The sequence below is a fragment of the Bactrocera oleae genome, chromosome Y, assembly GCF_042242935.1.
Source record: "Bactrocera oleae isolate idBacOlea1 chromosome Y, idBacOlea1, whole genome shotgun sequence".
NCBI lineage: Eukaryota > Metazoa > Arthropoda > Insecta > Diptera > Tephritidae > Bactrocera > Bactrocera oleae.
This window is the reverse complement of record NC_091542.1, coordinates 192,840-769,555: the sequence shown is the minus strand read 5'-3', so window position 1 is coordinate 769,555 and position 576,716 is coordinate 192,840. Positions and strand designations below refer to the sequence as shown.

General features: G+C 37.4%; 3 protein-coding genes and 11 pseudogenes across 3 annotated transcripts; 8 read left to right on the top strand and 6 right to left on the bottom strand.

Annotated features, from left to right (window-relative positions):
- Window positions 1-24,611: 24,611 nt before the first annotated feature.
- Window positions 24,612-44,229, top strand: LOC138858276 (importin-4-like; annotated as a pseudogene).
- LOC138858260 (importin-4-like) lies at window positions 29,275-34,254 on the bottom strand (annotated as a pseudogene).
- Window positions 44,230-58,198: 13,969 nt separating the features above from the next.
- Window positions 58,199-63,092, top strand: LOC138858275 (uncharacterized). Its single transcript, XM_070112777.1, has 4 exons — window positions 58,199-59,231; window positions 59,285-60,248; window positions 60,836-61,199; window positions 62,853-63,092. Exons 1-4 carry the CDS (start codon window positions 58,199-58,201, stop codon window positions 63,090-63,092), a joined length of 2,601 nt encoding a protein of 866 aa, XP_069968878.1.
- A 52,244-nt stretch (window positions 63,093-115,336) lies between these two features.
- LOC138858274 (importin-4-like) lies at window positions 115,337-135,972 on the top strand (annotated as a pseudogene).
- Window positions 135,973-136,339: 367 nt separating this feature from the next.
- LOC138858298 (importin-4-like) lies at window positions 136,340-151,962 on the top strand (annotated as a pseudogene).
- Window positions 151,931-238,187, top strand: LOC138858299 (importin-4-like; annotated as a pseudogene).
- LOC138858259 (importin-4-like) lies at window positions 162,048-228,300 on the bottom strand (annotated as a pseudogene).
- Window positions 238,188-238,473: 286 nt separating the features above from the next.
- LOC138858273 (importin-4-like) lies at window positions 238,474-403,982 on the bottom strand (annotated as a pseudogene).
- LOC138858258 (uncharacterized) lies at window positions 269,238-278,625 on the bottom strand (annotated as a pseudogene).
- Window positions 375,496-376,284, top strand: LOC138858257 (uncharacterized; annotated as a pseudogene).
- An 82,764-nt stretch (window positions 403,983-486,746) lies between the features above and the next one.
- Window positions 486,747-506,360, top strand: LOC138858272 (importin-4-like; annotated as a pseudogene).
- LOC138858251 (importin-4-like) lies at window positions 490,828-496,387 on the bottom strand (annotated as a pseudogene).
- Window positions 506,361-514,842: 8,482 nt separating the features above from the next.
- Window positions 514,843-515,748, bottom strand: LOC138858271 (importin-4-like). The gene has a single exon (XM_070112776.1). It carries the CDS (start codon window positions 515,746-515,748, stop codon window positions 514,843-514,845), a length of 906 nt encoding a protein of 301 aa, XP_069968877.1.
- A 4,412-nt stretch (window positions 515,749-520,160) lies between these two features.
- LOC138858270 (uncharacterized) lies at window positions 520,161-525,054 on the top strand. The gene is made up of 4 exons (XM_070112775.1): window positions 520,161-521,193; window positions 521,247-522,210; window positions 522,798-523,161; window positions 524,815-525,054. Exons 1-4 carry the CDS (start codon window positions 520,161-520,163, stop codon window positions 525,052-525,054), a joined length of 2,601 nt encoding a protein of 866 aa, XP_069968876.1.
- The last annotated feature ends 51,662 nt before the right edge of the window (window positions 525,055-576,716 follow it).

The following is a 576,716-nucleotide window of genomic DNA, read 5'->3' as shown; positions in this document are numbered from 1 at the left end:
TCCCCTACACTCATGGGTCCAAAATAATAACAACAATAGTAACAAAAACAAAAAGGAGTCCGGACCTCCTTTAAAAAGACCGGAGGGAGCGAGTTGTTACCAGAGAAGAGCAGCGTTTGGCACGAGCTCGACAACAGCCAAAGCGAGGACAAGTGCGAAGCTTGGTCCTGGAGCAAAGGCAAATGCTAAGGGGGCAGTAGCCAAGGCTGGCGCCACGAAAACAGCAACGCAGGTGAAGAAGGTGGAGCTGCAACCGCCAACCAATGAGGAGCTCACAAAGGAGCTCCAGAAATCCATTGATTGCGCGAGAGCTGTTCTACCTAACTTCAAGCTAGATAGTGGCAACAAAAAGACAAAGGTCCGCTGAAGAGGCTAAGCCGTCAGCTAAGAGACCGAAAACTAAGGGCGTGACGCCCGTAAGATCTTTTGCTGATGTGGCCCGGAACCGCATTGTCATTGGGGTACTGGATGAGGGTGACCCCGAAGGAAAAATTCCCAGAGCCCAATGGAAATGGGTGCAAGCCGCACTGACGAATGTGGCTTTGGAAGTGCTACTAAGGATGCCGGATGGTATCAAGGGCAGATTAAGATGATAGCGTGTGACGACGAGAGATCAGTCCAGCTATATAAAGCAGCAATAGCTAAGGTAGGGGAGGTCTACCCCGGAGCCAAATTAGTGGCGGTAGACAGAAAATATATCCCATCCCGACCGAGGGCAAGGGTATGGATCCCGGCTACACCATCGCAGCCGGACGAAATAATGCAGTTCATAAGAGCCTGCAACCCAAATCTGCCAACTGGGGATAGAGATTCGTCAAGGCCTTTGACGACCCCGCAGCGGAATCTGGTGTGGAGACGAAACGAGCCACAATGCAGATTCTGCTGCTTCTTACAAAAGAATCCGTAGAACCGCTAGCGAAAAGTGGCGGAGAGATCAACTACAGATTCACAAAAGTAAAGGTCATGACCTACAAATCAGACGCCGATGCAGGAGAAAACTTAGCATCGGAATCGGAGTGCGAAGTCGAGGAAGATCCAGTGGAGTCCTCGAGCGACGCAGAGATCACGGTGAGTGTACTTCGGGGTCTGAGCTTGCGGACAGACTCTCTAAACTTTACACTGAGAGTGGGCTTTTAAGCGCCTCTCATGAAGATGCAGAGAAGACAATAACTAATGCGTCTTCTCCAAATTAATCTACACCACAGCAAACTAGCGTCTCTAGCCCTAGTTAACCGCATGGCAGAAGAACGGCCTGACTTTGTCCTCATTCAGGAGCCATGGGTTAACGGAGGGCGTATTTGCGGTCTGAGGACACCAGGATATAACCTATACGCGAATGGTTGTGTAGGTAAGCCTAGGACATGTATATTGGCTAGCAAAAAGCTTAATGTCTTTTTATTACACAGTTACAGTAGTAACGACACTACGGTGGTAAGCTGGGAGACGGGCAAGAAGAAATACCGGCTGGCATCATGCTACATGCCGTACGACGAGGTAGCAGTACCATCGCAGCTGTTCAAAGAGCTGGTACGAGACGCCGAAGCATCCAAGTGTTCGATTATACTTGGGTGCGACTCCAATGCGCACCATACTCTATGGGGAAGCAAGGATATTAATGAAAGGGGTGAGTTGCTCTTTAATTATTTAATAGGAAGTAAGCTTTTGTTATGTAACAAAGGTAGTACGCTAACATTTATAACCAGAAACCGACAGGAAGTATTAGATATAACACTGGTATCGGAAGAACTGGTGGATAAAATAACACATTGGAGGGTATTGGAACACTCCTTCTCAGACCACCGCTACATTGAGTGTATAATTGAAGAAAATGTAGTTAGAGAAGAGAAATTTAGGAATCATAGGAAAACGAACTGGCAGATGCACATGCAGGAGCTAAACAAGCGTATTCCTATGATTCCACCATTCCAACCGGAAAAGAAAGTGGACCTAGACATCCTCGTTAAACGATTCACAGATTCTTGTCGTCAAGCACTAGAGGTAGCTTGTCCATTAACGTACAGTAGGGGAAGAATTAGACCTCCTTGGTGGTCCCCAATTCTTAAGAACATGCAGGAAAAATGCAGGAAGCACTTAAGAGCAATGCGTACTCGAAGTGGTAGCAGAGATTGAAAAGTCTCTGGAAATAAAAGAATACACCCTCGTAGCCTTTCTAGACATAGAAGGTGCCTTCAACAACATCCAGCCGAAGGCCATATTGAGCGCGCTTAAAGATCTGGGCATATCTGAGCCTCTCCGGAAATTAATTGAACAGATGCTCTTGGGCAGGTCAATTATTTCAACGCTGGGAGCTTCAACGATGCACAGATCTGTCGTAGGTGTACACCCCAAGGAGGCGTGTTATCCCCACTTCTCTGGGTCCTGACAATGAATAAAATGCTTGTGGATCTAGAAAAGAAGGGGGTACATGTTGTGGCCTGCGCTGATGATGTGGCAGTCTCGGTTAGGGGCAAGTTCCCGAACACCCTCGCTAGTCTTATGCAGACAATATTAAACGAGATTAATCGATGGGCCGTATCATGCGGACTGAATTTAAATTTTTAAATGGCACCAGGCTAACGATAGGAGATAAAGCAAGCTACTTGGGACTAATTTTGGACAGGAAGCTTTCTTGGAAACAAAACTTGGAAGCGAGGGTAAAGAAAGCTGCTACAGCGCTTTACACATGTAAAAGAATGGTGGGGACTGACACCTCGGGTGGCTCACTGGCTGTACACAGCAATTGTAAGGCCGATCATGACCTACGGGATAGTAGTATGGTGGCCAATTACAAAAAAGAAATATGCGATTAGAAGCATGGAAATTATACAAAGAGGAGCTCTCAGAATTACGCCAAGCCAGGCACTCAACATAATTTTACACTTGCTGCCAACAGATTTGTATTGCAAGCAAATGGCAGCGAAGTCAGCTCTGAGACTGAGGAAATCCTCCCTATTAGTCGACAGCAACAAGGGGTATTCTATGATACTTAGGAAGTTCCCGTTTCTTCCCATAACTACGGATTTTCACAATCCTTGGGAGCTGAACCTAAATCCGGTCCTCAATATTGCCTTCCCCTCCAGAGAGGAGTGGTAAAGGGATGTAGTGGACAAGGCAGCAGGGATAAGCTTCTATACGGATGGTTCCAAGCTGGATAACCATGGTAGGCGGCGGTGTTTTCTCTAAGCTCTAGCTAAACTAGATACCAAAATCGCCTTCCGGTTACCAGACCACTGCAGTGTCTTCCAAGCAGAAGTCACTGCAATTAAAGAAAGCCTTCTTGTACTAACAAAAAGCGTAATCACAACAAGAAGTGTATTTATATATACAGACAGCCAGGCGGCTTTGAAATCTCTGATGTCTCATAGGATTTCGTCGAAGACAGTGAAGGATTGCCATGATCTTCTAGCGGATCTGTCATCCTATTTCACGGTAAATCTGCAATGGGTTCCAGGACACAGTGACATCCCTGGGAACTGCGTAGCAGATGAACTAGCCAGAACAGGTACCACCCTACAACTAGATCCTGGTAAGGTGGACATAAATATGCCTCTGGCTACGTGTAGATACCTAATCGACAAACATGTCATTAATATATCCGAGTGTCAGTGGAATCAATCACTGACCTGCTCAACCAGCAGGCAAACGTGGCAAGAATGGAATATGAGCCGCACATGCCGACTGTTTAAATTCAAGAGGAATGATATAAGAACTGTCGTAGGAGTACTAACAGGCCACTGTCTAATAGGCAGACATGCAAGTAGACTTGGCGCGCTATATAACGACTATTGTAGAAGCTGTCAGGAAGTAGATGAGGAGGAGACCATTAAACATCTGCTATGCGATTGCGCAGCACTATATAGGAAAAGAATCGCAACCATCGGTCGTGGGTTTCTTGACGACGTCTCGGAGGTTGCACAGATAAAACTTGTCTCACTGATGAAGTTCATCAGAAGTACGGGGTGGTTCAGAGAGGAGCCAATAGAGTGAGGGGATCACAGTCCCAGTGGTATCACAATGGGCCTCCTAAAGGCCTAAGTGTGTCGAATGACAGCCACTTTACCTACCTACCTACCTATGGTGAAGTAAGTATAGATATAATAGGTATGCATATATGTACATGTTGGTTTGATTTGTTTATGTTTGATTCTCTTTATTTGGCTTTTTAGGCAATCCTGCTTACTATTTTTGTTAAAAATAAGGGGTATTGCCGGAAAATATTTGCAGGTAAATACTTGAATAATATTTTTTCGATTTTTTGTGTTTGTGGAATGGATGTGTTTGTATACATAAAGATAAGCATAAGGGCATCCGATAATTATTTATTTTTTATTGTATATATATTTGGATATACCTATATTGTACCAAACTGTTTTCGGTTTTTCTTATAAATTAAGCCCGAAAGTATGATGGTTTGATAACCGTTCTATATGTTGTTAAAACGGCTTTTTGTTAATAGTTTTTTAGTCAGTAAGCATACATATTTACATGCAATAAGTAAACGGTGAAATCAATAAGCTCACTCTGTTTTTTGTGGTGACATCGTGTGCAGTGTGGCCGTGTATGTTGTGAGTGCGAGTTGTGTTCCAAGGTGTGGTGTGTTGTATTAGGTTGTGTCATTATTTACCCTGATGAAGCGGTGTAGTTGGAGCATAGAACTTAGAACAACGAGAAGGTGCAAATTGTATTTCTTTGATTTTGGCGCAATTATTGACACTTGCTTTAATAAATATGTAAAATGGGCCAAAACGCCGTAGCTCACGTTTTTTGTTTTCTTGGTTCTGACAGAGAATGTAGATTATAGAGAAGGTTCACAGTGCGAACTGTTTAACTATTGCGCCTGCTTGACCCCTTAGTTTTGTATCGGAGGTGATACAATTTTTGCGCTTTTGATAATTTTGGATGGTTGATGTATACGGCAGTGAACATGTCCCAGAAGAACGGGTATTCTTCATAACCTCCATAAAATATTTCTGTGTCACATGCGGGCACCTCGAGATAGATGCCTGAACTTGCCTCTTGACTCTGCATTTGTGGCAGCTCCACTCACGGATGTGGAGTAGGTGCAATTGCATTTATTAGCTTTAATTGATCAGAAACCATAGATTTTCTTTCTTTGTACTGGTTTAAGCAGTTTTCGTATATTGCGTAAGCCGATGATTTAAAATTGTGTGGTAGGTCTAAACTGTCATAATCTACTATGGCATCATGAGCCGTTTGGAGACGAGTCCAAATATTGGCACAAATATCTTTTCCTTTTATTTGCTTTGTGCGCGTGTAGCTTCTGCAGGTGTACTTTTATTTTTGTCGTCATTAAACATTTTTGTTATGTTATCTACTTTTTTTCTACTGTATCAAAGTTGATTAAAATTTTTCTCAGTGTAAACTGATAAAATCGCAGCGATAAATTATAATTAATACAGAATACTCTTTTACGTTTATAAGAGTTGTTTTTCGGACTAGATAAATAATTACTTGCGAAATAAATGTTTTAATTTGTATTTTATCTTGAATATTTTGTTGTGAGAGTCATTTTAATTTTCTTAATTAAGTTATTAAGAATCGCACTTTTAATTTAACAATACTTATTATGTCCTTATGTTGCTGTATTTAGGTACACCCTAATACACGGACCTGTAATATATATATATTTATGTGCTCATGAAATTGAGAGCTCGTTGAAGAGATCAAAACATTTTGTACACAAGTATTCACGGATTGTTTGTGCGTATGTATGTTTATTTTCTAATGCAATTGAGAGCTCGTTGAAGAGATCAATGTGCTTTTTATTGTTTTTGTTTTATACGCAATACTGCTTATTTGTTACAAGGGGTATTGCGGGATATATGCCAATGTGGACTTTGAAAAGATGCTTGTATGCATATGCACTTATGTTATTGTATTTTTTTTTAATGAGAGTTTTTTTGTTTGCGTTTTAATAAACAATACAGTTAAGAACATGTGCACGTATATACTTGAATTTGTTTTTTGTGTTTGTTAATAGGTGCGTTGCAAGACACAAAGGTAAGCGTGGAGTAAGGCAATAAGTTAATATTAATTTTTTTTCTTTTGTTTTAATATATTATATAGTATCTATTTGGAAATATATGTCATATCTCCCGATTATTAGTCACAACTTCCCATCCTCTGTTCTCACAACATTGCGGGATAATGACATCCTCAAGCGAAAAGCAAAGGGCGCTCTTATCGCATATACTCCAGTGCACTACTTCAGCAGCGATATATCACTATTGAGAGAATCAAAACCTATTGATAAGAGATTGGTTCTAAACCTATTCCTCGACACGAAAGATCTACTTCATGTGAATGGTCGGCTTGCCAATTCAAGCCTAACGAATATTTCGCCTTGTAGCGAACGCCATCCTATAAGTGTACCAGAGAAGTATCGACTTACGCATCAGTTATATCCAGATATTAATGCTTGTGGCTGAACATCGCTTCATGCAACATATGGTCCGCCAGGAATTTTATATTCCCCGAATTAAGCCCCAAATAAAGAAGCGAATTTCTTGTGCAAGCTTGTCGTAGTTCTGCACCACGCATAAGCAAAAGATGCGAACAGAGATTATGGCATCACTTCCCCCGGAATGCTGCACTTGGGTCGGCCTTCTCCATCACAGGTGTCAATTTTGATGGGCCTTTTCAACTAAAGGCGTCCAAGTGAGTGGCGGCACTCTCATATAAGGCTGTGTGGCTGTCTTTGTCTGTTTTATGACAAAAGCAGTGCACCTTGAGCTTTGTACTAATCTGACAAAGGAGGCTTTCCTTGCAGGATTTGCTCGATTCGTCGGACGACGCGGCTTTCCATCCAAGATAATGAGCGACAGTAGTAAAACATTTATCGGCGCTCAAATAGCCACCGAAAAACAGTTTGTGGACTTTATCAAACAAGTCACACCGGAGATTGTACACAAGTCCGCGCCCCAAAGCATTAATTGGCAATTTATATCCCCAAACGCTCCTCATATGAGTGGTCTGGGAATCAGCTGTAAAAAGCTTCAAATTCAGCTTCAAAGAGGTTATTGGAAATTACAAATTAATTACGAAGAATTCTCGTTCTCAATTCACGGCCTCTCACAATCCTCTCGCAAGATCCCTCCGATTTCACAGCCTTAATTCCAAGATACTTTCTCAAAGGAACACGCATTTTGGCCATACCTGAGCCAGGTGTGGAGTCGCTAACCTTATTAAATCGCTGGGAAAAAATTAAAATTCTCCATCACATATTCTCAAATACATAAAGGATCTCAATAAACAATACCGTTGGAAGACTCCTGAACAAGCACCAAAACTTGGAGATTGTGTGATCATCCATGATGATTGTCTACCGAATGCCGGCTTGGGCGCAAAGAAAAGCTACATTATGGCTCCGACGGTCATATAGGAGTAGTTGATCTTTGTACGCGAAGCAGAACGCTAACTAGACAGCTCGTGAAGCTATGCTTTCTCCCAACCGCCGATAATCGCGACACAGCAAGTCGCAAACAATCAACCGATACAGCCTGACGTACTTACATTTCTACGCTTAAATGTATGTAGATATGTGTAGCAAGCAAAAAATACAAATGCCACTTCATATATACATAATTATTTTTTGCCATATAAACGATTTTTATGATGAAAAATTGATAAAATATGATTTTTTTGCACAAATGTTATATTATATAATATAATAATATATTAGCAATTACCAATAAATACATATGAGCGCACTGCTCTATATGTAAGTATGTACTTATGTAGAAATATACGTATGACCGCGCAAATAAGTAATGCATACACAAATATACATACATTTAAGCGTACAAATGTAAGTACGTCAGGCAATAGGCAAAATACAAACATTGTTGTACAAAAAAAGAACAATTGTCTCAAATAGCATCAGCACCAGAAATCAATATGGCAGCCAAATTGACAAATCCTAAATTTGTAGTAAATCACACACCAACAACATTTTCATTCATGAACGCTGGCGCACAAGCAATAAGCTAAGTCGTTTCATTCATGAAAGCAAACGCCTTACACATCTCCCCGAGCATGCGTTTTTCTACAAGCGTCTTTTCGTGACGATGGCAAAAGCTAGAAATCATAAATTGAACAACTTTTTTATGTTTCCTCTAGAAGGGAAAGGTGATAACCCTGCAAGCCCACAAAACACAGAAAAAAGTGACAAAAGTGGCAACAAAGCTTTTGTTGATTTAAAATATTTTACAATTCTAAAATATTTTTCCGTGACTCGCAAAACTCTGCGTCAATATGTATACATGTTCATATAAAACCATACATACCTACAATAATTTGTAGGCAAAGCTGTTAAAGCGGCAAGGGAAGTGAAGACAATCGGCACGCGTTCGTTTATTTTTTGGCACATCTCGGATTTTCTACCAACAACACAATGTTGTGACGCTTTGTCGTCGCGTCAGTCCTTCGACAGATTGACTCTTTGACATAAAAGCAAAAAACGTGTCAACGGAGATTTCACATGAAGAATTGAGTGTGCATATATACATACAAATACATACAAATGTGCAAACGACATAATATATGCATGTCATAATATTATATATGTAAGTACATATTTACGTACATAACTACTTTTACACATGCATTTGAAAAGAAAAATTGAAGCATGAATGTGAAATGCCGACTGCAAAACACAATTCTGTACTTTTGTGACTCCATAATGGTGTCAAGTAAATGAATGATTTTAAGAAATATATCAAAATATGTTTAAATTATTATAAATAACTCACAATAAAGTAAAAATGAATTAACATAAAATAATTTAAAAGTAATAATAAATAATATTTCAATAAAAGAAAATATATTTCAAATGACATATCAATATTCCCAGTTTTGCTTACATTTTATATTATCTGCAATCTTAGTCGGTTGGTCATGTTAAGAGAGCGTATGTTTACAGATTCACCGCTGTTATAAAAGCGAAAAATGTTATTTGTTTCTCGTGCATGTGAGGTGGACTCCTTGATAAAATTCTACAAATTGTTCGCTGTCGAATCTGCACCTTCTCGTTGTTTTCAGTTCTCTGGTGTGACAGTGTCTTCTGGTGAGGGGGACTGAGTGATAATTTAGCCATCCCGGCCCCTCTAGGCAAAGGACTAGCCTAGTAGTCGCTGCAGCTGTTGTAGCGTTGCCACAATGCTGCTAAGAGCCGTGGAACGACCGTGGTTGTGATCTAGGCTGTCGATGCCGTATTGATGCTCCATTCCGCGGGCGTACCACACGAGTTAAGGGTTGAGGTCGTGTTGAGCGGCTGCGTAGGGTATATTCATGTTAATCTGTATTAAAGATTTGTTTGATTATGCAGATTTGTCAGGCTACGGATGCTCGTGTCACGGCATTTGATTATTTTATTTTATTGCGGTAGTATCGGTTGATTGTTTGCGTCTTGCTGTGTCGCGATTATCGGCGGTTGGGAGAAAGCATAGCTACACGAGCTGTCTAGTTAGCGTTCTGCTTCGCGTACGAAGATCAACTACTCGTATATGACCGTCGAAGCCATAATGTAGCTTTTCTATGCGCCCAAGCCGGCATTCGGTAGGAGGTAGACAATCATCATGATTGATCACACAGTCTCCAAGTTTTGGTGCTTAGGAGTCTTCCAACGGTATTGTTTATGGAGATCCTTTATGTATTTGAGATATGTGATGGAGAATTTTAATTTTTTCCCAGCGATTTAATAAGGATAGCGACTCTACACCTGGTTCACGTATGGCCAGAATGGGTGTTCCTTTGAGAAAGTATCTTGGAGTTAAGGCTGTGAAATCGGAGGGATCTTGCGAGCGGATTGTGAGAGGCCGTGACTTGAGAACGGCTTCAATTCGGATTAAAAATCCCGAGAATTCCTCGTAATTAATTTTTAATTTCCAACAATCTTTTTGAAGTAAAATTTGAAGCCTTTTACAGCTGATTCCCAGAAACCACTCATTTGAGGAGCGTTTGGGTATATAAATTGCCAATTAATGCTTTGGGGTGCGGACTTGTGGAGCGAGGAAAGCCTCCTTTGTCAGATTAGTACAAAGCTCCAGGTGCACTGCTTTTGTCATAAAACAGACTGGCTAAATGAGCCTACGTCGTCCCGAAAACTTACACCAACACATCTCACACATCACTGACACGCAACATTCACCACATCACCTCTCGCAACATTCACCACCTCACCTCACGCAACATACACCTCACACAACGACCCTACCACCCAGGATACACAACACACCGGGCGATCACCCCACCAACCATCAACAAAACCACGGACACGAGAATCGGCTTGGCTCTTCTTCGTTTTGAACTCGCAGCGAAAGCACCGTCATCCGTGGATTCGTCACATCAGCGGATCTGATCCGAACCAGTTAAATTGCTATCAAAGGCATTTATATACATTTTTTTTCCTCTTCTCTGCGCTGCGTCGCAAGTGATTGTGGTATTTAGGTAGTGTATAAAACCCGTACTTTCAATTACAAAATAAAATTACAATTGTATTAAAAGCGAATGGTGGTGAGTGTTTTTCTTTGAAAACTTTGGAAAGAATTATATATGGTCGTTCGAGCCCTAGTGGACGGCACTATGGATGTTTAAAACAAAACAAAAAAATAAAAAATACATTTATAAAAAAAAAAAACAAACCTTAAGTGATATACATATACATATCGAAATACAGTGCAGTTACCAAAAGAGAAAAAAAAAAAAGAAGCAAAATTACAGTAATGTAACAGTACGTGCAGTTAAGAAAAAAAAAAAAGGAAAAAAATGCTTTAGTTTAAAACAAAGTGCGGTTACATTACCAGAAAAATCATTACTTCTATGGGAACAATCGCTCTCATCACGAAGAAAATTCCCCACGTGGCAACAAATGAAAGATTTCCTAACTACCCAATATGAAATCGCAGAAAGGGTAGATAAAAAAATGGTCAGAACGAAACCCGTTCAACATGACCTAAATAGAAGCTTCCACAGACCCCAAGCCAGTACCAACAACAATTTAAATAGAAGCTTCTTCAAAAATCAAACGTTCACATCCGAACAGTACAAGCAAACGTCATGCGAACTATGTACAGGGGGCATAAGCTCAAATCTTGCGAGAGATTCAAAAAGATGAATATTTTCGATCGAAACAATTTTATAAAAACGAAAAGACTTTGTACAAATTGCCTATCACATGCACATACACTTAAAGAGTGCGAAAGCAAATTTAATTGCGTTTATTGTCATAAACGCCATCATTCAATGCTGCATTACAGCACATTTTCCAGCTCACCCCCAAAATACAAAAAGAGCCACGGGTTTAGTTGCAACAGCAAATCCCGAAGTGCGAAATCCCGATAATTGCCAAGAAGCACCATGCTGCTCAAAGACATTAAAAACCCAAACGCTACACAGCGAAAATCAAAGTAGAGTACTACTACCAACAGCAGTCGTCTCCACCGAACATCGAGGAGAGCTGTTTAAACTTAGAGCCTTAATAGACCAAGGATCACAACGATCTTTCATAGTGTCTAGGGCTCAAAATAGGCTACAACTGCCAACAAAACAAGCCAACTTTGAAATTACAGGAATGGGCGGAAGAGTAGTTCAAAACTCTAATAAAATCTGCCCCATTACCTTAATTTCCCCCCAAGCGGATAAGCACATACAAGCAGAAGCTATAGTCTTACCGCAACTTACAAATATGCTTCCAAGCTATCACATAAATAGCAAGCATTGGCAAAAGGTTTCACACCTAAAGCTAGCAGATCCCAACAGCAACACTCCCGCTCAAAGAGACCTTCTATTAGGCAGCGATCTCATACCACAGATAATACTCGAAGGTATTGAGAAAATTTCAAATACACTTCTGGCACAAAATACTATTTTTGGGTGGATCATAAGTGGACTAGTTTCGGAACCAGTTACCACCATGACCACTCAGGTTGAGGAAATCTCAAACGAATACCTCAATTCACAATTGAAAAAATTTTGGGAGTTAGAAGAACTCCCCCCATACCAATCACAACCCCTGAAGATCAGTATTGTGAAGACTTTTACAAAGCCACAACTACTAGATCAGATAATGGTCGGTACGTCGTACGACTACCACTAAAACAACATTTTCCTAACACACTCGCCTTAGGTCACTCTCGCACCTCTGCTATACAGCAGTTTTTAAGTATGGAAAAAAACTTACTTAAAAAAGGTGAGCTTAAGCCAGAATACGATAGCGTGTTAGAAGAATACCTCCATTTAGACCACATGGAGGAAGTAAGCCCATGCGAAAAAATCATAAATGGCAAGTATTACTCATTTTACAACTATAGTAAGAATTGTCTTTAATGCATCAAGATCCACCAGCTCGGGGAATTCCCTAAATGATATCCTATTTACGGGACCCACGCTCCAACCAGATTTAATGCTACTTTAAATTGGCGTATATTCAAATACGTATTTAACGGAGACGTCGAAAAAATGTATAGACAAATAGTCGTACATAAAGACGATTAAGATTTTCAGCGAATTATTTTCCGAAAATCTCCCAATAGTCCACTCCGCGACTATAAATTAAAAACAGTTACCTTTGGCGTCAACTGTGCTCCATATCTAGCCATTCGAACACTGCACGAATTGGCAGAAAACACAAAGTCAGAATTCCCTCTGGCAACCAAAGTGCTAAAAACACAAACGTATGTAGACGATATCTTGTCTGGAAGTCACAGTCTTCCACAATCATACGAGTCCCTATCACGATACAAGCCTTAAATACCGAAGGGTTTCCGTTGAAAAGATAACGGCGAACCACCCTAATATTCTAAAAAATATACCACATGAAAATTTGTTAGATACTAGTTAGATTCGAAAAGGAAAGTACAACAAAAACTCTGGGGATCCAATGGAATGCAATATCTGACCAGTTTTCATACACTACAGAGTCAATATCTGCAATATCCGCCATAACAAAGCGGCAAATTCTATCCTCGGTGGCGAAACTTTTCGACCCCGCAGGATGGCTTTCGCCAGTTATGATACAAGCCAAAATTCTAATACAAGAATTATGGTTAGATGGAACCGACTGGGACGAACAAGTAAAACCACTGCGTTTAGAAAAGTGGTCCCAGTTTGCGAGCAATCTAAATGATATCTCACAGATACAAATCCCTCGATGGGTAAATTATGCCCCAGAGCACAAAGTCGAACTACACGGCTTCTGTGACGCTTCTGAAAAGGCATATTGCGCAACTATATATGTTCGCACACAAAGCGACAATGCGACCACATGCCACTTACTAGTAGCAAAAGCAAAAGTGGCTCCTTTAAAAACAATAAGTCTACCACCACTTGAATTATGTGGAGCGCTACTACTAGCCAAACTCGTGTCCATCGTACAAACGCATTTAAACATGGCACAATACAAACTATATCTGTGGTCCGATTCTGAAATCGTACTCGCCTGGTTAGAAAAACCACCACATGCATGGAAGACGTATATTTCCAATCGAACGTCTCAAATCCTTGATCTAGTAGGATCAGCCACTTGGCGACATGTAGCCAGTGCTGACAATCCTGCTGATCTAGGTACAAGAGGATGCAAACCCCTGCATCTTGCCACCACCACCCTCTGGTGGAATGGCCCCCGATGGTTAACAGAATCTTCCGATTCTTGGCCACAATCGCCCATGCGCAATATAATTGCCCCAGAAAGTCGAAAAATCGACTCCTTTCATGCATCGGATGATACTGACATCCTTGAGCGATTCTCATCGTTCCCCCGAGCCCTCAGAGTAGTTGCATACATGATCAAATTTATAGAGCAGCTCAAAACTAAAGTTAACGGAACACCTCCAATATACCCCCAATGCGATACATTAACGCACCTACACTTACAATAAGCAAAAGGCGCTCTTATCGCATCTACGCAAACGCGCTACTTCAGCCGAGAAATAAAATAGTCCGCCAAGAGTTTTATATTCCCCGTCTTAAGCCTCAAATAAAGAAGTGCATTTACATGTGCAAAGTTTGCACAACGTACAAGCAAAAAATGCGAACGCAGATAATGGCAGCACTTCCACCTGAACGCTGCAACTTTGCTCTGCCCTTCACAACAACAAGTGTCGATTTTGCTGGGCCTTTCCAGATAAAGGCTTCAATGTTAAGATCTCCCACTTTAATGAAAGGCTTCACCTTGAGCTATGTACAAATCTGACGACAGAGGCTTTTCTCGCGGCATTCGCTCGCTTCGTCGGACGGCGTGGTTTTCCTTCAAAAATTATGAGTGACAACGGCAAAACGTTTATTGGAGCCAAAAGAGCCACTGAGAAACAGTTTGTGGACTTTATCCAACAAGTCTCACCTGAGATTGTACAGAAGTACGCACCCCAAGGCATTAATTGGCAGTTCATCCCCCCAAGCGCTCCTCATATGGGTGGTTTATGGGAATCAGCTGTGAAAAGCTTTAAATCCCATTTCAAAAAAGTAGCTGGAAACTACAAGTATAATTATGAAGAATTCTCGACCTTATTAATTCGAATTGAAGCCGTACTCAATTCACGGCCAATCACAACCCTCTCGCAAGATCCCTCCGATTTCACCGCCCTAACTCCTGGGCATTTTCTCAAAGGAGCACCCATTCTGGCCATACCTGAGCCAGACGTGGAGTCGCTATCCTTATTAAACCGATGGGAAAGAATCAAAATTCTCCATCACTATTTTAGTCGCCGCTGGAAAGAAGATTATCTAAAGGACCTCCACAAGAGGTACCGCTGGAAAGCTCCAGAAAAGGCGCCGAAGCTTGGAGATTGCGTACTAGTACACGATGATTGTCTCCCCCCTACTGAATGGCGGCTTGGCCGCATAGAAAACCTTCACCATGGTTCCGATGGTCACATCCGAGTGGTCGATCTCCGTACGCAAACCGGAACACTAACGAGACCGCTCGTAAAGCTATGCTTTTTACCCACCGCCGATAATACCGAACAAACGTAAATAATAACCCGATAAGAACCAAAAACCGCTAAAATTAATAAATCAAAGAAAAACCTAAATCCTGTAAAAGGTCGATCGACCAAACGACCCATTTATGCCACTTAACGTGACCCAAATTTCCAACTCAATCATGCGACAAACTTATAATCTAAATAACTTTTTCCCATATAGATCATTATGGACGGAAATGCACCAACACCAACGCCAGCAATACGTTCGCCCGTTACTGTGCCACGCCCTGGGGCAAATCCTGCACCCCGAACAACGGCTACCACAGCCCCTCCAATCGCTTCTCGTAGTGGCACGCGGCCACTAACCCCGTCATCCTCGCTGTCTGCGGAGCAGCATCGCCTCCGATGCCCGCTATGTCGTCGCTCACACCGCTTGCAACATTGCGGCATATTTAAAGGTATGCCACCAGTCCAACGACAGCAAATCGCCCAGGCACATGGCCACTGCCTGAATTGTCTGGCGCACACCCATGCAACAACCGCATGTGAGTCAAGGGGCCATTGTCAGATGTGCGGTGAGCAACATCACACACTCCTTCACCGCACCGCGAGGCGCGACAGTGGTCGACTAACTGAATCCCACCGCCGCGGCGTAGTCAGGCGACTCCCTGGACACACATCAGCACGACCTCGCCGTTTGGCCCCCCCTCCGGAGCCGCGTTCCTGGCGCCCACGCAACGAAGCAATTACGCGCCGTAGCCTGCTTCGGCTACCACCCCGCCGTGCCACTGGGCTGAGCAGCGTCGTATACACGCTGCGACAACTTCAGCGTCTGCTAGGCTAATATTCGCCTAGGGGGGCCGGGATGGCTAAATGAGCCTACGTCGTCCCGAAAACTTACACCAACACACCTCACACATCACTGACACGCAACATTCACCACATCACCTCTCGCAACATTCACCACCTCACCTCACGCAACATACACCTCACACAACGACCCTACCACCCAGGATACACAACACACCGGGCGATCACCCCACCAACCATCAACAAAACCACGGACACGAGAATCGGCTTGGCTCTTCTTCGTTTTGTACTCGCAGCGAAAGCACCGTCATCCGTGGATTCGTCACATCAGCGGATCTGATCCGAACCAGTTAAATTGCTATCAAAGGCATTTATATACATTTTTTTTCCTCTTCTCTGCGCTGCGTCGCAAGTGATTGTGGTATTTAGGGAGTGTATAAAACCCGTACTTTCAATTACAAAATAAAATTACAATTGTATTAAAAGCGAATCGTGGTCAGTGTTTTTCTTTGAAAACTTTGGAAAGAATTATATACAGACAAAGACAGCCACACAGCTTTATATGAGAGTGGGAGACCTTAACTTGGACGCCTTTATTTGAAACGGCCCAACAAAATTGACACCTGTAATGCAGAAGGCAGACCAAAGTGGAGCATTCCGGGGAAGTGATGCCATAATCTGTGTTCGCATCTTTTGCTTATGCGTGGTGCAGAACTACGACAAGCTTGCACAAGAAATGCATTTCTTTATTTGGGGCTTAAGTCAGGGAATATAAAATTCCTGGCGGACCATATGTTGCATGAGGCGATGCTCAGCAACAAGCATTAATATGTGGATATAACTGATGCGTAGGTCGATACTTCTCTGGTACAATTATGGGATGGCGTTCGCTCCAAGGCGTAATAATCGTTACGCTTGAATTGGCAAGCCGACCATTCACATGAACTAGACCTTTCGTGTCGAGGAATGGGTTTAGAACCAATCTCTCATCAATAGGTTTTGATTCTCTCAATAGTGATATATCGCTGCTGAGGTAATGCACTTGAGTATTTGCTTTTCGCTCGAGGATGTCATTATCCTGCAATGTTGTGAGAAAAGAGTCGGTTTGTTAACTCTCTGGGGCATTTATTTTACGCATGGGCAGTTGTGACCAATAATCGGGAGATCCTATCAACAAACGAGGGCCGTTACACCAGAGGTTGGTGGTGGCAAGGTGCAGGGCTTTGTACCCTCTTGTTTCTAGATCAGCTGGATTGTCAGCACTGGCTACGTGTCGCCAAGTGGCTGATCCTACTAGGTCAAGTATTTGAGACATTCGATTGGAAATATACGTCTTCCAGCCAGGCTAGTACAATTTCCGAATCGGACCACAGATATAGTTTGTATTTCGCCATTGGTTAAATGGGTAAAACCTCCCTTCATACACCACTCTACTCGGTAAAATAGTGTCGCACACTAACGCGACGCATCACATCTGAGAAGACTCACGGGTTTTCGTCTACGAGCTAATCGCCACATCATTTTGTTCTCTTCGGTTGGTCAACCCGTGCGATAAAACTACGACAGGCTGCACCTTTCAGAACTCGTAATGCTGTTTCATTTCGGACATATGATTTATCAACATAAATAGGATAAATTTCATAATAATTAATAATAATATATTTATAACAATAATATTAAAGCCGTGTCAACCTTGTATATATCGCATTTTTATTTAAATTATCCACGCGATTATAAGTGAAGTGGTGAAATGTTTTATCATTGGTGGTGTGTGCTCTCAACGAATTGGGGAATTAGTCATGGTCCTTCGAGCATCACAGAAAGGCACTATTGGAAAAAATACATATCGAAAATATGCAAAGTGCGGTAACTAGCTAAAATAAAAAAAAATGTAGTGACGCAAACAAAAAAAAAAAAACAAAACTACAGAACAAAAGTGTGTTGACAAAGCAGAGAAGTGCAGTGACAATATATATGTACAAGTATATGTATACATACAAGTACATATCTTCACACATATGTATATACAAAAAAATTCATATGCAATAATACCAAAAAAACAAAAAAAGAGATGGCAATAAGTTCAATTGTTAAAACACAAATAAAGAAACACATTTACATATGTAAATACACAGTGCAAAATTTGCAAAACATTTAAAAAAAATTAAAAACTCACAAATCGGGCGCTAAATACAATCTGCCAGAAACACAAACGAGCTCGAAATACTAAAGTACCTAAATACAAAAACATAAATAAAAGTAATTTAAATGGGCGCGAAACAAACAACAATAAACAAAAACAACACTCACTAAAACCAGGCACAACTGGAAGCGGAGAAGGAATTAACAAAAATGGAATACACACACGGACATACAATACATATATATTATCCCCTCAGAAAACCCCTGAGGGAGTATAAAGTGAGTCGTATCGTTTTGCTATTCTTTTAGTTTATCATGCATATATGTATGTAAAAATTACAGTTTTATATACATATATAGAACCGGTTATAACAAATACGTTTACCAAAAAAACGGTTACCAAACTGTCTCAGTCTTACAGTGTTTTTTGGAGGGAAAAACTGACTACAGTCGGTATAACATATATTTCCTAATAGATACTTATATATTAAAACAAAAGAACACAAATTAATATTAAGTTATTGCCTAACTACACGCTTACCTTTATGTATTCCAACGCACCTATTAACAAACACAACAAACAAATTCAAGTATATACTTGCACATTTCTCCAGCAATACACCTTAGGTTAAAATAAAAACAAACAAAAAGCAACAAGCAGGATTGCATAAAATACGTAAGCAAAAGAATTATAAAATATGAAAGGAAAAACAAAGAGGGGAAAAACAAACAAAAAATACATATATGCTTACCTATTATATCTATACTTACTTTAACATAAGTATAATAGCATATAAACATAATTGCACAAGTACCTGCAAGTTTGGTTTCGCGCTCTCTTCGTAATGCGAACATCTGTACGCATATTATATGTTCAAGTATATAATCATACGGCCTAGAATCTGCCTGTCTACCCTCCGCTGGGTAATAGTAAACTCTTATATACAATTTTAATTAACATTTTAATTTAACATTCACTTAAAAGTGATTTTCATATAAATAAATCAACATTGTTATAAAAATATATTAAATATTATATAAAATTTTCTTATTTGTATTGTTTATTAAAACGCAAACAAAAAAAAAAACTCTCAATAAGAAAAAAAAAATACAATAACATAAGTGCATATGTATATGTACATCTTTTCAAATTCCACATTGGCATATATCCCGCAATACCCCTTGTAACAAATAAACAGTATTGCGTATAAAAAAAAACAATAAAAAGCACATTGATCTCTTCAACGAGCTCTCAATTGCATTAGAAAATAAACATACATACGCACAAACAATCCGTGAATACTTGTGTACAAAATGTTTTGATCTCTTCAACGAGCTCTCAATTTCATGAGCACATAAATATATATATATATTCCCAAGTCCGTGTATTAGGGTGTACCTAAATACATCAACATAAGGACATAATAAGTATTGTTAAATTAAAAGTGCGATTCTTAATAACTTAATTAAGAAAATGAAAATGACTCTCACAACAAAATATTCACGATAAAATACAAATTAAAACATTTATTTCGCAAGTAATTACTTATCTAGTCCAAAAAACAACTCTTATAAACGTAAAAGAGTATTCTGTATTAATTATCATTTATATGTAGATATGACAGTTTGGACCTACCACACAATTTTAAATCATCGGCTTACGCAATATACGAAAACTGCTTAAACCAGTACAAAGAAAGAAAATCTATGATTTCTGATCAATTAAAGCTAATAAGTATATGCAATTGTACCTACCCCACATCCGAAAGTAGAGCTGCCACAAATACAGAATCACGAGGCAAGTTCAGGCATCCAACTCGAGGTGCCCGCATGTGACATAGAAACATTTTACAGAGGTTATGAAAAACGGCCGTCCTTCCGGGACATGTTTACAGCCGTATACATCAACCATCCAAAATTATCACTTGCACAAAAATTTTATCACCTTCGATACAAAACTAAAGGTCAAGCAGGCACAATAGTAAAACAGTTCGCACTAAATGACGACAACTTAAATTTTGCTTCGGAAGCTCTAAAATCTAGATATGAAAACGAAAGACACTAATAGACTGAATATTCTCACAGATAGCAGGGACCCTATACTGGTAAACATATGCATTACCAGAAAAATCGTTACTTTTATGGGAGCCTTTCTAACTACCCAGTACGAAATCGCTGAAAGGGTAGACACAAAAATTATTAAAACCTAAACCTATAAAAATGACCACAATAGAATCTTCAACAGACCCCAAGTAGATACAACAACAATATAAACAGAAGCTTATATAAAACACAATCGTTCTCAACCGAACATAAAAAACATACGTCACGCGAACTATACATAAGAGGGTATAAATTACAATCATGCGAGAAGTTCAAACACTTAAAAGTTAACGAACGAAATAATTTTGTAAGCAAATTTAATTGCTTCTATTGTAACAAACACCACTCAATGCTTCATTACAGCACATATCCCAGCTCACCCCAAAGTATCGCTTATAAGAAAAGGGTTTAATTGAAAAAGCAAATCCCGATAATCAATATTGCGAAAATTGCCAAGAAGTACCATGCTGCTCAAAGGCATTAAAAACCCAAACACTACACAGCGAAAATCAAAGTAGAGTACTATTTTTCTACCCACAGCAGTTGTCTCCATCGTACACCGAGGAGAACTGTTTAAGCTTAGGGCCTTAATAGACCAAGGGTCACAACGATCATTTATAGCGTCTAGGGCACAAAACAGGCTACAACTGTCAACAAAACTAACAAGTTTTAAAATCAATAAATAGCAAGCATTGGCAAAAGGTTTCACACCTAAAGTTATTAGGCCGCGAACTCATACCACAGATAATATTTGAAGGTATTGAGAAAATTTCAAACCCACTTGTGGCACAAAATACTATATTCGGTTGGATTGTAAGTGGACTGGTTACAGAACCAGTTTCCACATCAACAACTTAAATTGACGAGAGTTCAAAAGAATCCCTTAGTTCACAATTAAGGAAATTTCGGGAGTTAGAAAAACGCTCCCTCCTATCAAGTACAACCTCAGAAGATTAGTATTGTGGGGACTTCTACAAAGCCACAACTACTCGATAAAATAATGGCCGGTACGTCGTACGATTACCATCAAAGCCACAATTTTCCAACATTCTACAAATTGGCACAAAAAACCAAGTCAGAGCTTCTTCTGACTACTCCAGTGTTAAAAACATAAATATATATAATTCAACCAAAACATCCTTAAAAAAGAATATCTCAAACATAAATATATCGAATTTACCACATTACCAACTAAAAAAAATGCCATTTTCAATTCACGGCTAATCACTGTACTCTCACAAGATCCCTCTTCAAAGGTTTCAAAAGAGCATCCATTCTGGCCATATCTGAGTCAGCCGTGGAGTCGTTAACCTTTATAAGCCGACGGTAAAGAAATTTTAAATAAACGATACAAATAAAAAACTTCTACAAGAAACAACCGCAGAATACAATAAATACGAAACTTCATAAACCCGCACAATAAAATTGCCTACCTTAAAGCACTTAAATGCGCATCAAAATGCATACAAATTATATTTTAAAAATCAAAGCCGTTTTATACACTACAGGTCAATATGGATATAACATTACTCCATCACCATCTGACCCACTGCGCGATCGGCTACTTCAGAAGCAGTATGCCGAAATTAATACATATACCGTTTCAGTAAACATGTGTAAAACTAGGGAAAATATTCGCCAAGGGGTCCAGAATGGTTAAATAGGTTAAACCTTCCTCTACATGTACACTCCACTATACCCGGGAAAATAATGGCGCACCCTAGAAAACACTCACAGGTCCTCGCCACATACGACGCACCACACACAAAACGCATTCGTTTTTGTCTACGGGCCTGATCGCCATATCATTTTGTTCTTTTCGATTGGTCAACCCGTGTGATAAAATACGGCAAGCTGCACCTTTCAGATCTTGTAATGCTGATTCTTTTCGGACATATGCGTTACCTACATAAACACGATAAATTTCATAATTATTTATAATTATATATTTATAACAATAATATTATATTAAAGCCGTGTTAACCTTGTATACGATAAAATCGGTGGTGGGAAAATTGCGGAATTAGTCAGCCATGTTTAAATGCATTCGCACCATAGATACTAGTTTGGCTAGTAGTAACGCTACACAGTTCAAGTCGTAATAGACTTATTACTTTTAAAGGCCCTACTTTTGTTTTTGCTACTAGTAAGTGGCTTGTGGTCGCAATCTCGCTTTGTGTGCGTACGCATACTGGGACCACTTTTCTAAACGAAATGGTTTTATTGGTTCATCCAAATCGGTTCCATCTATCCATAATTCTTGCATTAGTCTTTTGGCTTGTATCATAATTGGCGAAAGCCATCCTGCGGCGTCGAAAGGTATTGCCACAGAGAATAAAATTTGTCGGTTTTTTAATGCGGATAATGCTGATATTGACTCTGTAGTATATGAAAACTGGTCAGATATCGCAATCAATCTCCAGAGTTTTTGTTCTAATTTCCTTTTCGAATTTAAGGAAATTACTGCCCAACAGATTTTCTTTAAGTATATCCTTTAAGATATTAGGGCGGTCCGCCGTTATCTTTTTGAAGACAACTCCGACCTAAATATTATAATTCAGAATCAAATCGTAGGCACTATGTATTCTTTCAAATCTATCGACTGTGAAGCTCCTTGGATGTGCCTGGTTTACCACCGCACAATTTGCAACTTAGGGTTGGCTTGGCAGTGATCATGATTAGAAATTTAAACCAACCAAAACTGTGCAATGGAACACGTTTGGTGATAAGAAAACTGATGAGCAATGTGATTCCCGCGTTGATATTCAAAGAATTTTAAAGAAATTTAGAGACGAGGAAGTTCTTATTCTTATTTAAATGCCCTTTGAATTTAAACGAATTCAATTCCCGATTCGTCTTGCCTTCGCCATGACGATTACCAAATCACAGGGTCACGTGGCATGTTTACGTGTCGGTAAACCATCCGCTTTATTTGTTCTTGCGCCTGGCAAAAAAACAAAGAATGTCGTTTGCCACAAGTTGCTTGAATGAAAAGAGTTAATCCGAGTGCATCACATGCTACACAACATACTTTATTTTAATCTTTTTTTTTCTGACACGTGTTTGAAGTACTTTATTTTAATTTGTATTCTCTTTCTGTATGTATTGTTGATCATAATTAAATACTTTTATATATCTATCTATGTTCATATTTATTTTGTATCATTGTATTACCTTCATCAGAGCCTAAATTAGTTCAGCTAAAAGATAATACGACATTAATTGACTGTTAGGCGGTACGAAGTTCGCCGGGTCAGTTAGTATATATTGTAAATATTAGATTAACAAATTATTGATTGCCTTAACTTATGCGCTTACATTTGAATACCCATACTCACAACAACCACAAAAAAAAATTAAAGTTCAAGTATTTACGTTCAACGAATTTCCGACATTATCCCTTAGGCTTAATAAAGCAAGTAGCAGGAATGCGTAACAACAAGTAAGCTAAAGGCACAATAACAATTAAAGCTTGAATCTACAGCAAAAAGACAAAAATACAAACATACATATATATACATTCCATCGACAAGCAATACGCAAATTGCATTTACCGATAAATCTTATAAATAAAAATTATCTTATATATTTTTCGTATATAATTACATTCGAATATATTAACATAAGCGCGGTGGATAAAAGCGCCAGCAGAGGAGGCCGATGAAAACGAAGATGATATCGATATTGAAAACTCGGATGGGGAGGATGATGATTTGAACAACATTGCGGGATACCGTGTTGAAAATTCATATTTACATGAAAAAGAGGATGACATTTTAGCATTGCAGAAATTTGCCGAGCATACCGGAGTCGCTTTCATCCCTTACTTGGAGAAATCTTATCCAAATGTTTACAAGAGTATCGAACATCCACAGGAAGACATACGTAACGTGTCAATTGACGCATTGAGCTCCTTCATTGTGGCTCTACACAAACTACAAGATTTGCAAGACGTTTCCAATGCTATTACAATCTTGATACCCAAATTATGCCAAATTATGCATGATGACGAAGAAGTTTCTGTTGTATTGTCTGCACTTGTAGATTTGAGTGATCTTATGAAAAAGTTGAAACAAATCTATTTACCAACGGTTGAACTTCGTGATGTAGTTTTCTCTTGTATAACAGAAGTACTCCAGGGCAAGGTCGCTTGCCAATTTGACGAGTCTACTGGAGATGAAGACGAAGATGCTGAGGAGAGTGAATAGGACGAGGCTATCGGAAAGTGTGCTGGCAATATACTTGGTTATTTATGATCCTTCGAGCCGGAACGGAACAAACAACGAAAGCAAGGCGAAATCAGGCACACAATATACAAGAAAAAGCTTTCAGTTAATTTTCTTATTAGCTGTTTTTATTCAATTATTCTTTGAAAATCATCTGCCAGCTGAGGTAGTACGGAGAATATTGGTGCAATTCACATAACGTTTTGCAAATAATTATATGCAAAAAGTAGAAATTGCGATACATTTCTTTGTATTCACGTGTGAGTTCGGTTATAAGTGCGTCTAAAAAAACGAAGGAACATAAAGCAGTTGGTGCAAAGCCAAATAAGCAAATAATTGGCAACTCGGAATAAGAGTCTTCGGGAACAAAAAGAAATTTTTGGAATCCAAAATGCAGCAAATAATCCAAATTATTACAAATTTTCTTTCTTCGGCTAACGGTGTAATCAAAAAGGCCACCGCTGATTTACAGGAGGCCTACAAGCGTTCTGAGACTGTACCAGCTCTTTGCGAAATTGCCGTCTCGACAATGCAGCCACAGGTGCGTCAATATTCTGTTGCACTACTTAAGAAGCATTTTGCGAAATTGCGTCAATGGAACAAAGTGCCGGTTGAGCAACAGCAAATTATTAAGCAGGGTATGCTTTATGCCCTCATGCAGGAGCAGCAAAAGTCTGGGCGTAAAGCAATTGCTCAAGTTGTTGGTGTTTTGGTGCGTCGCGAAGCCAAAGAGTTTGACTCATGGATGACCGAAGTGCTAAAGTTCACCTACAGCTACTGCTCTTCTACCGATCCTAAGCAAAGCGAGCTAGGTTCGTCTTCATTTCCTATTTTGGCTGATGCGGCCTCTGATCAATTTTTGCAGCACATGGAATCGGTTTCATATTGGAATGGAATGTTCACTGCTGCATTGGTGACCACCGAAGCAACTGGCAATATGGCTACACCTGTTATTTTCAACATTGAAATTGATATGACTTCTTTGGTGCCGTTCACATTGGGCCACAGAACAGCCGAACAAAAGTTGCAGAAGTCCATACCGTTAATTGTTAAATCCCTTCAAGCATTTGCTGTGCAGCCTGAGGTCGACCAATTCGTTTATGTTTTTGATATTCTCGAGAGTATGGCAGATTTAAATGCTAAATTGCTGAACAATCACATAAAAAAGTTGTTGGAGTTCTGCTTGGAGGCAGCAGGTAATGCCCTATTTGATAGCGCTATGCGCATTAAAGTTGCGGGTTACGTTGGCTGGTTCGTTCGCCTTAAGAAAAAACTGATTTTCAAACGAAAGTTGATCGAGCCCATAATTTGAATTGTTTTCAATTTGATGGCAACTGAACCCGAAAACGAAGACGATGATGAAGAATACTTTTTGGGTGAAGACAACTCGAATCCGATGACAACGGCTACTCAAACAATGGACCTTGCACTGAGCGTGCCACCAGAGAAATTGACTCCGCCATTATTGCAACTTTTGGAGCCCGCCTTGGACCCACTGCCACGCCGTGCTGCGTTGGAGGCTATTTGCAACAAATATCTCGAAAGCATGCGATGGAACATCTCTCGGTTTGAGCACCCGCCTTCCCTAAATTCATTTCGTTTTTATCAATTGATTTTACTAGCGGTGAGTGAAATCGAAATTAATTTCTAACTTGGTTATTATGGTGGTATGGCTAAATGACCACTCATTCCCCATCACCATAAGACACTGTCACACCACATTCACCCCTTCAATTCACATCCACATCACCGCACCTACCTCCCTTACATTCCACATCACTACACTATGCACCAACACGCACACATATACAACATCGCCACGATCACACTACCATAAAGCCATCAATCAATAGATATATAAGGGACTACAAAAGCATCCCATACGCTTCTTTTTAGCATCGATTCGCTTACGAGAGAACATCTTTCGATTCGAGCACCCGCTTTCCCAAAATCACTTTGTTTTTATCGACTCATTTTGCTAGCGGTGAGTAAAATTAAAATTAATTTCGTACTTGATTATTTATGGTCCTTCGAGCCCTAGTGAACGGAGCTATGGGCCATTAAACATAAAAGAAAATAATAATTAAATAACGTGAACAAAAAATAATGTGCCAAAAAATGAACAAATAGTGAAAAATAACCGGCTCATTTATTGGAAAACAAATAAAAAAAACCCGTGGAGTGACAAAAAGTGAACAAACAAAAACCAAAAAGGTACAGTGACAGTTATTGGAAATAAAAGAGCAGTGTAATATAAAAAAATATCCAAATATATATATATGTTATTTGCGTACATAAAGAAAATATATGTACGTATATATAAGTATATACATACATACATACATATGCCAAAAGCGAATTTGAGAGTTAAGTGACCGAACATATGTTCGAACACATAAACATACATACATAACATAAAAGTGGAAAAGCGGATAAACTTATTAAATGTCCCAAAAAACAATAAATATAGTTTAAAAAAACTAAATACACACGCTTTTAAAGAATATCGAACTAAAAATTTGAAAATAATTTTAAAAATTAACTTAAACAAATAATATATAAAAAATACTAGTATAATTGAGGAAAAGGCTTAAGGCGCTTTGTGTCATAATTTTCGTATATCGAGCGCTCCACGCTTTTTCCTCAATTATACTAGTATTTTTTATATATTATTTGTTTAAGTTAATTTTGAAAATTATTTTCAACATTTTAGTTCGATATTCTTTAAAAGCGTGTGTATTTAGTTTTTTTAAACTATATTTATTGTTTTTTGGGACATTTAATAAGTTTATCCGCTTTTCCACTTTTATGTTATGTATGTATGTTTATGTGTTCGAACATATGTTCGGTCACTCAACTCTCAAATTCGCTTTTGGCATATGTATGTATGTATGTATATACTTATATATACGTACATATATTTTCTTTATGTACGCAAATAACATATATATATATTTGGATATTTCTTTATATTACACTGCACTTTTATTTCCAATAACTGTCACTGTACCTTTTTGGTTTTTGTTTGTTCACTTTTTGTCACTCCACGGGTTTTTTTTATTTGTTTTCCAATAAATGAGCCGGTTATTTTTCACTATTTGTTCATTTTTTGGCACATTATTTTTTGTTCACGTTATTTAATTATTATTTTCTTTTATGTTTAATGGCCCATAGCTCCGTTCACTAGGGCTCGAAGGACCATAAATAATCAAGTACGAAATTAATTTTAATTTTACTCACCGCTAGCAAAATGAGTCGATAAAAACAAAGTGATTTTGGGAAAGCGGGTGCTCGAACCGAAAGATGTTCTCTCGTAAGCGAATCGATGCTAAAAAGAAGCGTATGGGATGCTTTTGTAGTCCCTTATATATCTATTGATTGATGGCTTTATGGTAGTGTGATCGCGGCGATGTTGTATATGTGTGCGTGTTGGTGCATAGTGTAGTGATGTGGAATGTAAGGGAGGTAGGTGCGGGGATGTGGATGTGAATTGAAGGGGTGAATGTGGTGTGACAGTGTCTTATGGTGATGGGGAATGAGTGGTCATTTAGCCATACCACCATAATAACCAAGTACGAAATTAATTTCGATTTCACTCACCGCTAGTAAAATCAATTGATAAAAACGAAATGAATTTAGGGAAGGCGGGTGCTCAAACCGAGAGATGTTCCATCGCATGCTTTCGAGATATTTGTTGCAAATAGCCTCCGAGCATCCTTAGACTATAACGGCCATGCTTAAGTAGGCAGCACGGCGTGGCAGTGGGTCCAAGGCGGGCTCCAAAAGTTGCAATAATGGCGGAGTCAATTTCTCTGGTGGCACGCTCAGTGCAAGGTCCATTGTTTGAGTAGCCGTTGTCATCGGATTCGAGTTGTCTTCACCCAAAAAGTATTCTTCATCATCGTCTTCGTTTTCGGGTTCAGTTGCCATCAAATTGAAAACAATTCAAATTATGGGCTCGATCAACTTTCGTTTGAAAATCAGTTTTTTCTTAAGGCGAACGAACCAGCCAACGTAACCCGCAACTTTAATGCGCATAGCGCTATCAAATAGGGCATATATACATATTCAACAATTTAGCATTTAAATCTGCCATACTCTCGAGAATATCAAAAACATAAACGAATTGGTCGACCTCAGGCTGCACAGCAAATGCTTGAAGGGATTTAACAATTAACGGTATGGACTTCTGCAACTTTTGTTCGGCTGTTCTATGGCCCAATGTGAACGGCACCAAAGAAGTCATATCAATTTGAATGTTGAAAATAACAGGTGTAGCCATGTTGCCAGTTGCTTGGGTGGTCACCAATGCAGCAGTGAACATTCCATTCCAATATGAAACCGATTCCATGTGCTGCAAAAATTGATCAGAGGCCGCATCAGCCACAATAGGAAATGAAGACGAACCTAGCTCGCTTTGCTTAGGATCGGTAGAAGAGCAGTAGCTGTAGGTGAACTTTAGCACTTCGGTCATCCATGAGTCAAACTCTTTGGCTTCGCGACGCACCAAAACACCAACAAACTGAGCAATTGCTTTACGCCCAGACTTTTGCTGCTCCTGCATGAGGGCATAAAGCATACCCTGCTTAATAATTTGCTGTTGCTCAACCGGCACTTTGTTCCATTGACGCAATTTCGCAAAATGCTTCTTAAGTAGTGCAACAGAATATTGACGCACCTGTGGCTGCATTGTCGAGACGGCAATTTCGCAAAGAGCTGGTACAGTCTCAGAACGCTTGTAGGCCTCCTGTAAATCAGCGGTGGCCTTTTTGATTACACCGTTAGCCGAAGAAAGAAAATTTGTAATAATTTGGATTATTTGCTGCATTTTGGATTCCAAAAATTTCTTTTTGTTCCCGAAGACTCTTATTCCGAGTTGCCAATTATTTGCTTATTTGGCTTTGCACCAACTGCTTTATGTTCCTTCGTTTTTTTAGACGCACTTATAACCGAACTCACACGTGAATACAAAGAAATGTATCGCAATTTCTACTTTTTGCATATAATTATTTGCAAAACGTTATGTGAATTGCACCAATATTCTCCGTACTACCTCAGCTGGCAGAGGATTTTCAAAGAATAATTGAATAAAAACAGCTAATAAGAAAATTAACTGAAAGCTTTTTCTTGTATATTGTGTGCCTGATTTCGCCTTGATTTCGTTGTTTGTTTGTTCCGTTCCACTTTCCGATAGCCTCGTCCTATTCACTCTCCTCAGCATCTTCGTCTTCATCTCCAGTAGACTCGTCAAATTGGCAAGCGACCTTGCCCTGGAGTACTTCTGTTATACAAGAGAAGACTACATCACGAAGTTCAACCGAAAATAATAATTAAATAACGTGAACAAAAAATAATGTGCCAAAAAATGAACAAATAGTGAAAAATAACCGGCTCATTTATTGGAAAACAAATAAAAAAAACCCGTGGAGTGACAAAAAGTGAACAAACAAAAACCAAAAAGGTACAGTGACAGTTATTGGAAATAAAAGTGCAGTGTAATATAAAGAAATATCCAAATATATATATATGTTATTTGCGTACATAAAGAAAATATATGTACGTATATATAAGTATATACATACATACATACATATGCCAAAAGCGAATTTGAGAGTTGAGTGACCGAACATATGTTCGAACACATAAACATACATACATAACATAAAAGTGGAACAGCGGATAAACTTATTAAATGTCCCAAAAAACAATAAATATAGTTTAAAAAAACTAAATACACACGCTTTTAAAGAATATCGAACTAAAAATTTGAAAATAATTTTAAAAATTAACTTAAACAAATAATATATAAAAAATACTAGTATAATTGAGGAAAAGGCTTAAGGCGCTTTGTGTCATAATTTTCGTATATCGAGCGCTCCACGCTTTTTCCTCAATTATACTAGTATTTTTTATATATTATTTGTTTAAGTTAATTTTTAAAATTATTTTCAACATTTTAGTTCGATATTCTTTAAAAGCGTGTGTCTTTAGTTTTTTTAAACTATATTTATTTTCAACTTTTTAGTTCGATATCTTTAAAAGCGTGTTTTTTTAATTTTTTTATTTTAAACTATATTTATTGTATATTAATTGATAGTTGTTCGATAGCCATCGCAACACTAATCTCACTTTCAGTAAATATTGAAAACAAAGTATTTTGCATAAAAATTTTTATTTTCATGTTATGATTCTTTCAAACAATTTTTTTTAAGCTATTGAATAGCTTTCACCGCGGGCTTTGAGCGCGGTACCGAATCAAAAAATTCCGCAACCAAACTAAACCCAACACGATTACAAAGTATGCGCAAAATGTTTGCATACTTTTAGGCATATTTTGACATCTCAAACGGAACAAATCAACTGAACAGATAGAACAAAAATAATAATATCTAAGATAAAAAATTTTAATGCCAGACCAAAATATGGAATTTAATAAAAAATAAATTATTCAATATTCGGATTCATAATATACTAATATTATGTAACGTTATTATTTGGTAAATAGCTACCCCACCTTTTGGAATAGTATCTCGTTTGAATTGAACAATACAATTGAAATTAGGTATTTTAATCGGATTATCAATGGTAACAAATTTCCACTTATCTTCGGTGGCGTTTTCAACATCAACTTCGCTGATAATAAGTCAGAGCGGTTGACAACTTTCCTTTCGGAAAGATTGAATTTGAAAATGAATATTGATATTGATTTGATAATGAATAACTTCTCATTTATTCAATTCTTGTTTATTTTTTATTAAATTCCATATTTTGATCTGCCATTAAAAAATTTTATCCTAAATATCATAATTTTTGTTCTGTCTGTTCAGTTGATTTGTTCCGATTGAGATGTCAAAATATGCCTAAAAGTATGCAAACATTTTGCGCATACTTTGTAATCGAGTTTAGTTTAGTTACAAACAGACATACAAGTGAAACTAATATAAGCGTGTTAAAAAGGAAGTGATTTTGGGAAAGCGGGTGCTCGAACCGAAAGATGTTCTCTCGTAAGCGAATCGATGCTAAAAAGAAGCGTACGGGATCCTTTTGTAGTCCCTTATATATCTATTGATGGCTTTATTGTAGTCTTATCGTGGTGATGTTGTATGTGTTGCGTGTTGGTGCATTGTGTAGTGATGTGAAATATATGGTAAGTAGGAGTGGTGAGGTGGATGTGAATTGATGTGGTGAATGAATAATAACCAAGTACAAAATTAATTTTGATTTAACTCACCGCAAGTAAAATCAGTTGATAAAAACGAAGTGAATTTAGAGAAGGCGGGTGCTCGAATCGAAAGATCTTCCATCGCTGGTCGCCTGGTTTAAAGATATTAGTTGCAAATAGCCTCCGAGCATCCTTCGGCTATAGCGGCAATGCTTAAGTAGGCAGCACGACGTCGCAGTGGGTCCTGACCCTGCAAGGCAGGCTAAAAAAGTTGCAATAATGGCGGAATTAATTTCTCTGGTGGCACGCTCAGTGCAAGCAGATCCATTGTTTGAGTAGCCGTTGTCATCGGATTCGAGCTGTCTTGACCCAAAAAGTACTCTTCATCGTCGTCTTCGTTTTCGGGTTCAGTTGCCATCTAATTGAAAACAACTCGAATAATGAGCTCGATCCACTTTTGTTTGATAATCAATTTTTTCTTAAAGCGCACCAACGAGCCAACGTAAGCCACGGCTTTAATGCGCACAGCGCTATCAAATAGGGCATTACTTGCTGTTTCCAAGCAGAACTTCAACAACATTTTGATGTGATTGTTCAGCAATTAAGCATTCAAATCTGCCATACTCTTGAAAATTTCAAAAGCATGAACAAATTGATCGAGCTCAAATTTAACAATTAACGGTATGGACTTCTGCAGCATTTGTTCGGCTGTGTTGTGACCCAATGTGAACGGCACCAAATAAGTCATACCAGTTACAATGTTGAAAACCATAAATAACCAAGTATATTGCCAGCACCCTCTACGATAGCCTCATCGTATTCGCTCAAGCTCAACCTTTGGAAGAGAGATTTGCTTCAACTCTTTTAAAAGATCACCCAAACCTACAAGTGCAGACAACACAAAAGAAACTTCTTCGTCATCATTCACAATTTGACCCAACTTGGGTATTTAAATTGTAATAGCATTGGAAACGCCTTGCAAATCTTGTTGTTTGTATAGAGCAACAATGAACGAGTTCAATGCGTCAATTGACACTTTACGTATGTCTTTCTGTGGATGACCGACCATCTTGTAAACATTTTGATAAGATTTCTCCAAGTAAGGAATGAAAGCGACTCCGGTATGCTCGGCAAATTCCTTCAATGCTAAAATGGCCTCCTCTTTTTCATCTAAATGAATTTTCAACACGGTATCCCGCAATGTTGTCCAACTCATCATCCTTCCCATCCGATTTTTCAATATTGATATCGTCTTCGTTTTCATCGGCCTCCTCTGCTGCCGCTGATACTCCATCATCGTCTTTAAATGCTGGTACAACCTTCTCTGTAGAGAGTATAGAATCAAATATGCATTCAATCACCTTCGGGAAAACGGAGGCCAGCTCCTCATTTACCACCTCAACCAATAAGGCAATCAAATTAAAAAGAGCACAACGTGCATCGAGATCCTTAGCCTTCTCGAGTAAATTCAAAGCGAACGTCATGGTATCTGTGGCGAACGGCATGAAGCTTTGCTTGCCGAACGTGCGAGCCAAGGCAGCATGAGTGTCGATAGCCTATGGACGCAGACTGATAATACCCTCTTTTTCTGTTGGAGCCAAATATGATCGCAGACGAACCGAATTGTTGGGATTCAGAGCCTCGAATAAAATTTTAATAAGCACCGACAAATATGGCTTCATTTCGTCTTCCAAATTATCACAAAACGTTTCTAGCGCATACAACATACGATCAATGTGTTTGGCTTCAGCGCCGCCCCTTCGAGATTCATTGCAGAGCTGATGCAAAAATTCGCAAAGTATAGGTAGGTTTTGTGATGCGAATTTGGTGATGTCTGATTGTAAATGTTCGGAGAATTGTCCCAGCGCAAAGAAGGCTGCATTACGAACAAGTATTAGGTCGGTGATGCCTACTTTAACAGTATTCATAATAGCCATGCTTAAGTAGGCAGCACGACGTGGTAGTGGGTCCTGATCCATTAAGGCGGGCTCCAAAAGTTGCACGCTCAATGCAAGCAGATCCATTGTTTGAGTAGCCGTTGTCATCGGGTTCGAGTTGTCTTCAGCCAAAAATTATTCTTCATCATCGTCTTCGGGTTCAGTTGCCATCAAATTGAAAACCACTCGAATTATTGGCTCGCTCAACTTGTGGTGGATAATCAATTTTTTCTTAAGTCGCACCAACCAGCCAGCATAAGCAGAACTCCAACAATAATTTGATGTGATTGTTCAACAATTTAGCATTCAAATCTGCCATACTCTCGAGAACATCAAAAGTATGAACAAATTGATCGACCTCAGCCTGCAAATGCTTGAAGGGATTTAGCAATTAACGGTATGGACTTCTGCAACGTTTGTTTGGCTGTGTTGTGACCCAATGTGAACGGCACCAAAGAAGTCATACTAGCTAGTATGTTGAAAATAACAGGTGTAGTTGCTTCGGTGGCCACCAGTGCAGCAGTGAAAATTTCGCAAATCGGTTTCATATGCTGCAAAAATTGATCCGGGGTCGCAGCAGCCAAAATAGCAAATGTAGAACCTAGCTCGCTTTGCTTAAGATCGGCCGAAGAGCAATAGCTGTAGATGAGCTTTAGCACTTCGCTCATCCGTGAGTCAGACTTTTTGGCTTCGTGACGCACCAAAACACCGAAAAATTGAGCATTAAGTATACCCTGCTTAACAATTTGCTGTTACTCAACCGGTACTTTGTTCCATTGACGCAATTTTGGTCAGTGCTTCTTAAGTAGTACAGCAGAATATTGGCGCACCTGTTGCTCCGGTGCCGAGACGGCAATTTCACAAAGAGCTGGTACAGTCTCAGGATCATTATCCGAAGTAAGCAAATTTGTAATAATTTGGATCATTTGCTGCATTTTGGATTCTAAAAATTGATTTCTCTTTGAAAGACTCTTATTCCACTTTTTTTCGCTCTTTTCGCGAAATTTGTGTGCATGTAAACAAATATGAAAGTACCTATTATAATTATTAATTTGTCTACATGCACATATATATGTAACTCATTGTTTGATGCGAAATCTCCGTTGCCACGGACAACCAATGGTCGAAGCTCACGTTTTTTGTTTTCTTGTCAAAAAGTCACTATGACGAAGGACTGACGCGACAACAAAGCGTCACAACATTGTGTTGTTGGTAAAAATCCGACTTATGCTGAATAAAAATAACGAAGGGCCGCCGATTGTCACCGTTTCCCTTGTCGCTCTAACAGCTTTGCCTACAAATCGTCGTAAATATGTATGGTTATATAATATATGAGCATGCATACATATTGACGCAGATTTTGTCGTAGAAAAATATTTTAAAATTGAAAAATGTTTTAAAATTGAAAAATATGTAGGTTTTTGTATCCATTATTTGTGTGGCAATGTCATAAGCACATATGTATGTATGTACATATAGAGCAGTGCGCGCAAATGTTATTACTGATAAATGATAATAACTGGATTTGAATTTTAATTGTACTTACATAAGTACATACATATGCTTTAAATCATGAAAGGTGTGATTTGCTTATATTACTATTTAAATATATTAAGATTTTTAAAATATTATGTTAGTATGTTATATACTTATGTATGTATGTACATATATAGTAAAGCATAGCAGATACATATACATATATATGTACTTATATGAAAGTATTTCATATTATCAAACATAAGCAATATTTAAAAAGCAACAGCAAATATTCTTTTGAAGTAATATATTTTAATTAAAATGTAATAAATTTTTCATGATATCATAGATATTCAGAAAAGGAATTTCATATCTATGAATATGATTGCATATAAATGTAAAAAAATATAAGCTAACATGCGGCTGTAATATCAATGCAAACTTCTGAGCATAATTTACATTCAGTGCTCAGCTCTGTTCACGTGCCACTGTTAAAATTTCTGCTCAACTACTGTAATAATCTACATTCTCTGATACAAGTAAACAAGAAAAAGCTGTCAGTAAATTTTCTTATTAGCTAATTTTTGAAAATCATTTTTTGAAAATCATCTGCCTAGTGAAGAAGTACGGAGAATACTGGTGCAATTCACATAACTTTTTTCAAATAATTATATGCAAAAAGCAGAAATTGTGTTACATTCCTTTGTACTCACGTGTGATTTCGGTTATATTTGCGTGTAGAAGACGAAAGAACATAAAGCAATTGGCACAAAGCAAGATAAGCAAATAATTGGCAACTTTTTAAGCGTGTAATTTTAGCGAAAAGAGCGAAAAAAATGGAATAAAAGTCTTTGAAAACAGAAATCAATTTTTAGAATCCAAAATGCAGCAAATGATCCAAATTATTACAAATTTGCTTACTTCGGATAACGATCCTGAGACAGTACCAGCTCTTTGTGAAATTGCCGTCTCGGCACCGGAGCAACAGGTGCGTCAATATTCTGCTGTACTACTTAAGAAGTGCTGCCCAAAATTGCGTCTATGGAACAAAGTACCGGCTGAGCAACAGCAAATTATTAAGCAGGGTATGCTTAATGCGCAATTGTGCTAACGCTCATCTACAGCTATTGCTCTTCGGCCGATCTTAAGCAAAGCGAGCTAGGTTCTACATTTGCTATTTTGGCTGCTGCGACCCCGGATCAATTTTTGCAGCATATGAAATCGATTTGCGAAATGTTCACTGCTGCACTGGTGGCCACCGAAGTAACTACACCTGTTATTTTCAACATACTAGCCAGTATGACTTCTTTGGTGCCGTTCACATTGGGTCACAACACAGCCAAACAAACGTTGCAGAAGTCCATACCGTTAATTGTTAAATCCCTTCAAGCATTTGCTGTGCAGGCTGAGGTCGATCAATTTGTTCATACTTTTGATGTTCTCGAGAGTATGGCAGATTTGAATGCTAAATTGCTGAACAATCACATCAAATTGTTGTTGGAGTTCTGCTTATGCTGGCTGGTTGGTGCGACTTAAGAAAAAATTGATTATCCAACACAAGTTGATCGCGCCAATAATTCGAGTGGTTTTCAATTCGATGGCAACTGAATCCGAAGGCGAAGACGATGGTTAAGAATAATTTTTGGGTGAAGACATCTCGAACCCGTTGACAACGGCTACTCAAACAATGGATCTGCTTGCATTGAGCGTGTAACTTTTGGAGCCCGCCTTGATGGATCAGTCCATAGGCTATCGACACTCATGCTGCCTTGGCTCGCACGATCGGCAAGCAAAGCTTCATATCGTTCGCCACAGATACCATGACGTTCGCTTTGAATTTACTCGAGAAGGCTAAGGATCTCGATGTACGTTGTGCTCTTTTTAATTTGATTGCCTTATTGGTTGGGGTGGTAAATGAGGAGCTGTCCTCCGTTTTCCCGAAGGTGATTGAATGCATGTTTGATTCTATACTCCCTACAGAGAAGGTTGTACCACAATTTAAACCCGATGATGGAGTATCAGCGGCAGCAGAGGATTCCGATGAAAACGAAGACGATATCAATATTGAAAAATCGGATGGGAAGGATGATGAGTTGGACAACATTGCGGGATACCGTGTTGAAAATTCATTTAGATGAAAAAGAGGAGGCCATTTTAGCATTGAAGGAATTTGCCGAGCATACCGGAGTCGCTTTCATTCCTTACTTCGAGAAATCTTATCAAAATGTTTACAAGATGGTCGGTCATCCACAGAAAGACATACGTAAAGTGTCAATTGACGCATTGAACACGTTCACTGTTGCTCTATACAAACAACAAGATTTGCAAGGCGTTTCCAATGCTATTACAATTTAAATACCCAAGTTGTATACTTGGTTATTTATGGTTTTCAACATTGTAACTGGCATGACTTATTTAGTGCCGTTCACATTGGGTCACAACACAGCCAAACAAACGTTGCAGAAGTCCATACCGTTAATTGCTAAATCCTTTAAAGCATTTGCAGGCTGAGGTCGATCAATTTGTTCATACTTTTGATGTTCTCGAGAGTATGGCAGATTTGAATGCTAAATTGCTCAACAATCACATCAAATTATCGTTGGAGTTCTGCTTATGCTGGCTGGTTGGTGCGACTTAAGAAAAAATTGATTATCCACCACAAGTTGATCGAGCCAATAATTCGAGTGGTTTTCAATTTGATGGCAACTGAACCCGAAGACGATGATGAAGAATAATTTTTGGCTGAAGACAACTCGAACCCGATGACAACGGCTACTCAAACAATGGATCTGCTTGCATTGAGCGTGCAACTTTTGGAGCCCGCCTTAATGGATCAGGACCCACTACCACGTCGTGCTGCCTACTTAAGCATGGCTATTATGAATACTGTTAAAGTAGGCATCACCGACCTAATACTTGTTCGTAATGCAGCCTTCTTTGCGCTGGGACAATTCTCCGAACATTTACAATCAGACATCACCAAATTCGCATCACAAAACCTACCTATACTTTGCGAATTTTTGCATCAGCTCTGCAATGAATCTCGAAGGGGCGGCGCTGAAGCCAAACACATTGATCGTATGTTGTATGCGCTAGAAACGTTTTGTGATAATTTGGAAGACGAAATGAAGCCATATTTGTCGGTGCTTATTACAATTTTATTCGAGGCTCTGAATCCCAACAATTCGGTTCGTCTGCGATCATATTTGGCTCCAACAGAAAAAGAGGGTATTATCAGTCTGCGTCCATAGGCTATCGACACTCATGCTGCCTTGGCTCGCACGTTCGGCAAACAAAGCTTCATGCCGTTCGCCACAGATACCATGACGTTCGCTTTGAATTTACTCGAGAAGGCTAAGGATCTCGATGTACGTTGTGCTCTTTTTAATTTGATTGCCTTATTGGTTGAGGTGGTAAATGAGGAGCTGGCCTCCGTTTTCCCGAAGGATTGAATGCATATTTGATTCTATACTCTCTACAGAGAAGGTTGTACCAGCATTTAAACCCGATGATGGAGTATCAGCGGCAGCAGAGGATTCCGATGAAAACGAAGACGATATCAATATTGAAAAATCGGATGGGAAGGATGATGAGTTGGACAACATTGCGGGATACCGTGTTGAAAATTCATTTAGATGAAAAAGAGGAGGCCATTTTAGCATTGAAGGAATTTGCCGAGCATACCGGAGTCGCTTTCATTCCTTACTTCGAGAAATCTTATCAAAATGTTTACAAGATGGTCGGTCATCCACAGAAAGACATACGTAAAGTGTCAATTGACGCATTGAACACGTTCATTGTTGCTCTATACAAACAACAAGATTTGCAAGGCGTTTCCAATGCTATTAAAATTTAAATACCCAAGTTGTATACTTGGTTATTTATGGTTTTCAACATTGTAACTGGCATGACTTATTTAGTGCCGTTCACATTGGGTCACAACACAGCCCTATTTGATAGCGCTGTGCGCATTAAAGCCGTGGCTTACGTTGGCTCGTTGGTGCGCTTTAAGAAAAAATTGATTATCAAACAAAAGTTGATCGAGCTCATTATTCGAGTTGTTTCCAATTTGATGGCAACTGAACCCGAAAACGAAGACGATGATGAAGAGTACTTTTTGGGTCAAGACAGTTCGAATCCGATGACAACGGCTACTCAAACAATGGATCTGCTTGCACTGAGCGTGCCACCAGAGAAATTGATTCCGCAGTTATTGCAACTTTTTTTAGCCCGCCTTGCAGGGTCAGGACCCACTGCCACGTCGTGCTGCCTACTTAAGCATTGCCGCTATAGCCGAGGGATGCTCGGAGGCTATTTGCAACTAATATCTTGAAACCAGACGACCAGCGACGGAAGATCTTTTGATTCGAGCACCCGCCTTCTCTAACTTCACTTCGTTTTTATCAACTGATTTTACTTGCGGTGAGTTAAATCAAAATTAATTTTGTACTTGGTTATTATTCATTCACCACATCAATTCACATCCACATCACCACACCTACTTACCATACATTTCACATCACTACACCATGCGCCAACACGCAACATATACAACATCGCCACGATCACACTACCATAAAGCCATCAATAGATATATAAGGGACAACAAAAGGATCCTGTACGCTTCTTTATAGCATCGATTCACTTACGAGAGAACATCTTTCGGTTCGAGCACCCGCTTTCCCAAAATCACTTCGTTTTTATCAACTGATTTTACTAGCGGTGAGTGAAATCAAAATTAATTTCGTACTTGGTTATTTATGATCCTTCGAGCCCTAGTGAACGGAACTATGGGTCATTAAACATTAAAGAAAAAAAAAATAATAATAATTAAATAACGTGAACAAAAAATAACAACATGAATAAAAAATAATGTGGCAAAAAATGAACAAACAGTGAATAAAACATAGGCGCATTTATTGGAAAAAACAAAACAGGTGCAGTGGTAAAGGTGCGGTGCCAAGAAGTGAACATTCAGTGAAAACAAAAAACCAAAAAGGTGCAGTGACAGTTATTGGATAAAACAGTGCAGTGTTATATAAAGAGATATATAAATATATATATATGTTATATGTGTACATAGAGAAAATATATGTACCTATATATATATACATACATGCCTACATAGGCAAAAGGTGAATTTGTGAGTTGAGTGACCGAAGATATGTTCGAACACATACACATACATATATAACATAAAAGTAGAAAAGCGGCAAAACATATTAAATGTGCAAAAAAAAAAAAACATAAAATCAAAAAATACTGAAACTCAAAAACAAAAAATCTAAACTCGCCGTGAAACCCAAAAATATACAAAAACAAGTAAGGAAGGGCTAAGTTCGGATGTAACCGAACATTTTATACTCTCGCAAAGTCAAATGGTATACTCGTTTGAGATTTCTTTGTGGATTGACGGAATATTTTCGGTAGAAGGTCAATTATAGGCACTGGGGTCCACATATTTAGTACTTAGGGGCTTGAAGAGTTTTGCTTCGATTTAGACAATTTTTGGTCACAAGATGGCATACTTTAAACGTATTATTCACGCAAAGTTTTACCCCGATATAATCATTGTTGCTTGATATGCATATTGGAAAGTGAAAGAATCAGATGGAATTGAAAATGGTATTATATGGGAAATATACATGGTTGTAGTCCGATTTCGCTCATTTTCGCACTATAACATAGAAATATGAAAAGAACGTTATGCACCGAATTTGATAAAAATCGGTTAAGCAGATCCCAATATATGGGTTTTCACCTAAAATTGGGTGGTGCCACGCTCACTGACTAATTTTGAACGCGGTTCCTATAAAGTCATCTCATACCATCCCAGAGATAAAATTTAACGTCTGTGGCGAGTTTAGTGCTTGGCTTATCGCGCTTTTAGTATTTTTCAACAGTACCGTTATATGGGGAGTGGGCGGAGTTGTCACCCGAATTCACTCATTTTCACACTGTAGGTAGAGGTACTAAAAACATTTGCTTTCAGTGAATTTTGTTATTATAGCATTAGCGGTTTCGGAGATATACACATTAATCCTATTAGGGGCGGGACCACGGTCACTTTAAAAAAAAATTTTAACTGCAGATGCCCCTCGCTATTGTGATCCTGTATAGCAAATAAGAGTCTTGTATCATGTTGTGGATCTTAGTTATGGCAATTTATTTGTTTTTGAATAATGGCGTTTTGTGGGCGTGGCAGTGGTCCGATTGAGCCCATCTGCAATACCAACGGTCTCACGGACGGACGGACGGACAGACGGACAGGTAGTCAGCCGGATTTCAACTCGTCTCTTCATCCTGATCATTTATATATATATAACCCTATATCTAACTCGATTAATTTTAGGTGATACAAACAACCGTTAGGTGAACAAAACTATTATACACTGTAGCAACAGGTTGCGAGAGTATAAAAAAGACATTAACAATCAAACACGGGAGCGAGATTCACAACAAAATACACAATATATACAGCAGCAAAAACACAGAGAGAGAGCTGCACTACAGGCATCGGAACAGCAGGCGTTAAGCAAAAAAAGGGAAAACCCCCTTGAGGCGAGACAATGTAAGTGTATCGTTTTAAGTTTTTTATTAATTATGTATGTATGTTTGTAGAACCTGTATACCGTTAAAACTATGAAAATCCGTTTTATAAGGTTGAAAACACGCGTATGGAAACATTGAAGGAAAATATAAAAACTAAAAATTTGAGTATTATATACTTATATTTTTCCTAACTTTAACGGAAAATTGCAAAAAACCAATACATAAAAAATTAAAAAATTGGGGTGATTATACTTATATACATATGTACTTATACAATACTTGTATTTACATATACATATATATATATCTATATTATATTAACAAATTAACATTTTGTCAATGACCTTTTCCATCTTTAAGGCAGCATCATAATCCCACGTTCATAAAACTTCTGGTTTTTATTTGCAAATAACTAAATCAGGTACGATTTGACATCATCATCATTATTGAAATTTTTCCCAATCAAGGAGCCTTGTTAAGATCGAAAGAAAAAGTAATTCGATGGTGCAAGGTCAGGACTATATGGTGGATGTGGCAAAACATCCTAACCAAGCTGCAATAATTTTTGCCGAGTGACCAAAGATGTGTGTGGACTTGGCTGGTATTGTTGTAAGAAACCCATTTTTCATCGCCAGTTATCATTTGTTTTAAAAATGGATAATTTTCATTAAGTTTCTTTAACAAATCACAACTGTTAATGCGTTGCGTTAAATGCGTTTCTTTCAGTTCGCGAAACCTGAAACTTCTTTGTAACCTCGCGTGTTATACTGTGACGATCCGAATCGATTATTGCTTTGATCAGGTCGTCATCAACTTCAACTGGACGACCAGAGCGTTTTTCATCTTTGTGTGAAAAATCACCAGAATGAAATTTGGCAAACCAATTTTGACACTGCCGTTCTTTTATGGTTGCTTCGCCATAAAGAGCACATAACTCTTTGGGAACTTGTGGTGTGTTTTTCCCTTTTTCGAAAATAAAAACGCAAAATATGACGAAAATGTTCCTTTTGAACCGCGTTTGAAAACTACGCAACCGATCGAACTTTTTTTTACTGATTGATAGCTGAATTACCAACTATCAAATAACGAAATGTGTTTTACATTTGGACTACGCCAGCAAACCTAAAAATTCAACTGAAGCCATCTATGAGTGAAATCCGCAATTTCATAGTTGCCAACCCAATGCAATAATTATCTCATCGTTATTATTAAAAAGTGGTGCAGCACCCTTCCATTACTGATTTCCTAATGTAATAGAAGGGCTCTCCTGAACAAATACAATAGCTTCAATAAATTGATCAAAAATTTTACCTCTTATGTAAATCTCTTATCTTACAGAAACCAACTTTATGGAATTCATAATTATTGGCTCAAAATTATTGGTTCATTAGGAGGGCTCAACCAATCTTCCCTACGAAAATTAATGGCATTTTCATCAGTTAACCATTTAGGGTGAATAGTGAATCAATGTGACTTATATAATTTTCCTTCTACACTTTCTTCAGTCTAATCTTTATATTCAATAATTTTAAATATTCCTTATTAATCAATTAGCACACAACAACCCCAAAATAAACAAGTAAGGAAGGGCTAAGTTCGGATGTAACCGAACATTTACGGTTCCTATAAAGTCATCTCATACCATCCCAGAGATAAAATTTAACGTCTCTGGCGTGTTTGGTGCTTGGCTTATCGCGCTTTTAGTATTTTTTAACAGTAACGTTATATAAAGAGTGGCCGGGCTTGTCACCCGATTTCACCCTATGGTTCTAAAACCATATGCTTTTAGTGAATTTGGCTATTACAGCTTTAGTGGTTTAGGAGACATGTACATTAAACTTATTAGGGGCAGGACCACGCCCACTTAAAAAAAAATTTAACTGCAGATGCAGGGAGGGGCTGTGATCCTGTTTACCAAATAACACTATTGTATCTTATTGCGGAGCTTAGTTATTGCAATTTATTTGTTTTTGATTATTGGCGATTTGTGGGCGTGACAGTGGTCCGATTACGCCCATCTGCAATATCAACCGTCTTACGGTACTAAGAAAAATGTCAATCAAGTTTCATAAAGATATCTCAATTTTAACTCAAGTTAGAGCTTGCACGGACGGACGGACAGTCACCCGGATTTCAACTCGTCTCTTTATCCTGATTATTTATATATATATAACCCTATATCTAACTCGATTAGTTTTAGGTGATACCAACAACCGTTAGGTGAACAAAACTATTATACTCTGTAGCAACAGGTTGCGAGAGCAACAGGTTAACATAAGCGCAGTCGGTAAAAGCGCCATAAGAGTGAAAACTCAGATGTGGAGGATGATGATTTGAACCTCATTGCGAGATACAGTGTTGAAAATTCATATTGAGTTGAAAAAGAGGAGGCCATTTTAGCATTGAAGAAATTTACCGTACATACCAGAGTCGCTTTCATGCCTTACTTGGAGAAATCTTATCAAAATGTTTACAAGATGATCGATCATCCATAGGAAGATATACGTAAAGCGTCGATTGACGCATTGAAATCTTCGATTGTGGCTCTATACAAACTACAAGATTTGCAAGGCGTTTACAATGCTATTACAATTATGATACCCAAATTGGGTCAAATTATGCATCATGACGAAGAAGTTTCTGTTGTACTCTTTGTCCAATTTGACGAGTTTACTGGAGATGAAGACTAAGACGCTGAATAGAGCGAATATGATGAGACTATCGTAGAGGGTGCTGGCAATATACTTGGTTATATATGGTCCTTCGAGCCGGAACGGATAAAACAACGAAACAAGGCGCAATCAGTCACATATTTGGATCACAATTCGAATAATTTTTTGGGCAATATACAAGAAAAAGCTTTAAGTAAATTTGCTTATTAGCTATTTGTATTCTATCATTCAAAAGTAGAAATTGCGATAAATTTTTTTGTATTCACGTGTGAGTTCGGTTATATGTGCGTCTAAAAAAACGAAGCAACATAAAGCAGTTGGCGCAAAGCAAGAGAAGCAAATAATTGGGAAATTTGTAAGCGTGTAATTTAAGCGAAAAGAGCGAAAAACTACTGGAATAAGTGTCTTTGGGAACAGAAAGCAATTTTTGGAATTCAAAATGCAGTAAATGATCCAAATTATTACAAATTTACTTTCTTCGGCTAACGATGTAATCAAAAAGGCCACCGCTGATTTGCAGGAGGCTTACAAGCATTCTGGGAATGTCCCAGCTATTTGCGAAATTGCCGTCTCGACAATGAAGCCACAGGTGCGTCAATATTCTGTTGCACTACTTAAGAAGCATTTAGCGAAATTGCGTCAATGGAACAAAGTGGCGGTTGACCAACAGCAAATTATTAAGCAGGGTATGCTTAATGCCCTCATGCAGGAGAAACAAAAGTCTGTACGTAAGGTTATTGCTCAATTTCTTGATGGTTTTGTGCGTCACGAAGCCAAAGAGTCTGATTCATGGATGAGCGAAGTGATAAAGTTCATCTACAGCTACTGTTCTTTTACCGATCCTAAAAAAAGCGAGCTAGATTCATCTACATTTACTATTTTGGCCTTATACCTAGTCACAATAAACGAGCCTAATACGTCTATTGACACTTTACGATAATATTTCTCAAAGTAAGGGATGAACGGTACTCCATCTTTTCATCTAAATATGCATTTTTAACACTGTATCCCGCAATGTTGTCCATATAATTATCCTCCCCATCCGAGTTATCATTATCGATATCATCTTGCTTGAAGAAACGAAGTGAATTTAGAGAAGGCGGGTGCTCGAACCAAGAGATTCCGTCGCATGGTTTCGAGATATTTGTTGCAAGTAGCCTCCGAGCATCCTTCGGCTATAGCGGCCATGCCTAAGTAGGAAACACAATGTGGCAGTGGGTATCAAAAGCATGAACAAATTGATCGACCTCAGGCTGCAAAGCAAATGCTTGAAAAAATTTAGCAATTAACGGTATGGACTTCTGCAGCGTTTATTCAGCTGTGTTGGGACCCAATGTGAACGGCACCAAATAAGTCATACCAGTTACAATGTTGAAAACCATAAATAACCAAGTATATTGCCAGCACCCTCTACGATAGCCTCATCGTATTCGCTCCTCGTCAAATTGGTAAGCGACCTTGCCCTGGAGCACGTCCATTATACAAGAGAAGACAACATCACGAAGTTCAACCGATCGTTTTCAAAAGATCACCCAAACCTTCAAATGCAGACAACACAACAGGAACTTCTTCGTCATCATGTACAATTTGACACAATTTGGGAATCCAAATTGTAATAGCATTGGAAACGTCTTGCAAATCTTGTAGTTTGTATAGAGCCACAATTAACAATTTCAATGCGTCAATTGGCACTTTACGTATGATTTCCTGTGGATGATCGATCATCTTATAAACATTTTGATAAGATTTCGCCAAGTAAGGGATGAAAGCGACTCCGGTATACTCGGCAAATTTCTTAATTGCTAAAATGGCCTCCTCTTTTAAAGTGAATGTTTATTTATAAGATTTATCGATAAATGCAATTTACGTATTGTTTGCCGATTGAATGTATATGTATGTAGTTTGTCTTTTTACTGTAGATTCTAGCTTTAATTGTTATTGTGCCTTTAGCTGAATTGTTGTTACGCAGTTCTGCTAATTGCTTTATTAAGCCTAAGGGGTACTGCCGGAAATTCGTTGCAAATAAATACTTGAACTTTTATTTTTTCTTTTGTGGTTGTTGTGTGCATATATAATATATATAAATGTAAGCGCATAAGTTAAGGCAATCAATAGTTTGTTAATATAAAATACATATATACACATATATCTGTAAATATAGTATTATATAAGTACATATGTATATAAGTATATTCACCGGATTTTTTATTTTTTTTATATGTCAATTTTTTGGAATTTTCCGTTAACGTTAAAAGTATACAGGATTTACAACATACATATATAATTAATAAAAAAAATTAAAACGATACACTTTCTTTGTCTCGCCTCAAGGGGGTTTTGGGGAAAATAGATGTGTGTGTTTTTTTTTGTGTGTGTTTTTGCTGCTGCATATATATTTCGTTGTTAATCTCGCGCCCGTATTTGATTATTAATGTTTTGGTTTTTATGTATATTTTTGGGATTCGCGCCGCGTTTCGATTTTTTGTTTTTTGGTTTCGCGCCCGTTTATTTTTGTGTTTAAGTATGTTTTCATTTTATGTTTTTGTTTTTTGGGACATTTAATATGTTTATCCGCTTTTCCTCTTTTATGTTATATATGTGTGTTTATGTGTTCGAACATATGTTCGGTCACTCAACTCTCAAATTCGCTTTTGGCATATGTATGTATATACTTATATATACGTACATATATTTTCTTTATGTACACAAATAACATATATATATATATATTTGTATATTTCTTTATATTACACTGCACTTTTTTTTCCAATAACTGTCACTGTACCTTTTTGGTTTTTTTTTGTTCACTTTTTGTCACTCCACGGGTTTTTTTTTATTTGTTTTCCAATAAATGAACCGGTTATTTTTCACTATTTGTTCAGTTTTTGGCACATTATTTTTTGTTCACGCTGTTAGTTTTTGTTCACGTTATTTAATTATTATTATTTTTTCTTTTATGTTTAAATAGTTCCGTTCACTAGGACTCGAAGGACCATAAATAACCAAGTACGAAATTAATTTTGATTTCACTCACCGCTAGTAAAATCAGTCGGTAAAAACGAAGTAATTTTGGGAAAGCGGGTGCTCGAACCGAAAGATGTTCTCTCGTAAGCGAATCGATGCTAAAAAGAAGCGTATGGGATCGTTTTGTAGTCCCTTATATATCTATTGATTGATGGCTTTATGGTAGTGTGATCGTGGCGATGTTGTATATGTGTGCGTGTTGGTGCATGGTGTAGTGATGTGGAATGTATGGGCGGTAGGCGTGGTGATGTGGATGTGAATTGATGTGGTAAATGTGGTGTGACAGTGTCTTATGATGATGGGGAATGAGTGGTCATTTAGCCATACCACCATAATAACCAAGTTCGAAATTAATTTCGATTTCACTCACCGCTAGTAAAATCAATTGATAAAAACGAAATGAATTTAGGGAAGGCGGGTGCTCAAACCGAAAGATGTTCCGGCGCATGGTTTCGAGATATTTGTTGCAAGTAGCCTCCGAGCATCCTTCGGCTATAGCGGCCATGCCTAAGTAGGCAACAGAACGTGGAAGTGGGTCCTGACCCTGCAAGGCGGGCTCCAAAAGGTGCAATAATGGCGGAGTCAATTTCTCTGGTGGCACGCTCAGTGCAAGGTCCATTGTTTGAGTAGCCCTTGTCATCGGATTCGTGTTGTCTTCACCCAAAAAGTATTCTTCATCATCGTCTTCGTTTTCGGGTTCAGTTGCCATCAAATTGAAAACAATTCAAATTATGGGCTCGATCAACTTTCGTTTGAAAATCAGTTTTTTCTTAAGGCGAACGACCCAGCCAACGTAAGCCGCGACTTTTATGCGCATAGCGCTATCAAATAGGGCATTACTTGCTGCCTCCAAGAACAACTTCGACAACATTTTTATGTGATTGTTCAGCAATTTAGCATTTAAATCTGCCATACTCTCGAGAATATCAAAAACATAAACGAATTGGTCGACCTCAGTCTGCACAGCAAATGCTTGAAGGGATTTACAATTAACGGTATGGACTTCTGCAACGTTTGTTCAGCTGTGTTGTGACCCAGTGTGAACGGCACCAAATAAGTCATACCAGTTACAATGTTGAAAACCATAAATAACCAAGTATATTGCCAGCACCCTCTACGATAGCCTTATCGTATTCGCTCCTCGTCAAATTGGTAAGCGACCTTGCCCTGGAGCACGTCCATTATACAAGAGAAGACAAAATCACGAAGTTCAACCGATCGTTTTCAAAAGATCACCCAAACCTTCAAGTGCAGACAACACAACAGGAACTTCTTCGGCATCATGTACAATTTGACACAATTTGGGGATCCAAATTGTAATAGCATTGGAAACGTCTTGCAAATCTTGTAGTTTGTATAGAGCCACAATTAACAATTTCAATGCGTCAATTGGCACTTTACGTATGTCTTCCTGTGGATGATCGATCATCTTATAAACATTTTGATAGGATTTCTCCAAGTAAGGGATGAAAGCGACTCCGGTATACTCGGCAAATTTCTTAATTGCTAAAATGGCCTCCTCTTTTAAAGTGAATGTTTATTTATAAGATTTATCGATAAATGCAATTTACGTATTGTTTGCCGATTGAATGTATATGTATGTAGTTTGTCTTTTTACTGTAGATTCTAGCTTTAATTGTTATTGTGCCTTTAGCTGAATTGTTGTTACGCAGTTCTGCTAATTGCTTTATTAAGCCTAAGGGGTACTGCCGGAAATTCGTTGCAAATAAATACTTGAACTTTTATTTTTTCTTTTGTGGTTGTTGTGTGCATATATAATATATATAAATGTAAGCGCATAAGTTAAGGCAATCAATAGTTTGTTAATATAAAATACATATATACACATATATATGTAAATATAGTATTATATAAGTACATATGTATATAAGTATATTCACCGGATTTTTTATTTTTTTTATATATCAATTTTTAGGAATTTTCCGTTAACGTTAACAGTATACAGGATTTACAACATACATATATAATTAATAAAAAAAATTAAAACGATACACTTTCTTTGTCTCACCTCAAGGGGGTTTTGGGGAGAATAGATGTGTGTGTTTTTTTTGAGGATTTTGTAGTTTTCTCTTTTTGCCTTATCGCCAGCTTTTACGATGCCTGTTGTGCATCTCTCTCCCTGTGTTTTTGCTGCTGCATATATATTTTGTTGTTAATCTCGCGCCCGTATTTAGGTCAAAAAAATATTGTCGACGCAATAGCGAATATTTAGAATAGTCGACAAGTGAACCGGTTTTTTTAAAATGTTTAAAGGCTCGAGTTTTTCTGTTTTTCAATTTATATAACTCTTTCGAAAACCACGGACTTATACTTTTGTTTTTGTTAACAATTACTATTGGAACATACTTTTCAAATAATTTCATAATAATATTATTAAAATGAGAGACACTCAATTCAATGTCACCATTATAATTAGGCCATGTTATTGTAGAAAGTTCTATATTTAATTTTTTTAAATTAGCTTTTGCAAAGTTAAACCGAGTACAGAAGCACGAAGTTTGATGATTATTATCCCGTACAATGCCTGAGATTTCGACAGATATTTCCAAAGCAGGATGATATGAGTCCTCTGGTAGAACAAGAGGATTACTCTGAATAACGGAACACTTTGCGGAGGTATCAACGTATACTAAATCTAAGCATTTACCAAATTTATTCGGAATCAAATTAATTTGGTTCAGACCCAACTCGGACATTTTTTCGAAAAACTCATTAAAACATGACCGATTGCAAATCGGCACGATATAGTCATCGAATGGTTTCCACGAAGCACACGGTAAATTGAAATCACCTAATACAATTATTGAATCTGCATTATTTGCCATCGAGGTAGCACTATTTATTAAAGAAGCATGCTGCATGTATACAGATAAGCCGGAATGGGGTGGTATATAAGATAGGGTTAAATAAATAAAGCAACTATTAACGTATACTCTAATACATTTAAATTCAAATGAGTCGGTCCCTGGAACAAGAATATTTTCAGATGGGATAGAGGAATGCACGGCAAATAGAACACCTCCACCGATTCTGTTCAGTCGATCACATCTAAAAACTTGAAATTTGCTGTTTTAAATCTCATTATCAAATATGTGAGGTTTTTAAAATGTTTCTGTAAATCCAATTATATAATATTGAAATTAAAATTGGAACTGTTTAAATACAAGTCGGTAAATTTTGTATTAAGACCTTTAACATTTTGATAATAAATGCAAAAGTCCCAGGTGGCCAGAATGAACTATCTAAGATCTTTTTGAATGTTTCAAGAGATACGTCTATTTTAAACGATGATATACTTCTATCATAATTGAAGTTAAATTTACGTATATTGATATCATCGATTTTTAAACGTGACGAAATGTAAGATTTAATGTCCTCCACCAAGGTATCTTTGGCAAGTCTCGAAATAAATATAGACTTTTTAGGTGGAATAACTATTAAGTTATTAACTGATGCTACTAAGTTAATAGCGGGAGCCTCTGGAATTGTGAGACACTTATTACTATTAGATAGAGCTTTTGGGGAATTGAGCTCTTTGGAAGTTGACGGCTTATCACCTTGAGGGCAAGGAGAAGAGAGATTTATTAGGTCATTGGGAGGAGACGTTCTTTTCTGAACAGAAGAACTAAGTGTTACTTCATCGGAAGGACGTTTACGCTTAGGAGCAGGTTTAGAGGATTCGTGAGAATCATTCAGGCACTTAAAAGATTTGAACAATTTTTCATAGTGCCTAAATTTTTCAGTGAGGGTTACAAGATCACGACCGATTTCGTTAAAGCCATTGCGTGTCTCCCTATAAACTTTAAATAGATCGATTTCAATAGATCTACAATTTAAACAGGACCAACGCAATCCCTTACAGTCGATAATAGAATCTAAGATTCTACCAGTCAGTCCAGCACATTTAATATGGGCAAGCCCATCACAAAGCCAGCATGAAACGTAGCGATCTGACTCGCCTTTAATGTTACAATTGGGGAAGTTACAAGACATAATAAACCACAACAATGAAGATCAAATAAAAGAGTAGGTAGAACAAAATTTAATAGATTAATAATAAATTAGTGTGTTAATAAAATATTATTAATAATAAATTCAATTAAGAATATATTAATATTAATAATAATAAATTCAATTCAGAACAATTTTTTTTTATCAAAGTTTAAAACCAAGACAATTTGAAGAAGCAATATAGCGAGCAGTTTTAGAAGCACTGTAACAAATAAAAAGCTAAACGCAACACAGCTGTGAATAAAGAAGTAGATAAGATAAACAAAGTGAGAAAATATAATAAAATAAAACAAAATGAAAGAAAGGGTGACTCGGCACCAAAAATTGGAAAGTTTAAACTTTTTAATACCGCAAAAAACAAAACATAAAATACTTATCATGAAACTGAGAGTTTAATCACTAAAAATTTGTATTAACACGGTAATAAAAATTAGTTAAACTTCGAGAATTTTTTAAAATAAAAACACAAATGTACACAGCTAAAAGAATTGCAGCTTAAGAGCTTGAAGTGTTGCCACCTATGATATTTGATTATTAATGTTTTGGTTTTTATGTATATTTTTGGGATTCGCGCCGCGTTTCGATTTTTTGTTTTTTGGTTTCGCGCCCGTTTATTTTTGTGTTTAAGTATGTTTTCATTTTATGTTTTTGTTTTTTGGGACATTTAATATGTTTATCCGCTTTTCCTCTTTTATGTTATATATGTGTGTTTATGTGTTCGAACATATGTTCGGTCACTCAACTCTCAAATTCGCTTTTGGCATATGTATGTATATACTTATATATACGTACATTTATTTTCTTTATGCACTTTTTTTTTCCAAGAACTGTCACTGTACCTTTTTGGTTTTTTTTTGTTCAGTTTTTGTCACTCCACGGGTTTTTTTTTTTATTTGTTTTCTAATAAATGAACCGGTTATTTTTCACTATTTGTTCAGTTTTTGTCACATTATTTTTTGTTCACGCTGTTAGTTTTTGTTCACGTTATTTAATTATTATTATTTTTTCTTTTATGTTTAAATAGTTCCGTTCACTAGGACTCGAAGGACCATAAATAACCAAGTACGAAATTAATTTTGATTTCACTCACCGCTAGTAAAATCAGTCGGTAAAAACGAAGTAATTTTGGGAAAGCGGGTGCTCGAACCGAAAGATGTCCTCTCGTAAGCGAATCGATGCTAAAAAGAAGCGTATGGGATCCTTTTGTAGTCCCTTATATATCTATTGATTGATGGCTTTATGGTAGTGTGATCGTGGCGATGTTGTATATGTGTGCGTGTTGGTGCATGGTGTAGTGATGTGGAATGTATGGGCGGTAGGCGTGGTGATATGGATGTGAATTGATGTGGTAAATGTGGTGTGACAGTGTCTTATGATGATGGGGAATGAGTGGTCATTTAGCCATACCACCATAATAACCAAGTTCGAAATTAATTTCGATTTCACTCACCGCTAGTAAAATCAATTGATAAAAACGAAATGAATTTAGGGAAAGCGGGTGCTCAAACCGAAAGATGTTCCGGCGCATGGTTTCGAGATATTTGTTGCAAGTAGCCTCCGAGCATCCTTCGGTTGTAGCGGCCATGCCTAAGTAGGCAACAGAACGTGGAAGTGGGTCCTGACCCTGCAATTCGGGCTCCAAAAGGTGCAATAATGGCGGAGTCAATTTCTCTGGTGGCACGCTCAGTGCAAGGTCCATTGTTTGAGTAGCCGTTGTCATCGGATTCGTGTTGTCTTCACCCAAAAAGTATTCTTCATCATCGTCTTCGTTTTCGGGTTCAGTTGCCATCAAATTGAAAAAAAATTCAAATTATGGGCTCGATCAACTTTCGTTTGAAAATCAGTTTTTTCTTTAAGCGAACGACCCAGCCAACGTAAGCCGCGACTTTTATGCGCATAGCGCTATCAAATAGGGCATTACTTGCTGCCTCCAAGAACAACTTCGACAACATTTTTATGTGATTGTTCAGCAATTTAGCATTTAAATCTGCCAACTGAATGCCATCTGAATTGGTCGACCTCAGTCTGCCCAGCAAATGCTTGAAGGGATTTCCAATTAACGGTATGGACTTCTGCAACTTTTGTTCGGCTGTTCTGTGGCCCAATGTGAACGGCACCAAAGAAGTCATATTAATTAGAATGTTGAAAATAACAGGTGTAGCCATGTTGCCAGTTGCTTCGGTGGTCACCACTGCAGCAGTGAACATTCCATTCCAATATGAAACCGATTCCATGTGCTGCAAAAATTGATCAGAGGCCGCATCAGCCAAAATAGGAAATGAAGACGAACCTAGCTCGCTTTGCTTAGGATCGGTAGAAGAGCAGTAGCTGTAGGTGAACTTTAGCACTTCGGTCATCCATGAGTCAAACTCTTTGGCTTCGCGACGCACCAAAACACCAACAAATTGAGCAATTGCTTTACGCCCAGACTTTTGCTGCTCCTGCATGAGGGCATAAAGCATACCCTGCTTAATAATTTGCTGTTGCTCAACCTGCACTTTGTTCCATTGACGCAGTTTCGCAAAATGCTTCTTAAGTAGTGCAACAGAATATTGACGCACCTGTGGCTTCATTGTCGAGACGGCAATTTCGCAAAGAGCTGGTACAGTCTCAGAACGCTTGTAGGCCTCCTGTAAATCAGCGGTGGCCTTTTTGATTACACCGTTAGCCGAAGAAAGAAAATTTGTAATAATTTGGATTATTTGCTGCATTTTGGATTCCAAAAATTTCTTTTTGTTCCCGAAGACTCTTATTCCGAGTTGCCAATTATTTGCTTATTTGGCTTTGCACCAACTGCTTTATGTTCCTTCGTTTTTTTAGACGCACTTATAACCGAACTCACACGTAATACAAAGAAATGTATCGCAATTTCTACTTTTTGCATATAATTATTTGCAAAACGTTATGTGAATTGCACTAATATTCTCCGTACTACCTCACCTGGCAGATGATTTTCAAAGAATGATAGAATAAAAACAGCTAATAAGAAAATTAACTGAAAGCTTTTACTTGTATATTGTGTGCCTGATTTCGCCTTGCTTTCGTTGTTTGTTCCGTTCTGGCTCGAAGGATCATAAATAACCAAGTATATTGGCAGCACACTCTACGATAGCCTCATCCTATTCACTCTCCTCAGCATCTTCGTCTTCATCTCCAGTAGACTCGTCAAACTGGCAAGCGACCTTGCCCTGGAGCATTTCTGTTATACAAGAGAAGACTACATCACGAAGTTCAACCGTTGGTAAATAGATTTGTTTCAACTTTTTCAAAAGATCACTCAAATCTACAAGTGCAGACAACACAACAGAAACTTCTTCATGCACAATTTGGCCTAATTTGGGTATCAAGATTGCAATAGCATTGGGAACGTCTTGCAAATCTTGTAGTTTGTGTAGAGCCACAATGAAGGAGCTCAATGCGTCAATTGACACGTTACGTATGTCTTCCTGTGGATGATCGATACTCTTGTAAACATTTGGATAAGATTTCTCCAAGTAAGGGATGAAAGCGACTCCGGTATGCTCGGAAAATTTCTTCAATGATAAAATGTCATCGTCTTTTTCTTCTAAATATGAATTTTCAACACTGTTTCCCGCAATGTTGTTCAAATCATCATCCTCCCCATCCGAGTTTTCAATATCGATATCATCTTCGTTTTCATCGGCCTCCTCTGCTGGCGCTTATGTCAATATATTCGGATATAATTATATATGTAAATATATAAGATAATTTTTATTTATAAGGTTTATCGGTAAATGCAATTTGCGTATTATTTGCCGATTGAATGTATATGTATGTTTGTATTTTTGTCTTTTTGCTGTAAATTCTAGCTTTAATTGTTATTGTGTCTTTAGCTTACTTGTTGTTACGCAGTCCCGCTAGTTGCTTTATTAAGCCTAAGGGCTACTGTCGCAAATTCGTTGAACGTAAATACTTGAACTTTAATTTTTAGTTTGTGGTTGTTGTGAGTATATGTATACAAATGTAAGCGCATAAGTTAAGGCAATCAATAATTTGTTAATATAATATATACAATATATACTAGCTGACCCGGCGAACTTCGTACTGCCTAACAGTCAATTAATGTCGTGTTATCTTTTAGCTGAACTAATTTAGGCTCTGATGAAGATAATACAATGATACAAAGTAAATATGAACATAGGTAGATATATAAAAGTATTTAATTATGATCAACAATACATACAGAAAGAGAATACAAATTAAAATAAAGTACTTCAAACACGTGTCAGAAAAAAAAAGATTAAAATAAAGTATGTTGTGTAGCATGTGATGCACTCGGATTAACTCTTTTCATTCAAGCAACTTGTGGCAAACGACATTCTTTGTTTTTTTGCCAGGCGCAAGAACAAATAAAGCGGATGGTTTACCGACACGTAAACATGCCACGTGACCCTGTGATTTGGTAATCGTCATGGCGAAGGCAAGACGAATCGGGAATTGAATTCGTTTAAATTCAAAGGGCATTTAAATAAGAATAAGAACTTCCTCGTCTCTAAATTTCTTTAAAATTCTTTGAATATCAACGCGGGAATCACATTGCTCATCAGTTTTCTTATCACCAAACGTGTTCCATTGCACAGTTTTGGTTGGTTTAAATTTCTAATCATGATCACTGTCGAGCCAACCCTAAGCTGCAAATTGTGCGGAGGTAAACCAGGCACATCCAAGGAGTCTAAAAATTCAGTTGGGTAATTAGTGGCTGAATTATAATATTTAGGTCGGAGTTGTCTTCAAAAAGATAATGGCGGACCGCCCTAATATCTTAAAGGACATACTTATATCTGTTGGACTGTAATTTCCTTAAATTCGAAAAGGAAATTAGAACCAAAACTTTGGGGATACAATGGAATGCGATATCTGACCAGTCTTCATATACTACAGAGTCAATACCAGCATTATCCGCCATAACAAACCGACAAATTTTATTCTCTGTGGCAATACCTTTCGACGCCGCGCGATTGCTTTCGCCAATTATGATACAAGCCAAAATACTAATACAAGAATTATGGATAGATGGAACCGATTGCGATGAACAAATAAAACCATTTCGTTTAGAAAAGTGGTCCCAGTTTGCGAGCAATCTAAATGATATCTCACAGATACAAATCCCTCGATGGGTAAACTATGCCCCAGAGCACAAAGTCGAACTACACGGCTTCTGTATACGTACGCACACAAAGCGAGATTGCGACCACAAGCCACTTACTAGTAGCAAAAACAAAAGTAGGTCCTTTAAAAGTAATAAGTCTATTACGACTTGAACTGTGTAGCGTTACTACTAGCCAAACTAGTATCTATGGTGCGAATGCATTTAAACATGGCTGACTAATTCCACAATTTTCCCACCACCGATTTTATCATATACAGGTTAACACGGCTTTAATATTATTGTTATCTACTATCTAAAAATAAGTCGGGTTTTCCTTCCTGACGCTATAACTCCAGAACGCAAGAACCGATTTCCACGGTGTCGCATTCGTTGGAAAGGTCTCGGGCTCCGTGAGGTTTATAGCAAAGAAAATTCAGGAAAAATTTCAACAGAAAAGCGGGAAAATCTTTTTTCACATACAGCGCCATCTCTGATACATAACATGTACTACAAACCAATATTTTAAGTAGATGGCGCCGGAGCGCGATACATTGTTTGACAGCTACTCATTGTTCTCTGCTCATTTAATTTCATGTGACAAACCGGTATTGTGTTCACTTGAAATTGTGAAAAAAAACTTAAAAAAAATAAGTTATTCGTTTCCTAACATTTCAATTGGAAACCATCAAATCAATAACGTGTATTTTTATACACAGGTGGTAAGTTGAACTGTGTAAATTATGTGGATCGTGCATTTGAGGTTAAATTCACTACTCTGTCCATAGTCCAAAATGCCTAGAGGACGACGTGCAAACATCGGCCCTCGCACAAGACATGCAAGTCAGTAACAAGTGTATTCACAGAACTTAAGCGTAGAAAGACAAAATGTAATAAGAGAACATGCCCGATTGAGACAACGCGTGAACACACGAAGATCATTAGCTTCATACAATCGCTTGGCATTCCAATATGATCCCACTGCGAACTACAGTTATGATGAAAATTTAGATATTGGATCAATGACGACTATATGCCGATATTGCAATGCGTTAAATTTCAAAAGAGAAACGGCTGGATTGTGCTGCGCAAGTGGAAAAGTCAAACTGGATCCATTACTTACACCACCAGAACCACTGAGACCATTGTTCGATGGAAGTGATCCCGATTCCAGCCATTTTCTTCAACACATCCTTGAATACAATAACTGCTTTCGCATGACTTCCTTTGGAGCTAATATCAATCGAGAAGGCGGCTTCATGCCGACTTGCAAGGTTAAGATACAACACACATAACCGATCATTCACACCAACACAATAAATTGCAACACATAACAACTACATATACACCACACACTACACCATCACACGATCAGAAGTTACACCGTATTCTTTAACAAATGATTGTTTGCAATTACAGATACAAGGACAAATGTATCATTTGCATGGTTCAATGGTGCCAACACCAGATGAACCGCATCAATTTCTGCAAATATATTTAATTTCGTCGATGGTTGATCAGCTGAATGTGCGGAGCAATATACAGGGAACACAACAATTAAAGAGACGAATTATTGAACAGTTGCAATCATTTTTACACGCTAATAATGCTGTGGTTAATATGTTCAAAACAGCATTGGAACGAACAAATTTGTCATAAGAGCGGATTGTACTCCAACAGGAGAACATGTGCGAAGATTCAATGCACCCACCGTTAATGATGTTGCTGCAATTATTGTTGGCGATCTAACTAAATCGCGTGACATTGTCGTTCAGCGAAGAAGCAATATCATGCATCGTGTAAACGAGACACATCGTTTGAACGATGCGTTACAATATCCAATCATTTATTGGCAAGGGCAAGACGGGTACGACATCATGTTGAAGACGGTCGATCCAATTTCAGGTACAATATTCACACACTAATTATTGCTATTATTGGTTTCCATTAACAATTCATTTAATTTTGCATTTTCAGGCGTAACAACGAATAAAAATCTAAGCGCAATGAATTACTATGCGTATTCGCACACATGAGGAGAATGTCATTCTGAAGTGCCGTCGGCTATTCCAGCAATTCGCTGTCGACATGTATGTCAAAGTCGAGACCGAACGTTTAGCGTTCATCCGATTCAATCAGGCAAAGCTACGATCTGAGGACTATATACACTTGCGTGATGCTATTCATTCAGATGGTGATGTTCAGAATATTGGACGTCTGACGATTCTCCCATCATCTTATATCGGAAGCCCTCGCCACATGCACGAATACGCTCAAGACGCTATGACGTACGTGCGAAATTATGGAACTCCGGATTTATTTATTACGCTCACATACAATCCAAAGTGGACGGAAATTGAACGTGAGTTGGAACCGGGCCAAAAACCGCAAGATCGCCATGACATAATCGGCAGAGTATTTCAGCAAAAACTCAAGGTTATGATGGATGTGCTTACTAAGTATCAAGTTTTTGGTGACACACGTTGTTATTCGTACTCGGTGGAATGGCAGCAGCGTGGACTAACGCATGCTCATATCCTAATTTGGTTGCTGAACAAATTACATTCAAATGAAGTAGATGACATCATATCAGCTGAAATTCCTGATCCAGTCACTGATCCCCATCTACACGACAGTGTGACGACACAGATGGTTCATGGACCGTGCGGTGCATTAAATCCAATATCGCCTTGCATGGCTGATGGAAAGTGCACTAAACGATATCCGCGACCGTTAGTTACCGAAATAGTCACAGGGAACGATGGATATCCAGTTTATCGTCGGCGTTCAAAAGAAGATAATGGTCGAACTATCAAAGTTAAAGTTCAAAATCAAGAGATTGAGATCGGAAATGAATTCATTGAACCATATTGCCCACTGCTATCACGTATTTTCAAAACACATGCAAACGTTGAGAGTTGTCATTCGGCCAAATCAATCAAATATTTGTGCAAGTACGTCACAAAAGGCAGCGATATGGCTGTGTTTGGTATTGCGTCGGAAAATGCGAATGACGAAATCAGCAACTTCGAAATGGGCAGATACGTCAGTACTAATGAAGCACTGTGTTCTCATTTCAAATTCATGAAAGATATCCCACAGTTGTATATTTAGCAGTGCATTTGGAAAATGGCCAAAGAGTTTACTTCACTGAGGCTAATGCGGCACAACGAGCTGAGAGACCACTGTCGACAACATTGACTAGCTTCTTTGCAATGTGTGAAGCAGATCCCTTCGCAGTGACGCTGATGTACGTTGAAATGCCCAAGTATTACACTAGGAATCAATCAACAAAGAAATTCAAACGTCGCAAACAAGGAACCCCAGTTCCAGATTGGCAACATCTGTTTTCCGCTGATGCACTAGGTCGCATGTATACTGTTCATCCTAGAAATGATGAATGTTTTTATTTGCGACTGCTGTTGGTAAATGTACGTGGACCAAAATCATTTACGCATTTGAAAACTGTGAATGGCCACCAATGCCAAACATATCGAGAAGCATGTCAACTATTGGGTTTGCTGGAGAACGATTCTCATTGGGATTTAACACTTGCGGATTCAGTTGTTTCATCAAATGCGTACCAAATACGAACGCTGTTCGCAATTATCATCACCACATGTTTTCCTTCGCAACCAATTCAGTTATGGAACAAATACAAAGACGACATATGTGAAGATATCTTGCATCGCTTGCGCATCCAAACGAATAATCCTGACATCCAAATAACCGATCAAATCTACAATGAAGGATTGAAGCTGATTGAGGATCAATGCTTGACTATTGCAAACAAGCTACTGATTGAAGTAGGAATGATTGCGCCAAATCGATCGATGCATGATGCATTCAACCAAGAATTAAATCGAGAGCTGCAATACAATGTTGATACATTGCAGGAATTCGTTCGAAATAATGTGCCGTTGCTGAATGAACAGCAAAAACAAGTATACAAAATATTAATGCAAGCGGTGGACAATAATACTGGTGGTCTATTCTTCCTGGACGCACCTGGAGGAACAGGGAAAACATTTGTCATCATTGATTTTGGCCACTATTCGATCAAGATGTGACATAGCTTTGGCGTTAGCATCATCTGGAATTGCGGCGACTCTTCTTGATGGCGGCCGTACTGCACATTCTGCGCTTAAGTTGCCACTCAATTTAAAAACAATTGATACTCCAACATGCAATATTTCCCGATCCAGTGCAATGGGAAAGTTGTTGATGCAATGCAAGCTCATTGTTTGGGATGAGTGCACAATGGCACATAAGAAGTCACTTGAAGCACTTAACTTCACACTGAAGGATCTTCGGCGAAATAACAACATCTTTGGCGGCTTGATGGTATTTTTGGCAGGCGATTTCAGGCAGCCGTTGCCAGTAATTCCCCGTGGAACGCCTGCAGATGAATTGAATGCTTGCCTGAAGGCATCACCCTTATGGAATACCGTAAAACATTATCGCTAACCACTAATATGAGAGTTCAACTTCAAAATGATCAAAGTGCGGAACAATTTTCCAAACAATTGTTAGCTTTAGGAATGGGAAAGTCCCAGTTGATGCGACATCTGGATTAATTACTCTTACCAACGACTTTTGCCGATTTGTAGACTCTCAATTAGCTCTTATTGAAAATGTTTTCCCAAACATTAGTGAGAATTATCAGAATCATGCTTGGTTGAGTCAACGAGCAATTCTTGCCGCAAAGAATAATGATGTACAGGCACTAAATTTCACCATTCAATCAAAAATTGCTACCGATTTGGTGACATACAAATCCGTTGATTCCATAACAAATCCCGATGATGTAGTAAATTATCCAACGGAGTTTTTGAACCCTCTGGAGTTACAAGGATTTCCACCACATGATTTGCAACTCAAAGTTGGTACAGTTATTATGATATTGCGTAATTTGAATCCACCGCGACTTTGCAACGGTACTCGACTGTCGGTAAAAAGACTTATGCCGAATTTGATTGAGGCAACCATTATTAACGGCAAGTACGCAGGTGAAAATGTATGTATTCCTCGAATACCAATGATTCCGACTGATCTTCCGTTTGACTTCAAGCGATTGCAATTTTCAGTTCGCCTTGCGTTCGCCTTGCGTTCGCAATGACAATTAACAAGTCGCAAGGTCAATCGAGTAGTGTTTGCGGGATAAATTTAGAAAATTATTGTTTTTCACATAGGCAGATATACGTGGCGTATTCACGAGTTGGGAAACCATCCGCTTTGTTTGTGTTAACATCAGACCAAAAAACAAAAAATGTGGTTTACCAGAGAGCACTTCAATGAAACGGATAATATGCGGACACGTATAACGCTTCGATTCAGTATTCACTTTGGATTCACGTTCATTTACTTAGAGAATTTCAACTAAATAACACTTCATTTTTGTCATCGAAATGAATTCCTTACTGCTGTGAAATGAAATAAAATGTTTTCTTTTTGAATATAAAACAAAAAAAAAATTTTTCTTCATCTTTTAATTACCAGACGAAATGTTACATAAAACAAAGCCATCTGGTGGCGAAACGGAGTTTGCCGGGTTTGCTAGTCTACTATATAAATAGTAGACTTCCCCCCTTACTGAGGCTATAACTCCAGAACGCAAGAACCGATTTCCACGGTGTCGCATTCGTTGGAAAGGTCTCGGGCTCCGTGAGGTTTATAGCAAAGAAAATTCAGGAAAAATTTCAACAGAAAAGCGGGAAAATCTTTTTTCACATACAGCGCCATCTCTGATACATAGCATGTACTACAAACCAATATTTTAAGTAGATGGCGCCGGTGCGTGATACATTGATTGACAGCTACTCATTGTTCTCTGCTCATTTAATTTCATGTGACAAACCGGTATTGTGTTCACTTGAAATTGTGAAAAAAAACTTTAAAAAAATAAGTTATTCGTTTCCTAACATTTCAATTGGAAACCATCAAATCAATAACGTGTATTTTTATACACAGGTGGTAAGTTGAACTGTGTAAATTATGTGGATCGTGCATTTGAGGTTAAATTCACTACTCTGTCCATAGTCCAAAATGCCTAGAGGACGACGTGCAAACATCGGCCGTCGCACAAGACATGCAAGTCAGTAACAAGTGTATTCACAGAACTTAAGCGTAGAAAGACAAAATGTAATAAGAGAACATGCCCGATTGAGACAACGCGTGAACACACGAAGATCATTAGCTTCATACAATCGCTTGGCATTCCAATATGATCCCACTGCGAACTACAGTTATGATGAAAATTTAGATATTGGATCAATGACGACTATATGCCGATATTGCAATGCGTTAAATTTCAAAAGAGAAACGGCTGGATTGTGCTGCGCAAGTGGAAAAGTCAAACTGGATCCATTACTTACACCACCAGAACCACTGAGACCATTGTTCGATGGAAGTGATCCCGATTCCAGCCATTTTCTTCAACACATCCTTGAATACAATAACTGCTTTCGCATGACTTCCTTTGGAGCTAATATCAATCGAGAAGGCGGCTTCATGCCGACTTGCAAGGTTAAGATACAACACACATAACCGATCATTCACACCAACACAATAAATTGCAACACATAACAACTACATATACACCACACACTACACCATCACACGATCAGAAGTTACACCGTATTCTTTAACAAATGATTGTTTGCAATTACAGATACAAGGACAAATGTATCATTTGCATGGTTCAATGGTGCCAACACCAGATGAACCGCATCAATTTCTGCAAATATATTTAATTTCGTCGATGGTTGATCAGCTGAATGTGCGGAGCAATATACAGGGAACACAACAATTAAAGAGACGAATTATTGAACAGTTGCAATCATTTTTACACGCTAATAATGCTGTGGTTAATATGTTCAAAACAGCATTGGAACGAACAAATTTGTCATAAGAGCGGATTGTACTCCAACAGGTGAACATGTGCGAAGATTCAATGCACCCACCGTTAATGATGTTGCTGCAATTATTGTTGGCGATCTAACTAAATCGCGTGACATTTTCGTTCAGCGAAGAAGCAATATCATGCATCGTGTAAACGAGACACATCGTTTGAACGATGCGTTACAATATCCAATCATTTATTGGCAAGGGCAAGACGGGTACGACATCATGTTGAAGATGGTCGATCCAATTTCAGGTACAATATTCACACACTAATTATTACTATTATTGGTTTCCATTAACAATTCATTTAATTTTGCATTTTCAGGCGTAACAACGAATAAAAGTCTAAGCTCCAGATATCCAGTTTATCGTCGGCGTTCAAAAGAAGATAATGGTCGAACTATCAAAGTTAAAGTTCAAAATCAAGAGATTGAGATCGGAAATGAATTCATTGAACCATATTGCCCACTGCTATCACGTATTTTCAAAACACATGCAAACGTTGAGAGTTGTCATTCGGCCAAATCAATCAAATATTTGTACAAGTACGTCACAAAAGGCAGCGACACGGCTGTGTTTGGTATTGCGTCGGCAAATGCGAATGACGAAATCAGCAACTTCCAAATGGGCAGATACGTCAGTACTAATGAAGCACTGTGTTCTCATTTCAAATTCATGAAAGATATCCCACAGTTGTACATTTAGCAGTGCATTTGGAAAATGGCCAAAGAGTTTACTTCACTGAGGCTAATGTGGCACAACGAGCTGAGAGACCACCATCGACAACATTGACTAGCTTCTTTGCAATGTGTGAAGCAGATCTCTTCGCAGCGACGCTGATGTACGTTGAAATGCCCAAGTATTACACTAGGAATCAATCAACAAAGAAATTCCAACGTCGCAAACAAGGAACCCCAGTTCCAGATTGGCAACATCTGTTTTCCGCTGATGCACTAGGTCGCATGTATACTGTTCATCCTAGAAATGATGAATGATTTTATTTGCGACTGCTGTTGGTAAATGTACGTGGACCAAAATCATTTGCGCATTTGAGAACTGTGAATGGCCACCAATGCCAAACATATCGGGAAGCATGTCAACTATTGGGTTTGCTGGAGAACGATTCTCATTGGGATTTAACACTTGCGGATTCAGTTGTTTCATCAAATGCGTACCAAATACGAACGCTGTTCGCAATTATCATCACCACATGTTTTCCTTCGCAAACAATTCAGTTATGGAACAAATACAAAGACAACATATGTGAAGATATCTTGCATCGCTTGCGCATCCAAACGAATAATCCTGACATCCAAATAACCGATCAAATCTACAATGAAGGATTGATTCTGATTGAGGATCAATGCTTGACTATTGCAAACAAGCTACTGATTGAAGTAGGAATGATTGCGCCAAATCGATCGATGCATGATGCATTCAACCAAGAATTAAATCGAGAGCTGCAATACAATGTTGATACATTGCAGGAATTCGTTCGAAATAATGTGCCGTTGCTGAATGAACAGCAAAAACAAGTATACAAAATATTAATGCAAGCGGTGGACAATAATACTGGTGGTCTATTCTTCCTGGACGCACCTGGAGGAACAGGGAAAACATTTGTCATCATTGATTTTGGCCACCATTCGATCAAGATGTGACATAGCTTTGGCATTAGCATCATCTGGAATTGCGGCGATTCTTCTTGATGGCAGTCGTACTGCACATTCTGCGCTTAAGTTGCCACTCAATTTAAAAACAATTGATACTCCAACATGCAATATTTCCCGATCCAGTGCAATGGGAAAGTTGTTGATGCAATGCAAGCTCATTGTTTGGGATGAGTGCACAATGGCACATAAGAAGTCACTTGAAGCACTTAACTTTACACTGAAGGATCTTCGGCGAAATAACAACATCTTTGGCGGCTTGATGGTATTGTTGGCAGGCGATTTCAGGCAGCCGTTGCCAGTAATTCCCCGTGGAACGCCTGCAGATGAATTGAATGCTTGCCTGAAAGCATCACCTTTATGGAATAACGTAAAAACATTATCGCTAACCACTAATATGAGAGTTCAACTTCAAAATGATCAAAGTGCGGAACAATTTTCCAAACAATTGTTAGCTTTAGGAATTGGGAAAGTCCCAGTTGATGCGACATCTGGATTAATTACTCTTACCAACGACTTTTGCCGATTTGTAGACGCTCAATTAGCACTTATTGAAAATGTTTTCCCAAACATTAGTGAGAATTATCAGAATCATGCTTGGTTGAGTCAACGAGCAATTCTTGCCGCAAAGAATAATGATGTACAGGCACTGAGTTTCACCATTCAATCAAAAATTGCTGGCGATTTGGTGACATACAATTCCGTTGATTCCATAACAAATCCCGATGATGTAGTAAATTATCCAACGGAGTTTTTGAACCCTCTGGAGTTACAAGGATTTCCACCACATGATTTGCAACTCAAAGTTGGTACAGTTATTATGATATTGCGTAATTTGAATCCACCGCGACTTTGCAACGGTACTCGACTGTCGGTAAAAAGACTTATGCCGAATTTGATTGAGGCAACCATTATTAACGGCAAGTACGCAGGTGAAAATGTATGTATTCCTCGAATACCAATGATTCCGACTGATCTTCCGTTTGACTTCAAGCGATTGCAATTTTCAGTTCGCCTTGCGTTCGCAATGACAATTAACAAGTCGCAAGGTCAATCGCTTAGTGTTTGCGGGATAAATTTAGAAAATTATTGTTTTTCACATGGGCAGATATACGTGGCGTATTCACGAGTTGGGAAACCATCCGCTTTGTTTGTGTTAACATCAGACCAAAAAACAAAAAATGTGGTTTACCAGAGAGCACTTCAATGAAACGGATAATATGCGGACACGTATAACGCTTCGATTCAGTATTCACTTTGGATTCACGTTCATTTACTTAGAGAATTTCAACTAAATAACACTTCAAATTTGTCATCGAAATGAATTCATTACTGTTGTGAAGTGAAATAAAATTTTTTCTTTTTGAATATAAAACAAAAAAAAAATTTTTCTTCATCTTTTAATTACCAAACGAAATGTTACATAAAACAAAGCCATCTGGTGGCGAAACGGAGTTTGCCGGGTTTGCTAGTAAATATATAATTATAAATAATTATGAAATTTATCGTGTTTGTGTAGGTAATGCATATGTCCGAAATGAATCAGCATTACGAGTTCTGAAAGGTGCAGCTTCCCGTAGTTTTATCACACGGGTTGACCAATCGAAAAGAACAAAATGATGTGGCGATCATGCCCGTAGACGAAAACGAATGCGTTTTGTGAATTGAGTGTGGTGTGGTGCGTCGTATGTGGCGAGGACCTGTAAGTGTTCTCTAGGGTGCGCCATTATTTTTCCGGGTATAGTGGAGTGTACATGTAGAGGAAGGCTTAACCTATTTAACCATTCTGGACCCCTAGGCGAATATTTTTCCTAGTTTTACACATGTTTACTAAAACGGTATATATATTTATTTCGGAATACTGCTTCTGAAGTAGCCGAGCGCGCAGTGGGTCACATGGTGATGGACTAATGTTATATCCATATTGACCTGTAGTGTATATAACGGCTTTTATTTTAAAAATATAATTTGTATGCATTTTGATGCTTATTTAAGTGCTTTAGTAGTTGCTTTTCGTATTTATTGTATTCTGCGGTTGTTTCTTTTATAACTTTATTATTTGTATCGTTTATTTAAAATTTCTTTACCGTCGGCTTATTAAGGTTAGTGACTCCACGCCTGACTCAGATATGGCCAGAATGGATGCTCTTTTGAAACCTTTGAAAAGGGATCTTGCGAGAGTACAGTGATTAGCCGTGAATTGAGAATGGCTTTTTTTTTTGAGTTGGTAATGTGGTAAATTCGATATATTTATGTTTGAGATATACTTTTTTAAAGTAGGATTTGAAGCTTTTTATAGCTGATTCCCATAAACCAGTCATATGAGGAGCACTTAGATCGACGCCATAACTGCGACCTTTGCTTTCGGTAAGTCTAAGTGCGTCACTGTATCACATTGGGAATATGGTGATCCCTTAACATTATTTTTTAGTTGTTTCATAATTATAAAAATTTAGGCAACTACAATATGAGCCACTATAGTAACATAGGTGTCGATTTTTCGACTTTTTAGGACAACTATGCTGCGAACAATATTATGTATGGACGTGGACGATTGTGGCCAAGAATAGGGAGATGTGAATATTGTTTGGATTATTTGAGAATTGTGACCAGGATTTTCGCTTGTACCATAATTGGCGAAAGTCATCCTACGGGGACGAAATTATTATTCCGGATAATGCGGATATTGACTCAGTAGGATATGAAAACTGATCAGATATCGCATTCCATTGAGTCCCCTGTATTTGTATGTTGCCCTTTTCAAATTTAAGGAATTTAGTGTACCAGAAGTTTTCTTTTGGAATATTTACTAATATATTTGGATGCTTTGGTTGAATTATATATATTTATGTTTTTAACACTGGAGTAGTCAGAAGAATTTCTGACTTGGTTTTTTGTGCCAATTTGTGGAATGTTGGAAAATTGTGGCTTTGATGGTAGTCGTACGACGTACCGGCCATTGTTTCATCGAGTAGTTGTGGCTTTGTAGAAGTCCCCACAATACTAATCTTCTGGGGTTGTACTTAATAGGAGGGAGCGTTTTTCTAACTCCCGAAATTTCCTTAATTGTGAATTAAGGGATTCTTTTGAACTTTCGTCAATTTAAGTTGTTGATGTAAACTTGATCTGCAACCAGTTTACTTAGAATCCAACCGAATATAGTATTTTGTGCCAGAAGTGTGTTTGAAATTTTCTCAATACCTTCAAGTATTATCTGTGGTATGAGATCGCGGCCTAATAGCTTTAGGTGTGAAACCTTTTGCCAATGCTTGCTATTTATTGATTTTATAACTGGTTAGTTTTGCTGACAGTTGTAGCCTATTTTGTGCCCTAGACGCTATAAATGATCGTTGTGATCCTTGGTCTATTAAGGCCCTAAGCTTAAACAGTTCTCCTCTGTGTTCGATGGAGACAACTGCTGTGGGTAGTACAATAGTATTCTACTTTGATTTTCGGTGTGTAGTGTTTGGGTTTTTAATGCCTTTGAGCAGCATGGTGCTTCTTGGCAATTTTCGCAATATTGATTTTCGGGATTTGCTTTTTCAATTAAACCCTTCTCTTATGAGCGCTGCTTTGGGGTGAGCTGGGTATGTGCTGTAATGAAGCATTGAGTGGTGTTTTTTATGACAATAGAAGCAATTAAATTTGCTTGAAAAATTATTTCGTTCGTTAACTTTTCTGTTTTTGAACTTCTCGCACGATTGTAATTTATACCCTCTTATGTATAGTTCGCATGACGTATGTTTTTTATGTTCGGTTGTGAACGATTGCGTTTTATATAAGCTTCTGTTTATATTGATGTTGTATCTAGCTAGGACGGCCGTTCTTCATAACCTCTGTAAAATGTTTCTATGTCACATGCGGGCACCTCGAGGTAGATGCCTAAACTTGCCTCGTGATTCTGTATTTGTGGCAGCTCTACTCTCGGATGTGGAGTAGGTACAATTGCATATACTTATTAGCTTTAATTGATCAGAAATCATAGATTTTCTTTCTTTGTACTGGTTTAAGCAGTTTTCGTATATTGCGTAAGCCGATGATTTAAAATTGTGTGGTAGGTCCAAACTTTCATATCTACATATAAATGATAATTAATACAGAATACTATTTTACGTTTATAAGAGTTATTGTTAATATATTCGGATATAATTATATATGTAAATATATAAGATAATTTTTATTTATAAGGTTTATCGGTGAATGCAATTTGCGTATTGTTTGCCGATTGAATGTATATGTATGTATGTTTGTATTTTTGTCTTTTTGCTGTAGATTCTAGCTTTAATTGTTATTGTGTCTTTAGCTTACTTGTTGTTACGCAGTCCCGCTAGTTGCTTTATTAAGCCTAAGGGCTACTGTCGGAAATTCGTTGCACGTAAATACTTGAACTTTAATTTTTAGTTTGTGGTTGTTGTGAGTATATGTATACAAATGTAAGCGCATAAGTTAAGGCAATCAATAATTTGTTAATATAATATATACAATATATATTAGCTGACCCGGCGAACTTCGTACTGCCTAACAGTCAATTAATGTCGTGTTATCTTTTAGCTGAACTAATTTAGGGGCTGATGAAGATAATACAATGATACAAAATAAATATGAACATAGATAGATATATAAAAGTATTTAATTATGATCAACAATACATACAGAAAGAGAATACAAATTAAAATTAAGTACTTCAAACACGTGTCAGAAAAAAAAAGATTAAAATAAAGTATGTTGTGTAGCATGTGATGCACTCGGATTAACTCTTTTCATTCAAGCAACTTGTGGCAAACGACATTCTTTGTTTTTTTGCCAGGCGCAAGAACAAATAAAGCGGATGGTTTACCGACACGTAAACATGCCACGTGACCCTGTGATTTGTTAATTGTCATGGCGAAGGCAAGACGAATCGGGAATTGAATTCATTTAAATTCAAAGGGCATTGGAATAAGAACTTCCTCGTCTCTAAATTCTTTGAATATCAACGCGGGAATCACATTGCTCATCAGTTTTCTTATCACCAAACGTGTTCCATTGCACAGTTTGGGTTGGTTTAAATTTCTAATCATGATCACTGTCGAGCCAACCATAAGTTGCAAATTGTGCGGTGGTAAACCAGGCACATCCAAGGAGTCTAAAAATTCAGTTGGGTACTTAGTGGCTGAATTATAATATTTAGGTCGGAGTTGTCTTCAAAAAGATAATGGCGAACCGCCTTAATATCTTATAGGACATGCTTAAAGAAAATCTGTTGGACTATAATTTCCTTAAATTCGAAAAGGAAATTAGAACAAAAACTCTGGGGATACAATCGAATGCGATATCTGACCAGTCTTCATATACTACAGAGTCAATATCAGCATTATCCGCCATAACAAACCGACAAATTTTATTCTCTGTGGCAATACCTTTCGACGCTGCAGGATGGCTTTCGCCAATTATGATACAAGCCAAAAGACTAATACAAGAATTATGTATAGATGGAACCGATTGCGATGAACAAATAAAACCAATTCGTTTAGAAAAGTGGTCCCAGTTTGCGAGCAATCTAAATGATATCTCACAGATACAAATCCCTCGATTGGTAAACTATGCCCCAGAGCACAAAGTCGAACTACACGGCTTCTGTATACGTATGCACACAAAGCGAGATTGCGACCACAAGCCACTTACTAGTAGCAAAAACAAAAGTAGGTCCTTTAAAAGTAATAAGTCTATTACGACTTGAACTGTGTAGCGTTACTACTAACCAAACTAGTATCTATGGTGCGAATGCATTTAAACATGGCTGACTAATTCCGCAATTTTCCCACCACCGATTTTATCGTATACAAGGTTAACACGGCTTTAATATAATATTATTGTTATAAATATATAATTATAAATAATTATGAAATTTATCGTGTTTATGTAGGTAACGCATATGTCCGAAAAGAATCAGCATTACAAGATCTAAAGGTGCAGCTTGCCGTAATTTATCACACGGGTTGACCAATCGAAAAGGACAAAATGATATGGCGATAAGGCTGTAGACAAAAACGAATGAGTTTTGTGTGTGGTGCGTCGCATGTGGCGAGGACCTGTGAGTGTTCTCTAGGGTGCGCCATTATTTTCCCGGGTATAGTGGAGTGTACATGTAGAGGAAGGCTTAACCTATTTAACCATTCTGGACCCCTAGGCGAATATTTTTCCCAGTTTTACACATGTTTACTAAAACTGTATATATATTTATTCGGCATACTGCTTCTGAAGTAGCCGAGCACGCAGTGGGTCACATGGTGTTGGAGTAATGTTATATCCATATTGACCTGTAGTGTATAAAACGGTTTTGATTTTTAAAATATAATTTGTATGCGTTTTGATGCTCATGTAAGTGCTTTAAGGTAATCAATTTTATTGTGCGGATTTATGAGGTTGTAGTTGCTTTACGTATTTATTGTATTCTGCGATTGTTTCTTTTATAACTTTATTATTTGTATCGTTTATTTAAAATTTCTTTACCGTCGGCTTATTAAGGTTAGTGACTCCACGCCTGACTCAGATATGGCCAGAATGGATGCTCTTTTGAAACCTTTGAAGAGGGATCTCGCGAGAGTACAGTGATTAGCCGTGAATTGAGAATGGCTTTTTTTTGAGTTGGTAATGTGGTAAATTCGATATATTTATGTTTGAGATATAATTTTTTAAAGTAGGATTTGAAGCTTTTTATAGCTGATTCCCATAAACCAGTCATATGAGGAGCACTTAGATCGGCGCCATAACTGCGACCTTTGCTTTCGGTAAGTCTAGGTGCGTCACTGTATCACATTGGGAATATGGTGATCCCTTAACATTATTTTTTAGTTATTTCATAATTATAAAAATTTAGGCAACTACAATATGAGCCACTATAGTAACATAGGTGTCGATTTTTCGACTTTTTAGGACAACTATGCTGCGAACAATATTATGTATGGACGTGGACGATTGTGGCCAAGAATAGGGAGATGTGAATATTGTTTGGATTATTTGAGAATTGTGACCAGGATTTTCGCTTGTACCATAATTGGCGAAAGTCATCCTACGGGGACGAAATTATTATTCCGGATAATGCGGATATTGACTCAGTAGGATATGAAAACTGATCAGATATCGCTTTCCATTGAGTCCCCTGTATTTGTATGTTGCCCTTTTCAAATTTAAGGAATTTAGTGTACCAGAAGTTTTCTTTTGGAATATTTAGTAATGTATTTGGATGCTTTGGTTGAATTATATATATTTATGTTTTTAACACTGGAGTAGTCAGAAGAATTTCTGACTTGGTTTTTTGTGCCAATTTGTGGAATGTTGGAAAATTGTGGCTTCGAGTAGTTGTGGCTTTGTAGAAGTCCCCACAATACTAATCTTCTGGGGTTGTACTTAATAGGAGGGAGCGTTTTTCTAACTCCCGAAATTTCCTTAATTGTGAATTAAGGGATTCTTTTGAACTTTCGTCAATTTAAGTTGTTGATGTAAACTTGATCTGCAACCAGTTTACTTAGAATCCAACCGAATATAGTATTTTGTGCCAGAAGTGTGTTTGAAATTTTCTCAATACCTTCAAGTATTATCTGTGGTATGAGATCGCGGCCTAATAGCTTTAGGTGTGAAGCCTTTTGCCAATGCTTGCTATTTATTGATTTTATAACTGGTTAGTTTTGTTGGCAGTTGTAGCCTGTTTTGTGCCCTAGACGCTATAAATGATCGTTGTGACCCTTGGTCTATTAAGGCCCTAAGCTTAAACAGTTCTCCTCGGTGTACGATGGAGACAACTGCTGTGGGTAGAAAAATAGTACTCTACTTTGATTTTCGCTTTGTAGTGTTTGGGTTTTTAATGCCTTTGAGCAGCATGGTACTTCTTGGCAATTTTCGCAATATTGATTTTCGGGATTTGCTTTTTCAATTAAACCCTTCTCTTATGAGCGCTGCTTTGGGGTGAGCTGGGTATGTGCTGTAATGAAGCATTGAGTGGTGTTTTTTATGACAATAGAAGCAATTAAATTTGCTTGAATAATTATTTCGTTCGTTAACTTTTCTGTTTTTGAACTTCTCGCACGATTGTAATTTATACCCTCTTATGTATAGTTCGCATGACGTATGTTTTTTATGTTCGGTTGTGAACGATTGCGTTTTATATAAGCTTCTGTTTATATTGTTGTTGTATCTAGCTTGGGGTCTGTTGAAGATTCTATTGAGGTCATTTTGATAGGTTTAGGTTTTAATAATTTTTGTGTCTACCCTTTCAGCGATTTCGTACTGGGTAGTTAGAAAGGCTCCCATAAAAGTAACGATTTTTCTGGTAATGCATATGTTTACCAGTATAGGGTCCCTGCTGTCTGTGAGAATATTCAGTTTATTAGTGTCTTTCGTTTTCATATCTAGATTTTAGAGCTTCCCAAGCAAAATTTAAATTGTCGTCATTTAGTGCGAACTGTCTTACTATTGTGCCTGCTTGACCTTTAGTTTTGTATCGAAGGTGATACAATTTTTGTGCATGTGATAATTTTGGATGGTTGATGTATACGGCTGTAAACATGTCCCGGAAGGACGGCCGTTCTTCATAACCTCTGTAAAATGTTTCTATATCACATACGGGCACCTCGAGGTAAATGCCTAAACTTGCCTCGTGATTCTGTAATTGTGGATATATCATAGATTTTCTTTCTTTGTACTGGTTTAAGGAGTTTTCGTATATTGCGTAAGCCGATGATTTAAAATTGTGTGGTAAGTCCAAACTGTCATATCTACATATAAATGATAATTAATACAGAATACTCTTTTACGTTTATAAGAGTTATTGTTAATATATTCGGATATAATTATATATGTAAATATATAAGATAATTTTTATTTATAAGGTTTATCGGTGAATGCAATTTGCGTATTGTTTGCCGATTGAATGTATATGTATGTATGTTTGTATTTTTGTCTTTTTGCTGTAGATTCTAGCTTTAATTGTTATTGTGTCTTTAGCTTACTTGTTGTTACGCAGTCCCGCTAGTTGCTTTATTAAGCCTAAGGGCTACTGTCGGAAATTCGTTGCACGTAAATACTTGAACTTTAATTTTTAGTTTGTGGTTGTTGTGAGTATATGTATACAAATGTAAGCGCATAAGTTAAGGCAATCAATAATTTGTTAATATAATATATACAATATATACTAGCTGGCCCGGCGAACTTCGTACTGCCTAACAGTCAATTAATGTCGTGTTATCTTTTAGCTGAACTAATTTAGGCTCTGATGAAGGTAAAACAATGATACAAAATAAATATGAACATAGATAGATATATAAAAGTATTTAATTATGATCAACAATACATACAGAAAGAGAATACAAATTAAAATTAAGTACTTCAAACACGTGTCAGAAAAAAAAAGATTAAAAAAAAGTATGTTGTGTAGCATGTGATGCACTCGGATTAACTCTTTTTATTCAAGCACCTTGTGGCAAAAGACATTCTTTGTTTATTTTGCCAGGCTCAAGAACAAATAAAGCGGATGGCTTACCGACACGTAAACATGCCACGTGACCCTGTGATTTGTTAATCGTAATGGCGAAGGCAAGACGAATCGGGAATTGAATTCGTTTAAATTCAAAGGGCATTGGAATAAGAACTTCCTCGTCTCTAAATTTCTTTAAAATTCTTTGAATATCAACGCGGGAATCACATTGCTCATCAGTTTTTTTATCACCAAACGTGTTCCATTGCACAGTTTTGGTTGGTTTAAATTTCTAATCATGATCACTGTCGAGCCAACCCTAAGTTGCAAATTGTGCGGTGGTAAACCAGGCACATCCAAGGAGTCTAAAAATTCAGTTGGGTAATAAGTGGCTGAATTATAATATTTAGGTCGGAGTTGTCTTCAAAAAGATAATGGCGAACCGCCCTAATATCTTAAAGGACATACTTAAAGAAAATCTGTTGGACTGTAAATTTCTTAAATTCGAAAAGGAAATTAGAACAAAAACTCTGGGGATACAATGGAATGCGATATCTGACCAGTCTTCATATACTACAGAGTCAATATCAGCATTATCCGCCATAACAAACCGACAAATTTTATTATCTGTGGCAATACCTTTCGACGCCGCAGGATGGCTTTCGCCAATTATGATACAAGCCAAAAGACTAATACAAGAATTATGGATAGATGGAACCGATTGCGATGAACAAATAAAACCATTTCGTTTAGAAAAGTGGTCCCAGTTTGCGAGCAATTTAAATGATATCTCACAGATACAAATCCCTCGATGGGTAAACTATGCCCCAGAGCACAAAGTCGAACTACACGGCTTCTGTATACGTACGCACACAAAACGAGATTGCGACCACAAGCCACTTACTAGTAGCAAAAACAAAAGTAGGTCCTTTAAAAGTAATAAGTCTATTACGACTTGAACTGTGTAGCGTTACTACTAGCCAAACTAGTATCTATGGTGCGAATGCATTTAAACATGGCTGACTAATTCCGCAATTTTCCCACCACCAATTTTATCGTATACAAGGTTAACACGGCTTTAATATAATTATATTGTTATAAATATATAATTATAAATAATTATGAAATTTATCGCGATTATGAAAGGTGCAGCTTCACGTAGTTTTATCACACAGGCTGTAGACAAAAACGAATGAGTTTTGTGTTTGGTGCGTCGTATGTGGCGAGGACCTGTAAGTGTTCTCTAGGGTGCGCCATTATTTTCCCGGGTATAGTGGAGTGTACATGTAGAGCAAGGCTTAACCTATTTAACCATTCTGGACCCCTAGGCGAATATTTTTCCTAGTTTTACACATGTTTACTAAAACTGTATATATATTTATTCGGCATACTGCTTCTGAAGTAGCCGAGCGCGCAGTGGGTCACATGGTGTTGGAGTAATGTTATATCCATATTGACCTGTAGTGTATAAAACGCCTCTGATTTTTAAAATATAATTTGTATGCATTTTGATGCTTATTTAAGTGCTTTAAGGTAGGCAATTTTATTGTGCGGATTTATGAGGTTGTAGTTGCTTTTCGTATTTATTGTATTCTGCGGTTGTTTCTTTTATAACTTTATTATTTGTATCGTTTATTTAAAATTTCTTTACCGTCGGCTTATTAAGGTTAGCGATTCCACGCCTGACTCAGATATGGCCAGAAGGGATGCTCTTTTGAAACCTTTGAAGAGGGATCTCGCGAGAGTACAGTGATTAGCCGTGAATTGAGAATGGCTTTTTTTTGAGTTGGTAATGTGGTAAATTCGATGTATTTGTGTTTGAGATATACTTTTTTAAAGTAGGATTTGAAGCTTTTTATAGCTGATTCCCATAAACCAGTCATATGAGGAGCACTTATATCGACGCCATAACTACGACCTTTGCTTTCGGTAAGTCTAGGTGCTTCACTGTATCGTATTGGGAATATGGTGATCCGTTAACATTATTTTTTAGTTGTTTCATAATTATAAAAATTTGGACAATACAATATGAGCCACTATAAAAACATGGGTGTCGATTTTTCGACTTTTTAGGACAACTATGCTGCGAACGATATTATGTATGGACGTGGGCGATTGTGGCCAAGAATCGGGAGATGTGAATATTGTTTGGATTATTTACTCAGTAGGATATGAAAACTGATCAGATATCGCATTCCATTGAGTCCCCTGTATTTTTATGTTGCCCTTTTCAAATTTAAGGAATTTAGTGTACCAGAAGTTTTCTTTTGGAATATTTAGTAATATATTTGGATGTTTTGGTTGAATTATATATATTTATGTTTTTAACACTGGAGTAGTCAGAAGAATTTCTGACTTGGTTTTTTGTGCCAATTTGTAGAATGTTGGAAAATTGTGGTTTTGATGGTAGTCATACGACGTACCGGCCATTATTTCATCGAGTAGTTGTGGCTTTGTAGAAGTCACCACAATACTAATCTTCTGGGGTTGTACTTGATAGGAGGGAGCGTTTTTCTAACTCCCGAAATTTCCTTAATTGTGAATTAAGGGATTCTTTTGAACTTTCATCAATTTAAGTTGTTTATGTGGAAACTGGTTCTGTAACCAGTCCAATTAGAATCCAATCGAATATAGTATTTTGTGCCAGAAGTGAGTTTGAAATTTTCTCAATACCTTCTAGTATTATCTGTGGTATGAGATCGCGGCCTAATAGCTTTATGTGTGAAAACTTTTGCCAATGCTTGCTATTTATTGATTTTAAAACTGGTAAGTTTTTTTAGCAGTTGTAGCCTGTTTTGTGCCCTAGACGCTATAAATGATCGTTGTGATCCTTGGTCTATTAAGGCCCTAAGCTTAAACAGTTCTCCTCGGGATTTGCTTTTTCAATTAAACCCTTTTCTTATAAGCGCTGCTTTGGGGTGAGGTGGGTATGTACTGTAATGAAGCATTGAGTGGTGTTTTTTATGACAATAGAAGCAATTAAATTTGCTTGAAAAATTATTTCGTTCGTTAACTTTTAAGTTTTTGAACTTCTCGCACGATTGTAATTTATACCCTCTTATGTATAGTTCGCATGACGTATGTTTTTTATGTTCGGTTGTGAACGATTGCGTTTTCTATAAGCTTCTGTTTATATTGTTGTTGTATCTAGCGAGGACGACCGTTCTTCATAACCTCTGTAAAATGTTTCTATGTCATATGCGGGCACCTCGAGGTAGATGCCTAAACTTGCCTCATGATTCTGTATTTGTGGCAGCTCTACTCTCGGATGTGGAGTAGGTACAATTGCATATACTTATTAGCTTTAATTGATCAGAAATCATAGATTTTCTTTCTTTGTACTGGTTTAAGCAGTTTTCGTATATTGCGTAAGCCGATGATTTAAAATTGAGTGGTAGGTCCAAACTGTCATGTCTATATATAAATGATAATTAATACAGAATACTCTTTTACGTTTATAAGAGTTGTTTTTCGGACTAGAAAAATAATTACTTGCGAAATAAATGTTTTAATTTGTATTTTGTCTTGAATATTTTGTTGTGAGAGTCATTTTAATTTTCTTAATTAAGTTGTTAAGAATCGCACTTTTAATTTAACAATACTTATTATGTCCTTATGTTGATGTATAAGGGCGTACCTAAACCTAATACACGGACTTGTGAATATATATAAATTTATGTGCTCATGAAATTGAGAGCTCGTTGAAGAGATCAAAACATTTTGTACACAAGTATTCACGAATTGTTTGTGCGTATGCATGTTAATTTTCTAATGCAATTGAGAGCTCGTTGAAGAGATCAATGTGCTTTTTTATTGAGAGTTTTTTTTTGTTTGCGTTTTAATAAACAATACAATTAAGAAAATTTTATATAATATTTAATATATTTTTACCACAATGTTGATTTATTTATATGAAAATCACTTTTTAGTGAATGTTAAATTAAAATGTTAATTAAAATTTTATATAGTAGTTTAATTTTACCCAGCGTAGGGTAGACAGGCAGATTCTAGGCCGTATGATTATATACTTGAACATATAATATGCGTACAGATGTTCGCATTACAAAGAGAGCGCGAAACCAAATTTGCAGGTCCTTGTGCAATTATATTTATATGCTATTATACTTATGTTAAAGTAAGTATAGATATAATAGGTATGCATATATGTATTTTTTGTTTGTTTTTTCCCTCTTTGTTTTTCCTTTCATATTTTATAATTCTTTTGCTTACATATTTAATGCAATCCTGCTTGTTGCTTTTTTTTTTTGTTTTTGTTATAACCTAAGGTTATTTGTTTTTTGTGTTTGTTAATAGTCGCGCTGGAATACACAAAGCTAAGTGTGTAGCTAGGCTATAAGTTAATATTAATTTGTTTTCTTATGTTTTAATATATAAGTATCTATTTGGAAATATATGTTATACCCGACTGTGTTCGGTTTTTTCCGCAAAAAAACATTGTAAGACTGTGACAGTTTAGTAACCGTTTTTTTGGTAAACCTATTTGATATAACAGATTCTATATATGTATATAAAACTGTAATTTTTACATGCATATATGCATGATAAAATAAAAGAATAGGAAAACGTTACGACTCACTTTATACTCCCTCAGGGGTTTGCTGAGGGGATAATATATATGTATTGTATGTACGTGTGTGTATTTTTTCCAATAGTGCCTTTCTGTGATCCTCGAAGGACCATGACTAATTCCCCAATTCGTTGAGAGCACACACCACCAATGTCAAAACATTTCACCACTTCACTTATAATCGCGTGGATAATTTAAATAAAAATGCGATATATACAAGGTTGACACGGCTTTAAAATTATTGTTATAAATATATTATTATTAATTATTATGAAATTTATCCTATTTATGTTGATAAATCATATGTCCGAAATGAAACAGCATGACGAGTTCTGAAAGGTGCAGCCTGTCCTAGTTTTATCGCACGGGTTGACCAACCGAAGAGAACAAAATGATGTGGCGATTAGCTCGTAGACGAAAACCCGTGAGTCTTCTCAGATGTGATGCGTCGCGTCAGGGTACGACACTATTCAGCGAAAACGGTCGTGGTCGAAGGCCGGTGAATCGTCCCAAACAGTGGCTAAGCCGGGATTGACGGCCAGGAAGGTTTTGCTGTGTGTTTGGTGGGATTGGAAGGGAACCATCCACTATGAGCTGCTCCCATATGGCCAGACGCTTAATTCTACCATCTACTGCGAACAACTGGACCGCTTGAAGCAGGCGATCGACCAGAAGCGTCCAGAATTGGCCAACAGGAAGGGTGTAGTGTTCCACCAGGACAACGCCAGACCACACACTTCGTTGATGACTCGTCAGAAGCTACGGGAGCTCGGATGGGAGGTTTCATCGCATCCTTCATATAGCCCTGACGTAGCGCCAAGTGATTACCACCTGCTCCTGTCCATGGCGAATGAACTTGGTGGTGTGAAGTTGAACTCAAAAGAGGCTGTCCGAATTCTTCGCAAATAAGGAGAGGGGCTTCTACGAGGAAGGTATTATGAAGTTGCCGTCTAGATGGAAACAGATCATCGAACAAAACGGCGCATATTTTAACTAAATCCGATCACTGTAACACTTTTTATAAAGCATTGAATGAAGAGCAAAAAAGCGGAAGGGATATATTTCCAATCGAATGTCTCAAATACTTGACCTAGTAGGATCAGCCACTTGGCGACACGCCAGTGCTGACAATCCAGCTGATAGAAACAAGAGGGTGCAAAGCCCTGCACCTTGCCACCACCACCCTCTGGTGTAACGGTCCTCGTTTGTTGATAGAATCTCCCGATTATTGGTCACAACTGCCCATGCGTAACATAAATGCCCAGGGAGTTAACAAACCGACTCTTTTCTCACAACATTGCGGGATAATGACATCCTCGAGCGAAAAGCAAAGGGCGCAGAGAGTGTACTACTTCAGCCGCAATATATCACTATTGAGAGAATCAAAACCTATTGATAAGAGATTGGTTCTAAACCCATTCCTCGACACGAAAGGTCTACTTTATGTGAATGGTCGGCTTGCCAATTCAAGCCTAACGATTATTACGCCTTGGAGCGAACGCCATCCCATAATTGTACCAGAGAAGTATCGACTTACGCATCAGTTATATCCACATATTAATGCTTGTTGCTAAACATCGCCTCATGCAACATATGGTCCGCCAGGAATTTTATATTCCCTGACCTAAGCCCCAAATAAAGAAGTGCATTTCTTGTGCAAGCTTGTCGTAGTTCTGCACCACGCATAAGCAAAAGATGCGTACACAGATTATATCATCACTTCCCCGGAATGCTGCACTTTGGTCGGCCTTCTCCATCACAGGTGTCAATTTTGATGGGCCTTTTCAAATGAAGGCGTCCAAGTGAGTGGCGGCACTCTCATATAAGGCTGTGTGGCTGTCTTTGTCTGTTTTATGACAAAAGCAGTGCACCTTGAGCTTTGTACTAATCTGACAAAGGAGGCTTTCGGTGCAGGATTTGCTCGATTCGTCGGACGACGCGGCTTTCCATCCAAGATAATGAGCGACAGTGGTAAAACATTTAACGGCGCTCAAATACCGAAAAACAGTTTGTGGACTTTATCAAACAAGTCACACCGGAGATTGTACACAAGTCCGCGCCCCAAAGCATTAATTGGCAATTTATATCCCCAAACGCTCCTCACATGAGTGGTTTGGGAATCAGCTGTAAAAAGCTTCAAATTCAGCTTCAAAGAGGTTATTGGAAATTACAAATTAATTACGAAGAATTCTCGTTCTCAATTCACGGCCTCTCACAATCCTCTGGCAAGATCCCTCCGATTTCACAGCCTTAACTCCAAGATACTTTCTCAAAGGAACACGCATTCTGGTCATACCTGAGCCACGTGTGGAGTCGCTATCCTTATTAAATCGCTGGGAAAAAATTAAAATTCTCCATCACATATTCTCAAATACATAAAGGATCTCAATAAACAATACCGTTGGAAGACTCCTGAACAAGCACCAAAACTTGGAGATTGTGTGATCATCCATGATGATTGTCTACCGAATGCCGGCTTGGGCGCAAAGAAAAGCTACATTATGGCTCCGACGGTCATATAGGAGTAGTTGATCTTCGTACGCGAAGCAGAACGCTAACTAGACAGCTCGTGAAGCTATGCTTTCTCCCAACCGCCGATAATCGCGACACAGCAAGTCGCAAACAATCAACCGATACAGTCTGACGTACTTACCATGGTATAAGGGAGTAGGGAAGTCCCATTCACAGTAGTTTCGCCACCTCTGAGGCGTACGTTCACAATAAAACCAACATGGCGGCCATGGTGAGTTAGGGTGGCGAGGGGTTAAAACGGGTTGCGCATAGCAGAAAACGCCTAAATAATTATTTATAAATATTTTAAATTTTGGTTATTAATTGATGTTTAATGCTAACAATATATAATATCATACCATGTTGATATAGGTAAATATGCGGCATATTTTTAAGCATTTTAAATAACTTATTAATGGGCAAACTGAAAATTCAATTTAACTATGAGTGGACGGGAAGAAATAACTATTGTAACAAAATTTGATACTATAAGTAATAATAATTTATATAATCAAAAAAGCAAAACTTATCATTGCCATACAAGTGATAATAATTCATTTAAACAATAAAGCAAAATTTATCATTGTAATTATATCAAGAAATTTTACTAGTGCTCTAATTTAAGTATAGATTTATTTAATCACAAATTTTTTTACGTTTTATATATCAGCAATTAATGGTGGATATATGTACAATAGTTTATTACAACTTTTGACATACCAAATTACTATATTATTATATAGTTCTTAGTTTAGTTTTTAAATATATAGACTTCTAAAATAAATTATTTTTTGAAGTTGCAATATCTTTATAGTATAAAATACGGTATTCATATCAGGTAGTAGTCTCTCTGTATTTCAGCCTGTAGCCATTATAATATGTACAATATTTTACATATAACTCTTTACATAAATCAATTACCATATTGTTCTATAGTTCTAAATTTAGTTTTCAAATATATAGACTCCTAAAATAAATAATTTGTTGAAGTTGCAATATCTTTATAGTATAAAACATTTTATAAGGGTAAATAAAATACGGTAGATATATTTCTTTTTTAAAAAGTATTATAAAATTAGCTTGCGCAACAATGTTATGCAATGCTCAATAGCAATACTGGCATTTGAATTTATTAACAACTTTTAGTCAAACGCATTAATACACACCTGCTCATTGATAAAAATTCTTGTTTGAGCAGTTTTATCAGGAGCAATATGAAATATTCATTATTTTACGAAGATTGTATTGCAAATTTTTAAACATTGTCCTCAGTTTCGTTGAATAAGCATTTTCCGCATCCTGTTATTTGACATGGTTGCTTAATTGCACCTTACATTTCTCTGTGGTGATTATTTATTAAGTTACCACAGTTAAAAAAAGGCATAAATATATATCGTAATTACTCTGAAATTTGCGAATAATAGTCGCTTTTTTAAGAACATATATTAAAATAAACTTATTCTATTTTGAAAACATATTAAAGTTTTACATATAATCAATATTTTTTGGACAACTTTTTTATAAATTAAGAGAAAATAGCAAAATGCAACCATTTTCCGGTTAAAAGTCGGCCATCTTGGCTATCAATAGAAACTCAACCCCTAGGCGGACTTGACGTTTCTCCATGGACCCCTCTCAGCTGTAGCATTGTTTACATCCATCAGCTGATTCTTTCTCTACTCCCCCTTTACGATGGTACTTACATTTCTACGCTTAAATGTATGTAGATATGTGTAGCACGCAAAAAATACAAATGCCACTTCATATATACATAATTATTTTTTGCCATATAAACGATTTTTATGATGAAAAATTAATAAAATATGATTTTTTTGCACAAATGTTATATTATATAATATAATAATATATTAGCAATTATCAATAAATACATGTGAGCGCACTGCTCTGTATGTAAGTATGTACTTATGTACAAATATGCGTATGACCGCGCAAATAAGTAATGCATACACAAATCCATTGTATAAATCTACAAGTAGCCAATCCTAAGATTTTCACTAATACACACGCAAAAATATCCCACTTGGTACGGGTTGCCAACCAATATTCTGCTACTAAAGTCACACTTTGTACGGGTTGCCAACCATTATTCTGCTACTAAAACGTCCAAATGACAGAAATCTGCTAGTGTGTTGCCGTGTTATGTTTTAAAATTTATAACTTTAAGAATGTTTTTATTACATATTCAAATATTTTTCGGTTGTTTTAATTTCTAAAGATTAAATTTACATATTATTATTTAAATTAATATTTATTCTATTGAAATGTTATTAAATGTTTCCAATTTTATCAAATATATTATTTTATAATTGAATTGTACCTGATTTTTATATATTTATTTTCTTTTTTGTTTAAATCAAGTTGAATATTTCAACTTATATTGTTAATGTTATATTGTTAATGTAATTAATATTCATGAACCTGAATTATGTACCTGATTTTATGTATATATCTTTTAGAGTTATAATTGTTATGAAAAGTAGATTGTTTTAGAACTGTATATATAATATGGGTGAATATAGGCCTCCTGGGGAACCGAACACCCAAAAAAGATCGGTAACGCGCCTATATTGCATGGTGAGGAAAAGCAATAAATATATAATAATCTTTTGTTCCGAAAATTTTCTTAAAAGTTTTCATTATTATTTTCATTACAAATACATGTTCATAAACAAATTGTTAAACTACATCCTTTTATTTAAAACTCTGTGTCAAAAAAAGGAATATTCGATCAGGTGATCACGGCTGTTTCACACACATAAGAAAACAGCTGATTCTTTGGCTAATTGTAAGCTTATACAATGCACAAATCTACATACATTTAAGCGTAGAAATGTAAGTACGTCAGGCAATAGGCAAAATACAAACATTGTTGTACAAAAAAAGAACAATTGTCTCAAATAGCATCAGCACCAGAAATCAATATGGCAGCCAAATTGACAAATCCTAAATTTGTAGTAAATCACACACCAACAACATTTTCATTCATGAACGCTGGCGCACAAGCAATAAGCTAAGTCGTTTCATTCATGAAAGCAAACGCCTTACACATCTCCTCGAGCATGCGTTTTTCTACAAGCGTCTTTTCGTGACGATGGCAAAAGCTAGAAATCATAAATTGAACAACTTTTTTATGTTTCCTCTAGAAGGGAAAGGTGATAACCCTGCAAGCCCACAAAACACAGAAAAAAGTGACAAAAGTGGCAACAAAGCTTTTGTTGATTTAAAATATTTTACAATTCTAAAATATCTTTCCGTGACTCGCAAAAATCTGCGTCAAGATGTATACATGTTCATATAAAACCATACATACCTACAATGATTTGTAGGCAAAGCTGTTAAAGCGGCAAGGGAAGCGAAGACAATCGGCTCGCGTTCGTTTATTTTTTGGCACATCTCGGATTTTCTACCAACAACACAATGTTGTGACGCCTTGTCGTCGCGTCAGTCCTTAGACAGAATGACTCTGTGACATAAAAACAAAAAAAATGTCAACGGAGATTTCACATGAAGAATTGAGTGTACATATATACATACAAATGTGCAAACGACATAATATATGTATGAGAAAGCATAGGTTCACGAGCTGTCTAGTTAGCGTTCTGCTTCGCGTACGAAGACCAACTACTCGTATATGACCCTCGGAGCCATAATGTAGCTTTTCTATGCGCCCAAGCCGGCATTCGGTAGGAGGTAGACAATCATCATGGATGATCACATAATCTCCAAGAGTTCGTGCTTAGGAGTCTTCCAACGGTATTGTTTATGGAGATCCTTTATGTATTGGAGAATATGTGATGGAGAATTTTAATTTTTTCCCAGCAATTTAATAAGGATAGCGACTCCACATCTGGCTCAGGTATGGCCAGAATGGGTGTTCCTTTGAGAAAGTATCTTGGAGTTAAGGCTGTGAAATCGGAGGGATCTTGCGAGAGGATTGTGAGAGGCCGTGAATTGAGAACGGCTTCAATTCGGATTAAAAATCCCGAGAATTTTTCATAATTAATTTGTAATTTCCAACAACCTTTTTGAAGTGGAATTTGAAGCTTTTTACAGCTGTTTCCCAGAAACCACTCATATGAGGAGCGTTTGGGGGGATAAATTGCCAATTAATGCTTTGTACTTAAGTATGTACAATCTCCGGTGAGACTTGTTTGATAAAGTCCACAAACTGTTTTTCTCTCAATAGTGATATATCGCGGCTGAAGTAGTGCACTGGAGTATATGCGATAAGAGCGCCCTTTGCCTTTCGCTAGAGGATGTCATTATCCTGCAATGTTGTGAGAAAAGAGGATGGGCAGTTGTGACCAATAATCGGGAGATATAACATATATTTCCAAATAGATACTATATAATATATTAAAACAAAAGAAAAAAAATAATATGAACTTATTGCCTAACTCCACGCTTACCTTTGTGTATTCCAACGCACCTATTAACAAACACAAAAAACAAATTCAAGTATATACGTGCACATGTTCTTAACTGTATTGTTTATTAAAACGCAAACAAAAAAACTCTCATTAAAAAAAAATACAATAACATAAGTGCATATGCATACAAGCATCTTTTCAAAGTCCACATTGGCATATATCCCGCAATACCCCTTGTAACAAATAAGCAGTATTGCGTATAAAACAAAAACAATAAAAAGCACATTGATCTCTTCAACGAGCTCTCAATTGCATTAGAAAATAAACATACATACGCACAAACAATCCGTGAATACTTGTGTACAAAATGTTTTGATCTCTTCAACGAGCTCTCAATTTCATGAGCACTTAAATATATATATATTACAAGTCCGTGTTATGGGTGTACCGAAATACATCAATATAAGGACATAATAAGTATTGTTAAGTTAAAAATGCGATTCTTTATAACTTAATTAAGAAAATTAAAATGACTCTCGCAACAAAATATTCAAGATAAAATACAAATTAAAAAATTTCTTTCGCAAGTAATTATTTATCTAGTCCGAAAAACAACTCTTATAAACGTAAAAGAGTATTCTGTATTAATTATCATTTATCGCTGCGATTTTATCAGTTTACACTGAGAAAAATTTTAATCAACTTTGATACATTAGAAAAAAAGTAGATAACATAACAAAAATGTTTAATGACGACAAAAATTAAATTACACCTGCAGAAGCTACACGCGGACAAAGCAAATAAAAGGAAAAGATACTTGTGCCACCAAATTTATTTCTGAGAGTGACAGATTACCACGATAGTGCACTCGATTTTCATTTTCACTGATTCAAGACATCTCTGAATCGTTATTGGAAATAAAAAAACAAAATATTGACAGCTTTTGGACTCGTCTTCAAACGGCTCATGATGACATAGTAGATTATGACAGTTTAGATCTACCACACAATTTTAAATCATCGGCTTACGCAATATAGGAAAACTGCTTAAACCAGTACAAAGAAAGAAAATCTATGATTTCTGATCAATTAAAGCGAATAAATGCAATTGCACCTACTCCATATCCGTGAGTAGAGCTGCCACAAATACAAAATTATGAGGCAAGTTCAGGCTTTCACCTCGAGGTGCCCGCATGTGACATAGAAACATTTTATAGACGTTATAAAGAACGGCCGTCCTTCCGGGACATGTCTACAGCCGTATATATCAACCATCCAAAATTATCACATGCACAAAAGTTTTATCACCTTTGATACAAAACTAAAGGGCAAGCAGGGTCAATAGAATACAGTTCGCATTAAATGACGACAATTTAAATTTTGCTTGGGAAGCTCTAAAATCTAGATATGAAAACGAAAGACACTAATAAACTGAATATTATCCCATACAGCAAGGATCCTATACTGGTAAATATATGCATTACCAGAAAAATCGAAATCGCTGAAAGGGTAGGCACAAAAATTATTAAAACCTGAACCTATCAAAATGACCTCAATAGAATCTTCAACAGACCCCAAGCTAGATACAACAACAATATAAACAGAAGCTTATATAAAACGCAATCGTTCACAACCGAACATAAAAAACATACGTCATGCGAACTATGCATAAGAGGGTATAAATTACAATCGTGCGAGAAGTTCAAAAACAGAAAAGTTAACGAACGAAATAATTTTTCAAGCAAATTTAATTGCTTCTATTGCCATAAAAGACATCACTCAATGTTTCATTACAGCACATATCCCAGTTTACCCCAAAACTGTTTAGGCTTAGGGCCTCAATAGACCGAGGATCACAACGATCATTTATAGCTTCTAGGGCACAAAACAGGCTACAACTGCCAACAAAACTAACCAGTTTTAAAATCAGTAAATAGAAAGCATTGGCAAAAGGATTCACACTTAAAGCTATTAGGCCGCGATCTCATACCACAGATAATACTTGAAGGTATTGAAAAAATTTCAAACACACTTCTGGCACCAAATACTATATTCGGTCGGATTCTAAGTGGACTGGTTACAGAACCAGTTTCCACATCAACAACTTAAATTGACGAAAGTTCAAAAGAATCCCTTAATTCACAATTAAGGAAATTTCGGGAGTTAGTCACAATTTTCCAATATTCTACAAATTGGCACAAAAAACCAAGTCAGAGCTTCTTCTGACTACTCCAGTGTTAAAAACATAAATATATATATTTAATAATTCAACCAAAACATCCAAATATATTACTAAATATTCCAAAAAAAATGTGTTGTACACTAATTTCTTTAAATTTGAAAAGGGCAACATAGAAATACAGAGGACCCAATAGCATGCGATATCTGATCAGCTTTCATATCCTACTGAGTCAATATCCGCATTATCCGCACTAATAATTATTCTTGGCCACAATCGTCCACGTCCATACATAATATCGTTCGCAGCATAGTTGTCCTAAGAAGTCGAAAAATCGACACCTATGTTACTACAGTGGCTCGTATTGTAGTTGCCTAAATTTTTATAATTATGAAACAATTAAAAGATAATGTTAAAGGATCACCATATTCACAATGTGATACAGTGACGCACCTAGACTTATCGAAAGCAAAGGTCGCAGTTATGGCATCAATCTAAGCGCTCCTCATATGACTGGTTTATGGGAATCAGCTATAAAAAGCTTCAAATCCTACTTTAAAAAAGTATATCTCAAACGTAAATATATATAATTCAACCAAAACATCCAAATATATTACTAAATATTCCAAAAGAAAACTTCTGGTACACTAAATTCCTTAAATTTGAAAAGGGCAACAAAAAATACAGGGGACTCAATGGAATGCGATATCTGATCAGTTTTCATATCCTACTGAGTAAATAATCCAAACAATATTCACATCTCCCGATTCTTGGCCACAATCGCCCACGTCCATACATAATATCGTTCGCAGCATAGTTGTCCTAAAAGGTCGAAAAATCGACAACCATGTTTTTATAGTGGCTCATATTGTATTGTCTAAATTTTTATAATAATGAAACAACTAAAAAATAATGTTAATGGATCACCATATTCCCAATATGATACAGTGAAGCACCTAGACTTACCGAAAGCAAAGGTCGCAGTTATGGCGTCGATCTAAGTGCTCCTCATATGACTGGGTTATGGGAATCAGATATAAAAAGCTTCAAATCCTACTTTAAAAAAGTATATCTCAAACATAAATATATCGAATTTACCGCATTACCAACTCAAAAAAAAAGCCATTCTCAATGATTAGCCGTCACTGTACTCTCGCAGGATCCCTCTTCAAAGGTTTCAAAAGAGCATCCATTCTGGCCATATCTGAGTCAGGCGTGGAGTCGCCAACCTTAATAAGCCGACGGTAAAGAAATTTTAAATAAACGATACAAATAATAAAGTTATAAAAGAAACAACCGCAGAATACAATAAATACGAAAAGCAACTACAACCTCATAAATCCGCACAATAAAATTGCCTACCTTAAAGCACTTAAATGAGCATCAAAATGCATACAAATTATATTTTAAAAATCAAAGCCGTTTTATACACTACAGGTCAATATGGGTATAACATTACTCCATCACCATGTGACCCACTGCGCGCTCGGCTACTTCAGAAGCAGTATGCCGAAATCAATACATATACCGTTTTAGTAAACATGTGTAAAACTAGGAAAAATATTCGCCTAGGCGTCCAGAATGGTTTAATAGGTTAAGCCTTCCTCTACATGTACACTCCACTATACCCGAGAAAATAATGGCGCACCCTAGAGAACACTCAGAGGTCCTCGCCACATGCAACGCACCACACCACACTCAACATTTGAAAACACTACACATGATGACATACCACACAGCAACTTAACAAAAAGGACTGGATCAATTTGAATTGGTGCTCAGTATGGATTTTCTGAGATGTCGCCGAAGCAATCTGGTTTGCGTTGGTAATTTGGGAATAGTTCGCCCAACATGGTATTTGTAGCTGCGAAATTGCGGTAAAATTGTGTGTAAATTGCGATTAATTTTCTAAGCGAATATGTTTCGCTTGGTCGTCCCAGTTGGTTCCGTCTAGCCATAGTTTTTTAATCAGCACTTTTATCATTATTGGCGACAGCTATCCTACGGGGTCGAAGTTTTGCCACAGAGGATAAAATTTGCCTCTTTGTTATTGGGGATAACGCAGATATTGAATCAGTAGGATATTAAAACTAGACAGATTCATTGGATCCTCTGTTTTTTTGTTGTACTGTCCTTTTAAAATTTAAGGAAATTGGTGTACAAAAAATTATCTTTCGGAATAGGTATTAATATATTTGGGTGATATGTTTGGATTACATATATTACTGTTTCGAACATTGGCAAAGGAAACACTGACTTTGTTTTTTGTCCCATTATGTGGAGTGTTGGAAAATTGAGCCTTTAGTGGTAGTTGTATGACGTACCGGCAGTTATTTGATCGAGTAGTTGTGGCTTTGTAGAAGTTTTCACAATACTGATCCTCTGGAGTCGTTATGAGGGGGCGTTTTTCTAACTCCCGAAAATTGCTTAATTGTGAATTAAGCTAAGATTCTTTGGAATGTTCGTCAACTTTAGTTGTTGATGTGGAAACTGGTTCTGTAACTAGTCCACTTAGATTCCAACCAAATATAGTGTTTTGGGCTAGAAGGGTGGTTGAAATTTTTTCAACACCTTCAAGTATTATTTGCGGTATAAGGTCGCTGCCTAATAGAATGTCTATTTGAGCCGGGGTGTTGCACTTGGGATCTACTAGCTTCAGGTGTGAAACCTTTTGCCAATGCTTGCTATTTCTATGATAGCTTGGAAGCATGTTTGTTAGCTGCGGTAAGACTATAGCTTCTGCTTTAATTCTCTTATCCACTTGGGGAGAAAAGATTTTTGTTTTGTTTGTTTGGCAGTTGTAGCCTATTTTGTGCCCTAGACGGTATGAAAGATCGTTATGATCCTTGGTCTATTAAGGCCCTAAGTTCAAACAGTTCTCCTTGATGTTCAATGGAAACGACTGCTGTGGGTAGTAGTACCCTTCTTTGATTTTCGCTGTGTAGCGTTTGGGTTTTTATTGCCTTTGAGCAGCATGGTGCTTCTGGGCAATTTTGGACTTCGGGATTTGCTGTTGCAACAAAACCCGTGGCTCTTTTCATATTTGCGCTGTTAGGGGGTGAGCTGGAAAAATTGCTATAATGAAGCATAGAATGATGTCGTTTATGACAATAAACGTAATTAAATTTGCTTTCGCACTCTTTAAGTGTATGCGCATGTGATAGGCAATTTGTACAAAGTCTTTTTGTTTTCACTAAACCGTTTCGGTCGATTATATTCAATTTTCTGAATCTCTCGCAAGAGCTTATGCCCCCTTGTACATAGTTCGCATGACGTTTGTTTGTAGTGTTCGGATGTGAGCGATTGCGTTTTGTAAAGGCTTCTGTTTAATTTATTTTTGCTACTAGCTAGGGTCTATTGAAGCTTCTTTTTAGGTCGTGTTGAACAATTTTTATTTTAATTAGTTTTTTATCTACCCTTTCAGCGATTTCGTACTGCGTAGTTAGAAAGTCATTCATTTGTTGCCACGTGGGGCATGTCTTTTGTGATGAGAGCGATTGCTCCCATAAAAGTAATGATTTTTCTGGTAATGCGGCAGGGCATATGTTTACCAGTATAGGGCCCCAGCTCTCTGTGGGAATGTTTTGTGTCGATAAAACCGACAAACGGTGGATTGTAGTCTTATAAATTCTTCGCTGGTTTCTTTTTGAATTTTAGGCAAGTTTATTAGTGTCGTTACATGTTTATCGACCAATATTCTTTCATTTTCATATCTTGCTTTTAAAGCTTCCCAAGCCAAATTGAAATTGTCGTTATTTAGTGCGAACTGTTTAACTATTGAGCCTGCTTGACATTTAGTTTTGTATCGGAGGTGATACAATTTTTGCGCTTTTGATAATTTTGGATGGTTGATGTATACGGCAGTGAACATGTCCCAGAAGAACGGGTATTCTTCATAACCCCCATAAAATATTTCTGTGTCACATGCGGGCACCTCGAGATAGATGCCTGAACTTGCCTCTTGACTTTGAATTTGTGGCAGCTCTACTCTCGGATGTGGAGTAGGTGCCATCGCTTTAATCATAGCTTTTATTAGCTTTAATTGATCAGAAATCATAGCTTTTGTTTCTTTGTACTGGTCTAAGCAGTTTTCGTATAGTGCGTAGCCCGATGATTTAAATCTTGTGGTAGATCTGAATTGTCATAATCTACAATGGCGTCATGAGCCGTTTGGAGACGAGTCCAAAAATTGCCAATATTTTGTTTTTTTTATTTCCAGTAACGATTCAGAGATGTCTTGAATCGGTGAAGATGAAAATCGAGTGCAGTATCGTGTTAATCTGTCGCTCTCAGAAATGAATTTGGCAACCTGTTTTGAGCGTGTAGCTCCTACAGGTGTAGTTTGACTTTTGTCGCCGTTAACCATTTTTGTTACTTTATTTATATAATGTCTGAATGAATTATATATATAACCTTTTATTTATTTTTTCAGTGTAAACTGAATTTACTTGCAATATGATTTTGTTGTGGTTTTATTTTGAATATATTGCTTTGTTTAATTTAATTGATAAAAATCGCACTTTTAATTCAATAATATTTTTTTAGGTACACCCTAATACACGGACTTGTTAGTATATATAATATTTATGTGCTCGTGAAATTGAGAGCTCGTTGAAGAGATCAATACACTTTGTACATAAGTATGCACGGACTGTTTGTGCGTATGTATGTTTATTTTCTAATACAATTGAGAGCTCGTTGAAGAGTTAAATGTGCTTTTAGTTTTTTTTTTTGTTTTGTACGCAATCCTGCTTTTTTGTTACAAGGAGTATTGCGGGATGTATGCCAATGTGGACTGTGAAAATATGTGTATTTTTGTTTTTAATAAATTATATATTATTTTTAATTTTTTAATATCTAGTAGTGTTCATTTTACCACAACGTTTATTGTTTTATTTTTCATGTAATTTTATAACTTTTTATATTGTAAATTTTCAATGTATAACTGACCCTATGTATAGAGGGTATATAAGCATAGGCATAGATTATATGGCGTTTGTATAAATATGTATGGTCGCACTGCGAAAAAAGCGCGAAATGAATAATGTGCAGGTATTATCTCTATGCAATTATGTTTATATGTTATTATATGTACTTATGGTAAAGTAGGTTGGTAAAATCCTCCGCTGAACCCTCCACGAGGGTGCCGACTGGAAATAGATACCACAGGTTCACGACGTTAGTAGTGAGGTATCTAGCTAAGGTCAGGCTTCCTATCTGGGTGTTCGGGACTCTTCAATAGTGCAGCATCCAGATAGGAGGTCTTACCATGGTAGGAAATATATAAAGGGCTGGATCAAGGTGTCATGCGACCCGTGCCGAAGATCAACCTGGCTGGGGTACCTTTAATAGCCCAGTCTCGCACGGAGCTTACGGATACCTGGTGCCCTCCGTAATAAGATAGCCTTACTTGCGTAGCGGGGGCTATGCGCAAGCGGACATATTTTCCCCTACACTCGTGGGTCCAAAATATGAGCCAAAATAATAACAACAATAGTAACAAAAACAAAAAGGAGTCCGGACCTCCTTTAAAAAGACCGGAGGGAGCGAGTTGTTACCAGAGAAGAGCAGCGTTTGGCACGAGCTCGACAACAGCCAAAGCGAGGACAAGAGCTAAGCTTGGTCCTGGAGCAAAGGCAAATGCTAAGGGGGCAGTAGCCAAGGCTGACGCCACGAAAACAGCAACGCAGGTGAAGAAGGTGGAGCTGCAACCGCCAACCAATGAGGAGCTCACAAAGGAGCTCCAGAAATCCATTGATTGCGCGAGAGCTGTTCTACCTAACTTCAAGCTAGATAGTGGCAACAAAAAGACAAAGGTCCGCTGAAGAGGCTAAGCCGTCAGCTAAGAGACCGAAAACTAAGGGCGTGACGCCCGTAAGATCTTTTGCTGATGGGGCCCGGAACCGCATTGTCATTGGGGTACTGGATGAGGGTGACCCCGAAGGAAAAATTCCCAGAGCCCAATGGAAATGGGTGCAAGCCGCACTGACGAATGTGGCTTTGGAAGTGCTACTAAGCAATCCAGGTCCACCCCCGTCATGTGCGGATGCCGGATGGTATCAAGGGCAGATTAAGATGATAGCGTGTGACGACGAGAGATCAGTCCAGCTATATAAAGCAGCAATAGCTAAGGTAGGGGAGGTCTACCCCGGAGCCAAATTAGTGGCGGTAGACAGAAAAGATATCCCATCCCGACCGAGGGCAAGGGTATGGATCCCGGCTACACCATCGCAGCCGGACGAAATAATGCAGCTCATAAGAGCCTGCAACCCAAATCTGCCAACTGGGGGATAGAGATTCGTCAAGGCCTTTGACGACCCCGCAGCGGAATCTGGTGTGGAGACGAAACGAGCCACAATGCAGATTCTGCTGCTTCTTACAAAAGAATCCGTAGAACCGCTAGCGAAAAGTGGCGGAGAGATCAACTACGGATTCACAAAAGTAAAGGTCATGACCTACAAATCAGACGCCGATGCAGGAGAAAACTTAGCATCGGAATCGGAGTGCGAAGTCGAGGAAGATCCAGTGGAGTCCTCGAGCGACGCAGAGATCACGGTGAGTGTACTTCGGGGTCTGAGCTTGCGGACAGACTCTCTAAACTTTACACTGAGAGTGGGCTTTTAAGCGACTCTCATGAAGATGCAGAGAAGACAATAACTAATGCGTCTTATCCAAATTAATCTACACCACAGCAAACTAGCGTCTCTAGCCCTAGTTAACCGCATGGCAGAAGAACGGCCTGACTTTGTCCTCATTCAGGAGCCATGGGTTAACGGAGGGCGTATTTGCGGTCTGAGGACACCAGGATATAACCTATACGCGAATGGTTGTGTAGGTAAGCCTAGGACATGTATATTGGCTAGCAAAAAGCTTAATGTCTTTTTATTACACAGTTACAGTAGTAACGACACTACGGTGGTAAGCTGGGAGACGGGCAAGAAGAAATACCGGCTGGCATCATGCTACATGCCGTACGACGAGGTAGCAGTACCATCGCAGCTGTTCAAAGAGCTGGTACGAGACGCCGAAGCATCCAAGTGTTCGATTATACTTGGGTGCGACTCCAATGCGCACCATACTCTATGGGGAAGCAAGGATATTAATGAAAGGGGTGAGTTGCTCTTTAATTATTTAATAGGAAGTAAGCTTTTGTTATGTAACAAAGGTAGTACGCTAACATTTATAACCAGAAACCGACAGGAAGTATTAGATATAACACTGGTATCGGAAGAACTGGTGGATAAAATAACACATTGGAGGGTATAAGAAGAACACTCCTTCTCAGACCACCGCTACATTGAGTGTATAATTGAAGAAAATGTAGTTAGAGAAGAGAAATTTAGGAATCATAGGAAAACGAACTGGCAGATGCACATGCAGGAGCTAAAAAAGCGTATTCCTATGATTCCACCATTCCAACCGGAAAAGAAAGTGGACCTAGACATCCTCGTTAAACGATTCACAGATTCTTGTCGTCAAGCACTAGAGGTAGCTTGTCCATTAACGTACAGTAGGGGAAGAATTAGACCTCCTTGGTGGTCCCCAATACTTAAGAACATGCAGAAAAATTGCAGGAAGCACTTAAGAGCAATGCGTACTCGAAGTGGTAGCAGAGATTGAAAAGTCTCTGGAAATAAAAGAATACACCCTCGTAGCCTTTCTAGACATAGAAGGTGCCTTCAACAACATCCAGCCGAAGGCCATATTGAGCGCGCTTAAAGATCTGGGCATATCTGAGCCTCTCCGGGAATTAATTGAACAGATGCTCTTGGGCAGGTCAATTATTTCAACGCTGGGAGCTTCAACGATGCACAGATCTGTCGTAGGTGTACACCCCAAGGAGGCGTGTTATCCCCACTTCTCTGGGTCCTGACAATGAATAAAATGCTTGTGGATCTAGAAAAGAAGGGGGTACATGTTGTGGCCTACGCTGATGATGTGGCAGTCTCGGTTAGGGGCAAGTTCCCGAACACCCTCGCTAGTCTTATGCAGACAATATTAAACGAGATTAATCGATGGGCCGTATCATGCGGACTGAATTTAAATTTTTAAATGGCACCAGGCTAACGATAGGAGATAAAGCAAGCTACTTGGGACTAATTTTGAACAGGAAGCTTTCTTGGAAACAAAACTTGGAAGCGAGGGTAAAGAAAGCTGCTACAGCGATTTACACATGTAAAAGAATGGTGGGGACTGACACCTCGGGTGGCTCACTGGCTGTACACAGCAATTGTAAGGCCGATCATGACCTACGGGATAGTAGTATGGTGGCCAATTACAAAAAAGAAATATGCGATTAGAAGCATGGAAAGTATACAAAGAGCAGCTAGTATTTGCATCAGTGGAGCTCTCAGAATTACGCCAAGCCAGGCACTCAACATAATTTTACACTTGCTGCCAACATATTTGTATTGCAAGCAAATGGCAGCGAAGTCAGCTCTGAGACTGAGGAAATCCTCCCTATTAGTCGACAGCAACAAGGGGTATTCTATGATACTTAGGAAGTTCCCGTTTCTTCCCATAACTACGGATTTTCACAATCCTTGGGAGCTGAACCTAAATCCGGTCCTCAATATTGCCTTCCCCTCCAGAGAGGAGTGGTAAAGGGATGTAGTGGACAAGGCAGCAGGGATAAGCTTCTATACGGATGGTTCCAAGCTGGATAACCATGGTAGGCGGCGGTGTTTTCTCGGCTAAACTAGATACCAAAATCGCCTTCCGGTTACCAGACCACTGCAGTGTCTTCCAAGCAGAAGTCACTGCAATTAAAGAAAGCCTTCTTGTACTAACAAAAAGCGTAATCACAACAAGAAGTGTATTTATATATACAGACAGCCAGGCGGCTTTGAAATCTCTGATGTCTCATAGGATTTCGTCGAAGACAGTGAAGGATTGCCATGATCTTCTAGCGGATCTGTCATCCTATTTCACGGTAAATCTGCAATGGGTTCCAGGACACAGTGACATCCCTGGGAACTGCGTAGCAGATGAACTAGCCAGAACAGGCACCACCCTACAACTAGATCCTGGTAAGGTGGACATAAATATGCCTCTGGCTACGTGTAGATACCTAATCGACAAACATGTCATTAATATATCCGAGTGTCAGTGGAATCAATCACTGACCTGCTCAACCTGCAGGCAAACGTGGCAAGAATGGAATATGAGCCGCACATGCCGACTGTTTAAATTCAAGAGGAATGATATAAGAACTGTCGTAGGAGTACTAACAGGCCACTGTCTAATAGGCAGACATGCAAGTAGACTTGGCGCGCTATATAACGACTATTGTAGAAGCTGTCAGGAAGTAGAAGAGGAGGAGACCATTAAACATCTGCTATGCGATTGCGCAGCACTATATAGAAAAAGAATCGCAACCATCGGTCGTGGGTTTCTTGACGACGTCTCGGAGGTTGCACAGATAAAACTTGTCTCACTGATGAAGTTCATCAGAAGTACGGGGTGGTTCAGAGAGGAGCCAATAGAGTGAGGGGATCACAGTCCCAGTGGTATCACAATGGGCCTCCTAAAGGCCTAAGTGTGTCGAATGACAGCCACTTTACCTACCTACCTACCTATGGTGAAGTAAGTATAGATATAATAGGTATGCATATATGTACATGTTGGTTTGATTTGTTTATGTTTGATTCTCTTTATTTGGCTTTTCAGGCAATCCTGCTTACTATTTTTGTTAAAAATAAGGGGTATTGCCGGAAAATATTTGCAGGTAAATACTTGAATAATATTTTTTCGATTCTTTGTGTTTGTGGAATGGATGTGTTTGTATACATAAAGATAAGCATAAGGGCATCCGATAATTATTTATTTTTTATTGTATATATATTTGGATATACCTATATTGTACCAAACTGTTTTCGGTTTTTCTTATAAATTAAGCCCGAAAGTATGATGGTTTGGTAACCGTTCTATATGTTGTTAAAACGGCTTTTTGTTAATAGTTTTTTAGTCAGTAAGCATACATATTTACATGCAATAAGTAAACGGTGAAATCAATAAGCTCACTCTGTTTTTTGTGGTGACATCGTGTGCAGTGTGGCCGTGTATGTTGTGAGTGCGAGTTGTGTTCCAAGGTGTGGTGTGTTGTATTAGGTTGTGTCATTATTTACCCTGATGAAGCGGTGTAGTTGGAGCATAGAACTTAGAACAACGAGAAGGTGCAAATTGTATTTCTTTGATTTTGGCGCAATTATTGACACTTGCTTTAATAAATATGTAAAATGGGCCAAAACGCCGTAGCTCACGTTTTTTGTTTTCTTGGTTCTGACAGAGAATGTAGATTATAGAGAAGGTTCACAGTGCGAACTGTTTAACTATTGCGCCTGCTTGACCCCTTAGTTTTGTATCGGAGGTGATACAATTTTTGCGCTTTTGATAATTTTGGATGGTTGATGTATACGGCAGTGAACATGTCCCAGAAGAACGGGTATTCTTCATAACCTCCATAAAATATTTCTGTGTCACATGCGGGCACCTCGAGATAGATGCCTGAACTTGCCTCTTGACTTTGAATTTGTGGCAGCTCCACTCACGGATGTGGAGTAGGTGCAATTGCATTTATTAGCTTTAATTGATCAGAAACCATAGATTTTCTTTCTTTGTACTGGTTTAAGCAGTTTTCGTATATTGCGTAAGCCGATGATTTAAAATTGTGTGGTAGGTCTAAACTGTCATAATCTACTATGGCATCATGAGCCGTTTGGAGACGAGTCCAAATATTGTCAATATTTTGTTTTTTATTTCCAATAACGATTCAGAGATGTCTTGAATCAGTGAAAATGAAAATCGAGTGCACTATCGTGTTAATCTGTCACTCTCAGAAATAAATTTGGTGGCACAAATATCTTTTCCTTTTATTTGCTTTGTGCGCGTGTAGCTTCTGCAGGTGTAATTTAATTTTTGTCGTCATTAAACATTTTTGTTATGTTATCTACTTTTTTTCTACTGTATCAAAGTTGATTAAATTTTTTCTCAGTGTAAACTGATAAAATCGCAGCGATAAATTATAATTAATACAGAATACTCTTTTACGTTTATAAGAGTTGTCTTTCGGACTAGATAAATAATTACTTGCGAAATAAATGTTTTAATTTGTATTTTATCTTGAATATTTTGTTGTGAGAGTCATTTTAATTTTCTTAATTAAGTTATTAAGAATCGCACTTTTAATTTAACAATACTTATTATGTCCTTATGTTGCTGTATTTAGGTACACCCTAATACACGGACCTGTAATATATATATATTTATGTGCTCATGAAATTGAGAGCTTTTACACATGCATTTGAAAAGAAAAATTGAAGCATGAATGTGAAATGCCGACTGCAAAACACAATTCTGTACTTTTGTGACTCCATAATGGTGTCAAGTAAATGAATGATTTTAAGAAATATATCAAAATATGTTTAAATTATTATTAATAACTCACAATAAAGTAAAAATGAATTAACATAAAATAATTTAAAAGTAATAATAAATAATATTTCAATAAAAGAAAATATATTTCAAATGACATATCAATATTCCCAGTTTTGCTTACATTTTATATTATCTTCAATCTTAGTCGGTTGGTCATGTTAAGAGAGCGTATGTTTACAGATTCACCGCTGTTATAAAAGCGAAAAATGTTATTTGTTTCTCGTGCATGTGAGGTGAACTCCTTGATAAAATTCTACAAATTGTTCGCTGTCGAATCTGCACCTTCTCGTTGTTTTCAGTTCTCTGGTGTGACAGTGTCTTCTGGTGAGGGGGACTGAGTGATAATTTAGCCATCCCGGCCCCTCTAGGCAAAGGACTAGCCTAGTAGTCGCTGCAGCTGTTGTAGCGTTGCCACAATGCTGCTAAGAGCCGTGGAACGACCGTGGTTGTGATCTAGGCTGTCGACGCCGTATTGATGCTCCATTCCGCGGGCGTACCACACGAGTTGAGGGTTGAGGTCGTGTTAAGCGGCTGCGTAGGGTACATTCATGTTAATCTGTATTAAAGATTTGTTTGATTATGCAGATTTGTCAGGCTACGGATGCTCGTGTCACGGCATTTGATTATTTTATTTTATTGCGGTAGTATCGGTTGATTGTTTGCGTCTTGCTGTGTCGCGATTATCGGCGGTTGGGAGGAAGCATAGCTTCACGAGCTGTCTAGTTAGCGTTCTGCTTCGCGTACGAAGAGCAACTACTCGTATATGACCGTCGAAGCCATAATGTAGCTTTTCTATGCGCCCAAGCCGGCATTCGGTAGGAGGTAGACAATCATCATGGATGATCACACAGTCTCCAAGTTTTGGTGCTTAGGAGTCTTCCAACGGTATTGTTTATGGAGATCCTTTATGTATTTGAGAATATGTGATGGAGAATTTTAATTTTTCCCCAGCGATTTAATAAGGATAACGACTCTACACCTGGTTCACGTATGGCCAGAATGGGTGTTCCTTTGAGAAAGTATCTTGGCGTTAAGGCTGTGAAATCGGAGGGATCTTGCGAGCGGATTGTGAGAGGCCGTGACTTGAGAACGGCTTTAATTCGGATTAAAAATCCCGAGAATTCCTCGTAATTAATTTTTAATTTCCAACAATCTTTTTGAAGTAAAATTTGAAGCCTTTTACAGCTGATTCCCAGAAACCACTCATTTGAGGAGCGTTTGGGTATATAAATTGCCAATTAATGCTTTGGGGTGCGGACTTGTGGAGCGAGGAAAGCGTCCTTTGTCAGATTAGTACAAAGCTCCAGGTGCACTGCTTTTGTCATAAAACAGACTGGCTAAATGAGCCTACGTCGTCCCGAAAACTTACACCAACACACCTCACACATCACTGACACGCAACATTCACCACATCACCTCTCGCAACATTCACCACCTCACCTCACGCAACATACACCTCACACAACGACCCTACCACCCAGGATACACAACACACCGGGCGATCACCCCACCAACCATCAACAAAACCACGGACACGAGAATCGGCTTGGCTCTTCTTCGTTTTGAACTCGCAGCGAAAGCACCGTCATCCGTGGATTCGTCACATCAGCGGATCTGATCCGAACCAGTTAAATTGCTATCAAAGGCATTTATATACATTTTTTTTTCCTCTTCTCTGCGCTGCGTCGCAAGTGATTGTGGTATTTAGGGAGTGTATAAAACCCGTACTTTCAATTACAAAATAAAATTACAATTGTATTAAAAGCGAATGGTGGTGAGTGTTTTTCTTTGAAAACTTTGGAAAGAATTATATATGGTCGTTCGAGCCCTAGTGGACGGCACTATGGGTGTTTAAAACAAAACAAAAAAAAAAATACATTTATAAAAAAAAAAAAAAACCTTAAGTGATATACATATACATATAGAAATACAGTGCAGTTTCCAAAAAAGAAAAAAAAAAAAAGAAGCAAAATTACAGTAATGTAACAGTACGTGCAGTTAAGAAAAAAAAAAAAGGAAAAAAATGCTTTAGTTTAAAACAAAGTGCGGTTACAAACGAAAAATACATATGTACATCTCTAAGTGCAATAAGTGCAGTGCAGTGCATATAGCCACATTACTGGAATACTGTTAAACAATAAAAAAAAAAAAAAAAAATTAATTACAAAGTATAATTACTCATATGTACATATAAGTGCACAATAAGTGCAGTGCAGTGCATATAGAATGCTGGTAAACAATAAAAAAAAAAAATAAATAAAAGTTCAATAAATATTAAAAACACATAAAACAATAAAATTAACAAAACGGGCGCGAAGCTTAATACAAAACATAAATCAAAAATGCGGGCGCGATACAAAATATTCCCACAGACAGCTGGGATCCAATACTGGTAAACATATGCACTGCCGCATTACCAGAAAAATCATTACTTCTATGGGACAATCGCTCTCATCACGAAGAAAATGCCCCACGTGGCAACAAATGAAAGATTTCCTAACTACCCAATATGAAATCGCAGAAAGGGTAGATAAAAAAATGGTCAGAACGAAACCCGTTCAACATGACCTAAATAGAAGCTTCCACAGACCCCAAGCCAGTACCAACAACAATTTAAATAGAAGCTTCTTCAAAAATCAAACGTTCACATCCGAACAGTACAAGCAAACGTCATGCGAACTATGACTCTCGCTACTAACTCGATCGAAACAATTTTATAAAAACGAAAAGACTTTGTACAAACTCTAATAAAATCTGCCCCATTACCTTAATTTCCCCCCAAGCGGATAAGCACATACAAGCAGAAGCTATAGCCTTACCGCAACTTACAAATATGCTTCCAAGCTATCACATAAATAGCAAGCATTGGCAAAAGGTTTCACACCTAAAGCTAGCAGATCCCAACTGCAACACTCCCGCTCAAATAGACCTTCTATTAGGCAGCGATCTCATACCACAGATAATACGAAGGTATTGAGAAAATTTCAAATACACTTCTGGCACAAAATACTGTTTTTGGGTGGATCATAAGTGGACTAGTTTCGGAACCAGTTACCACCATGACCACTCAGGTTGAGGAAATCTCAAACGAATACCTCAATTCACAATTGAAAAAATTTTGGGAGTTAGAAGAACTCCCCCCCATACCAATCACAACCCCTGAAGATCAGTATTGTGAAGACTTTTACAAAGCCACAACTACTAGATCAGATAATGGTCGGTACGTCGTACGACTACCACTAAAACAACAATTTCCTAACACACTCGCCTTAGGTCACTCTCGCACCTCTGCTATACAGCAGTTTTTAAGTATGGAAAAAAACTTACTTAAAAAAGGTGAGCTTAAGCCAGAATACGATAGCGTGTTAGAAGAATACCTCCATTTAGACCACATGGAGGAAGTAAGCCCATGCGAAAAAATCCTAAATGGCAAATATTACTCATTTGACTTGCCTCATCACGCAGTAGTAAAGCCAGACAAAAAAACAACTAAAGTAAGAATTGTCTTTAATGCATCAAGATTCACCAGCTCGGGGAATTCCCTAAATGATATCCTATTTACGGGACCCACGCTCCAACCAGATTTAATGCTACTAATTTTAAATTGGCGTATATTCAAATACGTATTTAACGGAGACGTCGAAAAAATGTATAGACAAATAGTCGTACATAAAGACGATCAAGATTTTCAGCGAATTATTTTCCGAAAATCTCCCAATAGTCCACTCCGCGACTATAAATTAAAAAACAGTTACCTTTGGCGTCAATTGTGCTCCATATCTAGCCATTCGAACACTGCACGAATTGGCAGAAAACACAAAGTCAGAATTCCCTCTGGCAACCAAAGTGCTAAAAACACTAACGTATGTAGACGATATCTTGTCTGGAAGTCACAGTCTTCCACAATCATACGAGTCACTATCACAAGTGATACAAGCCTTAAATACCGCAGGGTTTCCGTTGAAAAAGATAACGGCGAACCACCCTAATATTCTAAAAAATATACCACATGAAAATTTGTTAGATACTAATTTCCTTAAATTCGAAAAGGAAAGTACAACAACCCCGCAGGATGGCTTTCGCCAGTTATGATACAAGCCAAAATTCTAATACAAGAATTATGGTTTGATGGAACCGACTGGGACGAACAAGTAAAACCACTGCGTTTAGAAAAGTGGTCCCAGTTTGCGAGCAATCTAAATGATATCTCACAGACACAAATCCCTCGATGGGTAAATTATGCCCCAGAGCACAAAGTCGAACTACACGGCTTCTGTGACGCTTCTGAAAAGGCATATTGCGCAACTATATATGTTCGCACACAAAGCGACAATGCGACCACATGCCACTTACTAGTAACAAAAGCAAAAGTGGCTCCTTTAAAAGCAATAAGTCTACCACGATTTGAATTATGTGGAGCGCTACTACTAGCCAAACTCGTGTCCATCGTACAAACGCATTTAAACATGGCACAATACAAACTATATCTGTGGTCCGATTCTGAAATCGTACTCGCCTGGTTAGAAAAACCACCACATGCATGGAAGACGTATATTTCCAATCGAACGTCTCAAATCCTTGACTTAGTAGGATCAGCCACTTGGCGACATGTAGCCAGTGCTGACAATCCTGCTGATCTAGGTACAAGAGGATGCAAATCCCTGCATCTTGCCACCACCACCCTCTGGTGGAATGGCCCCCGATGGTTAACAGAATCTTCCGATTATTGGCCACAATCGCCCATGCGCAATATAATTGCCCCAGAAAGTCGAAAAATCGACTCCTTTCATGCAACATCGGATGATACTGACATCCTTGAGCGATTCTCATCGTTCCCCCGAGCCCTCAGAGTAGTTGCATACATGATCAAATTTATAGAGCAGCTCAAAACTAAAGTTAACGGAACACCTCCAATATACCCCCAATGCGATACATTAACGCACCTACACTTACAAAAAGCAAAAGGCGCTCTTATCGCATCTACGCAAACGCGCTACTTCAGCCGAGAAATATCATTGCTAAAAGATTCGAAGCCAATCGATAAAAAGAGCTCACTTTTAGTACTAAATCCATTTCTGGACACAAAGGGTTTGCTTCGTGCGAATGGTCGGCTTGTCAACTCCAGCCTGACATACAACGAACGACATCCTATAATCATACCAGAAAAAGCACGGCTTGCCACATCATATCTGCATTATGTCCACATACTGATGCTACACGCTGAGCACCGCCTCATGCAACAAATAGTCCGCCAAGAGTTTTATATTCCCCGTCGTAAGCCTCAAATAAAGAAGTGCATTTACATGTGCAAAGTTTGCACAACGTACAAGCAAAAAATGCGAACGCAGATAATGGCAGCACTTCCACCTGAACGCTGCAACTTTGCTCTGCCCTTCACAACAACAAGTGTCGATTTTGCTGGGCCTTTCCAGATAAAGGCTTCAATGTTAAGATCTCCCACTTTAATGAAAGGCTTCACCTTGAGCTATGTACAAATCTGACGACAGAGGCTTTTCTCGCGGCATTCGCTCGCTTCGTCGGACGGCGTGGTTTTCCTTCAAAAATTATGAGTGACAACGGCAAAACGTTTATTGGAGCCAAAAGAGCCACTGAGAAACAGTTTGTGGACTTTATCCAACAAGTCTCACCTGAGATTGTACAGAAGTACGCACCCCAAGGCATTAATTGGCAGTTCATCCCCCCAAGCGCTCCTCATATGGGTGGTTTATGGGAATCAGCTGTGAAAAGCTTTAAATCCCATTTCAAAAAAGTAGCTGGAAACTACAAGTTTAATTATGAAGAATTCTCGACCTTATTAATTCGAATTGAAGCCGTACTCAATTCACGGCCAATCACAACCCTCTCGCAAGATCCCTCCGATTTCACCGCCCTAACTCCTGGGCATTTTCTCAAAGGAGCACTCATTCTGGCCATACCTGAGCCAGACGTGGAGTCGCTATCCTTATTAAACCGATGGGAAAGAATCAAAATTCTCCATCACTATTTTAGTCGCCGCTGGAAAGAAGATTATCTAAAGGACCTCCACAAGAGGTACCGCTGGAAAGCTCCAGAAAAGGCGCCGAAGCTTGGAGATTGCGTACTAGTACACGATGATTGTCTCCCCCCTACTGAATGGCGGCTTGGCCGAATAGAAAACCTTCACCATGGTTCCGATGGTCACATCCGAATGGTCGATCTCCGTACGCAAACCGGAACACTAACGAGACCGCTCGTAAAGCTATGCTTTTTACCCACCGCCAATAATACCGAACAAACGTAAATAATAACCCGATAAGAACCAAAAACCGCTAAAATTAATAAATCAAAAAAAAACCTAAATCCTGTAAAAGGTCGATCGACCAAACGACCCATTTATGCCACTTAACGTGGCCCAAATTTCCAACTCAATCATGCGACAAACTTATAATCTAAATAACTTTTTCCCATATAGATCATTATGGACGGAAATGCACCAACACCAACGCCAGCAATACGTTCGCCCGTTACTGTGCCACGCCCTGGGGCAAATCCTGCACCCCGAACAACGGCTACCACAGCCCCTCCAATCGCTCCTCGTAGTGGCACGCGGCCACTAACCCCGTCATCCTCGCTGTCTGCGGAGCAGCATCGCCTCCGATGCCCGCTATGTCGTCGCTCACACCGCTTGCAACATTGCGGCATATTTAAAGGTATGCCACCAGTCCAACGACAGCAAATCGCCCAGGCACATGGCCACTGCCTGAATTGTCTGGCGCACACCCATGCAACAACCGCATGTGAGTCAAGGGGCCATTGTCAGATGTGCGGTGAGCAACATCACACACTCCTTCACCGCACCGCGAGGCGCGACAGTGGTCGACTAACTGAATCCCACCGCCGCGGCGTAGTCAGGCGACTCCCCAGACACACATCAGCACGACCTCGCCGTTTGGCCCCCCTTCCGGAGCCGCGTTCCTGGCGCCCACGCAACGAAGCAATTACGCGCCGCAGCCAGCTTCGGCTACCACCCCGCCGTGCCACTGGGCTGAGCAGCGTCGTATACACGCTGCGACAACTTCAGCGTCTGCTAGGCTAATATTCGCCTAGGGGGGCCGGGATGGCTAAATGAGCCTACGTCGTCCCGAAAACTTACACCAACACACCTCACACATCACTGACACGCAACATTCACCACATCACCTCTCGCAACATTCACCACCTCACCTCACGCAACATACACCTCACACAACGACCCTACCACCCAGGATACACAACACCCCGGGCGATCACTCCACCAACCATCAACAAAACCACGGACACGAGAATCGGCTTGGCTCTTCTTCGTTTTGAACTTGCAGCGAAAGCACCGTCATCCGTGGATTCGTCACATCAGCGGATCTGATCCGAACCAGTTAAATTGCTATCAAAGGCATTTATATACATTTTTTTTCCTCTTCTCTGCGCTGCGTCGCAAGTGATTGTGGTATTTAGGGAGTGTATAAAACCCGTACTTTCAATTACAAAATAAAATTACAATTGTATTAAAAGTGAATGGTGGTGAGTGTTTTTCTTTGAAAACTTTGGAAAGAATTATATACAGACAAAGACAGCCACACAGCTTTATATGAGAGTGGGAGACCTTAACTTGGACGCCTTTATTTGAAACGGCCCAACAAAATTGACACCTGTAATGCAGAAGGCAGACCAAAGTGGAGCATTCCGGGGAAGTGATGCCATAATCTGTGTTCACATCTTTTGCTTATGCGTGGTGCAGAACTACGACAAGCTTGCACAAGAAATGCACTTCTTCATTTGGGGCTTAAGTCAGGGAATATAAAATTCCTGGCGGACCATATGTTGCATGAGGCGATGTTCAGCAACAAGCATTAATATGTGGATATAACTGATGCGTAGGTCGATACTTCTCTGGTACAATTATGGGATGGCGTTCGCTCCAAGGCGTAATAATCGTTAGGCTTGAATTGGCAAGCCGACCATTCACATGAACTAGACCTTTCGTGTCGAGGAATGGGTTTAGAACCAATCTCTTATCAATAGGTTTTGATTCTCTCAATAGTGATATATCGCTGCTGAGGTAATGCACTTGAGTATTTGCTTTTCGCTCGAGGATGTCATTATCCTGCAATGTTGTGAGAAAAGAGTCGGTTTGTTAACTCTCTGGAAAATATTTTACGCATGGGCAGTTGTGACCAATAATCGGGAGATCCTATCAACAAACGAGGGCCGTTACACCAGAGGTTGGTGGTGGCAAGGTGCAGGGCTTTGTACCCTCTTGTTTCTAGATCAGCTGGATTGTCAGCACTGGCTACGTGTCGCCAAGTGGCTGATCCTACTAGGTCAAGTATTTGAGACATTCGATTGGAAATATACGTCTTCCAGCCAGGCTAGTACAATTTCCGAATCGGACCACAGATATAGTTTGTATTTCGCCATTGGTTAAATGGGTTAAACCTCCCTTCATACACCACTCTACTCGGAAAAATAGTGTCGCACCCTAACGCGACGCATCACATCTGAGAAGACTCACGGGTTTTCGTCTACGAGCTAATCGCCACATCATTTTGTTCTCTTCGGTTGGTCAACCCGTGCGATAAAACTACGACAGGCTGCACCTTTCAGAACTCGTAATGCTGTTTCATTTCGGACATATGATTTATCAACATAAATAGGATAAATTTCATAATAATTAATAATAATATATTTATAACAATAATATTAAAGCCGTGTCAACCTTGTATATATCGCATTTTTATTTAAATTATCCACGCGATTATAAGTGAAGTGGTGAAATGTTTTATCATTGGTGGTGTGTGCTCTCAACGAATTGGGGAATTAGTCATGGTCCTTCGAGCATCACAGAAAGGCACTATTGGAAAAAATACATATCGAAAATATGCAAAGTGCGGTAACTAGCTAAAATAAAAAAAAATGTAGTAACGCAAACAAAAAAAAAAAAACAAAACTACAGAACAAAAGTGTGTTGACAAAGCAGAGAAGTGCAGTGACAATATATATGTACAAGTATATGTATACATAAAAGTACATATCTTCACACATATGTATATACAGAAAACTCATATGCAATAATACCAAAAAAACAAAAACAGAGATGGCAATAAGTTCAATTGTTAAAACACAAATAAAGAAACACATTTACATATGTAAATACACAGTGCAAAATTTGCAAAACATTTAAAAAAAATTAAAAACTCACAAATCGGGCGCTAAATACAATCTGCCAGAAACACAAACGAGCTCGAAATACTAAAGTACCTAAATACAAAAACATAAATAAAAGTAATTTAAATGGGCGCGAAACAAACAACAATAAACAAAAACAACACTCACTAAAACCAGGCACAACTGGAAGCGGAGAAGGAATTAACAAAAATGGAATACACACACGGACATACAATACATATATATTATCCCCTCAGAAAACCCCTGAGGGAGTATAAAGTGAGTCGTATCGTTTTGCTATTCTTTTAGTTTATCATGCATATATGTATGTAAAAATTACAGTTTTATATACATATATAGAACCGGTTATAACAAATACGTTTACCAAAAAAACGGTTACCAAACTGTCTCAGTCTTACAGTGTTTTTTGGAGGGAAAAACTGACTACAGTCGGTATAACATATATTTCCTAATAGATACTTATATATTAAAACAAAAGAACACAAATTAATATTAAGTTATTGCCTAACTACACGCTTACCTCTATGTATTCCAACGCACCTATCAACAAACACAAAAAACAAATTCAAGTATATACTTGCACATTTCTCCAGCAATACACCTTAGGTTAAAATAAAAACAAACAAAAAGCAACAAGCAGGATTGCATAAAATACGTAAGCAAAAGAATTATAAAATATGAAAGGAAAAACAAAGAAGGGAAAAACAAACAAAAAATACATATATGCTTACCTATTATATCTATACTTACTTTAACATAAGTATAATAGCATATAAACATAATTGCACAAGTACCTGCAAGTTTGGTTTCGCGCTCTCTTCGTAATGCGAACATCTGTACGCATATTATATGTTCAAGTATATAATCATACGGCCTAGAATCTGCCTGTCTACCCTCCGCTGGGTAATAGTAAACTCTTATATACAATTTTAATTAACATTTTAATTTAACATTCACTTAAAAGTGATTTTCATATAAATAAATCAACATTGTTATAAAAATATATTAAATATTATATAAAATTTTCTTATTTGTATTGTTTATTAAAACGCAAACAAAAAAAAAACTCAATAAGAAAAAAAAAATACAATAACATAAGTGCATATGTATATGTACATCTTTTCAAATTCCACATTGGCATATATCCCGCAATACCCCTTGTAACAAATAAACAGTATTGCGTATAAAAAAAACAATAAAAAGCACATTGATCTCTTCAACGAGCTCTCAATTGCATTAGAAAATAAACATACATACGCACAAACAATCCGTGAATACTTGTGTACAAAATGTTTTGATCTCTTCAACGAGCTCTCAATTTCATGAGCACATAAATATATATATATATATTCCCAAGTCCGTGTATTAGGGTGTACCTAAATACATCAACATAAGGACATAATAAGTATTGTTAAATTAAAAGTGCGATTCTTAATAACTTAATTAAGAAAATGAAAATGACTCTCACAACAAAATATTCACGATAAAATACAAATTAAAACATTTATTTCGCAAGTAATTACTTATCTAGTCCAAAAAACAACTCTTATAAACGTAAAAGAGTATTCTGTATTAATTATCATTTATATGTAGATATGACAGTTTGGACCTACCACACAATTTTAAATCATCGGCTTACGCAATATACGAAAACTGCTTAAACCAGTACAAAGAAAGAAAATCTATGATTTCTGATCAATTAAAGCTAATAAGTATATGCAATTGTACCTACCCCACATCCGAAAGTAGAGCTGCCACAAATACAGAATCACGAGGCAAGTTCAGGCATCCAACTCGAGGTGCCCGCATGTGACATAGAAACATTTTACAGAGGTTATGAAAAACGGCCGTCCTTCCGGGACATGTTTACAGCCGTATACATCAACCATCCAAAATTATCACTTGCACAAAAATTTTATCACCTTCGATACAAAACTAAAGGTCAAGCAGGCACAATAGTAAAACAGTTCGCACTAAATGACGACAACTTAAATTTTGCTTCGGAAGCTCTAAAATCTAGATATGAAAACGAAAGACACTAATAGACTGAATATTCTCACAGATAGCAGGGACCCTATAATGGTAAACATATGCATTACCAGAAAAATCGTTACTTTTATGGGAGCCTTTCTAACTACCCAGTACGAAATCGCTGAAAGGGTAGACACAAAAATTATTAAAACCTAAACCTATCAAAATGACCACAATAGAATCTTCAACAGACCCCAAGTAGATACAACAACAATATAAACAGAAGCTTATATAAAACACGTTCTCAACCGAACATAAAAAACATACGTCACGCGAACTATACATAAGAGGGTATAAATTACAATCGTGCGAGAAGTTCAAACACTTAAAAGTTAACGAACGAAATAATTTTGTAAGCAAATTTAATTGCTTCTATTGTAACAAACACCACTCAATGCTTCATTACAGCACATATCCCAGCTCACCCCACAGTATCGCTTATAAGAAAAGGGTTTAATTGAAAAAGCAAATCCCGATAATCAATATTGCGAAAATTGCCAAGAAGTACCATGCTGCTCAAAGGCATTAAAAACCCAAACACTACACAGCGAAAATCAAAGTAGAGTACTATTTTTCTACCCACAGCAGTTGTCTCCATCGTACACCGAGGAGAACTGTTTAAGCTTAGGGCCTTAATAGACCAAGGGTCACAACGATCATTTATAGCGTCTAGGGCACAAAACAGGCTACAACTGTCAACAAAACTAACCAGTTTTAAAATCAATAAATAGCAAGCATTGGCAAAAGGTTTCACACCTAAAGTTATTAGGCCGCGATCTCATACCACAGATAATACTTGAAGGTATTGAGAAAATTTCAAACCCACTTGTGGCACAAAATACTATATTCGGTTGGATTCTAAGTAAACTGGTTGCAGATCAAGTTTACATCAACAACTTAAATTGACGAAAATTCAAAAGAATCCCTTAATTCACAATTAAGGAAATTTCGGGAGTTAGAAAAACGCTCCCTCCTATTAAGTACAACCCCAGAAGATTAGTATTGTGGGGACTTCTACAAAGCCACAACTACTCGATGAAACAATGGCCGGTACGTCGTACGACTACCATCAAAGCCACAATTTTCCAACATTCCACAAATTGGCACAAAAAACCAAGTCAGAAATTCTTCTGACTACTCCAGTGTTAAAAACATAAATATATATAATTCAACCAAAACATCCTTAAAAAAGAATATCTCAAACATAAATATATCGAATTTACCACATTACCAACTAAAAAAAATGCCATTTTCAATTCACGGCTAATCACTGTACTCTCACAAGATCCCTCTTCAAAGGTTTCAAAAGAGCATCCATTCTGGCCATATCTGAGTCAGCCGTGGAGTCGCTAACCTTAATAAGCCGACGGTAAAGAAATTTTAAATAAACGATACAAATAAAAAACTTCTACAAGAAACAACCGCAGAATACAATAAATACGAAACCTCATAAACCCGCACAATAAAATTGCCTACCTTAAAGCACTTAAATGCGCATCAAAATGCATACAAATTATATTTTAAAAATCAAAGCCGTTTTATACACTACAGGTCAATATGGATATAACATTACTCCATCACCATCTGACCCACTGCGCGCTCGGCTACTTCAGAAGCAGTATGCCGAAATTAATACATATACCGTTTCAGTAAACATGTGTAAAACTAGGAAAAATATTCGCCAAGGGGTCCAGAATGGTTAAATAGGTTAAACCTTCCTCTACATGTACACTCCACTATACCCGGGAAAATAATGGCGCACCCTAGAGAACACTCACAGGTCCTCGCCACATACGACGCACCACACACAAAACGCATTCGTTTTTGTCTACGGGCCTGATCGCCACATCATTTTGTTCTTTTCGATTGGTCAACCCGTGTGATAAAATACGGCAAGCTGCACCTTTCAGATCTTGTAATGCTGATTCTTTTCGGACATATGCGCTACCTACATAAACACGATAAATTTCATAATTATTTATAATTATATATTTATAACAATAATATTATATTAAAGCCGTGTTAACCTTGTATACGATAAAATCGGTGGTGGGAAAATTGCGGAATTAGTCAGCCATGTTTAAATGCATTCGCACCATAGATACTAGTTTGGCTAGTAGTAACGCTACACAGTTCAAGTCGTAATAGACTTATTACTTTTAAAGAACCTACTTTTGTTTTTGCTACTAGTAAGTGGCTTGTGGTCGCAATCTCGCTTTGTGTGCGTACGTATACAGAAGCCGTGTAGTTCGACTTTGTGCTCTGGGGCATAGTTTACCCATCGAGGGATTTGTATCCGTGAGATATCATTTAGATTGCTCGCAAACTGGGACCACTTTTCTAAACGAAATGGTTTTATTGGTTCATCCAAATCGGTTCCATCTATCCATAATTCTTGTATTAGTCTTTTGGCGTGTATCATAATTGGAAAAAGCCATCCTGCGGCGTCGAAAGGTATTGCCACAGAGAATAAAATTTGTCGGTTTTTTAATGCGGATAATGCTGATATTGACTCTGTAGTATATGAAAACTGGTCAGATATCGCAATCAATTTTATCTCCAGAGTTTTTGTTCTAATTTCCTTTTCGAATTTAAGGAAATTACTGCCCAACAGATTTTCTTTAAGTATATCCTTTAAGATATTAGGGCGGTCCGCCGTTATCTTTTTGAAGACAACTCCGACCTAAATATTATAATTCAGAATCAAATCGTAGGAACTATGTATTCTTTCAAATCTATCGACTGTGAAGCAAACGCAGATGAAGCCACTAATTACTCCACTGAATTTTTAGACTCCTTGGATGTGCCTGGTTTACCACCGCACAATTTGCAACTTAGGGTTGGCTTGTCAGTGATCATGATTAGAAATTTAAACCAACTAAAACTGTGCAATGGAACACGTTTGGTGATAAGAAAACTGATGAGCAATGTGATTCTCGCGTTGATATTCAAAGAATTTTAAAGAAATTTAGAGACGGGGAAGTTATTATTCCAAGGATTCCGATGATCCCTTTGAATTTAAACGAATTCAATTCCCGATTCGTCTTGCCTTCGCCATGACGATTACCAAATCACAGGGTCACGCGGCATGTTTACGTGTCGGTAAACCATCCGCTTTATTTGTTCTTGCGCCTGTCAAAAAAACAAAGAATGTCGTTTGCCACAAGGTGCTTGAATGAAAGGTGTTAATCCGAGTGCATCACATGCTACACAACATACTTTATTTTAATCTTTTTTTTTCTGACACGTGTTTGAAGTACTTAATTTTAATTTGTATTCCCTTCTGTATGTATTGTTGATCATAATTAAATACTTTTATATATCTATCTATGTTCATATTTATTTTGTATCATTGTATTACCTTCATCAGAGCCTAAATTAGTTCACCTAAAAGATAACACGACATTAATTGACTGTTAGGCGGTACGAAGTTCGCCGGGTCAGTTAGTATATATTGTAAATATTAGATTAACAAATTATTGATTGCCTTAACTTATGCGCTTACATTTGAATACCCATACTCACAACAACCACAAAAAAAAAATTAAAGTTCAAGTATTTACGTTCAACGAATTTCCGACATTATCCCTTAGGCTTAATAAAGCAAGTAGCAGGAATGCGTAACAACAAGTAAGCTAAAGGCACAATAACAATTAAAGCTTGAATCTACAGCAAAAAGACAAAAATACAAACATACATATATATACATTCCATCGACAAGCAATACGCAAATTGCATTTACCGATAAATCTTATAAATAAAAATTATCTTATATATTTACGTATATAATTACATTCGAATATATTAACATAAGCGCGGTGGATAAAAGCGCCAGCAGAGGAGGCCGATGAAAACGAAGATGATATCGATATTGAAAACTCGGATGGGGAGGATGATGATTTGAACAACATTGCGGGATACCGTGTTGAAAATTCATATTTACATGAAAAAGAGGATGACATTTTAGCATTGCAGAAATTTGCCGAGCATACCGGAGTCGCTTTCATCCCTTACTTGGAGAAATCTTATCCAAATTTTTACAAGAGTATCGATCATCCACAGGAAGACATACGTAACGTGTCAATTGACGCATTGAGCTCCTTCATTGTAGCTCTACACAAACTACAAGATTTGCAAGACGTTTCCAATGCTATTACAATCTTGATACCCAAATTATGCATGATGACGAAGAAGTTTCTGTTGTATTGTCTGCACTTGTAGATTTGAGTGATCTTATGAAAAAGTTGAAACAAATCTATTTTCCAACGGTTGAACTTCGTGATGTAGTCTTCTCTTGTATAACAGAAGTGCTCCAGGGCAAGGTCGCTTGCCAATTTGACGAGTCTACTGGAGATGAAGACGAAGATGCTGAGGAGAGTGAATAGGACGAGGCTATCGGAAAGTGTGCTGGCAATATACTTGGTTAATTATGATCCTTCGAGCCGGAACGGAACAAACAACGAAAGCAAGGCGAAATCAGGTACACAATATACAAGAAAAAGCTTTCAGTTAATTTTCTTATTAGCTGTTTTTATTCAATTATTCTTTGAAAATCATCTGCCAGCTGAGGTAGTACGGAGAATATTGGTGCAATTCTCATAACGTTTTGCAAATAATTATATGCAAAAAGTAGAAATTGCGATACATTTCTTTGTATTCACGTGTGAGTTCGGTTATAAGTGCGTCTAAAAAAACGAAGGAACATAAAGCAGTTGGTGCAAAGCCAAATAAGCAAATAATTGGCAACTCGGAATAAGAGTCTTCGGGAACAAAAAGAAATTTTTGGAATCCAAAATGCAGCAAATAATCCAAATTATTAAAAATTTTCTTTCTTCAGCTAACGGTGTAATCAAAAAGGCCACCGCTGATTTACAGGAGGCCTACAAGCGTTCTGAGACTGTACCAGCTCTTTGCGAAATTGCCGTCTCGACAATGAAGCCACAGGTGCGTCAATATTCTGTTGCACTACTTAAGAAGCATTTTGCGAAATTGCGTCAATGGAACAAAGTGCCGGTTGAGCAACAGCAAATTATTAAGCAGGGTATGCTTTATGCCCTCATGCAGGAGCAGCAAAAGTCTGAGCGTAAAGCAATTGCTCAATTTGTTGGTGTTTTGGTGCGTCGCGAAGCCAAAGAGTTTGACTCATGGATGACCGAAGTGCTAAAGTTCACCTACAGCTACTGCTCTTCTACCGATCCTAAGCAAGGCGAGCTAGGTTCGTCTTCATTTCCTATTTTGGCTGATGCGGCCTCTGATCAATTTTTGCAGCACATGGAATCGGTTTCATATTGGAATGGAATGTTCACTGCTGCATTGGTGACTACCGAATCAACTGGCAACATGGCTACACCTGTTATTTTCAACATTCAAATTGATATGACTTCTTTGGTGCCGTTCACATTGGGCCACAGAACAGCCGAACAAAAGTTGCAGAAGTCCATACCGTTAATTGTTAAATCCCTTCAAGCATTTGCTGTGCAGCCTGAGGTCGACCAATTCGTTTATGTTTTTGATATTCTCGAGAGTATGGCAGATTTAAATGCTAAATTGCTGAACAATCACATAAAAAAGTTGTTGGAGTTCTGCTTGGAGGCAGCAGGTAATGCCCTATTTGATAGCGCTATGCGCATAAAAGTTGCGGCTTACGTTGGCTGGTTCGTTCGCCTTAAGAAAAAACTGATTTTCAAACGAAAGTTGATCGAGCCCATAATTTGAATTGTTTTCAATTTGATGGCAACTGAACCCGAAAACGAAGACGATGATGAAGAATACTTTTCGGGTGAAGACAACTCGAATCCGATGACAACGGCTACTCAAACAATGGACCTTGCACTGAGCGTGCCACCAGAGAAATTGACTCCGCCATTATTGCAACTTTTGGAGCCCGCCTTGGACCCACTGCCACGCCGTGCTGCCTACTTAAGCATGGCCGTTATAGTCTAAGGATGCTCGGAGGCTATTTGCAACAAATATCTCGAAAGCATGCGATGGAACATCTCTCGGTTTGAGCACCCGCCTTCCTTAAATTCATTTCGTTTTTATCAATTGATTTTACTAGCGGTGAGTGAAATCGAAATTAATTTCGTACTTGGTTATTATGGTGGTATGGCTAAATGACCACTCATTCCCCATCACCATAAGACACTGTCACACCACATTCACCCCATCAATTCACATCCACATCACCGCACCTACCTCCCTTACATTCCACATTACTACACTATGCACCAACACGCACACATATACAACATCGCCACGATCACACTACCATAAAGCCATCAATCAATAGATATATAAGGGACTACAAAAGCATCCCATACGCTTCTTTTTAGCATCGATTCGCTTACGAGAGAACATCTTTCGGTTCGAGCACCCGCTTTCCCAAAATCACTTTGTTTTTATCGACTCATTTTGCTAGCGGTGAGTAAAATTAAAATTAATTTCGTACTTGATTATTTATGGTCCTTCGAGCCCTAGTGAACGGAGCTATGGGCCATTAAACATAAAAGAAAATAATAATTAAATAACGTGAACAAAAAATAATGTGCCAAAAAATGAACAAATAGTGAAAAATAACCGGCTCATTTATTGGAAAACAAATAAAAAAACCCGTGGAGTGACAAAAAGTGAACAAACAAAAACCAAAAAGGTACAGTGACAGTTATTGGAAATAAAAGTGCAGTGTAATATAAAGAAATATCCAAATATATATATATGTTATTTGCGTACATAAAGAAAATATATGTACGTATATATAAGTATATACATACATACATACATATGCCAAAAGCGAATTTGAGAGTTGAGTGACCGAACATATGTTCGAACACATAAACATACATACATAACATAAAAGTGGAAAAGCGGATAAACTTATTAAATGTCCCAAAAAAACAATAAATATAGTTTAAAAAAACTAAAGACACACGCTTTTAAAGAATATCGAACTAAAAATTTGAAAATAATTTTAAAAATTAACTTAAACAAATAATATATAAAAACTACTACCTGGTTTCAAGATAGGGCATTACTTGCTGTTTCCAAGCAGAACTTCAACAACATTTTGATGTGATTGTTCAGCAATTAAGCATTCAAATCTGCCATACTCTTGAAAATTTTAAAAGCATGAACAAATTGATCGACCTCAAATTTAACAATTAACGGTATGGACTTCTGCAGCGTTTGTTCGGCTGTGTTGTGACCCAATGTGAACGGCACCAAATAAGTCATAGCAGTTACAATGTTGAAAACCATAAATAACCAAGTATATTGCCAGCACCCTCTACGATAGCCTCATCGTATTCGCTCAAGCTCAACCTTTGGAAGAGAGATTTGCTTCAACTCTTTTAAAAGATCACCCAAACCTACAAGTGCAGACAACACAAAAGAAACTTCTTCGTCATCATTCACAATTTGACCCAACTTGGGTATTTAAATTGTAATAGCATTGGAAACGCCTTGCAAATCTTGTTGTTTGTATAGAGCAACAATGAACGAGTTCAATGCGTCAATTGACACTTTACGTATGTCTTTCTGTGGATGACCGACCATCTTGTAAACATTTTGATAAGATTTCTCCAAGTAAGGAAATAATTTTAAAAATTAACTTAAACAAATAATATATAAAAACTACTACCTGGTTTCAAGATAGGGCATTACTTGCTGTTTCCAAGCAGAACTTCAACAACATTTTGATGTGATTGTTCAGCAATTAAGCATTCAAATCTGCCATACTCTTGAAAATTTTAAAAGCATGAACAAATTGATCGACCTCAAATTTAACAATTAACGGTATGGACTTCTGCAGCGTTTGTTCGGCTGTGTTGTGACCCAATGTGAACGGCACCAAATAAGTCATAGCAGTTACAATGTTGAAAACCATAAATAACCAAGTATATTGCCAGCACCCTCTACGATAGCCTCATCGTATTCGCTCAAGCTCAACCTTTGGAAGAGAGATTTGCTTCAACAAATTGATTTGTTTATGTTTGATTCTCTTTATTTGGCTTTTCAGGCAATCCTGCTTACTATTTTTGTTAAAAATAAGGGGTATTGCCGGAAAATATTTGCAGGTAAATACTTGAATAATATTTTTTCGATTCTTTGTGTTTGTGGAATGGATGTGTTTGTATACATAAAGATAAGCATAAGGGCATCCGATAATTATTTATTTTTTATTGTATATATATTTGGATATACCTATATTGTACCAAACTGTTTTCGGTTTTTCTTATAAATTAAGCCCGAAAGTATGATGGTTTGGTAACCGTTCTATATGTTGTTAAAACGGCTTTTTGTTAATAGTTTTTTAGTCAGTAAGCATACATATTTACATGCAATAAGTAAACGGTGAAATCAATAAGCTCACTCTGTTTTTTGTGGTGACATCGTGTGCAGTGTGGCCGTGTATGTTGTGAGTGCGAGTTGTGTTCCAAGGTGTGGTGTGTTGTATTAGGTTGTGTCATTATTTACCCTGATGAAGCGGTGTAGTTGGAGCATAGAACTTAGAACAACGAGAAGGTGCAAATTGTATTTCTTTGATTTTGGCGCAATTATTGACACTTGCTTTAATAAATATGTAAAATGGGCCAAAACGCCGTAGCTCACGTTTTTTGTTTTCTTGGTTCTGACAGAGAATGTAGATTATAGAGAAGGTTCACAGTGCGAACTGTTTAACTATTGCGCCTGCTTGACCCCTTAGTTTTGTATCGGAGGTGATACAATTTTTGCGCTTTTGATAATTTTGGATGGTTGATGTATACGGCAGTGAACATGTCCCAGAAGAACGGGTATTCTTCATAACCTCCATAAAATATTTCTGTGTCACATGCGGGCACCTCGAGATAGATGCCTGAACTTGCCTCTTGACTTTGAATTTGTGGCAGCTCCACTCACGGATGTGGAGTAGGTGCAATTGCATTTATTAGCTTTAATTGATCAGAAACCATAGATTTTCTTTCTTTGTACTGGTTTAAGCAGTTTTCGTATATTGCGTAAGCCGATGATTTAAAATTGTGTGGTAGGTCTAAACTGTCATAATCTACTATGGCATCATGAGCCGTTTGGAGACGAGTCCAAATATTGTCAATATTTTGTTTTTTATTTCCAATAACGATTCAGAGATGTCTTGAATCAGTGAAAATGAAAATCGAGTGCACTATCGTGTTAATCTGTCACTCTCAGAAATAAATTTGGTGGCACAAATATCTTTTCCTTTTATTTGCTTTGTGCGCGTGTAGCTTCTGCAGGTGTAATTTAATTTTTGTCGTCATTAAACATTTTTGTTATGTTATCTACTTTTTTTCTACTGTATCAAAGTTGATTAAATTTTTTCTCAGTGTAAACTGATAAAATCGCAGCGATAAATTATAATTAATACAGAATACTCTTTTACGTTTATAAGAGTTGTCTTTCGGACTAGATAAATAATTACTTGCGAAATAAATGTTTTAATTTGTATTTTATCTTGAATATTTTGTTGTGAGAGTCATTTTAATTTTCTTAATTAAGTTATTAAGAATCGCACTTTTAATTTAACAATACTTATTATGTCCTTATGTTGCTGTATTTAGGTACACCCTAATACACGGACCTGTAATATATATATATTTATGTGCTCATGAAATTGAGAGCTTTTACACATGCATTTGAAAAGAAAAATTGAAGCATGAATGTGAAATGCCGACTGCAAAACACAATTCTGTACTTTTGTGACTCCATAATGGTGTCAAGTAAATGAATGATTTTAAGAAATATATCAAAATATGTTTAAATTATTATTAATAACTCACAATAAAGTAAAAATGAATTAACATAAAATAATTTAAAAGTAATAATAAATAATATTTCAATAAAAGAAAATATATTTCAAATGACATATCAATATTCCCAGTTTTGCTTACATTTTATATTATCTTCAATCTTAGTCGGTTGGTCATGTTAAGAGAGCGTATGTTTACAGATTCACCGCTGTTATAAAAGCGAAAAATGTTATTTGTTTCTCGTGCATGTGAGGTGAACTCCTTGATAAAATTCTACAAATTGTTCGCTGTCGAATCTGCACCTTCTCGTTGTTTTCAGTTCTCTGGTGTGACAGTGTCTTCTGGTGAGGGGGACTGAGTGATAATTTAGCCATCCCGGCCCCTCTAGGCAAAGGACTAGCCTAGTAGTCGCTGCAGCTGTTGTAGCGTTGCCACAATGCTGCTAAGAGCCGTGGAACGACCGTGGTTGTGATCTAGGCTGTCGACGCCGTATTGATGCTCCATTCCGCGGGCGTACCACACGAGTTGAGGGTTGAGGTCGTGTTAAGCGGCTGCGTAGGGTACATTCATGTTAATCTGTATTAAAGATTTGTTTGATTATGCAGATTTGTCAGGCTACGGATGCTCGTGTCACGGCATTTGATTATTTTATTTTATTGCGGTAGTATCGGTTGATTGTTTGCGTCTTGCTGTGTCGCGATTATCGGCGGTTGGGAGGAAGCATAGCTTCACGAGCTGTCTAGTTAGCGTTCTGCTTCGCGTACGAAGAGCAACTACTCGTATATGACCGTCGAAGCCATAATGTAGCTTTTCTATGCGCCCAAGCCGGCATTCGGTAGGAGGTAGACAATCATCATGGATGATCACACAGTCTCCAAGTTTTGGTGCTTAGGAGTCTTCCAACGGTATTGTTTATGGAGATCCTTTATGTATTTGAGAATATGTGATGGAGAATTTTAATTTTTCCCCAGCGATTTAATAAGGATAACGACTCTACACCTGGTTCACGTATGGCCAGAATGGGTGTTCCTTTGAGAAAGTATCTTGGCGTTAAGGCTGTGAGATCGGAGGGATCTTGCGAGCGGATTGTGAGAGGCCGTGACTTGAGAACGGCTTTAATTCGGATTAAAAATCCCGAGAATTCCTCGTAATTAATTTTTAATTTCCAACAATCTTTTTGAAGTAAAATTTGAAGCCTTTTACAGCTGATTCCCAGAAACCACTCATTTGAGGAGCGTTTGGGTATATAAATTGCCAATTAATGCTTTGGGGTGCGGACTTGTGGAGCGAGGAAAGCGTCCTTTGTCAGATTAGTACAAAGCTCCAGGTGCACTGCTTTTGTCATAAAACAGACTGGCTAAATGAGCCTACGTCGTCCCGAAAACTTACACCAACACACCTCACACATCACTGACACGCAACATTCACCACATCACCTCTCGCAACATTCACCACCTCACCTCACGCAACATACACCTCACACAACGACCCTACCACCCAGGATACACAACACACCGGGCGATCACCCCACCAACCATCAACAAAACCACGGACACGAGAATCGGCTTGGCTCTTCTTCGTTTTGAACTCGCAGCGAAAGCACCGTCATCCGTGGATTCGTCACATCAGCGGATCTGATCCGAACCAGTTAAATTGCTATCAAAGGCATTTATATACATTTTTTTTCCTCTTCTCTGCGCTGCGTCGCAAGTGATTGTGGTATTTAGGGAGTGTATAAAACCCGTACTTTCAATTACAAAATAAAATTACAATTGTATTAAAAGCGAATGGTGGTGAGTGTTTTTCTTTGAAAACTTTGGAAAGAATTATATATGGTCGTTCGAGCCCTAGTGGACGGCACTATGGGTGTTTAAAACAAAACAAAAAAAAAAAATACATTTATAAAAAAAAAAAAAACCTTAAGTGATATACATATACATATAGAAATACAGTGCAGTTTCCAAAAAAGAAAAAAAAAAAAAGAAGCAAAATTACAGTAATGTAACAGTACGTGCAGTTAAGAAAAAAAAAAAAAGGAAAAAAATGCTTTAGTTTAAAACAAAGTGCGGTTACAAACGAAAAATACATATGTACATCTCTAAGTGCAATAAGTGCAGTGCAGTGCATATAGCCACATTACTGGAATACTGTTAAACAATAAAAAAAAAAAAAAAAAAATTAATTACAAAGTATAATTACTCATATGTACATATAAGTGCACAATAAGTGCAGTGCAGTGCATATAGAATGCTGGTAAACAATAAAAAAAAAAAATAAATAAAAGTTCAATAAATATTAAAAACACATAAAACAATAAAATTAACAAAACGGGCGCGAAGCTTAATACAAAACATAAATCAAAAATGCGGGCGCGATACAAAATATTCCCACAGACAGCTGAGATCCAATACTGGTAAACATATGCACTGCCGCATTACCAGAAAATTACTTCTATGGGACAATCGCTCTCATCACGAAGAAAATGCCCCACGTGGCAACAAATGAAAGATTTCCTAACTACCCAATATGAAATCGCAGAAAGGGTAGATAAAAAAATGGTCAGAACGAAACCCGTTCAACATGACCTAAATAGAAGCTTCCACAGACCCCAAGCCAGTACCAACAACAATTTAAATAGAAGCTTCTTCAAAAATCAAACGTTCACATCCGAACAGTACAAGCAAACGTCATGCGAACTATGACTCTCGCTACTAACTCGATCGAAACAATTTTATAAAAACGAAAAGACTTTGTACAAACTCTAATAAAATCTGCCCCATTACCTTAATTTCCCCCCAAGCGGATAAGCACATACAAGCAGAAGCTATAGCCTTACCGCAACTTACAAATATGCTTCCAAGCTATCACATAAATAGCAAGCATTGGCAAAAGGTTTCACACCTAAAGCTAGCAGATCCCAACTGCAACACTCCCGCTCAAATAGACCTTCTATTAGGCAGCGATCTCATACCACAGATAATACGAAGGTATTGAGAAAATTTCAAATACACTTCTGGCACAAAATACTGTTTTTGGGTGGATCATAAGTGGACTAGTTTCGGAACCAGTTACCACCATGACCACTCAGGTTGAGGAAATCTCAAACGAATACCTCAATTCACAATTGAAAAAATTTTGGGAGTTAGAAGAACTCCCCCCCATACCAATCACAACCCCTGAAGATCAGTATTGTGAAGACTTTTACAAAGCCACAACTACTAGATCAGATAATGGTCGGTACGTCGTACGACTACCACTAAAACAACAATTTCCTAACACACTCGCCTTAGGTCACTCTCGCACCTCTGCTATACAGCAGTTTTTAAGTATGGAAAAAAACTTACTTAAAAAAGGTGAGCTTAAGCCAGAATACGATAGCGTGTTAGAAGAATACCTCCATTTAGACCACATGGAGGAAGTAAGCCCATGCGAAAAAATCCTAAATGGCAAATATTACTCATTTGACTTGCCTCATCACGCAGTAGTAAAGCCAGACAAAAAAACAACTAAAGTAAGAATTGTCTTTAATGCATCAAGATCCACCAGCTCGGGGAATTCCCTAAATGATATCCTATTTACGGGACCCACGCTCCAACCAGATTTAATGCTACTAATTTTAAATTGGCGTATATTCAAATACGTATTTAACGGAGACGTCGAAAAAATGTATAGACAAATAGTCGTACATAAAGACGATCAAGATTTTCAGCGAATTATTTTCCGAAAATCTCCCAATAGTCCACTCCGCGACTATAAATTAAAAAACAGTTACCTTTGGCGTCAATTGTGCTCCATATCTAGCCATTCGAACACTGCACGAATTGGCAGAAAACACAAAGTCAGAATTCCCTCTGGCAACCAAAGTGCTAAAAACACTAACGTATGTAGACGATATCTTGTCTGGAAGTCACAGTCTTCCACAATCATACGAGTCACTATCACAAGTGATACAAGCCTTAAATACCGCAGGGTTTCCGTTGAAAAAGATAACGGCGAACCACCCTAATATTCTAAAAAATATACCACATGAAAATTTGTTAGATACTAATTTCCTTAAATTCGAAAAGGAAAGTACAACAACCCCGCAGGATGGCTTTCGCCAGTTATGATACAAGCCAAAATTCTAATACAAGAATTATGGTTTGATGGAACCGACTGGGACGAACAAGTAAAACCACTGCGTTTAGAAAAGTGGTCCCAGTTTGCGAGCAATCTAAATGATATCTCACAGACACAAATCCCTCGATGGGTAAATTATGCCCCAGAGCACAAAGTCGAACTACACGGCTTCTGTGACGCTTCTGAAAAGGCATATTGCGCAACTATATATGTTCGCACACAAAGCGACAATGCGACCACATGCCACTTACTAGTAACAAAAGCAAAAGTGGCTCCTTTAAAAGCAATAAGTCTACCACGATTTGAATTATGTGGAGCGCTACTACTAGCCAAACTCGTGTCCATCGTACAAACGCATTTAAACATGGCACAATACAAACTATATCTGTGGTCCGATTCTGAAATCGTACTCGCCTGGTTAGAAAAACCACCACATGCATGGAAGACGTATATTTCCAATCGAACGTCTCAAATCCTTGACTTAGTAGGATCAGCCACTTGGCGACATGTAGCCAGTGCTGACAATCCTGCTGATCTAGGTACAAGAGGATGCAAACCCCTGCATCTTGCCACCACCACCCTCTGGTGGAATGGCCCCCGATGGTTAACAGAATCTTCCGATTATTGGCCACAATCGCCCATGCGCAATATAATTGCCCCAGAAAGTCGAAAAATCGACTCCTTTCATGCAACATCGGATGATACTGACATCCTTGAGCGATTCTCATCGTTCCCCCGAGCCCTCAGAGTAGTTGCATACATGATCAAATTTATAGAGCAGCTCAAAACTAAAGTTAACGGAACACCTCCAATATACCCCCAATGCGATACATTAACGCACCTACACTTACAAAAAGCAAAAGGCGCTCTTATCGCATCTACGCAAACGCGCTACTTCAGCCGAGAAATATCATTGCTAAAAGATTCGAAGCCAATCGATAAAAAGAGCTCACTTTTAGTACTAAATCCATTTCTGGACACAAAGGGTTTGCTTCGTGCGAATGGTCGGCTTGTCAACTCCAGCCTGACATACAACGAACGACATCCTATAATCATACCAGAAAAAGCACGGCTTGCCACATCATATCTGCATTATGTCCACATACTGATGCTACACGCTGAGCACCGCCTCATGCAACAAATAGTCCGCCAAGAGTTTTATATTCCCCGTCGTAAGCCTCAAATAAAGAAGTGCATTTACATGTGCAAAGTTTGCACAACGTACAAGCAAAAAATGCGAACGCAGATAATGGCAGCACTTCCACCTGAACGCTGCAACTTTGCTCTGCCCTTCACAACAACAAGTGTCGATTTTGCTGGGCCTTTCCAGATAAAGGCTTCAATGTTAAGATCTCCCACTTTAATGAAAGGCTTCACCTTGAGCTATGTACAAATCTGACGACAGAGGCTTTTCTCGCGGCATTCGCTCGCTTCGTCGGACGGCGTGGTTTTCCTTCAAAAATTATGAGTGACAACGGCAAAACGTTTATTGGAGCCAAAAGAGCCACTGAGAAACAGTTTGTGGACTTTATCCAACAAGTCTCACCTGAGATTGTACAGAAGTACGCACCCCAAGGCATTAATTGGCAGTTCATCCCCCCAAGCGCTCCTCATATGGGTGGTTTATGGGAATCAGCTGTGAAAAGCTTTAAATCCCATTTCAAAAAAGTAGCTGGAAACTACAAGTTTAATTATGAAGAATTCTCGACCTTATTAATTCGAATTGAAGCCGTACTCAATTCACGGCCAATCACAACCCTCTCGCAAGATCCCTCCGATTTCACCGCCCTAACTCCTGGGCATTTTCTCAAAGGAGCACTCATTCTGGCCATACCTGAGCCAGACGTGGAGTCGCTATCCTTATTAAACCGATGGGAAAGAATCAAAATTCTCCATCACTATTTTAGTCGCCGCTGGAAAGAAGATTATCTAAAGGACCTCCACAAGAGGTACCGCTGGAAAGCTCCAGAAAAGGCGCCGAAGCTTGGAGATTGCGTACTAGTACACGATGATTGTCTCCCCCCTACTGAATGGCGGCTTGGCCGCATAGAAAACCTTCACCATGGTTCCGATGGTCACATCCGAATGGTCGATCTCCGTACGCAAACCGGAACACTAACGAGACCGCTCGTAAAGCTATGCTTTTTACCCACCGCCAATAATACCGAACAAACGTAAATAATAACCCGATAAGAACCAAAAACCGCTAAAATTAATAAATCAAAAAAAAACCTAAATCCTGTAAAAGGTCGATCGACCAAACGACCCATTTATGCCACTTAACGTGGCCCAAATTTCCAACTCAATCATGCGACAAACTTATAATCTAAATAACTTTTTCCCATATAGATCATTATGGACGGAAATGCACCAACACCAACGCCAGCAATACGTTCGCCCGTTACTGCCCTGGGGCAAATCCTGCACCCCGAACAACGGCTACCACAGCCCCTCCAATCGCTCCTCGTAGTGGCACGCGGCCACTAACCCCGTCATCCTCGCTGTCTGCGGAGCAGCATCGCCTCCGATGCCCGCTATGTCGTCGCTCACACCGCTTGCAACATTGCGGCATATTTAAAGGTATGCCACCAGTCCAACGACAGCAAATCGCCCAGGCACATGGCCACTGCCTGAATTGTCTGGCGCACACCCATGCAACAACCGCATGTGAGTCAAGGGGCCATTGTCAGATGTGCGGTGAGCAACATCACACACTCCTTCACCGCACCGCGAGGCGCGACAGTGGTCGACTAACTGAATCCCACCGCCGCGGCGTAGTCAGGCGACTCCCCAGACACACATCAGCACGATCTCGCCGTTTGGCCCCCCCTCCGGAGCCGCGTTCCTGGCGCCCACGCAACGAAGCAATTACGCGCCGCAGCCAGCTTCGGCTACCACCCCGCCGTGCCACTGGGCTGAGCAGCGTCGTATACACGCTGCGACAACTTCAGCGTCTGCTAGGCTAATATTCGCCTAGGGGGGCCGGGATGGCTAAATGAGCCTACGTCGTCCCGAAAACTTACACCAACACACCTCACACATCACTGACACGCAACATTCACCACATCACCTCTCGCAACATTCACCACCTCACCTCACGCAACATACACCTCACACAACGACCCTACCACCCAGGATACACAACACCCCGGGCGATCACTCCACCAACCATCAACAAAACCACGGACACGAGAATCGGCTTGGCTCTTCTTCGTTTTGAACTTGCAGCGAAAGCACCGTCATCCGTGGATTCGTCACATCAGCGGATCTGATCCGAACCAGTTAAATTGCTATCAAAGGCATTTATATACATTTTTTTTCCTCTTCTCTGCGCTGCGTCGCAAGTGATTGTGGTATTTAGGGAGTGTATAAAACCCGTACTTTCAATTACAAAATAAAATTACAATTGTATTAAAAGTGAATGGTGGTGAGTGTTTTTCTTTGAAAACTTTGGAAAGAATTATATACAGACAAAGACAGCCACACAGCTTTATATGAGAGTGGGAGACCTTAACTTGGACGCCTTTATTTGAAACGGCCCAACAAAATTGACACCTGTAATGCAGAAGGCAGACCAAAGTGGAGCATTCCGGGGAAGTGATGCCATAATCTGTGTTCACATCTTTTGCTTATGCGTGGTGCAGAACTACGACAAGCTTGCACAAGAAATGCACTTCTTCATTTGGGGCTTAAGTCAGGGAATATAAAATTCCTGGCGGACCATATGTTGCATGAGGCGATGTTCAGCAACAAGCATTAATATGTGGATATAACTGATGCGTAGGTCGATACTTCTCTGGTACAATTATGGGATGGCGTTCGCTCCAAGGCGTAATAATCGTTAGGCTTGAATTGGCAAGCCGACCATTCACATGAACTAGACCTTTCGTGTCGAGGAATGGGTTTAGAACCAATCTCTTATCAATAGGTTTTGATTCTCTCAATAGTGATATATCGCTGCTGAGGTAATGCACTTGAGTATTTGCTTTTCGCTCGAGGATGTCATTATCCTGCAATGTTGTGAGAAAAGAGTCGGTTTGTTAACTCTCTGGAAAATATTTTACGCATGGGCAGTTGTGACCAATAATCGGGAGATCCTATCAACAAACGAGGGCCGTTACACCAGAGGTTGGTGGTGGCAAGGTGCAGGGCTTTGCACCCTCTTGTTTCTAGATCAGCTGGATTGTCAGCACTGGCTACGTGTCGCCAAGTGGCTGATCCTACTAGGTCAAGTATTTGAGACATTCGATTGGAAATATACGTCTTCCAGCCAGACTAGTACAATTTCCGAATCGGACCACAGATATAGTTTGTATTTCGCCATTGGTTAAATGGGTTAAACCTCCCTTCATACACCACTCTACTCGGAAAAATAGTGTCGCACCCTAACGCGACGCATCACATCTGAGAAGACTCACGGGTTTTCGTCTACGAGCTAATCGCCACATCATTTTGTTCTCTTCGGTTGGTCAACCCGTGCGATAAAACTACGACAGGCTGCACCTTTCAGAACTCGTAATGCTGTTTCATTTCGGACATATGATTTATCAACATAAATAGGATAAATTTCATAATAATTAATAATAATATATTTATAACAATAATATTAAAGCCGTGTCAACCTTGTATATATCGCATTTTTATTTAAATTATCCACGCGATTATAAGTGAAGTGGTGAAATGTTTTATCATTGGTGGTGTGTGCTCTCAACGAATTGGGGAATTAGTCATGGTCCTTCGAGCATCACAGAAAGGCACTATTGGAAAAAATACATATCGAAAATATGCAAAGTGCGGTAACTAGCTAAAATAAAAAAAAATGTAGTAACGCAAACAAAAAAAAAAAAACAAAACTACAGAACAAAAGTGTGTTGACAAAGCAGAGAAGTGCAGTGACAATATATATGTACAAGTATATGTATACATAAAAGTACATATCTTCACACATATGTATATACAGAAAACTCATATGCAATAATACCAAAAAAACAAAAACAGAGATGGCAATAAGTTCAATTGTTAAAACACAAATAAAGAAACACATTTACATATGTAAATACACAGTGCAAAATTTGCAAAACATTTAAAAAAAATTAAAAACTCACAAATCGGGCGCTAAATACAATCTGCCAGAAACACAAACGAGCTCGAAATACTAAAGTACCTAAATACAAAAACATAAATAAAAGTAATTTAAATGGGCGCGAAACAAACAACAATAAACAAAAACAACACTCACTAAAACCAGGCACAACTGGAAGCGGAGAAGGAATTAACAAAAATGGAATACACACACGGACATACAATACATATATATTATCCCCTCAGAAAACCCCTGAGGGAGTATAAAGTGAGTCGTATCGTTTTGCTATTCTTTTAGTTTATCATGCATATATGTATGTAAAAATTACAGTTTTATATACATATATAGAACCGGTTATAACAAATACGTTTACCAAAAAAACGGTTACCAAACTGTCTCAGTCTTACAGTGTTTTTTGGAGGGAAAAACTGACTACAGTCGGTATAACATATATTTCCTAATAGATACTTATATATTAAAACAAAAGAACACAAATTAATATTAAGTTATTGCCTAACTACACGCTTACCTCTATGTATTCCAACGCACCTATCAACAAACACAAAAAACAAATTCAAGTATATACTTGCACATTTCTCCAGCAATACACCTTAGGTTAAAATAAAAACAAACAAAAAGCAACAAGCAGGATTGCATAAAATACGTAAGCAAAAGAATTATAAAATATGAAAGGAAAAACAAAGAAGGGAAAAACAAACAAAAAATACATATATGCTTACCTATTATATCTATACTTACTTTAACATAAGTATAATAGCATATAAACATAATTGCACAAGTACCTGCAAGTTTGGTTTCGCGCTCTCTTCGTAATGCGAACATCTGTACGCATATTATATGTTCAAGTATATAATCATACGGCCTAGAATCTGCCTGTCTACCCTCCGCTGGGTAATAGTAAACTCTTATATACAATTTTAATTAACATTTTAATTTAACATTCACTTAAAAGTGATTTTCATATAAATAAATCAACATTGTTATAAAAATATATTAAATATTATATAAAATTTTCTTATTTGTATTGTTTATTAAAACGCAAACAAAAAAAAAACTCAATAAGAAAAAAAAAATACAATAACATAAGTGCATATGTATATGTACATCTTTTCAAATTCCACATTGGCATATATCCCGCAATACCCCTTGTAACAAATAAACAGTATTGCGTATAAAAAAAACAATAAAAAGCACATTGATCTCTTCAACGAGCTCTCAATTGCATTAGAAAATAAACATACATACGCACAAACAATCCGTGAATACTTGTGTACAAAATGTTTTGATCTCTTCAACGAGCTCTCAATTTCATGAGCACATAAATATATATATATATATTCCCAAGTCCGTGTATTAGGGTGTACCTAAATACATCAACATAAGGACATAATAAGTATTGTTAAATTAAAAGTGCGATTCTTAATAACTTAATTAAGAAAATGAAAATGACTCTCACAACAAAATATTCACGATAAAATACAAATTAAAACATTTATTTCGCAAGTAATTACTTATCTAGTCCAAAAAACAACTCTTATAAACGTAAAAGAGTATTCTGTATTAATTATCATTTATATGTAGATATGACAGTTTGGACCTACCACACAATTTTAAATCATCGGCTTACGCAATATACGAAAACTGCTTAAACCAGTACAAAGAAAGAAAATCTATGATTTCTGATCAATTAAAGCTAATAAGTATATGCAATTGTACCTACCCCACATCCGAAAGTAGAGCTGCCACAAATACAGAATCACGAGGCAAGTTCAGGCATCCAACTCGAGGTGCCCGCATGTGACATAGAAACATTTTACAGAGGTTATGAAAAACGGCCGTCCTTCCGGGACATGTTTACAGCCGTATACATCAACCATCCAAAATTATCACTTGCACAAAAATTTTATCACCTTCGATACAAAACTAAAGGTCAAGCAGGCACAATAGTAAAACAGTTCGCACTAAATGACGACAACTTAAATTTTGCTTCGGAAGCTCTAAAATCTAGATATGAAAACGAAAGACACTAATAGACTGAATATTCTCACAGATAGCAGGGACCCTATAATGGTAAACATATGCATTACCAGAAAAATCGTTACTTTTATGGGAGCCTTTCTAACTACCCAGTACGAAATCGCTGAAAGGGTAGACACAAAAATTATTAAAACCTAAACCTATCAAAATGACCACAATAGAATCTTCAACAGACCCCAAGTAGATACAACAACAATATAAACAGAAGCTTATATAAAACACGTTCTCAACCGAACATAAAAAACATACGTCACGCGAACTATACATAAGAGGGTATAAATTACAATCGTGCGAGAAGTTCAAACACTTAAAAGTTAACGAACGAAATAATTTTGTAAGCAAATTTAATTGCTTCTATTGTAACAAACACCACTCAATGCTTCATTACAGCACATATCCCAGCTCACCCCACAGTATCGCTTATAAGAAAAGGGTTTAATTGAAAAAGCAAATCCCGATAATCAATATTGCGAAAATTGCCAAGAAGTACCATGCTGCTCAAAGGCATTAAAAACCCAAACACTACACAGCGAAAATCAAAGTAGAGTACTATTTTTCTACCCACAGCAGTTGTCTCCATCGTACACCGAGGAGAACTGTTTAAGCTTTGGGCCTTAATAGACCAAGGGTCACAACGATCATTTATAGCGTCTAGGGCACAAAACAGGCTACAACTGTCAACAAAACTAACCAGTTTTAAAATCAATAAATAGCAAGCATTGGCAAAAGGTTTCACACCTAAAGTTATTAGGCCGCGATCTCATACCACAGATAATACTTGAAGGTATTGAGAAAATTTCAAACCCACTTGTGGCACAAAATACTATATTCGGTTGGATTCTAAGTAAACTGGTTGCAGATCAAGTTTACATCAACAACTTAAATTGACGAAAATTCAAAAGAATCCCTTAATTCACAATTAAGGAAATTTCGGGAGTTAGAAAAACGCTCCCTCCTATTAAGTACAACCCCAGAAGATTAGTATTGTGGGGACTTCTACAAAGCCACAACTACTCGATGAAACAATGGCCGGTACGTCGTACGACTACCATCAAAGCCACAATTTTCCAACATTCCACAAATTGGCACAAAAAACCAAGTCAGAAATTCTTCTGACTACTCCAGTGTTAAAAACATAAATATATATAATTCAACCAAAACATCCTTAAAAAAGAATATCTCAAACATAAATATATCGAATTTACCACATTACCAACTAAAAAAAATGCCATTTTCAATTCACGGCTAATCACTGTACTCTCACAAGATCCCTCTTCAAAGGTTTCAAAAGAGCATCCATTCTGGCCATATCTGAGTCAGCCGTGGAGTCGCTAACCTTAATAAGCCGACGGTAAAGAAATTTTAAATAAACGATACAAATAAAAAACTTCTACAAGAAACAACCGCAGAATACAATAAATACGAAACCTCATAAACCCGCACAATAAAATTGCCTACCTTAAAGCACTTAAATGCGCATCAAAATGCATACAAATTATATTTTAAAAATCAAAGCCGTTTTATACACTACAGGTCAATATGGATATAACATTACTCCATCACCATCTGACCCACTGCGCGCTCGGCTACTTCAGAAGCAGTATGCCGAAATTAATACATATACCGTTTCAGTAAACATGTGTAAAACTAGGAAAAATATTCGCCAAGGGGTCCAGAATGGTTAAATAGGTTAAACCTTCCTCTACATGTACACTCCACTATACCCGGGAAAATAATGGCGCACCCTAGAGAACACTCACAGGTCCTCGCCACATACGACGCACCACACACAAAACGCATTCGTTTTTGTCTACGGGCCTGATCGCCACATCATTTTGTTCTTTTCGATTGGTCAACCCGTGTGATAAAATACGGCAAGCTGCACCTTTCAGATCTTGTAATGCTGATTCTTTTCGGACATATGCGCTACCTACATAAACACGATAAATTTCATAATTATTTATAATTATATATTTATAACAATAATATTATATTAAAGCCGTGTTAACCTTGTATACGATAAAATCGGTGGTGGGAAAATTGCGGAATTAGTCAGCCATGTTTAAATGCATTCGCACCATAGATACTAGTTTGGCTAGTAGTAACGCTACACAGTTCAAGTCGTAATAGACTTATTACTTTTAAAGGACCTACTTTTGTTTTTGCTACTAGTAAGTGGCTTGTGGTCGCAATCTCGCTTTGTGTGCGTACGTATACAGAAGCCGTGTAGTTCGACTTTGTGCTCTGGGGCATAGTTTACCCATCGAGGGATTTGTATCCGTGAGATATCATTTAGATTGCTCGCAAACTGGGACCACTTTTCTAAACGAAATGGTTTTATTGGTTCATCCAAATCGGTTCCATCTATCCATAATTCTTGTATTAGTCTTTTGGCGTGTATCATAATTGGAAAAAGCCATCCTGCGGCGTCGAAAGGTATTGCCACAGAGAATAAAATTTGTCGGTTTTTTAATGCGGATAATGCTGATATTGACTCTGTAGTATATGAAAACTGGTCAGATATCGCAATCAATTTTATCTCCAGAGTTTTTGTTCTAATTTCCTTTTCGAATTTAAGGAAATTACTGCCCAACAGATTTTCTTTAAGTATATCCTTTAAGATATTAGGGCGGTCCGCCGTTATCTTTTTGAAGACAACTCCGACCTAAATATTATAATTCAGAATCAAATCGTAGGAACTATGTATTCTTTCAAATCTATCGACTGTGAAGCAAACGCAGATGAAGCCACTAATTACTCCACTGAATTTTTAGACTCCTTGGATGTGCCTGGTTTACCACCGCACAATTTGCAACTTAGGGTTGGCTTGGCAGTGATCATGATTAGAAATTTAAACCAACTAAAACTATGCAATGGAACACGTTTGGTGATAAGAAAACTGATGAGCAATGTGATTCTCGCGTTGATATTCAAAGAATTTTAAAGAAATTTAGAGACGGGGAAGTTATTATTCCAAGGATTCCGATGATCCCTTTGAATTTAAACGAATTCAATTCCCGATTCGTCTTGCCTTCGCCATGACGATTACCAAATCACAGGGTCACGCGGCATGTTTACGTGTCGGTAAACCATCCGCTTTATTTGTTCTTGCGCCTGTCAAAAAAACAAAGAATGTCGTTTGCCATAAGGTGCTTGAATGAAAGGTGTTAATCCGAGTGCATCACATGCTACACAACATACTTTATTTTAATCTTTTTTTTTCTGACACGTGTTTGAAGTACTAAATTTTAATTTGTATTCCCTTCTGTATGTATTGTTGATCATAATTAAATACTTTTATATATCTATCTATGTTCATATTTATTTTGTATCATTGTATTACCTTCATCAGAGCCTAAATTAGTTCACCTAAAAGATAACACGACATTAATTGACTGTTAGGCGGTACGAAGTTCGCCGGGTCAGTTAGTATATATTGTAAATATTAGATTAACAAATTATTGATTGCCTTAACTTATGCGCTTACATTTGAATACCCATACTCACAACAACCACAAAAAAAAAATTAAAGTTCAAGTATTTACGTTCAACGAATTTCCGACATTATCCCTTAGGCTTAATAAAGCAAGTAGCAGGAATGCGTAACAACAAGTAAGCTAAAGGCACAATAACAATTAAAGCTTGAATCTACAGCAAAAAGACAAAAATACAAACATACATATATATACATTCCATCGACAAGCAATACGCAAATTGCATTTACCGATAAATCTTATAAATAAAAATTATCTTATATATTTACGTATATAATTACATTCGAATATATTAACATAAGCGCGGTGGATAAAAGCGCCAGCAGAGGAGGCCGATGAAAACGAAGATGATATCGATATTGAAAACTCGGATGGGGAGGATGATGATTTGAACAACATTGCGGGATACCGTGTTGAAAATTCATATTTACATGAAAAAGAGGATGACATTTTAGCATTGCAGAAATTTGCCGAGCATACCGGAGTCGCTTTCATCCCTTACTTGGAGAAATCTTATCCAAATTTTTACAAGAGTATCGATCATCCACAGGAAGACATACGTAACGTGTCAATTGACGCATTGAGCTCCTTCATTGTAGCTCTACACAAACTACAAGATTTGCAAGACGTTTCCAATGCTATTACAATCTTGATACCCAAATTATGCATGATGACGAAGAAGTTTCTGTTGTATTGTCTGCACTTGTAGATTTGAGTGATCTTATGAAAAAGTTGAAACAAATCTATTTACCAACGGTTGAACTTCGTGATGTAGTCTTCTCTTGTATAACAGAAGTGCTCCAGGGCAAGGTCGCTTGCCAATTTGACGAGTCTACTGGAGATGAAGACGAAGATGCTGAGGAGAGTGAATAGGACGAGGCTATCGGAAAGTGTGCTGGCAATATACTTGGTTAATTATGATCCTTCGAGCCGGAACGGAACAAACAACGAAAGCAAGGCGAAATCAGGTACACAATATACAAGAAAAAGCTTTCAGTTAATTTTCTTATTAGCTGTTTTTATTCAATTATTCTTTGAAAATCATCTGCCAGCTGAGGTAGTACGGAGAATATTGGTGCAATTCTCATAACGTTTTGCAAATAATTATATGCAAAAAGTAGAAATTGCGATACATTTCTTTGTATTCACGTGTGAGTTCGGTTATAAGTGCGTCTAAAAAAACGAAGGAACATAAAGCAGTTGGTGCAAAGCCAAATAAGCAAATAATTGGCAACTCGGAATAAGAGTCTTCGGGAACAAAAAGAAATTTTTGGAATCCAAAATGCAGCAAATAATCCAAATTATTAAAAATTTTCTTTCTTCAGCTAACGGTGTAATCAAAAAGGCCACCGCTGATTTACAGGAGGCCTACAAGCGTTCTGAGACTGTACCAGCTCTTTGCGAAATTGCCGTCTCGACAATGAAGCCACAGGTGCGTCAATATTCTGTTGCACTACTTAAGAAGCATTTTGCGAAACTGCGTCAATGGAACAAAGTGCCGGTTGAGCAACAGCAAATTATTAAGCAGGGTATGCTTTATGCCCTCATGCAGGAGCAGCAAAAGTCTGAGCGTAAAGCAATTGCTCAATTTGTTGGTGTTTTGGTGCGTCGCGAAGCCAAAGAGTTTGACTCATGGATGACCGAAGTGCTAAAGTTCACCTACAGCTACTGCTCTTCTACCGATCCTAAGCAAGGCGAGCTAGGTTCGTCTTCATTTCCTATTTTGGCTGATGCGGCCTCTGATCAATTTTTGCAGCACATGGAATCGGTTTCATATTGGAATGGAATGTTCACTGCTGCATTGGTGACTACCGAATCAACTGGCAACATGGCTACACCTGTTATTTTCAACATTCAAATTGATATGACTTCTTTGGTGCCGTTCACATTGGGCCACAGAACAGCCGAACAAAAGTTGCAGAAGTCCATACCGTTAATTGTTAAATCCCTTCAAGCATTTGCTGTGCAGCCTGAGGTCGACCAATTCGTTTATGTTTTTGATATTCTCGAGAGTATGGCAGATTTAAATGCTAAATTGCTGAACAATCACATAAAAAAGTTGTTGGAGTTCTGCTTGGAGGCAGCAGGTAATGCCCTATTTGATAGCGCTATGCGCATAAAAGTTGCGGCTTACGTTGGCTGGTTCGTTCGCCTTAAGAAAAAACTGATTTTCAAACGAAAGTTGATCGAGCCCATAATTTGAATTGTTTTCAATTTGATGGCAACTGAACCCGAAAACGAAGACGATGATGAAGAATACTTTTCGGGTGAAGACAACTCGAATCCGATGACAACGGCTACTCAAACAATGGACCTTGCACTGAGCGTGCCACCAGAGAAATTGACTCCGCCATTATTGCAACTTTTGGAGCCCGCCTTGGACCCACTGCCACGCCGTGCTGCCTACTTAAGCATGGCCGTTATAGTCTAAGGATGCTCGGAGGCTATTTGCAACAAATATCTCGAAAGCATGCGATGGAACATCTCTCGGTTTGAGCACCCGCCTTCCTTAAATTCATTTCGTTTTTATCAATTGATTTTACTAGCGGTGAGTGAAATCGAAATTAATTTCGTACTTGGTTATTATGGTGGTATGGCTAAATGACCACTCATTCCCCATCACCATAAGACACTGTCACACCACATTCACCCCATCAATTCACATCCACATCACCGCACCTACCTCCCTTACATTCCACATTACTACACTATGCACCAACACGCACACATATACAACATCGCCACGATCACACTACCATAAAGCCATCAATCAATAGATATATAAGGGACTACAAAAGCATCCCATACGCTTCTTTTTAGCATCGATTCGCTTACGAGAGAACATCTTTCGGTTCGAGCACCCGCTTTCCCAAAATCACTTTGTTTTTATCGACTCATTTTGCTAGCGGTGAGTAAAATTAAAATTAATTTCGTACTTGATTATTTATGGTCCTTCGAGCCCTAGTGAACGGAGCTATGGGCCATTAAACATAAAAGAAAATAATAATTAAATAACGTGAACAAAAAATAATGTGCCAAAAAATGAACAAATAGTGAAAAATAACCGGCTCATTTATTGGAAAACAAATAAAAAAACCCGTGGAGTGACAAAAAGTGAACAAACAAAAACCAAAAAGGTACAGTGACAGTTATTGGAAATAAAAGTGCAGTGTAATATAAAGAAATATCCAAATATATATATATGTTATTTGCGTACATAAAGAAAATATATGTACGTATATATAAGTATATACATACATACATACATATGCCAAAAGCGAATTTGAGAGTTGAGTGACCGAACATATGTTCGAACACATAAACATACATACATAACATAAAAGTGGAAAAGCGGATAAACTTATTAAATGTCCCAAAAAAACAATAAATATAGTTTAAAAAAACTAAAGACACACGCTTTTAAAGAATATCGAACTAAAAATTTGAAAATAATTTTAAAAATTAACTTAAACAAATAATATATAAAAACTACTACCTGGTTTCAAGATAGGGCATTACTTGCTGTTTCCAAGCAGAACTTCAACAACATTTTGATGTGATTGTTCAGCAATTAAGCATTCAAATCTGCCATACTCTTGAAAATTTTAAAAGCATGAACAAATTGATCGACCTCAAATTTAACAATTAACGGTATGGACTTCTGCAGCGTTTGTTCGGCTGTGTTGTGACCCAATGTGAACGGCACCAAATAAGTCATAGCAGTTACAATGTTGAAAACCATAAATAACCAAGTATATTGCCAGCACCCTCTACGATAGCCTCATCGTATTCGCTCAAGCTCAACCTTTGGAAGAGAGATTTGCTTCAACTCTTTTAAAAGATCACCCAAACCTACAAGTGCAGACAACACAAAAGAAACTTCTTCGTCATCATTCACAATTTGACCCAACTTGGGTATTTAAATTGTAATAGCATTGGAAACGCCTTGCAAATCTTGTTGTTTGTATAGAGCAACAATGAACGAGTTCAATGCGTCAATTGACACTTTACGTATGTCTTTCTGTGGATGACCGACCATCTTGTAAACATTTTGATAAGATTTCTCCAAGTAAGGAAATAATTTTAAAAATTAACTTAAACAAATAATATATAAAAACTACTACCTGGTTTCAAGATAGGGCATTACTTGCTGTTTCCAAGCAGAACTTCAACAACATTTTGATGTGATTGTTCAGCAATTAAGCATTCAAATCTGCCATACTCTTGAAAATTTTAAAAGCATGAACAAATTGATCGACCTCAAATTTAACAATTAACGGTATGGACTTCTGCAGCGTTTGTTCGGCTGTGTTGTGACCCAATGTGAACGGCACCAAATAAGTCATAGCAGTTACAATGTTGAAAACCATAAATAACCAAGTATATTGCCAGCACCCTCTACGATAGCCTCATCGTATTCGCTCAAGCTCAACCTTTGGAAGAGAGATTTGCTTCAACTCTTTTAAAAGATCACCCAAACCTACAAGTGCAGACAACACAAAAGAAACTTCTTCGTCATCATTCACAATTTGACCCAACTTGGGTATTTAAATTGTAATAGCATTGGAAACGCCTTGCAAATCTTGTTGTTTGTATAGAGCAACAATGAACGAGTTCAATGCGTCAATTGACACTTTACGTATGTCTTTCTGTGGATGACCGACCATCTTGTAAACATTTTGATAAGATTTCTCCAAGTAAGGAATGAAAGCGACTCCGGTATGCTTGGCAAACTCCTTCAATGCTAAAATGGCCTCATCTTTTTCATCTAAATGAATTTTCAACACGGTATCAATATTGATATCGTCTTCGTTTTCATCGGCCTCCTCTGCTGCCGCTGATACTCCATCATCGTCTTTAAATGCTGGTACAACCTTCTCTGTAGAGAGTATAGAATAAATATGCATTCAATCACCTTCGGGAAAACGGAGGCCAGCTCCTCATTTACCACCTCAACCAATAAGGCAATCAAATTAAAAAGAGCACAACGTACATCGATATCCTTAGCCTTCTCGAGTAAATTCAAAGCGAACGTCATGGTATCTGTGGCGAACGGCATGAAGCTTTGCTTGCCGAACGTGCGAGCCAAGGCAGCATGAGTGTCGATAGCCTATGGACGCAGACTGATAATACCCTCTTTTTCTGTTGGAGCCAAATATGATCGCAGACGAACCGAATTGTTGGGATTCAGAGCCTCGAATAAAATTTTAATAAGCACCGACAAATATGGCTTCATTTCGTCTTCCAAATTATCACAAAACGTTTCTAACGCATACAACATACGATCAATGTGTTTGGCTTCAGCGCCGCCCCTTCGATATTCATTGCAGAGCTGATGCAAAAATTCGCAAAGTATAGGTAGGTTTTGTGATGCGAATTTGGTGATGTCTGATTGTAAATGTTGGGAGAATTGTCCCAGCGCAAAGAAGGCTGCATTACGAACAAGTATTAGGTCGGTGATGCCTACTTTAACAGTATTCAGCATAGCCATGCTTAAGTAGGCAGCACGACGTGGTAGTGGGTCCTGCTCCATCAAGGCGGGCTCCAAAAGTTGCACGCTCAATGCAAGCAGATCCATTGTTTGAGTAGTTCGGGTTCAGTTGTCATCAAATTGAAAACCACTCGAATTATTGGCTCGATCAACTTGTGGTGGATAATCAATTTTTTCTTAAGTCGCACCAACCAGCCAGCATAAGCAGAACTCCAACAATAATTTGATGTGATTGTTCAGCAATTTAGCATTCAAATCTGCCATACTCTCGAGAACATCAAAAGTATGAACAAATTGATCGACCTCAGCCTGCACAGCAAATGCTTGAAGGGATTTAACAATTAACGGTATGGACTTCTGCAACGTTTGTTTGGCTGTGTTGTGACCCAATGTGAATGGCACCAAAGAAGTCATACTAGCTAGTATGTTGAAAATAACAGGTGTAGGTGCTTCGGTGGCCACCAGTGCAGCAGTAAAAATTTCGCAAATCGATTTCATATGCTGCAAAAATTGATCCGGGGTCGCAGCAGCCAAAATAGCAAATGTAGAACCTAGCTCGCTTTGCTTAAGATCGGCCGAAGAGCAATAGCTGTAGATGAGCTTTAGCACTTCGCTCATCCGTGAGTCAGACTTTTTGGCTTCGTGACGCACCAAAACACCGAAAAATTGAGCATTAAGTATACCCTGCTTAACAATTTGCTGTTACTCAACCGGTACTTTGTTCCATTGACACAATTTTGGTCAGTGCTTCTTAAGTAGTACAGCAGAATATTGGCGCACCTGTTGCTCCGGTGCCGAGACGGCAATTTCACAAAGAGCTGGTACAGTCTCAGGATCGTTATCCGAAATAAGCAAATTTGTAATAATTTGGATCATTTGCTGCATTTTGGATTCTAAAAATTGATTTCTCTTTCAAAGACTCTTATTCCACTTTTTTTCGCTCTTTTGCGAAATTTGTGTGCATGTAAACAAATATGAAAGTACCCATTATAATTATTAATTTGTCTACATGCACATATATATGTAACTCATTGTTTGATGCGAAATCTCCGTTGCCACGGACAACCAATGGCCGAAGCTCACGTTTTTTGTTTTCTTGTCAAAAAGTCACTATGTCGAAGGACTGACGCGACAACAAAGCGTCACAACATTGTGTTGTTGGTAAAAATCCGACTTATGCTGAATAAAAATAACGAAGGGCCGCCGATTGTCACCGTTTCCCTTGTCGCTCTAACAGCTTTGCCTACAAATCATCGTAAATATGTATGGTTATATAATATATGAGCATGCATACATATTGACGCAGATTTTGTCGTAGAAAAATATTTTAAAATTGAAAAATGTTTTAAAATTGAAAAATATGTAGGTTTTTGTATCCATTATTTGTGTGGCAATGTCATAAGCACATATGTATGTATGTACATATAGAGCAGTGCGCGCAAATGTTGTTACAGATAAATGATAATAACTGGATTTGAATTTGAATTGTACTTACATAAGTACATACATATGCTTTAAATCATGAAAGGTGTGATTTGCTTATATTACTATTTAAATATATTAAGATTTTTAAGATATTATGTTAGTATGTTATATACTTATGTATGTATGTACATATATAGTAAAGCATAGCAGATACATATACATATATATGTACTTATATGAAAGTATTTCATATTATCAAACATAAGCAATATTTAAAAAGCAACAGCAAATATTCTTTTGAAGTAATATATTTTAATTAAAATGTAATAAATTTTTCATGATATCATAGATATTCAGAAAAGGAATTTCATATCTATGAATATGATTGCATATAAATGTAAAAAAATATAAGCTAACATGCGGCTGTAATATCAATGCAAACTTCTGAGCATAATTTACATTCAGTGCTCAGCTCTGTTCACGTGCCACTGTTAAAATTTCTCCTTCTGCTCAACTACTGTAATAATCTACATTCTCTGATAAACGTTCTCTGATACAAGTAAACAAGAAAAAGCTGTCAGTAAATTTTCTTATTAGCTAATTTTTGAAAATCATTTTTTGAAAATCATCTGCCTAGTGAAGTAGTACGGAGAATACTGGTGCAATTCACATAACTTTTTTCAAATAATTATATGCAAAAAGCAGAAATTGTGTTACATTCCTTTGTACTCACGTGTGATTTCAGTTATATTTGCGTGTAGAAGACGAAAGAACATAAAGCAATTGGCACAAAGCAAGATAAGCAAATAATTGGCAACTTTTTAAGCGTGTAATTTTAGCGAAAAGAGCGAAAAAAATGGAATAAAAGTCTTTGAAAACAGAAATCAATTTTATCAATCCAAAATGCAGCAAATAATCCAAATTTGCTTACTTCGGATAACGATCCTCAGACAGTACCAGCTCTTTGTGAAATTGCCGTCTCGGCACCGGAGCAACAGGTGCGTCAATATTCTGCTGTACTACTTAAGAAGCGCTGACCAAAATTGCGTCTATGGAACAAAGTACCGGCTGAGCAACAGCAAATTATTAAGCAGGGTATGCTTAATGCGCAATTTTTCGGTGTTTTGGTGCGTCATGAAGATAAAAAGTATGACTCATGGATGAGCGAAGTGCTAACGCTCATCTACAGCTATTGCTCTTCGGCCGATCTTAAGCAAAGCGAGCTAGGTTCTACATTTGCTATTTTGGCTGCTGCGACCCCGGATCAATTTTTGCAGCATATGAAATCGATTTGCGAAATGTTCACTGCTGCACTGGTGGCCACCGAAGCAACTACACCTGTTATTTTCAACATACTAGCCAGTATGACTTCTTTGGTGCCGTTCACATTGGGTCACAACACAGCCAAACAAACGTTGCAGAAGTCCATACCGTTAATTGTTAAATCCCTTCAAGCATTTGCTGTGCAGGCTGAGGTCGATCAATTTGTTCATACTTTTGATGTTCTCGAGAGTATGGCAGATTTGAATGCTAAATTGCTGAACAATCACATCAAATTGTTGTTGGAGTTCTGCTTATGCTGGCTGGTTGGTGCGACTTAAGAAAAAATTGATTATCCAACACAAGTTGATCGAGCCAATAATTCGAGTGGTTTTCAATTTGATGGCAACTGAATCCGAAGGCGAAGACGATGGTTAAGAATAATTTTTGGGTGAAGACATCTCGAACCCGATGACAACGGCTACTCAAACAATGGATCTGCTTGCATTGAGCGTGTAACTTTTGGAGCCCGCCTTGATGGATCAGTCCATAGGCTATCGACACTCATGCTGCCTTGGCTCGCACGATCGGCAAGCAAAGCTTCATATCGTTCGCCACAGATACCATGACGTTCGCTTTGAATTTACTCGAGAAGGCTAAGGATCTCGATGTACGTTGTGCTCTTTTTAATTTGATTGCCCTATTGGTTGGGGTGGTAAATGAGGAGCTGTCCTCCGTTTTCCCGAAGGTGATTGAATGCATGTTTGATTCTATACTCTCTACAGAGAAGGTTGTACCACAATTTAAACCCGATGATGGAGTATCAGCGGCAGCAGAGGATTCCGATGAAAACGAAGACGATATCAATATTGCAAAATCGGATGGGAAGGATGATGAGTTGGACAACATTGCGGGATACCGTGTTGAAAATTCATTTAGATAAAAAAGAGGAGGCCATTTTAGCATTGAAGGAATTTGGCGAGCATACCGGAGTCGCTTTCATTCCTTACTTGGAGAAATCTTATCAAAATGTTTACAAGATGGTCGGTCATCCACAGAAGGACATACGTAAAGTGTCAATTGACGCATTGAACACGTTCATTGTTGCTCTATACAAACAACAAGATTTGCAAGGCGTTTCCAATGCTATTACAATTTAAATACCCAAGTTGTATACTTGGTTATTTATGGTTTTCAACATTGTAACTGGCATGACTTATTTAGTGCCGTTCACATTGGGTCACAACACAGCCAAACAAACGTTGCAGAAGTCCATACCGTTAATTGCTAAATCCCTTCAAGCATTTGCAGGCTGAGGTCGATCAATTTGTTCATACTTTTGATGTTCTCGAGAGTATGGCAGATTTGAATGCTAAATTGCTGAACAATCACATCAAATTATCGTTGGAGTTCTGCTTATGCTGGCTGGTTGGTGCGACTTAAGAAAAAATTGATTATCCACCACAAGTTGATCGAGCCAATAATTCGAGTGGTTTTCAATTTGATGGCAACTGAACCCGAAGACGATGATGAAGAATAATTTTTGGCTGAAGACAACTCGAACCCGATGACAACGGCTACTCAAACAATGGATCTGCTTGCATTGAGCGTGCAACTTTTGGAGCCCGCCTTGATGGATCAGGACCCACTACCACGTCGTGCTGCCTACTTAAGCATGGCTATGCTGAATACTGTTAAAGTAGGCATCACCGACCTAATACTTGTTCGTAATGCAGCCTTCTTTGCGCTGGGACAATTCTCCCAACATTTACAATCAGACATCACCAAATTCGCATCACAAAACCTACCTATACTTTGCGAATTTTTGCATCAGCTCTGCAATGAATCTCGAAGGGGCGGCGCTGAAGCCAAACACATTGATCGTATGTTGTATGCGCTAGAAACGTTTTGTGATAATTTGGAAGACGAAATGAAGCCATATTTGTCGGTGCTTATTAAAATTTTATTCGAGGCTCTGAATCCCAACAATTCGGTTCGTCTGCGATCATATTTGGCTCCAACAGAAAAAGAGGGTATTATCAGTCTGCGTCCATAGGCTATCGACACTCATGCTGCCTTGGCTCGCACGTTCGGTAAGCAAAGCTTCATGCCGTTCGCCACAGATACCATGACGTTCGCTTTGAATTTACTCGAGAAGGCTAAGGATCTCGATGTACGTTGTGCTCTTTTTAATTTGATTGCCCTATTGGTTGGGGTGGTAAATGAGGAGCTGTCCTCCGTTTTCCCGAAGGTGATTGAATGCATGTTTGATTCTATACTCTCTACAGAGAAGGTTGTACCACAATTTAAACCCGATGATGGAGTATCAGCGGCAGCAGAGGATTCCGATGAAAACGAAGACGATATCAATATTGAAAAATCGGATGGGAAGGATGATGAGTTGGACAACATTGCGGGATACCGTGTTGAAAATTCATTTAGATAAAAAAGAGGAGGCCATTTTAGCATTGAAGGAATTTGGCGAGCATACCGGAGTCGCTTTCATTCCTTACTTGGAGAAATCTTATCAAAATGTTTACAAGATGGTCGGTCATCCACAGAAAGACATACGTAAAGTGTCAATTGACGCATTGAACACGTTCATTGTTGCTCTATACAAACAACAAGATTTGCAAGGCGTTTCCAATGCTATTACAATTTAAATACCCAAGTTGTATACTTGGTTATTTAGGGTTTTCAACATTGTAACTGGTATGACTTATTTGGTGGCGTTCACACTGGGTCACAACACAGCTGAACAAACGTTGCAGAAGTCCATACCGTTAATTGTAAATCCCTTCAAGCATTTGCTTTGCAGCCTGAGGTCGATCAATTAGTTTATGCTTTTGATGTTCTCGAGAGTATGGCAGATTTGAATGCTAAATTGCTGAATCACATCAAAATGTTGTTGAAGTCCTGCTAGGAAGCAGCAAGTAATGCCCTATTTGATAGCGCTGTGCGCATTAAAGCCGTGGCTTACGTTGGCTCGTTGGTGCGCTTTAAGAAAAAATTGATTATCAAACAAAAGTTGATCGAGCTCATTATTCGAGTTGTTTCCAATTTGATGGCAACTGAACCCGAAAACGAAGACGATGATGAAGAGTACTTTTTGGGTCAAGACAGTTCGAATCCGATGACAACGGCTACTCAAACAATGGATCTGCTTGCACTGAGCGTGCCACCAGAGAAATTGATTCCGCAATTATTGCAACTTTTTTTAGCCCGCCTTGCAGGGTCAGGACCCACTGCCACGTCGTGCTGCCTACTTAAGCATTGCCGCTATAGCCGAAGGATGCTCGGAGGCTATTTGCAACTAATATCTTGAAACCAGACGACCAGCGACGGAAGATCTTTTGATTCGAGCACCCGCCTTCTCTAACTTCACTTCGTTTTTATCAACTGATTTTACTTGCGGTGAGTTAAATCAAAATTAATTTTGTACTTGGTTATTATTCATTCACCACATCAATTCACATCCACATCACCACACCTACTTACCATACATTTCACATCACTACACCATGCACCAACATGCAACATATACAACATCGCCACGATCACACTACCATAAAGCCATCAATAGATATATAAGGGACAACAAAAGGATCCCGTACGCTTCTTTATAGCATCGATTCACTTACGAGAGAACATCTTTCGGTTCGAGCACCCGCTTTCCCAAAATCACTTCGTTTTTATCAACTGATTTTACTAGCGGTGAGTGAAATCAAAATTAATTTCGTACTTGGTTATTTATGATCCTTCGAGCCCTAGTGAACGGAACTATGGGTCATTAAACATTAAAGAAAAAAAAAATAATAATAATTAAATAACGTGAACAAAAAATAACAACATGAATAAAAAATAATGTGGCAAAAAATGAACAAACAGTGAATAAAACATAGGCGCATTTATTGGAAAAAACAAAACAGGTGCAGTGGTAAAGGTGCGGTGCCAAGAAGTGAACATTCAGTGAAAACAAAAAACCAAAAAGGTGCAGTGACAGTTATTGGATAAAACAGTGCAGTGTTATATAAAGAGATATATAAATATATATATATGTTATATGTGTACATAGAGAAAATATATGTACCTATATATATATACATACATGCCTACATAGGCAAAAGGTGAATTTGTGAGTTGAGTGACCGAAGATATGTTCGAACACATACACATACATATATAACATAAAAGTAGAAAAGCGGCAAAACATATTAAATGTGCAAAAAAAAAAAAACATAAAATCAAAAAATACTGAAACACAAAAACAAAAAATCTGAATTCGCCGTGAAACCCAAAAATATACAAAAACAAGTAAGGAAGGGCTAAGTTCGGATGTAACCGAACATTTTATACTCTCGCAAAGTCAAATGGTATACTCGTTTGAGATTTCTTTGTGGATTGACTGAATATTTTCGGTAGAAGGTCAATTATAGGCACTGGGGTCCACATATTTAGTACTTAGGGGCTTGAAGAGTTTTGCTTCGATTTAGACAATTTTTGGTCACAAGGTGGCATACTTTAAACGTATTATTCACGCAAAGTTTTACCCCGATATAATCATTGTTGCTTGATATGCATATTGGAAAGTGAAAGAATCAGATGGAATTGAAAATGGTATTATATGGGAAATATACATGGTTGTAGTCCGATTTCGCTCATTTTCGCACTATAACATAGAAATATGAAAAGAACGTTATGCACCGAATTTGATAAAAATCGGTTAAGCAGATCCCAATATATGGGTTTTCACCTAAAATTGGGTGGTGCCACGCTCACTGACTAATTTTGAACGCGGTTCCTATAAAGTCATCTCATACCATCCCAGAGATAAAATTTAACGTCTGTGGCGAGTTTAGTGCTTGGCTTATCGCGCTTTTAGTATTTTTCAACAGTACCGTTATATGGGGAGTGGGCGGAGTTGTCACCCGAATTCACTCATTTTCACACTGTAGGTAGAGGTACTAAAAACATTTGCTTTCAGTGAATTTTGTTATTATAGCATTAGCGGTTTCGGAGATATACACATTAATCCTATTAGGGGCGGGACCACGGTCACTTTAAAAAAAAATTTTAACTGCAGATGCCCCTCGCTATTGTGATCCTGTATAGCAAATAAGAGTCTTGTATCATGTTGTGGATCTTAGTTATGGCAATTTATTTGTTTTTGAATAATGGCGTTTTGTGGGCGTGGCAGTGGTCCGATTGAGCCCATCTGCAATACCAACGGTCTCACGGACGGACGGACGGACAGACGGACAGGTAGTCAGCCGGATTTCAACTCGTCTCTTCATCCTGATCATTTATATATATATAACCCTATATCTAACTCGATTAGTTTTAGGTGATACAAACAACCGTTAGGTGAACAAAACTATTATACACTGTAGCAACAGGTTGCGAGAGTATAAAATAGACATTAACAATCAAACACGGGAGCGAGATTCACAACAAAATACACAATATATACAGCAGCAAAAACACAGAGAGAGAGCTGCACTACAGGCATCGGAACAGCAGGCGTTAAGCAAAAAAAGGGAAAACCCCCTTGAGGCGAGACAATGTAAGTGTATCGTTTTAAGTTTTTTATTAATTATGTATGTATGTTTGTAGAACCTGTATACCGTTAAAACTATGAAAATCCGTTTTATAAGGTTGAAAACACGCGTATGGAAACATTGAAGGAAAATATAAAAACTAAAAATTTGAGTATTATATACTTATATTTTTCCTAACTTTAACGGAAAATTTCAAAAAACCAATACATAAAAAATTAAAAAATTGGGGTGAATATACTTATATACATATGTACTTATACAATACTTGTATTTACATATACATGTATATATATATATATTATATTAACAAATTATTGATTGCCTTAACTTATGCGGTTACATTTGTATATATTGGGTTAGCAACTAAGACTTTAACATTTTGTCAATGACCTTTTCCATCTTTAAGGCAGCATCATAATCCCACGTTCATAAAACTTCTGGTTTTTATTTGCAAATAACTGAATCAGGTACGATTTGACATCATCATCATTATTGAAATTTTTCCCAATCAAGGAGCCTTGTTAAGATCGAAAGAAAAAGTAATTCGATGGTGCAAGGTCAGGACTATATGGTGGATGTGGCAAAACATCCTAACCAAGCTGCAATAATTTTTGCCGAGTGACCAAAGATGTGTGTGGACTTGGCTGGTATTGTTGTAAAAAACCCATTTTTCATCGCCAGTTATCATTTGTTTTAAAAATGGATAATTTTCATTAAGTTTCTTTAACAAATCACAACTGTTAATCTGTTGCGTTAAATGCGTTTCTTTCAGTTCGCGAAACCTGAAACTTCTTTGTAACCTCGCGTGTTATACTGTGACGATCCGAATCGATTATTGCTTTGATCAGGTCGTCATCAACTTCAACTGGACGACCAGAGCGTTTTTCATCTTTGTGTGAAAAATCACCAGAATGAAATTTAGCAAACCAATTTTGACACTGCCGTTCTTTTATGGTTGCTTCGCTATAAAGACACATAACTCTTTGGGAACTTGTGGTGTGTTTTTCCCTTTTTCGAAATTAAAAACGCAAAATATGACGAAAATGTTCCTTTTGAACCGCGTTTGAAAACTACGCAACCGATCGAACTTTTTTTTACTGATTGATAGCTGAATTACCAACTATCAAATAACGAAATGTGTTTTACATTTGGACTACGCCAGCAAACCTAAAAATTCAACTGAAGCCATTTATGAGTGAAATCCGCAATTTCATAGTTGCCAACCCAATGCAATAATTATCTCATCGTTATTATTAAAAAGTGGTGCAGCACCCTTCCATTACTGATTTCCTAATGTAATAGAAGCGCTCTCCTGAACAAATACAATAGCTTCAATAAATTGACCAAAACTTTTACCTCTTATGTAAATCTCTTATCTTACAGAAACCAACTTTATTGAATTCATAATTATTGGCTCAAAATTATTGGTTCATTAGGAGGGCTCAACCAATCTTCCCTACGAAAATTAATGGCATTTTCATCAGTTAACCATTTAGGGTGAATAGTGAATCAATGTGACTTATATAATTTTCCTTCTACACTTTCTTCAGTCTAATCTTTATATTCAATAATTTTAAATATTCCTTATTAATCAATTAGCACACAACAACCCCAAAATAAACAAGTAAGGAAGGGCTAAGTTCGGATGTAACCGAACATTTACGGTTCCTATAAAGTCATCTCATACCATCCCAGAGATAAAATTTAACGTCTCTGGCGTGTTTGGTGCTTGGCTTATCGCGCTTTTAGTATTTTTTAACAGTACCGTTATATAAAGAGTGGCCGGGCTTGTCACCCGATTTCACCCTATGGTTCTAAAACCATATGCTTTTAGTGAATTTGGCTATTACAGCTTTAGTGGTTTAGGAGACATGTACATTAAACTTATTAGGGGCGGGACCACGCCCACTTAAAAAAAAAATTTAACTGCAGATGCAGGGAGGGGCTGTGATCCTGTTTACCAAATAACACTATTGTATCTTATTGCGGAGCTTAGTTATTGCAATTTATTTGTTTTTGATTATTGGCGATTTGTGGGCGTGACAGTGGTCCGATTACGCCCATCTGCAATACCAACCGTCTTACGGTACTAAGAAACATGTCTATCAAGTTTCATAAAGATATCTCAATTTTAACTCAAGTTAGAGCTTGCACGGACGGACGGACAGTCACCCGGATTTCAACTCGTCTCTTTATCCTGATTATTTATATATATATAACCCTATATCTAACTCGATTAGTTTTAGGTGATACCAACAACCGTTAGGTGAACAAAACTATTATACTCTGTAGCAACAGGTTGCGAGAGCAACAGGTTAACATAAGCGCAGTCGGTAAAAGCGCCATAAGAGTGAAAACTCAGATGTGGAGGATGATGATTTGAACCTCATTGCGGGATACAGTGTTGAAAAAGAGGAGGCCATTTTAGCATTGAAGAAATTTACCGTACATACCAGAGTCGCTTTCATGCCTTACTTGGAGAAATCTTATCAAAATGTTTACAAGATGATCGATCATCCATAGGAAGATATACGTAAAGCGTCGATTGACGCATTGAAATCTTCGATTGTGGCTCTATACAAACTACAAGATTTGCAAGGCGTTTACAATGCTATTACAATTATGATACCCAAATTGGGTCAAATTATGCATCATGACGAAGAAGTTTCTGTTGTACTCTTTGTCCAATTTGACGAGTTTACTGGAGATGAAGACGAAGACGCTGAATAGAGCGAATATGATGAGACTATCGTAGAGGGTGCTGGCAATATACTTGGTTATATATGGTCCTTCGAGCCGGAACGGATAAAACAACGAAACAAGGCGCAATCAGTCACATATTTGGATCACAATTCGAATAATTTTTTGGGCAATATACAAGAAAAAGCTTTAAGTAAATTTGCTTATTAGCTATTTGTATTCTATCATTCAAAAGTAGAAATTGCGATAAATTTTTTTGTATTCACGTGTGAGTTCGGTTATATGTGCGTCTAAAAAAATGAAGCAACATAAAGCAGTTGGCGCAAAGCAAGAGAAGCAAATAATTGGGAAATTTGTAAGCGTGTAATTTAAGCGAAAAGAGCGAAAAACTACTGGAATAAGTGTCTTTGGGAACAGAAAGCAATTTTTGGAATTCAAAATGCAGTAAATGATCCAAATTATTACAAATTTACTTTCTTCGGCTAACGATGTAATCAAAAAGGCCACCGCTGATTTGCAGGAGGCTTACAAGCATTCTGGGACTGTACCAGCTATTTGCGAAATTGCCGTCTCGACAATGAAGCCACAGGTGCGTCAATATTCTGTTGCACTACTTAAGAAGCATTTAGCGAAATTGCGTCAATGGAACAAAGTGCCGGTTGACCAACAGCAAATTATTAAGCAGGGTATGCTTAATGCCCTCATGCAGGAGAAACAAAAGTCTGTACGTAAGGTTATTGCTCAATTTCTTGATGGTTTTGTGCGTCACGAAGCCAAAGAGTCTGATTCATGGATGAGCGAAGTGATAAAGTTCATCTACAGCTACTGTTCTTTTACCGATCCTAAAAAAAGCGAGCTAGATTCATCTACATTTACTATTTTGGCCTTATACCTAGTCACAATAAACGAGCTCAATACGTCTATTGACACTTTACGATAATATTTCTCAAAGTAAGGGATGAACGGTACTCCATCTTTTCATCTAAATATGCATTTTTAACACTGTATCCCGCAATGTTGTCCATATAATTATCCTCCCGATCCGAGTTATCATTATCGATATCATCTTGCTTGAAGAAACGAAGTGAATTTAGAGAAGGCGGGTGCTCGAACCGAAAGATGTTCCGTTGCATGGTTTCGAGATATTTGTTGCAAGTAGCCTCCGAGCATCCTTCGGCTATAGCGGCCATGCCTAAGTAGGAAACACAATGTGGCAGTGGGTCCTGACCCTGCAACACGGGCAAAAAAAGTTGCAATAATGGCAGAATTGATTTCTTTGGTGACACTCTCAGTGCAAGCAGATCCATTGTTTGAATAGCCGTTGTCATCGGATTCGAGTTGTCTTCACCCAAAAAGTATTCTTCTTCATCGTCTTCGTTTTGGGGTTCAGTTGCCATCAAATTGAAAACAACTCGAATTATGGGCTCGATCAACTTTTATTTGATAATAAATTTTTTCTTAAGGCGCACCAACCAGCCAACGTAAGCCACGGCTTTAATGCGCACATCGCTATCAAATAGGGCATTACTTCCTGCCTCCAAGCAGAACTCCAACAACATTTTTATGTGATTGTTCAGCAATTTAGCATTCAAATCTGCCATACTCTCGAGAATATCAAAAGCATGAACAAATTGATCGACCTCAGGCTGCAAAGCAAATGCTTGAAAAAATTTAACAATTAACGGTATGGACTTCTGCAGCGTTTATTCAGCTGTGTTGTGACCCAATGTGAACGGCACCAAATAAGTCATACCAGTTACAATGTTGAAAACCATAAATAACCAAGCCAGCACCCTCTACGACAACCGATCGTTTTCAAAAGATCACCCAAACCTTCAAATGCAGACAACACAACAGGAACTTCTTCGTCATCATGTACAATTTGACACAATTTGGGGATCCAAATTGTAATAGCATTGGAAACGTCTTGCAAATCTTTTAGTTTGTATAGAGCCACAATTAACAATTTCAATGCGTCAATTGGCACTTTACGTATGATTTCCTGTGGATGATCGATCATCTTATAAACATTTTGATAAGATTTCGCCAAGTAAGGGATGAAAGCGACTCCGGTATACTCGGCAAATTTCTTAATTGCTAAAGTGGCCTCCTCTTTTAAAGTGAATGTTTATTTATAAGATTTATCGATAAATGCAATTTACGTATTGTTTGCCGATTGAATGTATATGTATGCAGTTTGTCTTTTTACTGTAGATTCTAGCTTTAATTGTTATTGTGCCTTTAGCTGAATTGTTGTTACGCAGTTCTGCTAATTGCTTTATTAAGCCTGAGGGGTACTGCCGGAAATTCGTTGCAAATAAATACTTCAACTTTTATTTTTTTTTTTGTGGTTGTTGTGTGCATATATAATATATATAAATGTAAGCGCATAAGTTAAGGCAATCAATAGTTTGTTAATATAAAATACATATATACACATATATATGTAAATATAGTATTATATAAGTACATATGTATATAAGTATATTCACCGGATTTGTTATTTTTTTTATATATCAATTTTTAGGAATTTTCCGTTAACGTTAACAGTATACAGGATTTACAACATACATATATAATTAATAAAAAAAATTAAAACGATACACTTTCTTTGTCTCGCCTCAAGGGGGTTTTAGGGAGAATAGATGTGTGTGTTTTTTTTGTGTGTGTTTTTGCTGCTGCATATATATTTTGTTGTTAATCTCGCGCCCGTATTTGATTATTAATGTTTTGGTTTTTATGTATATTTTTGGGATTCGCGCCGCGTTTCGATTTTTTGTTTTTTGGTTTCGCGCCCGTTTATTTTTGTGTTTAAGTATGTTTTCATTTTATGTTTTTGTTTTTTGGGACATTTAATATGTTTATCCGCTTTTCCTCTTTTATGTTATATATGTGTGTTTATGTGTTCGAACATATGTTCGGTCACTCAACTCTCAAATTCGCTTTTGGCATATGTATGTATATATGTATGTATATACTTATATATACGTACATTTATTTTCTTTATGTACACAAATAACATATATATATATATATATTTGTATATTTATTTATATTACACTGCACTTTTTTTTCCAATAACTGTCACTGTACCTTTTTGGTTTTTTTTTTGTTCACTTTTTGTCACTCCACGGGTTTTTTTTTATTTGTTTTCCAATAAATGAACCTGTTATTTTTCACTATTTGTTCAGTTTTTGGCACATTATTTTTTGTTCAAGCTGTTAGTTTTTGTTCACGTTATTTAATTATTATTATTTTTTCTTTTATGTTTAAATAGTTCCGTTCACTAGGACTCGAAGGACCATAAATAACCAAGTACGAAATTAATTTTGATTTCACTCACCGCTAGTAAAATCAGTCGGTAAAAACGAAGTAATTTTGGGAAAGCGGGTGCTCGAACCGAAAGATGTTCTCTCGTAAGCGAATCGATGCTAAAAAGAAGCGTATGGGATCGTTTTGTAGTCCCTTATATATCTATTGATTGATGGCTTTATGGTAGTGTGATCGTGGCGATGTTGTATATGTGTGCGTGTTGGAGCATGGTGTAGTGATGTGGAATGTATGGGCGGTAGGCGTGGTGATGTGGATGTGAATTGATGTGGTAAATGTGGTGTGACAGTGTCTTATGATGATGGGGAATGAGTGGTCATTTAGCCATACCACCATAATAACCAAGTTCGAAATTAATTTCGATTTCACTCACCGCTAGTAAAATCAATTGATAAAAACGAAATGAATTTAGGGAAGGCGGGTGCTCAAACCGAAAGATGTTCCGGCGCATGGTTTCGAGATATTTGTTGCAAGTAGCCTCCGAGCATCCTTCGGCTATAGCGGCCATGCCTAAGTAGGCAACAGAACGTGGAAGTGGGTCCTGACCCTGCAAGGCGGGCTCCAAAAGGTGCAATAATGGCGGAGTCAATTTCTCTGGTGGCACGCTCAGTGCAAGGTCCATTGTTTGAGTAGCCCTTGTCATCGGATTCGTGTTGTCTTCACCCAAAAAGTATTCTTCATCATCGTCTTCGTTTTCGGGTTCAGTTGCCATCAAATTGAAAAACAATTCAAATTATGGGCTCGATCAACTTTCGTTTGAAAATCAGTTTTTTCTTAAGGCGAACGAACCAGCCAACGTAAGCCGCAACTTTTATGCGCATAGCGCTATCAAATAGGGCATTACTTCCTGCCTCCAAGCAGAACTCCAACAACATTTTTATGTGATTGTTCAGCAATTTAGCATTTAAATCTGCCATACTCTCGAGAATATCAAAAACATAAACGAATTGGTCGACCTCAGTCTGCACAGCAAATGCTTGAAGGGATTTACAATTAACGGTATGGACTTCTGCAACGTTTGTTCAGCTGTGTTGTGACCCAGTGTGAACGGCACCAAATAAGTCATACCAGTTACAATGTTGAAAACCATAAATAACCAAGTATATTGCCAGCACCCTCTACGATAGCCTTATCGTATTCGCTCCTCGTCAAATTGGTAAGCGACCTTGCCCTGGAGCACGTCCATTATACAAGAGAAGACAAAATCACGAAGTTCAACCGATCGTTTTCAAAAGATCACCCAAACCTTCAAGTGCAGACAACACAACAGGAACTTCTTCGGCATCATGTACAATTTGACACAATTTGGGGATCCAAATTGTAATAGCATTGGAAACGTCTTGCAAATCTTGTAGTTTGTATAGAGCCACAATTAACAATTTCAATGCGTCAATTGGCACTTTACGTATGTCTTCCTGTGGATGATCGATCATCTTATAAACATTTTGATAGGATTTCTCCAAGTAAGGGATGAAAGCGACTCCGGTATACTCGGCAAATTTCTTAATTGCTAAAATGGCCTCCTCTTTTAAAGTGAATGTTTATTTATAAGATTTATCGATAAATGCAATTTACGTATTGTTTGCCGATTGAATGTATATGTATGTAGTTTGTCTTTTTACTGTAGATTCTAGCTTTAATTGTTATTGTGCCTTTAGCTGAATTGTTGTTACGCAGTTCTGCTAATTGCTTTATTAAGCCTAAGGGGTACTGCCGGAAATTCGTTGCAAATAAATACTTGAACTTTTATTTTTTCTTTTGTGGTTGTTGTGTGCATATATAATATATATAAATGTAAGCGCATAAGTTAAGGCAATCAATAGTTTGTTAATATAAAATACATATATACACATATATATGTAAATATAGTATTATATAAGTACATATGTATATAAGTATATTCACCGGATTTTTTATTTTTTTTATATATCAATTTTTAGGAATTTTCCGTTAACGTTAACAGTATACAGGATTTACAACATACATATATAATTAATAAAAAAAATTAAAACGATACACTTTCTTTGTCTCACCTCAAGGGGGTTTTGGGGAGAATAGATGTGTGTGTTTTTTTTGAGGATTTTGTAGTTTTCTCTTTTTGCCTTATCGCCAGCTTTTACGATGCCTGTTGTGCATCTCTCTCCCTGTGTTTTTGCTGCTGCATATATATTTTGTTGTTAATCTCGCGCCCGTATTTAGGTCAAAAAAATATTGTCGACGCAATAGCGAATATTTAGAATAGTCGACAAGTGAACCGGTTTTTTTAAAATGTTTAAAGGCTCGATTTTTCTGTTTTTCAATTTATATAACTCTTTCGAAAATCACGGACTTATACTTTTGTTTTTGTTAACAATTACTATTGGAACATACTTTTCAAATAATTTCATAATAATATTATTAAAATGAGAGACACTCAATTCAATGTCACCATTATAATTAGGCCATGTTATTGTAGAAAGTTCTATATTTAATTTTTTTAAATTAGCTTTTGCAAAGTTAAACCGACTACAGAAGCACGAAGTTTGATGATTATTATCCCGTACAATGCCTGAGATTTCGACAGATATTTCCAAAGCAGGATGATATGAGTCCTCTGGTAGAACAAGAGGATTACTCTGAATAACGGAACACTTTGCGGAGGTATCAACGTATACTAAATCTAAGCATTTACCAAATTTATTCGGAATCAAATTAATTTGGTTCAAACCCAACTCGGACATTTTTTCGAAAAACTCATTAAAACATGACCGATTGCAAATCGGCACGATATAGTCATCGAATGGTTTCCACGAAGCACACGGTAAATTGAAATCACCTAATACAATTATTGAATCTGCATTATTTGCCATCGAGGTAGCACTATTTATTAAAGAAGCATGCTGCATGTATACAGATAAGTCGGAATGGGGTGGTATATAAGATAGGGTTAAATAAATAAAGCAACTATTAACGTATACTCTAATACATTTAAATTCAAATGAGTCGGTCCCTGGAACAAGAATATTTTCAGATGGGATAGAGGAATGCACGGCAAATAGAACACCTCCACCGATTCTGTTCAGTCGATCACATCTAAAAACTTGAAATTTGCTGTTTTAAATCTCATTATCAAATATGTGAGGTTTTTAAAATGTTTCTGTAAATCCAATTATATAATATTGAAATTAAAATTGGAACTGTTTAAATACAAGTCGGTAAATTTTGTATTAAGACCTTTAACATTTTGATAATAAATGCTTAGCGAATTTTTACCAATCAGTTTTTTATATCGGTGGTTGCTTTTGCTAATTTAGCAATGTTTTCCTCAATTTGACTTCTAAGTTTAGGCTTAAATTCGCGTACAAAAGTCCCAGGTGGCCAGAATGAACTATCTAAGATCTTTTTGAATGTTTCAAGAGATACGTCTATTTTAAACGATGATATACTTCTATCATAATTGAAGTTAAATTTACGTATATTGATATCATCGATTTTTAAACGTGACGAAATGTAAGATTTAATGTCCTCCACCAAGGTATCTTTGGCAAGTCTCGAAATAAATATAGACTTTTTAGGTGGAATAACTATTAAGTTATTAACTGATGCTACTAAGTTAATAGCGGGAGCCTCTGGAATTGTGAGACACTTATTACTATTAGATAGAGCTTTTGGGGAATGGAGCTCTTTGGAAGTTGACGGCTTATCACCTTGAGGGCAAGGAGAAGAGAGATTTATTAGGTCATTGGGAGGAGACGTTCTTTTCTGAACAGAAGAACTAAGTGTTACTTCATCGGAAGGACGTTTACGCTTAGGAGCAGGTTTAGAGGATTCGTGAGAATCATTCAGGCACTTAAAAGATTTGAACAATTTTTCATAGTGCCTAAATTTTTCAGTGAGGGTTACAAGATCACGACCGATTTCGTTAAAGCCATTGCGTGTCTCCCTATAAACTTTAAATAGATCGATTTCAATAGATCTACAATTTAAACAGGACCAACGCAATCCCTTACAGTCGATAATAGAATCTAAGATTCTACCAGTCAGTCCAGCACATTTAATATGGGCAAGCCCATCACAAAGCCAGCATGAAACGTAGCGATCTGGCTCGCCTTTAATGTTACAATTGGGGAAGTTACAAGACATAATAAACCACAAGAATGAAGATCAAATTAAAGAGTAGGTAGAACAAAATTTAATAGATTAATAATAAATTAGTGTGTTAATAAAATATTAATAATAATAAATTCAATTAAGAACAATTTTTTTTTAACAAAGTTTAAAACCAAGACTATTTGAAGAAGCAATATAGCGAGCAGTTTTAGAAGCACTGTAACAAATAAAAAGCTAAACGCAACACAGCTGTGAATAAAGAAGTAGATAAGATAAACAAAGTGAGAAAATATAATAAAATAAAACAAAATGAAAGAAAGGCTGACTCGGCACCAAAAATTGGAAAGTTTAAACTTTTTAATACCGCAAAAAACAGAACATAAAATACTTATCATGAAACTGAGAGTTTAATCCCTAAAAATTTGTATTAACACGGTAATAAAAATTAGTTAAACTTCGAGAATTTTTTAAAATAAAAACACAAATGTACATAGCTAAAAGAATTGCAGCTTAAGAGCTTGAAGTGTTGCCACCTATGATATTTGATTATTAATGTTTTGGTTTTTATGTATATTTTTGGGATTCGCGCCGCGTTTCGATTTTTTGTTTTTTGGTTTCGCGCTCGTTTATTTTTGTGTTTAAGTATGTTTTAATTTAATGTTTTTGTTTTTTGGGACATTTAATATGTTTATCCGCTTTTCCTCTTTTATGTTATATATGTGTGTTTATGTGTTCGAACATATGTTCGGTCACTCAACTCTCAAATTCGCTTTTGGCATATGTATGTATATACTTATATATACGTACATTTATTTTCTTTATGTACACAAATAACATATATATATATATATATTTGTATATTTCTTTATATTACACTGCACTTTTTTTCCAAGAACTGTCACTGTACCTTTTTGGTTTTTTTTTGTTCAGTTTTTGTCACTCCACGGGTTTTTTTTTATTTGTTTTCTAATAAATGAACCGGTTATATTTCACTATTTGTTCAGTTTTTGTCACATTATTTTTTGTTCACGCTGTTAGTTTTTGTTCACGTTATTTAATTATTATTATTTTTTCTTTTATGTTTAAATAGTTCCGTTCACTAGGACTCGAAGGACCATAAATAACCAAGTACGAAATTAATTTTGATTTCACCCACCGCTAGTAAAATCAGTCGGTAAAAACGAAGTAATTTTGGGAAAGCGGGTGCTCGAACCGAAAGATGTTCTCTCGTAAGCGAATCGATGCTAAAAAGAAGCGTATGGGATGCTTTTGTAGTCCCTTATATATCTATTGATTGATGGCTTTATGGTAGTGTGATCGTGGCAATGTTGTATATGTGTGCGTGTTGGTGCATGGTGTAGTGATGTGGAATGTATGGGCGGTAGGCGTGGTGATGTGGATGTGAATTGATGTGGTAAATGTGGTGTGACAGTGTCTTATGATGATGGGGAATGAGTGGTCATTTAGCCATACCACCATAATAACCAAGTTCGAAATTAATTTCGATTTCACTCACCGCTAGTAAAATCAATTGATAAAAACGAAATGAATTTAGGGAAGGCGGGTGCTCAAACCGAAAGATGTTCCGGCGCATGGTTTCGAGATATTTGTTGCAAGTAGCCTCCGAGCATCCTTCGGTTGTGGCGGCCATGCCTAAGTAGGCAACAGAACGTGGAAGTGGGTCCTGATTCTGCAAGGCGGGCTCCAAAAGGTGCAATAATGGCGGAGTCAATTTCTCTGGTGGCACGCTCAGTGCAAGGTCCATTGTTTAAGTAGCCCTTGTCATCGGATTCGTGTTGTCTTCACCCAAAAATTATTCTTCATCATCGTCTTCGTTTTCGGGTTCAGTTGCCATCAAATTGAAAAAAAATTCAAATTATGGGCTCGATCAACTTTCGTTTGAAAATCAGTTTTTTCTTTAAGCGAACGACCCAGCCAACGTAAGCCGCGACTTTTATGCGCATAGCGCTATCAAATAGGGCATTACTTGCTGCCTCCAAGAACAACTTCGACAACATTTTTATGTGATTGTTCAGCAATTTAGCATTTAAATCTGCCAACTGAATGCCATCTGAATTGGTCGACCTCAGTCTGCCCAGCAAATGCTTGAAGGGATTTCCAATTAACGGTATGGACTTCTGCAACTTTTGTTCGGCTGTTCTGTGGCCCAATGTGAACGGCACCAAAGAAGTCATATTAATTAGAATGTTGAAAATAACAGGTGTAGCCATGTTGCCAGTTGCTTCGGTGGTCACCACTGCAGCAGTGAACATTCCATTCCAATATGAAACCGATTCCATGTGCTGCAAAAATTGATCAGAGGCCGCATCAGCCAAAATAGGAAATGAAGACGAACCTAGCTCGCTTTGCTTAGGATCGGTAGAAGAGCAGTAGCTGTAGGTGAACTTTAGCACTTCGGTCATCCATGAGTCAAACTCTTTGGCTTCGCGACGCACCAAAACACCAACAAATTGAGCAATTGCTTTACGCCCAGACTTTTGCTGCTCCTGCATGAGGGCATAAAGCATACCCTGCTTAATAATTTGCTGTTGCTCAACCGGCACTTTGTTCCATTGACGCAGTTTCGCAAAATGCTTCTTAAGTAGTGCAACAGAATATTGACGCACCTGTGGCTTCATTGTCGAGACGGCAATTTCGCAAAGAGCTGGTACAGTCTCAGAACGCTTGTAGGCCTCCTGTAAATCAGCGGTGGCCTTTTTGATTACACCGTTAGCCGAAGAAAGAAAATTTGTAATAATTTGGATTATTTGCTGCATTTTGGATTCCAAAAATTTCGTTTTGTTCCCGAAGACTCTTATTCCGAGTTGCCAATTATTTGCTTATTTGGCTTTGCACCAACTGCTTTATGTTCCTTCGTTTTTTTAGACGCACTTATAACCGAACTCACACGTAATACAAAGAAATGTATCGCAATTTCTACTTTTTGCATATAATTATTTGCAAAACGTTATGTGAATTGCACCAATATTCTCCGTACTACCTCAGCTGGCAGATGATTTTCAAAGAATGATAGAATAAAAACAGCTAATAAGAAAATTAACTGAAAGCTTTTACTTGTATATTGTGTGCCTGATTTCGCCTTGCTTTCGTTGTTTGTTCCGTTCCGGCTCGAAGGATCATAAATAACCAAGTATATTGGCAGCACACTCTCCGATAGCCTCATCCTATTCACTCTCCTCAGCATCTTCGTCTTCATCTCCAGTAGACTCGTCAAACTGGCAAGCGACCTTGCCCTGGAGCATTTCTGTTATACAAGAGAAGACTACATCACGAAGTTCAACCGTTGGTAAATAGATTTGTTTCAACTTTTTCAAAAGATCACTCAAATCTACAAGTGCAGACAACACAACAGAAACTTCTTCATGCACAATTTGGCCTAATTTGGGTATCAAGATTGTAATAGCATTGGAAACGTCTTGCAAATCTTGTAGTTTGTGTAGAGCCACAATGAAGGAGCTCAATGCGTCAATTGACACGTTACGTATGTCTTCCTGTGGATGATCGATACTCTTGTAAACATTTGGATAAGATTTCTCCAAGTAAGGGATGAAAGCGACTCCGGTATGCTCGGAAAATTTCTTCAATGATAAAATGTCATCGTCTTTTTCTTCTAAATATGAATTTTCAACACTGTATCCCGCAATGTTGTTCAAATCATCATCCTCCCCATCCGAGTTTTCAATATCGATATCATCTTCGTTTTCATCGGCCTCCTCTGCTGGCGCTTATGTCAATATATTCGGATATAATTATATATGTAAATATATAAGATAATTTTTATTTATAAGGTTTATCGGTGAATGCAATTTGCGTATTATTTGCCGATTGAATGTATATGTATGTTTGTATTTTTGTCTTTTTGCTGTAAATTCTAGCTTTAATTGTTATTGTGTCTTTAGCTTACTTGTTGTTACGCAGTCCCGCTAGTTACTTTATTAAGCCTAACGGCTACTGTCGCAAATTCGTTGAACGTAAATACTTGAACTTTAATTTTTAGTTTGTGGTTGTTGTGAGTATATGTATACAAATGTAAGCGCATAAGTTAAGGCAATCAATAATTTGTTAATATAATATATACAATATATACTAGCTGACCCGGCGAACTTCGTACTGCCTAACAGTCAATTAATGTCGTGTTATCTTTTAGCTGAACTTATTTAGGCTCTGATGAAGATAATACAATGATACAAAGTAAATATGAACATAGATAGATATATAAAAGTATTTAATTATGATCAACAATACATACAGAAAGAGAATACAAATTAAAATAAAGTACTTCAAACACGTGTCAGAAAAAAAAAGATTAAAATAAAGTATGTTGTGTAGCATGTGATGCACTCGGATTAACTCTTTTCATTCAAGCAACTTGTGGCAAACGACATTCTTTGTTTTTTTGCCAGGCGCAAGAACAAATAAAGCGGATGGTTTACCGACACGTAAACATGCCACGTGACCCTGTGATTTGTTAATCGTCATGGCGAAGGCAAGACGAATCGGGAATTAAATTCGTTTAAATTCAAAGGGCATTGGAATAAGAACTTCCTCGTCTCTAAATTTCTTTAAAATTCTTTGAATATCAACGCGGGAATCACATTGCTCATCAGTTTTCTTATCACCAAACGTATCCCATTGCACAGTTTTGGTTGGTTTAAATTTCTAATCATGATCACTGTCGAGCCAACCCTAAGCTGCAAATTGTGCGGAGGTAAACCAGGCACATCCAAGGAGTCTAAAAATTCAGTTGGGTAATTAGTGGCTGAATTATAATATTTAGGTCGGAGTTGTCTTCAAAAAGATAATGGCGGACCGCCCTAATATCTTAAAGGACATACTTATATCTGTTGGACTGTAATTTCCTTAAATTCGAAAAGGAAATTAGAACCAAAACTCTGGGGATACAATGGAATGCGATATCTGACCAGTCTTCATATACTACAGAGTCAATACCAGCATTATCCGCCATAACAAACCGACAAATTTTATTCTCTGTGGCAATACCTTTCGACGTGGCACGATTGCTTTCGCCAATTATGATACAAGCCAAAAGACTAATACAAGAATTATGGATAGATGGAACCGATTGCGATGAACAAATAAAACCATTTCGTTTAGAAAAGTGGTCCCAGTTTGCGAGCAATCTAAATGATATCTCACAGATACAAATCCCTCGATGGGTAAACTATGCCCCAGAGCACAAAGTCGACTCCACGGCTTCTGTATACGTACGCACACAAAGCGAGATTGCGACCACAAGCCACTTACTAGTAGCAAAAACAAAAGTAGGTCCTTTAAAAGTAATAAGTCTATTACGACTTGAACTGTGTAGCGTTACTACTAACCAAACTAGTATCTATGGTGCGAATGCATTTAAACATGGCTGACTAATTCCGCAATTTTCCCACCACCGATTTTATCATATACAAGGTTAACACGGCTTTAATATTATTGTTACCTACTATATAAAAATAAGTCGGGTTTTCCTTCCTGACGCTATAACTCCAGAACGCAAGAACCGATTTCCACGGTGTCGCATTCGTTGGAAAGGTCTCGGGCTCCGTGAGGTTTATAGCAAAGAAAATTCAGGAAAAATTTCAACAGAAAAGCGGGAAAATCTTTTTTCACATACAGCGCCATCTCTGATACATAACATGTACTACAAACCAATATTTTAAGTAGATGGCGCCGGTGCGTGATACATTGTTTGACAGCTACTCATTGTTCTCTGCTCATTTAATTTCATGTGACAAACCGGTATTGTGTTCACTTGAAATTGTGAAAAAAAACTTTAAAAAAATAAGTTATTCGTTTCCTAACATTTCAATTGGAAACCATCAAATCAATAACGTGTATTTTTATACACAGGTGGTAAGTTGAACTGTGTAAATTATGTGGATCGTGCATTTGAGGTTAAATTCACTACTCTGTCCATAGTCCAAAATGCCTAGAGGACGACGTGCAAACATCGGCCGTCGCACAAGACATGCAAGTCAGTAACAAGTGTATTCACAGAACTTAAGCGTAGAAAGACAAAATATAATAAGAGAACATGCCCGATTGAGACAACGCGTGAACACACGAAGATCATTAGCTTCATACAATCGCTTGGCATTCCAATATGATCCCACTGCGAACTACAGTTATGATGAAAATTTAGATATTGGACCAATGACGGCTATATGCCGATATTGCAATGCGTTAAATTTCAAAAGAGAAACGGCTGGATTGTGCTGCGCAAGTGGAAAAGTCAAACTGGATCCATTACTTACACCACCAGAACCACTGAGACCATTGTTCGATGGAAGTGATCCCGATTCCAGCCATTTTCTTCAACACATCCTTGAATACAATAACTGCTTTCGCATGACTTCCTTTGGAGCTAATATCAATCGAGAAGGCGGCTTCATGCCGACTTGCAAGGTTAAGATACAACACACATAACCAATCATTCACACCAACACAATAAATTGCAACACATAACAACTACATATACACCACACACTACACCATCACACGATCAGAAGTTACACCGTATTCTTTAACAAATGATTGTTTGCAATTACAGACACAAGGACAAATGTATCATTTGCATGGTTCAATGGTGCCAACACCAGATGAACCGCATCAATTTCTGCAAATATATTTCATTTCGTCGATGCTTGATCAGCTGAATGTGCGGAGCAATATACAGGGAACACAACAATTAAAGAGACGAATTATTGAACAGTTGCAATCATTTTTACACGCTAATAATGCTGTGGTTAATATGTTCAAAACAGCATTGGAACGAACAAATTTGTCATAAGAGCGGATTGTACTCCAACAGGAGAACATGTGCGAAGATTCAATGCACCCACCGTTAATGATGTTGCTGCAATTATTGTTGGCGATCTAACTAAATCGCGTGACATTGTCGTTCAGCGAAGAAGCAATATCATGCATTGTGTAAACGAGACACATCGTTTGAACGATGCGTTACAATATCCAATCATTTATTGGCAAGGGCAAGACGGGTACGACATCATGTTGAAGACGGTCGATCCAATTTCAGGTACAATATTCACACATTAATTATTGCTATTATTGGTTTCCATTAACAATTCATTTAATTTTGCATTTTCAGGCGTAACAACGAATAAAAATCTAAGCGCAATGAATTACTATGCGTATCCTATGATGATTCGCACACATGAGGAGAATGTCATTCTGAAGTGCCGTCGGCTATTCCAGCAATTCGCTGTCGACATGTATGTCAAAGTCGAGACCAAACGTTTAGCGTTCATCCGATTCAATCAGGCAAAGCTACGATCTGAGGACTATATACACTTGCGTGATGCTATTCATTCAGATGGTGATGTTCAGAATATTGGACGTCTGACGATTCTCCCATCATCTTATATCGGAAGCCCTCGCCACATGCACGAATACGCTCAAGATGCTATGACGTACGTGCGAAATTATGGAACTCCGGATTTATTTATTACGCTCACATGCAATCCAAAGTGGACGGAAATTGAACGTGAGTTGGAACCGGGCCAAAAACCGCAAGATCGCCATGACATAATCGGCAGAGTATTTCAGCAAAAACTCAAGGTTATGATGGATGTGCTTACTAAGTATCAAGTTTTTGGTGACACACGTTGTTATATGTACTCGGTGGAATGGCAGCAGCGTGGACTAACGCATGCTCATATCCTAATTTGGTTGCTGAACAAATTACATTCAAATGAAGTAGATGACATCATATCAGCTGAAATTCCTGATCCAGTCACTGATCCCCATCTACACGACATTGTGATGACACAGATGGTTCATGGACCGTGCGGTGCATTAAATCCAATATCGCCTTGCATGGCTGATGGAAAGTGCACAAAACGATATCCGCGACCGTTAGTTACCGAAATAGTCACAGGGAACGATGGATATCCAGTTTATCGTCGGCGTTCAAAAGAAGATAATGGTCGAACTATCAAAGTTAAAGTTCAAAATCAAGAGATTGAGATCGGAAATGAATTCATTGAACCATATTGCCCACTGCTATCACGTATTTTCAAAACACATGCAAACGTTGAGAGTTGTCATTCGGCCAAATCAATCAAATATTTGTGCAAGTACGTCACAAAAGGCAGCGATATGGCTGTGTTTGGTATTGCGTCGGAAAATACGAATGACGAAATCAGCAACTTCCAAATGGGCAGATACGTCAGTACTAATGAAGCACTGTGTTCTCATTTCAAATTCATGAAAGATATCCCACAGTTGTATATTTAGCAGTGCATTTGGAAAATGGCCAAAGAGTTTACTTCACTGAGGCTAATGCGGCACAACGAGCTGAGAGACCACTATCGACAACATTGACTAGCTTCTTTGCAATGTGTGAAGCAGATCCCTTCGCAGCGACGCTGATGTACGTTGAAATGCCCAAGTATTACACTAGGAATCAATCAACAAAGAAATTCCAACGTCGCAAACAAGGAACCCCAGTTCCAAATTGGCAACATCTGTTTTCCGCTGATGCACTAGGTCGCATGTATACTGTTCATCCTAGAAATGATGAATGTTTTTATTTGCGACTGCTGTTGGTAAATGTACGTTGACCAAAATCATTTGCGCATTTGAAAACTGTGAATGGCCACCAATGCCAAACATATCGAGAAGCATGTCAACTATTGGGTTTGCTGGAGAACGATTCTCATTGGGATTTAACACTTGCGGATTCAGTTGTTTCATCAAATGCGTACCAAATACGAACGCTGTTCGCAATTATCATCACCACATGTTTTCTTTCGCAACCAATTCAGTTATGGAACAAATACAAAGACGACATATGTGAAGATATCTTGCATCGCTTGCGCATCCAAACGAATAATCCTGACATCCAAATACTCGATCAAATCTACAATGAAGGATTGATGCTGATTGAGGATCAATGCTTGACTATTGCAAACAAGCTACTGATTGAAGTAGGAATGATTGCGCCAAATCGATCGATGCATGATGCATTCAACCAAGAATTAAATCGAGAGCTGCAATACAATGTTGATACATTGCAGGAATTCGTTCGAAATAATGTGCCGTTGCTGAATGAACAGCAAAAACAAGTATACAAAATATTAATGCAAGCGGTGGACAATAATACTGGTGGTCTATTCTTCCTGGACGCACCTGGAGGAACAGGGAAAACATTTGTCATCATTGATTTTGGCCACCATTCGATCAAGATGTGACATAGCTTTGGCGTTAGCATCATCTGGAATTGCGGCGACTCGTACTGCACATTCTGCGCTTAAGTTGCCACTCAATTTAAAAACAATTGATACTCCAACATGCAATATTTCCCGATCCAGTGCAATGGGAAAGTTGTTGATGCAATGCAAGCTCATTGTTTGGGATGAGTGCACAATGGCACATAAGAAGTCACTTGAAGCACTTAACTTCACACTGAAGGATCTTCGGGGAAATAACAACATCTTTGGCGGCTTGATGGTATTGTTGGCAGGCGATTTCAGGCAGCCGTTGCCAGTAATTCCCCGTGGAACGCCTGCAGATGAATTGAATGCTTGCCTGAAGGCATCACCTTTATGGAATAACGTAAAACATAATCGCTAACCGCTAATATGAGAGTTCAACTTCAAAATGATCAAAGTGCGGAACAATTTTCCAAACAATTGTTAGCTTTAGGAATTGGGAAAGTCCCAGTTGATGCGACATCTGGATTAATTACTCTTACCAACGACTTTTGCCGATTTGTAGACTCTCAATTAGCTCTTATTGAAAATGTTTTCCCAAACATTAGTGAGAATTATCAGAATCATGCTTGGTTGAGTCAACGAGCAATTCTTGCCGCAAAGAATAATGATGTACACGCACTAAATTTCACCATTCAATCAAAAATTGCTAGCGATTTGGTGACATACAAATCCGTTGATTCCATAACAAATCCCGATGATGTAGTAAATTATCCAACGGAGTTTTTGAACCCTCTGGAGTTACCAGGATTTCCACCACATGATTTGCAACTCAAAGTTGGTACAGTTATTATGATATTGCGTAATTTGAATCCAACGCGACTTTGCAACGGTACTCGACTGTCGGTAAAAAGACTTATGCCGAATTTGATTGAGGCAACCATTATTAACGGCAAGTACGCAGGTGAAAATGTATGTATTCCTCGAATACCAATGATTCCGACTGATCTTCCGTTTGACTTCAAGCGATTGCAATTTTCAGTTCGCCTTGCGTTCGCCTTGCGTTCGCAATGACAATTAACAAGTCGCAAGGTCAATCGAGTAGTGTTTGCGGGATAAATTTAGAAAATTATTGTTTTTCACATAGGCAGATATACGTGGCGTATTCACGAGTTGGGAAACCATCCGCTTTGTTTGTGTTAACATCAGACCAAAAAACAAAAAATGTGGTTTACCAGAGAGAACTTCAATGAAACGGATAATATGCGGACACGTATAACGCTTCGATTCAGTATTCACTTTCGATTCACGTTCATTTACTTAGAGAATTTCAACTAAATAACACTTCATTTTTGTCATCGAAATGAATTCATTACTGTTGTGAAATGAAATAAAATGTTTTCTTTTTGAATATAAAACAAAAAAAAAATTTTTCTTCATCTTTTAATTACCAGACGAAATGTTACATAAAACAAAGCCATCTGGTGGCGAAACGGAGTTTGCCGGGTTTGCTAGTCTACTATATAAAAATAAGTCGGGTTTTCCTTCCTGAGGCTATAACTCCAGAACGCAAGAACCGATTTCCACGGTGTCGCATTCGTTGGAAAGGTCTCGGGCTCCGTGAGGTTTATAGCAAAGAAAATTCAGGAAAAATTTCAACAGAAAAGCGGGAAAATCTTTTTTCACATACAGCGCCATCTCTGATACATAGCATGTACTACAAACCAATATTTTAAGTAGATGGCGCCGGTGCGTGATACATTGATTGACAGCTACTCATTGTTCTCTGCTCATTTAATTTCATGTGACAAACCGGTATTGTGTTCACTTGAAATTGTGAAAAAAAACTTTAAAAAAATAAGTTATTCGTTTCCTAACATTTCAATTGGAAACCATCAAATCAATAACGTGTATTTTTATACACAGGTGGTAAGTTGAACTGTGTAAATTATGTGGATCGTGCATTTGAGGTTAAATTCACTACTCTGTCCATAGTCCAAAATGCCTAGAGGACGACGTGCAAACATCGGCCGTCGCACAAGACATGCAAGTCAGTAACAAGTGTATTCACAGAACTTAAGCGTAGAAAGACAAAATATAATAAGAGAACATGCCCGATTGAGACAACGCGTGAACACACGAAGATCATTAGCTTCATACAATCGCTTGGCATTCCAATATGATCCCACTGCGAACTACAGTTATGATGAAAATTTAGATATTGGATCAATGACGACTATATGCCGATATTGCAATGCGTTAAATTTCAAAAGAGAAACGGCTGGATTGTGCTGCGCAAGTGGAAAAGTCAAACTGGATCCATTACTTACACCACCAGAACCACTGAGACCATTGTTCGATGGAAGTGATCCCGATTCCAGCCATTTTCTTCAACACATCCTTGAATACAATAACTGCTTTCGCATGACTTCCTTTGGAACTAATATCAATCGAGAAGGCGGCTTCATGCCGACTTGCAAGGTTAAGATACAACACACATAACCGATCATTCACACCAACACAATAAATTGCAACACATAACAACTACATATACACCACACACTACACCATCACACGATCAGAAGTTACACCGTATTCTTTAACAAATGATTGTTTGCAATTACAGATACAAGGACAAATGTATCATTTGCATGGTTCAATGGTGCCAACACCAGATGAACCGCATCAATTTCTGCAAATATATTTAATTTCGTCGATGGTTGATCAGCTGAATGTGCGGAGCAATATACAGGGAACACAACAATTAAAGAGACGAATTATTGAACAGTTGCAATCATTTTTACACGCTAATAATGCTGTGGTTAATATGTTCAAAACAGCATTGGAACGAACAAATTTGTCATAAGAGCGGATTGTACTCCAACAGGTGAACATGTGCGAAGATTCAATGCACCCACCGTTAATGATGTTGCTGCAATTATTGTTGGCGATCTAACTAAATCGCGTGACATTTTCGTTCAGCGAAGAAGCAATATCATGCATCGTGTAAACGAGACACATCGTTTGAACGATGCGTTACAATATCCAATCATTTATTGGCAAGGGCAAGACGGGTACGACATCATGTTGAAGATGGTCGATCCAATTTCAGGTACAATATTCACACACTAATTATTGCTATTATTGGTTTCCATTAACAATTCATTTAATTTTGCATTTTCAGGCGTAACAACGAATAAAAGTCTAAGCTCCAGATATCCAGTTTATCGTCGGCGTTCAAAAGAAGATAATGGTCGAACTATCAAAGTTAAAGTTCAAAACCAAGAGATTGAGATTGATTTTGGCCACCATTCGATCAAGATGTGACATAGCTTTGGCGTTAGCATCATCTGGAATTGCGGCGACTCTTCTTGACGGCAGTCGTACTGCACATTCTGCGCTTAAGTTGCCACTCAATTTAAAAACAATTGATACTCCAACATGCAATATTTCCCGATCCAGTGCAATGGGAAAGTTGTTGATGCAATGCAAGCTCATTGTTTGGGATCAGTGCACAATGGCACACAAGAAGTCACTTGAAGCACTTAACTTTACACTGAAGGATCTTCGGCGAAATAACAACATCTTTGGCGGCTTGATGGTATTGTTGGCAGGCGAGTTCAGGCAGCCGTTGCCAGTAATTCCCCGTGGAACGCCTGCAGATGAATTGAATGCTTGCCTGAAGGCATCACCTTTATGGAATAACGTAAAAACATTATCGCTAACCACTTATATGAGAGTTCAACTTCAAAATGATCAAAGTGCGGAACAATTTTCCAAACAATTGTTAGCTTTAGGAATTGGGAAAGTCCCAGTTGATGCGACATCTGGATTAATTACTCTTACCAACGACTTTTGCCGATTTGTAGACTCTCAATTAGCTCTTATTGAAAATGTTTTCTCAAACATTAGTGAGAATTATCAGAATCATGCTTGGTTGAGTCAACGAGCAATTCTTGCCGCAAAGAATAATGATGTACACGCACTAAATTTCACCATTCAATCAAAAATTGCTAGCGATTTGGTGACATACAAATCCGTTGATTCCATAACAAATCCCGATGATGTAGTAAATTATCCAACGGAGTTTTTGAACCCTCTGGTCGGTAAAAAGACTTATGCCGAATTTGATTGAGGCAACCATTATTAACGGCAAGTACGCAGGTGAAAATGTATGTATTCCTCGAATACCAATGATTCCGACTGATCTTCCGTTTGACTTCAAGCGATTGCAATTTTCAGTTCGCCTTGCGTTCGCAATGACAATTAACAAGTCGCAAGGTCAATCGCTTAGTGTTTGCGGGATAAATTTAGAAAATTATTGTTTTTCACATGGGCAGATATACGTGGCGTATTCACGAGTTGGGAAACCATCCGCTTTGTTTGTGTTAACATCAGACCAAAAAACAAAAAATGTGGTTTACCAGAGAGCACTTCAATGAAACGGATAATATGCGGACACGTATAACGCTTCGATTCAGTATTCACTTTGGATTCACGTTCATTTACTTAGAGAATTTCAACTAAATAACACTTCATTTTTGTCATCGAAATGAATTCATTACTGTTGTGAAATGAAATAAAATTTTTTCTTTTTGAATATAAAACAAAAAAAAATTTTTCTTCATCTTTTAATTACCAAACGAAATGTTACATAAAAAAAAGCCATCTGGTGGCGAAACGGAGTTTGCCGGGTTTGCTAGTAAATATATAATTATAAATAATTATGAAATTTATCGTGTTTGTGTAGGTAACGCATATGTCCGAAATGAATCAGCATTACGAGTTCTGAAAGGTGCAGCTTCCCGTAGTTTTATCACACGGGTTGACCAATCGAAAAGAACAAAATGATGTGGCGATCATGCCCGTAGACGAAAACGAATGCGTTTTGTGAATTGAGTGTGGTGTGGTGCGTCGTATGTGGCGAGGACCTGTAAGTGTTCTCTAGGGTGCGCCAGTATTTTCCCGGGTATAGTGGAGTGTACATGTAGAGGAAGGCTTAACCTATTTAACCATTCTGGACCCCTAGGCAAATATTTTTCCTAGTTTTACACATGTTTACTAAAACTGTATATATATTTATTCGGCATACTGCTTCTGAAGTAGCCGAGCGCGCAGTGGGTCACATGGTGTTGGAGTAATGTTATATCCATATTGACCTGTAGTGTATATAACGGCTTTTATTTTAAAAATATAATTTGTATGCATTTTGATGCTTATTTAAGTGCTTTAGTAGTTGCTTTTCGTATTTATTGTATTCTGCGGTTGTTTCTTTTATAACTTTATTATTTGTATCGTTTATTTAAAATTTCTTTACCGTCGGCTTATTAAGGTTAGTGACTCCACGCCTGACTCAGATATGGCCAGAATGGATGCTCTTTTGAAACCTTTGAAGAGGGATCTCGCGAGAGTACAGTGATTAGCCGTGAATTGAGAATGGCTTTTTTTTGAGTTAGTAATGTGGTAAATTCGATATATTTATGTTTGAGATATACTTTTTTAAAGTAGTATTTGAAGATTTTTATAGCTGATTCCCATAAATCAGTCATATGAGGAGCACTTAGATCGACGCCATAACTGCGACCTTTGCTTTCGGTAAGTCTAAGTGCGTCACTGTATCACATTGGGAATATGGTGATCCCTTAACATTATTTTTTAGTTATTTCATAATTATAAAAATTTAGACAACTACAATATGAGCCACTATAGTAACATAGGTGTCGATTTTTCGACTTTTTAGGACAACTATGCTGCGAACGATATTATGTATGGACGTGGACGATTGTGGCCAAGAATAGGGAGATGCGAATATTGTTTGGATTATTTGAGAATTGTGACCAGGATTTTCGCTTGTACCATAATTGGCGAAAGTCATCCTACGGGGACGAAATTATTATTCCGGATAATGCGGATATTGACTCAGTAGGATATGAAAACTGATCAGATATCGCATTCCATTGAGTCCCCTGTATTTGTATGTTGCCCTTTTCAAATTTAAGGAATTTAGTGTACCAGAAGTTTTCTTTTGGAATATTTAGTAATATATTTGGATGCTTTGGTTGAATTATATATATTTATGTTTTTAACACTGGAGTAGTCAGAAGAATTTCTGACTTGGTTTTTTGTGCCAATTTGTGGAATGTTGGAAAATTGTGGCTTTGATGGTAGTCGTACGACGTACCGGCCATTGTTTCATCGAGTAGTTGTGGCTTTGTAGAAGTCCCCACAATACTAATCTTCTGGGGTTGTACTTAATAGGAGGGAGCGTTTTTCTAACTCCCGAAATTTCCTTAATTGTGAATTAAGGGATTCTTTTGAACTTTCGTCAATTTAAGTTGTTGATGTAAACTTGATCTGCAACCAGTTTACTTAGAATCCAACCGAATATAGTATTTTGTGCCAGAAGTGTGTTTGAAATTTTCTCAATACCTTCAAGTATTATCTGTGGTATGAGATCGCGGCCTAATAGCTTTAGGTGTGAAGCCTTTTGCCAATGCTTGCTATTTATTGATTTTATAACTGGTTAGTTTTGCTGACAGTTGTATCCTGTTTTGTGCCCTAGACACTATAAATGATCGTTGTGATCCTTGGTCTATTAAGGCCCTAAGCTTAAACAGTTCTCCTCTGTGTTCGATGGAGACAACTGCTGTGGGTAGTACAATAGTATTCTACTTTGATTTTCGGTGTGTAGTGTTTGGGTTTTTAATGCCTTTGAGCAGCATGGTGCTTCTTGGCAATTTTCGCAATATTGATTTTCGGGATTTGCTTTTTCAATTAAACCCTTCTCTTATGAGCGCTGCTTTGGGGTGAGCTGGGTATGTGCTGTAATGAAGCATTGAGTGGTGTTTTTTATGACAATAGAAGCAATTAAATTTGCTTGAAAAATTATTTCGTTCGTTAACTTTTCTGTTTTTGAACTTCTCGCACGATTGTAATTTATACCCTCTTATGTATAGTTCGCATGACGTATGTTTTTTATGTTCGGTTGTGAACGATTGCGTTTTATATAAGCTTCTGTTTATATTGTTGTTGTATCTAGCTAGGACGGCCGTTCTTCATTACCTCTGTAAAATGTTTCTATGTCACATGCGGGCACCTCGAGGTAGATGCCTAAACTTGCCTCGTGATTCTGTATTTGTGGGAGCTCTACTCTCGGATGTGGAGTAGGTACAATTGCATATACTTATTAGCTTTAATTGATCAGAAATCATAGATTTTCTTTCTTTGTACTGGTTTAAGCAGTTTTCGTATATTGCGTAAGCCGATGATTTAAAATTGTGTGGTAGGTCCAAACTTTCATATCTACATATAAATGATAATTAATACAGAATACTATTTTACGTTTATAAGAGTTATTGTTAATATATTCGGATATAATTATATATGTAAATATATAAGATAATTTCTATTTATAAGGTTTATCGGTGAATGCAATTTGCGTATTGTTTGCCGATTGAATGTATATGTATGTATGTTTGTATTTTTGTCTCTTTGCTGTAGATTCTAGCTTTAATTGTTATTGTGTCTTTAGCTTACTTGTTGTTACGCAGTCCCGCTAGTTGCTTTATTAAGTCTAAGGGCTACAGTCGGAAATTCGTTGCACGTAAATACTTGAACTTTAATTTTTAGTTTGTGGTTGTTGTGAGTATATGTATACAAATGTAAGCGCATAAGTTAAGGCAATCAATAATTTGTTAATATAATATATACAATATATATTAGCTGACCCGGCGAACTTCGTACTGCTTAACAGTCAATTAATGTCGTGTTATCTTTTAGCTGAACTAATTTAGGGGCTGATGAAGATAATACAATGATACAAAATAAATATGAACATAGATAGATATATAAAAGTATTTAATTATGATCAACAATACATACAGAAAGAGAATACAAATTAAAATTAAGTACTTCAAACACGTGTCAGAAAAAAAAAGATTAAAATAAAGTATGTTGTGTAGCATGTGATGCACTCGGATTAACTCTTTTCATTCAAGCAACTTGTGGCAAACGACATTCTTTGTTTTTTTGCCAGGCGCAAGAACAAATAAAGCGGATGGTTTACCGACACATAAACATGCCACGTGACCCTGTGATTTGTTAATCGTCATGGCGAAGGCAAGACGAATTGGGAATTGAATTCGTTTAAATTCAAAGGGCATTGGAATAAGAACTTCCTCGTCTCTAAATTTCTTTAAAATTCTTTGAATATCAACGCGGGAAACACATTGCTCATCAGTTTTCTTATCACCAAACGTGTTCCATTGCACAGTTTTGGTTGGTTTAAATTTCTAATCATGATCACTGTCGAGCCAACCCTAAGTTGCAAATTGTGCGGTGGGAAACCAGGCACATCCAAGGAGTCTAAAAATTCAGTTGGGTAATTAGTGGCTGAATTATAATATTTAGGTCGGAGTTGTCTTCAAAAAGATAATGGCGAACCGCCTTAATATCCTAAAGGACATGCTTAAAGAAAATCTGTTGGACTATAATTTCCTTAAATTCGAAAAGGAAATTAGAACAAAAACTCTGGGGATACAATGGAATGCGATATCTGACCAGTCTTCATATACTACAGACTCAATATCAGCATTATCCGCCATAACAAACCGACAAATTTTATTCTCTGTGGCAATACCTTTCGACGCTGCAGGATGGCTTTCGCCAATTATGATACAAGCCAAAAGACTAATACAAGAATTATGGATAGATGGAACCGATTGCGATGAACAAATAAAACCATTTCGTTTAGAAAAGTGGTCCCAGTTTGCGAGCAATCTAAATGATATCTCACAGATACAAATCCCTCGATGGGTAAACTATGCCCCAGAGCACAAAGTCGAACTACACGGCTTCGGTATACGTACGCACACAAAGCGAGATTGCGACCACAAGCCACTTACTAGTAGCAAAAACAAAAGTAGGTCCTTTAAAAGTAATAAGTCTATTACGACTTGAACTGTGTAGCGTTACTACTAGCCAAACTAGTATCTATGGTGCGAATGCATTTAAACATGGCTGACTAATTCCGCAATTTTCCCACCACCGATTTTATCGTATACAAGGTTAACACGGCTTTAATATAATATTATTGTTATAAATATATAATTATAAATAATTATGAAATTTATCGTGTTTATGTAGGTAACGCATATGTCCGAAAAGAATCAGCATTACAAGATCTGAAAGGTGCAGCTTGCCGTATTTTATCACACGGGTTGACCAATCGAAAAGAACAAAATGATATGGCGATAAGGCTGTAGACAAAAACGAATGAGTTTTGTGTGTGGTGCGTCGCATGTGGCGAGGACCTGTGAGTGTTCTCTAGGGTGCGCCATTATTTTCCCGGGTATAGTGGAGTGTACATGTAGAGGAAGGTTTAACCTATTTAACCATTCTGGACCCCTTGGCGAATATTTTCCCTAGTTTTACACATGTTTACTGAAACGGTATATGTATTAATTTCGGCATACTGCTTCTGAAGTAGCCGAGCACGCAGTGGGTCACATGGTGTTGGAGTAATGTTATATCCATATTGACCTGTAGTGTATAAAACGGCTTTGATTTTTAAAATATAATTTGTATGCGTATAATTTGATGCTCATGTAAGTGCTTTAAGGTAATCAATTTTATTGTGCGGATTTATGAGGTTGTAGTTGCTTTTCGTATTTATTGTATTCTGCGATTGTTTCTTTTATAACTTTATTATTTGTATCGTTTATTTAAAATTTCTTTACCGTCGGCTTATTAAGGTTAGTGACTCCACGCCTGACTCAGATATGGCCAGAATGGATGCTCTTTTGAAACCTTTGAAGAGGGATCTCGCGAGAGTACAGTGATTAGCCGTGAATTGAGAATGGCTTTTTTTTGAGTTGGTAATGTGGTAAATTCGATATATTTATGTTTGAGATATACTTTTTTAAAGTAGGATTTGAAGCTTTTTATAGCTGATTCCCATAAACCAGTCATATGAGGAGCACTTAGATCGGCGCCATAACTGCGACCTTTGCTTTCGGTAAGTCTAGGTGCGTCACTGTATCACATTGAGAATATGGTGATCCCTTAACATTATTTTTTAGTTGTTTCATAATTATAAAAATTTAGACAACTACAATATGAGCCACTATAGTAACATAGGTGTTGATTTTTCGACTATTTAGGACAACTATGCTGCGAACAATATTATGTATGGACGTTGGCGATTGTGGCCAAGAATCGGGAGATGTTAATATTGTTTGGATTATTGGAGAATTGTGACCAGGATTTTCGCTTGTACCATAATTGGCGAAAGTCATACTGCGGGGTCGAAATTATTATTGCGGATAATGCGGATATTGTCTCAGTAGGATATCAAAACTGATCAGATATCGCATTCCATTGAGTCCCTTGTATTTTTATGATGTCCTTTTCAAATTTAAGGAATTTAGTGTACCAGAAGTTTTCTTTTGGAATATTTAGTAATATATTTGGATGTTTTGGTTGAATTATATATATTTATGTTTTTAACACTGGAGTAGTCAGAAGAATTTCTGACTTGGTTTTTTGTGCCAATTTGTAGAATGTTGGAAAATTGTGGCTTTGATGGTAGTCATACGACGTGCCGGCCATTATTTCATCGAGTAGTTGTGGCTTTGTAGAAGTCACCACAATACTAATCTTCTGGGGTTGTACTTGATAGGAGGGAGCGTATTTCTAACTCCCAAAATTTCCTTAATTGTGAATTAAGGGATTCTTTTGAACTTTCATCAATTTAAGTTGTTGATGTGGAAACTGGTTCTGTAACCAGTCCAATTAGAATCCAACCGAATATAGTATTTTGTGCCAGAAGTGTGTTTGAAATTTTCTCAATACCTTCTAGTATTATCTGTGGTATGAGATCGCGGCCTAATAGCTTTAAGTGTGAAACCTTTTGTCAATGCTTGCTATTTATTGATTTTAAAACTGGTAAGTTTTGTTGGCAGTTGTAGCCTGTTTTGTGCCCTAGACGCTATAAATGATCGTTGTGATCCTTGGTCTATTAAGGCCCTAAGGATTTATACCCTCTTATGTATAGTTTGCATGACGTATGTTTTTTATGTTCGGTTGTGAACGATTGCGTTTTATATAAGCTTCTGTTTATATTGTTGTTTTATCTAGCTAGGACGGCCGTTCTTCATAACCCCTGTAAAATGTTTTTATGTCACATGCGGGCACCTCGAGGTAGATGCCTTAACTTGCCTCGCGATTCTGTATTTGTGGCAGCTCTACTCTCGGATGTGGAGTAGGTACAATTGCATATACTTATTAGCTTTAATTGATCAGAAATCATAGATTTTCTTTCTTTGTACTGGTTTAAGCAGTTTTCGTATATTCCGTAAGCCGATGATTTGAAATTGTGTGGTAGATCCAAACTATCATATCTACATATAAATGATAATTAATACAGAATACTATGTTACGTTTATAAGAGTTATTGTTAATATATTCGGATATAATTATATATGTAAATATATAAGATAATTTCTATTTATAAGGTTTATCGGTGAATGCAATTTGCGTATTGTTTGCCGATTGAATGTATATGTATGTATGTTTGTATTTTTGTCTTTTTGCTGTAGATTCTAGCTTTAATTGTTATTGTGTCTTTAGCTTACTTGTTGTTACGCAGTCCCGCTAGTTGCTTAATTAAGCCTAAGGGCTACTGTCGGAAATTCGTTGCACGTAAATACTTGAACTTTAATTTTTAGTTTGTGGTTGTTGTGAGTATATGTATACAAATGTAAGCGCATAAGTTAAGGCAATCAATAATTTGTTAATATAATATATACAATATATACTAGCTGACCCGGCGAACTTCGTACTGCCTAACAGTCAATTAATGTCGTGTAATCTTTTAGCTGAACTAATTTAGGCTCTGATGAAGATAATACAATGATACAAAATAAATATGAACATAGATAGATATATAAAAGTATTTAATTATGATCAACAATACATACAGAAAGAGAATACAAATTAAAATTAAGTACTTCAAACACGTGTCAGAAAAAAAAAAAGATTAAAATAAAGTATGTTGTGTAGCATGTGATGCACTCGGATTAACTCTTTTCATTCAAGCAACTTGTGGCAAAAGACATTCTTTGTTTTTTTGCCAGGCGCAAGAACAAATAAAGCGGATGGTTTACCGACACGTAAACATGCCACGTGACCCTGTGATTTGTTAATCGTCATGGCGAAGGCAAGACGAATTGGGAATTGAATTCGTTTAAATTCAAAGGGCATTGGAATAAGAACTTCCTCGTCTCTAAATTTCTTTAAAATTCTTTGAATATCAACGCGGGAATCACATTGCTCATCAGTTTTCTTATCACCAAACGTGTTCCATTGCACAGTTTTGGTTGGTTTAAATTTCTAATCATGATCACTGTCGAGCCAACCCTAAGTTGCAAATTGTGCGGTGGGAAACCAGGCACATCCAAGGAGTCTAAAAATTCAGTTGGGTACTTAGTGGCTGAATTATAATATTTAGGTCGGAGTTGTCTTCAAAAAGATAATGGCGAACCGCCTTAATATCTTAAAGGACATGCTTAAAGAAAATCTGTTGGACTATAATTTCCTTAAATTCGAAAAGGAAATTAGAACAAAAACTCTGGGGATACAATGGAATGCGATATCTGACCAGTCTTCATATACTACAGAGTCAATATCAGCATTATCCGCATTAAAAAACCGACAAATTTTATTCTCTGTGGCAATACCTTTCGACGCTGCAGGATGGTTTTCGCCAATTATGATACAAGCCAAAAGACTAATACAAGAATTATGTATAGATGGAACCGATTGCGATGAACAAATAAAACCATTTCGTTTAGAAAAGTGGTCCCAGTTTGCGAGCAATCTAAATGATATCTCACAGATACAAATCCCTCGATGGGTAAACTATGCCCCAGAGCACAAAGTCGAACTACACGGCTTCTGTATACGTACGCACACAAAGCGAGATTGCGACCACAAGCCACTTACTAGTAGCAAAAACAAAATTAGGTCCTTTAAAAGAAATAAGTCTATTACGACTTGAACTGTGTAGCGTTACTACTAGCCAAACTAGTATCTATGGTGCGAATGCATTTAAACATGGCTGACTAATTCCGCAATTTTCCCACCACCGATTTTATCGTATACAAGGTTAACACGGCTTTAATATAATATTATTGTTATAAATATTTAATTATAAATATTTATGAAATTTATCGTGTTTATGTAGGTAACGCATATGTCCGAAAAGAATCAGCATTACAAGTTCTGAAAGGTGCAGCTTGGCGTAGTTTTATCACACGGGTTGACTAATCGAAAAGAACAAAATGATGTGGCGATCAGGCCCTTAGACGAAAACGAATGCGTTTTGTGAATTGAATGTGTGGGTGATGATCCCGTCCTTTTTGTTAAGTTGCTGTGTGGTATGTCATCATGTGTAGTGTTTTCAAATGTTGAGTGTGGTGTGGGGCGTCGTATGTGGCGAGGACCTGTGAGAGTTCTCTAGGGTGCGCCAATATTTTCCCGGGTATAATGGAGTGTACATGTAGAGGAAGGCTTAACCTATTTAACCATTCTGGACCCCTAGGCGAATATTTTTCCTAGTTTTACACATGTTTACTAAAACGGTATATGTATTTATTTCGGCATACTGCTTCTGAAGTAGCCGAGCGCGCAGTGGGGTCACATGGTGATGGAGTAATGTTATATCCATATTGACCTGTAGTGTATAAAACGGCTTTGATTTTTAAAATATAATTTGTATGCGTTTTGATGCTCATGTAAGTGCTTTAAGGTAATCAATTTTATTGTGCGGATTTATGAGGTTGTAGTTGCTTTTCGTATTTATTGTATTCTGCGATTGTTTCTTTTATAACTTTATTATTTGTATCGTTTATTTAAAATTTCTTTACCGTCGGCTTATTAAGGTTAGTGACTCCACGCCTGACTCAGATATGGCCAGAATGGATGCTCTTTTGAAACCTTTGAAGAGGGATCTCGCGAGAGTACAGTGATTAGCCGTGAATTGAGAATGGCTTTTTTTTGAGTTGGTAATATGGTAAATTCGATATATTTATGTTTGAGATATACTCTTTTAAAGTAGGATTTGAAGCTTTTTATAGCTGATTCCCATAAACCAGTCATATGAGGAGCACTTAGATCGACGCCATAACTGCGACCTTTGCTTTCGGTAAGTCTAGGTGCGTCACTGTATCACATTGGGAATATGGTGATCCCTTAACATTATTTTTTAGTTGTTTCATAATTATAAAAATTTAGACAACTACAATATGAGCCACTATAGTAACATAGGTGTTGATTTTTCGACTATTTAGGACAACTATGCTGCGAACGATATTATGTATGGACGTTGGCGATTGTGGCCAAAAATCGGGAGATGTGAATATTGTTTGGATTATTGGAGAATTGTGACCAGGATTTTCGCTTGTACCATAATTGGCGAAAGTCATACTGCGGGGTCGAAATTATTATTGCGGATAATGCGGATATTGACTCAGTAGGATATGAAAACTGATCAGATATCGCATTCCATTGAGTCCCCTGTATTTTTATGTTGCCCTTTTCAAATTTAAGGAATTTAGTGTACCAGAAGTTTTCTTTTGGAATATTTAGTAATATATTTGGATGTTTTGGTTGAATTATATATATTTATGTTTTTAACACTGGAGTAGTCAGAAGAATTTCTGACTTGGTTTTTTGTGCCAATTTGTAGAATGTTGGAAAATTGTGGCTTTGATGGTAGTCATACGACGTACCGGCCATTATTTTGTCGAGTAGTTGTGGCTTTGTAGAAGTCACCACAATACTAATCTTCTGGGGTTGTACTTGATAGGAGGGAGCGTTTTTCTAACTCCCGAAATTTCCTTAATTGTGAATTAAGGGATTCTTTTGAACTTTCATCAATTTAAGTTGTTGATGTAAACTGGTTCTGTAACCAGTCCATTTAGAATCCAACCGAATATAGTATTTTGTGCCAGAAGTGTGTTTGAAATTTTCTCAATACCTTCAAGTATTATCTGTGGTATGAGATCGCGGCCTAATAGCTTTAGGTGTGAAACCTTTTGCCAATGCTTGCTATTTATTGATTTTATAACTGGTTAGTTTTGTTGACAGTTGTAGCTTGTTTTGTGCCCTAGACGCTATAAATGATCGTTGTGATCCTTGGTCTATTAAGGCCCTAAGCTTAAACAGTTCTCCTCGGGATTTTCGGGATTTGCTTTTTCAATTAAACCCTTTTCTTATAAACGCTGCTTTGGGGTGAGCTGGGTATGTACTGTAATGAAGCATTGAGTGGTGTTTTTTATGACAATAGAAGCAATTAAATTTGCTTGGAAAATTATTTCGTTCGTTAACTTTTAAGTTTTTGAACTTCTCGCACGATTGTAATTTATACCCTCTTATGTATAGTTCGCATGACGTATGTTTTTTATGTTCGGTTGTGAACGATTGCGTTTTATATAAGCTTCTGTTTATATTGTTGTTGTATCTAGCTTGGGGTCTGTTGAAGATTCTATTGAGGTCATTTTGATAGGTTTAGGTTTTAATAATTTTTGTGTCTACCCTTTCAGCGATTTCGTACTGGGTAGTTAGAAAGGCTCCCATAAAAGTAACGATTTTTCTGGTAATGCATATGTTTACCAGTATAGGGTCCCTGCTGTCTGTGAGAATATTCAGTTTATTAGTGTCTTTCGTTTTCATATCTAGATTTTAGAGCTTCCCAAGCAAAATTTAAATTGTCGTCATTTAGTGCGAACTGTCTTACTATTGTGCCTGCTTGACCTTTAGTTTTGTATCGAAGGTGATACAATTTTTGTGCATGTGATAATTTTGGATGGTTGATGTATACGGCTGTAAACATGTCCCGGAAGGACGGCCGTTCTTCATAACCTCTGTAAAATGTTTCTATGTCACATGCGGGCACCTCGAGGTAGATGCCTTAACTTGCCTCGCGATTCTGTATTTGTGGCAGCTCTACTCTCGGATGTGGAGTAGGTACAATTGCATATACTTATTAGCTTTAATTGATCAGAAATCATAGATTTTCTTTCTTTGTACTGGTTTAAGCAGTTTTCGTATATTCCGTAAGCCGATGATTTGAAATTGTGTGGTAGATCCAAACTATCATATCTACATATAAATGATAATTAATACAGAATACTATGTTACGTTTATAAGAGTTATTGTTAATATATTCGGATATAATTATATATGTAAATATATAAGATAATTTTTATTTATAAGGTTTATCGGTGAATGCAATTTGCGTATTGTTTGCCGATTGAATGTATATGTATGTATGTTTGTATTTTTGTCTTTTTGCTGTAGATTCTAGCTTTAATTGTTATTGTGTCTTTAGCTTACTTGTTGTTACGCAGTCCCGCTAGTTGCTTTATTAAGCCTAAGGGCTACTGTCGGAAATTCGTTGCACGTAAATACTTGAACTTTAATTTTTAGTTTGTGGTTGTTGTGAGTATATGTATACAAATGTAAGCGCATAAGTTAAGGCAATCAATAATTTGTTAATATAATATATACAATACATACTAGCTGGCCCGGCGAAGTTCGTACTGCCTAACAGTCAATTAATGTCGTGTTATCTTTTAGCTGAACTAATTTAGGCTCTGATGAAGGTAAAACAATGATACAAAATAAATATGAACATAGATAGATATATAAAAGTATTTAATTATGATCAACAATACATACAGAAAGAGAATACAAATTAAAATTAAGTACTTCAAACACGTGTCAGAAAAAAAAAGATTAAAATAAAGTATGTTGTGTAGCATGTGATGCACTCGGATTAACTCTTTTTATTCAAGCACCTTGTGGCAAAAGACATTCTTTGTTTATTTTGCCAGGCTCAAGAACAAATAAAGCGGATGGCTTACCGACACGTAAACATGCCACGTGACCCTGTGATTTGTTAATCGTAATGGCGAAGGCAAGACGAATCGGGAATTGAATTCGTTTAAATTCATTGGAATAAGAACTTCCTCGTCTCTAAATTTCTTTAAAATTCTTTGAATATCAACGCGGGAATCACATTGGTCATCAGTTTTCTTATCACCAAACGTGTTCCATTACACAGTTTTGGTTGGTTTAAATTTCTAATCATGATCACTGTCGAGCCAACCCTAAGTTGCAAATTGTGCGGTGGTAAACCAGGCACATCCAACGAGTCTAAAAATTCAGTTGGGTAATTAGTGGCTGAATTATAATATTTAGGTCGGAGTTGTCTTCAAAAAGATAATGGCGAACCTAATATCTTAAAGGACATACTTAAAGAAAATCTGTTGGACTGTAAATTCCTTAAATTCGAAAAGGAAATTAGAACAAAAACTCTGGGGATACAATGGAATGCGATATCTGACCAGTCTTCATATACTACAGAGTCAATATCAGCATTATCCGCCATAACAAACCGACAAATTTTATTATCTGTGGCAATACCTTTCGACGCCGCAGGATGGCTTTCGCCAATTATGATACAAGCCAAAAGACTAATACAAGAATTATGGATAGATGGTACCGATTGCGATGAACAAATAAAACCATTTCGTTTAGAAAAGTGGTCCCAGTTTGCGAGCAATTTAAATGATGTCTCACAGATACAAATCCCTCGATGGGTAAACTATGCCCCAGAGCACAAAGTCGAACTACACGGCTTCTGTATACGTACGCACACAAAGCGAGATTGCGACCACAAGCCACTTACTAGTAGCAAAAACAAAAGTAGGTCCTTTAAAAGTAATAAGTCTATTACGACTTGAACTGTGTAGCGTTACTACTAGCCAAACTAGTATCTATGGTGCGAATGCATTTAAACATGGCTGACTAATTCCGCAATTTTCCCACCACCAATTTTATCGTATACAAGGTTAACACGGCTTTAATATAATATTATTGTTATAAATATATAATTATAAATAATTATGAAATTTATCGTGATTATGTAGGTAACGCATATGTCCGAAAAGAATCAGCATTACAAGTACTGAAAGGTGCAGCTTCACGTAGTTTTATCACACGGGTTGACCAATCGAAAAGAACAAAATGATGTGGCGATAAGGCTGTAGACAAAAACGAATGAGTTTTGTGTTTGGTGCGTCGTATGTGCCGAGGACCTGTAAGTGTTCTCTAGGGTGCGCCATTATTTTCCCGGGTATAGTGGAGTGTACATGTAGAGGAAGGCTTAACCTATTTAACCATTCTGGACCCCTAGGCAAATATTTTTCCTAGTTTTACACATGTTTACTAAAACTGTATATATATTTATTCGGCATACTGCTTCTGAAGTAGCCGAGCGCGCAGTGGGTCACATGGTGTTGGAGTAATGTTATATCCATATTGACCTGTAGTGTATAAAACGGCTCTGATTTTTAAAATATAATTTGTATGCATTTTGATGCTTATTTAAGTGCTTTAAGGTAGGCAATGTTATTGTGCGGATTTATGAGGTTGTAGTTGCTTTTCGTATTTATTGTATTCTGCGGTTGTTTCTTTATAACTTTATTATTTGTATCGTTTATTTAAAATTTCTTTACCGTCGGCTTATTAAGGTTAGCAACTCCACGCCTGACTCAGATATGGCCAGAATGGATGCTCTTTTGAAACCTTTGAAGAGGGCTCCTGCGAGAGTACAGTGACGGCTAATCATTGAGAATGGCTTTTTTTTGAGTTGGTAATGCGGTAAATTCGATATATTTATGTTTGAGATATACTTTTTTAAAGTAGGATTTGAAGCTTTTTATAGCTGATTCCCATAAACCAGTCATATGAGGAGCACTTAGATCGACGCCATAACTACGACCTTTGCTTTCGGTAAGTCTAGGTGCTTCACTGTATCGTATTGGGAATATGGGGATCCGTTAACATTATTTTTTAGTTGTTTCATAATTATAAAAATTTGGACAATACAATATGAGCCACTATAAAAACATGGGTGTCGATTTTTCGACTTTTTAGGACAACTATGCTGCGAACGATATTATGTATGGACGTGGGCGATTGTGGCCAAGAATCGGGAGATGTGAATATTGTTTGGATTATTTACTCAGTAGGATATGAAAACTGATCAGATATCGCATTCCATTGAGTCCCCTGTATTTTTATGTTGCCCTTTTCAAATTTAAGGAATTTAGTGTACCAGAAGTTTTCTTTTGGAATATTTAGTAATATATTTGGATGTTTTGGTTGAATTATATATATTTATGTTTTTAACACTGGAGTAGTCAGAAGAATTTCTGACTTGGTTTTTTGTGCCAATTTGTAGAATGTTGGAAAATTGTGGCTTTGATGGTAGTCGTACGACGTACCGGCCATTGTTTCATCGAGTAGTTGTGGCTTTGTAGAAGTCCCCACAATACTAATCTTCTGGGGTTGTACTTAATAGGAGGGAGCGTTTTTCTAACTCCCGAAATTTTCTTAATTGTAAATTAAGGGATTCTTTTGAACTTTCATCAATTTAAGTTGTTGATGTGGAAACTGGTTCTGTAACCAGTCCAATTAGAATCCAATCGAATATAGTATTTTGTGCCAGAAGTGTGTTTGAAATTTTCTCAATACCTTCTAGTATTATCTGTGGTATGAGATCGCGGCCTAATAGCTTTACGTGTGAAAACTTTTGCCAATGCTTGCTATTTATTGATTTTAAAACTGGTAAGTTTTGTTGGCAGTTGTAGCCTGTTTTGTGCCCTAGACGCTATAAATTATCGTTGTGATCCTTGGTCTATTAAGGCCCTAAGCTTAAACAGTTCTCCTCGGTGTTCGATGGAGACAACTGCTGTGGGTAGTACAATAGTACTCTACTTTGATTTTCGGTGTGTAGTGTTTGGGTTTTAATGCCTTTGAGCAGCATGGTGCTTCTTGGCAATTTTCGCAGTATTGATTTTCGGGATTTGCTTTTTCAATTAAACCCTTCTCTTATAAGCGCTGCTTTGGGCTGAGCTGGGTATGTGCTGTAATGAAGCATTGAGTGGTGTTTTTTATGACAATAGAAGCAATTAAATTTGCTTGAAAAATTATTTCGTTCGTTAACTTTTAAGTTTTTGAACTTCTCGCACGATTGTAATTTATACCCTCTTATGTATAGTTCGCATGACGTATGTTTTTTCGGTTGTGAACGATTGCGTTTTCTATAAGCTTCTGTTTATATTGTTGTTGTATCTAGCTAGGACGACCGTTCTTCATAACCTCTGTAAAATGTTTCTATGTCACATGCGGGCACCTCGATATATATAAATGATAATTAATACAGAATACTCTTTTACGTTTATAAGAGTTGTTTTTCGGACTACAAAAATAATTACTTGCGAAATAAATGTTTTAATTTGTATTTTGTCTTGAATATTTTGTTGTGAGAGTCATTTTAATTTTCTTAATTAAGTTGTTAAGAATCGCACTTTTAATTTAACAATACTTATTATGTCCTTATGTTGATGTATAAGGGCGTACCTAAACCAAATACACGGACTTGTGAATATATATAAATTTATGTGCTCATGAAATTGAGAGCTCGTTGAAGAGATCAAAACATTTTGTACACAAGTATTCACGAATTGTTTGTGCGTATGCATGTTAATTTTCTAATGCAATTGAGAGCTCGTTGAAGAGATCAATGTGCTTTTTTATTGAGAGTTTTTTTTTGTTTGCGTTTTAATAAACAATACAATTAAGAAAATTTTATATAATATTTAATATATTTTTACCACAATGTTGATTTTTTTATATGAAAATCACTTTTTAGTGAATGTTAAATTAAAATGTTAATTAAAATTTTATATAGTAGTTTAATTTTACCCAGCGCAGGGTAGACAGGCAGATTCTAGGCCGTATGATTATATACTTGAACATATAATATGCGTACAGATGTTCGCATTACAAAGAGAGCGCGAAACCAAATTTGCAGGTCCTTGTGCAATTATGTTTATATGCTATTATACTTATGTTAAAGTAAGTATAGATATAATAGGTAAGCATATATGTATTTTTTGTTTGTTTTTCCCGTCTTTGTTTTTCCTTTCATATTTTATAATTCTTTTGCTTACGTATTTTATGCAATCCTGCTTGTTGCTTTTTGTTTGTTTTTATTTTAACCTAAGGTGTATTGCTGGAGAAATGTGCAAGTATATACTTGAATTTGTTTTTTGTGTTTGTTAATAGGTGCGTTGGAATACATAAAGGTGAGCGTGTAGTTAGGCAATAACTTAATATTAATTTGTGTTCTTTTGTTTTAATATATAAGTATCTATTAGGAAATATATGTTATACCGACTGTAGTCAGTTTTTCCCTCCAAAAAACACTGTAAGACTGAGACAGTTTGGTAACCGTTTTTTTGGTAAACGTATTTGTTATAACCGGTTCTATATATGTATATAAAACTGTAATTTTTACATACATATATGCATGATAAACTAAGAGAATAGCAAAACGATACGACTCACTTTATACTCCCTCAGGGGTTTTCTGAGGGGATAATATATATGTATTGTATGTCCGTGTGTGTATTCCATTTTTGTTAATTCCTTCTCCGCTTCCAGTTGTGCCTGGTTTTAGTGAGTGTTGTTTTTGTTTATTGTTGTTTGTTTCGCGCCCATTTAAATTTCTTTTATTTATGTTTTTGTATTTAGGTACTTTAGTATTTCGAGCTCGTTTGTGTTTCTGGCAGATTGTATTTAGCGCCCGATTTGTGAGTTTTTAATTTTTTTTAAATGTTTTGCAAATTTTGCACTGTGTATTTACATATGTAAATGTGTTTCTTAATTTGTGTTTTAACAATTGAACTTATTGCCATCTCTGTTTTTGTTTTTTTGGTATTATTGCATATGAGTTTTCTGTATATACATATGTGTGAAGATATGTACTTGTATGTATACATATACTTGTACATATATATTGTCACTGCACTTCTCTGCTTTGTCAACACACTTTTGTTCTGTAGTTTTGTTTTTTTTTTTTTGTTTGCGTCACTACATTTTTTTTTATTTTAGCTAGTTACCGCACTTTGCATATTTTCGATATGTATTTTTTCCAATAGTGCCTTTCTGTGATGCTCGAAGGACCATGACTAATTCCCCAATTCGTTGAGAGCACACACCACCAATGATAAAACATTTCACCACTTCACTTATAATCGCGTGGATAATTTAAATAAAAATGCGATATATACAAGGTTAACACGGCTTTAATATTATTGTTATAAATATATTATTATTAATTATTATGAAATTTATCCTATTTATGTTGATAAATCATATGTCCGAAATGAAACAGCATTACGAGTTCTGAAAGGTGCAGCCTGTCGTAGTTTTATCGCACGGGTTGACCAACCGAAGAGAACAAAATGATGTGGCGATTAGCTCGTAGACGAAAACCCGTGAGTCTTCTCAGATGTGATGCGTCGCGTTAGGGTGCGACACTATTTTACCGAGTAGAGTGGTGTATGAAGGGAGGTATTACCCATTTAACCAATGGCGAAATACAAACTATATCTGTGGTCCGATTCGGAAATTGTACTAGCCTGGCTGGAAGACGTATATTTCCAATCGAATGTCTCAAATACTTGACCTAGTAGGATCAGCCACTTGGCGACACGTAGCCAGTGCTGACAATCCAGCTGATCTAGAAACAAGAGGGTACAAAGCCCTGCACCTTGCCACCACCAACCTCTGGTGTAACGGCCCTCGTTTGTTGATAGGATCTCCCGATTATTGGTCACAACTGCCCATGCGTAAAATAAATGCCCCAGAGAGTTAACAAACCGACTCTTTTCTCACAACATTGCAGGATAATGACATCCTCGAGCGAAAAGCAAATACTCAAGTGCATTACCTCAGCAGCGATATATCACTATTGAGAGAATCAAAACCTATTGATAAGAGATTGGTTCTAAACCCATTCCTCGACACGAAAGGTCTAGTTCATGTGAATGGTCGGCTTGCCAATTCAAGCCTAACAATTATTACGCCTTGGAGCGAACGCCATCCCATAATTGTACCAGAGAAGTATCGACTTACGCATCAGTTATATCCACATATTAATGCTTGTTGCTAAACATCGCCTCATGCAACATATGGTCCGCCAGGAATTTTATATTCCCTGACCTAAGCCCCAAATAAAGAAGTGCATTTCTTGTGCAAGCTTGTCTTTGTCTGTTTTATGACAAAAGCAGTGCACCTTGAGCTTTGTACTAATCTGACAAAGGAGGCTTTCCGTACAGGATTTGCTCGATTCGTCGGACGACGCGGCTTTCCATCCAAGATAATGAGCGACAGTGGTAAAACATTTATCGGCGCTCAAATACCGAAAAACAGTTTGTGGACTTTATCAAACAAGTCACACCGGAGATTGTACACAAGTCCGCGCCCCAAAGCATTAATTGGCAATTTATATCCCCAAACGCTCCTCATATGAGTGGTCTGGGAATCAGGTGTAAAAAGCTTCAAAGAGGTTATTGGAAATTACAAATTAATTACGAAGAATTCTCGTTCTCAATTCACGGCCTCTCACAATCCTCTGGCAAGATCCCTTTGGTTTCACAGCCTTAACTCCAAGATACTTTCTCAAAGGAACACGCATTCTGGCCATACCTGAGCCAGGTGTGGAGTCGCTATTAAAATTCTCCATCACATATTCTCAAATGCATAAAGGATCTCAATAAACAATACCGTTGGAAGACTCCTGAACAAGCACCAAAACTTGGAGATTGTGTGATCATCCATGATGATTGTCTACCGAATGCCGGCTTGGGCGCATAGAAAAGCTACATTATGGCTCCGACGGTCATATACGAATAGTTGATCTTCGTACGCGAAGCAGAACGCTAACTAGACAGCTCGTGAAGCTATGCTTTCTCCCAACCGCCGATAATCGCGACACAGCAAGTCGCAAACAATCAACCGATACAGCCTGACGTACTTACCATGGTATAAGGGAGTAGGGAAGTCCCATTCACAGTAGTTTCGCCACCTCTGAGGCGTACGTTCACAATAAAACCAACATGGCGGCCATGGTGAGTTAGGGTGGCGAGGGGTTAAAACGGGTTGCGCATAGCAGAAAACGCCTAAATAATTATTTATAAATATTTTAAATTTTGGTTATTAATTGATGTTTAATGCTAACAATATATAATATCATACCATGTTGATATAGGTAAATATGCGGCATATTTTTAAGCATTTAAATAACTTATTAATGGGCAAACTGAAAATTCAATTTAACTATGAGTGGACGGGAAGAAATAACTATTGTAACAAAATTTGATACTATAAGTAATAATAATTTATATAATCAAAAAAGCAAAACTTATCATTGCCATACAAATGATAATAATTCATTTAAACAATAAAGCAAAATTTATCATTGTAATTATATCAAGAAATTTTACTAGTGCTCTAATTTAAGTATAGATTTATTTAATCACAAATTTTTTTACGTTTTATATATCAGCAATTAAGGGTGGATATATGTACAATCGTTTATACAACTTACTATGTTATTATATAGTTCTTAGTTTAGTTTTTAAATATATAGACTTCTAAAATAAATTATTTTTTGAAGTTGCAATATCTTTATAGTATAAAATACGGTAGACATATCAGGTAGTTGTCTCTGTATTTCAGCCTGTAGCCATTATAATATGTACAATATTTTACATATAACTCTTTACATAAATCAATTACCATATTGTTCTATAGTTCTAAATTTAGTTTTCAAATATATAGACTCCTAAAATAAATAATTTGTTGAAGTTGCAATATCTTTATAGTATAAAACATTTTATAAGGGTAAATAAAATACGGTAGATATATTTCTTTTTTAAAAAGTATTATAAAATTAGCTTGCGCAACAATGTTATGCAATGCTCAATAGCAATACTGGCATTTGAATTTATTAACAACTTTTAGTCAAACGCATTAATACACACCTGCTCATTGATAAAAATTCTTGTTTGAGCAGTTTTATCAGGAGCAATATGAAATATTCATTATTTTACGAAGATTGTATTGCAAATTTTTAAACATTGCCCTCAGTTTCGTTGAATAAGCATTTTCCGCATCCTGTTATTTGACATGGTTGCTTAATTGCACCTTACATTTCTCTGTGGTGATTATTTATTAAGTTACCACAGTTAAAAAAAGGCATAAATATATATCGTAATTACTCTGAAATTTGCCAATAATAGTCGCTTTTTTAAGAACATATATTAAAATAAACTTATTCTATTTTGAAAACATATTAAAGTTTTACATATAATCAATATTTTTTGGACAACTTTTTTATAAATTAAGAGAAAATAGCCAAATGCAACCATTTTCCGGTTAAAAGTCGGCCATCTTGGCTATCAATAGAAACTCAACCCCTAGGCGGACTTGACGTTTCTCCATGGACCCCTCTCAGCTGTAGCATTGTTTACATCCATCAGCTGATTCTTTCTCTACTCCCCCTTTACGATGGTACTTACATTTCTACGCTTAAATGTATGTAGATATGTGTAGCACGCAAAAAATACAAATGCCACTTCATATATACATAATTATTTTTTGCCATATAAACGATTTTTATGATGAAAAATTAATAAAATATGATTTTTTTGCACAAATGTTATATTATATAATATAATAATATATTAGCAATTATCAATAAATACATGTGAGCGCACTGCTCTGTATGTAAGTATGTACTTATGTACAAATATGCGTATGACCGCGCAAATAAGTAATGCATACACAAATCCATTGTATAAATCTACAAGTAGCCAATCCTAAGATTTTCACTAATACACACGCAAAAATATCCCACTTGGTACGGGTTGCCTCGAAAATTCTACTACTAAAATCACACTTGGTACGGGTTGCCAACCAATATTCTGCTACTAAAGTCACACTTTGTACGGGTTGCCAACCATTATTCTGCTACTAAAACGTCCAAATGACAGAAATCTGCTAGTGTGTTGCCGTGTTATGTTTTAAAATTTATAACTTTAAGAATGTTTTTATTACATATTCAAATATTTTTCGGTTGTTTTAATTTCTAAAGATTAAATTTACATATTATTATTTAAATTAATATTTATTCTATTGAAATGTTATTAAATGTTTCCAATTTTATCAAATATATTATTTTATAATTGAATTGTACCTGATTTTTATATATTTATTTTCTTTTTTGTTTAAATCAAGTTGAATATTTCAACTTATATTGTTAATGTTATATTGTTAATGTAATTAATATTCATGAACCTGAATTATGTACCTGATTTTATGTATATATCTTTTAGAGTTATAATTGTTATGAAAAGTAGATTGTTTTAGAACTGTATATATTATATGGGTGAATATAGGCCTCCTGGGGAACCGAACACCCAAAAAAGATCGGTAACGCGCCTATATTGCATGGTGAGGAAAAGCAATAAATATATAATAATCTTTTGTTCCGAAAATTTTCTTAAAAGTTTTCATTATTATTTTCATTACAAATACATGTTCATAAACAAATTGTTAAACTACATCCTTTTATTTAAAACTCTGTGTCAAAAAAAGGAATATTCGATCAGGTGATCACGGCTGTTTCACACACATAAGAAAACAGCTGATTCTTTGGCTAATTGTAAGCTTATACAATGCACAAATCTACATACATTTAAGCGTAGAAATGTAAGTACGTCAGGCAATAGGCAAAATACAAACATTGTTGTACAAAAAAAGAACAATTGTCTCAAATAGCATCAGCACCAGAAATCAATATGGCAGCCAAATTGACAAATCCTAAATTTGTAGTAAATCACACACCAACAACATTTTCATTCATGAACGCTGGCGCACAAGCAATAAGCTAAGTCGTTTCATTCATGAAAGCAAACGCCTTACACATCTCCCCGAGCATGCGTTTTTCTACAAGCGTCTTTTCGTGACGATGGCAAAAGCTAGAAATCATAAATTGAACAACTTTTTTATGTTTCCTCTAGAAGGGAAAGGTGATAACCCTGCAAGCCCACAAAACACAGAAAAAAGTGACAAAAGTGGCAACAAAGCTTTTGTTGATTAAAATATTTTACAATTCTAAAATATCTTTCCGTGACTCGCAAAAATCTGCGTCAAGATGTATACATGTTCATATAAAACCATACATACCTACAATGATTTGTAGGCAAAGCTGTTAAAGCGGCAAGGGAAGCGAAGACAATCGGCTCGCGTTCGTTTATTTTTTGGCACATCTCGGATTTTCTACCAACAACACAATGTTGTGACGCCTTGTCGTCGCGTCAGTCCTTAGACAGAATGACTCTGTGACATAAAAACAAAAAAAATGTCAACGGAGATTTCACATAAGCTTTGTACTTAAGTATGTACAATCTCCGGTGAGACTTGTTTGATAAAGTCCACAAACTGTTTTTCTCTCAATAGTGATATATCGCGGCTGAAGTAGTGCACTGGAGTATATGCGATAAGAGCGCCCTTTGCCTTTCGCTAGAGGATGTCATTATCCTGCAATGTTGTGAGAAAAGAGGATGGGCAGTTGTGACCAATAATCGGGAGATATAACATATATTTCCAAATAGATACTATATAATATATTAAAACAAAAGAAAAAAAAATAATATGAACTTATTGCCTAACTCCACGCTTACCTTTGTGTATTTCAACGCACCTATTAACAAACACAAAAAACCAATTCAAGTATATACGTGCACATGTTCTTAACTGTATTGTTTATTAAAACGCAAACAAAAAAACTCTCATTAAAAAAAAATACAATAACATAAGTGCATATGCATACAAGCATCTTTTCAAAGTCCACATTGGCATATATCCCGCAATACCCCTTGTAACAAATAAGCAGTATTGCGTATAAAACAAAAACAATAAAAAGCACATTGATCTCTTCAACGAGCTCTCAATTGCATTAGAAAATAAACAGACATACGCACAAACAATCCGTGAATACTTATGTACAAAATGTTTTGTTCTCTTCAACGAGCTCTCAATTTCATGAGCACTTAAATATATATATATTACAAGTCCGTGTTATGGGTGTACCTAAATACATCAACATAAGGACATAATAAGTATTGTTAAGTTAAAAATGCGATTCTTTATAACTTAATTAAGAAAATGATGAAAATGATTTTGATAAAATGACTCTCGCAACAAAATATTCAAGATAAAATACAAATTAAAAAATTTATTTCGCAAGTAATTATTTATCTAGTCCGAAAAACAACTCTTATAAACGTAAAAGAGTATTCTGTATTAATTATCATTTATCGCTGCGATTTTATCAGTTTACACTGAGAAAAATTTTAATCAACTTTGATACATTAGAAAAAAAGTAAATAACATAACAAAAATGTTTAATGACGACAAAAATTAAATTACACCTGCAGAAGCTACACGCGCACAAAGCAAATAAAAGGAAAAGATACTTGTGCCACCAAATTTATTTCTGAGAGTGACAGATTACCACGATAGTGCACTCGATTTTCATTTTCACTGATTCAAGACATCTCTGAATCGTTATTGGAAATAAAAAAACAAAATATTGACAGCTTTTGGACTCGTCTTCAAACGGCTCATGATGACATAGTAGATTATGACAGTTTAGATCTACCACACAATTTTAAATAATCGGCTTACGCAATATAGGAAAACTGTTTAAACCAGTACAAAGAAAGAAAATCTATGATTTCTGATCAATTAAAGCGAATAAATGCAATTGCACCTACTCCACATCCGTGAGTAGAGCTGCCACAAATACAAAATTACGAGGCAAGTTCAGGCTTTCACCTCGAGGTGCCCGCATGTGACATAGAAACATTTTATAGACGTTATAAAGAACGGCCGTCCTTCCGGGACATGTCTACAGCCGTATACATCAACCATCCAAAATTATCACATGCACAAAAGCTTTATCACCTTTGATACAAAACTAAAGGGCAAGCAGGGTCAATAGAATACAGTTCGCACTAAATGACGACAATTTAAATTTTGCTTGGGAAGCTCTAAAATATAGATATGAAAACGAAAGACACTAATAAACTGAATATTATCCCAGACAGCAAGGACCCTATACTGGTAAATATATGCATTACCAGAAAAATCGAAATCGCTGAAAGGGTAGGCACAAAAATTATTAAAACCTGAACCTATCAAAATGACCTCAATAGAATCTTCAACAGACCCCAAGCTAGATACAACAACAATATAAACAGAAGCTTATATAAAACGCAATCGTTCACAACCGAACATAAAAAACATACGTCATGCGAACTATGCATAAGAGGGTATAAATTACAATCGTGCGAGAAGTTCAAAAACTTAAAAGTTAACGAACGAAATAATTTTGCAAGCAAATTTAATTGCTTCAATTGCTATAAAAGACATCACTCAATGTTTCATTACAGCACATATCCCAGTTTACCCCAAAGCAGCGCCTATAAGAAAAGAGTTTAATTGAAAAAGCAAATCCCGAAAATCAATATCGCGAAAATTGTCAAAAAGCACCATGCCGCTCAAAGGCATTAAAAACCCAAACACTACATAGCGAGGAGAACTGTTTAGGCTTAGGGCCTTAATAGACCGAGGATCACAACGATCATTTATGGCGTCTAGGGCACAAAACAGGCTACAACTGCCAACAAAACTAACCAGTTTTAAAATCAATAAATAGAAAGCATTGGCAAAAGGATTCACACTTAAAGCTATTAGGCCGCGATCTCATACCACAGATAATACTTGAAGGTATTGAAAAAATTTCAAACACACTTCTGGCACCAAATACTATATTCGGTCGGATTCTAAGTGGACTGGTTACAGAACCAGTTTCCACATCAACAACTTAAATTGACGAAAGTTCAAAAGAATCCCTTAATTCACAATTAAGGAAATTTCGGGAGTTAGAAAAACGAAAGATTAGTATTGTGGGGACTTCTACAAAGCCATAACTGCTCGATCAAATAATGGCCGGTACGTCGTACGAGCAGAGAACTTAAAACAACATTTTCATTTTTTCATTCATTTAAGTTCTCTGGTACGACTACCACCAAAGTCACAATTTTCCAACATTCTACAAATTGGCATAAAAAACCAAGTCAGAGCTTCTTCTGACTACTCCAGTGTTAAAAACATAAATATATATATTTAATAATTCAACCAAAACATCCAAATATATTACTAAATATTCCAAAAAAAATGTGTTGTACACTAATTTCTTTAAATTTGAAAAGGGCAACATAGAAATACAAAAGACCCAATGGCATGCGATATCTGATCAGCTTTCATATCCTACTGAGTCAATATCCGCATTATCCGCATTAATAATTATTCTTGGCCACAATCGTCCACGTCCATACATAATATCGTTCGCAGCATAGTTGTCCTAAGAAGTCGAAAAATCGACACCTATGTTACTATAGTGGCTCGTATTGTAGTTGCCTAAATTTTTATAATTATGAAACAATTAAAAGATAATGTTAAAGGATCACCATATTCCCAATGTGATACAGTGACGCACCTAGACTTATCGAAAGCAAAGGTCGCAGTTATGGCATCAATCTAAGCGCTCCTCATATGACTGGTTTATGGGAATCAGCTATAAAAAGCTTCAAATCCTACTTTAAAAAAGTATATCTCAAACATAAATATATATAATTCAACCAAAACATCCAAATATATTACTAAATATTCCAAAAGAAAACTTCTGGTACACTAAATTCCTTAAATTTGAAAAGGGCAACATAAAAATACAGGGGACTCAATGGAATGCGATATCTGATCAGCCTTCCTCTACATGTACACTCCACTATACCTGAAAAAATAATGGCGCACCCTAGAGAACACTCAGAGGTCCTCGCCACATGCAACGCACCACACCACACTCAACATTTGAAAACACTACACATGATGACATACCACACAGCAACTTAACAAAAAGGACTGGATCAATTTGAATTGGTGCTCAGTATGGATTTTCTGAGATGTCGCCGAAGCAATCTGGTTTGCGTTGGTAATTTGGGAATAGTTCGCCCAACATGGTATTTGTAGCTGCGAAATTGCGGTAAAATTGTGTGTAAATTGCGATCAATTTTCTAAGCGAATATGTTTCGCTTGTTCGTCCCAGTTGGTTCCGTCTAGCCATAGTTTTTTAATCAGCACTTTTATCATTATTGGCGACAGCCATCCTGCGGGGTCGAAGTTTTGCCACAGAGGATAAAATTTGCCTCTTTGTTATTGGGGATAACGCAGATATTGAATCAGTAGGATATTAAAACTAGACAGATTCATTGGATCCTCTGTTTTTTTGTTGTACTGTCCTTTTAAAATTTAAGGAAATTGGTGTACAAAAAATTATCTTTCGGAATAGGTATTAATATATTTGGGTGATATGTTTGGATTACATATATTAGTGTTTCGAACATTGGCAAAGGAAACACTGACTTTGTTTTTTGTCCCATTATGTGGAGTGTTGGAAAATTGAGCCTTTAGTGGTAGTTGTATGACGTACCGGCAGTTATTTGATCGAGTAGTTGTGGCTTTGTAGAAGTTTTCACAATACTGATCTTCTGGAGTCGTTATGAGGGGGCGTTTTTCTAACTCCCGAAAATTGCTTAATTGTGAATTAAGCTAAGATTCTTTGGAATGTTCGTCAACTTTAGTTGTTGATGTGGAAACTGGTTCTGTAACTAGTCCACTTAGAATCCAACCAAATATAGTGTTTTGGGCTAGAAGGGTGGTTGAAATTTTTTCAACACCTTCAAGTATTATTTGCGGTATAAGGTCGCTGCCTAATAGAATGTCTATTTGAGCCGGGGTGTTGCACTTGGGATCTACTAGCTTCAGGTGTGAAACCTTTTGCCAATACTTGCTATTTCTATGATAGCTTGGAAGCATGTTTGTTAGCTGCGGTAAGACTATAGCTTCTGCTTTAATTCTCTTATCCACTTGGGGAGAAAAGATTTTTGTTTTGTTTGTTTGGCAGTTGTAGCCTATTTTGTGCCCTAGACGGTATGAAAGATCGTTATGATCCTTGGTCTATTAAGGCCCTAAGTTCAAACAGTTCTCCTTGATGTTCAATGGAAACGACTGCTGTGGGTAGTAGTACCCTTCTTTGATTTTCGCTGTGTAGCGTTTGGGTTTTTATTGCCTTTGAGCAGCATGGTGCTTCTTGGCAATTTTGGGTATTTCGCACTTCGGGATTTGCTGTTGCAACAAAACCCGTGGCTCTTTTCATATTTGCGCTGTTAGGGGGTGAGCTGGAAAAATTGCTATAATGAAGCATAGAATGATGTCGTTTATGACAATAAACGTAATTAAATTTGCTTTCGCACTCTTTAAGTGTATGCGCATGTGATAGGCAATTTGTACAAAGTCTTTTTGTTTTTATTATATTCAATTTTTTGAATCTCTCGCAAGAGCTTATCCCCCCTTGTACATAGTTCGCATGACGTTTGTTTGTACTGTTCGGATGTGAGCGATTGCGTTTTGTAAAGGCTTCTGTTTAATTTCTTTTTGCTACTAGCATGGGGTCAATTGAAGCTTCTTTTTAGGTCGTGTTGAACAATTTTTATTTTAATTAGTTTTTTATCTACCCTTTCGGCGATTTCGTACTGCGTAGTTAGAAAGTCATTCATTTGTTGCCACGTGGGGCATTTCTTTTGTGATGAGAGCGATTGCTCCCATAAAAGTAATGATTTTTCTGGTAATGCGGCAGTGCATATGTTTACCAGTATAGGGCCCCAGCTCTCTGTGGGAATGTTTTGTGTCGATAAAACCGACAAACGGTGGATTGTAGTCTTATAAATTCTTCGCTGGTTTCTTTTTGAATTTTAGGCAAGTTTATTAGTGTCGTTACATGTTTATCGACCAATATTCTTTCATTTTCATTCAATTTCAAATTGAAATTGTCGTTATTTAGTGCGAACTGTTTAACTATTGCGCCTGCTTGACATTTAGTTTTGTATCGGAGGTGATACAATTTTTGCGCTTTTGATAATTTTGGATGGTTGATGTATACGGCAGTGAACATGTCCCAGAAGAACGGGTATTTTTCATAACCCCCATAAAATATTTCTGTGTCACATGCGGGTACCTCGAGATAGATGCCTGAACTTGCCTCTTGACTTTGAATTTGTGGCAGCTCTACTCTCGGATGTGGAGTAGGTGCCATCGCTTTAATCATAGCTTTTATTAGCTTTAATTGATCAGAAATCATAGCTTTTGTTTCTTTGTACTGGTCTAAGCAGTTTTCGTATAGTGCGTAGCCCGATGATTTAAATCTTGTGGTAGATCTGAATTGTCATAATCTACAATGGCGTCATGAGCCGTTTGGAGACGAGTCCAAAAATTGTCAATATTTTGTTTTTTTTATTTCCAGTAACGATTCAGAGATGTCTTGAATCGGTGAAGATGAAAATCGAGTGCAGTATCGTGTTAATCTGTCGCTCTCAGAAATGAAATTGGCAACCTGTTTTGAGCGTGTAGCTCCTACAGGTGTAGTTTGACTTTTGTCGCCGTTAACCATTTTTGTTACTTTATTTATATAATGTCTGAATGAATTATTAATATATAACCTTTTATTTATTTTTTCAGTGTAAACGAAATTAACTTGCAATATGATTTTGTTGTGGTTTTATTTTGAATATATTGCTTTGTTTAATTTAATTGATAAAAATCGCACTTTTAATTCAATAATATTTTTTATCTTATGCTGATGTATTTAGGTACACCCTAATACACGGACTTGTTAGTATATATAATATTTATGTGCTCGTGAAATTGAGAGCTCGTTGAAGAGATCAATACACTTTGTACATAAGTATGCACGGACTGTTTGTGCGTATGTATGTTTATTTTCTAATACAATTGAGAGCTCGTTGAAGAAATAAATGTGCTTTTAGTTTTTTTTTTGTTTTGTACGCAATCCTGCTTTTTTGTTACAAGGAGTATTGCGGGATGTATGCCAATGTGGACTGTGAAAATATGTGTATTTTTGTTTTTAATAAATTATATATTATTTTTAATTTTTTAATATCTAGTAGTGTTCATTTTACCACAACGTTTATTGTTTTATTTTTCATGTAATTTTATAACTTTTTATATTGTAAATTTTCAATGTATAACTGACCCTATGTATAGAGGGTATATAAGCATAGGCATAGATTAAATGGCGTTTGTATAAACATGTATGGTCGCACTGCGAAGAGAGCGCGAAATGAATAATGTGCAGGTATTATCTCTATGCAATTATGTTTATATGTTATTATATGTACTTATGGTAAAGTAGGTTGGTAAAATCCTCCGCTGAACCCTCCACGAGGGTGCCAACTGGAAATAGATACCACAGGTTCACGACGTTAGTAGTGAGGTATCTAGCTAAGGTCAGGCTTCCTATCTGGGTGTTCGGGACTCTTCAATAGTGCAGCATCCAGATAGGAGGTCTTACCATGGTAGGAGATATATAAAGGGCTGGATCAAGGTGTCATGCGACCCGTGCCGAAGATCAACCTGGCTGGGGTACCTTTAATAGCCCAGTCTCGCACGGAGCTTACGGATACCTGGTGCCCTCCGTAATAAGATAGCCTTACTTGCGTAGCGGGGGCTATGCGCAAGCGGACATACTTTCCCCTACACTCATGGGTCCAAAATATGAGCCAAAATAATAACAACAATAGTAACAAAAACAAAAAGGAGTCCGGACCTCCTTTAAAAAGACCGGAGGGAGCGAGTTGTTACCAGAGAAGAGCAGCGTTTGGCACGAGCTCGACAACAGCCAAAGCGAGGACAAGTGCGAAGCTTGGTCCTGGAGCAAAGGCAAATGCTAAGGGGGCAGTAGCCAAGGCTGGCGCCACGAAAACAGCAACGCAGGTGAAGAAGGTGGAGCTGCAACCGCCAACCAATGAGGAGCTCACAAAGGAGCTCCAGAAATCCATTGATTGCGCGAGAGCTGTTCTACCTAACTTCAAGCTAGATAGTGGCAACAAAAAGACAAAGGTCCGCTGAAGAGGCTAAGCCGTCAGCTAAGAGACCGAAAACTAAGGGCGTGACGCCCGTAAGATCTTTTGCTGATGTGGCCCGGAACCGCATTGTCATTGGGGTACTGGATGAGGGTGACCCCGAAGGAAAAATTCCCAGAGCCCAATGGAAATGGGTGCAAGCCGCACTGACGAATGTGGCTTTGGAAGTGCTACTAAGGATGCCGGATGGTATCAAGGGCAGATTAAGATGATAGCGTGTGACGACGAGAGATCAGTCCAGCTATATAAAGCAGCAATAGCTAAGGTAGGGGAGGTCTACCCCGGAGCCAAATTAGTGGCGGTAGACAGAAAAGATATCCCATCCCGACCGAGGGCAAGGGTATGGATCCCGGCTACACCATCGCAGCCGGACGAAATAATGCAGCTCATAAGAGCCTGCAACCCAAATCTGCCAACTGGGGATAGAGATTCGTCAAGGCCTTTGACGACCCCGCAGCGGAATCTGGTGTGGAGACGAAACGAGCCACAATGCAGATTCTGCTGCTTCTTACAAAAGAATCCGTAGAACCGCTAGCGAAAAGTGGCGGAGAGATCAACTACAGATTCACAAAAGTAAAGGTCATGACCTACAAATCAGACGCCGATGCAGGAGAAAACTTAGCATCGGAATCGGAGTGCGAAGTCGAGGAAGATCCAATGGAGTCCTCGAGCGACGCAGAGATCACGGTGAGTGTACTTCGGGGTCTGAGCTTGCGGACAGACTCTCTAAACTTTACACTGAGAGTGGGCTTTTAAGCGACTCTCATGAAGATGCAGAGAAGACAATAACTAATGCGTCTTCTCCAAATTAATCTACACCACAGCAAACTAGCGTCTCTAGCCCTAGTTAACCGCATGGCAGAAGAACGGCCTGACTTTGTCCTCATTCAGGAGCCATGGGTTAACGGAGGGCGTATTTGCGGTCTGAGGACACCAGGATATAACCTATACGCGAATGGTTGTGTAGGTAAGCCTAGGACATGTATATTGGCTAGCAAAAAGCTTAATGTCTTTTTATTACACAGTTACAGTAGTAACGACACTACGGTGGTAAGCTGGGAGACGGGCAAGAAGAAATACCGGCTGGCATCATGCTACATGCCGTACGACGAGGTAGCAGTACCATCGCAGCTGTTCAAAGAGCTGGTACGAGACGCCGAAGCATCCAAGTGTTCGATTATACTTGGGTGCGACTCCAATGCGCACCATACTCTATGGGGAAGCAAGGATATTAATGAAAGGGGTGAGTTGCTCTTTAATTATTTAATAGGAAGTAAGCTTTTGTTATGTAACAAAGGTAGTACGCTAACATTTATAACCAGAAACCGACAGGAAGTATTAGATATAACACTGGTATCGGAAGAACTGGTGGATAAAATAACACATTGGAGGGTATTGGAACACTCCTTCTCAGACCACCGCTACATTGAGTGTATAATTGAAGAAAATGTAGTTAGAGAAGAGAAATTTAGGAATCATAGGAAAACGAACTGGCAGATGCACATGCAGGAGGTAAACAAGCGTATTCCTATGATTCCACCATTCCAACCGGAAAAGAAAGTGGACCTAGACATCCTCGTTAAACGATTCACAGATTCTTGTCGTCAAGCACTAGAGGTAGCTTGTCCATTAACGTACAGTAGGGGAAGAATTAGACCTCCTTGGTGGTCCCCAATTCTTAAGAACATGCAGAAAAAATGCAGGAAGCACTTAAGAGCAATGCGTACTCGAAGTGGTAGCAGAGATTGAAAAGTCTCTGGAAATAAAAGAATACACCCTCGTAGCCTTTCTAGACATAGAAGGTGCCTTCAACAACATCCAGCCGAAGGCCATATTGAGCGCGCTTAAAGATCTGGGCATATCTGAGCCTCTCCGGAAATTAATTGAACAGATGCTCTTGGGCAGGTCAATTATTTCAACGCTGGGAGCTTCAACGATGCACAGATCTGTCGTAGGTGTACACCCCAAGGAGGCGTGTTATCCCCACTTCTCTGGGTCCTGACAATGAATAAAATGCTTGTGGATCTAGAAAAGAAGGGGGTACATGTTGTGGCCTGCGCTGATGATGTGGCAGTCTCGGTTAGGGGCAAGTTCCCGAACACCCTCGCTAGTCTTATGCAGACAATATTAAACGAGATTAATCGATGGGCCGTATCATGCGGACTGAATTTAAATTTTTAAATGGCACCAGGCTAACGATAGGAGATAAAGCAAGCTACTTGGGACTAATTTTGGACAGGAAGCTTTCTTGGAAACAAAACTTGGAAGCGAGGGTAAAGAAAGCTGCTACAGCGCTTTACACATGTAAAAGAATGGTGGGGACTGACACCTCGGGTGGCTCACTGGCTGTACACAGCAATTGTAAGGCCGATCATGACCTACGGGATAGTAGTATGGTGGCCAATTACAAAAAAGAAATATGCGATTAGAAGCATGGAAAGTATACAAAGAGCAGCTAGTATTTGCATCAGTGGAGCTCTCAGAATTACGCCAAGCCAGGCACTCAACATAATTTTACACTTGCTGCCAACAGATTTGTATTGCAAGCAAATGGCAGCGAAGTCAGCTCTGAGACTGAGGAAATCCTCCCTATTAGTCGACAGCAACAAGGGGTATTCTATGATACTTAGGAAGTTCCCGTTTCTTCCCATAACTACGGATTTTCACAATCCTTGGGAGCTTAACCTAAATCCGGTCCTCAATATTGCCTTCCCCTCCAGAGAGGAGTGGTAAAGGGATGTAGTGGACAAGGCAGCAGGGATAAGCTTGTATACGGATGGTTCCAAGCTGGATAACCATGGTAGGCGGCGGTGTTTTCTCGGCTAAACTAGATACCAAAATCGCCTTCCGGTTACCAGACCACTGCAGTGTCTTCCAAGCAGAAGTCACTGCAATTAAAGAAAGCCTTCTTGTACTAACAAAAAGCGTAATCACAACAAGAAGTGTATTTATATATACAGACAGCCAGGCGGCTTTGAAATCTCTGATGTCTCATAGGATTTCGTCGAAGACAGTGAAGGATTGCCATGATCTTCTAGCGGATCTGTCATCCTATTTCACGGTAAATCTGCAATGGGTTCCAGGACACAGTGACATCCCTGGGAACTGCGTAGCAGATGAACTAGCCAGAACAGGCACCACCCTACAACTAGATCCTGGTAAGGTGGACATAAATATGCCTCTGGCTACGTGTAGATACCTAATCGACAAACATGTCATTAATATATCCGAGTGTCAGTGGAATCAATCACTGACCTGCTCAACCAGCAGGCAAACGTGGCAAGAATGGAATATGAGCCGCACATGCCGACTGTTTAAATTCAAGAGGAATGATATAAGAACTGTCGTAGGAGTACTAACAGGCCACTGTCTAATAGGCAGACATGCAAGTAGACTTGGCGCGCTATATAACGACTATTGTAGAAGCTGTCAGGAAGTAAAAGAGGAGGAGACCATTAAACATCTGCTATGCGATTGCGCAGCACTATATAGGAAAAGAATCGCAACCATCGGTCGTGGGTTTCTTGACGACGTCTCGGAGGTTGCACAGATAAAACTTGTCTCACTGATGAAGTTCATCAGAAGTACGGGGTGGTTCAGAGAGGAGCCAATAGAGTGAGGGGATCACAGTCCCAGTGGTATCACAATGGGCCTCCTAAAGGCCTAAGTGTGTCGAATGACAGCCACTTTACCTACCTACCTACCTATGGTGAAGTAAGTATAGATATAATAGGTATGCATATATGTACATGTTGGTTTGATTTGTTTATGTTTGATTCTCTTTATTTGGCTTTTTAGGCAATCCTGCTTACTATTTTTGTTAAAAATAAGGGGTATTGCCGGAAAATATTTGCAGGTAAATACTTGAATAATATTTTTTCGATTTTTTGTGTTTGTGGAATGGATGTGTTTGTATACATAAAGATAAGCATAAGGGCATCCGATAATTATTTATTTTTTATTGTATATATATTTGGATATACCTATATTGTACCAAACTGTTTACGGTTTTTCTTATAAATTAAGCCCGAAAGTATGATGGTTTGGTAACCGTTCTATATGTTGTTAAAACGGCTTTTTGTTAATAGTTTTTTAGTCAGTAAGCATACATATTTACATGCAATAAGTAAACGGTGAAATCAATAAGCTCACTCTGTTTTTTGTGGTGACATCGTGTGCAGTGTGGCCGTGTATGTTGTGAGTGCGAGTTGTGTTCCAAGGTGTGGTGTGTTGTATTAGGTTGTGTCATTATTTACCCTGATGAAGCGGTGTAGTTGGAGCATAGAACTTAGAACAACGAGAAGGTGCAAATTGTATTTCTTTGATTTTGGCGCAATTATTGACACTTGCTTTAATAAATATGTAAAATGGGCCAAAACGCCGTAGCTCACGTTTTTTGTTTTCTTGGTTCTGACAGAGAATGTAGATTATAGAGAAGGTTCACAGTGCGAACTGTTTAACTATTGCGCCTGCTTGACCACTTAGTTTTGTATCGGAGGTGATACAATTTTTGCGCTTTTGATAATTTTGGATGGTTGATGTATACGGCAGTGAACATGTCCCAGAAGAACGGGTATTCTTCATAACCTCCATAAAATATTTCTGTGTCACATGCGGGCACCTCGAGATAGATGCCTGAACTTGCCTCTTGACTCTGAATTTGTGGCAGCTCCACTCACGGATGTGGAGTAGGTGCAATTGCATTTATTAGCTTTAATTGATCAGAAACCATAGATTTTCTTTCTTTGTACTGGTTTAAGCAGTTTTCGTATATTGCGTAAGCCGATGATTTAAAATTGTGTGGTAGGTCTAAACTGTCATAATCTACTATGGCATCATGAGCCGTTTGGAGACGAGTCCAAATATTGTCAATATTTTGTTTTTTATTTCCAATAACGATTCAGAGATGTCTTGAATCAGTGAAAATGAAAATCGAGTGCACTATCGTGTTAATCTGTCACTCTCAGAAATAAATTTGGTGGCACAAATATCTTTTCCTTTTATTTGCTTTGTGCGCGTGTAGCTTCTGCAGGTGTAATTTTATTTTTGTCGTCATTAAACATTTTTGTTATGTTATCTACTTTTTTTCTACTGTATCAAAGTTGATTAAAATTTTTCTCAGTGTAAACTGATAAAATCGCAGCGATAAATTATAATTAATACAGAATACTCTTTTACGTTTATAAGAGTTGTTTTTCGGACTAGATAAATAATTACTTGCGAAATAAATGTTTTAATTTGTATTTTATCTTGAATATTTTGTTGTGAGAGTCATTTTAATTTTCTTAATTAAGTTATTAAGAATCGCACTTTTAAGTTAACAATACTTATTAAGTCCTTATGTTGCTGTATTTAGGTACACCCTAATACACGGACCTGTAATATATATATATTTATGTGCTCATGAAATTGAGAGCTCGTTGAAGAGATCAAAACATTTTGTACACAAGTATTCACGGATTGTTTGTGCGTATGTATGTTTATTTTCTAATGCAATTGAGAGCTCGTTGAAGAGATCAATGTGCTTTTTATTGTTTTTGTTTTATACGCAATACTGCTTATTTGTTACAAGGGGTATTGCGGGATATATGCCAATGTGGACTTTGAAAAGATGCTTGTATGCATATGCACTTATGTTATTGTATTTTTTTTTAATGAGAGTTTTTTTGTTTGCGTTTTAATAAACAATACAGTTAAGAACATGTGCACGTATATACTTGAATTTGTTTTTTGTGTTTGTTAATAGGTGCGTTGGAATACACAAAGGTAAGCGTGGAGTTAGGCAATAAGTTAATATTAATTTTTTTTCTTTTGTTTTAATATATTATATAGTATCTATTTGGAAATATATGTCATATCTCCCGATTATTAGTCACAACTTCCCATCCTCTGTTCTCACAACATTGCGGGATAATGACATCCTCAAGCGAAAAGCAAAGGGCGCTCTTATCGCATATACTCCAGTGCACTACTTCAGCAGCGATATATCACTATTGAGAGAATCAAAACCTATTGATAAGAGATTGGTTCTAAACCTATTCCTCGACACGAAAGATCTACTTCATGTGAATGGTCGGCTTGCCAATTCAAGCCTAACGAATATTTCGCCTTGTAGCGAACGCCATCCTATAAGTGTACCAGAGAAGTATCGACTTACGCAACAGTTATATCCAGATATTAATGCTTGTGGGTGAACATCGCTTCATGCAACATATGGTCCGCCAGGAATTTTATATTCCCCGAATTAAGCCCCAAATAAAGAAGTGAATTTCTTGTGCAAGCTTGTCGTAGTTCTACACCACGCATAAGCAAAAGATGCGAACAGAGATTATGGCATCACTTCCCCCGGAATGCTGCACTTGGGTCGGCCTTCTCCATCACAGGTGTCAATTTTGATGGGCCTTTTCAAATAAAGGCGTCCAAGTGAGTGGCGGCACTCTCATATAAGGCTGTGTGGCTGTCTTTGTCTGTTTTATGACAAAAGCAGTGCACTTTGAGCTTTGTACTAATCTGACAAAGGAGGCTTTCCTTGCAGGATTTGCTCGATTCGTCGGACGACGCGGCTTTCCATCCAAGATAATGAGCGACAGTGGTAAAACATTTATCGGCGCTCAAATAGCCACCGAAAAACAGTTTGTGGACTTTATCAAACAAGTCACACCGGAGATTGTACACAAGTCCGCGCCCCAAAGCATTAATTGGCAATTTATATCCCCAAACGCTCCTCATATGAGTGGTCTGGGAATCAGCTGTAAAAAGCTTCAAATTCAGCTTCAAAGAGGTTATTGGAAATTACAAATTAATTACGAAGAATTCTCGTTCTCAATTCACGGCCTCTCACAATCTTCTCGCAAGATCCCTCCGATTTCACAGCCTTAACTCCAAGATACTTTCTCAAAGGAACACGCATTTTGGCCATACCTGAGCCAGGTGTGGAGTCGCTATCCTTATTAAATCGCTGGGAAAAAATTAAAATTCTCCATCACATATTCTCAAATACATAAAGGATCTCAATAAACAATACTGTTGGAAGACTCCTGAACAAGCACCAAAACTTGGAGATTGTGTGATCATCCATGATGATTGTCTACCGAATGCCGGCTTGGGCGCAAAGAAAAGCTACATTATGGCTCCGACGGTCATATAGGAGTAGTTGATCTTTGTACGCGAAGCAGAACGCTAACTAGACAGCTCGTGAAGCTATGCTTTCTCCCAACCGCCGATAATCGCGACACAGCAAGTCGCAAACAATCAACCGATACAGCCTGACGTACTTACATTTCTACGCTTAAATGTATGTAGATATGTGTAGCAAGCAAAAAATACAAATGCCACTTCATATATACATAATTATTTTTTGCCATATAAACGATTTTTATGATGAAAAATTGATAAAATATGATTTTTTTGCACAAATGTTATATTATATAATATAATAATATATTAGCAATTACCAATAAATACATATGAGCGCACTGCTCTATATGTAAGTATGTACTTATGTAGAAATATACGTATGACCGCGCAAATAAGTAATGCATACACAAATATACATACATTTAAGCGTACAAATGTAAGTACGTCAGGCAAAATCAATATGGCAGCCAAATTGACAAATCCTAAATTTGTAGTAAATCACACACCAACAACATTTTCATTCATGAACGCTGGCGCACAAGCAATAAGCTAAGTCGTTTCATTCATGAAAGCAAACGCCTTACACATCTCCCCGAGCATGCGTTTTTCTACAAGCGTCTTTTCGTGACGATGGCAAAAGCTAGAAATCATAAATTGAACAACTTTTTTATGTTTCCTCTAGAAGGGAAAGGTGATAACCCTGCAAGCCCACAAAACACAGAAAAAAGTGACAAAAGTGGCAACAAAGCTTTTGTTGATTTAAAATATTTTACAATTCTAAAATATTTTTCCGTGACTCGCAAAACTCTGCGTCAATATGTATACATGTTCATATAAAACCATACATACCTACAATAATTTGTAGGCAAAGCTGTTAAAGCGGCAAGGGAAGCGAAGACAATCGGCACGCGTTCGTTTATTTTTTGGCACATCTCGGATTTTCTACCAACAACACAATGTTGTGACGCTTTGTCGTCGCGTCAGTCCTTCGACAGATTGACTCTTTGACATAAAAGCAAAAAACGTGTCAACGGAGATTTCACATGAAGAATTGAGTGTGCATATATACATACAAATACATACAAATGTGCAAACGACATAATATATGCATGTCATAATATTATATATGTAAGTACATATTTACGTACATAACTACTTTTACACATGCATTTGAAAAGAAAAATTTAAGCATGAATGTGAAATGCCGACTGCAAAACACAATTCTGTACTTTTGTGACTCCATAATGGTGTCAAGTAAATGAATGATTTTAAGAAATATATCAAAATATGTTTAAATTATTATAAATAACTCACAATAAAGTAAAAATGAATTAACATAAAATAATTTAAAAGTAATAATAAATAATATTTCAATAAAAGAAAATATATTTCAAATGACATATCAATATTCCCAGTTTTGCTTACATTTTATATTATCTGCAATCTTAGTCGGTTGGTAGTGTTAAAAGAGCGTATGTTTACAGATTCACCGCTGTTATAAAAGCGAAAAATGTTATTTGTTTCTCGTGCATGTGAGGTGAACTCCTTGATAAAATTCTACAAATTGTTCGCTGTCGAATCTGCACCTTCTCGTTGTTTTCAGTTCTCTGGTGTGACAGTGTCTTCTGGTGAGGGGGACTGAGTGATAATTTAGCCATCCCGGCCCCTCTAGGCAAAGGACTAGCCTAGTAGTCGCTGCAGCTGTTGTAGCGTTGCCACAATGCTGCTAAGAGCCGTGGAACGACCGTGGTTGTGATCTAGGCTGTCGATGCCGTATTGATGCTCCATTCCGCGGGCGTACCACACGAGTTAAGGGTTGAGGTCGTGTTGAGCGGCTGCGTAGGGTATATTCATGTTAATCTGTATTAAAGATTTGTTTGATTATGCAGATTTGTCAGGCTACGGATGCTCGTGTCACGGCATTTGATTATTTTATTTTATTGCGGTAGTATCGGTTGATTGTTTGCGTCTTGCTGTGTCGCGATTATCGGCGGTTGGGAGAAAGCATAGCTACACGAGCTGTCTAGTTAGCGTTCTGCTTCGCGTACGAAGATCAACTACTCGTATATGACCGTCGAAGCCATAATGTAGCTTTTCTATGCGCCCAAGCCGGCATTCGGTAGGAGGTAGACAATCATCATGATTGATCACACAGTCTCCAAGTTTTGGTGCTTAGGAGTCTTCCAACGGTATTGTTTATGGAGATCCTTTATGTATTTGAGATATGTGATGGAGAATTTTAATTTTTTCCCAGCGATTTAATAAGGATAGCGACTCTACACCTGGTTCACGTATGGCCAGAATGGGTGTTCCTTTGAGAAAGTATCTTGGAGTTAAGGCTGTGAAATCGGAGGGATCTTGCGAGCGGATTGTGAGAGGCCGTGACTTGAGAACGGCTTCAATTCGGATTAAAAATCCCGAGAATTCCTCGTAATTAATTTTTAATTTCCAACAATCTTTTTGAAGTAAAATTTGAAGCCTTTTACAGCTGATTCCCAGAAACCACTCATTTGAGGAGCGTTTGGGTATATAAATTGCCAATTAATGCTTTGGGGTGCGGACTTGTGGAGCGAGGAAAGCGTCCTTTGTCAGATTAGTACAAAGCTCCAGGTGCACTGCTTTTGTCATAAAACAGACTGGCTAAATGAGCCTACGTCGTCCCGAAAACTTACACCAACACATCTCACACATCACTGACACGCAACATTCACCACATCACCTCTCGCAACATTCACCACCTCACCTCACGCAACATACACCTCACACAACGACCCTACCACCCTGGATACACAACACACCGGGCGATCACCCCACCAACCATCAACAAAACCACGGACACGAGAATCGGCTTGGCTCTTCTTCGTTTTGAACTCGCAGCGAAAGCACCGTCATCCGTGGATTCGTCACATCAGCGGATCTGATCCGAACCAGTTAAATTGCTATCAAAGGCATTTATATACATTTTTTTTCCTCTTCTCTGCGCTGCGTCGCAAGTGATTGTGGTATTTAGGTAGTGTATAAAACCAGTACTTTCAATTACAAAATAAAATTACAATTGTATTAAAAGCAAATGGTGGTGAGTGTTTTTCTTTGAAAACTTTGGAAAGAATTATATATGGTCGCTGGAGCCCTAGTGGACGGCACTATGGATGTTTAAAACAAAACAAAAAAATAAAAAATACATTTATAAAAAAAAAAAAAAAACCTTAAGTGATATACATATACATATCGAAATACAGTGCAGTTACCAAAAGAGAGAAAAAAAAAAAGAAGCAAAATTACAGTAATGTAACAGTACGTGCAGTTAAGAAAAAAAAAAAAAGGAAAAAAATGCTTTAGTTTAAAACAAAGTGCGGTTACATTACCAGAACAATCATTACTTCTATGGGAACAATCGCTCTCATCACGAAGAAAATTCCCCACGTGGCAACAAATGAAAGATTTCCTAACTACCCAATATGAAATCGCAGAAAGGGTAGATAAAAAAATGGTCAGAACGAAACCCGTTCAACATGACCTAAATAGAAGCTTCCACAGACCCCAAGCCAGTACCAACAACAATTTAAATAGAAGCTTCTTCAAAAATCAAACGTTCACATCCGAACAGTACAAGCAAACGTCATGCGAACTATGTACAGGGGGCATAAGCTCAAATCTTGCGAGAGATTCAAAAAGATGAATATTTTCGATCGAAACAATTTTATAAAAACGAAAAGACTTTGTACAAATTGCCTATCACATGCACATACACTTAAAGAGTGCGAAAGCAAATTTAATTGCGTTTATTGTCATAAACGCCATCATTCAATGCTGCATTACAGCACATTTTCCAGCTCACCCCCAAAATACAAAAAGAGCCACGGGTTTAGTTGCAACAGCAAATCCCGAAGTGCGAAATCCCGATAATTGCCAAGAAGCACCATGCTGCTCAAAGACATTAAAAACCCAAACGCTACACAGCGAAAATCAAAGTAGAGTACTACTACCAACAGCAGTCGTCTCCACCGAACATCGAGGAGAGCTGTTTAAACTTAGAGCCTTAATAGACCAAGGATCACAACGATCTTTCATAGTGTCTAGGGCTCAAAATAGGCTACAACTGCCAACAAAACAAGCCAACTTTGAAATTACAGGAATGGGCGGAAGAGTAGTTCAAAACTCTAATAAAATCTGCCCCATTACCTTAATTTCCCCCCAAGCGGATAAGCACATACAAGCAGAAGCTATAGTCTTACCGCAACTTACAAATATGCTTCCAAGCTATCACATAAATAGCAAGCATTGGCAAAAGGTTTCACACCTAAAGCTAGCAGATCCCAACTGCAACACTCCCGCTCAAATAGACCTTCTATTAGGCAGCGATCTCATACCACAGATAATACTCGAAGGTATTGAGAAAATTTCAAATACACTTCTGGCACAAAATACTATTTTTGGGTGGATCATAAGTGGACTAGTTTCGGAACCAGTTACCACCATGACCACTCAGGTTGAGGAAATCTCAAACGAATACCTCAATTCACAATTGAAAAAATTTTGGGAGTTAGAAGAACTCCCCCCATACCAATCACAACCCCTGAAGATCAGTATTGTGAAGACTTTTACAAAGCCACAACTACTAGATCAGATAATGGTCGGTACGTCGTACGACTACCACTAAAACAACAATTTCCTAACACACTCGCCTTAGGTCACTCTCGCACCTCTGCTATACAGCAGTTTTTAAGTATGGAAAAAAACTTACTTAAAAAAGGTGAGCTTAAGCCAGAATACGATAGCGTGTTAGAAGAATACCTCCATTTAGACCACATGGAGGAAGTAAGCCCATGCGAAAAAATCATAAATGGCAAGTATTACTCATTTTACTTGCCTCATCACGCAGTAGTAAAGCCAGACAAAAAAACAACTAAAGTAAGAATTGTCTTTAATGCATCAAGATCCACCAGCTCGGGGAATTCCCTAAATGATATCCTCTTTACGGGACCCACGCTCCAACCAGATTTAATGCTACTAATTTTAAATTGGCGTATATTCAAATACGTATTTAACGGAGACGTCGAAAAAATGTATAGACAAATAGTCGTACATAAAGACGATTAAGATTTTCAGCGAATTATTTTCCGAAAATCTCCCAATAGTCCACTCCGCGACTATAAATTAAAAACAGTTACCTTTGGCGTCAACTGTGCTCCATATCTAGCCATTCGAACACTGCACGAATTGGCAGAAAACACAAAGTCAGAATTCCCTCTGGCAACCAAAGTGCTAAAAACACAAACGTATGTAGACGATATCTTGTCTGGAAGTCACAGTCTTCCACAATCATACGAGTCCCTATCACAAGTGATACAAGCCTTAAATACCGAAGGGTTTCCGTTGAAAAGATAACGGCGAACCACCCTAATATTCTAAAAAATATACCACATGAAAATTTGTTAGATACTAATTTCCTTAAATTCGAAAAGGAAAGTACAACAAAAACTCTGGGGATCCAATGGAATGCAATATCTGACCAGTTTTCATACACTACAGAGTCAATATCTGCAATATCCGCCATAACAAAGCGGCAAATTCTATCCTCGGTGGCGAAACTTTTCGACCCCGCAGGATGGCTTTCGCCAGTTATGATACAAGCCAAAATTCTAATACAAGAATTATGGTTAGATGGAACCGACTGGGACGAACAAGTAAAACCACTGCGTTTAGAAAAGTGGTCCCAGTTTGCGAGCAATCTAAATGATATCTCACAGATACAAATCCCTCGATGGGTAAATTATGCCCCAGAGCACAAAGTCGAACTACATGGCTTCTGTGACGCTTCTGAAAAGGCATATTGCGCAACTATATATGTTCGCACACAAAGCGACAATGCGACCACATGCCACTTACTAGTAGCAAAAGCAAAAGTGGCTCCTTTAAAAACAATAAGTCTACCACCACTTGAATTATGTGGAGCGCTACTACTAGCCAAACTCGTGTCCATCGTACAAACGCATTTAAACATGGCACAATACAAACTATATCTGTGGTCCGATTCTGAAATCGTACTCGCCTGGTTAGAAAAACCACCACATGCATGGAAGACGTATATTTCCAATCGAACGTCTCAAATCCTTGATCTAGTAGGATCAGCCACTTGGCGACATGTAGCCAGTGCTGACAATCCTGCTGATCTAGGTACAAGAGGATGCAAACCCCTGCATCTTGCCACCACCACCCTCTGGTGGAATGGCCCCCGATGGTTAACATAATCTTCCGATTCTTGGCCACAATCGCCCATGCGCAATATAATTGCCCCAGAAAGTCGAAAAATCGACTCCTTTCATGCATCGGATGATACTGACATCCTTGAGCGATTCTCATCGTTCCCCCGAGCCCTCAGAGTAGTTGCATACATGATCAAATTTATAGAGCAGCTCAAAACTAAAGTTAACGGAACACCTCCAATATACCCCCAATGCGATAAATTAACGCACCTACACTTACAATAAGCAAAAGGCGCTCTTATCGCATCTACGCAAACGCGCTACTTCAGCCGAGAAATAAAATAGTCCGCCAAGAGTTTTATATTCCCCGTCTTAAGCCTCAAATAAAGAAGTGCATTTACATGTGCAAAGTTTGCACAACGTACAAGCAAAAAATGCGAACGCAGATAATGGCAGCACTTCCACCTGAACGCTGCAACTTTGCTCTGCCCTTCACAACAACAAGTGTCGATTTTGCTGGGCCTTTCCAGATAAAGGCTTCAATGTTAAGATCTCCCACTTTAATAAAAGGCTTCACCTTGAGCTATGTACAAATCTGACGACAGAGGCTTTTCTCGCGGCATTCGCTCGCTTCGTCGGACGGCGTGGTTTTCCTTCAAAAATTATGAGTGACAACGGCAAAACGTTTATTGGAGCCAAAAGAGCCACTGAGAAACAGTTTGTGGACTTTATCCAACAAGTCTCACCTGAGATTGTACAGAAGTACGCACCCCAAGGCATTAATTGGCAGTTCATCCCCCCAAGCGCTCCTCATATGGGTGGTTTATGGGAATCAGCTGTGAAAAGCTTTAAATCCCATTTCAAAAAAGTAGCTGGAAACTACAAGTATAATTATGAAGAATTCTCGACCTTATTAATTCGAATTGAAGCCGTACTCAATTCACGGCCAATCACAACCCTCTCGCAAGATCCCTCCGATTTCACCGCCCTAACTCCTGGGCATTTTCTCAAAGGAGCACCCATTCTGGCCATACCTGAGCCAGACGTGGAGTCGCTATCCTTATTAAACCGATGGGAAAGAATCAAAATTCTCCATCACTATTTTAGTCGCCGCTGGAAAGAAGATTATCTAAAGGACCTCCACAAGAGGTACCGCTGGAAAGCTCCAGAAAAGGCGCCGAAGCTTGGAGATTGCGTACTAGTACACGATGATTGTCTCCCCCCTACTGAATGGCGGCTTGGCCGCATAGAAAACCTTCACCATGGTTCCGATGGTCACATCCGAGTGGTCGATCTCCGTACGCAAACCGGAACACTAACGAGACCGCTCGTAAAGCTATGCTTTTTACCCACCGCCGATAATACCGAACAAACGTAAATAATAACCCGATAAGAACCAAAAACCGCTAAAATTAATAAATCAAAGAAAAACCTAAATCCTGTAAAAGGTCGATCGACCAAACGACCCATTTATGCCACTTAACGTGACCCAAATTTCCAACTCAATCATGCGACAAACTTATAATCTAAATAACTTTTTCGCATATAGATCATTATGGACGGAAATGCACCAACACCAACGCCAGCAATACGTTCGCCCGTTACTGTGCCACGCCCTGGGGCAAATCCTGCACCCCGAACAACGGCTACCACAGCCCCTCCAATCGCTCCTCGTAGTGGCACGCGGCCACTAACCCCGTCATCCTCGCTGTCTGCGGAGCAGCATCGCCTCCGATGCCCGCTATGTCGTCGCTCACACCGCTTGCAACATTGCGGCATATTTAAAGGTATGCCACCAGTCCAACGACAGCAAATCGCCCAGGCACATGGCCACTGCCTGAATTGTCTGGCGCACACCCATGCAACAACCGCATGTGAGTCAAGGGGCCATTGTCAGATGTGCGGTGAGCAACATCACACACTCCTTCACCGCACCGCGAGGCGCGACAGTGGTCGACTAACTGAATCCCACCGCCGCGGCGTAGTCAGGCGACTCCCCGGACACACATCAGCACGACCTCGCCGTTTGGCCCCCCCTCCGGAGCCGCGTTCCTGGCGCCCACGCAACGAAGCAATTACGCGCCGTAGCCTGCTTCGGCTACCACCCCGCCGTGCCACTGGGCTGAGCAGCGTCGTATACACGCTGCGACAACTTCAGCGTCTGCTAGGCTAATATTCGCCTAGGGGGGCCGGGATGGCTAAATGAGCCTACGTCGTCCCGAAAACTTACACCAACACACCTCACACATCACTGACACGCAACATTCACCACATCACCTCTCGCAACATTCACCACCTCACCTCACGCAACATACACCTCACACAACGACCCTACCACCCAGGATACACAACACACCGGGCGATCACCCCACCAACCATCAACAAAACCACGGACACGAGAATCGGCTTGGCTCTTCTTCGTTTTGAACTCGCAGCGAAAGCACCGTCATCCGTGGATTCGTCACATCAGCGGATCTGATCCGAACCAGTTAAATTGCTATCAAAGGCATTTATATACATTTTTTTTCCTCTTCTCTGCGCTGCGTCGCAAGTGATTGTGGTATTTAGGGAGTGTATAAAACCCGTACTTTCAATTACAAAATAAAATTACAATTGTATTAAAAGCGAATCGTTGTGAGTGTTTTTCTTTGAAAACTTTGGAAAGAATTATATACAGATAAAGACAGCCACACAGCTTTATATGAGAGTGGGAGACCTTAACTTGGACGCCTTTATTTGAAACGGCCCAACAAAATTGACACCTGTAATGCAGAAGGCAGACCAAAGTGGAGCATTCCGGGGAAGTGATGCCAAAATCTGTGTTCGCATCTTTTGCTTATGCGTGGTGCAGAACTACGACAAGCTTGCACAAGAAATGCACTTCTTTATTTGGGGCTTAAGTCAGGGAATATAAAATTCCTGGCGGACCATATGTTGCATGAGGCGATGCTCAGCAACAAGCATTAATATGTGGATATAACTGATGCGTAGGTCGATACTTCTCTGGTACAATTATGGGATGGCGTTCGCTCCAAGGCGTAATAATCGTTACGCTTGAATTGGCAAGCCGACCATTCACATGAACTAGACCTTTCGTGTCGAGGAATGGGTTTAGAACCAATCTCTAATCAAAGGTTTTGATTCTCTCAATAGTGATATATCGCTGCTGAGGTAATGCACTTGAGTATTTGCTTTTCGCTCGAGGATGTCATTATCCTGCAATGTTGTGAGAAAAGAATCGGTTTGTTAACTCTCTGGGGCATTTATTTTACGCATGGGCAGTTGTGACCAATAATCGGGAGATCCTATCAACAAACGAGGGCCGTTACACCAGAGGTTGGTGGTGGCAAGGTGCAGGGCTTTGTACCCTCTTGTTTCTAGATCAGCTGGATTGTCAGCACTGGCTACGTGTCGCCAAGTGGCTGATCCTACTAGGTCAAGTATTTGAGACATTCGATTGGAAATATACGTCTTCCAGCCAGGCTAGTACAATTTCCGAATCGGACCACAGATATAGTTTGTATTTCGCCATTGGTTAAATGGGTAAAACCTCCCTTCATACACCACTCTACTCGGTAAAATAGTGTCGCACCCTAACGCGACGCATCACATCTGAGAAGACTCACGGGTTTTCGTCTACGAGCTAATCGCCACATCATTTTGTTCTCTTCGGTTGGTCAACCCGTGCGATAAAACTACGACAGGCTGCACCTTTCAGAACTCGTAATGCTGTTTCATTTCGGACATATGATTTATCAACATAAATAGGATAAATTTCATAATAATTAATAATAATATATTTATAACAATAATATTAAAGCCGTGTCAACCTTGTATATATCGCATTTTTATTTAAATTATCCACGCGATTATAAGTGAAGTGGTGAAATGTTTTATCATTGGTGGTGTGTGCTCTCAACGAATTGGGGAATTAGTCATGGTCCTTCGAGCATCACAGAAAGGCACTATTGGAAAAAATACATATCGAAAATATGCAAAGTGCGGTAACTAGCTAAAATAAAAAAAAATGTAGTAACGCAAACAAAAAAAAAAAAACAAAACTACAGAACAAAAGTGTGTTGACAAAGCAGAGAAGTGCAGTGACAATATATATGTACAAGTATATGTATACATAAAAGTACATATCTTCACACATATGTATATACAGAAAACTCATATGCAATAATACCAAAAAAACAAAAACAGAGATGGCAATAAGTTCAATTGTTAAAACACAAATAAAGAAACACATTTACATATGTAAATACACAGTGCAAAATTTGCAAAACATTTAAAAAAAATTAAAAACTCACAAATCGGGCGCTAAATACAATCTGCCAGAAACACAAACGAGCTCGAAATACTAAAGTACCTAAATACAAAAACATAAATAAAAGTAATTTAAATGGGCGCGAAACAAACAACAATAAACAAAAACAACACTCACTAAAACCAGGCACAACTGGAAGCGGAGAAGGAATTAACAAAAATGGAATACACACACGGACATACAATACATATATATTATCCCCTCAGAAAACCCCTGAGGGAGTATAAAGTGAGTCGTATCGTTTTGCTATTCTTTTAGTTTATCATGCATATATGTATGTAAAAATTACAGTTTTATATACATATATAGAACCGGTTATAACAAATACGTTTACCAAAAAAACGGTTACCAAACTGTCTCAGTCTTGCAGTGTTTTTTGGAGGGAAAAACTGACTACAGTCGGTATAACATATATTTCCTAATAGATACTTATATATTAAAACAAAAGAACACAAATTAATATTAAGTTATTGCCTAACTACACGCTTACCTTTATGTATTCCAACGCACCTATTAACAAACACAACAAACAAATTCAAGTATATACTTGCACATTTCTCCAGCAATACACCTTAGGTTAAAATAAAAACAAACAAAAAGCAACAAGCAGGATTGCATAAAATACGTAAGCAAAAGAATTATAAAATATGAAAGGAAAAACAAAGAGGGGAAAAACAAACAAAAAATACATATATGCTTACCTATTATATCTATACTTACTTTAACATAAGTATAATAGCATATAAACATAATTGCACAAGTACCTGCAAGTTTGGTTTCGCGCTCTCTTCGTAATGCGAACATCTGTACGCATATTATATGTTCAAGTATATAATCATACGGCCTAGAATCTGCCTGTCTACCCTCCGCTGGGTAATAGTAAACTCTTATATACAATTTTAATTAACATTTTAATTTAATATTCACTTAAAAGTGATTTTCATATAAATAAATCAACATTGTTATAAAAATATATTAAATATTATATAAAATTTTCTTATTTGTATTGTTTATTAAAACGCAAACAAAAAAAAAAACTCTCAATAAGAAAAAAAAAATACAATAACATAAGTGCATATGTATATGTACATCTTTTCAAATTCCACATTGGCATATATCCCGCAATACCCCTTGTAACAAATAAACAGTATTGCGTATAAAAAAAAACAATAAAAAGCACATTGATCTCTTCAACGAGCTCTCAATTGCATTAGAAAATAAACATACATACGCACAAACAATCCGTGAATACTTGTGTACAAAATGTTTTGATCTCTTCAACGAGCTCTCAATTTCATGAGCACATAAATATATATATATATTCCCAAGTCCGTGTATTAGGGTGTACCTAAATACATCAACATAAGGACATAATAAGTATTGTTAAATTAAAAGTGCGATTCTTAATAACTTAATTAAGAAAATGAAAATGACTCTCACAACAAAATATTCACGATAAAATACAAATTAAAACATTTATTTCGCAAGTAATTACTTATCTAGTCCAAAAAACAACTCTTATAAACGTAAAAGAGTATTCTGTATTAATTATCATTTATATGTAGATATGACAGTTTGGACCTACCACACAATTTTAAATCATCGGCTTACGCAATATACGAAAACTGCTTAAACCAGTACAAAGAAAGAAAATCTATGATTTCTGATCAATTAAAGCTAATAAGTATATGCAATTGTACCTACCCCACATCCGAAAGTAGAGCTGCCACAAATACAGAATCACGAGGCAAGTTCAGGCATCCAACTCGAGGTGCCCGCATGTGACATAGAAACATTTTACAGAGGTTATGAAAAACGGCCGTCCTTCCGGGACATGTTTACAGCCGTATACATCAACCATCCAAAATTATCACTTGCACAAAAATTTTATCACCTTCGATACAAAACTAAAGGTCAAGCAGGCACAATAGTAAAACAGTTCGCACTAAATGACGACAACTTAAATTTTGCTTCGGAAGCTCTAAAATCTAGATATGAAAACGAAAGACACTAATAGACTGAATATTCTCACAGATAGCAGGGACCCTATAATGGTAAACATATGCATTACCAGAAAAATCGTTACTTTTATGGGAGCCTTTCTAACTACCCAGTACGAAATCGCTGAAAGGGTAGACACAAAAATTATTAAAACCTAAACCTATCAAAATGACCACAATAGAATCTTCAACAGACCCCAAGTAGATACAACAACAATATAAACAGAAGCTTATATAAAACACAATCGTTCTCAACCGAACATAAAAAACATACGTCACGCGAACTATACATAAGAGGGTATAAATTACAATCGTGCGAGAAGTTCAAACACTTAAAAGTTAACGAACGAAATAATTTTGTAAGCAAATTTAATTGCTTCTATTGTAACAAACACCACTCAATGCTTCATTACAGCACATATCCCAGCTCACCCCAAAGTATCGCTTATAAGAAAAGGGTTTAATTGAAAAAGCAAATCCCGATAATCAATATTGCGAAAATTGCCAAGAAGTACCATGCTGCTCAAAGGCATTAAAAACCCAAACACTACACAGCGAAAATCAAAGTAGAGTACTATTTTTCTACCCACAGCAGTTGTCTCCATCGTACACCGAGGAGAACTGTTTAAGCTTAGGGCCTTAATAGACCAAGGGTCACAACGATCATTTATAGCGTTTAGGGCACAAAACAGGCTACAACTGTCAACAAAACTAACAAGTTTTAAAATCAATAAATAGCAAGCATTGGCAAAAGGTTTCACACCTAAAGTTATTAGGCCGCGAACTCATACCACAGATAATATTTGAAGGTATTGAGAAAATTTCAAACCCACTTGTGGCACAAAATACTATATTCGGTTGGATTGTAAGTGGACTGGTTACAGAACCAGTTTCCACATCAACAACTTAAATTGACGAGAGTTCAAAAGAATCCCTTAGTTCACAATTAAGGAAATTTCGGGAGTTAGAAAAACGCTCCCTCCTATCAAGTACAACCTCAGAAGATTAGTATTGTGGGGACTTCTACAAAGCCACAACTACTCGATAAAATAATGGCCGGTACGTCGTACGATTACCATCAAAGCCACAATTTTCCAACATTCTACAAATTGGCACAAAAACCAAGTCAGAGCTTCTTCTGACTACTCCAGTGTTAAAAACATAAATATATATAATTCAACCAAAACATCCTTAAAAAAGAATATCTCAAACATAAATATATCGAATTTACCACATTACCAACTAAAAAAAATGCCATTTTCAATTCACGGCTAATCACTGTACTCTCACAAGATCCCTCTTCAAAGGTTTCAAAAGAGCATCCATTCTGGCCATATCTGAGTCAGCCGTGGAGTCGTTAACCTTAATAAGCCGACGGTAAAGAAATTTTAAATAAACGATACAAATAAAAAACTTCTACAAGAAACAACCGCAGAATACAATAAATACGAAACTTCATAAACCCGCACAATAAAATTGCCTACCTTAAAGCACTTAAATGCGCATCAAAATGCATACAAATTATATTTTAAAAATCAAAGCCGTTTTATACACTACAGGTCAATATGGATATAACATTACTCCATCACCATCTGACCCACTGCGCGATCGGCTACTTCAGAAGCAGTATGCCGAAATTAATACATATACCGTTTCAGTAAACATGTGTAAAACTAGGGAAAATATTCGCCAAGGGGTCCAGAATGGTTAAATAGGTTAAACCTTCCTCTACATGTACACTCCACTATACCCGGGAAAATAATGGCGCACCCTAGAAAACACTCACAGGTCCTCGCCACATACGACGCACCACACACAAAACGCATTCGTTTTTGTCTACGGGCCTGATCGCCATATCATTTTGTTCTTTTCGATTGGTCAACCCGTGTGATAAAATACGGCAAGCTGCACCTTTCAGATCTTGTAATGCTGATTCTTTTCGGACATATGCGTTACCTACATAAACACGATAAATTTCATAATTATTTATAATTATATATTTATAACAATAATATTATATTAAAGCCGTGTTAACCTTGTATACGATAAAATCGGTGGTGGGAAAATTGCGGAATTAGTCAGCCATGTTTAAATGCATTCGCACCATAGATACTAGTTTGGCTAGTAGTAACGCTACACAGTTCAAGTCGTAATAGACTTATTACTTTTAAAGGCCCTACTTTTGTTTTTGCTACTAGTAAGTGGCTTGTGGTCGCAATCTCGCTTTGTGTGCGTACGCATACAGAAGCCGTGTAGTTCGACTTTGTGCTCTGGGGCATAGTTTACCCATTAAATTCCATATTTTGATCTGCCATTAAAAAATTTTATCCTAAATATCATAATTTTTGTTCTGTCTGTTCAGTTGATTTGTTCCGATTGAGATGTCAAAATATGCCTAAAAGTATGCAAACATTTTGCGCATACTTTGTAATCGAGTTTAGTTTAGTTACAAACAGACATACAAGTGAAACTAATATAAGCGTGTTAAAAAGGAAGTGATTTTGGGAAAGCGGGTGCTCGAACCGAAAGATGTTCTCTCGTAAGCGAATCGATGCTAAAAAGAAGCGTACGGGATCCTTTTGTAGTCCCTTATATATCTATTGATGGCTTTATTGTAGTCTTATCGTGGTGATGTTGTATGTGTTGCGTGTTGGTGCATTGTGTAGTGATGTGAAATATATGGTAAGTAGGAGTGGTGAGGTGGATGTGAATTGATGTGGTGAATGAATAATAGCCAAGTACAAAATTAATTTTGATTTAACTCACCGCAAGTAAAATCAGTTGATAAAAACGAAGTGAATTTAGAGAAGGCGGGTGCTCGAATCGAAAGATCTTCCATCGCTGGTCGCCTGGTTTAAAGATATTAGTTGCAAATAGCCTCCGAGCATCCTTCGGCTATAGCGGCAATGCTTAAGTAGGCAGCACGACGTCGCAGTGGGTCCTGACCCTGCAAGGCAGGCTAAAAAAGTTGCAATAATGGCGGAATTAATTTCTCTGGTGGCACGCTCAGTGCAAGCAGATCCATTGTTTGAGTAGCCGTTGTCATCGGATTCGAGCTGTCTTGACCCAAAAAGTACTCTTCATCGTCGTCTTCGTTTTCGGGTTCAGTTGCCATCTAATTGAAAACAACTCGAATAATGAGCTCGATCCACTTTTGTTTGATAATCAATTTTTTCTTAAAGCGCACCAACGAGCCAACGTAAGCCACGGCTTTAATGCGCACAGCGCTATCAAATAGGGCATTACTTGCTGTTTCCAAGCAGAACTTCAACAACATTTTGATGTGATTGTTCAGCAATTAAGCATTCAAATCTGCCATACTCTTGAAAATTTCAAAAGCATGAACAAATTGATCGACCTCAAATTTAACAATTAACGGTATGGACTTCTGCAGCATTTGTTCGGCTGTGTTGTGACCCAATGTGAACGGCACCAAATAAGTCATACCAGTTACAATGTTGAAAACCATAAATAACCAAGTATATTGCCAGCACCCTCTACGATAGCCTCATCGTATTCGCTCAAGCTCAACCTTTGGAAGAGAGATTTGCTTCAACTCTTTTAAAAGATCACCCAAACCTACAAGTGCAGACAACACAAAAGAAACTTCTTCGTCATCATTCACAATTTGACCCAACTTGGGTATTTAAATTGTAATAGCATTGGAAACGCCTTGCAAATCTTGTTGTTTGTATAGAGCAACAATGAACGAGTTCAATGCGTCAATTGACACTTTACGTATGTCTTTCTGTGGATGACCGACCATCTTGTAAACATTTTGATAAGATTTCTCCAAGTAAGGAATGAAAGCGACTCCGGTATGCTTGGCAAATTCCTTCAATGCTAAAATGGCCTCATCTTTTTCATCTAAATGAATTTTCAACACTGTATCCCGCAATGTTGTCCAACTCATCATCCTTCCCATCCGATTTTTCAATATTGATATCGTCTTCGTTTTCTACGGCCTCCTCTGCTGCCGCTGATACTCCATCATCGTCTTTAAATGCTGGTACAACCTTCTCTGTAGAGAGTATAGAATCAAATATGCATTCAATCACCTTCGGGAAAACGGAGGCCAGCTCCTCATTTACCACCTCAACCAATAAGGCAATCAAATTAAAAAGAGCACAACGTACATCGAGATCCTTAGCCTTCTCGAGTAAATTCAAAGCGAACGTCATGGTATCTGTGGCGAACGGCATGAAGCTTTGCTTGCCGAACGTGCGAGCCAAGGCAGCATGAGTGTCGATAGCCTATGGACGCAGACTGATAATACCCTCTTTTTCTGTTGGAGCCAAATATGATCGCAGACGAACCGAATTGTTGGGATTCAGAGCCTCGAAAAAATTTTAATAAGCACCGACAAATATGGCTTCATTTCGTCTTCCAAATTATCACAAAACGTTTCTAGCGCATACAACATACGATCAATGTGTTTGGCAAAGTATAGGTAGGTTTTGTGATGCGAATTTGGTGATGTCTGATTGTAAATGTTCGGAGAATTGTCCCAGCGCAAAGAAGGCTGCATTACGAACAAGTATTAGGTCGGTGATGCCTACTTTAACAGTATTCAGCATAGCCATGCTTAAGTAGGCAGCACGACGTGGTAGTGGGTCCTGATCCATCAAGGCGGGCTCCAAAAGTTGCACGCTCAATGCACGCAGATCCATTGTTTGAGTAGTTCGGGTTCAGTTGTCATCAAATTGAAAACCACTCGAATTATTGGCTCGCTCAACTTGTGGTGGATAATCAATTTTTTCTTAAGTCGCACCAACCAGCCAGCATAAGCAGAACTCCAACAATAATTTGATGTGATTGTTCAGCAATTTAGCATTCAAATCTGCCATACTCTCGAGAACATCAAAAGTATGAACAAATTGATCGACCTCAGCCTGCAAATGCTTGAAGGGATTTAGCAATTAACGGTATGGACTTCTGCAACGTTTGTTTGGCTGTGTTGTGACCCAATGTGAACGGCACCAAAGAAGTCATACTAGCTAGTATGTTGAAAATAACAGGTGTAGTTGCTTCGGTGGCCACCAGTGCAGCAGTGAAAATTTCGCAAATCGATTTCATATGCTGCAAAAATTGATCCGGAGTCGCAGCAGCCAAAATAGCAAATGTAGAACCTAGCTCGCTTTGCTTAAGATCGGCCGAAGAGCAATAGCTGTAGATGAGCTTTAGCACTTCGCTCATCCGTGAGTCAGACTTTTTGGCTTCGTGACGCACCAAAACACCGAAAAATTGAGCATTAAGTATACCCTGCTTAACAATTTGCTGTTACTCAACCGGTACTTTGTTCCATTGACGCAATTTTGGTCAGTGCTTCTTAAGTAGTACAGCAGAATATTGGTGCACCTGTTGCTCCGGTGCCGAGACGGCAATTTCACAAAGAGCTGGTACAGTCTCAGGATCATTATCCGAAGTAAGCAAATTTGTAATAATTTGGATCATTTGCTGCATTTTGGATTCTAAAAATTGATTTCTCTTTCAAAGACTCTTATTCCACTTTTTTTCGCTCTTTTCGCGAAATTTGTGTGCATGTAAACAAATATGAAAGTACCTATTATAATTATTAATTTGTCTACATGCACATATATATGTAACTCATTGTTTGATGCGAAATCTCCGTTGCCACGGACAACCAATGGCCGAAGCTCACGTTTTTTGTTTTCTTGTCAAAAAGTCACTATGTCGAAGGACTGACGCGACAACAAAGCGTCACAACATTGTGTTGTTGGTAAAAATCCGACTTATGCTGAATAAAAATAACGAAGGGCCGCCGATTGTCACCGTTTCCCTTGTCGCTCTAACAGCTTTGCCTACAAATCATCGTAAATATGTATGGTTATATAATATATGAGCATGCATACATATTGACGCAGATTTTGTCGTAGAAAAATATTTTAAAATTGAAAAATGTTTTAAAATTGAAAAATATGTAGGTTTTTGTATCCATTATTTGTGTGGCAATGTCATAAGCACATATGTATGTATGTACATATAGAGCAGTGCGCGCAAATGTTATTACTGATAAATGATAATAACTGGATTTGAATTTTAATTGTACTTACATAAGTACATACATATGCTTTAAATCATGAAAGGTGTGATTTGCTTATATTACTATTTAAATATATTAAGATTTTTAAAATATTATGTTAGTATGTTATATACTTATGTATGTATGTACATATATAGTAAAGCATAGCAGATACATATACATATATATGTACTTATATGAAAGTATTTCATATTATCAAACATAAGCAATATTTAAAAAGCAACAGCAAATATTCTTTTGAAGTAATATATTTTAATTAAAATGTAATAAATTTTTCATGATATCATAGATATTCAGAAAAGGAATTTCATATCTATGAATATGATTGCATATAAATGTAAAAAAATATAAGCTAACATGCGGCTGTAATATCAATGCAAACTTCTGAGCATAATTTACATTCAGTGCTCAGCTCTGTTCACGTGCCACTGTTAAAATTTCTGCTCAACTACTGTAATAATCTACATTCTCTGATAAACGTTCTCTGATACAAGTAAACAAGAAAAAGCTGTCAGTAAATTTTCTTATTAGCTAATTTTTGAAAATCATCTGCCTAGTGAAGAAGTACGAAGAATACTGGTGCAATTCACATAACTTTTTTCAAATAATTATATGCAAAAAGCAGAAATTGTGTTACATTCCTTTGTACTCACGTGTGATTTCGGTTATATTTGCGTGTAGAAGACGAAAGAACATAAAGCAATTGGCACAAAGCAAGATAAGCAAATAATTGGCAACTTTTTAAGCGTGTAATTTTAGCGAAAAGAGCGAAAAAAATGGAATAAAAGTCTTTGAAAACAGAAATCAATTTTTAGAATCCAAAATGCAGCAAATGATCCAAATTATTACAAATTTGCTTACTTCGGATAACGATCCTGAGACAGTACCAGCTCTTTGTGAAATTGCCGTCTCGGCACCGGAGCAACAGGTGCGTCAATATTCTGCTGTACTACTTAAGAAGTGCTGCCCAAAATTGCGTCTATGGAACAAAGTACCGGCTGAGCAACAGCAAATTATTAAGCAGGGTATGCTTAATGCGCAATTGTGCTAACGCTCATCTACAGCTATTGCTCTTCGGCCGATCTTAAGCAAAGCGAGCTAGGTTCTACATTTGCTATTTTGGCTGCTGCGACCCCGGATCAATTTTTGCAGCATATGAAATCGATTTGCGAAATGTTCACTGCTGCACTGGTGGCCACCGAAGTAACTACACCTGTTATTTTCAACATACTAGCCAGTATGACTTCTTTGGTGCCGTTCACATTGGGTCACAACACAGCCAAACAAACGTTGCAGAAGTCCATACCGTTAATTGTTAAATCCCTTCAAGCATTTGCTGTGCAGGCTGAGGTCGATCAATTTGTTCATACTTTTGATGTTCTCGAGAGTATGGCAGATTTGAATGCTAAATTGCTGAACAATCACATCAAATTGTTGTTGGAGTTCTGCTTATGCTGGCTGGTTGGTGCGACTTAAGAAAAAATTGATTATCCAACACAAGTTGATCGAGCCAATAATTCGAGTGGTTTTCAATTTGATGGCAACTGAACCCGAAGACGATGATGAAGAATAATTTTTGGCTGAAGACAACTCGAACCCGATGACAACGGCTACTCAAACAATGGATCTGCTTGCATTGAGCGTGCAACTTTTGGAGCCCGCCTTAATGGATCAGGACCCACTACCACGTCGTGCTGCCTACTTAAGCATGGCTATTATGAATACTGTTAAAGTAGGCATCACCGACCTAATACTTGTTCGTAATGCAGCCTTCTTTGCGCTGGGACAATTCTCCGAACATTTACAATCAGACATCACCAAATTCGCATCACAAAACCTACCTATACTTTGCGAATTTTTGCATCAGCTCTGCAATGAATCTCGAAGGGGCGGCGCTGAAGCCGAACACATTGATCGTATGTTGTATGCGCTAGAAACGTTTTGTGATAATTTGGAAGACGAAATGAAGCCATATTTGTCGGTGCTTATTAAAATTTTATTCGAGGCTCTGAATCCCAACAATTCGGTTCGTCTGCGATCATATTTGGCTCCAACAGAAAAAGAGGGTATTATCAGTCTGCGTCCATAGGCTATCGACACTCATGCTGCCTTGGCTCGCACGTTCGGCAAGCAAAGCTTCATGCCGTTCGCCACAGATACCATGACGTTCGCTTTGAATTTACTCGAGAAGGCTAAGGATCTCGATGTACGTTGTGCTCTTTTTAATTTGATTGTCTTATTGGTTGAGGTGGTAAATGAGGAGCTGGCCTCCGTTTTCCCGAAGGTGATTGAATGCATATTTGATTCTATACTCTCTACAGAGAAGGTTGTACCAGCATTTAAACCCGATGATGGAGTATCAGCGGCAGCAGAGGATTCCGATGAAAACGAAGACGATATCAATATTGAAAAATCGGATGGGAAGGATGATGAGTTGGACAACATTGCGGGATACCGTGTTGAAAATTCATTTAGATGAAAAAGAGGAGGCCATTTTAGCATTGAAGGAATTTGGCGAGCATACCGGAGTCGCTTTCATTCCTTACTTGGAGAAATCTTATCAAAATGTTTACAAGATGGTCGGTCATCCACAGAAAGACATACGTAAAGTGTCAATTGACGCATTGAACACGTTCATTGTTGCTCTATACAAACAACAAGATTTGCAAGGCGTTTCCAATGCTATTACAATTTAAATACCCAAGTTGTATACTTGGTTATTTATGGTTTTCAACATTGTAACTGGCATGACTTATTTAGTGCCGTTCACATTGGGTCACAACACAGCCAAACAAACGTTGCAGAAGTCCATACCGTTAATTGCTAAATCCCTTAAAGCATTTGCAGGCTGAGGTCGATCAATTTGTTCATACTTTTGATGTTCTCGAGAGTATGGCAGATTTGAATGCTAAATTGCTGAACAATCACATCAAAATGTTGTTGAAGTCCTGCTAGGAAGCAGCAAGTAATGCCCTATTTGATAGCGCTGTGCGCATTAAAGCCGTGGCTTACGTTGGCTCGTTGGTGCGCTTTAAGAAAAAATTGATTATCAAACAAAAGTTGATCGAGCTCATTATTCGAGTTGTTTCCAATTTGATGGCAACTGAACCCGAAAACGAAGACGATGATGAAGAGTACTTTTTGGGTCAAGACAGTTCGAATCCGATGACAACGGCTACTCAAACAATGGATCTGCTTGCACTGAGCGTGCCACCAGAGAAATTGATTCCGCAATTATTGCAACTTTTTTTAGCCCGCCTTGCAGGGTCAGGACCCACTGCCACGTCGTGCTGCCTACTTAAGCATTGCCGCTATAGCCGAGGGATGCTCGGAGGCTATTTGCAACTAATATCTTGAAACCAGACGACCAGCGACGGAAGATCTTTTGATTCGAGCACCCGCCTTCTCTAACTTCACTTCGTTTTTATCAACTGATTTTACTTGCGGTGAGTTAAATCAAAATTAATTTTGTACTTGGTTATTATTCATTCACCACATCAATTCACATCCACATCACCACACCTACTTACCATACATTTCACATCACTACACCATGCGCCAACACGCAACATATACAACATCGCCACGATCACACTACCATAAAGCCATCAATAGATATATAAGGGACAACAAAAGGATCCCGTACGCTTCTTTATAGCATCGATTCACTTACGAGAGAACATCTTTCGGTTCGAGCACCCGCTTTCCCAAAATCACTTCGTTTTTATCAACTGATTTTACTAGCGGTGAGTGAAATCAAAATTAATTTCGTACTTGGTTATTTATGATCCTTCGAGCCCTAGTGAACGGAACTATGGGTCATTAAACATTAAAGAAAAAAAAAATAATAATAATTAAATAACGTGAACAAAAAATAACAACATGAATAAAAAATAATGTGGCAAAAAATGAACAAACAGTGAATAAAACATAGGCGCATTTATTGGAAAAAACAAAACAGGTGCAGTGGTAAAGGTGCGGTGCCAAGAAGTGAACATTCAGTGAAAACAAAAAACCAAAAAGGTGCAGTGACAGTTATTGGAAAAAACAGTGCAGTGTTATATAAAGAGATATATAAATATATATATATGTTATATGTGTACATAGAGAAAATATATGTACCTATATATATATACATACATGCCTACATAGGCAAAAGGTGAATTTGTGAGTTGAGTGACCGAAGATATGTTCGAACACATACACATACATATATAACATAAAAGTAGAAAAGCGGCAAAACATATTAAATGTGCAAAAAAAAAAAACTCAAAAACAAAAAATCTAAACTCGCCGTGAAACCCAAAAATATACAAAAACAAGTAAGGAAGGGCTAAGTTCGGATGTAACCGAACATTTTATACTCTCGCAAAGTCAAATGGTATACTCGTTTGAGATTTCTTTGTGGATTGACGGAATATTTTCGGTAGAAGGTCAATTATAGGCACTGGGGTCCACATATTTAGTACTTAGGGGCTTGAAGAGTTTTGCTTCGATTTAGACAATTTTTGGTCACAAGGTGCCATACTTTAAACGTATTATTCACGCAAAGTTTTACCCCGATATAATCATTGTTGCTTGATATGCATATTGGAAAGTGAAAGAATCAGATGGAATTGAAAATGGTATTATATGGGAAATATACATGGTTGTAGTCCGATTTCGCTCATTTTCGCACTATAACATAGAAATATGAAAAGAACGTTATGCACCGAATTTGATAAAAATCGGTTAAGCAGATCCCAATATATGGGTTTTCACCTAAAATTGGGTGGTGCTACGCTCACTGACTAATTTTGAACGCGGTTCCTATAAAGTCATCTCATACCATCCCAGAGATAAAATTTAACGTCTGTGGCGAGTTTAGTGCTTGGCTTATCGCGCTTTTAGTATTTTTCAACAGTACCGTTATATGGGGAGTGGGCGGAGTTGTCACCCGAATTCACTCATTTTCACACTGTAGATAGAGGTACTAAAAACATTTGCTTTCAGTGAATTTTGTTAATATAGCATTAGCGGTTTCGGAGATATACACATTAATCCTATTAGGGGAGGGACCACGGTCACTTTAAAAAAAAATTTTAACTGCAGATGCCCCTCGCTATTGTGATCCTGTATAGCAAATAAGAGTCTTGTATCATGTTGTGGAGCTTAGTTATGGCAATTTATTTGTTTTTGAATAATGGCGTTTTGTGGGCGTGGCAGTGGTCCGATTGAGCCCATCTGCAATACCAACGGTCTCACGGACGGACGGACGGACAGACGGACAGGTAGTCAGCCGGATTTCAACTCGTCTCTTCATCCTGATCATTTATATATATATAACCCTATATCTAACTCGATTAATTTTAGGTGATACAAACAACCGTTAGGTGAACAAAACTATTATACACTGTAGCAACAGGTTGCGAGAGTATAAAAAAGACATTAACAATCAAAAACGGGAGCGAGATTCACAACAAAATACACAATATATACAGCAGCAAAAACACAGAGAGAGAGCTGCACTACAGGCATCGGAACAGCAGGCGTTAAGCAAAAACAGGGAAAAGCCCCTTGAGGCGAGACAATGTAAGTGTATCGTTTTAAGTTTTTTATTAATTATGTATGTATGTTTGTAGAACCTGTATACCGTTAAAACTATGAAAATCCGTTTTATAAGGTTGAAAACACGCGTATGGAAACATTGAAGGAAAATATAAAAACTAAAAATTTGAGTATTATATACTTATATTTTTCCTAACTTTAACGGAAAATTGCAAAAAACCAATACATAAAAAATTAAAAAATTGGGGTGATTATACTTATATACATATGTACTTATACAATACTTGTATTTACATATACATGTATATATATCTATATTATATTAACAAATTAACATTTTGTCAATGACCTTTTCCATCTTTAAGGCAGCATCATAATCCCACGTTCATAAAACTTCTGGTTTTTATTTGCAAATAACTAAATCAGGTACGATTTGACATCATCATCATTATTGAAATTTTTCCCAATCAAGGAGCCTTGTTAAGATCGAAAGAAAAAGTAATTCGATGGTGCAAGGTCAGGACTATATGGTGGATGTGGCAAAACATCCTAACCAAGCTGCAATAATTTTTGCCGAGTGACCAAAGATGTGTGTGGACTTGGCTGGTATTGTTGTAAGAAACCCATTTTTCATCGCCAGTTATCATTTGTTTTAAAAATGGATAATTTTCATTAAGTTTCTTTAACAAATCACAACTGTTAATGCGTTGCGTTAAATGCGTTTCTTTCAGTTCGCGAAACCTGAAACTTCTTTGTAACCTCGCGTGTTATACTGTGACGATCCGAATCGATTATTGCTTTGATCAGGTCGTCATCAACTTCAACTGGATGACCAGAGCGTTTTTCATCTTTGTGTGAAAAATCACCAGAATGAAATTTGGCAAACCAATTTTGACACTGCCGTTCTTTTATGGTTGCTTCGCCATAAAGAGCACATAACTCTTTGGGAACTTGTGGTGTGTTTTTCCCTTTTTCGAAAATAAAAACGCAAAATATGACGAAAATGTTCCTTTTGAACCGCGTTTGAAAACTACGCAACCGATCGAACTTTTTTTTACTGATTGATAGCTGAATTACCAACTATCAAATAACGAAATGTGTTTTACATTTGGACTACGCCAGCAAACCTAAAAATTCAACTGAAGCCATCTATGAGTGAAATCCGCAATTTCATAGTTGCCAACCCAATGCAATAATTATCTCATCGTTATTATTAAAAAGTGGTGCAGCACCCTTCCATTACTGATTTCCTAATGTAATAGAAGGGCTCTCCTGAACAAATACAATAGCTTCAATAAATTGATCAAAAATTTTACCTCTTATGTAAATCTCTTATCTTACAGAAACCAACTTTATGGAATTCATAATTATTGGCTCAAAATTATTGGTTCATTAGGAGGGCTCAACCAATCTTCCCTACGAAAATTAATGGCATTTTCATCAGTTAACCATTTAGGGTGAATAGTGAATCAATGTGACTTATATAATTTTCCTTCTACACTTTCTTCAGTCTAATCTTTATATTCAATAATTTTAAATATTCCTTATTAATCAATTAGCACACAACAACCCCAAAATAAACAAGTAAGGAAGGGCTAAGTTCGGATGTAACCGAACATTTACGGTTCCTATAAAGTCATCTCATACCATCCCAGAGATAAAATTTAACGTCTCTGGCGTGTTTGGTGCTTGGCTTATCGCGCTTTTAGTATTTTTTAACAGTACCGTTATATAAAGAGTGGCCGGGCTTGTCACCCGATTTCACCCTATGGTTCTAAAACCATATGCTTTTAGTGAATTTGGCTATTACAGCTTTAGTGGTTTAGGAGACATGTACATTAAACTTATTAGGGGCGGGACCACGCCCACTTAAAAAAAAAATTTAACTGCAGATGCAGGGAGGGGCTGTGATCCTGTTTACCAAATAACACTATTGTATCTTATTGCGGAGCTTAGTTATTGCAATTTATTTGTTTTTGATTATTGGCGATTTGTGGGCGTGACAGTGGTCCGATTACGCCCATCTGCAATATCAACCGTCTTACGGTACTAAGAAAAATGTCTATCAAGTTTCATAAAGATATCTCAATTTTAACTCAAGTTAGAGCTTGCACGGACGGACGGACAGTCACCCGGATTTCAACTCGTCTCTTTATCCTGATTATTTATATATATATAACCCTATATCTAACTCGATTAGTTTTAGGTGATACCAACAACCGTTAGGTGAACAAAACTATTATACTCTGTAGCAACAGGTTGCGAGAGCAACAGGTTAACATAAGCGCAGTCGGTAAAAGCGCCATAAGAGTGAAAACTCAGATGTGGAGGATGATGATTTGAACCTCATTGCGGGATACAGTGTTGAAAAAGAGGAGGTCATTTTAGCATTGAAGAAATTTACCGTACATACCAGAGTCGCTTTCATGCCTTACTTGGAGAAATCTTATCAAAATGTTTACAAGATGATCGATCATCCATAGGAAGATATACGTAAAGCGTCGATTGACGCATTGAAATCTGCGATTGTGGCTCTATACAAACTACAAGATTTGCAAGGCGTTTACAATGCTATTACAATTATGATACCCAAATTGGGTCAAATTATGCATCATGACGAAGAAGTTTCTGTTGTACTCTTTGTCCAATTTGACGAGTTTACTGGAGATGAAGACGAAGACGCTGAATAGAGCGAATATGATGAGACTATCGTAGAGGGTGCTGGCAATATACTTGGTTATATATGGTCCTTCGAGCCGGAACGGATAAAACAACGAAACAAGGCGCAATCAGTCACATATTTGGATCACAATTCGAATAATTTTTTGGGCAATATACAAGAAAAAGCTTTAAGTAAATTTGCTTATTAGCTATTTGTATTCTATCATTCAAAAGTAGAAATTGCGATAAATTTTTTTGTATTCACGTGTGAGTTCGGTTATATGTGCGTCTAAAAAAATGAAGCAACATAAAGCAGTTGGCGCAAAGCAAGAGAAGCAAATAATTGGGAAATTTGTAAGCGTGTAATTTAAGCGAAAAGAGCGAAAAACTACTGGAATAAGTGTCTTTGGGAACAGAAAGCAATTTTTGGAATTCAAAATGCAGTAAATGATCCAAATTATTACAAATTTACTTTCTTCGGCTAACGATGTAATCAAAAAGGCCACCGCTGATTTGCAGGAGGCTTACAAGCATTCTGGGAATGTCCCAGCTATTTGCGAAATTGCCGTCTCGACAATGAAGCCACAGGTGCGTCAATATTCTGTTGCACTACTTAAGAAGCATTTAGCGAAATTGCGTCAATGGAACAAAGTGGCGGTTGACCAACAGCAAATTATTAAGCAGGGTATGCTTAATGCCCTCATGCAGGAGAAACAAAAGTCTGTACGTAAGGTTATTGCTCAATTTCTTGATGGTTTTGTGCGTCACGAAGCCAAAGAGTCTGATTCATGGATGAGCGAAGTGATAAAGTTCATCTACAGCTACTGTTCTTTTACCGATCCTAAAAAAAGCGAGCTAGATTCATCTACATTTACTATTTTGGCCTTATACCTAGTCACAATAAACGAGCCTAATACGTCTATTGACACTTTACGATAATATTTCTCAAAGTAAGGGATGAACGGTACTCCATCTTTTCATCTAAATATGCATTTTTAACACTGTATCCCGCAATGTTGTCCATATAATTATCCTCCCCATCCGAGTTATCATTATCGATATCATCTTGCTTGAAGAAACGAAGTGAATTTAGAGAAGGCGGGTGCTCGAACCGAAAGATGTTCCGTCGCATGGTTTCGAGATATTTGTTGCAAGTAGCCTCCGAGCATCCTTCGGCTATAGCGGCCATGCCTAAGTAGGAAACACAATGTGGCAGTGGGTATCAAAAGCATGAACAAATTGATCGACCTCAGGCTGCAAAGCAAATGCTTGAAAAAATTTAACAATTAACGGTATGGACTTCTGCAGCGTTTATTCAGCTGTGTTGGGACCCAATGTGAACGGCACCAAATAAGTCATACCAGTTACAATGTTGAAAACCATAAATAACCAAGTATATTGCCAGCACCCTCTACGATAGCCTCATCGTATTCGCTCCTCGTCAAATTGGTAAGCGACCTTGCCCTGGAGCACGTCCATTATACAAGAGAAGACAACATCACGAAGTTCAACCGATCGTTTTCAAAAGATCACCCAAACCTTCAAATGCAGACAACACAACAGGAACTTCTTCGTCATCATGTACAATTTGACACAATTTGGGAAGCCAAATTGTAATAGCATTGGAAACGTCTTGCAAATCTTGTAGTTTGTATAGAGCCACAATTAACAATTTCAATGCGTCAATTGGCACTTTACGTATGATTTCCTGTGGATGATCGATCATCTTATAAACATTTTGATAAGATTTCGCCAAGTAAGGGATGAAAGCGACTCCGGTATACTCGGCAAATTTCTTAATTGCTAAAATGGCCTCCTCTTTTAAAGTGAATGTTTATTTATAAGATTTATCGATAAATGCAATTTACGTATTGTTTGCCGATTGAATGTATATGTATGTAGTTTGTCTTTTTACTGTAGATTCTAGCTTTAATTGTTATTGTGCCTTTAGCTGAATTGTTGTTACGCAGTTCTGCTAATTGCTTTATTAAGCCTAAGGGGTACTGCCGGAAATTCGTTGCAAATAAATACTTGAACTTTTATTTTTTCTTTTGTGGTTGTTGTGTGCATATATAATATATATAAATGTAAGCGCATAAGTTAAGGCAATCAATAGTTTGTTAATATAAAATACATATATACACATATATCTGTAAATATAATATTATATAAGTACATATGTATATAAGTATATTCACCGGATTTTTTATTTTTTTTATATGTCAATTTTTTGGAATTTTCCGTTAACGTTAAAAGTATACAGGATTTACAACATACATATATAATTAATAAAAAAAATTAAAACGATACACTTTCTTTGTCTCGCCTCAAGGGGGTTTTGGGGAGAATAGATGTGTGTGTTTTTTTTGTGTGTGTTTTTGCTGCTGCATATATATTTTGTTGTTAATCTCGCGCCCGTATTTGATTATTAATGTTTTGGTTTTTATGTATATTTTTGGGATTCGCGCCGCGTTTCGATTTTTTGTTTTTTGGTTTCGCGCCCGTTTATTTTTGTGTTTAAGTATGTTTTCATTTTATGTTTTTGTTTTTTGGGACATTTAATATGTTTATCCGCTTTTCCTCTTTTATGTTATATATGTGTGTTTATGTGTTCGAACATATGTTCGGTCACTCAACTCTCAAATTCGCTTTTGGCATATGTATGTATATACTTATATATACGTACATATATTTTCTTTATGTACACAAATAACATATATATATATATATTTGTATATTTCTTTATATTACACTGCACTTTTTTTTCCAATAACTGTCACTGTACCTTTTTGGTTTTTTTTTGTTCACTTTTTGTCACTCCACGGGTTTTTTTTATTTGTTTTCCAATAAATGAACCGGTTATTTTTCACTATTTGTTCAGTTTTTGTCACATTATTTTTTGTTCACGCTGTTAGTTTTTGTTCACGTTATTTAATTATTATTATTTTTTCTTTTATGTTTAAATAGTTCCGTTCACTAGGACTCGAAGGACCATAAATAACCAAGTACGAAATTAATTTTGATTTCACTCACCGCTAGTAAAATCAGTCGGTAAAAACGAAGTAATTTTGGGAAAGCGGGTGCTCGAACCGAAAGATGTTCTCTCGTAAGCGAATCGATGCTAAAAAGAAGCGTATGGGATCCTTTTGTAGTCCCTTATATATCTATTGATTGATGGCTTTATGATAGTGTGATCGTGGCGATGTTGTATATGTGTGTGTGTTGGTGCATGGTGTAGTGATGTGGAATGTATGGGCGGTAGGCGTGGTGATGTGGATGTGAATTGATGTGGTAAATGTGGTGTGACAGTGTCTTATGATGATGGGGAATGAGTGGTCATTTAGCCATACCACCATAATAACCAAGTTCGAAATTAATTTCGATTTCACTCACCGCTAGTAAAATCAATTGATAAAAACGAAATGAATTTAGGGAAGGCGGGTGCTCAAACCGAAAGATGTTCCGGCGCATGGTTTCGAGATATTTGTTGCAAGTAGCCTCCGAGCATCCTTCGGCTATAGCGGCCATGCCTAAGTAGGCAACAGAACGTGGAAGTGGGTCCTGACCCTGCAAGGCGGGCTCCAAAAGGTGCAATAATGGCGGAGTCAATTTCTCTGGTGGCACGCTCAGTGCAAGGTCCATTGTTTGAGTAGCCCTTGTCATCGGATTCGTGTTGTCTTCACCCAAAAAGTATTCTTCATCATCGTCTTCGTTTTCGGGTTCAGTTGCCATCAAATTGAAAACAATTCAAATTATGGGCTAGATCAACTTTCGTTTGAAAATCAGTTTTTTCTTAAGGCGAACGACCCAGCCAACGTAAGCCGCGACTTTTATGCGCATAGCGCTATCAAATAGGGCATTACTTACTGCCTCCAAGAACAACTTCGACAACATTTTTATGTGATTGTTCAGCAATTTAGCATTTAAATCTGCCATACTCTCGAGAATATCAAAAACATAAACGAATTGGTCGACCTCAGTCTGCACAGCAAATGCTTGAAGGGATTTACAATTAACGGTATGGACTTCTGCAACGTTTGTTCAGCTGTGTTGTGAGCCAGTGTGAACGGCACCAAATAAGTCATACCAGTTACAATGTTGAAAACCATAAATAACCAAGTATATTGCCAGCACCCTCTACGATAGCCTCATCGTATTCGCTCCTCGTCAAATTGGTAAGCGACCTTGCCCTGGAGCACGTCCATTATACAAGAGAAGACAAAATCACGAAGTTCAACCGATCGTTTTCAAAAGATCACCCAAACCTTCAAGTGCAGACAACACAACAGGAACTTCTTCGGCATCATGTACAATTTGACACAATTTGGGGATCCAAATTGTAATAGCATTGGAAACGTCTTGCAAATCTTGTAGTTTGTATAGAGCCACAATTAACAATTTCAATGCGTCAATTGGCACTTTACGTATGTCTTCCTGTGGATGATCGATCATCTTATAAACATTTTGATAGGATTTCTCCAAGTAAGGGATGAAAGCGATCGGTATACTCGATCAAAAAGGGCACCATTAAAATTTCAAAATAATCCAGATGAAGTGTGCAACTTGATTCCGATTGTTCGGTTTATACGGCAGCTATATGCTCTAACTTCCTAGCAAACTAATATACCCTGCTCGGGGTATAAAAACACATGCATCCATGGCCACAATACTGAAAGATGCAACGTTTTCATTTAGGTTGAAGGCACACAAACATTAGCTTGAAGTATTGTAAGGGATATTTGTGGGTAATTTGAACACACACTTCTCGTTATTCCACGTTCAACGTACGCTGACGAAGTCCCATCTTGCTTAAAATCATTACGACTTTGGCACAATCATGATCTCACAAAATACTATCACCGACAATATACTTCACGATGTACACGCAAACAATGTGATTGGCTGGCAGAATATTAATTTTGACAGAAAAAAATGTGGACGTCTACGGATTAAATTCGAAGTTGTTGCCAGCGTATTTGATTCCAAACCAATCTATCGATGTTGTTGCTATTCCAAGGATCTGTGAATTATCCAATTGATTTTTTATTGGATTTGCTGGCCATGATATCGCATTATTTACAACTAAAAGGGAGATCTCCGGATATTGTGCTTACTAATTTGAAGCCACCTCGGCTTTGCAATTGCACAAGATTAGTAATTTTAAAATAAATGATAAACATTATCGAACTACCATTTGAATGGCAAGTTCCGAGTCGAAAATGTATTGCTGTCGCGGGCAAACCTTCCAGTTCGTTTGTAGGTATACGCTAAACACGTACTGACTAAAAATATTACATACTCCATCGCGATGAGTGATTAATATCTGTTTATTTTAAATTGAAATAATTAGTAGTAGAAATATGAACAATTTTCGATTCAAGGTAGCTATCAATAATTGTTATTTAATATATGTAATAATAATAATTGTTATTTAATGTATGTATGTTTATTTCATTTTAATTCCTTTTTCAGTGTTAGTTATTTTTTAAAATAGTTCCTAAATACGACGTCAAGGGCAAAACAACGTTTGCTCTATTCAACAAAGTGAAATAAGTACATATGTACTTGACTTACGTCAATGATAAAAACATAAAATTTCTATTTATCATAAGATGACGTGTCTTACATATTTTCTTTAGGAGTGGGAAGTAATTTTAATGAAGGTACTGCATCGGGGCTTAGTCGTCTTCTTTTGAGGGTAGATTCTTTTATTTCCTCCGCCTTAAAATGTAAGTCACATATTATCGATGACAAACTGAGTTGCCCGCCACATCTTTTTTCCAATTCAGTACGATTTGAAAATTGGAGCATAAAACATTGGTAAGTTGCTCCTTCAGTTGTTTTGCACAAGGAGTAAGTATTCGGCATTTTCTTTTATTTATTTACAAGAAAGATTGTTATTCGTTTTGACTTTTGAAATAAAAAATGTGAATTTTTGGATAAATGTAAGGGTACATACTTACTTCACTTTGTTGAATACACTTTGGTATTAATATAGTTTTTGCTTGATTGCTAAAAATTCCTTTCTGTTTTTAGATTATGAAAACACCAGCACCGAAACTTGTAGGTCTACTAAATATTTTAGTTGATGCGGTTAGCCAATTAATCTACGGTGGTGTGAAAAGCCGTACCCTGAATTTATACCTAACAGAGTTTCAAAGGTAAGTAAAAGCAATTTTTAGGTCATCATTTCTTGCTATAAGATAAGTAATGTGTCAAATCTTTTTTAGTTACAGTTCGTTAAAAATTTAAATTTTAAAATAAATATAATATAATAAATATTTTTAACTACAAAAAACAGTAAATAAACAGTTTTATTTTTATTTTACAAGCCGTTATAACTTTTTTTTGTGTGAGTAATCACCATACCAGCGGTACCATGCCTTGATATCCATCATTTCGTTCCAAAAGGAATTCAAACGGGATTTAGGCAGCACACACCGAGTAAATGGGACATTATGATGTTGGTAAATATGTTTGCCGAATTTTGAAGTATCAAAAGATGATCGCGGCTGTTGCAACGGTAATTCAGGCAAATCTTTCGACTTGCAACTTATGGGCGCAACTTAGAGTTAGTAGACGGTCATTAAAACGGATAATTCATGTTTCAGCAAGACGGATGATCTGAACACATAGCCAGCTATTGCGGAACTCCAACGAAATTTTTAAAACAAATTAATTTCAATAAAATCCACTCTCCGCTGACCCCCAAGGTCACCTGACCTGACTGAAATTAGGTTAGGAATTGATTAGAAATAAATATACGTTGGGACTTGTTGTGAGTTACAAGGTAGACGATTTACCGAGAAATACGTTAAAATATATTTTATTTTAAATATATATATAAAAGAAAGTAGTGTTAGTTACACTATTTTTAACTTAAAACGGCTGAACCGATTTGGTTGAAAATTGGTGGAAGATAGCTAAGAACCAGGGGACATACACAGGATATCTTTTTATATTAAAAGTCAATACAATTCATAAATACAAAAATTATATTATGTCTTTAAAATTCATGTAAAAATAATTAATTAAAATCTATAAATATTATTGAAGAATGATATACCGTCTTTCATAATCTCAAATATTATCAACCAATAACTTTGAAAACTACTCTTTTGTAGCAAACCTGAATATAATATTAATATAATAAAAAAATCAAAATTATATATTTTACATTTAACCGTGGTTAATAAGAATTGAAGAAAATTATTACGAATTATTTTCAAATTTGGAATAAATACACGGTGTTACTCTTAAACCGAAAATAACGTTTTTGTCTTATACTTGTATATAAAGGTTGCTTTAAAAATTTCTGCTCTCTCATTCAGAAATAACATTACTAGCTCCAAAATTTTTTTCTCAAGTTGATCAAGAAGACACAGGTTTGACTAAGCGTGAAATTTCTAATGTCATAGGCATCTCAGGCGAACGATACCTTATTCCTTATTATTGAAACAGCTGTTTGTAAAGTTAATGCCGCACACGTTAACAACTCAACAAAAACTGGATCGAAAACAAATTTCTTAGCCAAATTTGGAGCGTTTACGCAGATAAAAACCGATTTCTTGCAGAAATCTCGATAAATCGTCTTGCATCGTTTTATAAATATGGATGAGATCTGGATTTACCACCATGATATTAAATTGGAACAATAACGTTTACGATGGTTGTTCAGCTACAAAGCAGATGAAGTCACAACGATCAGAAAGAAGAAGCATAAAAAAGATTATGGCATCAGTTTTTTGGGATGCAAAGAAATTTTGTTGATTGATTATCTGCAGGAAGGTAAAACAATCAACTCTAAATATTATTGCAGCCTTTTGGATCAGTTGGATTAAAAAATACGTGAGAAAGGACCTAGTTTGCAGCACAGAAAAACTAATTTTCATCAAGACAGTGCACCTGCTCAAAAAGGTGTTTGAACAATGACAAAATTTAACGAATTAAAGTACTAATTGCTTGAGCATCCACCGAATTCACCAGATTGGGTTCCCAGCGACTACTACCTCTTCAAAAACCTGAAACATTTCCTTCGTGGCAAACGTTTTTCGTCGAATGAAGAAGCAATTATAGCCGTAGACGGGTATAAAATTATTGGAATAAGTGTATTGAAGTTAAGGAAGATTATATTGAATAAAAAAATATATTTCATAACAAAAACCCGGATTCTTTTCATTTCGAGCGCAGAAACTTTTCAACCAACAAAAATACACATGCATTTGATCTGACCCGTTTACCGTTCAGTGTGACAACAATAGTACCAACTAAGATACCTTGATGAAACTTAGTACATATTTTCCTATAAAATACTATAACTAAGCTTTAAATTAAGATACTAATTAATTTCGTACAGGTAATCGCAGTAAGGTAGAAAATACGGCCCTCCCTTCTTTTAGTAACCTCAGAACGTCCATAATTGATACATATTTCAATCTACTATGTATTTCTTTCTTTTTTTTTATCATTTTCAAAGGCTTCTGCACTTCATATACATATGTTTTCATTAAACGGTGTTAGGGGAAATAATCTAATAAGGGTGTTTTTTTAGAGGTATAGAACTTAAATTGCAATAAAACAACGATGGAAAAGTAGTCTAGCACCACAGAAAGTAGTCTAGCGCTGTTAAATCACAAGATCTTGGAGGTCAATTCACAGGTCCAAAACTAAAATAAATCGATTGTGGCACGAGCTGTGTGACATGTTGCGCCATCTTGTTGGAACCACAGCTCCTGGATATCATGATTGTTCAATTCAGTAATGAAAAAGTTAGTAATCATGGCTGTATACCGATCACCATTGACTGTAATGTTCTGGCCATCATCGTTTTTGAATTAGTATGGACCAATGATTCCACCAGCCCATAAAGCGCACCAAACAGTCAGTTTTTCTGGATGTAGCGGTGTTTCGAAATACACTTGAGGTCTAGTTTCCCTCCAAATGCGGCAGTTTTGTTTGTTGACGTAGCCATTTAACCAGAAGTGCGCTTCATCATAAAATGAATGTAATGCGCGATACGTATTCCACACAGAACCTTTAGTTTACAAATAAAATTGCACTATTTGCAAGTGTTGTTCGCGAGTGAGTCTATTCATAATGAGTTGCCAAACGAAACTGAGAATAGATCACTTGACAGCGGTTAAATCGGTCGCCATCTTGAATTGTAATGTCAACTTAAAGTTCTACGTTCTGCACTTCCATTAATGTTTGCGGTTGTCCTATTTTGGAAAGAAGATATTCAATATCAATTTAATAAAATCTGAAAAAAGTAAATGATTTACCATATGTATATAAATGTAAATGAATTACCTGTCTTACTGATCCCTGGAATGACTTTTATCGCATCAGCTTTTATTTTTTACGGGTTTTATAGATAAAGTGAAATTTCGCGCTTCATTTTTTGATTTTTTTCAATATGAATTGACGCAGTTACAAGTTTTCTATTATCATCATGTTGACAAAAGCTAACGTAGATATGAAAAAACGTATACATATCCTGCAAAAAATGCAACAAGTCCGCGATTCATCGCAAATAGCAGCTTTAAAAAATCGAAAGGCTAGTTTTATATAAATCTTATAATATATATATATAAATTTCTTGTGTGCGTGTGTATGTTCAAAATTTGGTCCACTGGAAAATGTTTATTTAACTAATTTTAAGTAGTTGTTAATTTTGGAACGTTTTACATTGAATCCGGTTTGAAATAGAATTCCGGCAGACTGCCCTGCAGTCGTGACAGATATTCAAAAATATATTTGAGCCTGGTGGATGGCGCTGAGATCAGATTCTAAGATAGCATAAGTATAGTTCTTAATAATTTCAACTGTGTATGGTGTAAAGTGTCTAAACTTTCATACTGCTACGCTACTACGGAAATAGAGAATATACAAAACTAAGAAATATGTGAATAAATAAATAATATTTTTTTTTTATATTTCTTGCTGTTCCGTGAAGACGTGGCATTTTTTGTAGAAATAAAATACTATGAAATAAAATCATGGGTAACATTTTTGATGCCCCTATTTTGAGTGGAAAATTTGAACGTCAAGTTGTATTTCTACCACGGATTCCAATGATTCCTTCAGATTCGCCGTTACCATTTAAACATTTACAATTACCCATTTGCTTGGCATTCACGACGACTAATAATAAGGCACAAGGTAAAACAATGACGATTTGTGTATTAGATTTAGAAAATCCGTGGCCAATTATACGCTGCGTGCTCGAGAGTAGGAAAACCATCTAGTTTATTTGTTTATATCTTCTACAATTAACATCTCTGAAAGCATTCTAATGTAGATATTGACACCTGTCGATTGGTCAGATTGTGATAAATATTGTAACGGATTTCTCGATAAATCGTCTACCGTCCTCTTGAGTTCGATCACTGGATTGTTAAATTAAAGTCCCAATTTAATGGTTATACACTCTTATTTATTCCATCAACTTAACACTTATTGCTCGATATACGAGTTTACAACTTATTGCTCATAGCTTAATTACTTTTTACACGGCAACACTCTAATTAGAACTGTGTCTGCTCCACAATCCGGCAGCCCTTATATAGTAAATTTTTAACAAAAGTTCGCTACTAGAACATTTAGACTTATTTGCGGTACCAAACGCTGCAAGCTGTTCCAAATGAACCACCTTCATTTTATTCCTTGGTCTTCCAATGGTTTGTATGCGATACACTACATCATTGAGTCGTTTAATAACCTGGTATGGTCCTTCCTAATTACACTGTAATTTGGGAGATAACCCTTTCTTTCGTTGTGGGTTATATAACAATACCCAATCGCCTTCAATAAAACCCTCAGAGTTTATTGCCTTGTCGTATTTTGCTTTCATCTTATCGCTCATAATTTTGGTGCGCTGTATCACCATAGCATGTATATCCCTCATCTCGTCTTCTAGGATGCTATTGAATTCCTTAGTACTCCTTCCTTCGTTGGCGTTAATTCCAAATTTTTAATCAATCGGTAGTCGAAGATCATTACCAAAAATTACCTTTGCTGAAATCTGTCCAATAGTGCAGTTGTTCGGGTTTTCCGGATACCCAGATTCTGGCATATCTACTGTATTAGAGCTTATTCAAAATTTCTCCCTTGGTCAGAATGTAATTCAATTGAAAAACCATTGTTGATGAATACATCCGCTACTGTTCCTGCCTCTTGGTTAGGAATTGCGTATACCTCTGGCCATTTGCTGAAATAGTCCATGACTACCAAAACATATCTGTTTCTTAATTTACTAATAGGAAATTGACCAGCTACATCCATGGCTACTCGCTCAAAAGGCGCACCTGAATTATACTGCTTCATCTGATCATGACTTCTGGACCGCGGCCCTTTAGGAGCAATGCACTCAAACAATTGGCGATCCACTCCGTAACTGATTGACGACAACCAACCCAATAAAATCTCCAAGGTTTTAGTGATACCCATGTGTCCTCCACTTGGATCGCATTCCAGTTAGAGGGACGGCGGGACATGGCATCAGCATTTCCATGACTACAACCTTTGATCCTTCTGGGTTTCTAAATTGTAGAAGCCATTTTAATGCTGCATGATATGTCCTCACCCGAAATCGCTGGCCATAAAGGTACTTCTGAAAATGTTTGATGCACTTCACCAACTCCATTAATTCCCTTCGAGTAACACAATAATTTCTGTCTGGGTTGCTTATGATCTGGCTCTAATACGAAACCACTTTCTCATGCCCATCAATGACTCTGATAGCCTCTGCAAAGCCACTATCATCCGTAGCCAAAATAAACGTTGATCCTGGATCCGGGTATGCTAACATTGGCGCAGTACTTAACCATTTCTTCAGAGTTTGGAAAGCCACTTCCTGTTCTTTATTCCATTAAAAACTCTATTCTTTTTGGTGAGTTCATGGAGGCTACTAGCTACGCTGGCAAAATTTGAAACGAATCGTCTATAAAAAGTACACAGTCCAATGAAACTCCGCAATTCATGTAAATTTTTAGGAGCGGACTAATCACTTACTGCCTCCATCTTTTCATTAGGTGTGCAAATGCCCTCCGTTGTCATTTTGTGTCCTAAGTAGCTTATTTCCTTTTTGAAAAGTGAACAGTTCTTTGGACTCAGCTTCAGACCAGCGCTAGCTATCCATTGGGAAACCTCTTCCAAGTTCTTAAGGTGTTCATCGAAGCTTTTACCCAACACGATATATCGCCGATTTATACCAAACAGGTATTCCATTATAACCCTTTTAATACCTGGTCCATAGGTCTCTCAAAAGTATCAGGAGCATTACATAATCCAAAGGGCATAACGGTAAATTGCCATAGACCATCTCCAACGCTGAAATCCGTCTTTTTTTTTGTATTCTTCGTTTACCTCCACTTGCCAATAACCACTTTTTAAATCAAGTGTTGAGAACCATTTTGTGCCTGATAACGAGTCCAGTGTGTCATCGATTCTAGGTAGTGGATAACTGCCTTTCTTCGTTACATCATTCAACCTTCTATAGTCCACACAAAATCTCATGTTGCCATCTTTCTTCTTCTACTACAGGTGAGCTCCACGGACTCACGGTTCAATTACGCCGCATTCGCTCATTTCACGTATGGTCTGGCTTACAACTTCAAGTTTGGCTAAAGGATGCATCACCTGTGTTAATAAAATGTTTCACAACTTTGGTTCTTCCTGGTTTGGCATCGCCTTTATCAAATATGGATGAGTATCTGAAAATAAGTTGTTTAGCCGTAGTTTGATTGTTTGCCTCTAGTTCCTCGGTCCATGCGTTAATTTCGCTCGATCTATCGTTTTCGCCAATGGAATCTTCCTCAAGACCTATTTCGCAATTTATCACGACCTCAGTTTCTTGACACTGCCCTAATTCAGCTCCTTTGCAGAGTTTGATTGGTAACTTGCACTCATTAAGTACTCTTACTGGTACAAGTTTATCTTGTCTTGTCATAGCCATATTATTTGCCTATAAGTAAGTTTGGTGTAGATTCTTTTGTGACCCCAATAATCCACCATTTGTTTGGCCCATAGTCTCCATCTATTTCTGCCCAAATAACTACTTCTGATGTTGGTGGAACCTGCCGGATCTCTGTTCTTATCACGTCTAACGTTGTACTTATTATCGTAACCGAACATAGGTGGTACTTCCATATTTCTATACGGCATAACCCTGTTTTTCATGTCAATTTTGATTCCTAGATTTGATAGAAAGTCTACTCCAATTATGACTTCGTCAAAAATATCTGCCACTATAAAATTGTGTAGCACGGCTGCCTTTCCAATTACGATCTCGCACGTTACCTTTCCGAAAACTAGGGTATCTTCTCCAGTTACAGTACGCAACTTTGCCCCAGCTAACGATCTCACTTCTTTCTCAACCAGATCAGATCGAATTATGGAATGTGATGCGTCCGTATCCACAGTCAGTATCTGCCACTATAAAATTGTGTAGCACGGCTGCCTTTCCAATTACGATCTCGCACGTTACCTTTCCGAAAACTAGGGTATCTTCTCCAGTTACAGTACGCAACTTTGCCCCAGCTAACGATCTCACTTCTTTCTCAACCAGATCAGATCGAATTATGGAATGTGATGCGTCCGTATCCACAGTCAGTATGCGCTTTTTATCGTCTACATATCCACTAATGGCAACGTTACTCGTGTTCCTGTTTATTTGTGAAATGGAGATTACAGGACATTTGCTTGCCGGATCCAGCCCGTGCCCTTTTCGGCTGGCTCGCTTTAGTTTACCGATTGGTTTGATTTGATATTTGCTTGATCTTCCTCAGCTTTGCATTTACGTCCAACTGGATTATTGGGCTGGTTACAGTTGCGTGCAATATGGTAACTTTTTCCGCAGTTGAAACATTTAAGCACACCATCATTTTTTTTATGCGTTTCCGTAAATTATTCCAGTGCTTTCCGCATGTTGCCAATTTTTTCAAATAACTGGTTCACCCATTATGTTCCTCTATTTCTACTTTGTGAGCTTTAAATGTTTGATTGCAAAGCAGAGATGCAGTTTCCTGTGTCAGAGCATACGAAACGGTTTTTGCAAATGTGGTCTGCTGCAAATTTGGCACAGACCCGTGGACACACACTCTTGAGTCCCATGCGTATGCGATAGGCAATTTAGACAGTGCCCATGTGCCTGGGCAACTTGTTGTCGTTGCTATGGTCGCATACTCCTGAAAATCCCACAATGTTGCAGACGATGTGGGCGCCGACAAATGGGACATCGTATACGATGTGCCTCTGAAGGCGGCGATGATAGCGTCGGTGAAGGTCGCGTGCCACCGCGAGGAACTGGTGCTGACCTAGGTGTCGTTGCAGGTGCACTTGCAGGGGCAGTTGCAGCTGCAGATCGGGGCGTTGGGGTAGGCCCCGTGCGTGGCACGTTGGTAGCCGACCGCACAGTTGGCGTGGGAGTAGTTGGCGTATCGACATCCATGTTAATCTGTATGAAAAAGTTGTTTAATAATGCAGACTTGTCATAGAAAGGATATGGATGATCGTGCCACGTTATGTGGCATGAATGGGTCATCGTATTGATCGACCATTTTTTTATTAGGTATTTGTTATTTAAACGGTTATTAACGAGTTTTTCGGTTTTTTGCTTATTGATTTGGTTATTTTATTGAATTGCGGTAGTATCGGTTGATTGTGTGCGATTTGCTGTGTCACTATTATCGGCGGTTGGAAGAAAGCATAGCTTCACGAGCGGTCTGGTTAGCATTCCGCTTTGTGTACGAAGATCAACCACTCGTATGTGACCGTCGGAGCCGTAATGTAGCTTTTCTATGCGCCCAAGCCGCCATTCGGTAGGAGGTAAACAATCATCATGGATAATGACACAACCTCCAAGCTTTGGTGCGTGTTCAGGAGTCTTCCAACGGTATCGTTTATGGAGATCCTTTATGTATTCTTCTTTCCATCGACGGCTGAAATCGTGATGGAGAATTTTAATTCTTTCCCAGCGATTTAGTAAGGATAGCGACTCCACGCCTGGCTCAGGTATGGCCAGAATGGGTGTTCCTTTGAGAAAGTGCCCTGGAGTTAAGGCTGTGAAATCGGAGGGATCTTGCGAAAGGATTGTAAGAGGCCGTGAATTGAGAACGGCTTCAATTCGAATTAATAATGTCGTGAATTCTTCGTAATTGAATTTGTAATTTCCAGCTACTTTTTTGAAGTGGGGTTTGAAGCTTTTTACAGCTGATTCCAATAAACCACCCATATGAGGAGCGCTTGGGGGGATGAATTGCCAATTAATGCCTTGGGGCGCGTACTTTTGTACAATCTCAGGTGAGACTTGTTTGATAAAGTCCACAAATTGTTTTTCGGTGGCTCTTTGAGCACCGATAAATGTTTTACCATTATCGCTCATGATCTTCGATGGAAAGCCGCGTCGACCGACGAAGCGGGCAAATGCCGCAAGGAAAGCCTCCTTCGTCAGATTAGTACAAAGCTCAAGGTGCACTGCTTTTGTCGTAAAACATACAAAAACAGCCACATAGCCTTTCATCAGAGTGGGAGACCTTAACATGGACGCCTTTATTTGAAGAGGCCCAGCAAAATCGACACCTGTGATGGAGAAAGCGAGAGCAAAGTTGCAGCGTTCCGGAGGAAGTGCTGCCATAATCTGTGTTCGCATCTTTTGCTTGTACGTTGTACAGATTTTGCACAAGAAAATGCACTTCTTTATTTGGGGCTTGAGTCGGGGAATGTAAAATTCCTGGCGGACCATATGTTGCATGAGGCGATGTTCGGCATGCAGCATTAATATGTGGATATAATTGATGAGTAGTGTGGCAAGTCGATACTTCTCTGGTACAATTATGGGATGGCGTTCGTTATACGTTAGGCTTGAATTGGCAAGCCGACCATTCACACGAAGAAGCCCTTTCGTGTCGAGGAATGGATTTAGAACTAAGAGGGGACTTCTCTTGTCAATAGGTTTTGATTCTCTCAAAAGTGATATATCGCGGCTGAAGTAGCGCGCTTGTGTAGATGCGATAAGAGCGACCTTTGCTTTTTGTAAGTCTAGGTGCGTCACTGTATCGCATTGGGAATGTACTGAAGTTACTCCTTTAAGTTTTATTTTGAGTCGCTCTATGAACTTGAGCATATAACCGATTACTCTGAGGGCTCGTGGGAACGATGAAAATCGTTCGAGAATGTCAGTATCATCCACTGTTGTGTGAAAAGAGTCGATTTTTCGACTTTCTGGGGCAATTATATTGCGCATGGGCGATTGTGGCCAAGAATCGGGAGATTCTGTTAACCAACGGGGGCCATTCCACCAGAGGGTGGTGGTGGCAAGATGCAGGGGTTTGCATCCTCTTGTACCTAGATCAGCCGGATTGTCAGCACTGGCTACATGTCGCCACGTGGCTGATCCTACTAGGTCAAGGATTTGAGACGTTCGATTGGAAATATACGTCTTCCATGCATGTGGTGGTTTTTCTAACCAGGCGAGTACGATTTCAGAATCGGACCACAGATATAGTTTGTATTTTGCCATGTTTAAATGCATTCGCACCATGGATACTAGTTTGGCTAGTAGTAGCGCTCCACACAGTTCAAGTCGTGGAAGACTTATTGTTTTTAACGGAGCTATTTTTGCTTTTGCTACTAGTAAGTGGCTTGTGGTCGCAATGTCGCTTTGTGTGCGAACATATATAGTTGCGCAATATGCCTTTTCAGAAGCGTCACAGAAGCCGTGTAGTTCGACTTTGTGCTCTGGGGCATAATTTACCCATCGTGGGATTTGTATCTGTGAGATATCATGTAGATTGCTCGCAAACTGGGACCACTTTTCTAAACGCAGTGGTTTTACTTGTTCGTCCCAGTCGGTACCATCTAACCATAATTCTTGTATTAGAATTTTGGCTTGTATCATAACTGGCGAAAGTCATCCTGCGGGGTCGAAAAGTTTCGCCACAGAGGATAGAATTTGCCGCTTTGTTATGGCAGATAATGCAGATATTGACTCTGTAGTGTATGAAAACTGGTCAGATATCGCATTCCATTGGATCCCCAGAGTTTTTGTTTTACTTTCCTTTTCGAATTTAAGGAAATTAATATCTAACAAATTTTCATGTGGTATATTTTTTAGAATATTAGGGTGGTTCGCCGTTATCTTTTTCAACGGAAACCCTGCGGTTTTGAGGGCTTGTATCACTTGTGATAGTGACTCGTATGCTTGTGCAAGACTGTGACTTCCAGACAAGATATCGTCTACATACGTTTGTGTTTTTAACACCTGGGTTGCCAGAAGAAATTCTGACTTGGTGTTTTCTGCCAATTCGTGCAGTGTTCGAATGGCTAGATATGGAGCACAGTTGACGCCAAAGGTAACTGTTTTTAATTTATGGTCGCGGAGTGGACTATTGGGAGATTTTCGGAAAATAATTCGCTGAAAATCTTGATCGTCTTTATGTACGACTATTTGTCTATACATTTTTTCGACGTCTCCGTTAAATACGTATTTGAATATACGCCAATTTAATATGAGGAGCATTAAATCTGGTTGGAGCGTGGGTCCCGTAAATAGAATATCATTTAGGGAATTCCCCGAGCTAGTGGATCTTGATGCATTAAAGACAACTCTTACTTTAGTTGTTTTTTTGTCTGGCTTTACTACTGCATGGTGCGGCAAATAAAATGAGTAGTATTTGCCGTTGATGATTTTTTCGCATGGGCTTATTTCCTCCATGTGGTCTAAATGGAGATATTCTTCCAACACACTATCATATACTGGTTTGAGTTCGCCTTTTTTAAGTAGGTTTTTTTCCATACTTTGAAACTGCTGTATTGGAGAGGTGCGAGAGTGACCTAAGCCGATTGTGTTGGGAAATTGTTGTTTTAGTGGTAGTCGTACGACGTACCGACCATTATCTGATCTAGTAGTTGTGGCTTTGTAAAAGTCTTCACAATACTGATCTTCTGGGGTTGTAATTGATATAGGGGGGAGCTCTTCTAACTCCCAAAATTTTTTTTAATTGTGAATTGAGGTATTCGTTTGAGATTTCCTCAACCTGAGTAGTCATGGTTGTAACTGGTTCCGGAACTAGTCCACTTAGGATTCAACCGAAAATAGTATTTTGTGCCAGAAGTGTATTTGAAATTTTCTCAATACCTTCGACGTCTTGTCTTACGGTGAGGGGGGATTGAGTGGTCATTTAGCCAGTTATAAATCTATCAAAAACTAGTATCAGCTAATTTTTTGAATTGTATAATCGTATGAAGGGTTTTGGTGAAAAAATTAATACGCCGCAAGTAAGACACCACCAGTTGATGAATGCATCGGTTTATTCAAAACAAATAATTAGGGTCGTGTATACACAGTCAATCCTGGGCAGAGTTTTGAAGCTATTGCATAGCTTCTATCGCAGGCTTTGAGCGCGGGGACCAAATCAAGAAATTCCGTAACGGAATTAAACCTAACACAATCCTAAAGTATTCGCAAAATGATTGCATAATTTTAGGCGCATTTTCGCATATCTCAAGCGGACCAAATTAGTTGAAGAAACCGAGGCTGAATCACAAATAATAATACTTAATATACAATTTTTTTAATGGCAAAAAAAAATATGGAACTTAATAAAAATTTAATTAAAAAAAAATAAATTATCCAATATTCGAACAATGATTCTAAAATACACCTCCTATTCTTGGCAAATGAAAATATACCTTGGTTTAGCTACGATAGTAAACATAATAGGCTAAAAAAGGTAATTATAAAAAATCTGCATCATTCATGTGATACACAATGCATTTTAATTGATCTAAAAGCTCAAGGCTTAAATGTATTAAATGCAAGTAATGAACTTAAATCGAAGACTAAGGAACCGCTAGATATTTTTTTATTAGTATTCAATGCTACCGAAGGCAATAGGAAAACCCACCAGATCAAAACCATTCTTAGTACCAATGTCAAAGTTGAGCCTAGTAAAGCGTGTAGTAAAAATTAATTCACAGTACAAAAACTGTCAGGCTTTTGGACATACAGTAAACCACTGGGGTGTGTGAAATGTGGAGGCAAACATTCTATTATTGAATGCAGAAATGCTGAAAAGGAGCCTGCTAAATGTTGTATAGGAACCTGTAATGTTAATACAATTAAAAAAGTAGTACGTTATCCCAAACATAAACTAAAACAGAAAGAGAAACAATGATTATAGAATTAAAATAAATCAGCGATTCAACGCCCTTGAGTACCATCTATGTATGTTGTCCGAAACGCATTACACGAACCATTAATTTTTAAAATTTAAAAATTATAAATTGTATCAAAATCCACACTCAGCCCGAAGAGCGACCGCGATATTAATCAAAAGCAATATTTAACACTGCGAGGAAAAACTGATTAAGGCGGAAGAGATTAAAATACCCTTTATTTGTTACTGTTCTGTATAGTCCCCCTAGACATATTATTAAAGCAGATACGTATATGAATTAATTTAAAAAATATGACGAAATACGTACATAATGGGTGGCGACTTTAACACAAATCGCACTCATTGGGGATCTCGTTTAACTATAACCAAAGGCCGATAACTTCTTAAAGCTATACAAGCAGTAGGACGCAATTGTTTCTACAGGTAGACTGACTTATTGGCTTACAGATGGTAGGATATTACCAGACCTTTTTGACATCTTTATAATCAATAAACTGCCAAAAATCAACTTATGTATTAAAGATAGCGCAAACTAAGATCTGACCATTCACGAGTCCTATTAACCCTGTACGAAAAGCCAATAATTTCGGCCTACTTGCCTACGCTTATTATTATTATCTGTAAATAGCGAAAACTTCGACGGAGATGGCAGCAAACTAGGTCCTCTGCTTTCAAAACTGAGCTTAATAAATGTACAGCGCATCTAATTAAAAATTTAATTAAACAGTTTAAAAATTATTCATTTAGAACTTATCTATCTAGACTTACAGCTGATAAATTCACTGAGTATTCTCTATGGAAAGCTGCAAGAAATATGCATAAGCAAACAAAACATGTCGCACCAATAAAACTAAACGAGAGTACATGGACATAAACATAAAGCTGCCGTATTTTCAAATCATTTGAGAACCTTATTTATGCCCAACGTATGAGATAAACTGTGAAAATAGTTGATTGGATCCACACATCAGCATTTCTCCAATTACCAGTAAGGAAATTAAAAATATTATCGGGAACACAAGGCTCAAAAAAGGATCTGGGTCCAGCTTTATCCAAAATCTTTGTGAATGTACTTATAAAGAGGCCCAAACCAATAATCGATCGTAAATATCTCACATCAGCACATCAATTTAGCTTTCGCAACCACCATTCAACAATTGATCAGGTGCACCGAATTGTTAATTTCGTTGAAAATACGGTGAATAGAAAGAAATATCTAAAGCTTTTAACAAAGTACATATCAAAGCATGGTACCTAAACAATGTTGCGAAATAATTGCTTCCTACTTAAAAGATAGATACGAGTGTTCCCCAGGAAAGCGTGTTGGGAACAATGCTTTATTTTCATTGCCAGTGATATCGCCACTGTCCCAAGTTATTAACAACGACCTTTGCGGATGACACACCTAACTATCGGGTTGCTCAAGTCATATCTCTATTGCCTCAACACTTTCAATGTGAGGTACTAAGGATTTTAGTTAATGCTCCTTAGTATGTTAGGTCTGCTGATCTACACCGTGATCTAGGCGTGAATTCATGCTTAGACAGCATGTTAATGAGGAGGCCTGCAGACTCATCGAAACTGCTTGGAGAGAGCCTTCCGACCTACCAAGGAAACAGTAGCAACTATTTGCTTTTAAGTATTTTATTTTTATTTTACTAGGTAAAATTGTAAAAATAAAAAAAATAATGTAATAAAAACAAAAAAAACTGTTAGTGTTACTTTTGTAAATAGCTACCGCAACTGTTGGAAGAGTATCTCGTTTGAATTGAACTATACAATTAAAATTAGGTATTTCAATCGGATTAGCAATGGTTAGGACATTTCCACTTATCTTGGCTGACGATTTCAACATCAACTTCGCTGATAAAAAATCAGATTTTCTTTCGGAAAAATTGGATTTAAAACTGAATAGTGATCCACTAGAATCCACAACAAAATGTGGGACCACCATTGACGCGTTATTTTCCAGATGTTTAGAGGTTATCAAGTCTCAAACTTACTACACATTATATATTAGGTAAGTAAAGATGATAACTTTGTGTACATTTGTCCGATTTAAGTCAAATATGCGCCGTTTTGTTCGTAAACTTGTTGCCAACGAGATGCCAACTTCATTATACCCCTCTCGTTGAAGACTTCGTCCTATTGCCAAAAAACTCGGAGAGCCAATTTTCACAGGCCTCTCTTGAGGCCAACTTTTCACCATTAAGCGCGTTCGGACGTGACAGGAAAAGATGGTAATCACTTGGTGCCAGCTCCGAGCTTCTGGCAAGTCAGCAAAGACGTGTGTAGCCTGGCGTTGTCCTGATGGAACACAATTCGCCCTCTGTTGATCAAAGATGGCCTCTTCTGGATGAGTGCTGCCTTCAAGCGGTCTAGTTGTTGGTAGTAGAGGGCTCAATTGAGCGTTTGGCCATAGGGGAGCAGCTCGTAGTAAATGATTTCTTGCGAATCCCACCAAACACGCAGCAAAACCTTCCTGGCCGTCAATCCGGTCTTGGCCACCATCTGTGCCGCTTCATCGAGCTTTGACCACGACCGTTTGCGCTCGATGTTGTCATAAGTGACCCATTTTTCATCACAATCCGCTTCAGAAACGGGTCGATTTTGTTGCGATTCTGCAGCGATTTGCAGATGGAAATTCGGTCCATCATGTTTTTTGCGTTAGTTTGTGTGACAACCAAACATCGAGCTCCGTTTTAAATCCAAGGTTATGCAAATGGCTCCAAACGGTTTTCTGGCATATCTTTAGTTCCTCAGCAATTAAATAAGTGCTCACGTGACGGTCTGTTTCCACTATTTCCATGATTTTATCGCAATTTTCGACGACAGGCCTCCCGACGCGTGGTGCATCTTTGACATCGAAATTACCGGAACGGAACCTAGCAAATCACTTTTGTACTACACGTTCGTTTACAATATCGGGCCCATAAACTAAATTAATGTTTTCAGCCGCTTTGGCTGCTTTTTCGCTTTGATCGAAGAAAAATTGTAAAATATAGCGAATTTTCTCTTTGTTGGTGTCCCTCTTTGACGAGCGCTCACAACAAACTGAGTAAGTCAATCGAAAAACTGTCAAAGACAAACTTTTAGCGCAAATATACACGTTTTCAGCGCCGTATAGTAGGACATGATAGATAAAAACCGAACGAACTTTTTACTTGACCTAATACACGAACGATATAAACAGAAAAGTACATCTTTTCCCGCATCATTCCTATAGCGAAACTAACGAGGAAATACATACATACACACGGCTTAAATTTTGCCTACGCCTGTACATGGGTACAATATTTAAAATTAATGCTAAGATTTAAAATCATTGCTAACTAGAGGACCCCGTCCACGCATTGCTGTCGCTAAGCTATACATTAATTACATACTATTCAATACAGTAAAATTGTATTTATGAAATAAAACGAAAACGTTAATTCCAATGTAAGAATAACTAAGCAGAGCACTTCCAAAGTTGAAAATGATTAATACTAATTTCCTTCGATTTGTTATTAAACACAAATAAACTTAAAATATAATAAGTTGATTTTTTTTATTTCATTAATTATGAAACAAATGAGTTGGTACTAGATAACGTTTGAAATAATGAAAGAGGTTGATCGTCTTAATTTTTAACACTAATATTTTTAATTTTTAATTATAAACATTTCCAAATTCAATTAACTAATCTCTATAAAACTTGCTACAATAATATTTCTTGTAATCTTTTTGATTATGAAAGGTGTACTGTTACATAATTGAGGTGAATTGAAATCGCTCTGAATAATTTTCAACCAAAGATTATGTGATGTCATTTCGAGTATATCTAGATAATTAACGTTTTCATTCACATTAACAACAGAAGTGAATTATTTAAAATAGACGATTCTATGATATTTCCTCACCAATTTAAAGCCAAATCGGTTAAGTCGTTCATAAGTTATAAATATTGTAGCTAACACTTCATTTCGCGCTTCGCGTTGCTCATCAGTTTGATTTGCTCTTATATATCTATGACTTGTAGTATTTCGAGTCCAGCGACCTAAGTTTGTACGTCTGCTGTTATTAAGCTGTGAACTTACCGTGATTAACAAAGACTTATTAGCAAACAACAAACTTCTTAGTCTTTAAAACAAAACAAACTTTATAAAAAACTTAATAAAATAATTGTTTGCGCTATGTTAGGTTATGTGTGTCAGATTACCACAGATTACTAAATAGGTTATACGAAGTTTGTATACTGCGTTCTGAAATCTAACTCATGGTATACATATTTCATTATTATTAAATACATACATTAAAATGAAATCATCACTGGTATTATTAGTATTACCGTCAAAGTCGTTAATTATGGCAAGTAATTTTCAAAAATTAGTAAAATAGTGCGATTAAATTCAATTCAGTAACCACATTTCCGAGCAACTGATGCTCTTTCAATATAGTTTATGGCTGTGAATGACGACGATATTTGTTACACGCGTTTTTTAAAATATGCAAAATTAAATGAATTTTTTCAATCTTTTTGAGACATTTTCCTAATATGAAAACAGCCAAATCGGTCTAGCCGTTCTCAAGTTATGGCATGACAACGGGAAACGGGTTTCATTTTTATATATTATATTATATATAGATTAAAAAAGGGCTTAAACTTAATAATAAAAAATTTTAAAAACTAACCGTTGCAGTAAATAAGTAGGAATTATTAAATTTTTAAATTGAAATAAAATTTATTCAAAACAAGTAAGGAAGGACTAAGTTCGGATGTAACAACATTTTATACTATCCCTAAGTCAAATGGTATACTCGTTTTAGATTTCTTTGTGGATCTTGATGCCTTGTTCTCTGTTGACCGATATTTTCGGTAAAAAGTCAACTGTAGGCACTGGGGTCCACATACTCAGTACCTAGGGGCTTGAACACTTTTTGTTCAATTTAGATAATTTTTGGTCACAAGGTGGCATACCTTAAACGTATTATTCACGCAAAGTTTTACGCCGATATAACCATTGTTGTTTGATTTGATTACTGGAAAGTGAAAAAATCAGATGGAATGTAAAATTATGTTATATGGGAAATAGGCGTGGTTGTAATCCGATTTCGCCCATTTTTGTACTATAACATAGAAATATACGAAGAATATTATATACGAATTTGGTTGAAATAGGTTAAGCAGATCCCTAGATATGGGTGGCGGTGCCACGCCCACTATCTAATTTTGAACGTAGTTCCTGTAAAATCATCTTATACCATGCCAGAGATTATTTTTAATGTCTCTGGTTTGTTTAGTGCTTGATTTATCGCGCTTTTAGTAGTTTTTAACAGTACCGTTATATGTGGAGTGGGCGGGAATGTCACTTGATTTCACCCATTTTCACACCGTCGATAAAGATGCTAAAAACTTTTGTGCCCAGTGAATGTTGTTATTATAGCTTCAGTGGTATAGGAGATATGCACATTAAAATTATTAGAGGCGGCACAACGCCCACTTTAAAAAAAATTTAAACTGCAGATGCCCCTCCCTAATGTGACCATGTATACCAAATAAAAGTTTTGTATCTTGTTGTGGAGCTTAGTTATGGCAATTTATACCTTTTTGATTAATGGCGTTTTGTGTGCGTGCCAGTGGTTCGATTACGTCCATCTGCAATACAAACAGTCTTACGGTACCAAGAAAAATGTGCACTAAGTTTCATAAATATATCTCAATTTTTACTCAAGTTACAGCTTGCACAGACGGACGGACAGACAGTCTCCCGTATTTCAACTTGTCTCGTCATCCTGATCATTTATATATACATAACCCTATATCTAACTCGATTAGTTTTAGGTGATACAAACAACCGTTAAGTGAACAAAACTATTATACTCTGTAGCAATTTGCGAGAGTATAAAAAAATAAAGAAGTCCACAAAAGCAATCGATTTACTTGCGAAAAAACAGAAAAAAAGTTATACTTGGTGGGAATAGGGCACAGTTAGTGACACACACACACAGTTGTACATATAATCAAATTCCATATTGGCACTTTTCTGGCAATACCCCTTGTTCTTGTTAAAATACAAGCAAATAAAACATATTAGATATGCACATGAATACGCACATATGTACAAAGGTTAAAAACCTCTTTTTAAAAGCGGTTATATACACAATTAACATGCATACAAACGAGTACGTAACAATAAATAATAAAGCATAAATAAAAACAAGTAAGGAAAGGCTAAGTTCGGATGTAACCGAACATATTATACTCTCGCAAAGTCAAATGGTACACTCGTTTTAGATTTCTTTTTGGATCTAGCCGCCTTGTTCTATGTTGACCGATATTTTCGGTAAAAAGTCAACTATAGGCACTGGGGTTCACATATTCGTGTTCGTTACATGTGTTAACTGATGCATTATCATGAATGCATTGCCAATTTAGGTGAGAATAGAAGCAAACATTTCGTTATCTTGACGCATTATTTGAGTTAACTTTTAGAATTAAATCCTCGCCAAAGTAAGGGTCCAATCATCCGTTGTTTAGACTGCTTATAGATTGGAGTTGCACGGACTGGAAGTAGTTGTCGCGAATCTCCAATAAAAAAAATGTCTAGACCACCAAAATTTTCATAAAAATTTCGTGTTATTTGCTTTAGTTTTGCGTCTATTTGGATCAAAAGCTCGGCACCAATCATACTGATTTCGTCAATTATTAAAACTTTGACATATTGAAATAAGCATCGATATTTTTGTGCTGTTTCTATTGACAACGGAATTAGTTTTAACAATGATATTTTCAATGCAGTATGAACAGTAGTTCCGTTAATAGTATGAACAGTAGTTCCGTTATTGCAGCTTTAACAGTCGATGCACACGCAATGTATGTAAATCTGTTTTATACTTCCATTATCAATTTTATTACAAAGGTTTTTCCATATCCAGCTGGCCCAGTAAAAAATAATTGTAAAGGTGATCTCTCTGCAGATAATAAATGATGAATGACATGTAGCACCAAATCTTTCTGTTTTTCATTAGCGCTTCTCACGAGATCCCAAAAACGATCATTACTCATGATATTTTCTTTTCTTTTGGCTTTGGAAATCTTGTAGTAATGTCTCGACTTCTGATTCATCATCTATTAGCTCATCTTCATGACATAATTGTCGGCATACTTGTATATCAATTGCCTTTTGAATATCAATATTTGACTCAAATTCTTTCTTTTTTTCTAAAATTTCATTTTCGTGTTCATCATATATAGTTGTGAATTTCATATCTGCTAATATTTCTGTGTTTTTATTTCTAAATGGTATATGTAAGGTCACCATTTCTCTTCTGTACTCGTTGTAATCCTGAGTCATGTCATAATTTCTATAACGAATAAATTGAGACTGCTTCTTTCTGATGTACTCTCCCTTTCTGTTTTTTAGTATAGTTGGAAACAAATTGGACTAAAGAAATTCCTTCCAATTCTTCTGGCCGTTTTTGATACTTGGCATGCTAATTGTTCCAGCCCAAAAATAGATTAATGTCCAATTAACAAGTTTGATTTAATTTAATTTAATTTTTTTATGAAAATATGTATTCTGTATGTGTACATGTGTATGTATATATACACCTACTTACAAATTGCAGGGCAAAAAGTAAGAACATAAAAAATGCAATTATGTACAAATCACAGCAAATCGTAACATATGTATGTTTTTTTTTTTTTTTTTTTTTGGTATCCGAAAGGGGAATCTTCTGAAAGATACTGCCACAAGTGACAGCATGTACGATTCATACCGTGCGCTAAGTGCACCTCTTTCGGGACCACGCCCGGTCCATATTTTTTAATATGCCGAACTCGCGCAGCGGTACGCTTACGTGCTAAACCCTTAACTCCGTCAGCTTCGTATGTACCTTGCAATAGAAAAAAATGTGTAGAGCATTCTCATTACTATTACCACAAAAGGAACACGTCACTCCGTTATCATGGCCATACTTGTACAGGTACTCTCTAAAGCAGCCATGGCCAGTTAATAATTGCGTCATATAAAAGTCCGTTTGTCCGTGCTTTCTTTCCACCCAGGTTTTCACATTTTTGATAAGCCGGTGCGTCCACCGATCTTTGGTTGTTTCGTCCCAACGGTTTTGCCACTCGTTTAGACTCTATTGTCTTTCTTCTTTTTGTTCCTCTATTGTCAATGACCTGCCGAGTATTTTGCTGGTATCGTATATTCGTTTGAGCTCAAGTGCCATTATATCTGGTGGCATTATACCGGATATAATGCTAACAGCTTCTTGCGATACTGTGCGGAATGCACTGGCTACTCTGATGGCGCTTAGTCTGAACATTGAAATCACCATTTTGGCATATATTTTATGGGTCAGTGCTTGTGCCCATACAGGTGCCGCATACAACATAACTGATTGGCTGGCTTTTGCTAAAAGTAACCTTCTCGCTTGATTTGGTCCACCTATGTTAGCCATAATTCGCGCTAGTGCCGAAATCACTCGGGCAGCTTTTTTGCAGGTTTTTTCAATATGCATCTTGTAGTTGAGTCTCGCATCGATTATGACACCCAGGTACTTTAGAGATGGCTGAGTTCTAATTTCATGCCCGTCAATGTTCAGAGTAATGGTCTCTAGTTTTTTTCTGCTCGTTTTTCGTTTGTAGTTTTGACGCGTCGAGCCAGTTTTTAATTTTCTGAGACGTAGCTACACAAACGCTTTGGATTTGGTGCAGCTCTTTTGCTACCATTGCCACAGCAATGTCATCCGCATATCCAATTATTTTCGCTTCTTTTGGTAGAGGGAGGCGCAATATTCCATCGTATAAGATATTCCATAACATTGAGCCCAAAACAGAGCCTTGTGGAACTCCACCAGCTACTGCATAACTTTTCACCCCCTCCTCAGTGTCGTATAACAACAGCCTGTCGGACAAGTAACATCTTATAATCCGCAATAAATATACCGGAGTATTGAGGTTCTCTTAGGCTCGTATTATGTGTGGCCAGTATGCTGAATTAAACGCATTTTTCACGTCAAAAGTGATGATTGCGCAGTATTCTTTTGTGCCATGCATCCACCTAGTACCTTCAATTGCTTTATCTGCTATTGCGGTCAGCTTCTTGAATGCGTCGATAGTCGAGCGCTTCCTGCGATACCCGTATTGGTTGCTAGATAAGCCATCTTCAACTTCTTCCAGGTGTGCTTCAAGACGTTCACAGATCAACCGCTCCAGAATTTTCCCTATTGTGTCTATCATGCACAGTGGTCGATATGCACTAGGATATCCTACTGTTTTGTTTGGCTTCTGTAATAAGACCAAACGTTGTTTTTTCCATATTTTTGGGAAAATACCATCGGTTAAGCACTTCGTATATAGCTGGGTGAAGCATTTTAGGTTTTGCTTTAGTGCAATCTTCAGAGCACGATTTGGGATGCCATCCAGCCCCGGTGCTTTAGCATTGCCGAAACGTGTAGCAGCATTTATAACCTCCATATCGGTAACTACTGGTATAGCTATGCGGTTTGATTCCTCGGGGAGAAACCGCTCTTCTTCTCGCGTGGGCTGTGTTGGAAAGAGTGTTTCCACAACACTTTTCAGAAGGGCTGGGCAGGTTGGCGCTTTTCCTTTAGGACCTCGAACTTTAGACATGACCAGCTTGTACGCACCGCCCCAGGGATTTTCATCGAGTTTGTTACAAAGCTCTTTGAAACACACAGCTTTGCTATTTTTAATAGCTTTTTTCAGTTGCTTGCGTTTGGCCTTGAAGTTTTCGGGTAAACCATCTTGACCTGCCGTGCCTGTACTTCTCTGGTACTGTCGCCTCGCTTTATTACAATCAGCTCGCAATTGTTGGATATCATTATTCCACCAGTATGCTGGCTTTCATTTGGGGTGTTGTTTCCTTCGATTCATGGCGGCGTCACAGGCTCTCCAGATATGTTGAACAAGCAACTTAGCCTGTTGGTTGGTGTCTTCTGATTCGGGTATGTCTTCATTCAATACGAGTTTGAAAAAATCCTCATCGATTGTGTTTTCCTTCCACCCTTCAGCTTGTACCTGAAGGTTTTTGTTTTGCTCACATATTATTATAACATCGACGTTCCTTTCGTACACGGTTTGCGTCAACAGTTCTTGTGCGGCTTCGCAGTGGTTTAGGTTGATCTGTAATATTTTCATTTCCTTTTCTTTTGGCAGGCTTCTAAGAAAATGGGACATCTCCGGCACCCAATTTGATGGTTTGCACTCGCATCCGGTCGTGGTGGCTGCGGTAGCTTGGCATTTTCTTTCTTCGCTTTTTTGTTTTTGGGGGTTTTGTATTTTACTGTAACCCAAGCTTCGTCTCTTGGTGTTTCTTTTTTCCCTACATTAGCTGGCTTCTCGCATATTTCCTCTACGCTCTCCTTTTCCTTTTGCAAGTCTTCATCCTGCGACCTTTTGGTCCTTTTTGGGGGGGTGTTTCGCGTCACTTGTCTCTCATCACGTAGCCTTTTCGGTGTGGCTACTACAGCATTCCGTATGGGCTGGTTTTGTGTACTGGAAATCTTCAGTTTAGCGAGATCCTTCTGTGCACTTGCATGCAGCTTCAAAATCGTGTTTAGAAGCTCCCTCATTTGGTTATTAATGGAGCGTTGTGGGAGACTCATCATACCTGTTAATTTATTTATGTTTTCTCCCAATTCGTGCATGTAATCTTGCACAACATCATTTTTTTGGAGCAGCGTCGGGATTTCCTTTTGTAGCGCGGGCGGAGAAGACCGAGCTCGTGCTTGTTTTTCGACGGGCGTTTTCTCTGGCGGTCGGGGCTAGTTTTGGTGCTCGCCTGAATGGATCAGTTTCTGCTGGTTTGCTCAAACTTGTAGTTGTATCTGATGCAATGGCCAAGTGGTCCACCATTGCATCATTGCATTCGTTGGATATCGACGGTCGGGAGCCTGCTTGCTCACCCCCCAAAACCGCCGGCACTGGGCTTTTTACACCCTGCACCGTAACTTTTAATTTTCCTGTACTATTCCCAGACATGTTTTGTTTTTCCGGGATCCTACTCGTACCATTTTATACCTACTGGAAGGTGGTTTGCTCAGCCGCTCCTAACCTGGAGGCAGACGCTACCCAGTAAGCCGCTCAATCTGAGTCAGACGCTTTCGGGGTTTTTGTGTTTGACACTTATTTATGGGCGGGGTCGATTCACCCTATCACAGAAACTTCGTAGGGCAGATATAGCTTTTTAGGCTATACCCTTCATCTCTGCTGCTTTGGTCGGGGACTGCTTATTGAATATTCGCAGCTAACCTTCATATCTGGAGGCCGTTCAGCTATCCGCCACCTGCTGACCCCCACAGTAGTATAAGCTAGCCTTGTGAGCATAAGCTAGCCTTGTGAGCATAAGCTAGCCTTGTGAATGCCATATGTATGTAAATGTAAGAATTTGTGTGCATATGCATAAGCGGTACTCTCACAGAGGTGAATAGCCTAATTCACGGTCACGGTCATCCGATTGTGCACAGTTTCATACTTCTGACCAAACACCAATCTTCCTTCCAAATATCAGTAGAGCCGTCATCAAGTTTATCAATTTGTTTTTGTGTTTTTCTTATCCTCTGTCGTTCAATAGGCCAACAAGTGTTAATATACTGAACCGCTACTGACGATTTAGACATTGGTAACCTTAAAAGATACCAGGCAGCTTCTTGACTACTCATCGCAATACTATTCAGCATGTCAACGCTTATTTTACGAGTTATTTTAACAATATCGAATTCTTGATTCTCATTCATAACTTCTATTATTTTGCGTTGTAAATTGCTAATGCCTTTGTTGGTTTTATTTACATATTCGACGACATATGACGCGCCAGAATATTCTTCAGTATTTATCTGAAATCCATATTTGTCTTTAAGGCATTAAAAACAAATGGACTGAAAGTATTGTGCCATTTTTCGGACGCCTGTCGTTTATAGAATATTTTTAGTCTACTACTTGTAACACCAGATTTTAGTTTACAAGTATCTTTGTATTCTTCATCTGATCTGAAATTATTACTTTCATAATAATCATTAATACTGTCATAGTCATTACTTTCTAAGTTAATTCTAATTTCATTATATCTTTTCAAGTGTTCTTTGTAAAGTGGACTCATTTTTTCCATCGGTATTAAAATCATTGTAGATTTACAATCTGGTGCTTCAAATCGACACTTTTGACTAGAGTCGGAGCCAATTTTTTTGTAGCACGTAAATTTATGCTTATGCGTAAGTAATTTTATGTTTCCCAATGTTTCCGGCGTTGATACTGATACTAAACTGTTAATCATTTCTATTGCTTGTTTTTGCTCTTCTCCAAGAATATATGTGGGAGCATTACCATAAAGCCATAAAATAATATGCGCATGTGGACTTCCTCGATGTTGAAATTCGATCCTCAAAAAGTAGTTAATAACTTTAAACTTACCAAAAGGGCTGAACTTCTTTGATTGTAAAATTGTCATTAATACATTAACTAATTTGTTAAAATAAATAGCACATGTTACAGCATCGTTGTTAATTAATGTACTTTTTTGGATAAAACTTAGTTCCGTACCATTGTATCAACATACACAGGAACATTGATAATTTGTCCGTATATGCCGCATTGTCCTTGAACGTGCCTTAATCTTTTTATTTGCATAAAGGGAATTCGAAGAGAAATAAGCCTTTCAGTGATGAAATCTATTTTTTTAAATGTTGCGGTATTTTTGGATAGTGAAATCCATTATAAACTGAAAAATTAGGAATGTTATTTTTATCTAAGGCTGATTTGCAAGTAGAACAAATTTTGAGTGCACCCACATTTTGCTCATTAGTTATTGGGTTAATAATATTTCCAGATGCAGATGGTTTCCTTAAATCTTTTTCAAACCAAAGTCGATCGAAGATTAAGCAAGCATGTCCAAATTCATTATTTTTAAAGTTATCGTTAAAATATTCATGATTTATGGTATCTAAATTGACTGTAGTATTTGCACTTGATTGACTTCGTCCATTTGCTGAGATACTTCAACTACTACATGCTGCATTTCTTGTAAACCAGCTATATTTCCAGAATTTGTACTTATTTCATCTATTATTGGATCGTTAATTATTCTTGTAAATTCGATGTTTAAAGAAGTAGATAATTCTGCAATCACATCTGCAGTTTGTAGACACCTCCTTCTATCCGCTTCACGTTGCTTCAATTTATCTAGATCATTACCATGATCGTTTCTTTGAATGGATGATGGTTGTATTTTTTCCGAACCAGATGAACTTTGAGCCGTATCTATTTCTTCATTATTCAGTTCTATTATACTCGTGTTTGAAGAGGTAGATGGCCCAACAATACGTTGTGAAATATGTATGCGTTCACTTCTTTCCGCTTCACGCTGCTTCAACTTGTCACTGTTCTGCTCCCTGTATCGTTTTTGACGTTCTTTTTTATTATTATTTACTCTAAAAATATATATATGTGTTAAAAGATGTCCGGTTTCAATAATAATATTTTGTGATCCCTGTAATGATTATTGGGATTTGAAATATTTATAGAAAATATGTTATTAAAATAAAATCAGAAAAATAGTAAAATATTTTAAATGGCTTTAATATATTAGTAAGCTCAAGAATCTTAGCAAGTTATTTCAATATATTACTAAATGTTTCACTATAAATTCCACTATGATTAGAAAAATTAATTAATTTTTTAATGTTCATATTAGTAACAAATAAGAAAAAGACTCGTGCCCTGCAGGCCATCAGCTGATTTTGAAAGGCAATTCTGTCAGTCCTAATAAATTTATTCTCGAAGCAATTGTTTTAATGCATTAATTTTAATAAGAATGCAATTAAAATTAATAAGAATGCAATTAAAATTAATAATTAATTTAAAACAATATATGCAATCAAATTTATGTGAATTTTTATCTACCAAGAGAGTAGATTTTACATTTACTGTGTGCTTGATGCACAGATAAATGCATATACTTTAATTATAAAAATATAATTAACTTAAGATGACTTGATAGTGTCATAGTGTGATTTTGCTTTCTTTGCAGTAGGCTGATCACTTTCACTCTCTAAATTATCACGGTCAGACATTTGATTATCAGAAAAATAATTTATTTTCAAGTAAAACACAGGTTATGTGTACTGTAGTAAAAAACCACGGCATGCGTCGCCACGCCAAAAATCGGTTTTACGTGCGGCTATAGATGTTTCACATCAAAATCTCACAAATTTGTAAATACATACATAATATATGTGCCAAAGCCTACTACGGCAAGTTTACGTAGAAATTTGTAAAAACACCTGCGAGCACACACAATATGGAACATATATTCTTCACGAAAAATTATTTACTCACACTATGAAAATTCACATGTACCCAACTATCGAAATATTTGAAACAAACTGCAAATTATACGCTAACATGTACGTGCACTTCGAACGCCAACAAATGAGTCGACTAGATAGGGACAACTTTCGTTGTAATTTACATGAGTACCTGAAGGCGACGGAGTAACCTCACAGTCTCAAAAGTACAGTGTATCAGTACAATGCGTTGAGCAGTGCTCCAAACAATACGAGCTATTTTCAAGTATTTATTTATATTATTACTAAAAATCGTACAATATTACTAAAAATCGTAAATTATAAATATCAATAATGAATGTTTCAATATAAATTCCACTATGATTAGAAAAATTAATTGTTTAGTGTTCATATTAATAACATATGAGAAAAAGATTCGTGCGCAGCACGCCATCAGCTGATTTTGAAATACAATTCTGTCAGTCTTAAAACATTTTTTTAATGCATTAATTTCAATTTTTTTAATGCATTAATTTCAATAAGAAAGAAATTAAAATTAAAAATTAATTTAAAAACATTATATACAATCAAATTTATGTGAATTTTAATCTACCAACAGAGTAGATTTTACATTTACTGGCATTCAAAACACACCAAATATACGCTTGATGCACAGATAAATGCATGTATCCGAGCTCAGTGTAGAGAGTCGATTACGCATCGCGTCGCCACACCGTACACACTACTGCATATAGACTGTATATATTTACCATCATTTATCTAAAAGGTAATCTCTTTATTTATCTAATATTATCAGTGTATAGTGAGAGAAACAAAATAAAATTTTTTTTAATTTTACTTAAATGAACGCAGATTCTAAGGAATCGAAACCAACTCAATATCTCAAAGTACCAAAAATGATTCCGGACGAAAGAGTCCATGAACACCTGCAGAAGCTACAAGCTTATTTCAATTAGGCTTAGGAACCTCTTAAATCAAGATACGAAAACGAAAGCATATTGGTCGATAAACAAATATCGATATTAATGTACTTTCCAAAGATTAAAAAAGAAACAAGTGAGGAATTGATCTTACTTCAGTCCACTGCTTCAAATTGTTTGTAAATTTTATTTCAAAGACAGCTGGGACCCTATACTAGTAAACATATGCACCGCCGCATTACCAGAAAAATGGATACTACTATGCGGGCAATCGCTCTCATCACAAAGAAAATGTTCCAAGTGGCAACAAATGAAAGATTTCCTAACTACCCAGTGTGAATACCAAAAAGTGTAGGCAAAAAAATAAAACGTCATGCGAACTGTGTACAGGAGGGCATAAGCTCAAATTTTGCGAGAACTTCAAAAAAATTAATATTACAATTTGAATCAATTTTGTAATAACACAAAGACTTTGTACAAACTGTTTGTCAAGTGCGCATTCACTCAAAGATTGCAAAAGCAAGTTCAATTACGTTTACTGTCATGCACGGCATCCTTCTATGCTTTATATAAATAATTTTTCCAGTTCACCGCCAAACAGCGTAAATATGAAAGGGTTATGTGCATTAGCAAACCCCAAAAATTGCTCAGAACCACCATGCTGCTCAAAAGCATTAAAAACTCAAACCCAAAAAAGAGGGCATAAGCTACAATCTTGCTTCATTACAGCAAATTCCCGATATCACCCGAAAGAAGAACCACAGGATTAGTGGTAACAACAACTCCCAAAAACCAAAATCCCGAAAATTTATAAAAGACACCAAGTTACTCAAAGGCACCAAACACTCAAACGCTACACAGCGAAATTCAAAGTAGAGTACTACTACCCACAGCAGTCGCTCCATCGAACACCGAGGAGAACTGTTTAAGCTTAGGGCCTTAATATACCAAGGATCGCAACGATAATTTATAGCGTCTAAGGCAAGGCACAAAATAGGAAGCACAGAATGGGCGGAAGAGTAGTTCAAAACTCTAATATTGTAAAATCTGGGAATCTCAAATGAATACCTGAATTTACAATTAAAGAAATATCAATTACAACCCCTGAATATCAGTATTGTGAAGACTTTTACGTAGCCACAATTACTAGATCGAATAATGGTCGTATGGCATACCTACCATTATCTGAACACAACAATTTCCCAACACAATCGCCTTAGGTCACTCTCGCACCTCTGCAATACAGCAGTTTTAAAGCATGGGAAAACACCTAACTAAATAAGCATTAATGTCGAAAAATCGACTCCTTTCACACAATATTGCAGGATAATGACATCCTTGAACGATTTTTCTCGTACCAGCAAGCCCCCAGGGTAATCGCTTACATGCTCAAGTTCATAGAACAACTCAAAATTAAAGTTAAGGGAGTAACCTCAGTATACTCCCAATGCGATACAGACGCACCTAGACTTACAAAATGCAAAGGTCGCTCTTATCGCATCTACTCAAGCGCGTTACTTCAGCCGAGAAATTTCGTTACTAAAATAATCCATTCATAGACACGAACACCATCCCATAATAATATTAGAGAAGTCTCGACTTGCCACATTATCCACATATTAATGCTTCATGCAGAACATCGCCTAATTCAACATATGGTCCGCTAGGAATTTTATATTCCCCAACAGAAGATGCGAACACAGATTATTTTAGCACTTCCACCGGAACGCTGCAACTTCGCTCTGCCTTTCTCCATCATAGGAGTCGATTTTGCTGGATCTTTCCCCCGCTCTGATGAAAGGTGGGTGGTGTGGGTGTTTTTGCCTGTTTTACCACAAAAGCAGTACACCTTGAGCTTTGTACTAATCTGACAAAGGAGGAATTCCTTGCGCCATTTGCTCGCGTTTTCGGACGACCCGACTTCCCGTCGAAGATCTGAGATTGTACAAAAGTATACGTCCCAAGGCACTAATTGACAATTTATCCTCCCAAGCGCTTCTCATAAGGGTGGTTTATGGGAATCAGCTGTAAAAAACTTAAAATCTTACTTCAAAAAGGTGGATGGAAATTACAAATAACGAAAAGTTCACAACATTACTAATTCGTATTGAAGCCGTTCTCAATTCACGGCAACTAACGCACTCTCGCAGGATCCCTCCGACTTCACAACCCTAACTCCAGGCCTTTTCTCATGGGAGCACCCGTTCAAGCCATCCCTGAGCCAGACGGGAAGACGCTATCCTACTAAACAGATGGAAAAGAATTAAAATTCTCCATCATAATTCAGCCGCCGATGGAACGAAGAATATTTAGAGGTCCTTCCCAAGAGGTACGGATAGAAAACTCCAGACAAAGCGCCAAAACTTGGAGATTGCGTCCTAATCCATGACGATTGTCTTCCGCCTACAGAATGGCGGCTTGGCTGCCTAGAATAGCTTCATTTCGGGTCCGATGGTCATATCCAAATAGTAGATCCACGCACACAATCCGGAGTGCTAACCAGACCGCTCGTAAAAGTATGCTTCCTGTCCATCGACTATACTAGCAAAACTAAAATGATATTCAATTCAAATAAATCGAGTTAATAAACCCGCAAATAAATAATAAAAAAAAACCACGTTAACAACAATCACCAACCAACAAAAATGGTCGTTCAATATGACGACCAATGGGTGCCACAGAATTAGAGCCTTTAAACATTTTAAAAAAAAACCTTCACTTGTCGACTATTCTAAATATTCTCTATGCCGTCGACAATATTTTGACCTAAACAAAAAATGTTATAATAATTACTTAAATAAAGTAAAACAGAACACTGTAAGTAATCCAAAATCGTTTTATGATTTCGTCAACTACAAACGCAGGATTTCCAAATTTCCGTCCGCGATGAAATACAAATCTATAATTTAAAGTAATAATGATATTATATCTAATATGATTACAGAATTTTTCAAATCAAACTACTGTAATAATTCTTCCAAAAATTTTTCTTATCAACACGTGCTGTGTTCAAATACTTTAATTAACGCTCCAATTATTTCTGAAGAAGACGTCCTACTTAATTTAAATAAGTTAAAACTATCTTTTAGTTACGGCCCAGACATGATACCCTCATGCTTCCTAAAAAATAGTGCCAAATGTATATAGTATACAGTATATTTCTTTCAATATGAAAACAGTCATTTATAATTCCTTTTCATAAAAGTGGATTTAGATCCAACATTGAAAACTATAGAGGTATCGCAAAACTATCAGGTATACCTAAACTTTATGAAGCTATCATTACTGACCATATAACCTTTTCGATTTCTCCGTTAATTTCCTCATCTCCGCATGAATTTCGTAAAGGGAAATCGACTCTAACAAACTTGCTCGAATTTGTAAACCATGTATCATTGGGTTTTAGGGAACATCAGCATACGGATGTTATATACACAGACTTTAGCAAAGCTTTCGATAAAGTAAATCTTTCGATTCTCATACATAAACTTGATGTGCTGGGCTTTCAGCCAAGATTCTTTCAATGGGCATCTTCCTATCTTCTTAAACACAACGAGTGATATTTGAGGATACACCTTCAGATACAATTAATGTTTCTTCACGTCTTGGCCCGATTATGTTTTTGTTGTTTATTAACGATATCCCTTCAGTAATTGAATTCTCAAAAATTTTATTATACGCTGTCGACGTAAATCTTTTTAAATCATACACTTCAATTGGGGAAAGGTGTCTGTTGCAAACAGACTTAAACAATTTGGTTGCATGGTGTGTTAGAAATGATTTGCCATTCAATCTGAATAAATGTAAGACGATGTGCTTTTCCCGTAGATCTGTGCACCCCTCTTCTTATGTAATAAGACACCTTATTCTGGAGCAAGTTTTTATCTATGTTGATTTGGGAGTTAATATGGACCCTAAGCTTAATTTTTGCCTTTATATTGACACCATGGTCTTGAAAGCAAAAGCTGTCCTCAGTTTTGCTAAACGTTAGTCTAAAGAATTTAGAGATCCGTATATTACTAAAACTCTTTATACAACTTTGGTTAGACCTATATTGGAATATGGCTCTGTTGTATGGAACCCTAGCTACCAAATCCATTCTGACAAGTTAGAGTCTGTTCAAAAACAATTTTTACTTTTCGCCTTAGCACATTTCCGATGGGATTCTAGGATAAGTCTAACTCCATGCACTAGTCGTTTAAAACTTAATAATCTACCTACACTTTCTAATCGTAGGGAAATGCTTGGCATAATATTCTTAGTGAAAATTTTGAATGGAACAGTTTGCAGTTCTTTTCTCCTGTCTGAAAATAAATGTAATATCCCGGTTCGCTTTTTGAGGCAGTTTAGACCTTTACTGCTAAAATCCTGTAGATCAAATTTTGAACTAAAGGAGCCATTCCGCTATATGTCATGATTTTAATTCTCATTCCAGCACATTTGACTTATCTGACTCACTTTTCAAAATTAAAAAGACTTTATTGTTTTCTCTTAATAAATGAAAATGTAACAATTTATTATATCGTAACTATAAATCTTAGCTGTTGAAATTTTTGTTTCTGTAGCTGAGCAGTTTTAGATCTCAACACTTAAAAAACTTTCTTGCCTTTTCTGACTCGGCTAATTCCGCACGTATGTGGATTGCGCCCCTCGCGTCGGTTGGGCGGGAGTTTAAATGCTGAATGAGTTGTTTTGATTCCGTCTAATAAAGTTGCTGCAATGCCAGATGATACAACACCCAAGGCGATATCATTTTTTGATCGTAGCTCAGCATTAATTAACAAATAAGAAGTGTTTTAACAGTTCCATCTGGTGCGTCCAAAAAAACGTGTGTTCTTGTTTCCAATTATTTTCACTCACCGTTAATTTTTTCTGGAAGTATTATTTTCTTTTATAAAACTCAATAAATTCGGTATACCGCACTAATTTCTTTAATTTTATTAAAGGGAATGTCTAATTGCCGCATATAGAAATCTGAATTCGAATTGATGGAAGGCGAGTGCTCCTGCGAATAGCCGCAGTTCTGTCCTTCTTTTGGTGTGGTGTACAATATGATATCTTTATGGGTGGTGTGATCGTGGTGGTTTGATGTGGAATAAATGGTAAGTAGGTGTTGTGATGTGGATGTACGTAGATGTGGTATGGCAGTTCTTATGGTGAGGAGGCACTAAGACTCATTTAGCCAAAACGAATCCCCTTTGCCCCGCCGAAACTGTCAGCATAATACGGTCGTAAATAGTTGTTTGTTCATAATTTAGTAGTGAAACATGCAGGTGACCATCCCTGCCAATTCGCCAGTATCATACATTCACGATTTATATCTGTATTGTTTAAATCAGTTGTACTTTGATTTGGTGAATTCATGCTGCAATGACTGCTGGACAAATTTGCGATGACAATGCAATGATCGTCAATAGCAATCAACGCTTCAATGTACACTGCGTCATACAATAAATAATCATTCATCGATTTTTTTTGATTCTTCCACAACATTTGTGATCGGATTGGGAAACTCGTCGTCAGTACTATAGCAAATAGTAGACGAATTTGGGTTCCTGTGCAGTTTAATGCTGCTTTAGCAAGCATACTGTCACAATGATTGTCATCTTCTATCAAGCCTAGTGCAAGGCATGCATCTTTATAGGTTGGATACCGTTGTCCACTTACTTTACGTTCATATGTCTATCTTGAAATGACAGTGTTACGGTGACATTAACCAGCAACAGTCACAGATAAAAGCACCATTGAAACCATGTAAAATAGCGCGGTACTTTCGAATAGAGCAGTATTTGTGCAAAGGCACCAAAAGCATCCACACAATTACAAAATTCAAAATATTCCAGCACTGTTTCGTTCGTGAAAAATACGCGTTGACCGTTTTCGAGATGCATAGCTAAATAACTCAACATTAATATGAGCATTGAATGTTATACTCAGCTTAAACTATCAATGTCTTCAGCACGTATTTTGTCCATGGGCAAATCAAAATGTGAGTTTATTAAAGACTTAAATTAAAAAAAAAAACACGTGCTGTAATGTCAAAATGACGTATTGCATTTTGTGGTAGCAATAGCAATGACGTAATTTTAGTGAATTGAACTACCTACGTACGATGAAGGTAGAATGACAGAGTTACCAATTTGGGCAGTATCAGTGTTGTTCGCAATGGTATCTCGCAGGGGAATATATTCTTCTGCACGTTATGTCGCAAGTATCGTAGTCGTTCACTCTCTGTCTTCCATAAATGTCCATCATAAATTATTGACAAAGCTCATGACATCGTAAAATGATACGCTTAATAATCTGTAATAATAAATTTTCTAATTATTTGACAGTTTCTTCTTTAATAATAACTTAATTATGGCCCTAATAATGAATGAATTACCCGTTACCTGATTTGGTTGTTTAATGTTTATGCAATAACCGGTGTGTCCCTTCCAGAAAATTAGCGGATATTGAAGATCGTCATATGAACGGTGGGTATCAGTAATAAAGTTAAGACTATCATCTCTTTTTCGAATCACGATTTGTCTCCAATCACGACTTCAGCAACGTTATCAGCAACAGGGGTGTTGAACATACGTATATGCTCTTCAGCTGGTGTTGTATTAGGATTGATTACAATAGCTCGGTTGTCATTTTGTAGCTTGAGAATTTGTGATTTGAATAATTTAAACAAATCATTGTGCTCATGTAACAGAGCGTCCACCTCGCCGATAATTCGCCTGGCAAAAGAGGAAATGAGGTTATTGTAATCAGATCGTGCATTCACGCGATTGGCGAGTGGGCTTTCGGAGTCCTCGCCACCCATAAAATAGAATTGTAAAAATGTATGAGATTCGGCTGGCTTTGGCAGCAAATAACCCACTTTGGGATAAACTTGGCCTTTGATTTTGAAAATAGAATTAAATAGTTGAACGTCTGCAGCAATAGTTTGAACAATTTCTGTTGCTCCGAACGATGTCATTTGGAAACATGAATTGAATGCACGAATTGACCATAGGAACAGGCTAGAATCTGGATCTGTACCGATAAGTAAGTCGTTCAATAGTTCAGGTGGTGTTTCAATGTCCAATATTTGCACTTTTCCTGATAAGCAACACATCCCGTCTGCCGCATTTTTAAATATAAGTGACCGACATTAAGAACATATTGGTGATTTGCGCGCCTGCTGCCTTCCTTGAATGTAGTAGCCGTTGCTCAGGTTCCCTCTCCGAAATCGAACGCTGATTTGTCGTTATCCTTTGCAACTATGGTAGGGGCAGAACCTACCATCGATTATTATTATTAATTAGACTTAACGTTTAAATAAAATAATAAAACACGTATATTTATTAAACACGTAAACGTTTTAGCTTTAATTAAAAACCAACATTATACTAACAACTACCGTTGTTGTCGGAGTTCGAAACACGTGTTGACTTATATCAGATTTTGTAATCAATTATAAGAGAAAAGTGTCGTTAATATTGAATGAATCCAATATGACAAAATATTAACTTAAGGGGTTACATAAATTTTCAAGTTGAGCCCAGTAATACATTTGGAAGTACATCTTTGAAAAGCTTTGCGCTCGAGGTTAGGTATACAGTCACTTAAAATTTTAAACCCGTTTTTCTCAAAACTGTGTTTTCAAAGTCGGTTGTCAAGATTTCTCATGAACTACTCAACCGATCTTTATGAACTTATACACAGGTCTTTGAGATACAATTTGGAAAGTCTTGCACGAAGAAATTTACCTTTTTTGGTAAAAACGTCTACCAAAAATACAATTTTCACTTTATTTGTTTTTTCTCCGTCCAATACTTAGTTAATGGTCTTAGTTCAATTTTTGTTTTCTACTTTTGATGATCTTGTCAGAAGTTTTGCTGTCAACGCGGAAGCAACTTTTTTCCGAATTTTCAATATTTTTTTAACAAATATGTATATTGGGATTAATAAAAAATTTGGATAAAATATTTCATTTTTTATATAAAAAAAAACTTATTGAAAATAGATCGCGCTTTACTCGGCGCAACCCGTGTAACCTTATGATTCAATTATATAGTCCAAAACGAAAGTTCGTCAAGAGTGTTTTTATTCAATGTACACATGTAATGACAAAATCAGAATTTTTTGTGATTCAAAAACATTATTTTCATATATTTCAACCAATGAAAATGTGTTTTTTGAGGGATAACTGAATATTAGTAGATTGTAAATCATACAAAATCATCAAAATGTAAATAGAAAATCATGAATAAAACATAAACATGTTTTTGGACATTATGGATTAAGAAATTTTTCGCAAGAAGAAGCACACCCGAGATTATACTACTAATGAATGTAGTAGTAGTACTTACCATATGCTATTGCCATCTTGTGGATCTGTGTATAGAATCGATAAGAATAAAAAGGTAATTTTGTAAATCGGCTCATCTGTGTCGGAGGAGTTTGGCAACAAACACCATGACACAAGAATTTTATATATAAGATAATAACATTGATCTTAATCCTTTTATGTATCCAATGAAGTTTCACTTCTTCCGCGCACTCAGCCTGTTTTATATGTATTTCCTCCGAATCAAAGACAAAATTTCTCTTATTTTGCTTTGGTTGTAATATTACTGGTAATGGCTTATATTCTTTTATTTCTCTTCGAAAATACATTTTGTTTTCAATCTCAATACTCGTATTACAATGTTTGATCAAATATGATCCATTTAATTCTTTATTTTTATTTTAAAATTTTACATATCCATTGAATTTATTTAAAAATATTATACTATTTGTTATTTTTTTGATTCTTTTAACATGTTGGTTATTTATTTTTGTGCAGTTGGCAATTTTACTAGCTATCGCTTTTATTCATAAATAGTATGTTTTCGTTTTCTAGAAATTGTTTCATAATTTCGATTTCTTTGTCTGATATTATACACGAATTTATTATATTTGATTTTGCTTAATGTTTGACATAAGCAATGATAGTTTATTCTCTTTTTATTATTTCTAATTTGTATTTAATTTGAAGTATTAAACCATTTTCATTTCATAACAACTTGCCTGTGGTTGTTTTCCAAGACATTGTTCATATTTTCTATCAAAATATTATAATCTCTATAGTCATTTTCAAGTGAATCCTATAAAATTTAATGATATTTTGTGAATGGCTTTATTTATCCTAACTCTACTTAAATAATTATTTGCTTCACCGAGGAACGACAGCAGTGTGGTTTTGAAGGGATGGTTTGGTATTTGTTCGTTAATTGAAGTCTCTACGCGTCGAATTGTATTGTCGTCTAAGTCTTGTTCTTGGTTAAAGTTGAATGTTATTTTGTCTGGCTTCCTCATATTGTTCGGGGTTTATGTAAACTTTGCGTTTGATAAAGTATTCTATTGGTTTTTGTTTAGTTGTGGAGTGGATTGTAAAATTGTATTCCTAAACTGCTCTATCTAGTAATTCTTCAAAATCTCTGCAAGAGTTGAGGGAAAGCGCTCAATCTGTTCCATTCGCTTTATGATCGCACACAGTTATTTAATTTTTCAATTTATATTTTTGTTTTTTAACCAGGGTGTATGAATTAGTTTCGTTTTATGATATACACAGTTATTCAGTATTAGTAATTATACAGTTATATAATTTTCGCAAATTATTGTTTTTTGTTTAACCATTACAAATAATTAAAACGCGCAGTCAATGTGCTTTCCTTTTGCTTACTAACCTTAGAATTTTTTCTGAACCTCATCGATCCACCAACCAAAATCCGCTTCTTGCAAATATTGTTTGGCGCGACTCAACGGCATACTTTTAGTGGCGTCTTAGTTATTATTTTTTTTCTTAAACCTTGTGCGAAAACATTGTGATTACTTTGATAAAAAGGGGGAAAAAATCCCAATAAATACTATAATTCGAGCGAGTGTAAAACAAAACAGAATTTTTTATTGAAGGTTTAAATTGTGGCCTTCGAGCCGAATACAAAGGCACTGTAAAATATTTAACATACAATTTTTGGTCACAAGGTGGCATACTTTAAACGTATTATTCACACAAAGTTTTACGCCGATATAATCATTGTTGCTTGATTTGCATACTTGAAAGTGAAAAAATCAGATGGAATTCAAAATGATATTACATGGGAAATAGGCGTGGTTGTAATCCGATTTCGCCCCTTTTCGTACTATAATATACAAATATGAAAAGAATGTTCTGTACCAAATTTGGTTGAAATCGGTTAAACAGATTCCAAGATATGGGTGGCGGTGCCACCCCACTGTTAAATTTTGAATTCGGTTTCTATAAAGTCATCTTATACCATCCCAGAGATTAAATTTAATGTCTGGCATGCAGTACCGTTATATGGGGAGTGGACGGGGTTGTCACCCGATTTCACTCAATTCTACACCGTCAATAGCTGTGCTAAAAACATTTGCTCCTAGTGAACTTTGTTATTATAGCTTTAGTGGTTTAGGAGATATGCACATTAAACCTATTAGGGGGCGGGACCACGCCTGATCCTGTCTCTCTCTGAGTGATCCTGTATACCAAATCACAGTCATGTATCTTATTGTGGCGCCCGTCAATGGCGACCGTTATACCGCCATGATAACCGACTATTTGGCGCCTGAAATTGAAGCTTGTGATCTCGGCGACATTTGATTTCACCAAGACGGCGCCACTTCCTCCACATCGCATCAGTCAATGGATTTCTTGAGAGAACACTTCGGTGAGTATATAATTTTACGTTTTGGGCCGGTCGTTTGGCCACACCGTTAGCCTTTTTCCTCTGTTTGATTCTTTAAAAAAAAAGGAACCTCGAAATGGACCACCATATTTTTTTCTTTATACACTATACTACGTTTATTGCCACAGCACTTTAAAGAATGTATGCCCTCGTATGTACAATATATACATTTCTGTTAATTTTTTGGACAGTTTTTTTTTCGTTTTAAATTACAACCAAAGGTGCCATTCGTTATACTTGTAGATCGAAGAACTATGTATTTTTCACTAACTTAAAAAAATACCCGTGTTTTTTGATGTTTCCGATGTAAATTCGGTATTTGTATCACTTTATTTAAAAATTAATTTGACTTATCTAGCCAAGTATAAAATGTTCGGTTAAATATCTCTTAAGTAACTGAATGTATATACATTATTTATTAGAAATATACAAAGTAGTATTAAATTTACGAGCTGTTAAAGCCATCGAGTCTGAGAAAAAATCTAAGGTTATAAACTAAATATTCAGTTATATTTCATTTTGTAGGTTACAATCGGTTATAAATACTCATAATATTATATTTACAAATGGAAGAATTTTTAACATTTCTTGATAATTTGGAAAAAGGTTGTGATTTTGCCTAATACTCGCTAAAGCCAAGCATTCGTTGAAGATGTGGTGAAGAGATAACGTACATGTGCAGAAAGGGCATGATGGTTTTACTTTGCCAGTAAAGAGGTGCTGATGTATGAGTTGTGTGTGGCCAATCCTGAAGCGTGTGAAGATGGCAGTTTGTGGGCGAGATATTTTCTTAGGATATACAACTTTTGTCTTTGTAAAGTTGAAGGTTGAGTATCGATGGTCAAAATGTCTCCATTCCGTGTGTCTAATTTCGTGAACGTAGCGATCAGAGGTAGCATATTACAGAGGTCGTTTCTTTCATGTGGCTCATTTAGAAAGGTTGGTGCTGATTCAAAAAGCCGAGCTGCGTGATCTGCATGTTCATTTCTCATAATACCAACATGTCCTGGTACCCAGAGTAGTGCGACTTTATGGCTGTATTTAATACAAAGGTCACGGATATTCGAAATAATTGTAGCAGTGTTGCGGATGTTCCAAACAGCAGATAAGCGAGAAAAGCTGTCCGATAAATAAATAATAGCATTATCTGCGTACATTGTGAATTTAATGCCTTGAGTATTAATTCAGTTAGCTTATCAAAAGCAAATAATAATAATAAATAGCACCACCGATAGCGGTGAGCCCTGCGGTATACCATTTTAAAGAGGATGCAAACAAGATAAAATATTGTTTATGCGAACCTAAAATTTTCTTACGGTCATGAAAGCTTTTATTATTTTAAAAACTTTTGGACCAGTCTTCCAAGATGCTAATTGACTTAGCACTACATGGATTCCTACGCAATCAAAAGCTTTCTACAAATCAGTGACCAGGATAGTGCCGTGATTTTTAGTGAAGAAAGCGTCAGATACATAGTGTTGGAGTTGAATAAGTGAATCCATTGTACTGTGCTGATGTTTGAAATCCGTTTAGTTGTGACTTATAAAATAGTTTTTTGTTGCGAACCATGAAAGTGTCTAGCAATAGTTTTTGGGGGTCAATGGGTCTATAAGAACTATTCAGATTCATTGCTTGACTTTTAATAATTGGGACAATGGTAGCTATTCGCCAGTTATGTGGGTATGGTCCTTGGTGGAAAATTGTTTTGTACAGGCTGAATAGCCTTTTTTTGGCAGCTCGGGTAAGATATCTTATCGATGCCTGGTGTTTTGCCTTTAGCATGTTGTAAAGCGAACTCTAATTCGCAGAAAGTAATTTCTCACGCTAAACTTTTGATTCGTTGCTATATAGGTGGCAGATAACCAATGTTGAAAGAAAAAGAAAGTTGCCGAGACGTCTGCGGAGTTGGTCAAAAGACCTTGATTTGTTTCAATATTGTGAGGGATTCCAGTCAAAAGTTCAATGTCTGACCATATCTTTGCGGTAGTCGAAGCAGGGGAAACTCTTGAAGTGAATACCTCAAAACTTTTCCTTTTAACAATCTGTACAGCTCTTTTAAAAGGAGCGCTTGCTATTGTATAATTATTAAGGTTATATTCAGACATTGATCTCTTGAAAGTATTCCAGTATAAATTTTTTTTATCACGCATATATTGAATATCCTTGTTCCACCAGATAGGCAAGTCGTTTGAAAACCTGCGTTTGGTTTGAGGAATCGACTTATTTGCAGCAGAGCGAACAAGTTTCGTAAACGCAGATGTTGCTTGGTTAATGTTGTCGATTGGATGGCTAAGATTTTTAGGATTTCACTTTGAAACACATTCCAGTTTGCGCGTGAAATTATAAATTTTGGGAGGTGTTTATATTTGTCAAAGTTGAAGTTTGTTTGAAGGGAAATTGATATGGGGAAGTGGTCACTACCTCTAAGAATAGAGGAAGCTTTCCAACTGGTTATGGGGGAGAGCTGGGGAGAGGATAGAGAAAGGTCGACGTTCGTTAGGGACGAATGGGTGGAAAACTTTGTAGGGGCGTCATTGTTAATTAGGAATAGATTGCTGTTTAAAATGAAATTAGTAATTATTAAACTACTGGTATTTGATTTGTGGGACCCGCGCATTGAAGTCCCCTGCCTACAAAATCTGTCGGGATAATTGATAAAATCAATATTTTAGGTAAATTTCGTTAAAAACTTGCTGGGATGGTATGTATGTATTATTGATAGTAAAGCTAAAATTTAAGTGGATTTTAAGAGCTATTATTGGTAGTGTGGAATTTAAATATATTATTTCATGTGATATGATTTTTTTATTAAAATACAAACGCCTTGCTTATTGGTTTGGATGGTATGTACAATAAATAAATTAAATAAAAGATAACCACTGTATTGGTTAGGAAAGTAAATGTTGTTGCTGGGAGTAGCTGGGATATGTGTTTCTTGAATACACATAACATCTGGATTTTGCTCTTTTATGAGTAATAGGAGTTCATCGTAATTATTGTTGTACCCGTTTATGTTCCAGCGTCATTAATAAGGCAGACAAAAAAAAATTTGTTATTTGTGTGTATTAAATTTCATCTTCGGATGTTGTTAGTTCTTGAGTCTTGGAAAGTATTTTGAAAGTATTTTGAAAGGGATGGGAGAGGTTCGAAAGGTGGAGATTAGAATTTGGAAGACGGAAAGAAAGGTGAGTTCATTTGGGAGTATGGGGAAACTATTTAAGACAAAGGTGAGCTAATATAAGACGTCATGTTAGAGGTGATTTCATTGTAGGAAGAGAGTCCAAGTGAGATATCAGAGTCTGTGGAGAGAGATATTAGTTGCGTTTGTTTTTGGTGTCGCTGAGACGTGTTTAAGTAATGCTAGAGCGGATTTCCCAATTGGCAACGGAAATAATGATTTGCTCTAAAGACGGAGAGTTTGTAAATTGAGTGATATTTGATGTGTTTTGCTGAATTGGTTTTTTGAGTGTTGCTAGGGGATTAATTTTGTTGGCGTTAACAGTTAAATTGGATGCTATTGAAGCATATAAGTTATTGGATGAAACAGCCGGTGTTGTTTGTTGCTAATGATATTTTTATTGGGATCAAGAAGTTGGCAGATTTTGCAACGCATTGGCGAATTGATAAATTAACGTACCAAAAGTTTACACAAGACAGCGTCGATTTTATTCGGTAACTTGTAAGGGTTAAAAGTTAGTAACAAAACCCCGCGGCTTATCTTCAATAAACTTAATAAATTTAAACACTGGCACAACACCTTGAGTGCAGTGCTCATTTACTGTTTCCTCCTCTGTGTAAATATCGTGCCCTTTACGTGGTTGAGAGATTCGCGTAAGGCTTATTCTTAACAAGCAGAAGCAACTTTCCATCTCGAGAGGTAGATATAGAGTGGATTCGACTGATAAATTACTTAATAGCACGATAAATGGCAAATCAAGAATAGGAAGAAAGTGGTTTGGTCGTGTTAGTAGCTTCAATCACTACGAATTTTGGGTTGTCAACTTTTAACTCAGAAAGCTCTGGAAAATTCATAATCAAGACGCTTTTACTAGTTTTCCGTTTCTTTTTACCAGGGCACGTATCTAGTATGGCCAAACGATTCGCCTCGACGTGTAAACAGATGCGCACTTATTTAAAAAGTTTCCGTAAGCGAACAGTAGAAAAGAAAAAATTAGAAAAAAAACCGGATTGAACGTATAGCAAAAGTCCGAGAAGAGGAAACAAATGTACGAAAAACTAAATGTAAATAAACTCGAAAAAACACTCGGAATGCGAAAGAGACGTTTTATCGGTGCGAGAGCTAGGTGATGACTGAATTTTAAAGTATTGTGTTTTCCTTTATTGAATACAAAATTATGACTGAAAATAGTTTCTTAAATTTACCCTAAACTAGCTGTGGATCAACGCCATTCTCGAGAAGGAATCTGTATTTATTTGGTCAAATTGTTTTCTATTTTTTTATGTTTAGTGCCTGTAGGGATTCCAATGATAGTATTTAAAGACGCTCTAATTCTATTAGTGTCATTTGGATGATTGGTTCTTCCGGTTTCGATATAGTTTTCTTCTTATTTTTGTACTTTTTGTTGTTTATAGCTATGGTCTCATTCCAATAATATATGAGGTATGTGAATTTCAGATGTCGGGTTTCATGTTTTTAATTTATTTCTAAGTGAACTATAAGTTTATTTTTTACTACTGGCTTTATTAATAGATTTTTATGGGAGGTTGGTTCTAATTCCGGAATTTTTACTTCAACGAGCTCGGAATTGTTATATATTTTTTTTTTGTAATTTTATGGACTTCTTGTAGATCTATTTCGTTTAGAAGTAAAGCATTTATTATATTCAGTTTTGCCCATTGCGTATTTACCGTATATTATTTCTTCATTAATTAGTCTGACTTGATTTTGGGGACTTGTTGCTATGTATTTCTTTATTAAACAAATTATCTTTTCTTGATCGTATTTTTTAAAATATTTGAGACTGTAGTTAAATCGTTAATTTTATTCTCTATTTTTTATTTATATTGACTTGATCGTTATTGCTTGTAATAAGACTATTGGATTATATGTTGTTGTTGGATTATAAAAACTTAGAATTTTTTTTGTTTTGGTAGTGTGTTTGTTATATTATTGCAGTATGTTGCTACAGAGTATAAAAGTTTTGTTCACCTAACGGTTGTGGTTATATATGTGCATATATATAAATGATCAAGATAGCGAGAGTAGTTCAAATATGGGTATGTCTTTGTCCGTCTATCCGTCTGTTCGTTCAAGTGATAACTTGAGTAAAAAGTGAGATGAAAACATGTTCCTTGGGAAAAAACTGATGACGAGTTCGTAGATAGGCGTAATCAGATCATTGCCACGTCCACAAATCGACATAAAATAAAATATTTATAGTGACATAAGTAAACTGCAAATTAAGATGCAAAACTGTAATTTGGTAAAGGAGATCACAGTAATCATAGACAGTTGTGGGCTAAAAATATTTTAGTAGTGGGAGTAGCTCCGCCCTCAATGGCTTAATGTATTTTATTTAGGATCTGGTGCCAGGGCAAACCGCCTACCTTTAGGTGAAATGTCAAAATCTGGAACTACTCTACCGATTTCAAATTTTATTTGTGGAGTTATCCAAACGTTCCTATTAGACATTGCAAAAATAGGATGACAACCACGCCTAATTTTCATATAACAAACTTTCCGTCTGATTCTTTGACTTTACCGTATACAAATTAAACATCAATAATAATTACAGAGTAAATATTTGCACATTAAGATATTGCTTATGTCCAAAAATTGTCGAAATTGGCCTATAACTTCTGTAAAAAATGTGTTAAAGCAGTTCAACACTTCCTGTTGCAGCAAGAAGCGTTTTTCTTTCCTTTTTTTAATTTTTTAATAATTGAGGGTGTGCAGTCAACGGCAACGTTCAAAGAACCAAAATATAAAAACCGTACCAGATATCCATCGACCGACCGAATGATTTATTTTAATAGTTGATCATATGTTTATCTATATTGTTCTCTTTACAAAGTTTAAGAAAATAATAACAAGACATTTATGACTACAATGCATGTATGTGTGTATGCATGTAAGCAGTGAACTGAATTTATTCAATCAAATGAGAACTATGATAGAATTTTATCCGGAGCTCAGGTAAATGTCATTAGGATGACCCAATATACCCCGTTAAAAGAACTATCTTTCAAGAAATCAGAAGAATGGCTAATTTGTGTATTGGCCTACAAAGGGTTCCATTAGCATTTCGGGGATTCACCATTCTAAGATGACCGTCTCGTCCAAGCACGGCTGACCTAGTCTCCAGCGTTGCGGTAGCAGGTTGTCGTCATGTATGATTACTAAAGTACCCTCAATGAGATCGGTTCAAGGTGTTGTCCATTTGGTATGGGCTCGCAGTTCATTGATATAGTTTGCCGACCAGCGTCGCCAAAAACAGGGATTGTGTTGTAGCGATCAAGATCTGAGACGGTCTCCAGATCTAGTGAGCGCTTAGGTAAGCCACGCAATAAATCACCGACCAAAATATCCAGCAGTCAGTGCCCCAAAGTCCTTAGGATCTGAAGACGCTGAGTATAGCAGACGTGAATTAAGAATGGCTTCTACTTCTATTTTAACGGCCTTTAGCTTATGGTAGTTGGTTGATAAGTTGGAGACCACTTGGTAAGTGGTTTTCCTCGAATTCGAAGAAATGTGTTTATTGGTTTACAAAAGTCGATTCCGCAACGTTCTTTAGGGCGTGCAGCTGGCAGTGGTCCCATTACCTGATGTAACAGCACTGGCTAATAACCAACACAATGTACGTAGGAACGCACGATGCGACGAGCAACATATCTAACGTTGACAATCCAAAGTTATAATCTGTTAAGGGCGAATGTAGATTTCAAACGTATGTTTAGTACAAAATGAGAATCGCTTGGTAGTATAATCGGTTGCTTCTGAGAGTTTGGTAAGTCTGCATAATCTAGACGTCCACCAACCTTCACGAGCTCAAAACCGTTTACATTATCCAGGAATGTAGTGAGAAACTTCAAGTTACTTTTTATACAATAGCTTGGTTTTTGCGAAGCAATTGAATGTCATTTGAAAAATATTGTTACTGAATATTGAAGATAATGCTACATGATGCGCGTCGTAATTCGTCAGCAGATGGCGTAAGTTTTTGTCTGCATTTGTCACTGAACAAAAAGAGCCAGACGGAGCTTATGCCATCAATGACATCGATCAAGTAATTTGCCTTCTTAACTATAGCAAATGTCTTCTTGCGTTTATCTGCGTTAACAATGTCCATGTCAAGCTCAATATCTTATGTGTGCTTTGACCATTTCAGTGCATTTAGCAAAAAACATTCCCGGGCCAGAAGACCATATCGAAGATTTCAACTCAGCAGCAGGGCAGCCTCGAGATACTAAGTCGGCTGGATTCTCCTTGGAAGGCACGTACCTCCATTGTCCACTTGCAGTCAGTTCTTGTCATCTTACATACATCTTACAAGTACATTGCGCCCGAACGTTGAAAGCGTAACATAGTGTTGTTTTATTTACGGGAACAGAGGTGCATGTATCCTTTACCTTAGCATACAGGCGAGCGAGAAGGTGGAAGTTTTGGAAGAGACTGTCTTTTTACTGGTGCGACTTGATTTCGACGTAAGTAAATGTACTGCAACCTGTCCGTCGGAGTCCTCTGTGTGTATGTAAATCGCTGATCCGTATGCATAAATTAGTACATCGCAAAACCATGTAACTAAATGTCGCGGGCATTTAGTAGTGGACAATAGCGAGGCATTGGTGATTGAAGATTGGAAGCGAGTTAAGAGATGGTAAACAGCTATTCCAAGCTTAATGTTCATATGGAGGCACCGACTCGTCTCATCCTAATTTTAGTAGCCATAAATCTTGCATAATTAATTTTGAGGTTAGCACGAGTAATGGACAGTATTGTGCGCTTTGTAACAGACTTGTATCCTTGTTTTGGTGTGAAGGTGAACAACAACGTGTAGCTACGCTGATTCGTTGTCACGCCAAGTGCATTTGCTATGGAGCTATCGGTAATACTTACCTTGTTCATAGTTTGGCTGACCTCGTCGAAATATCTCAATAACTTCTGTTTTTAGTAATATAGGAACCTTGCATGTACATTTTAGTGAAATCCGCGGTGATAGCGTGTCGTAGTTCGCCAAAAGGCACCGAATACTACTCGAAACTGTGTTGATGCGTCTTTACTACAGACATGGGACCAAGCCGTTGGTATTCTTCCATGAACGAGACGTAGTGGGATAAAGTGTTGAACGCAAAAGCCGGCGTTTGATTACATGGAATCAGCGACGAGCGATGTCGAATGAGGCTCTAAGTACAGCAGGATTGGCCTTAAATTGCAGCCTCAGAATTATGCGTCCAGTAGTATATTAATATGATGTGTTGTGGCTATAAAGTGACTATAAAGTGGCGTTCACAAATCTGATAATCAAGTTTAATAGGTTTGCGTGGCCAGGCGACAATGGCGGTGCACGTTTGTGTCGATAGAGTCTTCGCTAAAACAGATATGACTTTGAAGGTGTAGAGTGCTTCAACTGGTATTTTTCAGAAACAACCCAGCCATATAATGTCTGTTGGAATGTAAATAAATGTTGGCCAAGTTTAACTTTGCAAACAGCGAGGACTTCAAAATATTCTTCCAAACTGGAGCAAAAGTTGATATGATGATGTGCGTGACTTAATTTTTGTGGTTGTTTGAACTTTACGGTTGGCAACTGAATTACTGTGAATGCCAATGTATACTTTTCTCGTCGAAGGTGAAGCCTTTGTGCGAATTCCTCAGTCATGAAGTTCACTTGGGAACATGAGTCAAGAAGAGATCTTCCAAGCTTGTACGAATACATGAAATCTGTAACTAGAGCTAAAGCTGTTGCTAAAATGAACTGCCCGTCACCATATACGAATGCGTGGCTGCTAGGTTGTTGTATGTATGAGTTTGGTTTGAATACGATGTCAACAAAGCTTGAAACGATTGCAAAATGGGAGAAGGATTTGAAATTGAAGTGTAGGCAGAGTTGCGTTGTCATGATGCGTTATATTACAGGTGCGACAGCGATGTTTCGATGCACACTGAGCTACTCTGTGACCTTTGCTCAGACAATTATTACAGAGGTCGTATTTCTAGGCGGCATCGTCCATAAATTGAGAATAATCAATAATTTTGTGTTTATCGCTAGAAAAGGGAACACCAGAAGGCTTAGTGATTGCGAACGATGAAATTTGTCAACGGGTAGATATACGAATCTGTTTGGTGAAATCCGACTTATGGTGGAGTCGAAAGATTGCAGAAACTGACAGTGGCGTTATAAAACTGGGGTGCATTGTAGCCAAGTTAGAAGCAATTTTTAGTCTAGCGGTTCGTTCCATTTGTTATGGAATGACAATGGAAATCAGCATTGCTTAAGCAATATTGGAGCTTGTGCCCAGCAATAACGAGGTAATACCTTCCAAAAAAATCAGGTTGGGATTATGGAAGCGTTCCCTGAGTCTATCTAAAGCTTTCGGGTGATATTCGCTGGTTACCTGAACGAGTCAAACAGTTTCCAAATCTGAACCCTTAAGACAGGACAATAAAATATTAAATTCCTATAGTGTTCTTAGCAGTGGTTTGTTTCATTAGGGTGTGCCAGTTCTTTTGGCGTAGAGTGGTGGCTAGAATGGATGCTCCTTTGAAAACATGCCCTGGGGTTAGGGCTATGAAATTAGAGGGATCTTTGTGAGCGTACATTTGAAGCTTTTATAGATGATTCTCATAAACTACCCATATAAGGAGGGCTTGGATAGATGCGATAAGTGCGACCTTTGTTTTTTGTAAGTCTAGCTGAATTTTCTATAAACATTTTTGTCAACTATAAGGCACTATATTGTTAGTTATTAATAATAATTTAAAAATATTTCGATATATTTCTTAAAATCATTCATTTACTTGACACCATTATGGAGTCACAAAAGTACAGAATTGTGTTTTGTCGTCGGCATTTCACATTCATGCTTCAATTTTTCTTTTCAAATGCATGTGTAAAAGTAATTATGTACGTAAATATGTACTTACATATATTATGTCGTTTGCACATTTGTATGTATTTGTATGTACAAGTATATATGTACACTCAATTCTTCATGTGAAAACTCCGTTGACACGTTTTTTGCTTTTATGTCACAGAGTTAATCTGTCGAAGGACTGACGCGACGACAAAGCGTCCCAACATTGTGTTGTTGGTAGAAAATCCGAGATGTGCCGAAAAATAAACGAACGCTCGCCGATTGTCATCGCTTCCCTTGCCGCTCTAACAGCTTTGCCTACAAATCGTTATAGGTATGTATGTTTTTATATGATCATGCATACATATTGACGAAGATTTTTGCGAGCCACGAAAAAATATTTTAGAATTATGAAATATTTTAAATCGACAAAAGCTTTGTTGCCACTTTTGTAATTTTTTCTGTGTTTGCAGGGTTGTCACTTTTCCCTTCTAGAGGGAAAATCAGAAAGATGTTCAATTTATGATTTCTAGCTTTTGCCATCGTCGCGAAAAGACGCTATTAGGCAAGCGCATGCTAGGGGAGATGTGTAAGGCGTTTGCTTTTATGAATGAAACGACTTAGCTTATTGCTTGTGCGCCATAAATGAAAATGTTGTTGGTGTCTGATTTACTACAAATTTATAATTTGTCCATACATACTTACATATAGAGCGGTGCGCGCACATGTATTTATTGATAAGTGATAATATATTATTTTATTATATTATATAACATATTGATGTGCATATGTACATACATAAATTATTAGTTCTGTAACAATTGAAATTAGAAAGTTATGAAAATAGTAAAATATCATTTTTTGCATAATCTTTCGCATTTTATCAATCCTCCTTTGTGCAAAAAAAATCATATTTTATCAATTTTTTATCATAAAAATCGTTTATATGGCAAAAAATAATCATGCATATGTAAAGTGGCATTTGTATTTTTTGTTTTCTCATTCATTTCGCTTCATTTTTCTCTTTATATTGGGAGATACGTAATTTGTCAGAGAACGTTGTTATAAAATCTCATTTCTGTTAAATAACAGCAAATATTACAGAAAATGGTGAACTCCTTGATCTCAATTTTTCAGCCAAGCAATCGAGCATCATACAAAATTCAATTTGCACCTTCTCGTTGTTCTAAGTTCTCTGATATAACGTTACTCGTTCGCTGTTATCGTTTATCATTGCTTCCTCTCTTCGTTGATCGTTTAGTGGTTCGTTGTCGCTGTAGATCGTAGATACATATTTACACAAATGTGATAGCTTTCCGTTTCGCCTTGATGCTTCATTTTAGTTGACGTTGATTGGTTTTGCCTGATTACATGACTGATTCTTTCGCACTCATTGTCAAATTAGCCTTTTAAATGTAACTGCTGAATCGCCGCTTGTTTGCACGTAATGGGAATGTCGGAGCGCTAGGGCTCCTGCACTTTTATGGCTATACTTTTCCTATTTGAACAACTTTACATGCCTTTATGCGTTCACGTATACTTTTAGCACTCAGATTCATCCCACTTCTGAACTGAAAGTTAAAAGGCGAACGTTTTTAACTTTATTGAGATATATTTATTGATATATATAAAAAGAACAAAAATAAGTGGTGCTAGTTAAAGTAACGTTTTTATCAGGTTGTCGATCTTTGATGACTCCTGAATGCTGACTGCTGGATGGTCATTGATTTGCCACAGGGTGGTCATTCGTTTACAAACGCTACACAGCGAAATCGAAAGTAGAATACTACTACCCACAGCAGTCATCTCCATCGAACACCGAGGAGAGCTGTTTAAACTTAGGGCCTTAATAGACCAAGGACCACAACGATCTTTCATAGCGTCTAGGGCTCGAAATAGTATACAACTGCCAACAAAACTAGCCAATTTTGAAATTACAGGAATGGGCGGAGGAGTAGTGCAAAACTCTAATAAATCTGCCCCATTATCCTAATATCCCCCCAAGCGGATAAGCACATACAAGCAGAAGCTATAGTCTTACAGCAACTAACAAATATGCTTCCAAGCTATCATATAAATAGCAAGCATTGGCAAAAGGTTTCACACCTAAAGCTGCAACACTCCCCTTCAAATAACCTTCTATTAGGCAACGATCTCATACCACAGATAATTCTCGAAGGTATTGAGAAAATTTCACATACCCTATTGGCCCAAAATACCATTTTCGGTTGGATCCTAAGTGGACTAGTTACGGAACCAGTTACCACTATGACCACTCAAGTTGAAGAAATCTCAAACGAATACCTCAATTCACAATTAAAAAAATTTTGGGAAATAGAAGAACTGCCCCCCATTTCAATTACAACCCCAGAAGACCAGTATTGTGAAGACTTTTACAAAGCCACAACAACTAGATCAGATAATGGTCGATACGTCGTACGACTACCACTAAAACAACAATTTCCCAACACAATCGGCTTAGGTCACTCTCGCACCTCTGCAATACAGCAGTTTCAAAGTATGGAAAAAAACCTACTTAAAAAAGGCGAACTCAAACCAGTATATGATGGTGTGTTGGAAGAACATCTCCATTTAGACCACATGGAGGAAATAAGCCTATGCGAAAAAATCATCAACGGCAAATACTACTCATTTTACTTGCCGCACCATGCAGTAGTAAAGCCAGACAAAAAAACAACTAAAGTAAGAGTTGTCTTTAATGCATCAAGATCCACTAGCTCGGGGAATTCCCTAAATGATATTCTATTTAAGGGACCCACGCTCTAACCAGATTTAATGCTCCTCATATTAAATTGGCGTATATTCAAATACGTATTTAACGGAGACGTCGAAAAAATTTATAGACAAATAGTCATACATAAAGACGATCAAGATTTTCAGCGAATTATTTTCCGAAAATCTCCCAGTAGTTCACTCAGCGACTAAAAATTGAAAACAGTTACCTTTGGCGTCAACTGTCCTCCATATGTATCTATCACAAGTGGTAAAAGCCCTCAAAACCGCAGGGTTTCCGTTGAAAAAGTTAACGGCGAACCACCCTAATATTTTAAAAAATACACCACATGAAAATTGCTTAGATACTAATTTCCTTAAATTCGAGAAGGAAAGTACAACAAAAACTCTGGGGATCCAATGAAATGCGATATCTGACCAGTTTTCATACACGACAGAGTCAATATCTGCGTTATCCGCCATAACAAAGCGACAAATTCTATCCTCTGTGGCGAAACTTTTCGACCCCGCAGGATGGCTTTCGCCAGTTATGGTTAGATGGTACCGACTGGGACGAACAAGTAAAACCACTGCGTTTAGAAAAGTGATCCCAGTTTGCGAGCAATCTACATGATATCTCACAGATACAAATCCCACGATGGGTAAATTATGCCCCAGAGCACAAAGTCGAACTACACGGCTTCTGTGACGCTTCTGAAAAGGCATATTGCGTAACTATTGTAAAAGCAAAAGTGGCTCCTTTAAAAACAATTAGTCCGCCACGACTTGAATTATGTGTAGCCAGTGCTGACAATCCTGCTGATCTAGGTAAAAGAGGGTGCAAACCCCTGCACCTTGTCACCACCACCCGCTGGTGGAATGGCCCCCGATGGTTAACAGAATCTCCTGATTCTTCGCCCCAATCATCTATGCGCAATATAATTGCCCCAGAAAGTCGAAAAATCGACTCCTTTCACGCAACATTGCAGAATAATGACATCCTTGAGCGATTTTCCTCGTATCCAAGCGCCCTCAGGGCAATCGCTTACATGCTCAAGTTCATAGAGCGACTCAAAATTAAAATTAAGGGAGTGTCTTCGTTAGAGTCCCAATGCGATACAAAGACGCACCTAGACTTACAAAAAGTAAAGGTTGCTCTTATCGCATCTACGTAAGCGCGTTACTTCAGCCGAGAAATATCATTACTAAGAGAATCGAAGCCGATAGATAAAAAGAGCTCACTCTTAGTCTGAAATCCATTCATTGACACGAAAGGAGTACTCCGTGCGAGTGGTCGGCTTGCCAATTCAAGCCTGACGTATAACGAACGTCATCCCATAGTTATCCCAGAGAAATCGCAACTTGCCACCTTATACCTTAACTATGTCCACTTTTTTCCATACAGGTAGTTATGGACGCTGAAATGCCAGTTACACCTACGCCAACCATGCGTTCGGCTGTCACTGTGCCGCGCCCTGGGGCTACCCCCGTAGCAGCGCCACGAACAACACCAGCAACAACCGCACCGACAGCTCCACGACGTGACATGCGCCCAATGCCTACTCTTCGAAAGATAGTGATGGCCCGTACCATCAATTATGCTCGATTCACTGTACAATATAAAGTGTACAGCGCATACGTGCTAAATCCCCCCCTTGCTCTCAGACCTGTGTTTCCCTGCGGAACTACCGTTAGGCTTTCCTTCGCAGGGCATTTCTATTCCCTATTGGTAGCGCATACAAAATTATTGAATTACTGACACATGTCAGTAGCTTTCGCACCTGCTGTCTGGGGCTCCGCTTATTGGGCATTATCCTAGCGATTGCCGACACAGACCGCGCCGCTTTGTTATGTGTGGCGATTAGGTGCTATTTGAATGAAAGTCTGTGGTCCATTATCACTCCCAAATATTTGAGGTGAGGGCTCGATTTTATCGTATGCCTATCAATGCTGATCTCAGTGCTTTCAACTTTCTTTCGACTACTTATTAGCACCACCTCAGTTTTGTGTGTTGCTAGTTCTAAACCGGCGTTATCCAGCCAGTTTTTAACATGGCTTATGGCTTCACTGCAATTGTTTTTCGCTTCACTTAGAGTTTTCGCTACTACTACGACCGCAATATCGTCCGCGTATCCTACTATTTTTACTGTGTCCGGCACCGCTACTCTCAGAGCTCCGACATACATTATGTTCCACAAGATAGGACCAAGAACTGATCCCTTTGGGACACCGCCAATAACTTTGTATGTTTCGGGACCGTGTTCGATATCGTAAACCAGAACTCTGTTTTCGAAATAGCTCGTAACAATTCGACAAAGGTAATCCGGGACCTTTAGCTCTTTCAGGGCCCTTATAATTAGCGTCCATTTGGCCGAGTTGAAGGCGTTCTTTATGTCGAGGGTAATGACAACGCAGTATTGCTTATTACCCCATCGCCATCTACTCCCTTCCAGTAATTTTTTTGCTAATTTTGTGACAGTGTCTATGGCATCCACGGTGCTTCGTCCTTTCCGGAAACCAAACTGCATTGGGTCCAATCCACAGTCTCCTTCGGTATATTTCTCAAGCCGTTTATATATTATGGTTTCAAGGACCTTTCCTGCCGTATTGAGCATGCAGAGAGGGCGATATGATGAGGGTTCCTCCGGAGGTTTGTCACCCTTTGGTAGAAGAACTACCCGTTGCCGCTTCCAGTCTTGGGGAAAAATCCTTTCCCTCAAACAACTTGTATACGCTTGACGAATCAGTTCGGGTTGTCTTTTTGTGAGGTGCTTGATAACGAAATTGGGTATTCCGTCCAGGCTAGGTGCTTTTCCTACCTTTATTCTTGTCACAGCATGTTTCAGTTCCTCATGGGACACTTCCGGGATTTCATCCATGTTTATACGAAAGACTGGCACTCGCATGGGTTCACATCTTGGAGACAGGGCAGTAGCTATCTCGCGCAGGATGATGGGTGATATAGGGGGTCTTCTTGATCTTCCCAGTTTCCTCATCACTATCTGGTAAGCTTTTCCCCAAGGGTCATTTTCTACTTGTGACAGGAGCAGATTGAAAGCGTTTTTCTTCACTATTGCTTTATGAAGTCCTTTCCGCTTTTTCCGGAAATTGACAAGGAGTTCCTCAAAGTCATGTCTTCCTCTAGCCCGTTGTTGCCTACGTCGAAGCCTGAAGCATTCAGTTCTCAGATGAGCGATTTCTTCGGACCACCAGTATGAGGATGCTTTGTTTACTCTGTTTTTCTTTCGTGGCATTGCGGCATTGCAGACCATTGTAAGGAATATCGTTATGTTCTCCGTTTTGCTCTGTGCGTTACCTCGTGTGTCTTCATTGATTTGCCCAATGGCATATTCAAGCATTTCCCGATCGCAAGCTTTTATCTTCCAACGTTTTGTCATATTTTTGGGCATCGCACTACTGGGACTTTGCCTTTGTCGCGGATTTATATCGAACGTTATGGCTTGGTGGTCACTATGAGTATGTATTTCGGAGACTTGCCATGATATCTGTAAAACAATGGATGAACTTACAAAGGTGAGGTCAATATAAGACGACGCCCTGCCTTTAATAAAAGTTGATTTGCGTCCGTTGTTAAGAAGTACTAGGTCGAGATTTCCGAATGATGATAGTAGAGCTGTACCCCTCCCATTTGTAACTGTACTTCCGCATTAAAATCGCCGGCTACCACTAGCGGTACCTTACCCCTTGCGTGCGTTGTGAGCTTGAAGAGCACGGCCCTCAGTACACCACAGCCATGCCATGCAGCACGACCCCGTCGACGACAAGCTCTCGCCGCACCACGTACTTGGCGTCAGCTCCTTAAGGCCGCATCCTCGTCGCAGTACAGGCCTCAGCAACGTCGTGGCAACGTTGCAACAACTCCAGCGACTGCTAGGCTGAACATACGCCGATTATACCTTTATATTATCCTAGTGACGTTATAAGTTTTTGATTTGTTCAGAAGATATTAGCATATTTAAATATACTGATTAAAATAAGATATAAAATAAATTTAAAGGGATGTTCTTCTACAGGTATTAAGAACTTTTACATTTTTTATATATTACTAAATTTATAATTACTTGCAGAAGATAAAATATTCAATATTTCTTTTTTTTCATTTTCATGAGCATGGAATATATTATATCTTTTATTTCTAGTTCATGGCTAAATGTTTTATTATCAATGTCGGTGATATGGTCATATTTGATTAAATGTGGACCATTTATTTTCTGTCCATTTCATATATGAACATTATCAATTATAATATTATATTACCAGGATCTAATATATGTAAGGGATTATTATTGCCTTTTATCACATTACATCGAGTTTTTGGTTCAATAATAATGGAATTATACATTTATCTTTTAATTCTATTTTACAAATATTATTTCCTATACCTATACTTTTTACAATTTGATGGATTTGTGAAATTATTATTACATTACATTAAAAAATTTTACTTTTTAGTTCATAATTTCCGTGTTTAAATGCTTATGGAATTAAATTATAAATTTTACATTAATTGGATATTTATAAATCGTTACAATGGCACTACTAGTAATACGCACATGAATAGTGGAACATCCTAAAATATTTATTATTGGAGTTTCATATGATTCTGTTTTAATGATTTCTTTAATATTTTTAAAATTAAGAGTTCCTTTACCTATTTTCGCAAAATTAATTGTGTTTGTTATTGATTTTAATTCTTTATATACTTCCCTAATAATTAAGGTTTCTATTATGGATTTTGGATCTAGAGTTTCTACGATTTTATCAAACTGTGAATTAATTTGTCTTTATAGATTATTATTTTCTATAAACTGGTTAAGACCTGATTTTATTTCTATGACGTCGTCATGGTCTGGCATACCTGTTATAAATTTCAAAGTTGAGCCAAAAAAATTAAGGGCACGTTTGATACGATGCTCGGACGGTATTGTATGCACCTGTATCTTGTTCCCATTATATTTTTATAAGGCACTAATATTTTCGAAAGGTTTGTTATAAAGGTTTGTTATAAAGATGAAAGATTTTTATCATTTCAGCAAATGCATATTAAACCAATTAAATTTATAAGCAAAGGTTTATGACTCTGATCCTTTGTATTGTGTACTTTGCGCCCTAATGCTATCTTTATGTATAATAGTAGGGGGGTCAATGATCATCATATCCCCGCGAGCTTCTTTCACTTTGTGTTTGTTATATTTTGTTGCAAGCTTATTACGTCGATCTGTCCTGCTATCTATAATATCACCTGTTTTATATGTTATACTTGTATATTTTCTGTTTTTGTTATGATATTCTAATAGTTTATCCCGTTTTTGCTCCAAAATATCCTTAATATCGGTATGTTTTTCCCTATTGAAAAATACGTATTCAGGTTTGTGTCCTGTGGAAGAGTGAATAGTCCTATTGTATTCACCAACAGCGTAGAAAATTTCTTCACCAGGCGCGGTTTTATTTCCAGCTGCTTTTCATTGTACGTTACGTGAGATATTTAGCATTTGGGTAAACTTATGTGAGTATTTCTTCTATTTATTCATGAAAATCTATCTTTGTGTTTAGTTTTTGTCAATAACAATATTTGGAGTACCTATCTATTGAGATGGATACAGCATATTGTTTATATGGAATATGTCCATTTGTATATATTCTCCTACTCGAGTTGGTATTGGAGTTTTCCCTATAGATTGTTTATTTGGTTTTCGATCATATTAGTGTTGTAAACATATTTTTCAACATATTCTTTTTGCTATTTTATAGAGATTGGTTTTGGGTTAACACAAACTTATAGTTGGGAAACGTAGTGATAATTTCATATTTTAAATGGAATATTATTTCTCTATTTTTAACGCATTAGTGACGTTTGGTTTAATGATATCTTTTAATTTACTTAATAAGTCTACTGTGTCTTTATAAAATATTGTGTGCCTAAATCTAACAATATTGTTTGAGTAATTACTTAATTCTTTTCATTATCTTGAAATAAGATTATTTGATTCTTGAATGAATTGAGCGGTTGTTTAACTGTTTTAATAATTTCATTTGATGACCTATGCTGCGAATGATCTGAACAATTTGTTGATAGATTGTTAAATCTGCCACACCATATATATAATTCCTAAGTCTTTGTAAAGACCATACTGAATATTACACCCGTTTGAACTCATCGTTTTAAATGCGTTTGGTGCAAGCCAAAAAATGAAAATATATTCGAAATCTAATGTAGGTTATCCGGCGGTATCCGCTATGTTTATTAAAACAAATTTAAAAAAAACAAAACAAGAAAAAACGTTAAATTCGGTTGCACCGAAGCTATAAAACCCTTCACAAATACAAAGGCTCCTTACAAGAACTTGATTCCGAACGTTCAATTTGTATGGTAACTATATGATATAGTGATCTGATCTGATCAATTTCTGCGGAGAATAATTTGTTGCCTTAAGCGATAACTCTTTCCTAATTTCATGAAGATACCTCGTCAAATAAATCTTCTATGCACTTTACTCCGATATGCTATAGTCATCCGATCTATACAATTTCTTTGCCGATTAGATTATTGCCTTAAATAATAATCCATGACTAGTTTCGTGAAGACACCTCGTCAAATGAAAGAGTTTTCCATACAAGCACTTCATTCCGATTTTCAATTTGTATGGCAGATATATGTTATAGTCATCCGATCTGAATAGAATCTTCGGAGATTGAATAAATACCTCAAATAATAATATATGACAAATTTTGTGAAGATACCTCGTCAAATGAAAGAGTTTTCCACACAAGCACTTCATTGCGGTTGTTCAGTTTGTATGGCAGATATATGCTCTAGTAATCCGATCTCAATAATTTCTTCAGAGATTACATTGTTATTTAAATAATTATCCATGCCAAGTTTCGTTAAGATATCTCGTCAAGTGAAAGAGTTTTCCATACAAGCACTTGATTCCGATTGTGCAGTTTGTATGGAAGCTATATACTATAGTCATCCGATCTATACAATTTCTACAGAGATTGAATAAATGCCTTAAATAATAATATATGCCAAATTTCGTGAATATACCTTCCATACAAATTGTTACATTTTCATTCATTAAGAGAAAACAATAAAGTCTTTTTAATTTTGAAAAGTGAGTCAGATAAGTCAAATGTGCTGGAATGAGAATTAAAATCATGACATATACGGCGGAATGGCTCGTTTAGTTCCAATTTTGATCTACAGGATTTTAGAAGTAAAGGTCTAAACTGCCTCGAAAAGATATCGGGATATTAAATTTAATTTCAGACAGGAGAAAAGAACTGCAAACTGTTCCATTCAAAATTTTCACTAAAAATATTATGCCAAGCATTTCCCTACGACTAGAAAGTGTAGGTAGATTAATAAGTTTTAAACGACTAGTGTATGGAGGTAGACTTACCCTAGAATCCCATCGGAAATGTGCTAAGGCGAAAAGTAAAAATTGTTTTTGAACAGACTCTAAGTTGTCAGAATGGATTTGGTAGCTAGGGTTCCATACAACAGAGCCATATTCCAATATAGGACTAACCAAAGTTGTATAAAGTGTTTTAGTAATATACGGATCTCTAAATTCTTTAGACCAACGTTTAGCAAAACTGAGGACAGCTTTTGCTTTCAAAACCATAGTATCAATATGAAGACTAAAATTAAGCTTAGGGTCCATATTAACTCATCATTTCTATCACACCATGCAACCAAATTGTTTAAGTCTGTTTGCAACAGACACCTTTCCTCAATTGAAGTGTATGATTTAAAAAGCTTTACGTCGACAGCGTATAATAAAATTTTTGAGAATTGAATTACTGAAGGGATATCGTTAATAAACAACAAAAACAGAATCGGGCCAAGATGACTACCTTGCGGAACACGTGAAGAAACATTAATTGTATCTGAAGGTGTATCCTCAAATATCACTCGTTGTGTTTAAAAAGATAGGAAGATACCCATTGAAAGAATCTTGGCTAAAAGCCCAGCACATCAAGTTCATGTATGAGAATCGAGAGGTTTACTTTATCGAAAGATTTGCTAAAGCCTGTGTATATAACATCCGTATGCTTATGTTCCCTAAAACCCAATGATACATGGTTTACAAATTCAAGCAAGTTTGTTAGAGTCGATTTCCCTTTACGAAATCCATGCTGAGATGAGGAAATTAACGGAGAAATCGAAAATGTTATATAGTCAGTACTGATACCTTCAAAAAGTTTAGGTATAACTGATAGTTTTGTGATACCTCTATAGTTTTCAATGTTGGATCTAAATCCACTTTTATGCAAAGGAATTATAAATGACTGTTTCCATATTGAAGGAAATATACCGTGTTTAAGAGAGGAATTAAATATCCTTGTCAAAGGCAAGTAAATATATTTGGGACTATTTTTTAGAAAGAGTATCACGTCTCGGCCATAACTAAAAGATGGTTTTAACTTATTTAAATTAAGTAGGACGTCTTCTTCAGAAATAATTGGAGCGTTAATTAAAGTATTCGAACACAGCACGTGCTGATAAGAAAAAGTTTCGGAAGAATTATTCCAGTAGTTTGGCTTGAAAAATTCTGCAAACATATTGGGTATAATATCATTGTCACTTGAAATGATAGATTTGTATTTCATCGCGGACGGAAATTTGGAAATCCTGCGTTTGGAGTTGACGAAATCATAAAACGATCCTGGATTACTTACAACATTCCTTTTTATTTTAATTAAGTAATTATTATAACATTTTTTGTTTAGGTCAAAATATTGTCGACGCAATACAGAATATTTAGAATAGTCGATAAGTGAACCGGTTTTTTTAAAATGTTTAAAGGCTCGAGTTTTTCTGTTTTTCAATTTATATAACTCCACGGACTTATACTTTTACTTTTATTAACAATTACTATTGAAACATACTTTTCAAATAATTTCGTAGTAATGTTATTAAAATAAGAGACACTCAATTCAATGTCAGCATTATAATTAGGCCATATTATTGTAGAAAGTTCTGTATTTAACTTTTTAAAATTAGCTTTTGCAAAGTTAAACCGAGTAAAGAAGCACGAAGTTTGATAATTATTATCCCGTACATTGTCTGAGATTTTGACAGATATTTCCAAAGCAGGATGATACGAGTCCTCTGGTAGAACAAGAGGATTACTCTGAATATCGGAACACTTTGAAGAGGTACCAACATATACTAAATCTAAGCATTTACCAAATTTATTCGGAATCAAATTAATTTAGTTCAGACCCAACTCAGACATTTTTTCGAAAAACTCATGAAAACATGACCGATTGCAAATCGGTACGATATAGTCATCGAAAGCTTTCCACGAAGCACACGGTAAATTGAAATCTCCTAATACGATTATTGAATCTGCATTATTTGCCATCGAAGTAGCACTATTTATTAAATAAGCATGCTGCATGTATACAGATAACTCCGAATGGGGTGGTATATAAGATAGGGTTAAATAAATAAAGCAACTATTAACGTAGACTCTAATACATTTAAATTCAAATGAGTCGGTTCCTGGAACAAGAACATCTTCAAATGGTATAGAGGAATGTACGGCAAATAGAACACCTCCACCGATTCTGTTCAGTCGATCACACTAAAATATTTGAAAATCGCTGTTTAAAATCTCATTATCAAATATGTGAGGTTTTTAAAATGTTTCTGTAAATCCAATTATATAATATTGAAATTAAAATTGGAACTGTTTAAATACAAGTCGGTAAATTTTGTATTAAGACCTTTAACATTTTGATAATAAATGCTTAGCGAATTTTTACCAATCAGTTTTTTATATCGGTGGTTGCTTTTGCTAATTTAGCAATGTTTTCCTCAATTTGACTTCTAAGTTTAGGCTTAAATTCGCGTACAAAAGCCCCAGGTGGCCAGAATGAACTATCTAAGGTCTTTTTGAATGTTTGAAGAGATACGTCTATTTTAAACGATGATATATATACTTCTATCATATTAGAAGTTAAATTTACGGATATTGATATCATCAATTTTTTAACGAGCTTTACGAAATGTAAGAGTTAATGTCCTCCCCCAAGGTATCTTTGCCAAGTCTAGAAATAAGTATAGACTTTTTAGGTGAAATAACTATCAAATTTTTAATAGATGTTGCTAAGTTATTAGGGGAAGCCTCTGGAATTGTGAGACACTTATTACTATTAGATAGAGCTTTTGGGGAATTGAGCTCTTCGGAAGTTGACGGCTTATCACCTTGAGGGCAAGGAGAAGAAGATTTATTAGGTCATTGGGCGCAGACGTTCTTTTCTGTACAGAAGAACTATAGTCATCCGATCTGAATAATTTCTTCGGAGATTACATTGTTGCCTTAATAATTAACTGTGCCAAATTTCGTGAAGATACCTCGTCAAATGAAAGAGTTTCCCATTCAAGCACTTGATTCCGATTGTTTAATTTGTATGGAAACTATATGCTATAGACATCCTTCTATACAATTTCTACAGAGATTGAATAACTACCTTAAATAACAATATGTGCCAAATTTCGTGAAGATACCTCGTCAAATGAAAGAGTTTTCCATGCAAGCACTTCATTCCGATTGTTAAGTTTATATGGCAGCTATATGCTATAGTGGTCCGATATCGGCCATTCCGACAAATGAGCAACTTGTTTGTGAGAAAAGGATAGGTGCAAAATTTTAGATCGATAGCTTTAAAACTGAGGAACTAGTTTATATATATACAGACAAACGGACATGGCTAAATCAATTCATCGTGGCAAACTTAATATACCCTGTTCAGGGTATAAGTATAGATCACAAAATCCCAATTAATATCTGGATACTCGGGCGAAAAGTTACTACGGTCGGCGTACGTCTGAACGGCTCGAGTTGCAAACGACAAAAGAAACAAAGATATAAGTGCTGAATATAATAATCCCTTCTCATTAGTACTATAATTTTGCAATGACAGCATCTGTCGTCAAACTAAAAGGTTTAGAGAAATCTGCTTGGAAATGTTCAACCTGTTCTTGTAATGCATTTTTTATTTTGTCTAAAGCTTCTACAGCTGCTGTATCTACTTGTACAATAAATTCATAAGTATCTTATTACTTTGATTAAGTTAATGATTTAGTGATTTTTCCAAAGTCTTTAATAAAGTTTCTGTAATAACTAGCAAGTCCTAGAAAATATTTAAATTCTTTTAAATTTTTTGGTTGTGTGTAATTTTCTATTGTTTAAAATTTTTTAGGATCAACTGTTATCCTATTATGTTTTATAATATGTACAAGGTATTCGACTTAATCTTGGAAGAAATATGATTTTTCGTCAGAAATTTTCATATTTGCTTTGTCAGGCGTTGAGTATAATGTGAAGGTGTTTAATATGTTCTTCTGGTGTAGGAAAATATATTAACACGTCGTTTATATAAACATGCGCAAATGTACCTCTATATTCTCTAAGGATGTCGTGGACGAATCGTTGAAAAATAGATTGAGCATTCTTTAATCCGAATGGCATCCTAACAAATTCATAATTTGCACCGTTGACAGAAAACGCTGTCTTTTCTCAATCAGATTCCTTAATTTATACCTGAGGAAAATCTGATTCTAAATCTATTGTTAAAAAAAACCTTTGCCTTTCCTAAATTCTGAATAGTCATGTTGACATCTGGGACAGGATACCTGTCAGTAAAAGTTTAGTTTTTGAAATCAACAACCATTCGTCTTTTGGGTCTACCCTTGTCATCGGTGCCCTTTTTTGCGACAGTCCATATAGGTGAAATAAAGGAACCCTACTTGGTTATATTACACCATCATTTAATAACTTCTCAATTTCTTTTCTGACCAAATAGTTATCAGACATGGGATATATAGTTGTCCATATCGGATCTTCTGATACGATCCTTATTGATGCCTGTATTCCTATAGTGAAAGGAAATGTTTCCCTAGTATAACTATTTCTTTTAATTAATTTTTTGCCCTACTTTATATTTTTTCTCTTTATACTTTAAACTATAATGAAAAAAATGTATTTTTGCTTTTATCTGGCGTAATCTTTCTTTCCCAAGAATCATATCAAATTCATTAAGTTCATTAATTTCAAAAAACGTTAAATGATGTAACATACATCGTAACTATTTTTTAGAATTTATAACTGAATATCCATTTAGTGTTTTTTTTTTTTGGAAGGTTTATTTTTATTGATTTTCATATCTTTGTCCACTAACAATGTTACGGGCGTACCTGTAAGGCCGCATTTTGTTTGAATGCAATGCATCCCGTTCATTCGCATAAAAAATTACTGCCTGATTCAAATTGTTCTTCACAGTTGAAAAAATCTACAGATTCTAAATCCTTTTGTTTTGTTTGATTAATTCTTTGTATTCTATTTGGTGAGGTAAAATTTTTTTCACTGTCTGCATTATTTCTCTTTTATTTATTACTATAATTATTATTATAATTAGCACTTACAGCATTATTATTCCTGGTTGTCTGCATGTATTGCGTGGAGTTATCCACGTCCATGTGTATTGGTGAAGGTTATAGTTTTAGCTGTTTTACTTGATGATGTTGATTTCTCAGCATACTGAAGTTCGGTCTATACTGATTTTGATACTTCTCTTTTCGGTGTGGATGATTATTTTGGCTATATCGCGCATTGTATCCCTGATGGTTTTTACTGAATCTCGATGAAATTGATGATGAATTGTAGATGCTATTGCATATGCTTCTTCCAAGTTACTCGGATTGTGGCTGTATCCTGTGTCTTCCTGTTGCCTTTGCATTGTTGTCATCAAGTTAGCAATCTGTGCATGAAGCTCGGCCATTACGTTGCTTTATATTAATTTGTTTATTTCTGTTACCGTCGCAATTGATCTGCTTTTTAAAAGAACGTCGACTTTTTATTTTCTCCAGCTTTTCTTTTTTTTAATTTGGGTTTTTTTAAGGATTATCCGCTGTTTCAGGATTTATACCTTGATTATTATTGATGAAACTCGTACTTCCCGTAGAATTTTTAGAACTTTGTTAATCCTTTTGAAAAATCTCAAGCGTTTTTGAGAAAAAGAAATCAAATTGAGATACGCGACTGTACTATGAAATTACCTATTGCCTGTTCCGAAAATTAATTATATGTGTGATTATGCGACCGATAAAGAAAAAGACGTGCTATCGCGATTCCAGTTTTCATGCAATTGAATTCTTTATTGCAGTTCATAAGTCACTTGACCTAAATCTTAAGCTAACGGCGAAAAAAATACCATATTACTTCTTTTTAACAACGAAAAATTAAAATCATGTATCATGTTTTTTGTTGTTTCATGGTGTGTCAAAATGCTCCTCTTACTCCAGAGAACTTAGAAGAACGAGAAGGAGCAAATTGAATTTTGTATGATGCTCGATTGGACGGCTAACAGAGCTGAAAAATTGAGATCGAGGAGTTCACCATCTTCTGTAATATTTGCTGTTATTTATTTTGCTTTCATATTTCTTTACATGTACACATGATATAAAAATACCGACGGCAAAACACAATTCTACACTTTTATGATTCCATAGTGGTGTCAAGTACATGAATTATTTTAAGAAATATATCAAAATACTTTATTAGTAATAATATAAAATTATTTTGATATATTTCTCATAATAAAGTAAAGATTAATTAACATAAAATAATTTAAAAATTAATAAATAATAGTTCATTAAAAGGGAATATATTTCAAATGACATATCAATATTCCCGGTTTGGCATACATATTATATTCTCTTCAATATTCGCCGTTTGGTTATGTTAAGAGAGCGTATGTGTACAGATTTACTGCTGTTATAAAAGCGAGAAATGTTATTTGTTTCTCCTGCGTGTGAGGTGAACTCCTTGATAAAATTTTACAAATGTTCGCTGTCGAACTTGCACCTTCTCGTTCTTCTAAGTTCTCTGATATACGTTCTCTGATGAAACAATGGGTGTACATATTTACATATACTTGTATACGTTGCATATAGACAAATTAACAATTATAATAATATTTGTTTACATGCACACAGAATTATACATATATATTTGTATAAGAATATTTGGGACCGCTTGGTCTTTTCTTATCGGGTTATGTCAAGCAAGAGGTGTACAAAGTCAAACCCAGAAATCTGACTGAATTGAAGCAGTCCATTAAATAGATAATTGAGGTAATCCCGAATTAGGTGTCGCATATAAAATTAAACAAAATTTTCTAGACAATAGCACCTTTCGTTAGTCACCCTGTATAGGGAAATTATCTTAAAATTATATGCAAAGTCGTTTTCGTATTGTAAATATACGAATCTGTAAGCGTACATTTCTTAACATTGAAATTAGCATTACTTTTCTCAATTAACATTGAAAATGCTCAATTCTGCTATTTTTCAGTCCCCTGATGTTAACTGTGGCCAATAATTTTAGGTGGTGAAATACGCTCATCGTTTTCAGTTCCCCTGCAAAAAATTAAATATTTTGCTAATGGCCGCACTGTGAACCTTCTCTATAATCTACATTCTCTGCTTGTATGTATGTATGGACCTTTTGTCTTTTTAGCTTTCGTACACTTATTCGTTTTTTCATTAACTTGAACACTTTATGTGATCACCTTCTTTTTAATAAGCTTTTATTAGCTGGGTTGTATATATGTAATGGAATTTTAGAGCTCAATTTTTCCAAATGTCTGATCAACTTAAAACTTTGCAGACGTGTGAAGGATTGATGACAATGCTATAATTTGATAACAGTTTCCCATTATTTTGAAGATGGGCGTGACCCCGCCCCCTAAATGGTTTAATGTATATATTTTCCAAACCGCTGAAGCTAACTCAACCATACTTGCTGAGAGGAAGTCCTTTTAGCCCTTTTTCATACGCTGTGAAAATGGGCACAATCAAACAATAACCACGCCCACTTCCCATATAACATTTATGCTAAAAGTGCGATAACTGACGAAATAAATGCGCCATAGGCATTCAATTTCCCAAACAAGATGGTAGGGAGGAGCTTTATTGGAGGAGGTGTAAAAATTGAAAAATAGGGGTGATACCACCAACCTTTAGGTGAACTGCTATATCTCAGAAACTATCCAACTAATGTCAACCAAATTTGGTATGTGATTTGTATGTATTTAACTTCGCTCGCTTGAGGGATTATTATGCTGTTTAATTTCAGTGTTGGGAATGTTTCTCTCTTTAGAGTGAATCTGATATGCAGGCACTTTTCCTCTTTCACTTTTATGGTCAGTTTGGCAGTCCATTGCCAACGAGTGTTATGTGATTTTCTAGTCTGTTGATGGCTTTGATTGGGCACTTGCCTCGACATAAAATGACGGTGTTGTCTGCGAATGTTGAGTTTAGTACTTTTTCACTCGTTGGAATGTCTACGGAAAATAACACATACAGTATTGATCCCAAAACGCTGCCTTGAGGAACTCTAGCTATAAATTCCTCCTCTGAGATAAATTCTTTTACTTTAATTTTAAACCAGTTAATACGGTATGATAGGAACAACTGATAGAAGTTCTTTAGCAAACTTATTATAATTTTATGTATGAGTTCATCACGCCATACTTCATCAAATGCTTTACGACGTCAATAAATATCGCTGAGCAATACTCTTTCAACTCTCTCATTTATCCCTTTGGGAATAGTCCTCAATACCTTATGGGGTAGTGAGGGTATCGAGAATGTGAGGTAGTGATGCGGCAATACTTTTGAGAAGATTTTGGCGTCAAGGTGGAGCTAAATATTTTTAAGTGCGCTTTAAAAGGTGGCGATTTAAAGCTTTCCTCAATTTTTTCTCGACATCTTTTAGTTTTAATTTAGATAATGCAGTTTTCGTTCTTCATTTACTAGGCATTCAACTAAGCTGTTAGTGGTTCGTATTGTATTTCGGAGACTATATCTTTTGATGTTGTTACTGTAGCCGCTGTTGAGAGCAAGCAATTGAATAAGTTGGGGGGGTATTTTAGTCTAGAGACATGAATTTTAGGAATTTTTAAAGTATCGTAAAAATGGGCAATAAAAAAATGTTTTTCTCATATTTTTTAAAAATAGTATATATTGAAAATTGGGGATGAGGCTAGTACATACTCGAGAGAGGTCTATAAAGAAGTTTCTTTTCTTTCAAGTTCAAGTTTCTTTCAAGCTTCAAATAATTCGATCATGACTGGCGAATGATTGAAGGACAAGTCGAAACCGACTACTGCGTTTATAAGGGTTCTATCAATATTTTGGTGATTGCAAAATCGATCAGATCAGGTATTTTATTTGAATCAGTTGGTAATTTTTCCTACATGTAATTTTGTTATATAATTGCCGACCTTTTGGGTTCATAAGACGGAAAATAAGTATGTATTTTTAGCATTGTAAGCGCAAAGTGCTATATTTTTTTCTCGATTTTTGAGACAGACTGAAGCTGCTTGCGTATAAGAACTTTCACTAATTCTAATTAAGTATCAGATTAAGTATCATAGCTTCTACACTACCCATATTCGCGCTTGAGCACATTTTTTCGGGATTGGTTTTTAATGCATCTGCATAAGAAGACTTATTCCTTAAGAATGTTGGAATGTTTTAGGAAGAAGCAGTTTCTTATGCTGGAGGTGCTGGCACTATATTAGCCATCTGTGTATGCCCTGATTTAGTTTAGTCATGAGTTCTTTATAAACTGGGCAACCTCGATAGTGCAGTGCGATTACCAGCACAATTACTACATTTCTTAGCAGTTAAATCTTGAGTGATATAATTCACCACAAACTATGCACACAGTACAAAGCGTACAGTAAGATTTTGTTTGACCGAATTCTTGGCAATTCATGTATAGGAGGTCCATTTCTTTTATGTGGATCTTCGACTGAAATTCTACAGTGTAGCAAATATTTCAATTTTTAAATGGCGTGTACTTCGCGTGCACTTTGCTTTTGTTGATAATATTAATCAAGGATCCTACACCAAAACCCTGATCTTCTAAAGCTTCTTTTACTTCTACCGAACCTACTTCAGCTTCAATATCGTTCAAGAACTCTACAAGACTTTTCGAGCTTTATAACTGATAAGAATAATTATTTTTATTTTTATCCGACAGAAATGTTAATACTTGACGACAACTTTTCTCACTGTATAGGTATTTGAATTTTAGTCTTGTCTATATTGCCCTGCTTAAAGGGACCAATGGGAAATTTAAATTACGCTAAGCTTAAGTTATTAATTCATTTGAGCTCCGTAACGTAGATAGTTTGCTGGCGGATTAGCAGTTCTCACTTATAAGCTACCTTTCTCAGTCGAACTTTTGAATATCTAATCTTCGTCACCGTTCGTTCGTAAGTGCCGCGAATCTATTTTTGTATAGTGAGGTTGCAGCTTTTTTCGTAGTATATTTCGCTATTTATTTATTTATCATTATTATTATTTTATTCACTTATTTTTAATTTTTCTATATTTATGCGCCCTTACATCGGAAAATTTTTCTACAAAAGTGAAATATTTAGGGTATTCACAAGGTGTCATATTGTGTCATATCGTCATATTGTCTTATTTTATGATGACTGTTATATCGACACTGTTGTTGTTTTCCATACAAAATTGAAATACGATAAATATTATATAATACGGCGAGGTATGTTTTAGAGTGCGCTATTCTATCAGCGTATCTGTTTACTTTTTTTAACTTCCCGCTAAGAAAATTGAAAATTTTCTAAAAATCGGGAAGATATTGGTTTCACCCCATTTTGCAAAAATCGAGTTCTCAACAGATCTCGACGTTTTGAGGGTCGAGGAAGCTTCCCCGAACATTTCTACGATGATGTCCGTATGTCTGTATGTATGTGTGGATGTATGTGTGTGTGTGTGGATGTATGTGACCCTCTTATAACTTTTAAACGGCTCAACCGATTTGAATAAACTAAACGGCATTCCAAAGGGTTTCATTGCACTTGAATTTTGTGTGAGTTTGGACCCAATCGGACCAGTAGATTTTGAGAAATCTCAAAAATAAAATCGTTCCGTACCGATCAACACCAAAAACTAATCAGTTCTAAACCTTGAAGAAACACATCGTTTGCCGCAAACCGGGTCGAAATCGGTTGATTTACTTGCTAGATATCGAAAACGAAAAATTTCGAAGAGCTCAAAATCAGTGAAAAAAACGAAATTTGAACCCTTGAGGCCAACCGTTTTCCACATTTTTTAGTGTTGATATTAAAATATTTTGTTGTTTCTGTGGTTGCAAAGTGAACAAAATGCTGCCTTTTCAACATAAAGAAGCTTTAATTTTATTTTTTCACTTTTTCGTGGCATTTTTGTATTCTTAATTTTTCACTACCAGCTGGTGAAGTGTAGAAATATTACATTTTATGACATACATCAATTAAGAGATGCTCACAAGTGTCGTATTTTTTAAGATTATTGAAATACGACATAAGACATAAGGCGAAGCTTGTGAATTGCCTAATTATATTTAACTTTGCAACCGACTGACAATTCTAGTTTCCTAACGTAACTAGGAAAAAAGTATTACATACCTTTAGGTGCCAAAAAGTCTGCAAACAGCTGACAATCCAAATTAGTCGGTGGTTGTAACCACTGTATAAGCGTACAAGTAACCAAAGAATCAGCTGTCCTATGTGTGTGAAACAGCCATGATCACCTGATCGAATCTGGAATTTTGAACAGCTGCACACTGTATACTTCTTTTTCCATCTTCGGAAAAATAGTTATCAAGTATCAGGTAACGTTGATTTCTTTATTTTACCAAATTCGAAGTCATTTGATGACATCATAGGTGATGATACCCTCAAGGAGTTCGAAGCAGTTATAAATAGGAAAAATTACATAATATCCCTCAAGGATGTGGTACTGCCACTAAAACAAAACATTTCTAAACAAGAGGTTAGGGAAATAATAAATAAATATTCGGATCTCTTTGGACCAGCCTCCAACAGTGGGACAATCGACACAACCGTATTAGCAGAAATAAGAATAAAAAGTGAAGAACCGATCTATAAGTAGAAACAGATAACATAACTTCTAAACAATAAGGCCTTTAAAGAGTCCGTATAAATCCCCACTGTGGAAAACCATTACTACACTCGACCTTACATCCACATTCCACCAAAACGGGATGAAGGAAAAGAATATGAAAAAAACAGCCGCTGGTAAAATTAATTTACTAGGTTACCGTTTGGCCTTAAAAATGCCCCTTCGATTTTTCAAAAATGAACAATGACATTTTCAAATCGATTATAGGGAAATCCTACGTTTATATCGATGACATTATAATAATTGGAAAAACTAAGGAAGAACATTTAAAAATATTGAAGATGTGTTAGCGCTTTTGTATAAAGCAAATTCAAATGGTAGTCTAGAAAAATCTATATTTTTCAGAACAGAAGTAAATTTTTTGTGCCATATCTTTACAGGAAAAAGTATTTTGCCCGATCCTAAAAAAAGATCCGCTTTTAAAAAAATCGCTCCACCTGCTAACTTTAAGGAATTAAAAGGTTTCCTAGGTTTTGCATCATATTACAGGAGATCTATAAAAGTGTTTGCGAAAGTTGTCAAGCCCCTTCCAAATTTAACAAAAGACGAAAATGCTCAAATAAAAGCAACTCCATCTTAAAGGATACAAATTTCTCTAATAGAGAAGGGCTTAAAATCATTTAATAATATAAAATATTAGGTGTAGTAAAAATAAATCCATTATTTTTCCAATATATGGCATTTTTGTTTATATCTCGCGTTGCATAAGTCCGATCGGGTTCTGCTAGATGGCGTTGGAAAGATCACATTTCTTTCAAAATCTTTTCAGACAGTTTTGAAATTATCGCAAAGAAGCTCATGGACCGAATTTCTATCTGCAAATCGCTGCTGAATTAAAACGGTCGTGGTCGAAAAGCGGTGAGCCGGCGGAAACGGTGGTCAAGACAGGATTGACGACGAGAAAGATTTTGCTGTGTGTTTGGTGGGATTGGCAGGGAATTATCTACTATAAGCGGCTCCCATTCGGCACAACTGTGGCTGTATTACTATATACCACCAAATTGGTAAAACAAGTATTTTAATTTCACAATTAAAGCATCAACTTTCCGAAATAGCAGGAGACCCCGATGGCACTGACTGGTACCGAATTCTTTCCACAACACATGAACAGACTGAAAAGAGTAACGTACGATTGTAAATGAAATAAGTAAGGAAAACAAAAAATTATTCGCACAGACATTATATTTATAATAAGTTAAGTATAGTTAAAGACGAAATTGCGAAAATTATAATGGCAAACTAATTAGCAAAACAAGGAATCATTTATTTTCAAATTTTAAATAAGAAAGACTTCGCTACTAATCTATCTCAAACTGAAACACTACTTTTCTATAATGAGCTACAAACACTTAAATACGCAGAACTTTTTGATTGTAAAATATTTGCTTCGGAAATACCCTATACAATAATATTGTTATAAGTTCAACCGTAAAATATCTCAAAGGAGTTTACTTAGAATTCACCAACCTCTTCATATCCTAAACCGACAAATACGGCATTCTTCGAAAGTGCATAGAAATAGATGATAATAAAATAGGCAAGAGGAATCAACTTCAAAAATTTGACAAATCCCATTATATCGCACCAATTCTTTGCGCAGAAAAAACGCTTTGCGATTACCAATACGTAAATCAAGATATAATTAAATTAGTTAGAGAAGAAAAAATATTTCTTTAAAGTTTTATTGGAAATTCCACTTACAATAATATATCTCTTAAACTAAATAGTATATTACTTATTACAAAACCGTAACCTTGAATAACGCTAGTTATACAAACTGGCAAACAAATTCCTACCACGTCTATCCCACAATACTTTAAAATAACCTAACAGAAAATTAAAATTAAATTTGATTTGTCTAAACTATTTACCTCAACTTCATTTAAACAATATAAATGAACTAAAACGCATAACATCAAAAAACAATTTAATTAGCTCAAGCTTCGTAGCAGTTCTTGTTTCAGTAATACTATTGTATCACTAGCTTTGTATATCACACTTAAACAAAAAAATAGACTTTCATATTATATCCCACTAATAACAGAATACCCACAGTTTTCAGTAGGCCAATAAAATGTTTTCAGCGAGACGTGGATGCTTAAGAAAAGGAGAGTTAGCATAACTAGCAGAATATACAAACACCAAAGTTGGTTCAACTAGGAAAATATACTGGCATGAATGTTACAACTGTAATCCGAAATTCAACTTAGCAATATTTTGCAAATAAAATATAACAGAATTAGCTTTACTACAATATCAACATTGCTCAATAAAGTAAATTTCCAATAATAGTAATAATAATAAAAACACATTTCATATTTCAAATCAAATTCTTGATCAAACCCAATTATTATTTACGTTATCGTCATAAATTCATAGTAAACAAGCGAATTTGTATAAAAATAAATTTTTTTCATTAAAGTTCTTGAGTTCAATTTTGTAATCCGAAGTATTCAGTGTACAAGGATAGATTTTTAAAAATAACTAAGTGTTTGGGGGATGTAAATATTTTTCTACTACTAATTCTCGCAATTAAAAATAACCAAAAACTAATCGCTTAACGCAATGAAATATACAATATTTTTGGAGAGTGTCTTTCTGACGACGGACCTAGGCCTTTATGAGGCCCATTGTGATACCACCGGGAATAAAGTCCCTCACTCTCTAGCCTTCTTTCTAAACCACCCGGTTTTTCGGATGAAGTTCATCAGAACAAAAAGTTTTATTTTTGCAACCTCTAAAACATCGTCAAGAAACCCTCGACCGATAGTTGCGATAGTAAAGACCCTTACATTCGTATAGAAGATTTTCTACCGTCTCCCCTTCTTCTACTCCCTGAAAGCTTCTACAATAGTCATTGTATGATGCACCTAATCTGCTTGCATGTCTGCCAATTAGACAGTGACCTGTTAGCACTCCTATTACACACTCCTTGTCACTACTAGAAGGCTTTCTTTAATTGTTGTAACCTCCGCTTGGATGACACTGCAGTGGTCTGGAAGACGGAAGCCAATTTTAGTATCTAGTTTAGCAAAGAAGACTCCGCCGCCCACTCGGTTATCAAATTTGGAACCATCCGTATAAATGCTTGTTAATGCCTCCTTGTCCCTCTCGCCCTTTTCTACTCTTCTCTGGAAAGGTAATATTGGGGCCTTGGGATATTTTAGCTTGATTAAACTCTTTCCTGCAATCCTTGTGTAATTTTTTGCAGGTAATCCGAAAAAAAGTTATTTTATCTATCAGTTTTTCCGACACAAGTGTTGGCATACTGCCTTTGTTGAACAACAAACGCAAAGTAAGTACTTAAAGAGCCCTTTTGTTGATGTCACTGCTACCCCATAATTTGTATTGTGCGTTGGAGTCCCGTCCAAGTATAATTGAGCACTTGGAAACTTCGCTGTCTCGTACCAGCTCTTTAATTAGCTGCGATGGTGGTACTTTTTCCTTCTTCGTAAGGATATTCTTAGGCAGTATACATACCCTAACCTTTGCTTCGGAATTACTCTTGCACAGTTTGTATTTTGGTGACCCTGCGGTCAATTAGGGCTAGAGAAGCTAATTTGCTATGACTGTGATTCATATGTAGAAAATGTAATAACAATTGTCGTCTTATCTGCATCTAGATAGTCGCTCAGAAGCTCCCTCTCAGTATATAATTAGAAGAGTCACTCGGGGACTCCGTGAGATCTTCATCGACTTCACCCATCTCTTTTTCCGATGTTAATCTGAATCCTGAATCTATACATCATGTCCGTGACACTTTCAGTCAGCAGTTCTATGGATCCCTTTGTAGTAGCATCACGGCGCTTTTAGTCCTCCCGTCAGATTCTACTGCGGTGTTCTCGAAGTCTTTAAGGAATCTCCACTCTTCAGTTGGCAGATCATGGGGCAAGTTCTTCAGCGATGTACGGCCGTCCTTGAACGACTTATACCAATCAAAAATACGTGCACCTGATAGGCAAGACTCCCCATATGCCTTCTGCAACATTTTCATTGCGTCCGTCGCACTTATTCCATTGGAATAACAAAATTTCAAACAAGCACTTTTTGCTCAACGTTAATTTCCATAGTAAAATTCGAAAAACACACTCGAGGTTGACTTGTTTATAGTGCCTTAAAAAAAAACTATGTGACAGATCGCGCTCAAATTTGACATGTAAACATATAACAGTCCAGCCAACCCAAGCAAAAAAAAGTATGGCCATATGTCATGTCCTTGTCGAGTTATGGATAAAGTCTCGTTTTGCGTTCAGCAGAAGGTATATTAAGTTTTCCACTAAGTTTGTAACACCCAGAAGGAAACTTTGGAAACCCTATAAAATATAATATATACGTTATATTAATGGTGAGCATGATAATCAGAGTTGATTTAGCCGTGCCCGTCAAACTGTCTTCTCGTCCGTCCGTCGGTATTTTTTGGGATCGATCAGAAATTTTGCACCTGTCCTTTCCTTAAAAAGAAGCTGCCTATGTGTTGGAACCCTTATCGGACCACTATAACATACAAGTATACAAGTAGCTGCCATACAAACTGAACGATCGTAATCAAGTACTTGTATACGAAACTTTTTTATTTGACGAAATATCTTCACGAAATTCGGCATGGATCATTATTTAAGGCAGAAATGGAATCACCAAAGTAATTGTTTAGGTCGGATCACTATAGCCTATTGCTGCCATATTAACTGAAGGATCGGAATAAAGTGCTTGTTATGAAAACTCTTCCATTTGACGAGGTATCTTCACGAAATTCTGCATGAATTATTGTTTGTAGCAACAATATAATCTCCGCAAAAATTGTACAAATCAGATCACTATAGCATGTAGCTGCCATACAAACTGAACGATCGAAATCACAAAATTTGCCATGAGTTATTTTGAGATCGGAATCGAGTGCTTGCATGGAAAACTTTTTCATTTGACGAGATATTTTCACGAAATTCTGTATGGATTATTATTTAATGCAACAATATAATTTCCAAAAAAGTTGTTCAGATCAGATGACTATATCATATAGATGCCATACAAACTAAATGATAGGAATTAACTTCTTGTAAGGAACCATCTGAAAGTTCTTATAGCTTCGGTGCAACCGATTGATTGATATATTGAGTTCAATATATTTATAAGCTAAGAAACTGATTTTAGACCCTTAGTCTTGTGGGCAAAGTTATTCAGAATTATCCATAGATTATTTTCCACATACGCGATTTTATAGAAAAAAATCCATCCGCTTTAATGTATATACATATGTAGGTATAAGGTAGGTGCATGTGCCCAAATTTGACACCGGTTCCTATCAAGCCCTCTCGTTTCATTGCAAGTGTAAAATTTTACCGGTTTAACAAAACCATTATACAAGTATGGAGAGAGGGAGGGATTATAATCTGACTTCATCTACTTGTATTATAACACAGTGATACGGGTGCTTATGAATGTGCGTTGGGTTATTGTATCTTAAATAATTTAAGAAATATGTGGGTTTCTTTAGAAAATATCTTGGCTCTGTTGTTACCACCACTTTCATACATATAACAAAAGAAATGCAAGGGTAATCTATGTTTAAAATTAATATAAGTATGTATTTTTTTATATATATGTACTTGTATGTGGATTTCTTTAGAAACGATCCAGATTTCAGCGAATGTACAATGTGTAGAGGTATTTGTTGTGTTAGTACGCTAATGGAATTCGGTATCAGTGTTGGCACTGCAGACCGATTCCATAGATATGTTTAATACATCAAACTTCTTAGCATGAGCATGAGCATGAAGGTACAATTCAAAAGTTCCAGGACTTTTTAAACAACGCGGCTTCTAGTGGCGCCATCTGTCTGAAATTGTTATCCCTCAATTGTGTATTCGTCAGTGTTGTCGTATAAAATTTATATAACAGCTGACTTGTATAACAGCTGAGATATGAGAGGTTTCTTTAGAAACGATCCAGATTTCAGCGAATGTACAATGTGTAGAGGTATTTGTTGTGTTAGTACGCTAATGGAATTCGGTATCAGTGTTGGCACTGCAGCCCGATTCCACAGATATGTATAATACATCAAACTTCTTAGCATGAGCATGAGCATAGAAGGTACAACTCAAAAGTTCCAGGACTTTTTAAACAACGCGGCTTCTAGTGGCGCCATCTGTCTGAAATTGTTATCCCTCAATTGTGTGTTCGTCAGTGTTGTCGTATAAAATTTATATAACAGCTGACTTGTATAACAGCTGAGATATCGCGCTACATGTTACATTATATTTGTAGTGTCGGTCGGAAAATGAGCATCGAACAAAGAGCCAACATTAAGTTTTGTTTTAAACTTGGTAAAACTTTTTTCAAAACTCATCAAATGATGAAACAAGTTTATGACGATGATTGTCTATCCCGTAGCCGTATTCACGAGTGGTTTAAGCGTTTTCAAGAGGGACGGGAGGACTTGGAAGACGACGAACGTTCGGGCCGGCCAAAAGATGTTGTGAACGAAAACAACACATAAATTGTGCGTGAATTCATTAAAAAAGAGCCGAAATCATCGCTTAAATATATGGAATCGGAATTATCAATATCCGCAGCGTGGATTTATCGTATCTTGACATCAAATTTGGGCCTCAGAAAGGTTTGTGCTCGATTTGTCCTGCACACTTTGAAACAACACGAAAAAGACCTCAGTATTCAACATTCAATTTGACCAAAAATCGCATTCATTTCATCAACCATTCACCCTATTCACTTGATATGGCACTCTGCGATTTTTATTTTTTCGGAAAACTACATTTGGCCATGAAAGGAAACCGCTATGCTGACGTTGATGCCATCCATAAGCCGACGACCGCCATCCTCAACGCTATACCGACATATGACCTAAAAAAGTCATTCGACAACCTTCTTGAACGTTCAAAGCGTTGTATTCAGGCGGAACGAGACTATTTTGAAGACGAATAGGCGAAGGCCAATAAATTTAAAAAAAAAAAAAAAATATATATTCTTTTTTTAATAAAAGTCCTGAAATTTTCGAATTGCACCTTGTATATAAAAGGTGTTTTTTTTCGAGGTATAGAACTTTAAGTTGGCATTAGATGATGGCCAGAACGTTACAGTCAATGGTGATCGGTATAGAGCCATGATTACTAACTTTTTCATTCCTGAATTGAACAACCATGATGTCCAGAAGCTGTGGTTCCAACAGGACGACGCAACACGTCACACAGCTCGTGCCACAATCGATTTATTGAAAGCCACGTTTGGTGACCGCCTAATTTCACTTTTTGGATCTGTGAGTTGGCCCCCAAAGCTTGTGATTCAACACCGCTAGACTACTTAATGTGGGGTTATGTAAAATCATTGGTCTATGCGCATAAGCCAGAAACGCTTAACCATTTGGAAGACAACATTCGCCGTGTTATTGCCGATATACGGCCACATATGTTGGAAAAAGTCCTTCGAAAATAGGACGTCCAGATTGGACTAAATCCGAGCCAGCCGTGGCCATGTCAATCGAATAATCCATCGTTGTTTTATTGAAATTTAAAGTTCTTTACCTATAAGAAAAAACACCCGTTACAATTATTAAACTTCGAATTAGCCTTATACCATATATACGAATTATCCCCACTCCTATATACTAGATCTTTACAATGATTTTCGTTATTCTAACAAACCTTAAGATGAATATTTGGGTCAGTGTGTACGTTATCTAATACAGAGTGTCTCACGAATAATACTAATAAAACAAACCGTAATAAATTTTTATTATATAAGTTTTTTAAAAATGAAAGATAATTCGGGATTTTGGCGGCGCACCCCCGAGTAGATGGATCATTATGAGGTTGGTAAAGATGATTACCAAATTTTTAAGTATCGTAACAAGACCGTTCCATCGATAAGCGTAGCTCTTGATGGATTTATAATACCATCAAGCACTGTTTCGTTAGTGAACGGCTTTGGCCGTTTTCGATACGCACAAAGAAATAATATTAAATTCGCTATGAGAAAGAAATTAGCGAAATTTTGAAGACCACAGTTCAAATCATTTGTTTAAAATTATCATTTGTAATAACATATGATATATCAGAGCTACAATATTTTATGATGAAAAAAAAGTTGGACTTTTTAGAGCTTAACTTTACATTTCACATATTATTGAAATCACTACCGCAGTCAATTGTAGGCGGAAAAATTGGAAATAATTTTAATTTTGCGACAACTGCAAGCCTGCTGCCGAGAAATCCTATTGTTGTCTACATAACAGTGCCCATAAGAACGTGTGTATTTTAATGTTTGACAGATGCTGCCTGCCGTCAGCAGCCTTCAGAAAAAGTCAAGAAAAATTTAAATAAAAAAAAGTGTCCCAAAAATAAAAGTAAGTAATATTAAGGGTGGACCACCCCTAGACCTAGCAGATAAGCACATCAAAATCAGTTCAGCCATTTCGGAGGAGTTTCGCAATAAACACCAAGACACATATTTATTATAAACAAGGGCTCACAAACTACAAAAAAAACCGTAATAACTTTTTTCGTTGTATTCGTCATTTTTATTTGTGCTTTGGTTTTATTATCATCATTTTCATAATTTCAACAAACGTTTGTTTTACTCTTACCTATGTTACATGCAGTAGCTAAGTATGTGTTGTTTTTATAATTTTTTTTTTCTTTGAAGTAATAAAATATTCAAATGATTCGTACATGAATTTTGAACACGTGCTTATGATTTGAAATATAATTTTTGTATTTCTTTTATATATACTTGTACATATAGATATGGTAGTTGGGGTTAGTATCGAGGGAATTTTAGGCTAGGTCAAGTTTTCACCCAATTTTATCCATGTTATGTACAAAACCAACGCATTTTGGTTATTGAGACATATCATTATTAGGAAAGGATTATCTCTGAATTTAAATTATATATCTCGCACATTGACCGATATTTTCAAAAAAAAACACTGGAGTCCACATATTCGGCACCGATGGGATAGAACAGTCGTAGTCCTTTTCGTGCAAAGTTTTGTACCTTTATATTAATTGGAGCTCTATATTTTTACTGGATTTAATCCATTTTCGCACTGTGACATAATTTTAAACCCCTATCTAATGTGAGCCTGTATACCAAACAAGAGTCTTGTATCTTGTTGTGGAGCTAAGTTATGGCAATTTATTTGTTTTTGCCTGATACTGTAAACGAACGTGTAGCACAAAAGTGATTTGCTAGGTTCCATTCCGGTAATTTCGATGTCAAAGATGTACCACGCGTCGGGAGGCCTGTCGTCGAAAATTGCGATAAAATCATGGAAATAGTGGAAACAGACCGTCACGTGAGCACTTATTTAATTGCTGAGGAACTAAAGATAAGCCAGAAAACCGTTTAGAACCATTTGCGTAACCTTGGATGCTCGATGTTTGGGTGTCACACGAACTAACGCAAAAAACATGATGGACCGAATTTCCATCTGCAAATCGCTGCAGAATCGCAACAAAATCGACCCGTTTCTGAAGCGGATTGTGATGAAAAATGGGTCACTTATGACAACATCGAGCGCAAACGGTCGTGGTCAAAGCTCGGGGAAGCGGCCCAGATGGTGGCCAAGACCTGATTGACGGCCAAGAAGGTTCTGCTGCATGTTTGGTGGGATTCGCAAGAAATCATTTACTACGAGCTGCTCCCCTGTGGCCAAACGCTCAATTCGGCCCTCCACTGCAAACAACTGGACCTCTTGAAGGCAGCACTCATCCAGAAGAGGCGCTTAATGGTGAGAAGTTGGCCTCAAGAGAGGCCTGTGAAAATTGGCTCTCCGAGTTTTTTGGCAATAGGAACGCAGTCTTCTACGAGAGGGGTATAGTGAAATTGACATCTCGTTGGCAACAAGTTTACGAACAAAACGGCGCATATTTGACTTAAATCGGACAAATGTACACAAAGTTATCATCTTTTGAAAAATCAATAAAAAAAACCGAACGAACTTTTTACTTTACCTAATATATATAACTCTATATCTAACTCGATTAGTTTTAGGTGATACAAACAACCGTTAGGTGAACAAAACTATTATATTATGTAGCAACAAGGTGCGAGAGTATAAAAAGAACGTGTATGGCAAAACAACGTTTGTCGGCTAGTATGATTAGTAAAATAACAAATTTAACATGTGCTATGTTATGTTGATTTGCGCTCATATACTACACTTCATATCTACAAAAATGTCATCAATCATTTTGAAGTTAACGGCTATAACGTTTCCGTTTGTATTTGTACTGTGCTGACTATAATATAAAACTCGGATTATTATGTAAACGAAAGAATCTGAACTTGAATTTTGTTTGAGGAAATATAAAATTTTATATGTTAAGGATTGCATACACTTTTAACAAAAAAGTAATGATGTGTCCATCCTCTGATAATAAGCTACTTCCCCACCAATAGCCACATCTGTGAAGTTATGTTAATGCTTCTTCATCCAAATACAACATCGTTAATTCAGCCGCTGGATCAGATGATCATTGCTGCATATAAAAGTTATTATGTGAAGAATTCATTTTAATTATAATATACGAAAGTTGATAAGTATTAAGAAATAAAAGAAAGTTAAGTTTATAATAAAGAACTACAAAGACCGCATTACTTCCTCTGTAAGAGAAATTAATAAAAACCACTTTAAATAGGCGATAGGAAAGCCTTTTCGAAAAGCTTGAATATATGAATGAGATATTATCTGCATATGCTACTTTTTTCCAAGTTTCCCACACATTCGCAGGAAAAGGATTCCACTACATAAACAATGAAGATATCCATGAACTTTTCGAAAATGTTGTTATTTCTGACGATGAGAATTTGCAAAGTTTTGATGAAAACGATGGTAATGACAACAAATAGAATTAGAAAAGGTAAGAACATTCCAGCGTTACTGGTCTTAATGAGACCCTGATCTAAAATTGGTTAAAAATGGGTCGAAAATTATTTTCTGAATTTGGGCTCAATCACAGAACGGAACTGTATAAAAAAGTAAAGTAACATATTTACTATTAACATTCTCAAAATATTTTTAATTTTTTCCTTTTAAAAGTAATACTTGTACATACATATAGAATACCATGACAATAAATAGATACGAATAAATATATTTACATGCAAAAGAATATATATTTGACACGTTTTCCTGTTTTTGGATGGATTCTTTTCTTAATTGATCCTAATAGTGTGCTTTATATGAAAATTTTATTTTTTTAAGTTTTTTAACACGATAGGAAGTTTGAATAGTAACAGTTACTTTACATACTTAAAATAACTCATTCCTTCGAATTTTGTGCAAGTTTTTGTTAAAAATAACGTGGATTTTACGATTCCAGTTAACCGTGCAAAAGTAGATCAAGTATATATTTTAACAAAAAACAGCAAATATCATCAACTTCAATGTTTAGCGAGAATTCAATTGCGGTATGACAAAGTAAATTATGATTTTTGGACCCTCCAGTTGAAATTGGTAACACATTTCTTTCACTGATACTTATATGCTTTCAATAAAAAAATCATATTAAAAGGGAAATTGTTTGATCAGGTATTGTACCAACCTTAAGTAAGGGTTGATGGATTCAACTCCAGCACTTAAATATTTATTTAAAACCGATACAAATACCGAAGCCATGTGTAACAAGACAACGCTTTGAGGAACTTCAAATGATTTTTTTTCTTGTGAAGTACAGTCGATACACTTAAGTTCTGAATATATCATTATTATTTATTCTTTTTCAAGAACGAACTGGGTGAATCCAATTTTCGAGACCTTTTTCTACTAAATCCAGTCGTATGTCATGAATTGCATGTTCAATATTGACAAAGACCAATGACTTCAAATAACCCCACAAGTTTGCTGCGCTAACCCTCGGTTACTTAATATTCAGTTATACGATTTGTGGTCGGCGGCATAAAGTTCAAAATTAGGTACAATATAAACAATCGCACCGAAATAATAAATATAAAAGCAATTAAAGGTTTTCCAATAATAGCTCCTAAAATTAAAAACTTAAGCCCGAAATGGTTTATTTTTTCTATTGGAAAGTTAAATATTTTAAACACGTGCTCGTCATATGTGTTATGTGTTGTTATAGTGGAATTCATAATAGTTTACTAAAAGCATTGCTTGGACTTTACTATTTATTACGGCATTTTTATGTCATTTACTCCTTGAACCTAATTTCAGACCACCTGCGTATAACGCCACCGTATCCACCCAATTTTGTACTGTTTCTCCGCCATAGATAGTTATGTCTCGTCAAAATCTTATATTATCATTATGTTCCTTGACTTGAAAATTTTCTCAAAAAATCTAACGGACTAATAATATTTACTTGAATAAAGCTCATTCAAACACTTGACTTTCAATAAGCCAAAATTAATTAGTTCATAAACCTCTGCATAATAATCTCATAACCTTATCAAAAAACTTATATTAACGTTCAATTAATATTTAATTATATACACAAGTTACCTGAGGGTATAAATTATTGCATTGCCGATATATGGGTACTTAAACTTAAACCCCAAACACTTTATACTAATCTGTTTTCGCTTGCAGTAGGTAAATGGTCCAAGAGTTGCCTTTCTTGGTGATCCTTTTTGGTTCTAACACAAGTCCCGTGTTTTGAATTATCGACACAGGAAGTAAGAGTTGAAACTGTTGGAACGTGATAGTCTGGATGGAACATATCTCACTCTTAATAATAATTTTAGATTTGTCAACGTTAAATGGCAATACGGCAGTTGACGAACGTTGTGGCAAGGGAGACAACGAGTAGTCAGTCGAAACGAAGCAACGAGAAAGGACAGGCAACGCAGCGCGAGTTGCCAGCGTTATTCAGTTATTATTACAAATGTATACTTTAATAAACAAATTTTAAATAAATAAAATCAATAACATATATTAGTCATTGTACATCTCAGAAGTGGGATCAGTGTATCCAATAGTCTACAAAAGAGAGAAATAAAACGTAGCAGTGGTGCAATGGCGTAAAAGAGAGGAAGGTTTTTCAGCGATCCAAGGGTTGAGCAGCGCAAAACGGCACGAATTACAAAACGGCGCAACGGTAACGTCCCTTGTTCTGCAGAATTTTCAACGGAGCAGCAAATTCTGCGAAAGGCACCACAGCGAAATATCAACGTCTTACGAAATAAGACAAACGAAGTATTTGCAACGCGCGCAAATCAACAAACAGTACATTGGTTATCATACGTACAGCGTGCAAGTTCAGACACGCAACAACAAAGGACAGGCATTTTTGCACACAACGATTAAGCAGAAGAAAATGAGCAAGCTCGAACGTGCAACGCGAACTTCTCTGCTTATAAAATATCAACTGCGCTGCTACGAAGTTTTGAACCGAAGCGGCGAAACGACGCCAATTCAACGTCACTATATCAGCGAGTTAACGGATAAAATTTTAAGAGAAATACACACGCAACGTATTAGCGGGTGCAAGCATCTGGTTAGAAGAGAGAGCAAGGTACTCAAGAGTACAAACACAAGAAAGTAAAACGAAACATCAATATCGAGTACGAGTAAGGCGACGTTAGAAGAGCAACGGGTTAGAAGCTCAAAACAAAAGACGCAAGATGATCAAATTAAATACGCTAAAGGTCGTCAGTCAGCTTAATACACTTCTAAGAGCAAACGATTTACCACTGACGGGTACCAAGGCAATCAAGTTATCAAAACTGCAAGAGGTTCTAGGTGTCGACGAAGTAGACTCAATCGAGATTGAAGCTGAAAGTTCCAGTCCTACAAGTGATCTACAAGTGCAAATCAACAGTTTAAGAGAAGTTATCGCAGGTTTAACGTCAGATATGGCGGCGATCACCCAAAACACAACAGCGGTACCGAATAGGGAGGAAATTCAACAAGCTGCAATCAACAACGACTTAGAGTCACCAGGGTCAAGTGTATCAACTTGGGAATCAGCTCACGATTTAAGAAGACCAATACAGTTAGGGATGTCGATTCAGGATATGATAGGGATTATGCCTCAATTCGACCCAATAAAAGGTTCAACGTCAGCAACACAATTTATAACGCGAACTGAACAATTGCAACAATGCTACGGCTGGAAGGAAAACAGAGTTTTGATCGCAGTGCAACACAAAATGAAAGGCATGACCAAACGTTGGCTGGATGCACAATCAGTTTTTCAGACCTGGTCAGAATTTGTGTATGCATTTAAAGCGGATTTTCCAACAACGCACAAGGCAGCGGAGATTCATAAATTGCTTATGAAACGCAAACGTAAAAACGGCGAAGACTATGTAGAGTATTTTTACTCTATGCTAACCATAGGTAAGCAAGGTAGGGTGGATGACGTATCTATCAACATGCACATCATCAGCGGTCTAAATGATAGCGCACTAACTAAGCCATTAGCAACGATGAATTTTACAATGTGTATTGAACTATGGGTGCATTAAAGAATTTATCAGCAATCAGTAGTGCATCGGTAATATCAATACCACCAAATCAGCCAACGAAGACCGAAATTAAATACAATGGGAAGTACACACAAATAAAGTGCTTCAATTGCAACGAGTTGGGCAGCCAAGTGCCCGCAACCACAACGGAAACTACGATGCACGATATGTTCAAAAATGGGTCTTGAAGCTAAAATATGCAGTAAAAAGGCATCAGTTGCAAATATTACCAATCACCAGGAAGACGACGGGGCTCCTCCAGTTATGAAAATAGTGAAGCTTAATGGGAATAAACTTGAAGCGTTCATATACGGGCAGCGTATGCTCGTTGATACGGGAAACGGCAGCCAAAAGGATGCAGACTCAGGAAGCTACCAGATGCTTCATGAGTTTCGGCGAGTCTAAAGTAAAGGTGACACGTCAGGTCAACGTAGTTGCAACAATCGACAACGTCAAACATGAAGTGACATTATACCTAGTTCAGGACGAGTTATTACTCTACGATATTTTAGTGGGTCAAGACGTTCTACAAAGTAACGGTTATCAAATGGTAAATGGAAAGGGGGTGCTACATCTACAAGAAGCTAAAAGAGTAGACCTTAACGTATCCAGCGATTTATCGGAGCAGGAACGAGGCAAGGCAATGAATATTTTGTTGACTTATAAAAATTGTTTTGCAGAAAGTATCAACCAAATCGGTAGATGCAACAATGCGCATATGACGATAAAAGTTACTGTACCAGGGCCTATTCTGGGCAAACGTTATCAAGTTCCGTTCTCACAGCCACCAATGTTGTCAAAGGTTTTAAAGGAACTGCTAGACAACGACATCATCAGTCCGAGTAATACACCACACGCACCACCTCTTAGTGAAGAAGTCCAACGGCGAAAGTCGAATGTGTATTGATTACCGAGCAATGAATGTCACTGTTAAGAAAAACTATGTAATGCCGATAGTCGAAGAGCAACTTTCACGATTATCGGGCAATAAGTTCTTTTCAACACTGGACATGACATCCGGTTACTATAAAGTACCAATGAACGAAGAATCAAAAAAATTCACAGCATTTTTAACACCTGAGGGATTGCTCGAGCATAACGTTATGCCTTTTGGGTTGGTAAACGCTCCCATGGTTTTCCAGGAAATTATTGGCCTTTTAATCAAGACACTTAAGCATCGGGACAAAGTGGTCAACTATGTAGATGAGCTCATCATAGCCACAAAAACGGTCGACGAAGGTATCGAGGTACTTCAAGAATTTCTTGAAGCCGTGAAAGCGTCAGGTCTTACGCTTAGACCATCCAAATGTACATTTTTAGCGCAGCATGTCCGTTTCCTGGGACATGATATAGACAGCAAAGGCATACGACCAGGGAAAATTAAAAACAAAGTAATTGAAGAGTTTCCGAAACCAACAACAACAAAAGCCCTTCGACAATTTCTGGGTATAACTGGTTACTTCCGGAAGTTTGTTAAAGGGTACAGCATTTTGGCACAACCATTGACATTGTTACTAAAGAAGAACGCAGAGTTTGTTTGGAATGAAGAACAAAACGACGCATTTGAAAAGCTTAAAAGTCTAATAACAACCAAGCCAGTCTTAACTATATATGACGCAACAAAAGCCCTCGAGGTGCACATGGATGCCAGTTCCGCAGGGTTATCCGGAGTGCTAATGCAGAACGACGAGGGGTCCGAGTGGAAACCTGTATTTTATTTCAGCAGACAGTGTAATGACGCAGAACGCAAATACGCCAGCCACGAATTAGAAGTTCTGGCGATAGTTGAAACACTGCAACGTTACCGAATGTATTTGATTGGACATAGGTTTAAGGTGATCACGGACTGCAACGCCGTGGCGGTCACTAAAGCGACAACACCACTGCTCCCGCGAGTGGCGAGGTGGTGGCTCAAATTACAGGAGTTTGACTTTCAATGCATTCACCGCGCAGGTTCAAGGAATACGTTAGCTGATGGGTTAAGCAGATGTCCAACGCTTCCACCAGTAGAACCAACAAGGATCGCCGAATCAATTTATCCCGTAGTGAAAATTGACAACGATTGGATATCGGCGATGCAAAGACAAGACGAGACATTAAAAGAAATCATCGAAGTTTTTAACGGCAAAGAAGCAACTGAAAGATGACTATATATGGCAAGGTCAGCGGTTATATCGCAAAGTACAGGAAAACATCGTATGCGACCGTATGTGAAATCCTATATTGCATCGTGTCCAGAATGTTGCATTAACAAGGCATCGGGTGGGAAGAAGGAAGCACAGCTCCATGTTAGCGAAGTGATGCTACTACCATTTAGATGCATACATGTTGACCATGTAGGGTCTTTTATACGAAGTAAACATAGCAATGTATACATCTTGGTCATGGTGTGTGCTTTTACGAAATATGTTATACTAAAAGCATTACGTAATACGAAAACAACTCCCGTTGTTAGTACACTACGAGATTACATTACAATCTATGGGTGCCCGAGGCAAATAGTTTCCGACAGAGGCACGGCTTTCACATCAAAGGAGTTTCAGAGCTTCACCGACAGGTATGACATCAAGCATGTCAAAGTAGCAGTGCGCACACCCCGCGCCAACGGTCAGGGCGAGCGTGTCAATAAAACAATTTTGGCATCACTCAAATGCAGCATTAAAGCCGATAAAGAATGGGGCGAAGCACTACCACAACTTCAATGGAGCATAAACTACCAAAGCAACGCAACTACGAAACAAAGCCCCAATAGCTTAGTTTTCAATTATAAGCCACGCGAAGTCACAACGAATCGATTAATCCAAGCTATCACAGACGACGACGACGAAAACACTCAACATGAAGACTTCCGACTGAAATCAGCGGCCGAACGAATTAACTTAGAAAGGGCTAAATGGAAACAACGTTTCGACATCAAACATCATAAACCCAGATAGTATAACGAAGGAGATCTGGTAGTAATCGATTACGTACCTCCTCCAACTGGTACATCTCATAAGCTCAATCCGTCATACAAAGGTCCGTATTTGGTAACGAAGGTTTTACCCAACGATCGTTATGTGGTAGAAGATCTACCAGATATACCGAACCAGCGAAAGCGCTACGTAGGAATATTTACGAATGACAACATGAAGCCATGGTGCGCTTTGAGTATGACTGATGACGATTACGAAACAAAATGTTCATTTAAGAGCATCAACGACGACGCCCACGGAAATCGTCCCGGAGAGACGATCCATCAGGAGTGGCCGAGCTGTCAACGTTAGATGGCAATACGTTAGCTGACGAACGTTGTGGCAAGGGAAACAACGAGTAGTCAATCGAAACGAAGCAACGAGAAAGGACAGGAACGCAGCGCGAGTTGCCAGCGTTATTCAGTTATTAACACAAATGTATACTTTAATAAATATTAGTCATTTTACAAATTTTACAACAACAATAACGATATTCAATTAAACTCCTTAGGAAGGAGCATTTAGATATATTTTAATCAGACTTACTTCCTTTTATAATAACTCGATTTAATATATGCTAGTTGATGCTTAGATTCGATACTCTCCAAAGTTTGACCTGTTCCTCTCCTGTCTCTTAAATTTTTTTTTTAAATACACATGGTGCTGGTCTGATAAAAAAACACAAGGTGATGTTTTTGATCCTCATTTTACCTTAAGAGGGTGTATTAAGTTTGCCACGAAATTGGTAATACCCAGCAGGAAAAGTTGGATACCTTATATAATATAATATTTACATAAATGATCAGCATGATGAACTGAATCAATTTAGCCTAAGTCCTTCAGATATCGTTCTAAAATTTTGCTCACATCGGTTTCTCTTCAAGAAGCTGCTCATTTGTCTGAACTGCTAATAAGTGCTTGCACGAAAAACTTTCTGACTTGACGGGATATCGGTACCACATTTGGCGTGGCGTATTCCTAAAGGCAACGAAAAGCTCCGAAGAAATTGCTCAGACCAAGTCACTATAGCATATAGCTGCCATACAAACTTAATGATCGGAATCCAGTTCTTGTATCGAACACTCTTTCATTTGACGAGGTATCTTCACAAAATTTAGCATGGATTATTACTTAAGGCAATAATGCAATCTCCGAAGAAATTGTTTAGACCACTATAGCATATAGTTGCCATACAAACTGACATTGAAAAATCAAGTTCTTGTAAAAAGCCTTTGTACTTGAGAAGGGTACTATAGTTTCTGTGCAACCGTAATTAACCTTTTTTCTTAAATAGATACTTCCGCCAGAAGCTTGCGACAAACGGATATACCAGTGGATGTGAAATGCACAAACTTTGCTGCCAAAGTGACAAAGAGCATAACTAATGAACATATAATATTTGTTTCGTACATCAAAAAAAAATCTGGAAAAGGTTTTGCCAATTTAGTTAAAATAGTCAAAAACAACCAAACGAAGTGGGAAAATGTTGATCTGCGTGTAATTGGTGTGCATAAGCAAACGCGCCGTTTGAGTCCAATCGCGCCCAAATGCAAAGTAGCACACACACATACATAGTTCATATGAATGTATGTACAGTAACGACAGAGTCGCATAAACAGGCTGGTCTTCAACGCATAAACACAAATACAGGAGCGAATGCAAATATTTGTAGGTCCATGTGTGGTGGAAAAGGGTATGACACGATGAAATTAATGAAATATTAAGGAAAAAGCAAAGCATGCTGCACACCACCACCTACGCAAAAACACAACAACACGAAATGAGTGCAACAGTATTGCCCACGGCTGTACTACTATCACACATAACGGCTTGCCTTGCAGCAAATATTTATATTAGGTCAAGTAAAAACTTCGCTCGGTTTTTTATTGATTTTTCAAAAGAATATAACTTTGTATACATTTGTCCGATTTAAGTCAAAGTCGTAAACTTGTTGGCAACGAGTAGAAGGCTGCGTTCCTATTGGCAAAAAACTCGGAGAGCCAATTTTCACAGGCCTCTCTTGAGACCTACTTCTCCCCAATAAGCGCGTTCGTCATGGACAGGAAAAGATGGTAATCACTTGCTGCCAGGTCCGGACTATAAGGTGAGTGCATTAGGACTTCCCATCTGAGCTCCCGGAGCTTCTGGCGCGTCACCAAAAACGTGTGTGGCCTGGCGTTGTCCTGATAAAACACAATTCGGCCTCTGTTGATCAAAGATGGCCTCTTCTAAAGTGCTGCCTTCAAGAGGTTCAGTTGTTGACAGTAGAGGGCCAAATTGAGCCTTTGGCTATAGGGGAGCATCTCGTAGTAGATGATTCCTTGCCAATCTCACCAAACACACAGCAAAACCTTCCCGGCCGTCCATCCGGTCTTGGCCACCGTCTGGGCCGCTATTCCGAGCTTTGACCACGACCGTTTGCACTCGATGTTGTCGTAAGTGACCCATTTTTCATCGCCAGTCCCAATCCGCTTCAGAAACGGGTCGATTTTGTTGCGATTGAGCAGCGATTCGCAGATGGAAATTCGGTCCATCACATCGGATTCTTTTTGAATCCAAGGTTATCCAAATGGTTCTAAACGGTTTTCTGGCTTATGTTTAGTTCCTCAGCAAGCAAACCACTCACCTCACCTAGCAAACCACTTTTGTGCTACACGTTCGTTTACAGTATCGGGTCCACAAATTATATAATCAACTAGTATTATTTCGCGTCGTGTTTATCTGTGGCATTTCGCGTCGTTTTCAGTAGATGTCATTTGTTTTAGCGTGAACAACAATTTGTTTCATTCATTTGAAAATGTCGAAATTTGTACCAGATAAAGTGTTTTTGCGGGAAGTCATTACTTTAACATGAAGAAAAGTGCTACCGAAAGCCATCGTATTTTACTTATTACATCGAGAAGCTTTGAAATTGGGTGCCTTATGAATTAAAGCCAAGAGACGTCGAACGTCGATTTTGTATGTCGGAAATGTTGCTTCAACGCCACCAAAAGAAGTAATTTTTGCATCGGATTGTCACTGGCGATGAAAAATAGATTCATTATCATAACCCAAATCGCAAGAGATGGTATGTGAAGCCCGGCTAACCATCGACATCCACGGCAAAGCCAAATATCCAATGGGGACCTCTACCGAAAACAATTGATTCGTTTGAAAAAGGCCATCGCGGAAAAACGGCCAGAATATGCGACCAGACAAGAATCAATAATTTTTCATCATGACAACGCTCGGCCACATGTTGCAAGGTCAGTTAAAAACTATTTGGAAAACTGTGGGTGGGAAGTTCTACCTCACCCACCTTATAGCCCAGACATAGCACCTTCCGATTACCACTTGTTCAGATCAATGCAGAATGCCCACACTGGAGTACGCTTCTCTTCAGAACAGGGTATCAGAAATTTAATTTATTCTTTCTTGACCTCCAAGCCGGAGAAGTTCTTTTGGGATGGGATCCACAAACTACCAGAAAGATGGGCAAACATCGTAGCTTCCGACGGGCAATACTTTGAACATTAGCAACAATATTTTCACAAGAAAGTCTTAATTAACGGAAAAAACGCACGAATTAATGCATACACCATACATGCACAAATTAATTTTTTCAGCCGCTTTGGCTGCTTTTTCGCCTTGATCGAAGCAAAATTTTAAAATGTAGCGAATTTTTTCTTTGCTGGTGTCCATCTTTGACGAGCGCTCACAACGTACTGAGTCAATCAATCGAAAAACTGTTAAAGACAAATTTTAGCGCGAATAAACACGTTTTCAGTGCCATCTTTTAGATAAAAGCCTAACGAACTTTTTACTTGGCCTAATAGGACACATACGCATGGAATGCGTGGCAAATAAAAGGAAACAGAGCGCAAAAGCAAAAAATGTAAAGCGCAAACGACGCTTGAACGCACTACATGTTGCGCGTCGACGACCGCGATCTATGGCGATAAATCACAACTTCTTATCGGCCATTAAATGCAATAATTTCTTGAAATTATCGAATCTCTAAACTTTTCTTGCAATAATCGGTTGTTGCACGTGCTTTGTGGCACGTAGCCCCGTCTTGTTGGAACCAGATCTTGTCAAGATCACCTTCTTCCAACTACGGCCATAAAAAGTTGATTATTATTGATCTTTACCGCTCTTCATTGACAGTAATGGTGTCGCCAGTTTCATTTAGAACGAAGTACGGACCGATGATTCCACAAGACCAAAAACCATACTAAACTTATTATTAGGTGAATGTAATGGTTGTTCATGAATAATATGTGGATTTTCTTCGCACCAGAATCGACAGTTTTTTTTATTTACCGCGCTTCCCACCTTAACTATAACGACCATAAAATGACAGAAGCACACGATAAGTTGCTATTGGAAAACGACTATTTTGATAATGAAATTGAATAATTTGTAAACGGTGTTATTGCGAATATCTGCCCATGATGAAATTGTAAACACTACAGAATACAATGAAAAAAAAAAATTACAGATCATGACATATTAAATGGTCGAAACGACACTTAAATATCCTATCATACCTATTTGACTGCCCGATGTATTGAGTTGGTATTACGTAAACTATTTTTAGGTGGTATGTTAGAGATAGATAACTAGATACAAATCGCGACAGCTCCCTCTCAGTCAATCAATGTATTTAATTGCAGGATCTTATAATTTTACTTCCGAATATTAATGCACCGAACATGTGTAATGGCACAATTTAAGATTATAATTTCCTTGACAACATGTTTTTTATACATGAGGTTGTATTATAACCTCAAGCGGTATTGTTAAGTAATAACCTTGTTTCAGATACACGCGTATATTTCCGAATTGAAAAATATATACAATTTTGTTATTTCTCTAACATTATTTTATTTTATTTTAAAGTTAATATTAAAAAAAAATGCGTTTAAAATGTAGATAATTAATGATTTTATAATATTTTCGTTTATTTTAATTTACATTGCAAGGGCGAGCTATTTTCGGCTTGTTCTGCTTTTGACCGCTTTTAATTAACTTAATTTTATATTTATTTTAAAGGTGCTGCTCGAGGACACACTTTCACGAATGAAGTGCTTCATAAAATGCTTCCTGGAAGCTCTGGGGTTCATTAAAGTACATGAAATAAATACAAAGAGAATAATTAACTACTATGATGCGATATATCCGGAATTTATAAACGAAGCCGCATTTGTTTGCACCTATGTAGACTATCTGGACCAATGCGATTTAGCTTATCAATTTTACATTTGCTTCAACGCAATAAGGTATAAGCAAAATAAAGCAGCAGTGAATGGTGATTAATTCTGTATAACGTTTTATTTTTATTTATTACAACAACTTTAACATTAACTTCTTATTCATAACTTTTAATATAATGAAAGAGGTAGGTAAGGTAGATTCATTATTTCATTTTCCTCACAACCTTTTCTTACTTAATAGAGATATATATAATATAGTACATGTGGAAGACACCGGCCCCGCCTTGCTGGGGTATAATTAAATTATATTGAGTAAGCAGTTAAATTTAGTAATATGCTATTATCAAAACTAGTTTCAGCATTTTTTTCTGTCTATATAGTTTGAATACCGAGTCAGTTAATTAATTTTATCCGTGTACAATAGTGCTGAAATTGGCTGGAAGTTTAGGGCATTTCGTATTTGGTTGCAGTTAGTATATGAAATCTAACTTCTATTCTGAAATATAACTCATAACATACATATTTTATTATTATTAAATACTTATTTTAAAATGAAATCATCACTGGTATTATTAATATTACCGTCAAAGTCGGTAATTTTAATTGTGACGAGTAAATTAGTGCGATAGAATTTAATTAAGTAATCACATTTCCGAACAAACGTTGCTGTTTCAATATAGTCTATGCCTGTGAAGACAAGATGACATTCGTTACCCGCGTTTTTTAAAATATGCTAAATTAAATGTATTTTTTCAATCTTTCTGAGACATTTTCTTATTTTTTTTTCTGTAAGAACCTTCTACAGAGCATTAGAAAACTGCAAAAAAAACAGCCCAATCGGTCTAGCCGTTCTCAAGTTATGGCGCCATCTATATGTCGACTAGTGCGTTAGAATCTGCTATTCTTTATCGACTTCCAGTAAAAATTTCATGACATTCTATTGGAAGTAAGGTTATTGCGTTTTAAGTGTCAGTATGTTTTTGTCGAATAAAGAGCCAACATTAAATTTTGTTTTAAAATTGGTAAAACTTATACCGAAACGTTTCAATTGATGAAACAAGTTTATGGCGATGATTGCCTATCCCGTAGCAAAGTGCACGAGTGGTTCCAACGTTTTCAAAGTGGCTGTGAGGACATAAATGAGAAATGAGCCAAAACCCCAAAAATCGCTACCTTGGAGTTTTGAAGCGCTTGGAACGCCGTATTCGACGTGTTCGGCCCGTATATTGCGAAGATGGAAGATGGATCGACGCTTGTGTCCGATTATTTGACCAAAAATCACATTTTAACAATCAACCACTCTCTGTATTCAACTGATATGGCACCGTGCGACTTCTACCTTTTCGGAAAAATGCATTTGCCGATGAAAGGAAAGCGTTATGCAGACGTGGAGGCCATTCAAAAGGCTTGCACCGGCATACTGGCGGCCATACCGGGCAACGAGCTAAAACACTCGTTCGACATGCTTTTGGACCGTGCAAAAAGCAGTATTGAAGAAGATGGAGACTATTTTAAATAAAATTAATTGATTTTGCCGATGAAACCATTTGTTTTGTATTTTTTTTTTAAGTCCTGTTTACTTTGGAACGCACCTTGTATATAGATTTATACACTAAAGGACCCCATCTACGTGTTGCTGTGGCTACGGTATCATTAATTATAAACTATGCAATACAGTAAAACTGTATTTATGAATAAATACGAAAACGTTATTTCCGGTGTATTATTATTATTGATACTAATTTTCTTCGATTTGTTATTAAGCACAAATAAACATAAAATATACCATGTTGACTTTTTTTTATATTAATAATTTTATATTTAATTTTGTAATAAATGAGAAAGTTGAAAACATTTGATAAAATGAAAAATTTTATATTTATAGTTTTGAATGTGAAGGTACTTTCTTCAATAGCCTTTTTTTTAAAGATCGTGTGTAAATCGTGTCAAGCTGTTACTTTGTTTTTGTTTAGACTTGTGCCTGAACAACAAATCGTTCAACTTTATTACGAAAATTAACGTTCTGAAAAGAACGTTTTCGCACGCTTCGCTCAACTTATGGTCAACATAATCGGCCAACTAAGCGAACAATTCGCAACACTATCACCCATCTTGGAACCCAGCAATCATTATTGAATCGAATGACCACCTTCAGCAGTCAGTGAAAAAAATATAGCGGCATAAGCCGAGAGTGTACACGAAGACTGTGGAGACGCGATTCGGCGCCGTTCGCTGCAACTCGGACTAACGTATGTATTGACTTGGCGTATTTTACTTCGAGATCCTAAATTGAAAGCGTTCAAAATACAGCTTTTGTAAGAACTGAACCCGCTCAACCTCCCAAGCGACGTCGCTTTGTCCTATGGGCTCTTGAAAAAGAAGATCCGACGCTTTGGAGCCAAATTTTGTTCAGCGATGAGCCCCATTTCAGGCGCAATGGGTATGTAAACAAGTAAATTTGCCACATTTGGGACAAAGAGTAAACTGAAGACATTCAAGGGCCATTTCATCCAGAAAAAACAACGGTTTGGTGTGGTTTATCGGTCGGTGGTTATCGGTCGAGAAAAAAAAGATCAATGGCAGACAACAAAACTACAATGGAATGCGATATCTGACCAGTTTTCATATACCACAGAGTCAATATCAGCATTATCCGCCATAACAAACCGACAAATTTTAATCTCTGTGGCAATACCTTTCGACGCCGTAGGATGGCATTCGCCAATTATGATAAAAGCCAAAAGACTAATACAAGAATTATGGATAGATGAAACCGATTGCGATGAACAAATACAACCATTTCGTTTAGAAAAGTGGTCCCAGTTTGCGAGCAATCTAAATGATATCTCACCGATACAAATCCCTCGATTGGTAAACTATGCCCCAGAGCACAAAGTCGAACTACACGGCTTCTGTATACGTACGCAAACAAAGCGAGATTGCGACCACAAGCCACTTACTAGTAGCAAAAATAAAAGTAGGTCCTTTAAAAGTAATAAGTCTATTACGACTTGAACTGTGTAGCGTTACTACTAGCCAAACTAGTATCTATGGTGCGAATGCATTTAAACATGGCTGACTAATTCCGCAATCTTCCCACCACCGATTTTATCGTATACAAGGTTAACACGGCTTTAATATTATTGTTATAAATATATAATTATAAATAATTATGAAATTTATCGTGTTTATGAAGGTAACGCATATGTCCGAAATGAATCAGCATTACGAGTTCTGAAAGGTGCAGCTTGCCGTAGTTTTATCACACGGGTTGACCAATCGAAAAGAACAAAATGATGTGGCGATCAGGCCCGTAGACGAAAACGAATGCGTTTTGTGAATTGAATGTGTGGGTGATGATCCCGTCCTTTTTGTTAAGTTGCTGTGTGGTATGGCATCATGTGTAGTGTTTTCAAATGTTGAGTGTGGTGTGGTGCGTCGTATGTGGCGAGGACCTGTGAGTGTTCTCTAGGGTGCGCCATTATTTTCCCGGGTATAGTGGAGTGTACATGTAGAGGAAGGCATAACCTATTTAACCATTCTGGACCCCTAGGCGATTATTTTTCCTAGTTTTACACATGTTTAATAAAACGGTATATGTATTGATTTCGGCATACTGCTTCTGAAGTAGCCGAACGCGCAGTGGGTCACATGGTGATGGAGTAATGTTATACCCATATTGACCTGTAGTGTATAAAACGGCTTTGATTTTTAAAATATAATTTGTATGCATTTTTATGCTTTTTTAAGTGCTTTAAGGTAGGCAATTTTATTGTGCGGATTTATGAGGTTGTAGTTGCTTTTCGTATTTATTGTATTCTGCGGTTGTTTCTTTTATAACTTTACTAGTAGCTGACCCGGCGAACTTTGTGCCGCCATAATAATGGAAATAAATAAGCAGTTTTTTTTTAAATTGAAAAATATACAAATAAATTAAATACCTGCATTAATCATTGATATTTATTAATTTAAGTACCTTGTGATACACGACATTTTTTGTTTTATTATCAGGCGCAAAAACAAACAACGCAGATGGTCTCCCGACCCGTGAACATGCCACGTATAATTGACCATGGGAAAAACATGAATGTTCTAGATTTAAACCACAAACTTTTACGGATTGGCCTTGTGATTTGTTGATGGTCATGGCAAATGCAAGACGTATCGGAAATTGAAGTCTTTTAAATTCAAACGGCATATCGGTTGGGATCATCGGTATCCTCGGAATGAGAACTTCCTCACCTTTGAATTTTCCTATCATTATCGTAGCGTAAATTACATTGTTCATCAATTTTCTAACCACCAAACGCGTACCATTGCACAGTTTTGGTTGGTTTATGTTTCGAAGCATGATTACTACGGAGCCAACCTTTAGGCGTAAATTGTGCGGTGGTAAGCCAGGCACGTCCAAAGAGTTTAAAAATTCAATTGGATAGTTGGTGGCTTCATCTTCATTTATGACGCAGTCAATCGATTTGAATGTATGCATTGTTCCAATGATCTTATTTTGAATTATGTAGTTTAGGTCATCTACATCCTTATTCTTAGCCGCTAAAATTGCTCGCTCACTCAATCATTCATTATTTTTGTAGTTAGAAATAATTTCTGGAAATACATTGTTGATAAGTTCGTCTTTTGATGAGACAAAATTACAGAAATTATTTGGAAATGATATTAATCCGCTCGATTCATCGACAGGTACTTGACCATTACCGATAGTTAGCAATTGCTCCGAGAAATCTTCAGCAGATGTATCATTAAGCAATGTAACTCTCATGTTTGTTGTCAGTTGCAGTTTCTTCACATAGCGCCATAGATTTGACGATTTGAGGCAAGTGTTTATTTCGTCGGCAGCCGTAGATCTTGGAATTACTGGCAGTATTTGGCGGAAATCACCAGACAGTAAAATCATTGCTCCTCCAAAATATCTCGAATCATTGCGTAAATCTTTTAATCTTCGGTTAAGTGCTTCTAATGCACGTTTATGCGCCATTGTGCATTCGTCCCAGATGATGATTTTCGATACCGCTAAAACTTTGGCCATTGCTGAGTGTTTTGCAATATTACACGTTGGTTCTTCAATAGTTTGAAGATTTAACGTAACCTTCTAACAATGTTGCTGCTATTTCAGAAGAATCAACTGCAACCGCTATGTTAGATCTCGCCCGAACAGTTGCTAAAACTAATGACATGAGGAATGTCTTGCCAGTTCCACCAGGGGCATCTAGGAAATATAAACCACCATTTTCATCATCGATTGCCTTCATTAAAGTATCATAAACTTCCTTTTGTTGGTAATTCAACAGGGGTACATTCGTTTGAACTACTAAATCTAATTCCTGGTAATCATATTCATGTTCCCGTTACAATTCTCGATTAAATGCGTCATTCATTTCACGATATGGTGCTGGCATTCCTAATCTGATTAATAAATTACCGCACATGAGGTAACACATATCTTCTATCGAGAGTAAAGCACGATTATGTATCACCTCATTCATCTCAATATCGTGATTTCTGGAACTGACACGAATTTGATGTAAAATATCTTCTGACATATTATCCTTGTATTTGTGCCACAGGTTACATGGGTTTGATGGTGAACATGTCGAAATTATGATAGCGAATAATGTGCGTATCTGACTTGGAGATGCATAGATAATGGCTTCAGCGATTGTCGTATCCCAATGACTATCGTTTTCTAATAACTTCAATTCTTCACATGCAGGACGATATGTTGGGAATATTACACCATTAACAGTTCGTAGTGACTCAAATGACGTTGGCCCACGCACATTTACCAGCAACAACCGCAAATAGAAACATTCATTATTCTTTGGATGAACTGTATACATACGACCAAGAGCATCAGTAGAACGTACATCTGGATACCCAGGAACCGCATCGCCTTGCTTCCGTCTTTGAAAATTCTTCGATGAAAAATTCCAAGTATAATAACGTGGCATCTCCGAGTAAAGCAAAGTTCGTGCAAACTGATCGCTTTGGCAGATCGCAAAAAAACTTGTCAATGTAGTTGCTGGAGGTGTTTCAGCGCGTTGCGTAGCATTCGATGCCGTGAAATATACTCGTTGACCATTTCCAGATGCACCGCCAAATGCGTAACAATAGGATGACGTTCGTGAATGGGAAATGCGAATATACGCCAAATCGCTTCATCACAGTTCACATAACGACCAACTTGATAGCGTGAAATTTCATCGTTGGTATTCGAGGATTGCAATCCAAAAACCGCCATATCACTGCCTTTCGTGACATATTTGCAAATATATTTTATGGGCTTAACTGAATTGCAGTATTCAATGTTGCAATGTGTCTTGAACGATTTAGAAATAAGTGGCGAATATGGAACAATCCAACTGTTGTCGACAACGAAATCCATTCTTTTCACTTTCGTTGTGACAGTTCGACCGTTGTCATCTGGTGATCGACGCCGATACAGCGGATAACCATCATTGCCAGTGACAGTCTCCACCGTTGTGATTGTGGATTGATGGCACCACACGGTCCATGAATCAAATTAGTACTAACAACATCATGTAGGTCTGGATCGACTTCATAATCAGGAATCTCGGCACATATGATATCATCTATTTGGTCAGGCTGAATTCTTTCCAAATAAGAATGTGTGCGTGGGGCAGGCCTCGCTTTTGCCATTCGATTGAATACATCCAGCATCGAGTATCTCCAAAGACGCGTTGTTTAACAATAAAGTTCATCAGGGACCGAATTTTTTGCCTAAATATACGTGCTGTGATGTCGTGCCTATCACTTGCTGTTTGTCCGGGAAGCAGCAATTGTATAATTTCTATCCATTTTGGATTACAGGTAAAAGTAATAAAGAGATCGAGCCGACCGTAATGACGAACATATGTCATTGCATCTTGTGCATATTCATGCATATGACGTGGACTACCAATGTATGTCGCCGGCAGAATAGTTAATCGACCAATATTAGCTGCATTTCCTTCAGTACTAACTGCATCACGTAAATGGATGTACTCCTCAGAACGCAGTTTGGCTTGGTTCAACCTAATGAATGTTCCGTTTCTATTTTTACATACATGTCAACGCAATACTGCTGAAACAATCGACGAAACCGCAGCAAATAGTTGTCAGCATTTTGACGAATCATCAAACGATATGCGTAATAATTCATTGAGCTAACTTTCTTTGTAGTTTCTTCACCTGAAAATAAAAATTTTATAATTAACCATTTCAAAGGCAAAATTTAAAGGCAAACAATACAGACATTAACCATTTTTTGAATAAGCATTATTTAAAATCAGTGTCTTTCACAAATAAATGAAATAAATTATGATACTGATACTCACCATTCAATGGATTTTTCATTTTAATATTAAAATAATATCCATCATCTCCTTGTCAAAACATCAGCGGGTATTGTAATGTGTCATATGATCTATGAGTTTCAGATATTTGTTGCAGTTGTTCACCAACAATCAGGATGGCAACTTCGTCTACTGTTGGAGCATTAAATGTCCTTTCGTGTGTTCCAGATGGTCGTTTATCTGCTTTGATGACAACTTTATAGTCATCACTTGGCATGCGCTCCAAAGCACTCTTAAACAACCTGACCAACGCATGATGTTCATGAAGCAGACGCTACAAGTCTTGAAGAATTGCTCGATTCATTCCTGCATTGATCTCTAGGCGTCGATCAAGTTGTTCTTCCATGTTGCCCATGAAATATATTTGTAAAAATTTATTATTTGTACCTTCGAAAGGTACAATTCGATGATGAATCTGTCCTTGTATCTACAAAATAAAAACCAGACAGTACTAACTGGGTTATAAATACTTTTTTCTATGGGAGAGTAGAGTTCAGAATTAGCAAATATACTACATAGGTACCAATAGATAAAGTAAGTTATTCTGTATTGTAATTTTGAGTATTTGCAAGAAAGTGGCGTGATTCTTGTGTTTCGCCACAAAGCAATGAATACAATGGCTCAGGTGGCGGAGTCAAGAATGGCAATTTCACTTTACCATTAAGGCAGCATAATCCAGGCGTTTCTCCGGAAAACTTTAATGCACCACAATACTCGCAAACTACGTCCATTTGCCCAATGCAAACGCTAGGATGCAAGCTGTAATCATTGCTGCAATCGTATTGAAACGCTGCTCGATTCAAATCAGCACTTGATAAATATCTTGTTCTGCGTCGCAAATTATCTATTTGTTGACCTCTGTTGTTCGTTCGACGATTCTGTATTGCCAACCGAGCTGTTTTACGTGCTGCTTCACTTTGCTCTCGTGATTGAGAAGCACGAATTCGAGCCATACTATCGCGGCGCTGTTCACGTGCAATTTCTTGTTCTTCTTCAGTCCTTTCATTTTCAGTATTTCGTATTCTTCTTGCATCACGGCTTTGTCCGGAAAGATTCGATCGTCTTGGTCGCGGCATTATTGATTAAACTTCACTTCAATATTAATATTATTGTTTAAATGAGTTTAAACTCCCTCCTTCAAGTGCACCACTCTACTCGGGAAAAACTGACACACCCTAGTGAAACACACCACACCTATGAACACTCAAGGAATTTCACCCCACACCAGATGACACCACACAGGACAACACAACATACCATTTCATTCTCTTATCGTCTACGGGCCTGAGCGCCACATCAACATCTTTCGTTCACACTGCGCCGCGTAAACAACACATTCGTTTCGTTCGTCACATCAATACGAAATCGATCAAGTGCGCTATAATTCGCTTCGATCCTGTAACCGTCAATCATTTCGTTCGATAAATAAATTACTTAAATATAAATAAAATAATATATTTAATTAATAAATTAATATATAATAAATTAATAAATTAATTAAATATCGTTAACAATAAATAAATTATCACTTATTTCGGATCAGAAAAAAATCTGCTTTTCATTTGTCACATTAACCGCGAGTGTAAGTGCCACATCAAAACTTTACAATGGTATGCGCTTACCTCTTTAACCAATTATTATTATTTTTTCTTTTTTGAAGTAATAAAATATTCAAATGATTCTAATATGAATTTTGAACACATGATTATGATTTGAAATATAATTTTTTTTATTTATGAATTGTATTGACTTTCAACAAAAAATGTGTCCTATGTCCTTCTCCTGGCTCTAAACTACCTCCCTGCCAATTTTCAGCTAAATCGGTTCAGCCGTTCTTGAGTTATAAGTGGAGTAACTAACACGACTTTCTTTTATATATATAGAAATAGATTATTTGTATCGTTTATTTAAAATTTCTTTACCGTCGGCTTATTAAGGTTAGCGACTCCACGCCTGACCCAGATATGGCCAGAATGGATGCTCTTTTGAAACCTTTGAAAAAGGACCTTGCGAGAGTACAGTGATTAGCCGTGAATTGAGAATGGTTTTTTTTTGAGTTGGTAATGTGGTAAATTCGATATATTTATGTTTGAGATATACTTTTTTAAAGTAGGATTTGAAGCTTTTTATAGCTGATTCCCATAAACCAGTCATATGAGGAGCACTTAGATCGACGCCATAACTGCGACCTTTGCTTTCGGTAAGTCTAGGTGCGTCACTATATCACATTGGGAATATGGTGATCCCTTAACATTATTTTTTAGTTGTTTCATAATTATAAAAATTTAGGCAACTACAATATGAGCCACTATAGTAACATAGGTGTTGATTTTTCGACTTTTTAGGACAACAATGCTGCGAACAATATTATGTATGGACGTGGACGATTGTGGCCAAGAATAGGGAGATGCGAATATTGTTTGGATTATTGGAGAATTGTGACCAGGATTTTCGCTTGTACCATAATTGGCGAAAGTCATACTGCGGGGTCGAAATTATTATTGCGGATAATGCGGATATTGACTCAGTAGGATATGAAAACTGATCAGATATCGCATTCCATTGAGTCCCCTGTATTTTTATGTTGACTTTTCAAATTTAAGGAATTTAGTGTACCAGAAGTTTTCTTTTGGAATATTTAGTAATATATTTGGATGTTTTGGTTGAATTATATATATTTATGTTTTTAACACTGGAGCAATGAGAAGAAGCTCTGACTTGGTGCCAATTTGTAGAATGTTGGAAAATTGTGGCTTTGATGGTAGTCGTACGAAGTACCGGCCATTATTTGATCGAGTAGTTGTGGCTTTGTAGAAGTCCCCACAATACTAATCTTCTGGGGTTGTACTTGATAGGAGGGAGCGTTTTTCTAACTCCCGAAATTTCTTTAATTGCGAATTAAGGGATTCTTTTGAACTTTCGTCAATTTAAGTTGTTGATGTGGAAACTGGTTCTGTAACCAGTCCACTTAGAATCCAACGGAATATAGTATTTGGTGCCAGAAGTGTGTTTGAAATTTTTTCAATACCTTCAAGTATTATTTGTGGTATGAGATCGCGGCCTAATAGCTTTAGGTGTGAAACCTTTTGCCAATGCTTGCTATTTATTGATTTTAAAATTGGTTAGTTTTGTTGGCAGTTGTAGCCTGTTTTGTGCCCTAGACGCTATAAAAGATCGTTGTGATCCTTGGTCTATTAAGGCCCTAAGCTTAAAAAGTTCTCCTCGGTGTTCGATGGAGACAACTGCTGTGGGTAGTACAATAGTACTCTACTTTGATTTTCGCTGTGTAGTGTTTGGGTTTTTAATGCCTTTGAGCAGCATGGTGCGACCACAAGCCACTTACTAGTATCAAAAACAAAGTAGGTCCTTTAAAAGTAATAAGTCTATTACGACTTGCACTGTGTAGCGTTACTACTAGCCAAACTAGTATCCATGGTGCGAATGCATTTAAACATGGCTGACTAAATCCGCAATTTGCCCGCCACCGATTTTATCGTATACAAGGTTAACACGGCTTTAATATTATTGTTATAAATATATAATTATAAATAATTATGAAATTTATCGTGTTTATGTAGGTAACGCGTATGTCCGAAATGAAACAGCATTACGAGTTCTGAAAGGTTTTGTATATGCATATGCACTTATAATATAATATATTTTTACCACAATGTTGAGATATTTATATGACAATCACTTTTTAGTGAATGTTAAATTAAAATGTTGATTAAAATTTTATATAGTAGTTTAATATTACCCAGCGTAGGGTAGACAGGCAGATTCTAGGCCGTATGATTATATACTTGTACATATAATATGCGTACAGATGTTCGCATTACGAAGAGAGCGCGAAACCAAATTTGCAGGTCCTTGTGCAATTATGTTTATATGCTATTATACTTATGTTAAAGTGAGTATAGATATAATAGGTATGCATATATGTATTTTTTGTTTGTTTTTTCCCTCTTTGTTTTTTCTTTCATATTTTATAATTCTTTTGCTTACATATTTAATGCAATCCTGCTTGTTGTTTTTTTTTTGTTTTTGTTATAACCTAAGGTTATTTGTTTTTTGTGTTTGTTAATAGGCGTAGTAATATAGCTAGGCTATAAGTTGATATTAATTTGTTTTCTTTTGTTTTAATATATAATTATTTATTTGGAAATATATGTTATACCCGACTGTGTTCGGTTTTTTCCGCAAAAAAACATTGTGAGACTGTTACAGTTTGGTAACCGTTTTGTTGGTAAACGTATTTGTTATAACAGGTTCTATATATGTATATCAAACTGTAATTTTTACATACATATATGCATGAAAAAATAAAATAATAGGAAAACGATACGACTCACTTTATACTCCCTCAGGGGTTTTCTGAGGGGATAATATATATGTATTGGTTGTACGTGTGTGGATTCCATTTTTGTTAATTCCTTCTCCGCTTCCAGTTGTGCCTGGTTTTAGTGAGTGTTGTTTTTGTTTATTATTGTTTGTTTCGCGCCCGTTTAAATTGCTTTTATTTATGTTTTTGTATTTAGGTACTTTAGTATTTCGAGCTCGTTTGTGCTTTCTATATGTGTATTTTGTATATTTTCGATATTTATTCTTTCCAATAGTGCCTTTCTGTGATGCTCGAAGGACCATGACTAATTTCCCAATTCGTTGAGAGCACACACCACCAATGTTAAAACATTTCACCACTTCACTTAAAATCGCGTGGATAATTTAAATAAAAATGCGATATATACAAGGTAGGCACGGCTTTAATATTATTGTTAAAAATATATTATTATAAATTATTATGAAATTTATCGTATTTATGTTGGTAACGCATATGTCCGAAATGAAGCAGCATTACGAGTTCTGAAAGGTGCAGCTTATCGTAGTTTTATCGCACGGGTTGACCAACCGAAGAGAACAAAATGATGTGGCGATTAGCTCGTAGACGAAAACCCGTGAGTCTTCTCAGATGTGGTGCGTCGCATTAGGGTGCGACACTATTTTACCGAGTAGAGTGGTGTATGAAGGGAGGTTTAACCCATGTAACCAATGGCGAAATACAAACTATATTTGTCGTCCGATTCGGAAATTGTACTAGCCTGGATGGAAGACATATACAAGGTTGTCAAATATCTCCCTTCCTCTTTTTGAATTTATATGTACAAGGCGCTACAAAGCGCTACGGCTATGTACAAAGCGCTACAGAGCTCGTATCTGGCAACACTATACATAATTTGAAAGATCTTGACATAACCTACAAAACAATGCTATGCATGATTAGTTTGGATATTGCGTTCAACAGTTATAGACGTGTAAACATGGAGTTCACTAACGCCGAAATTCGCGCTATTTTAAAGTTTTCCTTCGTTAAAGGCAAATCCGCTAGAAAAACGTTCCGTGAGATTAATGGTGTTTTGGGGGATGGTCCTCTATCACTTCGAACCGCGGAGGAATGGTTTCGACGATTCAGAGCCGGTGAATACGACACCATGGATAAGCCAGCCGGCGGAAGACCTTTGACGACAAATACCGATCAAATCATGGAATACATCGAGCTAGACCGGCATATGGCATCTCGTGACATCGCCGAGGAGATGGGAGTTAGTCACCAAACCATTTTGAACCATCTGCAGAAGGCTGGATACAAAAAAAGTTTGATGTTTGGGTGCCGCATAATTTGACGCAAAAAAACCTTCTGGACCGAATCAACGCCTGCGATATGCTGCTGAAACGGAACGAACTCGTCCCATTCTTGAAGCGGATGGTGACTGGCGACGAAAAATGGATCACATACGACACTATTCAGCGAAAACGGTCGTGGTCGAAGGCCGGTGAATCGTCCCAAACAGTGGCCAAGCCGGGATTGGCGGCCAGGAAGGTTTTGCTGTGTGTTTGGTGGGATTGCAAGGGAACCATCCACTATGAGCTGCTCCCATATGGCCAGACGCTTAATTCTACCATCTACTGCGAACAACTGGACCGCTTGAAGCAGGCGATCGACCAGAAGCGTCCAGAATTGGCCAACAGGAAGGGTGTAGTGTTCCACCAGGACAACGCCAGACCACACACTTCGTTGATGACTCGTCAGAAACTACGGGAGCTCGGGTGGGAGGTTTCATCGCATCCACCATATAGCCCTGACGTAGCGCCAAGTGATTACCACCTGCTCCTGTCCATGGCGAATGAACTTGGTGGTGTGAAGTTGAACTCAAAAGAGGCTGTCCGAATTCTTCGCAAATAAGGAGAGGGGCTTCTACGAGGAAGGTATTATGAAGTTGCCGTCTAGATGGAAACAGATCATCGAACAAAACGGCGCATATTTTAACTAAATCCGATCACTGTAACACTTTTTATAAAGCATTGAATGAAGAGCAAAAACGCGGAAGGGATATATTTCCAATCGAATGTCTCAAATACTTGACCTAGTAGGATCAGCCACTTGGCCAGTGCTGACAATCCAGCTGATAGAAACAAGAGGGTGCAAATCCCTGCACCTTGCCACCACCACCCTCTGGTGTAACGGCCCTCGTTTGTTGATAGAATCTCCCGATTATTGGTCACAACTGCCCATGCGTAACATAAATGCCCAGAGAGTTAACAAACCGACTCTTTTCTCACAACATTGCGGGATAATGACATCCTCGAGCGAAAAGCAAAGGGCGCAGAGAGTGTACTACTTCAGCCGCAATATATCACTATTGTGAGAATCAAAACCTATTGATAAGAGATTGGTTCTAAACCCATTCCTCGACACGAAAGGTCTACTTCATGTGAATGGTCGGCTTGCCAATTCAAGCCTAACGATTATTACGCCTTGGAGCGAACGCCATCCCATAATTGTACCAGAGAAGTATCGACTTACGCATCAGTTATATCCACATATTAATGCTTGTTGCTAAACATCGCCTCATGCAACATATGGTCCGCCAGGAATTTTATATTCCCTGACCTAAGCCCCAAATAAAGAAGTGCATTTCTTGTGCAAGCTTGTCGTAGTTCTGCACCACCTGATAAGCAAAAGATGCGTACACAGATTATATCATCACTTCCCCGGAATGCTGCACTTTGGTCGGCCTTCTCCATCACAGGTGTCAATTTTGATGGGCCTTTTCAAATAAAGGCGTCCAAGTGAGTGGCGGCACTCTCATATAAGGCTGTGTGGCTGTCTTTGTCTGTTTTATGACAAAAGCAGTGCACCTTGAGCTTTGTACTAATCTGACAAAGGAGGCTTTCCTTGCAGGATTTGCTCTATTCGTCGGACGACGCGGCTTTCCATCCAAGATAATGAGCGACAGGGGTAAAACATTTATCGGCGCTCAAATTACCGAAAAACAGTTTGTGGACTTTATCAAACAAGTCACACCGGAGATTGTACACAAGTCCACGCCCCAAAGCATTAATTGGCAATTTATATCCCCAAACGCTCCTCATATGAGTGGTCTGGGAATCAGCTGTAAAAAGCTTCAAATTCAGCTTCAAAGAGGTTATTGGAAATTACAAATTAATTACGAAGAATTCTCGTTCTCAATTCACGGCCTCTCACAATCCTCTGGCAAGATCCCTTCGGTTTCACAGCCTTAACTCCAAGATACTTTCTCAAAGGAACACGCATTCTGGCCATACCTGAGCCAGGTGTGGAGTCGCTATTAAAATTCTCCATCACAGATTCTCAAATGCATAAAGGATAAACAATACCGTTGGAAGACTCCTGAACAAGCACCAAAACTTGGAGATTGTGTGATCATCCATGATGATTGTCTACCGAATGCCGGCTTGGGCGCATAGAAAAGCTACATTATGGCTCCGACGGTCATATACGAATAGTTGATCTTCGTACGCGAAGCAGAACGCTAACTAGACAGCTCGTGAAGCTATGCTTTCTCCCAACCGCCGATAATCGCGACACAGCAAGTCGCAAACAATCAACCGATACAGCCTGACGTACTTACCATGGTATAAGGGAGTAGGGAAGTCCCATTCACAGTAGTTTCGCCACCTCTGAGGCGTACGTTCACAATAAAACCAACATGGCGGCCATGGTGAGTTAGGGTGGCGAGGGGTTAAAACGGGTTGCGCATAGCAGAAAACGCCTAAATAATTATTTATAAATATTTTAAATTTTGGTTATTAATTGATGTTTAATGCTAACAATATATAATATCATACCATGTTGATATAGGTAAATATGCGGCATATTTTTAAGCATTTTAAATAACTTATTAATGGGCAAACTGAAAATTCAATTTATTTATGAGTGGACGGGAAGAAATAACTATTGTAACAAAATTTGATACTATAAGTAATAATAATTTATATAATCAAAAAAGCAAAACTTATCATTGCCATACAAGTGATAATAATTCATTTAAACAATAAAGCAAAATTTATCATTGTAATTATATCAAGAAATTTTACTAGTGCTCTAATTTAAGTATAGATTTATTTAATCACAAATTTTTTTACGTTTTATATATCAGCAATTAATGGTGGATATATGTACAATAGTTTATTACAACTTTTGACATACCAAATTACTATATTATTATATAGTTCTTAGTTTAGTTTTTAATATATCTAAAATAAATTATTTTTTGAAGTTGCAATATCTTTATAGTATAAAATACGGTAGGCATATCAGGTAGTTGTCTCTGTATTTCAGCCTGTAGCCATTATAATATGTATAATATTTTACATATAACTCTTTACATAAATCAATTACCATATTGTTCTATAGTTCTAAATTTAGTTTTCAAATATATAGACTCCTAAAATAAATAATTTGTTGAAGTTTCAATATCTTTATAGTATAAAACATTTTATAAGGGTAAATAAAATACGGTAGATATATTTCTTTTTTAAAAAGTATTATAAAATTAGCTTGCGCAACAATGTTATGCAATGCTCAATAGCAATACTGGCATTTGAATTTATTAACAACTTTTAGTCAAACGCATTAATACACACCTGCTCATTGATAAAAATTCTTGTTTGAGCAGTTTTATCAGGAGCAATATGAAATATTCATTATTTTACGAAGATTGTATTGCAAATTTTTAAACATTGCCCTCAGTTTCGTTGAATAAGCATTTTCCGCATCCTGTTATTTGACATGGTTGCTTAATTGCACCTTACATTTCTCTGTGGTGATTATTTATTAAGTTACCACAGTTAAAAAAAGGCATAAATATATATCGTAATTACTCTGAAATTTGCCAATAATAGTCGCTTTTTTAAGAACATATATTAAAATAAACTTATTCTATTTTGAAAACATATTAAAGTTTTACATATAATCAATATTTTTTGGACAACTTTTTTATAAATTAAGAGAAAATAGCCAAATGCAACCATTTTCCGGTTAAAAGTCGGCCATCTTGGCTATCAATAGAAACTCAACCCCTAGGCGGACTTGACGTTTCTCCATGGACCCCTCTCAGCTGTAGCATTGTTTACATCCATCAGCTGATTCTTTCTCTACTCCCCCTTTACGATGGTACTTACATTTCTACGCTTAAATGTATGTAGATATGTGTAGCAAGCAAAAAATACAAATGTCACTTCATATATACATAATTAGTTTTTGCCATATAAACGATTTTTATGATGAAAAATTAATAAAATATGATTTTTTTGCACAAATGTTATATTATATAATATAATAATATATTAGCAATTATCAATAAATACATGTGAGCGCACTGCTCTGTATGTAAGTATGTACTTATGTACAAATATGCGTATGACCGCGCAAATAAGTAATGCATACACAAATCCATTGTATAAATCTACAAGTAGCCAATCCTAAGATTTTCACTAATACACACGCAAAAATATCCCACTTGGTAAGGGTTGCCTCGAAAATTCTACTACTAAAATCACACTTGGTACGGGTTGCCAACCAATATTCTGCTACTAAAGTCACACTTTGTACGGGTTGCCAACCATTATTCTGCTACTAAAACGTCCAAATGACAGAAATCTGCTAGTGTGTTGCCGTGTTATGTTTTAAAATTTATAACTTTAAGAATGTTTTTATTACATATTCAAATATTTTTCGGTTGTTTTAATTTCTAAAGATTAAATTTACATATTATTATTTAAATTAATATTTATTCTATTGAAATGTTATTAAATGTTTCCAATTTTATCAAATATATTATTTTATAATTGAATTGTACCTGATTTTTATATATTTATTTTTTTTTTTGTTTAAATCAAGTTGAATATTTCAACTTATATTGTTAATGTTATATTGTTAATGTAATTAATATTCATGAACCTGATTCATGTACCTGATTTTATGTATATATCTTTTAGAGTTATAATTGTTATGAAAAGTAGATTGTTTTAGAACTGTATATATTATATGGGTGAATATAGGCCTCCTGGGGAACCGAACACCCAAAAAAGATCGGTAACGCGCCTATATTGCATGGTGAGGAAAAGCAATAAATATATAATAATCTTTTGTTTCGAAAATTTTCTTGAAAGTTTTCATTATTATTTTCATTACAAACACATGTTCATAAACAAATTATTAAACTACATCCTTTTATTTAAAACTCTGTGTCAAAAAAAGGAATATTCGATCAGGTGATCACGGCTGTTTCACACACATAAGAAAACAGCTGATTCTTTGGCTAATTGTAAGCTTATACAATGCACAAATCTACATACATTTAAGCGTAGAAATGTAAGTACGTCAGGCAATAGGCAAAATACAAACATTGTTGTACAAAAAAAACAATTGTCTCAAATAGCATCAGCACCACAAATCAATATGGCAGCCAAATTGACAAATCCTAAATTTGTAGTAAATCGCACACCAACAACATTTTCATTCATGAACGCTGGCGCACAAGCAATAAGCTAAGTCGTTTCATTCATGAAAGCAAACGCCTTACACATCTCCCCGAGCATGCGTTTTTCTACAAGCGTCTTTTCGTGACGATGGCAAAAGCTAGAAATCATAAATTGAACAACTTTTTTATGTTTCCTCTAGCAGGGAAAAGTGACAACCCTGCAAGCCCACAAAACACAGAAAAAAGTGACAAAAGTGGCAACAAAGCTTTTGTTGATTTAAAATATTTTACAATTCTAAAATATTTTTCCGTGACTCGCAAAAATCTGCGTCAAGATGTATACATGTTCATATAAAACCATACATACCTACAATGATTTGTAGGCAAAGCTGTTAAAGCGGCAAGGGAAGCGAAGACAATCGGCTCGCGTTCGTTTATTTTTTGGCACATCTCGGATTTTCTACCAACAACACTACAAGTCTTGAAGAATTGCTCGATTCATTCCTGCATTGATCTCTAGGCGTCGATCAAGTTGTTCTTCCATGTTGCCCATGAAATATATTTGTAAAAATTTATTATTTGTACCTTCGAAAGGTACAATTCGATGATGAATCTGTCCTTGTATCTACAAAATAAAAACCAGACAGTACTAACTGGGTTATAAATACTTTTTTCTATGGGAGAGTAGAGTTCAGAATTAGCAAATATACTACATAGGTACCAATAGATAAAGTAAGTTATTCTGTATTGTAATTTTGAGTATTTGCAAGAAAGTGGCGTGATTCTTGTGTTTCGCCACAAAGCAATGAATACAATGGCTCAGGTGGCGGAGTCAAGAATGGCAATTTCACTTTACCATTAAGGCAGCATAATCCAGGCGTTTCTCCGGAAAACTTTAATGCACCACAATACTCGCAAACTACGTCCATTTGCCCAATGCAAACGCTAGGATGCAAGCTGTAATCATTGCTGCAATCGTATTGAAACGCTGCTCGATTCAAATCAGCACTTGATAAATATCTTGTTCTGCGTCGCAAATTATCTATTTGTTGACCTCTGTTGTTCGTTCGACGATTCTGTATTGCCAACCGAGCTGTTTTACGGGCTGCTTCACTTTGCTCTCGTGATTGAGAAGCACGAATTCGAGCCATACTATCGCGGCGCTGTTCACGTGCAATTTCTTGTTCTTCTTCAGTCCTTTCATTTTCAGTATTTCGTATTCTTCTTGCATCACGGCTTTGTCCGGAAAGATTCGATCGTCTTGGTCGCGGCATTATTGATTAAACTTCACTTCAATATTAATATTATTGTTTAAATGAGTTTAAACTCCCTCCTTCAAGTGCACTACTCTACTCGGGAAAAACTGACACACCCTAGTGAAACACACCACACCTATGAACACTCAAGGAATTTCACCCCACACCAGATGACACCACACAGGACAACACAACATACCATTTCATTCTCTTATCGTCTACGGGCCTGAGCGCCACATCAACATCTTTCGTTCACACTGCGCCGCGTAAACAACACATTCGTTTCGTTCGTCACATCAATACGAAATCGATCAAGTGCGCTATAATTCGCTTCGATCCTGTAACCGTCAATCATTTCGTTCGATAAATAAATTACTTAAATATAAATAAAATAATATATTTAATTAATAAATTAATATATAATAAATTAATAAATTAATTAAATATCGTTAACAATAAATAAATTATCACTTATTTCGGATCAGAAAAAAATCTGCTTTTCATTTGTCACATTAACCGCGAGTGTAAGTGCCACATCAAAACTTTACAATGGTATGCGCTTACCTCTTTAACCAATTATTATTATTTTTTCTTTTTTGAAGTAATAAAATATTCAAATGATTCTAATATGAATTTTGAACACATGATTATGATTTGAAATATAATTTTTTTTATTTATGAATTGTATTGACTTTCAACAAAAAATGTGTCCTATGTCCTTCTCCTGGCTCTAAACTACCTCCCTGCCAATTTTCAGCTAAATCGGTTCAGCCGTTCTTGAGTTATAAGTGGAGTAACTAACACGACTTTCTTTTATATATATAGAAATAGATTATTTGTATCGTTTATTTAAAATTTCTTTACCGTCGGCTTATTAAGGTTAGCGACTCCACGCCTGACCCAGATATGGCCAGAATGGATGCTCTTTTGAAACCTTTGAAAAAGGACCTTGCGAGAGTACAGTGATTAGCCGTGAATTGAGAATGGCTTTTTTTTGAGTTGGTAATGTGGTAAATTCGATATATTTATGTTTGAGATATACTTTTTTAAAGTAGGATTTGAAGCTTTTTATAGCTGATTCCCATAAACCAGTCATATGAGGAGCACTTAGATCGACGCCATAACTGCGACCTTTGCTTTCGGTAAGTCTAGGTGCGTCACTATATCACATTGGGAATATGGTGATCCCTTAACATTATTTTTTAGTTGTTTCATAATTATAAAAATTTAGGCAACTACAATATGAGCCACTATAGTAACATAGGTGTTGATTTTTCGACTTTTTAGGACAACAATGCTGCGAACAATATTATGTATGGACGTGGACGATTGTGGCCAAGAATAGGGAGATGCGAATATTGTTTGGATTATTGGAGAATTGTGACCAGGATTTTCGCTTGTACCATAATTGGCGAAAGTCATACTGCGGGGTCGAAATTATTATTGCGGATAATGCGGATATTGACTCAGTAGGATATGAAAACTGATCAGATATCGCATTCCATTGAGTCCCCTGTATTTTTATGTTGCCTTTTCAAATTTAAGGAATTTAGTGTACCAGAAGTTTTCTTTTGGAATATTTAGTAATATATTTGGATGTTTTGGTTGAATTATATATATTTATGTTTTTAACACTGGAGTAATGAGAAGAAGCTCTGACTTGGTGCCAATTTGTAGAATGTTGGAAAATTGTTGCTTTGATGGTAGTCGTACGAAGTACCGGCCATTATTTGATCGAGTAGTTGTGGCTTTGTAGAAGTCCCCACAATACTAATCTTCTGGGGTTGTACTTGATAGGAGGGAGCGTTTTTCTAACTCCCGAAATTTCTTTAATTGCGAATTAAGGGATTCTTTTGAACTTTCGTCAATTTAAGTTGTTGATGCGGAAACTGGTTCTGTAACCAGTCCACTTAGAATCCAACGGAATATAGTATTTGGTGCCAGAAGTGTGTTTGAAATTTTTTCAATACCTTCAAGTATTATTTGTGGTATGACATCGCGGCCTAATAGCTTTAGGTGTGAAACCTTTTGCCAATGCTTGCTATTTATTGATTTTAAAATTGGTTAGTTTTGTTGGCAGTTGTAGCCTGTTTTGTGCCCTAGACGCTATAAAAGATCGTTGTGATCCTTAGTCTATTAAGGCCCTAAGCTTAAAAAGTTCTCCTCGGTGTTCGATGGAGACAACTGCTGTGGGTAGTACAATAGTACTCTACTTTGATTTTCGCTGTGTAGTGTTTGGGTTTTTAATGCCTTTGAGCAGCGACCACAAGCCACTTACTAGTATCAAAAACAAAGTAGGTCCTTTAAAAGTAATAAGTCTATTACGACTTGCACTGTGTAGCGTTACTACTAGCCAAACTAGTATCCATGGTGCGAATGCATTTAAACATGGCTGACTAATTCCGCAATTTGCCCGCCACCGATTTTATCGTATACAAGGTTAACACGGCTTTAATATTATTGTTATAAATATATAATTATAAATAATTATGAAATTTATCGTGTTTATGTAGGTAACGCATATGTCCGAAATGAATCAGCATTACGAGTTCTGAAAGGTTTTGTATATGCATATGCACTTATAATATAATATATTTTTACCACAATGTTGAGATATTTATATGACAATCACTTTTTAGTGAATGTTAAATTAAAATGTTGATTAAAATTTTATATAGTTGTTTAATATTACCCAGCGTAGGGTAGACAGGCAGATTCTAGGCCGTATGATTATATACTTGTACATATAATATGCGTACAGATGTTCGCATTACGAAGAGAGCGCGAAACCAAATTTGCAGGTCCTTGTGCAATTATGTTTATATGCTATTATACTTATGTTAAAGTGAGTATAGATATAATAGGTATGCATATATGTATTTTTTGTTTGTTTTTTCCCTCTTTGTTTTTTCTTTCATATTTTATAATTCTTTTGCTTACATATTTAATGCAATCCTGCTTGTTGTTTTTTTTTTGTTTTTGTTATAACCTAAGGTTATTTGTTTTTTGTGTTTGTTAATAGGCGTAGTAATATAGCTAGGCTATAAGTTGATATTAATTTGTTTTCTTTTGTTTTAATATATAATTATTTATTTGGAAATATATGTTATACCCGACTGTGTTCGGTTTTTTCCGCAAAAAAACATTGTGAGACTGTGACAGTTTGGTAACCGTTTTGTTGGTAAACGTATTTGTTATAACAGGTTCTATATATGTATATCAAACTGTAATTTTTACATACATATATGCATGAAAAAATAAAATAATAGGAAAACGATACGACTCACTTTATACTCCCTCAGGGGTTTTCTGAGGGGATAATATATATGTATTGGTTGTACGTGTGTGGATTCCATTTTTGTTAATTCCTTCTCCGCTTCCAGTTGTGCCTGGTTTTAGTGAGTGTTGTTTTTGTTTATTATTGTTTGTTTCGCGCCCGTTTAAATTGCTTTTATTTATGTTTTTGTATTTAGGTACTTTAGTATTTCGAGCTCGTTTGTGCTTTCTATATGTGTATTTTGTATATTTTCGATATTTATTCTTTCCAATAGTGCCTTTCTGTGATGCTCGAAGGACCATGACTAATTTCCCAATTCGTTGAGAGCACACACCACCAATGTTAAAACATTTCACCACTTCACTTAAAATCGCGTGGATAATTTAAATAAAAATGCGATATATACAAGGTAGGCACGGCTTTAATATTATTGTTAAAAATATATTATTATAAATTATTATGAAATTTATCGTATTTATGTTGGTAACGCATATGTCCGAAATGAAGCAGCATTACGAGTTCTGAAAGGTGCAGCTTATCGTAGTTTTATCGCACGGGTTGACCAACCGAAGAGAACAAAATGATGTGGCGATTAGCTCGTAGACGAAAACCCGTGAGTCTTCTCAGATGTGGTGCGTCGCATTAGGGTGCGACACTATTTTACCGAGTAGAGTGGTGTATGAAGGGAGGTTTAACCCATGTAACCAATGGCGAAATACAAACTATATTTGTCGTCCGATTCGGAAATTGTACTAGCCTGGATGGAAGACATATACAAGGTTGTCAAATATCTCCCTTCCTCTTTTTGAATTTATATGTACAAGGCGCTACAAAGCGCTACGGCTATGTACAAAGCGCTACAGAGCTCGTATCTGGCAACACTATACATAATTTGAAAGATCTTGACATAACCTACAAAACAATGCTATGCATGATTAGTTTGGATATTGCGTTCAACAGTTATAGACGTGTAAACATGGAGTTCACTAACGCCGAAATTCGCGCTATTTTAAAGTTTTCCTTCGTTAAAGGCAAATCCGCTAGAAAAACGTTCCGTGAGATTAATGGTGTTTTGGGGGATGGTCCTCTATCACTTCGAACCGCGGAGGAATGGTTTCGACGATTCAGAGCCGGTGAATACGACACCATGGATAAGCCAGCCGGCGGAAGACCTTTGACGACAAATACCGATCAAATCATGGAATACATCGAGCTAGACCGGCATATGGCATCTCGTGACATCGCCGAGGAGATGGGAGTTAGTCACCAAACCATTTTGAACCATCTGCAGAAGGCTGGATACAAAAAAAGTTTGATGTTTGGGTGCCGCATAATTTGACGCAAAAAAACCTTCTGGACCGAATCAACGCCTGCGATATGCTGCTGAAACGGAACGAACTCGTCCCATTCTTGAAGCGGATGGTGACTGGCGACGAAAAATGGATCACATACGACACTATTCAGCGAAAACGGTCGTGGTCGAAGGCCGGTGAATCGTCCCAAACAGTGGCCAAGCCGGGATTGGCGGCCAGGAAGGTTTTGCTGTGTGTTTGGTGGGATTGCAAGGGAACCATCCACTATGAGCTGCTCCCATATGGCCAGACGCTTAATTCTACCATCTACTGCGAACAACTGGACCGCTTGAAGCAGGCGATCGACCAGAAGCGTCCAGAATTGGCCAACAGGAAGGGTGTAGTGTTCCACCAGGACAACGCCAGACCACACACTTCGTTGATGACTCGTCAGAAACTACGGGAGCTCGGGTGGGAGGTTTCATCGCATCCACCATATAGCCCTGACGTAGCGCCAAGTGATTACCACCTGCTCCTGTCCATGGCGAATGAACTTGGTGGTGTGAAGTTGAACTCAAAAGAGGCTGTCCGAATTCTTCGCAAATAAGGAGAGGGGCTTCTACGAGGAAGGTATTATGAAGTTGCCGTCTAGATGGAAACAGATCATCGAACAAAACGGCGCATATTTTAACTAAATCCGATCACTGTAACACTTTTTATAAAGCATTGAATGAAGAGCAAAAACGCGGAAGGGATATATTTCCAATCGAATGTCTCAAATACTTGACCTAGTAGGATCAGCCACTTGGCGACACGCCAGTGCTGACAATCCAGCTGATAGAAACAAGAGGGTGCAAATCCCTGCACCTTGCCACCACCACCCTCTGGTGTAACGGCCCTCGTTTGTTGATAGAATCTCCCGATTATTGGTCACAACTGCCCATGCGTAACATAAATGCCCAGAGAGTTAACAAACCGACTCTTTTCTCACAACATTGCGGGATAATGACATCCTCGAGCGAAAAGCAAAGGGCGCAGAGAGTGTACTACTTCAGCCGCAATATATCACTATTGTGAGAATCAAAACCTATTGATAAGAGATTGGTTCTAAACCCATTCCTCGACACGAAAGGTCTACTTCATGTGAATGGTCGGCTTGCCAATTCAAGCCTAACGATTATTACGCCTTGGAGCGAACGCCATCCCATAATTGTACCAGAGAAGTATCGACTTACGCATCAGTTATATCCACATATTAATGCTTGTTGCTAAACATCGCCTCATGCAACATATGGTCCGCCAGGAATTTTATATTCCCTGACCTAAGCCCCAAATAAAGAAGTGCATTTCTTGTGCAAGCTTGTCGTAGTTCTGCACCACCTGATAAGCAAAAGATGCGTACACAGATTATATCATCACTTCCCCGGAATGCTGCACTTTGGTCGGCCTTCTCCATCACAGGTGTCAATTTTGATGGGCCTTTTCAAATAAAGGCGTCCAAGTGAGTGGCGGCACTCTCATATAAGGCTGTGTGGCTGTCTTTGTCTGTTTTATGACAAAAGCAGTGCACCTTGAGCTTTGTACTAATCTGACAAAGGAGGCTTTCCTTGCAGGATTTGCTCTATTCGTCGGACGACGCGGCTTTCCATCCAAGATAATGAGCGACAGTGGTAAAACATTTATCGGCGCTCAAATTACCGAAAAACAGTTTGTGGACTTTATCAAACAAGTCACACCGGAGATTGTACACAAGTCCGCGCCCCAAAGCATTAATTGGCAATTTATATCCCCAAACGCTCCTCATATGAGTGGTCTGGGAATCAGCTGTAAAAAGCTTCAAATTCAGCTTCAAAGAGGTTATTGGAAATTACAAATTAATTACGAAGAATTCTCGTTCTCAATTCACGGCCTCTCACAATCCTCTGGCAAGATCCCTTCGGTTTCACAGCCTTAACTCCAAGATACTTTCTCAAAGGAACACGCATTCTGGCCATACCTGAGCCAGGTGTGGAGTCGCTATTAAAATTCTCCATCACATATTCTCAAATACATAAAGGATCTCAATAAACAATACCGTTGGAAGACTCCTGAACAAGCACCAAAACTTGGAGATTGTGTGATCATCCATGATGATTGTATACCGAATGCCGGCTTGGGCGCATAGAAAAGCTACATTATGGCTTCGACGGTCATATACGAGTAGTTGATCTTCGTACGCGAAGCAGAACGCTAACTAGACAGCTCGTGAAGCTATGCTTTCTCCCAACCGCCGATAATCGCGACACAGCAAGTCGCAAACAATCAACCGATACAGCCTGACGTACTTACCATGGTATAAGGGAGTAGGGAAGTCCCATTCACAGTAGTTTCGCCACCTCTGAGGCGTACGTTCACAATAAAACCAACATGGCGGCCATGGTGAGTTAGGGTGGCGAGGGGTTAAAACGGGTTGCGCATAGCAGAAAACGCCTAAATAATTATTTATAAATATTTTAAATTTTGGTTATTAATTGATGTTTAATGCTAACAATATATAATATCATACCATGTTGATATAGGTAAATATGCGGCATATTTTTAAGCATTTTAAATAACTTATTAATGGGCAAACTGAAAATTCAATTTATTTATGAGTGGACGGGAAGAAATAACTATTGTAACAAAATTTGATACTATAAGTAATAATAATTTATATAATCAAAAAAGCAAAACTTATCATTGCCATACAAGTGATAATAATTCATTTAAACAATAAAGCAAAATTTATCATTGTAATTATATCAAGAAATTTTACTAGTGCTCTAATTTAAGTATAGATTTATTTAATCACAAATTTTTTTACGTTTTATATATCAGCAATTAATGGTGGATATATGTACAATAGTTTATTACAACTTTTGACATACCAAATTACTATATTATTATATAGTTCTTAGTTTAGTTTTTAATATATCTAAAATAAATTATTTTTTGAAGTTGCAATATCTTTATAGTATAAAATACGGTAGGCATATCAGGTAGTTGTCTCTGTATTTCAGCCTGTAGCCATTATAATATGTATAATATTTTACATATAACTCTTTACATAAATCAATTACCATATTGTTCTATAGTTCTAAATTTAGTTTTCAAATATATAGACTCCTAAAATAAATAATTTGTTGAAGTTTCAATATCTTTATAGTATAAAACATTTTATAAGGGTAAATAAAATACGGTAGATATATTTCTTTTTTAAAAAGTATTATAAAATTAGCTTGCGCAACAATGTTATGCAATGCTCAATAGCAATACTGGCATTTGAATTTATTAACAACTTTTAGTCAAACGCATTAATACACACCTGCTCATTGATAAAAATTCTTGTTTGAGCAGTTTTATCAGGAGCAATATGAAATATTCATTATTTTACGAAGATTGTATTGCAAATTTTTAAACATTGCCCTCAGTTTCGTTGAATAAGCATTTTCCGCATCCTGTTATTTGACATGGTTGCTTAATTGCACCTTACATTTCTCTGTGGTGATTATTTATTAAGTTACCACAGTTAAAAAAAGGCATAAATATATATCGTAATTACTCTGAAATTTGCCAATAATAGTCGCTTTTTTAAGAACATATATTAAAATAAACTTATTCTATTTTGAAAACATATTAAAGTTTTACATATAATCAATATTTTTTGGACAACTTTTTTATAAATTAAGAGAAAATAGCAAAATGCAACCATTTTCCGGTTAAAAGTCGGCCATCTTGGCTATCAATAGAAACTCAACCCCTAGGCGGACTTGACGTTTCTCCATGGACCCCTCTCAGCTGTAGCATTGTTTACATCCATCAGCTGATTCTTTCTCTACTCCCCCTTTACGATGGTACTTACATTTCTACGCTTAAATGTATGTAGATATGTGTAGCACGCAAAAAATACAAATGCCACTTCATATATACATAATTATTTTTTGCCATATAAACGATTTTTATGATGAAAAATTAATAAAATATGATTTTTTTGCACAAATGTTATATTATATAATATAATAATATATTAGCAATTATCAATAAATACATGTGAGCGCACTGCTCTGTATGTAAGTATGTACTTATGTACAAATATGCTTATGACCGCGCAAATAAGTAATGCATACACAAATCCATTGTATAAATCTACAAGTAGCCAATCCTAAGATTTTCAGTAATACACACGCAAAAATATCCCACTTGGTACGGGTTGCCTCGAAAATTCTACTACTAAAATCACACTTGGTACGGGTTGCCAACCAATATTCTGCTACTAAAGTCACACTTTGTACGGGTTGCCAACCATTATTCTGCTACTAAAACGTCCAAATGACAGAAATCTGCTAGTGTGTTGCCGTGTTATGTTTTAAAATTTATAACTTTAAGAATGTTTTTATTACATATTCAAATATTTTTCGGTTGTTTTAATTTCTAAAGATTAAATTTACATATTATTATTTAAATTAATATTTATTCTATTGAAATGTTATTAAATGTTTCCAATTTTATCAAATATATTATTTTATAATTGAATTGTACCTGATTTTTATATATTTATTTTCTTTTTTGTTTAAATCAAGTTGAATATTTCAACTTATATTGTTAATGTTATATTGTTAATGTAATTAATATTCATGAACCTGATTCATGTACCTGATTTTATGTATATATCTTTTAGAGTTATAATTGTTATGAAAAGTAGATTGTTTTAGAACTGTATATATTATATGGGTGAATATAGGCCTCCTGGGGAACCGAACACCCAAAAAAGATCGGTAACGCGCCTATATTGCATGGTGAGGAAAAGCAATAAATATATAATAATCTTTTGTTTCGAAAATTTTCTTGAAAGTTTTCATTATTATTTTCATTACAAACACATGTTCATAAACAAATTGTTAAACTACATCCTTTTATTTAAAACTCTGTGTCAAAAAAAGGAATATTCGATCAGGTGATCACGGCTGTTTCACACACATAAGAAAACAGCTGATTCTTTGGCTAATTGTAAGCTTATACAATGCACAAATCTACATACATTTAAGCGTAGAAATGTAAGTACGTCAGGCAATAGGCAAAATACAAACATTGTTGTACAAAAAAAACAATTGTCTCAAATAGCATCAGCACCACAAATCAATATGGCAGCCAAATTGACAAATCCTAAATTTGTAGTAAATCGCACACCAACAACATTTTCATTCATGAACGCTGGCGCACAAGCAATAAGCTAAGTCGTTTCATTCATGAAAGCAAACGCCTTACACATCTCCCCGAGCATGCGTTTTTCTACAAGCGTCTTTTCGTGACGATGGCAAAAGCTAGAAATCATAAATTGAACAACTTTTTTATGTTTCCTCTAGAAGGGAAAAGTGACAACCCTGCAAGCCCACAAAACACAGAAAAAAGTGACAATAGTGGCAACAAAGCTTTTGTTGATTTAAAATATTTTACAATTCTAAAATATTTTTCCGTGACTCGCAAAAATCTGCGTCAAGATGTATACATGTTCATATAAAACCATACATACCTACAATGATTTGTAGGCAAAGCTGTTAAAGCGGCAAGGGAAGCGAAGACAATCGGCTCGCGTTCGTTTATTTTTTAGCACATCTCGGATTTTCTACCAACAACACAATGTTGTGACGCCTTGTCGTCGCGTCAGTCCTTAGACAGAATGACTCTGTGACATAAAAACAAAAAAAATGTCAACGGAGATTTCACATGAAGAATTGAGTGTACATATATACATACAAATGTGCAAACGACATAATATATGTATGAGAAAGCATAGGTTCACGAGCTGTCTAGTTAGCGTTCTGCTTCGCGTACGAAGATCAACTACTCGTATATGACCCTCGGAGCCATAATGTAGCTTTTCTATGCGCCCAAGCCGGCATTCGGTAGGAGGTAGACAATCATCATGGATGATCACATAATCTCCAAGAGTTCGTGCTTAGGAGTCTTCCAACGGTATTGTTTATGGAGATCCTTTATGTATTGGAGAATATGTGATGGAGAATTTTAATTTTTTCCCAGCGATTTAATAAGGATAGCGACTCCACATCTGGCTCAGGTATGGCCAGAATGGGTGTTCCTTTGAGAAAGTATCTTGGAGTTAAGGCTGTGAAATCGGAGGGATCTTGCGAGAGGATTGTGAGAGGCCATGAATTGAGAACGGCTTCAATTCGGATTAAAAATCCCGAGAATTTTTCATAATTAATTTGTAATTTCCAACAACCTTTTTGAAGTGGAATTTGAAGCTTTTTACAGCTGCTTCCCAGAAACCACTCATATGAGGAGCGTTTGGGGGGATAAATTGCCAATTAAACTGTTTTTCTCTCAATAGTGATATATCGCGGCTGAAGTAGTGCACTGGAGTATATGCGATAAGAGCGCCCTTTGCCTTTCGCTAGAGGATGTCATTATCCTGCAATGTTGTGAGAAAAGAGGATGGGCAGTTGTGACCAATAATCGGGAGATATAACATATATTTCCAAATAGATACTATATAATATATTAAAACAAAAGAAAAAAAAATAATATGAACTTATTGCCTAACTCCACGCTTACCTTTGTGTATTCCAACGCACCTATTAACATACACAAAAAACAAATTCAAGTATATACGTGCACATGTTCTTAACTGTATTGTTTATTAAAACGCAAACAAAAAAACTCTCATTAAAAAAAAATACAATAACATAAGTGCATATGCATACAAGCATCTTTTCAAAGTCCACATTGGCATATATCCCGCAATACCCCTTGTAACAAATAAGCAGTATTGCGTATAAACCAAAAACAATAAAAAGCACATTGATCTCTTCAACGAGCTCTCAATTGCATTAGAAAATAAACATACATACGCACAAACAATCCGTGAATACTTATGTACAAAATGTTTTGATCTCTTCAACGAGCTCTCAATTTCATGAGCACTTAAATATATATATATTACAAGTCCGTGTTATGGGTGTACCTAAATACATCAACATAAGGACATTATAAGTATTGTTAAGTTAAAAATGCGATTCTTTATAACTTAATTAAGAAAATTAAAATGACTCTCGCAACAAAATATTCAAGATAAAATACAAATTAAAAAATTTATTTCGCAAGTAATTATTTATCTAGTCCGAAAAACAACTCTTATAAACGTAAAAGAGTATTCTGTATTAATTATCATTTATCGCTGCGATTTTATCAGTTTACACTGAGAAAAATTTTAATCAACTTTGATACATTAGAAAAAAAGTAAATAACATAACAAAAATGTTTAATGACGACAAAAATTAAATTACACCTGCAGAAGCTACACGCGCACAAAGCAAATAAAAGGAAAAGATACTTGTGCCACCAAATTTATTTCTGAGAGTGACAGATTACCACGATAGTGCACTCGATTTTCATTTTCACTGATTCAAGACATCTCTGAATCGTTATTGGAAATAAAAAAAACAAAATATTGACAGCTTTTGGACTCGTCTTCAAACGGCTCATGATGACATAGTAGATTATGACAGTTTAGATCTACCACACAATTTTAAATCATCGGCTTACGCAATATAGGAAAACTGCTTAAACCAGTACAAAGAAAGAAAATCTATGATTTCTGATCAATTAAAGCGAATAAATGCAATTGCACCTACTCCACATCCGTGAGTAGAGCTGCCATAAATACAAAATTACGAGGCAAGTTCAGGCTTTCACCTCGAGGTGCCCGCATGTGACATAGAAACATTTTATAGACGTTATAAAGAACGGCCGTCCTTCCGGGACATGTCTACAGCCGTATACATCAACCATCCAAAATTATCACATGCACAAAAGTTTTATCACCTTTGATACAAAACTAAAGGGCAAGCAGGGTCAATAGAATACAGTTCGCACTAAATGACGACAATTTAAATTTTGCTTGGGAAGCTCTAAAATCTAGATATGAAAACGAAAGACACTAATAAACTGAATATTATCCCAGACAGCAAGGACCCTATACTGGTAAATATATGCATTACCAGAAAAATCGAAATCGCTGAAAGGGTAGGCACAAAAATTATTAAAACCTGAACCTATCAAAATGACCTCAATAGAATCTTCAACAGACCCCAAGCTAGATACAACAACAATATAAACAGAAGCTTATATAAAACGCAATCGTTCACAACCGAACATAAAAAACATACGTCATGCGAACTATACATAAGAGGGTATAAATTACAATCGTGCGAGAAGTTCAAAAACTTAAAAGTTAACGAACGAAATAATTTTCCAAGCAAATTTAATTGCTTCTATTGTCATAAAAAACACCACTCAATGCTTCATTACAGTACATACCCAGCTCACCCCAAAGCAGCGCTTATAAGAAAAGGGTTTAATTGAAAAAGCAAATCCCGAAAATCCCGAGGAGAACTGTTTAAGCTTAGGGCCTTAATAGACCAAGGATCACAACGATCATTTATAGCGTCTAGGGCACAAAACAGGCTACAACTGTCAACAAAACTAACCAGTTATAAAATCAATAAATAGCAAGCATTGGCAAAAGGTTTCACACCTAAAGCTATTAGGCCGCGATTTCATACCACAGATAATACTTGAAGGTATTGAGAAAATTTCAAACACACTTCTGGCACAAAATACTATATTCGGTTGGATTCTAAATGGACTGGTTACAGAACCAGTTTACATCAACAACTTAAATTGATGAAAGTTCAAAAGAATCCCTTAATTCACAATTAAGGAAATTTCGGGAGTTAGAAAAACGCTCCCTCCTATCAAGTACACCCCCAGAAGATTAGTATTGTGGGGACTTCTACAAAGCCACAACTACTCGATCAAATAATGGCCGGTACTTCGTACGACTACCATCAAAGCAACAATTTTCCAACATTCTACAAATTGGCACCAAGTCAGAGCTTCTTCTCATTACTCCAGTGTTAAAAACATAAATATATATAATTCAACCAAAACATCCAAATATATTACTAAATATTCCAAAAGAAAACTTCTGGTACACTAAATTCCTTAAATTTGAAAAGGCAACATAAAAATACAGGGGACTCAATGGAATGCGATATCTGATCTGTTTTCATATCCTACTGAGTCAATATCCGCATTATCCGCACTAATAATTATTCTTGGCCACAATCGTCCACGTCCATACATAATATCGTTCGCAGCATAGTTGTCCTAAGAAGTCGAAAAATCGACACCTATGTTACTATAGTGGCTCGTATTGTAGTTGCCTAAATATTTATAATTATGAAACAATTAAAAGATAATGTTAAAGGATCACCATATTCCCAATGTGATACAGTGACGCACCTAGACTTATCGAAAGCAAAGGTCGCAGTTATGGCATCAATCTAAGCGCTCCTCATATGACTGGTTTATGGGAATCAGCTATAAAAAGCTTCAAATCCTACTTTAAAAAAGTATATCTCAAACATAAATATATATAATTCAACCAAAACATCCAAATATATTACTAAATATTCCAAAAGAAAACTTCTGGTACACTAAATTCCTTAAATTTGAAAAGGGCAACATAAAAATACAGGGGACTCAATGGAATGCGATATCTGATCAGTTTTCATATCCTTCTGAGTAAATAATCCAAACAATATTCACATCTCCCGATTCTTGGCCACAATCGCCCACGTCCATACATAATATCGTTCGCAGCATAGTTGTCCTAAAAGGTCGAAAAATCGACACCCATGTTTTTATAGTGGCTCATATTGTATTGTCTAAATTTTTATAATAATGAAACAACTAAAAAATAATGTTAATGGATCACCATATTCCCAATATGATACCGTGAAGCACCTAGACTTACCGAAAGCAAAGGTCGCAGTTATGGCGTCGATCTAAGTGCTCCTCATATGACTGGTTTATGGGAATCAGCTATAAAAAGCTTCAAATCCTACTTTAAAAAAGTATATCTCAAACATAAATATATCGAATTTACCACATTACCAACTCAAAAAAAAAGCCATTCTCAATGATTAGCCGTCACTGTACTCTCGCAGGATCCCTCTTCAAAGGTTTCAAAAGAGCATCCATTCTGGCCATATCTGAGTCAGGCGTGGAGTCGCTAACCTTAATGAGCCGACGGTAAAGAAATTTTAAATAAACGATACAAATAATAAAGTTATTAAAGAAACAACCGCAGAATACAATAAATACGAAAAGCAACTACAACCTCATAAATCCGCACAATAAAATTGCCTACCTTAAAGCACTTAAATAAGCATCAAAATGCATACAAATTATATTTTAAAAATCAAAGCCGTTTTATACACTACAGGTCAATATGGGTATAACATTACTCCATCACCATGTGACCCACTGCGCGTTCGGCTACTTCAGAAGCAGTATGCCGAAATCAATACATATACCGTTTTAGTAAACATGTGTAAAACTAGGAAAAATATTCGCCTAGGCGTCCAGAATGGTTAAATAGGTTAAGCCTTCCTCTACATGTACACTCCACTATACCCGAGAAAATAATGGCGCACCTTAGAGAACACTCAGAGGTCCTCGCCACATGCAACGCACCACACCACACTCAACATTTGAAAACACTACACATGATGACATACCACACAGCAACTTAACAAAAAGGACTGGATCAATTTGAATTGGTGCTCAGTATGGATTTTCTGAGATGTCGCCGAAGCAATCTGGTTTGCGTTGGTAATTTGGGAATAGTTCGCCCAACATGGTATTTGTAGCTGCGAAATTGCGGTAAAATTGTGTGTAAATTGCGATCAATTTTCTAAGCGAATATGTTTCGCTTGTTCGTCCCAGTTGGTTCCGTCTAGCCATAGTTTTTTAATCAGCACTTTTATCATTATTGGCGACAGCCATCCTGCGGTGTCGAAGTTTTGCCACAGAGGATAAAATTTGCCTCTTTGTTATTGGGGATAACGCAGATATTGAATCAGTAGGATATTAAAATTAGACAGATTCATTGGATCCTCTGTTTTTTTGTTGTACTGTCCTTTTAAAATTTAAGGAAATTGGTGTACAAAAAATTATCTTTCGGAATAGGTATTAATATATTTGGGTGATATGTTTGGATTACATATATTAGTGTTTCGAACATTGGCAAAGGAAACACTGACTTTGTTTTTTGTCCCATTATGTGGAGTGTTGGAAAATTGAGCCTTTAGTAGTAGTTGTATGACGTACCGGCAGTTATTTGATCGAGTAGTTGTGGCTTTGTAGAAGTTTTCACAATACTGATCTTCTGGAGTCGTTATGAGGGGGCGTTTTTCTAACTCCCGAAATTTGCTTAATTGTGAATTAAGCTAAGATTCTTTGGAATGTTCGTCAACTTTAGTTGTTGATGTGGAAACTGGTTCTGTAACTAGTCCACTTAGAATCCAACCAAATATAGTGTTTTGGGCTAGAAGGGTGGTTGAAATTTTTTCAACACTTTCAAGTATTATTTGCGGTATAAGGTCGCTGCCTAATAGAATGTCTATTTGAGCCGGGGTGTTGCACTTGGGATCTACTAGCTTCAGGTGTGAAACCTTTTGCCAATGCTTGCTATTTCTATGATAGCTTGGAAGCATGTTTGTTAGCTGCGGTAAGACTATAGCTTCTGCTTTAATTCTCTTATCCACTTGGGGAGAAAACATTTTTGAACTTCTCTTCCGCCCATTCCTGTAATTTCAAAGTTGTTTTGTTTGTTTGGCAGTTGTAGCCTATTTTGTGCCCTAGACGGTATGAAAGATCGTTATGATCCTTGGTCTATTAAGGCCCTAAGTTTAAACAGTTCTCCTTGATGTTCAATGGAAACGACTGCTGTGGGTAGTAGTACCCTTCTTTGATTTTCGCTGTGTAGCTTTTGGGTTTTTATTGCCTTGAGCAGCATGGTGCTTCTTGGCAATTTTGGGTATTTCGCACTTCGGGATTTGCTGTTGCAACTAAACCCGTGGCTCTTTTCATATTTGCGCTGTTAGGGGGTGAGCTGGAAAAATTGCTATAATGAAGCATAGAATGATGTCGTTTATGACAATAAACGTAATTAAATTTGCTTTCGCACTCTTTAAGTGTATGCGCATGTGATAGGCAATTTGTACAAAGTCTTTTTGTTTTCACTAAACCGTTTCGGTCGATTATATTCAATTTTTTTAATCTCTCGCTAGAGCTTATGCCCCCTTGTACATAGTTCGCATGACGTTTGTTTGTACTGTTCGGATGTGAGCGATTGCGTTTTGTAAAGGCTTCTGTTTAATTTCTTTTTGCTACTAGCTAGGGTCTATTGAAGCTTCTTTTTAGGTCGTGTTGAACAATTTTTATTTTAATTAGTTTTTTATCTACCCTTTCAGCGATTTCGTACTGCGTAGTTAGAAAGTCATTCATTTGTTGCCACGTGGGGCATGTCTTTTGTGATGAGAGCGATTGCTCCCATAAAAGTAATGATTTTTCTGGTAATGCGGCAGTGCATATGTTTACCAGTATAGGGCCCCAGCTCTCTGTGGGAATGTTTTGTGTCGATAAAACCGACAAACGGTGGATTGTAGTCTTATAAATTCTTCGCTGGTTTCTTTTTGAATTTTAGACAAGTTTATTAGTGTCGTTACATGTTTATCGACCAATATTCTTTCATTTTCATATCTTGCTTTTAAAGCTTCCCAAGCCAAATTGAAATTGTCGTTATTTAGTGCGAACTGTTTAACTATTGCGCCTGCTTGACATTTAGTTTTGTATCGGAGGTGATACAATTTTTGCGCTTTTGATAATTTTGGATGGTTGATGTATACGGCAGTGAACATGTCCCAGAAGAACGGGTATTCTTCATAACCCCCATAAAATATTTCTGTGTCACATGCGGGCACCTCGAGATAGATGCCTGAACTTGCCTCTTGACTTTGAATTTGTGGCAGCTCTACTCTCGGATGTGGAGTAGGTGCCATCGCTTTAATCATAGCTTTTATTAGCTTTAATTGATCAGAAATCATAGCTTTTGTTTCTTTGTACTGGTCTAAGCAGTTTTCGTATAGTGCGTAGCCCGATGATTTAAATCTTGTGGTAGATCTGAATTGTCATAATCTACAATGGCGTCATGAGCCGTTTGGAGACGAGTCCAAAAATTGTCAATATTTTGTTTTTTTTATTTCCAGTAACGATTCAGAGATGTCTTGAATCGGTGAAGATGAAAATCGAGTGCAGTATCGTGTTAATCTGTCGCTCTCAGAAATGAAATTGGCAACCTGTTTTGAGCGTGTAGCTCCTACAGGTGTAGTTTGACTTTTGTCGCCGTTAACCATTTTTGTTACTTTATTTATATAATGTCTGAATGAATTATTAATATATAACCTTTTATTTATTTTTTCAGTGTAAACTGAATTTACTTGCAATATGATTTTGTTGTGGTTTTATTTTGAATATATTGCTTTGTTTAATTTAATTGATAAAAATCGCACTTTTAATTCAATAATATTTTTTATCTCCTTATGCTGATGTATTTAGGTACACCCTAATACACGGACTTGTTAGTATATATAATATTTATGTGCTCGTGAAATTGAGAGCTCGTTGAAGAGATCAATACACTTTGTACATAAGTATGCACGGACTGTTTGTGCGTATGTATGTTTATTTTCTAATACAATTGAGAGCTCGTTGAAGAGTTAAATGTGCTTTTAGTTTTTTTTTTGTTTTGTACGCAATCCTGCTTTTTTGTTACAAGGAGTATTGCGGGATGTATGCCAATGTGGACTGTGAAAATATGTGTATTTTTGTTTTTAATAAATTATATATTATTTTTAATTTTTTAATATCTAGTAGTGTTCATTTTACCACAACGTTTATTGTTTTATTTTTCATGTAATTTTATAACTTTTTATATTGTAAATTTTCAATGTATAACTGACCCTATGTATAGAGGGTATATAAGCATAGGCATAGATTATATGGCGTTTGTATAAATATGTATGGTCGCACTGCGAAGAGAGCGCGAAATGAATAATGTGCATAATACCTGCAATTTATGCAATTATGTTTATATGTTATTATATGTACTTATGGTAAAGTAGGTTGGTAAAATCCTCCGCTGAACCCTCCACGAGGGTGCCGACTGGAAATAGATACCACAGGTTCACGACGTTAGTAGTGAGGTATCTAGCTAAGGTCAGGCTTCCTATCTGGGTGTTCGGGACTCTTCAATAGTGCAGCATCCAGAGAGGAGGTCTTACCATGGTAGGAGATATATAAAGGGCTGGATCAAGGTGTCATGCGACCCGTGCCGAAGATCAACCTGGCTGGGGTACCTTTAATAGCCCAGTCTCGCACGGAGCTTACGGATACCTGGTGCCCTCCGTAATACGATAGCCTTACTTGCGTAGGGGGCTATGCGCAAGCGGACATACTTTCCCCTACACTCGTGGGTCCAAAATATGAGCCAAAATAATAACAACAATAGTAACCAAAACAAAAAGGAGTCCGGACCTCCTTTAAAAAGACCGGAGGGAGCGAGTTGTTACCAGAGAAGAGCAGCGTTTGGCACGAGCTCGACAACAGCCAAAGCGAGGACAAGAGCGAAGCTTGGTCCTGGAGCAAAGGCAAATGCTAAGGGCGCAGTAGGCAAGGCTGGCGCCACGAAAACAGCAACGCAGGTGAAGAAGGTGGAGCTGCAACCGCCAACCAATGAGGAGCTCACAAAGGAGCTCCAGAAATCCATTGATTGCGCGAGAGCTGTTCTACCTAACTTCAAGCTAGATAGTGGCAACAAAAAGACAAAGGTCCGCTGAAGAGGCTAAGCCGTCAGCTAAGAGACCGAAAACTAAGGGCGTGACGCCCGTAAGATCTTTTGCTGATGTGGCCCGGAACCGCATTGTCATTGGGGTACTGGATGAGGGTGACCCCGAAGGAAAAATTCCCAGAGCCCAATGGAAATGGGTGCAAGCCGCACTGACGAATGTGGCTTTGGAAGTGCTACTAAGCAATCCAGGTCCACCCCCGTCATGTGCGGATGCCGGATGGTATCAAGGGCAGATTAAGATGATAGCGTGTGACGACGAGATATCAGTCCAGCTATATAAAGCAGCAATAGCTAAGGTAGGGGAGGTCTACCCCGAAGCCAAATTAGTGGCGGTAGACAGAAAAGATATCCCATCCCGACCGAGGGCAAGGGTATGGATCCCGGCTACACCATCGCAGCCGGACGAAATAATGCAGCTCATAAGAGCCTGCAACCCAAATCTGCCAACTGGGGGATAGAGATTCGTCAAGGCCTTTGACGACCCCGCAGCGGAATCTGGTGTGGAGACGAAACGAGCCACAATGCAGATTCTGCTGCTTCTTACAAAAGAATCCGTAGAACCGCTAGCGAAAAGTGGCGGAGAGATCAACTACGGATTCACAAAAGTAAAGGTCATGACCTACAAATCAGACGCCGATGCAGGAGAAAACTTAGCATCGGAATCGGAGTGCGAAGTCGAGGAAGATCCAGTGGAGTCCTCGAGCGACGCAGAGATCACAGATCAAGGTGAGTGTACTTCGGGGTCTGAGCTTGCGGACAGACTCTCTAAACTTTACACTGAGAGTGGGCTTTTAAGCGACTCTCATGAAGATGCAGAGAAGACAATAACTAATGCGTCTTCTCCAAATTAATCTACACCACAGCAAACTAGCGTCTCTAGCCCTAGTAGTAGTACCATCGCAGCTGTTCAAAGAGCTGGTACGAGACGCCGAAGCATCCAAGTGTTCGATTATACTTGGGTGCGACTCCAATGCGCACCATACTCTATGGGGAAGCAAGGATATTAATGAAAGGGGTGAGTTGCTCTTTAATTATTTAATAGGAAGTAAACTTTTGTTATGTAACAAAGGTAGTACGCTAACATTTATAACCAGAAACCGACAGGAAGTATTAGATATAACACTGGTATCGGAAGAACTGGTGGATAAAATAACACATTGGAGGGTATTGGAAGAACACTCCTTCTCAGACCACCGCTACATTGAGTGTATAATTGAAGAAAATGTAGTTAGAGAAGAGAAATTTAGGAATCATAGGAAAACGAACTGGCAGATGCACATGCAGGAGCTAAAAAAGCGTATTCCTATGATTCCACCATTCCAACCGGAAAAGAAAGTGGACCTAGACATCCTCGTTAAACGATTCACAGATTCTTGTCGTCAAGCACTAGAGGTAGCTTGTCCATTAACGTACAGTAGGGGAAGAATTATACCTCCTTGGTGGTCCCCAATACTTAAGAACATGCAGAAAAATTGCAGGAAGCAATTCAATTTTCCAAACTATCCCAAGAAGATATAGAGTGGGATAACTATCATAACCACCTTCGGGCATACCAAAAGGAGGTAAGAAAAGCAAAAAGAAATTCGTGGAAATCTTTTTGTAATGACATCGAAAAGACGGCAGAAGTGTCCCGACTGAGAAAGATAATGACACAGTCGAAACATAGCATCGGATACCTTCAGAAGCCAGATCACAGCTGGACGGAATCCAGTGAAGAGACTCTGGGCCTACTAATGGATACTCACTTCCCAGACAGTTCCGAGAACCTCATAGCGGAGCATATATTGGAGAGTGAAGTAGGCTCAGAGGCTTCTCCGCTAGACATAGTGCCAGATGACAATGTTTATTGGGCAATAGGCAGCTTCAAGCCTTATAAAACGCCGGGACCAGACGGTTTATTCCCGACTCAGTTACAGCAGTCCCTGAACTACACAACAAACTGGATAACAACCATGTTTAGACGGGCACTGAAATTGAACTATATTCCCTCGATATGGAGGGAAGTTAAGGTGATATATATCCCAAAAGCTGGCAAAAGCTCACATATTAATCCAAAGGATTTTAGACCAATTAGTCTTTCATCATTTCTTTTAAAAACGCTGGAAAGATTAATAGAAATACATATAAAAGACATACTAAACCCAAGAAAAATGGCAGTTTCGCAGCATGCGTACTCGAAGTGGTAGCAGAGATTGAAAAGTCTCTGGAAATAAAAGAATACACCCTCGTAGCCTTTCTAGACATAGAAGGTGCCTTCAACAACATCCAGCCGAAGGCCATAGTGAGCGCGCTTAAAGATCTGGGCATATCTGAGCCTCTCCGGAAATTAATTGAACAGATGCTCTTGGGCAGGTCAATTATTTCAACGCTGGGAGCTTCAACGATGCACAGATCTGTCCGTAGGTGTACACCCCAAGGAGGCGTGTTATCCCCACTTCTCTGGGTCCTGACAATGAATAAAATGCTTGTGGATCTAGAAAAGAAGGGGGAACATGTTGTGGCCTACGCTGATGATGTGGCTGTCTCGGTTAGGGGCAAGTTCCCGAACACCCTCGCTAGTCTTATGCAGACAATATTAAACGAGATTAATCGATGGGCCGTATCATGCGGACTGAATTTAAATTTTTAAATGGCACCAGGCTAACGATAGGAGATAAAGCAAGCTACTTCGGACTAATTTTGGACAGGAAGCTTTCTTGGAAACAAAACTTGGAAGCGAGGGTAAAGAAAGCTGCTACAGCGCTTTACACATGTAAAAGAATGGTGGGGACTGACACCTCGGGTGGCTCACTGGCTGTACACAGCAATTGTAAGGCCGATCATGACCTACGGGATAGTAGTATGGTGGCCAATTACAAAAAAGAAATATGCGATTAGAAGCATGGAAAGTATACAAAGAGCAGCTAGTATTTGCATCAGTAAAGCTCTCAGAACTACGCCAAGCCAGGCACTCAACATAATTTTACACTTGCTGCCAACAGATTTGTATTGCAAGCAAATGGCAGCGAACTCAGCTCTGAGACTGAGGAAATCCTCCCTATTAGTCGACAGCAACAAGGGGTATTCTATGATACTTAGGAAGTTCCCGTTTCTTCCCATAACTACGGATTTTCGCAATCCTAGGGAGCTGAACCTAAATCCGGTCCTCAATATTGCCTTCCCCTCCAGAGAGGAGTGGTAAAGGGATGTAGTGGACAAGGCAGCAGGGATAAGCTTCTATACGGATGGTTCCAAGCTGGATAACCATGGTAGGCGGCGGTGTTTTCTCTAAGCTCTAGCTAAACTAGATACCAAAATCGCCTTCCGGTTACCAGACCACTGCAGTGTCTTCCAAGCAGAAGTCACTGCAATTAAAGAAAGCCTTCTTGTACTAACAAAAAGCGTAATCACAACAAGAAGTGTATTTATATATACAGACAGCCAGGCGGCTTTGAAATCTCTGATGTCTCATAGGATTTCGTCGAAGACAGTGAAGGATTGCCATGATCTTCTAGCGGATCTGTCATCCTATTTCACGGTAAATCTGCAATGGGTTCCAGGACACAGTGACATCCCTGGGAACTGCGTAGCAGATGAACTAGCCAGAACAGGTACCACCCTACAACTAGATCCTGGTAAGGTGGACATAAATATGCCTCTGGCTACGTGTAGATACCTAATCGACAAACATGTCATTAATATATCCGAGTGTCAGTGGAATCAATCACTGACCTGCTCAACCAGCAGGCAAACGTGGCAAGAATGGAATATGAGCCGCACATGCCGACTGTTTAAATTCAAGAGGAATGATATAAGAACTGTCGTAGGAGTACTAACAGGCCACTGTCTAATAGGCAGACATGCAAGTAGACTTGGCGCGCTATATAACGACTATTGTAGAAGCTGTCAGGAAGTAGAAGAGGAGGAGACCATTAAACATCTGCTATGCGATTGCGCAGCACTATATAGGAAAAGAATCGCAACCATCGGTCGTGGGTTTCTTGACGACGTCTCGGAGGTTGCACAGATAAAACTTGTCTCACTGATGAAGTTCATCAGAAGTACGGGGTGGTTCAGAGAGGAGCCAATAGAGTGAGGGGATCACAGTCCCAGTGGTATCACAATGGGCCTCCTAAAGGCCTAAGTGTGTCGAATGACAGCCACTTTACCTACCTACCTACCTATGGTGAAGTAAGTATAGATATAATAGGTTTGCATATATGTACATGTTGGTTTGATTTGTTTATGTTTGATTCTCTTTATTTGGCTTTTTAGGCAATCCTGCTTACTATTTTTTTTAAAAATAAGGGGTATTGCCGGAAAATATTTGCAGGTAAATACTTGAATAATATTTTTTCGATTTTTTGTGTTTGTGGAATGGATGTGTTTGTATACATAAAGATAAGCATAAGGGCATCCGATAATTATTTATTTTTTATTGTATATATATTTGGATATACCTATATTGTACCAAACTGTTTTCGGTTTTTCTTATAAATTAAGCCCGAAAGTATGATGGTTTGGTAACCGTTCTATATGTTGTTAAAACGGCTTTTTGTTAATAGTTTTTTAGTCAGTAAGCATACATATTTACATGCAATAAGTAAACGGTGAAATCAATAAGCTCACTCTGTTTTTTGTGGTGACATCGTGTGCAGTGTAGCCGTGTATGTTGTGAGTGCGAGTTGTGTTCCAAGGTGTGGTGTGTTGTATTAGGTTGTGTCATTATTTACCCTGATGAAGCGGTGTAGTTGGAGCATAGAACTTAGAACAACGAGAAGGTGCAAATTGTATTTCTTTGATTTTGGCGCAATTATTGACACTTGCTTTAATAAATATGTAAAATGGGCCAAAACGCCGTAGCTCACGTTTTTTGTTTTCTTGGTTCTGACAGAGAATGTAGATTATAGAGAAGGTTCACAGTGCGAACTGTTTAACTATTGCGCCTGCTTGACCCCTTAGTTTTGTATCGGAGGTGATACAATTTTTGCGCTTTTGATAATTTTGGATGGTTGATGTATACGGCAGTGAACATGTCCCAGAAGAACGGGTATTCTTCATAACCTCCATAAAATATTTCTGTGTCACATGCGGGCACCTCGAGATAGATGCCTGAACTTGCCTCTTGACTTTGAATTTGTGGCAGCTCCACTCACGGATGTGGAGTAGGTGCAATTGCATTTATTAGCTTTAATTGATCAGAAACCATAGATTTTCTTTCTTTGTACTGGTTTAAGCAGTTTTCGTATATTGCGTAAGCCGATGATTTAAAATTGTGTGGTAGGTCTAAACTGTCATAATCTACTATGGCATCATGAGCCGTTTGGAGACGAGTCCAATTATTGTCAATATTTTGTTTTTTATTTCCAATAACGGTTCAGAGATGTCTTGAATCAGTGAAAATGAAAATCGAGTGAACTATCGTGTTAATCTGTCACTCTCAGAAATAAATTTGGTGGCAAAAATATCTTTTCCTTTTATTTGCTTTGTGCGCGTGTAGCTTCTGCAGGTGTAATTTAATTTTTGTCGTCATTAAACATTTTTGTTATGTTATCTACTTTTTTTCTACTGTATCAAAGTTGATTAAAATTTTTCTCAGTGTAAACTGATAAAATCGCAGCGATAAATTATAATTAATACAGAATACTCTTTTACGTTTATAAGAGTTGTTTTTCGGACTAGATAAATAATTACTTGCGAAATAAATGTTTTAATTTGTATTTTATCTTGAATATTTTGTTGTGAGAGTCATTTTAATTTTCTTAATTAAGTTATTAAGAATCGCACTTTTAATTTAACAATACTTATTATGTCCTTATGTTGCTGTATTTAGGTACACCCTAATACACGGACCTGTAATATATATATATTTATGTGCTCATGAAATTGAGAGCTCGTTGAAGAGATCAAAACATTTTGTACACAAGCATTCACGGATTGTTTGTGCGTATGTATGTTTATTTTCTAATGCAATTGAGAGCTCGTTGAAGAAATCAATGTGCTTTTTATTTTTTTGTTTTATACGCAATACTGCTTATTTGTTACAAGGGGTATTGCGGGATATATGCCAATGTGGACTTTGAAAAGATGCTTGTATGCATATGCACTTATGTTATTGTATTTTTTTTTAATGAGAGTTTTTTTGTTTGCGTTTTAGTAAACAATACAATTAAGAAAATGTGAACTTGAATTTGTTTTTTGTGTTTGTTAATAGGTGCGCTGGAATACACAAAGGTAAGCGTGGAGTTAGGCAATAAGTTAATATTAATTAATATTAATTTTATCATATCTCCCGATTATTAGTCACAACTTCCCATCCTCTGTTCTCACAACATTGCGGGATAATGACATCCTCAAGCGAAAAGCAAAGGGCGCTCTTATCGCATATACTCAAGTGCACTACTTCAACAGCGATATATCACTATTGAGAGAATCAAAACCTATTGATAAGAGATTGGTTCTAAACCTATTCCTCGACACGAAAGATCTACTTCATGTGAATGGTCGGCTTGCCAATTCAAGCATAACGAATATTTCGCCTTATAGCGAACGCCATCCTATAAGTGTACCAGAGAAGTATCGACTTACGCATCAGTTATATCCAGATATTAATGCTTTTGGCTGAACATCGCTTCATGCAACATATGGTCCGCCAGGAATTTTATATTCCCCGAATTAAGCCCCAAATAAAGAAGTGAATTTCTTGTGCAAGCTTGTCGTAGTTCTGCACCACGCATAAGCAAAAGATGCGAACAGAGATTATGGCATCACTTCCCCCGGAATGCTGCACTTGGGTCGGCCTTCTCCATCACAGGTGTCAATTTTGATGGGCCTTTTCAAATAAAGGCGTCCAAGTGAGTGGCGGCACTCTCATATAAGGCTGTGTGGCTGTCTTTGTCTGTTTTATGACAATAGCAGTGCACCTTGAGCTTTGTACTAATCTGACAAAGGAGGCTTTCCTTGCAGGATTTGCTCGATTCGTCGGACGACGCGGCTTTCCATCCAAGATAATAAGCGACAGTGGTAAAACATTTATCGGCGCTCAAATAGCCACCGAAAAACAGTTTGTGGACTTTATCAAACAAGTCACACCGGAGATTGTACAAAAGTCCGCGCCCCAAAGCATTAATTGGCAATTTATATCCCCAAACGCTCCTCATATGAGTGGTCTGGGAATCAGCTGTAAAAAGCTTCAAATTCAGCTTCAAAGAGGTTATTGGAAATTACAAATTAATTAGCAAGCAAAAAATACAAATGCCACTTCATATATACATAATTATTTTTTGCCATATAAACGATTTTTATGATGAAAAATTGATAAAATATGATTTTTTTGCACAAATGTTATATTATATAATATAATAATATATTAGCAATTATCAATAAATACATGTGAGCGCACTGCTCTATATGTAAGTATGTACTTATGTAGAAATATACGTATGACCGCGCAAATAAGTAATGCATACACAAATATACATACATTTAAGCGTACAAATGTGAGTACGTCAGGCAATAGGCAAAATACAAACATTGTTGTACAAAAAAAGAACAATTGTCTCAAATAGCATCAGCACCAGAAATCAATATGACAGCCAAATTGACAAATCCTAAATTTGTAGTAAATCACACACCAACAACATTTTCATTCATGAACGCTGGCGCACAAGCAATAAGCTAAGTCGTTTCATTCATGAAAGCAAACGCCTTACACATCTCCCCGAGCATACGTTTTTCTACAAGCGTCTTTTCGTGACGATGGCAAAAGCTAGAAATCATAAATTGAACAACTTTTTTATGTTTCCTCTAGAAGGGAAAAGTGATAACCCTGCAAGCCCACAAAACACAGAAAAAAGTGACAAAAGTGGCAACAAAGCTTTTGTTGATTTAAAATATTTTACAATTCTAAAATATTTTTCCGTGATTCGCAAGACTCTGCGTCAATATGTATACATGTTCATATAAAACCATACATACCTACAATAATTTGTAGGCAAAGCTGTTAAAGCGGCAAGGGAAGCGAAGACAATCGGCTCGCGTTCGTTTATTTTTTGGCACATCTCGGATTTTCTACCAACAACACAATGTTGTGACGCTTTGTCGTCGCGTCAGTCCTTCGACAGATTGACTCTTTGACATAAAAGCAAAAAACGTGTCAACGGAGATTTCACATGAAGAATTGAGTGTGCATATATACATACAAATACATACAAATGTGCAAACGACATAATATATGCATGTCATAATATTATATATGTAAGTACATATTTACGTACATAACTACTTTTACACATGCATTTGAAAAGAAAAATTGAAGCATGAATGTGAAATGCCGACTGCAAAACACAATTCTGTACTTTTGTGACTCCATAATGGTGTCAAGTAAATGAATGATTTTAAGAAATATATCAAAATATGTTTAAATTATTATTAATAACTCACAATAAAGTAAAAATGAATTAACATAAAATAATTTAAAAGTAATAATAAATAATATTTCAATAAAAGAAAATATATTTCAAATAACATATCAATATTCCCAGTTTTGCTTACATTTTATATTATCTTCAATCTTAGTCGGTTGGTCATGTTAAGAGAGCGTATGTTTACAGATTCACCGCTGTTATAAAAGCGAAAAATGTTATTTGTTTCTCGTGCATGTGAGGTGAACTCCTTGATAAAATTCTACAAATTGTTCGCTGTCGAATCTGCACCTTCTCGTTGTTTTCAGTTCTCTGGTGTGACAGTGTCTTCTGGTGAGGGGGACTGAGTGATAATTTAGCCATCCCGGCCCCTCTAGGCAAAGGACTAGCCTAGTAGTCGCTGCAGCTGTTGTAGCGTTGCCACAATGCTGCTAAGAGCCGTGGAACGACCGTGGTTGTGATCTAGGCTGTCGATGCCGTATTGATGCTCCATTCCGCGGGCGTACCACACGAGTTGAGGGTTGAGGTCGTGTTGAGCAGCTGCGTAGGGTACATTCATGTTAATCTGTATTAAAGATTTGTTTGATTATGCAGATTTGTCACGCTACGGATGCTCGTCTCACGGCATTTGATTATTTTATTTTATTGCGGTAGTATCGGTTGATTGTTTGCGTCTTGCTGTGTCGCGATTATCGGCGGTTGGGAGAAAGCATAGCTTCACGAACTGTCTAGTTAGCGTTCTGCTTCGCGTACGAAGATCAACTACTCGTATATGACCGTCGAAGTCATAATGTAGCTTTTCTATGCGCCCAAGCCGGCATTCGGTAGGAGGTAGACAATCATCATGGATGATCACACAGTCTCCAAGTTTTGGTGCTTAGGAGTCTTCCAACGGTATTGTTTATGGAGATCCTTTATGTATTTGATAATATGTGATGGAGAATTTTAATTTTTTCCAGCGATTTAATAAGGATAGCGACTCTACACCTGGTTCACGTATGGCCAGAATGGGTGTTCCTTTGAGAAAGTATCTTGGAGTTAAGGCTGTGAAATCGGAGGGATCTTGCGAGCGGATTGTGAGAGGCCGTGACTTGAGAAATGGCAATTCGGATTAAAAATCCCGAGAATTCCTCGTAATTAATTTTTAATTTCCAACAATCTTTTTGAAGTAAAATTTGAAGCCTTTTACAGCTGATTCCCAGAAACCACTCATTTGAGGAGCGTTTGGGTATATAAATTGCCAATTAATGCTTTGGGGTGCGGACTTGTGGAGCGAGGAAAGCGTCCTTTGTCAGATTAGTACAAAGCTCCAGGTGCACTGCTTTTGTCATATAACAGACTGGCTAAATGAGCCTACGTCGTCCCGAAAACTTACACCAACACACCTCACACATCACTGACACGCAACATTCACCACATCACCTCTCGCAACATTCACCACCTCACCTCACGCAACATACACCTCACACAACGACCCTACCACCCAGGATACACAACACACCGGGCGATCACCCCACCAACCATCAACAAAACCACGGACACGAGAATCGGCTTGGCTCTTCTTCGTTTTGAACTCGCAGCGAAAGCACCGTCATCCGTGGATTCGTCACATCAGCGGATCTGATCCGAACCAGTTGCTATCAAAGGCATTTATATACATTTTTTTTCCTCTTCTCTGCGCTGCGTCGCAAGTGATTGTGGTATTTAGGGAGTGTATAAAACCCGTACTTTCAATTACAAAATAAAATTACAATTGTACTAAAAGCGAATGGTGGTGAGTGTTTTTCTTTGAAAACTTTGGAAAGAATTATATATGGTCCTTCGACCCCTAGTGGACGGCACTATGGGTGTTTAAAACAAAACAAAAAAAAAAAAAATACATTTATAAAAAAAAAAAAAAAAAACCTTAAGTGATATACATATACATATAGAAATACAGTGCAGTTACCAAAAAAGAGAAAAAAAAAAAGAAGCAAAATTACAGTAATGTAACAGTACGTGCAGTTAAGAAAAAAAAAAAAGGAAAAAAATGCTTTAGTTTAAAACAAAGTGCGGTTACATTACCAGAAAAATCATTACTTCTATGGGAACAATCGCTCTCATCACGAAGAAAATTCCCCACGTGGCAACAAATGAAAGATTTCCTAACTACCCAATATGAAATCGCAGAAAGGGTAGATAAAAAAATGGTCAGAACGAAACCCGTTCAACATGACCTAAATAGAAGCTTCCACAGACCCCAAGCCAGTACCAACAACAATTTAAATAGAAGCTTCTTCAAAAATCAAACGTTCACATCCGAACAGTACAAGCAAACGTCATGCGAACTATGACTCTCGCTACTAACTCGATCGAAACAATTTTATAAAAACGAAAAGACTTTGTACAAACTCTAATAAAATCTGCCCCATTACCTTAATTTCCCCCCAAGCGGATAAGCACATACAAGCAGAAGCTATAGTCTTACCGCAACTTACAAATATGCTTCCAAGCTATCACATAAATAGCAAGCATTGGCAAAAGGTTTCACACCTAAAGCTAGCAGATCCCAACTGCAACACTCCCGCTCAAATAGACCTTCTATTAGGCAGCGATCTCATACCACAGATAATACGAAGGTATTGAGAAAATTTCAAATACACTTCTGGCACAAAATACTGTTTTTGGGTGGATCATAAGTGGACTAGTTTCGGAACCAGTTACCACCATGACCACTCAGGTTGAGGAAATCTCAAACGAATACCTCAATTCACAATTGAAAAAATTTTGGGAGTTAGAAGAACTCCCCCCCATACCAATCACAACCCCTGAAGATCAGTATTGTGAAGACTTTTACAAAGCCACAACTACTAGATCAGATAATGGTCGGTACGTCGTACGACTACCACTAAAACAACAATTTCCTAACACACTCGCCTTAGGTCACTCTCGCACCTCTGCTATACAGCAGTTTTTAAGTATGGAAAAAAACTTACTTAAAAAAGGTGAGCTTAAGCCAGAATACGATAGCGTGTTAGAAGAATACCTCCATTTAGACCACATGGAGGAAGTAAGCCCATGCGAAAAAATCCTAAATGGCAAATATTACTCATTTTACTTGCCTCATCACGCAGTAGTAAAGCCAGACAAAAAAACAACTAAAGTAAGAATTGTCTTTAATGCATCAAGATCCACCAGCTCGGGGAATTCCCTAAATGATATCCTATTTACGGGACCCACGCTCCAACCAGATTTAATGCTACTAATTTTAAATTGGCGTATATTCAAATACGTATTTAACGGAGACGTCGAAAAAATGTATAGACAAATAGTCGTACATAAAGACGATCAAGATTTTCAGCGAATTATTTTCCGAAAATCTCCCAATAGTCCACTCCGCGACTATAAATTAAAAAACAGTTACCTTTGGCGTCAATTGTGCTCCATATCTAGCCATTCGAACACTGCACGAATTGGCAGAAAACACAAAGTCAGAATTCCCTCTGGCAACCAAAGTGCTAAAAACACAAACGTATGTAGACGATATCTTGTCTGGAAGTCACAGTCTTCCACAATCATACGAGTCACTATCACAAGTGATACAAGCCTTAAATACCGCAGGGTTTCCGTTGAAAAAGATAACGGCGAACCACCCTAATATTCTAAAAAATATACCACATGAAAATTTGTTAGATACTAATTTCCTTAAATTCGAAAAGGAAAGTACAACAACCCCGCAGGATGGCTTTCGCCAGTTATGATACAAGCCAAAATTCTAATACAAGAATTATGGTTAGATGGAACCGACTGGGACGAACAAGTAAAACCACTGCGTTTAGAAAAGTGGTCCCAGTTTGCGAGCAATCTAAATGATATCTCACAGACACAAATCCCTCGATGGGTAAATTATGCCCCAGAGCACAAAGTCGAACTACACGGCTTCTGTGACGCTTCTGAAAAGGCATATTGCGCAACTATATATGTTCGCACACAAAGCGACAATGCGACCACATGCCACTTACTAGTAACAAAAGCAAAAGTGGCTCCTTTAAAAGCAATAAGTCTACCACGATTTGAATTATGTGGAGCGCTACTACTAGCCAAACTCGTGTCCATCGTACAAACGCATTTAAACATGGCACAATACAAACTATATCTGTGGTCCGATTCTGAAATCGTACTCGCCTGGTTAGAAAAACCACCACATGCATGGAAGACGTATATTTCCAATCGAACGTCTCAAATCCTTGACTTAGTAGGATCAGCCACTTGGCGACATGTAGCCAGTGCTGACAATCCTGCTGATCTAGGTACAAGAGGATGCAAACCCCTGCATCTTGCCACCACCACCCTCTGGTGGAATGGCCCCCGATGGTTAACAGAATCTTCCGATTATTGGCCACAATCGTCCATGCGCAATATAATTGCCCCAGAAAGTCGAAAAATCGACTCCTTTCATGCAACATCGGATGATACTGACATCCTTGAGCGATTCTCATCGTTCCCCCGAGCCCTCAGAGTAGTTGCATACATGATCAAATTTATAGAGCAGCTCAAAACTAAAGTTAACGGAACACCTCCAATATACCCCCAATGCGATACATTAACGCACCTACACTTACAAAAAGCAAAAGGCGCTCTTATCGCATCTACGCAAACGCGCTACTTCAGCCGAGAAATATCATTGCTAAAAGATTCGAAGCCAATCGATAAAAAGAGCTCACTTTTAGTACTAAATCCATTTCTGGACACAAAGGGTTTGCTTCGTGCGAATGGTCGGCTTGTCAACTCCAGCCTGACATACAACGAACGACATCCAATAATCATACCAGAAAAAGCACGGCTTGCCACATTATATTTGCATTATGTCCACATACTGATGCTACACGCTGAGCACCGCCTCATGCAACAAATAGTCCGCCTAGAGTTTTATATTCCCCGTCTTAAGCCTCAAATAAAGAAGTGCATTTACATGTGCAAAGTTTGCACAACGTACAAGCAAAAAATGCGAACGCAGATAATGGCAGCACTTCCACCTGAACGCTGCAACTTTGCTCTGCCCTTCACAACAACAAGTGTCGATTTTGCTGGGCCTTTCCAGATAAAGGCTTCAATGTTAAGATCTCCCACTTTAATGAAAGGCTTCACCTTGAGCTATGTACAAATCTGACGACAGAGGCTTTTCTCGCGGCATTCCCTCGCTTCGTCGGACGGCGTGGTTTTCCTTCAAAAATTATGAGTGACAATGGCAAAACGTTTATTGGAGCCAAAAGAGCCACTGAGAAACAGTTTGTGGACTTTATCCAACAAGTCTCACCTGAGATTGTACAGAAGTACGCACCCCAAGGCATTAATTGGCAGTTCATCCCCCCAAGCGCTCCTCATATGAGTGGTTTATGGGAATCAGCTGTGAAAAGCTTTAAATCCCTCTTCAAAAAAGTAGCTGGAAACTACAAGTTTAATTATGAAGAATTCTCGACCTTATTAATTCGAATTGAAGCCGTACTCAATTCACGGCCAATCACAACCCTCTCGCAAGATCCCTCCGATTTCACCGCCCTAACTCCTGGGCATTTTCTCAAAGGAGCACCCATTCTGGCCATACCTGAGCCAGACATGGAGTCGCTATCCTTATTAAACCGATGGGAAAGAATCAAAATTCTCCATCACAATTTTAGTCGCCGCTGGAAAGAAGATTATCTAAAGGACCTCCACAAGAGGTACCGCTGGAAAGCTCCAGAAAAGGCGCCGAAGCTTGGAGATTGCGTACTAGTACACGATGATTGTCTCCCCCCTACTGAATGGCGGCTTGGCCGCATAGAAAACCTTCACCATGGTTCCGATGGTCACATCCGAGTGGTCGATCTCCGTACGCAAACCGGAACACTAACGAGATCGCTCGTAAAGCTATGCTTTTTACCCACCGCCGATAATACCGAACAAACGTAAATAATAACCCGATAAGAACCAAAAACCGCTAAAATTAATAAATCAAAAAAAAACCTAAATCCGGTAAAAGGTCGATCGACCAAACGACCCATTTATGCCACTTAACGTGGCCCAAATTTCCAACTCAATCATGCGACAAACTTATAATCTAAATAACTTTTTCCCATATAGATCATTATGGACGGAAATACACCAACACCAACGCCAGCAATACGTTCGCCCATTACTGTGCCACGCCCTGGGGCAAATCCTGCACCCCGAACAACGGCTACCACAGCCCCTCCAATCGCTCCTCGTAGTGGCACCCGGCCACTAACCCCGTCATCCTCGCTGTCTGCGGAGCAGCATCGCCTCCGATGCCCGCTATGTCGTCGCTCACACCGCTTGCAACATTGCGGCATATTTAAAGGTATGCCACCAGTCCAACGACAGCAAATCGCCCAGGCACATGGCCACTGCCTGAATTGTCTGGCGCACACCCATGCAACAACCGCATGTGAGTCAAGGGGCCATCGTCAGATGTGCGGTGAGCAACATCACACACTCCTTCACCGCACCGCGAGGCGCGACAGTGGTCGACTAACTGAATCCCACCGCCGCGGCGTAGTCAGGCGACTCCCCAGACACACATCAGCACGACCTCGCCGTTTGGCCCCCCCTCCGGAGCCGCGTTCCTGGCGCCCACGCAACGAAGCAATTACGCGCCGTAGCCAGCTTCGGCTACCACCCCGCCGTGCCACTGGGCTGAGCAGCGTCGTATACACGCTGCGACAACTTCAGCGTCTGCTAGGCTAATATTCGCCTAGGGGGGCCGGGATGGCTAAATGAGCCTACGTCGTCCCGAAAACTTACACCAACACACCTCACACATCACTGACACGCAACATTCACCACATCACCTCTCGCAACATTCACCACCTCACCTCACGCAACATACACCTCACACAACGACCCTACCACCCAGGATACACAACACACCGGGCGATCACCCCACCAACCATCAACAAAACCACGGACACGAGAATCGGCTTGGCTCTTCTTCGTTTTGAACTCGCAGCGGAAGCACCGTCATCCGTGGATTCATCACATCAGCGGATCTGATCCGAACCAGTTAAATTGCTATTAAAGGCATTTATATACATTTTTTTTCCTCTTCTCTGCGCTGCGTCGCAAGTGATTGTGGTATTTAGGGAGTGTATAAAACCCGTACTTTCAATTACAAAATAAAATTACAATTGTATTAAAAGCGAATGGTGGTGAGTGTTTTTCTTTGAAAACTTTGGAAAGAATTATATACAGACAAAGACAGCCACACAGCTTTATATGAGAGTGGGAGACCTTAACTTGGACGCCTTTATTTGAAACGGCCCAACAAAATTGACACCTGTAATGCAGAAGGCAGACCAAAGTGGAGCATTCCGGGGAAGTGATGCCATAATCTGTGTTCGCATCTTTTGCTTATGCGTGGTGCAGAACTACGACAAGCTTGCACAAGAAATGCACTTCTTTATTTGGGGCTTAAGTCAGGGAATATAAAATTCCTGGCGGACCATATGTTGCATGAGGCGATGCTCAGCAACAAGCATTAATATGTGGATATAACTGATGCGTAGGTCGATACTTCTCTGGTACAATTATGGGATGGCGTTCGCTCCAAGGCGTAATAATCGTTACGCTTGAATTGGCAAGCCGACCATTCACATGAACTAGACCTTTCGTGAACCAATCTCTTATCAATAGGTTTTGATTCTCTCAATAGTGATTATCGCTGCTGAGGTAATGCACTTGAGTATTTGCTTTTCGCTCGAGGATGTCATTATCCTGCAATGTTGTGAGAAAAGAGTCGGTTTGTTAACTCTCTGGGGCATTTATTTTACGCATGGGCAGTTGTGACCAATAATCGGGAGATCCTATCAACAAACGAGGGCCGTTACACCAGAGGTTGGTGGTGGCAAGGTGCAGGGCTTTGTACCCTCTTGTTTCTAGATCAGCTGGATTGTCAGCACTGGCTACGTGTCGCCAAGTGGCTGATCCTACTAGGTCAAGTATTTGAGACATTCGATTGGAAATATACGTCTTCCAGCCAGGCTAGTACAATTTCCGAATCGGACCACAGATATAGTTTGTATTTCGCCATTGGTTAAATGGGTTAAACCTCCCTTCATACACCACTCTACTCGGTAAAATAGTGTCGCACCCTAACGCGACGCATCACATCTGAGAAGACTCACGGGTTTTCGTCTACGAGCTAATCGCCACATCATTTTGTTCTCTTCGGTTGGTCAACCCGTGCGATAAAACTACGACAGGCTGCACCTTTCAGAACTCGTAATGCTGTTTCATTTCGGACATATGATTTATCAACATAAATAGGATAAATTTCATAATAATTAATAATAATATATTTATAACAATAATATTAAAGCCGTGTCAACCTTGTATATATCGCATTTTTATTTAAATTATCCACGCGATTATAAGTGAAGTGGTGAAATGTTTTATCATTGGTGGTGTGTGCTCTCAACGAATTGGGGAATTAGTCATGGTCCTTCGAGCATCACAGAAAGGCACTATTGGAAAAAATACATATCGAAAATATGCAAAGTGCGGTAACTAGCTAAAATAAAAAAAAATGTAATGACGCAAACAAAAAAAAAAAAAACAAAACTACAGAACAAAAGTGTGTTCACAAAGCAGAGAAGTGCAGTGACAATATATATGTACAAGTATATGTATACATACAAGTACATATCTTCACACATATGTATATACAAAAAAATTCATATGCAATAATACCAAAAAAACAAAAACAGAGATGGCAATAAGTTCAATTGTTAAAACACAAATAAAGAAACACATTTACATATGTAAATACACAGTGCAAAATTTGCAAAACATTTAAAAAAAATTAAAAACTCACAAATCGGGCGCTAAATACAATCTGTCAGAAACACAAACGAGCTCGAAATACTAAAGTACCTAAATACAAAAACATAAATAAAAGTAATTTAAATAGGCGCGAAACAAACAACAATAAACAAAAACCACACTCACTAAAACCAGGCACAACTGGAAGCGGAGAAGGAATTAACAAAAATGGAATACACACACGGACATACAATACATATATATTATCCCCTCAGAAAACCCCTGAGGGAGTATAAAGTGAGTCGTATCGTTTTGCTATTCTCTTAGTTTATCATGCATATATGTATGTAAAATTTACAGTTTTATATACATATATAGAACCGGTTATAACAAATACGTTTACCAAAAAAACGGTTACCAAACTGTCTCAGTCTTACAGTGTTTTTTGGAGGGAAAAACTGACTACAGTCGGTATAACATATATTTCCTAATAGATACTTATATATTAAAACAAAAGAACACAAATTAATATTAAGTTATTGCCTAACTACACGCTTACCTTTATGTATTCCAACGCACCTATTAACAAACACAAAAAACAAATTCAAGTATATACTTGCACATTTCTCCAGCAATACACCTTAGGTTAAAATAAAAGCAAACAAAAAGCAACAAGCAGGATTGCATAAAATACGTAAGCAAAAGAATTATAAAATATGAAAGGAAAAACAAAGAGGGGAAAAACAAACAATCTATCTAATCAATATGTTCAAGTATATAATCATACGGCCTAGAATCTGCCTGTCTACCCTCCGCTGGGTAATAGTAAACTCTTATATACAATTTTAATTAACATTTTAATTTAACATTCACTTAAAAGTGATTTTCATATAAATAAATCAACATTGTTATAAAAATATATTAAATATTATATAAAATTTTCTTATTTGTATTGTTTATTAAAACGCAAACAAAAAAAAACTCTCAATAAGAAAAAAAAAATACAATAACATAAGTGCATATGTATATGTACATCTTTTCAAATTCCACATTGGCATATATCCCGCAATACCCCTTGTAACAAATAAACAGTATTGCGTATAAAAAAAAAACAATAAAAAGCACATTGATCTCTTCAACGAGCTCTCAATTGCATTAGAAAATAAACATACATACGCACAAACAATCCGTGAATACTTGTGTACAAAATGTTTTGATCTCTTCAACGAGCTCACAATTTCATGAGCACATTAATATATATATATATTCCCAAGTCCGTGTATTAGGGTGTACCTAAATACATCAACATAAGGACATAATAAGTATTGTTAAATTAAAAGTGCGATTCTTAATAACTTAATTAAGAAAATGAAAATGACTCTCACAACAAAATATTCACGATAAAATACAAATTAAAACATTTATTTCGCAAGTAATTACTTATCTAGTCCAAAAAACAACTCTTATAAACGTAAAAGAGTATTCTGTATTAATTATCATTTATATGTAGATATGACAGTTTGGACCTACCACACACTTTTAAATCATCGGCTTACGCAATATACGAAAACTGCTTGAACCAGTACAAAGAAAGAAAATCTATGATTTCTGATCAATTAAAGCTAATAAGTATATGCAATTGTACCTACCCCACATCCGAGAGTAGAGCTGCCACAAATACAGAATCACGAGGCAAGTTCAGGCATCCAACTCGAGGTGCCCGCATGTGACATAGAAACATTTTACAGAGGTTATGAAAAACGGCCGTCCTTCCGGGACATGTTTACAGCCGTATACATCAACCATCCAAAATTATCACTTGCACAAAAATTTTATCACCTTCGATACAAAACTAAAGGTCAAGCAGGCACAATAGTAAAACAGTTCGCACTAAATGACGACAACTTAAATTTTGCTTCGGAAGCTCTAAAATCTAGATATGAAAACGAAAGACACTAATAGACTGAATATTCTCACAGATAGCAGGGACCCTATACTGGTAAACATATGCATTACCAGAAAAATCGTTACTTTTATGGTAGCCTTTCTAACTACCCAGTACGAAATCGCTGAAAGGGTAGACACAAAAATTATTAAAACCTAAACCTATCAAAATGACCACAATAGAATCTTCAACAGACCCCAAGTAGATACAACAACAATATAAACAGAAGCTTATATAAAACACAATCGTTCTCAACCGAGCATAAAAAACATACGTCACGCGAACTATACATAAGAGGGTATAAATTACAATCGTGCGAGAAGTTCAAACACTTAAAAGTTAACGAACGAAATAATTTTGTAAGCAAATTTAATTGCTGCTATTGTAACAAACACCACTCAATGCTTCATTACAGCACATATCCCAGCTCACCCCAAAGTGTCGCTTATAAGAAAAGGGTTTAATTGAAAAAGCAAATCCCGATAATCAATATTGCGAAAATTGCCAAGAAGTACCATGCTGCTCAAAGGCATTAAAAACCCAAACACTACACAGCGAAAATCAAAGTAGAGTACTATTTTTCTACCCACAGCAGTTGTCTCCATCGTACACCGAGGAGAACTGTTTAAGCTTAGGGCCTTAATAGACCAAGGGTCACAACGATCATTTATAGCGTCTAGGGCACAAAACAGGCTACAACTGTCAACAAAACTAACCAGTTTTAAAATCAATAAATAGTAAGCATTGGCAAAAGGTTTCACACCTAAAGTTATTAGGCCGCGATCTCATACCACAGATAATACTTGAAGGTATTGAGAAAATTTCAAACCCACTTGTGGCACAAAATACTATATTCGGTTGGATTGTAAGTAGACTGGTTACAGAACCAGTTTCCACTAACAACTTAAATTGACGAGAGTTCAAAAGAATCCCTTAGTTCACAATTAAGGAAATTTCGGGAGTTAGAAAAACGCTCCCTCCTATCAAGTACAACCCCAGAAGATTAGTATTGTGGGGACTTCTACAAAGCCACAACTACTCGATAAAATAATGGCCGGTACGTCGTACGACTACCATCAAAGCCACAATTTTCCAACATTCTACAAATTGGCACAAAAAACGAAGTCAGAGCTTCTTCTGACTACTCCAGTGTTAAAAACATAAATATATATAATTCAACCAAAACATCCTTAAAAAAGAATATCTCAAACATAAATATATCGAATTTACCACATTACCAACTAAAAAAAATGCCATTTTCAATTCACGGCTAATCACTGTACTCTCACAAGATCCCTCTTCAAAGGTTTCAAAAGAGCATCCATTCTGGCCATATCTGAGTCAGCCGTGGAGTCGCTAACCTTAATAAGCCAACGGTAAAGAAATTTTAAATAAACGATACAAATAAAAAACTTCTACAAGAAACAACCGCAGAATACAATAAATACGAAACCTCATAAACCCGCACAATAAAATTGCCTACCTTAAAGCACTTAAATGCGCATCAAAATGCATACAAATTATATTTTAAAAATCAAAGCCGTTTTATACACTACAGGTCAATATATGGTTCGACTTTGTGCTCTGGGGCATAGTTTACCCATCGAGGGATTTGTATCCGTGAGATATCATTTAGATTGCTCGCAAACTGGGACCACTTTTCTAAACGAAATGGTTTTATTGGTTCATCCAAATCGGTTCCATCTATCCATAATTCTTGTATTAGTCTTTTGGCTTGTATCATAATTGGCGAAAGCCATCCTGCGGCGTCGAAAGGTATTGCCACAGAGAATAAAATTTGTCGGTTTTTTAATGCGGATAATGCTGATATTGACTCTGTAGTATATGAAAACTGGTCAGATATCGCAATCAATTGCATCTCCAGAGTTTTTGTTCTAAATTCCTTTTCGAATTTAAGGAAATTACTGCCCAACAGATTTTCTTTAAGTATATCCTTTAAGATATTAGGGCGGTCCGCCGTTATCTTTTTGAAGACAACTCCGACCTAAATATTATAATTCAGAATCAAATCGTAGGCACTATGTATTCTTTCAAATCTATCGACTGTGAAGCAAACGCAGATGAAGCCACTAATTACTCCACTGAATTTTTAGACTCCTTGGATGTGCCTGGTTTACCACCGCACAATTTGCAACTTAGGGTTGGCTTGGCAGTGATCATGATTAAAAATTTAAACCAACTAAAACTGTGCAATGGAACACGTTTGGTGATAAGAAAACTGATGAGCAATGTGATTCTCGCGTTGATATTCAAAGAATTTTAAAGAAATTTAGAGACGGGGAAGTTCTTATTCCAAGGATTCCGATGATCCCAACGGATATGCCCTTTGAATTTAAACGAATTCAATTCCCGATTCGTTTTGCCTTCGCCATGACGATTACCAAATCACAGGGTCACGCGGCATGTTTACGTGTCGGTAAACCATCCGCTTTATTTGTTCTTGCGCCTGGCCAAAAAACAAAGAATGTCGGTTGCCACAAGGTGCTTGAATGAAAAGTGTTAATCCGAGTGCATCACATGCTACACAACATACTATATTTTAATCTTTTTTTTTCTGACACGTGTTTGAAGTACTTAATTTTAATTTGTATTCTCTTTCTGTATGTATTGTTGATCATAATTAAATACTTTTATATATCTATCTATGTTCATATTTATTTTGTATCATTGTATTACCTTCATCAGAGCCTAAATTAGTTCAGCTAAAAGATAATACGACATTAATTGACTGTTAGGCGGTACGAAGTTCGCCGGGTCAGTTAGTATATATTGTAAATATTAGATTAACAAATTATTGATTGCCTTAACTTATGCGCTTACATTTGAATACCCATACTCACAACAACCACAAAAAAAAATTAAAGTTCAAGTATTTACGTTCAACGAATTTCCGACATTATCCCTTAGGCTTAATAAAGCAAGTAGCAGGAATGCGTAACAACAAGTAAGCTAAAGGCACAATAACAATTAAAGCTTGAATCTACAGCAAAAAGACAAAAATACAAACATACATATATATACATTCCATCGACAAGCAATACGCAAATTGCATTTACCGATAAATCTTATAAATAAAAATTATCTTATATATTTTTCGTATATAATTACATTCGAATATATTAACATAAGCGCGGTGGATAAAAGCGCCAGCAGAGGAGGCCGATGAAAACGAAGATGATATCGATATTGAAAACTCGGATGGGGAGGATGATGATTTGAACAACATTGCGGGATACCGTGTTGAAAATTCATATTTACATGAAAAAGAGGATGACATTTTAGCATTGCAGAAATTTGCCGAGCATACCGGAGTCGCTTTCATCCCTTACTTGGAGAAATCTTATCCAAATGTTTACAAGAGTATCGAACATCCACAGGAAGACATACGTAACGTGTCAATTGACGCATTGAGCTCCTTCATTGTGGCTCTACACAAACTACAAGATTTGCAAGACGTTTCCAATGCTATTACAATCTTGATACCCAAATTATGCCAAATTATGCATGATGACGAAGAAGTTTCTGTTGTATTGTCTGCACTTGTAGATTTGAGTGATCTTATGAAAAAGTTGAAACAAATCTATTTACCAACGGTTGAACTTCGTGATGTAGTTTTCTCTTGTATAACAGAAGTACTCCAGGGCAAGGTCGCTTGCCAATTTGACGAGTCTACTGGAGATGAAGACGAAGATGCTGAGGAGAGTGAATAGGACGAGGCTATCGGAAAGTGTGCTGGCAATATACTTGGTTATTTATGATCCTTCGAGCCGGAACGGAACAAACAACGAAAGCAAGGCGAAATCAGGCACACAATATACAAGAAAAAGCTTTCAGTTAATTTTCTTATTAGCTGTTTTTATTCAATTATTCTTTGAAAATCATCTGCCAGCTGAGGTAGTACGGAGAATATTGGTGCAATTCACATAACGTTTTGCAAATAATTATATGCAAAAAGTAGAAATTGCGATACATTTCTTTGTATTCACGTGTGAGTTCGGTTATAAGTGCGTCTAAAAAAACGAAGGAACATAAAGCAGTTGGTGCAAAGCCAAATAAGCAAATAATTGGCAACTCGGAATAAGAGTCTTCGGGAACAAAAAGAAATTTTTGGAATCCAAAATGCAGCAAATAATCCAAATTATTACAAATTTTCTTTCTTCGGCTAACGGTGTAATCAAAAAGGCCACCGCTGATTTACAGGAGGCCTACAAGCGTTCTGAGACTGTACCAGCTCTTTGCGAAATTGCCGTCTCGACAATGAAGCCACAGGTGCGTCAATATTCTGTTGCACTACTTAAGAAGCATTTTGCGAAATTGCGTCAATGGAACAAAGTGCCGGTTGAGCAACAGCAAATTATTAAGCAGGGTATGCTTTATGCCCTCATGCAGGAGCAGCAAAAGTCTGGGCGTAAAGCAATTGCTCAATTTGTTGGTGTTTTGGTGCGTCGCGAAGCCAAAGAGTTTGACTCATGGATGACCGAAGTGCTAAAGTTCACCTACAGCTACTGCTCTTCTACCGATCCTAAGCAAAGCGAGCTAGGTTCGTCTTCATTTCCTATTTTGGCTGATGCGGCCTCTGATCAATTTTTGCAGCACATGGAATCGGTTTCATATTGGAATGGAATGTTCACTGCTGCATTGGTGACCACCGAAGCAACTGGCAACATGGCTACACCTGTTATTTTCAACATTCAAATTGATATGACTTCTTTGGTGCCGTTCACATTGGGCCACAGAACAGCCGAACAAAAGTTGCAGAAGTCCATACCGTTAATTGTTAAATCCCTTCAATCATTTGCTGTGCAGCCTGAGGTCGACCAATTCGTTTATGTTTTTGTTATTCTCGAGAGTATGGCAGATTTAAATGCTAAATTGCTGAACAATCACATAAAAAAGTTGTTGGAGTTCTGCTTGGAGGCAGCAGGTAATGCCCTATTTGATAGCGCTATGCGCATTAAAGTTGCGGCTTACGTTGGCTGGTTCGTTCGCCTTAAGAAAAAACTGATTTTCAAACGAAAGTTGATCGAGCCCATAATTTGAATTGTTTTCAATTTGATGGCAACTGAACCCGAAAACGAAGACGATGATGAAGAATACTTTTTGGGTGAAGACAACTCGAATCCGATGACAACGGCTACTCAAACAATGGACCTTGCACTGAGCGTGCCACCAGAGAAATTGACTCCGCCATTATTGCAACTTTTGGAGCCAGCCTTGGACCCACTGCCACGCCGTGCTGCCTACTTAAGCATGGCCGTTATAGTCTAAGGATGCTCGGAGGACTAAAAAGTTGAAAATAAATATAGTTTAAAAAAACTAAAGACACACGCTTTTAAAGAATATCGAACTAAAAATTTGAAAATAATTTTAAAAATTAACTTAAACAAATAATATATAAAAAATACTAGTATAATTGAGGAAAAGGCTTAAGGCGCTTTGTGTCATAATTTTCGTATATCGAGCGCTCCACGCTTTTTCCTCAATTATACTAGTATTTTTTATATATTATTTGTTTAAGTTAATTTTTAAAATTATATTCAACTTTTTAGTTCGATATTCTTTAAAAGCGTGTGTCTTTAGTTTTTTTTAATTTTTTTATTTTAAACTATATTTATTGTATATTAATTGATAGTTGTTCGATAGCCATCGCAACACTAATCTTACTTTCAGTAAATATTGAAAACAAAGTATTTTGCATAAAAATTTTTATTTTCATGTTATGATTCTTTCAAACAATTTTTTTTAAGCTATTGAATAGCTTTCACCGCGGGCTTTGAGCGCGGTACCGAATCAAAAAATTCCGCAACCAAACTAAACCCAACACGATTACAAAGTATGCGCAAAATGTTTGCATACTTTTAGGCATATTTTGACATCTCAAACGGAACAAATCAACTGAACAGATAGAACAAAAATAATAATATCTAAGATAAAAAATTTTAATGCCAGACCAAAATATGGAATTTAATAAAAAATAAATTATTCAATATTCGGATTCATAATATACTAATATTATGTAACGTTATTATTTGGTAAATAGCTACCCCACCTTTTGGAATAGTATCTCGTTTGAATTGAACAATACAATTGAAATTAGGTATTTTAATCGGATTATCAATGGTAACAAATTTCCACTTATCTTCGGTGGCGTTTTCAACATCAACTTCGCTGATAATAAGTCAGAGCGGTTGACAACTTTCCTTTCGGAAAGATTGAATTTGAAAATGAATAATGATATTGATTTGATAATGAATAACTTCTCATTTATTCAATTCTTGTTTATTTTTTATTAAATTCCATATTTTGATCTGCCATTAAAAAATTTTATCCTAAATATCATAATTTTTGTTCTGTCTGTTCAGTTGATTTGTTCCGATTGAGATGTCAAAATATGCCTAAAAGTATGCAAACATTTTGCGCATACTTTGTAATCGAGTTTAGTTTAGTTACAAACAGACATACAAGTGAAACTAATATAAGCGTGTTAAAAAGGAAGTGATTTTGGGAAAGCGGGTGCTCGAACCGAAAGATGTTCTCTCGTAAGCGAATCGATGCTAAAAAGAAGCGTACGGGATCCTTTTGTAGTCCCTTATATATCTATTGATGGCTTTATTGTAGTCTTATCGTGGTGATGTTGTATGTGTTGCGTGTTGGTGCATTGTGTAGTGATGTGAAATATATGGTAAGTAGGTGTGGTGATGTGGATGTGAATTGATGCGGTGAATGAATAATAACCAAGTACAAAATTAATTTTGATTTAACTCACCGCAAGTAAAATCAGTTGATAAAAACGAAGTGAATTTAGAGAAGGCGGGTGCTCGAATCGAAAGATCTTCCATCGCTGGTCGCCTGGTTTCAAGATATTAGTTGCAAATAGCCTCCGAGCATCCTTCGGCTATAGCGGCAATGCTTAAGTAGGCAGCACGACGTCGCAGTGGGTCCTGACCCTGCAAGGCAGGCTAAAAAAGTTGCAATAATGGCGGAATTAATTTCTCTGGTGGCACGCTCAGTGCAAGCAGATCCATTGTTTGAGTAGCCGTTGTCATCGGATTCGAGCTGTCTTGACCCAAAAAGTACTCTTCATCGTCGTCTTCGTTTTCGGGTTCAGTTGCCATCTAATTGAAAACAACTCGAATAATGAGCTCGATCAACTTTTGTTTGATAATCAATTTTTTCTTAAAGCGCACCAACGAGCCAACGTAAGCCACGGCTTTAATGCGCACAGCGCTATCAAATAGGGCATTACTTGCTGTTTCCAAGCAGAACTTCAACAACATTTTGATGTGATTGTTCAGCAATTAAGCATTCAAATCTGCCATACTCTTGAAAATGTCAAAAACATAAACTAATTGATCGACCTCAGCCTGCAAATGCGTGAAGGGATTTAGCAATTAACGGTATGGACTTCTGCAACGTTTGTTTGGCTGTGTTGTGACCCAATGTGAACGGCACTAAATAAGTCATGCCAGTTACAATGTTGAAAACCATAAATAACCAAGTATACAACTTGGGTATTTAAATTTTAATAGCATTGGAAACGCCTTGCAAATCTTGTTGTTTGTATAGAGCAACAATGAACGTGTTCAATGCGTCAATTGACACTTTACGTATGTCTTTCTGTGGATGACCGACCATCTTGTAAACATTTTGATAAGATTTCTCCAAGTAAGGAATGAAAGCGACTCCGGTATGCTCGGCAAATTCCTTCAATGCTAAAATGGCCTCCTCTTTTTCATCTAAATGAATTTTCAACACTGTATCCCGCAATGTTGTCCAACTCATCATCCTTCCCATCCGATTTTTCAGTATTGATATCGTCTTCGTTTTCATCGGAATCCTCTGCTGCCGCTGATACTCCATCATCGTCTTTAAATGCTGGTACAACCTTCTCTGTAGAGAGTATAGAATCAAATATGCATTCAATCACCTTCGGGAAAACGGAGGCCAGCTCCTCATTTACCACCTCAACCAATAAGGCAATCAAATTAAAATGAGCACAACGTACATCGAGATCCTTAGCCTTCTCGAGTAAATTCAAAGCGAACGTCATGGTATCTGTGGCGAACGGCATGAAGCTTTGCTTGCCGAACGTGCGAGCCAAGGCAGCATGAGTGTCGATAGCCTATGGACGCAGACTGATAATACCCTCTTTTTCTGTTGGAGCCAAATATGATCGCAGACGAACCGAATTGTTGGGATTCAGAGCCTCGAATAAAATTTTAAGAAGCACCGACAAATATGGCTTCATTTCGTCTTCCAAATTATCACAAAACGTTTCTAACGCATACAACATACGATCAATGTGTTTGGCTTCAGCGCCGCCCCTTCGAGATTCATTGCAGACCTCATGCAAAAATTCGCAACGTATAGGTAGGTTTTGTGATGCGAATTTGGTGATGTCTGATTGTAAATGTTCGGAGAATTGTCCCAGCGCAAAGAAGGCTGCATTACGAACAAGTATTAGGTCGGTGATGCCTACTTTAACAGTATTCAGCATAGCCATGCTTAAGTAGGCAGCACGACGTGGTAGTGGGTCCTGATCCATCAAGGCGGGCTCCAAAAGTTGCACGCTCAATGCACGCAGATCCATTGTTTGAGTAGTTCGGGTTCAGTTGTCATCAAATTGAAAACCACTCGAATTATTGGCTCGATCAACTTGTGGTGGATAATCAATTTTTTCTTAAGTCGCACCAACCAGCCAGCATAAGCAGAACTCCAACAATAATTTGATGTGATTGTTCAGCAATTTAGCATTCAAATCTGCCATACTCTCGAGAACATCAAAAGTATGAACAAATTGATCGACCTCAGCCTGCACAGCAAATGCTTGAAGGGATTTAACAATTAACGGTATGGACTTCTGCAACGTTTGTTTGGCTGTGTTGTGACCCAATGTGAACGGCACCAAAGAAGTCATACTAGCTAGTATGTTGAAAATAACAGGTGTAGTTGCTTCGGTGGCCACCAGTGCAGCAGTGAAAATTTCGCAAATCGATTTCATATGCTGCAAAAATTGATCCGGGGTCGCAGCAGCCAAAATAGCAAATGTAGAACCTAGCTCGCTTTGCTTAAGATCGGCCGAAGAGCAATAGCTGTAGATGAGCTTTAGCACTTCGCTCATCCTTGAGTCAGACTTTTTGGCTTCGTGACGCACCAAAACACCGAAAAATTGAGCATTAAGTATACCCTGCTTAACAATTTGCTGTTACTCAACCGGTACTTTGTTCCATTGACGCAATTTTGGTCAGTGCTTCTTAAGTAGTACAGCAGAATATTGGCGCTCCTGTTGCTCCGGTGCCGAGACGGCAATTTCACAAAGAGCTGGTACAGTCTCAGGATCGTTATCCGAAGTAAGCAAATTTGTAATAATTTGGATCATTTGCTGCATTTTGGATTCTAAAAATTGATTTCTCTTTCAAAGACTCTTATTCCACTTTTTTTCGCTCTTTTGCGAAATTTGTGTGCATGTAAACAAATATGAAAGTACCTATTATAATTATTAATTTGTCTACATGCACATATATATGTAACTCATTGTTTGATGCGAAATCTCCGTTGCCACGGACAACCAATGGCCGAAGCTCACGTTTTTTGTTTTCTTGTCAAAAAGTCACTATGTCGAAGGACTGACGCGACAACAAAGCGTCACAATATTGTGTTGTTGGTAAAAATCCGACTTATGCTGAATAAAAATAACGAAGGGCCGCCGATTGTCACCGTTTCCCTTGTCGCTCTAACAGCTTTGCCTACAAATCATCGTAAATATGTATGGTTATATAATATATGAGCATGCATACATATTGACGCAGATTTTGTCGTAGAAAAATATTTTAAAATTGAAAAATGTTTTAAAATTGAAAAATATGTAGGTTTTTGTATCCATTATTTGTGTGGCAATGTCATAAGCACATATGTATGTATGTACATATAGAGCAGTGCGCGCAAATGTTATTACTGATAAATGATAATAACTGGATTTGAATTTGAATTGTACTTACATAAGTACATACATATGCTTTAAATCATGAAAGGTGTGATTTGCTTATATTACTATTTAAATATATTAAGATTTTTAAGATATTATGTTAGTATGTTATATACTTATGTATGTATGTACATATATAGTAAAGCATAGCAGATACATATACATATATATGTACTTATATGAAAGTATTTCATATTATCAAACATAAGCAATATTTAAAAAGCAACAGCAAATATTCTTTTGAAGTAATATATTTTAATTAAAATGTAATAAATTTTTCATGATATCATAGATATTCAGAAAAGGAATTTCATATCTATGAATATGATTGCATATAAATGTAAAAAAATATAAGCTAACATGCGGCTGTAATATCAATGCAAACTTCTGAGCATAATTTACATTCAGTGCTCAGCTCTGTTCACGTGCCACTGTTAAAATTTCTGCTCAACTACTGTAATAATCTACATTCTCTGATAAACGTTCTCTGATACAAGTAAACAAGAAAAAGCTGTCAGTAAATTTTCTTATTAGCTAATTTTTGAAAATCATCTGCCTAGTGAAGTAGTACGGAGAATACTGGTGCAATTCACATAACTTTTTTCAAATAATTATATGCAAAAAGCAGAAATTGTGTTACATTCCTTTGTACTCACGTGTGATTTCGGTTATATTTGCGTGTAGAAGACGAAAGAACATAAAGCAATTGGCACAAAGCAAGATAAGCAAATAATTGGCAACTTTTTAAGCGTGTAATTTTAGCGAAAAGAGCGAAAAAAAATGGAATAAAAGTCTTTGAAAACAGAAATCAATTTTTAGAATCCAAAATGCAGCAAATGATCCAAATTATTACAAATTTGCTTACTTCGGATAACGATCCTGAGACAGTACCAGCTCTTTGTGAAATTGCCGTCTCGGCACCGGAGCAACAGGTGCGTCAATATTCTGCTGTACTACTTAAGAAGTGCTGACCAAAATTGCGTCTATGGAACAAAGTACCGGCTGAGCAACAGCAAATTATTAAGCAGGGTATGCTTAATGCGCAATTTTTCGGTGTTTTGGTGCGTCATGAAGATAAAAAGTATGCCTCATGGATGATCGAAGTGCTAACGCTCATCTACAGCTATTGCTCTTCGGCCGATCTTAAGCAAAGCGAGCTAGGTTCTACATTTGCTATTTTGGCTGCTGCGACCCCGGATCAATTTTTGCAGCATATGAAATCGATTTGCGAAATGTTCACTGCTGCACTGGTGGCCACCGAAGCAACTACACCTGTTATTTTCTACATACTAGCCAGTATGACTTCTTTGGTGCCGTTCACATTGGGTCACAACACAGCCAAACAAACGTTGCAGAAGTCCATACCGTTAATTGTTAAATCCCTTCAAGCATTTGCTGTGCAGGCTGAGGTCGATCAATTTGTTCATACTTTTGATGTTCTCGAGAGTATGGCAGATTTGAATGCTAAATTGCTGAACAATCACATCAAATTGTTGTTGGAGTTCTGCTTATGCTGGCTGGTTGGTGCGACTTAAGAAAAAATTGATTATCCAACACAAGTTGATCGAGCCAATAATTCGAGTGGTTTTCAATTTGATGGCAACTGAATCCGAAGGCGAAGACGATGGTTAAGAATAATTTTTGGGTGAAGACATCTCGAACCCGATGACAACGGCTACTCAAACAATGGATCTGCTTGCCTTGAGCGTGTAACTTTTGGAGCCCGCCTTGATGGATCAGTCCATAGGCTATCGACACTCATGCTGCCTTGGCTCGCACGATCGGCAATCAAAGCTTCATATCGTTCGCCACAGATACCATGACGTTCGCTTTGAATTTACTCGAGAAGGCTAAGGATCTCGATGTACGTTGTGCTCTTTTTAATTTGATTGCCTTATTGGTTGGGGTGGTAAATGAGGAGCTGTCCTCCGTTTTCCCGAAGGTGATTGAATGCATGTTTGATTCTATACTCTCTACAGAGAAGGTTGTACCACAATTTAAACCCGATGATGGAGTATCAGCGGCAGCAGAGGATTCCGATGAAAACGAAGACGATATCAATATTGAAAAATCGGATGGGAAGGATGATGAGTTGGACAACATTGCGGGATACCGTGTTGAAAATTCATTTAGATAAAAAAGAGGAGGCCATTTTAGCATTGAAGGAATTTGGCGAGCATACCGGAGTCACTTTCATTCCTTACTTGGAGAAATTTTATCAAAATGTTTACAAGATGGTCGGTCATCCACAGAAAGACATACGTAAAGTGTCAATTGACGCATTGAATACGTTCATTGTTGCTCTATACAAACAACAAGATTTGCATGGCGTTTCCAGTGCTATTACAATGTAAATACCCAAGTTGTATACTTGGTTATTTATGGTTTTCAACATTGTAACTGGCATGACTTATTTAGTGCCGTTCACATTGGGTCACAACACAGCCAAACAAACGTTGCAGAAGTCCATACCGTTAATTGCTAAATCCCTTCACGCATTTGCAGGCTGAGGTCGATCAATTTGTTCATACTTTTGATGTTCTCGAGAGTATGGCAGATTTGAATGCTAAATTGCTGAACAATCACATCAAATTATCGTTGGAGTTCTGCTTATGCTGGCTGGTTGGTGCGACTTAAGAAAAAATTGATTATCCACCACAAGTTGATCGAGCCAATAATTCGAGTGGTTTTCAATTTGATGGCAACTGAACCCGAAGGCGAAGACGATGATGAAGAATAATTTTTGGGTGAAGACAACTCGAACCCGATGACAACGGCTACTCAAACAATGGATCTGCTTGCATTGAGCGTGCAACTTTTGGAGCCCGCCTTGATGGATCAGGACCCACTACCACGTCGTGCTGCCTACTTAAGCATGGCTATTATGAATACTGTTAAAGTAGGCATCACCGACCTAATACTTGTTCGTAATGCAGCCTTCTTTGCGCTGGGACAATTCTCCGAACATTTACAATCAGACATCACCAAATTCGCATCACAAAACCTACCTATACTTTGCGAATTTTTGCATCAGCTCTGCAATGAATCTCGAAGGGGCGGCGCTGAAGCCAAACACATTGATCGTATGTTGTATGCGCTAGAAACGTTTTGTGATAATTTGGAAGACGAAATGAAGCCATATTTGTCGGTGCTTATTAAAATTTTATTCGAGGCTCTGAATCCCAACAATTCGGTTCGTCTGCGATCATATTTGGCTCCAACAGAAAAAGAGGGTATTATCAGTCTGCGTCCATAGGCTATCGACACTCATGCTGCCTTGGCTCGCACGTTCGGCAAGCAAAGCTTCACGCCGTTCGCCACAGATACCATGACGTTGAAAATTCATTTAGATGAAAAAGAGGAGGCCATTTTAGCATTGAAGGAATTTGCCGAGCATACCGGAGTCGCTTTCATTCCTTACTTGGAGAAATCTTATCAAAATGTTTACAAGATGGTCGGTCATCCACAGAAAGACATACGTAAAGTGTCAATTGACGCATTGAACACGTTCATTGTTGCTCTATACAAACAACAAGATTTGCAAGGCGTTTCCAATGCTATTAAAATTTAAATACCCAAGTTGTATACTTGGTTATTTATGGTTTTCAACATTGTAACTGGCATGACTTATTTAGTGCCGTTCACATTGGGTCACAACACAGCCAAACAAACGTTGCAGAAGTCCATACCGTTAATTGCTAAATCCCTTCACGCATTTGCAGGCTGAGGTCGATCAATTAGTTTATGTTTTTGAAATTTTCAAGAGTGTGGCAGATTTGAATGCTAAATTGCTGAACAATCACATCAAAATGTTGTTGAAGTCCTGCTAGGAAGCAGCAAGTAATGCCCTATTTGATAGCGCTGTGCGCATTAAAGCCGTGGCTTACGTTGGCTCGTTGGTGCGCTTTAAGAAAAAATTGATTATCAAACAAAAGTTGATCGAGCTCATTATTCGAGTTGTTTCCAATTTGATGGCAACTGAACCCGAAAACGAAGACGATGATGAAGAGTACTTTTTGGGTCAAGACAGTTCGAATCCGATGACAACGGCTACTCAAACAATGGATCTGCTTGCACTGAGCGTGCCAGCAGAGAAATTGATTCCGCAATTATTGCAACTTTTTTTAGCCGGCCTTGCAGGGTTTAGGACCCACTGCCACGTCGTGCTGCCTACTTAAGCATTGCCGCTATAGCCGAAGGATGCTCGGAGGCTATTTGCAACTAATATCTTGAAACCAGACGACCAGCGACGGAAGATCTTTTGATTCGAGCACCCGCCTTCTCTAACTTCACTTCGTTTTTATCAACTGATTTTACTTGCGGTGAGTTAAATCAAAATTAATTTTGTACTTGGTTATTATTCATTCACCACATCAATTCACATCCACATCACCGCACCTACCTCCCTTACATTCCACATCACTACACTATGCACCAACACGCACACATATACAACATCGCCACGATCACACTACCATAAAGCCATCAATAGATATATAAGGGACAACAAAAGGATCCCGTACGCTTCTTTATAGCATCGATTCACTTACGAGAGAACATCTTTCGGTTCGAGCACCCGCTTTCCCAAAATCACTTCGTTTTTATCAACTGATTTTACTAGCGGTGAGTGAAATCAAAATTAATTTCGTACTTGGTTATTTATGGTCCTTCGAGCCCTAGTGAACGGAACTATGGGTCATTAAACATTAAAGAAAAAAAAAAATAATAATTAAATAACGTGAACAAAAAATAACAACATGAAAAAAAAATAATGTGGCAAAAAATGAACAAACAGTGAATAAAACATAGGCGCATTTATTGGAAAAAACAAAACAGGTGCAGTGGTAAAGGTGCGGTGCCAAGAAGTGAACATTCAGTGAAAACAAAAAACCAAAAAGGTGCAGTGACAGTTATTGGATAAAACAGTGCAGTGTTATATAAAGAGATATATAAATATATATATATGTTATATGTGTACATAGAGAAAATATATGTACCTATATGCCTACATAGGCAAAAGGTGAATTTGTGAGTTGAGTGACCGAAGATATGTTCGAACACATACACATACATATATAACATAAAAGTAGAAAAGCGGCAAAACATATTAAATGTGCAAAAAAAAAAAAACATAAAATCAAAAAATACTGAAACACAAAAACAAAAAATCTAAACTCGCCGTGAAACCCAAAAATATACAAAAACAAGTAAGGAAGGGCTAAGTTCGGATGTAACCGAACATTTTATACTCTCGCAAAGTCAAATGGTATACTCGTTTGAGATTTCTTTGTGGATTGACTGAATATTTTCGGTAGAAGGTCAATTATAGGCACTGTGGTCCACATATTTAGTACTTAGGGGCTTGAAGAGTTTTGCTTCGATTTAGACAATTTTTGGTCACAAGGTGGCATACTTTAAACGTATTATTCACGCAAAGTTTTACACCGATATAATCATTGTTGCTTGATATGCATATTGGAAAGTGAAAGAATCAGATGGAATTGAAAATGGTATTATATGGGAAATATACATGGTTGTAGTCCGATTTCGCTCATTTTCGCACTATAACATAGAAATATGAAAAGAACGTTATGCACCGAATTTGATAAAAATCGGTTAAGCAGATCCCAATATATGGGTTTTCACCTAAAATTGGGTGGTGCCACGCTCACTGACTAATTTTGAACGCGGTTCCTATAAAGTCATCTCATACCATCCCAGAGATAAAATTTAACGTCTGTGGCGGTTTAGTGATTGGCTTATCGCGCTTTTAGTATTTTTCAACAGTACCGTTATATGGGGAGTGGGTGGAGTTGTCACCCGAATTCACTCATTTTCACACTGTAGGTAGAGGTACTAAAAACATTTGCTTTCAGAGAATTTTGTTATTATAGCATTAGCGGTTTCGGAGATATACACATTAATCCTATTAGGGGCGGGACCACGGTCACTTTAAAAAAAAATTTTAACTGCAGATGCCCCTCGCTATTGTGATCCTGTATAGCAAATAAGAGTCTTGTATCATGTTGTGGAGCTTAGTTATGGCAATTTATTTGTTTTTGAATAATGGCGTTTTGTGGGCGTGGCAGTGGTCCGATTGAGCCCATCTGCAATACCAACGGTCTCACGGACGGACGGACGGACAGACGGACAGGTAGTCAGCCGGATTTCAACTCGTCTCTTCATCCTGATCATTTATATATATATAACCCTATATCTAACTCGATTAGTTTTTGGTGATACAAACAACCGTTAGGTGAACAAAACTATTATACACTGTAGCAACAGGTTGCGAGAGTATAAAAAAGACATTAACAATCAAACACGGGAGCGAGATTCACAACAAAATACACAATATATACAGCAGCAAAAACACAGAGAGAGAGCTGCACTACAGGCATCGGAACAGCAGGCGTTAAGCAAAAAAAGGGAAAACCCCCTTGAGGCGAGACAATGTAAGTGTATCGTTTTAAGTTTTTTATTAATTATGTATGTATGTTTGTAGAACCTGTATACCGTTAAAACTATGAAAATCCGTTTTATAAGGTTGAAAACACGCGTATGGAAACATTGAAGGAAAATATAAAAACTAAAAATTTGAGCATTATATACTTATATTTTTCCTAACTTTAACGAATTGCAAAAAACCAATACATAAAAAATTAAAAAATTGGGGTGATTATACTTATATACATATGTACTTATACAATACTTGTATTTACATATACATGTATATATATCTATATTATATTAACAAATTATTGATTGCCTTAACTTATGCGGTTACATTTGTATATATTGGGTTAGCAACTAAGACTTTAACATTTTGTCAATGACCTTTTCCATCTTTAAGGCAGCATCATAATTCCACGTTCATAAAACTTCTGGTTTTTATTTGCAAATAACTGAATCAGGTACGATTTGACATCATCATCATTATTGAAATTTTTCCCAATCAAGGAGCCTTGTTAAGATCGAAAGAAAAAGTAATTCGATGGTGCAAGGTCAGGACTATATGGTGGATGTGGCAAAACATCCTAACCAAGCTGCAATAATTTTTGCCGAGTGACCAAAGATGTGTGTGGACTTGGCTGGTATTGTTGTAAAAAACCCATTTTTCATCGCCAGTTATCATTTGTTTTAAAAATGGATAATTTTCATTAAGTTTCTTTAACAAATCACAACTGTTAATGCGTTGCGTTAAATGCGTTTCTTTCAGTTCGCGAAACCTGAAACTTCTTTGTAACCTCGCGTGTTATACTGTGACGATCCGAATCGATTATTGCTTTGATCAGGTCGTCATCAACTTCAACTGGACGACCAGAGCGTTTTTCATCTTTGTGTGAAAATTACCAGAATGAAATTTGGCAAACCAATTTTGACACTGCCGTTCTTTTATGGTTGCTTCGCTATAAAGACACATAACTCTTTGGGAACTTGTGGTGTGTTTTTCCCTTTTTCGAAATTAAAAACGCAAAATATGACGAAAATGTTCCTTTTGAACCGCGTTTGAAAACTACGCAACCGATCGAACTTTTTTTTACTGATTGATAGCTGAATTACCAACTATCAAATAACGAAATGTGTTTTACATTTGGACTACGCCAGCAAACCTAAAAATTCAACTGAAGCCATCTATGAGTGAAATCCGCAATTTCATATTTGCCAACCCAGTGCAATAATTATCTCATCGTTATTATTAAAAAGTGGTGCAGCACCCTTCCATTACTGATTTCCTAATGTAATAGAAGGGCTCTCCTGAACAAATACAATAGCTTCAATAAATTGACCAAAAATTTTACCTCTTATGTAAATCTCTTATCTTACAGAAACCAACTTTATGGAATTCATAATTATTGGCTCAAAATTATTGGTTCATTAGGAGGGCTCAACCAATCTTCCCTACGAAAATTAATGGCATTTTCATCAGTTAACCATTTAGGGTGAATAGTGAATCAATGTGACTTATATAATTTTCCTTCTACACTTTCTTCAGTCTAATCTTTATATTCAATAATTTTAAATATTCCTTATTAATCAATTAGCACACAACAACCCCAAAATAAACAAGTAAGGAAGGGATAAGTTCGGATGTAACCGAACATTTACGGTTCCTATAAAGTCATCTCATACCATCCCAGAAATAAAATTTAACGTCTCTGGCGTGTTTGGTGCTTGGCTTATCGCGCTTTTAGTATTTTTTAACAGTACCGTTATATAAAGAGTGGCCGGGCTTGTCACCCGATTTCACCCTATGGTTCTAAAACCATATGCTTTTAGTGAATTTGGCTATTACAGCTTTAGTGGTTTAGGAGACATGTACATTAAACTTATTAGGGGCGGGACCACGCCCACTTAAAAAAAAAATTTAACTGCAGATGCAGGGAGGGGCTGTGATCCTGTTTACCAAATAACACTATTGTATCTTATTGCGGAGCTTAGTTATTGCAGTTTATTTGTTTTTGATTATTGGCGATTTGTGGGCGTGGCAGTGGTCCGATTACGCCCATCTGCAATACCAACCGTCTTACGGTACTAAGAAACATGTCTATCAAGTTTCATAAAGATATCTTAATTTAATTCAAGTTAGAGCTTGCACGGACGGACGGACAGTCACCCGGATTTCAACTCGTCTCTTTATCCTGATTATTTATATATATATAACCCTATATCTAACTCGATTAGTTTTAGGTGATACCAACAACCGTTAGGTGAACAAAACTATTATACTCTGTAGCAACAGGTTGCGAGAGCAACAGGTTAACATAAGCGCAGTCGGTAAAAGCGCCATAAGAGTGAAAACTCAGATGTGGAGGATGATGATTTGAACCTCATTGCGGGATACAGTGTTGAAAATTCATATTGAGTTGAAAAAGAGGAGGCCATTTTAGCATTGAATAAATTCACCGTACATACCAGAGTCGCTTTCATGCCTTACTTGGAGAAATCTTATCAAAATGTTTACAAGATGATCGATCATCCATAGGAAGATATACGTAAAGCGTCAATTGACGCATTGAAATCTTCGATTGTGGCTCTATACAAACTACAAGATTTGCAAGGCGTTTACAATGCTATTACAATTATGATACCCAAATTGGGTCAAATTATGCATCATGACGAAGAAGTTTCTGTTGTACTCTTTGTCCAATTTGACGAGTTTACTGGAGATGAAGACGAAGACGCTGAATAGAGCGAATATGATGAGACTATCGTAGAGGGTGCTGGCAATATACTTGGTTATATATGGTCCTTCGAGCCGGAACGGATAAAACAACGAAACAAGGCGCAATCAGTCACATATTTGGATCACAATTCGAATAATTTTTTGGGCAATATACAAGAAAAAGCTTTAAGTAAATTTGCTTATTAGCTATTTGTATTCTATCATTCTTTGAAAATTCACATAACTTTTGCAAATAATTACATGCAAAAAGTAGAAATTGCGATAAATTTTTTTGTATTCACGTGTGAGTTCGGTTATATGTGCGTCTAAAAAAATGAAGCAACATAAAGCAGTTGGCGCAAAGCAAGAGAAACAAATAATTTGGAAATTTGTAAGCGTGTAATTTAAGCGAAAAGAACGAAAAACTACTGGAATAAGTGTCTTTGGGAACAGAAAGCAATTTTTGGAATTCAAAATTCAGTAAATGATCCAAATAATTACAAATTTACTTTCTTCGGCTAACGATGTAATCAAAAAGGCCACCGCTGATTTGCAGGAGGCTTACAAGCATTCTGGGACTGTACCAGCTATTTGCGAAATTGCCGTCTCGACAATGAAGCCACAGGTGCGTCAATATTCTGTTGCACTACTTAAGAAGCATTTAGCGAAATTGCGTCAATGGAACAAAGTGCCGGTTGACAAACAGCAAATTATTAAGCAGGGTATGCTTAATGCCCTCATGCAGGAGAAACAAAAGTCTGTACGTAAGGTTATTGCTCAATTTCTTGATGGTTTTGTGCGTCACGAAGCCAAAGAGTCTGATTCATGGATGAGCGAAGTGATAAAGTTCATCTACAGCTACTGTTCTTTTACCGATCCTAAAAAAAGCGAGCTAGATTCATCTACATTTACTATTTTGGCCTTATACCTAGTCACAATAAACGAGCTCAATACGTCTATTGACACTTTACGATAATATTTCTCAAAGTAAGGGATGAACGGTACTCTATCTTTTCATCTAAATATGCATTTTTAACACTGTATCCCGCAATGTTGTCCATATAATTATCCTCCCCATCCGAGTTATCATTATCGATATCATCTTGCTTGAAGAAACGAAGTGAATTTAGAGAAGGCGGGTGCTCGAACCGAAAGATGTTCCGTCGCATGGTTTCGAGATATTTGTTGCAAGTAGCCTCCGAGCATCCTTCGGCTATAGCGGCCATGCCTAAGTAGGAAACACAATGTGGCAGTGGGTCCTGACCCTGCAACACGGGCAAAAAAAGTTGCAATAATGGCAGAATTGATTTCTTTGGTGACACTCTCAGTGCAAGCAGATCCATTGTTTGAATAGCCGTTGTCATCGGATTCGAGTTGTCTTCACCCAAAAAGTATTCTTCTTCATCGTCTTCGTTTTCGGGTTCAGTTGCCATCAAATTGAAAATAACTCGAATTATGGGCTCGATCAACTTTTATTTGATAATAAATTTTTTCTTAAGGCGCACCAACCAGCAAACGTAAGCCACGGCTTTAATGCGCACATCGCTATCAAATTGGGCATTACTTCCTGCCTCCAAGCAGAACTCCAACAACATTTTTATGTGATTGTTCAGCAATTTAGCATTCAAATCTGCCATACTCTCGAGAATATCAAAAGCATGAACAAATTGATCGACCTCAGGCTGCAAAGCAAATGCTTGAAAAAATTTAACAATTAATGGTATGGACTTCTGCAGCGTTTATTCAGCTGTGTTGGGACCCAATGTGAACGGCACCAAATAAGTCATACCAGTTACAATGTTGAAAACCATAAATAACCAAGTATATTGCCAGCACCCTCTACGATAGCCTCATCGTATTCGCTCCTCGCAAATTGGTAAGCGACCTTGCCCTGGAGCACGTCCATTATACAAGAGAAGACAACATCACGAAGTTCAACCGATCGTTTTCAAAAGATCACCCAAACCTTCAAATGCAGACAACACAACAGGAACTTCTTCGTCATCATGTACAATTTGACACAATTTAGGAATCCAAATTGTAATAGCATTGGAAACGTCTTGCAAATCTTGTAGTTTGTATAGAGCCACAATTAACAATTTCAATGCGTCAATTGGCACTTTACGTATGATTTCCTGTGGATGATCGATCATCTTATAAACATTTTGATAAGATTTCGCCAAGTAAGGGATGAAAGCGACTCCGGTATACTCGGCAAATTTCTTAATTGCTAAAATGGCCTCCTCTTTTAAAGTGAATGTTTATTTATAAGATTTATCGATAAATGCAATTTACGTATTGTTTGCCGATTGAATGTATATGTATGTAGTTTGTCTTTTTACTGTAGATTCTAGCTTTAATTGTTATTGTGCCTTTAGCTGAATTGTTGTTACGCAGTTCTGCTAATTGCTTTATTAAGCCTAAGGGGTACTGCCGGAAATTCGTTGCAAATAAATACTTGAACTTTTATTTTTTCTTTTGTGGTTGTTGTGTGCATATATAATATATATAAATGTAAGCGCATAAGTTAAGGCAATCAATAGTTTGTTAATATAAAATACATATATACACATATATCTGTAAATATAGTATTATATAAGTACATATGTATATAAGTATATTCACCGGATTTTTTATTTTTTTTATATGTCAATTTTTTGGAATTTTCCGTTAACGTTAAAAGTATACAGGATTTACAACATACATATATAATTAATAAAAAAAATTAAAACGATACACTTTCTTTGTCTCGCCTCAAGGGGGTTTTGGGGAGAATAGATGTGTGTGTTTTTTTTTGTGTGTGTTTTTGCTGCTGCATATATATTTTGTTGTTAATCTCGCGCCCGTATTTGATTATTAATGTTTTGGTTTTTATGTATATTTTTGGGATTCGCGCCGCGTTTCGATTTTTTGTTTTTTGGTTTCGCGCCCGTTTATTTTTGTGTTTAAGTATGTTTTCATTTTATGTTTTTGTTTTTTGGGACATTTAATATGTTTATCCGCTTTTCCTCTTTTATGTTATATATGTGTTCGAACATATGTTCGGTCACTCAACTCTCAAATTCGCTTTTGGCATATGTATGTATATACTTATATATACGTACATATATTTTCTTTATGTACACAAATAACATATATATATATATATTTGTATATTTCTTTATATTACACTGCACTTTTTTTTCCAATAACTGTCACTGTACCTTTTTGGTTTTTTTTTGTTCAGTTTTTGTCACTCCACGGGTTTTTTTTTATTTGTTTTCCAATAAATGAACCGGTTATTTTTCACTATTTGTTCAGTTTTTGGCACATTATTTTTTGTTCACGCTGTTAGTTTTTGTTCACGTTATTTAATTATTATTATTTTTTCTTTTATGTTTAAATAGTTCCGTTCACTAGGACTCGAAGGACCATAAATAACCAAGTACGAAATTAATTTTGATTTCACTCACCGCTAGTAAAATCAGTCGGTAAAAACGAAGTAATTTTGGGAAAGCGGGTGCTCGAACCGAAAGATGTTCTCTCGTAAGCGAATCGATGCTAAAAAGAAGCGTATGGGATCGTTTTGTAGTCCCTTATATATCTATTGATTGATGGCTTTATGGTAGTGTGATCGTGGCGATGTTGTATATGTGTGCGTGTTGGTGCATGGTGTAGTGATAAATGTGGTGTGACAGTGTCTTATGATGATGGGGAATGAGTGGTCATTTAGCCATACCACCATAATAACCAAGTTCGAAATTAATTTCGATTTCACTCACCGCTAGTAAAATCAATTGATAAAAACGAAATGAATTTAGGGAAGCGGGTGCTCAAACCGAAAGATGTTCCGGCGCATGGTTTCGAGATATTTGTTGCAAGTAGCCTCCGAGCATCCTTCGGCTATAGCGGCCATGCCTAAGTAGGCAACAGAACGTGGAAGTGGGTCCTGACCCTGCAAGGCGGGCTCCAAAAGGTGCAATAATGGCGGAGTCAATTTCTCTGGTGGCACGCTCAGTGCAAGGTCCATTGTTTGAGTAGCCCTTGTCATCGGATTCGTGTTGTCTTCACCCAAAAAGTATTCTTCATCATCGTCTTCGTTTTCGGGTTCAGTTGCCATCAAATTGAAAACAATTCAAATTATGGGCTCGATCAACTTTCGTTTGAAAATCAGTTTTTTCTTAAGGCGAACGACCCAGCCAACGTAAGCCGCGACTTTTATGCGCATAGCGCTATCAAATAGGGCATTACTTGCTGCCTCCAAGAACAACTTCGACAACATTTTTATGTGATTGTTCAGCAATTTAGCATTTAAATCTGCCATACTCTCGAGAATATCAAAAACATAAACGAATTGGTCGACCTCAGTCTGCACAGCAAATGCTTGAAGGGATTTACAATTAACGGTATGGACTTCTGCAACGTTTGTTCAGCTGTGTTGTGACCCAGTGTGAACGCCACCAAATAAGTCATACCAGTTACAATGTTGAAAACCATAAATAACCAAGTATATTGCCAGCACCCTCTACGATAGCCTCATCGTATTCGCTCCTCGTCAAATTGGTAAGCGACCTTGCCCTGGAGCACGTCCATTATACAAGAGAAGACAAAATCACGAAGTTCAACCGATCGTTTTCAAAAGATCACCCAAACCTTCAAGTGCAGACAACACAACAGGAAATTTCTTAATTGCTAAAATGGCCTCCTCTTTTAAAGTGAATGTTTATTTATAAGATTTATCGATAAATGCAATTTACGTATTGTTTGCCGATTGAATGTATATGTATGTAGTTTGTCTTTTTACTGTAGATTCTAGCTTTAATTGTTATTGTGCCTTTAGCTGAATTGTTGTTACGCAGTTCTGCTAATTGCTTTATTAAGCCTAAGGGGTACTGCCGGAAATTCGTTGCAAATAAATACTTGAACTTTTATTTTTTCTTTTGTGGTTGTTGTGTGCATATATAATATATATAAATGTAAGCGCATAAGTTAAGGCAATCAATAGTTTGTTAATATAAAATACATATATACACATATATATGTAAATATAGTATTATATAAGTACATATGTATATAAGTATATTCACCGGATTTTTTATTTTTTTTATATATCAATTTTTTGGAATTTTCCGTTAACGTTAACAGTATACAGGATTTACAACATACATATATAATTAATAAAAAAAATTAAAACGATACACTTTCTTTGTCTCGCCTCAAGGGGTTTTGGGGAGAATAGATGTGTGTGTTTTTTTTTTGAGGATTTTGTAGTTTTCTCTTTTTGCCTTATCGCCAGCTTTTACGATGCCTGTTGTGCATCTCTCTCCCTGTGTTTTTGCTGCTGCATATATATTTTGTTGTTAATCTCGCGCCCGTATTTAGGTCAAAAAAATATTGTCGACGCAATAGCGAATATTTAGAATAGTCGACAAGTGAACCGGTTTTTTTAAAATGTTTAAAGGCTCGAGTTTTTCTGTTTTTCAATTTATATAACTCTTTCGAAAACCACGGACTTATACTTTTGTTTTTGTTAACAATTACTATTGGAACATACTTTTCAAATAATTTCATAATAATATTATTAAAATGAGAGACACTCAATTCAATGTCACCATTATAATTAGGCCATGTTATTGTAGAAAGTTCTATATTTAATTTTTTTAAATTAGCTTTTGCAAAGTTAAACCGAGTACAGAAGCACGAAGTTTGATGATTATTATCCCGTACAATGCCTGAGATTTCGACAGATATTTCCAAAGCAGGATGATATGAGTCCTCTGGTAGAACAAGAGGATTACTCTGAATAACGGAACACTTTGCGGAGGTATCAACGTATACTAAATCTAAGCATTTACCAAATTTATTCGGAATCAAATTAATTTGGTTCAGACCCAACTCGGACATTTTTTCGAAAAACTCATTAAAACATGACCGATTGCAAATCGGCACGATATAGTCATCGAATGGTTTCCACGAAGCACACGGTAAATTGAAATCACCTAATACAATTATTGAATCTGCATTATTTGCCATCGAGGTAGCACTATTTATTAAAGAAGCATGCTGCATGTATACAGATAAGCCGGAATGGGGTGGTATATAAGATAGGGTTAAATAAATAAAGCAACTATTAACGTATACTCTAATACATTTAAATTCAAATGAGTCGGTCCCTGGAACAAGAATATTTTCAGATGGGATAGAGGAATGCACGGCAAATAGAACACCTCCACCGATTCTGTTCAGTCGATCACATCTAAAAACTTGAAATTTGCTGTTTTAAATCTCATTATCAAATATGTGAGGTTTTTAAAATGTTTCTGTAAATCCAATTATATAATATTGAAATTAAAATTGGAACTGTTTAAATACAAGTCGGTAAATTTTGTATTAAGACCTTTAACATTTTGATAATAAATGCAAAAGTCCCAGGTGGCCAGAATGAACTATCTAAGATCTTTTTGAATGTTTCAAGAGATACGTCTATTTTAAACGATGATATACTTCTATCATAATTGAAGTTAAATTTACGTATATTGATATCATCGATTTTTAAACGTGACGAAATGTAAGATTTAATGTCCTCCACCAAGGTATCTTTGGCAAGTCTCGAAATAAATATAGACTTTTTAGGTGGAATAACTATCAAGTTATTAACTGATGCTACTAAGTTAATAGGGGGAGCCTCTGGAATTGTGAGACACTTATTACTATTAGATAGAGCTTTTGGGGAATTGAGCTCTTTGGAAGTTGACGGCTTATCACCTTGAGGGCAAGGAGAAGAGAGATTTATTAGGTCATTGGGAGGAGACGTTCTTTTCTGAACAGAAGAACTAAGTGTTACTTCATCGGAAGGACGTTTACGCTTAGGAGCAGGTTTAGAGGATTCGTGAGAATCATTCAGGCACTTAAAAGATTTGAACAATTTTTCATAGTGCCTAAATTTTTCAGTGAGGGTTACAAGATCACGACCGATTTCGTTAAAGCCATTGCGTGTCTCCCTATAAACTTTAAATAGATCGATTTCAATAGATCTACAATTTAAACAGGACCAACGCAATCCCTTACAGTCGATAATAGAATCTAAGATTCTACCAGTCAGTCCAGCACATTTAATATGGGCAAGCCCATCACAAAGCCAGCATGAAACGTAGCGATCTGACTCGCCTTTAATGTTACAATTGGGGAAGTTACAAGACATAATAAACCACAAGAATGAAGATCAAATAAAAGAGTAGGTAGAACAAAATTTAATAGATTAATAATAAATTAGTGTGTTAATAAAATATTAATAATAATAAATTCAATTAAGAACAATTTTTTTTTATCAAAGTTTAAAACCAAGACAATTTGAAGAAGCAATATAGCGAGCAGTTTTAGAAGCACTGTAACAAATAAAAAGCTAAACGCAACACAGCTGTGAATAAAGAAGTAGATAAGATAAACAAAGTGAGAAAATAGAATAAAATAAAACAAAATGAAAGAAAGGCTGACTCGGCACCAAAACTTGGAAAGTTTAAACTTTTTAATACCGCAAAAAACAGAACATAAAATACTTATCATGAAACTGAGAGTTTAATCACTAAAAATTTGTATTAACACGGTAATAAAAATTAGTTAAACTTCTAGAATTTTTTAAAATAAAAACACAAATGTACATAGCTAAAAGAATTGCAGCTTAAGAGCTTGAAGTGTTGCCACCTATGATATTTGATTATTAATGTTTTGGTTTTTATGTATATTTTTGGGATTCGCGCCGCGTTTCGATTTTTTGTTTTTTGGTTTCGCGCCCGTTTATTTTTGTGTTTAAGTATGTTTTCATTTTATGTTTTTGTTTTTTGGGACATTTAATATGTTTATCCGCTTTTCCTCTTTTATGTTATATATGTGTTCGAACATATGTTCGGTCACTCAACTCTCAAATTCGCTTTTGGCATATGTATGTATATACTTATATATACGTACATTTATTTTCTTTATGTACACAAATAACATATATATATATATATATTTGTATATTTCTTTATATTACACTGCACTTTTTTTTCCAGGAACTGTCACTGTACCTTTTTGGTTTTTTTTTGTTCAGTTTTTGTCACTCCACGGGTTTTTTTTTTATTTGTTTTCTAATAAATGAACCGGTTATTTTTCACTATTTGTTCAGTTTTTGCCACATTATTTTTTGTTCACGCTGTTAGTTTTTGTTCACGTTATTTAATTATTATTATTTTTTCTTTTATGTTTAAATAGTTCCGTTCACTAGGACTCGAAGGACCATAAATAACCAAGTACGAAATTAATTTTGATTTCACTCACCCCTAGTAAAATCAGTCGGTAAAAACGAAGTAATTTTGGGAAAGCGGGTGCTCGAACCGAAAGATGTTCTCTCGTAAGCGAATCGATGCTAAAAAGAAGCGTATGGGATCGTTTTGTAGCCCCTTATATATCTATTGATTGATGGCTTTATGGTAGTGTGATCGTGGCGATGTTGTATATGTGTGCGTGTTGGTGCATGGTGTAGTGATGTGGAATGTATGGGCGGTAGGCGTGGTGATGTGGATGTGAATTGATGTGGTAAATGTGGTGTGACAGTGTCTTATGATGATGGGGAATGAGTGGTCATTTAGCCATACCACCATAATAACCAAGTTCGAAATTAATTTCGATTTCACTCACCGCTAGTAAAATCAATTGATAAAAACGAAATGAATTTAGGGAAGCGGGTGCTCAAACCGAAAGATGTTCCGGCGCATGGTTTCGAGATATTTGTTGCAAGTAGCCTCCGAGCATCCTTCGGCTATAGCGGCCATGCCTAAGTAGGCAACAGAACGTGGAAGTGGGTCCTGACCCTGCAAGGCGGGCTCCAAAAGGTGCAATAATGGCGGAGTCAATTTCTCTGGTGGCACGCTCAGTGCAAGGTCCATTGTTTGAGTAGCCCTTGTCATCGGATTCGTGTTGTCTTCACCCAAAAAGTATTCTTCATCATCGTCTTCGTTTTCGGGTTCAGTTGCCATCAAATTGAAAAAAAATTCAAATTATGGGCTCGATCAACTTTCGTTTGAAAATCAGTTTTTTCTGTAAGCGAACGACCCAGCCAACGTAAGCCGCGAATTTATGCGCATAGCGCTATCAAATAGGGCATTACCTGCTGCCTCCAAGCAGAACTCCAACAACTTTTTTATGTGATTGTTCAGCAATTTAGCATTTAAATCTGCCATACTCTCGAGAATATCAAAAACATAAACGAATTGGTCGACCTCAGGCTGCACAGCAATTGCTTGAAGGGATTTAACAATTAACGGTATGGACTTCTGCAACTTTTGTTCGGCTGTTCTGTGGCCCAATGTGAACGGCACCAAAGAAGTCATATTAATTAGAATGTTGAAAATAACAGGTGTAGCCATGTTGCCAGTTGCTTCGGTGGTCACCACTGCAGCAGTGAACATTCCATTCCAATATGAAACCGATTCCATGTGCTGCAAAAATTGATCAGAGGCCGCATCAGCCAAAATAGGAAATGAAGACGAACCTAGCTCGCTTTGCTTAGGATCGGTAGAAGAGCAGTAGCTGTAGGTGAACTTTAGCACTTCGGTCATCCATGAGTCAAACTCTTTGGCTTCGCGACGAACCAAAACACCAACAAATTGAGCAATTGCTTTACGCCCAGACTTTTGCTGCTCCTGCATGAGGGCATAAAGCATACCCTGCTTAATAATTTGCTGTTGCTCAACCGGCACTTTGTTCCATTGACGCAGTTTCGCAAAATGCTTCTTAAGTAGTGCAACAGAATATTGACGCACCTGTGGCTTCATTGTCGAGACGGCAATTTCGCAAAGAGCTGGTACAGTCTCAGAACGCTTGTAGGCCTCCTGTAAATCAGCGGTGGCCTTTTTGATTACACCGTTAGCCGAAGAAAGAAAATTTGTAATAATTTGGATTATTTGCTGCATTTTGGATTCCAAAAATTTCTTTTTGTTCCCGAAGACTCTTATTCCGAGTTGCCAATTATTTGCTTATTTGGCTTTGCACCAACTGCTTTATGTTCCTTCGTTTTTTTAGACGCACTTATAACCGAACTCACACGTAATACAAAGAAATGTATCGCAATTTCTACTTTTTGCATATAATTATTTGCAAAACGTTATGTGAATTGCACCAATATTCTCCGTACTACCTCAGCTGGCAGATGATTTTCAAAGAATGATAGAATAAAAACAGCTAATAAGAAAATTAACTGAAAGCTTTTACTTGTATATTGTGTGCCTGATTTCGCCTTGCTTTCGTTGTTTGTTCCGTTCCGGCTCGAAGGATCATAAATAACCAAGTATATTGGCAGCACACTCTACAATAGCCTCATCCTATTCACTCTCCTCAGCATCTTCGTCTTCATCTCCAGTAGACTCGTCAAACTGGCAAGCGACCTTGCCCTGGAGCATTTCTGTTATACAAGAGAAGACTACATCACGAAGTTCAACCGTTGGTAAATAGATTTGTTTCAACTTTTTCAAAAGATCACTCAAATCTACAAGTGCAGACAACACAACAGAAACTTCTTCATGCACAATTTGGCCTAATTTGGGTATCAAGATTGTAATAGCATTGGAAACGTCTTGCAAATCTTGTAGTTTGTGTAGAGCCACAATGAAGGAGCTCAATGTGTCAATTGACACGTTACGTATGTCTTCCTGTGGATGATCGATACTCTTGTAAACATTTGGATAAGATTTCTCCAAGTAAGGGATGAAAGCGACTCCGGTATGCTCGGAAAATTTCTTCAATGATAAAATGTCATCGTCTTTTTCTTCTAAATATGAATTTTCAACACTGTATCCCGCAATGTTGTTCAAATCGTCATCCTCCCCATCCGAGTTTTCAATATCGATATCATCTTCGTTTTCATCGGCCTCCTCTGCTGGCGCTTATGTCAATATATTCGGATATAATTATATATGTAAATATATAAGATAATTTCTATTTATAAGGTTTATCGGTGAATGCAATTTGCGTATTGTTTGCCGATTGAATGTATATGTATGTATGTTTGTATTTTTTTCTTTTTGCTGTAAATTCTAGCTTTAATTGTTATTGTGTCTTTAGCTTACTTGTTGTTACGCAGTCCCGCTAGTTGCTTTATTAAGCCTAAGGGCTACTGTCGCAAATTCGTTGAACGTAAATACTTGAACTTTAATTTTTAGTTTGTGGTTGTTGTGAGTATGGGTATACAAATGTAAGCGCATAAGTTAAGGCAATCAATAATTTGTTAATATAATATATACAATATATACTAGCTGACCCGGCGAACTTCGTACTGCCTAACAGTCAATTAATGTCGTGTTATCTTTTAGCTGAACTAATTTAGGCTCTGATGAAGATAATAGAATGATACAAAGTAAATATGAACATAGGTAGATATATAAAAGTATTTAATTATGATCAACAATACATACAGAAAGAGAATACAAATTAAAATAAAGTACTTCAAACACGTGTCAGAAAAAAAAAGATTAAAATAAAGCATGTTGTGTAGCATGTGATGCACTCGGATTAACTCTTTTCATTCAAGCAACTTGTGGCAAACGACATTCTTTGTTTTTTTGCCAGGCGCAAGAACAAATAAAGCGGATGGTTTACCGACACGTAAACATGCCACGTGACCCTGTGATTTGGTAATCGTCATGGCGAAGGCAAGACGAATCGGGAATTGAATTCGTTTAAATTCAAAGGGCATTAGAATAAGAACTTCCTCGTCTCTAAATTTCTTTAAAATTCTTTGAATATCAACGCGGGAATCACATTGCTCATCAGTTTTCTTATCACCAAACGTGTTCCATTGCACAGTTTTGGTTGGTTTAAATTTCTAATCATGATCACTGTCGAGCCAACCCTAAGCTGCAAATTGTGCGGAGGTAAACCAGGCATATCCAAGGAGTCTAAAAATTCAGTTGGGTAATTAGTGGCTGAATTATAATATTTAGGTCGGAGTTGTCTTCAAAAAGATAATGGCGGACCGCCCTAATATCTTAAAGGACATACTTATATATGTTGGACTGTAATTTCCTTAAATTCGAAAAGGAAATTAGAACCAAAACTCTGGGGATACAATGGAATGCGATATCTGACCAGTCTTCATATACTACAGAGTCAATACCAGCATTATCCGCCATAACAAACCGACAAATTTTATTCCCTGTGGCAATACCTTTCGACGCCGCACGATTGCTTTCGCCAATTATGATACAAGCCAAAAGACTAATACAAGAATTATGGATAGATGGAACCGATTCCGATGAACAAATAAAACCATTTCGTTTAGAAAAGTGGTCCCAGTTTGCAAGCAATCTAAATGATATCTCACAGATACAAATCCCTCGATGGGTGAACTATGCCCCAGAGCACAAAGTCGAACTACACGGCTTCTGTATACGTACGCACACAAAGCGAGATTGCGACCACAAGCCACTTACTAGTAGCAAAAACAAAAGTAGGTCCTTTAAAAGTAATAAGTCTATTACGACTTGAACTGTGTAGCGTTACTACTAGCCAAACTAGTATCTATGGTGCGAATGCATTTAAACATGGCTGACTAATTCCGCAATTTTCCCACCACCGATTTTATCATATACAAGGTTAACACGGCTTTAATATTATTGTTATCTACTATATAAAAATAAGTCCGGTTTTCCTTCCTGACGCTATAACTCCAGAACGCAAGAACCGATTTCCACGGTGTCGCATTCGTTGGAAAGGTCTCGGGCTCCGTGAGGTTTATAGCAAAGAAAATTCAGGAAAAATTTCAACAGAAAAGCGGGAAAATCTTTTTTCACATTCAGCGCCATCTCTGATACATAACATGTACTACAAACCAATATTTTAAGTAGATGGCGCCGGTGCGTGATACATTGATTGACAGCTACTCATTGTTCTCTGCTCATTTAATTTCATGTGACAAACTGGTATTGTGTTCACTTGAAATTGTGAAAAAAAACTAAAAAAACATAAGTTATTCGTTTCCTAACATTTCAATTGGAAACCATCAAATCAATAACGTGTATTTTTATAGACAGGTGGTAAGTTGAACTGTGTAAATTATGTGGATCGTGCATTTGAGGTTAAATTCACTGCTCTGTCCATAGTCCAAAATGCCTAGAGGCCGACGTGCAAACATCGCCCGTCGCACAAGACATGCAAGTCAGTAACAAGTGTATTCACAGAACTTAAGCGTAGAAAGACAAAATATAATAAGAGAACATGCCCGATTGATTAGCTTCATACAATCGCTTGGCATTCCAATATGATCCCACTGCGAACTACAGTTATGATGAAAATTTAGATATTGGACCAATGACGACTATATGCCGATATTGCAATGCGTTAAATTTCAAAAGAGAAACGGCTGGATTGTGCTGCGCAAGTGGAAAAGTCAAACTGGATCCATTACTTACACCACCAGAACCACTGAGACCATTGTTCGATGGAAGTGATCCCGATTCCAGCCATTTTCTTCAACACATCCTTGAATACAATAACTGCTTTCGCATGACTTCCTTTGGAGCTAATATCAATCGAGAAGGCGGCTTCATGCCGACTTGCAAGGTTAAGATACAACACACATAACCAATCATTCACACCAACACAATAAATTGCAACACATAACAACTACATATACACCACACACTACACCATCACACGATCAGAAGTTACACCGTATTCTTTAACAAATGATTGTTTGCAATTACAGATACAAGGACAAATGTATCATTTGCATGGTTCAATGGTGCCAACACTAGATGAACCGCATCAATTTCTGCAAATATATTTCATTTCGTCGATGCTTGATCAGCTGAATGTGCGGAGCAATATACAGGGAACACAACAATTAAAGAGACGAATTATTGAACAGTTGCAATCATTTTTACACGCTAATAATGCTGTGGTTAATATGTTCAAAACAGCATTGGAACGAACAAATTTGTCATAAGAGCGGATTGTACTCCAACAGGAGAACATGTGCGAAGATTCAATGCACCCACCGTTAATGATGTTGCTGCAATTATTGTTGGCGATCTAACTAAATCGCGTGACATTGTCGTTCAGCGAAGAAGCAATATCATGCATCGTGTAAACGAGACACATCGTTTGAACGATGCGTTACAATATCCAATCATTTATTGGCAAGGGCAAGACGGGTACGACATCATGTTGAAGACGGTCGATCCAATTTCAGGTACAATATTCACACACTAATTATTGCTATTATTGGTTTCCATTAACAATTCATTTAATTTTGCATTTTCAGGCGTAACAACGAATAAAAATCTAAGCGCAATGAATTACTATGCGTATCCTATGATGATTCGCACACATGAGGAGAATGTCATTCTGAAGTTCCGTCGGCTATTCCAGCAATTCGCTGTCGACATGTATGTCAAAGTCGAGACCAAACGTTTAGCGTTCATCCGATTCAATCAGGCAAAGCTACGATCTGAGGACTATATACACTTGCGTGATGCTATTCATTCAGATGGTGATGTTCAGAATATTGGACGTCTGATGATTCTCCCATCATCTTATATCGGAAGCCCTCGCCACATGCACGAATACGCTCAAGACGCTATGACGTACGTGCGAAATTATGGAACTCCGGATTTATTTATTACGCTCACATGCAATCCAAAGTGGACGGAAATTGAACGTGAGTTGGAATCGGGCCAAAAACCGCAAGATCGCCATGACATAATCGGCAGAGTATTTCAGCAAAAACTCAAGGTTATGATGAATGTGCTTACTAAGTATCAAGTTTTTGGTGACACACGTTGTTATTCGTACTCGGTGGAATGGCAGCAGCGTGGACTAACGCATGCTCATATCCTAATTTGGTTGCTGAACAAATTACATTCAGATGAAGTAGATGACATCATATCAGTTGAAATACCAGATCCAGTCACTGATCCCCATCTACACGACATTGTGACGACACAGATGGTTCATGGACCTTGCGGTGCATTAAATCCAATATCGCCTTGCATGGCTGATGGAAAGTGCACAAAACGATATCCGCGACCGTTAGTTACCGAAATAGTCACAGGGAACGATGGATATCCAGTTTATCGTCGGCGTTCAAAAGAAGATAATGGTCGAACTATCAAAGTTAAAGTTCAAAATCAAGAGATTGAGATCGGATATGAATTCATTGAACCATATTGCCCACTGCTATCACGTATTTTCAAAACACATGCAAACGTTGAGAGTTGTCATTCGGCCAAATCAATCAAATATTTGTACAAGTACGTCACAAAAGGCAGCGACACGGCTGTGTTTGGTATTGCGTCGGCAAATGCGAATGACGAAATCAGCAACTTCCAAATGGGCAGATACGTCAGTACTAATGAAGCACTGTGTTCTCATTTCAAATTCATGAAAGATATCCCACAGTTGTACATTTAGCAGTGCATTTGGAAAATGGCCAAAGAGTTTACTTCACTGAGGCTAATGTGGCACAACGAGCTGAGAGACCACCATCGACAACATTGACTAGCTTCTTTGCAATGTGTGAAGCAGATCTCTTCGCAGCGACGCTGATGTACGTTGAAATGCCCAAGTATTACACTAGGAATCAATCAACAAAGAAATTCCAACGTCGCAAACAAGGAACCCCAGTTCCAGATTGGCAACATCTGTTTTCCGCTGATGCACTAGGTCGCATGTATACTGTTCATCCTAGAAATGATGAATGTTTTTATTTGCGACTGCTGTTGGTAAATGTACGTGGACCAAAATCATTTACGCATTTGAAAACTGTGAATGGCCACCAATGCCAAACATATCGAGAAGCATGTCAACTATTGGGTTTGCTGGAGAACGATTCTCATTGGGATTTAACACTTGCGGATTCAGTTGTTTCATCAAATGCGTACCAAATACGAACGCTGTTCGCAATTATCATCACCACATGTTTTCCTTCGCAACCAATTCAGTTATGGAACAAATACAAAGACGACATATGTGAAGATATCTTGCATCGCTTGCGCATCCAAACGAATAATCCTGACATCCAAATAACCGATCAAATCTACAATGAAGGATTGAAGCTGATTGAGGATCAATGCTTGACTATTGCAAACAAGCTACTGATTGAAGTAGGAATGATTGCGCCAAATCGATCGATGCATGATGCATTCAACCAAGAATTAAATCGAGAGCTGCAATACAATGTTGATACATTGCAGGAATTCGTTCGAAATAATGTGCCGTTGCTGAATGAACAGCAAAAACAAGTATACAAAATATTAATGCAAGCGGTGGACAATAATACTGGTGGTCTATTCTTCCTGGACGCACCTGGAGGAACAGGGAAAACATTTGTCATCATTGATTTTGGCCACTATTCGATCAAGATGTGACATAGCTTTGGCGTTAGCATCATCTGGAATTGCGGCGACTCTTCTTGATGGCGGTCGTACTGCACATTCTGCGCTTAAGTTGCCACTCAATTTAAAAACAATTGATACTCCAACATGCAATATTTCCCGATCCAGTGCAATGGGAAAGTTGTTGATGCAATGCAAGCTCATTGTTTGAGATGAGTGCACAATGGCACATAAGAAGTCACTTGAAGCACTTAACTTCACACTGAAGGATCTTCGGCGAAATAACAACATCTTTGGCGGCTTGATGGTATTTTTGGCAGGCGATTTCAGGCAGCCGTTGCCAGTAATTCCCCGTGGAACGCCTGCAGATGAATTGAATGCTTGCCTGAAGGCATCACCCTTATGGAATACCGTAAAACATTATCGCTAACCACTAATATGAGAGTTCAACTTCAAAATGATCAAAGTGCGGAACAATTTTCCAAACAATTGTTAGCTTTAGGAATGAGAAAGTCCCAGTTGATGCGACATCTGGATTAATTACTCTTACCAACGACTTTTGCCGATTTGTAGACTCTCAATTAGCTCTTATTGAAAATGTTTTCCCAAACATTAGTGAGAATTATCAGAATCATGCTTGGTTGAGTCAACGAGCAATTCTTGCCGCAAAGAATAATGATGTACACGCACTAAATTTCACCATTCAATTAAAAATTGCTAGCGATTTGGTGACATACAAATCCGTTGATTCCATAACAAATCCCGATGATGTAGTAAATTATCCAACGGAGTTTTTGAACCCTCTGGAGTTACCAGGATTTCCACCACATGATTTGCAACTCAAAGTTGGTACAGTTATTATGATATTGCGTAATTTGAATCCAACGCGACTTTGCAACGGTACTCGACTGTCGGTAAAAAGACTTATGCCGAATTTGATTGAGGCAACCATTATTAACGGCAAGTACGCAGGTGAAAATGTATGTATTCCTCGAATACCAATGATTCCGACTGATCTTCCGTTTGACTTCAAGCGATTGCAACTTTCAGTTCGCCTTGCGTTCGCAATGACAATTAACAAGTCGCAAGGTCAATCGCTTAGTGTTTGCGGGATAAATTTAGAAAATTATTGTTTTTCACATGGGCAGATATACGTGGCGTATTCACGAGTTGGGAAACCATCCGCTTTGTTTGTGTTAACATCAGACCAAAAAACAAAAAATGTGGTTTACCAGAGAGCACTTCAATGAAACGGATAATATGCGGACACGTATAACGCTTCGATTCAGTATTCACTTTGGATTCACGTTCATTTACTTAGAGAATTTCAACTAAATAACACTTCAAAATTTGTCATCGAAATGAATTCATTACTGTTGTGAAGTGAAATAAAATTTTTTCTTTTTGAATATAAAACAAAAAAAAAATTTTTCTTCATCTTTTAATTACCAAACGAAATGTTACATAAAACAGAGCCATCTGGTGGCGAAACGGAGTTTGCCGGGTTTGCTAGTAAATATATAATTATACATAATTATGAAATTTATCGTGTTTGTGTAGGTAACGCATATGTCCGAAATGAATCAGCATTACGAGTTCTGAAAGGTGCAGCTTCCCGTAGTTTTATCACACGGGTTGACCAATCGAAAAGAACAAAATGATGTGGCGATCATGCCCGTAGACGAAAACGAATGCGTTTTGTGACTTGAGTGTGGTGTGGTGCGTCGTATGTGGCGAGGACCTGTAAGTGTTCTCTAGGGTGCGCCATTATTTTTCCGGGTATAGTGGAGTGTACATGTAGAGGAAGGCTTAACCTATTTAACCATTCTGAACCCCTAGGCGAATATTTTTCCTAGTTTTACACATGTTTACTAAAACGGTATATGTATTTATTTCGGAATACTGCTTCTGAAGTAGCCCAGCGCGCAGTGGGTCATATGGTGATGGAGTAATGTTATATCCATATTGACCTGTAGTGTATATAACGGCTTTTATTTTAAAAATATAATTTGTATGCATTTTGATGCTTATTTAAGTGCTTTAGTAGTTGCTTTTCGTATTTATTGTATTCTGCGGTTGTTTCTTTTATAACTTTATTATTTGTATCGTTTATTTAAAATTTCTTTACCGTCGGCTTATTAAGGTTAGTGACTCCACGCCTGACTCAGATATGGCCAGAATGGATGCTCTTTTGAAACCTTTGAAGAGGGATCTCGCGAGAGTACAGTGATTAGCCGTGAATTGAGAATGGCTTTTTTTTGAGTTAGTAATGTGGTAAATTCGATATATTTATGTTTGAGATATACTTTTTTAAAGTAGTATTTGAAGATTTTTATAGCTGATTCCCATAAATCAGTCATATGAGGAGCACTTAGATCGACGCCATAACTGCGACCTTTGCTTTCGGTAAGTCTAAGTGCGTCACTGTATCACATTGGGAATATGGTGATCCCTTAACATTATTTTTTAGTTATTTCATAATTATAAAAATTTAGACAACTACAATATGAGCCACTATAGTAACATAGGTGTCGATTTTTCGACTTTTTAGGACAACTATGCTGCGAACAATATTATGTATGGACGTGGACGATTGTGGCCAAGAATAGGGAGATGCGAAAATTGTTTGGATTATTTGAGAATTGTGACCAGGATTTTCGCTTGTACCATAATTGGCGAAAGTCATCCTACGGGGACGAAATTATTATTCCGGATAATGCGGATATTGACTCAGTAGGATATGAAAACTGATCAGATATCGCATTCCATTGAGTCCCCTGTATTTGTATGTTGCCCTTTTCAAATTTAAGGAATTTAGTGTACTAGAAGTTTTCTTTTGGAATATTTAGTAATATATTTGGATGCTTTGGTTGAATTATATATATTTATGTTTTTAACACTGGAGTAGTCAGAAGAATTTCTGACTTGGTTTTTTGTGCAAATTTGTGGAATGTTGGAAAATTGTGGCTTTGATGGTAGTCGTACGACGTACCGGCCATTGTTTCATCGAGTAGTTGTGGCTTTGTAGAAGTCCCCACAATACTAATCTTCTGGGGTTGTACTTAATAGGAGGGAGCGTTTTTCTAACTCCCGAAATTTCCTTAATTGTGAATTAAGGGAATCTTTTGAACTTTCGTCAATTTAAGTTGTTGATGTAAACTTGATCTGCAACCAGTTTACTTAGAATCCAACCGAATATAGTATTTTGTGCCAGAAGTGTGTTTGAAATTTTCTCAATACCTTCAAGTATTATCTGTGGTATGAGATCGCGGCCTAATAGCTTTAGGTGTGAAGCCTTTTGCCAATGCTTGCTATTTATTGATTTTATAACTGGTTAGTTTTGCTGACAGTTGTAGCCTGTTTTGTGCCCTAGACACTATAAATGATCGTTGTGATCCTTGGTCTATTAAGGCCCTAAGCTTAAACAGTTCTCCTCTGTGTTCGATGGAGACAACTGCTGTGGGTAGTACAATAGTATTCTACTTTGATTTTCGGTGTGTAGTGTTTGGGTTTTTAATGCCTTTGAGCAGCATGGTGCTTCTTGGCAATTTTCGCAATATTGATTTTCGGGATTTGCTTTTTCAATTAAACCCTTCTCTTATGAGCGCTGCTTTGGGGTGAGCTGGGTATGTGCTGTAATGAAGCATTGAGTGGTGTTTTTTATGACAATAGAAGCAATTAAATTTGCTTGAAAAATTATTTCGTTCGTTAACTTTTCTGTTTTTGAACTTCTCGCACGATTGTAATTTATACCCTCTTATGTATAGTTCGCATGACGTATGTTTTTTATGTTCGGTTGTGAACGATTGCGTTTTATATAAGCTTCTGTTTATATTATTGTTGTATCTAGCTAGGACGGCCGTTCTTCATAACCTCTGTAAAATGTTTCTATGTCACATGCGGGCACCTCGAGGTAGATGCCTAAACTTGCCTCGTGATTCTGTATTTGTGGGAGCTCTACTCTCGGATGTGGAGTAGGTACAATTGCATATACTTATTAGCTTTAATTGATCAGAAATCATAGATTTTCTTTCTTTGTACTGGTTTAAGCAGTTTTCGTATATTGCGTAAGCCGATGATTTAAAATTGTGTGGTAGGTCCAAACTTTCATATCTACATATAAATGATAATTAATACAGAATACTATTTTACGTTTATAAGAGTTATTGTTAATATATTCGGATATAATTATATATGTAAATATATAAGATAATTTCTATTTATAAGGTTTATCGGTGAATGCAATTTGCGTATTGTTTGCCGATTGAATGTATATGTATGTATGTTTGTATTTTTGTCTTTTTGCTGTAGATTCTAGCTTTAATTGTTATTGTGTCTTTAGCTTACTTGTTGTTACGCAGTCCCGCTAGTTGCTTTATTAAGTCTAAGGGCTACAGTCGGAAATTCGTTGCACGTAAATACTTGAACTTTAATTTTTAGTTTGTGGTTGTTGTGAGTATATGTATACAAATGTAAGCGCATAAGTTAAGGCAATCAATAATTTGTTAATATAATATATACAATATATATTAGCTGACCCGGCGAACTTCGTACTGCTTAACAGTCAATTAATGTCGTGTTATCTTTTAGCTGAACTAATTTAGGGGCTGATGAAGATAATACAATGATACAAAATAAATATGAACATAGATAGATATATAAAAGTATTTAATTATGATCAACAATACATACAGAAAGAGAATACAAATTAAAATTAAGTACTTCAAACACGTGTCAGAAAAAAAAAGATTAAAATAAAGTATGTTGTGTAGCATGTGATGCACTCGGATTAACTCTTTTCATTCAAGCAACTTGTGGCAAACGACATTCTTTGTTTTTTTGCCAGGCGCAAGAACAAATAAAGCGGATGGTTTACCGACACGTAAACATGCCACGTGACCCTGTGATTTGTTAATCGTCATGGCGAAGGCAAGACGAATTGGGAATTGAATTCGTTTAAATTCAAAGGGCATTGGAATAAGAACTTCCTCGTCTCTAAATTTCTTTAAAATTCTTTGAATATCAACGCGGGAAACACATTGCTCATCAGTTTTCTTATCACCAAACGTGTTCCATTGCACAGTTTTGGTTGGTTTAAATTTCTAATCATGATCACTGTCGAGCCAACCCTAAGTTGCAAATTGTGCGGTGGGAAACCAGGCACATCCAAGGAGTCTAAAAATTCAGTTGGGTAATTAGTGGCTGAATTATAATATTTAGGTCGGAGTTGTCTTCAAAAAGATAATGGCGAACCGCCTTAATATCCTAAAGGACATGCTTAAAGAAAATCTGTTGGACTATAATTTCCTTAAATTCGAAAAGGAAATTAGAACAAAAACTCTGGGGATACAATGAAATGCGATATCTGACCAGTCTTCATATACTACAGACTCAATATCAGCATTATCCGCCATAACAAACCGACAAATTTTATTCTCTGTGGCAATACCTTTCGACGCTGCAGGATGGCTTTCGCCAATTATGATACAAGCCAAAAGACTAATACAAGAATTATGGATAGATGGAACCGATTGCGATGAACAAATAAAACCATTTCGTTTAGAAAAGTGGTCCCAGTTTGCGAGCAATTTAAATGATATCTCACAGATACAAATCCCTCGATGGGTAAACTATGTCCCAGAGCACAAAGTCGAACTACACGGCTTCTGTATACGTACGCACACAAAGCGAGATTGCGACCACAAGCCACTTACCAGTAGCAAAAATAAAAGTAGGTCCTTTAAAAGTAATAAGTCTATTACGACTTGAACTGTGTAGCGTTACTACTAGCCAAACTAGTATCTATGGTGCGAATGCATTTAAACATGGCTGACTAATTCCGCAATTTTCCCACCACCGATTTTATCGTATACAAGGTTAACACGGCTTTAATATAATATTATTGTTATAAATATATAATTATAAATAATTATGAAATTTATCGTGTTTATGTAGGTAACGCATATGTCCGAAAAGAATCAGCATTACAAGATCTGCAAGGTGCAGCTTGCCGTATTTTATCACACGGGTTGACCAATCGAAAAGAACAAAATGATATGGCGATAAGGCTGTAGACAAAAACGAATGAGTTTTGTGTGTGGTGCGTCGCATGTGGCGAGGACCTGTGAGTGTTCTCTAGGGTGCGCCATTATTTTCCCGGGTATAGTGGAGTGTACATGTAGAGGAAGGTTTAACCTATTTAACCATTCTGGACCCCTTGGCGAATATTTTCCCTAGTTTTACACATGTTTACTGAAACGGTATATGTATTAATTTCGGCATACTGCTTCTGAAGTAGCCGAGCACTCAGTGGGTCACATGGTGTTGGAGTAATGTTATATCCATATTGACCTGTAGTGTATAAAACGGCTTTGATTTTTAAAATATAATTTGTATGCGTTTAGATGCTCATGTAAGTGCTTTAAGGTAATCAATTTTATTGTGCGGATTTATGAGGTTGTAGTTGCTTTTCGTATTTATTGTATTCTGCGATTGTTTCTTTTATAACTTTATTATTTGTATCGTTTATTTAAAATTTCTTTACCGTCGGCTTATTAAGGTTAGTGACTCCACGCCTGACTCAGATATGGCCAGAATGGATGCTCTTTTGAAACCTTTGAAGAGGGATCTCGCGAGAGTACAGTGATTAGCCGTGAATTGAGAATGGCTTTTTTTTGAGTTGGTAATGTGGTAAATTCGATATATTTATGTTTGAGATATACTTTTTTAAAGTAGGATTTGAAGCTTTTTGTAGCTGATTCCCATAAATCAGTCATATGAGGAGCACTTAGATCGACGCCATAACTGCGACCTTTGCTTTCGGTAAGTCTAAGTGCGTCACTGTATCACATTGGGAATATGGTGATCCCTTAACATTATTTTTTAGTTATTTCATAATTATAAAAATTTAGACAACTACAATATGAGCCACTATAGTAACATAGGTGTCGATTTTTCGACTTTTTAGGACAAGTATGCTGCGAACAATATTATGTATGGACGTGGACGATTGTGGCCAAGAATAGGGAGATGCGAAAATTGTTTGGATTATTTGAGAATTGTGACCAGGATTTTCGCTTGTACCATAATTGGCGAAAGTCATCCTACGGGGACGAAATTATTATTCCGGATAATGCGGATATTGACTCAGTAGGATATGAAAACTGATCAGATATCGCATTCCATTGAGTCCCCTGTATTTGTATGTTGCCCTTTTCAAATTTAAGGAATTTAGTGTACTAGAAGTTTTCTTTTGGAATATTTAGTAATATATTTGGATGCTTTGGTTGAATTATATATATTTATGTTTTTAACACTGGAGTAGTCAGAAGAATTTCTGACTTGGTTTTTTGTGCAAATTTGTGGAATGTTGGAAAATTGTGGCTTTGATGGTAGTCGTACGACGTACCGGCCATTGTTTCATCGAGTAGTTGTGGCTTTGTAGAAGTCCCCACAATACTAATCTTCTGGGGTTGTACTTAATAGGAGGGAGCGTTTTTCTAACTCCCGAAATTTCCTTAATTGTGAATTAAGGGAATCTTTTGAACTTTCGTCAATTTAAGTTGTTGATGTAAACTTGATCTGCAACCAGTTTACTTAGAATCCAACCGAATATAGTATTTTGTGCCAGAAGTGTGTTTGAAATTTTCTCAATACCTTCAAGTATTATCTGTGGTATGAGATCGCGGCCTAATAGCTTTAGGTGTGAAGCCTTTTGCCAATGCTTGCTATTTATTGATTTTATAACTGGTTAGTTTTGTTGACAGTTGTAGCCTGTTTTGTGCCCTAGACGCTATAAATGATCGTTGTGATCCTTGGTCTATTAAGGCCCTAAGCTTAAACAGTTCTCTTTGGGATTTTCGGGATTTGCTTTTTCAATTAAACCCTTTTCTTATAAGCGCTGCTGTGGGGTGAGCTGGGTATGTACTGTAATGAAGCATTGAATGGTGTTTTTTATGACAATAGAAGCAATTAAATTTGCTTGGAAAATTATTTCGTTCGTTAACTTTTAAGTTTTTGAACTTCTCGCATGATTGTAATTTATACCCTCTTATGTATAGTTCGCATGACGTATGTTTTTTATGTTCGGTTGTGAACGATTGCGTTTTATATAAGCTTCTGTTTATATTGTTGTTGTATCTAGCTTGGGGTCTGTTGAAGATTCTATTGAGGTCATTTTGATAGGTTTAGGTTTTAATAATTTTTGTGTCTACCCTTTCAGCGATTTCGTACTGGGTAGTTAGAAAGGCTCCCATAAAAGTAACGATTTTTCTGGTAATGAATATGTTTACCAGTATAGGGTCCCTGCTGTCTGTGAGAATATTCAGTTTATTAGTGTCTTTAGTTTTCATATCTAGATTTTAGAGCTTCCCAAGCAAAATTTAAATTGTCGTCATTTAGTGCGAACTGTCTTACTATTGTGCCTGCTTGACCTTTAGTTTTGTATCGAAGGTGATACAATTTTTGTGCATGTGATAATTTTGGATGGTTGATGTATACGGCTGTAAACATGTCCCGGAAGGACGGCCGTTCTTCATAACCTCTATAAAATGTTTCTATGTCACATACGGGCACCTCGAGGTAAATGCCTAAACTTGCCTCGTGATTCTGTATTTGTGGCAGCTCTACTCTCGGATGTGGAATAGGTACAATTGCATATACTTATTAGCTTTAATTGATCAGAAATCATAGATTTTCTTTCTTTGTACTGGTTTAAGCAGTTTTCGTATATTGCGTAAGCCGATGATTTAAAATTGTGTGGTAGGTCCAAACTTTTATATCTACATATAAATGATAATTAATACAGAATACTATTTTACGTTTATAAGAGTTATTGTTAATATATTCGGATATAATTATATATGTAAATACAAAATACAAAATATATATGAACATAGATAGATGAACATAGAATAGATATATAAAAGTATTTAATTATGATCAACAATACATACAGAAAGAGAATACAAATTAAAATTAAGTACTTCAAACACGTGTCAGAAAAAAAAAGATTAAAATAAAGTATGTTGTGTAGCATGTGATGCACTCGGATTAACTCTTTTCATTCAAGCAACTTGTGGCAAACGACATTCTTTGTTTTTTTGCCAGGCGCAAGAACAAATAAAGCGGATGGTTTACCGACACGTAAACATGCCACGTGACCCTGTGATTTGTTAATCGTCATGGCGAAGGCAAGACGAATCGGGAATTGAATTCGTTTAAATTCAAAGGGCATTGGAATAAGAACTTCCTCGTCTCTAAATTTCTTTAAAATTCTTTGAATATCAACGCGGGAATCACATTGCTCATCAGTTTTCTTATCACCAAACGTGTTCCATTGCACAGTTTTGGTTGGTTTAAATTTCTAATCATGATCACTGTCGAGCCAACCCTAAGTTGCAAATTGTGCGGTGGTAAACCAGGCACATCCAAGGAGTCTAAAAATTCAGTTGGGTAATTAGTGGCTGAATTATAATATTTAGGTCGGAGTTGTCTTCAAAAAGATAATGGCGAACCGCCCTAATATCTTAAAGGACATACTTAAAGAAAATCTGTTGGACTATAATTTCCTTAAATTCGAAAAGGAAATTAGAACAAAAACTCTGGGGATACAATGGAATGCGATATCTGACCAGTCTTCATATACTACAGAGTCAATATCAGCATTATCCGCCATAACAAACCGACAAATTTTATCATCTGTGGCAATACCTTTCGACGCCGCAGGATGGCTTTCGCCAATTATGATACAAGCCAAAAGACTAATACAAGAATTATGGATAGATGGAACCGATTGCGATGAACAAATAAAACCATTTCGTTTAGAAAAGTGGTCCCAGTTTGCGAGCAATTTAAATGATATCTCACAGATACAAATCCCTCGATGGGTAAACTATGTCCCAGAGCACAAAGTCGAACTACACGGCTTCTGTATACGTACGCACACAAAGCGAGATTGCGACCACAAGCCACTTACCAGTAGCAAAAATAAAAGTAGGTCCTTTAAAAGTAATAAGTCTATTACGACTTGAACTGTGTAGCGTTACTACTAGCCAAACTAGTATCTATGGTGCGAATGCATTTAAACATGGCTGACTAATTCCGCAATTTTCCCACCACCGATTTTATCGTATACAAGGTTAACACGGCTTTAATATAATATTATTGTTATAAATATATAATTATAAATAATTATGAAATTTATCGTGTTTATGTAGGTAACGCATATGTCCGAAAAGAATCAGCATTACAAGTTCTGAAAGGTGCAGCTTGCCGTATTTTATCTCACGGGTTGACCAATCGAAAAGAACAAAATGATGTGGCGATCAGGCCCTTAGACGAAAACGAATGCGTTTTGGCTTAACCTATTTAACCATTCTGGACCCCTAGGCGAATATTTTTCCTAGTTTTACATATGTTTACTAAAACTGTATATATATTTATTCGGCATACTGCTTCTGAAGTAGCCGAGCGCACAGTGGGTCACATGGTGTTGGAGTAATGTTATATCCATATTGAGCTGTAGTGTATAAAACGGCTTTGATTTTTAAAATATAATTTGTATGCATTTTGATGCTTATTTAAGTGCTTTAAGGTAGGCAATTTTATTGTGCGGATTTATGAGGTTGTAGTTGCTTTTCGTATTTATTGTATTCTGCGGTTGTTTCTTTTATAACTTTATTATTTGTATCGTTTATTTAAAATTTCTTTACCGTCGGCTTATTAAGGTTAGCGACTCCACGCCTGACTCAGATATGGCCAGAATGGATGCTCTTTTGAAACCTTTGAAGAGGGATCCTGCGAGAGTACAGTGATTAGCCGTGAATTGAGAATGGCTTTTTTTTGAGTTGGTAATGCGGTAAATTCGATATATATATGTTTGAGATATACTTTTTTAAAGTAGGATTTGAAGCTTTTTATAGCTGATTCCCATAAACCAGTCATATGAGGAGCACTTAGATCGGCGCCATAACTGCGACCTTTGCTTTCGGTAAGTCTAGGTGCGTCACTGTATCACATTGAGAATATGGTGATCCCTTAACATTATTTTTTAGTTGTTTCATAATTATAAAAATTTAGACAACTACAATATGAGCCACTATAGTAACATAGGTGTTGATTTTTCGACTATTTAGGACAACTATGCTGCGAACGATATTATGTATGGACGTTGGCGATTGTGGCCAAGAATCGGGAGATGTGAATATTGTTTGGATTATTGGAGAATTGTGACCAGGATTTTCGCTTGTACCATAATTGGCGAAAGTCATACTGCGGGGTCGAAATTATTATTGCGGATAATGCGGATATTGACTCAGTAGGATATGAAAACTGATCAGATATCGCATTCCATTGAGTAACCTGTATTTTTATGTTGCCCTTTTTAAATTTAAGGAATTTAGTGTACCAGAAGTTTTCTTTTGGAATATTTAGTAATATATTTGGATGTTTTGGTTGAATTATATATATTTATGTTTTTAACACTGGAGTAGTCAGAAGAATTTCTGACTTGGTTTTTTGTGCAAATTTGTAGAATGTTGGAAAATTGTGGCTTTGATGGTAGTCATACGACGTGCCGGCCATTATTTCATCGAGTAGTTGTGGCTTTGTAGAAGTCCCCACAATACTAATATTCTGGGGTTGTACTTGATAGGAGGGAGCGTATTTCTAACTCCCAAAATTTCCTTAATTGTGAATTAAGGGATTCTTTTGAACTTTCATCAATTTAAGTTGTTGATGTGGAAACTGGTTCTGTAACCAGTCCAATTAGAATCCAACCGAATATAGTATTTTGTGCCAGAAGTGTGTTTGAAATTTTCTCAATACCTTCTAGTATTATCTGTGGTATGAGATCGCGGCCTAATAGCTTTAAGTGTGAAACCTTTTGTCAATGCTTGCTATTTATTGATTTTAAAACTGGTAAGTTTTGTTGGCAGTTGTAGCCTGTTTTGTGCCCTAGACGCTATAAATGATCGTTGTGATCCTTGGTCTATTAAGGCCCTAAGCTTAAACAGTTCTCCTCGGGATTTTCGGGATTTGCTTTTTCAATTAAACCCTTTTCTTATAAACGCTGCTTTGGGGTGAGCTGGGTATGTACTGTAATGAAGCATTGAGTGGTGTTTTTTATGACAATAGAAGCAATTAAATTTGCTTGGAAAATTATTTCGTTCGTTAACTTTTAAGTTTTTGAACTTCTCGCACGATTGTAATTTATACCCTCTTATGTATAGTTCGCATGACGTATGTTTTTTATGTTCGGTTGTGAACGATTGCGTTTTATATAAGCTTCTGTTTATATTGTTGTTGTATCTAGCTTGGGGTCTGTTGAAGATTCTATTGAGGTCATTTTGATAGGTTTAGGTTTTAATAATTTTTGTGTCTACCCTTTCAGCGATTTCGTACTGGGTAGTTAGAAAGGCTCCCATAAAAGTAACGATTTTTCTGGTAATGCATATGTTTACCAGTATAGGGTCCCTGCTGTCTGTGAGAATATTCAGTTTATTAGTGTCTTTCGTTTTCATATCTAGATTTTAGAGCTTCCCAAGCAAAATTTAAATTGTCGTCATTTAGTGCGAACTGTCTTACTATTGTGCCTGCTTGACCTTTAGTTTTGTATCGAAGGTGATACAATTTTTGTGCATGTGATAATTTTGGATGGTTGATGTATACGGCTGTAAACATGTCCCGGAAGGACGGCCGTTCTTCATAACCTCTGTAAAATGTTTCTATGTCAGATACGGGCACCTCGAGGTAAATGCCTAAACTTGCCTCGTGATTCTGTATTTGTGGCAGCTCTACTCTCGGATGTGGAATAGGTACAATTGCATATACTTATTAGCTTTAATTGATCAGAAATCATAGATTTTCTTTCTTTGTACTGGTTTAAGCAGTTTTCGTATATTGCGTAAGCCGATGATTTAAAATTGTGTGGTAGGTCCAAACTTTCATATCTACATATAAATGATAATTAATACAGAATACTATTTTACGTTTATAAGAGTTATTGTTAATATATTCGGATATAATTATATATGTAAATATATAAGATAATTTTTATTTATAAGGTTTATCGGTAAATGCAATTTGCGTATTGTTTGCCGATTGAATGTATATGTATGTATGTTTGTATATTTGTCTTTTTGCTGTAGATTCTAGCTTTAATTGTTATTGTGTCTTTAGCTTACTTGTTGTTACGCAGTCCCGCTAGTTGCTTTATTAAGCCTAAGGGCTACTGTCGGAAATTCGTTGCACGTAAATACTTGAACTTTAATTTTTAGTTTGTGGTTGTTGTGAGTATATGTATACAAATGTAAGCGCATAAGTTAAGGCAATCAATAATTTGTTAATATAATATATACAATATATACTAGCTGGCCCGGCGAAGTTCGTACTGCCTAACAGTCAATTAATGTCGTGTTATCTTTTAGCTGAACTAATTTAGGCTCTGATGAAGGTAAAACAATGATACAAAATAAATATGAACATAGATAGATATATAAAAGTATTTAATTATGATCAACAATACATACAGAAAGAGAATACAAATTAAAATTAAGTACTTCAAACACGTGTCAGAAAAAAAAAGATTAAAATAAAGTATGTTGTGTAGCATGTGATGCACTCGGATTAACTCTTTTTATTCAAGCACCTTGTGGCAAAAGACATTCTTTGTTTATTTTGCCAGGCTCAAGAACAAATAAAGCGGATGGCTTACCGACACGTAAACATGCCACGTGACCCTGTGATTTGTTAATCGTAATGGCGAAGGCAAGACGAATCGGGAATTGAATTCGTTTAAATTCAAAGGGCATTGGAATAAGAACTTCCTCGTCTCTAAATTTCTTTAAAATTCTTTGAATATCAACGCGGGAATCACATTGGTCATCAGTTTTCTTATCACCAAACGTGTTCCATTACACAGTTTTGGTTGGTTTAAATTTCTAATCATGATCACTGTCGAGCCAACCCTAAGTTGCAAATTGTGCGGTGGTAAACCAGGCACATCCAAGGAGTCTAAAAATTCAGTTGGGTAATTAGTGGCTGAATTATAATATTTAGGTCGGAGTTGTCTTCAAAAAGATAATGGCGAACCGCCCTAATATCTTAAAGGACATACTTAAAGAAAATCTGTTGGACTGTAAATTCCTTAAATTCGAAAAGGAAATTAGAACAAAAACTCTGGGGATACAATGGAATGCGATATCTGACCAGTCTTCATATACTACAGAGTCAATATCAGCATTATCCGCCATAACAAACCGACAAATTTTATTATCTGTGGCAATACCTTTCGACGCCGCAGGATGGCTTTCGCCAATTATGATACAAGCCAAAAGACTAATACAAGAATTATGGATAGATGGAACCGATTGCGATGAACAAATAAAACCATTTCGTTTAGAAAAGTGGTCCCAGTTTGCGAGCAATTTAAATGATGTCTCACAGATACAAATCCCTCGATGGGTAAACTATGCCCCAGAGCACAAAGTCGAACTACACGGCTTCTGTATACGTACGCACACAAAGCGAGATTGCGACCACAAGCCACTTACTAGTAGCAAAAACAAAAGTAGGTCCTTTAAAAGTAATAAGTCTATTACGACTTGAACTGTGTAGCGTTACTACTAGCCAAACTAGTATCTATGGTGCGAATGCATTTAAACATGGCTGACTAATTCCGCAATTTTCCCACCACCAATTTTATCGTATACAAGGTTAACACGGCTTTAATATAATATTATTGTTATAAATATATAATTATAAATAATTATGAAATTTATCGTGATTATGTAGGTAACGCATATGTCCGAAAAGAATCAGCATTACAAGTACTGAAAGGTGCAGCTTCACGTAGTTTTATCACACGGGTTGACCAATCGAAAAGAACAAAATGATGTGGCGATAAGGCTGTAGACAAAAACGAATGAGTTTTGTGTTTGGTGCGTCGTATGTGGCGAGGACCTGTAAGTGTTCTCTAGGGTGCGCCATTATTTTCCCGGGTATAGTGGAGTGTACATGTAGAGGAAGGCTTAACCTATTTAACCATTCTGGACCCCTAGGCAAATATTTTTCCTAGTTTTACACATGTTTACTAAAACTGTATATATATTTATTCGGCATACTGCTTCTGAAGTAGCCGAGCGCGCAGTGGGTCACATGGTGTTGGAGTAATGTTATATCCATATTGACCTGTAGTGTATAAAACGGCTCTGATTTTTAAAATATAATTTGTATGCATTTTGATGCTTATTTAAGTGCTTTAAGGTAGGCAATGTTATTGTGCGGATTTATGAGGTTGTAGTTGCTTTTCGTATTTATTGTATTCTGCGGTTGTTTCTTTATAACTTTATTATTTGTATCGTTTATTTAAAATTTCTTTACCGTCGGCTTATTAAGGTTAGCAACTCCACGCCTGACTCAGATATGGCCAGAATGGATGCTCTTTTGAAACCTTTGAAGAGGGCTCCTGCGAGAGTACAGTGACGGCTAATCATTGAGAATGGCTTTTTTTTGAGTTGGTAATGCGGTAAATTCGATATATTTATGTTTGAGATATACTTTTTTAAAGTAGGATTTGAAGCTTTTTATAGCTGATTCCCATAAACCAGTCATATGAGGAGCACTTAGATCGACGCCATAACTACGACCTTTGCTTTCGGTAAGTCTAGGTGCTTCACTGTATCGTATTGGGAATATGGTGATCCGTTAACATTATTTTTTAGTTGTTTCATAATTATAAAAATTTGGACAATACAATATGAGCCACTATAAAAACATGGGTGTCGATTTTTCGACTTTTTAGGACAACTATGCTGCGAACGATATTATGTATGGACGTGGGCGATTGTGGCCAAGAATCGGGAGATGTGAATATTGTTTGGATTATTTACTCAGTAGGATATGAAAACTGATCAGATATCGCATTCCATTGAGTCCCCTGTATTTTTATGTTGCCCTTTTCAAATTTAAGGAATTTAGTGTACCAGAAGTTTTCTTTTGGAATATTTAGTAATATATTTGGATGTTTTGGTTGAATTATATATATTTATGTTTTTAACACTGGAGTAGTCAGAAGAATTTCTGACTTGGTTTTTTGTGCCAATTTGTAGAATGTTGGAAAATTGTGGCTTTGATGGTAGTCATACGATGTACCGGCCATTATTTCATCGAGTAGTTGTGGCTTTGTAGAAGTCACCACAATACTAATCTTCTGGGGTTGTACTTGATAGGAGGGAGCGTTTTTCTAACTCCCGAAATTTTCTTAATTGTAAATTAAGGGATTCTTTTGAACTTTCATCAATTTAAGTTGTTGATGTGGAAACTGGTTCTGTAACCAGTCCAATTAGAATCCAATCGAATATAGTATTTTGTGCCAGAAGTGTGTTTGAAATTTTCTCAATACCTTCTAGTATTATCTGTGGTATGAGATCGCGGCCTAATAGCTTTATGTGTGAAAACTTTTGCCAATGCTTGCTATTTATTGATTTTAAAACTGGTAAGTTTTGTTGGCAGTTGTAGCCTGTTTTGTGCCCTAGACGCTATAAATGATCGTTGTGATCCTTGGTCTATTAAGGCCCTAAGCTTAAACAGTTCTCCTCGGTGTTCGATGGAGACAACTGCTGTGGGTAGTACAATAGTACTCTACTTTGATTTTCGGTGTGTAGTGTTTGGGTTTTAATGCCTTTGAGCAGCATGGTGCTTCTTGGCAATTTTCGCAGTATTGATTTTCGGGATTTGCTTTTTCAATTAAACCCTTCTCTTATAAGCGCTGCTTTGGGGTGAGCTGGGTATGTGCTGTAATGAAGCATTGAGTGGTGTTTTTTATGACAATAGAAGCAATTAAATTTGCTTGAAAAATTATTTCGTTCGTTAACTTTTAAGTTTTTGAACTTCTCGCACGATTGTAATTTATACCCTCTTATGTATAGTTCGCATGACGTATGTTTTTTCGGTTGTGAACGATTGCGTTTTCTATAAGCTTCTGTTTATATTGTTGTTGTATCTAGCTAGGACGACCGTTCTTCATAACCTCTGTAAAATGTTTCTATGTCACATGCGGGCACCTCGATATATATAAATGATAATTAATACAGAATACTCTTTTACGTTTATAAGAGTTGTTTTTCGGACTACAAAAATAATTACTTGCGAAATAAATGTTTTAATTTGTATTTTGTCTTGAATATTTTGTTGTGAGAGTCATTTTAATTTTCTTAATTAAGTTGTTAAGAATCGCACTTTTAATTTAACAATACTTATTATGTCCTTATGTTGATGTATAAGGGCGTACCTAAACCAAATACACTGACTTGTGAATATATATAAATTTATGTGCTCATGAAATTGAGAGCTCGTTGAAGAGATCAAAACATTTTGTACACAAGTATTCACGAATTGTTTGTGCGTATGCATGTTAATTTTCTAATGCACTTGAGAGCTCGTTGAAGAGATCAATGTGCTTTTTTATTGAGAGTTTTTTTTTGTTTGCGTTTACATAAACAATACAATTAAGAAAATTTTATATAATATTTAATATATTTTTTTACCACAATGTTGATTTTTTTATATGAAAATCACTTTTTAGTGAATGTTAAATTAAAATGTTAATTAAAATTTTATATAGTAGTTTAATTTTACCCAGCGCAGGGTAGACAGGCAGATTCTAGGCCGTATGATTATATACTTGAACATATAATATGCGTACAGATGTTCGCATTACAAAGAGAGCGCGAAACCAAATTTGCAGGTCCTTGTGCAATTATGTTTATATGCTATTATACTTATGTTAAAGTAAGTATAGATATAATAGGTAAGCATATATGTATTTTTTGTTTGTTTTTCCCGTCTTTGTTTTTCCTTTCATATTTTATAATTCTTTTGCTTACGTATTTTATGCAATCCTGCTTGTTGCTTTTTGTTTGTTTTTATTTTAACCTAAGGTGTATTGCTGGAGAAATGTGCAAGTATATACTTGAATTTGTTTTTTGTGTTTGTTAATAGGTGCGTTGGAATACATAAAGGTGAGCGTGTAGTTAGGCAATAACTTAATATTAATTTGTGTTCTTTTGTTTTAATATATAAGTATCTAATAGGAAATATATGTTATACCGACTGTAGTCAGTTTTTCCCTCCAAAAAACACTGTAAGACTGAGACAGTTTGGTAACCGTTTTTTTGGTAAACGTATTTGTTATAACCGGTTCTATATATGTATATAAAACTGTAATTTTTACATACATATATGCATGATAAACTAAGAGAATAGCAAAACGATACGACTCACTTTATACTCCCTCAGGGGTTTTCTGAGGGGATAATATATATGTATTGTATGTCCGTGTGTGTATTCCATTTTTGTTAATTCCTTCTCCGCTTCCAGTTGTGCCTGGTTTTAGTGAGTGTTGTTTTTGTTTATTGTTGTTTGTTTCGCGCCCATTTAAATTACTTTTATTTATGTTTTTGTATTTAGGTACTTTAGTATTTCGAGCTCGTTTGTGTTTCTGGCAGATTGTATTTAGCGCCCGATTTGTGAGTTTTTAATTTTTTTTAAATGTTTTGCAAATTTTGCACTGTGTATTTACATATGTAAATGTGTTTCTTAATTTGTGTTTTAACAATTGAACTTATTGCCATCTCTGTTTTTGTTTTTTTGGTATTATTGCATATGAGTTTTCTGTATATACATATGTGTGAAGATATGTACTTGTATGTATACATATACTTGTACATATATATTGTCACTGCACTTCTCTGTTTTGTCAACACACTTTTGTTCTGTAGTTTTGTTTTTTTTTTTGTTTGCGTCACTACATTTTTTTTTATTTTAGCTAGTTACCGCACTTTGCATATTTTCGATATGTATTTTTTCCAATAGTGCCTTTCTGTGATGCTCGAAGGACCATGACTAATTCCCCAATTCGTTGAGAGCACACACCACCAATGATAAAACATTTCACCACTTCACTTATAATCGCGTGGATAATTTAAATAAAAATGCGATATATACAAGGTTAACACGGCTTTAATATTATTGTTATAAATATATTATTATTAATTATTATGAAATTTATCCTATTTATGTTGATAAATCATATGTCCGAAATGAAACAGCATTACGAGTTCTGAAAGGTGCAGCCTGTCGTAGTTTTATCGCACGGGTTGACCAACCGAAGAGAACAAAATGATGTGGCGATTAGCTCGTAGACGAAAACCCGTGAGTCTTCTCAGATGTGATGCGTCGCGTTAGGGTGCGACACTATTTTACCGAGTAGAGTGGTGTATGAAGGGAGGTTTTACCCATTTAACCAATGGCGAAATACAAACTATATCTGTGGTCCGATTCGGAAATTGTACTAGCCTGGCTGGAAGACGTATATTTCCAATCGAATGTCTCAAATACTTGACCTAGTAGGATCAGCCACTTGGCGACACGTAGCCAGTGCTGACAATCCAGCTGATCTAGAAACAAGAGGGTACAAAGCCCTGCACCTTGCCACCACCAACCTCTGGTGTAACGGCCCTCGTTTGTTGATAGGATCTCCCGATTATTGGTCACAACTGCCCATGCGTAAAATAAATGCCCCAGAGAGTTAACAAACCGACTCGACCGAGCAAATACTCAAGTGCATTACCTCAGCAGCGATATATCACTATTGAGAGAATCAAAACCTATTGATAAGAGATTGGTTCTAAACCCATTCCTCGACACGAAAGGTCTAGTTCATGTGAATGGTCGGCTTGCCAATTCAAGCCTAACAATTATTACGCCTTGGAGCGAACGCCATCCCATAATTGTACCAGAGAAGTATCGACTTACGCATCAGTTATATCCACATATTAATGCTTGTTGCTAAACATCGCCTCATGCAACATATGGTCCGCCAGGAATTTTATATTCCCTGACCTAAGCCCCAAATAAAGAAGTGCATTTCTTGTGCAAGCTTGTCTTTGTCTGTTTTATGACAAAAGCAGTGCACCTTGAGCTTTGTACTAATCTGACAAAGGAGGCTTTCCGTGCAGGATTTGCTCGATTCGTCGGACGACGCGGCTTTCCATCCAAGATAATGAGCGACAGTGGTAAAACATTTATCGGCGCTCAAATAGCCACCGAAAAACAGTTTGTGGACTTTATCAAACAAGTCACACCGGAGATTGTACACAAGTCCGCGCCCCAAAGCATTAATTGGCAATTTATATCCCCAAACGCTCCTCATATGAGTGGTCTGGGAATCAGGTGTAAAAAGCTTCAAAGAGGTTATTGGAAATTACAAATTAATTACGAAGAATTCTCGTTCTCAATTCACGGCCTCTCACAATCCTCTGGCAAGATCCCTTCGGTTTCACAGCCTTAACTCCAAGATACTTTCTCAAAGGAACACGCATTCTGGCCATACCTGAGCCAGGTGTGGAGTCGCTATTAAAATTCTCCATCACATATTCTCAAATGCATAAAGGATAAACAATACCGTTGGAAGACTCCTGAACAAGCACCAAAACTTGGAGATTGTGTGATCATCCATGATGATTGTCTACCGAATGCCGGCTTGGGCGCATAGAAAAGCTACATTATGGCTCCGACGGTCATATACGAATAGTTGATCTTCGTACGCGAAGCAGAACGCTAACTAGACAGCTCGTGAAGCTATGCTTTCTCCCAACCGCCGATAATCGCGACACAGCAAGTCGCAAACAATCAACCGATACAGCCTGACGTACTTACCATGGTATAAGGGAGTAGGGAAGTCCCATTCACAGTAGTTTCGCCACCTCTGAGGCGTACGTTCACAATAAAACCAACATGGCGGCCATGGTGAGTTAGGGTGGCGAGGGGTTAAAACGGGTTGCGCATAGCAGAAAACGCCTAAATAATTATTTATAAATATTTTAAATTTTGGTTATTAATTGATGTTTAATGCTAACAATATATAATATCATACCATGTTAATATAGGTAAATATGCGGCATATTTTTAAGCATTTAAATAACTTATTAATGGGCAAACTGAAAATTCAATTTAACTATGAGTGGACGGGAAGAAATAACTATTGTAACAAAATTTGATACTATAAGTAATAATAATTTATATAATCAAAAAAGCAAAACTTATCATTGCCATACAAGTGATAATAATTCATTTAAACAATAAAGCAAAATTTATCATTGTAATTATATCAAGAAATTTTACTAGTGCTCTAATTTAAGTATAGATTTATTTAATCACAAATTTTTTTACGTTTTATATATCAGCAATTAAGGGTGGATATATGTACAATAGTTTATACAACTTACTATATTATTATATAGTTCTTAGTTTAGTTTTTAAATATATAGACTTCTAAAATAAATTATTTTTTGAAGTTGCAATATCTTTATAGTATAAAATACGGTAGACATATCAGGTAGTTGTCTCTGTATTTCAGCCTGTAGCCATTATAATATGTACAATATTTTACATATAACTCTTTACATAAATCAATTACCATATTGTTCTATAGTTCTAAATTTAGTTTTCAAATATATAGACTCCTAAAATAAATAATTTGTTGAAGTTGCAATATCTTTATAGTATAAAACATTTTATAAGGGTAAATAAAATACGGTAGATATATTTCTTTTTTAAAAAGTATTATAAAATTAGCTTGCGCAACAATGTTATGCAATGCTCAATAGCAATACTGGCATTTGAATTTATTAACAACTTTTAGTCAAACGCATTAATACACACCTGCTCATTGATAAAAATTCTTGTTTGAGCAGTTTTATCAGGAGCAATATGAAATATTCATTATTTTACGAAGATTGTATTGCAAATTTTTAAACATTGCCCTCAGTTTCGTTGAATAAGCATTTTCCGCATCCTGTTATTTGACATGGTTGCTTAATTGCACCTTACATTTCTCTGTGGTAATTATTTATTAAGTTACCACAGTTAAAAAAAGGCATAAATATATATCGTAATTACTCTGAAATTTGCCAATAATAGTCGCTTTTTTAAGAACATATATTAAAATAAACTTATTCTATTTTGAAAACATATTAAAGTTTTACATATAATCAATATTTTTTGGACAACTTTTTTATAAATTAAGAGAAAATAGCCAAATGCAACCATTTTCCGGTTAAAAGTCGGCCATCTTGGCTATCAATAGAAACTCAACCCCTAGGCGGACTTGACGTTTCTCCATGGACCCCTCTCAGCTGTAGCATTGTTTACATCCATCAGCTGATTCTTTCTCTACTCCCCCTTTACGATGGTACTTACATTTCTACGCTTAAATGTATGTAGATATGTGTAGCACGCAAAAAATACAAATGCCACTTCATATATACATAATTATTTTTTGCCATATAAACGATTTTTATGATGAAAAATTAATAAAATATGATTTTTTTGCACAAATGTTATATTATATAATATAATAATATATTAGCAATTATCAATAAATACATGTGAGCGCACTGCTCTGTATGTAAGTATGTACTTATGTACAAATATGCGTATGACCGCGCAAATAAGTAATGCATACACAAATCCATTGTATAAATCTACAAGTAGCCAATCCTAAGATTTTCACTAATACACACGCAAAAATATCCCACTTGGTACGGGTTGCCTCGAAAATTCTACTACTAAAATCACACTTGGTACGGGTTGCCAACCAATATTCTGCTACTAAAGTCACACTTTGTACGGGTTGCCAACCATTATTCTGCTACTAAAACGTCCAAATGACAGAAATCTGCTAGTGTGTTGCCGTGTTATGTTTTAAAATTTATAACTTTAAGAATGTTTTTATTACATATTCAAATATTTTTCGGTTGTTTTAATTTCTAAAGATTAAATTTACATATTATTATTTAAATTAATATTTATTCTATTGAAATGTTATTAAATGTTTCCAATTTTATCAAATATATTATTTTATAATTGAATTGTACCTGATTTTTATATATTTATTTTCTTTTTTGTTTAAATCAAGTTGAATATTTCAACTTATATTGTTAATGTTATATTGTTAATGTAATTAATATTCATGAACCTGAATTATGTACCTGATTTTATGTATATATCTTTTAGAGTTATAATTGTTATGAAAAGTAGATTGTTTTAGAACTGTATATATTATATGGGTGAATATAGGCCTCCTGGGGAACCGAACACCCAAAAAAGATCGGTAACGCGCCTATATTGCATGGTGAGGAAAAGCAATAAATATATAATAATCTTTTGTTCCGAAAATTTTCTTAAAAGTTTTCATTATTATTTTCATTACAAATACATGTTCATAAACAAATTGTTAAACTACATCCTTTTATTTAAAACTCTGTGTCAAAAAAAGGAATATTCGATCAGGTGATCACGGCTGTTTCACACACATAAGAAAACAGCTGATTCTTTGGCTAATTGTAAGCTTATACAATGCACAAATCTACATACATTTAAGCGTAGAAATGTAAGTACGTCAGGCAATAGGCAAAATACAAACATTGTTGTACAAAAAAAACAATTGTCTCAAATAGCATCAGCACCACAAATCAATATGGCAGCCAAATTGACAAATCCTAAATTTGTAGTAAATCGCACACCAACAACATTTTCATTCATGAACGCTGGCGCACAAGCAATAAGCTAAGTCGTTTCATTCATGAAAGCAAACGCCTTACACATCTCCCCGAGCATGCGTTTTTCTACAAGCGTCTTTTCGTGACGATGGCAAAAGCTAGAAATCATAAATTGAACAACTTTTTTATGTTTCCTCTAGAAGGGAAAGGTGATAACCCTGCAAGCCCACAAAACACAGAAAAAAGTGACAAAAGTGGCAACAAAGCTTTTGTTGATTTAAAATATTTTACAATTCTAAAATATCTTTCCGTGACTCGCAAAAATCTGCGTCAAGATGTATACATGTTCATATAAAACCATACATACCTACAATGATTTGTAGGCAAAGCTGTTAAAGCGGCAAGGGAAGCGAAGACAATCGGCTCGCGTTCGTTTATTTTTTGGCACATCTCGGATTTTCTACCAACAACACAATGTTGTGACGCCTTGTCGTCGCGTCAGTCCTTAGACAGAATGACTCTGTGACATAAAAACAAAAAAAATGTCAACGGAGATTTCACATGAAGAATTGAGTGTACATATATACATACAAATGTGCAAACGACATAATATATGTATGAGAAAGCATAGGTTCACGAGCTGTCTAGTTAGCGTTCTGCTTCGCGTACGAAGACCAACTACTCGTATATGACCCTCGGAGCCATAATGTAGCTTTTCTATGCGCCCAAGCCGGCATTCGGTAGGAGGTAGACAATCATTCGGTATTGTTTATGGAGATCCTTTATGTATTGGAGAATATGTGATGGAGAATTTTAATTTTTTCCCAGCGATTTAATAAGGATAGCGACTCCACATCTGGCTCAGGTATGGCCAGAATGGGTGTTCCTTTGAGAAAGTATCTTGGAGTTAAGGCTGTGAAATCGGAGGGATCTTGCGAGAGGATTGTGAGAGGCCGTGAATTGAGAACGGCTTCAATTCGGATTAAAAATCCCGAGAATTTTTCATAATTAATTTGTAATTTCCAACAACCTTTTTGAAGTGGAATTTGAAGCTTTTTACAGCTGTTTCCCAGAAACCACTCATATGAGGAGCGTTTGGGGGGATAAATTGCCAATTAATGCTTTGTACTTAAGTATGTACAATCTCCGGTGAGACTTGTTTGATAAAGTCCACAAACTGTTTTTCTCTCAATAGTGATATATCGCGGCTGAAGTAGTGCACTGGAGTATATGCGATAAGAGCGCCCTTTGCCTTTCGCTAGAGGATGTCATTATCCTGCAATGTTGTGAGAAAAGAGGATGGGCAGTTGTGACCAATAATCGGGAGATATAACATATATTTCCAAATAGATACTATATAATATATTAAAACAAAAGAAAAAAAAATAATATGAACTTATTGCCTAACTCCACGCTTACCTTTGTGTATTCCAACGCACCTATTAACAAACACAAAAAACAAATTCAAGTATATACGTGCACATGTTCTTAACTGTATTGTTTATTAAAACGCAAACAAAAAAATTCTCATTAAAAAAAAATACAATAACATAAGTGCATATGCATACAAGCATCTTTTCAAAGTCCACATTGGCATATATCCCGCAATACCCCTTGTAACAAATAAGCAGTATTGCGTATAAAACAAAAACAATAAAAAGCACATTGATCTCTTCAACGAGCTCTCAATTGCATTAGAAAATAAACACACATACGCACAAACAATCCGTGAATACTTATGTACAAAATGTTTTGTTCTCTTCAACGAGCTCTCAATTTCATGAGCACTTAAATATATATATATTACAAGTCCGTGTTATGGGTGTACCTAAACACATCAACATAAGGACATAATAAGTATTGTTAAGTTAAAAATGCGATTCTTTATAACTTAATTAAGAAAATGATGAAAATGATTTTGATAAAATGACTCTCGCAACAAAATATTCAAGATAAAATACAAATTAAAAAATTTATTTCGCAAGTAATTATTTATCTAGTCCGAAAAACAACTCTTATAAACGTAAAAGAGTATTCTGTATTAATTATCATTTATCGCTGCGATTTTATCAGTTTACACTGAGAAAAATTTTAATCAACTTTGATACATTAGAAAAAAAGTAAATAACATAACAAAAATGTTTAATGACGACAAAAATTAAATTACACCTGCAGAAGCTACACGCGCACAAAGCAAATAAAAGGAAAAGATACTTGTGCCACCAAATTTATTTCTGAGAGTGACAGATTACCACGATAGTGCACTCGATTTTCATTTTCACTGATTCAAGACATCTCTGAATCGTTATTGGAAATAAAAAAACAAAATATTGACAGCTTTTGGACTCGTCTTCAAACGGCTCATGATGACATAGTAGATTATGACAGTTTAGATCTACCACACAATTTTAAATCATCGGCTTACGCAATATAGGAAAACTGTTTAAACCAGTACAAAGAAAGAAAATCTATGATTTCTGATCAATTAAAGCGAATAAATGCAATTGCACCTACTCCACATCCGTGAGTAGAGCTGCCACAAATACAAAATTACGAGGCAAGTTCAGGCTTTCACCTCGAGGTGCCCGCATGTGACATAGAAACATTTTATAGACGTTATAAAGAACGGCCGTCCTTCCGGGACATGTCTACAGCCGTATACATCAACCATCCAAAATTATCACATGCACAAAAGCTTTATCACCTTTGATACAAAACTAAAGGGCAAGCAGGGTCAATAGAATACAGTTCGCACTAAATGACGACAATTTAAATTTTGCTTGGGAAGCTCTAAAATCTAGATATGAAAACGAAAGACACTAATAAACTGAATATTATCCCAGACAGCAAGGACCCTATACTGGTAAATATATGCATTACCAGAAAAATCGAAATCGCTGAAAGGGTAGGCACAAAAATTATTAAAACCTGAACCTATCAAAATGACCTCAATAGAATCTTCAACAGACCCCAAGCTAGATACAACAACAATATAAACAGAAACTTATATAAAACGCAATCGTTCACAACCGAACATAAAAAACATACATCATGCGAACTATGCATAAGAGGGTATAAATTACAATCGTGCGAGAAGTTCAAAAACTTAAAAGTTAACGAACGAAATAATTTTGCAAGCAAATTTAATTGCTTCAATTGCTATAAAAGACATCACTCAATGTTTCATTACAGCACATATCCCAGTTTACCCCAAAGCAGCGCCTATAAGAAAAGAGTTTAATTGAAAAAGCAAATCCCGAAAATCAATATCGCGAAAATTGTCAAAAAGCACCATGCCGCTCAAAGGCATTAAAAACCCAAACACTACATAGCGAGGAGAACTGTTTAGGCTTAGGGCCTTAATAGACCGAGGATCACAACGATCATTTATGGCGTCTAGGGCACAAAACAGGCTACAACTGCCAACAAAACTAACCAGTTTTAAAATCAATAAATAGAAAGCATTGGCAAAAGGATTCACACTTAAAGCTATTAGGCCGCGATCTCATACCACAGATAATACTTGAAGGTATTGAAAAAATTTCAAACACACTTCTGGCACCAAATACTATATTCGGTCAGATTCTAAGTGGACTGGTTACAGAACCAGTTTCCACATCAACAACTTAAATTGACGAAAGTTCAAAAGAATCCCTTAATTCACAATTAAGGAAATTTCGGGAGTTAGAAAAACGAAAGATTAGTATTGTGGGGACTTCTACAAAGCCATAACTGCTCGATCAAATAATGGCCGGTACGTCGTACGAGCAGAGAACTTAAAACAACATTTTCATTTTTTCATTCATTTAAGTTCTCTGGTACGACTACCACCAAAGTCACAATTTTCCAACATTCTACAAATTGGCATAAAAAACCAAGTCAGAGCTTCTTCTGACTACTCCAGTGTTAAAAACATAAATATATATATTTAATAATTCAACCAAAACATCCAAATATATTACTAAATATTCCAAAAAAAATGTGTTGTACACTAATATCTTTAAATTTGAAAAGGGCAACATAGAAATACAAAAGACCCAATGGCATGCGATATCTGATCAGCTTTCATATCCTACTGAGTCAATATCCGCATTATCCGCATTAATAATTATTCTTGGCCACAATCGTCCACGTCCATACATAATATCGTTCGCAGCATAGTTGTCCTAAGAAGTCGAAAAATCGACACCTATGTTACTATAGTGGCTCGTATTGTAGTTGCCTAAATTTTTATAATTATGAAACAATTAAAAGATAATGTTAAAGGATCACCATATTCCCAATGTGATACAGTGACGCACCTAGACTTATCGAAAGCAAAGGTCGCAGTTATGGCATCAATCTAAGCGCTCCTCATATGACTGGTTTATGGGAATCAGCTATAAAAAGCTTCAAATCCTACTTTAAAAAAGTATATCTCAAACATAAATATATATAATTCAACCAAAACATCCAAATATATTACTAAATATTCCAAAAGAAAACTTCTGGTACACTAAATTCCTTAAATTTGAAAAGGGCAACATAAAAATACAGGGGACTCAATGGAATGCGATATCTGATCAGCCTTCCTCTACATGTACACTCCACTATACCCGAAAAAATAATGGCGCACCCTAGAGAACACTCAGAGGTCCTCGCCACATGCAACGCACCACACCACACTCAACATTTGAAAACACTACACATGATGACATACCACACAGCAACTTAACAAAAAGGACTGGATCAATTTGAATTGGTGCTCAGTATGGATTTTCTGAGATGTCGCCGAAGCAATCTGGTTTGCGTTGGTAATTTGGGAATAGTTCGCCCAACATGGTATTTGTAGCTGCGAAATTGCGGTAAAATTGTGTGTAAATTGCGATCAATTTTCTAAGCGAATATGTTTCGCTTGGTCGTCCCAGTTGGTTCCGTCTAGCCATAGTTTTTTAATCAGCACTTTTATCATTATTGGCAACAGCCATCCTGCGGGGTCGAAGTTTTGCCACAGAGGATAAAATTTGCCTCTTTGTTATTGGGGATAACGCAGATATTGAATCAGTAGGATATTAAAACTAGACAGATTCATTGGATCCTCTGTTTTTTTGTTGTACTGTCCTTTTAAAATTTAAGGAAATTGGTGTACAAAAAATTATCTTTCGGAATAGGTATTAATATATTTGGGTGATATGTTTGGATTACATATATTAGTGTTTCGAACATTGGCAAAGGAAACACTGACTTTGTTTTTTGTCCCATTATGTGGAGTGTTGGAAAATTGAGCCTTTAGTGGTAGTTGTATGACGTACCGGCAGTTATTTGATCGAGTAGTTGTGGCTTTGTAGAAGTTTTCACAATACTGATCTTCTGGAGTCGTTATGAGGGGGCGTTTTTCTAACTCCCGAAAATTGCTTAATTGTGAATTAAGCTAAGATTCTTTGGAATGTTCGTCAACTTTAGTTGTTGATGTGGAAACTGGTTCTGTAACTAGTCCACTTAGAATCCAACCAAATATAGTGTTTTGGGCTAGAAGGGTGGTTGAAATTTTTTCAACACCTTCAAGTATTATTTGCGGTATAAGGTCGCTGCCTAATAGAATGTCTATTTGAGCCGGGGTGTTGCACTTGGGATCTACTAGCTTCAGGTGTGAAACCTTTTGCCAATGCTTGCTATTTCTATGATAGCTTGGAAGCATGTTTGTTAGCTGCGGTAAGACTATAGCTTCTGCTTTAATTCTCTTATCCACTTGGGGAGAAAAGATTTTTGTTTTGTTTGTTTGGCAGTTGTAGCCTATTTTGTGCCCTAGACGGTATGAAAGATCGTTATGATCCTTGGTCTATTAAGGCCCTAAGTTCAAACAGTTCTCCTTGATGTTCAATGGAAACGACTGCTGTGGGTAGTAGTACCCTTCTTTGATTTTCGCTGTGTAGCGTTTGGGTTTTTATTGCCTCTGAGCAGCATGGTGCTTCTTGGCAATTTTGGGTATTTCGCACTTCGGGATTTGCTGTTGCAACTAAACCCGTGGCTCTTTTCATATTTGCGCTGTTAGGGGGTGAGCTGGAAAAATTGCTATAATGAAGCATAGAATGATGTCGTTTATGACAATAAACGTAATTAAATTTGCTTTCGCACTCTTTAAGTGTATGCGCATGTGATAGGCAATTTGTACAAAGTCTTTTTGTTTTTATTATATTCAATTTTTTGAATCTCTCGCAAGAGCTTATCCCCCCTTGTACATAGTTCGCATGACGTTTGTTTGTACTGTTCGGATGTGAGCGATTGCGTTTTGTAAAGGCTTCTGTTTAATTTCTTTTTGCTACTAGCATGGGGTCTATTGAAGCTTCTTTTTAGGTCGTGTTGAACAATTTTTATTTTAATTAGTTTTTTATCTACCCTTTCAGCGATTTCGTACTGCGTAGTTAGAAAGTCATTCATTTGTTGCCACGTGGGGCATTTCTTTTGTGATGAGAGCGATTGCTCCCATAAAAGTAATGATTTTTCTGGTAATGCGGCAGTGCATATGTTTGCCAGTATAGGGCCCCAGCTCTCTGTGGGAATGTTTTGTGTCGATAAAATCGACAAACGGTGGATTGTAGTCTTATAAATTCTTCGCTGGTTTCTTTTTGAATTTTAGGCAAGTTTATTAGTGTCGTTACATGTTTATCGACCAATATTCTTTCATTTTCATATCTTGCTTTTAAAGCTTCCCAAGCCAAATTGAAATTGTCGTTATTTAGTGCGAACTGTTTAACTATTGAGCCTGCTTGACATTTAGTTTTGTATCGGAGGTGATACAATTTTTGCGCTTTTGATAATTTTGGATGGTTGATGTATACGGCAGTGAACATGTCCCAGAAGAACGAGTATTCTTCATAACCCCCATAAAATATTTCTGTGTCACATGCGGGCACCTCGAGATAGATGCCTGAACTTGCCTCTTGACTTTGAATTTGTGGCAGCTCTACTCTCGGATGTGGAGTAGGTGCCATCGCTTTAATCATAGCTTTTATTAGCTTTAATTGATCAGAAATCATAGCTTTTGTTTCTTTGTACTGGTCTAAGCAGTTTTCGTATAGTGCGTAGCCCGATGATTTAAATCTTGTGGTAGATCTGAATTGTCATAATCTACAATGGCGTCATGAGCCGTTTGGAGACGAGTCCAAAAATTGTCAATATTTTGTTTTTTTTTATTTCCAGTAACGATTCAGAGATGTCTTGAATCGGTGAAGATGAAAATCGAGTGCAGTATCGTGTTAATCTGTCGCTCTCAGAAATGAAATTGGCAACCTGTTTTGAGCGTGTAGCTCCTACAGGTGTAGTTTGACTTTTGTCGCCGTTAACCATTTTTGTTACTTTATTTATATAATGTCTGAATGAATTATTAATATATAACCTTTTATTTATTTTTTCAGTGTAAACTGAATTTACTTGCAATATGATTTTGTTGTGGTTTTATTTTGAATATATTGCTTTGTTTAATTTAATTGATAAAAATCGCACTTTTAATTCAATAATATTTTTTATCTCCTTATGCTGATGTATTTAGGTACACCCTAATACACGGACTTGTTAGTATATATAATATTTATGTGCTCGTGAAATTGAGAGCTCGTTGAAGAGATCAATACACTTTGTACATAAGTATGCACGGACTGTTTGTGCGTATGTATGTTTATTTTCTAATACAACTGAGAGCTCGTTGAAGAGTTAAATGTGCTTTTAGTTTTTTTTTTGTTTTGTACGCAATCCTGCTTTTTTGTTACAAGGAGTATTGCGGGATGTATGCCAATGTGGACTGTGAAAATATGTGTATTTTTGTTTTTAATAAATTATATATTATTTTTAATTTTTTAATATCTAGTAGTGTTCATTTTACCACAACGTTTATTGTTTTATTTTTCATGTAATTTTATAACTTTTTATATTGTAAATTTTCAATGTATAACTGACCCTATGTATAGAGGGTATATAAGCATAGGCATAGATTAAATGGCGTTTGTATAAACATGTATGGTCGCACTGCGAAGAGAGCGCGAAATGAATAATGTGCAGGTATTATCTCTATGCAATTATGTTTATATGTTATTATATGTACTTATGGTAAAGTAGGTTGGTAAAATCCTCCGCTGAACCCTCCACGAGGGTGCCGACTGGAAATAGATACCACAGGTTCACGACGTTAGTAGTGAGGTATCTAGCTAAGGTCAGGCTTCCTATCTGGGTGTTCGGGACTCTTCAATAGTGCAGCATCCAGATAGGAGGTCTTACCATGGTAGGAGATATATAAAGGGCTGGATCAAGGTGTCATGCGACCCGTGCCGAAGATCAACCTGGCTGGGTTACCTTTAATAGCCCAGTCTCGCACGGAGCTTACGGATACCTGGTGCCCTCCGTAATAAGATAGCCTTACTTGCGTAGCGGGGGCTATGCGCAAGCGGACATACTTTCCCCTACACTCATGGGTCCAAAATAATAACAACAATAGTAACAAAAACAAAAAGGAGTCCGGACCTCCTTTAAAAAGACCGGAGGGAGCGAGTTGTTACCAGAGAAGAGCAGCGTTTGGCACGAGCTCGACAACAGCCAAAGCGAGGACAAGTGCGAAGCTTGGTCCTGGAGCAAAGGCAAATGCTAAGGGGGCAGTAGCCAAGGCTGGCGCCACGAAAACAGCAACGCAGGTGAAGAAGGTGGAGCTGCAACCGCCAACCAATGAGGAGCTCACAAAGGAGCTCCAGAAATCCATTGATTGCGCGAGAGCTGTTCTACCTAACTTCAAGCTAGATAGTGGCAACAAAAAGACAAAGGTCCGCTGAAGAGGCTAAGCCGTCAGCTAAGAGACCGAAAACTAAGGGCGTGACGCCCGTAAGATCTTTTGCTGATGTGGCCCGGAACCGCATTGTCATTGGGGTACTGGATGAGGGTGACCCCGAAGGAAAAATTCCCAGAGCCCAATGGAAATGGGTGCAAGCCGCACTGACGAATGTGGCTTTGGAAGTGCTACTAAGGATGCCGGATGGTATCAAGGGCAGATTAAGATGATAGCGTGTGACGACGAGAGATCAGTCCAGCTATATAAAGCAGCAATAGCTAAGGTAGGGGAGGTCTACCCCGGAGCCAAATTAGTGGCGGTAGACAGAAAAGATATCCCATCCCGACCGAGGGCAAGGGTATGGATCCCGGCTACACCATCGCAGCCGGACGAAATAATGCAGTTCATAAGAGCCTGCAACCCAAATCTGCCAACTGGGGATAGAGATTCGTCAAGGCCTTTGACGACCCCGCAGCGGAATCTGGTGTGGAGACGAAACGAGCCACAATGCAGATTCTGCTGCTTCTTACAAAAGAATCCGTAGAACCGCTAGCGAAAAGTGGCGGAGAGATCAACTACAGATTCACAAAAGTAAAGGTCATGACCTACAAATCAGACGCCGATGCAGGAGAAAACTTAGCATCGGAATCGGAGTGCGAAGTCGAGGAAGATCCAGTGGAGTCCTCGAGCGACGCAGAGATCACGGTGAGTGTACTTCGGGGTCTGAGCTTGCGGACAGACTCTCTAAACTTTACACTGAGAGTGGGCTTTTAAGCGCCTCTCATGAAGATGCAGAGAAGACAATAACTAATGCGTCTTCTCCAAATTAATCTACACCACAGCAAACTAACGTCTCTAGCCCTAGTTAACCGCATGGCAGAAGAACGGCCTGACTTTGTCCTCATTCAGGAGCCATGGGTTAACGGAGGGCGTATTTGCGGTCTGAGGACACCAGGATATAACCTATACGCGAATGGTTGTGTAGGTAAGCCTAGGACATGTATATTGGCTAGCAAAAAGCTTAATGTCTTTTTATTACACAGTTACAGTAGTAACGACACTACGGTGGTAAGCTGGGAGACGGGCAAGAAGAAATACCGGCTGGCATCATGCTACATGCCGTACGACGAGGTAGCAGTACCATCGCAGCTGTTCAAAGAGCTGGTACGAGACGCCGAAGCATCCAAGTGTTCGATTATACTTGGGTGCGACTCCAATGCGCACCATACTCTATGGGGAAGCAAGGATATTAATGAAAGGGGTGAGTTGCTCTTTAATTATTTAATAGGAAGTAAGCTTTTGTTATGTAACAAAGGTAATACGCTAACATTTATAACCAGAAACCGACAGGAAGTATTAGATATAACACTGGTATCGGAAGAACTGGTGGATAAAATAACACATTGGAGGGTATTGGAACACTCCTTCTCAGACCACCGCTACATTGAGTGTATAATTGAAGAAAATGTAGTTAGAGAAGAGAAATTTAGGAATCATAGGAAAACGAACTGGCAGATGCACATGCAGGAGCTAAACAAGCGTATTCCTATGATTCCACCATTCCAACCGGAAAAGAAAGTGGACCTAGACATCCTCGTTAAACGATTCACAGATTCTTGTCGTCAAGCACTAGAGGTAGCTTGTCCATTAACGTACAGTAGGGGAAGAATTAGACCTCCTTGGTGGTCCCCAATTCTTAAGAACATGCAGAAAAAATGCAGGAAGCACTTAAGAGCAATGCGTACTCGAAGTGGTAGCAGAGATTGAAAAGTCTCTGGAAATAAAAGAATACACCCTCGTAGCCTTTCTAGACATAGAAGGTGCCTTCAACAACATCCAGCCGAAGGCCATATTGAGCGCGCTTAAAGATCTGGGCATATCTGAGCCTCTCCAGAAATTAATTGAACAGATGCTCTTGGGCAGGTCAATTATTTCAACGCTGGTAGCTTCAACGATGCACAGATCTGTCGTAGGTGTACACCCCAAGGAGGCGTGTTATCCCCACTTCTCTGGGTCCTGACAATGAATAAAATGCTTGTGGATCTAGAAAAGAAGGGGGTACATGTTGTGGCCTGCGCTGATGATGTGGCAGTCTCGGTTAGGGGCAAGTTCCCGAACACCCTCGCTAGTCTTATGCAGACAATATTAAACGAGATTAATCGATGGGCCGTATCATGCGGACTGAATTTAAATTTTTAAATGGCACCAGGCTAACGATAGGAGATAAAGCAAGCTACTTGGGACTAATTTTGGACAGGAAGCTTTCTTGGAAACAAAACTTGGAAGCGAGGGTAAAGAAAGCTGCTACAGCGCTTTACACATGTAAAAGAATGGTGGGGACTGACACCTCGGGTGGCTCACTGGCTGTACACAGCAATTGTAAGGCCGATCATGACCTACGGGATAGTAGTATGGTGGCCAATTACAAAAAAGAAATATGCGATTAGAAGCATGGAAATTATACAAAGAGGAGCTCTCAGAATTACGCCAAGCCAGGCACTCAACATAATTTTACACTTGCTGCCAACAGATTTGTATTGCAAGCAAATGGCAGCGAAGTCAGCTCTGAGACTGAGGAAATCCTCCCTATTAGTCGACAGCAACAAGGGGTATTCTATGATACTTAGGAAGTTCCCGTTTCTTCCCATAACTACGGATTTTCACAATCCTTGGGAGCTGAACCTAAATCCGGTCCTCAATATTGCCTTCCCCTCCAGAGAGGAGTGGTAAAGGGATGTAGTGGACAAGGCAGCAGGGATAAGCTTCTATACGGATGGTTCCAAGCTGGATAACCATGGTAGGCGGCGGTGTTTTCTCTAAGCTCTAGCTAAACTAGATACCAAAATCGCCTTCCGGTTACCAGACCACTGCAGTGTCTTCCAAGCAGAAGTCACTGCAATTAAAGAAAGCCTTCTTGTACTAACAAAAAGCGTAATCACAACAAGAAGTGTATTTATATATACAGACAGCCAGGCGGCTTTGAAATCTCTGATGTCTCATAGGATTTCGTCGAAGACAGTGAAGGATTGCCATGATCTTCTAGCGGATCTGTCATCCTATTTCACGGTAAATCTGCAATAGGTTCCAGGACACAGTGACATCCCTGGGAACTGCGTAGCAGATGAACTAGCCAGAACAGGTACCACCCTACAACTAGATCCTGGTAAGGTGGACATAAATATGCCTCTGGCTACGTGTAGATACCTAATCGACAAACATGTCATTAATATATCCGAGTGTCAGTGGAATCAATCACTGACCTGCTCAACCAGCAGGCAAACGTGGCAAGAATGGAATATGAGCCGCACATGCCGACTGTTTAAATTCAAGAGGAATGATATAAGAACTGTCGTAGGAGTACTAACAGGCCACTGTCTAATAGGCAGACATGCAAGTAGACTTGGCGCGCTATATAACGACTATTGTAGAAGCTGTCAGGAAGTAGATGAGGAGGAGACCATTAAACATCTGCTATGCGATTGCGCAGCACTATATAGGAAAAGAATCGCAACCATCGGTCGTGGGTTTCTTGACGACGTCTCGGAGGTTGCACAGATAAAACTTGTCTCACTGATGAAGTTCATCAGAAGTACGGGGTGGTTCAGAGAGGAGCCAATAGAGTGAGGGGATCACAGTCCCAGTGGTATCACAATGGGCCTCCTAAAGGCCTAAGTGTGTCGAATGACAGCCACTTTACCTACCTACCTACCTATGGTGAAGTAAGTATAGATATAATAGGTATGCATATATGTACATGTTGGTTTGATTTGTTTATGTTTGATTCTCTTTATTTGGCTTTTTAGGCAATCCTGCTTACTATTTTTGTTAAAAATAAGGGGTATTGCCGGAAAATATTTGCAGGTAAATACTTGAATAATATTTTTTCGATTTTTTGTGTTTGTGGAATGGATGTGTTTGTATACATAAAGATAAGCATAAGGGCATCCGATAATTATTTATTTTTTATTGTATATATATTTGGATATACCTATATTGTACCAAACTGTTTTCGGTTTTTCTTATAAATTAAGCCCGAAAGTATGATGGTTTGATAACCGTTCTATATGTTGTTAAAACGGCTTTTTGTTAATAGTTTTTTAGTCAGTAAGCATACATATTTACATGCAATAAGTAAACGGTGAAATCAATAAGCTCACTCTGTTTTTTGTGGTGACATCGTGTGCAGTGTGGCCGTGTATGTTGTGAGTGCGAGTTGTGTTCCAAGGTGTGGTGTGTTGTATTAGGTTGTGTCATTATTTACCCTGATGAAGCGGTGTAGTTGGAGCATAGAACTTAGAACAACGAGAAGGTGCAAATTGTATTTCTTTGATTTTGGCGCAATTATTGACACTTGCTTTAATAAATATGTAAAATGGGCCAAAACGCCGTAGCTCACGTTTTTTGTTTTCTTGGTTCTGACAGAGAATGTAGATTATAGAGAAGGTTCACAGTGCGAACTGTTTAACTATTGCGCCTGCTTGACCCCTTAGTTTTGTATCGGAGGTGATACAATTTTTGCGCTTTTGATAATTTTGGATGGTTGATGTATACGGCAGTGAACATGTCCCAGAAGAACGGGTATTCTTCATAACCTCCATAAAATATTTCTGTGTCACATGCGGGCACCTCGAGATAGATGCCTGAACTTGCCTCTTGACTCTGCATTTGTGGCAGCTCCACTCACGGATGTGGAGTAGGTGCAATTGCATTTATTAGCTTTAATTGATCAGAAACCATAGATTTTCTTTCTTTGTACTGGTTTAAGCAGTTTTCGTATATTGCGTAAGCCGATGATTTAAAATTGTGTGGTAGGTCTAAACTGTCATAATCTACTATGGCATCATGAGCCGTTTGGAGACGAGTCCAAATATTGGCACAAATATCTTTTCCTTTTATTTGCTTTGTGCGCGTGTAGCTTCTGCAGGTGTACTTTTATTTTTGTCGTCATTAAACATTTTTGTTATGTTATCTACTTTTTTTCTACTGTATCAAAGTTGATTAAAATTTTTCTCAGTGTAAACTGATAAAATCGCAGCGATAAATTATAATTAATACAGAATACTCTTTTACGTTTATAAGAGTTGTTTTTCGGACTAGATAAATAATTACTTGCGAAATAAATGTTTTAATTTGTATTTTATCTTGAATATTTTGTTGTGAGAGTCATTTTAATTTTCTTAATTAAGTTATTAAGAATCGCACTTTTAATTTAACAATACTTATTATGTCCTTATGTTGCTGTATTTAGGTACACCCTAATACACGGACCTGTAATATATATATATTTATGTGCTCATGAAATTGAGAGCTCGTTGAAGAGATCAAAACATTTTGTACACAAGTATTCACGGATTGTTTGTGCGTATGTATGTTTATTTTCTAATGCAATTGAGAGCTCGTTGAAGAGATCAATGTGCTTTTTATTGTTTTTGTTTTATACGCAATACTGCTTATTTGTTACAAGGGGTATTGCGGGATATATGCCAATGTGGACTTTGAAAAGATGCTTGTATGCATATGCACTTATGTTATTGTATTTTTTTTTAATGAGAGTTTTTTTGTTTGCGTTTTAATAAACAATACAGTTAAGAACATGTGCACGTATATACTTGAATTTGTTTTTTGTGTTTGTTAATAGGTGCGTTGCAAGACACAAAGGTAAGCGTGGAGTTAGGCAATAAGTTAATATTAATTTTTTTTCTTTTGTTTTAATATATTATATAGTATCTATTTGGAAATATATGTCATATCTCCCGATTATTAGTCACAACTTCCCATCCTCTGTTCTCACAACATTGCGGGATAATGACATCCTCAAGCGAAAAGCAAAGGGCGCTCTTATCGCATATACTCCAGTGCACTACTTCAGCAGCGATATATCACTATTGAGAGAATCAAAACCTATTGATAAGAGATTGGTTCTAAACCTATTCCTCGACACGAAAGATCTACTTCATGTGAATGATCGGCTTGCCAATTCAAGCCTAACGAATATTTCGCCTTGTAGCGAACGCCATCCTATAAGTGTACCAGAGAAGTATCGACTTACGCATCAGTTATATCCAGATATTAATGCTTGTGGCTGAACATCGCTTCATGCAACATATGGTCCGCCAGGAATTTTATATTCCCCGAATTAAGCCCCAAATAAAGAAGCGAATTTCTTGTGCAAGCTTGTCGTAGTTCTGCACCACGCATAAGCAAAAGATGCGAACAGAGATTATGGCATCACTTCCCCCGGAATGCTGCACTTGGGTCGGCCTTCTCCATCACAGGTGTCAATTTTGATGGGCCTTTTCAACTAAAGGCGTCCAAGTGAGTGGCGGCACTCTCATATAAGGCTGTGTGGCTGTCTTTGTCTGTTTTATGACAAAAGCAGTGCACCTTGAGCTTTGTACTAATCTGACAAAGGAGGCTTTCCTTGCAGGATTTGCTCGATTCGTCGGACGACGCGGCTTTCCATCCAAGATAATGAGCGACAGTAGTAAAACATTTATCGGCGCTCAAATAGCCACCGAAAAACAGTTTGTGGACTTTATCAAACAAGTCACACCGGAGATTGTACACAAGTCCGCGCCCCAAAGCATTAATTGGCAATTTATATCCCCAAACGCTCCTCATATGAGTGGTCTGGGAATCAGCTGTAAAAAGCTTCAAATTCAGCTTCAAAGAGGTTATTGGAAATTACAAATTAATTACGAAGAATTCTCGTTCTCAATTCACGGCCTCTCACAATCCTCTCGCAAGATCCCTCCGATTTCACAGCCTTAATTCCAAGATACTTTCTCAAAGGAACACGCATTTTGGCCATACCTGAGCCAGGTGTGGAGTCGCTAACCTTATTAAATCGCTGGGAAAAAATTAAAATTCTCCATCACATATTCTCAAATACATAAAGGATCTCAATAAACAATACCGTTGGAAGACTCCTGAACAAGCACCAAAACTTGGAGATTGTGTGATCATCCATGATGATTGTCTACCGAATGCCGGCTTGGGCGCAAAGAAAAGCTACATTATGGCTCCGACGGTCATATAGGAGTAGTTGATCTTTGTACGCGAAGCAGAACGCTAACTAGACAGCTCGTGAAGCTATGCTTTCTCCCAACCGCCGATAATCGCGACACAGCAAGTCGCAAACAATCAACCGATACAGCCTGACGTACTTACATTTCTACGCTTAAATGTATGTAGATATGTGTAGCAAGCAAAAAATACAAATGCCACTTCATATATACATAATTATTTTTTGCCATATAAACGATTTTTATGATGAAAAATTGATAAAATATGATTTTTTTGCACAAATGTTATATTATATAATATAATAATATATTAGCAATTACCAATAAATACATATGAGCGCACTGCTCTATATGTAAGTATGTACTTATGTAGAAATATACGTATGACCGCGCAAATAAGTAATGCATACACAAATATACATACATTTAAGCGTACAAATGTAAGTACGTCAGGCAATAGGCAAAATACAAACATTGTTGTACAAAAAAAGAACAATTGTCTCAAATAGCATCAGCACCAGAAATCAATATGGCAGCCAAATTGACAAATCCTAAATTTGTAGTAAATCACACACCAACAACATTTTCATTCATGAACGCTGGCGCACAAGCAATAAGCTAAGTCGTTTCATTCATGAAAGCAAACGCCTTACACATCTCCCCGAGCATGCGTTTTTCTACAAGCGTCTTTTCGTGACGATGGCAAAAGCTAGAAATCATAAATTGAACAACTTTTTTATGTTTCCTCTAGAAGGGAAAGGTGATAACCCTGCAAGCCCACAAAACACAGAAAAAAGTGACAAAAGTGGCAACAAAGCTTTTGTTGATTTAAAATATTTTACAATTCTAAAATATTTTTCCGTGACTCGCAAAACTCTGCGTCAATATGTATACATGTTCATATAAAACCATACATACCTACAATAATTTGTAGGCAAAGCTGTTAAAGCGGCAAGGGAAGTGAAGACAATCGGCACGCGTTCGTTTATTTTTTGGCACATCTCGGATTTTCTACCAACAACACAATGTTGTGACGCTTTGTCGTCGCGTCAGTCCTTCGACAGATTGACTCTTTGACATAAAAGCAAAAAACGTGTCAACGGAGATTTCACATGAAGAATTGAGTGTGCATATATACATACAAATACATACAAATGTGCAAACGACATAATATATGCATGTCATAATATTATATATGTAAGTACATATTTACGTACATAACTACTTTTACACATGCATTTGAAAAGAAAAATTGAAGCATGAATGTGAAATGCCGACTGCAAAACACAATTCTGTACTTTTGTGACTCCATAATGGTGTCAAGTAAATGAATGATTTTAAGAAATATATCAAAATATGTTTAAATTATTATAAATAACTCACAATAAAGTAAAAATGAATTAACATAAAATAATTTAAAAGTAATAATAAATAATATTTCAATAAAAGAAAATATATTTCAAATGACATATCAATATTCCCAGTTTTGCTTACATTTTATATTATCTGCAATCTTAGTCGGTTGGTCATGTTAAGAGAGCGTATGTTTACAGATTCACCGCTGTTATAAAAGCGAAAAATGTTATTTGTTTCTCGTGCATGTGAGGTGGACTCCTTGATAAAATTCTACAAATTGTTCGCTGTCGAATCTGCACCTTCTCGTTGTTTTCAGTTCTCTGGTGTGACAGTGTCTTCTGGTGAGGGGGACTGAGTGATAATTTAGCCATCCCGGCCCCTCTAGGCAAAGGACTAGCCTAGTAGTCGCTGCAGCTGTTGTAGCGTTGCCACAATGCTGCTAAGAGCCGTGGAACGACCGTGGTTGTGATCTAGGCTGTCGATGCCGTATTGATGCTCCATTCCGCGGGCGTACCACACGAGTTAAGGGTTGAGGTCGTGTTGAGCGGCTGCGTAGGGTATATTCATGTTAATCTGTATTAAAGATTTGTTTGATTATGCAGATTTGTCAGGCTACGGATGCTCGTGTCACGGCATTTGATTATTTTATTTTATTGCGGTAGTATCGGTTGATTGTTTGCGTCTTGCTGTGTCGCGATTATCGGCGGTTGGGAGAAAGCATAGCTACACGAGCTGTCTAGTTAGCGTTCTGCTTCGCGTACGAAGATCAACTACTCGTATATGACCGTCGAAGCCATAATGTAGCTTTTCTATGCGCCCAAGCCGGCATTCGGTAGGAGGTAGACAATCATCATGATTGATCACACAGTCTCCAAGTTTTGGTGCTTAGGAGTCTTCCAACGGTATTGTTTATGGAGATCCTTTATGTATTTGAGATATGTGATGGAGAATTTTAATTTTTTCCCAGCGATTTAATAAGGATAGCGACTCTACACCTGGTTCACGTATGGCCAGAATGGGTGTTCCTTTGAGAAAGTATCTTGGAGTTAAGGCTGTGAAATCGGAGGGATCTTGCGAGCGGATTGTGAGAGGCCGTGACTTGAGAACGGCTTCAATTCGGATTAAAAATCCCGAGAATTCCTCGTAATTAATTTTTAATTTCCAACAATCTTTTTGAAGTAAAATTTGAAGCCTTTTACAGCTGATTCCCAGAAACCACTCATTTGAGGAGCGTTTGGGTATATAAATTGCCAATTAATGCTTTGGGGTGCGGACTTGTGGAGCGAGGAAAGCCTCCTTTGTCAGATTAGTACAAAGCTCCAGGTGCACTGCTTTTGTCATAAAACAGACTGGCTAAATGAGCCTACGTCGTCCCGAAAACTTACACCAACACATCTCACACATCACTGACACGCAACATTCACCACATCACCTCTCGCAACATTCACCACCTCACCTCACGCAACATACACCTCACACAACGACCCTACCACCCAGGATACACAACACACCGGGCGATCACCCCACCAACCATCAACAAAACCACGGACACGAGAATCGGCTTGGCTCTTCTTCGTTTTGAACTCGCAGCGAAAGCACCGTCATCCGTGGATTCGTCACATCAGCGGATCTGATCCGAACCAGTTAAATTGCTATCAAAGGCATTTATATACATTTTTTTTCCTCTTCTCTGCGCTGCGTCGCAAGTGATTGTGGTATTTAGGTAGTGTATAAAACCCGTACTTTCAATTACAAAATAAAATTACAATTGTATTAAAAGCGAATGGTGGTGAGTGTTTTTCTTTGAAAACTTTGGAAAGAATTATATATGGTCGTTCGAGCCCTAGTGGACGGCACTATGGATGTTTAAAACAAAACAAAAAAATAAAAAATACATTTATAAAAAAAAAAAACAAACCTTAAGTGATATACATATACATATCGAAATACAGTGCAGTTACCAAAAGAGAAAAAAAAAAAAAGAAGCAAAATTACAGTAATGTAACAGTACGTGCAGTTAAGAAAAAAAAAAAAGGAAAAAAATGCTTTAGTTTAAAACAAAGTGCGGTTACATTACCAGAAAAATCATTACTTCTATGGGAACAATCGCTCTCATCACGAAGAAAATTCCCCACGTGGCAACAAATGAAAGATTTCCTAACTACCCAATATGAAATCGCAGAAAGGGTAGATAAAAAAATGGTCAGAACGAAACCCGTTCAACATGACCTAAATAGAAGCTTCCACAGACCCCAAGCCAGTACCAACAACAATTTAAATAGAAGCTTCTTCAAAAATCAAACGTTCACATCCGAACAGTACAAGCAAACGTCATGCGAACTATGTACAGGGGGCATAAGCTCAAATCTTGCGAGAGATTCAAAAAGATGAATATTTTCGATCGAAACAATTTTATAAAAACGAAAAGACTTTGTACAAATTGCCTATCACATGCACATACACTTAAAGAGTGCGAAAGCAAATTTAATTGCGTTTATTGTCATAAACGCCATCATTCAATGCTGCATTACAGCACATTTTCCAGCTCACCCCCAAAATACAAAAAGAGCCACGGGTTTAGTTGCAACAGCAAATCCCGAAGTGCGAAATCCCGATAATTGCCAAGAAGCACCATGCTGCTCAAAGACATTAAAAACCCAAACGCTACACAGCGAAAATCAAAGTAGAGTACTACTACCAACAGCAGTCGTCTCCACCGAACATCGAGGAGAGCTGTTTAAACTTAGAGCCTTAATAGACCAAGGATCACAACGATCTTTCATAGTGTCTAGGGCTCAAAATAGGCTACAACTGCCAACAAAACAAGCCAACTTTGAAATTACAGGAATGGGCGGAAGAGTAGTTCAAAACTCTAATAAAATCTGCCCCATTACCTTAATTTCCCCCCAAGCGGATAAGCACATACAAGCAGAAGCTATAGTCTTACCGCAACTTACAAATATGCTTCCAAGCTATCACATAAATAGCAAGCATTGGCAAAAGGTTTCACACCTAAAGCTAGCAGATCCCAACAGCAACACTCCCGCTCAAAGAGACCTTCTATTAGGCAGCGATCTCATACCACAGATAATACTCGAAGGTATTGAGAAAATTTCAAATACACTTCTGGCACAAAATACTATTTTTGGGTGGATCATAAGTGGACTAGTTTCGGAACCAGTTACCACCATGACCACTCAGGTTGAGGAAATCTCAAACGAATACCTCAATTCACAATTGAAAAAATTTTGGGAGTTAGAAGAACTCCCCCCATACCAATCACAACCCCTGAAGATCAGTATTGTGAAGACTTTTACAAAGCCACAACTACTAGATCAGATAATGGTCGGTACGTCGTACGACTACCACTAAAACAACAATTTCCTAACACACTCGCCTTAGGTCACTCTCGCACCTCTGCTATACAGCAGTTTTTAAGTATGGAAAAAAACTTACTTAAAAAAGGTGAGCTTAAGCCAGAATACGATAGCGTGTTAGAAGAATACCTCCATTTAGACCACATGGAGGAAGTAAGCCCATGCGAAAAAATCATAAATGGCAAGTATTACTCATTTTACTTGCCTCATCACGCAGTAGTAAAGCCAGACAAAAAAACAACTAAAGTAAGAATTGTCTTTAATGCATCAAGATCCACCAGCTCGGGGAATTCCCTAAATGATATCCTATTTACGGGACCCACGCTCCAACCAGATTTAATGCTACTTTAAATTGGCGTATATTCAAATACGTATTTAACGGAGACGTCGAAAAAATGTATAGACAAATAGTCGTACATAAAGACGATTAAGATTTTCAGCGAATTATTTTCCGAAAATCTCCCAATAGTCCACTCCGCGACTATAAATTAAAAACAGTTACCTTTGGCGTCAACTGTGCTCCATATCTAGCCATTCGAACACTGCACGAATTGGCAGAAAACACAAAGTCAGAATTCCCTCTGGCAACCAAAGTGCTAAAAACACAAACGTATGTAGACGATATCTTGTCTGGAAGTCACAGTCTTCCACAATCATACGAGTCCCTATCACGATACAAGCCTTAAATACCGAAGGGTTTCCGTTGAAAAGATAACGGCGAACCACCCTAATATTCTAAAAAATATACCACATGAAAATTTGTTAGATACTAGTTAGATTCGAAAAGGAAAGTACAACAAAAACTCTGGGGATCCAATGGAATGCAATATCTGACCAGTTTTCATACACTACAGAGTCAATATCTGCAATATCCGCCATAACAAAGCGGCAAATTCTATCCTCGGTGGCGAAACTTTTCGACCCCGCAGGATGGCTTTCGCCAGTTATGATACAAGCCAAAATTCTAATACAAGAATTATGGTTAGATGGAACCGACTGGGACGAACAAGTAAAACCACTGCGTTTAGAAAAGTGGTCCCAGTTTGCGAGCAATCTAAATGATATCTCACAGATACAAATCCCTCGATGGGTAAATTATGCCCCAGAGCACAAAGTCGAACTACACGGCTTCTGTGACGCTTCTGAAAAGGCATATTGCGCAACTATATATGTTCGCACACAAAGCGACAATGCGACCACATGCCACTTACTAGTAGCAAAAGCAAAAGTGGCTCCTTTAAAAGCAATAAGTCTACCACCACTTGAATTATGTGGAGCGCTACTACTAGCCAAACTCGTGTCCATCGTACAAACGCATTTAAACATGGCACAATACAAACTATATCTGTGGTCCGATTCTGAAATCGTACTCGCCTGGTTAGAAAAACCACCACATGCATGGAAGACGTATATTTCCAATCGAACGTCTCAAATCCTTGATCTAGTAGGATCAGCCACTTGGCGACATGTAGCCAGTGCTGACAATCCTGCTGATCTAGGTACAAGAGGATGCAAACCCCTGCATCTTGCCACCACCACCCTCTGGTGGAATGGCCCCCGATGGTTAACAGAATCTTCCGATTCTTGGCCACAATCGCCCATGCGCAATATAATTGCCCCAGAAAGTCGAAAAATCGACTCCTTTCATGCATCGGATGATACTGACATCCTTGAGCGATTCTCATCGTTCCCCCGAGCCCTCAGAGTAGTTGCATACATGATCAAATTTATAGAGCAGCTCAAAACTAAAGTTAACGGAACACCTCCAATATACCCCCAATGCGATACATTAACGCACCTACACTTACAATAAGCAAAAGGCGCTCTTATCGCATCTACGCAAACGCGCTACTTCAGCCGAGAAATAAAATAGTCCGCCAAGAGTTTTATATTCCCCGTCTTAAGCCTCAAATAAAGAAGTGCATTTACATGTGCAAAGTTTGCACAACGTACAAGCAAAAAATGCGAACGCAGATAATGGCAGCACTTCCACCTGAACGCTGCAACTTTGCTCTGCCCTTCACAACAACAAGTGTCGATTTTGCTGGGCCTTTCCAGATAAAGGCTTCAATGTTAAGATCTCCCACTTTAATGAAAGGCTTCACCTTGAGCTATGTACAAATCTGACGACAGAGGCTTTTCTCGCGGCATTCGCTCGCTTCGTCGGACGGCGTGGTTTTCCTTCAAAAATTATGAGTGACAACGGCAAAACGTTTATTGGAGCCAAAAGAGCCACTGAGAAACAGTTTGTGGACTTTATCCAACAAGTCTCACCTGAGATTGTACAGAAGTACGCACCCCAAGGCATTAATTGGCAGTTCATCCCCCCAAGCGCTCCTCATATGGGTGGTTTATGGGAATCAGCTGTGAAAAGCTTTAAATCCCATTTCAAAAAAGTAGCTGGAAACTACAAGTATAATTATGAAGAATTCTCGACCTTATTAATTCGAATTGAAGCCGTACTCAATTCACGGCCAATCACAACCCTCTCGCAAGATCCCTCCGATTTCACCGCCCTAACTCCTGGGCATTTTCTCAAAGGAGCACCCATTCTGGCCATACCTGAGCCAGACGTGGAGTCGCTATCCTTATTAAACCGATGGGAAAGAATCAAAATTCTCCATCACTATTTTAGTCGCCGCTGGAAAGAAGATTATCTAAAGGACCTCCACAAGAGGTACCGCTGGAAAGCTCCAGAAAAGGCGCCGAAGCTTGGAGATTGCGTACTAGTACACGATGATTGTCTCCCCCCTACTGAATGGCGGCTTGGCCGCATAGAAAACCTTCACCATGGTTCCGATGGTCACATCCGAGTGGTCGATCTCCGTACGCAAACCGGAACACTAACGAGACCGCTCGTAAAGCTATGCTTTTTACCCACCGCCGATAATACCGAACAAACGTAAATAATAACCCGATAAGAACCAAAAACCGCTAAAATTAATAAATCAAAGAAAAACCTAAATCCTGTAAAAGGTCGATCGACCAAACGACCCATTTATGCCACTTAACGTGACCCAAATTTCCAACTCAATCATGCGACAAACTTATAATCTAAATAACTTTTTCCCATATAGATCATTATGGACGGAAATGCACCAACACCAACGCCAGCAATACGTTCGCCCGTTACTGTGCCACGCCCTGGGGCAAATCCTGCACCCCGAACAACGGCTACCACAGCCCCTCCAATCGCTTCTCGTAGTGGCACGCGGCCACTAACCCCGTCATCCTCGCTGTCTGCGGAGCAGCATCGCCTCCGATGCCCGCTATGTCGTCGCTCACACCGCTTGCAACATTGCGGCATATTTAAAGGTATGCCACCAGTCCAACGACAGCAAATCGCCCAGGCACATGGCCACTGCCTGAATTGTCTGGCGCACACCCATGCAACAACCGCATGTGAGTCAAGGGGCCATTGTCAGATGTGCGGTGAGCAACATCACACACTCCTTCACCGCACCGCGAGGCGCGACAGTGGTCGACTAACTGAATCCCACCGCCGCGGCGTAGTCAGGCGACTCCCTGGACACACATCAGCACGACCTCGCCGTTTGGCCCCCCCTCCGGAGCCGCGTTCCTGGCGCCCACGCAACGAAGCAATTACGCGCCGTAGCCTGCTTCGGCTACCACCCCGCCGTGCCACTGGGCTGAGCAGCGTCGTATACACGCTGCGACAACTTCAGCGTCTGCTAGGCTAATATTCGCCTAGGGGGGCCGGGATGGCTAAATGAGCCTACGTCGTCCCGAAAACTTACACCAACACACCTCACACATCACTGACACGCAACATTCACCACATCACCTCTCGCAACATTCACCACCTCACCTCACGCAACATACACCTCACACAACGACCCTACCACCCAGGATACACAACACACCGGGCGATCACCCCACCAACCATCAACAAAACCACGGACACGAGAATCGGCTTGGCTCTTCTTCGTTTTGTACTCGCAGCGAAAGCACCGTCATCCGTGGATTCGTCACATCAGCGGATCTGATCCGAACCAGTTAAATTGCTATCAAAGGCATTTATATACATTTTTTTTCCTCTTCTCTGCGCTGCGTCGCAAGTGATTGTGGTATTTAGGGAGTGTATAAAACCCGTACTTTCAATTACAAAATAAAATTACAATTGTATTAAAAGCGAATCGTGGTCAGTGTTTTTCTTTGAAAACTTTGGAAAGAATTATATACAGACAAAGACAGCCACACAGCTTTATATGAGAGTGGGAGACCTTAACTTGGACGCCTTTATTTGAAACGGCCCAACAAAATTGACACCTGTAATGCAGAAGGCAGACCAAAGTGGAGCATTCCGGGGAAGTGATGCCATAATCTGTGTTCGCATCTTTTGCTTATGCGTGGTGCAGAACTACGACAAGCTTGCACAAGAAATGCATTTCTTTATTTGGGGCTTAAGTCAGGGAATATAAAATTCCTGGCGGACCATATGTTGCATGAGGCGATGCTCAGCAACAAGCATTAATATGTGGATATAACTGATGCGTAGGTCGATACTTCTCTGGTACAATTATGGGATGGCGTTCGCTCCAAGGCGTAATAATCGTTACGCTTGAATTGGCAAGCCGACCATTCACATGAACTAGACCTTTCGTGTCGAGGAATGGGTTTAGAACCAATCTCTTATCAATAGGTTTTGATTCTCTCAATAGTGATATATCGCTGCTGAGGTAATGCACTTGAGTATTTGCTTTTCGCTCGAGGATGTCATTATCCTGCAATGTTGTGAGAAAAGAGTCGGTTTGTTAACTCTCTGGGGCATTTATTTTACGCATGGGCAGTTGTGACCAATAATCGGGAGATCCTATCAACAAACGAGGGCCGTTACACCAGAGGTTGGTGGTGGCAAGGTGCAGGGCTTTGTACCCTCTTGTTTCTAGATCAGCTGGATTGTCAGCACTGGCTACGTGTCGCCAAGTGGCTGATCCTACTAGGTCAAGTATTTGAGACATTCGATTGGAAATATACGTCTTCCAGCCAGGCTAGTACAATTTCCGAATCGGACCACAGATATAGTTTGTATTTCGCCATTGGTTAAATGGGTAAAACCTCCCTTCATACACCACTCTACTCGGTAAAATAGTGTCGCACACTAACGCGACGCATCACATCTGAGAAGACTCACGGGTTTTCGTCTACGAGCTAATCGCCACATCATTTTGTTCTCTTCGGTTGGTCAACCCGTGCGATAAAACTACGACAGGCTGCACCTTTCAGAACTCGTAATGCTGTTTCATTTCGGACATATGATTTATCAACATAAATAGGATAAATTTCATAATAATTAATAATAATATATTTATAACAATAATATTAAAGCCGTGTCAACCTTGTATATATCGCATTTTTATTTAAATTATCCACGCGATTATAAGTGAAGTGGTGAAATGTTTTATCATTGGTGGTGTGTGCTCTCAACGAATTGGGGAATTAGTCATGGTCCTTCGAGCATCACAGAAAGGCACTATTGGAAAAAATACATATCGAAAATATGCAAAGTGCGGTAACTAGCTAAAATAAAAAAAAATGTAGTGACGCAAACAAAAAAAAAAAAACAAAACTACAGAACAAAAGTGTGTTGACAAAGCAGAGAAGTGCAGTGACAATATATATGTACAAGTATATGTATACATACAAGTACATATCTTCACACATATGTATATACAAAAAAATTCATATGCAATAATACCAAAAAAACAAAAAAAGAGATGGCAATAAGTTCAATTGTTAAAACACAAATAAAGAAACACATTTACATATGTAAATACACAGTGCAAAATTTGCAAAACATTTAAAAAAAATTAAAAACTCACAAATCGGGCGCTAAATACAATCTGCCAGAAACACAAACGAGCTCGAAATACTAAAGTACCTAAATACAAAAACATAAATAAAAGTAATTTAAATGGGCGCGAAACAAACAACAATAAACAAAAACAACACTCACTAAAACCAGGCACAACTGGAAGCGGAGAAGGAATTAACAAAAATGGAATACACACACGGACATACAATACATATATATTATCCCCTCAGAAAACCCCTGAGGGAGTATAAAGTGAGTCGTATCGTTTTGCTATTCTTTTAGTTTATCATGCATATATGTATGTAAAAATTACAGTTTTATATACATATATAGAACCGGTTATAACAAATACGTTTACCAAAAAAACGGTTACCAAACTGTCTCAGTCTTACAGTGTTTTTTGGAGGGAAAAACTGACTACAGTCGGTATAACATATATTTCCTAATAGATACTTATATATTAAAACAAAAGAACACAAATTAATATTAAGTTATTGCCTAACTACACGCTTACCTTTATGTATTCCAACGCACCTATTAACAAACACAACAAACAAATTCAAGTATATACTTGCACATTTCTCCAGCAATACACCTTAGGTTAAAATAAAAACAAACAAAAAGCAACAAGCAGGATTGCATAAAATACGTAAGCAAAAGAATTATAAAATATGAAAGGAAAAACAAAGAGGGGAAAAACAAACAAAAAATACATATATGCTTACCTATTATATCTATACTTACTTTAACATAAGTATAATAGCATATAAACATAATTGCACAAGTACCTGCAAGTTTGGTTTCGCGCTCTCTTCGTAATGCGAACATCTGTACGCATATTATATGTTCAAGTATATAATCATACGGCCTAGAATCTGCCTGTCTACCCTCCGCTGGGTAATAGTAAACTCTTATATACAATTTTAATTAACATTTTAATTTAACATTCACTTAAAAGTGATTTTCATATAAATAAATCAACATTGTTATAAAAATATATTAAATATTATATAAAATTTTCTTATTTGTATTGTTTATTAAAACGCAAACAAAAAAAAAACTCTCAATAAGAAAAAAAAAATACAATAACATAAGTGCATATATATATGTACATCTTTTCAAATTCCACATTGGCATATATCCCGCAATACCCCTTGTAACAAATAAACAGTATTGCGTATAAAAAAAAACAATAAAAAGCACATTGATCTCTTCAACGAGCTCTCAATTGCATTAGAAAATAAACATACATACGCACAAACAATCCGTGAATACTTGTGTACAAAATGTTTTGATCTCTTCAACGAGCTCTCAATTTCATGAGCACATAAATATATATATATATTCCCAAGTCCGTGTATTAGGGTGTACCTAAATACATCAACATAAGGACATAATAAGTATTGTTAAATTAAAAGTGCGATTCTTAATAACTTAATTAAGAAAATGAAAATGACTCTCACAACAAAATATTCACGATAAAATACAAATTAAAACATTTATTTCGCAAGTAATTACTTATCTAGTCCAAAAAACAACTCTTATAAACGTAAAAGAGTATTCTGTATTAATTATCATTTATATGTAGATATGACAGTTTGGACCTACCACACAATTTTAAATCATCGGCTTACGCAATATACGAAAACTGCTTAAACCAGTACAAAGAAAGAAAATCTATGATTTCTGATCAATTAAAGCTAATAAGTATATGCAATTGTACCTACCCCACATCCGAAAGTAGAGCTGCCACAAATACAGAATCACGAGGCAAGTTCAGGCATCCAACTCGAGGTGCCCGCATGTGACATAGAAACATTTTACAGAGGTTATGAAAAACGGCCGTCCTTCCGGGACATGTTTACAGCCGTATACATCAACCATCCAAAATTATCACTTGCACAAAAATTTTATCACCTTCGATACAAAACTAAAGGTCAAGCAGGCACAATAGTAAAACAGTTCGCACTAAATGACGACAACTTAAATTTTGCTTCGGAAGCTCTAAAATCTAGATATGAAAACGAAAGACACTAATAGACTGAATATTCTCACAGATAGCAGGGACCCTATACTGGTAAACATATGCATTACCAGAAAAATCGTTACTTTTATGGGAGCCTTTCTAACTACCCAGTACGAAATCGCTGAAAGGGTAGACACAAAAATTATTAAAACCTAAACCTATAAAAATGACCACAATAGAATCTTCAACAGACCCCAAGTAGATACAACAACAATATAAACAGAAGCTTATATAAAACACAATCGTTCTCAACCGAACATAAAAAACATACGTCACGCGAACTATACATAAGAGGGTATAAATTACAATCGTGCGAGAAGTTCAAACACTTAAAAGTTAACGAACGAAATAATTTTGTAAGCAAATTTAATTGCTTCTATTGTAACAAACACCACTCAATGCTTCATTACAGCACATATCCCAGCTCACCCCAAAGTATCGCTTATAAGAAAAGGGTTTAATTGAAAAAGCAAATCCCGATAATCAATATTGCGAAAATTGCCAAGAAGTACCATGCTGCTCAAAGGCATTAAAAACCCAAACACTACACAGCGAAAATCAAAGTAGAGTACTATTTTTCTACCCACAGCAGTTGTCTCCATCGTACACCGAGGAGAACTGTTTAAGCTTAGGGCCTTAATAGACCAAGGGTCACAACGATCATTTATAGCGTCTAGGGCACAAAACAGGCTACAACTGTCAACAAAACTAACAAGTTTTAAAATCAATAAATAGCAAGCATTGGCAAAAGGTTTCACACCTAAAGTTATTAGGCCGCGAACTCATACCACAGATAATATTTGAAGGTAATGAGAAAATTTCAAACCCACTTGTGGCACAAAATACTATATTCGGTTGGATTGTAAGTGGACTGGTTACAGAACCAGTTTCCACATCAACAACTTAAATTGACGAGAGTTCAAAAGAATCCCTTAGTTCACAATTAAGGAAATTTCGGGAGTTAGAAAAACGCTCCCTCCTATCAAGTACAACCTCAGAAGATTAGTATTGTGGGGACTTCTACAAAGCCACAACTACTCGATAAAATAATGGCCGGTACGTCGTACGATTACCATCAAAGCCACAATTTTCCAACATTCTACAAATTGGCACAAAAAACCAAGTCAGAGCTTCTTCTGACTACTCCAGTGTTAAAAACATAAATATATATAATTCAACCAAAACATCCTTAAAAAAGAATATCTCAAACATAAATATATCGAATTTACCACATTACCAACTAAAAAAAATGCCATTTTCAATTCACGGCTAATCACTGTACTCTCACAAGATCCCTCTTCAAAGGTTTCAAAAGAGCATCCATTCTGGCCATATCTGAGTCAGCCGTGGAGTCGTTAACCTTTATAAGCCGACGGTAAAGAAATTTTAAATAAACGATACAAATAAAAAACTTCTACAAGAAACAACCGCAGAATACAATAAATACGAAACTTCATAAACCCGCACAATAAAATTGCCTACCTTAAAGCACTTAAATGCGCATCAAAATGCATACAAATTATATTTTAAAAATCAAAGCCGTTTTATACACTACAGGTCAATATGGATATAACATTACTCCATCACCATCTGACCCACTGCGCGATCGGCTACTTCAGAAGCAGTATGCCGAAATTAATACATATACCGTTTCAGTAAACATGTGTAAAACTAGGGAAAATATTCGCCAAGGGGTCCAGAATGGTTAAATAGGTTAAACCTTCCTCTACATGTACACTCCACTATACCCGGGAAAATAATGGCGCACCCTAGAAAACACTCACAGGTCCTCGCCACATACGACGCACCACACACAAAACGCATTCGTTTTTGTCTACGGGCCTGATCGCCATATCATTTTGTTCTTTTCGATTGGTCAACCCGTGTGATAAAATACGGCAAGCTGCACCTTTCAGATCTTGTAATGCTGATTCTTTTCGGACATATGCGTTACCTACATAAACACGATAAATTTCATAATTATTTATAATTATATATTTATAACAATAATATTATATTAAAGCCGTGTTAACCTTGTATACGATAAAATCGGTGGTGGGAAAATTGCGGAATTAGTCAGCCATGTTTAAATGCATTCGCACCATAGATACTAGTTTGGCTAGTAGTAACGCTACACAGTTCAAGTCGTAATAGACTTATTACTTTTAAAGGCCCTACTTTTGTTTTTGCTACTAGTAAGTGGCTTGTGGTCGCAATCTCGCTTTGTGTGCGTACGCATACTGGGACCACTTTTCTAAACGAAATGGTTTTATTGGTTCATCCAAATCGGTTCCATCTATCCATAATTCTTGCATTAGTCTTTTGGCTTGTATCATAATTGGCGAAAGCCATCCTGCGGCGTCGAAAGGTATTGCCACAGAGAATAAAATTTGTCGGTTTTTTAATGCGGATAATGCTGATATTGACTCTGTAGTATATGAAAACTGGTCAGATATCGCAATCAATCTCCAGAGTTTTTGTTCTAATTTCCTTTTCGAATTTAAGGAAATTACTGCCCAACAGATTTTCTTTAAGTATATCCTTTAAGATATTAGGGCGGTCCGCCGTTATCTTTTTGAAGACAACTCCGACCTAAATATTATAATTCAGAATCAAATCGTAGGCACTATGTATTCTTTCAAATCTATCGACTGTGAAGCTCCTTGGATGTGCCTGGTTTACCACCGCACAATTTGCAACTTAGGGTTGGCTTGGCAGTGATCATGATTAGAAATTTAAACCAACTAAAACTGTGCAATGGAACACGTTTGGTGATAAGAAAACTGATGAGCAATGTGATTCTCGCGTTGATATTCAAAGAATTTTAAAGAAATTTAGAGACGGGGAAGTTCTTATTCCAAGGATTCCGATGATCCCAACGGATATGCCCTTTGAATTTAAACGAATTCAATTCCCGATTCGTCTTGCCTTCGCCATGACGATTACCAAATCACAGGGTCACGCGGCATGTTTACGTGTCCGTAAACCATTCGCTTTATTTGTTCTTGCGCCTGGCAAAAAAACAAAGAATGTCGTTTGCCACAAGGTGCTTGAATGAAAAGTGTTAATCCGAGTGCATCACATGCTACACAACATACTTTATTTTAATCTTTTTTTTTCTGACACGTGTTTGAAGTACTTTATTTTAATTTGTATTCTCTTTCTGTATGTATTGTTGATCATAATTAAATACTTTTATATATCTATCTATGTTCATATTTATTTTGTATCATTGTATTACCTTCATCAGAGCCTAAATTAGTTCAGCTAAAAGATAATACGACATTAATTGACTGTTAGGCGGTACGAAGTTCGCCGGGTCAGTTAGTATATATTGTAAATATTAGATTAACAAATTATTGATTGCCTTAACTTATGCGCTTACATTTGAATACCCATACTCACAACAACCACAAAAAAAAAATTAAAGTTCAAGTATTTACGTTCAACGAATTTCCGACATTATCCCTTAGGCTTAATAAAGCAAGTAGCAGGAATGCGTAACAACAAGTAAGCTAAAGGCACAATAACAATTAAATCTTGAATCTACAGCAAAAAGACAAAAATACAAACATACATATATATACATTCCATCGACAAGCAATACGCAAATTGCATTTACCGATAAATCTTATAAATAAAAATTATCTTATATATTTACGTATATAATTACATTCGAATATATTAACATAAGCGCGGTGGATAAAAGCGCCAGCAGAGGAGGCCGATGAAAACGAAGATGATATCGATATTGAAAACTCGGATGGGGAGGATGATGATTTGAACAACATTGCGGGATACCGTGTTGAAAATTCATATTTACATGAAAAAGAGGATGACATTTTAGCATTGCAGAAATTTGCCGAGCATACCGGAGTCGCTTTCATCCCTTACTTGGAGAAATCTTATCCAAATGTTTACAAGAGTATCGATCATCCACAGGAAGACATACGTAACGTGTCAATTGACGCATTGAGCTCCTTCATTGTGGCTCTACACAAACTACAAGATTTGCAAGACGTTTCCAATGCTATTACAATCTTGATACCCAAATTATGCCAAATTATGCATGATGACGAAGAAGTTTCTGTTGTATTGTCTGCACTTGTAGATTTGTGTGATCTTATGTAAAAGTTGAAACAAATCTATTTACCAACGGTTGAACTTCGTGATGTAGTCTTCTCTTGTATAATAGAAGTACTCCAGGGCAAGGTCGCTTGCCAATTTGACGAGTCTACTGGAGGTGAAGACGAAGATGCTGAGGAGAGTGAATAGGACGAGGTATCGGAAAGTGTGCTGGCAATATACTTGGTTATTTATGATCCTTCGAGCCGGAACGGAACAAACAACGAAAGCAAGGCGAAATCAGGCACACAATATACAAGAAAAAGCTTTCAGTTAATTTTCTTATTAGCTGTTTTTATTCAATTATTCTTTGAAAATCATCTGCCAGCTGAGGTAGTACGGAGAATATTGGTGCAATTCACATAACGTTTTGCAAATAATTATATGCAAAAAGTAGAAATTGCGATACATTTCTTTGTATTCACGTGTGAGTTCGGTTATAAGTGCGTCTAAAAAAACGAAGGAACATAAAGCAGTTGGTGCAAAGCCAAATAAGCAAATAATTGGCAACTCGGAATAAGAGTCTTCGGGAACAAAAAGAAATTTTTGGAATCCAAAATGCAGCAAATAATCCAAATTATTACAAATTTTCTTTCTTCGGCTAACGGTGTAATCAAAAAGGCCACCGCTGATTTACAGGAGGCCTACAAGCGTTCTGAGACTGTACCAGCTCTTTGCGAAATTGCCGTCTCGACAATGCAGCCACAGGTGCGTCAATATTCTGTTGCACTACTTAAGAAGCATTTTGCGAAATTGCGTCAATGGAACAAAGTGCCGGTTGAGCAACAGCAAATTATTAAGCAGGGTATGCTTTATGCCCTCATGCAGGAGCAGCAAAAGTCTGGGCGTAAAGCAATGGTCAAGTTGTTGGTGTTTTGGTGCGTCGCGAAGCCAAAGAGTTTGACTCATGGATGACCGAAGTGCTAAAGTTCACCTACAGCTACTGCTCTTCTACCGATCCTAAGCAAAGCGAGCTAGGTTCGTCTTCATTTCCTATTTTGGCTGATGCGGCCTCTGATCAATTTTTGCAGCACATGGAATCGGTTTCATATTGGAATGGAATGTTCACTGCTGCATTGGTGACCACCGAAGCAACTGGCAATATGGCTACACCTGTTATTTTCAACATTGAAATTGATATGACTTCTTTGGTGCCGTTCACATTGGGCCACAGAACAGCCGAACAAAAGTTGCAGAAGTCCATACCGTTAATTGTTAAATCCCTTCAAGCATTTGCTGTGCAGCCTGAGGTCGACCAATTCGTTTATGTTTTTGATATTCTCGAGAGTATGGCAGATTTAAATGCTAAATTGCTGAACAATCACATAAAAAAGTTGTTGGAGTTCTGCTTGGAGGCAGCAGGTAATGCCCTATTTGATAGCGCTATGCGCATTAAAGTTGCGGGTTACGTTGGCTGGTTCGTTCGCCTTAAGAAAAAACTGATTTTCAAACGAAAGTTGATCGAGCCCATAATTTGAATTGTTTTCAATTTGATGGCAACTGAACCCGAAAACGAAGACGATGATGAAGAATACTTTTTGGGTGAAGACAACTCGAATCCAATGACAACGGCTACTCAAACAATGGACCTTGCACTGAGCGTGCCACCAGAGAAATTGACTCCGCCATTATTGCAACTTTTGGAGCCCGCCTTGGACCCACTGCCACGCCGTGCTGCGTTGGAGGCTATTTGCAACAAATATCTCGAAAGCATGCGATGGAACATCTCTCGGTTTGAGCACCCGCCTTCCCTAAATTCATTTCGTTTTTATCAATTGATTTTACTAGCGGTGAGTGAAATCGAAATTAATTTCTAACTTGGTTATTATGGTGGTATGGCTAAATGACCACTCATTCCCCATCACCATAAGACACTGTCACACCACATTCACCCCTTCAATTCACATCCACATCACCGCACCTACCTCCCTTACATTCCACATCACTACACTATGCACCAACACGCACACATATACAACATCGCCACGATCACACTACCATAAAGCCATCAATCAATAGATATATAAGGGACTACAAAAGCATCCCATACGCTTCTTTTTAGCATCGATTCGCTTACGAGAGAACATCTTTCGATTCGAGCACCCGCTTTCCCAAAATCACTTTGTTTTTATCGACTCATTTTGCTAGCGGTGAGTAAAATTAAAATTAATTTCGTACTTGATTATTTATGGTCCTTCGAGCCCTAGTGAACGGAGCTATGGGCCATTAAACATAAAAGAAAATAATAATTAAATAACGTGAACAAAAAATAATGTGCCAAAAAATGAACAAATAGTGAAAAATAACCGGCTCATTTATTGGAAAACAAATAAAAAAACCCGTGGAGTGACAAAAAGTGAACAAACAAAAACCAAAAAGGTACAGTGACAGTTATTGGAAATAAAAGAGCAGTGTAATATAAAAAAATATCCAAATATATATATATGTTATTTGCGTACATAAAGAAAATATATGTACGTATATATAAGTATATACATACATACATACATATGCCAAAAGCGAATTTGAGAGTTAAGTGACCGAACATATGTTCGAACACATAAACATACATACATAACATAAAAGTGGAAAAGCGGATAAACTTATTAAATGTCCCAAAAAACAATAAATATAGTTTAAAAAAACTAAATACACACGCTTTTAAAGAATATCGAACTAAAAATTTGAAAATAATTTTAAAAATTAACTTAAACAAATAATATATAAAAAATACTAGTATAATTGAGGAAAAGGCTTAAGGCGCTTTGTGTCATAATTTTCGTATATCGAGCGCTCCACGCTTTTTCCTCAATTATACTAGTATTTTTTATATATTATTTGTTTAAGTTAATTTTGAAAATTATTTTCAACATTTTAGTTCGATATTCTTTAAAAGCGTGTGTATTTAGTTTTTTTAAACTATATTTATTGTTTTTTGGGACATTTAATAAGTTTATCCGCTTTTCCACTTTTATGTTATGTATGTATGTTTATGTGTTCGAACATATGTTCGGTCACTCAACTCTCAAATTCGCTTTTGGCATATGTATGTATGTATGTATATACTTATATATACGTACATATATTTTCTTTATGTACGCAAATAACATATATATATATTTGGATATTTCTTTATATTACACTGCACTTTTATTTCCAATAACTGTCACTGTACCTTTTTGGTTTTTGTTTGTTCACTTTTTGTCACTCCACGGGTTTTTTTTATTTGTTTTCCAATAAATGAGCCGGTTATTTTTCACTATTTGTTCATTTTTTGGCACATTATTTTTTGTTCACGTTATTTAATTATTATTTTCTTTTATGTTTAATGGCCCATAGCTCCGTTCACTAGGGCTCGAAGGACCATAAATAATCAAGTACGAAATTAATTTTAATTTTACTCACCGCTAGCAAAATGAGTCGATAAAAACAAAGTGATTTTGGGAAAGCGGGTGCTCGAACCGAAAGATGTTCTCTCGTAAGCGAATCGATGCTAAAAAGAAGCGTATGGGATGCTTTTGTAGTCCCTTATATATCTATTGATTGATGGCTTTATGGTAGTGTGATCGCGGCGATGTTGTATATGTGTGCGTGTTGGTGCATAGTGTAGTGATGTGGAATGTAAGGGAGGTAGGTGCGGGGATGTGGATGTGAATTGAAGGGGTGAATGTGGTGTGACAGTGTCTTATGGTGATGGGGAATGAGTGGTCATTTAGCCATACCACCATAATAACCAAGTACGAAATTAATTTCGATTTCACTCACCGCTAGTAAAATCAATTGATAAAAACGAAATGAATTTAGGGAAGGCGGGTGCTCAAACCGAGAGATGTTCCATCGCATGCTTTCGAGATATTTGTTGCAAATAGCCTCCGAGCATCCTTAGACTATAACGGCCATGCTTAAGTAGGCAGCACGGCGTGGCAGTGGGTCCAAGGCGGGCTCCAAAAGTTGCAATAATGGCGGAGTCAATTTCTCTGGTGGCACGCTCAGTGCAAGGTCCATTGTTTGAGTAGCCGTTGTCATCGGATTCGAGTTGTCTTCACCCAAAAAGTATTCTTCATCATCGTCTTCGTTTTCGGGTTCAGTTGCCATCAAATTGAAAACAATTCAAATTATGGGCTCGATCAACTTTCGTTTGAAAATCAGTTTTTTCTTAAGGCGAACGAACCAGCCAACGTAACCCGCAACTTTAATGCGCATAGCGCTATCAAATAGGGCATATATACATATTCAACAATTTAGCATTTAAATCTGCCATACTCTCGAGAATATCAAAAACATAAACGAATTGGTCGACCTCAGGCTGCACAGCAAATGCTTGAAGGGATTTAACAATTAACGGTATGGACTTCTGCAACTTTTGTTCGGCTGTTCTATGGCCCAATGTGAACGGCACCAAAGAAGTCATATCAATTTGAATGTTGAAAATAACAGGTGTAGCCATGTTGCCAGTTGCTTGGGTGGTCACCAATGCAGCAGTGAACATTCCATTCCAATATGAAACCGATTCCATGTGCTGCAAAAATTGATCAGAGGCCGCATCAGCCAAAATAGGAAATGAAGACGAACCTAGCTCGCTTTGCTTAGGATCGGTAGAAGAGCAGTAGCTGTAGGTGAACTTTAGCACTTCGGTCATTCATGAGTCAAACTCTTTGGCTTCGCGACGCACCAAAACACCAACAAACTGAGCAATTGCTTTACGCCCAGACTTTTGCTGCTCCTGCATGAGGGCATAAAGCATACCCTGCTTAATAATTTGCTGTTGCTCAACCGGCACTTTGTTCCATTGACGCAATTTCGCAAAATGCTTCTTAAGTAGTGCAACAGAATATTGACGCACCTGTGGCTGCATTGTCGAGACGGCAATTTCGCAAAGAGCTGGTACAGTCTCAGAACGCTTGTAGGCCTCCTGTAAATCAGCGGTGGCCTTTTTGATTACACCGTTAGCCGAAGAAAGAAAATTTGTAATAATTTGGATTATTTGCTGCATTTTGGATTCCAAAAATTTCTTTTTGTTCCCGAAGACTCTTATTCCGAGTTGCCAATTATTTGCTTATTTGGCTTTGCACCAACTGCTTTATGTTCCTTCGTTTTTTTAGACGCACTTATAACCGAACTCACACGTGAATACAAAGAAATGTATCGCAATTTCTACTTTTTGCATATAATTATTTGCAAAACGTTATGTGAATTGCACCAATATTCTCCGTACTACCTCAGCTGGCAGAGGATTTTCAAAGAATAATTGAATAAAAACAGCTAATAAGAAAATTAACTGAAAGCTTTTTCTTGTATATTGTGTGCCTGATTTCGCCTTGCTTTCGTTGTTTGTTTGTTCCGTTCCACTTTCCGATAGCCTCGTCCTATTCACTCTCCTCAGCATCTTCGTCTTCATCTCCAGTAGACTCGTCAAATTGGCAAGCGACCTTGCCCTGGAGTACTTCTGTTATACAAGAGAAGACTACATCACGAAGTTCAACCGAAAATAATAATTAAATAACGTGAACAAAAAATAATGTGCCAAAAAATGAACAAATAGTGAAAAATAACCGGCTCATTTATTGGAAAACAAATAAAAAAAACCCGTGGAGTGACAAAAAGTGAACAAACAAAAACCAAAAAGGTACAGTGACAGTTATTGGAAATAAAAGTGCAGTGTAATATAAAGAAATATCCAAATATATATATATGTTATTTGCGTACATAAAGAAAATATATGTACGTATATATAAGTATATACATACATACATACATATGCCAAAAGCGAATTTGAGAGTTGAGTGACCGAACATATGTTCGAACACATAAACATACATACATAACATAAAAGTGGAAAAGCGGATAAACTTATTAAATGTCCCAAAAAACAATAAATATAGTTTAAAAAAACTAAATACACACGCTTTTAAAGAATATCGAACTAAAAATTTGAAAATAATTTTAAAAATTAACTTAAACAAATAATATATAAAAAATACTAGTATAATTGAGGAAAAGGCTTAAGGCGCTTTGTGTCATAATTTTCGTATATCGAGCGCTCCACGCTTTTTCCTCAATTATACTAGTATTTTTTATATATTATTTGTTTAAGTTAATTTTTAAAATTATTTTCAACATTTTAGTTCGATATTCTTTAAAAGCGTGTGTCTTTAGTTTTTTTAAACTATATTTATTTTCAACTTTTTAGTTCGATATCTTTAAAAGCGTGTTTTTTTAATTTTTTTATTTTAAACTATATTTATTGTATATTAATTGATAGTTGTTCGATAGCCATCGCAACACTAATCTCACTTTCAGTAAATATTGAAAACAAAGTATTTTGCATAAAAATTTTTATTTTCATGTTATGATTCTTTCAAACAATTTTTTTTAAGCTATTGAATAGCTTTCACCGCGGGCTTTGAGCGCGGTACCGAATCAAAAAATTCCGCAACCAAACTAAACCCAACACGATTACAAAGTATGCGCAAAATGTTTGCATACTTTTAGGCATATTTTGACATCTCAAACGGAACAAATCAACTGAACAGATAGAACAAAAATAATAATATCTAAGATAAAAAATTTTAATGCCAGACCAAAATATGGAATTTAATAAAAAATAAATTATTCAATATTCGGATTCATAATATACTAATATTATGTAACGTTATTATTTGGTAAATAGCTACCCCACCTTTTGGAATAGTATCTCGTTTGAATTGAACAATACAATTGAAATTAGGTATTTTAATCGGATTATCAATGGTAACAAATTTCCACTTATCTTCGGTGGCGTTTTCAACATCAACTTCGCTGATAATAAGTCAGAGCGGTTGACAACTTTCCTTTCGGAAAGATTGAATTTGAAAATGAATATTGATATTGATTTGATAATGAATAACTTCTCATTTATTCAATTCTTGTTTATTTTTTATTAAATTCCATATTTTGATCTGCCATTAAAAAATTTTATCCTAAATATCATAATTTTTGTTCTGTCTGTTCAGTTGATTTGTTCCGATTGAGATGTCAAAATATGCCTAAAAGTATGCAAACATTTTGCGCATACTTTGTAATCGAGTTTAGTTTAGTTACAAACAGACATACAAGTGAAACTAATATAAGCGTGTTAAAAAGGAAGTGATTTTGGGAAAGCGGGTGCTCGAACCGAAAGATGTTCTCTCGTAAGCGAATCGATGCTAAAAAGAAGCGTACGGGATCCTTTTGTAGTCCCTTATATATCTATTGATGGCTTTATTGTAGTCTTATCGTGGTGATGTTGTATGTGTTGCGTGTTGGTGCATTGTGTAGTGATGTGAAATATATGGTAAGTAGGAGTGGTGAGGTGGATGTGAATTGATGTGGTGAATGAATAATAACCAAGTACAAAATTAATTTTGATTTAACTCACCGCAAGTAAAATCAGTTGATAAAAACGAAGTGAATTTAGAGAAGGCGGGTGCTCGAATCGAAAGATCTTCCATCGCTGGTCGCCTGGTTTAAAGATATTAGTTGCAAATAGCCTCCGAGCATCCTTCGGCTATAGCGGCAATGCTTAAGTAGGCAGCACGACGTCGCAGTGGGTCCTGACCCTGCAAGGCAGGCTAAAAAAGTTGCAATAATGGCGGAATTAATTTCTCTGGTGGCACGCTCAGTGCAAGCAGATCCATTGTTTGAGTAGCCGTTGTCATCGGATTCGAGCTGTCTTGACCCAAAAAGTACTCTTCATCGTCGTCTTCGTTTTCGGGTTCAGTTGCCATCTAATTGAAAACAACTCGAATAATGAGCTCGATCCACTTTTGTTTGATAATCAATTTTTTCTTAAAGCGCACCAACGAGCCAACGTAAGCCACGGCTTTAATGCGCACAGCGCTATCAAATAGGGCATTACTTGCTGTTTCCAAGCAGAACTTCAACAACATTTTGATGTGATTGTTCAGCAATTAAGCATTCAAATCTGCCATACTCTTGAAAATTTCAAAAGCATGAACAAATTGATCGAGCTCAAATTTAACAATTAACGGTATGGACTTCTGCAGCATTTGTTCGGCTGTGTTGTGACCCAATGTGAACGGCACCAAATAAGTCATACCAGTTACAATGTTGAAAACCATAAATAACCAAGTATATTGCCAGCACCCTCTACGATAGCCTCATCGTATTCGCTCAAGCTCAACCTTTGGAAGAGAGATTTGCTTCAACTCTTTTAAAAGATCACCCAAACCTACAAGTGCAGACAACACAAAAGAAACTTCTTCGTCATCATTCACAATTTGACCCAACTTGGGTATTTAAATTGTAATAGCATTGGAAACGCCTTGCAAATCTTGTTGTTTGTATAGAGCAACAATGAACGAGTTCAATGCGTCAATTGACACTTTACGTATGTCTTTCTGTGGATGACCGACCATCTTGTAAACATTTTGATAAGATTTCTCCAAGTAAGGAATGAAAGCGACTCCGGTATGCTCGGCAAATTCCTTCAATGCTAAAATGGCCTCCTCTTTTTCATCTAAATGAATTTTCAACACGGTATCCCGCAATGTTGTCCAACTCATCATCCTTCCCATCCGATTTTTCAATATTGATATCGTCTTCGTTTTCATCGGCCTCCTCTGCTGCCGCTGATACTCCATCATCGTCTTTAAATGCTGGTACAACCTTCTCTGTAGAGAGTATAGAATCAAATATGCATTCAATCACCTTCGGGAAAACGGAGGCCAGCTCCTCATTTACCACCTCAACCAATAAGGCAATCAAATTAAAAAGAGCACAACGTGCATCGAGATCCTTAGCCTTCTCGAGTAAATTCAAAGCGAACGTCATGGTATCTGTGGCGAACGGCATGAAGCTTTGCTTGCCGAACGTGCGAGCCAAGGCAGCATGAGTGTCGATAGCCTATGGACGCAGACTGATAATACCCTCTTTTTCTGTTGGAGCCAAATATGATCGCAGACGAACCGAATTGTTGGGATTCAGAGCCTCGAATAAAATTTTAATAAGCACCGACAAATATGGCTTCATTTCGTCTTCCAAATTATCACAAAACGTTTCTAGCGCATACAACATACGATCAATGTGTTTGGCTTCAGCGCCGCCCCTTCGAGATTCATTGCAGAGCTGATGCAAAAATTCGCAAAGTATAGGTAGGTTTTGTGATGCGAATTTGGTGATGTCTGATTGTAAATGTTCGGAGAATTGTCCCAGCGCAAAGAAGGCTGCATTACGAACAAGTATTAGGTCGGTGATGCCTACTTTAACAGTATTCATAATAGCCATGCTTAAGTAGGCAGCACGACGTGGTAGTGGGTCCTGATCCATTAAGGCGGGCTCCAAAAGTTGCACGCTCAATGCAAGCAGATCCATTGTTTGAGTAGCCGTTGTCATCGGGTTCGAGTTGTCTTCAGCCAAAAATTATTCTTCATCATCGTCTTCGGGTTCAGTTGCCATCAAATTGAAAACCACTCGAATTATTGGCTCGCTCAACTTGTGGTGGATAATCAATTTTTTCTTAAGTCGCACCAACCAGCCAGCATAAGCAGAACTCCAACAATAATTTGATGTGATTGTTCAACAATTTAGCATTCAAATCTGCCATACTCTCGAGAACATCAAAAGTATGAACAAATTGATCGACCTCAGCCTGCAAATGCTTGAAGGGATTTAGCAATTAACGGTATGGACTTCTGCAACGTTTGTTTGGCTGTGTTGTGACCCAATGTGAACGGCACCAAAGAAGTCATACTAGCTAGTATGTTGAAAATAACAGGTGTAGTTGCTTCGGTGGCCACCAGTGCAGCAGTGAAAATTTCGCAAATCGATTTCATATGCTGCAAAAATTGATCCGGGGTCGCAGCAGCCAAAATAGCAAATGTAGAACCTAGCTCGCTTTGCTTAAGATCGGCCGAAGAGCAATAGCTGTAGATGAGCTTTAGCACTTCGCTCATCCGTGAGTCAGACTTTTTGGCTTCGTGACGCACCAAAACACCGAAAAATTGAGCATTAAGTATACCCTGCTTAACAATTTGCTGTTACTCAACCGGTACTTTGTTCCATTGACGCAATTTTGGTCAGTGCTTCTTAAGTAGTACAGCAGAATATTGGCGCACCTGTTGCTCCGGTGCCGAGACGGCAATTTCACAAAGAGCTGGTACAGTCTCAGGATCATTATCCGAAGTAAGCAAATTTGTAATAATTTGGATCATTTGCTGCATTTTGGATTCTAAAAATTGATTTCTCTTTGAAAGACTCTTATTCCACTTTTTTTCGCTCTTTTCGCGAAATTTGTGTGCATGTAAACAAATATGAAAGTACCTATTATAATTATTAATTTGTCTACATGCACATATATATGTAACTCATTGTTTGATGCGAAATCTCCGTTGCCACGGACAACCAATGGTCGAAGCTCACGTTTTTTGTTTTCTTGTCAAAAAGTCACTATGACGAAGGACTGACGCGACAACAAAGCGTCACAACATTGTGTTGTTGGTAAAAATCCGACTTATGCTGAATAAAAATAACGAAGGGCCGCCGATTGTCACCGTTTCCCTTGTCGCTCTAACAGCTTTGCCTACAAATCGTCGTAAATATGTATGGTTATATAATATATGAGCATGCATACATATTGACGCAGATTTTGTCGTAGAAAAATATTTTAAAATTGAAAAATGTTTTAAAATTGAAAAATATGTAGGTTTTTGTATCCATTATTTGTGTGGCAATGTCATAAGCACATATGTATGTATGTACATATAGAGCAGTGCGCGCAAATGTTATTACTGATAAATGATAATAACTGGATTTGAATTTTAATTGTACTTACATAAGTACATACATATGCTTTAAATCATGAAAGGTGTGATTTGCTTATATTACTATTTAAATATATTAAGATTTTTAAAATATTATGTTAGTATGTTATATACTTATGTATGTATGTACATATATAGTAAAGCATAGCAGATACATATACATATATATGTACTTATATGAAAGTATTTCATATTATCAAACATAAGCAATATTTAAAAAGCAACAGCAAATATTCTTTTGAAGTAATATATTTTAATTAAAATGTAATAAATTTTTCATGATATCATAGATATTCAGAAAAGGAATTTCATATCTATGAATATGATTGCATATAAATGTAAAAAAATATAAGCTAACATGCGGCTGTAATATCAATGCAAACTTCTGAGCATAATTTACATTCAGCTCAGCTCTGTTCACGTGCCACTGTTAAAATTTCTGCTCAACTACTGTAATAATCTACATTCTCTGATACAAGTAAACAAGAAAAAGCTGTCAGTAAATTTTCTTATTAGCTAATTTTTGAAAATCATTTTTTGAAAATCATCTGCCTAGTGAAGAAGTACGGAGAATACTGGTGCAATTCACATAACTTTTTTCAAATAATTATATGCAAAAAGCAGAAATTGTGTTACATTCCTTTGTACTCACGTGTGATTTCGGTTATATTTGCGTGTAGAAGACGAAAGAACATAAAGCAATTGGCACAAAGCAAGATAAGCAAATAATTGGCAACTTTTTAAGCGTGTAATTTTAGCGAAAAGAGCGAAAAAAATGGAATAAAAGTCTTTGAAAACAGAAATCAATTTTTAGAATCCAAAATGCAGCAAATGATCCAAATTATTACAAATTTGCTTACTTCGGATAACGATCCTGAGACAGTACCAGCTCTTTGTGAAATTGCCGTCTCGGCACCGGAGCAACAGGTGCGTCAATATTCTGCTGTACTACTTAAGAAGTGCTGCCCAAAATTGCGTCTATGGAACAAAGTACCGGCTGAGCAACAGCAAATTATTAAGCAGGGTATGCTTAATGCGCAATTGTGCTAACGCTCATCTACAGCTATTGCTCTTCGGCCGATCTTAAGCAAAGCGAGCTAGGTTCTACATTTGCTATTTTGGCTGCTGCGACCCCGGATCAATTTTTGCAGCATATGAAATCGATTTGCGAAATGTTCACTGCTGCACTGGTGGCCACCGAAGTAACTACACCTGTTATTTTCAACATACTAGCCAGTATGACTTCTTTGGTGCCGTTCACATTGGGTCACAACACAGCCAAACAAACGTTGCAGAAGTCCATACCGTTAATTGTTAAATCCCTTCAAGCATTTGCTGTGCAGGCTGAGGTCGATCAATTTGTTCATACTTTTGATGTTCTCGAGAGTATGGCAGATTTGAATGCTAAATTGCTGAACAATCACATCAAATTGTTGTTGGAGTTCTGCTTATGCTGGCTGGTTGGTGCGACTTAAGAAAAAATTGATTATCCAACACAAGTTGATCGCGCCAATAATTCGAGTGGTTTTCAATTCGATGGCAACTGAATCCGAAGGCGAAGACGATGGTTAAGAATAATTTTTGGGTGAAGACATCTCGAACCCGTTGACAACGGCTACTCAAACAATGGATCTGCTTGCATTGAGCGTGTAACTTTTGGAGCCCGCCTTGATGGATCAGTCCATAGGCTATCGACACTCATGCTGCCTTGGCTCGCACGATCGGCAAGCAAAGCTTCATATCGTTCGCCACAGATACCATGACGTTCGCTTTGAATTTACTCGAGAAGGCTAAGGATCTCGATGTACGTTGTGCTCTTTTTAATTTGATTGCCTTATTGGTTGGGGTGGTAAATGAGGAGCTGTCCTCCGTTTTCCCGAAGGTGATTGAATGCATGTTTGATTCTATACTCCCTACAGAGAAGGTTGTACCACAATTTAAACCCGATGATGGAGTATCAGCGGCAGCAGAGGATTCCGATGAAAACGAAGACGATATCAATATTGAAAAATCGGATGGGAAGGATGATGAGTTGGACAACATTGCGGGATACCGTGTTGAAAATTCATTTAGATGAAAAAGAGGAGGCCATTTTAGCATTGAAGGAATTTGCCGAGCATACCGGAGTCGCTTTCATTCCTTACTTCGAGAAATCTTATCAAAATGTTTACAAGATGGTCGGTCATCCACAGAAAGACATACGTAAAGTGTCAATTGACGCATTGAACACGTTCACTGTTGCTCTATACAAACAACAAGATTTGCAAGGCGTTTCCAATGCTATTACAATTTAAATACCCAAGTTGTATACTTGGTTATTTATGGTTTTCAACATTGTAACTGGCATGACTTATTTAGTGCCGTTCACATTGGGTCACAACACAGCCAAACAAACGTTGCAGAAGTCCATACCGTTAATTGCTAAATCCCTTAAAGCATTTGCAGGCTGAGGTCGATCAATTTGTTCATACTTTTGATGTTCTCGAGAGTATGGCAGATTTGAATGCTAAATTGCTCAACAATCACATCAAATTATCGTTGGAGTTCTGCTTATGCTGGCTGGTTGGTGCGACTTAAGAAAAAATTGATTATCCACCACAAGTTGATCGAGCCAATAATTCGAGTGGTTTTCAATTTGATGGCAACTGAACCCGAAGACGATGATGAAGAATAATTTTTGGCTGAAGACAACTCGAACCCGATGACAACGGCTACTCAAACAATGGATCTGCTTGCATTGAGCGTGCAACTTTTGGAGCCCGCCTTAATGGATCAGGACCCACTACCACGTCGTGCTGCCTACTTAAGCATGGCTATTATGAATACTGTTAAAGTAGGCATCACCGACCTAATACTTGTTCGTAATGCAGCCTTCTTTGCGCTGGGACAATTCTCCGAACATTTACAATCAGACATCACCAAATTCGCATCACAAAACCTACCTATACTTTGCGAATTTTTGCATCAGCTCTGCAATGAATCTCGAAGGGGCGGCGCTGAAGCCAAACACATTGATCGTATGTTGTATGCGCTAGAAACGTTTTGTGATAATTTGGAAGACGAAATGAAGCCATATTTGTCGGTGCTTATTAAAATTTTATTCGAGGCTCTGAATCCCAACAATTCGGTTCGTCTGCGATCATATTTGGCTCCAACAGAAAAAGAGGGTATTATCAGTCTGCGTCCATAGGCTATCGACACTCATGCTGCCTTGGCTCGCACGTTCGGCAAACAAAGCTTCATGCCGTTCGCCACAGATACCATGACGTTCGCTTTGAATTTACTCGAGAAGGCTAAGGATCTCGATGTACGTTGTGCTCTTTTTAATTTGATTGCCTTATTGGTTGAGGTGGTAAATGAGGAGCTGGCCTCCGTTTTCCCGAAGGATTGAATGCATATTTGATTCTATACTCTCTACAGAGAAGGTTGTACCAGCATTTAAACCCGATGATGGAGTATCAGCGGCAGCAGAGGATTCCGATGAAAACGAAGACGATATCAATATTGAAAAATCGGATGGGAAGGATGATGAGTTGGACAACATTGCGGGATACCGTGTTGAAAATTCATTTAGATGAAAAAGAGGAGGCCATTTTAGCATTGAAGGAATTTGCCGAGCATACCGGAGTCGCTTTCATTCCTTACTTCGAGAAATCTTATCAAAATGTTTACAAGATGGTCGGTCATCCACAGAAAGACATACGTAAAGTGTCAATTGACGCATTGAACACGTTCATTGTTGCTCTATACAAACAACAAGATTTGCAAGGCGTTTCCAATGCTATTAAAATTTAAATACCCAAGTTGTATACTTGGTTATTTATGGTTTTCAACATTGTAACTGGCATGACTTATTTAGTGCCGTTCACATTGGGTCACAACACAGCCCTATTTGATAGCGCTGTGCGCATTAAAGCCGTGGCTTACGTTGGCTCGTTGGTGCGCTTTAAGAAAAAATTGATTATCAAACAAAAGTTGATCGAGCTCATTATTCGAGTTGTTTCCAATTTGATGGCAACTGAACCCGAAAACGAAGACGATGATGAAGAGTACTTTTTGGGTCAAGACAGTTCGAATCCGATGACAACGGCTACTCAAACAATGGATCTGCTTGCACTGAGCGTGCCACCAGAGAAATTGATTCCGCAGTTATTGCAACTTTTTTTAGCCCGCCTTGCAGGGTCAGGACCCACTGCCACGTCGTGCTGCCTACTTAAGCATTGCCGCTATAGCCGAGGGATGCTCGGAGGCTATTTGCAACTAATATCTTGAAACCAGACGACCAGCGACGGAAGATCTTTTGATTCGAGCACCCGCCTTCTCTAACTTCACTTCGTTTTTATCAACTGATTTTACTTGCGGTGAGTTAAATCAAAATTAATTTTGTACTTGGTTATTATTCATTCACCACATCAATTCACATCCACATCACCACACCTACTTACCATACATTTCACATCACTACACCATGCGCCAACACGCAACATATACAACATCGCCACGATCACACTACCATAAAGCCATCAATAGATATATAAGGGACAACAAAAGGATCCTGTACGCTTCTTTATAGCATCGATTCACTTACGAGAGAACATCTTTCGGTTCGAGCACCCGCTTTCCCAAAATCACTTCGTTTTTATCAACTGATTTTACTAGCGGTGAGTGAAATCAAAATTAATTTCGTACTTGGTTATTTATGATCCTTCGAGCCCTAGTGAACGGAACTATGGGTCATTAAACATTAAAGAAAAAAAAAATAATAATAATTAAATAACGTGAACAAAAAATAACAACATGAATAAAAAATAATGTGGCAAAAAATGAACAAACAGTGAATAAAACATAGGCGCATTTATTGGAAAAAACAAAACAGGTGCAGTGGTAAAGGTGCGGTGCCAAGAAGTGAACATTCAGTGAAAACAAAAAACCAAAAAGGTGCAGTGACAGTTATTGGATAAAACAGTGCAGTGTTATATAAAGAGATATATAAATATATATATATGTTATATGTGTACATAGAGAAAATATATGTACCTATATATATATACATACATGCCTACATAGGCAAAAGGTGAATTTGTGAGTTGAGTGACCGAAGATATGTTCGAACACATACACATACATATATAACATAAAAGTAGAAAAGCGGCAAAACATATTAAATGTGCAAAAAAAAAAAAACATAAAATCAAAAAATACTGAAACTCAAAAACAAAAAATCTAAACTCGCCGTGAAACCCAAAAATATACAAAAACAAGTAAGGAAGGGCTAAGTTCGGATGTAACCGAACATTTTATACTCTCGCAAAGTCAAATGGTATACTCGTTTGAGATTTCTTTGTGGATTGACGGAATATTTTCGGTAGAAGGTCAATTATAGGCACTGGGGTCCACATATTTAGTACTTAGGGGCTTGAAGAGTTTTGCTTCGATTTAGACAATTTTTGGTCACAAGATGGCATACTTTAAACGTATTATTCACGCAAAGTTTTACCCCGATATAATCATTGTTGCTTGATATGCATATTGGAAAGTGAAAGAATCAGATGGAATTGAAAATGGTATTATATGGGAAATATACATGGTTGTAGTCCGATTTCGCTCATTTTCGCACTATAACATAGAAATATGAAAAGAACGTTATGCACCGAATTTGATAAAAATCGGTTAAGCAGATCCCAATATATGGGTTTTCACCTAAAATTGGGTGGTGCCACGCTCACTGACTAATTTTGAACGCGGTTCCTATAAAGTCACCTCATACCATCCCAGAGATAAAATTTAACGTCTGTGGCGAGTTTAGTGCTTGGCTTATCGCGCTTTTAGTATTTTTCAACAGTACCGTTATATGGGGAGTGGGCGGAGTTGTCACCCGAATTCACTCATTTTCACACTGTAGGTAGAGGTACTAAAAACATTTGCTTTCAGTGAATTTTGTTATTATAGCATTAGCGGTTTCGGAGATATACACATTAATCCTATTAGGGGCGGGACCACGGTCACTTTAAAAAAAAATTTTAACTGCAGATGCCCCTCGCTATTGTGATCCTGTATAGCAAATAAGAGTCTTGTATCATGTTGTGGATCTTAGTTATGGCAATTTATTTGTTTTTGAATAATGGCGTTTTGTGGGCGTGGCAGTGGTCCGATTGAGCCCATCTGCAATACCAACGGTCTCACGGACGGACGGACGGACAGACGGACAGGTAGTCAGCCGGATTTCAACTCGTCTCTTCATCCTGATCATTTATATATATATAACCCTATATCTAACTCGATTAATTTTAGGTGATACAAACAACCGTTAGGTGAACAAAACTATTATACACTGTAGCAACAGGTTGCGAGAGTATAAAAAAGACATTAACAATCAAACACGGGAGCGAGATTCACAACAAAATACACAATATATACAGCAGCAAAAACACAGAGAGAGAGCTGCACTACAGGCATCGGAACAGCAGGCGTTAAGCAAAAAAAGGGAAAACCCCCTTGAGGCGAGACAATGTAAGTGTATCGTTTTAAGTTTTTTATTAATTATGTATGTATGTTTGTAGAACCTGTATACCGTTAAAACTATGAAAATCCGTTTTATAAGGTTGAAAACACGCGTATGGAAACATTGAAGGAAAATATAAAAACTAAAAATTTGAGTATTATATACTTATATTTTTCCTAACTTTAACGGAAAATTGCAAAAAACCAATACATAAAAAATTAAAAAATTGGGGTGATTATACTTATATACATATGTACTTATACAATACTTGTATTTACATATACATATATATATATCTATATTATATTAACAAATTAACATTTTGTCAATGACCTTTTCCATCTTTAAGGCAGCATCATAATCCCACGTTCATAAAACTTCTGGTTTTTATTTGCAAATAACTAAATCAGGTACGATTTGACATCATCATCATTATTGAAATTTTTCCCAATCAAGGAGCCTTGTTAAGATCGAAAGAAAAAGTAATTCGATGGTGCAAGGTCAGGACTATATGGTGGATGTGGCAAAACATCCTAACCAAGCTGCAATAATTTTTGCCGAGTGACCAAAGATGTGTGTGGACTTGGCTGGTATTGTTGTAAGAAACCCATTTTTCATCGCCAGTTATCATTTGTTTTAAAAATGGATAATTTTCATTAAGTTTCTTTAACAAATCACAACTGTTAATGCGTTGCGTTAAATGCGTTTCTTTCAGTTCGCGAAACCTGAAACTTCTTTGTAACCTCGCGTGTTATACTGTGACGATCCGAATCGATTATTGCTTTGATCAGGTCGTCATCAACTTCAACTGGACGACCAGAGCGTTTTTCATCTTTGTGTGAAAAATCACCAGAATGAAATTTGGCAAACCAATTTTGACACTGCCGTTCTTTTATGGTTGCTTCGCCATAAAGAGCACATAACTCTTTGGGAACTTGTGGTGTGTTTTTCCCTTTTTCGAAAATAAAAACGCAAAATATGACGAAAATGTTCCTTTTGAACCGCGTTTGAAAACTACGCAACCGATCGAACTTTTTTTTACTGATTGATAGCTGAATTACCAACTATCAAATAACGAAATGTGTTTTACATTTGGACTACGCCAGCAAACCTAAAAATTCAACTGAAGCCATCTATGAGTGAAATCCGCAATTTCATAGTTGCCAACCCAATGCAATAATTATCTCATCGTTATTATTAAAAAGTGGTGCAGCACCCTTCCATTACTGATTTCCTAATGTAATAGAAGGGCTCTCCTGAACAAATACAATAGCTTCAATAAATTGATCAAAAATTTTACCTCTTATGTAAATCTCTTATCTTACAGAAACCAACTTTATGGAATTCATAATTATTGGCTCAAAATTATTGGTTCATTAGGAGGGCTCAACCAATCTTCCCTACGAAAATTAATGGCATTTTCATCAGTTAACCATTTAGGGTGAATAGTGAATCAATGTGACTTATATAATTTTCCTTCTACACTTTCTTCAGTCTAATCTTTATATTCAATAATTTTAAATATTCCTTATTAATCAATTAGCACACAACAACCCCAAAATAAACAAGTAAGGAAGGGATAAGTTCGGATGTAACCGAACATTTACGGTTCCTATAAAGTCATCTCATACCATCCCAGAGATAAAATTTAACGTCTCTGGCGTGTTTGGTGCTTGGCTTATCGCGCTTTTAGTATTTTTTAACAGTAACGTTATATAAAGAGTGGCCGGGCTTGTCACCCGATTTCACCCTATGGTTCTAAAACCATATGCTTTTAGTGAATTTGGCTATTACAGCTTTAGTGGTTTAGGAGACATGTACATTAAACTTATTAGGGGCAGGACCACGCCCACTTAAAAAAAAATTTAACTGCAGATGCAGGGAGGGGCTGTGATCCTGTTTACCAAATAACACTATTGTATCTTATTGCGGAGCTTAGTTATTGCAATTTATTTGTTTTTGATTATTGGCGATTTGTGGGCGTGACAGTGGTCCGATTACGCCCATCTGCAATATCAACCGTCTTACGGTACTAAGAAAAATGTCAATCAAGTTTCATAAAGATATCTCAATTTTAACTCAAGTTAGAGCTTGCACGGACGGACGGACAGTCACCCGGATTTCAACTCGTCTCTTTATCCTGATTATTTATATATATATAACCCTATATCTAACTCGATTAGTTTTAGGTGATACCAACAACCGTTAGGTGAACAAAACTATTATACTCTGTAGCAACAGGTTGCGAGAGCAACAGGTTAACATAAGCGCAGTCGGTAAAAGCGCCATAAGAGTGAAAACTCAGATGTGGAGGATGATGATTTGAACCTCATTGCGAGATACAGTGTTGAAAATTCATATTGAGTTGAAAAAGAGGAGGCCATTTTAGCATTGAAGAAATTTACCGTACATACCAGAGTCGCTTTCATGCCTTACTTGGAGAAATCTTATCAAAATGTTTACAAGATGATCGATCATCCATAGGAAGATATACGTAAAGCGTCGATTGACGCATTGAAATCTTCGATTGTGGCTCTATACAAACTACAAGATTTGCAAGGCGTTTACAATGCTATTACAATTATGATACCCAAATTGGGTCAAATTATGCATCATGACGAAGAAGTTTCTGTTGTACTCTTTGTCCAATTTGACGAGTTTACTGGAGATGAAGACTAAGACGCTGAATAGAGCGAATATGATGAGACTATCGTAGAGGGTGCTGGCAATATACTTGGTTATATATGGTCCTTCGAGCCGGAACGGATAAAACAACGAAACAAGGCGCAATCAGTCACATATTTGGATCACAATTCGAATAATTTTTTGGGCAATATACAAGAAAAAGCTTTAAGTAAATTTGCTTATTAGCTATTTGTATTCTATCATTCAAAAGTAGAAATTGCGATAAATTTTTTTGTATTCACGTGTGAGTTCGGTTATATGTGCGTCTAAAAAAACGAAGCAACATAAAGCAGTTGGCGCAAAGCAAGAGAAGCAAATAATTGGGAAATTTGTAAGCGTGTAATTTAAGCGAAAAGAGCGAAAAACTACTGGAATAAGTGTCTTTGGGAACAGAAAGCAATTTTTGGAATTCAAAATGCAGTAAATGATCCAAATTATTACAAATTTACTTTCTTCGGCTAACGATGTAATCAAAAAGGCCACCGCTGATTTGCAGGAGGCTTACAAGCATTCTGGGAATGTCCCAGCTATTTGCGAAATTGCCGTCTCGACAATGAAGCCACAGGTGCGTCAATATTCTGTTGCACTACTTAAGAAGCATTTAGCGAAATTGCGTCAATGGAACAAAGTGGCGGTTGACCAACAGCAAATTATTAAGCAGGGTATGCTTAATGCCCTCATGCAGGAGAAACAAAAGTCTGTACGTAAGGTTATTGCTCAATTTCTTGATGGTTTTGTGCGTCACGAAGCCAAAGAGTCTGATTCATGGATGAGCGAAGTGATAAAGTTCATCTACAGCTACTGTTCTTTTACCGATCCTAAAAAAAGCGAGCTAGATTCATCTACATTTACTATTTTGGCCTTATACCTAGTCACAATAAACGAGCCTAATACGTCTATTGACACTTTACGATAATATTTCTCAAAGTAAGGGATGAACGGTACTCCATCTTTTCATCTAAATATGCATTTTTAACACTGTATCCCGCAATGTTGTCCATATAATTATCCTCCCCATCCGAGTTATCATTATCGATATCATCTTGCTTGAAGAAACGAAGTGAATTTAGAGAAGGCGGGTGCTCGAACCAAGAGATTCCGTCGCATGGTTTCGAGATATTTGTTGCAAGTAGCCTCCGAGCATCCTTCGGCTATAGCGGCCATGCCTAAGTAGGAAACACAATGTGGCAGTGGGTATCAAAAGCATGAACAAATTGATCGACCTCAGGCTGCAAAGCAAATGCTTGAAAAAATTTAGCAATTAACGGTATGGACTTCTGCAGCGTTTATTCAGCTGTGTTGGGACCCAATGTGAACGGCACCAAATAAGTCATACCAGTTACAATGTTGAAAACCATAAATAACCAAGTATATTGCCAGCACCCTCTACGATAGCCTCATCGTATTCGCTCCTCGTCAAATTGGTAAGCGACCTTGCCCTGGAGCACGTCCATTATACAAGAGAAGACAACATCACGAAGTTCAACCGATCGTTTTCAAAAGATCACCCAAACCTTCAAATGCAGACAACACAACAGGAACTTCTTCGTCATCATGTACAATTTGACACAATTTGGGAATCCAAATTGTAATAGCATTGGAAACGTCTTGCAAATCTTGTAGTTTGTATAGAGCCACAATTAACAATTTCAATGCGTCAATTGGCACTTTACGTATGATTTCCTGTGGATGATCGATCATCTTATAAACATTTTGATAAGATTTCGCCAAGTAAGGGATGAAAGCGACTCCGGTATACTCGGCAAATTTCTTAATTGCTAAAATGGCCTCCTCTTTTAAAGTGAATGTTTATTTATAAGATTTATCGATAAATGCAATTTACGTATTGTTTGCCGATTGAATGTATATGTATGTAGTTTGTCTTTTTACTGTAGATTCTAGCTTTAATTGTTATTGTGCCTTTAGCTGAATTGTTGTTACGCAGTTCTGCTAATTGCTTTATTAAGCCTAAGGGGTACTGCCGGAAATTCGTTGCAAATAAATACTTGAACTTTTATTTTTTCTTTTGTGGTTGTTGTGTGCATATATAATATATATAAATGTAAGCGCATAAGTTAAGGCAATCAATAGTTTGTTAATATAAAATACATATATACACATATATCTGTAAATATAGTATTATATAAGTACATATGTATATAAGTATATTCACCGGATTTTTTATTTTTTTTATATGTCAATTTTTTGGAATTTTCCGTTAACGTTAAAAGTATACAGGATTTACAACATACATATATAATTAATAAAAAAAATTAAAACGATACACTTTCTTTGTCTCGCCTCAAGGGGGTTTTGGGGAAAATAGATGTGTGTGTTTTTTTTTGTGTGTGTTTTTGCTGCTGCATATATATTTTGTTGTTAATCTCGCGCCCGTATTTGATTATTAATGTTTTGGTTTTTATGTATATTTTTGGGATTCGCGCCGCGTTTCGATTTTTTGTTTTTTGGTTTCGCGCCCGTTTATTTTTGTGTTTAAGTATGTTTTCATTTTATGTTTTTGTTTTTTGGGACATTTAATATGTTTATCCGCTTTTCCTCTTTTATGTTATATATGTGTGTTTATGTGTTCGAACATATGTTCGGTCACTCAACTCTCAAATTCGCTTTTGGCATATGTATGTATATACTTATATATACGTACATATATTTTCTTTATGTACACAAATAACATATATATATATATATTTGTATATTTCTTTATATTACACTGCACTTTTTTTTCCAATAACTGTCACTGTACCTTTTTGGTTTTTTTTTGTTCACTTTTTGTCACTCCACGGGTTTTTTTTTATTTGTTTTCCAATAAATGAACCGGTTATTTTTCACTATTTGTTCAGTTTTTGGCACATTATTTTTTGTTCACGCTGTTAGTTTTTGTTCACGTTATTTAATTATTATTATTTTTTCTTTTATGTTTAAATAGTTCCGTTCACTAGGACTCGAAGGACCATAAATAACCAAGTACGAAATTAATTTTGATTTCACTCACCGCTAGTAAAATCAGTCGGTAAAAACGAAGTAATTTTGGGAAAGCGGGTGCTCGAACCGAAAGATGTTCTCTCGTAAGCGAATCGATGCTAAAAAGAAGCGTATGGGATCGTTTTGTAGTCCCTTATATATCTATTGATTGATGGCTTTATGGTAGTGTGATCGTGGCGATGTTGTATATGTGTGCGTGTTGGTGCATGGTGTAGTGATGTGGAATGTATGGGCGGTAGGCGTGGTGATGTGGATGTGAATTGATGTGGTAAATGTGGTGTGACAGTGTCTTATGATGATGGGGAATGAGTGGTCATTTAGCCATACCACCATAATAACCAAGTTCGAAATTAATTTCGATTTCACTCACCGCTAGTAAAATCAATTGATAAAAACGAAATGAATTTAGGGAAGGCGGGTGCTCAAACCGAAAGATGTTCCGGCGCATGGTTTCGAGATATTTGTTGCAAGTAGCCTCCGAGCATCCTTCGGCTATAGCGGCCATGCCTAAGTAGGCAACAGAACGTGGAAGTGGGTCCTGACCCTGCAAGGCGGGCTCCAAAAGGTGCAATAATGGCGGAGTCAATTTCTCTGGTGGCACGCTCAGTGCAAGGTCCATTGTTTGAGTAGCCCTTGTCATCGGATTCGTGTTGTCTTCACCCAAAAAGTATTCTTCATCATCGTCTTCGTTTTCGGGTTCAGTTGCCATCAAATTGAAAACAATTCAAATTATGGGCTCGATCAACTTTCGTTTGAAAATCAGTTTTTTCTTAAGGCGAACGACCCAGCCAACGTAAGCCGCGACTTTTATGCGCATAGCGCTATCAAATAGGGCATTACTTGCTGCCTCCAAGAACAACTTCGACAACATTTTTATGTGATTGTTCAGCAATTTAGCATTTAAATCTGCCATACTCTCGAGAATATCAAAAACATAAACGAATTGGTCGACCTCAGTCTGCACAGCAAATGCTTGAAGGGATTTACAATTAACGGTATGGACTTCTGCAACGTTTGTTCAGCTGTGTTGTGACCCAGTGTGAACGCCACCAAATAAGTCATACCAGTTACAATGTTGAAAACCATAAATAACCAAGTATATTGCCAGCACCCTCTACGATAGCCTCATCGTATTCGCTCCTCGTCAAATTGGTAAGCGACCTTGCCCTGGAGCACGTCCATTATACAAGAGAAGACAAAATCACGAAGTTCAACCGATCGTTTTCAAAAGATCACCCAAACCTTCAAGTGCAGACAACACAACAGGAAATTTCTTAATTGCTAAAATGGCCTCCTCTTTTAAAGTGAATGTTTATTTATAAGATTTATCGATAAATGCAATTTACGTATTGTTTGCCGATTGAATGTATATGTATGTAGTTTGTCTTTTTACTGTAGATTCTAGCTTTAATTGTTATTGTGCCTTTAGCTGAATTGTTGTTACGCAGTTCTGCTAATTGCTTTATTAAGCCTAAGGGGTACTGCCGGAAATTCGTTGCAAATAAATACTTGAACTTTTATTTTTTCTTTTGTGGTTGTTGTGTGCATATATAATATATATAAATGTAAGCGCATAAGTTAAGGCAATCAATAGTTTGTTAATATAAAATACATATATACACATATATATGTAAATATAGTATTATATAAGTACATATGTATATAAGTATATTCACCGGATTTTTTATTTTTTTTATATATCAATTTTTTGGAATTTTCCGTTAACGTTAACAGTATACAGGATTTACAACATACATATATAATTAATAAAAAAAATTAAAACGATACACTTTCTTTGTCTCGCCTCAAGGGGTTTTGGGGAGAATAGATGTGTGTGTTTTTTTTGAGGATTTTGTAGTTTTCTCTTTTTGCCTTATCGCCAGCTTTTACGATGCCTGTTGTGCATCTCTCTCCCTGTGTTTTTGCTGCTGCATATATATTTTGTTGTTAATCTCGCGCCCGTATTTAGGTCAAAAAAATATTGTCGACGCAATAGCGAATATTTAGAATAGTTGACAAGTGAACCGGTTTTTTTAAAATGTTTAAAGGCTCGAGTTTTTCTGTTTTTCAATTTATATAACTCTTTCGAAAACCACGGACTTATACTTTTGTTTTTGTTAACAATTACTATTGGAACATACTTTTCAAATAATTTCATAATAATATTATTAAAATGAGAGACACTCAATTCAATGTCACCATTATAATTAGGCCATGTTATTGTAGAAAGTTCTATATTTAATTTTTTTAAATTAGCTTTTGCAAAGTTAAACCGAGTACAGAAGCACGAAGTTTGATGATTATTATCCCGTACAATGCCTGAGATTTCGACAGATATTTCCAAAGCAGGATGATATGAGTCCTCTGGTAGAACAAGAGGATTACTCTGAATAACGGAACACTTTGCGGAGGTATCAACGTATACTAAATCTAAGCATTTACCAAATTTATTCGGAATCAAATTAATTTGGTTCAGACCCAACTCGGACATTTTTTCGAAAAACTCATTAAAACATGACCGATTGCAAATCGGCACGATATAGTCATCGAATGGTTTCCACGAAGCACACGGTAAATTGAAATCACCTAATACAATTATTGAATCTGCATTATTTGCCATCGAGGTAGCACTATTTATTAAAGAAGCATGCTGCATGTATACAGATAAGCCGGAATGGGGTGGTATATAAGATAGGGTTAAATAAATAAAGCAACTATTAACGTATACTCTAATACATTTAAATTCAAATGAGTCGGTCCCTGGAACAAGAATATTTTCAGATGGGATAGAGGAATGCACGGCAAATAGAACACCTCCACCGATTCTGTTCAGTCGATCACATCTAAAAACTTGAAATTTGCTGTTTTAAATCTCATTATCAAATATGTGAGGTTTTTAAAATGTTTCTGTAAATCCAATTATATAATATTGAAATTAAAATTGGAACTGTTTAAATACAAGTCGGTAAATTTTGTATTAAGACCTTTAACATTTTGATAATAAATGCAAAAGTCCCAGGTGGCCAGAATGAACTATCTAAGATCTTTTTGAATGTTTCAAGAGATACGTCTATTTTAAACGATGATATACTTCTATCATAATTGAAGTTAAATTTACGTATATTGATATCATCGATTTTTAAACGTGACGAAATGTAAGATTTAATGTCCTCCACCAAGGTATCTTTGGCAAGTCTCGAAATAAATATAGACTTTTTAGGTGGAATAACTATTAAGTTATTAACTGATGCTACTAAGTTAATAGCGGGAGCCTCTGGAATTGTGAGACACTTATTACTATTAGATAGAGCTTTTGGGGAATTGAGCTCTTTGGAAGTTGACGGCTTATCACCTTGAGGGCAAGGAGAAGAGAGATTTATTAGGTCATTGGGAGGAGACGTTCTTTTCTGAACAGAAGAACTAAGTGTTACTTCATCGGAAGGACGTTTACGCTTAGGAGCAGGTTTAGAGGATTCGTGAGAATCATTCAGGCACTTAAAAGATTTGAACAATTTTTCATAGTGCCTAAATTTTTCAGTGAGGGTTACAAGATCACGACCGATTTCGTTAAAGCCATTGCGTGTCTCCCTATAAACTTTAAATAGATCGATTTCAATAGATCTACAATTTAAACAGGACCAACGCAATCCCTTACAGTCGATAATAGAATCTAAGATTCTACCAGTCAGTCCAGCACATTTAATATGGGCAAGCCCATCACAAAGCCAGCATGAAACGTAGCGATCTGACTCGCCTTTAATGTTACAATTGGGGAAGTTACAAGACATAATAAACCACAACAATGAAGATCAAATAAAAGAGTAGGTAGAACAAAATTTAATAGATTAATAATAAATTAGTGTGTTAATAAAATATTATTAATAATAAATTCAATTAAGAATATATTAATATTAATAATAATAAATTCAATTCAGAACAATTTTTTTTTATCAAAGTTTAAAACCAAGACAATTTGAAGAAGCAATATAGCGAGCAGTTTTAGAAGCACTGTAACAAATAAAAAGCTAAACGCAACACAGCTGTGAATAAAGAAGTAGATAAGATAAACAAAGTGAGAAAATATAATAAAATAAAACAAAATGAAAGAAAGGGTGACTCGGCACCAAAAATTGGAAAGTTTAAACTTTTTAATACCGCAAAAAACAAAACATAAAATACTTATCATGAAACTGAGAGTTTAATCACTAAAAATTTGTATTAACACGGTAATAAAAATTAGCTAAACTTCGAGAATTTTTTAAAATAAAAACACAAATGTACACAGCTAAAAGAATTGCAGCTTAAGAGCTTGAAGTGTTGCCACCTATGATATTTGATTATTAATGTTTTGGTTTTTATGTATATTTTTGGGATTCGCGCCGCGTTTCGATTTTTTGTTTTTTGGTTTCGCGCCCGTTTATTTTTGTGTTTAAGTATGTTTTCATTTTATGTTTTTGTTTTTTGGGACATTTAATATGTTTATCCGCTTTTCCTCTTTTATGTTATATATGTGTGTTTATGTGTTCGAACATATGTTCGGTCACTCAACTCTCAAATTCGCTTTTGGCATATGTATGTATATACTTATATATACGTACATTTATTTTCTTTATGTACACAAATAACATATATATATATATATATATTTGTATATTTCTTTATATTACACTGCACTTTTTTTTTCCAAGAACTGTCACTGTACCTTTTTGGTTTTTTTTTGTTCAGTTTTTGTCACTCCACGGGTTTTTTTTTTTATTTGTTTTCTAATAAATGAACCGGTTATTTTTCACTATTTGTTCAGTTTTTGTCACATTATTTTTTGTTCACGCTGTTAGTTTTTGTTCACGTTATTTAATTATTATTATTTTTTCTTTTATGTTTAAATAGTTCCGTTCACTAGGACTCGAAGGACCATAAATAACCAAGTACGAAATTAATTTTGATTTCACTCACCGCTAGTAAAATCAGTCGGTAAAAACGAAGTAATTTTGGGAAAGCGGGTGCTCGAACCGAAAGATGTCCTCTCGTAAGCGAATCGATGCTAAAAAGAAGCGTATGGGATCCTTTTGTAGTCCCTTATATATCTATTGATTGATGGCTTTATGGTAGTGTGATCGTGGCGATGTTGTATATGTGTGCGTGTTGGTGCATGGTGTAGTGATGTGGAATGTATGGGCGGTAGGCGTGGTGATATGGATGTGAATTGATGTGGTAAATGTGGTGTGACAGTGTCTTATGATGATGGGGAATGAGTGGTCATTTAGCCATACCACCATAATAACCAAGTTCGAAATTAATTTCGATTTCACTCACCGCTAGTAAAATCAATTGATAAAAACGAAATGAATTTAGGGAAAGCGGGTGCTCAAACCGAAAGATGTTCCGGCGCATGGTTTCGAGATATTTGTTGCAAGTAGCCTCCGAGCATCCTTCGGTTGTAGCGGCCATGCCTAAGTAGGCAACAGAACGTGGAAGTGGGTCCTGACCCTGCAATTCGGGCTCCAAAAGGTGCAATAATGGCGGAGTCAATTTCTCTGGTGGCACGCTCAGTGCAAGGTCCATTGTTTGAGTAGCCGTTGTCATCGGATTCGTGTTGTCTTCACCCAAAAAGTATTCTTCATCATCGTCTTCGTTTTCGGGTTCAGTTGCCATCAAATTGAAAAAAAATTCAAATTATGGGCTCGATCAACTTTCGTTTGAAAATCAGTTTTTTCTTTAAGCGAACGACCCAGCCAACGTAAGCCGCGACTTTTATGCGCATAGCGCTATCAAATAGGGCATTACTTGCTGCCTCCAAGAACAACTTCGACAACATTTTTATGTGATTGTTCAGCAATTTAGCATTTAAATCTGCCAACTGAATGCCATCTGAATTGGTCGACCTCAGTCTGCCCAGCAAATGCTTGAAGGGATTTCCAATTAACGGTATGGACTTCTGCAACTTTTGTTCGGCTGTTCTGTGGCCCAATGTGAACGGCACCAAAGAAGTCATATTAATTAGAATGTTGAAAATAACAGGTGTAGCCATGTTGCCAGTTGCTTCGGTGGTCACCACTGCAGCAGTGAACATTCCATTCCAATATGAAACCGATTCCATGTGCTGCAAAAATTGATCAGAGGCCGCATCAGCCAAAATAGGAAATGAAGACGAACCTAGCTCGCTTTGCTTAGGATCGGTAGAAGAGCAGTAGCTGTAGGTGAACTTTAGCACTTCGGTCATCCATGAGTCAAACTCTTTGGCTTCGCGACGCACCAAAACACCAACAAATTGAGCAATTGCTTTACGCCCAGACTTTTGCTGCTCCTGCATGAGGGCATAAAGCATACCCTGCTTAATAATTTGCTGTTGCTCAACCTGCACTTTGTTCCATTGACGCAGTTTCGCAAAATGCTTCTTAAGTAGTGCAACAGAATATTGACGCACCTGTGGCTTCATTGTCGAGACGGCAATTTCGCAAAGAGCTGGTACAGTCTCAGAACGCTTGTAGGCCTCCTGTAAATCAGCGGTGGCCTTTTTGATTACACCGTTAGCCGAAGAAAGAAAATTTGTAATAATTTGGATTATTTGCTGCATTTTGGATTCCAAAAATTTCTTTTTGTTCCCGAAGACTCTTATTCCGAGTTGCCAATTATTTGCTTATTTGGCTTTGCACCAACTGCTTTATGTTCCTTCGTTTTTTTAGACGCACTTATAACCGAACTCACACGTAATACAAAGAAATGTATCGCAATTTCTACTTTTTGCATATAATTATTTGCAAAACGTTATGTGAATTGCACTAATATTCTCCGTACTACCTCACCTGGCAGATGATTTTCAAAGAATGATAGAATAAAAACAGCTAATAAGAAAATTAACTGAAAGCTTTTACTTGTATATTGTGTGCCTGATTTCGCCTTGCTTTCGTTGTTTGTTCCGTTCTGGCTCGAAGGATCATAAATAACCAAGTATATTGGCAGCACACTCTACGATAGCCTCATCCTATTCACTCTCCTCAGCATCTTCGTCTTCATCTCCAGTAGACTCGTCAAACTGGCAAGCGACCTTGCCCTGGAGCATTTCTGTTATACAAGAGAAGACTACATCACGAAGTTCAACCGTTGGTAAATAGATTTGTTTCAACTTTTTCAAAAGATCACTCAAATCTACAAGTGCAGACAACACAACAGAAACTTCTTCATGCACAATTTGGCCTAATTTGGGTATCAAGATTGCAATAGCATTGGGAACGTCTTGCAAATCTTGTAGTTTGTGTAGAGCCACAATGAAGGAGCTCAATGCGTCAATTGACACGTTACGTATGTCTTCCTGTGGATGATCGATACTCTTGTAAACATTTGGATAAGATTTCTCCAAGTAAGGGATGAAAGCGACTCCGGTATGCTCGGAAAATTTCTTCAATGATAAAATGTCATCGTCTTTTTCTTCTAAATATGAATTTTCAACACTGTTTCCCGCAATGTTGTTCAAATCATCATCCTCCCCATCCGAGTTTTCAATATCGATATCATCTTCGTTTTCATCGGCCTCCTCTGCTGGCGCTTATGTCAATATATTCGGATATAATTATATATGTAAATATATAAGATAATTTTTATTTATAAGGTTTATCGGTAAATGCAATTTGCGTATTATTTGCCGATTGAATGTATATGTATGTTTGTATTTTTGTCTTTTTGCTGTAAATTCTAGCTTTAATTGTTATTGTGTCTTTAGCTTACTTGTTGTTACGCAGTCCCGCTAGTTGCTTTATTAAGCCTAAGGGCTACTGTCGCAAATTCGTTGAACGTAAATACTTGAACTTTAATTTTTAGTTTGTGGTTGTTGTGAGTATATGTATACAAATGTAAGCGCATAAGTTAAGGCAATCAATAATTTGTTAATATAATATATACAATATATACTAGCTGACCCGGCGAACTTCGTACTGCCTAACAGTCAATTAATGTCGTGTTATCTTTTAGCTGAACTAATTTAGGCTCTGATGAAGATAATACAATGATACAAAGTAAATATGAACATAGGTAGATATATAAAAGTATTTAATTATGATCAACAATACATACAGAAAGAGAATACAAATTAAAATAAAGTACTTCAAACACGTGTCAGAAAAAAAAAGATTAAAATAAAGTATGTTGTGTAGCATGTGATGCACTCGGATTAACTCTTTTCATTCAAGCAACTTGTGGCAAACGACATTCTTTGTTTTTTTGCCAGGCGCAAGAACAAATAAAGCGGATGGTTTACCGACACGTAAACATGCCACGTGACCCTGTGATTTGGTAATCGTCATGGCGAAGGCAAGACGAATCGGGAATTGAATTCGTTTAAATTCAAAGGGCATTTAAATAAGAATAAGAACTTCCTCGTCTCTAAATTTCTTTAAAATTCTTTGAATATCAACGCGGGAATCACATTGCTCATCAGTTTTCTTATCACCAAACGTGTTCCATTGCACAGTTTTGGTTGGTTTAAATTTCTAATCATGATCACTGTCGAGCCAACCCTAAGCTGCAAATTGTGCGGAGGTAAACCAGGCACATCCAAGGAGTCTAAAAATTCAGTTGGGTAATTAGTGGCTGAATTATAATATTTAGGTCGGAGTTGTCTTCAAAAAGATAATGGCGGACCGCCCTAATATCTTAAAGGACATACTTATATCTGTTGGACTGTAATTTCCTTAAATTCGAAAAGGAAATTAGAACCAAAACTTTGGGGATACAATGGAATGCGATATCTGACCAGTCTTCATATACTACAGAGTCAATACCAGCATTATCCGCCATAACAAACCGACAAATTTTATTCTCTGTGGCAATACCTTTCGACGCCGCGCGATTGCTTTCGCCAATTATGATACAAGCCAAAATACTAATACAAGAATTATGGATAGATGGAACCGATTGCGATGAACAAATAAAACCATTTCGTTTAGAAAAGTGGTCCCAGTTTGCGAGCAATCTAAATGATATCTCACAGATACAAATCCCTCGATGGGTAAACTATGCCCCAGAGCACAAAGTCGAACTACACGGCTTCTGTATACGTACGCACACAAAGCGAGATTGCGACCACAAGCCACTTACTAGTAGCAAAAACAAAAGTAGGTCCTTTAAAAGTAATAAGTCTATTACGACTTGAACTGTGTAGCGTTACTACTAGCCAAACTAGTATCTATGGTGCGAATGCATTTAAACATGGCTGACTAATTCCACAATTTTCCCACCACCGATTTTATCATATACAGGTTAACACGGCTTTAATATTATTGTTATCTACTATCTAAAAATAAGTCGGGTTTTCCTTCCTGACGCTATAACTCCAGAACGCAAGAACCGATTTCCACGGTGTCGCATTCGTTGGAAAGGTCTCGGGCTCCGTGAGGTTTATAGCAAAGAAAATTCAGGAAAAATTTCAACAGAAAAGCGGGAAAATCTTTTTTCACATACAGCGCCATCTCTGATACATAACATGTACTACAAACCAATATTTTAAGTAGATGGCGCCGGAGCGCGATACATTGTTTGACAGCTACTCATTGTTCTCTGCTCATTTAATTTCATGTGACAAACCGGTATTGTGTTCACTTGAAATTGTGAAAAAAAACTTAAAAAAAATAAGTTATTCGTTTCCTAACATTTCAATTGGAAACCATCAAATCAATAACGTGTATTTTTATACACAGGTGGTAAGTTGAACTGTGTAAATTATGTGGATCGTGCATTTGAGGTTAAATTCACTACTCTGTCCATAGTCCAAAATGCCTAGAGGACGACGTGCAAACATCGGCCCTCGCACAAGACATGCAAGTCAGTAACAAGTGTATTCACAGAACTTAAGCGTAGAAAGACAAAATGTAATAAGAGAACATGCCCGATTGAGACAACGCGTGAACACACGAAGATCATTAGCTTCATACAATCGCTTGGCATTCCAATATGATCCCACTGCGAACTACAGTTATGATGAAAATTTAGATATTGGATCAATGACGACTATATGCCGATATTGCAATGCGTTAAATTTCAAAAGAGAAACGGCTGGATTGTGCTGCGCAAGTGGAAAAGTCAAACTGGATCCATTACTTACACCACCAGAACCACTGAGACCATTGTTCGATGGAAGTGATCCCGATTCCAGCCATTTTCTTCAACACATCCTTGAATACAATAACTGCTTTCGCATGACTTCCTTTGGAGCTAATATCAATCGAGAAGGCGGCTTCATGCCGACTTGCAAGGTTAAGATACAACACACATAACCGATCATTCACACCAACACAATAAATTGCAACACATAACAACTACATATACACCACACACTACACCATCACACGATCAGAAGTTACACCGTATTCTTTAACAAATGATTGTTTGCAATTACAGATACAAGGACAAATGTATCATTTGCATGGTTCAATGGTGCCAACACCAGATGAACCGCATCAATTTCTGCAAATATATTTAATTTCGTCGATGGTTGATCAGCTGAATGTGCGGAGCAATATACAGGGAACACAACAATTAAAGAGACGAATTATTGAACAGTTGCAATCATTTTTACACGCTAATAATGCTGTGGTTAATATGTTCAAAACAGCATTGGAACGAACAAATTTGTCATAAGAGCGGATTGTACTCCAACAGGAGAACATGTGCGAAGATTCAATGCACCCACCGTTAATGATGTTGCTGCAATTATTGTTGGCGATCTAACTAAATCGCGTGACATTGTCGTTCAGCGAAGAAGCAATATCATGCATCGTGTAAACGAGACACATCGTTTGAACGATGCGTTACAATATCCAATCATTTATTGGCAAGGGCAAGACGGGTACGACATCATGTTGAAGACGGTCGATCCAATTTCAGGTACAATATTCACACACTAATTATTGCTATTATTGGTTTCCATTAACAATTCATTTAATTTTGCATTTTCAGGCGTAACAACGAATAAAAATCTAAGCGCAATGAATTACTATGCGTATTCGCACACATGAGGAGAATGTCATTCTGAAGTGCCGTCGGCTATTCCAGCAATTCGCTGTCGACATGTATGTCAAAGTCGAGACCGAACGTTTAGCGTTCATCCGATTCAATCAGGCAAAGCTACGATCTGAGGACTATATACACTTGCGTGATGCTATTCATTCAGATGGTGATGTTCAGAATATTGGACGTCTGACGATTCTCCCATCATCTTATATCGGAAGCCCTCGCCACATGCACGAATACGCTCAAGACGCTATGACGTACGTGCGAAATTATGGAACTCCGGATTTATTTATTACGCTCACATACAATCCAAAGTGGACGGAAATTGAACGTGAGTTGGAACCGGGCCAAAAACCGCAAGATCGCCATGACATAATCGGCAGAGTATTTCAGCAAAAACTCAAGGTTATGATGGATGTGCTTACTAAGTATCAAGTTTTTGGTGACACACGTTGTTATTCGTACTCGGTGGAATGGCAGCAGCGTGGACTAACGCATGCTCATATCCTAATTTGGTTGCTGAACAAATTACATTCAAATGAAGTAGATGACATCATATCAGCTGAAATTCCTGATCCAGTCACTGATCCCCATCTACACGACAGTGTGACGACACAGATGGTTCATGGACCGTGCGGTGCATTAAATCCAATATCGCCTTGCATGGCTGATGGAAAGTGCACTAAACGATATCCGCGACCGTTAGTTACCGAAATAGTCACAGGGAACGATGGATATCCAGTTTATCGTCGGCGTTCAAAAGAAGATAATGGTCGAACTATCAAAGTTAAAGTTCAAAATCAAGAGATTGAGATCGGAAATGAATTCATTGAACCATATTGCCCACTGCTATCACGTATTTTCAAAACACATGCAAACGTTGAGAGTTGTCATTCGGCCAAATCAATCAAATATTTGTGCAAGTACGTCACAAAAGGCAGCGATATGGCTGTGTTTGGTATTGCGTCGGAAAATGCGAATGACGAAATCAGCAACTTCGAAATGGGCAGATACGTCAGTACTAATGAAGCACTGTGTTCTCATTTCAAATTCATGAAAGATATCCCACAGTTGTATATTTAGCAGTGCATTTGGAAAATGGCCAAAGAGTTTACTTCACTGAGGCTAATGCGGCACAACGAGCTGAGAGACCACTGTCGACAACATTGACTAGCTTCTTTGCAATGTGTGAAGCAGATCCCTTCGCAGTGACGCTGATGTACGTTGAAATGCCCAAGTATTACACTAGGAATCAATCAACAAAGAAATTCAAACGTCGCAAACAAGGAACCCCAGTTCCAGATTGGCAACATCTGTTTTCCGCTGATGCACTAGGTCGCATGTATACTGTTCATCCTAGAAATGATGAATGTTTTTATTTGCGACTGCTGTTGGTAAATGTACGTGGACCAAAATCATTTACGCATTTGAAAACTGTGAATGGCCACCAATGCCAAACATATCGAGAAGCATGTCAACTATTGGGTTTGCTGGAGAACGATTCTCATTGGGATTTAACACTTGCGGATTCAGTTGTTTCATCAAATGCGTACCAAATACGAACGCTGTTCGCAATTATCATCACCACATGTTTTCCTTCGCAACCAATTCAGTTATGGAACAAATACAAAGACGACATATGTGAAGATATCTTGCATCGCTTGCGCATCCAAACGAATAATCCTGACATCCAAATAACCGATCAAATCTACAATGAAGGATTGAAGCTGATTGAGGATCAATGCTTGACTATTGCAAACAAGCTACTGATTGAAGTAGGAATGATTGCGCCAAATCGATCGATGCATGATGCATTCAACCAAGAATTAAATCGAGAGCTGCAATACAATGTTGATACATTGCAGGAATTCGTTCGAAATAATGTGCCGTTGCTGAATGAACAGCAAAAACAAGTATACAAAATATTAATGCAAGCGGTGGACAATAATACTGGTGGTCTATTCTTCCTGGACGCACCTGGAGGAACAGGGAAAACATTTGTCATCATTGATTTTGGCCACTATTCGATCAAGATGTGACATAGCTTTGGCGTTAGCATCATCTGGAATTGCGGCGACTCTTCTTGATGGCGGTCGTACTGCACATTCTGCGCTTAAGTTGCCACTCAATTTAAAAACAATTGATACTCCAACATGCAATATTTCCCGATCCAGTGCAATGGGAAAGTTGTTGATGCAATGCAAGCTCATTGTTTGGGATGAGTGCACAATGGCACATAAGAAGTCACTTGAAGCACTTAACTTCACACTGAAGGATCTTCGGCGAAATAACAACATCTTTGGCGGCTTGATGGTATTTTTGGCAGGCGATTTCAGGCAGCCGTTGCCAGTAATTCCCCGTGGAATGCCTGCAGATGAATTGAATGCTTGCCTGAAGGCATCACCCTTATGGAATACCGTAAAACATTATCGCTAACCACTAATATGAGAGTTCAACTTCAAAATGATCAAAGTGCGGAACAATTTTCCAAACAATTGTTAGCTTTAGGAATGGGAAAGTCCCAGTTGATGCGACATCTGGATTAATTACTCTTACCAACGACTTTTGCCGATTTGTAGACTCTCAATTAGCTCTTATTGAAAATGTTTTCCCAAACATTAGTGAGAATTATCAGAATCATGCTTGGTTGAGTCAACGAGCAATTCTTGCCGCAAAGAATAATGATGTACAGGCACTAAATTTCACCATTCAATCAAAAATTGCTACCGATTTGGTGACATACAAATCCGTTGATTCCATAACAAATCCCGATGATGTAGTAAATTATCCAACGGAGTTTTTGAACCCTCTGGAGTTACCACGATTTCCACCACATGATTTGCAACTCAAAGTTGGTACAGTTATTATGATATTGCGTAATTTGAATCCACCGCGACTTTGCAACGGTACTCGACTGTCGGTAAAAAGACTTATGCCGAATTTGATTGAGGCAACCATTATTAACGGCAAGTACGCAGGTGAAAATGTATGTATTCCTCGAATACCAATGATTCCGACTGATCTTCCGTTTGACTTCAAGCGATTGCAATTTTCAGTTCGCCTTGCGTTCGCCTTGCGTTCGCAATGACAATTAACAAGTCGCAAGGTCAATCGAGTAGTGTTTGCGGGATAAATTTAGAAAATTATTGTTTTTCACATAGGCAGATATACGTGGCGTATTCACGAGTTGGGAAACCATCCGCTTTGTTTGTGTTAACATCAGACCAAAAAACAAAAAATGTGGTTTACCAGAGAGCACTTCAATGAAACGGATAATATGCGGACACGTATAACGCTTCGATTCAGTATTCACTTTGGATTCACGTTCATTTACTTAGAGAATTTCAACTAAATAACACTTCATTTTTGTCATCGAAATGAATTCCTTACTGCTGTGAAATGAAATAAAATGTTTTCTTTTTGAATATAAAACAAAAAAAAAATTTTTCTTCATCTTTTAATTACCAGACGAAATGTTACATAAAACAAAGCCATCTGGTGGCGAAACGGAGTTTGCCGGGTTTGCTAGTCTACTATATAAATAGTAGACTTCCCCCCTTACTGAGGCTATAACTCCAGAACGCAAGAACCGATTTCCACGGTGTCGCATTCGTTGGAAAGGTCTCGGGCTCCGTGAGGTTTATAGCAAAGAAAATTCAGGAAAAATTTCAACAGAAAAGCGGGAAAATCTTTTTTCACATACAGCGCCATCTCTGATACATAGCATGTACTACAAACCAATATTTTAAGTAGATGGCGCCGGTGCGTGATACATTGATTGACAGCTACTCATTGTTCTCTGCTCATTTAATTTCATGTGACAAACCGGTATTGTGTTCACTTGAAATTGTGAAAAAAAACTTTAAAAAAATAAGTTATTCGTTTCCTAACATTTCAATTGGAAACCATCAAATCAATAACGTGTATTTTTATACACAGGTGGTAAGTTGAACTGTGTAAATTATGTGGATCGTGCATTTGAGGTTAAATTCACTACTCTGTCCATAGTCCAAAATGCCTAGAGGACAACGTGCAAACATCGGCCGTCGCACAAGACATGCAAGTCAGTAACAAGTGTATTCACAGAACTTAAGCGTAGAAAGACAAAATGTAATAAGAGAACATGCCCGATTGAGACAACGCGTGAACACACGAAGATCATTAGCTTCATACAATCGCTTGGCATTCCAATATGATCCCACTGCGAACTACAGTTATGATGAAAATTTAGATATTGGATCAATGACGACTATATGCCGATATTGCAATGCGTTAAATTTCAAAAGAGAAACGGCTGGATTGTGCTGCGCAAGTGGAAAAGTCAAACTGGATCCATTACTTACACCACCAGAACCACTGAGACCATTGTTCGATGGAAGTGATCCCGATTCCAGCCATTTTCTTCAACACATCCTTGAATACAATAACTGCTTTCGCATGACTTCCTTTGGAGCTAATATCAATCGAGAAGGCGGCTTCATGCCGACTTGCAAGGTTAAGATACAACACACATAACCGATCATTCACACCAACACAATAAATTGCAACACATAACAACTACATATACACCACACACTACACCATCACACGATCAGAAGTTACACCGTATTCTTTAACAAATGATTGTTTGCAATTACAGATACAAGGACAAATGTATCATTTGCATGGTTCAATGGTGCCAACACCAGATGAACCGCATCAATTTCTGCAAATATATTTAATTTCGTCGATGGTTGATCAGCTGAATGTGCGGAGCAATATACAGGGAACACAACAATTAAAGAGACGAATTATTGAACAGTTGCAATCATTTTTACACGCTAATAATGCTGTGGTTAATATGTTCAAAACAGCATTGGAACGAACAAATTTGTCATAAGAGCGGATTGTACTCCAACAGGTGAACATGTGCGAAGATTCAATGCACCCACCGTTAATGATGTTGCTGCAATTATTGTTGGCGATCTAACTAAATCGCGTGACATTTTCGTTCAGCGAAGAAGCAATATCATGCATCGTGTAAACGAGACACATCGTTTGAACGATGCGTTACAATATCCAATCATTTATTGGCAAGGGCAAGACGGGTACGACATCATGTTGAAGATGGTCGATCCAATTTCAGGTACAATATTCACACACTAATTATTACTATTATTGGTTTCCATTAACAATTCATTTAATTTTGCATTTTCAGGCGTAACAACGAATAAAAGTCTAAGCTCCAGATATCCAGTTTATCGTCGGCGTTCAAAAGAAGATAATGGTCGAACTATCAAAGTTAAAGTTCAAAATCAAGAGATTGAGATCGGAAATGAATTCATTGAACCATATTGCCCACTGCTATCACGTATTTTCAAAACACATGCAAACGTTGAGAGTTGTCATTCGGCCAAATCAATCAAATATTTGTACAAGTACGTCACAAAAGGCAGCGACACGGCTGTGTTTGGTATTGCGTCGGCAAATGCGAATGACGAAATCAGCAACTTCCAAATGGGCAGATACGTCAGTACTAATGAAGCACTGTGTTCTCATTTCAAATTCATGAAAGATATCCCACAGTTGTACATTTAGCAGTGCATTTGGAAAATGGCCAAAGAGTTTACTTCACTGAGGCTAATGTGGCACAACGAGCTGAGAGACCACCATCGACAACATTGACTAGCTTCTTTGCAATGTGTGAAGCAGATCTCTTCGCAGCGACGCTGATGTACGTTGAAATGCCCAAGTATTACACTAGGAATCAATCAACAAAGAAATTCCAACGTCGCAAACAAGGAACCCCAGTTCCAGATTGGCAACATCTGTTTTCCGCTGATGCACTAGGTCGCATGTATACTGTTCATCCTAGAAATGATGAATGATTTTATTTGCGACTGCTGTTGGTAAATGTACGTGGACCAAAATCATTTGCGCATTTGAGAACTGTGAATGGCCACCAATGCCAAACATATCGGGAAGCATGTCAACTATTGGGTTTGCTGGAGAACGATTCTCATTGGGATTTAACACTTGCGGATTCAGTTGTTTCATCAAATGCGTACCAAATACGAACGCTGTTCGCAATTATCATCACCACATGTTTTCCTTCGCAAACAATTCAGTTATGGAACAAATACAAAGACAACATATGTGAAGATATCTTGCATCGCTTGCGCATCCAAACGAATAATCCTGACATCCAAATAACCGATCAAATCTACAATGAAGGATTGATTCTGATTGAGGATCAATGCTTGACTATTGCAAACAAGCTACTGATTGAAGTAGGAATGATTGCGCCAAATCGATCGATGCATGATGCATTCAACCAAGAATTAAATCGAGAGCTGCAATACAATGTTGATACATTGCAGGAATTCGTTCGAAATAATGTGCCGTTGCTGAATGAACAGCAAAAACAAGTATACAAAATATTAATGCAAGCGGTGGACAATAATACTGGTGGTCTATTCTTCCTGGACGCACCTGGAGGAACAGGGAAAACATTTGTCATCATTGATTTTGGCCACCATTCGATCAAGATGTGACATAGCTTTGGCATTAGCATCATCTGGAATTGCGGCGATTCTTCTTGATGGCAGTCGTACTGCACATTCTGCGCTTAAGTTGCCACTCAATTTAAAAACAATTGATACTCCAACATGCAATATTTCCCGATCCAGTGCAATGGGAAAGTTGTTGATGCAATGCAAGCTCATTGTTTGGGATGAGTGCACAATGGCACATAAGAAGTCACTTGAAGCACTTAACTTTACACTGAAGGATCTTCGGCGAAATAACAACATCTTTGGCGGCTTGATGGTATTGTTGGCAGGCGATTTCAGGCAGCCGTTGCCAGTAATTCCCCGTGGAACGCCTGCAGATGAATTGAATGCTTGCCTGAAAGCATCACCTTTATGGAATAACGTAAAAACATTATCGCTAACCACTAATATGAGAGTTCAACTTCAAAATGATCAAAGTGCGGAACAATTTTCCAAACAATTGTTAGCTTTAGGAATTGGGAAAGTCCCAGTTGATGCGACATCTGGATTAATTACTCTTACCAACGACTTTTGCCGATTTGTAGACGCTCAATTAGCACTTATTGAAAATGTTTTCCCAAACATTAGTGAGAATTATCAGAATCATGCTTGGTTGAGTCAACGAGCAATTCTTGCCGCAAAGAATAATGATGTACAGGCACTGAGTTTCACCATTCAATCAAAAATTGCTGGCGATTTGGTGACATACAATTCCGTTGATTCCATAACAAATCCCGATGATGTAGTAAATTATCCAACGGAGTTTTTGAACCCTCTGGAGTTACAAGGATTTCCACCACATGATTTGCAACTCAAAGTTGGTACAGTTATTATGATATTGCGTAATTTGAATCCACCGCGACTTTGCAACGGTACTCGACTGTCGGTAAAAAGACTTATGCCGAATTTGATTGAGGCAACCATTATTAACGGCAAGTACGCAGGTGAAAATGTATGTATTCCTCGAATACCAATGATTCCGACTGATCTTCCGTTTGACTTCAAGCGATTGCAATTTTCAGTTCGCCTTGCGTTCGCAATGACAATTAACAAGTCGCAAGGTCAATCGCTTAGTGTTTGCGGGATAAATTTAGAAAATTATTGTTTTTCACATGGGCAGATATACGTGGCGTATTCACGAGTTGGGAAACCATCCGCTTTGTTTGTGTTAACATCAGACCAAAAAACAAAAAATGTGGTTTACCAGAGAGCACTTCAATGAAACGGATAATATGCGGACACGTATAACGCTTCGATTCAGTATTCACTTTGGATTCACGTTCATTTACTTAGAGAATTTCAACTAAATAACACTTCAAATTTGTCATCGAAATGAATTCATTACTGTTGTGAAGTGAAATAAAATTTTTTCTTTTTGAATATAAAACAAAAAAAAAATTTTTCTTCATCTTTTAATTACCAAACGAAATGTTACATAAAACAAAGCCATCTGGTGGCGAAACGGAGTTTGCCGGGTTTGCTAGTAAATATATAATTATAAATAATTATGAAATTTATCGTGTTTGTGTAGGTAATGCATATGTCCGAAATGAATCAGCATTACGAGTTCTGAAAGGTGCAGCTTCCCGTAGTTTTATCACACGGGTTGACCAATCGAAAAGAACAAAATGATGTGGCGATCATGCCCGTAGACGAAAACGAATGCGTTTTGTGAATTGAGTGTGGTGTGGTGCGTCGTATGTGGCGAGGACCTGTAAGTGTTCTCTAGGGTGCGCCATTATTTTTCCGGGTATAGTGGAGTGTACATGTAGAGGAAGGCTTAACCTATTTAACCATTCTGGACCCCTAGGCGAATATTTTTCCTAGTTTTACACATGTTTACTAAAACGGTATATATATTTATTTCGGAATACTGCTTCTGAAGTAGCCGAGCGCGCAGTGGGTCACATGGTGATGGACTAATGTTATATCCATATTGACCTGTAGTGTATATAACGGCTTTTATTTTAAAAATATAATTTGTATGCATTTTGATGCTTATTTAAGTGCTTTAGTAGTTGCTTTTCGTATTTATTGTATTCTGCGGTTGTTTCTTTTATAACTTTATTATTTGTATCGTTTATTTAAAATTTCTTTACCGTCGGCTTATTAAGGTTAGTGACTCCACGCCTGACTCAGATATGGCCAGAATGGATGCTCTTTTGAAACCTTTGAAAAGGGATCTTGCGAGAGTACAGTGATTAGCCGTGAATTGAGAATGGCTTTTTTTTTTGAGTTGGTAATGTGGTAAATTCGATATATTTATGTTTGAGATATACTTTTTTAAAGTAGGATTTGAAGCTTTTTATAGCTGATTCCCATAAACCAGTCATATGAGGAGCACTTAGATCGACGCCATAACTGCGACCTTTGCTTTCGGTAAGTCTAAGTGCGTCACTGTATCACATTGGGAATATGGTGATCCCTTAACATTATTTTTTAGTTGTTTCATAATTATAAAAATTTAGGCAACTACAATATGAGCCACTATAGTAACATAGGTGTCGATTTTTCGACTTTTTAGGACAACTATGCTGCGAACAATATTATGTATGGACGTGGACGATTGTGGCCAAGAATAGGGAGATGTGAATATTGTTTGGATTATTTGAGAATTGTGACCAGGATTTTCGCTTGTACCATAATTGGCGAAAGTCATCCTACGGGGACGAAATTATTATTCCGGATAATGCGGATATTGACTCAGTAGGATATGAAAACTGATCAGATATCGCATTCCATTGAGTCCCCTGTATTTGTATGTTGCCCTTTTCAAATTTAAGGAATTTAGTGTACCAGAAGTTTTCTTTTGGAATATTTACTAATATATTTGGATGCTTTGGTTGAATTATATATATTTATGTTTTTAACACTGGAGTAGTCAGAAGAATTTCTGACTTGGTTTTTTGTGCCAATTTGTGGAATGTTGGAAAATTGTGGCTTTGATGGTAGTCGTACGACGTACCGGCCATTGTTTCATCGAGTAGTTGTGGCTTTGTAGAAGTCCCCACAATACTAATCTTCTGGGGTTGTACTTAATAGGAGGGAGCGTTTTTCTAACTCCCGAAATTTCCTTAATTGTGAATTAAGGGATTCTTTTGAACTTTCGTCAATTTAAGTTGTTGATGTAAACTTGATCTGCAACCAGTTTACTTAGAATCCAACCGAATATAGTATTTTGTGCCAGAAGTGTGTTTGAAATTTTCTCAATACCTTCAAGTATTATCTGTGGTATGAGATCGCGGCCTAATAGCTTTAGGTGTGAAACCTTTTGCCAATGCTTGCTATTTATTGATTTTATAACTGGTTAGTTTTGCTGACAGTTGTAGCCTATTTTGTGCCCTAGACGCTATAAATGATCGTTGTGATCCTTGGTCTATTAAGGCCCTAAGCTTAAACAGTTCTCCTCTGTGTTCGATGGAGACAACTGCTGTGGGTAGTACAATAGTATTCTACTTTGATTTTCGGTGTGTAGTGTTTGGGTTTTTAATGCCTTTGAGCAGCATGGTGCTTCTTGGCAATTTTCGCAATATTGATTTTCGGGATTTGCTTTTTCAATTAAACCCTTCTCTTATGAGCGCTGCTTTGGGGTGAGCTGGGTATGTGCTGTAATGAAGCATTGAGTGGTGTTTTTTATGACAATAGAAGCAATTAAATTTGCTTGAAAAATTATTTCGTTCGTTAACTTTTCTGTTTTTGAACTTCTCGCACGATTGTAATTTATACCCTCTTATGTATAGTTCGCATGACGTATGTTTTTTATGTTCGGTTGTGAACGATTGCGTTTTATATAAGCTTCTGTTTATATTGATGTTGTATCTAGCTAGGACGGCCGTTCTTCATAACCTCTGTAAAATGTTTCTATGTCACATGCGGGCACCTCGAGGTAGATGCCTAAACTTGCCTCGTGATTCTGTATTTGTGGCAGCTCTACTCTCGGATGTGGAGTAGGTACAATTGCATATACTTATTAGCTTTAATTGATCAGAAATCATAGATTTTCTTTCTTTGTACTGGTTTAAGCAGTTTTCGTATATTGCGTAAGCCGATGATTTAAAATTGTGTGGTAGGTCCAAACTTTCATATCTACATATAAATGATAATTAATACAGAATACTATTTTACGTTTATAAGAGTTATTGTTAATATATTCGGATATAATTATATATGTAAATATATAAGATAATTTTTATTTATAAGGTTTATCGGTGAATGCAATTTGCGTATTGTTTGCCGATTGAATGTATATGTATGTATGTTTGTATTTTTGTCTTTTTGCTGTAGATTCTAGCTTTAATTGTTATTGTGTCTTTAGCTTACTTGTTGTTACGCAGTCCCGCTAGTTGCTTTATTAAGCCTAAGGGCTACTGTCGGAAATTCGTTGCACGTAAATACTTGAACTTTAATTTTTAGTTTGTGGGTGTTGTGAGTATATGTATACAAATGTAAGCGCATAAGTTAAGGCAATCAATAATTTGTTAATATAATATATACAATATATATTAGCTGACCCGGCGAACTTCGTACTGCCTAACAGTCAATTAATGTCGTGTTATCTTTTAGCTGAACTAATTTAGGGGCTGATGAAGATAATACAATGATACAAAATAAATATGAACATAGATAGATATATAAAAGTATTTAATTATGATCAACAATACATACAGAAAGAGAATACAAATTAAAATTAAGTACTTCAAACACGTGTCAGAAAAAAAAAGATTAAAATAAAGTATGTTGTGTAGCATGTGATGCACTCGGATTAACTCTTTTCATTCAAGCAACTTGTGGCAAACGACATTCTTTGTTTTTTTGCCAGGCGCAAGAACAAATAAAGCGGATGGTTTACCGACACGTAAACATGCCACGTGACCCTGTGATTTGTTAATTGTCATGGCGAAGGCAAGACGAATCGGGAATTGAATTCATTTAAATTCAAAGGGCATTGGAATAAGAACTTCCTCGTCTCTAAATTCTTTGAATATCAACGCGGGAATCACATTGCTCATCAGTTTTCTTATCACCAAACGTGTTCCATTGCACAGTTTGGGTTGGTTTAAATTTCTAATCATGATCACTGTCGAGCCAACCATAAGTTGCAAATTGTGCGGTGGTAAACCAGGCACATCCAAGGAGTCTAAAAATTCAGTTGGGTACTTAGTGGCTGAATTATAATATTTAGGTCGGAGTTGTCTTCAAAAAGATAATGGCGAACCGCCTTAATATCTTATAGGACATGCTTAAAGAAAATCTGTTGGACTATAATTTCCTTAAATTCGAAAAGGAAATTAGAACAAAAACTCTGGGGATACAATCGAATGCGATATCTGACCAGTCTTCATATACTACAGAGTCAATATCAGCATTATCCGCCATAACAAACCGACAAATTTTATTCTCTGTGGCAATACCTTTCGACGCTGCAGGATGGCTTTCGCCAATTATGATACAAGCCAAAAGACTAATACAAGAATTATGTATAGATGGAACCGATTGCGATGAACAAATAAAACCAATTCGTTTAGAAAAGTGGTCCCAGTTTGCGAGCAATCTAAATGATATCTCACAGATACAAATCCCTCGATTGGTAAACTATGCCCCAGAGCACAAAGTCGAACTACACGGCTTCTGTATACGTATGCACACAAAGCGAGATTGCGACCACAAGCCACTTACTAGTAGCAAAAACAAAAGTAGGTCCTTTAAAAGTAATAAGTCTATTACGACTTGAACTGTGTAGCGTTACTACTAACCAAACTAGTATCTATGGTGCGAATGCATTTAAACATGGCTGACTAATTCCGCAATTTTCCCACCACCGATTTTATCGTATACAAGGTTAACACGGCTTTAATATAATATTATTGTTATAAATATATAATTATAAATAATTATGAAATTTATCGTGTTTATGTAGGTAACGCATATGTCCGAAAAGAATCAGCATTACAAGATCTAAAGGTGCAGCTTGCCGTAATTTATCACACGGGTTGACCAATCGAAAAGGACAAAATGATATGGCGATAAGGCTGTAGACAAAAACGAATGAGTTTTGTGTGTGGTGCGTCGCATGTGGCGAGGACCTGTGAGTGTTCTCTAGGGTGCGCCATTATTTTCCCGGGTATAGTGGAGTGTACATGTAGAGGAAGGCTTAACCTATTTAACCATTCTGGACCCCTAGGCGAATATTTTTCCCAGTTTTACACATGTTTACTAAAACTGTATATATATTTATTCGGCATACTGCTTCTGAAGTAGCCGAGCACGCAGTGGGTCACATGGTGTTGGAGTAATGTTATATCCATATTGACCTGTAGTGTATAAAACGGTTTTGATTTTTAAAATATAATTTGTATGCGTTTTGATGCTCATGTAAGTGCTTTAAGGTAATCAATTTTATTGTGCGGATTTATGAGGTTGTAGTTGCTTTACGTATTTATTGTATTCTGCGATTGTTTCTTTTATAACTTTATTATTTGTATCGTTTATTTAAAATTTCTTTACCGTCGGCTTATTAAGGTTAGTGACTCCACGCCTGACTCAGATATGGCCAGAATGGATGCTCTTTTGAAACCTTTGAAGAGGGATCTCGCGAGAGTACAGTGATTAGCCGTGAATTGAGAATGGCTTTTTTTTGAGTTGGTAATGTGGTAAATTCGATATATTTATGTTTGAGATATAATTTTTTAAAGTAGGATTTGAAGCTTTTTATAGCTGATTCCCATAAACCAGTCATATGAGGAGCACTTAGATCGGCGCCATAACTGCGACCTTTGCTTTCGGTAAGTCTAGGTGCGTCACTGTATCACATTGGGAATATGGTGATCCCTTAACATTATTTTTTAGTTATTTCATAATTATAAAAATTTAGGCAACTACAATATGAGCCACTATAGTAACATAGGTGTCGATTTTTCGACTTTTTAGGACAACTATGCTGCGAACAATATTATGTATGGACGTGGACGATTGTGGCCAAGAATAGGGAGATGTGAATATTGTTTGGATTATTTGAGAATTGTGACCAGGATTTTCGCTTGTACCATAATTGGCGAAAGTCATCCTACGGGGACGAAATTATTATTCCGGATAATGCGGATATTGACTCAGTAGGATATGAAAACTGATCAGATATCGCTTTCCATTGAGTCCCCTGTATTTGTATGTTGCCCTTTTCAAATTTAAGGAATTTAGTGTACCAGAAGTTTTCTTTTGGAATATTTAGTAATGTATTTGGATGCTTTGGTTGAATTATATATATTTATGTTTTTAACACTGGAGTAGTCAGAAGAATTTCTGACTTGGTTTTTTGTGCCAATTTGTGGAATGTTGGAAAATTGTGGCTTCGAGTAGTTGTGGCTTTGTAGAAGTCCCCACAATACTAATCTTCTGGGGTTGTACTTAATAGGAGGGAGCGTTTTTCTAACTCCCGAAATTTTCTTAATTGTGAATTAAGGGATTCTTTTGAACTTTCGTCAATTTAAGTTGTTGATGTAAACTTGATCTGCAACCAGTTTACTTAGAATCCAACCGAATATAGTATTTTGTGCCAGAAGTGTGTTTGAAATTTTCTCAATACCTTCAAGTATTATCTGTGGTATGAGATCGCGGCCTAATAGCTTTAGGTGTGAAGCCTTTTGCCAATGCTTGCTATTTATTGATTTTATAACTGGTTAGTTTTGTTGGCAGTTGTAGCCTGTTTTGTGCCCTAGACGCTATAAATGATCGTTGTGACCCTTGGTCTATTAAGGCCCTAAGCTTAAACAGTTCTCCTCGGTGTACGATGGAGACAACTGCTGTGGGTAGAAAAATAGTACTCTACTTTGATTTTCGCTGTGTAGTGTTTGGGTTTTTAATGCCTTTGAGCAGCATGGTACTTCTAGGCAATTTTCGCAATATTGATTTTCGGGATTTGCTTTTTCAATTAAACCCTTCTCTTATGAGCGCTGCTTTGGGGTGAGCTGGGTATGTGCTGTAATGAAGCATTGAGTGGTGTTTTTTATGACAATAGAAGCAATTAAATTTGCTTGAATAATTATTTCGTTCGTTAACTTTTCTGTTTTTGAACTTCTCGCACGATTGTAATTTATACCCTCTTATGTATAGTTCGCATGACGTATGTTTTTTATGTTCGGTTGTGAACGATTGCGTTTTATATAAGCTTCTGTTTATATTGTTGTTGTATCTAGCTTGGGGTCTGTTGAAGATTCTATTGAGGTCATTTTGATAGGTTTAGGTTTTAATAATTTTTGTGTCTACCCTTTCAGCGATTTCGTACTGGGTAGTTAGAAAGGCTCCCATAAAAGTAACGATTTTTCTGGTAATGCATATGTTTACCAGTATAGGGTCCCTGCTGTCTGTGAGAATATTCAGTTTATTAGTGTCTTTCGTTTTCATATCTAGATTTTAGAGCTTCCCAAGCAAAATTTAAATTGTCGTCATTTAGTGCGAACTGTCTTACTATTGTGCCTGCTTGACCTTTAGTTTTGTATCGAAGGTGATACAATTTTTGTGCATGTGATAATTTTGGATGGTTGATGTATACGGCTGTAAACATGTCCCGGAAGGACGGCCGTTCTTCATAACCTCTGTAAAATGTTTCTATATCACATACGGGCACCTCGAGGTAAATGCCTAAACTTGCCTCGTGATTCTGTAATTGTGGATATATCATAGATTTTCTTTCTTTGTACTGGTTTAAGGAGTTTTCGTATATTGCGTAAGCCGATGATTTAAAATTGTGTGGTAAGTCCAAACTGTCATATCTACATATAAATGATAATTAATACAGAATACTCTTTTACGTTTATAAGAGTTATTGTTAATATATTCGGATATAATTATATATGTAAATATATAAGATAATTTTTATTTATAAGGTTTATCGGTGAATGCAATTTGCGTATTGTTTGCCGATTGAATGTATATGTATGTATGTTTGTATTTTTGTCTTTTTGCTGTAGATTCTAGCTTTAATTGTTATTGTGTCTTTAGCTTACTTGTTGTTACGCAGTCCCGCTAGTTGCTTTATTAAGCCTAAGGGCTACTGTCGGAAATTCGTTGCACGTAAATACTTGAACTTTAATTTTTAGTTTGTGGTTGTTGTGAGTATATGTATACAAATGTAAGCGCATAAGTTAAGGCAATCAATAATTTGTTAATATAATATATACAATATATACTAGCTGGCCCGGCGAACTTCGTACTGCCTAACAGTCAATTAATGTCGTGTTATCTTTTAGCTGAACTAATTTAGGCTCTGATGAAGGTAAAACAATGATACAAAATAAATATGAACATAGATAGATATATAAAAGTATTTAATTATGATCAACAATACATACAGAAAGAGAATACAAATTAAAATTAAGTACTTCAAACACGTGTCAGAAAAAAAAAGATTAAAAAAAAGTATGTTGTGTAGCATGTGATGCACTCGGATTAACTCTTTTTATTCAAGCACCTTGTGGCAAAAGACATTCTTTGTTTATTTTGCCAGGCTCAAGAACAAATAAAGCGGATGGCTTACCGACACGTAAACATGCCACGTGACCCTGTGATTTGTTAATCGTAATGGCGAAGGCAAGACGAATCGGGAATTGAATTCGTTTAAATTCAAAGGGCATTGGAATAAGAACTTCCTCGTCTCTAAATTTCTTTAAAATTCTTTGAATATCAACGCGGGAATCACATTGCTCATCAGTTTTTTTATCACCAAACGTGTTCCATTGCACAGTTTTGGTTGGTTTAAATTTCTAATCATGATCACTGTCGAGCCAACCCTAAGTTGCAAATTGTGCGGTGGTAAACCAGGCACATCCAAGGAGTCTAAAAATTCAGTTGGGTAATAAGTGGCTGAATTATAATATTTAGGTCGGAGTTGTCTTCAAAAAGATAATGGCGAACCGCCCTAATATCTTAAAGGACATACTTAAAGAAAATCTGTTGGACTGTAAATTTCTTAAATTCGAAAAGGAAATTAGAACAAAAACTCTGGGGATACAATGGAATGCGATATCTGACCAGTCTTCATATACTACAGAGTCAATATCAGCATTATCCGCCATAACAAACCGACAAATTTTATTATCTGTGGCAATACCTTTCGACGCCGCAGGATGGCTTTCGCCAATTATGATACAAGCCAAAAGACTAATACAAGAATTATGGATAGATGGAACCGATTGCGATGAACAAATAAAACCATTTCGTTTAGAAAAGTGGTCCCAGTTTGCGAGCAATTTAAATGATATCTCACAGATACAAATCCCTCGATGGGTAAACTATGCCCCAGAGCACAAAGTCGAACTACACGGCTTCTGTATACGTACGCACACAAAACGAGATTGCGACCACAAGCCACTTACTAGTAGCAAAAACAAAAGTAGGTCCTTTAAAAGTAATAAGTCTATTACGACTTGAACTGTGTAGCGTTACTACTAGCCAAACTAGTATCTATGGTGCGAATGCATTTAAACATGGCTGACTAATTCCGCAATTTTCCCACCACCAATTTTATCGTATACAAGGTTAACACGGCTTTAATATAATTATATTGTTATAAATATATAATTATAAATAATTATGAAATTTATCGCGATTATGAAAGGTGCAGCTTCACGTAGTTTTATCACACAGGCTGTAGACAAAAACGAATGAGTTTTGTGTTTGGTGCGTCGTATGTGGCGAGGACCTGTAAGTGTTCTCTAGGGTGCGCCATTATTTTCCCGGGTATAGTGGAGTGTACATGTAGAGCAAGGCTTAACCTATTTAACCATTCTGGACCCCTAGGCGAATATTTTTCCTAGTTTTACACATGTTTACTAAAACTGTATATATATTTATTCGGCATACTGCTTCTGAAGTAGCCGAGCGCGCAGTGGGTCACATGGTGTTGGAGTAATGTTATATCCATATTGACCTGTAGTGTATAAAACGCCTCTGATTTTTAAAATATAATTTGTATGCATTTTGATGCTTATTTAAGTGCTTTAAGGTAGGCAATTTTATTGTGCGGATTTATGAGGTTGTAGTTGCTTTTCGTATTTATTGTATTCTGCGGTTGTTTCTTTTATAACTTTATTATTTGTATCGTTTATTTAAAATTTCTTTACCGTCGGCTTATTAAGGTTAGCGATTCCACGCCTGACTCAGATATGGCCAGAAGGGATGCTCTTTTGAAACCTTTGAAGAGGGATCTCGCGAGAGTACAGTGATTAGCCGTGAATTGAGAATGGCTTTTTTTTGAGTTGGTAATGTGGTAAATTCGATGTATTTGTGTTTGAGATATACTTTTTTAAAGTAGGATTTGAAGCTTTTTATAGCTGATTCCCATAAACCAGTCATATGAGGAGCACTTATATCGACGCCATAACTACGACCTTTGCTTTCGGTAAGTCTAGGTGCTTCACTGTATCGTATTGGGAATATGGTGATCCGTTAACATTATTTTTTAGTTGTTTCATAATTATAAAAATTTGGACAATACAATATGAGCCACTATAAAAACATGGGTGTCGATTTTTCGACTTTTTAGGACAACTATGCTGCGAACGATATTATGTATGGACGTGGGCGATTGTGGCCAAGAATCGGGAGATGTGAATATTGTTTGGATTATTTACTCAGTAGGATATGAAAACTGATCAGATATCGCATTCCATTGAGTCCCCTGTATTTTTATGTTGCCCTTTTCAAATTTAAGGAATTTAGTGTACCAGAAGTTTTCTTTTGGAATATTTAGTAATATATTTGGATGTTTTGGTTGAATTATATATATTTATGTTTTTAACACTGGAGTAGTCAGAAGAATTTCTGACTTGGTTTTTTGTGCCAATTTGTAGAATGTTGGAAAATTGTGGTTTTGATGGTAGTCATACGACGTACCGGCCATTATTTCATCGAGTAGTTGTGGCTTTGTAGAAGTCACCACAATACTAATCTTCTGGGGTTGTACTTGATAGGAGGGAGCGTTTTTCTAACTCCCGAAATTTCCTTAATTGTGAATTAAGGGATTCTTTTGAACTTTCATCAATTTAAGTTGTTTATGTGGAAACTGGTTCTGTAACCAGTCCAATTAGAATCCAATCGAATATAGTATTTTGTGCCAGAAGTGAGTTTGAAATTTTCTCAATACCTTCTAGTATTATCTGTGGTATGAGATCGCGGCCTAATAGCTTTATGTGTGAAAACTTTTGCCAATGCTTGCTATTTATTGATTTTAAAACTGGTAAGTTTTTTTAGCAGTTGTAGCCTGTTTTGTGCCCTAGACGCTATAAATGATCGTTGTGATCCTTGGTCTATTAAGGCCCTAAGCTTAAACAGTTCTCCTCGGGATTTGCTTTTTCAATTAAACCCTTTTCTTATAAGCGCTGCTTTGGGGTGAGGTGGGTATGTACTGTAATGAAGCATTGAGTGGTGTTTTTTATGACAATAGAAGCAATTAAATTTGCTTGAAAAATTATTTCGTTCGTTAACTTTTAAGTTTTTGAACTTCTCGCACGATTGTAATTTATACCCTCTTATGTATAGTTCGCATGACGTATGTTTTTTATGTTCGGTTGTGAACGATTGCGTTTTCTATAAGCTTCTGTTTATATTGTTGTTGTATCTAGCGAGGACGACCGTTCTTCATAACCTCTGTAAAATGTTTCTATGTCATATGCGGGCACCTCGAGGTAGATGCCTAAACTTGCCTCATGATTCTGTATTTGTGGCAGCTCTACTCTCGGATGTGGAGTAGGTACAATTGCATATACTTATTAGCTTTAATTGATCAGAAATCATAGATTTTCTTTCTTTGTACTGGTTTAAGCAGTTTTCGTATATTGCGTAAGCCGATGATTTAAAATTGAGTGGTAGGTCCAAACTGTCATGTCTATATATAAATGATAATTAATACAGAATACTCTTTTACGTTTATAAGAGTTGTTTTTCGGACTAGAAAAATAATTACTTGCGAAATAAATGTTTTAATTTGTATTTTGTCTTGAATATTTTGTTGTGAGAGTCATTTTAATTTTCTTAATTAAGTTGTTAAGAATCGCACTTTTAATTTAACAATACTTATTATGTCCTTATGTTGATGTATAAGGGCGTACCTAAACCTAATACACGGACTTGTGAATATATATAAATTTATGTGCTCATGAAATTGAGAGCTCGTTGAAGAGATCAAAACATTTTGTACACAAGTATTCACGAATTGTTTGTGCGTATGCATGTTAATTTTCTAATGCAATTGAGAGCTCGTTGAAGAGATCAATGTGCTTTTTTATTGAGAGTTTTTTTTTGTTTGCGTTTTAATAAACAATACAATTAAGAAAATTTTATATAATATTTAATATATTTTTACCACAATGTTGATTTATTTATATGAAAATCACTTTTTAGTGAATGTTAAATTAAAATGTTAATTAAAATTTTATATAGTAGTTTAATTTTACCCAGCGTAGGGTAGACAGGCAGATTCTAGGCCGTATGATTATATACTTGAACATATAATATGCGTACAGATGTTCGCATTACAAAGAGAGCGCGAAACCAAATTTGCAGGTCCTTGTGCAATTATATTTATATGCTATTATACTTATGTTAAAGTAAGTATAGATATAATAGGTATGCATATATGTATTTTTTGTTTGTTTTTTCCCTCTTTGTTTTTCCTTTCATATTTTATAATTCTTTTGCTTACATATTTAATGCAATCCTGCTTGTTGCTTTTTTTTTTTGTTTTTGTTATAACCTAAGGTTATTTGTTTTTTGTGTTTGTTAATAGTCGCGCTGGAATACACAAAGCTAAGTGTGTAGCTAGGCTATAAGTTAATATTAATTTGTTTTCTTATGTTTTAATATATAAGTATCTATTTGGAAATATATGTTATACCCGACTGTGTTCGGTTTTTTCCGCAAAAAAACATTGTAAGACTGTGACAGTTTAGTAACCGTTTTTTTGGTAAACCTATTTGATATAACAGATTCTATATATGTATATAAAACTGTAATTTTTACATGCATATATGCATGATAAAATAAAAGAATAGGAAAACGTTACGACTCACTTTATACTCCCTCAGGGGTTTGCTGAGGGGATAATATATATGTATTGTATGTACGTGTGTGTATTTTTTCCAATAGTGCCTTTCTGTGATCCTCGAAGGACCATGACTAATTCCCCAATTCGTTGAGAGCAACACCACCAATGTCAAAACATTTCACCACTTCACTTATAATCGCGTGGATAATTTAAATAAAAATGCGATATATACAAGGTTGACACGGCTTTAAAATTATTGTTATAAATATATTATTATTAATTATTATGAAATTTATCCTATTTATGTTGATAAATCATATGTCCGAAATGAAACAGCATGACGAGTTCTGAAAGGTGCAGCCTGTCCTAGTTTTATCGCACGGGTTGACCAACCGAAGAGAACAAAATGATGTGGCGATTAGCTCGTAGACGAAAACCCGTGAGTCTTCTCAGATGTGATGCGTCGCGTTAGGGTACGACACTATTCAGCGAAAACGGTCGTGGTCGAAGGCCGGTGAATCGTCCCAAACAGTGGCTAAGCCGGGATTGACGGCCAGGAAGGTTTTGCTGTGTGTTTGGTGGGATTGGAAGGGAACCATCCACTATGAGCTGCTCCCATATGGCCAGACGCTTAATTCTACCATCTACTGCGAACAACTGGACCGCTTGAAGCAGGCGATCGACCAGAAGCGTCCAGAATTGGCCAACAGGAAGGGTGTAGTGTTCCACCAGGACAACGCCAGACCACACACTTCGTTGATGACTCGTCAGAAGCTACGGGAGCTCGGATGGGAGGTTTCATCGCATCCTTCATATAGCCCTGACGTAGCGCCAAGTGATTACCACCTGCTCCTGTCCATGGCGAATGAACTTGGTGGTGTGAAGTTGAACTCAAAAGAGGCTGTCCGAATTCTTCGCAAATAAGGAGAGGGGCTTCTACGAGGAAGGTATTATGAAGTTGCCGTCTAGATGGAAACAGATCATCGAACAAAACGGCGCATATTTTAACTAAATCCGATCACTGTAACACTTTTTATAAAGCATTGAATGAAGAGCAAAAAAGCGGAAGGGATATATTTCCAATCGAATGTCTCAAATACTTGACCTAGTAGGATCAGCCACTTGGCGACACGCCAGTGCTGACAATCCAGCTGATAGAAACAAGAGGGTGCAAAGCCCTGCACCTTGCCACCACCACCCTCTGGTGTAACGGTCCTCGTTTGTTGATAGAATCTCCCGATTATTGGTCACAACTGCCCATGCGTAACATAAATGCCCAGGGAGTTAACAAACCGACTCTTTTCTCACAACATTGCGGGATAATGACATCCTCGAGCGAAAAGCAAAGGGCGCAGAGAGTGTACTACTTCAGCCGCAATATATCACTATTGAGAGAATCAAAACCTATTGATAAGAGATTGGTTCTAAACCCATTCCTCGACACGAAAGGTCTACTTTATGTGAATGGTCGGCTTGCCAATTCAAGCCTAACGATTATTACGCCTTGGAGCGAACGCCATCCCATAATTGTACCAGAGAAGTATCGACTTACGCATCAGTTATATCCACATATTAATGCTTGTTGCTAAACATCGCCTCATGCAACATATGGTCCGCCAGGAATTTTATATTCCCTGATCTAAGCCCCAAATAAAGAAGTGCATTTCTTGTGCAAGCTTGTCGTAGTTCTGCACCACGCATAAGCAAAAGATGCGTACACAGATTATATCATCACTTCCCCGGAATGCTGCACTTTGGTCGGCCTTCTCCATCACAGGTGTCAATTTTGATGGGCCTTTTCAAATGAAGGCGTCCAAGTGAGTGGCGGCACTCTCATATAAGGCTGTGTGGCTGTCTTTGTCTGTTTTATGACAAAAGCAGTGCACCTTGAGCTTTGTACTAATCTGACAAAGGAGGCTTTCGGTGCAGGATTTGCTCGATTCGTCGGACGACGCGGCTTTCCATCCAAGATAATGAGCGACAGTGGTAAAACATTTAACGGCGCTCAAATACCGAAAAACAGTTTGTGGACTTTATCAAACAAGTCACACCGGAGATTGTACACAAGTCCGCGCCCCAAAGCATTAATTGGCAATTTATATCCCCAAACGCTCCTCACATGAGTGGTTTGGGAATCAGCTGTAAAAAGCTTCAAATTCAGCTTCAAAGAGGTTATTGGAAATTACAAATTAATTACGAAGAATTCTCGTTCTCAATTCACGGCCTCTCACAATCCTCTGGCAAGATCCCTCCGATTTCACAGCCTTAACTCCAAGATACTTTCTCAAAGGAACACGCATTCTGGTCATACCTGAGCCACGTGTGGAGTCGCTATCCTTATTAAATCGCTGGGAAAAAATTAAAATTCTCCATCACATATTCTCAAATACATAAAGGATCTCAATAAACAATACCGTTGGAAGACTCCTGAACAAGCACCAAAACTTGGAGATTGTGTGATCATCCATGATGATTGTCTACCGAATGCCGGCTTGGGCGCAAAGAAAAGCTACATTATGGCTCCGACGGTCATATAGGAGTAGTTGATCTTCGTACGCGAAGCAGAACGCTAACTAGACAGCTCGTGAAGCTATGCTTTCTCCCAACCGCCGATAATCGCGACACAGCAAGTCGCAAACAATCAACCGATACAGTCTGACGTACTTACCATGGTATAAGGGAGTAGGGAAGTCCCATTCACAGTAGTTTCGCCACCTCTGAGGCGTACGTTCACAATAAAACCAACATGGCGGCCATGGTGAGTTAGGGTGGCGAGGGGTTAAAACGGGTTGCGCATAGCAGAAAACGCCTAAATAATTATTTATAAATATTTTAAATTTTGGTTATTAATTGATGTTTAATGCTAACAATATATAATATCATACCATGTTGATATAGGTAAATATGCGGCATATTTTTAAGCATTTTAAATAACTTATTAATGGGCAAACTGAAAATTCAATTTAACTATGAGTGGACGGGAAGAAATAACTATTGTAACAAAATTTGATACTATAAGTAATAATAATTTATATAATCAAAAAAGCAAAACTTATCATTGCCATACAAGTGATAATAATTCATTTAAACAATAAAGCAAAATTTATCATTGTAATTATATCAAGAAATTTTACTAGTGCTCTAATTTAAGTATAGATTTATTTAATCACAAATTTTTTTACGTTTTATATATCAGCAATTAATGGTGGATATATGTACAATAGTTTATTACAACTTTTGACATACCAAATTACTATATTATTATATAGTTCTTAGTTTAGTTTTTAAATATATAGACTTCTAAAATAAATTATTTTTTGAAGTTGCAATATCTTTATAGTATAAAATACGGTATTCATATCAGGTAGTAGTCTCTCTGTATTTCAGCCTGTAGCCATTATAATATGTACAATATTTTACATATAACTCTTTACATAAATCAATTACCATATTGTTCTATAGTTCTAAATTTAGTTTTCAAATATATAGACTCCTAAAATAAATAATTTGTTGAAGTTGCAATATCTTTATAGTATAAAACATTTTATAAGGGTAAATAAAATACGGTAGATATATTTCTTTTTTAAAAAGTATTATAAAATTAGCTTGCGCAACAATGTTATGCAATGCTCAATAGCAATACTGGCATTTGAATTTATTAACAACTTTTAGTCAAACGCATTAATACACACCTGCTCATTGATAAAAATTCTTGTTTGAGCAGTTTTATCAGGAGCAATATGAAATATTCATTATTTTACGAAGATTGTATTGCAAATTTTTAAACATTGTCCTCAGTTTCGTTGAATAAGCATTTTCCGCATCCTGTTATTTGACATGGTTGCTTAATTGCACCTTACATTTCTCTGTGGTGATTATTTATTAAGTTACCACAGTTAAAAAAAGGCATAAATATATATCGTAATTACTCTGAAATTTGCCAATAATAGAAGAAAGAATTAAGAACATATATTAAAATAAACTTATTCTATTTTGAAAACATATTAAAGTTTTACATATAATCAATATTTTTTGGACAACTTTTTTATAAATTAAGAGAAAATAGCAAAATGCAACCATTTTCCGGTTAAAAGTCGGCCATCTTGGCTATCAATAGAAACTCAACCCCTAGGCGGACTTGACGTTTCTCCATGGACCCCTCTCAGCTGTAGCATTGTTTACATCCATCAGCTGATTCTTTCTCTACTCCCCCTTTACGATGGTACTTACATTTCTACGCTTAAATGTATGTAGATATGTGTAGCACGCAAAAAATACAAATGCCACTTCATATATACATAATTATTTTTTGCCATATAAACGATTTTTATGATGAAAAATTAATAAAATATGATTTTTTTGCACAAATGTTATATTATATAATATAATAATATATTAGCAATTATCAATAAATACATGTGAGCGCACTGCTCTGTATGTAAGTATGTACTTATGTACAAATATGCGTATGACCGCGCAAATAAGTAATGCATACACAAATCCATTGTATAAATCTACAAGTAGCCAATCCTAAGATTTTCACTAATACACACGCAAAAATATCCCACTTGGTACGGGTTGCCAACCAATATTCTGCTACTAAAGTCACACTTTGTACGGGTTGCCAACCATTATTCTGCTACTAAAACGTCCAAATGACAGAAATCTGCTAGTGTGTTGCCGTGTTATGTTTTAAAATTTATAACTTTAAGAATGTTTTTATTACATATTCAAATATTTTTCGGTTGTTTTAATTTCTAAAGATTAAATTTACATATTATTATTTAAATTAATATTTATTCTATTGAAATGTTATTAAATGTTTCCAATTTTATCAAATATATTATTTTATAATTGAATTGTACCTGATTTTTATATATTTATTTTCTTTTTTGTTTAAATCAAGTTGAATATTTCAACTTATATTGTTAATGTTATATTGTTAATGTAATTAATATTCATGAACCTGAATTATGTACCTGATTTTATGTATATATCTTTTAGAGTTATAATTGTTATGAAAAGTAGATTGTTTTAGAACTGTATATATAATATGGGTGAATATAGGCCTCCTGGGGAACCGAACACCCAAAAAAGATCGGTAACGCGCCTATATTGCATGGTGAGGAAAAGCAATAAATATATAATAATCTTTTGTTCCGAAAATTTTCTTAAAAGTTTTCATTATTATTTTCATTACAAATACATGTTCATAAACAAATTGTTAAACTACATCCTTTTATTTAAAACTCTGTGTCAAAAAAAGGATTATTCGATCAGGTGATCACGGCTGTTTCACACACATAAGAAAACAGCTGATTCTTTGGCTAATTGTAAGCTTATACAATGCACAAATCTACATACATTTAAGCGTAGAAATGTAAGTACGTCAGGCAATAGGCAAAATACAAACATTGTTGTACAAAAAAAGAACAATTGTCTCAAATAGCATCAGCACCAGAAATCAATATGGCAGCCAAATTGACAAATCCTAAATTTGTAGTAAATCACACACCAACAACATTTTCATTCATGAACGCTGGCGCACAAGCAATAAGCTAAGTCGTTTCATTCATGAAAGCAAACGCCTTACACATCTCCTCGAGCATGCGTTTTTCTACAAGCGTCTTTTCGTGACGATGGCAAAAGCTAGAAATCATAAATTGAACAACTTTTTTATGTTTCCTCTAGAAGGGAAAGGTGATAACCCTGCAAGCCCACAAAACACAGAAAAAAGTGACAAAAGTGGCAACAAAGCTTTTGTTGATTTAAAATATTTTACAATTCTAAAATATCTTTCCGTGACTCGCAAAAATCTGCGTCAAGATGTATACATGTTCATATAAAACCATACATACCTACAATGATTTGTAGGCAAAGCTGTTAAAGCGGCAAGGGAAGCGAAGACAATCGGCTCGCGTTCGTTTATTTTTTGGCACATCTCGGATTTTCTACCAACAACACAATGTTGTGACGCCTTGTCGTCGCGTCAGTCCTTAGACAGAATGACTCTGTGACATAAAAACAAAAAAAATGTCAACGGAGATTTCACATGAAGAATTGAGTGTACATATATACATACAAATGTGCAAACGACATAATATATGTATGAGAAAGCATAGGTTCACGAGCTGTCTAGTTAGCGTTCTGCTTCGCGTACGAAGACCAACTACTCGTATATGACCCTCGGAGCCATAATGTAGCTTTTCTATGCGCCCAAGCCGGCATTCGGTAGGAGGTAGACAATCATCATGGATGATCACATAATCTCCAAGAGTTCGTGCTTAGGAGTCTTCCAACGGTATTGTTTATGGAGATCCTTTATGTATTGGAGAATATGTGATGGAGAATTTTAATTTTTTCCCAGCAATTTAATAAGGATAGCGACTCCACATCTGGCTCAGGTATGGCCAGAATGGGTGTTCCTTTGAGAAAGTATCTTGGAGTTAAGGCTGTGAAATCGGAGGGATCTTGCGAGAGGATTGTGAGAGGCCGTGAATTGAGAACGGCTTCAATTCGGATTAAAAATCCCGAGAATTTTTCATAATTAATTTGTAATTTCCAACAACCTTTTTGAAGTGGAATTTGAAGCTTTTTACAGCTGTTTCCCAGAAACCACTCATATGAGGAGCGTTTGGGGGGATAAATTGCCAATTAATGCTTTGTACTTAAGTATGTACAATCTCCGGTGAGACTTGTTTGATAAAGTCCACAAACTGTTTTTCTCTCAATAGTGATATATCGCGGCTGAAGTAGTGCACTGGAGTATATGCGATAAGAGCGCCCTTTGCCTTTCGCTAGAGGATGTCATTATCCTGCAATGTTGTGAGAAAAGAGGATGGGCAGTTGTGACCAATAATCGGGAGATATAACATATATTTCCAAATAGATACTATATAATATATTAAAACAAAAGAAAAAAAATAATATGAACTTATTGCCTAACTCCACGCTTACCTTTGTGTATTCCAACGCACCTATTAACAAACACAAAAAACAAATTCAAGTATATACGTGCACATGTTCTTAACTGTATTGTTTATTAAAACGCAAACAAAAAAACTCTCATTAAAAAAAAATACAATAACATAAGTGCATATGCATACAAGCATCTTTTCAAAGTCCACATTGGCATATATCCCGCAATACCCCTTGTAACAAATAAGCAGTATTGCGTATAAAACAAAAACAATAAAAAGCACATTGATCTCTTCAACGAGCTCTCAATTGCATTAGAAAATAAACATACATACGCACAAACAATCCGTGAATACTTGTGTACAAAATGTTTTGATCTCTTCAACGAGCTCTCAATTTCATGAGCACTTAAATATATATATATTACAAGTCCGTGTTATGGGTGTACCGAAATACATCAATATAAGGACATAATAAGTATTGTTAAGTTAAAAATGCGATTCTTTATAACTTAATTAAGAAAATTAAAATGACTCTCGCAACAAAATATTCAAGATAAAATACAAATTAAAAAATTTCTTTCGCAAGTAATTATTTATCTAGTCCGAAAAACAACTCTTATAAACGTAAAAGAGTATTCTGTATTAATTATCATTTATCGCTGCGATTTTATCAGTTTACACTGAGAAAAATTTTAATCAACTTTGATACATTAGAAAAAAAGTAGATAACATAACAAAAATGTTTAATGACGACAAAAATTAAATTACACCTGCAGAAGCTACACGCGGACAAAGCAAATAAAAGGAAAAGATACTTGTGCCACCAAATTTATTTCTGAGAGTGACAGATTACCACGATAGTGCACTCGATTTTCATTTTCACTGATTCAAGACATCTCTGAATCGTTATTGGAAATAAAAAAACAAAATATTGACAGCTTTTGGACTCGTCTTCAAACGGCTCATGATGACATAGTAGATTATGACAGTTTAGATCTACCACACAATTTTAAATCATCGGCTTACGCAATATAGGAAAACTGCTTAAACCAGTACAAAGAAAGAAAATCTATGATTTCTGATCAATTAAAGCGAATAAATGCAATTGCACCTACTCCATATCCGTGAGTAGAGCTGCCACAAATACAAAATTATGAGGCAAGTTCAGGCTTTCACCTCGAGGTGCCCGCATGTGACATAGAAACATTTTATAGACGTTATAAAGAACGGCCGTCCTTCCGGGACATGTCTACAGCCGTATATATCAACCATCCAAAATTATCACATGCACAAAAGTTTTATCACCTTTGATACAAAACTAAAGGGCAAGCAGGGTCAATAGAATACAGTTCGCATTAAATGACGACAATTTAAATTTTGCTTGGGAAGCTCTAAAATCTAGATATGAAAACGAAAGACACTAATAAACTGAATATTATCCCATACAGCAAGGATCCTATACTGGTAAATATATGCATTACCAGAAAAATCGAAATCGCTGAAAGGGTAGGCACAAAAATTATTAAAACCTGAACCTATCAAAATGACCTCAATAGAATCTTCAACAGACCCCAAGCTAGATACAACAACAATATAAACAGAAGCTTATATAAAACGCAATCGTTCACAACCGAACATAAAAAACATACGTCACGCGAACTATGCATAAGAGGGTATAAATTACAATCGTGCGAGAAGTTCAAAAACAGAAAAGTTAACGAACGAAATAATTTTTCAAGCAAATTTAATTGCTTCTATTGCCATAAAAGACATCACTCAATGTTTCATTACAGCACATATCCCAGTTTACCCCAAAACTGTTTAGGCTTAGGGCCTCAATAGACCGAGGATCACAACGATCATTTATAGCTTCTAGGGCACAAAACAGGCTACAACTGCCAACAAAACTAACCAGTTTTAAAATCAGTAAATAGAAAGCATTGGCAAAAGGATTCACACTTAAAGCTATTAGGCCGCGATCTCATACCACAGATAATACTTGAAGGTATTGAAAAAATTTCAAACACACTTCTGGCACCAAATACTATATTCGGTCGGATTCTAAGTGGACTGGTTACAGAACCAGTTTCCACATCAACAACTTAAATTGACGAAAGTTCAAAAGAATCCCTTAATTCACAATTAAGGAAATTTCGGGAGTTAGTCACAATTTTCCAACATTCTACAAATTGGCACAAAAAACCAAGTCAGAGCTTCTTCTGACTACTCCAGTGTTAAAAACATAAATATATATATTTAATAATTCAACCAAAACATCCAAATATATTACTAAATATTCCAAAAAAAATGTGTTGTACACTAATTTCTTTAAATTTGAAAAGGGCAACATAGAAATACAGAGGACCCAATAGCATGCGATATCTGATCAGCTTTCATATCCTACTGAGTCAATATCCGCATTATCCGCACTAATAATTATTCTTGGCCACAATCGTCCACGTCCATACATAATATCGTTCGCAGCATAGTTGTCCTAAGAAATCGAAAAATCGACACCTATGTTACTACAGTGGCTCGTATTGTAGTTGCCTAAATTTTTATAATTATGAAACAATTAAAAGATAATGTTAAAGGATCACCATATTCACAATGTGATACAGTGACGCACCTAGACTTATCGAAAGCAAAGGTCGCAGTTATGGCATCAATCTAAGCGCTCCTCATATGACTGGTTTATGGGAATCAGCTATAAAAAGCTTCAAATCCTACTTTAAAAAAGTATATCTCAAACGTAAATATATATAATTCAACCAAAACATCCAAATATATTACTAAATATTCCAAAAGAAAACTTCTGGTACACTAAATTCCTTAAATTTGAAAAGGGCAACAAAAAATACAGGGGACTCAATGGAATGCGATATCTGATCAGTTTTCATATCCTACTGAGTAAATAATCCAAACAATATTCACATCTCCCGATTCTTGGCCACAATCGCCCACGTCCATACATAATATCGTTCGCAGCATAGTTGTCCTAAAAGGTCGAAAAATCGACAACCATGTTTTTATAGTGGCTCATATTGTATTGTCTAAATTTTTATAATAATGAAACAACTAAAAAATAATGTTAATGGATCACCATATTCCCAATATGATACAGTGAAGCACCTAGACTTACCGAAAGCAAAGGTCGCAGTTATGGCGTCGATCTAAGTGCTCCTCATATGACTGGGTTATGGGAATCAGATATAAAAAGCTTCAAATCCTACTTTAAAAAAGTATATCTCAAACATAAATATATCGAATTTACCGCATTACCAACTCAAAAAAAAAGCCATTCTCAATGATTAGCCGTCACTGTACTCTCGCAGGATCCCTCTTCAAAGGTTTCAAAAGAGCATCCATTCTGGCCATATCTGAGTCAGGCGTGGAGTCGCCAACCTTAATAAGCCGACGGTAAAGAAATTTTAAATAAACGATACAAATAATAAAGTTATAAAAGAAACAACCGCAGAATACAATAAATACGAAAAGCAACTACAACCTCATAAATCCGCACAATAAAATTGCCTACCTTAAAGCACTTAAATGAGCATCAAAATGCATACAAATTATATTTTAAAAATCAAAGCCGTTTTATACACTACAGGTCAATATGGGTATAACATTACTCCATCACCATGTGACCCACTGCGCGCTCGGCTACTTCAGAAGCAGTATGCCGAAATCAATACATATACCGTTTTAGTAAACATGTGTAAAACTAGGAAAAATATTCGCCTAGGCGTCCAGAATGGTTTAATAGGTTAAGCCTTCCTCTACATGTACACTCCACTATACCCGAGAAAATAATGGCGCACCCTAGAGAACACTCAGAGGTCCTCGCCACATGCAACGCACCACACCACACTCAACATTTGAAAACACTACACATGATGACATACCACACAGCAACTTAACAAAAAGGACTGGATCAATTTGAATTGGTGCTCAGTATGGATTTTCTGAGATGTCGCCGAAGCAATCTGGTTTGCGTTGGTAATTTGGGAATAGTTCGCCCAACATGGTATTTGTAGCTGCGAAATTGCGGTAAAATTGTGTGTAAATTGCGATTAATTTTCTAAGCGAATATGTTTCGCTTGGTCGTCCCAGTTGGTTCCGTCTAGCCATAGTTTTTTAATCAGCACTTTTATCATTATTGGCGACAGCTATCCTACGGGGTCGAAGTTTTGCCACAGAGGATAAAATTTGCCTCTTTGTTATTGGGGATAACGCAGATATTGAATCAGTAGGATATTAAAACTAGACAGATTCATTGGATCCTCTGTTTTTTTGTTGTACTGTCCTTTTAAAATTTAAGGAAATTGGTGTACAAAAAATTATCTTTCGGAATAGGTATTAATATATTTGGGTGATATGTTTGGATTACATATATTACTGTTTCGAACATTGGCAAAGGAAACACTGACTTTGTTTTTTGTCCCATTATGTGGAGTGTTGGAAAATTGAGCCTTTAGTGGTAGTTGTATGACGTACCGGCAGTTATTTGATCGAGTAGTTGTGGCTTTGTAGAAGTTTTCACAATACTGATCCTCTGGAGTCGTTATGAGGGGGCGTTTTTCTAACTCCCGAAAATTGCTTAATTGTGAATTAAGCTAAGATTCTTTGGAATGTTCGTCAACTTTAGTTGTTGATGTGGAAACTGGTTCTGTAACTAGTCCACTTAGATTCCAACCAAATATAGTGTTTTGGGCTAGAAGGGTGGTTGAAATTTTTTCAACACCTTCAAGTATTATTTGCGGTATAAGGTCGCTGCCTAATAGAATGTCTATTTGAGCCGGGGTGTTGCACTTGGGATCTACTAGCTTCAGGTGTGAAACCTTTTGCCAATGCTTGCTATTTCTATGATAGCTTGGAAGCATGTTTGTTAGCTGCGGTAAGACTATAGCTTCTGCTTTAATTCTCTTATCCACTTGGGGAGAAAAGATTTTTGTTTTGTTTGTTTGGCAGTTGTAGCCTATTTTGTGCCCTAGACGGTATGAAAGATCGTTATGATCCTTGGTCTATTAAGGCCCTAAGTTCAAACAGTTCTCCTTGATGTTCAATGGAAACGACTGCTGTGGGTAGTAGTACCCTTCTTTGATTTTCGCTGTGTAGCGTTTGGGTTTTTATTGCCTTTGAGCAGCATGGTGCTTCTGGGCAATTTTGGACTTCGGGATTTGCTGTTGCAACAAAACCCGTGGCTCTTTTCATATTTGCGCTGTTAGGGGGTGAGCTGGAAAAATTGCTATAATGAAGCATAGAATGATGTCGTTTATGACAATAAACGTAATTAAATTTGCTTTCGCACTCTTTAAGTGTATGCGCATGTGATAGGCAATTTGTACAAAGTCTTTTTGTTTTCACTAAACCGTTTCGGTCGATTATATTCAATTTTCTGAATCTCTCGCAAGAGCTTATGCCCCCTTGTACATAGTTCGCATGACGTTTGTTTGTAGTGTTCGGATGTGAGCGATTGCGTTTTGTAAAGGCTTCTGTTTAATTTATTTTTGCTACTAGCTAGGGTCTATTGAAGCTTCTTTTTAGGTCGTGTTGAACAATTTTTATTTTAATTAGTTTTTTATCTACCCTTTCAGCGATTTCGTACTGCGTAGTTAGAAAGTCATTCATTTGTTGCCACGTGGGGCATGTCTTTTGTGATGAGAGCGATTGCTCCCATAAAAGTAATGATTTTTCTGGTAATGCGGCAGGGCATATGTTTACCAGTATAGGGCCCCAGCTCTCTGTGGGAATGTTTTGTGTCGATAAAACCGACAAACGGTGGATTGTAGTCTTATAAATTCTTCGCTGGTTTCTTTTTGAATTTTAGGCAAGTTTATTAGTGTCGTTACATGTTTATCGACCAATATTCTTTCATTTTCATATCTTGCTTTTAAAGCTTCCCAAGCCAAATTGAAATTGTCGTTATTTAGTGCGAACTGTTTAACTATTGAGCCTGCTTGACATTTAGTTTTGTATCGGAGGTGATACAATTTTTGCGCTTTTGATAATTTTGGATGGTTGATGTATACGGCAGTGAACATGCCCCAGAAGAACGGGTATTCTTCATAACCCCCATAAAATATTTCTGTGTCACATGCGGGCACCTCGAGATAGATGCCTGAACTTGCCTCTTGACTTTGAATTTGTGGCAGCTCTACTCTCGGATGTGGAGTAGGTGCCATCGCTTTAATCATAGCTTTTATTAGCTTTAATTGATCAGAAATCATAGCTTTTGTTTCTTTGTACTGGTCTAAGCAGTTTTCGTATAGTGCGTAGCCCGATGATTTAAATCTTGTGGTAGATCTGAATTGTCATAATCTACAATGGCGTCATGAGCCGTTTGGAGACGAGTCCAAAAATTGCCAATATTTTGTTTTTTTTATTTCCAGTAACGATTCAGAGATGTCTTGAATCGGTGAAGATGAAAATCGAGTGCAGTATCGTGTTAATCTGTCGCTCTCAGAAATGAATTTGGCAACCTGTTTTGAGCGTGTAGCTCCTACAGGTGTAGTTTGACTTTTGTCGCCGTTAACCATTTTTGTTACTTTATTTATATAATGTCTGAATGAATTATATATATAACCTTTTATTTATTTTTTCAGTGTAAACTGAATTTACTTGCAATATGATTTTGTTGTGGTTTTATTTTGAATATATTGCTTTGTTTAATTTAATTGATAAAAATCGCACTTTTAATTCAATAATATTTTTTTAGGTACACCCTAATACACGGACTTGTTAGTATATATAATATTTATGTGCTCGTGAAATTGAGAGCTCGTTGAAGAGATCAATACACTTTGTACATAAGTATGCACGGACTGTTTGTGCGTATGTATGTTTATTTTCTAATACAATTGAGAGCTCGTTGAAGAGTTAAATGTGCTTTTAGTTTTTTTTTTTGTTTTGTACGCAATCCTGCTTTTTTGTTACAAGGAGTATTGCGGGATGTATGCCAATGTGGACTGTGAAAATATGTGTATTTTTGTTTTTAATAAATTATATATTATTTTTAATTTTTTAATATCTAGTAGTGTTCATTTTACCACAACGTTTATTGTTTTATTTTTCATGTAATTTTATAACTTTTTATATTGTAAATTTTCAATGTATAACTGACCCTATGTATAGAGGGTATATAAGCATAGGCATAGATTATATGGCGTTTGTATAAATATGTATGGTCGCACTGCGAAAAAAGCGCGAAATGAATAATGTGCAGGTATTATCTCTATGCAATTATGTTTATATGTTATTATATGTACTTATGGTAAAGTAGGTTGGTAAAATCCTCCGCTGAACCCTCCACGAGGGTGCCGACTGGAAATAGATACCACAGGTTCACGACGTTAGTAGTGAGGTATCTAGCTAAGGTCAGGCTTCCTATCTGGGTGTTCGGGACTCTTCAATAGTGCAGCATCCAGATAGGAGGTCTTACCATGGTAGGAAATATATAAAGGGCTGGATCAAGGTGTCATGCGACCCGTGCCGAAGATCAACCTGGCTGGGGTACCTTTAATAGCCCAGTCTCGCACGGAGCTTACGGATACCTGGTGCCCTCCGTAATAAGATAGCCTTACTTGCGTAGCGGGGGCTATGCGCAAGCGGACATATTTTCCCCTACACTCGTGGGTCCAAAATATGAGCCAAAATAATAACAACAATAGTAACAAAAACAAAAAGGAGTCCGGACCTCCTTTAAAAAGACCGGAGGGAGCGAGTTGTTACCAGAGAAGAGCAGCGTTTGGCACGAGCTCGACAACAGCCAAAGCGAGGACAAGAGCTAAGCTTGGTCCTGGAGCAAAGGCAAATGCTAAGGGGGCAGTAGCCAAGGCTGACGCCACGAAAACAGCAACGCAGGTGAAGAAGGTGGAGCTGCAACCGCCAACCAATGAGGAGCTCACAAAGGAGCTCCAGAAATCCATTGATTGCGCGAGAGCTGTTCTACCTAACTTCAAGCTAGATAGTGGCAACAAAAAGACAAAGGTCCGCTGAAGAGGCTAAGCCGTCAGCTAAGAGACCGAAAACTAAGGGCGTGACGCCCGTAAGATCTTTTGCTGATGGGGCCCGGAACCGCATTGTCATTGGGGTACTGGATGAGGGTGACCCCGAAGGAAAAATTCCCAGAGCCCAATGGAAATGGGTGCAAGCCGCACTGACGAATGTGGCTTTGGAAGTGCTACTAAGCAATCCAGGTCCACCCCCGTCATGTGCGGATGCCGGATGGTATCAAGGGCAGATTAAGATGATAGCGTGTGACGACGAGAGATCAGTCCAGCTATATAAAGCAGCAATAGCTAAGGTAGGGGAGGTCTACCCCGGAGCCAAATTAGTGGCGGTAGACAGAAAAGATATCCCATCCCGACCGAGGGCAAGGGTATGGATCCCGGCTACACCATCGCAGCCGGACGAAATAATGCAGCTCATAAGAGCCTGCAACCCAAATCTGCCAACTGGGGGATAGAGATTCGTCAAGGCCTTTGACGACCCCGCAGCGGAATCTGGTGTGGAGACGAAACGAGCCACAATGCAGATTCTGCTGCTTCTTACAAAAGAATCCGTAGAACCGCTAGCGAAAAGTGGCGGAGAGATCAACTACGGATTCACAAAAGTAAAGGTCATGACCTACAAATCAGACGCCGATGCAGGAGAAAACTTAGCATCGGAATCGGAGTGCGAAGTCGAGGAAGATCCAGTGGAGTCCTCGAGCGACGCAGAGATCACGGTGAGTGTACTTCGGGGTCTGAGCTTGCGGACAGACTCTCTAAACTTTACACTGAGAGTGGGCTTTTAAGCGACTCTCATGAAGATGCAGAGAAGACAATAACTAATGCGTCTTATCCAAATTAATCTACACCACAGCAAACTAGCGTCTCTAGCCCTAGTTAACCGCATGGCAGAAGAACGGCCTGACTTTGTCCTCATTCAGGAGCCATGGGTTAACGGAGGGCGTATTTGCGGTCTGAGGACACCAGGATATAACCTATACGCGAATGGTTGTGTAGGTAAGCCTAGGACATGTATATTGGCTAGCAAAAAGCTTAATGTCTTTTTATTACACAGTTACAGTAGTAACGACACTACGGTGGTAAGCTGGGAGACGGGCAAGAAGAAATACCGGCTGGCATCATGCTACATGCCGTACGACGAGGTAGCAGTACCATCGCAGCTGTTCAAAGAGCTGGTACGAGACGCCGAAGCATCCAAGTGTTCGATTATACTTGGGTGCGACTCCAATGCGCACCATACTCTATGGGGAAGCAAGGATATTAATGAAAGGGGTGAGTTGCTCTTTAATTATTTAATAGGAAGTAAGCTTTTGTTATGTAACAAAGGTAGTACGCTAACATTTATAACCAGAAACCGACAGGAAGTATTAGATATAACACTGGTATCGGAAGAACTGGTGGATAAAATAACACATTGGAGGGTATAAGAAGAACACTCCTTCTCAGACCACCGCTACATTGAGTGTATAATTGAAGAAAATGTAGTTAGAGAAGAGAAATTTAGGAATCATAGGAAAACGAACTGGCAGATGCACATGCAGGAGCTAAAAAAGCGTATTCCTATGATTCCACCATTCCAACCGGAAAAGAAAGTGGACCTAGACATCCTCGTTAAACGATTCACAGATTCTTGTCGTCAAGCACTAGAGGTAGCTTGTCCATTAACGTACAGTAGGGGAAGAATTAGACCTCCTTGGTGGTCCCCAATACTTAAGAACATGCAGAAAAATTGCAGGAAGCACTTAAGAGCAATGCGTACTCGAAGTGGTAGCAGAGATTGAAAAGTCTCTGGAAATAAAAGAATACACCCTCGTAGCCTTTCTAGACATAGAAGGTGCCTTCAACAACATCCAGCCGAAGGCCATATTGAGCGCGCTTAAAGATCTGGGCATATCTGAGCCTCTCCGGGAATTAATTGAACAGATGCTCTTGGGCAGGTCAATTATTTCAACGCTGGGAGCTTCAACGATGCACAGATCTGTCGTAGGTGTACACCCCAAGGAGGCGTGTTATCCCCACTTCTCTGGGTCCTGACAATGAATAAAATGCTTGTGGATCTAGAAAAGAAGGGGGTACATGTTGTGGCCTACGCTGATGATGTGGCAGTCTCGGTTAGGGGCAAGTTCCCGAACACCCTCGCTAGTCTTATGCAGACAATATTAAACGAGATTAATCGATGGGCCGTATCATGCGGACTGAATTTAAATTTTTAAATGGCACCAGGCTAACGATAGGAGATAAAGCAAGCTACTTGGGACTAATTTTGAACAGGAAGCTTTCTTGGAAACAAAACTTGGAAGCGAGGGTAAAGAAAGCTGCTACAGCGATTTACACATGTAAAAGAATGGTGGGGACTGACACCTCGGGTGGCTCACTGGCTGTACACAGCAATTGTAAGGCCGATCATGACCTACGGGATAGTAGTATGGTGGCCAATTACAAAAAAGAAATATGCGATTAGAAGCATGGAAAGTATACAAAGAGCAGCTAGTATTTGCATCAGTGGAGCTCTCAGAATTACGCCAAGCCAGGCACTCAACATAATTTTACACTTGCTGCCAACATATTTGTATTGCAAGCAAATGGCAGCGAAGTCAGCTCTGAGACTGAGGAAATCCTCCCTATTAGTCGACAGCAACAAGGGGTATTCTATGATACTTAGGAAGTTCCCGTTTCTTCCCATAACTACGGATTTTCACAATCCTTGGGAGCTGAACCTAAATCCGGTCCTCAATATTGCCTTCCCCTCCAGAGAGGAGTGGTAAAGGGATGTAGTGGACAAGGCAGCAGGGATAAGCTTCTATACGGATGGTTCCAAGCTGGATAACCATGGTAGGCGGCGGTGTTTTCTCGGCTAAACTAGATACCAAAATCGCCTTCCGGTTACCAGACCACTGCAGTGTCTTCCAAGCAGAAGTCACTGCAATTAAAGAAAGCCTTCTTGTACTAACAAAAAGCGTAATCACAACAAGAAGTGTATTTATATATACAGACAGCCAGGCGGCTTTGAAATCTCTGATGTCTCATAGGATTTCGTCGAAGACAGTGAAGGATTGCCATGATCTTCTAGCGGATCTGTCATCCTATTTCACGGTAAATCTGCAATGGGTTCCAGGACACAGTGACATCCCTGGGAACTGCGTAGCAGATGAACTAGCCAGAACAGGCACCACCCTACAACTAGATCCTGGTAAGGTGGACATAAATATGCCTCTGGCTACGTGTAGATACCTAATCGACAAACATGTCATTAATATATCCGAGTGTCAGTGGAATCAATCACTGACCTGCTCAACCTGCAGGCAAACGTGGCAAGAATGGAATATGAGCCGCACATGCCGACTGTTTAAATTCAAGAGGAATGATATAAGAACTGTCGTAGGAGTACTAACAGGCCACTGTCTAATAGGCAGACATGCAAGTAGACTTGGCGCGCTATATAACGACTATTGTAGAAGCTGTCAGGAAGTAGAAGAGGAGGAGACCATTAAACATCTGCTATGCGATTGCGCAGCACTATATAGAAAAAGAATCGCAACCATCGGTCGTGGGTTTCTTGACGACGTCTCGGAGGTTGCACAGATAAAACTTGTCTCACTGATGAAGTTCATCAGAAGTACGGGGTGGTTCAGAGAGGAGCCAATAGAGTGAGGGGATCACAGTCCCAGTGGTATCACAATGGGCCTCCTAAAGGCCTAAGTGTGTCGAATGACAGCCACTTTACCTACCTACCTACCTATGGTGAAGTAAGTATAGATATAATAGGTATGCATATATGTACATGTTGGTTTGATTTGTTTATGTTTGATTCTCTTTATTTGGCTTTTCAGGCAATCCTGCTTACTATTTTTGTTAAAAATAAGGGGTATTGCCGGAAAATATTTGCAGGTAAATACTTGAATAATATTTTTTCGATTCTTTGTGTTTGTGGAATGGATGTGTTTGTATACATAAAGATAAGCATAAGGGCATCCGATAATTATTTATTTTTTATTGTATATATATTTGGATATACCTATATTGTACCAAACTGTTTTCGGTTTTTCTTATAAATTAAGCCCGAAAGTATGATGGTTTGGTAACCGTTCTATATGTTGTTAAAACGGCTTTTTGTTAATAGTTTTTTAGTCAGTAAGCATACATATTTACATGCAATAAGTAAACGGTGAAATCAATAAGCTCACTCTGTTTTTTGTGGTGACATCGTGTGCAGTGTGGCCGTGTATGTTGTGAGTGCGAGTTGTGTTCCAAGGTGTGGTGTGTTGTATTAGGTTGTGTCATTATTTACCCTGATGAAGCGGTGTAGTTGGAGCATAGAACTTAGAACAACGAGAAGGTGCAAATTGTATTTCTTTGATTTTGGCGCAATTATTGACACTTGCTTTAATAAATATATAAAATGGGCCAAAACGCCGTAGCTCACGTTTTTTGTTTTCTTGGTTCTGACAGAGAATGTAGATTATAGAGAAGGTTCACAGTGCGAACTGTTTAACTATTGCGCCTGCTTGACCCCTTAGTTTTGTATCGGAGGTGATACAATTTTTGCGCTTTTGATAATTTTGGATGGTTGATGTATACGGCAGTGAACATGTCCCAGAAGAACGGGTATTCTTCATAACCTCCATAAAATATTTCTGTGTCACATGCGGGCACCTCGAGATAGATGCCTGAACTTGCCTCTTGACTTTGAATTTGTGGCAGCTCCACTCACGGATGTGGAGTAGGTGCAATTGCATTTATTAGCTTTAATTGATCAGAAACCATAGATTTTCTTTCTTTGTACTGGTTTAAGCAGTTTTCGTATATTGCGTAAGCCGATGATTTAAAATTGTGTGGTAGGTCTAAACTGTCATAATCTACTATGGCATCATGAGCCGTTTGGAGACGAGTCCAAATATTGTCAATATTTTGTTTTTTATTTCCAATAACGATTCAGAGATGTCTTGAATCAGTGAAAATGAAAATCGAGTGCACTATCGTGTTAATCTGTCACTCTCAGAAATAAATTTGGTGGCACAAATATCTTTTCCTTTTATTTGCTTTGTGCGCGTGTAGCTTCTGCAGGTGTAATTTAATTTTTGTCGTCATTAAACATTTTTGTTATGTTATCTACTTTTTTTCTACTGTATCAAAGTTGATTAAATTTTTTCTCAGTGTAAACTGATAAAATCGCAGCGATAAATTATAATTAATACAGAATACTCTTTTACGTTTATAAGAGTTGTCTTTCGGACTAGATAAATAATTACTTGCGAAATAAATGTTTTAATTTGTATTTTATCTTGAATATTTTGTTGTGAGAGTCATTTTAATTTTCTTAATTAAGTTATTAAGAATCGCACTTTTAATTTAACAATACTTATTATGTCCTTATGTTGCTGTATTTAGGTACACCCTAATACACGGACCTGTAATATATATATATTTATGTGCTCATGAAATTGAGAGCTTTTACACATGCATTTGAAAAGAAAAATTGAAGCATGAATGTGAAATGCCGACTGCAAAACACAATTCTGTACTTTTGTGACTCCATAATGGTGTCAAGTAAATGAATGATTTTAAGAAATATATCAAAATATGTTTAAATTATTATTAATAACTCACAATAAAGTAAAAATGAATTAACATAAAATAATTTAAAAGTAATAATAAATAATATTTCAATAAAAGAAAATATATTTCAAATGACATATCAATATTCCCAGTTTTGCTTACATTTTATATTATCTTCAATCTTAGTCGGTTGGTCATGTTAAGAGAGCGTATGTTTACAGATTCACCGCTGTTATAAAAGCGAAAAATGTTATTTGTTTCTCGTGCATGTGAGGTGAACTCCTTGATAAAATTCTACAAATTGTTCGCTGTCGAATCTGCACCTTCTCGTTGTTTTCAGTTCTCTGGTGTGACAGTGTCTTCTGGTGAGGGGGACTGAGTGATAATTTAGCCATCCCGGCCCCTCTAGGCAAAGGACTAGCCTAGTAGTCGCTGCAGCTGTTGTAGCGTTGCCACAATGCTGCTAAGAGCCGTGGAACGACCGTGGTTGTGATCTAGGCTGTCGACGCCGTATTGATGCTCCATTCCGCGGGCGTACCACACGAGTTGAGGGTTGAGGTCGTGTTAAGCGGCTGCGTAGGGTACATTCATGTTAATCTGTATTAAAGATTTGTTTGATTATGCAGATTTGTCAGGCTACGGATGCTCGTGTCACGGCATTTGATTATTTTATTTTATTGCGGTAGTATCGGTTGATTGTTTGCGTCTTGCTGTGTCGCGATTATCGGCGGTTGGGAGGAAGCATAGCTTCACGAGCTGTCTAGTTAGCGTTCTGCTTCGCGTACGAAGAGCAACTACTCGTATATGACCGTCGAAGCCATAATGTAGCTTTTCTATGCGCCCAAGCCGGCATTCGGTAGGAGGTAGACAATCATCATGGAGTCTTAGGAGTCTTCCAACGGTATTGTTTATGGAGATCCTTTATGTATTTGAGAATATGTGATGGAGAATTTTAATTTTTCCCCAGCGATTTAATAAGGATAACGACTCTACACCTGGTTCACGTATGGCCAGAATGGGTGTTCCTTTGAGAAAGTATCTTGGCGTTAAGGCTGTGAAATCGGAGGGATCTTGCGAGCGGATTGTGAGAGGCCGTGACTTGAGAACGGCTTTAATTCGGATTAAAAATCCCGAGAATTCCTCGTAATTAATTTTTAATTTCCAACAATCTTTTTGAAGTAAAATTTGAAGCCTTTTACAGCTGATTCCCAGAAACCACTCATTTGAGGAGCGTTTGGGTATATAAATTGCCAATTAATGCTTTGGGGTGCGGACTTGTGGAGCGAGGAAAGCGTCCTTTGTCAGATTAGTACAAAGCTCCAGGTGCACTGCTTTTGTCATAAAACAGACTGGCTAAATGAGCCTACGTCGTCCCGAAAACTTACACCAACACACCTCACACATCACTGACACGCAACATTCACCACATCACCTCTCGCAACATTCACCACCTCACCTCACGCAACATACACCTCACACAACGACCCTACCACCCAGGATACACAACACACCGGGCGATCACCCCACCAACCATCAACAAAACCACGGACACGAGAATCGGCTTGGCTCTTCTTCGTTTTGAACTCGCAGCGAAAGCACCGTCACCCGTGGATTCGTCACATCAGCGGATCTGATCCGAACCAGTTAAATTGCTATCAAAGGCATTTATATACATTTTTTTTCCTCTTCTCTGCGCTGCGTCGCAAGTGATTGTGGTATTTAGGGAGTGTATAAAACCCGTACTTTCAATTACAAAATAAAATTACAATTGTATTAAAAGCGAATGGTGGTGAGTGTTTTTCTTTGAAAACTTTGGAAAGAATTATATATGGTCGTTCGAGCCCTAGTGGACGGCACTATGGGTGTTTAAAACAAAACAAAAAAAAAAAATACATTTATAAAAAAAAAAAAAAACCTTAAGTGATATACATATACATATAGAAATACAGTGCAGTTTCCAAAAAAGAAAAAAAAAAAAAGAAGCAAAATTACAGTAATGTAACAGTACGTGCAGTTAAGAAAAAAAAAAAAGGAAAAAAATGCTTTAGTTTAAAACAAAGTGCGGTTACAAACGAAAAATACATATGTACATCTCTAAGTGCAATAAGTGCAGTGCAGTGCATATAGCCACATTACTGGAATACTGTTAAACAATAAAAAAAAAAAAAAAAAAATTAATTACAAAGTATAATTACTCATATGTACATATAAGTGCACAATAAGTGCAGTGCAGTGCATATAGAATGCTGGTAAACAATAAAAAAAAAAAATAAATAAAAGTTCAATAAATATTAAAAACACATAAAACAATAAAATTAACAAAACGGGCGCGAAGCTTAATACAAAACATAAATCAAAAATGCGGGCGCGATACAAAATATTCCCACAGACAGCTGGGATCCAATACTGGTAAACATATGCACTGCCGCATTACCAGAAAAATCATTACTTCTATGGGACAATCGCTCTCATCACGAAGAAAATGCCCCACGTGGCAACAAATGAAAGATTTCCTAACTACCCAATATGAAATCGCAGAAAGGGTAGATAAAAAAATGGTCAGAACGAAACCCGTTCAACATGACCTAAATAGAAGCTTCCACAGACCCCAAGCCAGTACCAACAACAATTTAAATAGAAGCTTCTTCAAAAATCAAACGTTCACATCCGAACAGTACAAGCAAACGTCATGCGAACTATGACTCTCGCTACTAACTCGATCGAAACAATTTTATAAAAACGAAAAGACTTTGTACAAACTCTAATAAAATCTGCCCCATTACCTTAATTTCCCCCCAAGCGGATAAGCACATACAAGCAGAAGCTATAGCCTTACCGCAACTTACAAATATGCTTCCAAGCTATCACATAAATAGCAAGCATTGGCAAAAGGTTTCACACCTAAAGCTAGCAGATCCCAACTGCAACACTCCCGCTCAAATAGACCTTCTATTAGGCAGCGATCTCATACCACAGATAATACGAAGGTATTGAGAAAATTTCAAATACACTTCTGGCACAAAATACTGTTTTTGGGTGGATCATAAGTGGACTAGTTTCGGAACCAGTTACCACCATGACCACTCAGGTTGAGGAAATCTCAAACGAATACCTCAATTCACAATTGAAAAAATTTTGGGAGTTAGAAGAACTCCCCCCCATACCAATCACAACCCCTGAAGATCAGTATTGTGAAGACTTTTACAAAGCCACAACTACTAGATCAGATAATGGTCGGTACGTCGTACGACTACCACTAAAACAACAATTTCCTAACACACTCGCCTTAGGTCACTCTCGCACCTCTGCTATACAGCAGTTTTTAAGTATGGAAAAAAACTTACTTAAAAAAGGTGAGCTTAAGCCAGAATACGATAGCGTGTTAGAAGAATACCTCCATTTAGACCACATGGAGGAAGTAAGCCCATGCGAAAAAATCCTAAATGGCAAATATTACTCATTTGACTTGCCTCATCACGCAGTAGTAAAGCCAGACAAAAAAACAACTAAAGTAAGAATTGTCTTTAATGCATCAAGATTCACCAGCTCGGGGAATTCCCTAAATGATATCCTATTTACGGGACCCACGCTCCAACCAGATTTAATGCTACTAATTTTAAATTGGCGTATATTCAAATACGTATTTAACGGAGACGTCGAAAAAATGTATAGACAAATAGTCGTACATAAAGACGATCAAGATTTTCAGCGAATTATTTTCCGAAAATCTCCCAATAGTCCACTCCGCGACTATAAATTAAAAAACAGTTACCTTTGGCGTCAATTGTGCTCCATATCTAGCCATTCGAACACTGCACGAATTGGCAGAAAACACAAAGTCAGAATTCCCTCTGGCAACCAAAGTGCTAAAAACACTAACGTATGTAGACGATATCTTGTCTGGAAGTCACAGTCTTCCACAATCATACGAGTCACTATCACAAGTGATACAAGCCTTAAATACCGCAGGGTTTCCGTTGAAAAAGATAACGGCGAACCACCCTAATATTCTAAAAAATATACCACATGAAAATTTGTTAGATACTAATTTCCTTAAATTCGAAAAGGAAAGTACAACAACCCCGCAGGATGGCTTTCGCCAGTTATGATACAAGCCAAAATTCTAATACAAGAATTATGGTTTGATGGAACCGACTGGGACGAACAAGTAAAACCACTGCGTTTAGAAAAGTGGTCCCAGTTTGCGAGCAATCTAAATGATATCTCACAGACACAAATCCCTCGATGGGTAAATTATGCCCCAGAGCACAAAGTCGAACTACACGGCTTCTGTGACGCTTCTGAAAAGGCATATTGCGCAACTATATATGTTCGCACACAAAGCGACAATGCGACCACATGCCACTTACTAGTAACAAAAGCAAAAGTGGCTCCTTTAAAAGCAATAAGTCTACCACGATTTGAATTATGTGGAGCGCTACTACTAGCCAAACTCGTGTCCATCGTACAAACGCATTTAAACATGGCACAATACAAACTATATCTGTTGTCCGATTCTGAAATCGTACTCGCCTGGTTAGAAAAACCACCACATGCATGGAAGACGTATATTTCCAATCGAACGTCTCAAATCCTTGACTTAGTAGGATCAGCCACTTGGCGACATGTAGCCAGTGCTGACAATCCTGCTGATCTAGGTACAAGAGGATGCAAACCCCTGCATCTTGCCACCACCACCCTCTGGTGGAATGGCCCCCGATGGTTAACAGAATCTTCCGATTATTGGCCACAATCGCCCATGCGCAATATAATTGCCCCAGAAAGTCGAAAAATCGACTCCTTTCATGCAACATCGGATGATACTGACATCCTTGAGCGATTCTCATCGTTCCCCCGAGCCCTCAGAGTAGTTGCATACATGATCAAATTTATAGAGCAGCTCAAAACTAAAGTTAACGGAACACCTCCAATATACCCCCAATGCGATACATTAACGCACCTACACTTACAAAAAGCAAAAGGCGCTCTTATCGCATCTACGCAAACGCGCTACTTCAGCCGAGAAATATCATTGCTAAAAGATTCGAAGCCAATCGATAAAAAGAGCTCACTTTTAGTACTAAATCCATTTCTGGACACAAAGGGTTTGCTTCGTGCGAATGGTCGGCTTGTCAACTCCAGCCTGACATACAACGAACGACATCCTATAATCATACCAGAAAAAGCACGGCTTGCCACATCATATCTGCATTATGTCCACATACTGATGCTACACGCTGAGCACCGCCTCATGCAACAAATAGTCCGCCAAGAGTTTTATATTCCCCGTCGTAAGCCTCAAATAAAGAAGTGCATTTACATGTGCAAAGTTTGCACAACGTACAAGCAAAAAATGCGAACGCAGATAATGGCAGCACTTCCACCTGAACGCTGCAACTTTGCTCTGCCCTTCACAACAACAAGTGTCGATTTTGCTGGGCCTTTCCAGATAAAGGCTTCAATGTTAAGATCTCCCACTTTAATGAAAGGCTTCACCTTGAGCTATGTACAAATCTGACGACAGAGGCTTTTCTCGCGGCATTCGCTCGCTTCGTCGGACGGCGTGGTTTTCCTTCAAAAATTATGAGTGACAACGGCAAAACGTTTATTGGAGCCAAAAGAGCCACTGAGAAACAGTTTGTGGACTTTATCCAACAAGTCTCACCTGAGATTGTACAGAAGTACGCACCCCAAGGCATTAATTGGCAGTTCATCCCCCCAAGCGCTCCTCATATGGGTGGTTTATGGGAATCAGCTGTGAAAAGCTTTAAATCCCATTTCAAAAAAGTAGCTGGAAACTACAAGTTTAATTATGAAGAATTCTCGACCTTATTAATTCGAATTGAAGCCGTACTCAATTCACGGCCAATCACAACCCTCTCGCAAGATCCCTCCGATTTCACCGCCCTAACTCCTGGGCATTTTCTCAAAGGAGCACTCATTCTGGCCATACCTGAGCCAGACGTGGAGTCGCTATCCTTATTAAACCGATGGGAAAGAATCAAAATTCTCCATCACTATTTTAGTCGCCGCTGGAAAGAAGATTATCTAAAGGACCTCCACAAGAGGTACCGCTGGAAAGCTCCAGAAAAGGCGCCGAAGCTTGGAGATTGCGTACTAGTACACGATGATTGTCTCCCCCCTACTGAATGGCGGCTTGGCCGCATAGAAAACCTTCACCATGGTTCCGATGGTCACATCCGAATGGTCGATCTCCGTACGCAAACCGGAACACTAACGAGACCGCTCGTAAAGCTATGCTTTTTACCCACCGCCAATAATACCGAACAAACGTAAATAATAACCCGATAAGAACCAAAAACCGCTAAAATTAATAAATCAAAAAAAAACCTAAATCCTGTAAAAGGTCGATCGACCAAACGACCCATTTATGCCACTTAACGTGGCCCAAATTTCCAACTCAATCATGCGACAAACTTATAATCTAAATAACTTTTTCCCATATAGATCATTATGGACGGAAATGCACCAACACCAACGCCAGCAATACGTTCGCCCGTTACTGCCCTGGGGCAAATCCTGCACCCCGAACAACGGCTACCACAGCCCCTCCAATCGCTCCTCGTAGTGGCACGCGGCCACTAACCCCGTCATCCTCGCTGTCTGCGGAGCAGCATCGCCTCCGATGCCCGCTATGTCGTCGCTCACACCGCTTGCAACATTGCGGCATATTTAAAGGTATGCCACCAGTCCAACGACAGCAAATCGCCCAGGCACATGGCCACTGCCTGAATTGTCTGGCGCACACCCATGCAACAACCGCATGTGAGTCAAGGGGCCATTGTCAGATGTGCGGTGAGCAACATCACACACTCCTTCACCGCACCGCGAGGCGCGACAGTGGTCGACTAACTGAATCCCACCGCCGCGGCGTAGTCAGGCGACTCCCCAGACACACATCAGCACGATCTCGCCGTTTGGCCCCCCCTCCGGAGCCGCGTTCCTGGCGCCCACGCAACGAAGCAATTACGCGCCGCAGCCAGCTTCGGCTACCACCCCGCCGTGCCACTGGGCTGAGCAGCGTCGTATACACGCTGCGACAACTTCAGCGTCTGCTAGGCTAATATTCGCCTAGGGGGGCCGGGATGGCTAAATGAGCCTACGTCGTCCCGAAAACTTACACCAACACACCTCACACATCACTGACACGCAACATTCACCACATCACCTCTCGCAACATTCACCACCTCACCTCACGCAACATACACCTCACACAACGACCCTACCACCCAGGATACACAACACCCCGGGCGATCACTCCACCAACCATCAACAAAACCACGGACACGAGAATCGGCTTGGCTCTTCTTCGTTTTGAACTTGCAGCGAAAGCACCGTCATCCGTGGATTCGTCACATCAGCGGATCTGATCCGAACCAGTTAAATTGCTATCAAAGGCATTTATATACATTTTTTTTCCTCTTCTCTGCGCTGCGTCGCAAGTGATTGTGGTATTTAGGGAGTGTATAAAACCCGTACTTTCAATTACAAAATAAAATTACAATTGTATTAAAAGTGAATGGTGGTGAGTGTTTTTCTTTGAAAACTTTGGAAAGAATTATATACAGACAAAGACAGCCACACAGCTTTATATGAGAGTGGGAGACCTTAACTTGGACGCCTTTATTTGAAACGGCCCAACAAAATTGACACCTGTAATGCAGAAGGCAGACCAAAGTGGAGCATTCCGGGGAAGTGATGCCATAATCTGTGTTCACATCTTTTGCTTATGCGTGGTGCAGAACTACGACAAGCTTGCACAAGAAATGCACTTCTTCATTTGGGGCTTAAGTCAGGGAATATAAAATTCCTGGCGGACCATATGTTGCATGAGGCGATGTTCAGCAACAAGCATTAATATGTGGATATAACTGATGCGTAGGTCGATACTTCTCTGGTACAATTATGGGATGGCGTTCGCTCCAAGGCGTAATAATCGTTAGGCTTGAATTGGCAAGCCGACCATTCACATGAACTAGACCTTTCGTGTCGAGGAATGGGTTTAGAACCAATCTCTTATCAATAGGTTTTGATTCTCTCAATAGTGATATATCGCTGCTGAGGTAATGCACTTGAGTATTTGCTTTTCGCTCGAGGATGTCATTATCCTGCAATGTTGTGAGAAAAGAGTCGGTTTGTTAACTCTCTGGAAAATATTTTACGCATGGGCAGTTGTGACCAATAATCGGGAGATCCTATCAACAAACGAGGGCCGTTACACCAGAGGTTGGTGGTGGCAAGGTGCAGGGCTTTGTACCCTCTTGTTTCTAGATCAGCTGGATTGTCAGCACTGGCTACGTGTCGCCAAGTGGCTGATCCTACTAGGTCAAGTATTTGAGACATTCGATTGGAAATATACGTCTTCCAGCCAGGCTAGTACAATTTCCGAATCGGACCACAGATATAGTTTGTATTTCGCCATTGGTTAAATGGGTTAAACCTCCCTTCATACACCACTCTACTCGGAAAAATAGTGTCGCACCCTAACGCGACGCATCACATCTGAGAAGACTCACGGGTTTTCGTCTACGAGCTAATCGCCACATCATTTTGTTCTCTTCGGTTGGTCAACCCGTGCGATAAAACTACGACAGGCTGCACCTTTCAGAACTCGTAATGCTGTTTCATTTCGGACATATGATTTATCAACATAAATAGGATAAATTTCATAATAATTAATAATAATATATTTATAACAATAATATTAAAGCCGTGTCAACCTTGTATATATCGCATTTTTATTTAAATTATCCACGCGATTATAAGTGAAGTGGTGAAATGTTTTATCATTGGTGGTGTGTGCTCTCAACGAATTGGGGAATTAGTCATGGTCCTTCGAGCATCACAGAAAGGCACTATTGGAAAAAATACATATCGAAAATATGCAAAGTGCGGTAACTAGCTAAAATAAAAAAAAATGTAGTAACGCAAACAAAAAAAAAAAAACAAAACTACAGAACAAAAGTGTGTTGACAAAGCAGAGAAGTGCAGTGACAATATATATGTACAAGTATATGTATACATAAAAGTACATATCTTCACACATATGTATATACAGAAAACTCATATGCAATAATACCAAAAAAACAAAAACAGAGATGGCAATAAGTTCAATTGTTAAAACACAAATAAAGAAACACATTTACATATGTAAATACACAGTGCAAAATTTGCAAAACATTTAAAAAAAATTAAAAACTCACAAATCGGGCGCTAAATACAATCTGCCAGAAACACAAACGAGCTCGAAATACTAAAGTACCTAAATACAAAAACATAAATAAAAGTAATTTAAATGGGCGCGAAACAAACAACAATAAACAAAAACAACACTCACTAAAACCAGGCACAACTGGAAGCGGAGAAGGAATTAACAAAAATGGAATACACACACGGACATACAATACATATATATTATCCCCTCAGAAAACCCCTGAGGGAGTATAAAGTGAGTCGTATCGTTTTGCTATTCTTTTAGTTTATCATGCATATATGTATGTAAAAATTACAGTTTTATATACATATATAGAACCGGTTATAACAAATACGTTTACCAAAAAAACGGTTACCAAACTGTCTCAGTCTTACAGTGTTTTTTGGAGGGAAAAACTGACTACAGTCGGTATAACATATATTTCCTAATAGATACTTATATATTAAAACAAAAGAACACAAATTAATATTAAGTTATTGCCTAACTACACGCTTACCTCTATGTATTCCAACGCACCTATCAACAAACACAAAAAACAAATTCAAGTATATACTTGCACATTTCTCCAGCAATACACCTTAGGTTAAAATAAAAACAAACAAAAAGCAACAAGCAGGATTGCATAAAATACGTAAGCAAAAGAATTATAAAATATGAAAGGAAAAACAAAGAAGGGAAAAACAAACAAAAAATACATATATGCTTACCTATTATATCTATACTTACTTTAACATAAGTATAATAGCATATAAACATAATTGCACAAGTACCTGCAAGTTTGGTTTCGCGCTCTCTTCGTAATGCGAACATCTGTACGCATATTATATGTTCAAGTATATAATCATACGGCCTAGAATCTGCCTGTCTACCCTCCGCTGGGTAATAGTAAACTCTTATATACAATTTTAATTAACATTTTAATTTAACATTCACTTAAAAGTGATTTTCATATAAATAAATCAACATTGTTATAAAAATATATTAAATATTATATAAAATTTTCTTATTTGTATTGTTTATTAAAACGCAAACAAAAAAAAAACTCAATAAGAAAAAAAAAATACAATAACATAAGTGCATATGTATATGTACATCTTTTCAAATTCCACATTGGCATATATCCCGCAATACCCCTTGTAACAAATAAACAGTATTGCGTATAAAAAAAACAATAAAAAGCACATTGATCTCTTCAACGAGCTCTCAATTGCATTAGAAAATAAACATACATACGCACAAACAATCCGTGAATACTTGTGTACAAAATGTTTTGATCTCTTCAACGAGCTCTCAATTTCATGAGCACATAAATATATATATATATATTCCCAAGTCCGTGTATTAGGGTGTACCTAAATACATCAACATAAGGACATAATAAGTATTGTTAAATTAAAAGTGCGATTCTTAATAACTTAATTAAGAAAATGAAAATGACTCTCACAACAAAATATTCACGATAAAATACAAATTAAAACATTTATTTCGCAAGTAATTACTTATCTAGTCCAAAAAACAACTCTTATAAACGTAAAAGAGTATTCTGTATTAATTATCATTTATATGTAGATATGACAGTTTGGACCTACCACACAATTTTAAATCATCGGCTTACGCAATATACGAAAACTGCTTAAACCAGTACAAAGAAAGAAAATCTATGATTTCTGATCAATTAAAGCTAATAAGTATATGCAATTGTACCTACCCCACATCCGAAAGTAGAGCTGCCACAAATACAGAATCACGAGGCAAGTTCAGGCATCCAACTCGAGGTGCCCGCATGTGACATAGAAACATTTTACAGAGGTTATGAAAAACGGCCGTCCTTCCGGGACATGTTTACAGCCGTATACATCAACCATCCAAAATTATCACTTGCACAAAAATTTTATCACCTTCGATACAAAACTAAAGGTCAAGCAGGCACAATAGTAAAACAGTTCGCACTAAATGACGACAACTTAAATTTTGCTTCGGAAGCTCTAAAATCTAGATATGAAAACGAAAGACACTAATAGACTGAATATTCTCACAGATAGCAGGGACCCTATAATGGTAAACATATGCATTACCAGAAAAATCGTTACTTTTATGGGAGCCTTTCTAACTACCCAGTACGAAATCGCTGAAAGGGTAGACACAAAAATTATTAAAACCTAAACCTATCAAAATGACCACAATAGAATCTTCAACAGACCCCAAGTAGATACAACAACAATATAAACAGAAGCTTATATAAAACACGTTCTCAACCGAACATAAAAAACATACGTCACGCGAACTATACATAAGAGGGTATAAATTACAATCGTGCGAGAAGTTCAAACACTTAAAAGTTAACGAACGAAATAATTTTGTAAGCAAATTTAATTGCTTCTATTGTAACAAACACCACTCAATGCTTCATTACAGCACATATCCCAGCTCACCCCACAGTATCGCTTATAAGAAAAGGGTTTAATTGAAAAAGCAAATCCCGATAATCAATATTGCGAAAATTGCCAAGAAGTACCATGCTGCTCAAAGGCATTAAAAACCCAAACACTACACAGCGAAAATCAAAGTAGAGTACTATTTTTCTACCCACAGCAGTTGTCTCCATCGTACACCGAGGAGAACTGTTTAAGCTTAGGGCCTTAATAGACCAAGGGTCACAACGATCATTTATAGCGTCTAGGGCACAAAACAGGCTACAACTGTCAACAAAACTAACCAGTTTTAAAATCAATAAATAGCAAGCATTGGCAAAAGGTTTCACACCTAAAGTTATTAGGCCGCGATCTCATACCACAGATAATACTTGAAGGTATTGAGAAAATTTCAAACCCACTTGTGGCACAAAATACTATATTCGGTTGGATTCTAAGTAAACTGGTTGCAGATCAAGTTTACATCAACAACTTAAATTGACGAAAATTCAAAAGAATCCCTTAATTCACAATTAAGGAAATTTCGGGAGTTAGAAAAACGCTCCCTCCTATTAAGTACAACCCCAGAAGATTAGTATTGTGGGGACTTCTACAAAGCCACAACTACTCGATGAAACAATGGCCGGTACGTCGTACGACTACCATCAAAGCCACAATTTTCCAACATTCCACAAATTGGCACAAAAAACCAAGTCAGAAATTCTTCTGACTACTCCAGTGTTAAAAACATAAATATATATAATTCAACCAAAACATCCTTAAAAAAGAATATCTCAAACATAAATATATCGAATTTACCACATTACCAACTAAAAAAAATGCCATTTTCAATTCACGGCTAATCACTGTACTCTCACAAGATCCCTCTTCAAAGGTTTCAAAAGAGCATCCATTCTGGCCATATCTGAGTCAGCCGTGGAGTCGCTAACCTTAATAAGCCGACGGTAAAGAAATTTTAAATAAACGATACAAATAAAAAACTTCTACAAGAAACAACCGCAGAATACAATAAATACGAAACCTCATAAACCCGCACAATAAAATTGCCTACCTTAAAGCACTTAAATGCGCATCAAAATGCATACAAATTATATTTTAAAAATCAAAGCCGTTTTATACACTACAGGTCAATATGGATATAACATTACTCCATCACCATCTGACCCACTGCGCGCTCGGCTACTTCAGAAGCAGTATGCCGAAATTAATACATATACCGTTTCAGTAAACATGTGTAAAACTAGGAAAAATATTCGCCAAGGGGTCCAGAATGGTTAAATAGGTTAAACCTTCCTCTACATGTACACTCCACTATACCCGGGAAAATAATGGCGCACCCTAGAGAACACTCACAGGTCCTCGCCACATACGACGCACCACACACAAAACGCATTCGTTTTTGTCTACGGGCCTGATCGCCACATCATTTTGTTCTTTTCGATTGGTCAACCCGTGTGATAAAATACGGCAAGCTGCACCTTTCAGATCTTGTAATGCTGATTCTTTTCGGACATATGCGCTACCTACATAAACACGATAAATTTCATAATTATTTATAATTATATATTTATAACAATAATATTATATTAAAGCCGTGTTAACCTTGTATACGATAAAATCGGTGGTGGGAAAATTGCGGAATTAGTCAGCCATGTTTAAATGCATTCGCACCATAGATACTAGTTTGGCTAGTAGTAACGCTACACAGTTCAAGTCGTAATAGACTTATTACTTTTAAAGGACCTACTTTTGTTTTTGCTACTAGTAAGTGGCTTGTGGTCGCAATCTCGCTTTGTGTGCGTACGTATACAGAAGCCGTGTAGTTCGACTTTGTGCTCTGGGGCATAGTTTACCCATCGAGGGATTTGTATCCGTGAGATATCATTTAGATTGCTCGCAAACTGGGACCACTTTTCTAAACGAAATGGTTTTATTGGTTCATCCAAATCGGTTCCATCTATCCATAATTCTTGTATTAGTCTTTTGGCGTGTATCATAATTGGAAAAAGCCATCCTGCGGCGTCGAAAGGTATTGCCACAGAGAATAAAATTTGTCGGTTTTTTAATGCGGATAATGCTGATATTGACTCTGTAGTATATGAAAACTGGTCAGATATCGCAATCAATTTTATCTCCAGAGTTTTTGTTCTAATTTCCTTTTCGAATTTAAGGAAATTACTGCCCAACAGATTTTCTTTAAGTATATCCTTTAAGATATTAGGGCGGTCCGCCGTTATCTTTTTGAAGACAACTCCGACCTAAATATTATAATTCAGAATCAAATCGTAGGAACTATGTATTCTTTCAAATCTATCGACTGTGAAGCAAACGCAGATGAAGCCACTAATTACTCCACTGAATTTTTAGACTCCTTGGATGTGCCTGGTTTACCACCGCACAATTTGCAACTTAGGGTTGGCTTGTCAGTGATCATGATTAGAAATTTAAACCAACTAAAACTGTGCAATGGAACACGTTTGGTGATAAGAAAACTGATGAGCAATGTGATTCTCGCGTTGATATTCAAAGAATTTTAAAGAAATTTAGAGACGGGGAAGTTATTATTCCAAGGATTCCGATGATCCCTTTGAATTTAAACGAATTCAATTCCCGATTCGTCTTGCCTTCGCCATGACGATTACCAAATCACAGGGTCACGCGGCATGTTTACGTGTCGGTAAACCATCCGCTTTATTTGTTCTTGCGCCTGTCAAAAAAACAAAGAATGTCGTTTGCCACAAGGTGCTTGAATGAAAGGTGTTAATCCGAGTGCATCACATGCTACACAACATACTTTATTTTAATCTTTTTTTTTCTGACACGTGTTTGAAGTACTTAATTTTAATTTGTATTCCCTTCTGTATGTATTGTTGATCATAATTAAATACTTTTATATATCTATCTATGTTCATATTTATTTTGTATCATTGTATTACCTTCATCAGAGCCTAAATTAGTTCACCTAAAAGATAACACGACATTAATTGACTGTTAGGCGGTACGAAGTTCGCCGGGTCAGTTAGTATATATTGTAAATATTAGATTAACAAATTATTGATTGCCTTAACTTATGCGCTTACATTTGAATACCCATACTCACAACAACCACAAAAAAAAAATTAAAGTTCAAGTATTTACGTTCAACGAATTTCCGACATTATCCCTTAGGCTTAATAAAGCAAGTAGCAGGAATGCGTAACAACAAGTAAGCTAAAGGCACAATAACAATTAAAGCTTGAATCTACAGCAAAAAGACAAAAATACAAACATACATATATATACATTCCATCGACAAGCAATACGCAAATTGCATTTACCGATAAATCTTATAAATAAAAATTATCTTATATATTTACGTATATAATTACATTCGAATATATTAACATAAGCGCGGTGGATAAAAGCGCCAGCAGAGGAGGCCGATGAAAACGAAGATGATATCGATATTGAAAACTCGGATGGGGAGGATGATGATTTGAACAACATTGCGGGATACCGTGTTGAAAATTCATATTTACATGAAAAAGAGGATGACATTTTAGCATTGCAGAAATTTGCCGAGCATACCGGAGTCGCTTTCATCCCTTACTTGGAGAAATCTTATCCAAATTTTTACAAGAGTATCGATCATCCACAGGAAGACATACGTAACGTGTCAATTGACGCATTGAGCTCCTTCATTGTAGCTCTACACAAACTACAAGATTTGCAAGACGTTTCCAATGCTATTACAATCTTGATACCCAAATTATGCATGATGACGAAGAAGTTTCTGTTGTATTGTCTGCACTTGTAGATTTGAGTGATCTTATGAAAAA

Bases quoted from the DNA above. Each gene is read 5' to 3' on its own strand.
- LOC138858275 (XM_070112777.1), top strand. From the start codon at position 58,199: ATGCGTATTCGCACACATGAGGAGAATGTCATTCTGAAGTGCCGTCGG. The intron at 59,232-59,284 runs GTACTAATGAAG...GATATCCCACAG, and splicing joins CGAAATGGGCAGATACGTCA to TTGTATATTTAGCAGTGCAT. The intron at 61,200-62,852 runs GTATGTATTCCT...TTGCAATTACAG, and splicing joins GCAAGTACGCAGGTGAAAAT to ATACAAGGACAAATGTATCA.
- LOC138858271 (XM_070112776.1), bottom strand. From the start codon at position 515,748: ATGCAGCAAATAATCCAAATTATTACAAATTTTCTTTCTTCGGCTAAC.
- LOC138858270 (XM_070112775.1), top strand. From the start codon at position 520,161: ATGCGTATTCGCACACATGAGGAGAATGTCATTCTGAAGTGCCGTCGG. The intron at 521,194-521,246 runs GTACTAATGAAG...GATATCCCACAG, and splicing joins CGAAATGGGCAGATACGTCA to TTGTATATTTAGCAGTGCAT. The intron at 522,211-522,797 runs GTGACATAGCTT...CCCAAACATTAG, and splicing joins GGCCACTATTCGATCAAGAT to TGAGAATTATCAGAATCATG.